The 576,716-nt window shown below is 28.7% G+C and overlaps 10 protein-coding genes across 20 annotated transcripts; 5 read left to right on the top strand and 5 right to left on the bottom strand.

Moving 5' to 3' along the window:
* Positions 1 to 663: 663 nt before the first annotated feature.
* Positions 664 to 8,873, bottom strand: LOC123297967 (RNA cytidine acetyltransferase). Of its 2 annotated transcripts, XM_044879810.1 has the most exons (9): positions 8,675 to 8,873; positions 5,892 to 7,157; positions 5,338 to 5,568; positions 4,621 to 4,914; positions 3,198 to 3,696; positions 2,682 to 2,854; positions 1,524 to 1,915; positions 876 to 928; positions 664 to 806 (listed from the first exon to the last, which is right to left on the bottom strand). In XM_044879810.1, exons 1-9 carry the CDS (start codon positions 8,780 to 8,782, stop codon positions 790 to 792), a joined length of 3,033 nt encoding a protein of 1,010 aa, XP_044735745.1. In that variant the 5' UTR covers positions 8,783 to 8,873; the 3' UTR covers positions 664 to 789. The 2 variants fall into 2 exon arrangements, with proteins under 2 accessions (XP_044735745.1, XP_044735744.1); XM_044879809.1 differs by lacking the exon at positions 876 to 928.
* A 252-nt stretch (positions 8,874 to 9,125) lies between these two features.
* LOC123297513 (E3 ubiquitin-protein ligase TRIM33) lies at positions 9,126 to 65,766 on the top strand. Of its 2 annotated transcripts, none has more exons than XM_044879205.1 (8): positions 9,126 to 10,206; positions 54,024 to 54,331; positions 56,678 to 57,718; positions 57,781 to 58,152; positions 58,999 to 59,239; positions 62,530 to 62,728; positions 62,791 to 62,943; positions 64,267 to 65,766. In XM_044879205.1, the coding sequence occupies exons 1-8, from the start codon at positions 9,269 to 9,271 to the stop codon at positions 64,426 to 64,428; spliced, it is 3,414 nt and encodes a 1,137-aa protein (XP_044735140.1). In that variant the 5' UTR covers positions 9,126 to 9,268; the 3' UTR covers positions 64,429 to 65,766. The 2 variants fall into 2 exon arrangements, with proteins under 2 accessions (XP_044735140.1, XP_044735141.1); XM_044879206.1 differs by having other exon boundaries at positions 62,545 to 62,728.
* A 10,195-nt stretch (positions 65,767 to 75,961) lies between these two features.
* LOC123298975 (zinc finger protein 330 homolog) lies at positions 75,962 to 78,643 on the bottom strand. Its single transcript, XM_044881078.1, has 5 exons — positions 78,406 to 78,643; positions 78,181 to 78,331; positions 76,823 to 77,054; positions 76,555 to 76,719; positions 75,962 to 76,327 (listed from the first exon to the last, which is right to left on the bottom strand). The coding sequence occupies exons 1-5, from the start codon at positions 78,543 to 78,545 to the stop codon at positions 76,089 to 76,091; spliced, it is 927 nt and encodes a 308-aa protein (XP_044737013.1). The 5' UTR covers positions 78,546 to 78,643; the 3' UTR covers positions 75,962 to 76,088.
* A 1,658-nt stretch (positions 78,644 to 80,301) lies between these two features.
* On the top strand, positions 80,302 to 308,284 carry LOC123297828 (rho GTPase-activating protein 26). Of its 6 annotated transcripts, none has more exons than XM_044879624.1 (16): positions 80,302 to 80,489; positions 175,765 to 175,922; positions 231,224 to 231,295; positions 231,796 to 231,897; positions 291,893 to 292,108; positions 297,411 to 297,561; positions 298,312 to 298,412; positions 298,937 to 299,119; positions 299,856 to 300,210; positions 300,297 to 300,402; positions 301,096 to 301,507; positions 303,537 to 303,915; positions 305,158 to 305,374; positions 306,732 to 306,794; positions 307,501 to 307,580; positions 308,129 to 308,284. In XM_044879624.1, the coding sequence occupies exons 1-16, from the start codon at positions 80,330 to 80,332 to the stop codon at positions 308,218 to 308,220; spliced, it is 2,847 nt and encodes a 948-aa protein (XP_044735559.1). In that variant the 5' UTR covers positions 80,302 to 80,329; the 3' UTR covers positions 308,221 to 308,284. The 6 variants fall into 6 exon arrangements, with proteins under 6 accessions (XP_044735559.1, XP_044735560.1, XP_044735561.1 ...); XM_044879625.1 differs by having other exon boundaries at positions 307,504 to 307,580; XM_044879626.1 differs by having other exon boundaries at positions 299,874 to 300,210.
* An 11,962-nt stretch (positions 308,285 to 320,246) lies between these two features.
* LOC123297600 (protein cramped-like) lies at positions 320,247 to 334,597 on the top strand. 2 transcript variants are annotated; one of them, XM_044879338.1, is made up of 10 exons: positions 320,247 to 320,307; positions 326,230 to 326,492; positions 326,920 to 327,189; positions 327,266 to 327,469; positions 327,848 to 328,038; positions 328,962 to 329,858; positions 330,306 to 330,464; positions 331,122 to 331,623; positions 333,726 to 333,919; positions 334,482 to 334,597. In XM_044879338.1, exons 2-10 carry the CDS (start codon positions 326,231 to 326,233, stop codon positions 334,584 to 334,586), a joined length of 2,784 nt encoding a protein of 927 aa, XP_044735273.1. In that variant the 5' UTR covers positions 320,247 to 320,307; position 326,230; the 3' UTR covers positions 334,587 to 334,597. The 2 variants fall into 2 exon arrangements, with proteins under 2 accessions (XP_044735273.1, XP_044735274.1); XM_044879339.1 differs by having other exon boundaries at positions 331,122 to 331,464.
* A 14,526-nt stretch (positions 334,598 to 349,123) lies between these two features.
* LOC123297334 (V-type proton ATPase subunit C) lies at positions 349,124 to 375,743 on the bottom strand. The gene is made up of 9 exons (XM_044878948.1): positions 375,615 to 375,743; positions 375,163 to 375,346; positions 372,138 to 372,291; positions 352,394 to 352,580; positions 351,225 to 351,323; positions 350,903 to 351,158; positions 350,266 to 350,363; positions 350,060 to 350,195; positions 349,124 to 349,474 (listed from the first exon to the last, which is right to left on the bottom strand). Exons 2-9 carry the CDS (start codon positions 375,292 to 375,294, stop codon positions 349,388 to 349,390), a joined length of 1,149 nt encoding a protein of 382 aa, XP_044734883.1. The 5' UTR covers positions 375,295 to 375,346; positions 375,615 to 375,743; the 3' UTR covers positions 349,124 to 349,387.
* A 1,203-nt stretch (positions 375,744 to 376,946) lies between these two features.
* On the top strand, positions 376,947 to 380,894 carry LOC123299116 (adenine phosphoribosyltransferase). Its single transcript, XM_044881356.1, has 3 exons — positions 376,947 to 377,195; positions 377,262 to 377,499; positions 379,073 to 380,894. The coding sequence occupies exons 1-3, from the start codon at positions 377,104 to 377,106 to the stop codon at positions 379,286 to 379,288; spliced, it is 546 nt and encodes a 181-aa protein (XP_044737291.1). The 5' UTR covers positions 376,947 to 377,103; the 3' UTR covers positions 379,289 to 380,894.
* Positions 380,895 to 381,092: 198 nt separating this feature from the next.
* Positions 381,093 to 385,960, bottom strand: LOC123299115 (S-methyl-5'-thioadenosine phosphorylase-like). 3 transcript variants are annotated; one of them, XM_044881352.1, is made up of 5 exons: positions 385,844 to 385,960; positions 384,232 to 384,545; positions 383,439 to 383,694; positions 382,165 to 382,374; positions 381,093 to 381,222 (listed from the first exon to the last, which is right to left on the bottom strand). In XM_044881352.1, the coding sequence occupies exons 1-5, from the start codon at positions 385,943 to 385,945 to the stop codon at positions 381,154 to 381,156; spliced, it is 951 nt and encodes a 316-aa protein (XP_044737287.1). In that variant the 5' UTR covers positions 385,946 to 385,960; the 3' UTR covers positions 381,093 to 381,153. The 3 variants fall into 3 exon arrangements, with proteins under 3 accessions (XP_044737287.1, XP_044737290.1, XP_044737288.1); XM_044881355.1 differs by lacking the exon at positions 385,844 to 385,960 and adding an exon at positions 385,673 to 385,821 and having other exon boundaries at positions 381,099 to 381,222; XM_044881353.1 differs by lacking the exon at positions 381,093 to 381,222 and adding an exon at positions 382,011 to 382,104.
* Positions 385,961 to 392,906: 6,946 nt separating this feature from the next.
* On the bottom strand, positions 392,907 to 394,594 carry LOC123299117 (40S ribosomal protein S24). The gene is made up of 3 exons (XM_044881357.1): positions 394,441 to 394,594; positions 393,930 to 394,076; positions 392,907 to 393,252 (listed from the first exon to the last, which is right to left on the bottom strand). The coding sequence occupies exons 1-3, from the start codon at positions 394,441 to 394,443 to the stop codon at positions 393,004 to 393,006; spliced, it is 399 nt and encodes a 132-aa protein (XP_044737292.1). The 5' UTR covers positions 394,444 to 394,594; the 3' UTR covers positions 392,907 to 393,003.
* A 9,992-nt stretch (positions 394,595 to 404,586) lies between these two features.
* Positions 404,587 to 427,470, top strand: LOC123298739 (anillin-like protein 1). Its single transcript, XM_044880833.1, has 7 exons — positions 404,587 to 404,664; positions 404,734 to 404,866; positions 406,016 to 406,959; positions 409,022 to 409,406; positions 411,004 to 411,374; positions 412,456 to 412,821; positions 427,192 to 427,470. Exons 1-7 carry the CDS (start codon positions 404,629 to 404,631, stop codon positions 427,468 to 427,470), a joined length of 2,514 nt encoding a protein of 837 aa, XP_044736768.1. The 5' UTR covers positions 404,587 to 404,628.
* Positions 427,471 to 576,716: the final 149,246 nt, after the last annotated feature.

A 576,716-nucleotide genomic window follows, 5' to 3' on the forward strand; every position in this document is an offset into this window, starting at 1 on the left:
ATTTTATTAGAACGGTTTTTAATAAACGTTAAAAAAGAGAAATAAGTGAATAAGGATGTCTTAAAATTGTTAGTAAAAGCAAGAACAGACCTAACATCTGTCATTAATATTTTATTATGTTTAATTTATGATAATAAAAAAATATTTAATTACGCACTAATATGCATGTAATTTTAATATTTCATTTATTTTAGATGCTTTCCCAATTTTTATTGTCGCCAATTTTCCTTTTTTCTTTACGTCAAAAGTAATAACAATTGCCACTCTTTTAATAAAGAAAAATAATTATTGGATTTCTCGAGGAAAGGCCCTCGAGAGCTAAAAACAATTGACAAAAAGTGGGAAATTTTTGCAGCCTTAAGACTTCGAATTGCTCAACTTAAATAGTATTGTTCATGTTGTTATTAAAAGATTGTAAATCCTAAGGTATTGAATTGGTCAAAAACCGTCAAACGGTTTTTCAATTTTATAGAAAGAAAAAAAACCAATGTAAAAACAGTTAAATGAGAAAGTTCTAGAGAATAAAAAAACTTATCGAACGAACCTTTTTTCGTTTTTGTTGTTAACGGGAAATTGAGTTATCGAACATTGATCCAAAAGTATTTTTGGCATTTTTAACAAATAAATTTTTCAATTCAATTACAACATATTCGATTTCGCTATGAAAGTTTATTATTTAAAAAATTATATACAAGGATTAATTATTTTTGAATTTCTTTTTTGATTTCATTTTTTTCTTCTTTTTTGGTGATTCTTCAAAATCAACATCATCACCATTGGCCGTTTCATTTAATCGTTTTTCTCCGCTACAAAAAAACAAACAAAAAATTAATAATATGATTTTTAATTCGTATAATAGTTCTTATTTCACTGACATTTTTCATCATGTATGTGAACAGTTGATAAGCCTTCAGTTAAATCTGTTTCACTAAAAATAATTTATACAAAATTTAACAAATTTGAAGAAAAATGCACATTTATACAATTAATTATGCAAGACAATCTAGAGTACGAGTTGGAAGTTCAAAGACTATTTTTAAGATAAAGTTACCTATACATTCAAAGATAAAGTTACATGCTATCTCCATCATCTATAAAAGGATGAGAATGTGAAGTCATTTAAAAATTCTGGAAATGTTAGGGAATTTTAAGTTCGTCTAGGGAAAGTGATTAAAATATTTTCAATCCGCGTGATTTAAATTTATACATTCAATATCAATTTTAACCATAAAATTATAATTTTCGGATATTAGTAATAAATGATTTTTTTTTAATATCTGGGACAAATGGGGCCTTTCAGTACTTTTCGCAAAATTATGAGAATTCAAAAATAGACAAAAGTCTACTATTGTAATTTTTTGTCTTGTCGATAAAAATTATTTTCTATGTAGTTTTTGTTTAACAACGAGTATGCGTGAAATCGTTTTTCCAGATTGGGTAAAGTTTTAAGTTTATTTTAAGTTATTTTAAATTACTGATAATACTTAAAATAATGAAAGTGCTGCATTATTTCAACAAAATACCTTTTAATAGATATAATTCCTTTTCCACCTTTTGTCAATACTTTGTTCCATTCATCTTCTGAACCTTTAATTTTGAATTGAGATAAATTTTCTTTTTTTAATTTATCTAATTGTTTTTTCTGTTTAATTTGTAATTCTTTAGCAGCTTCTTCTAATTCCTCTGCCATACTTTGTCGTACTGGCATCATTTTGTCTAAAGTTTCATCATGACGTGTATTATGTGGATTGATTAACGTTCGTTCGATTGTCTGTTCCATAATATTATTTAAAAATTGTACACATCTTCTAACTATTTTATTGAATGTGCCTAATAATTGTGTAGAAGGTATTCCTAATTCGGTTGATAAATCCTCTACTGTCTTATGTTGTAAACCTAATCCTAATAAAATTGCCTGAAAAATTATTTAATGATTAATAAAAGGTAAACAAACACATATTTAGTTCAGTTAATAAACGTTTAAAATTAAAATTATAAATGAACAAAAATTTGAATACAAATTTCTTTATTTCTAAAAATTTCAAGTGGTCGCAGAACAGAGAAACTTAATTGTACACAGGGTTTTCAAAAAAATCCAGAATGGATTCAAAACTTCATTATGAAAATCTTTTTTTTTTTAAATGATTAAAACAAAAGTATTAAGGTCTCAATAATCTAGCGAACATATTCGTAAATTGTGAAGTTGATTTTCACAAAAATTTAAGTCAAGGTGACACAATTATACCCATTAAAAAAAGGGTTTTTGAAAATTAGTTCTTTAAAGCTAAAATTACACTAAAAGAGACTAGTAGTGTGATTTAGTGAAAAACACATACCACCACGCCGTCGTCACCTACCAAACGAGGTCCTTTTCTTGATATCTAACTCGTTTTGATGTCAAGATATATGTTTCTATTTTGGTGATTAGTTTCAAAACCGTTAATATTATGTTAAAAGCATAATTTTTAGTCAATTTTTGTCGTTAAAAATATAGACTCGTAATAATAATAATACAAAAGAGTGGTATCGCAAATGGTACCGTAGCACGTAGACCAAGGAGTTCTCTGTCCCCTCTTTGAGATCATACGCAACGTAGGAAACCTTCAGGTCTTAGCATTAATATCCTATAATATACTCATTTAGTCTTTAGTTAATATTAAGAGAAATAATTATATTTTTACCGATTCTAATGCAGACATATGTACATCTCCCATTTGATTCAAATAATAAATGCGTCCTAAAGTTGGTAATAAATCCATAATTAAATGATAATCAACCAAATTTTTACTATACATTTCCAATCGTTTGATATCATATTTCGTCATATACACATCTAACTCTTGCTGGGTCATACCTAAAATTAACAAACATTTTAGTTTAAATAAAGCTAGAATGATTTCTTCATCTTTTGCGAAATTTGTTGCTAGCTAGCAAAAAGCGTAAAGGTAGCTTTTAGAATCATTGAAAACATTAAAAAAAAAGAAGAAAATTTACAACATTTCTAGAAAGGCTACAATTTTTAGAAATGTTTGGCATTTTTCTTATATTGTGGTTAGTAATAAGTGAAGAAAATGGTCGAAAGTCTACTCTTATTATAATATTAGCCCGACTCGTGAGGAATTCCGCAGTGCGGTACCCGTGGCTAAAAACAGGCCAGAGAAATGTACGTTGCAAAAGTAAATAGATAAATAACTTACTTGAATTTTCTAGAGTAAGAGATTTATTAACAAGAATACCCATGGCAAGACCAGGAGCAAATGTTCTAAATTGGTACGATAATAGAGATATAAATCGTCGTCGAAAATCTTTCCAAAATCCATTCAACCAAGATGTCTCCTTTGAATCTTCTTGATTAATAAGTCGTACCATAATACATGAATGTTCACCAGTTAAATCATTTGTTGTTTGCCGTAAGTAAATTGGAACAAAACCAACTTTCTTCCAAAATTTTAATAGTGGTTGTGTCAAACCAAACGATACACCGATATAATCTAATTTTTCTGGTGTCCTTTCACTTAACTTCAATAATAAAGGTGGTAACGCTTTACGTGGTTTAATTTCTTCTTCTAGTAAACCAACTTCAGAATCCGATACATTTTCTATTTCGTCTGGGACATTTAAGTCTTCATCAATATTTGGTATTTTATATTCAAAATATGCTTTCAAAAGTTCTATTGCACGATTACCGTAGCCCATCTAAATTTCAAAAAAATTACACACATTAATTAAATTGGAAGTGGAACAATATACGATTTAATGTCCGATTGAAGTTTTATTTTAAACAAAAGGTATATTAGAACTTCATTACCGTTTTATAAGATGTAAACGATTTGAAAAATTGCTTTTTTTTAAGAATTATATTGCAAAGCAAGAGAGAGGGGATCATCGCACTTTTTTAAGATAATTGAAGAGATTAGCTGAGGTGCACTTGAGAATTTGAAAGATTTTTTTTTATTAAACTTCATCGATCTAACAACCATCTGCACAATTTGTGAAACTTCTCCAACGACGTTATTTTTAAGACATGTATTTATTATTAAGGATTACAAAATTCGTGTCAATTGTAAAGAGTGCCAGATCAGAATTTCGTAATAGAAGAAATCAAGTTTTTGAGCATTCGCGACGTCACTGGCCTTTACTATCATATCTTCATCTGTGAAAGTAGAGAGCTTAAAATCGGAAGGTAAGCCTATAGAATTTTGTATATACAGACAATTGTTTACATCTAAATAGTTTTTAAATATAGGCAATTTTTTACACAAATAGTAGACAGAAAATATTAAGTTTCTAAAATTATCTTCTAATTTGAAACGCATATTTTAAATCAAGCGCTAATGTTCACCTTCTCTCCAATTCAGCTAATTTTTGTGGGCAATGAAAGAGCTCGTCCAGAACCGGAGATATATAAAAAGAAAGCTATGAAAACATAAAAAAATGTACAGAAGGAAATCGCGTTTGGGTATTACTTGAGAAGGGTGAAAATTAGGAGATTTCCAATGCTTGATGACGAATCTGTGCATCAATACCTTTAATTTTATTATTTTTATTGGATCAAAAGAGCAACCTCGTAATAGATTTCATTTTTTTTTTAATATATAGATTTTTAAAAACACGTCTTACACTTTGATAATCAGGATGAGTAGCTATTCGAACAATTCTAGCACCGGATAACATTGGAAAATCTGGATCTTGGTATTGTTGTGCAATTGTCCATGGTATTAAATCACCAGAAGGTCGTTTTCCACGTGCCATGCTATCATTTATTGATGATTTACTTATTTGTCCTTCAAGACATATTTGTATTACAACTAATACTTCTGGTAATGATTTACGATTTGGATCAACAGGTCCCAATAAACAAAATATATGATGGGCTGGAGCATCTGATAGCATTTGTAAATCATTTGGACTGTTCTAAAATAAGAAATTTAATTAGTTCAAACATTTATTCATATACTTTTTACATTTATTTGATACCAAACTCTATACATTTATCTTGAGTATCTTTTAATCAATAATTTTATAGTGTTACTTTACTTTAACATACGATACCTTCTATTGAAATCGGTTCAGTAAGTTTGAGGAAAATGTTAACAGGCATAATGACAAACAATTCTTAGCCAGAACATATATACCTTCTTGGTCCCGTAATTAAAAAAAAAATGTATATCGTGAATTTCAATGAATTTTTAATATACAAATAAATATTAAAAACAGTTAAAAATATTCATAACGTGCAATGTTATATTTAACGGTGGGATTTTAATGACATAAAGTATTCCAAAAGATGTAAAAAAAAAATTAAGATTACACTAAAAATATTGTGGGATATTTTACCTTATAATGGGATGCAACATAAAGTGAAACAATTCTTTGCAAAAATGCTTCGGAATGTTTATGATAACAGAAGAGTGTATCTCGATTGACGTAATATAAATCACAAGAATCGGGAGGAGGACATCCTGATAATATTGGTGATACAGTGTTAGCGTCTAAACACAATAATTGTGTTAACCATTTTTCGATATCATCTCCAGGTTTGTAACGAATTGATTCTTCCAAAGTAATCTGCAAACAAAAACTTATTAGCTTTTAAAATTGAAAATGAAAAGTTTTTAAATTCAATTTGTTTTTATTTCCGCTTCGAAGAGTTTAAATGCTTAGTTAGTTTTTGATAAATATTTCGGAAAATTTCAATGAAATTTATGAGTTTTGAGTAAAATCATCGCATCGGGAAACCGTCTGACTAATTCATGTACACATCAGGCGTAAAAAACAAAAATATTGTGTACAAAATATACTTCAATAAACAGAATATACAACCAAACACACTTTAATTTTAGTTGGCATTGTAGCACATGCCGGGTACAGCTAGTATTAAATAAACTTACTTCATGCAAAATTCTACCGGATGTTGCAGCCATTGATTTTTTCTGTGCAGATTCCATATTTGTAATACCCAACGGTGAAGTTTGAGTGCGAAGCTGCTGAAGAAGTTTCAAAGACAACGATCTACCGGTCCCTTCATAACCATTTATTGTAGATGCTAAAAACACCAAATACGGACCTAACATAGCTTTAACATATGGCAAAGGAATTGCTGCAGCTTCATCAATAACCAACAGTTCCGCTTGACTTAAGCGATGAGCATCTGTTGGATGAATATATTGAATAGTTTGTCGATGGTCATGGAATATATTCACACGTACAATTGCTTTATTGAATTCTGGATTTGTTGATTCCACCAAATCGTAATCTAAATGTTCTTGATAATTTAACGCATCGAATCCTTTGAACACAAATTCAAAAAATGTGTTTAAATTTTCTGGACTTGGACTTGTTACAAATATGTTACTATATCCACATCCGACAGCTGCTGCAATAGCTAAACCTAACGCCGCTGACTTTCCTCGTCCTCTCGACGCTGTTAACGATACAGTTGATCGCAAAGTTTTCTCTGAAATCGCTTCTATAAATTTTAACAAAGCTTTTGCTTGATCTAATGTTTTACAACATTCAACTAATGACCCGGCAGGTTGAGTATCTCGAAGGTTAATTTTTAAATCTTCTAGTTGTAAATCATTGTCGGATTGTTCGGTAGACTTCGAAACAGGTTCCACGGCTAAATTGTGAGATGATATTGGTAGAACATTTAACGAATCATCTACTACTAAACATCGTTTCGAAGATGTTAAAGATAAAAGAAAACGCTCGTTAAAACGGCAAACTACATCGCGATGTGCTTCTGTTCGAAATCGTTTATGAACATCCATGTTCATCGTGTATAGTTGTTTTAAAGATGACATTGTACGTAACAAAATTACTATTACACCACCGCCTTCAACGGTTTCAATTGTTCTTGCTAATAAATTTGGTGTTAATGCTTCGAAGTCTTGTAGAACACACATACCATAGGTTTTACCAAGGATTTTATGCGTTTCAGAATAATAACAGTATCGAATATTTGTTGAAGAGACGAATAATTCGAATGGATCATCTTCATTGACACTCAGTTTACCGGCTTGAAGCTTTTTTTGTATGTGTTTCATTCGTTTCTTACGATGGCTACTGAAACCTAATTCTTTGCTGTAACACCATAGAACTGAAGGGCGTGTTTTTACGGTTGATTTTGATAGCATGTGGTGTAAAATTACTACCTGTAATTACAAAATATGGTGGTTAAATCATTGCAAACGAAATAAAATTGTTTAATATTAAGGCTACTTATAAGTATGGGATACTTTGCCGCAGTTTCCAAAACATTTTTTTTCGATTATTCTGAATAGCAACTGAAAGAGATAACTGTCTGGAGTTTTCTGTTTTAAAACTTAGTTATCATAATCTTATCGAAATCTATTATATTACCAGTGAAAACTGTGCTTGAATGAGCATTCGATGTTCTCAAGCTTAAACTATTAAACTTTACCGATTAGACAGGTCTGCAAAAAAAAAATTTTTGTCAGCTGCATGAGATATTTTTACTAAATTATATGTTTTAGAATGCGCTGATTTCAGAAGTGATGGCCATTTTTTTCTATCACGTAAGGTTTTTTGCGAATTCAAAAACACAAAATATTGGTAAAAGCACTCGTTTATTAAAAATTATACATTAGCCTGCAAGCATAGTGACATCCCATCTTCCTTGGTACCGTCTCTCGATATCGCGGACATCCTGGTGAAACAGCTCCCCCTGTTTTTCACTGCAGGCTACCAGATTTTCAGGAAAAAAGTCTATGTAGGAGTGCAAAAAATGGACCTTCAGGCTTATCTTGCAGCCTTTAATTTCGTATGCTGCTAGTTGAACAATGGTTTTGTAGTCAGGATCCTTAGTATTTCCCAAAAACTTGCACACTACATCCTTGAACGATACACAAGCTAATTTTCCCTTCTCATTCATACTTTCCACAAAGAGGGTGCTGGTTAAAAGTCTTCTGATGTCGGGGCCAGTGAAAACTCCCTCCTTCAACTTTGTTTCTGACAGCTCCGGGAATGTAGTACATAGATATTTAAAATAGTCTCCAACCTCTTGCAGGGGTTTTACAAATTGTTTCATCAACCCTAAATTGATATGGAGAGGTGGTAACAAAACTTTTTCTGGTGGCACCAAAGTAGTATTGATAACATTTTTCTCTCCAGGTTTTAAAGTTTCGCGGGGTGGCCAATCACTTTTAGTCCAATGCTGTTCTCTGGCTCTACTATCCCATAAGCATAAGAAGCAAGGGTATTTAGTATAGCCTGCCTGCTGACCCAAAACTCCCCACAAACCATCCATTAATGGTCCTGATATTTGATTCTTTCCAGGATAATGGCAAAATATTACAATTAGTTTTCTTCCATATGCACAGAATATCCCATTGAAAGAGAAGTTAATTTATTTTCATTGTGCAATAATAATACTTTAAGACTAGTTTAATATAATATGACTATATAATATTACTTAAAGACTAGTTTATGTTGTTACTAATATTTATAAAAACCTATGTGATAGAATGTTTTGAATATTTTTCCTGTTTTTGGGAGGTCAAAATCTATAAAAAAATGTAAAAAAAATCCTATGCAGTTTTTTAGTCGCAGACCTGTGTTATTGATATATTGTGTTTTTAATCGTAAATCGGAACTTAACATTCATTTGACTAATGTTTAAATTTCATAATAATAAATAAATATTAATTACTTGATCTCGTCCTTTATCGCCAACAACAACAAACATAGTACGATGTCCCAAAGTAACACCATTTTCAATTAACACACGAATTCGATTATCAATTTTCTTTCGAACCATTTTTATTATTTATTTTAAAATTGATTTCAACAAAAACACACGTGAGTTATTACGTTTGACATAAACATAACCTAAGTAAAGTTGAGTGTAGGGAATTTGATCGAATTAATTTCCCTAAAAACAAGACCGCGAAAATATCAAAAAAATCCCCACTCCTTTTAACTTGTGGGAGTCCTTTAGTGTCCGCCATATTACTATTAAAAAAACAGAAGTGAAGTTTCTTAAGTACCAGAAATATATTTAGAAAAAATGTGCCTAAATAATAAAAAAATAATTAAGAGTTGATTAAAAAATAACTCAAAACGAGTTCCTAAACCATCAGTAATTTATTTATAAGATTTTATTGTAATTAAATGTCTTCAATCATTATTTTTATAATGTAAATAGCGAAAGGGACAGTAATTCAATCAACATTTTTAATCATGAAAGCCCTTTGTGTAATTTAAAAGAAACAAAAAGGTTATGTGTTAAAAAATATTTACAAAAATGGAAGGATTAGTAACACCTACATCCATTCTTGGAATGGATACCGATTTAGCATCGGTGATGGTTAAAGAAGAAATTGTTGATCCTTTAGAAATACTTCCAGATCCATTGGCTGTACCGAATAATCCAGAAGAAATTACAGCAAATGCATCATCTGAATCAGTTGTAGAAAGTCCAACAACCGGAGATTTTCTAAAAGTATGGAATTCAAAATGTGTATTTTGTGATCGTATACCACAAACTAGTGATGAACCAAAATTATTGGAGTGTTTACATTCGGCATGTACAGCGTGTATCAACAGCCAGTGTGAACAAACGAATGAAACAACAGAATCAAATGATTCGATGGTGGTTTTATGTAAATTGTGTGATATGCGAAGTACAATATCACAGATAATCGAAAATCAATTTTTACTTGAGTTAAACAGTGCTGAAGCGGAAACAACAGCTGAAAGTGAGAAAGTTGTTGCTGAAATAAAATGTAGTTCGTGTAGTGACGAAGCGATCGCCACTTCATGGTGTGTTAATTGTGAAGAATATATTTGTGACAATTGTGTACAAGCCCATCAAAGACTCAAGATCACCAAGGACCATACAATCAAACCGAAAGATGAAAGTTCGAATTCGAATAGTGGAACAAGTGTACCGAAATCAATGTTCTGCTCGTTACATTCACATGAACGTTTATCGTTGTTTTGTGTGTCTTGTGACAAGTTGACGTGCCGTGATTGTCAATTGACTGAGCACCGCGATCATAAGTACAAATTTATACATGAGATTGCTGAAGAAACTCGTGCTTCGATGGCGATATTATTGAAAGATGTGAGCTATAAACGAGTTTTGTTATCTAGTGCTATGAAAGTGATTGACGATCGACAAAAATTAATACAGGATAAGAAAAATTCACTGGTTAAAGAAATTACTCAAATGGTTGTTAGGTAAGTCATCAATTATTCAATGTGTTTATTTTATCAACTTTTTATGTTGAATAAATTAACGACACCCTTACAGGCCAATCAATCGTGTCGGGTTAACATGGCTTGTGTATCACGAAAACTACACTATCGCGGATTCTCGAAATGAGTCGTGAATTTTTGCACGACTCTTGTATTAACAATTCATTCAATCATGGAAGAATTAAACATATTTGTTACCCACGATTGTAACAAAAATGTTTAAATGTTTCTACGATTACAATTTCTTTTCCTATAAGGAAAGTGTGTTACAAAATTTACTTACAGAATGATCCAAATTTAACGCCATTCCTTAGTGACTTGACCTCAATATTAAAATGTGATTTACCGTTAGATAATTACAGGTCAAGGTGCCCTACTTTTTTTTGTTCCTTCTTGGGAGATTGACGTAGTTTTTTATAATATGTAATGATAATGATGAACATGAGTTGCTTCATGACCTTGGAAATCAAGGTTAAATTCAAGGGGTTTATGAAGCCTTCGCTCAAGTAATCCGTTTACTGAGGCATTTTTTTTTATTCCGGATTGTTTTTCATAATTCTTTCAAAGTATTAGCTTGAGTTTTAAATTTGGTAATTTTTTTAATTCATTCGAATTTTTTTCAATGAAATACAGCATTCAATTTAAATATCCATGGAAACATGCCAAATTTACAAAGATTCAACATTAATAATGTCAAATAATTTCAAATACAGACTTTATGAGTCGATTACTCGAAAACTAAACCGAAAATTGGTACTCCGTATGTTTAACAATATTCCGTAGTCAAATTGTGGTGCCACGAATATCGTAATCTCCCTGTGGCCTTGAATGACCTTTTCTTAAGCCTATCATGCTTGAAACTTTCTTCTTCAAAATATGTTGCGGTTATTTTAGAAGTTTGATATTTACTTAAGTTGTCTTAACCTGTAACGAAAATCTTGCGGGTAACTAAAATTTTCTAACAAAAATATTGGACTTAATGTGTAGTATTTAAAAGCTATTCTGAATTTGACCTTGAACTTCTGGGGTTATTTAAAAGACATCTAAGGCTAGTAAGAGATAAGAGATAAAAACTTACTAGCCTCAGTGTCTTCTCAGTTGTAGTAAAAATAACTACTTAGTGAATGAACTTAAATTAGAAAGTTTATTGGTATAAAAAAGCAAAAATTTTTAAGACTCAATCCCATAGTAACTACTATTAAAGTACCTGGACAACCCAGCATTGCACGTTATTTTTTTCTTTTTTGTAAATCGTGTTTTTTGCAAATTGTATCCGAGATAAAACGATGATTTCTAAAAATGAAACCTAGCTAGATCGATTTATCACCCCCAAAATCCATTGCATACTAAATTTTATGAAAATCGTTATCGTTGTAGCGGTTTCCGAGATAAAACGAAGTATTCTAAAAATCTAGGTTTCATTTTTAGAAAACATCGTTTTATCTCGGCGACTAAAAAACTCGGAAACGGCTTCAACGATTTTCATGAAATTTAGTATGTAAAGGTTTTCGGCGGGATAAATCGATCCAGCTAGGTTTCATTTTTAGAAAATGTCGTTTTCAAAAGTAGCCATCTTTAATAACTCTTGACCTGATTATTGTTTTGAATCAAAACACGTCGATTTAGATATCGACGGGAAAGTTCAAAAATGGTACCCAAAAAATTTTAAATTTTATTCCTTCACATCACCCACCTCAACTTTGAAATTTCAAATGATATTTCTTATTTTGTGATACTTCATTTGAAAGGTCATAAAATTATCTTTTTAATAACGTTAAAAAAATGAAATCGAACGATTGGTTCTTAGGATAGACTACACAGAAGATGGAGAGTATTAATTCATTCTTCTGTCTAGTCTATTTTAAGAATCAAAAAAATAATTGTATGCCGTTCCAAATGAGGTATCACAAAGTAGGAAATGAAATTATCACTCAAGAGATTGGAAATCATATGAAAAATGTGATTCTGGTCCGATCTACAACGCCAATGCCAATTTTTTTGGTAGATGACGGCATTTTCAGGTGTTACTAGCTCATGGGCTAAGAATGAATGAACCGTAACGGTTACACGTTAAAGGGAGCATCTTTAGGTACAATTGTTTAATGTGTGACCCATGGTACATTATGCTTCATGTACCATAGTCTACACGTTTTTGTCGACAGTTTAATATTTAAATTGTCGAAAAAATATATAGTATTATGATATAACAGTGTTATAAACAAATGCAATTTCCATTGTGATTTATAAAAAGGTTTTAAAAAATACATAAATGTAAATTTTGATTCCAGGTATTACACTTTTCTTTATACAGAATGGTCCAAGTTATAACGGCAGAACTTCATTTCAAATGATAGATAACGTAAAAATAATGACATTTTATCAATAATTTTTTTTATGGAGATTAATTACGACAACCAGCGGAAGAAATATGAGTGTGCTATCACCTCGCCACTGACATTGCAAATACAATGTGCTCCATGCTTTATCTACCATTTGATGAAGTCCTGCTATTAAAACTTGGACCACCCTGTATATAAAAAGAACTATAGTTAGATACGTGTTCTTTAGTTAGATACGTAGATCAATCACTATTAAATAGATATATAACTATTAAATAGATCATATAAATTTCTAAGTTTAAGCTAAAAAATATTTTAAACTTAGGTAGAATGTTGTTGAAATATTCTCTGAAACATTATTAGCCTTCAAGTTAAATTTGACTTGTTTAAATAACAGATGTATCGAATTACAAAAAACACTCTCATGTCAAGGTCTTCCCTAAACAAAAATCATAAATTTATTTTAGGTGGAGAAATGAATAAAAAATAAATAAACTGGTACAAGACTTTGCTTTTATATTTCAAACGTGAATCGTCTATTAAGAAATGTCTAGAAAGTTTCGAAAGCAAGCACATTTACTTACACAAATATTGCAAGTTAAATAAAAAGCTTGAAAACATGAAAAAAATACAAAAACTATTTTATTCGTTAGATTTTAGAACGAACTGTATACAGGGTAGATCATTTTAATCTATTATGGCTAATTCGCATCGTGCGTGAATTTTATTGAAGGCGTTTCCATGGTAACGATACAATACTTTAATTATAGAATTGTATGGATGCATATATGATTGTATGGGTTGCATTTATGACTTACATTGAAAATTTAATATTATTGTCTCACAAATTTAAATAAATAATTATGATAATTTACATTTGAAAAATAATATTTGTGCAGTTTGATTTCTTATTTTCACAATTTTTAATGCATTAAGTTTAATTAATTAGTGTTTTTCAATAATTTTAATTTGAAATTTTCTATAACATCGTCATAACAGCCTCCTTTATCGCCAAATTATTTCACTGGCAGCGCTGGCATCGTTTTTATTGTCCCTACCATGACTACGCACAGAACGAATAGCTTGAAGTTAATCAATCAAAAAATAAACTTAAACAAAAGTTACAGAGTTTGATGAGGGACATTATGTTCTGACATCAGATTGGACATAATTATCCGGGTTGAAAATACTCTTAAACTTTTTCGATAACTGTAGGTCAAAGTCATGGACACTAACGAATGCTCTCTATTGTCCTTGACAATTTTGGCTAAAGCATTTTTCCGTAGCTAGCGTGTTTTTTTCGATTAAATGCAATAATGACATATTTTTAATTGGTATTTCCCATGAAAGCTGAAGATTTTCGAAAAAATGGTTTAGGTGAAAAATGTTAGTTTTTGTGAAAATTGAGGATCCACTTTCTAATTTAAAGTGTTATTCTATCTCTTACCATTTGAGTATGTTGGAGCAACCGAGAGAACTAGGTCCAATCTGATGGCAGAACATGATGTATCCCATCAAATTCTGCAACTTCTGTTGTAAGTTATTTTTTGATTCGTTAACTACAAAACGATTATAATGGTCCACCCTGTATAATGCTAATAATCTTAAAAACACTAAAAGTGTTGTGTCTGGATAGTAATAGTCAGAAGCATTATGTGGAAGTTTCATTATCTGTTCAGCCGATAAAGCTTCAAACAAATTAAAAAACCTTTCCGCTTTATAATTTATTTGAAACTTAAATGTTAGGGTACTTTAAGCTAAAAATAGAAAAATACTAAATGAGTCGTTCATGTAAATTTAATTATAAGTAATGAAACAAATATGAATTACGACTTACTGTAGAGGGTGTTAGGAAAGTACCGGAATGGCAGATGAATTCTAAAAATAATGATTTAAAAAAAAAGCTGTAGAGTTAAAATATTTGTTAGATATAAGCTTTTATACCCTATATTTGAAACTAGCTGTTACCCGCCCGCTTTGCGTGGCGTAAAATATACCCGCTTTGCTGGGCAACATCCCCACTTGCACCCCTCCCTCCACATTTCCTTGCGTTGGATAACAGTTTTGTAATGTACACGTCATGCTCTTTTATTTGATACCCCACTTAGGTATATTTGTAAATATTCGATATTTCCTTCCCACTTTCTCGCTACAACTTTCTACCCACCGAAGGTAAAAAAAATTTCTAAATGTAATTTAAAACATTCTGACCAAGTTTTGAACTATTAAAAACCATAATTTAAAAATATGAATTTTTTAGTCATGAACACCCCCGCAACCCCCCTTGTGGGTAGAATTTCGTAAAATCCGTTCTTAGCTGACCTCTACTTGGCAAAAGGAATATTCCTGCCAAATTTCAAGTCTCTAGGTCTTATAGTTCCAGAGATATCGTGATGAGTGACTATCTATCTATATCTATAGAAAGTCTCCTATATATATAAGATATATCAGAGTATATTTAGTCCTAAGTTTGTAACACTTAGAAATATAGATGATAAGAAAAAAATTTTGGTATAGGTGTTCATCAGATCACCTAATTAATCCATTTTCGATTACCGTCTGTTCGCCTGCCCGCCCGTCATCACGATAAATCAAAAACAAAAAGAGATATCAAGCTAAAATTTTTTCTGGGTCTTGAGCGCTTAGTACCTACCCATCTTGTAAATCATAAGAGATAGAACAAAAACTTAAAAGTAGAAAATATCCCTGAGGGTCTAATTTAGAACAAAACTTGAAGGCAGCTTCAAATAATGACTTAATTGGTTTTATTTCATATTAAATCCACCCGATAATATTAAGGGAGTCAAAGGGACCTGTTTTCAGCAGAAATTTTATAAAAATAATACAAGGATTGTCTATATAGGGAATTAAACACTGTCTATATAGGGAATTTCAACAATTAACTCATACAATTGTTGTATGAGTTATATAATGATAATTGAAAGAGATAAAGTTTTTAAATTACAAGGTGGTTTGTTTAAAGAAAGCATCTATTTTTTGGATACATATTTTTTCGAAAACGAACTAGATTTTACAAACACAAGTATAAATAGAGTTCCGAATTCAATTTCTGCCAAACCTATTTATTTATAGAAAAGATATATACAACTATTTTAGCTTTAAGTAGGTAGGTAGTTTGAAGGATTGTTCAGCAGTGCGTGCAACACTAACTAGGAGGCCTGAGATTCATAGTTAATTACTGCTACAACTTTTGTATTAATTTTTTTTTTCAAATCGTTATTTTCGAGTTATTCTGCTGTTCTGATACTTTGGTTACACCCATAACATTAAAAACACACAAATTATTAGCTTACTAATAATCATTTTATGTAACTTCAAAATCAAATAAATACTGGTGAAATCGTAATAAAATTTTTATGTATACAGAGTGCTCGTAAGTACCGCACGATTTTGCTGCATCAGGTAAAAAATAAAATTCTAAGACAAAAAGTCCTCTTCCATTTTTTGATCCAATGCACGGATATTGAGAGCTTTTGGTCAGAACAATCCAAAGGACATTTTGGGGGCGGTTTAAAACAATTTCACAGGAAAACATTTTCCTACCTAATCGAGAGCGGGGTCCTTTCACAACTAATTTGATATGGGAGATAGATTAGGTACTTTAGTTTGGAATATTATGCATATAGAGATTATGTAGTCAGTATATTAAGAAATCTCTTTCAATGATTAATTTTCTTTGAAAAACTTAATTTCAATTATAATTGACAACAAAGTCAATTAGGTATGAAATACATTTTGATAAAATTTCTTTTACAATAAATTGTTATGTATTTTGTGAGCACTGTACTTTTAAGAGGATGTTCTATTGTTTCTAGTCTCTACTACCTACAATACAAGCATAATGAGATATAGAGACAAGCTGTGATATAAAAGATAAAACTTTGTTTTATAATCTTTTTTTATTTTATTTTACAATTTGGTCGTAAAAATATATAACATTGTATAAGTCATATCTTTTTTGAGAAAATTGATCAAGTTTATGGTGGTTTTATTTTATGAAATTTGAAAGCACATACACACACTAATTTTGTTATTTATAAGAACGGAGTCGAGGCAAAATGCTTATCGTTTATTTCTTTTGTAACAGTCGTTTTTGCCTATTTCCTTTTTTTACAAAACTAATCGCGTAAAAGTTCGGTATTAAGTTTTATACGGAAATATTCATTTTTAACATCCTTGAATATGGGTGAAATGTTATAGACTAAGACGGACATGCAAGTTTTACTATAAAACACGTAAGTGAGTTTTCTCTTGCGGAAAATAAAGATTTAAGGTTACTTAAGCTAAACATGTAAAAAAAATTTTTTTTTGCAACGAACTGGTACGTGGCTGATGTTTTATCAGAATGTTAGCAGTGATGTTAAAAACAGTTTGCCAAAACATCAGCCAGGTAGCTGGGAACCGTAAGCCTAGGTGGAGAGCCAAACATGCAGAAAAAATTTGTTTGCAACGAACATGTGCGTGCCTGATGTTTACTCAAAATATTAACAACAGTGACGTTAAAAACAGTTTGCCAAAACATCTGCCAAGTAGCCGTGGACCGTAATCCTGAGCGGAGAGCCAAACATTGAGAAAAATTTTTTTTGTAACGAACAGGCACGTGGCTGATGTTTTGTCAAAATGTTAACAGTGACGTTAAAAACAGTTTGCCTAAACATCAGTCAGGTAACCGAGGACCGTAAGTCTGAGTGGAAAGCCAAACATAATATCTATTTACCGTATAATTTAGGCTAGTGATAAATACAAAAATTTTTTACTAATAATAGAAAAAATTCAATAGTTAATCAATAAAGTTTATCAATTATAAAAGAGAAATCAGAAAAGAAAGAAACAAGTCAAGTAGTTATAGAGCCATTAACAGTCAGGGCTCATGAATATCTAGACCTGTTCAAATCTTCTCAATAATGGGCCTCGTTGTTAAAATCGCTTTGCAAACTTTTACGAGTTTCTTTCATTTTAGATTTTATTTAATGCAGTCGGGTTTGTGACTTTTTTAATTATTTTTTTTTTTATATAATTATTCAAAACAGTTTCCCTAATTAATATTTATCACGCATTAATTAATTTCACATGAAAAATAATGGAATACACGAATAACTTAGGCCAATTAGTCAAATTACATTGTTTAAGACACAGCAACACCCACTCCATTAATTTTTGGCTGGGTATACACGTTACGTAATACCGGAGAGAATTACCTGTACAGGTCACTTCTACGTGCTGTAGGTATATCGGTGCATGCAGGTGACCTACGCAGACGAATAGGCCTGACCGTGTATGTGAGTCCGTCCGACAAACCTGCACAGGTATAAGGATATTTGTGGATAATTACTTGAGCAGAAGCACTTGTATGCCCGTAACCGTAACGTGTATGCCCGGCCTTAAACAATTTAAAGTTCTATTCACAGTCTAAACGCCAAAAAACAAAATTATATTGTACGAGGGTAGGAACTGAATAAGGGTGATAATTTTAAAACATGAGCAAAATGACAATTGTTGTGCAATCATTTATGGGATATTTTTTTAATCCAATATGTTCCATGATAAGACTCGAATGAAAAGCTGTTATTACATATCATGAATGGATTTAAATCATGAAAAAGCTGTTAATAATAATAATAATAAACTAATGAAATGATAAGAAACTTTTTTAACGGTTTAATTAATAATTTCATAGAATAACCGTTATATTTTCAATTAAAATGAAAATATTTAACCAATTAAAATGCAACATTTTATCATATAAATATTTACTATTCTGATAAAAGATATGGTTATTTTCCAAGAAGTTCAATGATAAATGTTGATAAGCTTATATCACATAAATATGTTTAAAAAAGATAAAACTAAAATTAACTGATAACTTTACACTATAAAAAGAAATTAATGGTTTTTTGTCCAGAAACTGATAAAAAGGTCAAAACAATATTTCATTCATAAATGAAAACAGATAAAAAGTTATTGCTTCATTCTCTTAATATCATGAAAAAACATTTAACAAACGTCGAATTCTACTGAAATTTTAATAAAATAATGCTCTAGCAAATTAATAGAAAAGCGGTTGCTAAAATCTCGTACTTTTTGATGCGTTGGTAAGGTAGTTGTCTTGCTACAATATACTCTACTAAGTTTTTGATTATATGCACGATAAGAGTGGATGAGCTTGTAGTGAAATGTGGTATAATTTTTGTCTAATGGAGGCTACATACACACAATACTCTAAAATAGTTCGTTGTAGCCAAGTCAACAAGGATTAAACCTCATAATTATTTCCTGTAGCTCCTCCGATTGTTTTGAAAATATGACGGTAAGTGGATAAGACTCCAAGAAATAATGTTTATAATGGTGCCGAGTTATATTTAAAAAAAAATTTTTCTCACATTTCATATAAGAGTTTTGTTTTTATCTTTGATTTTCTTACTATTATTATCTCAAATTTTCTATACATACAATTTTTTTATAACAATTCTTCCATATTTCGACATTAGGGGGTGCAGGGGGGGTCAGACGTAATACTTTGAAAATATAATTATGTTTAGTATTATACTGCAAAAAGCCTACTAGTAGTAAACCTTCAATAAAACTATTTAAAGTGTTCGAAAATTGATTTTTATACCATGTATATATGACATATATCATAGTATATTAAGTTTAGTCCCAAGTTTGTAACGCTTAAAAATATTGATGTTACGAACAATATTTTGGTATAGGTGTTCATAGAATCACAAATCCATTTCCTGTTGTCTGTAATTAAGCGAAAAGAGATATCAAGCTGAAATTATAGCGTGTTTAGGGCATAAAAAGTGGGGTCGAGTTCGTAAATCAGCAACATAGGTCAATTCACTTTTTTTTTCTCCTCGTTGACTGGACTATTATTTCTGTTAAACTTGTCTAAATGTGTGATTATTTTTAATTTTTCATTGAAACTTAAACATTATAACTTATATTTTTTCCACGCTTCTCTCAAGCTTAATGTATTGCAATCGTGGAGCAACTACCTTCTTAATTAATACAAAAAAAGTAAAAAATAAGATAAGTAAATCAAATGCACAGATTTTTTAAAGTTGGGTTATCTTGATTCACCCGCTTACTTCCTCTAAAATCTAATAGGTGTCGTAGAATGTGAAACTTAAAATCTTTTACAAAGTTACAAGTAAACCGACGATGATGGATCGATTACGCCCTGAGGACGCTTTAAAAATTTCAGCTCGGTATCTCATTTTGTTTTTGAGATATCGTGTCGACAGACAGATGGATAGACAACCGGGAATGGACTAATTAGGTGATTTTATGAGCACCTATACCAAAATTTTGTTGGTAGCATTAAAATTTTTAAGCGTTACAAACTTGGGACTAAACTTAGTATGCCTTGATATATTATGACTTCCCATAAATATTTTCAATAAATGCCCGATTTACTTATCGTCTTGTAAAAATGCTTAAATACAAAGTATACGTACAAATTTCAACACTTTTATACATAAAAGAGTAAAATGAAAATAGAAGAACCCCAATGTTCAAATAATTAACCCATTCAAAGACCTCTTATGAAAACCTCTGCATAAAACTAATTCATTTATCATACAGTTGTCAAGGCAACACAAGAATAATCGATTAACGAATGCCTTTGTGTTTATGTGCTTTTATGTTCATTATCAGAATTCATCTGAAAGGTTTCATTTAACACACAAAAAAGTAATTAAATATGGTAAAACAGGTTAGATTTTCTTGTTTCACAATAATATTGACCGCCATATATACGTACTATAGGCAGTCTACCTCTACTATACCAATAAGAAAATACGTATTCGTACCATATCAGGTAGTGGTCGTCACACAATGCTGTTGACATGTTTACAACCTTGTTTAGAAGATTGAATTACATACAGATCGTTGCGCGTTTATTATACTTTTACGTAGGTATAAGAATTGGGAATATTGACGAATATTTGTAGTAGGAATAAAGTGAAGAGCTATTAACATCACATTAACCCTTCTGTTTTAATACCATGTATATATGTAATATACATGGTATACTAAGTTTAGTCCCAAGTTTGTAACGTTTAAAATAATGTTGCTACCAACAAAATTTTGGTATAGGTGTTCATAAAATCACTTAATTAGTCCATTTTCGCTTGTCCGTCCGTCCGTCTGTGAACACGATAACTTAAAAAAGAAATGAAGCTGAAATTTTTACAGCGTGCTCAGGACGTAAAAAATGAGGTCAAGTTATTAAATGAGCAACATAGGCCAATTAGGTTTAGGGTCCGTAGGACCCATTTTGTAAGCCTCTAGAGATACAACAAAAGTTTAAATATAAAAAATGTTCCTTATAAAAAAATAAACAACTTTTGTTTGAAACATTTTTTCGTAAACATCACTGTTTACCCGTGAGGGTGCAAATAAGGCGCAAATTGTGTAATATGTATTATATGGGAATATCAGTTATGTATGTGTGACATGAATGTATATGTAATGTGATAAGAGTCATCAACACTGTTCATACATGGTATTTCAACAATTAACTTAGTCAATTGTTTGTTTTCACTTGCTATACCTTGTATATATGAAATTTCTATCAAGGTACAGTAATTTAAGTCCCAAGTTTGTAACGCTTATAAATATTGATGATAGTGAACCAACCTTTCTCTTGAACCACTCAATCTATTAAAAAATCCATGGTTTAGTTTTAAAGATTTAAGCATACATAAGGACAGACAGCGAGAAGCGACTTTGTTTTATACTATGTAGTGATACGAACAAAATTTCGGTATTGGTATTCATAAAATCACCTAAATAGTGCATTTCCGATTGCCCGTCCATCTGCTAGTCCATAAACACGATAATTCGAAAACGAAAAGAGATATTTAGCTGAAATCTCGCGTGCTCAAGACGTAAAAAGTGAGGTTGATTTCTTAAATGAACAACATAGGTCACTTGGATCTTGGATTAAAAATGTTCCATATAGAAAAACTAGCTGAGAACTACCCGCTTTGCTGGGCAACATCCCCACTTGCACCCCTCCCTCCACATTTCCCTGCGTTGGATAACAGTTTTGTAATGTACACGTCATGCTCTTTTATTTGATACCCCACTTAGGTATATTTGTAAATATTCGATATTTCCTTCCCACTTTCTCGCTACACCTTTCTACCCTCCGAGGGCTAAAAAAATTTTTAAATGTAATTTTAAACATTCTGACCAAGTTTTGAACTATTAAAAGCCATAATTGAAAAATATGAATTTTTTATTCATGAACACCCCCGCAACCCCCCTTGTGGGTGGAATTTCGTAAAATCCGTTCTTAGCTGACCTCTACTTGGCAAAAGGAATATTCCTGCCAAATTTCAATTCTCTAGGTCTTATAGTTTCAGAGATATCGTGATGAGTGACTATCTATCTATATCTATAGAAAGTCTCCTATATATATAAGATAATTGAAAAATATGAATTTTTTATTCATGAACACCCCCGCAACCCCCCTTGTGGGTGGAATTTCGTAAAATCCGTTCTTAGCTGACCTCTACTTGGCAAAAGGAATATTCCTGCCAAATTTCAATTCTCTAGGTCTTATAGTTTCAGAGATATCGTGATGAGTGACTATCTATCTATATCTATAGAAAGTCTCCTATATATATAAGATAAACAGCTTTTGTTTGAAACATTTTTTCGTAAACATCACTGTTTCCCTGTGGGGGCGTAAATTAAGACAATTTCCATTTTCTCCAAAACTATAAAAGATAGGGAATTGAAACTTGTAGTAACATTTTCGAAAAACAAAAAATTTATAGAAAATACTTTCGAAAACCAAATAATTGTGGGCCTTTCCATCCCCATAATTGTGTTGGTTTTTTAAAGCTTTCTGTAAAGGGCATTTCCACAATTGATTAAGTCAATTGTTTGAAATAACATTAATATTTACAATGTTTAATTATAGGCTGCTTACATGCTGGTCATTAAATAATTAGACCGAGGAAATTCTTTATTTCGATTTCATGATGAAACTCAAAACTTAAAGAATATTAATAAGAGTTTTCCATATGGTAACGTTTTTGAATGCATTTGTTGACTTAAAATCAGCATTATAACCATTCGTCCATGTACTAGCATGTAAAAGGGCTGTTTTTAATGAATAGTTCAGAAATTTATTAATATGTGATCAATACGAAATATGTTATCACACTAAAATACCAAAAACCAAAATCTAATCTCTTATTCAAGATTTGACCTTGGTTTAGTCTCTTCAAGGTTATGCAGGTAAAACTACCCTACTACCCTACAACGGTGTACACCTGTTATGCTATCTTGAGAGTTTGTTGATGATCCATCATAGATTCCAGCTGTAAACGATCGCGATGTATAGTAAAAATAATAATAAAGTTTTCCCCAGCAACTGGTTTAACTCCTCACCCATGGTTTCCGAACATATTGGAACTGGTAAAGTTAATTATTTAATAAATAGTAATCTACGAATATTTGTTACGAATTATTAACTTTGCGAGCTAAAATTTCCCATTTACGTCGCTATTTTGAATCAAAATCATTTTATAAAATAAATACGAAAATGAAATTTTTTCACCCCCTTCTTTAAAGAAATAATTAAAGTGGCATATTTTGTTTTGCTACGTAAATATTATTTACCAGAATATAATTTCGAGTATACAACAACTCGATAATTTAAAAAGTTTTCAAATTATGAAGTTTTTCCACAATAGCTTGAGTATAAAATGAAAGTTTTCTTCTATATTTGTACCCATAAAAGTTGTGAAATGATTTTTAGTTAGAAATTTTTTTTAAAACCTTTTACATGGGATATTCTCTAAAGACAAGAGTTTATTAATAAATAGAATAAATTTGAATTTGTTTAAAACAACTATCTATGTTTTGTATCGTAAAGCACACTTTGTAAGATGTATTTTTAAAATTGATCCAAATTCTAAATTTTAAAGAAAAATCTAAATTTTTAATTGCTAACTCAGACTTTTAAACATCATGTATATATGTAATATATATCAAGGAATACTAAGTATAGTCCCAAGTTTGAAACGCTTAAAAATATTGATGCTACACAAACAAAATTTTGGTATAGGTGTTCATAAAATCACCTAATTAGTCCATTTCCGGTTGTCCGTCCGTCTGTGAACACGATAACTCAAAAACGGAAGATATCAATCTGAAATTTTTACAGCGTACTCAGGACGTAAAAGGTGAGGTCGAGTTCGTAAATGGACAGCATTGGGACTTGGGTCCGTAGGACCCATATTGTAAACCGTTACAGATAGAACAAAAGTTTAAATGTAAAAAATGTTTCTTATAAAAAAATAAACAACTTTTATTTGAAAATTTTTTTCGTAAACATCACTGTTTACCCGTGAGAGCACAAATTATGCGCTAATTGTATATTATGTATTATATGGGAATATCAGTTATATATGTGTGACATGTATGTATGTGTAATGTGATAGAGTAATCAACACTGTCTATACATGGTATTTCAACAATTAACTTAGTCAATTGTTTGTTTTCACTTGTTTTGAATAAAATTTCGTACATAAAATTAAAAAATAATATAGACGAGGAAATTTAACATCCAAACCGCGAAAATTTCCGAAGTAAGATGGATTGAAATGCGGTTTTTTTGCATTAGGTTCTAGAAGGTATTTATTAACTTTGTAAATATTGCAGATTATTGAGAGATAACTTCCCTAGTTTGTGCATTAAAAAATTCTTAAGTATAAGTTCCACTTTTAATAGAATGTATACTTGTGGACAAAAAAAATGTGACACTTTACTGTACATCATCCTCATTGGAAAGGTTTCTGATTTTAAGTAACATAAAAAATGTTACTGAGGACTATCGAGTAAAATCATTCATTGATGCAACTACCTACCGATTGTGTGAAAAAAAATTTTCTATTTTAATTATTATTAACTAGCTTGATAACCGCCCGCTTCACTGAGCTTAAAGTAACAACCACCGCTTTATAGCCTCCAGCTCTCTTGATCTCACTTATCCCCTTTCCATTACACTTGAAGAGATTGTTTTTACACAGCTAAAATATAAACACAAATTTTCAATTTTTTAATTGCAAAATAGTCATAATTCATTGAGTATATCAGAAAAGATAGCCATGAATTTATTTAAATTATTTTAAATTTTTACAGTAATCTTTAATTTATGGTACAAAATTATGATGGAGCAGTAACATGTCAGATGAAATTTAATTTTTTTAAATTAAAAAAAAATCTTTATAAATTATAGCTCATGTGTTATTCTGATATAAGAGCTATATTGTTCTACCGTTTCATTCAAATCTATTCGGTAGTTTTTGCGTGAAAGCGCAACAAACAAACATTTATAGGGAAATATGTAAAATATATAGGGATAGAAATTGGTTCGGATTGGTTAGGATGATTTAAACAACCCGTTAAATTATGTATAGAGGCAAGCATAGCCAGTATATTCTCGGGATTTTAAGAAAATAATTCAGAAAAAAACAAATGAAAACAAACAATTGACTGAGTTAATTGTTGAAATACCATGCATAGTCAGTGTTGATTTCTTTATCACATAACACATACAAACATGTGACACATACATAACTGATAATCAAGTATAGTACATATTATAAAATTTCCGCCTAATTGGCGCACGGGTTAACAGTGATGTTTACGAAAAAATGTTTCAAACAAAAGTTGTTTAATTTTTGATAAGAAATATTTTTTACATTTAAACTTTTGTTCTATCTCTAACGGTTTACAAGATGGGTTCTACGGACCCAAAACCCAATTGACCTATGATGCTAATTTACGAACTTGACCTCACTTTTTACGTCCTGAGTACGCTGTAAAAATTCGATATCTTTTTTCGTTTTTGAGTTATCGTGTCCACAGACGGACGGACAACCGGAAATGGACTAATTAGACGATTTTATGAACACCTATGACAAAATTTTTTCCCTAGCATCATTATTTTTAAGCTTTACAAACTTGGGACTAAACTTAATATACTATGTATATTTCATATATACATGGTATAAAAATAGAGGAATTATTCTAACTCTCAAATGTGACATGTCCTGTATGTTTAAAATATATACCTATGGGTTAGCAGTTATAATTAGTTTGATACATTCATTTTCATAAAATTTCACATTTATAATACATCAGGATTTTTGGCAAGATTGTTCTTTTCTCAAATAAAAATCGCTGCTCAAACAATAGACGTTGTGTTTATTGACTTGATGTACAAAATCGCTCAACTGTATATGCAAGTGTGTATAGAGTAACTTTAACTATAAATATGGTAGGTATTTGAATCAAATAGTACGGAACCAAATAATGGAAGAAAATCCAAATAGATTGAATAATGTAGAATATTAAAATCACCTGCTACTACACAAGCTGCTTTTTTAAGACTTCACATCACAAAAATAATAATCATTTCCTTTACCCGATATTGTGTAGGTTTTCAGAAACCTTTCAAGTATAAAATAATAAATTAAAGATCTAATTTCATGAAATATTATTTAGTTTTCACAAAATATATATTTTTATACCCTGTGTAGTTAAAAAAGCTATTAGTCCGTATTCATCGAGTATCTAGAAATTTCGATAATATATACAGGGTGTCCCAATAAAAATGTAAATATTAAAATAAAAGCTTTGTTTATTAAAAATTGGTGTATTTTAATGAAATTAGTACTACACAGCGGCATTTAATTTTGGAACAAATAGTCAAAGGAAAGATCAAATCTAAGTAACTGGCATTCAAAACAAAAACTAATTAAGTAAATCTGAGATACAAGATACGTTTTTTTTGCTTGATCGTAGAATCGATAATGTAAAAACCGGAAAACGATTAAAGCTTAAAGACATGTTATCCACTAAGTTTTTTTAATAGTTAATGTTAAAGTTGACTTACAAAATTAATAAATAGGCAATTTGAATTACGTATACATTATACATGTATAATAGTTTTCGATTATTTGATAAACACTTAACATTTACGTTTTTAGGTGAACTTTGACATTTATCGTTCCATTGAATTAACAATTTATTAACAAATAGAAACATTTGAGCAACTAACGCATGCGTTACTTATGATATTTGGCACCTAAAAAACACATTCCAAGAGGTTTTAGCAAAATGCAATCTATCCTGTATTAATAGAGGAAACATTTGATTTTTGTTTGTTTGTGATAGATAAACTTACAAACTACTGGACCGATTTTGTGAAAATAAAATAAAATTAGCATAAATAAAATTAATTATTATATGAACATGATTTTAATTATCGCATTATAAAATTATGTCATCAAATAGTAAAACGGCGTGCCAAAAGAATAATTAAGGGTTTGTATATCAAAATGCAGATCCCCAAATGCTAGTGAATGAGTTAGAAAAATATTGTTGAAACGTTTTTTGCTAACCCCTTCACGAGGTTTTCTTGGTCATTGATATATGTAGTAATGTCGTTTACGTGCCGCTTTCGAGCTTTTCTTTTAGTCCTTCGTATTTTCTTTTCAAAATTAAATATTAATATTATTATACTTTTTATAAATAAAATTTTCGAATTTTTTTAATTAAGTGCGAAGAAAATTACTTATTTTACGTGTATGCAATTTCAGAAATTTTGTTGATGACACGAAATAAAAGCGTTTATTTTTATCAGTATTTGTGTTAATTTTCAGCTGAATATAACATTTTCTTCGTATTAACAACACGCGACTTTTTTACACCTATTAAAAATTTTTTTTAACAAACACTTGCAAGTTATGAAATTGTTCTCATTTTATAATTTATAACTTCAAAATAAATAACAAACATTGCCCTTCTTTAAAATTGGGGTTATATGTTTTAGAATTGAAAATTTATTTATTGAACATACAATTTTGTTTACAACATTCAGCAAAATTTTAAATCAGGAAACCATAATTAAATCTTAAAAGAATATAGAAAAATGTACTCAATTAAATACTCAACTGGCTTCTGCATTTTTCTTCTATGACTAAAAATTATGTCTTTTTAATTACTGATTATTACGCTGTCAAACCGAGTTTAATTTTAGCTCGAAATTTCGATAGATAATATTGTTTAGTTTTTATAAACGAGACAACATTTGGTGGGACACACTTCTAAATTTTTAGGAAATTTCATACAGTATTTTATAGTTCCAAATTCTCAGTACAGAATTGAAAAATAATTTAGAAATAAGTGAAAATAACACATAATTGAGTTAATTATTGAAATACTCTGTATATACAGCCATAAGTACTCGCATTGATGATGAGAGCATCATGTCTGCTTTCCGCAGATGTTGATCAGCATGTCTCCCAATTTCTCTGTCTCTAGCCATACGCACTATTTCACTAGCGTTTATGTTTGTTTATTCTAAGCTGTCTAAATAACTTAGACGTTTCCTCCCCCTTCTCTTCTTTCCTTCAAACTTTCCCGTCAGATATATCATCTCGAATCACTAAATTAGATTCAATAGTCACTACTTGAAGCTACTTTTTTAGTTTTGGAGAAAATGGAAACTAAAGTTTAGCCCTGATTTGCATTTTTAGTAGAAAACAATGATGTTTAAAGATTGTTTCAAACAAAAGTTGTAAACTTTGTCATCAACATTTTTTGCATATATCTTATATCTTATGGTTTTTAGAATAGGTTCGTAGCACCCATGACTCAATTGATCTATATGTTGCTCGTTTATAAACTCTAAATAACTTTTACATCCTGAACACACTGTAGAGTTATCGTAGTGGTGGACAGACGGAAATGGCCTTGGTAGGAAATTATATAAACGGAAATGGCCTTGGTAGGAAAAATCTTTGTACTTCAATACAATACCAATTACGTAATGATCTTAAATTTAAAAAAGTTTTTATTTTGTTCTAGGTAAGTTCGATGAATATTTCTAGCTCAAATTGGTGAGTATGTGCCTATTTTTTAAAGTTGAAAATTTTTTAGTCGCGTTGATCGACTTTATAAATAAAATCATATTTATTTATATATTATTTAATAAAATAAAACCTTTTTAGTAGGAAGTAAAAATTTTATTTTGGTATCACCATGGATTAGATCGTCACCTCGGAAGCAACGACAATCAGTAGGTGGATTTAGGAAAAAATAGACCGAAAGAAAATCTAAAAACTTCAGAAACGATCCAACTCCTCATTACAACAATACTCGGGGTCTATTTTTTCGGGTCTATCTTTCCCGATTACGCCAGTAGGTAATTTAATGGTAGACCGCTTGTGAGAATATTGTATGTTGTTGCCTTTTTATTAGTTATGTATTTATGTAACTACCGTATGTTTTCGGCTTCTCAAAAAAATCGAAAAGAAGTAGTTGGATTGATTAGTTTATACTCAAGTGTGTTTATACATACTTTGCATCCCGAAGATCACGCAAGAACGGATATTTAAAAATAACTGGAAGTAGGGATGATAGTCATATAAATGTCATATGTGTCTCTAGATATAGTTTCATAGAGGAGCCCATTGCCTTAGATAAAGCAGAAAGTACACAAAAAATTTAAACGAATATTTATTATCGCATTCGATTATTTAATTTTAAAACTAAAATATTTACATTTCCTATAATTGTGAAGATGATATTTTAATAAGTGAAAGTTTCTTTTTTAAATATCGTATTTTTAAATTTCACATACCTCTTACAATACTTTCTTACGCATTGCCAGGTATAAGCAGATATTTTATAATTATAGAATATAGAGTAATCAATTCATATGATTACGAGAGTTCGAAATTTTGATCAAATTGGGAATTTCTTACATTAGTAAATAATTTATGGGTCATCCATAAATTACATCACACAAATTTAATGATATTTTGAGCACTTATCACCCACCCCGACCTCCGTGTTTGTCACAGGACAAAGTTACATTTGAAAAACTCCCTCCCACTTGACCTGACGTTACGCGATTTTCGTACTTTTTGGGTCAAATTTACCTTATATACTGAGTTTTATCGAAATTGGAGATACAAAAATTTCTCGATTTTTTTGAAATTTTAAGGGGTACGTACCCCTTTGAAAAAATCGAGAAAACTGCAAAAAAAAGTTTTTGTTTTGAAATTTGATGAAACTTAGTGGATGGGGTAATATTGATCCAAAAAGTATAAAAATCAAATTAATTTAATGATTGGAACTATAGAAAGTTACAATGTAAGCGAGTATCATGGGCAAAACTTCATTTTCAAGAAAGTTAGATCCATACAAAATTAAAATCCATAAAATTGTGAACAGAGAGGAGGATAAGTGAGGGCTATAATGTGATAGTCTTTGCTTTTAAAGAAGAAATTGCCCAGCAAAGCGGGCGGGTATCTGCTAGTATACATATAACATGCTTTCTCCTGAATGACTGATGGATCAACGCACAGCCTAAACCGCTGATCGATGAGACCTTAAACTTTGGGGGATGTGCTCTTTATATGGCGTAGGCATCCGGTAAGAATTCAAATCTACTTCAAATTTTGCATTAAAAGGGAAGTGAAGGACATAGCTCAGTGAAATTTGTTCATAAAATTTAAGTTTCCCAGCGGCGCTAGCGGATAACTGATAGTCTTTAATAAAATTAATATAAAGTCGTAACTAATTATAGTTCAAGATAAAGTTATTAAAGTAATAAAGATAAGATTGATTATCTTAGTGATCCTGAGTGCAAATTTTCTACAATTTGGGCAAAATTACGTTGAAAGATTTCGTTGCATACAGACATACAGATCATGCTAATATAAACTTATTAATAAGGTTAACCTGCATAAAAAATTAGATCGTTAAAATCATTAATATTCACTTAAATTATTTAAGCGAAATATATATTTTATACTAAAGTGTAAAACCCGCATTGAATAAAACAAAAAACTTGGCTGCGTGCCTGCTTAATACCAATAGCGAATGGCCTCAATCGTTACATTAGTTGTAATCCACTGGGATCTGGCATACGTTAAATAGTACAAAGTAATACGAACTCTTGCCAAATCTGAATTGACATAATACACACATTTGATTCGAATTTTACATCATGGTTGAATGAGTTTATAAAATTCCTAGATGGTGCCCGCAACTTCAATCACATAAATTTAAATGTCAAGCATTTAAATTTATTAACATTTTTTCAAAAAGAGTAACACACTTTAAAAAAAAGTTGTCATTCAAATATAAAGAACGTCTTTTTTAAGTTAATATGTACTTGAAACTCGTTAAATAAATTTAATCGAGAAAAATGCTTCAAACATGTTTGTTTCAAAGACACACATATTATACCCGTATCGAATTCGATCTAAGTTATCAGGTTCAATTAATACCCCACTCTGATTCATAACTGATAAACATTAGACCAACGCTTTAAATTTGAAAGTTGTTCTTTGTAAATACGCAAACATTTTTTCATTGAAACATCTTTTGTAAACCGAATAGTTGACACAGAAATTGATAACAAAAATCTAGCTTTTGTTCGATTTTATTAGTTTTTAAGATGGTATGAACTTTCCCCAGATTTAATTTTTACAAATGACTCGAAATATAGTGTCAGTGCCTTAAAGTCTATTTGGTTTGGAAGTCCGGATATGGTCTGGAAATTTGAATTAAAACAAGTATTAATTTCACTTTAAAATAAATTAATTAAATTTACTACGAGACATGAAAGCTTAAAAAGTTCCCTCAATAGAATTAGTTTATAAAGTAACATTGAAGGTTGAATTATTATTAAATTTTTAGAAGCGAAATATACTACTTTATGACACATTTTGAACGTGTAGTAATCGCATAATGGTTTTGTTCCCAAGAAAATGAGTGTATGAAAATATTTGAGAATTACGAATCAAATTTTGAGGGTGGATTCCGTTAGAACTTGAGAAAATTAGACGAAAATTAATAGAAAAATTTTTCCTTATATACCATAGTTTTTGAAATATTTATGCCTAAAGCTTTAGAGTAATTCATTTGTAGAAGAAATAACACACAAATGCCATTCATTTCATCACTTTAAATGTATTTTATGGAAAAACGAGTGTCGCTTGTTATAATTGTCTTTATAGGAAAATATTTGTCATGTATTACGGAAGTCTGAATGGCTCACAATCAATTTATGAGAAAATGGCGCTACACTAGCTTATTTTTTAAATGTGTACTACCCACAAGTATAAAACCAACTTTAAAAAGCCACTAGTTTACTTTCAACAAGTGCACTTGTGACTTATGGTATTATGGAAACGAACCCTTTTTGAAGATACGATACTTTCTCTTAAATTGATTGTGAGTCATTCAGGCTTCCGTAATGTATTTCACTAATGAATATTAGTTTTTCGAAAAATATAATTTTAAGAAATTTAGCCTTGTCACATAACAAAGCATACCTTTAAAAAGACTTCAATATAGGATTTATATGTTAAAAACACAAGCTTTAACAGTTCAAATTTATAAATTTAACAACGGGGTATGAACAAATTTACCTGCTTATAAAGAACATTAATGAGAATGCACGTACATGATTTAAAGATGATCCTAAGAAAACAAATTTTTTTCGGAACGCCCTTAAAAGGGTTTAAGTGGTAAGAATTATTTTTACAATATTTTTCTGTAAACTTTAATTTTACAAGATATTTTGTTAAACATATATTTAATTTAATTTTTGAACATTGATTACAAATATATTCAACACTTTTCAAACCAAATCCCTTAAAATTGTTTGGAGAACAAATAAATTATTCAATTTATGGATTGTGCAATACCTGGGAATTCACTTAGACAGAAGGCTAACTTGGCGCAAACACATCTGGTCCAAGAGAAAACAATTAAATTTAAAATTTTCGAAACTTTACTGGCTGTTAGGCCATAAATCTAAGTTATCATTAGACAATAAAGTGCTATTGTATAAAACAATTTTAAAACCTGTGTGGACTTAGGGGATTCAAGTATGGGGAACTACTAGCAACAGTAACATCGAAATTATTCAACGGTTTCAATCAAAAGTGTTACGAACAATTAGTGAATCTCCCTGGTACGTGCGTAATGACGACATTCACCGTAGTCTTGAAGTGCCCAGAGTGTGCGAAGAAATTACGCGGTTCAGTGAAAGTTACTTGACTCGCCTTGAAAGGCACGCAAATGTTGAAGTAATCAATCTCTTAGACAATAGTGAAAAAGTAAATAGACTAAATAGACAAAGCGTTCTAGATTTAAGATTTAGATTTACGTAAATAATTTTAATTATAGTTTACATACTGTAAATTCGATGAGGTGACTATCACTGGGTAGTTGCCGTTCATGTTATCTATTCATCAGACCTATTTATAGTTCCTTTAGGAACTGATAATAGAATATTAGGATACCAAAAAAAAAAATTTATGGATATCTTTTTTTGAAACAAATGTTCTCGAAAAAGAATACTTCGCTAATTTCTAAACCCTAATTTATATAAAAATACTATGCTATGCGCATAATGGAAATCGTCCAATGATATAAAGTTTTTTGTCATACTATATTATCCCATATAAACTCTAGATCTAGAGGATATGATAGCTATCGAAACAGGAACTTCATTTCCTTTAGCATAGTTATTTCCTTAAAGTAATCAGTGATCCACTATTTGTGAGATACTAGTTTGTTAATAACTTTTTTTTTTGTATCAAATTTTTGATAGTGTAGGCTTTAGCGAATGCATGTTCATATAAAAATTTAATCCGGCTACTGGTTAGTAAACCCGTAATGATGATAAAGTGGCTTTTATTTCCTCTATGCTCAGTTAATAGGGTTAGTAGACCACCCTGTATATTTGTTTGCCAGATACTGGACCTGCGCCTGTAGTAGGAAGGAAAAAAAAGGAAATTTTTGAAATCTTTGAATATTTAATGAATTTGTTATCATTATGATTAATAAAAACCTGAAGTGAACGTTTTGTTATAAAAATAATGACATTTTTTTACCCTGTATACATATAATATATATCAAGGTATATTAATTTTAGTCCCAAGTTTGGAACGTTTGAAAATATTGATGCTACTAACAAAATTTTAGTATAGGTGTTCATAAAATCATAATAAGCAACATAGGTCAGTTGAATCTGGGGCAGTAGAACCCATCTTGTAAACCGTTAGAGGTAGAACAAAAGTTTAAATGTTACTTATAAGAAAATAAACAACTTTTGTTTGAAACATTTTTTCGTAAACGTCACTGTTTACCCGTGAGGGCGAAAACTGGGACATAAATTTGGAACCCATTTTCTCCAAAACTATAAAAGATTTAGAGTTGAAACTGTGCAGGTAGTTTCAATTAGTGAAATTGTGAAACATTCTTGAAAAACGAAAAAAAATTATAGAAAATACTTTCGAAAATTTTCTAAATTATCAAAAACTAAATAAATGGTGCCATCCATAATTGTGTTGTTGTTTTAAACTCCTCTAATTTATAAAAAGAAAATGCAAACACTGATATTCAACACTTTATATACAGGGTATTTCAACAATTAATTCAGTCAATTGTTTGTTTTTTCTTGTTAAAAATAATTTCATGAGATAAACCCCAAAACTTCATCCACTGTTCGTAATTACCCGCTGTTTTTGTTTACCCCACTCTCCTTTACATAACATTCGCTAGTTTTTGTTTTGGTTTTTTTATATAATTTAGTATGATGGTAAATAAACAACTGTTTAAACAGACTTGTGAATATTCTAAAATCAATTATACTTGGTATAATAAATATATCCGCCTGGTTGCGGTTTTAAATTTCTCTACCATAAAATTAAACAGAAACCACGACTTCAATTATTATTGTAAAAAGAGGACATCGTATAACATTCTTTATCTTTCACAGATGCTTGAATTTCATTGTACTGATAACTATCAGTAGCCATTTTAGAAAATCTTTCTTACGTAAGGATATTCAAACATTTATGTTTCACATATCGAAATTTCATATTTTTACATAATTATTCTATTTTTTTCCTTCCTTTGTCCATTGGAGATGAACATTTTGCGTGCAAAATAGAGTATCCTACTATATTTGAATGTACTTCAAAATGTTGATTTTGCTAATAAAAAGCCACCAAAAATTTAATTCGGAAAATAACACACGCTTTCTTGCCAAAAACTTAAATTAAATTTTAAACCTGTTTTAAACTGTCAAATCGCGGGCATCCAATTTGGTGACGTAATATCGGTATCATTATACGAAATAACATAGATAAGTTTGACAGATATATTCATAGACAACTAATTATAATAAATATAAATATTTATTATTATGGATATATTATACCCAGATGTCTACACTGTACTAACTGATGGTCTATGGTTCATACCGATATGACATCACATCAGGGCTTCTCCACGTTTTAGGTTACGTGATATAAAAGTTAAAAATACGATTTTTAATTTGAATATTATAATAAAAAAATGTGATTTTATGACTCGAAATCAGAATATTTAAGTATATTTTTACATAAATTTTAACTTTTTTCAAATTTCATAATTTATTATTCACTACCGAAAGTATCCTATTGATTTGTTTAAAGAAGATGACAGTTTAGGGTGGTCCTTAACAGGTTCCAAATTGATAAAAAAAACTTGGAAATAACTAGTGTCCGACCGAAGGTCGATTTTTGGCCTAAGCTGAAGCCGATTAATCGGCTATCGCCACAACCTTCGGCCGAAGCCGAAGGTTTAAAAACATGATTTTAAAACTTTAATATTAAAGTTGATCTCTAGAAGTTGATTTAGAGGTTATGATCTTGAGAAGTTGATCTAGAAGTCAATCTAAAAGATTATTAAACAAATTACCTTGAAATTTATTTCAAAATAATAACATTTAGAACAATTCGTTCAATTCCGACGTTTGCTAAGAACCTTTGGCCAACGCTTGACGCTAACGGACCAACGAACGCGACGTTGGCCAACGAACGCGAATGTTTGACCGAAGGTGTTTTTTGTGGCCGAAGCCGAAGCTTCGGTCGGACACTAGAAATAACGTAACATAAGAAAAATTTTTTTTCGTTCCTTAGAATTTTATAATTCGAGGACAAATGGATCTACAATAATGAGTAATACATATTTTCATAGAGAATTTTACGCGACTTTAAGTTAACGGAAAAGTTTTAAGTTAACTGTCATTCAAGTGGATGGTAACAGTTTTCAACAATTTTGCAATAAACCGTTCAAGGTTATTCTACTAATCGGGAAGTTTCTACTAAATATATTTGATTTAAAATAATGAATGAACTAAATTTTATCAATCTAAGCTTTAACACAAATTTTAAATAAAGGGGTTTATTTATCAACCGGATATCCGATAACAATGCTTTGTTTATGTCTCATATAGGATTGATTACACGAGAAACATCTTATCAGTTATTCAAATTAAACTAACCATACGTTCTTTTATGATATGATTGATGCTGCATTTTAATAAACTGATACATGTGTTGTAATGTAGCCTTTTAGTTTACAATTATTATATTTAGAGTATAGGAAAAAACATTTTAATAAAAAATACCAAGCTTTTATTGTACTAAAAAATAGAAAATAATTTTATCTATGGGTTACTCATATCCGACTATTTGTAAAAGCTTGAGGCGCTCAATTTAAAATATTCAAAAATGAATCGGAACGCCTCATCTACTCCACATGCCTAATTATTTTTTGATTCATTCTTTATATTAAGGGCCTCAAGCTTTTACAAATAGTCGGGTATGAGTGACTCATAGATAAAATTATTTTGTATTTTTTATTACAATAAAAGTTTGTCCCTTAGTAAGTACTTTTTATTAAAATTTTTAATTAAAGACTAAAAAAAATGTATATATATATATATCAAGTATGGTGGAAGCGATGGGAACATCAGGATGCCACAACCTTACTATGCATTGTCATTCAAACTAAATTTGCATGCAAAATTCCAGCTCAATCGAGAAGTGGATCAAATTTGGCTTGCAAGATTTGATTACAGATAGACAACGGGACAGGTGAAACTTATAAAAGCTTGTCAAAATCATGATTTAATGACGATGAAAAGACTGTGAAAGAACTGTGTGCAGATTTTTACGAGAAGATTTAGGTCAATTTATCGTTCTTGGCCGTTCAGCCAAGAATACGTCATAGGATTTATTTTTGTGGGGTTTTCTTAAGAGTCGCGTCTATATACAAAAAAAACCAGTAACGTTGTAGCACCTAAAAGCTAACATCCTAAAGATATAATCGAAATATTACTTCGAAACTAGCAAAATGTCATAAAAAATTACATCGAACCGTATAAATTTCTGCAGAAGTAATGGTACAGGAGCTCGCAACGTCGACAAAACAAAAATTTTATCATTGCTGATTTTATGATATGTTGTTCTTCTTGCTCTCTCAGATGGAGTTTGGGCCATCTGTCTGGCGGTAGTGGTTGCGTTTGGTACTGCGCACCCTAAATTTACAGGTAATCATCCAAAAATGTACAGGTAATTGTCTGTAATTTTAATATTATGTTATTTAAATATACAAAAACATAAAATAAAAAAAATTCAATAGAATTACATAAGATAATTTAAAAAAAATGCTGACTGCTGCTGGATTTGAACTCGGAACTAGTATTCATTAAAATTGGATAAAAATATCGGCGCCTATACGACCGCCGCCATCTAACACTCTTGTAAAATAGCATAACATAAGGTATATATAATACTAATGTCATTAGCATTGAATTTTTTTCATAACTTTTTCGCTTTTATTCAAGGTTTAGCAACCGAATTAATGCCTGGCAAATTAACTTTAGTTTTTTGTACACTTAAATTACATCACATTAAGATTACAGACATAATAAAACACTTTTAAAAGGATTATTTTGATAATTATAAAATTTATCGAAAGAATAATGGCACTATCTGTTTTATTTATGCCTGATGCATGATTTAGTGCAATAATTATAATGAATTAAATTTTGAAAATTTACATCAAATTTTTTAATAGTTATAGAGTGAAATCATGCATATTTTAATAAATTCGTGCTTTGAAAGTTAAGTCTATTCATAAAATTAAAAGGTACAATTTTTATATAATGAAAATTATAGTTGATAAAATCAATCACGTTTCCAATTATAAAATAAATCTCATAATCACGCATTGTGTTAGCTTCGTAGATGGTCTGTTTACTACATCAAGAACCCTTGTTGTAAATCATTTTAGTTATTAAAAATAGGATCAGGAAAAGGATGAGTTACACGAAAACTCACAGTTTGAAATAAATTAAAGTTTTTATGCTTTAGTACAGAGACTATAGTTCGCGATGTACAAACATTATTTCTAATATTAAATTTCAAATCATAAAATCTTATGCAAGAATAGGTTTAAACACTCATCCTCCACCTCCCCCCATATAAGCACATGAATTGATTTTTACCCCCACAAAACCCGCACTCCCCCACCAAATGCTTACGTAATTAATAAATGGCCCCTAAAAAAGCTAATTTCTTAAAAATTGATTTGGAAAACTAATGTTCATTAGTTTAAATCATATTCAATCCATAAAATACATTTAAGGTAGTACTACCGGTAATAGACTTTGCATTCAGAATTTAATGAAACTTGGCATAGTTGTCCATTATTATATCATAATTAACCAGTTAAATTTTTAGGGGCCTTCAGAGAACTGAAAATCTGAACGTCCAGTTTTGTGAAATAAAATAAAATCTGTGATTTCCCATAAGGATCAATGTTAAAATATCTTTTTTTTTTCAGTTCTCTGAAGGCCCCTAAAATTTAACTGGTTAATTATGATATAATAATGGACAACTATGCCAAGTTTCATTAAATTATGAATGCAAAGTCTATTACCGATAGTACTACCTTAAAAGGATGAAATTAATGGCATTTGTGTTAATTTCTTCTATGGGTAATTTTCTCTAAATGTTTAGGCGTCAATATTTCAAAAACTATGGTTTATACCGAAAAAATTTTATTGGTAATTTTCGTCTAATTTACTTTTAAGTTCTAATAAAATCCACCCTCAATTTGAAACGTAAGTCTCAATTATTTTCATACATTGACTTTATTGGAAACGTCCTTAACTTCTAAAGCATAAATGTAAAAGTTTGTAGCTTTCACGGTATTCTACCAACTTTCATTTTCTATTCAACTTTCTAGCATCAAAATCAGATGAGAAATGTATTTTTTACTACAAGTACTTTTTAAAGGGCGAAATTCCAAGTTAAAAGTCCTTTGCAAATAACCCGTACATTCAAGAGTTCATCACAATATAACTTCTTATAAAATAGCAAAGAGATTGGATTGGTTTTCGTTCTTGTGAAAATTAAATGTATTATTTAGCTTTCTGCTGATATCACTTTTTCCAATTGAATGTACGGTTTTGGAACTATTCTCGAAAAACTAGTTAAATTTTGAGTTTCACTCACATCAACTTGTTTAAAAAACTGTTAACATTTGGGATTTCGCACATAAAAAAGTACTTATCATATAAAGTAGCATATTTCAGCCAATTTTGATTCTAGAAAGTGGAATAAGAAAAATTTCTAATAGCTATTTCCTGTTATATTGGATTATCCAAAGTTCACGAAACTGCTCATTAGCATCGAGGCATGTAATTTGTTTTTGTTCTGCTAATTTAAGACACGCGATATATCCATAAAGCATGTATTGTATAGATTTAAAAAATTACAAAATGATTCTGCAATCATTATTATTACAGTACAATTCAAATCATATTGTATGGCCAAATAATTCCTAAATAAATTGAAACTAATACGAGTTTGTAAGTGTGAGTTCAATTTACCAAACCATCGAATGTCAGTAGAAGAGTCAGGACGGTTTCAACGCAAGCATGTAAGTGTGGGAAAGGATAACAATTAATAAGTGGTGGTACTACTAGTGGGACCTCAAAGTGTTTGCCTGATACCTTTTTTTCCGGAGTGTGAATTATATAAAAGGTTATGAATTTTCAGGCAATTGCAATTTTATTCGTTTGCCATTCGACCAATTCTTCTCCCCTTCCCCACATTTTATTTGTCCAAATACCACGAACCAACCGATTTTCTGTACAAACGCCTAAATTAGCACTTGAAACATAGCTAAGAACACTCTCCATTAAACTACCTTTCAAACGAAACAAAAAAAAATCAAATTCGGTTCATCTGTTTAGGTGCTAAGATGCCACAGGTAGACAGGCACACACACATAGCGGACATACTTATAACACCCCTTTTTTTGGTTGGGGGGTTAAAGACGAAGAAGTTATAAGCATTCAAAGATTGTTGCCCGTCTCTTTCTTGCAAAACAGTTTTATATGTAATATTTATCAATACCATTTCATGACGTCACTATTATATATCTTCCTCTTTCTTTAATTACGAGTTTCATATTTTGCATATTTCAAAAGACAACTTCATTTTTCTGTCCGTGCAGTGATCTTCATCTGAAGTGATAAAATTTATTCTCCCCATTATTAACGTTTAAAATTCGATTTTAAATGAAAAACCCTTTCTTTGTAAAGAAAAAAACAGCGTAGCTTAAAATATTTAATTTTTATTTGCATTTTATTAATCGATTATCCTAAAATGTTTCTTCCGAAAAAAAAAACAAAATTTTTCAAATTAATTCTGGCTGTTTTATTTAAAACATTTTCAAATTTTATAATTGATGACCTCCGATGAACCTTTATTTCAATTGTTTGCTGATTTGCACATTTAACAATAAGCTCAATGAAAGTGCAAATTAAAACAATAGTCATTGTATATAATTATGTGGGAAGTCTTTGAGGGTAAGATCGAAACTGACGATAACAAGTCAGGATAGCATCAGATCAGGTGTAGTAACAATTATCATTCTACTTTGTATTTCAACATTTCGTATATATAATCTCATAGCTAAATAATAATCTGATAGGTAAATCAACGATTAACTGTCTACCAAGGCGTGTTTTCTTCATTTTCTTCTTAGAAGAGAAATTTTTAGCAGTATCTGGTTGGTCTGAAAATTTAGTATTAATTTAAGTAATTGAAAAAAAAATAGAGAGAACTTAGTGAAAGCCCAAGAATAGAAGTGGGGGTAGGGAAATTGTTGTTTTAAGGGATGAATAATTTTTAAGATTTTCGGCTAAACTACACTTTCTATCAGAATAAGTAAAATGTATTTTCTGCAACAAAAACGATCTCAATGAAAATCACTGAAAATAAAGATTTTTTTGAAGCAAAAAGTATTCATTTTTTCATTTTCTTAGAGTTACAATTGAAAAAAAGCCGAATATCCAAATAAAAATCCGTGTTGTTAGCTTGAAAGAAATAACTTTCTAATTTAAACTCTTCTCTAACCCGCATCTGTTACGAAAATAAATTGCTTTTTTTATAATCATGCGATGATAATCAAGGACGAAATTCATGACCTTTATAATAACAAAAATTAAATAAAGCAAGTAAAAACAACCAATTAGTTTGGTTAATTTGTAAGAAACCACTTAAACCACTAGTGGAAACTACTTGCAAATTTTCAACTCTCTATCTTTTATAGTTTTGGAGAAAATAGATACAAAGTTTTGATCTAATTTGGGCCGCCCTCACTGCTAAACAGTGACGTTTACAAAAAAAAAAATGTTTCAAACAAAAGTTGTTTATTTTTTTATAAGAGATATTTTATAAACTTTTGTTCTATATAAACTTTTTTTCTTATATATAAACTTTTGTTTCTATCCCTAACGATTTACAAGACCCAATTGACCTATGATTATCATTTACGAACACAATCTTACTTTTTTTGTCCTAAGAACGCTATAAAAATTTCAGCTTGATATCTCTTTTCGTTTTTGAGTTATCGTGTTGACAGCAGACGCACTTATTAAGTGATTTTAAGAACATCTATACTAAAAATTTGTTCATTGTATCAATATTTTTAAGCGTTACAAACTTGAATCTAAACTAAGTATACCTTGATATATACTTCATATATACAGGATATAAAATTAGACGTTTGTTTTTTCCTTCTTGTGAGTACATAATTTTCAAAACAAAATTCTAATAGCAAAAATCGTCTTTCCGTCTCTTAATTGAATAATATCCGCGAAAAGTGAGTGATATACAACAGGAATCTCACGATCCAACATCCTTTTATATAGAAACGGATATTAAAACAAAAATCTTATTTACCCATAGAATGTAGTAAATCCAATGTCAAACCAATACGGAAATGTATTTAATGACCAATAGGGGTTGGATAATGTTTAAGGTTTGGGTTTTTAGTTGATATACACATAAAATTGTGTATGGTACACCGAACAGTCATGTAAATGCGTGCCATACTACAAAGATAATTTCGATGTAATCTCGTGTATGTATATATATAGAAACGTGGTTTAAAGTATCGTGTTGAGTATTATAGTATTATAGTGGAGTAAGTCGAGTAATGAAAAATTTTAAATCCGTAAATAAAAACCCTGTAGATTAATTCGCTTGACACTTTTTGCATACCCGTAAGAGGCATGTCATTTAAAGAATAAATTTGTTCTCTGTTCAACCACTGAAGGTTATTTAAACAGTAAAAAAAATTATTCCATTAGTGAGAATAAAATTTTGGTATTTATTTACTTTTATAAGTGAAATTTCCAAAATTAAAAAAAACCCCCGACAAACGCGATTTATTCCTTGTAAACCGAGTTTTGGAAACTTAGCTATAAAATGTTCTCTATCAAGTCGGTTCGACCATTTAGAAGCTATGATGCCACTGAGAAACACAGACGCACAGATAAACACTTTAAACTTATAACACTCCTTCTTAAATCAATATCAAAGTGATGGTCAAGGAAATTTTTGAAATGAAAAAGATACTTAGATACTAAAGAAATGTTTTAATTGTAATTGAAATATTTGAGTTGACTTTGTTCTTTTGAATTACCTAATTATTTTATCATTTATTTTTCGAAATGAATTGAGCCAGGTTTATTTAACCATTCATTTCCATAATAATTATTTATATGGTAAAATTATATGTCATGTCTTTTCCAAACTGAATCGATTTGGAAGATCATCGCCAATTTTTAAGTTTTCAGGTACGGAACCCTAATCTCTCACTAGCTAAGGACACTCTCCGTTAAATTACCTTTCAAATGAGACTGAAAAAATTAAAATCGGTTCATCCGTTCAGGCGCTAAGATGTCACAGACAGACACACACACATAGCTGTCAAACTTATAACACCCCTTTTTTTAGTTTCGGGGTTAAAAATATGGTAAAAATTGAAAAACGAAGTCAAGATGAAACTTGAAAATGATCTAAAAAGCCTTTAAGCATATTAATAATTATATTAAAAACAAAATGTAAAAAATCATAATACCAGAAAAAAACTTATTTGTACATTTTCTATTTCAACCCTTCGTTTTTCTAACAGTTTTCGATAGAATTTCCCAAAAATTTGAAAATGATATTGTTGGATTCGCCTTTTAGAATAAAAAGTTGCCAAAAGTACGTTTATTGAGAATAAATGGGAACTTGACCAAAAATTTCGGAGACTTTGAAGCATCCTAACATAGTCCATTTTTCTAGCAGCGCAATTTTAAAATGGTAGAAGATAGCTAAATTTTAAGTATAATGCTATCCGATTTTACGTATTTTTCTTCTGAGGAATATTTGACTTTGTCAAAAATGTAAATATAAAGAGCGGGAATTATGAATTTTGAAATCAAATGCGCATTCTTTTGTGATAACTATCCGCAAAATAAGTCACCCAAAATTCTCTTGTGAACAAATCGCTTTTCTGTCGGCACACTGTGTCACATTTTCGGCAACTGCCCTACAAATATCAAATCACAATTTCTAGACCCAATTGCTTTGTATGATGAAGTGTGACAGTTGCCAATTGCATTTCAATTTTGATCTTAATTAGTTGCAAATGTTTGATTATCTACAAGGGAATAAATAATATTCCTACCCCCTTGTTTACGAGATAGAATTATGTATTTTATGAATATCCCCTTTCGATAAAATGGATAGAAGAATCCATGTATAGAATAGTAGTATTATCTGCGAATGTAATGCTTGTTCCGCCAACCGATATACGTTCGCTGGGTAAATTAGGTAGAGAGTTCGGCGTAGAATGCCCTGGAATATACCGGACTGAATAGATGATATTTTCAAAATTTAAAAACCCTCCTACAAATGCGGTTTTTTTCTTGTAGCTTCTCCCCAAACTGATCCAATTTTCTTCAAACATAGCTAAGAACACTCTTTATTAAATTACCTTTCCAAAAATTAAAATCGGTTTATACATTTAAGAGCTACGATGCCACAGACAGACAGACAGGCATACACATAGCGGTCAAACTTATAACACCACTATTTATGCACTATTTCTTTTCCTAAAAGCTTTTGATTATCTTGACGAAGTTCTATCAAGTATAAGAAATATTTTTGAATGGGTAGTTTTTACCCTCTTCATACATTTTTCATTTCCGTTGACAGAAGGTCGATATTTCACATGGCAAGCTTACAGTTACAAGAGACTGCACAAGTTGTTAAGTGAGTCGATTCATCTTGGTTTTTATTTTCGGATAATTTGCTTGATTTACCGGAGTAATATAGCAACTAGCAAGTACATAGTTAGCTTAGTTAGTTTAGCATAGCACACACAAATATATAACGAACGGAACGTGTGCATGTCATGCCAACCATGGTGGCTGGTATTTATACCTATAGAGTATAGCTACACAGTACGTATATACAGAGTGCCCGTAAATATCGCACGATTTTCTTGCATCAGGTAGAAAATACAATTCTAAGCCGAAAAGTCCTCTTCCATTTGTTGATCCGATGCACATACAGTTAGCTATTAAAAGTATTGAATAATTCATTTTGATAGCAATAAATTAAAAGCTCTCGACTCTGCTCAAACTGAATACTTAATAAATTTTTAATAATTTATTTATATTAATAATAATTATTTAATAGATAATTTATTTTTAATCTATCAAAAATCATTAATTAGTCTTAGTCAGAGTCTTGTGGTTATAATTTTTAGTTACAATGCTTCTGATTAGCTGTCTATTTTAATTAATAGCTAACTATCCGTGCATCGGATCAAAAAATCGAAGAGGACTTTTCGTCTTAGAATCTTATTTTCTACTTGATGAAACAAAATCGTGCAGTACTAACGGGACATCCTGTAGAATAGTATTAGTATGTAGTATTAGGTATAGCTGACGGCCACGGTGCACGGTGCGGCGGTAACAACGACGGTGGCATATTGGTGTCAATAACCTACCTTCTCATGCTTATGTAGTTTTTACTTACATCAAATAAGAACTTGGCATCATCAGCAAGCATAACGAGTGTTGGTTGAGTTTCTCTATTTTACTTTGCTTTGGCTGAAAAGGAAAATGTTAGATGACTGACAAACACAGATAGACTACAAGAAAGTGGAGACCGAATGTTTTTAATTACTTCACTATTCTAAAGATCATCAATTATTTAAATCAAAAGAAAACGTGCAAAATTGTATATTTTAATGGAAATTTTAAATAATCTATTCAAATATCTTTTGAAATAGCTTTCATTGCGTCTAAGAATTTGTATCTATGAATAATTTGCTTGATATTTTCAGCTAATGAGCTTAGCCTAGGTTTGATTATCTTAAAACCAATGCTTAAAGTGATTTTAACTGATTTGAAATTTGTATGGAGTTTTTTATAAAAACATTTTCGAAAAATACCCTCTTAAAAAACGCGACACTACGACACGAGTATGAAATGAATTTGATGTGCTACTCCAATGAAAAATTCAAAAACAAAGGATTCTATTAAAACATGGACTCTTAAATTAAAACATGGAGTGTCTCTGTTTTATAACGCCAGAAATTGATGGTTTGTGGAAAATTGGAACAGTATATCCCCAAAACAAAACAAAAAAAACTTTCCAATAGATAGAATGATGTTTTAAACGCATTTTGATAAAAGAGGTTATGTATAACATAGAGGCTTAAAAGCATAGGATACGCAATAAGTGAATTATTGACCGTTAAAAAAGAGACCGAAAAAAGGTTCGTCTTTCCTCTTTGTCTCGCAGCCTATCAAAGCGGTATATTAATATTTTGAATTATTGTATAATCACGTACATGCTGTGTATTTCATAGGCGTAATATAAAACAGACAAAGACAGCTATACGCATACTTTTTTTAGGTCTCTCTCTATAACGATCAATCGTTCGATGGCCACATTACGGTTCTATTTGGGTTCTATGTTATTATTTCTATGGTTTTGAGAGTATGTCCTTAGGGGCCATGCATTGATTATGTTAGCATTGGGGGGGGGGGTATTTTAAGAATCTATACATGCACTTATGGTGGGGCGGGAGCTCTTTACTCTTACCTACGTAAGATTTTTTATGAGTTGAAATTTAAAATTAGAAAAATTGTATGTGCATCACGAACTATAGTCTCTGTGTCACTATTTTGGAGTGCAACTGATCCTTTCCTAACAAGGTTTTATTATTCGGCAAAACGAGATTGAATCATACTTAAGAAGAGTGAGGGGGCGTCGATAAATCTTATGTATGGTTACGTGGAAGGAGGGATGGGCCAAAAATAGTCAAAATCATACTTATAAATGACCCTTTTCACCAATTTAAACTACAAACTTCACTTCCTCAAACCATTTATAGTAAGTAGTAACACGAAACACAGAAATTGACATTCATATTTTAGACAATTTATTTTTAACGCCAATTTTCTTCCAGAGTTTTTATTTACATTATGTTGAAAGTCAATTAGTACTTACTTATCAAAAACAGTTATCGGTTTCAAGTTATGGATATTGTCCAAAGGTACACAACTTACCCCTATGTCATCATACTTTCAAAAAATAAAATGTGTTACATATACAAATTGAAATTGGTAACAAGAGAAATTTTAGTTGAAATTTTAAAATAGAAATCCTTCTTGGTGAGTAAATGACCTCAATAGAACTATCAAGTAAAAGTAACTATACTCATACATAATATGTAACACATCTTTCCCTTCGTTATTCAAGTAGCCAAGTCAAAAGAGAATGAAATATATACTAAATAGTGTTTTAGAATGTTATTACACATTATATTTTGGCTTTCAATTCAACTCTATCAGCAACAAAGTAAGAAAAGGCAAATGTGGATTATTACATTGTATTATAATATATTGCAGTCTGAAGTCAGACAACAACAATCGTTTGAATAGTTGATACTTCTACAAAAATGTAAACAACATTGTTTTGAGTGCCCTTCACTTGGAGCCGAGCCGAACAAACATATACATTACATTTATATTATATTTGCATTAAAAAGTGTAGGTTTTATTTTAGAAGCAATCATTGGAAATATTTTATTGAATAAGATGTATTTCATATAATTCTTTCATCCCAAACATTTCAAATATAGTAATAAATAAAAACAATTAAAAAAATCAAAAAACTCAATTGCGTTAAATATAAACTATAAAGAAAAAAACAAGTTCAGCGGTTTATATAGCGATTTTAATAGCCGGGGCCCGTTATTGAGAACATTTGAGTCGGTTTAGATTTTAATGGGTTCCGGCTGTTAAAGTCGCTATGTAAACTGCTAGACTTGTTTTTTTCTTTTCAGTTTATATTTAACGCAGTCGGGCTTTGATTTTTTAAATTATTTTTTTATTTTACCCTTTTAAGTTAGGATTTTCAAATATCTATTAAACGATATCCCTCTTTCCATTGTTCGTCGACTTTCTTTTTCAACCTATGTATGTATGTTTAGTCCTTTGAGGCGCTCTAGAGACTAAACGTATGGTAATCGGTTTGTCTATTTAATAGGTATTTGATGATTCCCCACTTGGCATAGTTGTGGGGTGGATTCTGTTCGAATTTAGGAAAATTAAGAGAAAAATTTGTCGATATTGGGTTTATTACTAAGAAAAACTCTATTTAGCGATAAAAAAATGGAACTATAGTTTGAAAAACACATAGATACATTATATTTAACGAATGTTGAATTTTTGTACATTCTCGAATACGAATGTTATCTTTCAAATGAAGCGCTCTCAAATTCTAATGTACTAACCTAATTAATCCTTAAATATTATTTCTCCAGCATATTTTTTTCTGTTCATACCTTATCTTCTTATTCCTTTATCAAATCCTCTGATTCACCCCTCATTTTCAAGCTTATCATGTTAGCTTCTGACGAAAACAGACGTTCAGAAACACAAAACACCTAATTTTGAGGGGGATTGTTAAAATTTTCCCCAAAAAACACGTTATCAGAAAGTTAAATGATTTAAAAAGTAGTTAATAATAAATAGTTGGAAAATGGCTGCAGTTATTACTTGTATAAATTCATGGAAGTACGTTCAAGTACAGTCAGATCAAAGTCACATGAAATTCACATAAAACGAAAGAAAATTCACATGAAATCGATATTAGTGAGGTAAACATGAGTGATTACTAGCTTTAATCGAGCTATACTGCAGTAATTATAAAATAATTGATAGTACAATCAAGTACAAACGAATTAACAATAATTTGCACCAATAAATCATACATAATTAATGAGAAAGACTGAGTAAGGATTTTTCGAATCTCGATTTTTGTCACAAGATCAATTTGTGTACTAGATAAATACGTATTTCGACTACCATTTGGTCATCATCAGTATATCGCTAATTTAAAGACGGTTAAAGTTTTTTGTACCTCTTTGGCAAAAAAAACTTCTTCTTCCTCAACTGCATCAATGGAGACTTCATGAGTGGTATTGTCGTTAAAAGAGCCGCTATATAATCTCCTTGAATTAATATATACTTCAATCCTTTTTGTCTTGAATTGAAAGTAATTTGAATGTTGGCGGGCTTTTCCCGCCATTCTATAAATATTTTCTAAGAGTTACAAAATAAATGTCTAACAGAAAATTAAAACAAAAATATTTATTGTAAGTCGCATCATATCTTTGTTGCATTTAATGATTATTCTACAGTCAAACATATTTGATATTCGCACCGTGCGTGAGTTTTATTGGAGGCGTTTCCATGGTAACGATACACAACTTTAAATATAGAATTGTATGGATGCATATATAATTGTATGGATTGCATTTATGACTTACATTGAAAATGTAATATTATTGTCTCACAAATTTAAATTAATAATTATGATAATTTACATTTGTGCAATTTGATTTCTTATTTTCATAATTTTTAATGCATTAAGTGTGATTAATTAGTGTTTTTCAATAATTTTAATTTGATATTTTCTATAACTTTACCATGTAAAGAACTGCAAATTAGTCATAACAGCCTCCTTTATCGCCAAAATTTTTCACTGGAAGCGCTCTCATCGATTTTATTGTCCCTACCATGACTACGCACCAAAAGTAGAGCTAACTCAATTTATGTTTATGTAATTTTATTTATTCACTCTGTTTGTAAGATCCAACATAAATTGAGTCAGCTTTAGTTACTTAGTTGAATATAAATTGAGTACATTTGTACATACTGGCATGAGGACTGGTCTTAAATAGATTATAAGGTTCAAGGTTTATTAAAAAAATTTATTTATATGGCACGATGAAAAATAAAACGGTCTTATTACAAAAAGGGATTTATCTATAATAGGATTTAAATTTCAAAAATTATCTTTTGATATTATATTTTAAGCTGACGTGACAGTTCAAATTATTTCATAAGATATTACAGTATGTTGACAACAGTTTTAATGTATACAATGGGTCAGCGATTTTTGTTGTAATTAATTTACGAGAAAAAATTATGGATTATAAAATTCAATTAAATTCAACTGAGAGAGTACGGAAAAATTTTTTAAACAAGTGAAATTTTCAAAATTCGTATTTGAGACATATCTAAGAACACACTCCATTAAATTGCCTTTTTCCTTAAAACCTTTTCCAAACTGAGCGTATTTGGATGATCATCGCCAATTTTTAATTTTTTCAAGAACACTCTCCATTAAATTACCTTTCAAACAAAACCAAAAAAATTAAAATCGTTCACCCGTTTAGGCGCTATGATGCCACAGAGAGGCAGACAGCAACGAGAATAGAAATTAAAAGATATTTTTGTCTTGAAAGCTGCCATGAATAAATATTTCCTAAGGCTCCATGGAGTGACTGGTTTTATACCTACATATGATATTAGTAATCATGCCCATCGTAAGCGAACGAATGTAGCTGTTGTGGTAGTTGCCAAAAAATACAAGGAGTACAATAAACTAGTAACACATTATAAGAATTTGCACCCGACTGTGATTGTTCCCGTATGTTATTAATGTAAATAAACGGTAGGAGGTATATCAAATAACTAGTTGTGAGCTACCCGCTTCGCTTAAAGATTATTGTGTTACATATAACCTTCACTTCATATGCCGTCACTTATCCTACTTTTGTTCACAATATCGTCGATTTTATTATTTTGGTGTAGAACCCTAATTTTTTTGAAAACAGCCCATGTGACTCGATGATAATAAAGCTTTCTACACGTGAAATAATTTTTCAAATCGGACAGTACCTTGTCCTCTGTTGCTTTCACCTTTCTAAATTAACACCTATTTTACGTTATTGCTGTATTTCTTTGACCAATTGCTTTATTTTTTTGACCAATTTTTCTTCTATAAATCTAAAAGTTTTTTTAAATGTTAAATACAGAGAATGTGGTGTCCGAAAGTAGGGTATTACTGTCCAACTTTATGTCCCGTAAAAATGTACTGGCGTAGAGTCGATTCTTGGATCAAATGCCTTATTTCCTCGACTATGTTTTTTTTCTGTTTTGTTTTCAACAACTTTTACGTAAATTACCCACTTTTTAATTTTAGAGACATAAAAAACATTAGATTTTGGTGGTTAAATCCGTTCATGCAAGCATATCAAAAATTTTATCGACGTGGACGATGAATAAAGATTATGCAAAGGCAAGGTCATGAGCCTAATAAATAAAATACGTGTGTTTGTGTGTGTGTGTGTATGTGTATTGTTGACTTTGATAAACCCACGGGCCATAGTTAGTATTGTCATTTCCTAAAAGTTGAAGATAATGAAAAATGTTAATATTTGTGATATGAATAATTTTTTATTGTCTTTATCTGTTATCCGTTGAGATAACAACATGAACGTTGATAGGCAGGAAACGTAATTATAAGAAGATGAAAGGATATAAAACCAGCATAAGGATTAATACTTTTCTCTATCTCTATTTTACGTACCATGTTCATTATTGATTTTCATTTTGAAAGCTTAAACTTTTCAAACAATTTGTTGAATCAAATGTTGGAGGAAGGACTTCAACTTTACTTTAACAAACTGTACAGTGAACATTTTTTATAGTGACATCGGGTTCTACAGCGCATGTCTTTGAAGTCTCATGAGCCTCCGTTAATTTTTTTTATTGATTCAAAATAAAAGAAATAAATCCCTAATATTTAACCTTTTATGATTTGACGTGTAAAAAAATTAATTTCGATAATAAATAGCACCTTTCAATTTTAATCCTTGTAGGAAAATAATCCTTCGTATATAAAATATTTGTGGGCCACCCACACTTCAGGAATCCGTTACCATATAGCAGTAATAGAAGTTTAGAACAGAAGCATTATATATAGAAATTCTTAGAAATTAAAATTCTCTGATTCGTATTAGGATTCCCTTTTTACCATTTGGTAACGAACCATTTTTACAAGTAATTATAGAATGATTGTTAAAGCAACATTTTTAAATGAAATGAGAAGAAAGTGGAAACTTTTGGAAAGTATTGGCTTTTGTTGGATGCCAAACATTTATACAAAAAGAAGTTATCGTATTTTATTTAATTTCAAAAAGTATTTTGGGTGTTGAATTTGTTTATTTTAATAGAACGTTTTTCATCTTATTTTACTGAAAAAATTGATCTAAGAAAAAAAATTACTCTTATTTCAATTTTTACAATAACGACTATTACCATTTTTGGTCAAAAATACACAGTATATGATACTGAACCTATTTTAAGACAAATGAAAACAGTTAATTGACAGAGTTAATTATTGAAATACCATCTATAGACAATGTTGATTACGCATTCGTTTGTTTTTTACGCCATGTAAGTAAAGAAAGTTAAACAAACAAACACATACATAATATATGTAATGTTTAAATTTAATTTTAATTTAGGTACCTGTTTATTCATACTATATAATGTTTCTAAGCTAATTTGGTCCCTCACAAGTAAACAGTGATGTTTGCGAAAAAATGTTTCGAACAAAAGATGTTTATTTTTTTACATTTAAACTTTTGTTCTATCTATAACGGTTTACAAGATTGATCATACGGACCTAAAACCTTGGCCTATGTTTTTACGCCCTGAGCACGCTATAAAGCTTGATATCTCTTTTCGTTTCTGAGTTATCGTGACACACGCACGGACGGACAGACTACCGAAAATGGACTAATTAGGTGATTTCATGAACACCTATACCAAAATTTTGTTCGTAGCATCAATATTTTTAAGCGTTACAAACTTGAGATTAAACTTAGTATATATAGATATATTTCATATATACATGGTATACAAATAATAATAACTCTTGTAATTTTATGTAAGCACAAATTATCTATTATCTGTATTATAAATTGACTTCACTTCAACGAACAAATTGCGAGAAATCAATTTTTGTTAACTGAAATTTTTGAATTGGTCATCTTAATTTAGATGACAGTATATAGCAAAAAACATTTACGGTTCCTTGGAAGTCACTCACTATAAACGATTTACTCTGTATGTGCAATTCGTTATCCTTGTATGATGTGGTATGGTATGCAGGCGTTTTAGGTTTTACTACACTGAATATTTGTGTTATTTCCTTTATTACATTGAGTGAGTTAGGTTTGAAATTTTATACCTTCGGGAGTTTGTAGCTTTTGAGGCGTTTTTCATATACGAAAAGTTTGTATAAAACCATACACATTGATATCAAGTTTTAATAGAACACTGTAATGCTGTTACTATGCAAAAAGGATTGGCGATAAAAATTGTACATATATATAAATATATATATATATATATATATATATATCTTTTGGGAATATATTTATGCTTAAAGATGCATCTTCGATTATCTTACATACCTACGAAAAATATCTATTTTTATACCATGTATATATGAAATATATCAAGGTATACTAAGTTTAGTCCCAAGTTTGTAACGCTCAAAAATATTGATGTTACCAACAAAATTTTAGTCTAGGTGTTATAAAATCACCTAATTAGTCCATTTCCGATTTCTGTCTGTTTGTCTGTCTGTCTGTAAACACGATAACTAAAAAACGAAAACAAATAACCTGAAATTTTTATAGCGTGCTCAGGACGTAAAAAATGAGGTGATGTGATAGAGGAAAATTAAATTTGTTAGATTCTGATGACGTCATGAAGTTAATAAATCTTTTTTTTTTATAATACAAGCAAATTTGATTCAATCTTATTGGATTTTTTTTTGAAACCCACTAATTTTGGGTTATTCTTTTCAGCTGTGATGTCAATTTTTCGCTAGCTATCACTTATGTGCATAATTCCAGCACTCGGACTTCACATTCCTGAAACCTATAAGAACTTAGTTAATTTTGATCAAAAATTTGAAAAGTATGACCCAAATTTAGTAGGATTACATACTTGGTTTATCAAAATTGGATAAAATTTGGATGTGTTAGAGCAAAATTTAATTTTTTGGATTTTGATGACGTCATAAAGTTAAAAAATTCGATTTTTTTGGTAACACAGGCAAATTTGTTCCGATCTTATTGGAATTTTTTTTGAATCCCACTAATTTTGGGTCATTCTTTTCTGCTGCGATGTCAGTTTTTCGTTAGCTATCACTTATATGCTTAATTCCGGGACCAGGGCTCCAAATTCTTGAAACTTATTAGAGTTAGGTTAATTTTGATCACAAATTTGAAAAGTATGACCCAAATTTTATAGAATTACATACTTGGTTTATCAAAATTGTCAATACCTTTTAATGATCAGCGAATATATTAATAATAATTACAGACAGATACACATAACGGTCAAACTTATAACACCAAGAAGAAATCAAGAAGTAATTAAAACAGTTTTTTTTTTCAAATAATTCGCCACTGGTAGGGAACTTAAAAAAAATTAACAGAGCTGATTTTTGAAATCGTTTCTGAAGAAAATGAGCCTACTTCATGACAGTAAAACCAACAGTCATCCTCCAATGTAAAATTTGCATGTTCATCGTTTTACTTAAAATAAAGCTGCCAAAAATGAAATTTTGGTGTCTCACTTTTTCTGTAACTTTGTTTTTTTTTTGTATTATCACTATACTGAATCATTAAGGAACTCTATAAAATATATTTAATTAACAATTGCATTAATTAAAGATAAAATATAACCAGCTCTGATTAAAATGTTATAAATGTTTAAAAACTAATAATAAATTATTTTGATTTCAGATTAACGAACACAATAAATGTACGTGGAAAACAATTAGTAATGCGGCTAAATGAAGTATGTGACTCAAAGCAGAAAACATTAAATGAGAAACGTGAGGCATTAGATCAACTATCAATGTTAACAGATCATTGTGTGGGTTTTACTCAACATGCGTTAGATCGTGGTAGTGACATGGCCTTATTACATAGTAAAAGGCATGTATTAAGTCATTTGAACCGTATCAAAAGTCGACGGGCTGATATACCAAATCCAGAGATACCAGTTCGAATACATTTGGCATTAGATAAAGTGCCCGATTTAATAAAAGGTGCGTATATTTATTTATTTTATTAATCGTGTTTTTGGATAAACTAATTGAAAAATAACATATTTTGTGAATCATGCTTATTCAGGATTAACTAACGGTGAGAAATGATTATGCCATCAAATCAGTAGTTTTTTTAGTTATATTTCTATATTCTTTTAGACAAGAAGACAAAAATTTCTACTATTACTTTCACGACTCAGAGATATTTTTTAGTAAAAAAATAGACCTACTTAACACTCATACTTCATTGAACAATAAGTGCGGAAAATTGCCGATCGCCCACGAAAGCAGAATTAAACAAATTGCTAACTTAAATGGGTAATAGGCAATCCGCTCGAGCTCTTTATTTTTTTTACGATTGGAGGATTATTTTTCTTTTAATGCTCAATTTTTCGTGCAACGAAAAACTACTCTTCTATTGAATAAGTAATCAGCTATTTATCGCATTAAAAAATGTACAGAAATAATACACTCAAAACCAAAGATATCTCCATTTTAAAAAAAAATCAAATATTTGGAAAATTTCAAAAATGTGTCTAGAAAAATGGTCTAATCGGTAACATCTACAACTCATTCGAATGCTTGTAGTTTGAAGTTTTTGTTTTTTTGAATACGAAGGCGAAACTTTATCACCTTCCACCTCTTTGTGTCGAGGGTTGGAAAATTAAGAAATGCTATCTTGTAATTTTTTTGCTTTGACAGTGTGTAACTGCTGTATCTGAATTCTAAACCGTGTAAGCAGTGGGACGATAACTTTTCTCTTATAATTCTCGTCACTAAAAGATGGAACGCGTTAAAAAAAATTCGTATTCAAAAACTACAAACTAGATTCAGATGTTTGAAATTTCGTAAATATTTGAGTTTTCTTAAAAGGATCGATTTTTTTGATGCCGAGTGTAAATCATAATTATCCCAAATGAGAAAAAATGAAATATAGGGTATGCACTGCTCTATAAAAAAAATAGCGTACTTCAAACAGTTTTTTCCAAAATTTCAAAAAAAAATTCATTCGAAAGCATATACTCAAACATACAAAAATCAAAATTCGTTTAGAAACTCATCCGTTTAGAAACTACGATTCCACAAACACACGTTCAATAGTTTTTAAATCTAAAACACCCCTCTTATTGCGCCAGGGGTTAAAAAATGAACAAGCTTTAAAGTGATTGTATTAAATTTGTTATAAAAAATTAAGCAAAACAAAAATTTTGAAATTTCTGATTCGAAATCTAGAAACTAAAAACTTTAAAATAGTGATTAGGTAACTAATCATTTTTTTTGCGGGGCTGTTTGAAATTTTGGAAAAAATTAGAATTAGTAAGTCCGTTTATTGTTAATTTTGTTCAATTTTATTTAATTCTATTCGAAGTCATTATTTATGTGTCCATGCAAATTAATTTTTTCAAAGATGATAATTAATTCAGTTACCAGTAGCTTTGATTAAGATGAATGGTATATGTTAGTATTATAATAGATGTAAGCATGCAGAACAAAGGCTCCTCCACAAAGCAAGAAGAAACCGGGTTTCACTTTTAGTAGTCACTATGAACAACTATCTAAAAATTAATTTCAAAATTGATAGCCGTTTTGATTATTTTCATTTTAACAAATAGAAATGATCGTAGCGGAATACTATTTTCAAATACTGAAACGTATTCAATTTTCATGTTTTGTGGAGAATTTATGAAAATTTTATTGTATCCGATCAGTCAAGAGGCCAGGTAAAATTTCCGTCAGAAACAATCATTTTTTATTTAATCAGCTGGTAAAAAAATTAATAATTTTGTATCTCGATAATTTAATATCGATGTTTTTATATACTTAAATACACGCCTACGATACCATATATCTGGTGTAGAGACTCATTTTGCTTGCAAGGACGTTCCCGACTTGACTCCCGTGGCGACCTTCAAACTTGGCTCCGCGTTACACAAAATAACATTACATGAATTATAAGGAAACTTAAAAAAATACATACCAAACAGTAACAGAACTAAAAAACTTAATTTTGGAAGTTTTTCCGATTTCTGTTCCAAAAACCACAACATTCTATCATGTCTAGGAGGAGTCCCTTAGAACTTGTATATGTTAGTGACTCAGTCAATCAGTGAGTCTATAAAATTAATGAATAAAGACGAATATTACTCGAAATATAATGCTCCGTACGCGTGTATTATTGCCTATTTTACATCAGCATGTTAAGTAGGATCTTTATCGATTTCAGCAGTACATTTCAAATATCATCTAAAAATTCCGTCTGAATATTTTATCTAAGCTCATGATTGATCGATTTCAGTCTATTAGTGAAATATAAATTTGACTAACATAAAATAATTATCGTTTTAGTCGTATCATCAATTGGTGCCATTGTTGTGGATGGGAAAATTTATCCTTCCACAAATTCCGGAAATAATTCTGGTAGTGGACCACACCAATCACCATCACCTCAAGCATTACCTGCCGTAAGTCCGCAAGCTACAATTACACCAATAAATGGACCACAAACGGGACCACCAGGAACACCAATTGGGCAAGTACCTTTGCATCCTCTCACTCAAGTGTTTGGACAAAATCGGCCTGCTGGACAGCAAATGATGCAACAACGTCCACCCCAACATTCCATGCAAAATCAACAACGTACACCTCCTTCAATAGTTCCACGACTACCTTATCATCCAAATGTCCAGCAAGCGCCTGCAGGTCAACAACAACAGGTTGTAATACGTTTACCTGGCACAAATAACCAACAAGTGACTTCATCCACACATCCACAGGGTATAAATCAAGGTATGGCAGATGGATTGAATCAAAATCTACGTGGATTATTACAAACAGCACCCACAGCGTATGTGGCCAATAATCAAGCAACATTTACACCACAAAATCCACAAAATATATACCGTATCCAAACACAACAGACAATTCAACAAGGATATCGGCAACCACCACCTAGTTATACGAATTTTCAGCAACCAGGGATACCGCAACGGCCACAAATAAAATTCCAACAAAATCCCCAACAAGTTCAAAATTATTATCCACAACAAATGCATCAAGTGCAACAACATCCGCAAAATCAACAAGCTATGAACGCTGCAAATCAACAACAATTACATCGAATGATGACACCAAATCAACAACAGATCATGGTTGCTAATTCTATAGCTGCACGTCAGATGAGTCAACGGGGACCTAGCCCAATGATGAATCAAGTGGCAGCGGCAGCCTATCAACAGCAACAGCAAGGGGTAAATAATCAACAACAACAAAATCAAATGAATCAATATTTGCAACAAAGGCAAGGCCCCCAACAGCAACAACCGCACGTCCAGCAGCAACAGCCGCATATGCAACAGATGCAGCAAGTACAAGTACAACAAACGACAGGTAAATACAATAAAATTATTTTTTTAAAGGAATTTTATTTAAAGGAAGGATTACTTTTTTAGGTGGCGCCCAATGGCATATACCACAACAAGCAATGAATGGTCAAGCGATGAACAATCAACAATATAATAGCAATGATCAAAATTTTCAAAAGAATTCATTAAATAACAATGCAAAACCAGATGATTCATTTAAAATCACTTTAAAAAACTTGACACCGAGACCCTCACCAGATACAGCAGCTAAAACTGGTGCGGTGTCGTCGACAATTCCAAAAACACCAAGTCCAAATACCACTCATGGTGGTAAACATGATGATGCTGAACGTAAACTAGATAAATTCTGTCAAGATTCTGTTAATGATTTAATGGCAACCATTGCCAAATTGGACAGTAATGGTGTTCAAGTTTTAGCTGAAAATCGAACAAAAGGTGGTAAGTGTTATTAAATATTTTTTATTATTTTCTTTCAAGAGTTTTATAAATAATAAAGATATAACTAGCTCGATCCGTGGATAAAACAGGCTACAGAAATAATATATAAGATTAAATGAAAATTACTAGCTCGACCCGTGAGGAATTCCGCAGGTCGGTACCCGTGACTAAAAACAGTGCTAAAAATCAACAGTAACTAACTTAATTTTTACTTATAAGCAAATTTTTTACAGATATGATATACAAACTACATAATGAACAAAATTAAATGTTAATATTATTTCTCTAGCATGTTTTGCCTAAGCGGTACATTTTTAGCGCACCGTTAATCTATTTTATGTCAATAGCCAGTACGCTAAGTTTGAAAATGAGGGGTAAATCATGGAATTTGATAAAGAAGTAAGGAAGGCGTCACGTGGACAGGAAAAAACATGCTAGAGAAATAATATATAAAATACTCCACTGAGTTTGAAATAAATACAAGCCTTCCGCTATATTATAACAGTATTCGGGTTAAATAATAAGATTTTACCTCCGTTTTATCACAAAAGAGGCCAAATACATTTTTTTTATTGATAATGTATAATCTCATCCATAGTGTGATTGGAAATAGAATTTGGGAATTGGAAAAGCGACTTTTTGAAAGAAAATACAAATGTCTGGGGTTAGTGATAGGAAGCTGCAAATAATCTTAAGCATAGCCTGTTACTACGTACTTACCCGTACAATAACATATCAATTATCTGTCGCTGTCGAGATTTGAACCCAAAGTCTCCCAGTTTAAAGCAAGCAAATGCTAACGTGTAAAAAGTGTTTCAGTAACTAATATTGTATACTCCATTTCAGGATCACCACATGTAGATAGTTCAACAGACACACGTAATGGCAGTGCAACAAATGAAAGGCGTCCATCATTAAACAACAATGTTCAATCAACATTAATAAAGAATCCTATGGCCGAAGTAGAAAAAGACGATCCAAATGAGGATTGGTGTGCGGTCTGTATGGATGGCGGTGAACTCGTATGCTGCGATAAATGTCCAAAAGTATTTCATCAATATTGTCATATACCTAATTTAAGTGTAGAGTGAGTATTTTGTTCAAAAATATTCTTAAATCATTTGTGATGTGTACCACAATATGGAGGTGTACTCGTTCGTATTTCATTCAAAATCATTTCAATTATATCATTATTAACGGTGCTTTTTATGGCAAAACACACAATTTTTGCATTCATTGTATTATTTACATCTGTTCTATTTAACTATATTTGGGCAAGGCTATCACATTTGGGGAAACTACCATCAATTAACAAAACCCATTTATCATTTATTAATATGCTTGGAATTCAAAAATTGTAAGCTTTTGAAAAGGTGTGAGCTTATCAGCGGCAGAAATTTTTGGTATGTGTAAAATTTTTGTGTTGTAAATTCTATAACAGATAATTAAGTTACGCAAAGAATATATTGTGATTGCATATAAAAAATTTATATCAAGAAACATTGTGAAAATTTGTGTAACACTTCTATTGTAATATCTAAATTAAGAGTCGATAATCTATCAGTAAATCGAAGGATTTAATTAACTCTTCGCCTTTCGCGTGAAATTTCCGCACAGAGCTAGTATCGTCGCGGCGATATGCCGCAATATTGATATTTTTACAGCGTTGTCACATTATGACAGTTTATAATCGCACTGCTTTAAACGTGTACAATTACATCAGACAATTTTTTCATTGATTAAAATATAAGCAATTATTTTTACTTACTTGATATTTAATAAATTTTTCTTTATTTATTTTTATACCATGTATATATGAAGTATGTCAAGGTATACTAAGTTTAGTACCAAATTTGTAAGGCTTAAAAATATTGGTGCTACGAACAAAATTTTGGTATATGTTAGTCCATTTCTGTTTGTCTGTCTGGAAGTACGATAACTCAAAAACGAAAAGAGATATCAAACTCAAATTTTTATAACGTGCTCAGGACGTAACGTGCTTCTGACGTTCATAGTTATTTCATAATTTAAAAAAACAAACTATAATGTAGCGCCGTGCTTATCACAAAATGGGCGAAGAGTTAACAATAAAGTCAGCTATCTAATTTGAAATTTGGGCATTAAAAAAGGAGTATTCAAATTTTCAAGCATTAATAAATGCTTTACTGTTACATTCGGTGAACTCATGGTCTTAAAGTTAATTCTCTGGCATAAATTTTATGTAGATCAATACTGCAATCTCGAATATATATTGTACATAGTTTCTTCTCTATATTATTTCTAACGGAGAAAATTTACAAAAAGTCTACATTCCTTACAAAGATTATCACAACTTAGATCTTTAAAAAACTCTAGCATCGTTCAAGGCTTTTAGCAAAAAGTAACATCAAATCAACGAAATTTTTCGTCAAAATAGGAAATACAATAGAGTCTTACAATTACCCTAGTTTTTGTAAGAGCCTAGAAGATATATTTTTATATTTATCTTATCAATTCCTATTTTTGTAAATATATGTTTTTTTATATAAATTATAACGCGCTAGTACATTAACACCATTTTTTCTCCATAAATTTATAATAAATGATATTAAGGATGTTCCAGCATGGTATTTGCAGTTTCTATGTTAAAGCAATGGTACAATTTTTTTTTCGACAGAATTTAACGAAAAATTAAATTTAAGAATTTAATAATGCTTACTATTAATTCCCAAAGTTTCAGAAATTTTGACCGTTTAAAATGGGAAATAATTATGCCAACGTCCCAATTTCGATCAATTTACGTCAAAATTAATATCTCGAAAGTGAAAATTAATTTCTAAATTTTTTTCTTAGAATTGTATTGTATAAACATTTTTTTCTACTTTTTCTTCAAAATATAATAATATCATAAAAAATAGTTGGAGAGACCGGACATTTTACATGCTTTAAATGGGACATGACCCTCAAAATCGCGAACTTTGTCTTTAAATATCTCGCGATCTAAACGGTCAAAAATTATGAAATTTTAGGAATTCATAAATAAAGCTATTATAAACCCGAGAAAAAAAATTCGGCCAAATCTGTCGAAAAGTGATTTCATGCTGGTACTACCTTAATAAATCACTAAACTATTAAAAATCATATTGATTTTGTCTATAAAAAATAATATTTATTTAAAATTATGATTTAAATAGTTTGTTAACTATGTTGCAAATAAACTTAATTGCATTTCACAATTAAAAATTAATCGTAATTACTATTTCGATTTTTTAATAAGTAATAATTTGTTGTAGGTCCAATTTGTATAGGTGACTAAAAAAATTAACATACGTGATAATTTTTCTGTACTTTCAGCAAAATTTTTTAGGTGTGCTTTTATATTATACAATTAAATACATTTATTTGGTGTAATACAATATGCGTGAATCCCACACAATATTATATAGAAGGCAGTCCTCTATATTAACTACCACGCGAAAGATTGTAATGTTGAACGTGGGTCGTGTATTTAATTACAAAATAATATAAGAGAGAGACCTACAGTTAATTTTACTTCGATCAACTATGTAAATAAATAAATCATTTGGTCAAGTGCGAATTGGACTCGCACACGAAGCATTCCGTAAGATATAACACTATATAATTTTTATTCGATATTTGATTAAAAAAAATGAGCACGGAACCCTAAACTTGCACTTGACCGTTTTTATTTTATTGTTAGTTTATTTGCTGTTATAGCGACAATAGTAATACACACTATGTTAAACTTTCAACTATATTGCAATTGCCATTTATGAGATACGGAACCCAAAATATTATATAATATCTTTTACCCAAACTAAATAGATAATTTATTAAATAAACTATACCCTAAATATTGTATTGTTATAATCCAGACCTTTCCATTCTTTTTCAAACTTTTTAATTCTCCACAAGTATTTCATAATATTATTGAAGATTTTAGAATATTTTCTAACCTTCAGAAATTCGATGACATTTGGGAACGTTCTCAAACCTTTGGGATGACGTCAGAATTCGATTAATAGCTACTTTCTGACTTTCCATATGAAATCTTTGGGTTGATATTCTTTTAACTCCTATATCTTCTAGACTTACCATACCATCCATGTAAATCTCATGAGTTTCGATGTTCGGTTGTGGACAGCGGCACGTACTGACAAACCAAATTTATTTTATTTTTCTTTTGTATATTGATTTGTAAATAGAACAGGGTAATGGAAATTATTGACTTTAATAAAATTTATGCTTCTAAAACTGTAACTAATTGGCATGAACTCACAAAACAAAAAATAATCATAACAAAATAAGTCGTCACAAATGGTTTAAGACGCTTCATATTCTATGAAAAGAGCTACTTGAGTTTGCTGTTAATCATAGGCGTATGGGTTACAGGGAGAGTGACACATGGCAGTGTTTGCTGTGTATGAATTTTGCAGATGTACCAAATACCGCATTAGGTGAAAAACGTGAACCAGGTTTAAGTCCAAAAGAGAGGAAAATCGCTGAACGTATAGTCTTAGAATTGTATTGTCAATATGAACCAAGTTTACCTTTTAGAGAACTTGTTTCACCTGAGGTAAGTAATTTTCTTTTAGATTATTATATATTTAAAATTAATATTATTATTTTTAATTACAGAATACAGATTATCATACAAAAATTAAGAAACCAATGGCATTAGAAGTTATTCGACAAAAATTAGATTGGAATTCATCTGATCATTATACTGAGATCATACAACTCATCACTGATTTACGACTAATGTTCCGTAATGCATATAATTATAACGAGGTAAGATTTTATTCGTTAATTGTTAGCACTATAAATAAAGTAGGTATCGAAAATTCCATTGTTACTTTGCATCTATTATTTCACAGAGTTCTAAAATAAGTTATCAAAATTACCCCCGACGCAAAAAGAGAGGTGTTATAAGTTTGATCACTTAGTGTGTCTGTCTGTAGCTCTAACGTAGCTCTTTAACAGGTGCTTAGCTATATTTCAAGAAAATCTGATCGAGTTCGTAGTTTTTCATTTGTTACTGATAAGGTTACTACTTACTACGCTTGATAACCTTATAACATTACAAAAACGTCAAAAAGTATAAATACTACTTGGAGATTGAAACTTTCGAAATAATTCTAATTACTTTTTAACCTCCTAGTATAGGAAGTTATGGTAATGGATTCGATTTCGTGATAATTTCTTTCCTGATCGATATCGCGCGAACAATACATGATATCGACTTCGTTGAGAAAAGCAAAAGATATACAATACACAATCCTAGAGTAGCTATAAGAAGAAAATCTCTACTGTAGAATTTTATGCATACAAAGGAATCAGAAACCAGACTTTTTAAAATGATTCATTTCAAGAAAGGGAAAACTTATGCTTTCAGAATAGTTGTTTTCAGAACAGAAGATGCAATTGTTACGAAAAATTTTTTTATTACTATTTAGTCAAGTTACTGGGCTTATATCATAGTTAAGGGCTAAATTGTAACACCCATTTCAACCATCACAATTTAGTACGAAACCCGATTTTTTTTTAATTTGTGAAATAAATTTTTATTTCATTCCGATTTCATCAGTCGAAATTTTTATTTTTCCTCAAATTTAGAATGTTTTTTAAGAACACAAATGATTAAAGATTAAAAATAATAATGTGGGTGGTCTCTGTTATAGACGTGGTCTGAGAAACGAAGGTTAAACCTTATTATTAGTATTATAAGAAGAAGTCAATGAAAATATGCAAATATTAAATCTGAAATATCTAAAATAGTATCATTTTAAATTAAAATATAATTTCATGAAAATCTCCTGTAAGCTCAGGTTATGCTTTCTTCCAGATGCTGCTTTAGTAATTATATTTTTCAGTTAAAATAAACTCAATATGCATGCCCGGTACTTTCTTTATTCTCATGTTCAAACAGCTTATTCATCTTATTAATATCTGAATTTGTTTCTTTGATTTTTTGAAAACACAAGTTGAATTTTATTTTCGATTTCATCACCAAGTATTGCGAGGCAAAATAAAAATCAACGTTAAGTTTTTGCCCAAAATTAAAAAAAAAAAAATATTGCGAAATTATTAACATATTTTTAATTAAAATTTTAGCGTGGAACACAAGTATACAATGATGCACAAAGATTAGAAGAATTTTTAGATCAACAATTAGAAAAATGGTTGCCAGCTTATGCATATGAAGATCCTTTACGAGACGATGAAGATAAGTTATACCCACCATTGAAACGTTACAAGCGAATAGTGTCTGAATGACAAAAGGAGGATACTCCAACACCTCCACCACAGCCACCGCCTCCCCCACAAATTACACAACAACATCAGCAACAACAACAGCCACAAATACCACAAACAAAAACTGAAAATATCAATAATGGTAACAATCATCATGCTACAAATCATGAAGGGAGCGGTATTCATGAAGGAGCATAGTGGGACGCTAATTTAGACTCTTATGAAACATTTATTAATGTATTTCTTAAATGTTAGTCTCAACAAATTCTTATATCAAAAACAAATTGTATCATTAGACGTTTACTATTTAATTAAGCACCACGTCTAAAGCAAAATTCAGTAAGATATTAATACCATCTTTATGGACCTGGCCCGTCCCAACCGCGTATACCACAATCAATCGTGTTATTAAAAGATCAACATTTATAATCCTGGAATATTTCTGAATTGAATTTCTTCATGGTTTTTATCTACTCTCTGAAGAATATCCAAAGGGAATGCAAAAATAATAAAGCGACGACTGTAATGATTATCATTTCTTCCTAGTATTGTATTCTGGAGACTAAAATTTCAACAGATAGCAATTAAATATTCGATTGTGCCTACTACAATCTCTGTATTTTTAGGTAGAATTTTAGCTAAATGTCATAGTTATAGAAATAACGAAGCATACGACTAGAATGTATTTTCTAATTATGCAATTCATAATCATCTCGTAATTATCAAACATGCACTACTAAATCTTAATGAATTGATAATAATTGCTTTTTACAAAAACACTAATCCACTGCCGCGTATTACTAATCAACTTTTGTATACTAGGCTCCCAAATTTTTAAAAGTGTATTATACCTCAGCTAAAAGAAAAAAATTAATTATTTTTAGATTAGATTTATGTATTTGGGGGTTAGTATTTAACTTTAGCCGCTTGAAAGATCAAAATATTGATAGTTAAACATACCTATCTCTTTTCGAACAAAACTAGATTGTTGGAATTTTGAATTTTTTGACGTTTTAAAAAGAATCTTTTATTTTAGGTAGAATTTTAGCATATTACACATTATCTCAATATTTTGCCAGTGAGTATCCAACACGTCGCGCTTTTTCAAAGCGGGGATTTTATCTCATTAAAAATTTTTTTGATTTTAGCAGTCCATACATTGAAAACCAACCATATTTGTTGACCGATTTCACTTTTTGTCATTTCTTTTTCGGTATTTTCATATTTTGTTAAGAAATACGGATAAAAAACTGAAATCATATTCTCTATTTTGTACCTCATAAGTTTTTCTTAAAGAAAAAATACATGGATTCTAAATTTACAGAAATAGCTTAACTAAATAATCAGTTTAGCTATAAATCTATTAATAATAAATTAATATTCATTAGTTCATTAAGGCTTGGAAGTGTGTGATTTGGAATAAAATGTATTTTCACATAAATCATGTCTGATTTGTTAATATAAAAATCTTGATTATTACCCACATAGTTTTATAATTATGTGCTATTACCTGATTCGTAAGGCGTAAATATTTTATTTTTACTATACGCTAGATTTTAGAATAAAAAATATAAATAGATAGAAATGCATGATTTAATAAAAAATTTTAATTTCATTTATAGAACATTTATCGAAACATATTATTCATAGAAACTTTTTCGTACGTATAAAAAGGATATTATCATCCCTCGTAATAAACTTTAATTGTAAATATTTAAAAATCACTTATTTTACGTTATAATTATGTAAGTTTAGATAATTTTTTAATGTATTTTATATAAAATATCTTTTCGAATATCATCAAAATATTTAATTTGTTATTATTTTTTATTTATTATCATTATTTTTTATTTTAAGTGGCCTTTAAACGTACCTTCTAATTTGTTCAACTTGTTTATGCAAACACATTGATCATGCAAGTGTTTACATTTGGTTTTTAGATTAAATTTAGGTGTGTAGGGTTGTGATTTAAACATTTAAAAAAAAAATCATATTTATTTGAAATATATAATGAATATTTTATTTTACTCGTCGCAAAATATTTGTAAAGATACGATTGTGTGAAATGTTTGTTTATACAAGTATGCTGTTGTTTTGCAGCTACATATTACAATTCTTGACAGGGCCGGATACCGCCCCAAACGCGTTTAACTTTTAGATTTGCAAATTGGCCAATTAAGCGTTGAAGTACTTATGATTCCATGCATAGAATAGCTAATCTATTTAATCTATTCTCACTCATTGTAGAACGTAAGTAATTTTAAACTCTGTTCATACATGAAAACGTACGTTTTGCGTATGTGTTCTACAGTTTGTTACAGCTAATGTGATATGTTATTTCCACGTTCGGAAACTCCGTGTAAAGCTCATTCGTATACACAAGTTTCAATAGATCGGAAGATGAATTTCGTTCTATCATTTATTTTAGTGCAACACTCGTGAAAGTACACAAATTTGAAAATGTTTTCAAGACGATTACACTTTTCAAAGCATTTTCCGCCTCTATTAAATGTTTGCCGCCCTGGGTGCTAGCTCCACGTGCCCCTAGTATAAATCCAACACAGGTTCTTGATTTAAATAGAATATTATCAAATTCAAATTGGCTCCTTAGACGTGCGCATACACAATATTAATTACTTTAACGATATCAACAATTATTCACGAGGAAAACTTAACAAATTAAGTTTTATGGCAAAAGAGTGAATTGCTGGACAAAATAATGTTTGGACAATCAGACAAACTTATTTTATAAACAAATTTTTATTATTTCCAGTACCGTTTTTGACTTGCACAATTAAATTGAACAAGCTAATTGGTATGTTTAGAGGCCCCTTTACATTTAATTATACTTGAGTTCTTTTTGCCATAGAGGAGTGTAAGGTTCAGGGTATAAATGAGAGTAAAAGATACAATTATTTAAATTTTTATTATTTCAAGAAAGATAACATATTACCGCGGTAACAGCACGTTTAATAAATCATTTCGCATGCTACTGTGTATAAGAGAGATGATACTTTTATATGCATGCTTGAATGGGTGCATGCGAAATGATTTATCAAACGAATTGTATAGAAATTATTTATCTTTCTTATAAAAGTATACATTTCAATAATCGCTGCCTTTCACAGCATTTTACTCCGCACCTTACCTTCTACATTATGGCAAAAAGAACTTAATGTAACTTAAAAATCTGGTAGGAATTGTTTAATTGATCTTTGATTTTGGAAATGTTTTAGAAAACATAGCACATCTTCATTACACCCTACCTACATACAATGTATCATACAACAACACAAATTTTAACTTGTAAATCCTACTGTGTTTTGCTTTAGCCATTAATTACGCTTAGCAAAAAAAGCAATGCAATATCTCAAAAATGTTTTAAGAATCAAGAGAAAACAAATTTATAATAAATCTATTCTAAATACAGTAAATTTCATGAATAACTTTACATCATTGTTATATTCAAGCCAAATATTCCCTATACCGAGTCTTTTCAAAATAATGTCCTCATCTTACTGCTATGTTTTCATGGAACGAATTATCTCGAGATGAATTCTTTCGTCAAAATAATGGCATCTATATATTAAATGTGTATTTACAAGAATGTATTGTGTAATTTAGTTATAAAATACATAATACACACATTTTTATATCTCGGACTATTTGCTTTCATCAAAACACGGCGACTTTATCTTTTGATAATTAGTTTTAATAACTTTGATCGTTAAATGAAAGTAATTTTCGTTTATAATATAGGTCTCAATACTCTTAATTAATTTCTACAAATAATAAATGCAGGTAAGTTTAGATAAAAACATGTCCTGGACGTTTAACTTATTTTTCTAGTAGAATAAGACCAAAATAAATCAAATATGAAATTCCTTTAAAATCGCTTCTGAAGCTGATTTTTAAAACAAAGAATCTTTTTTACACCTTACATTGTTTTCATATTTATTGAAATGGATTCTAATGATAAAATGTTTTTGATTCCGAAAATTACGCTTAAAGTTAATCAAGCTATCCCATTTCTATTTTGTAATCGAAATATTCATTGTTGACGAATTCAACAAGAGATCGAGTTTGTAGAAAATAGCAAATACAATTTCTTGATGAGAAGTAAATTTAAAGCCGATATGATCTTACTGAACTACAGGTTGCAAAATTTTAGAAAAAGGTGAGACAACTTCAAAAGTAAGTTATTCTACAGGTTCTAATGGTAATCTGTACGAAAGTGTATCTAGTTTCATCAAAACAAAAATTAACGACTTGCTTGTGACACATGATAGAAAAGAAAAATTTAATATTTAACTGAGAAATTGAATACAGAAACATATTCGTTACTGTTTTTATAAAGAACTCCTAATAATACGTCAAAATTTTTGAAATTTTCTCCAAGATTAATCATTTTTCGCAGTGCTATGCTTACTTGCACAGATCAATAGAGTATTGAGGCCTAATTTAGTTACACTTAAAAAAGCTTAAAGAACAGTTTTAAGTTGGTAGTGAAATAAGGACATAGGTACAAATTTAAAAACTGAATATTGAATAGTATATTTGCATGTCTAAATATAATGCCTTTGCAATAAATAAAACTTACAAATAGCAATAAAATAGAAAATTCAATTAAATTATTAAATAAATAATGACATTCTAAATTTTAAGCTACATTGTTTTGCCTTCATTTTAAACTTAAACCTTTTTACATGACTCGAGTCTGTCTAACTAAAAAGGTATTAAAATAGAAAATAGATCTACAGTTCTAGTGAAAGTGCTGATCATGGCTCTAAATCACTTTCGACCTCTGATATGAAGGTGGAGAAAACACTGTATTATTAATTTCTCTTGTAACTGTTACAATATTTTCTTTTGCAAATATCCAATTAATAAATAGGTTTTGATGTCATAAAAATTGGAAGACTTTAATTTTTTTACGTTTCCAATTATTAATATTATTTAATTTGCTACTTAAAAACTTAGGGCTGCTAATCATATTTTTATTTCTAACAATAGATCGTAAGTCGTAATAGTTTTGGGTGGCCCATTTCTTCGCTCCTTCCTCTGATATACCTTTACGGTGGCTTAAATGAAAGAAGAGAAGAAATGAAGCACCTTGATCTGCTATCAACTTACAGTCTACAAAGTCATAAACGCAGTAAAGATTTGATCTCGATCACTAAGAGGTTTGAAGTTTCAGTGTATGTTAAATATTTTTGGTATTTAGTATATGCCTTCCACAACATATCCATGATTTTCATGGATTGTATCGATTCAAATATAAATATTTTTAAGGATACAAATTGTAAATATTAAAATAGGTAGAAATAAACAATCAGCTAAAATACACTCCGGTAGCCACCAAATTTAAGGCTTAATATAAATAATGTTTAGTTGACATTTCTAGAGCAGTATCGATAGGGGAAATATTTTTAGCAACGTATAAATCGTTGGAAGACATGATGAAAAACATGGAATATCAATTAAAAGTCAGGATCTTGCCTTGATGAAATGATGAATGTGGGAATTTAGATTATTTAAAATTGGACCTTCATACTAGAGAGATCTGCACTGCACTATAATAGGTATATACTTTAAAAATTCATAGCGTCAATCGCCGTCTAAAAATTGCAGTAATTTTCTATGAATATCTGATCACTATTAAAATAAGAAGTAGTTTGGTGTATTTATCGATAGATTGTATGCAATGTGAACATTAAGGGCTAACACAGACGGATGAAAGTGTTTTGAAATGAAGGTCGCAAACCAATTTTTATCTCCGATTTGTAATCAAAATGTGAAATTTCGAAACAAAAAATAATCTCGGAAACCGACTCAACGATTTGCGTTGGGTCTTAATTTCTTTCATAATCAAATTTGAAATAGAAGCTTTAGCTTCCCTTCAAATTATAAAATGCAACATTTCTCAGTTTCACTTTCCGTTTAAATTAGGTTAATTCCGTTATCAGAAACCATATTTCCAACTTACGTTATAAGTTTCTTTTAGATAACGGTGAATTTAGAAAAATACGTTCAATTTCAAATATTTGTTGCTTTATTATTGTCTTACAATTAATACTAGCAAAAAAAATGTTTATATTTAAAAGAACGTAAATAATGATTCTGTAAACCACACGCCAAAGCTTCTGACATAGTTTTTCTTAAATAAAAGACAGCGGCGAGTGTACTATATTACTATCTAATGATAAATTTTTAATAATAATTGTCCTGAAAAAACAAGGACTTGAAATATTTTTGAAAATCATTTTATAAATAATTAATAATTTACGTTCGATATTCTTTTAGATTAAGACTATATTGAATGTTTCTCAAAAGGCATCTTCGAATTGTATAAGTTAGCATATTCTAAAGATTTTTTGTCACTAAAATAATTTTTTATCATCATAAAAGGAAGTTGTGTATGAATTGTATTTACAAGAACTTTTTATCTTCAGTATCATTAAGGTCCTCGTATAAACTTTGAAAATATCTTTCAGAAAATCCTTAACTTCAAAAATGTTGATTTTCAAATACTAGTATTTGAGCAGGCTACTATTACAATGTGTACGTTTCAACCTCATTTTTTCAGGTAAGCGTTTCAAGTTTTATTTTTTTCAATTTTATTTTTATTATTATCTTTATAATATAGCATTTATAGAACCAATGAGAAACGGTCATATAACGTCCACGTGAAAAAATGTGGTTGTTATGTTACATGTATACCGAATTTCACTCCCATAAATTTCTCACCGCAGAAATACTTTTTGATTATACACTTAAAGGATCACAAGTTGGTACAGTTATTTTTCTTCATCAACTTATATCCTTTTAACATAAATATCTTTTGTGTCAACACTTTTTTTTATTAACATCTTATTTTATTCATTTTTGAGATGAGAAGTTTATGGTATGAAACACATTTTACATGAATTCACGATGTGCTGCAATTGCAATCTATGTTGAAATATAAATGTACATATTAAAATATATAAATAAAATTAAAAAATAGTTAAAATATATAAAAATATAAATTTTATATAAATAGTTGAATCGTATTTAATTTTTAACAGAAGTATCATAAAACAAATACCTTTTTTTTATGAAAATAGAATAATGTATTTCCTTTTTGCTTTTTATATTTTCATTGAAATATGATGTAAATAAATTTTACCATTTAATTTTTTTTTTAAATGCTGTGAAAACATAATTTTATATTTATTCGAATTTACAAATTGTATACGTCTTCTATGCTTGCATTCCTTTACTAATGCTATTATGCTGCCCAGTACGGTTTAAAATTGCATTACTATATATATTTATCATTAACAATGGTGACATCATCATACTGAGCAGCAAACTTGTATTACCTAGTAAAGTAATGCGAGCTTTGTAAAGAGGGTTTCAATAAGAATCGGATTCTTATCCGTTATTAGTCAACAGTATTTATAGATTGATTGAGACACAAACTACATCGTACACTCGTAAGTCAAAATAAACGCAAAAGTTGAACCATTCTAAGAGATATTACTATAACAGTACATGTAATTCACATATAATGTTATAGCGATATCGCTTAGAATGGTAAAACACGTATTTTTTTGTAACACAGAGTGTACGTAGATTAATATAGAACGATATATCAGCTTTATGTGATAAAGCGGCGAGTTTTTAAATAAAAATTTTAATTCATAATTTGTATCATATATCTGTAACTTTTGCCTATCGTAAACAGAGATGCGAATGTGTGTTATTAAAATCAAAAAGATATAGAGACCGAAACGAGATCTTAACTGCCATATGGCTACCCATAACCCATATTTAATTATTATTTTATATTATTTCGCATTGCAATGAAGATTGGAAATTAATATTGTTGACTAAATAAATCACTTTATAAATAAGGACAAACAAGAAATAAATTTAAAAGTAATTCAACTTGTATGCTCTTTATTAAAATTTGATTCTTATTGAAATAAGCTTTATAAAATTTTAAGTCTTCGTATTTTTAAAAACATATACGGTTTTGATATGTATTCGAAATGTAATGAAAATAAAGAAGAGTTATTGCGTTATAATACGAGAGAAATATAAAAGAAGGGCAAAGAATAAGCTCCAAATATCCAAACTGTATGTGGATTAGAAATTTTTCCATATGAAAGTTATTTGATTTACAAAAATAAAATTAATGAACCTCATTTACATTACAAATTATAGATAATTTAAACTGTGTATTATTAAGCCTATGAGTATGTTTTGGAGAATTAAATATGCTTAAAAGAAGATATCAAACTCCAAAATAGATCTGTTAAATTTTTTTTAAATTTAAGTGGAAACTTTTTAAATCTAAGCCCGGAGGAAATTTATTATCTCAAAAACAAAACAAGGGCGAAAATTTCGAAAAAATCTTTATTCATATCTGAAAAATTAAAATAAATTACTTTGAATTTGAATGAGAAATACTTATATTTGTTGGGCTAACGACGATGATCGAAGCTGCATCAAAACCAGTAAATTAAAATTTAGCAATTAATAAATGGTTTTCATGATCGTATATCAGCTAATTATTGTATATTAATTTTTACTTATATTAAATTTGTGAATAAAAACCAAAACAGATTTAGAAATCTATTGTTGTCCATTTTTTAAAAAATTTCATTCCAATAAAAAATAATGTACGTAGATTTTAATGTATGCAGCAGTAAATACTTATAACTTTATATTCTTATATCAAAAGAAAATTGCCAACAAAATATTAGATTTTAAAAAGAAAAAATAAAATACAAAAAAAAAAAAAAAAATTATAATTATATTATAAAAATAAATCGTAGGAGTCAGGCATAGTATTTGATAGTGATTTCAGAACCGCTAGAAATTCGAGCGGGTGTATTTTTATAGTAGATGACTTTTCTTTAAGGGGGTTTGGAAATTTTTTAACTACGCGTACAAGCATAAAATGCGCGATTTTTTTACAAACCCTTTTACGTCGAAAAGTTTTCGGTGAGTTTTCAATTCAAATTTTTGACTAGAATCACAAAATAATTTTAATTTTCGTCAATAACGAATTTTCGACAAAAACCCATATCGAAAATGGTGAAGTTTGGTAAAAATTGTCAAGAGTCAAAAATGTTTAGAATCGTCCAAAATACAATAGCTAATGGCTCTCAAATTAAATTTCTGATCGGTACCACAAAATATATAACTACATCATTATCTCCAACACCCAGCAAAACAGGATGTCCATTTTTTATGCAATTATCTTTAATCATCCTCAATGAATATTCATCAATTTTAAGCTGATGGAGAAGGCCCCCGGTTATAAAAATTTTAGTAGAGAAAAAGTTTTCAAACACAATCTTGCTAACAGCTTTCGAAATTTCCAGCCGTTCTGAAATAACGGTCAAATATTATACCTGGTCCTAGATCTAAAGAACTATATCGAACATATTCGCCAATTTTATAAATTGTGAATGAATATTATTATAAATAAAATTAAATATTAAAAATGACTATTTAATATTAAACAAAACAAAAAAAATACGTTAAACACCAATAATCTTTAAATAAATAAATAATATATTGAAAATTATTCCGTATATTTTCTGAAATTAGCTTAGAAATATTTGTATACATTTCTATGTTATAAACAGTGCGTTTCAATATTTGTTTTTAATGTTAACGAGTTTGCTAGTATTTTACACAGCTATTGAATCGTACTGAAAATTAAATTTTATCGATTATTTCGTTATGTACGATAGTTATATCTTTTAAGAAAATTAAATTTTATCGATTATTTCGTTATGTACGATAGTTATATCTTTTAAGAAAGATGTAATTACAACTTAAGTCATTTAAAAATCAAGGTCAAAGTAAGATTTCCTCCTTTAAGCTTTCGTCAACAACTACATCTAAACGTGAACGAAAGTCTGTCTCCATGGTCATAGTGTTTTAGCTCTGCCACAAATCCGTCACTTGAAAGAGGTGAGATAATAAAAAATTTCACCCTTTAAATCAATTTTTTAAAACGTGTATTTTTATGCTGACGCTTGATGCTGAGTTTGAGCGTCAAATTAGGCCACTTGGTCAGTTTAGGCCGTTCTGCCATCTGAAAAAAAACTTAGCAGCGTCACATTGTAAAATGCTAAATATATAGTTAAGCTTTTTATTCTCAGGATTGATTTTGACAGTACTGGTTAAATAAATTTATATACAACAACAAAAAAAGAAGATAGGTAATTACTACACTTTTGATGCTGACGCTGAACATAATTATATTTTTTCAGCTAGATGGAATCTTAATTTGACGCTCAAAGCCAGCGTCAAGCGTCATCATGAGATTATATCTTTAGTATTTTATTAATTGGACCAAATACAAATTGAGAGTTTGAAATATCTACTTACCTTAATCAAATAACGATTAATCGATGAAATTGATTTTTTTGATAGATAATTAGACTGATTTTATGTTTCTGTATATATTATTATTCATTTTTAAAGATTTCGAAAATGTACTATTTTATTTGACAAATATCTAAAAATTATGCGCCTATCTTTTTGCTTAATTATTGTTATTTTTTTATTTACCTCTCAAACAATAACAGTTTCCTCGGTATAACAGAAAAAATCTGATTTTGATTACAGCAAAATAAGGAGTTTGTTTGGACGCATAAATCTAAAGTAAATTTAGATCGCTAACTTACTTTTTGGGTGTATATTTGATTGTCATAGACAGAATATATTAGTTACCAAGGTAATTATCTTACAGCAGGAAAGAATTGTGAGGAATCAATGTAATTCTTCTCATAAATTTTAAATTGACAAAAAAACTATCTTCATGCTTGTCCATTGCACATAGAAGCAAAGTTAATAAGTGCGCTCATCAGTTTAAGACGAAAATACGTCAAGCATACGAATTGCTCATGAGTGTTGTTTATGAACACAGGATAAGTAAGTACTGGATAATTCGAAAGATAAGTAGCTGATTCTATTAGGTTACGTTATCATGCAACCATTAAGGGTATCAAACAGTTTATCTTATTGTTTAATAAAATGCAACAAAGAACTACAAGATTTATCTTTAGCCTGTCTAGTCAAAATTAAAAATCGATCAACAATATTTCCTTGACAAAGTATCCATACATAATTATTATTAATATTTGTTAGTAGAATAAAGATGGTAAATTCACCATCTTCATATATTTTTATGTAAACATAATTTTTAATTTTAGTAAATGTTTAAATTCGATATTTTATTCAAGTAAAAAAAATTTAGATTCTTGTTTACAATTTAAATATAATAATGAAATATTTATTTGAGTATTTTTTTTATATTCCTTTTAAATCCTTTTATTGTTATTTTCAATTATGGCATCAAAAAAAAGGGATCATAATTTTTTTCGGATTTTTTACCTTTGTAGGATCTAAATTGACTATTAAAGAATTCCGGAGAGCTAGATCCATTCTGATGTCAGAACATGATGTCCCCCATCAAACTAATTTTTGTTTTTTATTTCTTGATTTGAAGTTAATATTTCAAGAGACAATATGATTAAAACAACAGTTTTCCAAAATTTGATCAATTATATTTAGATATGCATGCCATAAAATTCGGTAACATCGATGGTATTCATTATTATAAAAAATCGATACAACAAATTGCGATGATAAAAAATGAATTAACAACAAGTTTATTTAGAATTTTTCTTTTCGGTTTCATCAGATTCCTCTGATTCACTCTCTTCCTCTTCATCATCTGTATCATCTTCATCATCATCATCATCTTCTTGATCTTCATAATAATTAGATCCACCATAATCACCTCCACTGGCGTCATCAGTTCCACCATAATATCCATACCCTCCAGAAGCTTCATCATCATCATCATCGAAATTGGCTTGTCCTTGACGTCCAAATTTATGGCTACGAGCTAAAAGTAATAGCAATGATAATTAACTTCAGAAGAGTTCAATAACATTTAATTTTTAAACACGGTAACTAGTTTAAAAAATTCTGATAATAGTAAACAAAAGTGATGCCTATTCTATTATCAGGAGAATAGGTGGTTTTCTGAATCAAATAATAAGTGTAAAGAAACTTATTATTTTCTTCAGATATCTAAATACCTGAAGAAGATATGTAAAATGATATACTTACTAGACATGCTCAAATCTTTCGTTTGAGATGTTTCATATCCACATTTTGGGCATGGAATTACTTTATTCTTCTCATACTTAAAACCTTTTCTGCGTACATGATCTTCACAGTAACAAGTTTTACAACGCAGACATGAGTATTGACCCAATTTATTACATGATTGACCTACAAAATAAGAATGAGTAAGAATTATAAATATTTAAGGAAATTCCTAACAAAGTAAATTTTGAATGGCTTTGGTTTTTATTTAATGAAAGATAAAAATTACATTTGAAATTTTCTGATTCTAAAACTTGGCACGACGCTTGATGTTCAAATTGATCATCTTCACATAAATGACTATCGCAAAATGAGCAACGGAAAATACGACCACCATGATCCCAGACACTTCGTTCGCATTCCGCACATACAGCATCTTGAAGTGGACAGGTGCATGCATGCGATTGTAAACATTTTCTACCATGGCAAACCCATGCTTCACAAAAATCACAAATTGCGCCCTGAAATCAAATTAAATTATTTTACAACATATATAAAAGCAGATAAGAACTACATTCGAAGTGGGTTTAGAAACTTTATTAATTTTTAAAATAGGAAATCGGGAACAAGCATACGATTTCAGGTGTTATACAGCACGATATTGTGTTGCAATTTTATTGGCCGCAAAAGACATTAAAAGTAAAAATAGAAGCGATTTCATGAATATGATTGACGTTCTTTTATAGTGGCACGCCGCTGCATCAAATAGCAGCGTCAAAAAAGTGTTATTTATCGACATGACAATATACAGGATTGTGTTTAAAGATATTGCCACGTAAATAGGAGAAATTTTGATGCAAAAATCCTAAAAGATGCTACCACTTAAATAAATAAAGCCGCGTATTTTAAGAACATAATATAAGAGTAATGTCTAAATATATAAGCGAAATACGAAATATAACTCACGGATTCATCATGAGATCTCCAAAACTATACACCCAATTGACTAGAAAATTAGTAGTTTCTCATTTCGCGATGTAGACGATCACTAAGAACGGATTTTTGGTAATTTAACTTCTAAGATGATAAAAAAGGGGATGCAAGTTTGTATGAAATCCGTCATTTTTGATTCCACTAGTTCGCTATTTAACCCATTTTTAAAATTATTTCATTTATAGAATGCTGCATTATTAGCAAATAACATGAGCTGTATTTTATTTTCAATATTTCATACAAACCGTTCCTAAACGTAGTGCTTTTAGTTTATTATTTAGGGTTCAAATAATTGCGAGTTTTTTAAATTGTTAAATCAAAGTCCGGAAACGGAAGTTGAGGTTCAGTTATTTAGAAATAGACCTTCAGAAATCAAAGAAAACTATAAAATCTATCAAATGTGTTAAAATGAAGATTATGTTCCACGTGGTTTGTAAAAAAAAAATTGTTTATAAAGTTAGGCCTAACTACCATAAGACACAATTTAAAGGAGTCTAGTCCCGAATTGTAGAGCTAAATAGGTGATATATATGTAGAGCACAATTGGAAAAGTTAACGTGTATCCACTGTCGTAATTCCCAAATCACATCTTTCTAAACGAGCAAGTCTTGTTAATAGTAACTTCTTTTGAGATTAAGTTAATTAAATACATACCACCATGTTCATCCCATGTGTGAAAACTCCAGGATGTCGAATAACACAATCTCCAGTTTTTAACATACATTTTATTTTACCACACTGAGCACATTGAGGAAGTCGTTGAATACTTTGACAAAAGTAACAGAAAGCTCGATTTTTTTGCTTCCTTAAAATAAAAAAAATAAAAAATTAAATTATTATTAAAATAATCTGTATTAAAAGTATTTAGATTATTTTTACCTGTGACATTTATCACATTCCATTGGGGCATTGCAAGGGTATTTAGCTAGTTCCACATTTTCTTTACCCTCTCTAATTTCTTTTTGACGTAATTTTTGTTTTTCAGCTTTTTTACGCTGACCTGTTTTCTTTTTCGGCATTTTCGATCATAATACCTTTTCACACATGTATAATTTGAATAAATTTCATTTTTGACACATCATGGGATACTAGTGATCTAGATAAATTAAATTTCCCTAACTAAATGTATATTGGTGGTTCCAATTTTATTATTAATAAGAAATAAATATATTCATTTACCTATAAAATGATATATCTTTTTCTTTTTATTATCATAACACAATTTTAACATATTATTTGGTTAATTCCTTGTCAAATTCATAGATGGATAAATATATAAATTTTTAAAGAAAATATCTACCTACACGCTAGCGGAAAATTAAAATCTCGGTACACAGACAAATATAACCTGTCCTAGGATCACGATAGCTGATAGACATTGGTATGCAGCTATAAGTTGTTGGTCTAGAGTGCCTAATTTCATACCAACCCTTTCTGATAATATTAAGAGGATGAAAGAGGGTTTTCTCAAGGTTAATTACTATAAATTTTTTACTAAACTATAAAAGATAGGTCGCAAATTTGTGAGGCGCTTCAAACAGCAGGTTTATTGATCCTATAATGCTAATATCACACAGCTTTCCTCATCTGATGGTTTTAACGAGCTCAAAAAAGTACAAAAAAGTAAATTTGTCGACGCATTTTTTGGATTGTGTGTACATGCTAAGAAATTGGAACCAAAAAACTCCTTCAATCCGTATAATCCGTCCTTAATTTTTAGTTTGTAAAAACGCAAAAAATAGATATGTTTTTAATTTTAGCGATAATTTGCTTTGGAATTGCCGTTTCTTGTTAATTTTAAGCAGTAAAACCTTAAAACTTTAAAATTAATAACAGTCTGGGCAGGGGCAACGCCTACCCAACAAAATAAAAAAATTCACTTAACTGTTTAAAAATTTTTGTTTTTGAGGTAATGAGGTAGGCCACTTTCTCAATAGATTGAAGGCTTCAATTTTTGCCAGCTCATGTAGTACGTCAGAGCTTATAGCTTTAAAATATTATTCTACTAATTCATCTCCAAATCATTTACAAGTTAACGTGTGAATAGACATTTCGTTTAACTTCTATAGTTCCTAGTTAATTTAATAGATGGACAAGTGCCTATTTTTAAAATTTATGGAAATTTAAATGCTTGGTAAAGGAAAAGCATCAGTCAGTAATTAAGTCAACAATAAATTTTGTTATTTTCTTTTTTGAAATTCAAGTCAACCTTAACTGTAAGAATATTGCCTGATAGAAGAGTTAAAATTCTTTCGGAAAAATTATCCCTTGTTCTTGAAAATACAATTATATGAAACATTTGTTCTTACTTAAATTTGCAATAATTAGCATGATTGTCGAAGGATTGAAAGTAAGCCACAGGAATCAACAGCATCTATTCATATTGAGTAATTAATTTGAAAGACAATGTAATAAGGTATATTTGCATGTCGGGTAATAGTAAAATGAATTAAAAATTATAATTATTATAGATAAATATTAAAAGAAAACCTTGAAAATAGTCAATAAGTATAAAATATGAATACAAAAATAAAAATAATAATTTGATTGAATAAAAATAAGCAAGAATTGAAAAAGACTACAAGAGGTCTCTCCAGTCGCACAAAAATAATTCCATGTATGTTTACAGTTTAGTTTGGAGTTGACACTTGTTATGTGAAGATGTGAGTGAGTTTAGTGAATATAAAATAATGTTTATTTGACGTGTTTTTTTAATTTATTGTGTGCTTCAATTTACATCAATTATAATAAATCATATTAATTATAACAATTTTAATAAATAGTTAATAATACTTTATAAAAAATGGGTGTTGAATTACCACCGCTTGAGTTTACGGATTGTTTAACAGATAGTCCACAATTTCGTGAAAATTTACATAAACATGAAAATGAGTTAAATAAAACGAGTCAACAAATCAAAAGACTCATTAAAGAAGTAAAATGTCTTTTAGATGCTGCAAGAAGTAAGTTTTTTTAAAATTTTTTAAATAATCTTATTTGAAGGTTTTGTTTTGTGTATGTGTGTAATTATTTTGTTATTGTGACAAGTGTTTTTATTTCTAATAACACCGTTATAAAGTTCTTCAGTATTTTTTTTTTGTTAAATGTGCTGTTTTACAGATAAATATATCAGGGACTTTATTTCGAGGTAGAAATATTGCATTTGTAATCAGAAATATTTCAAGGATTTATTTTTTTTATCAAATATGACCAATTTAAAAGTGAAATAAAAACGGTTTTATGTATTTTTATCAAAATTGAATAATTAAGTCAAGGTCTTCAAAAAATTTATTAAAAGGCATGCTATGGTGTTTAGGAAGCCTAAATGAATGAGTTGCCTTTGAGACTTTTGGGATTGTGGGATGTAATTTCGTTTTATTACTTTTCACTTGTCAAAAGACCCATAATTGTATGTGTTTTTAACAGTTAATTTGTTAAATAGTTTAGTACTGCCCTTAGAATTATTGTATAATATTCTATGGTACTGCTAGTAGGTGAAATAATAAATGTCCTTAATGTGATAAACGTGCATAACTGCATTTATGAAGGTTTAATTATGTCTATGACACTACCGAATGACTGCAAAACTTCTACTAGACTTCTATGCCTAAATTAAACAGTAAAGCTTATAAGTTTTTCTTTTAAGTGCATACTTTACTTTTTATTAAAATCAGGTATTTTGGAAAATCAATTTATTTGACACCGGCCGGTAAGAACGTTAAATAAATCACGTGTATAGATGTTCCCTTATCAATTTTCATACAGAACAAAACTTTAGTTTGCTTTTCTTATGTTTTAGTACCCAAAGAGTCTCAAACTAAAATTATTTGATGTCTTTAGTGAGAGCCCATTAGTGTTAAAGCCACAACTCTGAAATTACATTATATTTTTTTATAAAATTAGATGTATTTGAAACAGAAAATAATTTCGATGGTCCTCATTTTCGGGAAAATTTATTTAGGAGCCATTTATAATTAAATTATAGCTAAAATATAGTGAGTAAATTTTCAATTTGAAATGGATACATTGTAGACGCCGTGTATGTTCAGAATTAAAACATATTAAACAGAAATTACTTCTACTTCAGACAACAATACAGAATTTTTTTCTGCATTAAATCACAGGAGTTTTTTTTTTTTTAATTTAAATAGGTTCAGTATGGTAGTAAATTTTCACGTTTGAAAATGAAGCTAAATCAAAGGTCAAAGTTAAAATTAGAGAATTTATTGATGATTTAGTAAGTCAATTATATTTGTTTCCTATTTTTATTCTATACAATCAATGAAAATTTTACTGTTAAATAATTATCGAAATCGATCAAATTTTTGAGGTTACTTTTCACGAAAATGATGTTCAAAAGTTTCCTCGATACACTTGGTAACCGGAACGAACTGGCTGAACATCTCAACTCCTAGATTATCTCTAAGTTGTTATAAAATGCGACCAAAATAATTACTCGGTGATGTTCGAGGTTGCTAATCCCCTGATAACCTAGCCCCCAAGTACATCGAGGCGTAAGACATCGTGATAAGCAAACTAAAAAACCCACTAGTACCAATTTTGGATACATTTTTCATGACCAATTTTGTATAAAATTCCAAAGATGAACTCTGGTGGATTTTAGACACCATATTCGTGATCAGCGACCTTGAAAAAGTCCAAATAATCAGGATGCATTTTATAACAAGGTCACAAATTTCATGAAAGACTTGTTTCGTACAGACTGTTTATTCTTCCTTAATTAAATAAAATTTTTTAACTTCCCACTTGAGAAAGTTATTGTCTTGTGTCCGATTTGAGAAATCGAAATTTTCAACATTCTTTACTTTTCATGGTTAGGACAAGGTATTAACAGGAGGAATCTATCGCATATTATTGTCAAAATGATCCGAAAATAATTCGGTCGAGCTGTTTCAAGTCGGTGAGCTTTTTCTTAAATTTTATCCTGACTGATATCGCGCGAACAAAAAATGATATCGACTTCGTTGAAGTGCCGATCGAAGCGTATTAACGGCAATATGATCCGAAAAGAATTTCATAACATTCGATCGAGTCGGTCGAGTTTTTATTTTTGAAAAGTTTTATAACTTTTTATTATTCTGGGAAATTACTCGTGTGGACCTCAAGGGTCGAACCAGACTCTATCCACGGCTTGTTGGCAAATAAGATTGCATTATTGCAAATAACATAACGGTCGAAATACCTACATAGTGAGTGGTAAATAAAAATATGTATTTTTGTTATGTGATAAAATGCATAAGAATTGCTTCCTAGTCACTAAGTAAGAGCAAGCAGTGTTTATTTCAATAATATGTATATTATTTATTAATATGTAATGCACTCCCCGTGGGAATTACTTTTATTATAAAAACATGATCACATGCTTCATGTAATTTAACCCCTCACTATATACGCGTTCACTAACGCTATACCTATAACTTTGTTGTCCTAATTCACCCCAATCTTAATCACTGCTAGACTACTTATTATTATGATGAAGATATTTCGTGTGTACGTCTATACCTCTCTTATTTCTCATTAATTCTATATTTTGGGTCTATTAAGAATATTCTTTTAAAATTCGTTTTGATTTCTTATATACATTTCAAAAAGAAATTATTAACACTTCTTGATTCACCTTTGTTTAGTTTAGAAAAAATATAATCGTTTGTTCTTTGCTGTTCAAACTTTGATAAAGATATATTCTTTGAAATTTGTCTTCCTCTTTTTTTATTTAAGTGGTTACTATAGGGTGGTCTACTAAAAAATAATACTTAAAATAATTGCACATAGGTCAATACCGGACTGTGTCCTGTGTTTTTACTTAGGGCTGTTTGGGAGTTTTATCTCTATTCGCACCGTGTGTGAATTTTATTGGAGGCGTTTCCATGGTAACCACACACTACTTTAATTATAGAATTGTATGAATGCATATATAATTGTATGGATTTCATTTATAACTTACATTGAAAATTTAACATTATTGTCTCACAAATTTAAATAAATAATTACGATAATTTACATTTAAAAAATTATATTTGTGCAATTTGATTTCTTATTTTCACAATTTTTTATGCTTTAAGTTTAATTAATTAGTTTTATTCAATAATTTTAATTTGACATTCACAATAACATTAACATGTAAAGAATGTCAAATTAGTCATAACAGCCTCCTTTAACGCCAAAATTTTTTACTGGAAGCGCTGGCATCGATTTTATTGTCCCCACCATGACTACACACACAACGAATCAGTAAGCGTAGTTAGACAGACTTTGCTTATCCAACTTTTTAGTCTCTGTAAGTCACCGTAGCTTGAATTTGGCTCAAGACCGATACTTCTTAAACAATATCGATATTATCCTAATTCTAACTATTATAGTGAAACCTGGTTCAGTGAGACATTAAGGGACCTTCAAATTTTGTCTCACTTATAGAGATATTATACTTACCCAGTGTCTCAGATATCCAGGTATGAATAAATATCTGTTTCATTTACAGAGGGTTCCATTAATAGTGGTCAGAGGCTCGAATATTAAATAAAATATAACTTATTATCACTATAACTATAGCGTTTCTTTTTTTAAACACTTCCAACCAACCATTGCTGCTACAAAAGTTATGAATACTGATCCTTCGCACGAAGTGTGCCTTTTCTTTATTCATCGGTCCACTTACCGAAACGTTTTTGTTACGAAGTTGTTTGACCCATTGTTAGCAAACACTTTTTAAGTTCAGGACATTCTGATAAACGTTCACGTTTTAGTTTTTCTTGTCCTTCAGAACATTGTGATTGAATTGGACTTCATAGCGTGTCTTGCCTCATTCATAAATGAATATTAACTTTAATTTTTTCACGTACTGATAATGATTTGAGGCTTCGTTTCGGCATGTTTCAAATAAACATCTATATGATAGTAAAGCAAAACTAAAACTGAAGGTCATTGAGGCTCAAAATTATTTTAGTGCGGAATTTCCAGGTAGAATAAGAATAAGTAAGTAAACAAACAAAACGATGTTATCTCTGTTATCTCAGTTACAGATCGCCAATGATAGAAGTATAAAATTTCGAGCTATTAATTTTATACTGAAAGTGTCATTTAAGAAAGAATTTTTTCGATATTTATTCCTTAAAAGGGTGAAATAGGGTATGAAAGTTTTTATAAAAATTAAAAATATATACAAATTTTCATTTTTTAGCTATCCACTTTACCGTTTTAAAAAAGTTTGTCACCTATAGAATGCTACAATATTAGCAAGTAACATGGACTGTATTTTATTTTTAAAAAAGTTAATGTTCCTCACCAAAAGTAAAAAACAATTAAAAAGTGAAACCGTCATTTTTGAGTTCACTACTTAACCGATTTTAAAAATTATTTCAGCTATAGAATTCTACATTATCACAGATTTTTTCAAATTAGTTATAAAATTGTTATTCGATATCGACGTTTTGAGATCTATATTTTTTGAGAAATAAATCTAATTTTTTTTACTTGGTACTTTTTAAACAAGGTTTGACTGTAATTATTTTTGAAGTGATAAAAATAAAAACGTATATCAAAGTACAAATATTATTTTTAATGATAAAAGTCGATTATTATTATTGTTATTATTACAAATGACAATTTACAAAAAATTTTTAGATAATGATATCTAAATTTTAGTGGTTTGACTTCAGAAAAACTTACCTGAACCAACTCATATTGTATTTATAATCAACAACAGGGCGCCAGTACGCAATGTGTATGAGACCAACCGTAAAGCAATCGCAGAACCCATCAACGTATTTGTTATACCATGTATATATGAAGGTCGCCCGTCCGTCTATGAACACGATAACTCAAAAACGATAAAAGATGTCAAGCTGAAATTTTTACAGCGCAATCAGGTCGTAAAAAGTAAGGTCGATTTCGTAAATGAGCAACATAGGTCAATTGGATCCTACGGACTCACCTTGTAAGCCGTTAGAGATAGAATAAAAGTTTAAATGTAAAAAATGTTCCTTATCATAGTTTATTAAAAAATAAACAACTTTTGTTTGAAACATTTTTTTGTAAACATCACTGTTTACTCACGAGGGCACACATTAGATGCCAATTTTATAGTATGTATTATATGGGATTATTAGTTATATATGTGTGACATGTACGAATTTGTAATTTGATAGAGTAATCAACACTCTCTATACATGGTATTTCAACAATTAACTCAGTCAATTGTTGGTTTTCACTTGTTTATTTACAAAAATTAATGCTGAATTTGGCGATATAGATTTGAATTGAACTTTTTGGTTGTAGAATAATATATATGTTCATATAAAATAACGGTTCTCGAGTTGGTGTATTTTGGACATTTCTTTTGTAAAGCTAACAGTCAGCTAAATAAAAAAGATAATATATCTCCTATATTGTAACTAATAAAAGCATAGGAAAAATGGCTTATTTTATTACAAGCTTTTATTCAGTTTCACCTGTCCCGTTGTCTGTCTGTAATCAAAACTTGCAAGTCAAATTTGATCCACTTCCCGGTTTCCGATTGAGCTGAAATTTTGCATGCATATTAAGTTTGGATGACAATGCATGATAAGGTTGTGGCGTTCTGATTTTCCCATTGGTTCCACCATATTTGAGATATATATACTTTTTTTTAGTCTTAAATTAAAAATTTTAATAAATAAGCTTTTATTGTACTAAAAGTAGAAAATAATTTTATCGATGAGTCACTCATACCCGACTATTTGTTAAAGCTTGAGGCGCTTAATATCAAGAATGAATCGGAAAATAATTAGGTATGTGGAGTAGATGAGACGTTCCTTTTCATTTTTGATATTTTAAATTAAGCGCCTCAAGCTTTTACAAATAGTCGGGTATGAGTAACCCATAGATAAAATTATTTTCTACTTTTAAGTACAATAAAAGCTTGTCCCTTAAAAAGTATTTTTTATTAAAATTTTTTAAATGATAAAAATGTAGAATGAAATATCTACATCAAAAGTAAAAAGAGATGAAATGAACAACACTTTGTTCAGTATAATAATAAATAATATAATCCAATAAAAGGATTTAAACCAAAGTCGATAATATTAATTATTGGTTATTGTTATTGGTCAGTTTACGTAATAGAACACAAAATAAATACTCATATGTCTATTGCACAGAAAATTCTTTACCAGTAAATTACATATCTACTGACTATTTATTGTACACTTCAATTAAGAAAAAATGAACCAGTTTGAGTACGAATAAAGAAAAATTGCCACCAAAATTTTTTGTTGGTACTCAGTGGTGGATTTACACTAGGGGCAATCGGGGCTAGTGCCCAGGGCGGCAAATTTTCTAGGGCGGCAAAATTTGGAAAGTGAGAAAACATTTTCTATACAATATATAATTAACTAATTCTTTTAAATAAACATTTTATCTTTCAAGAAATATAATTTATGCATTATGTATCAAATTAAAATTTTGTATATTATAATATAGGAAATTTAAGTAAAAAATTTTAAAATAGTTTAATTAATTTATTTCCAATAAGATATCAAAACTATTAAAATAAAATTTCAGTCATAGGGCGGCATTTTCTTCAGTGCCCCAGGGCGGCAGAATTTTAAATCCGGCCCTGTTGGTACTTCTTTAGTCGTTATTCTATTATTTCTGTATTCAAAGATTGTAAACCCCTTAATAATCTAGCTATTTTTATCAAGAGGGTTGTTTTTTTTTTTAAGATAGTTAACAGAAACCTGAACCTTAAACTCAGTCTACTACAAATTCACAAATAGGGCAAATTCTTAAAATTTTGCCTAGCGCCAGTTGCTAGCGAAAGATGGTTAGAGATATCGAAAAAATTATTAGAAAAAGTTATTTAGAATATTTTTTTATGCCTATATACCGTTTTACATGATCTCTAACCATCTCTAGACAAAAAGCGCTAGACTTAATTTTAAGAATTTGCCCTATTTGTCAATTTGCAGGAGGCTGAGTTTAAGATTAAGGCTTCAGTTAAATGTGTGAGGGTGTCTTCATGTTAATGCGACTCACTGTATAAGTAATTATATATTTAGTATACAAATAAAACAAGATTGGTTCAATTTTTTAGTTTAAAAGAGTATCACATAATACCACAGCCTTAATAACAATGTGTCTACCTTTACTTACAAGACAAAGAAAAGTAACAAAAAAGGATATAAATAAATTATCCTGTTTTATGATCCAGAAATATAAAAGTTTGCTTGAATAGCGACAGAGTACTTATTGTATAAACTTCTTAAATAAATATGTCATATACGACCGACCAACGGTATGGCGGTCGTTTCACCTAATTCAAAAAAAGGAATAGATGTCTTAAAGGTTCTTTTCTTTTTATATTTACTTTTCTTTGTATGTAATTTATTATTGTGTACTAAAAAGTAACATTTTTTTTGACATATTATATAATAACGGTTATACAAGCTGTACTGTAAAATCGAAGAAAAAAATTCCATTGAATCTAATTTAACTTCAAACCGAGTTCGGTTTGAGGTTATTGAAATAAATACCGCAATATACGAAATAAAATGATAAGTTGAGTTTTTTTCAAAAAATACAATTCAAAACATACAACTTATCATCGTCGATATCTATAAATATCGACAATTTGGATTATAACGCAAATTTACTCAAATCCACAATAAGGGATAATCTTGATGTCGATTTGGGCATATTACCCATAAAAATGTAAAACAAGACTTGATACCATGGCAAAATTTTAAAGTGAAATTAAAATTAATTAAAAACGAAGAAGTTATAAGCAATCAAAGATTGCATTAAAGGTCTCCTTTAGCAAAACAAAATTTTATATGTAATCTGTATGGCGATACCCACGTATGACGTCATTAGTGGGTATCTTTTCTTTACTTAATTAGGAATTTTAAACGTTCATTTCTTGCATACTAGTAAAGATTTAGAAAGACTAACTTCACTTCGTAAAGGGATAGTTCTTCATCTAAAGTCATAAAATAAATTTAGTCCGATCCCCTATTTTTTAATCACTAAAATAAATTTTGAAGCCATAATATCAAGAAATTGGAGATAATATTGAACCATATCAGTCTTTTACTGAGATCTGAGACATTTTGCTCCCTATAGATATGTAATATACTATATTCACCGTTAAGTTTCTCTAAAATATATTAAATTAAATATTTTTAGAGTATTATTTTTAATGAGGGGTGTATGCGTGTGTTAATTTTAGTGTATTTGATTGTATTGTATTTTATTGTAGTAGTGTACACTACAGTAAGCAGTAAAATAAATTAGTTGTATGCAGTGTAGTTGTACAGCTATGTACATACGATATAGAATATAATACGTATAGAATGGGTAATAAAACAATAATTTTATACGGGATTGTAGGGAAAGAATTGACCTAAGTCATAATTTCTGTTAGTATTTGGTATAAATTATTGGCAAAAAATAGTAATTCGTTTCAAAAAAGATCCAATGTTACCCAGAATAACTGTATTGTTTTAGTTTTTATTTATTTTCCTTCGGTTTATGTTTCTAATTCCTTTATATGATTGAAGCGTATTCATTAAAATGACATAATCGCCTACTCCATCAGTTTCATAATTTAAATATTTTCATGAATGGTGGCATGGCGTGTGAAATAATAATTGATTTTAATAATAATTATGCATCAAATTTAATTATAAAATACAAAAATAAATAATTACTTTCAATTATATTATAAATAATAATTACAAGAAATTCAATTCATATGCATATATGCACATTAATTAATATTAGTAAATAATCACTATATACAAGGTGCGTCATTTTAATCGATTCATCAAAAATCTCTTAAAATAAATCAGTTAAGCATTGAATCCTGCATCAAATCAGACATTTTTGTTTTTTTTTGGTATGTTGTTTGTAATGTAAAAGCTATGTTAAATCCAAGTTTTTGACTTCGGTAAGCGACCAGATCATTCTCAACGACCTCACATTTTACGTCCTAAGCACGTTATAAAAATTTCATCTTGATATCTCTTTTCGTTTTTGAGTTAACGTGATGATAGACGGACAGACGACAGACAGGCAGACAAACGGGAATGGACTAATGAAGTGATTATATACAGGTATAGCAAAATTTTGTTAGTAGCATCCATAATTTTAAAGCGTTACAAACTTGGGACTAAACTTAGTATACCTTCATATATATTTCATATATACAGGGTATAATACGTTAAATTTACAACAATGTCAAAGATATAGCTTTTCAAAGTTTAGACGGAGATGAAGAATTGTGCAAATAAATATTTCTTTATTTAATATATTTTTAACAAAATTTTATAATTTCAAATTTCTGAAGAGCTATTATTTCCTTGGAAACCATCTCTTTTTCTCTCATTTGGCTCTTTCGGTTGAAGGGGCTCACTTCAGAGTCTCCTGAGATCCCAAGAGAACTAACTTAGTGTAAGAGAGAGGATAATCCAGGAAATACTAGGCCTTCAGGATCTTGAATGATACTGAGAATGTTGAAATTTTACTAAAGTTATATGTGCCCATCTCCGATCACCACTCCATGAACCAATTGGAGCTGTTTAAGTACAGCAGGAGTGTATCTTCCTGTCTAGCTATCTAAGATTGGACTTTTTTAAGATATCCTCTTTAAGAAACAGCTTTCAGTTCGCAAACGGTACTCCTGGATGTCTATTATTGATGCTTGTGTCCGGCAACATTATGCCATTTTTAGCAAACTCGCTGAATTCACAAATTCCTGGAATGCCCACGTGTTCCAGTATCCAAACCAGGTTTACATTTATTCATTTGCATCCGCCAGCTCATTTAAGGATATTAGGCAGTTTTGTGTCTTATAAAAAGTTCATAAAATTTTGAAACAAATGTACATTTGGTTTTATAATAAAAATATGAGTTTAAAAAAATATTTAGAAATATCGATTAGAATGGGCACCTTGTATAAAAATAGTAATAAATAATGACTTTATTTATTTATATCTTAATTAAAAATTTGTTAGATAATTGATATAACATCACTTGTTATTGACAGCCGCGCAGCTACAGGTACATTTATTTTTAAAAAAATAATTAAAACGCAGCAAATTCGAATTGATTATATTTTGCATTCTTTTCTATTGTGTTTACAATTATAAATATATTTTAATTACTGTATTTTCAAGATAGTAAAACATATGAGTAATTTTTTATTTATTATATTTATTAATTACTCAGCAATTTTAATTTTAAATATTTGTTTTGATTTTTTAAGTGTGTTAACTTTTGTATATATATCTACGGTTCAAGACAAGAATACGCGCTTTTTGTTGTTTGGATAGTTCTCTTAAGCTTTTGTTTCTTATAATAGTGATAATAAAAAATGATTTTTTTCTTTATTACTCTATTTTGGAACTATGTTCCTTTGGAAGGTAAAACCAAAAAAAGTGCAACAAAACAAAAACGACACTCGATTCGCCTTCGCTATGAATTTTGAGAAAATGCAAAAATATGTTTAAAATTTGTCAATTTGTTCTTTATGTCAAAATTTTATATTTTATCATTTAAAAAAATTGAGTTGTGAAAGTTATCAGAAGTTAAAGATAACAGAGATAATTTAAAGTAAGTACAAGGAAATTTTTATGTTATGTCATAATAAATATCCTGATCAAACCAAACGTAATGTAAGCAGTACGTATGTATTGAATTGACTGCAAATTAGAAGTATGCCATTTTTAAACTAATATTACAATAAATTCATACAGTAAAGACCAGAAGTAGGTATAAAATTAAAATTCTTTAAAGAATAAAATAAGAATTTGACTTCTAAAATTAATACCTTAAATTTTCAGAAAAATATCTTGTAAAAAAAAAAAGTAAGTGGTATATTTATAATATACCAACATACGAAAGGAATATAGTTCCAACCGGGTGTCACACAACATCTCTCGTTCTTTTTTCTTTTTGAATTTTTCAAATTTTTAGTTCATCTAGTTACCAAATCGTGTTTAACTTATTTTCTACTTTTTAAAGTAGCTAGCTACTTAGAATTAGTACGTGGCACTACCGGGTTTTCATGCTTGGAAAAAAATCGTTAATCCTGAAGATCCTGATCAGAATAAACGGACAAACTTGACTTATTGTATTGTCTTATTATTTGAAGTGAAAATCACGTTCAAAGATTCCGTTACATGGATACATGGATACATAGATCTATATTTATCTATACACACCAAGCTAATAAAAGCGTATTAAAAAGGGAGAAATTTTTCAACAAACCATTCATTTGTCTAAGTTTTTTGTCATTTTGTCTCGATTATATGTTTATAATTTATAGTGAAAGTAGGTACCTACATATATTTTATTCAAAAAAGTAGAAGTGAACTATACGAGTCACGATAAAAAGTAAATTTTTATTACGCTCATTAATAAATGGATTTTTTTTGGTATAATTTTAGCCAGATTTGTTATGCTGATGTGAATTTATTCAAAAAGAGAAAAAAGAATTAAGTTTTTTTTTTGTTTATAAAATAATTGTAATAAAATTACAATACAATGTATACATATGGTACATAATAAATGTTTAAACTTTTCATTGTCATCAAAAAATTTATTTATCAAAATTTTGTTGTTATTATTTGGACAAAACAATTATTTTTAATTGAATGTGTGTTTTCTCTTTTAATTTAAACGCGGTATACACAGGTATTGTTTTCTGAAATTTGTAAGTCATGGCTCATCGCTTATAGAATTTGTTTATAATTTATAGCTATTTTACAGGATTTATAACCACGATTTATAATTAAATAATTTAAGGATGTACGAGTACCAGGGCAAATTTGGATTAAAGGCTTATTTTTTTTTATATAAAGTTGAAATAAGTCTAAATCAATTCTGAATTAAATTATTTAAATAAATAAATGATTTTAAAAGTAGGTATATTTAAAATTGGTTTTATAGTAAAACGGTAGATGGATAGATAATATGTTTCCATAGATTTCTCCAAAACTAGTCTGTGGAAAATAAAAAAAACTATTTTAATTAAAATTAAAACCTTTATAAATTATTGAAAAAAAAAAAAAACCGTTTTGCCCGACTAATTAAGGATGTATGAGTAGGTAGTGGGGGCACAAATTAATAAAATTATATATTTTCAATTTTGATGATGAATTATGATTATAACTTGACAATATAAGACGAATAAGAATAAAATTTTTCGATATCTAGAGTATTTTTCAAATTATTCAAAATTGAAAATTTTGTTTAGTTATTTAGCTTTCGATCTATCGAAAACCAAGGCAAGTATCGAAAAATTGTATTCCTACTTTTCGTCTACATTCATGAAGTTATAACAAAATTCATCATCAAAGTTGGAAATAAGGTACAAATAATTTCAACCATAAGGCTTAACTTGCCTTGGCGATCGTACTACCTTAAGTTTTGTCTTGTACAAAACCAATTGGCTCCTGAAAATCCCTAAAATTTGAGAAATATTATTTTAATTATCGACCAATGGGAAATTAAAATCGATCATAAGTTCTTATAGCACCAATTCTAAAGAATATGATGTACGTTTTTGGTCGAATAATTAAGCTGGAAAGTGTGGAAAACTATATACATGGTATATATGTGCCGTATTCGCTCCGAGCGTGAATTTCGTTTCCATGACAACGATACACTACTTTAATTATAGAATTAATGGATGCATATATAATTGTGTGGATTGCATTGAAAACTTACATTTAAAATTTAATATTCTTGTTTCACAAATTTAAATAAATAATTACGATAATTAACATTTGAAAAATAATATTTGTACAATTTGATTTCTTATTTTCACAATTTTTAATGCATTAAGTTTAATTAATTAGTGTTTTTCAATCATTTTAATTTGACAGTTTCTATATCATTAACATGTAAATAATTGCAAATTAGTCATAACAGCCCACTTTATCTCCAAAATTTTTCACTTAAAGCGCTGGCATCGATTTTATTATCCCTACCATGACTACGCACACAACGAATATACCTCCGTATAACATCCATCTTAGAACTGACTGTAAGGAATTCTTCCCTACATCAAAAGACATTATTATTTTTGTCCGTTTAAACCAGTATATTTTGTATCATTTGAAAATAATAAACAGTTATTGGTAAAAATAAAAATGAATTTGGATAATTGATGATGAATCATAATCAATAATGATGTGTTCATCATTCATGTGTGTACTACCTATGTCATGTCATGGCGTATCATTTGAAGATGTTGTTACCTACTTTCATATAAAAGTAATATTTATTGCCTGCTGTAGCTATGTGACGATGAACCTGTACATACTCAAAACCGGAAATTTATATCATCACTACATTATAATCGAAAGTAAAAATTATTTTGGATTTTTTCAAATATATTTGAATTTTTTTAAAACTGTTAAATTGAGCTATTTTTATACCATGTATATATGAAATATATCAAGGTATACTAAGTTTGTAATGCTTAAAAATATCGAATATATTGATATTGGCGTTCATAGAATCATCTTAACCAGGTTTCACTCATCCAGGTTTGACTGTAAGTCAAACTACTACCTTTGATGTTTCCCCATGACTTTCTCTAAATTTTATTTTCGAATTTTCAAATTGATACGATAATAATTATAAAAAAGAAAAGATAGTCGTTACTGTTATAATATTTTGAGTGTATTAGCACGTAAATAGAAATATTATTTTGAATACATAAAAAATATGATTAGAATATGAGAGTTATGTGAGTACTTTGCACATAAAATTTTTATAGTTAATAAACAAAATTCTTAAAATATTCAATAATTATTCATAAATAATGAAATATTTTATCATGATTGTTAGCTATTATTATTAAAAATTAAAATAGATAATACAGTAGAACCCCGATTATCTAAAATCCTGATTATTATAATTTAGTATTCATCCCTATCCATATCCTTATCCCCATCCCTGTGCCTATTTATATTATAAAGGTGAAAGTAAGGATGTTTGTTCGTTTATTTGTGTGTTTGTTACACTTTCACGTAAAAGCTAAAGAATGGATTTGAGTGAAACTTAACAATAATATAGCTCATACATCAGAATCATACATGAGTTACTATTTATATAGATATATAAAAAAAAATTAAATTTAGTCTATTTCATTACGCCATCTATGAGCACCATTTCATTCGTACCGCCTAACATTGATTGTTAGGCGGTACGAAGTTCGCCGGGTCAGCTAGTTAAAAATAATAACAAAAAGTTGTAATAAAAATATAAATCTGATTAAAAAAAAATTATCACTTTTGTGTTTTCCGAAAATTTGAAAGGCGTTTTCTTCAACATATACAGTGTGGTGTTTAAAAAGTTTCCGGGTCTTCTTTTGGTCGAGGGAAATGAAAAAAATGTACCTGGTATTATTTTATAAGGCGTCTATTGGGTCAAACAATGGAACTTCGTTTTTTTTTTTCTCTTTTTTTCTTTTTATATAAATAGAACCACCTATTTTTGTAGCAGATTCTGATTCTTTACCTGAAAAAGAAATCATTTTAGTATAATTAAGAACATTGACTAAAGAGGAAATAAATTATAGGGTGGCCAATATTCTTGACAACTACTGGACTTTCTTGCCGAGGTGGATTAAATAAAAAACATTATATAATATTCATTTCGGTTTACATCGAATTATCGAGGTTTTACTATATATAAATGAAAAGAATCGATATGTTCAAATTTAAGATAATAAATTTAATAACTGAGTGTAGGGAAAGGTGTAATACCTTGAATCAAAGTCTACATACGTTTTTTTAAAACCATGCATTAAAATAATCCAATGAAAATTGCCTCTGCTTGTATAGTATTATTATTTCTCAATACTATGTAATTTTTTTGAAAATTTTATCTGAGCGATTGTACTTGAAGGCGTCCTTTTTAACATGCTATCGTTACAGTTCACTCGAAAGATTAGTGTACATTTTCCAATCAATGAGTGTTAGAGAGTACATAATTCATTAAGCAATGTGGATAAGAAAGATACTATTATATTTTGTTAAGTAAGTATGCAATATATATTTAAAAACTGCAGAATGTGACTTTGGACTCTTACTAGGTACTACATCTTACCATACCTACTGTAAACTGTGTATTGACTGACTGACTGCACATGCACATGATATGTAGAAGATATCTCACTCGTACTTTTAAATATGCCAAACGAATATCAATAGTAGTATTTGGCGTGATCTACTTGATTTAAATCGTAATAAATTTATAAATTTATGTTTGATTAGTATTCAGATCAATATCTTCATACTCTGTTGTTCAATATCATGCATGCTAATGTAAACAAACGGCCACTGACTGTTCGGCACTGTTATTTATATTTTGGTAATAAATTATTTATTATAAATAGCAATTTTAAGAGACGTTCATTAAAATTAGACGAAAAAGTTGTATACAAGGTGTTCTGTAACTGACTGCAGAACTATTAACTTCTGAAATAAGCTTATAAAGACGAAAGAAAAAGCTCTTGATCATATTTCGTTCTGAAGCCTAATTTCCGAGATAATTAACCAAATCAATTAATAAATTTATTCAATGACTAAAATGCATTTATGAAATAGGAGGCTGTCTTTATATTATTATTAAAAAAGTGAGATTAATAATTATATATTTAAATCCAATTATAAAAATAACAACAATAACACCAGCAATTGCTGTCTTTATCGTTGCATTTAATTATCAAATTATCTAACTTTTAAATTTTTATTAAACCTCACCCAGTAAATAGAAGCATTCAAAGATTGTTGCCCATATCCCTTTAGTAAATAAAGTTTTATATGTAGTCTCTATGGTGATATCGTGTAATGAAGTCACTAAACTATATCTACCTTTGTTTAATTAGGAACTTTAAACATTCGTATGTTTCATACTACTAAAGATTTTAAAAACCAACTTTACTTTTTTGCCCGTCCAGTGAGAGTTCTTCAACTGAAGTGATAAAAAAAAATTTAGTCTACACTCTACATCCCTATTATAAGAAACCCGAAATTTTAATAATTAGTACCTAAAGTTCATAAAATCATTTAAACAATAATTTATTCTCTGATTATTTTTTCTGTAAAATTGTTATTTACAGAAACATTTACGATAAATTATGAATTTGTAAAAAATTTTATGAGATGAACAAATTTTTTTTTTGTAGTTTCGGATAAGTGTATTTAAAGTTGTCTAGCGAAGGGGTTGGGGTCCATATGGGTTGGTAACGTCGAATTTAGTGCATGTTGATTAAGATTTAAATTAACGTTTGTTAGAATTTCTTAGTTTTACTTTCTGGAGTTTATGGAGAAAATGGAGCTTAACGTACGTTGAAATTGACGTCCGTGTGAACAAGTTTGTTTATTAACACAATGTATTGCTAAAACATAAATATTACAGTACATAATATTAAAACTTGTCTTACTGTTGTGTTTGAATATAGTAAGCAAGAAACGTAGCAAAAACAATAGTATTATGTAAATTACAATTTAATATTCACTTAGCATCATCATATTCATACTGTTAATAGGATTACTTACGTCGTTCATGTTAACGTTACATTTACATAATTATTATAAATATTGTAAATATAAATAAATGTTTTATTATTAAGGTAGTACGTGCGCCATAGTAATTTTAGATTTAAGGTTGAAATTATTTGTACCTTATTTTCAACTATGATGATGAATTTTATTATAACTTCATGAATGTAGTTTACTTCAGATATCGGAAAATTATATGCTTACTTTTCTTACTTTTTACCATCAAAATTAAAAAAAAAAATATATTTTTTAATTTGTGTCCCCACTACCGTGCTCATACATCCTTAATTAGTCGGCCACAATGTTTTTTTGTTTTTTTTTAATAATTTATTAAGTTTATAACTTTAAATAGTTTTTTTTTAATTTCCACCGGCTAGGTTTGGAGAAATCTATGAAAACATATCATCCATCTACGGTTTTGCCATAAGACCAATGTTAAATATGCCTACTTTTGAAGTCATTTATTTAAAAAATTGGCCAACCCCCCTAAAATTTTCAGAATTAATTTAGACTTAGCCCAACTTCATATAAAAAAAATCAAGCCTTTTATCTCGCCCTGGTGCTCGTACATTCTTAACCCCTCTAATATTTTTACTACTTAAAAAATATGTCATTATTGCATTTAAATGCATTTTCTTCTATTGCCCTTGACAACTTTTGGCTAAATCACTTTTACGGTAGTGAGCGTGTTTTCTTTCGATTCAACGCAATAATGATATATTTTTAACTCGTATTTCCTGCGAAAGCTAAAGTTTTCGAAATATTTTGTTAGATTTAAATAAATTGTTTGATTTTTTATGAGGATCAACTTTCTAATTCAAAATAATATTCTATCTCTTACCGTTTAGCATCTAAATTAGCAACTCGAAGATAATACTGATGTCAGAACATGATGTCTCCCATCAAGCTTTGCAACTTTTGTTTTGATTGGTTAACTACAAAACGAGATATTTAGGTGTAAAAAATAAAATGAAACCGATGATAATGATGAAAATAAAAGATCAAAGCTGAATACTTGTAGTATAATAGAAGCAGTAAGCTTTGTTTTCATATAGTTACCCGGGAGTAATCTTTGTTTTTATAGTTACATTTCAAAATCGCCTTATCGTAAGGCTTGTAAAACAAAAAGCATTTAAAATAGTGTAAAATTATATCATATGTAACTGTAAGATATAGAAATTATAATATCGATAAATCATTTCCGTTCGAATGTAATGAAAATTATTCAGATCAATTTCTATCGCAATGTGTTAATTTACATGCTAACGTGACATAACTGTACGAGAATGAAACGTCATGTCATTGGTTGTAATACTTGTAATAGATGAGTTCGAAGTCTGGCTTTGTAAATTTGTTAAAATTAATGAATTTTTTCTTTTTTCTATGTAAGTGCGATGAATACCTATTTCTAATGAATAATTTCGAATTCGTAAGTCCACCATTTAAATATTATATTAAAATTTTCTGTCGTAAATGAAATGTGAATGATCGTTGAAAAAATTGGAGTAAGCGGATGGACGATCAAATTTTGTGCATTACCTTAGGACACTTTCATAATTAATAGATTTGGAGACATGTGCATAAAATTCAAATCTCTTTGTTACAAATATGACGATCCATAACCGGATAAGTTACGTAATTGTTGATGGTTGCAGATCTGGTAAAATCAGTATCCAACTCTACCGAATTGGATGTCTTTCACATCTACATTCAAAAACTTTGCAATGAAACAAAGAACTTAGATAAAGGGCCTATTCCAAATTCGGATTTAATAAAAATTTCAAAGTTAAAATTGAATTTTTAGAATTAATAATGGACTTCGGAATTGAAAAATTATGTAGTTTCATAAACTAGAAGAATATTTTATTGTCGTTCCTGCAAAGGAAATATATAAAAGTGATAATTTTGACTTAATTTTTATAATTATTTTAACGCTAACGTGTAGATAAACACTTTCAACCTATTTATAGTGCAATATAATGTATAATATATATATAAAAAAACAATTGCAAAGAAACAAGAGGATATCCGTTAAATAATATTTATAAACTTTCGTGTAAAAATCAATCAATTTTATAACATTGAAAATCTATCACAATCGATTTTAATTCAATTTCAAATTAGTACAGTTTTTAAAATAAAAAGTTAAGGTAGTTGTTATGTAATTGTCTTACATATTATTTCCTTGTTCCGTTTTCCGGAGGAAATGTTAGGTTATGTTAACAAAAAAAAATTCATGATCTAGGTAAAAATTATCATCTTTGTTTGGTTGTTAAGTATTTGTTTCACAATTTATTAATTGAAAAATTATTACAGTTTGCATCTTAAATCTTCTTTGCCATTTTGCAAGTATTAAGCGAATATTCTGTTTAAAAGCTTATCCAATCCTTACTTGACCCTGGGCGTGCATAGACAATATTATTATTTTTTGCTAGCAATCCTGTTTAAATCGTATAGCATAGAGCGGCAAAAATAGTTCTTATTACACATAAAGACGTGGCCGAGTTATTTTTTTGTAAACTATAATTTTATTTTTCTACAATACACGTCCAGATATTTATACTTTGTTAACTTATTCATTAATTAGATATACAAAACTAGTTACAGTATTTAGATGTGCAAAATCTATTTTACAAGCTTTTATTTAGTTTTACCTGCCCCGTTGTCTGCCTGTAATCAAATCTTACAAGTCAAATTTGATCCACTTCCCGGTTTCCGCTTGAGCTGAAATTTTGCATGCACGCTTAGTTTGGATGATAACAGCGTCCTGATTTTGCTATCGCTTTCACCATATTTGATATATATAAGGATTTTAGGCTTAAATTAAAAATTTAAATAAAAAATACTTTTTAGAGCACAAGCTTTTACTTAACTAAAAAGTAGAAAAAAATTTTTTCTATTAGTCACTCATACATGACCATTCATAAAAGCTTGAGGCGCTCAATATAAATCTAAATTGCAAGATTCCACCCGAACAAACATAGTTACATACAATGATCATTACATACATACATTGAGATGTTCAGACTCATTGTTTTATTTTATATCGAGCATCTCAAGCTTTTACCAATAGTCATGTATGAGTGATTAAAAAAAAAAAAAAAAAATTAATTTTACTTTACAGTACAATAAAAGCGTGTGCTCTAAAAAGTATTTTTTATTTAAATTTTTTTTGGAATCAACTGTGTATCAAAAAATCTGTGACCAAAGATAATTTTTTAAAACAATATCCGGTTAATAAAAAATGGCACTTGGCACTTTTTGACAAAACAAAAAGCATTTGATACAACCGAATGACTTTTCTAAATTCGGAATTTCTATATTTTTGAAAAAAAACGAAGCGATACCGACTATTTTAGTCTACTAATTTTGCATCATGTTACATCATGATTTGCCGGCAGAAAATTTAAGTCAGTACATATCTTTGTCGTAAGGTGATGGATGGCTAAGAAGACTATAAAATAATTTTTTTTTGTCAAAAATAATTGATGTAGTATAAATATAAAGTAAACTGTATATAATTGTTAAAGATATAACGGAGTATATTTTGTATAAAAATTATTATTATTATTATTAACTTGTTCACTCTGCTCTGAAATCTGTACTAGTTTTTTATTAAATACAACAATTATTATTTTATCATAAATAAAAAAAGTTAATCAAGCATTTAGGTAATGTAATATTATTATTGTTTATTGTGCAAAATGCGTTGTATTGCGAGTTGCATTATGGGCGTTGTTGGAATGGAATTCTTGAGAGGATACGTGTTGGGCAAAATTTTTCACGACTTTCTCCAGTTTTACAAAAATATATAGGTTCTTGGATGGAGTCGTCGTGTTTCCGCTAGTCTCCCTTTGATGAAGCCTATCTCCCTGTGGTGACAGAGCGGCTTATTAAATAATAAAAATATATACAAATTTATTTTTATATTAAATATTGTTTGATATTAAAAATCGGGGCAATCGATTTTCTGGCAACATCTGAAATGTTAATTTATAAGATGTTTTGAACAAGAATCAAATGATAAAATTCGGTCCTCACATTTTTTAAACTCAAATATACCTTTACCTCTTGCTTTATTAGAGGATGTGCTATATTTATTGATAAATGTTAAGTAATCAGGTGGTATAAATTGTAACTATTGAATTCGGGTCTTCTTCTGATTTTAATTGGTACGAATTATTATCGCCAGTTGGCAAGTTGCAACTCCCAGTTATCAATAGCAAAAGACTCTCAGAATTATAAGAATTGTCATTAATAACCAAAGAAAGTGAGATAATTTGATAATGAAATGCGACGATAAAGACAACAATAACTGCTCAATTAAATTACAGTTTTATGATATTCATTTCTATATAAAAAAAAGTGCACGGCTAACGAGCCTACAATGACTTTCAGTGCTCTAAGAATGAATGGATTTTTTAATTTTTCCAATAATAGTATCTCAAAAATTAGGCTTCTGATCGAAATATGGCATAGAGTTTTTTCGTTTGTCTTCATAACCTTCTTCAAGAAGTTCCGAGTTCTATAATCAGTTTTAGAACACCTTGTATTATTTGTTCTAATATTCATTTTCAATAAATTATTCTTTAACGTATATTTTCTATACAAAATAGTTTCAATGTTTAACACCTACTAGGGATCCCGCGACGGCATTTAAAAAATTTTTGTTTTTCTTCAAAAATATTAATTTTTGTAGTTTGTGATTTTTACTATTAAAATCAAACTTGTATGGTTTCAATTTCGATGAACAAAAGTGTATTAGCATTATGATTTTTTAAAAGAATAAAATTATATTTTTACACAAGAGTTACGCGTTTAAAATGATATTTATGGACTTTGAACATTATAAAAATTGTTTAATTGCACCTTTTAGTCGGTTAATTTAATTATAAATTCACCACGAAATCATCATCGGACAGGTGTATGCAGTATAAGAAGCACTTTATATATCAAGACAACGCGGTTTACATTTATTAATTTAAAACTCTATCAAAATTGAGTTTTGCAAAGGAATTTCCAAATGCAAAAAGAAATCATACACTTCCCTTATCGATATTTGTCGCATAGAAATCAATAACATCGTTTTAGTTATTATTCATTTTAACTTTTCTAACAATCGTTTCTGAGAATATTCAGTTCAGAACATTAAAGCTATTTTATCTAAGCCGCATAGAAAATGATTACTTGATAACTTATGCACTCTTTAATAATATGTATTAAGAATTAATAATGATTAATATAAATTCAGTATTTCCCTTATACTCTAAGAGCCAGAATTGCCAAATTGTAATGGTGTGAGCTTCGGACTTCTTGCGGACTTCATCTTAAGATAAGGCCAACAGCTTTGTTCTAACTCTACAAGAAAGTATAGATACCAAAGGGGTGAGATTTCTTAAGAAATTCGATTAAGTTAAGAAATTGCATATCTATAAAATATGGTCGGTTACATTCTTCTTAACATTACCCAAATGAACTTGTTATACTATGTAGATATAAAATATATCAAGGTATACTAAGTTTAGTTCTAAGTTTGTAATGCTAATAAATATTGATGCTACGATATTCGTTTATTCGTTTTTTTTAATTATGTGTAATAACGAGAATTTGGTGTCCTGCAGAGGTAGGGTACTTCTGCCACACTTTATGGGTGTAAATCGAAAAAGCACCAGTTTACGTTAATATGATATTGTTGAGTACACTCAGATAAAGATCTTCCACTGGCTCTCATAACAATCTACTGACGCGGTTTTTTCTTCGATCATTCTGTTTTTTTCGGTTTTATTTCCTCGTTTAAATGTGATCAATAAATGATCTTTTGATGATTAATTCTTGAATCAATCGCTACTTCTTATGATATACCAAATGCTTAAACGATATATACTAATGCAAGTAGTCGAGAGCACGATTAAAATTTATCAGTTTCGACTGGCTCTATGTATATTATGTGTCAATATTGTAATTTAATGTAACACGAAATCTTATCAGCTTGAATTTTTATACACCTTAAAAGTTATTTATCAGACATAAAAATATTAATAATAAAAATATATTATAGCCAGTTAGCTAACTAGCTAGCAGTCAACGGTCGTTTACTGTCTTATCTAAATACCTTTTATCATTATCATTTCATATTTATAAAGTAAACAAATTGATTAAAAAAAATACGAACGTCATGTATTTATGTATTTATTCAACTGCATCATAAATGGTTCGATAAATTGATATTTTTATCCGAATAACAGTTGTTGCACTGTAGAATAAAAACCTAAAATGTAATTTTTAAAACTGTGGCATCGTCGGAATCATAGTGATAACCTGAGAGATTTCGGGTAATTCACCTTAAAAAAATTTCACTACGACGGTTGTCAATCCTAAAATTTCAAAGAAGATAAAAAATTTTCTTTCAAATATGTTAGTGGATTCCAATAAATGCGGTATCGCTAGAAACGTGGAGACAGTCCCGGTGACATACGATACAAATGTCGTTTATGAATTAATAGTATTAAGATACCGTTTCCGAGTCCTGGCAACAAATCAAATGACACAGGATGGGTAATTTAACAAAAAAGCCAATGTAGAGGCCAATGTAAATAACTCGTTTCAAAAATGTAAAATGTATAACTTGATAACAACTACACATCTATTTGTTCGAGGTTCGTATATGTTGTATAGTTTGCTGTACCCGCCAGGCTATTGTTATTTGAAACAATAGATGCTTTGCCGACAGAACAGAAGTATACAAGTTATACACACGCATTACTTAAAAGTGATAGGTATGCACGATAAGTTGCGCACAAAAAACGTAACGAGGTCATTCGATCACTAGAAAGCCGATTAGTAAGGACTAAACTCCAAGAATTAGTCTTAATGGATATGATTCCTGGAAACTTTATGTTTTAAAATAAAGTGGTAACGGTTTGAAGAAATGCATTAGATTATGGAAATGAATGATAGTCACAAATTAAATTGTAAAGTACCTGGATGATCGAGTTTTGCTCGTAATTTTCTTAGTTAAAAAGGTACAAATAGGTAATGTACATTATTTCGTTATCTACGATATAAAATCATTACAGCCTTTTCCATTGTTTGAATATATAAGATTATTGTAATTGAATACAGACCCATTTGTATAATCTAATAAGAACCATAATTATATGTATACTTTCTATACATAATAATCATATACTGTTCAATACCATTTGATTACAGGCGAATGTTCAACTAATCAAACGTTATCAATAAATACACTTATTATAGTTGGTTGTAGGCGTAAAAAATTAAGATAAAAATTCATTTGACTAAGTTAATTTTTGGTTATTTAATACAGGTTATATAGAAGCGAGTTACTCTTATCCATAAATAAAGGAGTTATTTTTTAAATTAAATAGGTTCAGTATCACGTACCGAATGTAAATGCACAAAATCCTTACAAAAATAGACAAAGGAAGTGCCTCCATTTAAAGGAAAACCTTTTTTGGCTATATCTCCATAACCATGCTATATTAGAGCCAAAATGGTAATAACCTTTATTGTAGATAATAGTGGTTATAGATACTTTAGGGCAATCAAAGCTGCGAATACGTTACAGTATTAATATATGACTAGGAGGCTTTCTGTGAAACTTTTATCTGAAATATTTTTTTATATCTGAAATAAGTTATTTACAGTATGCACCTTACATTCTAACCTATTCGCACCGTGTGTGAGTTTTATTGGAGGCGTTTCCATGGTAACGATACACTACTTTAATTATAGACTTGTATGGATGCATATGTAATTGTATGGATTGCATTTATGACTTACATTGAAAATTTAATATTATTGTCTCACAAATTTAAATAAATAATTATAATAACTTACATTTGAAAAATAATATTTGTGCAATTTGATTTCTTATTTTCACAATTTGTAATGCATTAAGTTTAATTAATTAGTGTTTTTCAATAATTTTAATTTGACATTTTCTATAACATTAACATGCAAAGAATTGCAAATTAGTCATAACAGCCTCCTTTATCGCCAAAATGACTACCATGACTACGCACACAACGAATAACAAAAAGAAGTGAGATTGTGTGAGAGGGCAGCAGACTGGTCAAATAAATATTAGCTAGAATTTTCGTATGCGGACTCTGCATTTTATGTTTTCATACTAAAAACCAAACCTATTTATTTGTTGTTAAGTGTGTAATCGATGTGAGTGCATTTAGATAGATATTATACAAAGAACAGGTGCCTCACCTTCCATGTAATATATTAATCATGCTAATCAGTTGATTTTACATTAAAATTGACAAAATCAATTCAACTTACAATTCTATAATATTTAAATAGTATTACTATTCTTGGATGTAGATCTAATATTACTTTTCGATTTAAATGAATAAAACCATGTAAATTGAATGATTAGTTGTTGTTTATATAATTCAAGTTACATCGATGCCTTTTTCTTTGTTGTTTCTTTGATATACCGATATTTTCAACAACAAATTTTCGCCACTTATTAAATAATACAATTTTAAAAGTCACTAAAACTTTATGGTTTTCTAGTTAATGCTTTACTCAATGTTAGTAGTTGAGGGAATGCTGAAGCCTGGCAAGTAAGCCTGTCTGGATTTTTTTTAACGTATATGCTCTGATTTTGATTCTATGAAAAGCAAACATTGATGACAGTTTATACTTTGGGAAAATTTGTTGTTGTCTCTGTTATAACAGATACACTTTCTGGCCAGTAGTTTCGGCTTGGGAATCTTGACAGAATACGGTCGATTGAACTATCACCTTTATAACATGGGGATGATTCCACTAGTAGAGCCTGTATGGAGGACAGCGAAACCTCCATACATGATATTTGCACCTGCAGGAATTTGCAGGGCGTCAGATTCAGAATGTTCGGGTACGAAATCTTGGATCCATCAATCCTGGGACAGAACCCGGCGGAGAAGATGTGGACTTTCTGCGTGGCATCTGACTTCGACAGAATCCTATAGTTTCATCTGATTTTAATAGCGCCTTTTACCCGAAGATGTCTCTTGACAGGTCATTCTCAAGGCGGGTTCAAAGGACCCTTGGTCTTGGTGCTAGAGATCCATTTGCACATCTTATGTTTTATTATTATTAAGTAGTTTGGAAAGATCAATCTTATATTTATTTCTCTATTATGTCTCGTCTTCGGGTGACAGGTCATTCTCAAGGCGGGTACAGAGGACCCTTAGCTTTGGTGCTAGAGACCCACATGCACATCTAGTATTTTATTATTATTAAGTAGTTTCGAAAGATCAATCTTATAAATTATTTCTCTAGCTATTTTTTGTGGGTATCCGAGATTTTTATACCTTTATCAAAATCTATTATATTCTCCTCTTTTTAAAGCTTTTCGCGCTGTCAAATGAAGAAAATTAGACCCATGGTCGAAAAATAAACCTCACCGATTAGGTTATTAAGACACAAATGTTCAGTATGTAATTTGTATATATCATATCTGCAATAAAATTGCCTATAGACACACAATAAAAAGAAAGTAAATGACCGTTGATATTTTGTATCACTTATATATTATTTATCTAGTTATATTTCTAAACATTGATTCATTAAATATGATTTGGAAAACCGGCAAGTACTAGAATACCAAGGCTGAATTCATCAATGCTGTATCAACTTCTACTCCATCTTACGTACCATTACAAATTAAACTTTCATTTGGATAATGAACAGGCAATACAGAATTTATTTACCTAAGCAACATCAGGTAAATTTGACGAAGTTGGATCAAAAAATTATTTAATTTCTGTGTCAACTTCTACTCCATCGTCAAGCTTGGAATTTCCTACTTATGGAACAGGGACACAGTGATATAAAATTATTACTCTCTGAATTGGATTAAGCTGTCAAAAAAACGCTATTTCAGGATTAACGTTAATCTTTTCCCATGTATAGACAGTCGCATGGATTTTAAACTATGTATTTCGCTTCTCTATCATTTATTATTTTATATTGAATGAGAACCTGTTAATAAAATAAAAATGTACATACACAGATTACAGCTTTATTATATTAGTTTAGATTTAAATATTTTTAATAATATTATTGTTATATGGTATTGCAGTGAGATAAATATATTAATAGATAACAATTGGTATTGCGCAAGTGCTCTTTAATACATATACGTAACATAACACGTATAATAAGTCGAAATATGTACTTACAAGTTAACGCATATATGATTATTTACATCGTATTTACACGGTTGGTCTGTAATTTTACTTGATCATCGACGACATAGTATAGGTTCAGGGCTCATCAATTGTAAAATTTGTTTAAGTGTGTGTTATTTCTTTATTGGAGTATGGAATATAGAGGGATGTATTCGCTCCGTGCGTGAGTTTCGTTTCCATGGTAACGATACACTTCTTTGATTATAGAATTGTATGGATGCATATATAATTGTATGGATTGCATTTTTAATATTACTGTCTCACAAATTTAAATAAATAATAATGATAATTTACATTTGAAAAATAATATTTGTTCAATTTGATTTCTTATTTTCACAATTTTTAATGCATTAAGTTTAATTAATTCGTGTTTTTCAATCATTTTAATTTGACATTTCTATAACATTAACATGTAAAGAATTGCAAATTAGTCATAACAGCCCCCTTTAACTCCAAAATTTTTCACTGGAAGCGCTGGCATCGATTTTATTGTCCCTACCATGAATACGCACACAACGAATAATAAGTCGAAATATGTACTTACAAGTTAACGCATATATGATTATTTACATCGTATTTACACGGTTGGTTTGTAATTTTACTTAATCATCGACGACATAGTATGGGGTTAGGGCTCATCAATTGTAAAATTTGTTTAAGTGTGTGTTATTTCTTTATTGGGGTATATAATATAGAAGGATGTATAGGATTAACAATTTTGGGAAATGGGATGGAAATTTGAATTAAAACAAGTATTAATTTTACTTTAAAATTTTAATTTCATTTTAACAAATAGAAAGACAGAAGCCGGAACTCGAACCCAGGTCCTCTAAATATCCGTTCTAAGACGTACTTAACTCATTCCTGTACTATAGAGCTTTTGATATCTAAACACATTATATCACTTAACATATGAGGGTGAGATTATGAACTTCAATGGATTAACGCATTACGTATTTTCATTTGAACAAATAGAAAGAAACGAAAAAATTATACAAGAAACTTGGAAGAAAGGTCTACGTGGCTACGAACTTCGGTTGCATATACTGTATAAATATTCCATAAATACAAGGAGAGCTCTGATGATTTTTGTATAAATAAATCACGAGAAGAGAAGGGTTGGCTGTTTTTAGGATAAATATGGCGGAAGGATAGCTCTATTATTTTCGAGTAAATAAATCATGTGCAGAGAAGGCCTGGCTGTTTGTAGGAGAAACATGCCTGAAAAACCAAACATGTTTATTACTTTGCTGCTTGTGTGCTGCTTGGATTTTATCATCATGGACAGTGAGTCCCTAAATACTTCGGTATCATATTATGCCGGTTTTCCACTAAACGGACAAAAAAAAAAAAAAAAAAACAAATGCTTGTGTTGAAAAAACAAAATAGCCTAACTTTGTTTTTGAACAAAAACTTAACAATAACTCCGTTTAGTGGAAAACCGGCATAATACAGCACTCAATATTAAAAGGTTTAAATTTAGCATACAGCTTCCATAACTGGGAAGTTTTTTTTTTCAAGGCTTATGAAAGTGATTAAAATAAATATCTACCGGCTTGTTGTTAACGTGTAAATAGCTTAATATCATAATAAATAGTAGCTTCATGGATCCCAATGATCATGATGTGTTAAGAGACTTAATTTATTATTTATTATTAATATGATCACATAATAATATTCAAATGGTGTCATATTGAGTTCTATTACAATACAAGAGTAAATTCATTTCAATAACACAGTTATGCACACACCAACTAATATACTAATTATTCTGTTTGTAAGTTAGGCGAGCGAGAATGCTCATTAAAATTTGCGAATGTTATAAAATCAGTAGACTTTTGTTTGAACTGATTATTGTGTATACGAGTTTGAGGTTTTTATAGGAAAGGGGCTGTATTTAAATTACATAACGCTTATTGAACAACTTTTGAACCCCTACACCCCCTAATATTGAACCCCATTCTCTCCCCCTGTTTTGTACGTAATTTTTTCTTCTTTGAATTTTAGAGTATTATGGCCAAAAATCTTTAACCATTCAACCAATTTGCGTGTGTTGAGTAATCTCTTAATACCAAAAACGGTCGCAACGCGCTACTTTCAAAATATTAAAAGTTTGCTACCTTCAGTCAAGTCAAGCGCGTGAAGCTTAATTAATTTTTTTTTTAAATCATCAACATTTTTTTAATTTATTTCGATAATTCCACTACCCCTGAATTTGTTACGTAATTTAAGTACAGCCCCAAAATTGAGATAATTATTTTGAGTTAAAATCGAGAACCAGATATGATTTCACTGAGAGTTTTTACGAAAAATTAGTGTTCCACACCAAAATAATAATATCGACGAAATTGTGAACAAAAGGAGGATAAGTGACGGCTATACACAAAGCTATAAAAGAAAAGTTAGAATTACCAAGAAAATACTTTGACTAAATATCATTAAACTTTATCTAAATACCGTGAACTTTTCTTTACGGTGAAAAATATGTTTTAATTGCAATATTTGGTAATTTTTTCAATAATTAAAATAAAGGGAAAAAAATAGATTTGTAAACAATTTTCTGATGAATTTCACTCGCCTATGATGACTTACGTACCATTACAAATTAAACTATAATCTGGATAATGAATAGGCAATACAGATGTTATTTACCTTGGCAACATGAGTTAATGACGGTAGATGTGATCAAAGAAATTTATTTAAATATTTGCTTGGAAAAATGCCTTTAAGGGTGGTAGTATCCAGGCAAAGTAGTATTCAGAGTATCAATTTATTCCGTTACTTCATGGCTAGAATTTTGGATTCGATTTAAATTGTAACTATTCTATTTACAAAAATCCATTTCGAATAATTTTATTTCTTTAATGTTTTTAAAAAAAAAAATTACATACAAAAATGGAGATTTCCACTTGAAATTTTGAAATTGATTTTCATAGGACCTGCCATATTTGCTTCAAGGTCACACCAATAAGCTCATTTTATTTTTTTGACTCTTGAAAATAAAATTCCGATATATAGACGATAATTATACCATGTATATGAAATATACATAGTATATTAAGTTTAGTCCCAAGTTTGTAACGCTTAAAAATATTGATGCTATGAACAAAATTCTGGTATAGATGTTCATAAAATCACCTAATTAGTCCATTTTCGGTTGTCTGTCTGTCGTCTATCTGTCTGTCTGTCATCACGATTACTCAAACACGAAAAGAGATATCAAGCTGTAATTTTTATAGCGTGCTTAGGACGTAAAAAGTGAAGTCAAGTTCGTAAATAAGCAACATACGTCAATTTTGTCTTGGGTCTGTAGGACCCATCTTGTAAACCGTTAAAGATAGAACAAAAGTTTAAATGTAAAAAATGTTCTTTATAAAAAAATAAACACTTTCGTTTGAAACATGTATAGCATGTATTATATGGGTATATCAGTTATATGTATGTGACATGTATGTGTATGTAATGTGATAGAGAATAATCAACACTATCTATACATGGTATTTCAACATTTAACTCAGTCAATTATTTGTTTTCACTTGTTTTATTGTAATTTTAGCCTCATCTTCATGAAAACACGCTAAGACTTATTATTGTGTTGCGATGAGCGAGTCCAAACTGCAGATAATTACAGTTAGTAAATACCTATAAAACATATTAAAATCTCAAAATAAGATCTATAAATATCTTGATTAGAAAATTCAGTAAAGTATTTTGTTTATTAACTTTGTTTTTATTAACAAATGGTATCAAGTCACGTTATACGTTATACGAATAAAGTTACGTACATATTATTGTGGACAAAAGTTATTATACTGTTCTTAATTATAGTTATCAATTTGTGTGTAGGGTTTTATTAGGGGAAGGTGTACTAGAATTAAAATTTACATTTTTGTGTTTTTTAAGCAATTAAAATAGCCCAGTGGCAACTGATTCTGTTTATAGCACTGTTATTCCACAATAATGTGTATATTTTTTAATAATTTAAAATTAAAGAACAGAGACCGTTTGATTCATGGTACAACATCTAATGCACTATAGTTCACACGTAAGTGTACCAAGAATCATCCCATTCGATTAAACCTGTAGATGCTCTCTTCAACATGTAATCACAGTATCATGGAATATATGTGATTGTACCATTGAATACAATAGACGTTTCTTTTACGGACTTCCGCTGAGTTTTACTACTGAACCCTTTGGGATATTAGGTAAAAATAGTAAAATTGGATTGGAGAATGGAGAGGGGACGATGAATACTCGAAAAGTAATTATTATTTCTTGATAACTAAACTTTATCTTTGTATTGTAAAAATTTTAAATTAATCAATCAATTTATTAAGTACTTATCAGCAATAATGAAACTTTAGATAAAATTTTTAATGGAACCGAGGATTTTCTTTTAAAATTTCGTGCTATTATTTATTTGGACGGTTATGGAATACCAGGTTTGATTCGTTATTCGGGTTTTTCATAGCATAATCAATTCAACCTTTTGGATAATAAAAATGCTGATAGAGGGTATTTGCGGTTTGATTCTAGAAAAAACTCTAGTAGTCTTAAAATCAATAAAGTTTAACTCTTCGGATATAGAATTGTTTTATTATAAATTCCTAAAAAAAATTTTTTTTTTTAAATCGGATTATTTTGTTTTGCATACACCTACAATATCTAACATTTTTTTAATATTTAATATAAAGGAAATATTCTCAGTAAGTAATAAATGATTGTTTGTTTTTTAGATTTTTTTATCATCCAACCTAATTACACACAGTTAGTCATTCGAAGATTAGTATCGGGTACATTAGCACAATTGTTGTTTGAAATAGAAATAAAAATAAAATTAAATTAAAATATAAATTCGACTCATGGTTTAAGAATCCATTGTATAAAATCATTTTCTAGCTAATTTTATCTTTTATTGTATACAGTCAAAACGAAAATAGTCGAAAACAATTTATCCAGCCATTAGCATGGATTGCCATACATCGACACAAGTGAAAATCGCGTTTTTGTCATTTAAACATATAGAAAAATATCGAAAAAGCGATTTTTGGACTTCAGGGCATGCTCAGCAGTCCACTTTTCTTCAAATGATTCCAAATTTGGCAGTTAAGGTTGGCTACTAGGCATATAGGTTTTATAAAATGAGGGGGTCATTTTATCAATTTGAGAGGAAAACCGCTTTTCTTTGACATTTTTATAATGATTAATAATATATTTAGAAATAATTCCACAACAACTCTTATCACTGCGCTATCATATCAACATCAATTATTCTTAGTGAACTCTCCATATCGACTAACTTTTTATTTCACAGCATCAATAACTACACTTTTTCATATGAGTCGTTACCATGGAAACTATGTACTATTTGTGTTATCCACAGCTACCTTAGATTTGGAAGAATTTATAACACAACCTCTCCCCTTCCCCTTGACTTTCGAGACAGTGCATAAGTCCGTGAAAATATGACTGAAAATGGAATACTTAGTATATATAAAAAGTAGTAACTATTTTATATATCAATTATAATGTATTAAAGTTTTGATACACCAATGTATCCTGTACTATTTAATCTAATTAATTAATTAAAAATGAATTATTTATTATACATTGTTATTTTAGGTAACTAATGATGATCTATCGTCATTGTTTATAATATAAACAATTATTATTATTTCAATATCATTTATTTATTTATTTATTATTATTAAAAGTTCTTTTGTTTTTATTATTCAAATATTTAACTACCAAGTGCTGACGAAACAAATAATAAAATATGAAATATGAATATTTGAAATAAAATAAAATATACAAATAAAATTATCGAAGTACCTACCTAAGTAAAATATACAGGGTGGTCCAAGTTATAATAACAGGTCGTCATAAAATGTTAGATAACGTTAAAATAGTGTCAATTTTTGAATATACTTGTAGATGGGAAAGCGTCTCTTTCTAAATACAAGGTATGCCTCAAAATTTGTTCAGGCGAAGTTCTTAGAAACTTGATAATATTTCCCGACTTTACTTATTTTCATAGAAAGGTAATCGAATCTCTGACCCTGTAGACTTTGGCTTAACACTCAATAAAGTTGGGCCTATCAATATCATTCTTGTTGAGTGTTGTCGGACTATCTATTAACTTCACTGAGAAAAAAAGGTATTTTCCCACATAGACGCTTACTAAATTCCGTGATGCAGTTTGCAGGTCAATATTGTGAATTACGTAAGGATTAATTTAGTTAGCCTATCCTCCCTTTTGTTCACAATTTTATGAATTATAATTTTTCGATGGGGCGATATTTTGCCCATGATACTCGCTGACATTGTAACTTTCTATAGGTTCACTCATTGAATTAACCTGATGTTTATACTTTTTGGGTCAAAATTATCAAATCCCCTGAGTTTCTTGAAATTCCAAAATAATATTTGTTTTCCCGATTTTCTCGGTTTTTTCAAAAAGGTACCCCTTAAGAAATTGCAAAAAATGGAAAAATTTTTTTAATCTCCAAATTCGATAAAACTCAGTATATAAGGTAATTTTGACCCAAAATTACAAAAAAGAGATGCATTTGTTGACTAGTCGAATAGTTTTTGAGAAACGATCTAAAATCCATCCAAATATTGCGGTATCTCAGAAACTGTGCATCCAATAATTAAATTAACCTGGATTTTTTTACCTTTTTTATACTCAGTGTACGTCTAGGCTAATTTTTAAACAATTTCAGAAAATGAAATGATTTGTCGCCCTTAGGACTATACCCTGTGTATAAACTTTGAGAATGAAAACTACACGCAAAAAACTTAAATAAACGATTTAATCATAATCAGGTAGAAGGGTTAATTAAACGTAGAAGGTAGAATGTTCCGTAGAAGGTAAACTTCGTTTACAAAATAAACAAGCTTTAATAAACGTTTGTGCGTGTGTGTCTTTGTACACTTGTCAAGTTATAATATTGCTTATAGCGATATTGTATTTATCATAATATACTAACAGAATTGTATTTGATCAAATATATGTCTTGTGTTTGCCTTATCTATCATAATATTCGTTTGAGTGTACCTATTTAGGGAGTAGAGCATATTAATATTCGGGTGTGAAACCTTCACATTACTTCTATGTGCATACAAGACTGGTCTTATACCAAGTTTCCGCTTTTGTCTTCGTTTGCCTTATCATTACAATTACAAAATTGTTTTATGCCTGCCTGTGAGTCTACTTTTGCGTGTAATCATCGATTATGATAATACTTAAAAACTTGCAAAATGTATAATTCAGTACGCAGCTAGTTTAACAGTAGACATTAACATATAGGTAACATAAAATAAGAAAAAGAAAGTCTAAAGGATCCTATTATTTCGAAAAGGTGGCGCATGTATGAACATAGCGTAAGGTATTTGTTTTTCGAATGGTAGGTGTCCTAAATCTCTCTTGAACTTTTTTTGGTGAATTAAAAAAAGTATTTATTACGATATTTATCGGCACACAATGCTATTAGACTAAGAGCTAGTGAACCCTCCGAGTAACGGTATGTCTGTAAGGTTATAAATTCTCATAGCGATGGGTCATAGCATGCTAAGTACGGTGACCATCGCCTGGCGCGCATCAGCCCTACACGTGATCAACCCCTATACTCTTGAAAATGTAAATTAAAAAAAAAAAAACTTGTAGCATGTAAGCTTGAAATTTTTACACGATTATGTTTATTTATTTAGACATTTAAAAACAATTGACAGGCGTTTTTAATGAGCACAAGTGCCTGACAGGTGAATCAAAAGGTATAAAATATTTGAATTGAAATAAACTTAACCCTGTAAAGTTGAAATTTATATATGTGTTAGTCCAAACGCTTTTAAGAAGGTAGGCATAATGACAGACGGTTCTGGCTATCATAAGTCCTTGACAGGCGCGGGGAAAGGTGCTATGGCAGCGCGAGTAAGGGGTATCGGGGAAAAGATTATTACCTCACTGATAAAAAAAACAATTCGAGATTGAAGTAAACCGGAAAAAAAGTGGATCCTAACCGGATAAACTCAAGTGAAATTTTCTTATTACAACATGTATTTTTATGGGAAAATAGTGACAGACACCGCAGACTGGCAGTATGACATTGTTTGTTGTTTTTAGCCACGGACACAAGAACGGGGAACGGGGTTCCTCACGGGTCGAGCTAGTTTAATATATTTTATAAATAGCACTCCCTAATTAATAAGATTGTTGAAATTTTTTTATCTAGAGGACGCCGAGCAGACGATATTCAAGATTATTATATAAATTTTATTGGATAGATAAACAAACAAAGTTTGTAAAGATACAGATTTTTACAATCAAACACAATAAATAACGTAGTATCAACTGAACTGTGAATTTCCTGTAAACAATCACATTACCTCCTATAATATTCTTCATTAACAGGAAGTATGTATATTCACCGCCTGCTGAACGGTGTATTATCTAAATTTGTAGTTTCATTGTCAAAAATAAATGAATTATACAAAGTTTTTTTAATCAACTATTGCAAATTGTGTGTCGGTGTGGTGTCAGAGAAAGAAATTCGTTCCATGTACTGCCATTATTGCAATTGTCTTGTTTACATGTTAAAAGAACTGACTATTCAATAACTTTCTTTAATTTCTTTATAATTTTATGTTCAGGGTTCCGTACCCGAAGGTAGCGTTGCCACTTTTGAAAATGTACAAAATCGGAGATTAGAAAAATCTATAGACTGTAAAATCTATAAATGTAACGAAAAACTAAAAATTATTATTTTTTTTTTTAATTTTAACAAAAACATGTTTGACCTAGACATTCTAAATGAGCAAATGTAAATCGGTTTTAAAATACCGAAAAAATTTAAAAAAAATATTTTTGAATTTTCATTTTCATCTGGAGATATTTATTAATCATCTGAAGAAAGGTGGAAAATTTTGATAAACGGAGTCTCCGGTCCAGAATCGAAGAAATGACAACCCTTATTCGGGCCCCTAAAGGTAACCAACGGAATCCTTTTACTAAGCCTCCACTTTCCTTCCGCCCGTTTATCAGCGTTTGCCTGTATCTCATAGACTGCAATAGTTAGACAGCTGAAATGTTCAAAAAGCCAGTACGATTCGGGCTCGCGTGCCGTACTTTTTTTTTTCTTTATATCTCTTACGATAGTACAGAATCGTTCATGTGCAAGTCCGAGTCGCTAGTTTTTTATCATAACTAAATGAATTATGTACATAATTTGATATTCTTAGTCTTAGTCATTTGGTTTTTGTTGGGCAACCCAGTGGGTCGTTTGTAGGCTTTGTGGCCATTTATCCAAAAATAATCCGATCGTTATGAGAAAAATACGATCATCAATAATACCAATGTTCCGAAGTATTATCCAGATTCGAGAAAATTCATCGGAAATGATTTTTTTTCGAAAAGTGATTCAATTTGTCTCAATTTTGTATCAGCCTTATTCGATAATATAAAATGGTCAAAGGTGCAACTTTTTGGCAAAAGTTGTAGTTTACGGTTTCTTCAAAAACATAAGTGATATAAAAAAAGATTTATTGATGCTAATTTCGTATCAACTGCATTCGGAAAAATTGAAAAATACGGATAAAAAATATTGTGAAACAGTTTCCTGAGCTTTATGTTGAATTATACTTCTTTTTTGTGAAAAAATTTTCATCGAACTACAATCATCATTCAAATAAATATTACATCATTAAAAAAAAAATATTTTCAACAAAGATAACAATAGTAATTCTTTAAGCAGATGTTTAACCAGATCATATGTGGGATTATTTGTGCTTGCAAAATGAACGTTTCATACTCAATTAACAGACAGTGCATTCAGGTGCAACTGTTTAAAAAAATTACGTTTATGCATCTTTAATAATTTTATATTATACAAATTATTTAAAAGAAATATATATTAATAATTACAAGTACTTCAAAGTGACGCATATTTTTGGAAATATTAGATACTGTTAGACCGGAAGATGATGACAGAAAACGTTCTCTTATTTTCTAGACTTAATAATTAACCCTAAAATATGAAAGATAGAGAAGTTTTTGGCAGCTGCACGCTCGCACGTCATGAGGGAAATTTTTTCTTCTTGTAAAGAAATTTAGTGGTTTTTCGTGATATTATATTGCCTTGCCTGCCTTTGTAATATAGTGCAAACAAAGTCTAGCTATAATAATTGATGGCATGCAATTCAGTTTTCAAAATGCATGCCGATGTAAAACATTAAAGTTTCCATCATAAAAACACTATGCGAAAATTGGCATGCACTCCTAGTATAACCAAGGATGGAAAATTTTGGGTAATTGTTCAATTATGACAAAATTTTCCCAAAATTTTCAAAAAAAAGACTTTTGGAGTCTTTGTTTACTCAGTTTACTACATTAACTTGGCTGATACACCGACTCCAAAAATAGCAATAATCATTAATCAAAAATACTAACAATAATTATAACTACATTATATTGTCGTTATTTTTTTACTTTTTATTGCATTTTATTTTTTTATTTGTTGAAGTCGGTTTTCTTTTTGTTAAAAGTTTTTTTTATTGAGTTAAAAATATTTTGGTGGAAACGTGAAACTTTAAACTGAAACAATTTTGTAACAAATTATATAAAGACACACACAAGCTCTTTGCGAAATTTGAAAATTAGGAATGGTAAAACGACACACGAAATATTTACCTTGATATTTGAATGCCCTACATTCGTTAACTACATAAGCGCGACCTACCCAAAATCGTACAAAAAACAGTAATTACTTGAAATTCTTTTTCATCATAGTATTTTTTTGTACTAATAAAAAATAATAATCATTTTAAGAATTTTCCACACTGTTGAGCACATACCGTAAATATTCTGTATCTATCCATACAGTGAATACTATACGAATATTCAGACATTATTACAATAAAATACAAAAAAAAGAAGTAACTTGCAAGAGATCTCATAACAAAAGGAAGCCATTTGTGTAAGACGCTTCGCTCCGTTATCATATTATCATCATCATCAACGTATTCCCCACTGTTATATAAGTTTGTTTATGCTGTGGTATGAATATTATAAAATTGTGATTATCTTATACAGTATTACCTAATGTATTCTGGGCATGTTTCACACTATATTGACTAAAATTAATGGGGCTCTGCCATTTTTTAGTGTGGTCGTGACACGAAGGAAGTTGGCAATTTTAATTTCAAAAAAAAAAACAAACTTTCAATAAAAATTGGATATGTACTAAAAAAAAGTTAAGTTACTCTTCAAACGGATTTAACTTAAAATCAATTTGACAGATTTCAATGATACTTTTTTAGAAAAAAGAAACAAGAATACTTTTTACACAACTGATCTATTTTCTTAAGCTGTGACTTAATGGGTGTATGATTATGAAAATTATTTAAACATGTCAAAACGACATAATTTTTAAATTTTTTAAAATGTACCTCGAATTTTCAGAACTTATGGTTCAGCCTTATAATGGAAATTTTAAAATATAAATGCACACAGAAAAAAATATTACGAAATTTTTGGAAATAAGAAAAAGCTAGCGTCGAGAAATTTTGTCTCGCTTCAAGATTTTTTTTCTATTAAATTCTTGATAAAAAAAATCATTTTGTTAAGAATTTTCGGCTTCATAACACTTTTCATCAAGTTTATATTTGTTCAGAGAAGTGGGATAACTGTTAAAACTTTCATCATTGTTGTGATTGGTACTGTGACGTCATTCCATTCATAAACTCAATAAAATTTTAACTGTATATTTTACTTTTTCAGACGCTAGCTTGAAAAAAAATAATTTCCGGCATATCGCAACAGTCATTGAAAGAACTTGGGTTTCAACTTCGTAATTTACCGATTTTGTCTGATTATTAGTATGTTAAATACTGTTACGGGAAAAAAATATTTTTGCACGCCGTTTTTACTTGTGTTAATTTCATATTTTGTAAGTGTTAGGAACCCGCTTAAAATATTAACCATTAAGCTCAATAATTCTGAATCCGATTGCATTGTTTTTTCAAATTTTAGTATAGTACTGAAACCATTTAAAACAAATATATATCGGGCGTTCAAACTATTCGTGTATACATCAATAAAAAACCAAAATATTTCGTGGAATGTAAATCGGCCATGTTGAATGAATTTACTGTCATAGATCATTTGTAATGGATTTCTGACAAATCTATAGGATTCTTGAATTAAAAAAAAATTTTCAATGAGTTTCATTTGTTTATGTATATGAAACTATATGAAACTACTAGTTTTGAATTCTAATTATGAAAATAAAATTTTTCAGTTATAACAATGAATCGGAATGAATATTGTAGTGTCTGTATCGATACTTTAACTTAGAAAAATGTAATTTGTGCTTTAGTTTGCAAACGGAATGGGTTACTTAAATAAATACAAATATAACAGTGATAAACAATACTGTAGATTTAGTATAAAAGTAATACTAAACAAATACACTAATAATATACAAATAAATATTTATGTCAACACAAATTTTTGTATTCTTTTTATTTTCTTTTGCACATATTTCTACCTCCATACAAAAACCATAGGTGAGAGTATAGTACCAGGGATCAAAAAGATAAAGATTGATAAAGATTGCTCCCGCTTATCCCTTTTCTATAACTCTCGAAATAATGGTGGGGATTGTTTTACATAGGTAAAATATATTATTTTTTTAAATGTATTATAGTAATTATTCATTGAGTATATCAGAGAAGATGGCCTTGAAATATTTTATATTGACTATTTTTACAGAAATCTGTAATTTATGGTAAATTCAAATGTCAAATTAAATTAATTTTTTTAATTTATTTTTAAATATATCTTTATAAATTATAGTTCATGTGTTATTCTGATATATCAGCAATATTGCTGTACAGTTTCATTAAAAACCATTCGCTAGTTTAAGCGTGAAAGCGTAACAAACAAATAAACAAACAAACATGCTTACTTTCGCATTTATAATATAAAGAGATGTATTATTAGATAAATAGATCTTAGATTCATAATATAAATTTAAAGTATAGAAATTATGAGTTTTATTAACAATTTTCCTTACTAGGCTCTTATTCTTCCACGTTCTTGTAAGTATCAAGAAAAAGATATTATGATTACATAATTGAGGGTAGAATACGTACTTTTCCTTTACTTAAAATAAACTTTATTCACTGTTTTTTCTTAAGGTTTTTTATTTTATTTTTCTAAATGTTTTTTTAATAAAATATTAATGATGTTTTTTCTTTTTTCTAGGTAAGTGCGATAAATGTTTCAGTTTGTTAACTCTAACTTCGTAAGTATTGTGATATATTAGTTAAAGGACCACAGCCCTTTAAGCCTGTATACAGAGGTTACGGGAGCCCATCCCAGTTTTTTATATTTCACAAATAAATAAATAAAATTTTAGTGAATATTTTTTTTACAGTTAGATTTGTATAAAAGTGCGAAATCCGTATATCAATGTATGGTTGTGTATAAAGGTTGTTTTACACTAAATTAAAACGTATGAATTATATTTTTTATTAGATTAAATTCTTTAAAATATACCAAAACAGAATTTAAAAAATTTTCTGCACTGATGGAAGAATAGAAAATTATATTTCATTGAATTTTTGCAAAAAAAATCCCACCTAGTTTGTATGGCGATAGTTTACTTTTGACAATGTACAAAGAATGTAATAATCATTGATATTACTAGAGACTTAAATGCTTGCATCTTCTAACCCCAAAATTAGCAAATTTGGATAGTCTTTGTTTTGGCCCTAATTTTAATTTTGAATGACCATATTCTTGAGTTAAAATATTATAGACTGTGGCGATTGAAACATTAAAATTACAATACTTAAAATAAAATTATCTTAGAGAGTGTTAAGAATAACAAATGTTAAAAAAGATCCTTTTCAAGACTAACAAATGTTAAAAATAATTATTTTCAAGACTAACAAATGCTAAGAATGAAAATTTCATCTTTTGATCGCAAATTTCATAATCGCTAGAGAGAGTACAGACAACTTAACATATTCGCTAATAATAAAATGTAAAATTTTTGTGTCAAAACAAAATTTACAGTACAGTTGTGGAAAAATTTAGTTTAACAGCTTAGATAATTGTTAAAACACCGCCGATTGTCAGAGATATAGTTAGGCTACTTTTTTATGTAATTGGTGTATGGTGCTTTAAAATTTTAAATTAAGTCGCGTCACTTTTATAATATGTTGGTGGCTTTAAGCATTTAATAATTATATCGTTGTATATACAATAAATATGCAAGTAATTTTGTCAAATTACAGACACAAAACCACATCAACATGTATAAAATAAATGTAAAAATGTAGTTTAATTCTTATTTTAAAGAAATAATACGGTTAGTTGCGTGCCTATTGCGTGAATGCATGTATATAAGTATTTTATGTGTATGTGCTATAAAAATATGAAATTACTTATGACTGTAATGGTATTCAATGTCATGTATGATGTCTGTGTTGTGTATTGAATTGAAGTAGGAAAATGTGAAAAAATTATATACATTATTATTATTATTTTGTAAACGCATTGTGCATAAATATTATTATCATGTGACGATTGTTATTTGTGTGTTATTTCATTTTTTTTAATACAAACATTTTGTTTTTGAATACCGTTACAGTTGTAATTTTATGTGTCCTAAAATACTGGTGTCACAAAACGAGTCGATAAAATTCTCGCCTCATCTTGAGAAACTCATTGCCGAGAAACATTAAATATTGAAAAAATAAAAATATTACTAACCGAAAGACACACACATATATATGAAGTTGTCGAAAAATTCTTTGTTAAACTTCTTTAAAAAATATCTTTCAAATTTCAAATCTTCAATCATTCAACTGTTTTTAGTTACAAAAATACAGTTTTTGCGTCAAGTTGGGAGAAATCCATAAATTTTATTTCTTCTAAAATGACCCAAAAAATTTGAAAAAGACAAATCACACCATTAAAAAGTTATTTTTGCTATTAAAAATAATTATTTCATTTTTTGGCTTTATTTTCAGTTTTGAAAATGCAATTTTTGTACTTATTCAAACATTTTTACTTACAAATTTTTGATCATTAATCTTATTAATCTAGCTTCCCTGTCTATGTAAATAATTCAAGGTTTGACTTAAAAAGTCATCTTGTGATTTTTGCGTCTAGTTGAAAATAATTCATAAATTTTTTTTAATAAAATGACCCAAAAATCCTGAAAAAGGCAATTTACACAACTAAAAAGTTAATTTTTGCAATTAAAATAATTATTTCATTTTTTGGCATTACTTTCACTTTTGAAAAGGCTTTTTATTTTGGTTTTTAATGTTTCACGAATTTGAACGACCAATTTTTGATCATTAATCTGGTTAATCTAGCTTCCCTCTCTATGTAAATAGTTAATTTTTGGAATTAAAAAAAATTATTTCATTTTTTAGCGAATATCCGAAAAGAAATTAAGTAAATTTTGAAAATTTTCAATATAAAAATTATTTTTCTTAATCAATTTTAATAAAAAAAAATGTTTTTTGAAAAATTAAAATTACAATATTCGATTTTAAGAAAAATGAGTTATTTTTTCAATCTCTGAGACAATTTTTTTAGCTAACGCAACTTATGCGCTACGAATTTTTGACATTATTTTCAATTTTGGAAAGGTTATTTTTGTGGTTGTTCAAACATTAATACCGACATTTTTATCTTTAATCTGGTTAATCTGACTTCCCTATCTATGTAAATGATCCCTGTCTATGTAAATCATTCTCTTATTCTTTATTCTTGAGACAAATATGGCCAATTAATAACTAGATCGCGATACTTGATTACTCTTGCATACATTCATAATACAAACTGAAAATTAATTAATATTGAATTGCCTAAATAGGTAATTAATGGTGGTGAATTGCCTAAATGTTACAGTATGTAATCATTTTATATTTGATTAAATAATGGATAATATAAAGAAAACTTGGTAAATACTTAAAATTTTTCTCTTAATTGAATTCTCCTAATTTTATGTCCGCGTAAAATGTGCGTCTATGAACATAACATTTTTTGTTTGAAAAATTTTTCAAAATTCAAGCATATGTCAAGTTAAAAAAACAGCCTGTGTATTCTTTTGATATTCGAATTCCTAAATTAAAACGTATTACCATTGCAATGATTGAAATCTGATTGAGACAAATTGTATATTTTAATTACAAGTATATGAAGTTTATTAATAATTCATGCAAAAATTTTTACAAAGGTAGGCTCTCGTATCAGAAACAAAGCATTTTACCACACTATAATTACTAATACTACATTTTTTGATCCTCGCTTTAATTTTTATGCATAAGATAAAAGCTTAAGGTAGCTGCTGTAGTACCTGTTAGTACTTCACAATAATACATATAACTGCATTTAGCTCCATCCATTTAAACAAATATTTTTACAATAATTGGCTTTATTATAAAACTACAAAACGTACTTGAGACTTCAAGTACTTATACAAATATAATCAGCAATTTACCTGCATTCGTTTTAAATCTTATTTAAAAAATGTGTACATTGTATGTTTCTTCCTTTACATAGGTGAACAAAAACTTATCAAGCTCTACTAAAACTTTGTGCAAGTGAAATTTACAAAAACCCTCGACAAATTTTTCGAATACGGAACCCTAAACTAATACTTCAAAACATATATAAGAACACTCTCCATTAAATTACCTTTTCCTTAAAGCATTTGGAAGATTGTTGCCAATTTTTAGTTTTTTTCGGGTACGGGCCCCTAACTCGCACTTGAAACATTGGTAAGAATACTTCCCGTTGAATTACCTTTCAAACGAAACCAAAAAAAATTAAAATCGGTTCATCCGTTTAGGCGCTACGATGCCACAGATAGACACACAGACATAGCGGTCAAACTTATAATACCCCTTTTTTTTAGTTCGGGGGTTAATTGATTAATAATAAAAAAACTCTTTCCTCTTCTGGGGAAATTTACGATTCATACGTTTTTTTAGCAGTACCTCTTTAGACTCAGTACGAATAATATCTATACAATTTCCTCGCTACTTTTGATTATTCCGCCATCTACAATGACCCCTTTTGTTAAAATGACCTGAAAATCGGTATGTAAAGCTGTTAGTACTAGACAGAACGGTATATTAAAAAAGGTTGTTTATTTCAGCAATTCGGAAAGGATATCCAGGAGATAAAACTGCTTATTTCGACGTTTTAATGGCTTTGCGCAATCAGTTGTGTGTGTGTGTGTGTGTGTGTGTGTGTGTGTGTGTGTGTGTGTGTGTGTGTGTGTGTGTGTGTGTGTGTGTGTGTGTGTGTCTGTGGTATCGTAGCTCTTAAACAAATGAATTGATTTTATCTTTTTCAAAGATAATCTCATGGGTAACTGTGTTTCAAAGAAACCGATTCAGTTTGGAGGGAATAAAAAAAAAACCGCATTTGTCGGGATTTTGTAAATTTCAGTAAAATGTTAAAGAAATAGATCAAATATATATATTTTTGATATATAAGCTATATTATTGTAAAGTTTCATTAAAATCCATCGAGTAGTTTTTTCGTGAAAGCATAACAAACAAACAAACACAAACAAAATCTCTTTCACATTTATTTTAATAATCTTAAAAAGATACAAAAAAATAAAATGTACAATATAAAACTTAAAAACTAGTACTAGCTTAATACCCACCCGCTTCACTGGGCTTAAAAGTAAACACCACCGCTTTATAGCCCCCACCTCTCTAAATCTCACTTATCTCCCTTCCACTACACTTGAAGGGATTGTTTTACGCAGCTAAAAGGTATGCACATTTTTCAATTTTTTAAACTGTAAAATAGTCATCATTCACTGAGAATATCAAAAAATATGACCATGAATTGTTTGACATTTATTATTTTAAATTTTTACAAAATTCTGTAAATTATGGTTCAAAATGATGACCATACATCTACTCCATCTATAATCATCATTTTGAATCATAAATTAAAGATTTCTGTAAAAATTTAAAATAGTAAATGTCAGATTAAATTTAATTTTTTTAAATACATCTTTATAAATTATAGCTCATGTGTTATTCTGATGTATTAGCTATATTACTGTACAGTTTCATTAAAAATCAATCGTTAGTTTTAGCGTGTAAGCGTAACCAACAAAGATTCTTTCTTTCACATTTATAATAAATGGTAAATAGGGATAAGGATATTTAATTACTTTTAATAAGTACTGTTTCTTATGCCACTGATTTTCATTGCAATGAATATAAAATCACTGTATATCATACACGCAAATCACATAATGCATTTAAGTATCTGGGTACTACCTTTTTATATTGACGCGTGCGTGAGTATAATTTTCATTGAATTTTCTATAAAATCTTTTCTTTTTTTTTAATAATACTTAATCTATTTGAACATAATGACATTTTTTTTGTTCGTTCGTTTCTTTGAATATTGTTACATAACATATAGTCCTATCGCGGGAAACCTTGTATGCATTTAACAAATTTCTCACAGTACTCTTTTTAAAAGTTATATGAAAATTCAAATCGAAATTTTCAGTATACCTTTACGTTTTATGTTCATGACAAAGTACTAAGTCAACTTTTATTGCTGTCTGTGTGTACCCAAGTGTGAATGTATGGGTTCGATTAAAAGCTTTGCTGAAATTTTGAACTTTGCGTGAAGCTCTGCACACGGACAGTCTTAAAATTTGGTTTAACCAATATGAACTTGCATACAATTGGCCTAGAAACTCGGGCATAATCTGTAAGATCGGCAAATAAAAAAGATAACTAAATTTTTAAATCGAGCTTTTGTTCTACTTATTTATTTCTGCCAGCACCTTAAACAATATGGTAATAAAATTTTTATGCGAAAACAAATTCGAATCACTTTTTGTAATTCTAAAAGAATATATTTTCTTCAGGGAAAAATTAAATATCGGTGCATACGCTTTCTCCCACTTCACTATTGAAAAAACTTTTTGAGTTTTATTTTGGCTTTGAACTTCGAGTACACACTGAAAAAGTCTTTAGCGTCAGAACTAATTCCTATTTGTCGTGTTTGTAAATGAATGAAAGATAAAAGGTTTAATTTAAAAGAATTAATGGTTGCCTATTCAATCTTAAATGGGTAATTTACTAAATTCTTTTTATTTTTTTATATATAAAGATAATATCTGAAGTTGATAAAAGAACTTAGAAGAATTTTGTTAATTTTTATAAATAAACTTATACACATTATATATGAAATAAAAATTTGGATTCGAACGGAATATTCCCGAAAACGCTTGACAGTGGCCAAATTTGAAAAGGCACTTAGTTGATGACATTTTTCGCTTTTTTCTTTATTTGAGTTGCGTCTTTCAAAGAAGTGAGAGTTAGTTCCATAATAAAGGGCAAGTCGAATTGGCCATACTAGAAAAAGCTAGTAGGGCTAAGGCTTGTGTATTTTCACTACTGAAAAGAATGCTTGGAAAGCTTCTCTGGACCACGTCTTCAACCATACACTGAAACTGAATCCCGCATTTTAAAGTAAGGAACAAGGATCTTAAATGATTTTTTGACAATTCCATTCATTTTATCAAGAATGAAAACTGTTTAAATCGAACTAAAACAAAAAATAAAAATTGTAGATTATGCAATTAAAACTGGGGAACTTCGCACTAATGGAGAAGACCGTTTTCGTCAAATTTAGTGAGATTTAACTGTCCAATCATGGCGTTTTAATTTCGCAGTGTTAAAAAATAATTAACGTATCATTCCCATGTACTACTCAACAGGTAATAGGTGCCGAAATAACGGCGTTCGGAGCTTCATTTTACATATATTGATATTGTTTTTAGCCAGATATATCGGTGGATTGATACGCCTTTAATTTTCTAATCTATTCTAATCTAATTTTCTATACATACTCAAATTTATCATTTTCCCCAACATAAGAGTTCCCCAGATGAAGCTGAAGTTGGCCGCTAAAAAATACCCGCTAAAAAAAATAGTCGAGAAAATAAAGGGTAAAAAAAAAAACATTAATTGTGACTTAGAATGGAATAATTTAGAACGCTATATTATAAGATCAACTCTCAGTATCATTAAGCTACCCATAAAAAGTGAAATTAATAAGAAAATCTTGGGAAAATCATCCTCTTTGTATTATTATGACCAAAAAATTTATTTTGCTTACGCTAGTTTTAAGCTACGTTTACATGTTGGTATTACTACTTTTGTGTGGGCAAGTTCTTTCTATTTGAATCGTTATGTCTCAAAAATGGTATGTCTTAGGAAAAAAAAGTTGAGACTTTTTTTTGTATTTAATTAATTGATCTTCAATTTTTGTCTGAAATAATTTTATGATAAAACTTACCGTTTTGCTGAAAATCGCGGAAAATCCCTTTTTATCCTTTGTCCCCGAGTAAATTTTTTTCCAGGTATCGAATCGATGAGGATTTTTTAGATTTCATTTATGATGGTGTTTTGAACAACCCTACTCATTTTGAGCTGGGTGCGAATGTTTTTACCTTTACTTCTATTTTTTTGTTTAATTTGAGCGGATAAAGTGCACGTATTTTGAGACAAAGGATAATAAGAGATCAAATGCATTGTGAATTTTTATTTCTGTTCAAATAAAATTTGACCAGAAAACAAAACCAAACCTATAAACAAAACCAAAATTAAATAATTAAAAATTTATTAAATAATTTTATATATTATATAAACAAATATAATAAAATAAAAAATTATTATATAATATAATCACAAAAATTCTTTATATTATACAAAAAATATAAATTAAATATTTCAATAAATAATATAAATAAAAAAATATTACAGATATTAAAAAAATATGGTTTTATTTATTATAAATAATTAGATTAATTTAACCTAAAAATTATGTATAATTATTTTTGTAAGTGGTATTTTTATTATTTAATTCTTATGTTTTTATAATAACTTGTATAATATGGAATTGAGAGACGTTTTATTTTTATTTTTAAATAATTCATTGAGCTAAAAATGTTTTAAAATTAAAAATTGTAGTTGTAGTTCAATATGTGAGCTGAGTTTTGATTAGGTTCAACCACGATAAGAAGAAGCATGTAAATGAATATATATATTTTTTTAAACATAAATTGTTACTTTGTTTTTAAATTCTCATATAATTATTATTCTTTTTATAATCGTACAAAAACGACTTACCTTTTACAATAGAGGATAATGTTGATATTGAATTGGCCATATTTCTCATAAATATTGCGAAACTAATCTTGATACCATGATAATATTTGAAAGCGAAATTAAAATTGATTAAAAAACTAGTAAAGTGAGAATTCTTCATCTGAAATGATAAAAAAAATTTAGTCCGATCCCCTATTTAGTAAAATCTTAAAGGGCAATTATTTTGCTTTTGATGTTGATTTGAAATAGTTAAAATCCCTAGAGAAGAAAATTACATTTTCTCTCTTTATTTATTTTATAAACATCAAATTTAACGATGTAACTTAATATTGGAACTGTCGAGTAAGTTTCTCAAAATTTCCATAACATTCTACAATATTCCGCTTTCTTCGTACCTTCTCAGTTTTCAGTGAATTTTTTTCTAAAAAATACAGAATATTCTGAAACATTTTCTTTATCCTCTATATACCTAGTGCACGATCTTTTCTTCTGAATATATATATATATATATATATATATATATATATATATATATATATATATATATATTCGATGGATATACTTGAAATTTTGGCAGATCTTTTACTTTGACTTTTTAATCAAGAGTGTTATTTGTATCCCAAAATTCCCACTGTAAAAGAGAGTCATTAAGAAAGAATTTTGTATCCGTTTCCACACTACCATTGAGGTAGGATACACCAGCGCGTTTTTTTTTACGTGGTATCCCCTATAGGCCTAATCCACGATCTTTTCCTTCTGTTTAAGTGCATCCGGATACATTTAAACAGAAGAAAAAGATAGATAATTATCCAATTTGTCATGACCGGAACATGACAAACTGGATAACATTCTCCGATTCCTAATAAAAAAAAAATCACAATCCCTAAATAGTATCAGCCTTAATTCGACATCACTTAATATAATTACAGGACAGGTATTCCTAAAATATAAGAAAGATATAAAAAAAAAAGCATAAACATCTCTGGAAAAAAGTTCAATTATTTCAAAAAGAAGAGGAATAAATAAAAATTGCTTAATTTACAATAATCTTTATGCATAAATATTTCTGAAGGTCCATTTGAATTAACCATATCAACCTAGTTATAAGTAGACTTACCCCAGAATGAAACTAATCCAAAATATCACAGGCTATAACACAGGCGAAAAATCCATGTAATCAAGATCATTTTTTCCGTACATTATCTGTCTAGATATACCTAACTCACTTTAAGTGATGACTGCGCTTTTTTGCATGTCCCGTCTCACCGTCATCATGAGTTGATACAATCCCCTATCGAGGCGTTTAGCTTGAAGACAGACATAACGAGAAAAAATTGATTTTTGACTACACAATTTGTCATAGTGTTATAACACATGCAACAAATCGAACGAGTTTTTCCTGAGAAACATCATACTAACCTTAGTTAGTCAACGTCGCTTCTCAGAATTTAGGGCAGACCGAATTTACAAATTTAAAATAATATATTTAAAAAAGAAAATAAAAAAAATTTAAAAAGAAAAATTAGGCAATTTTTCAACCCAGTTATAAGTAGACTTACCCCAGAATGAAACCAATCCAATATATCAAAGGCTATAACACAGGCGAAAAATCCATGTAATCAAGATCATTTTTTCCGTACATTATCTGTCTAGATATACCTAACTCACTTTAAGTGATGACTGCGCTTTTTTGCATGTCCCGTCTCACCGTCATCATGAGTTGATACAATCCCCTATCGAGGCGTTTAGCTTGAAGACAGACATAACGAGAAAAAATTGATTTTTGACTACACAATTTGTCATAGTGTTATAACACATGCAACAAATCGAACGAGTTTTTCCTGAGAAACATCATACTAACCTTAGTTAGTCAACGTCGCTTCTCAGGATATAGGGCAGACCGATTTTACAAATTTAAATTAATGAACTGATATTTAGAGTAAAATAAATTGAAAAAAACCAAAAATATCTCTGGGCAAAAAAAGTTAAAAATTGCTTAATTTGCAATAATATTTATGCATAAACAATTAAAGAAAGTTCTAGGATAGGATATGATAAAAAAAGATAATTCTAGGATAGGATATGAATTTTACAAAACACAAACACAGAATTATACAAATGACAATGTCGGAGATGAAAAAGCATAAATATCTCTGGAAAAAAATTCAATTATTTTAAAAAGAAAAGGAATAAATAAAAATTGCTTAATTTACAATAACCTTTATGCATAAATATTTCTGAAGGTTCATTTGAATTAACCATATCAACCTAGTTATAAGTAGACTTACCCCAGAATGAAACTAATCCAAAATATCACAGGCTATAACACAGGCGAAAAATCCATGTAATCAAGATCATTTTTTCCGTACATTATCTGTCTAGATATACCTAACTCACTTTAAGTGATGACTGCGCTTTTTTGCAGGTCCCGTCTCATCGTCATCATGAGTTGATACAATCCCCTATCGAGGCGTTTAGCTTGAAGACAGACATAACGAGAAAAAATTGATTTTTGACTACACAATTTGTCATAGTGTTATAACACATGCAACAAATCGAACGAGTTTTTCCTGAGAAACATCATACTAACCTTAGTTAGTCAACGTCGCTTCTCAGAATTTAGGGCAGACCGAATTTACAAATTTAAAATAATATATTTAAAAAAGAAAATAAAAAAAATTTAAAAAGAAAAATTAGGCAATTTTTCAACCCAGTTATAAGTAGACTTACCCCAGAATGAAACCAATCCAATATATCACAGGCTATAACACAGGCGAAAAATCCATGTAATCAAGATCATTTTTTCCGTACATTATCTGTCTAGATATACCTAACTCACTTTAAGTGATGACTGCGCTTTTTTGCAGGTCCCGTCTCACCGTCATCATGAGTTGATACAATCCCCTATCGAGGCGTTTAGCTTGAAGATAGACATAACGAGAAAAAATTGATTTTTGACTACACAATTTGTCATAGTGTTATAACACATGCAACAAATCGAACGAGTTTTTCCTGAGAAACATCATACTAACCTTAGTTAGTCAACGTCGCTTCTCAGGATATAGGGCAGACCGATTTTACAAATTTAAATTAATGAACTGATATTTAGAGTAAAATAAATTGAAAAAAACCAAAAATATCTCTGGGCAAAAAAAGTTAAAAATTGCTTAATTTGCAATAATATTTATGCATAAACAATTAAAGATGGCTCATTTAATCTTAATTTACCTTTATTAACATAAACTTACTTAGAAACAAATCCGAAAATGAAATTTAAGATTTGGAATTCAAATGAAGGGAATAGATAAATGTCAAATAAATAAGCTATTCATAGTGAATAGTAAAACACGCACTCAAATTAATTATATTACTAAGAATAAATTATCACATGAGATTTAGAAAATAAAAATTTTACTTACCTGGATTTTGAACTCCATACCTGTGTAAGAGGAGTAGGACTCGCTATACTCTCTGCCACACGACTTGATGCTTGTTACAATTTAAACGGCCATAATCGGTGGTAAAACTGGACCAACCTAATGAATAAATATATTTTAGTGATAAATAATTAAAAATAATTTTATTATTAGTGTATGTACAAATATCAGCCAATTGATTCTCTGTAGGTATATGTTCAATTTTTAAATTATCTTTTTTTAATTCTGATCGAATGAAATGGTATTTAATGCCACTATATTTACTTCTTTTACTTTCCCAATTCTTAACTTATTGAATACTTGATTGATTATCCTCAAAAATTACTGGTTTAACGATAATATTCAAACATTCATTTTACAAACCGCAGCTTTTACCAGGTAATAATTATTTAAACTTTTAATAGAATTTCAAAAAAATTTCTATTAATTTAAAATTCTTTAAAATTTACATACTGTTTCCCTATGAACGCACGTAGCAAAACAGGTTCACGCATGTACGTGAACTTAAATAACATTTCATTCGATCAGAATTTAAAAAAAATTGATTATATACCTACAAAAAATGAACTGACTGATATTTGTACCAAAGGTTTATCAAATCAAAAATTTCACAAATTTGCTAAGTCCATAGGAATCTGTTTTGTTTGAATTGAAGCGGAGTGTTGAAATCAATTGAATACAAATTTAGTTTTATTTATTATTTTGATAGAATTTTTTTCGATATTTAGTAACGGAGTTGTTGATTAAAACAATAATATTAAAACATTTCATTAATATTATGAATGTTCAAGTGATTGAAAAGTTATTTAGTTATTCATTTGAGGACGTACATTCATGAGACTTGTAAGTAGACAAATAAAAATAATTATGATGATAAAAAAGTTTAAATGATTTAAGAAAGAAAAAATATACAATTATATAAATTAATCGAAACGTAATTAATGTTAAATTTTAAATTCAAAAAGTGACAAAAATTAATCTTTAACATAGGTTTAAATGGAAAATATAAATCGATATTTCTCAAAAATTATATCGATAACTATACTTGAAACTTTTATCAGTTAGTAATTATTAAAAATTTTAATAAAATTTCAAAAAAAATTTCAAAATTATTTCAAATTTAAATACTGTTTCCATATAAACGCACATAGCAAAACAGGTTGATGAATGAACGTTCATAAATAAAAATTATAATTATTAATATTAAAACTGTGCTTCTTGAGAATAAACGCAGGTTCGAAAAATTTTGAAATCAAATAAAAAAAAAACTTGTAGTCATACACTAATTATAAAATAAATAATTCTAGAATATGATTTCAATTGGAAAAATAATTAACAAGTGATTCAAACATAATTTTTTTAATTAATATTAAAAGCTTTGTGTAAAAAAATATTTGGACAAAAAATAAAACAAATTATTATTTATAATATAGAATTTTACAAAATACAAAAAAAGAATTATACAAATTACAAAACAAATGTAAATTAAAACAAAAACTTACTCAGAAACAAATTCGAAAATGAAATTTGACGTTTGGAAGTCAAATGAAGGTGAAACACAAAGCACAAATGTAACCAACTGTCCACTATGAACGATGAAACACTACTGACCTAATGAATAAGTTTGATTGACCACACCCGCGGAAAAGCGCGGAAATTCAAATTAATGAAATTAATTTGAATAAATCTTAACATGAAGTGGAGAGAAAAAATTTAAAATTTTTATTAGTCCGAGCCTCGAACCATAGAGCTTCTATTTCGCAAATTGTAGTCGCACTCGCTTAACACCGAGCCATAACACATCTTATATGAAAATAAAATATCAACATACATTATCAGTGATAAACTGTACAAACCCAATGAAAAACTTTGAGTGTCTAACACCCGTAGGATTGTACCACAAAGTCAAAGTACGTAGGAAAAAAAAAATTGTTTTACTTGAGCAGGTTTCGAACCCACGAACTTTGTATTACAAGTCGAACTCGCTATACACTTTGCCACATGGACTGATATATATCCATACAATTTTAACAATGATTATCGGTGGTAAAATTAGATTAACCTAATGAATAAATAAATATAAGTTGTTTCAATAATAAATTCGTATTAATTAATTTAATTGATTTGCATAAATGATATTAATAAATTCATAGAAAAAAATTGAATTTTATACTCAACCGGGATTAGAGTGAGATTCCTTCCAAACCGATACACACTAAGTCATTCGGATACAGTGTAGTATTTACTATTCACAGATCCTATTTATTATGATCTTTTGGCTTCTCTTATAAAATGTTCTATTACAAATATCAGGGTTTTCCTCGGTTTTACTACATTCATGTTGTAGTTAATCTCTTATATGAAAAGTTTTCTTACAGATTTCACATGATTAATGTTTTTTTCCCACCGTAAATGATTATCATAACATGTGATGAGTGTTTATGTGACTTAGAATGTGTTAATTTTGGCGATTTTAACGAAATCGAGTATATATTAATAATATACATACATAAAAACTTTAAAACCTTTTCCTTGAAATGTGGTTTTGTTGAACAGTTCCTACGATTATAAAAAAACCATTTTTATTCAGTTGTTTTTCAAATTATAAATAGTAAAAGTTTATAAGTACAAAAATTTTTTGCGTGTTATTTAACGCGTGTAATAACAATAACTTCTAAATAGGCTTCAAAACAGTAACTTGTTTAATTAGAAATTATTTGCTTAATTAAATGGTTTAAGAATCGCTAACTAATGATTAATGAGTATAAGGTATACATTGATAATAAGTATACATTAAAACTTTAAGCGCGTTTTACTTGAACTGTGATTTTACAAAACGGTTCTCACAAAACTATTTGACTTTTCGACTTAAATCTTTCGACAACTTGTTGAAAATTACTAAAACGTACCCCAAGCGTTCAAAATCTGTCAAAAAAATTAGAGATTTAATTTTATTGCTATTTTTATTTTAATTTTTGGCCAAAAAAAAACACGTTTTCTATGTCTTTTACCCCAAAAATAACTGCATTTTTTTTTTTAAATTTATAACTTTTTTTGACATATTTATTTATTTAAATATTGTTGTATTTTTGTGTTTCTGATCACCAAAAGATTGGAAACCGATTTTGAGTGCTTTTATCGTCAACATGTTGTGTTCTAAACATGTGTTTTTAGTAGAAAAAGTTTATAAATTTTCTTATACTCTTTAATTCTTGATAAATTTTATATAATAATTTAAACTGCGACCATATATTTAATGAATTTTATATATCGATAAAATATTTTTATGAAAAATCGATGGAAAATTACAAATAGCTTCTATCTCGTAAATAATAGAATATCGATGGATTAACTTGAAATTTTGACAGATCGTTGCTTTTTTAGCTTAGAGTATTAATATAATTTGTATACCGAAGTTCTTACTACAACAGGAAATATTAAAATATAAGTGAAAAAAGCATTCTTTCTTATATTTTAACGAAATTATTTTATTATTAAAGAGTTTTGTACCCATTTCCACACTACCATTGTGTTACGAGATACATCAATGCGTTTTTTCACGTGGTATTTCTTTCTAGGCCTAGTCCACGATATTTTTCTTCTGAATCAATGCATCCGAATCCCTAAATAGTATCAGCCTTAGTTCGGCATCGTTACTTAATATACATACAGAACAAGTATTCGTAAATCTAAGTCAATAAAATTCGAATGGAATGAACTTTCATAACTAATTATTACTCCACAAACAAATCAGTCCACTTTTGCTCCAACATCTTGTATACAAAAAGCTCCTACATAAAAATTGTACATAACTAGTACATAGTCAAACATGGTACATATATATCGGAAAATATTTCCCAGGGGTCGATTACGATTGTATTCAATCCTGATACTAGCATATAGTTTCCCCAGGTATCATAATCCCACCTTAAAAAAGCCAGTATAATTATTCATTTTTATAGAAAACGATATGTTTTCCACTATTGGCCTGGAATACATTTCTACTAACCAATGGTTGCAATTTGTGTGCCCTTCGTGACAATTTAAGAACCAATATATTATTTATTTTATTATGATATACAATTCAAAAGGTCAAAATAATTTTCACATAAAGGTCAATTAAATCGCATAGCCTAACAATATGTATTAATATTTTTTATTAATACCTGTAAAAATGAATTGAAATGTAATATAAACTCTATTATAAGTATTTTTAGAATGAGATAAAAATAATCATTTTTTACCATATAAAGTTAAGAAATAAATTTATAAAAAAACAAGTGAAAACAAACAATTGACTGAGTTAATTGCTGAAATACCATGCATAAATAGTGTTGCTCATCTATCATATTGCACATACACATACAATTTATATAATACATACTATACAACTTACGCCTAATTTGCGTCCTCATGGGTAAACAGTGATGTTTACGAAAAAATGTTTCAAACAAAAGTTTATTTTTTTATAAGGAACATTTTTTACATTTAATTTTTTATTCTATCTCTAACGGTTTACAAGATGGGTTCTACGGACCTATTAGGTCAAGACCCAATCGACCTATGTTGCTCATTTACGAATTCGACCTCACTTTTTACGACCTGAGTACGCTGTCAAAATTTCAGTTTGATATCTTTTTCGTTTTTGAGTTATCGTGCCCACAGACGGACGGACGGACGGACAACCGGAAATGGACTAATTAGGTGATTTTATAAACACCTATACCAAAATTTTGTTCGTAGAATCAATATTTTTAAGCGTTACAAACTTGGGACTAAATTTAGTATACCTGGCAAATTACATGTATGCATGGTATAAAAAATTGACATTGTACTAAAAAAAGAAAACATAACCTTTCTTATTGATGTGTTTATTTTTATTTTTAATTAAAAAAATCGCACACAAAAATAATAGCTAAAATTATACTTGATACAATATGTATTACTTGGTAATTATGAATTGTAAGATGTAAATGTAGATGTATGTAGTAGCGACCTTCACTTATTCATTTTCACAAAAATACATTGTTTTTTTATTCACCATAATATATGTATGTATAATAAGTATGTAAAATTCACACGTATGTATATTTAATGTGTGCACTATAAATTTAATTGTGTATTGATGATATTACACACACCAGGCAAACGACATATTATTGAACAGATGCATATTACACATGCATTAAGTAATGCAGATGCAGGTATCCCTGTCATTTTTAGCCATATTTCCCCGGAAAATATAAACCTACGCACTGAATCCATATTGAACGAGAAAGGGCGAGGCTGTTAAGTCCGATGATTTGCCTGAACTGTATAGGGCTTTTGATTTTAAAATCACGACTCACATTTGTTTCGTACTAAATGATTTATAACCAATGTGATAAAATGCATAACAAATATCTTCTATCTTAGTCCTACTTATTTCTGTCAGTACGAAAAAATAAATTCTGCACTTGCGCATATGACATGATGAAAAGGTCTATTATCCACCCTTTTTTATGATCATAAGAAACATCTTATAAGGTAAGCTGGATGTAGAAATTCTTAACAAACTATTTTTTTTTTCGTCTCAATTCGATTAATATAAGCAGAGCTATTCAAGAAAACTCCACTAAAGAAAACAATATAGAGATATAAACCGCGTGCAGAAGGTCGCGCAGATTGTTCCGAAATCGGAAAACTTCTTTTCTGTATTTTTTACAACAAAAGAAATGTGTTTAAAAAAATAAGTTTGGAGAAGGATGTAAAGAAAATAGTAATTTAATGGCGTGTGTTCTTTGCTGTGTTTCAAATGCGAGTTTATGGTTCCGTACCCGACATTTGTCGGGGTCTCTTGTAAATTTGACTTGTTTATGATCAATATTTGTCGAAAATAAAGTTTGCTTTAATTTATAATCGATTACCTTATATGTTATTAATTTAAAAAGTCTTATAAATTTGAATATGATTTCAACTAAGAAAGTGTTAAAGATGACCCTTCATTATTGATATAAAAAAACAAGTTGAAAATTATAAAAATCTATGTAGTAAGAAACAACTTAATTAAATGCTTGTCATAAAATATATTGGTAGTAAAACTTTATAAAACTTTCACAACTGGATTTTAGAAAAAATTCGTTTTTTCTTTTTTAACTGACTTTGATTGTAAAAAGTATCTTTTAAGTTTTTATTTCATAATTGACAATTTGATAAATGATCTTTAAAGTTGCAATGCAATACCATCTTTGTGATTGATTAATTTACGCTCTCAGCGATGCAAAATATCTAATAAATGTACTCAAAATTTTATTAGTTTTAATATAAAAGCGTAGAGAAACTCGATAAACTTTAAATATTGAAAAATCAAAAATTATGAAAATAATTATGCTCATGAAAAATACTTTTTATTCAGAAGAATCAGAATATTCAGAAGAAAAGTAAGGTCCAAATGTGTACCAAATTTTGTTACGGTACCGTAAAAAGGCAAGATGAAGCTTATGTTTGCTACTGACTATTTTAACGCTTTCATCTGTCGAATAAGTACTCCAATTCTATGTTTTTTTATGCCAATACTTGTAGAAGAAAAAAACTTTTATTTTGAGTTTATTCGCCTCCCTGCATTTTTCATCAAGTACTTTATACTACAGGCACTACATCTTACCCTCTGTTTTACTAACAATAAGATCAATCAAGAAACGGAAATATCTGCGAACCACTGAATATGGATGGAGGATTTCTATAAAATGTCATCAAAATTTGGAAAAATATTTTTCTTATTCTGAACAGATGTCTCAATTGGCACCAATCTCGTCAACGTGCCATTTTCTATCTCGAAAATACGTTGACGAGATTTGTGCACATTGGGATATATGTTCAGAATGTCAAGAATAATATTTTTCCAAATTCTTGCAACATTTGACCGAAAGCTATTCGCTACATACATTGGTCCGGGGTCTACTTTTTCTCTCTTGAAAGATACACGAATGATGTGATTACATGAATACTTTCCTGATTTATTCCTAATTCGAATAAAATTTTAATTTTCTTTTCAGACAGATTTAGGCTGACCTGTTCACTCGAAATGAAACGAAGTACAAAATATGCAAATATTATATATACTGTTTTAATAAATATTAGTAGTTAGTTAGGGTGAGAATATAATTAAAACATCCGTTATAAAAAGTGAACATTCAACAAGAATACGTTGCGTATATTTTATTAAAAATAAAAAAATAATAACAATGCAGATTCTATACTCGACTACACGTAGTTATTATTATTTTAAATATCATACAATATCTACTTATGCGTTGTCTGAGCACTTATAGCGTACAAATTGTCTGGGGCATCGTATCGTATCGCATCGCATCGTTGTATTCAAACTTACTAAATCAGCAAAAAAATACAAAAAAAATATGGTTGGTATGTAAAATAAATTATGTAATAATGAAAGTGATATGAAAATATTTATAGACGAGATAAAAATCATTATTCATAGTGCATAAAGATCTCGAGTGTTTTGAATAAAATGAAACAATGGTTGTCGTTGGTCGAGAAGAATAATAGTTTATTGCAGAAGTTCTATATTTTTTTTTTACAAAAATGAATGAAAATGTGATTTTCGTGAAATTATCTAATTATTAGATATGTAGGGTATGCAAAGGGTAGCAGGTTCGATTCCCGCCTTCGCGGGAATAATTAATTTAATAAATAGTTGTGATGCATATGCATGAAGGAGGTGCACTCAGGCTCTGAAAATGAGTAGCTGATAAAAAAAATTATCAGCGGAAAGGTGGTAAAACATATATGGTTTCACAGTGGGCTCTATAGCTTAAGTGTGTTCTTCGTGGACAGCCAACATTACCTAACCTAACCTAGCTATGTAGACCGCTAAATCGAATAGTTTTTATTTTAGAATCTGAATTTTTATACGATGTATGTCATAAATTAATGTCTCAATAGGTTTTTTTTTTTGTTGAAATAAGTGGTTAAAACCACTTTCGAAATAAAGTATCTATTTTTGAAGTGAAAAATTCAAATGTCAGCAACATGCGACGAAGATATTACAAGAAATATAAAGAAACTAAGACTTTTTCAATCGAAAACACAACACTTAAGTCATAATAATTAAAGCTGTACAATTAACTATAAATACTATGTGATTCTGATCTTTGGTCACTGCTGATTACTGTTCATAGATGGCTTATGATATAAAATTTGAAAAACATGATTAATTTTATGATTTGTTTATATTTTTATAATAATAATTATTATAATAGTTAATTAGTTCATAGCAAATTAAGTTAATAGTTAATAAAGTAAAAAATTTAAAAAAAAAACACAGTTGCTCCAAATTTTTAGATTTTCACTTCCGTCGACAGTTCTCATGACTGATTATTTTTATACTCGGGATAATTCCAGCATGTATCACTTTTATTAATTTTATATTTCAATTTTATGTTTTTTCTAAGAAAAGCCATTTTACGAAATGGCTTAATGCTGATTAAGTCATTGTATTTATTTGATTGATTATTCTTTGATGCTATTTACATGAAATGATTTCAACCTTTTTTGTATAGAATTTTATCAGTTTAGAATAATTAAATTATTGTTATACCCTAAAATAGTAGTCACTATTTAAAAGTAATACAAAACTTATTAATTCGTGTCAATAATGAAGACATAATTCAAATGACAAATACCTTATTTACTTAATTTACTTGGTCAAAAGTAAATTATGCAGTTTTATTAGGTAATAGAGTATTAAAGAATTAATATAAATTATAAGACAAGCCAATTTAAAACAAGGGAACTATATGTGTAGAAAGTGGGATCAAAAAGCTGGAAAGTCCCTGTAAAGGTTATGTGGCTGCTCAAATATTTTTCTGACTTATCTTTCGAAATAACATTTATTCAAGTCAATTAAAGATAGTTTTTATTACGTTTTTAAAGGGCTTATCTTGTGTCAACTACATTTTAGCATTAAAACACGCTTTTAAAACTTTAACTAGCTTTTTTCTTTTTTGAATTTTCATCATGAGGGAGAGACTAACGAATTTTGGCAGTAGCATTATTATATTGTTATGAATACCTAAATTTTTAAATATCATCGATGGATCGGAGCGCCACAACTAACATTTTTTAAAAACATTTGTTCGAAAAACTTTGAAAGTTAAATAAAAGATTTTAATAATCATAACCAATCCTCAGAAAGTGCACAATTTACTTTCTATCATTTTGCTTATATGACGATGACACTTGGAAGTCATAATACAAAATTTATTATTAATGTATTATTTAATTTATTATTGTTATTGTATGTATAGTCTAGGTTAGTCTAGGTAGTAGCTACCGATTCGATGCGATGTAACATATTCTTTTTTAATAAATATTATGTTGAATGAATATTAATTTGATTCACGAAGTAAGTACCTACCCATATAAAGAACAATATAACTAACTTGACATAATTAACGCATTAATAAAAACATTTAATGATTAGAATTTTAAGTATGTAAAATATACTTAAATAATAGATAAAAAATTTTAATTTAATTATGTCATCTAAATATTTAGGCAAATCAATTTCTGTAATTATTTTATTTTTGGGCTAATGAATCCGTAACACAGGCGCATAAGAAATAAAGGCGCAAAACAAAACGTATGTTTTATACGTAAAATAAAAAGATAGTAAAGAATCATGAAAATGTGCTCATTAATTTACATTAAATCATGTAATGTGAAGTTTAAAAATTCGATTTTTTTAATATCACAGGACCGACATTCTTGAAACCTTAGAGCAAGGTTAATTTTCAAATTTGAAAAGTATAAATCACAAATTTGAAAAGTATGACCCTTTAGTAGGATTAGATACTTGGTTTATAAAAATTGGATAAAATTTGGGTGTGATGGATCAACATTTTTTTGGATTCTGCTGACGCCATAAAGTGAAAAAATTCGTTTTTTTTGATAATGCAAGCTAATTTGATCCGATATTATTGAAATATTATTTGAAACCTACTAGTTTCGGGTCATCCTTTTCAGCTGTGATGCAAATTTTAAGCTAGCTATCACTTAAGTGCTGAATTTCGGAATCAGGATTCCACATTCTGGAAACCTATTAGAGCTAGGTTAATTTTGATCACAAATTTGGAAAGTATAACCCCAATTTAGTAGGATTACATACTTGGTTTATCAAAATTGGATAAAATTTGGATGTGATAGAGCATAATTAAATTTTTGGGTTCTGATGACGTCATAAAGTTAAAAAATTCAATTTATTTGATAACAGAGGCAAATTTGATATGATCTTATTGGATTTTTTTTTTAAACCCTCTAATTTCGGGTCATTGTTTTCAGCTGCGATGCCAGTTTTTCGCTTGCTAATACACAGTCACATAATACACAAATCCTTTACTATATTTTACTAGCCATATTTAGTGTAATATGGTATCTTTTCTATCAAGATTTGCGGGTAAGATCAAATACATCGTCTTTGTTATAATTACAGAGATGAAATTTTACAATGAAATGATTAAGTGAACTTAGTGTGCGTAACTTTTATTAAAACTCATTAATTTTTATTAAAATGATCATTTACCATACTCAACATAGAATAATGATTTTATTTAATTAAAAATAATTTCAATTTTATTAACATTCCAATAATTTAACATTCCAATACTAACTGTATTTCGCATGCTTCTAGTTAGTGAAGAATCGTCTAGGTCAACCCGTTTTCCAGGCTGGTCTACCGCAATTTTTTTCGATCACTTATTAAAATTGCCGGATCTCTATAAAATTATTAGTTATTAAAATTATTCAAATCCTCCTTATTTCTACGCCCATGAAGGTAACAGGTTAAAAGTGCTAAATTTTAGATTCAGTAAATTGTGCACTATAAAAGGTAATCTTGATAAGAATTGTTTTTCCTAATGCGTTGTTAGTATATGCAAATTTAATCTTTCGAAGCAGTTTCAACAAAACAAGTGAAAACAAACAATTGACTGAGTTAATTGTTAAAATACCATGCACAGTCAGCGTTGATTTCTTTATCACATAACACATATACTCAATGTCACAAAAAATGCTCGTTTTAAAACATTCTAAGTGTTACTATTATAACATAACATATGATGCGTACGCTTAGAATGTTTTAACTGTGGCACTTTTTCTGACAGTGAGTGTACATACATGTGACACATACATAACTGATATTCAAGTGTATACTATAAAATTTCCGCGTAATTGGCCCCCTCACGGGTAAACAGAGACGTTTACGAAAAAATGTTTCAAACAAAAGTTGTTTATTTTTTTATTATTTTATTAAGGAACATTTTTTACACTTAGTTTTTGTTCTATCTCTAACGGTTTACAAGATGGGTCTTACGGACCCAAGACCCAATTGATCTATGATGCTCATTTACAAACTCGACCTCACTTTTTACGTCCTGAGAACGCTATAAAAATTTCAGCTCGATATCTTTTTTCGTTGAGTTGTCGTGTCCACAGACGGACGGAGGGACGGACAACCGGAAATAATTAGGTGATTCTATGAAAACCTATAGCAAAATTTTCTGGGTAGCATCAATATTTTTAAGCGTTACAAACTTGGGACTAAACTTAGTATACCTTGCATATTACATATATGCGTGGTATAAAAATATGAACTATGAAAAATTGCATTCTGTCGTTTCGGATGTTCTTTACGTTCGTCTAGGAATATCGTGAAAGGAAAAAAGACCCTCTTATCTAGACCTTTTCAGGAATGTGATTGGATTTATATTAAATGTATGGCTAACCTTTACAACCTTCCTATACCTTATAAAATAACAATTATACGATATTATTTTAGATAATGATAGGTTTGGTATAATGGTCTTAATATCTATTATACACTAAAAGATAAATGATCATTTGTGTATTGAAATAATGGCTATTAAACTGTGTACAATGACTGCCTCTAATTATCCGCAAATTTGTAATTTACAAAGCTGTTTTTTAGTAAAGGTAGATACAAAATGTAAAGCAGTATGTAGTACCTACGAAGGGTATCTTAATTAGATAGTAATCCCATGCAGGCAAACTAAAGTTGTTAAAGGCAAGAACAGGAATACAATATTTCAGTATTTATTAACTGATTTTGTTTTGTTATAATATTAATTCCTTAATCACCTATCTATGCACCTGTTCATTGTTTGAACTTTCCGTACAAAGTATGTATGAAAAATTAATAAACATAAATTAATTATCAAAAAAACATATTTCAATGACAAAGTACATTGTCCATCATCAGACTGACCATTTAAATATCAATTAAAATGAATATTTTAAACTAAAACGGATATATCCAAAACAAAAACATATTATTTCCGCCAATTTGTTCATTAATTACATAAATTTTGATTCATAATAAATAATTCAATGATTGTTTATTATTAATATTGACATTCAATTTCAAAACATGATTGGATCTCTATTTTTCATTAACAGGCATCTATATATTGTGATTTTTAATTTTTACCTCCGAATAAAATATAAAACACGCAGAAAGATTTTTTGTCTTAAAATAGTTTTGGTATTCATAATTATCAATTTGAGACGATAATAAATTATTTGCGCCAGTAAATTTCTATTCATCTTTAGTTAATATCTTTTTTTTTCTTTTTTGTGCAGTTGTTTTACTTCGGTTTTTAGTTTTTTGCAATCAGAGTCAAACCAAGCACTTCGTTGTTTTATGTGTATCTTTTGGGGGTTATGATTATAGGTAATTCTAAAGTACCAGCTGTGGATTTTACAACGTTTTCAAGCTCAATAAAATTTCTCATATTCATATTAAGTATTATCACAAATAAAAATTGGCATGAACTGTTCCTCTAATAATTTGTTGGCCAAGTTAAAATCGAAACATTTTTCAGCATCTTTCGATGCAGAAGCAAGAAAATGAAGCAGACAAATCTCTTGTTATTTTATAACCTACTTGTTCATATATTTGTATATTAAATTCAAATGACATAAATATTTCATTACAGTGCAGTGCAGTTCAACACCAATTAGACCTACCCAGATGATGAATACGATAAACTTAATTGTTTATTAGTATTGACTATTTCGACTGTAGTTACTGCATAGGTACTTGATAAACTCACAATAGAGAATGAAATGTCGTCCTTGGTAAATTATTTACTTGTTTGATTTATATCCGTCCGAGTTATATTATGTTAACAGTTATATCATTAGACTGTATGGTTTATTCATATCCATGTTAATTAATTAATTAAGTACCTATTAATTACAGATAAAAGTAATTTTATATCTACTTAAAAAGTTTATATGCACAAATAAGCGAATAGCGAATTAGCTTGGATCGTTTTAAACTTTTTATAGATGTATTTTATTTTTCTGAAATACGAGATAGAATCTTACGTAAGAAGTAGGGAGGGGGTTCAAGAAATGTTATTTACCCTCACACGGGGGTACAATAGTAAATGGCTTCAAAAATCCTTTATACAAAACTATTTTGGTTTTTAAATATTCCATACTATCGTTTTTTTTATGTGGTATAATGTGTGAAGATGGCAAAAGTTATTAAAAATGTCATATATGAGGGATTTTGATTTATATAAAGAAGACAAAAATTTAAGTTAAATGTAAAATTCGACGAATAATGACATTTTTTGTTTGTTTTTAATATTATCTTAAATCAGAAGCACAAATGACGCACAAAAGATTCTGATTCAGAAAAATTAAAGAATAAAAATTGAAAATATCAAATTATCTATACTATTCGGTCAGTGCCGAATGAACCCATGTCGGGGCACCTAGGTAATGCAATTCTTCGAGGCCTCTAAGAGGATGTGAAAATCAGACGCACGCATTCCGCAACCCGCATATTGGGTAATCTGCTCTTGATTCCGGCAACCATCAGCTTGATGTTGCCGATCTTGTAACCATATTTGAAATATTTGTGTACATTTACTTTTTCCGTTTCTGATTACAAAAGCAGCGTAAATTTGCTTAGCAATGCGAACGTAAAGATCATAAGCTCAAAAATTATCGATTAAAATTATCGATATTAGACTCTTATATTATAAATACACTTTCGACTTTAAAAATAATAAAGTATACTTTATAGACATATTGTAAAATTTCATGTTAAATAATTTTTTACAATTTTTCTATGCAAGTTTAATATCTAAGAATATAGTAGTAATCATACACTATTCATCAAAGTAATGGGAACTTTTTTTTTTTTTAAATGAAGGTGTTTTGCACTTAAATGACCACTACCCATTCACTTTTACTCAATTAGTTATTATTAGGTGACCTCCACTTCACCTATTCAAAAATAATCATTTTTATTTTTAAATGTTTAATTTATCCTTGATGTTTTTCAACTCAGATGACAACAAATAAAAAGACGATGCACAATTGTTTTTCGGCGAACTAAGCTACACAAATATTTTGAAGGTCACGAAGCTCTTAACTTTCAGTCTCAGTTTCAGTGTACGAAGTTGTGTTGTTCCCCATTTGTAAGGACATTTTATTTGATGGAATGTTTAACTGTGACACCCTATAACTTTATAGACGTAAAAATGTGCATGCATTCAAATTCAAAGGAGTTTCTTATTTCTTTGTGTGATGTTTTGTGGTGAATTTAATAATATTTATGAGTCATATTAAGTCAAATGAATCAAAACAATAGGATTGATGTTGAAGTAACCATACCATGTGAGTTTATAAACCACTAAAAAGATTGTTTTCCAACATCATCTGTTTGTGAATTGTGTAATCACAGAAATTGCTTCCGAGCCGTAATTCAAAATTATTATCATAATTATCCCTTTTTATACCATGTATATATAAAATATATCAAGGTATACCAAGTTTAGTCCCAAGTTTGTAACTTTTTTACAGGTGTTCATAAAATTCATTTCCGGTTGGACTTTCGTCTGTCCGCCCGTCTGCCTCTCTGTCAACAAAATAACTCAAAAACGCAAAAAGGTTTACTTTCCAACTATTAGACGATTTTACTTTGATAAAATCCTTCACCCAAGAGTGCAATGTAATTAAAACGCTACTGCAAAAAGACCTATTTTTCGTAGATGTGCGAAAGCTGCCGTGTGATCATAAACATGACACACAACTTGTAGGTATTAGTTATTGGAAAACACCTTAAATAAAAATCTAAAAAACAGAATTCAATTTTAGTGTTGTAAGTATTTATGTATAAAATTATAATGTTCGATTTCCTTATTTATTATTTATCGTTTTATAATACTTGTATATTATTTATTTATTTTATTGTTTATAAACATTTTTTAAATAGTTTTAATCATTATTTTCTTAATCATACTATTACGTAATATTTATTTTATAGGGAGTGAATAAATTACACGAATTTTATTTATTATAAATTTTTATTGTCCATATACATTCAGCAGTTATTGAATTTAGGAAAACCCATATTCTTCTTATCAGATTGATTTCACTCTGTTAAAACGCATTAACTCGCTGAGTGCAAAAGCAGCGCTGAGCGCTATAGTACGAACTTCGGAACGGAAAAAAAATCCATTTTATCACAAAAATATGCCAAATTTTTCAATAACTGATATACTTTTTGTGTTAAAAATTATCATAGAAGGTTTATTCTTAGGAATTTACCACCCTGTATCTTGGAAACTCTTTATATAAACAATGAAAAAAATTCTTTGAAATTTTAAACTTCCATAATAAGGTATTATTGATTTTATTCAATATTTATTTTCATGAAAGTAAAAATGTACGATAAATTTAAATGCGTAGCATATTATTGTATAAGTGATTAATAAAAATTTACTTATCAAATAACGCCAGCAATCACATATAACTGATTGTTTTGAATGTATCAAATTTATTATTTATCACATTTATGATATAATTGATTTTAAACGCCAGTGCTGCAGGCGTTTCACTAATATTTTTATATCAAAAAATATATATTATCTAACAGAGTTAGCTATTTAAATATACTGTACACATTCTTAGACGAAGAAACGAAGCGCAAAAAATGTATGCCAAAGCGGTTTTCGGCATTCGATTCGTTAGAGCGCCAAGAAATTTTGTGTCCCAGTTTGTTTTATAAGAAATTAAAAATATGCATTTTATAATTGCATTTTAAATTAGATTTTATGACAAATTTATCGAAAACTTCGGAAGGCGACTGGGATGCCGTTGCACCAGACATCTCTGAGATCAATTCTGTCACGACATTCATCTTCAGCAACCTCAAAAGCCCCCGATAAACGAGGGAAGGACTGATTATACGACAAAAACCAACCTGTAACGAGTTTGGACCGATGCACCCTGTACTTCTATATTGATTGTGGTTTAAAGGTACAAAATAGAACACAAGTTAAAAACATCGGATGCACTTTTTCATTTAGCATATGCCGATGAGTTATTAATTTGATAAAAATCAATTATTTTGCATCATTTATTAAATTTGATGATATTCACATATTTTGTACTCGGGCACCCACATTTGATATTAAATAAATATTTTCAATTTGGAAAACATTTTAATTGAAAATATTTTAAAATAATGCAATTATTATTTTCCAAAATTAAAATTTTTAGATATACTTTCTCATTTAGAAAAAAATTATATTTCCTTGTTTTTATTCAAAGTAAATGGATTCGAAATAAAATTTAGTTCAAGGGCAATTAATATACAGCGAATACTTATTGTTAAACATAAACAATCTGATTTATGTAGAGCAGGGTCTAGCCAGAACGGAGTATACTAAAAGTACCAAGCGAATATTTTGATTGGTATATTTATAATTTTTACCTCAAAGGATAAATTTTAGTTACTACTTAATTTTCCTTAATTCTTTTTTATTTAGTTTAAGGTAGTTGGAAATTATTCGGAAAAATTTCGATTTTTCGAATGGAATACTTACATTTTTTCATTGCTTCGACTTTAATCAATCGTTAAAAGTAGGTTTCGTCTTTGATCAAATTCTATATTGAAATTTTTTTGCGACGTTTCGAATCCTGAAACATATACGACTTGAATGAACAATACCCGACTCATGTATTGGGTCAGTATCATCGATAAAATGTGTTGTCAACTTTGGTCAAATTGTGCGAAAATTTGTGTAACTAGGTCCCCTATCACTATAATTTTACAAACCATACTAACATTGCTATCATAGCAAACGGGATATTTTGTTGTTGTTATAAAATAATTTAAATAGAGTTTACTATACAAACTTTAATCGTTATTTAAACGATTATTAGACCGTACTTTCGGCCAGAGAAGGATACAGAAAAATAGTATACAACCCACGGCCTAAATCTTGGATGCCCTGGCGAGTGCACTAAAATGCCCAAGGAAATCCAACTCTCTGGTCTAAGGTCGTAATATACTATTTAACATTTTCTGTTAATCTCTCATATGAGTTGTTGCGCTCAATAGATGGAACTGATACTTTAAATAGTGTATGTTCTCTAGGACACGTTTTGTGTTGTACTTACTAGACTAGCTTAACTCCGACTAGTACCTGTATATAAAATTATGTATTTGAATTAACAAAGAAATTACAAAAACAATTCATCATCACCTAGCACCTACCCAATAAAGTTTGTGCCATAGCCATTTTATTATTGTTTTGATTTATTTATTTATATTGCTTATAAATACATATTTTTATTGAATAATAATCATTGTTATTGGCTTTGTACAGGCAAACTGATCTAATTATTTGTCGGGTACTTATCGTACGTTAAACTAAACGCATGTGCAATATAAGCCATATTTCATATTGATGAGACATTTGTTGTAGAAAATGTTACACAAATGTCAAATATAGGTTATATTGCCCATGCGACCGACATTCGGCATTCCAACTTTAATTTTAGAATAGGCTTAAGAGCCATTTCAAAACGGTGATGGCGATAGCTATATTAAAGTCCTAAATTTGGGCCCCTAATAATTATTTCATACTCGAAATGTAATGGAATTTTTCTCTAACGGTGTACAAGATGGGCCCTACAAAACCAAGCCCTTTGTTGCTCATTTACGAACTCAAGCTCACTTACGTCCTGAGTACGCAATACAAATTTCAGCTTGATTTTTTTTTCGTTTTTGAGTTATCGTGTTGACAGACGGACAGACAAACGGAAATGAGCTAATTAAATGATTTTATGAAAACCTATGCCAAAATTTTGTTCGTATCATCAATATTTCTAAGTGTTACAAACTTTGGGCTAAAATTAGTATACCTTGATATACATTTCATATATACAAAGTATAAAAATACCCTATTGCAAAAATTGAACAGAGTTCCTACCAAGTGTCCCACGACACCTCTCGCTCTCTTTCTTGATATTGATATAAGCACGAAGACATTATTTGGTAGTATCAGAACATTTTTAATACTGTTTAAAAGTCTAAAGTATTAAATATCAAGAAAGATACTGGAGCCTGGAAAATTTTTCATAGTTAGCCCTCTTTAGCTTCCAAAATTTAGTAATCTAGTAATTTGATTGTTTCAGTTAATTTTAATGTAGTGGTAATTAAACATCTTGAATTCATAACAAATATAAATGAAATAAGTTTGTTTTGAAATGAGTTATAGACATTTAGAGGAGGTATGACTGTTGTTATGAATTATTATTATTAAATAATAAAATGATTGTAGGTGATGTGTTGATGTTGAATAAATAGAATGCCATAAACATCACTATCTGTATTAAATAATACATAACAAATAAAAGTTTTGTTTTGTAATAATAATTGAGACAAGTGTTGATTTCCCATCATCATCATGATAATGCACTCCACTTCACTCCATACTAAGTACTAACTAACTAAGGTACTTTGATATTTAAAAGAATTAACTTTTATAACTGTTTCTTCAAAATGTCAAATTGTTTGTGTGAAAGGAATCAATGTTTTATTTGTATTTAATTTATAGATTAAAAAATAATTTTATTTAACGTTATTATCGATACGTGTCTATTTTTAATCATTGTTTCATGGGATGGTCGATCTGATGTTCATTGTGTTTCCGTGTATTTAAAAAAATCCATTAACCTATCCTCAGCCATCCTTTTGAATTTGCAGCTTTTTGGAAAGTATCGTTATTTTATTTAAACCCATTACAGAATCTTCCAGACCATTTAGAAAACTCTAAAGATATAAGAATAAACTATTGTGAATTTAGAGTTGAGACATATAGTTATTGAAATAAATACGACGATACTCAAAATTAAAATGTAATATTAATAATATTTTTTTTTTAAACATACAACAGACCTATATCTCGCTAAATAGCGATATTTCGATTACAATCATCGTCAATAGCTTAATTTATTCGTAGTAATAACACATACTACTATTCGTAGTAATAACACATACTATAATAGTAACACATTACGAACATCCTTTTCAAAATGAGAAATACAAAAATTATCGTAATATTTCAGAAGATATTATTTAGTGGGTTTGAGAATGAAGAATCCTATGCAGACTTAAAACAATCTTTTTACTTTGACATTTAAATTAATTTTGATCCAGGATTAACATCTCAACCTTCTTAACATAATAAATCGGGTGCCATGAACTTCGCAATACTTCGCGCTTTCATAACGTAGTAAATCCAGCTTTATGTACTTTTCAGCTTGTTTTATTTTTAACAGTTTCAGGAGGAAGTTCTGAAAATATTTATAATGTCTTATTAATGAAAAAATAATGAAATATTACAAGTTAATTTTTTCTTTAATAAATCATGGTATCAAACAAATAAGTATTGTTTATGTACCGCTAAAGTTATTGGATATTCATGGATAAAATTTTTGTTTCACGGTACTCCAGGTCTATGGTTCAATGGTACAGGGATCGGTGCAAAATTTAACAAAGTAGACTCTGAATTATACTGGATAATTCGGGGGCTCTTTAGAAAAAACTATTAAATATAAAATTGAAAGGTTCTCATCAAAAATACGTAGATATTTTGATCAATTACCCAACCCAGTAAAAAAACTAAAACGAAAATACAAAATTTTTTAAAACATATTGACTCGTCTAGCCCAAGTAAGAATGAGAAATCTAGTGGTGATCAAGGTTTTTTTCTTTGGTATAATATTCATTTGAATTAGTTTTTTTATTGGTTAGTCTTGTTTTATTTTTATAAAAGATACATTCACTGCAATTATTATATTATAATAGTACATATTATAAGATCTGGTGAATCATCAGTACCAACTATACTGTATACTTTTGAACAAAGGTTAATTGAAATTATATTTAATTAGTTTTTTTATTTTAAGTTTAAATTTTAAATTCTAGCTGCATTTATTACCTCTATCTAAAGAGTATATTCGTTGTGTGCGTAGTCATGGTAGGGATAATAAAATCGATGCCAGCGCTTTAAGTGAAAAATTTTGGAGATAAAGTGGGCTGTTATGACTAATTTGCAATTATTTACATGTTAATGATATAGAAACTGTCAAATTAAAATGATTGAAAAACACTAATTAATTAAACTTAATGCATTAAAAATTGTGAAAATAAGAAATCAAATTGTACAAATATTATTTTTCAAATGTTAATTATCGTAATTATTTATTTAAATTTGTGAAACAAGAATATTAAATTTTAAATGTAAGTTTTCAATGCAATCCACACAATTATATATGCATCCATTAATTCTATAATTAAAGTAGTGTATCGTTGTCATGGAAACGAAATTCACGCTCGGAGCGAATACTACAGCGAGATTTGATCCAGCTAGAAGGAAAGTTGCCCTAGCTTGTGAAAGAGAGCCCTTTTATCGGTCTCTAAAGGCCTACGGTGTAGGGGGCGGTAAGACTAATATGTGTAGTGTAAATGTAATGGGATAAGATTGACATAACACGCTTCGCGAACGCTGAAAAATAATTGATTCTCGAAGTGGACCTTAGAAAAAATAAGTTTGAGAACCTCTGCTCTAAATAAACAAACGCTTGCACTAAACTTACATTTTACTCTATATTGCTTTACTAAGAAGAGTAGTGATCTGCCCTAAAATATCACCTAGAAAATTTATTCTTTGTTTTTCGACACATATTGATATTAGTTCAATATTTGTATTTAAATGTATTTTAGCAGAATGCAGGTAACCTGAAGACTAGCTGTCAATGTGATTTTGTTTTCGAATAAACTAATAACTTTGACGAATCAAGCCAAATATTTAATTCATGAAAACAAAACCAAAACAAAAAAAATATCTTTTTGTTGTACCCCACATTCAGATATGTCATTCGGTCGATTTAAACAGGCGTTAAGAGTTAAAAAAATTTGGAAATTATGAAACACATTTCTTTTATCCACACAGACCAATAAATCAGAGTGATTTTTGGGATGAGACCAAAAAATTTAATGTAATTTCCGTACGATAGTAATATATTAATTTTCAAGAACTTTGTATCTGAAAAATTCCCCAAAAGTAGTGTCCACTTCCATATGAAAGTTTCATTATTTCAACTTTCTATTTATTACGGAGGATAAATGAAATTATTTTGTATAATTAAATATTTATTAATAATATTTATTAATTTTAAAATTAATTTAGATAAAATGATTTCGTGATTTTTTTCCACTAAAAGCAAAAAAAAAAAAAAATTAAATAGTTTTATAGCATAATTAATGACTGTGGCTGATTCCTCTTCATACTATAAATACATGTACTATAATATCAATATCACAAATTTTTATACTAAATTTAGATTGCTAGTTCATTTAAAAAGTTTATAATAGGTTCCTTCAATTGGTTGGTAAATATACTCTAAACTTTTTCTAAAAACCATGAGTTTCATGCACGCAAGTGAACGAAATTGTCAAAATGTCAAAAAAAGTTTATTCATCCATTGCTTTTGTTAGTCAATGGGTTTTAACAAGGTTTTATCTTTACGAACGAAGGGTGCTAATGTTCACTTTAATTTGACATTTAAAAGGTTTTGTCTGAGCAGCTTTAACATTTTCGATATCAGTGTTAGAGGCTATGAATATTTCCCTCAAGCAAGGTTGAACCCACAAGCCCTACTTGTTGCCTCATGCTCTATCGAATCTCCGAAGTGTATCTTAAGTGGTATACATGGTTTTTATTTTGTTGTTGTTTATACATCCAATAGCGTAACCCATCGGCTTCTCGTGACCATCTCACTTATCCCCATTGTTATCACCCATGCATACATAGCTCTCGAAATATGATACTTTATAATATGAAACCAATTTGGTTTTTTCTATTAAAATCGAAATCGTCCAGCAAAGCGGGCGGGTAACTGATATATTTATAAATTACAGATTATGTGTTATTCTGATGTATAAGCTATATTCTTGTAAAGTTTCATTAAAATGCATTCTGTAGTTTTCAGTGAATCGGGCGGGTATTTGCTAGTATCTTTAAATTATATCCTGTGTATTATTCTGACGTATGAGCTACATTATTGTATAGTTTTATTAAAATCCATTCAGTAGTTTATGAAACCGTCCAGTGGAGCGTCCACACTAAAAGTGTTTTTCCGTTCGAACCAGTAGTTCGAATTCAACCAAACAAACAAAATCTTCAACTTTATACATATATTAAGTAAGGATAAGTATTGAAAAAGCTCCTACAAGGCTGCAACTTTACGAGATGCCTATCGTTTACTTTAGACGGTAGAAATGTTGGACTCTTTAGTTAGCTAGCAATCTAAGTTAAGCTAAGTACATCTATGTTAGATTCACACACGCTCATATATTTGACATGTGAGTACTTTTTATAATACATTCAGATAAGATTACAATAATGGAATACAATATGTGTTTCAGTATATAATTCTGATGTACGCCCCTTGGATCAAAACACATAAGACATTCTGTTTATGTTCAGTCACGTCCAAAGAATGTTGTGACGCTAACACACACTCCACTCAGTCCACTCGCTCTCAAACTCAAATGATAACGAGCTTCGTCTTTTATTATTTTTTTAAAATATTTATTATTATTATTTTGTGTTTTTATATGATATAAATTGAAGCACGTATTTGACTCTAAATTGTAATTGCATTTTTATTGCGATGTTTTTGGCTATTATGCTAGTAATTTAAAGAAAGCAGGAAATTATATTTGTACATTTATTTTAATAGAAATATATACCTCAAAAAAGTGAAAATATGCTAAGAAAGAGTCGTCCAGATAAGTACAGGCGGAATTCCTGCAATTCTGCATCGAATTAACATCAAAAAGTACCTTGGCATAGACACTTGCGGAATTTCGCTGCCATAGTTACCATAACCCGTGGCTATCCTGTACCCGTGGCTGTGTATTTGTTATTTCCACAGCACAGATAACTGCAATTATCATATGACTCGTTTCCATGGAAATCACGTTCTATTTTTGTTATATGCACAGCCAATTTAGATGACAGATTTTATTAAGTTCTTCTAGAAATAACCCTCACAGTTTTGATATGAGTAATCATATTTGTGCATGTCGCTGTAATAAATTGTGAGAATCACTTCAATTTTTCTTATTGGCTTATTTGTAAAAACTTGTTTATAATTTTCATTGCATACGTGTTCATTTTCATAAAATACAGACCTGTTTATAATGGTATAATTGATAATAGTTAATTTATGAATATATTTTGATGCTGCAATCAATAAAAGTGTGATAAATAATAAATTTTTTTATTTATTTAAATTGATTGATTTTATAATATTGGATGCATTAGTGTTCATATCTATCTGGTTCATGTATTAAAATTTAATTTGATCATTATTATGATGTTTAGTCATTTTAAATACATTTAGGTAGGTAGTATGTTGCAATTTATTTTAGCATTAAGTGGTTTGTAAAATTTATATAAAGCACGTGATTGGATATTCCATGTTTGAAAAAGTACTTCAAAATGTTGATTTTCCTAATAAAAAGCAAAAAAAAAAAAACATATTTCGGCAAAATAAACACGCTTTCCTGTCATAAAATTAAATGGAATTTTAAACCTTTTTTATATTCGCAAAAATGCTGTCAGCCATTTTGGTGACGTAATATTGGTAAAAACAACAGCCGTGCATGTAATTATTATATATAGTTGATAGTAACATAACGTACAATTACTACGACTCACATCATGGTGGCTCGTGCTTTAGGTCACGTGATATGCTGATTAAAAATTTTAATATAATAAAATAATAATGTGTTTTTATGACTCAAAATCAGAATATTTAAGTATGTTTCTACATAAAATTGAATTTTTATAAAATTTCATAATTTATTTAAAATTAAGAACACAAAATCAACCGAAAATAGGGAAAAAATTATTGTTAAATAGTTTCTAAAAATATTATAAATGCAAAAGTAACTAGCTATGCCTGTCTCTTTAACTTTCAACCGTTAAACAGTCAAAATTTATTGGAATTCGGAATGAGAGTACTTTGAACCCCGATGGCCATCAGCTACTGTGTTTTCTAAAAATCAACCTTTAAAGGAATGAAATGAGGTGAAAGATGTGAACCTTTCTTTGTACTAAAAAAACGTATTACTTATTTAATAACTTGATATTAGATATTGAAATTTGAAATTAATATAAAATTGAAAGGCCCCGCATGTACAAATTTTTATATTTTTAGAACGGAAGCGAGTAATACCATTTTTGAAGAAAGTTGGAATCGTTTGGTGAAGCAGCCGAGTAATTGCTAGTATTATTATTAACACTCCCCTTACCTCTTATTTATTTACAAATTTTCTATATAAAAATTCGTTTCAAAACAATTAGATTTTGAAAAAAAAATTTTATTATCTAATAACTTAATATTTTTATCCCTCATTTTTAATCATTTAAATTTCGGGAAAAAGAAAAAAATCTCCATTTTTGAAGAAGTATATGGTTATTCTTGTTTGCCTTTTTTTTAATTTCAAAAATGTGTAAAACTTATTAATAAATTTTGTGCCATCAGCTTATGCATACTGATTGTTCTGGGCCCAGCCTAGAAAATTTTACGTAACTTTGTGAAATGATTTCTATGAAATATTTAATTAGTGGTCCTAGCTGAACACTATTGGTATTTATTCAATCAAAATATTATTGAATTATTTTAGAAGTAGTACGTATATACTACACATCCGTCTCTGCTTCTAATCAAATTTATTTGTAAATAACAATAACATGGCTTTAGTTTGTCCTTTGATTGACACCAATCAAATTTTAGTTTATGTAAATAATTCTCAATTGTATTTGTTGTTGTTAACCATTTTATGATGATGAACTGTTAGATATGCACTATTTCAGGAAAAGTCTAGGGCTATACGTGGTATTTGACATTTGTTTCAAAATGGCTGGAAATATGAGAGGCTGTTGTCAAAGTTGTGCTATACAACTTTTCCTCTACAAAAATTGTCATACTCGAAAACTTATCTTGAAAGGGGCCTGGCATTGAATAAAAAATAGTTTTTGCATTTTTATGCAATTTATAATGTTTTTATTTCCTTTTATCCTTCCATCGGAAAACCTAGGTGAGAATTTTTAGTTTAAGGATTTCATGACATGAAACTAACTATAAAAATAAATTGAAACAAGAAAATTATAATATCCTAATCATAATGGTGATACAGAAGGTAGCAATATTCTGAGTTGATAAGTTTTGAAGATATTTTATTATATTTATCGATACGATTTTTTATTACGTTTTGAATCTATTTACGTTATTCATCGTTCATTTCCAGAATTAATTATTGCCATTTGAACGCTTTTGCCAGTGATGAAAAGATAATGTTTAAAAAACTTCATTAAAATAAATTATCATCGATGATATATTAACTGAATCTATACGGCCAAGTAATCGAAAAATTGTTTTTTCCAAAAAAAAGAAAAAACCCGCGTCCCAACATATCTGTGGGCTTTATAGTTGGTATCATATGTCACACCAATTTGCAAAAAAAAAAAAGTTCATAACAAAAATATTTTCATGATAATCTAACACAAAATCTGTTTAATTTAAGTGTAAATTTTAAATAGAAAACCATAGTTCATTAATATAAATATGTTTTAAAATAATTATTGATCTATGATATTTATTTGTGTATAATTTTAGAATTTAGATCTTTGTTTGATTGATTGATGATGATTGAATGTATATTTATTTTAACATGTTATTATTATTATTATTATATTAGTTTGTGTATGTAGTACATTCCATTATACAAGGTGTATCATATAGCACTGTGAATTTCTGGAGAATAAATTTGACAATTCAAAATAATTTGGAAATTCCTTAGAAATTTTTTGATTTGATACAAGATTTGGGATGGCTTTTCTAATTATAGTTATTAATTTCCAGATTTTCTCGAACAACTTTAAGAAAATTGAAATTTTTGTTAAGCAAAGTTATAAAAAAATTAATTTTATTAGATTTTATAACCGGAAATTTTTTCTTCTAGTTATTTAACTATTACAGAGATATTTGTACGTTCAAAATTTTACAATTCTCTGTAAATATTAGAATAGAAATATTTGGGAAAAATAATCAGGTTATATATTTTGAATTCCAACAATTTTATTCCTTACAAAAATTACGTTTTTCCTAATATTATATCAAGAAATACTCAAAATTATCAATTAACCAAGCCCTTCATAATCAAAAAATTTCGACTTATTTTGAAAACTTATTTTAATTTTTATTGACAAATTTAGTTTCATTTGTCGTAACTTATGGTACACTCTGTATGCAATATGGTAAATATATGTTGTTGGTTATTATAAATTCATATCTGTATGTACCTAATAACAAAATTTTTACTACAAAATAAATATCAAAAGAGGTAAATATTATTGTATAGAGTAAATTTTCATGAAAATGAACCTTCTCTCTTGCTTGAATTATTTTGTATAAGCATGTGGATAAATTTTTTAAGTCAGACCTGCACTTGATATTGTTATTCCAATTATCATTAACACAGACCAAAAAAGTTATCTGAGTTTACTAAAGCTGATCATTTGAGAATTGGTTATAGTAGTTGCGTACACACATACTGTGGTCAGTCAAGCGAACGGTAGAACAGGGGTCAGATATATGCTATCAAAATGGTTATGATAGCCGTGGTATAACAGGTATGACAGTCAGTCAGTTAAATGAGAGAACAGAGCTAGTCAGGCAGCTCTAATGTATGTACAATAAATTAATAAGATGCAATTCATTTTTTAAACTTGAAAATTTTTACAGGTAATTAATCATATTTAACCATAAATAAAAAATGGTCGGCCATTCATATTGTGAAACAATTTCCGCCAGTCGGTGAATACAAAAAATTTTTTATTCCAATTCTTCGTATTTTTTAAATATTTTTTGGCTGACTGATGGGAGTTGTTCCACAATATGATTGACTGACCAATAGTCAATTAATTGCAATTAAGTACCTCTAAAAAAAAAGTTTAAAAAATGAATTGCATCTTACTTATTTATTGTACGTATATACATTAGGGCTGACTGACCAGCTCTGTTCTAACATTTAACTGATTGTCATAACTGTTATTTACATGTCATATAAAAGCTGTATACAAATTTTCAGTTTTAGAAAATTCATTTCAATACCACGGCAATTATAACCGTTTTGACAGCATATATCTATTATAACCAATCCTCAAATGATCAGCTTTAGTAAATTTAGAGAATTTTTTTGACCTGACTCTTAATCCATTAGAGTCGTTTTTGGAAGGATGATCTCTACCTACCTTTTCCAATATGTCATAATGGTATTATAAATTACCTAATGTTTATTAGTTAATCATAAATTTTTTGTTCAACATTATATTTCCCGTGAACGATGATGATTCATCTCAATATGTTTTTATTCAAACTCAAGTTGTTTTAAAATTTTTTCCGATAAGGAAATTATATTTTGTTTTTGTAAATATTGAGTGAAGAAATTCAACGTTTAATCAAACTTTTAATAAATATTGAAAATTTGAAAAGCATTTTAGAAAGCGTTCGGAAATAAAACATAATACATTTTGTTTGTCTTTGATTTGGATAAAAATCATAATCTAGAGTATTTTTGACCAAACAAAAACAAAAATCGGGTCGCTTTGATGGTTGAGCGAGTATGTTTAAAGATGCCGGATAAAATTGTATCCGAGAGTAGATTTCCAGAAGCTGAAAATGAACTTCTGTTCTAGTCGCCAAGTGCACTATCTCACAAGTGGTTCGGAAAGGTGGGCATATTATGCAGAAAACGGCTTCTTGAACTTCTATAATCGCTTTATCTCAGAAATGGTATTATTAAAGAAAAAATTTTTAAGAACAATTTTTGTATATAATTGCATGATATACAAGCTTAATTTCTCTTTTCGTTTTTGAGTTATGATGTTATCACAAACAGAGACAGTCAGACAATTGGAAATGAAGGTGATTTTATGGACATCTATACTCAAATTTTGCTCGTAGCATCAATATTTTTAAGCGTTACAAACTTGAGACTAAACTTATTACACCTTGATATATATTACATATATACAGGGTATAAAAATCAAAAAGGAAAAATGAAATTAATCAAATTTATGGTTTAAGTTTAACCACAAATAATTAACAGTATCCTCCGAAATGTATGAGTATCAATTAAATAATCAAAACAAAAATTGTTGAGCCAATTGACAAATCTGCCGTAACACATTAATACCATTTTAGAGTAATTGATTTAGTACACATTGTAGTACACAGTGATTTAGTAATTGTTTAGTACTAAAGTTGATTACTTATGGTATTACAGAGTAATTTATGTGGTATAAATTAAAAATAATTTCAATAAAAAAACTAGACCCATCGATCATGTAAATAAATAAATTACAATTAAACAAAGATAAAAAGTATTTAAATAAAAAAATGGATATGGAGTTTGATTCTTGTGTCATGCATCGTATCAAATAATTGTTTCATAAAAATTTATTGTAGACTAGTATCTGTGTAAGACTTGTGACAGTATCGAATATTTCTAGGTACCATGAATTTTGATTATTTTAACGTTCTTGTATTTTGCAAAAATTATTAACCCTTCATCTTTCAATAGATTGGTACGGCGCCGTTAAAAACATCTATAAACGAACAAAATGTGTATACAGGGTGTTCTGTGGCTCAACGGTCATAGATTAAGAGTGTTTTCTCTGAACAATTTTAAGCCGAAAGTGTCTTTTGGACTTTTGTCTAAAACCCAATAGTTATGGAGTTATGGGCACTATTGAATTTGACCAATTAAGTATAGAGAAATCAATACTCTAAGCCAAAGAACCAAAGTTGAGTAAAGTATTTATTAATTAAAAATTTATACAAAAGATTTAATAAGTGATGTAATTCTGCAAATTTCCGTTTTTTATCCAACTTTCTAGCATCAAAATTGGCTGAGATATGCCATTTTTTACGATAAGTACTAGGCAATATTTACAATAATTAGCATTAAAAAAATACTTAATCGTAAAAATTGGCATTTCTCAGCCAATTTTGAAGCTAGAATGTTGAATAAAAAACAAAAATGTGCCGAATTATATTAGCTATTACTTTTGTATGAAAATGTTTAATTAATAAAACATTATTCTACTTTACTTACCAATCTTTATTGGTTAAATTCAATAGTGGTCATAACTCCTTAACTATTGGGTTTTGAACAAAAGTTCACAAGTCTTACACCCTGTATAACAGTCTTTTGAAAATTTAGTTATAAGTCGGTAACATTTTTGTTTCATTTTAATAATTTTCTATAAATATTTGCACTGTTAATTTATTCTAGACTGGACTGGACTGAATATTCCATGTTCTAATAATATAATTTGTAGTGTTTGTTGTAAATATTTCAATGTCACTTTATTAAAATCAAGGCCAACAGTAAATAATCAACACATCCACTCCACACTCATCATCATCAACTCTCATCTAATTTATGTAATTCATTTTGAATGATTTTATTTTTATTAAAATTTGGCTATTCTTGTTTTATAATTGGTATCATTAAATTTTATATTTAGTTTTGTAATAATTTTATTTTTATTTCTATTTACAAACCATAATGTAATTAATAATTACTGTCAGAGATTTAGTGGTTAATATCTTTGTTAAGTTTCTACCGAATTCATGTTATTAAGTTTGCTGCCCTAATACATTCGAAAACAGCGCTATTTGTATAAAATATAGGTGAACCTCATCCATCATTTAAAGAGTCACGGACCAAAAACTAAATCCATTTATGTCACTAACTGTTCTCCTATACAGAAAACATGTAAAGACTAAAGAAGATTAAAAAGTAAAAAATAAAATTTCTTGGAATCCAAGAATAATTTTTCTTGCTTTTCAAATTCTTGTATCAAGAAAATTTATTCTAGGATCAAAAATCCTTTTCTTTTTTTATGAATTCATACTTGGGTGAATGATAATTGTCATTATATTTCAAAAATAATAAGCCTCAATAAAATTCAATTTTTGTAATTCATATAAATAAAATAATCAGATACCCTCCGTTCGAATTTTTATTGCCATGGGAAAAAAGCTTTTTTTCTATTTTTATTCGTTATATTTATTAAATTTTTTCTAGCAAGGATTTACATACGAACGCAAGGAAATCACTGCATTGAACTACCATCCTTTTGCAACAGAATCCTAAGTTGAATATTTTGCTAGATGTAGGAGTAGCTAACGGCGTTAAACAATTCTTTTTATAGAATATGGAAAAATAATAGAATTTCATAATATTACCTTCTTTTATAAATTCAACTTATTATATAAATACGTATAATTTTATATTATATTCTTTACGTATTTACAGAGTGATGTATTAGCTCGATAACTAACTTCGAAGTTGATAGATATAGGTGATCTACTCTCAGGTGTTTCAAACTTTATAATTACAAAAATCGATTTCGCGTTATTGAAGCAAGTAAAATGTATGTTTTGTAAAAGTAATTTTTCGTTTTATACTTATAAAACAAAAAACTTATAAAAGTTTTTGAAGAACGAATATTTTGTGGCAGAATTTTTCCTGTAGGACTTATATTTAAAATATGTAAGATCTTTGACTATCATCAGAATCAGTACAAAAGTACAAATTTATTTTCATAATAAAAAATATGTTCTCTTATATTGTAAATTGTCGTTTAAGAATTTTCTTAAAATGGAATGAGTTAAAATTGAATCGTGCTCATAATAAATCATTCTGTAAATACAAATTCGAGTACTTTGACACGTTATTTATTTATAATAAACATTTGGATGCATATATTTTGCGTTTTAAATTTAGATCAAAAATGCATTTGGTTCCGTTTAGTTCATATGTGTGTTAAATGGCTTTATTTTAATATTATCATATTAATACCAAGCGAGACTACACATAGTACGGCGGCCAAGGCCGGTTCACTCCGGCCTTAAAATTTGAACAGAACATAGTGTAACTTATTAGAAATCCTGATAATTGAAAGGTCTCTTAGATCTTATAAACAATTTGAATTAGATAAATCGATATATTATTATTTTTCGATTAAAAGATGCTAAATAACGATATCACGTCATTTTTTAAGATTTCCTCGGTAAAACGAGTTATTATACACGGTTTTTTGTGTATAAAACTATGTCAGTAGCAATGTGAACGCCATACTGATTTGACCATTGACGGAAAAGTAACATTAGCAATGGTTATGGTGGACGAGCCAATTCATTATGGACGTCAGACCCATACTCATTGGCGATACCTACAATATTTCTGGTGGATATTTCTATCAGCCCTACCTATACTCCACCAACATTGTACGCCATACATTTCTTACCTTATAGAACCCGCTGGCACTATGAAAGTAGACGATATAAGCGAAAAAGTGGCCATAATAGATCTTTGTTTTGCAAAAACATTTGTTTTAATACTGATTTTTGTAAAGTTCGAAATGGAAGTTTCGTTCGTAATTTCAGTATCTATCAATATTTTAATCCAAAAGCTAAATCGAAAATATGAAAAAATTACATTTGTTTATAAAAATTTATTATAAATATTCGAAATCAGTACATCAAAATACGAAGTAAAAGCTTAGAAACGGTACACCAAATACGATGTGAATCGCTCTTGGTCGGCCACTGCACTAACTTTTCAGTACAATGGCATTCAATATTACATAGCACTATAGCAGGAAAGTTAGATGAATGAATTTCAATATATTAAAAAATAAATAAAATATAAATGTTGGTACATAACTTGGGTGGTATGCCCATTATTTATTAAATACTGGAACACATAACTTTTTGGAGAGAAACAAAAATGTTAATTCGTTTATATGTACAATGTGCATTACAGTCAAATATTATATAGTTAATTTTTTATATGTATAATATTCTATTCTGATGAATGTCACGATAACACGATTATAGGCAGGTGTATAGTATAAATATCGAGATAGAAATTTATCTTTAATACAAAGCGATGTGATAGGAAGTATAACTGAAGTTTAAGTCTAAGTTGAAGCTCTCATGGCAGTAACAAATATACATCCTAAAACCTCAAAAATAAGGTAAAAAAGTAGTGATATTATTCGCACTTTTCGCGATCGTTCGGAAAAGCCCATATTCTATATAAAGAAACTCGCAGGCCAAACTTGGGCAAAAGGTTTTTATTCGAACCGTTATGATTGAAATACAATGCTTTATTCTGTGTTATAACAACATTAAGTTTACGGATTTAAAAGCAACACTTTAGAATTGTGCAAGTTCTTTTTTTCGAAAAAGAGGTCTTTTTCTCACTCCTTTTTATTTTCCATTCCAAAGGTTATTTGTTCACCTCATTAAACGCCTGGCGTGGAAATTATATCTTTTGATTATATACAATTAATTATATATTGAATGGGCATAAATTATAAACATTTTCGCGATGGACACTAAATTGGATTCTACTCTCATAGACCGTGGGACAGAAAGGAAGGGTGCTTTGTAAAATGATTAATACATACCTGAAACTTTGTGAGTGGCTTTTTTTGGCGAGTCTACGAAATATCTCTCTACCATTTTTTTTCAAAAGAACTACGTTTTCAAATGAGCATGATGACGTCATATTTAAGCTATCAGTCTTCATAACATTAACAATTATTAAACAATAAAATATTTTGTCCGGCGAAAATATTGCACCAATGAGATTGTTCTACTTCGAACATGCCGTGCTTAAGTATTTTTGCCTTTCAATACATACATATGTTATTTTGCCTGAATTGTTTAATATTTACGCTGCGTTTATTAGACCGATAGCTTAAATATGACGTTGTTATGCTCATTTGAGAACGCAACCATTTCGAAAAGTCGTAGAGAAAGGCTTGGAAGACTCGCCAAAAGGAAGCTACTTAAGAAGTTTCAAGTATGTTTTAACCATTTTACAAAGTACCCTTCCTGCTCCATGGTACACGGTCTGTTAACAAATAACTTTCCATTTTATTTCAGGAGGGCCACTATGGAATATTTTAAATATAAAAATCAAACTATAGGTACGCTTTATTACTAAGTCAAAAAGAATTTTAACTTGATGTATAACACGACAGTTGTAAAAAAAGAATGTTTCTAATCTAAGAAAATTTTTATTTTATTTTGTGGATAAAATGCATTTTTAGATATGTTTTGAATTATTTTGGTCATTCTTTAAAAAAAAAAATTACAAAATAAATATAAAATTGACGCAGCTATGAATACTTATAATCAGAATTAGTAATCATAATTAATAATCTTTGGAAGAAGACTTCGCAAAGAGCTGTCAACACGGGATAGCGTTATGTTTCTGTGCGCTATCTATTTTAAGAATTTCTGTTGTTAATATATTGTTAATAATTCATGATCTATTTCAAAATTCCACCCGAACTTTAAAAAGTGTTTTCTTTATCTTTCTCTCGTTTTTCTACTTCTTTTTTCACATTTTCGTGCATTATTATCTTTTTCTGAGCTAGGATCCCAATTTCAAGTCTCTTGCTCATCGAAAAGTTAGTTTAAAATCAATAACAAAATTCCACCCAGTCATACAAAAAGCGAACAATTATAAAAACATGTTAATTGCTTCTATATGCGATTTTTTCTAAATCTTTAGACATCAATATTTCAAAAACTACAGTAGGTATATATCGAAAAATATTAATCATAATTTTCGTCTAATTTTTCCAAGTTCTAACAAAATCCACCCTCAAAATTTGAAACTTGAGTCAACAAATGTATTCCATCCAAATACAATCAATAATATTAAATTAAATAATCCCTTATATATTATAAATGTGAAAGTAAGGATGTTTGTTTGTTTGTTTGTTTGTTACGCTTTCACGTAAAAACTATGAATGAATTTTCATGACTGTAATAACTGTACAACAATATAACTCATACATCAGAATAACGCATGAACTATAATTCATAAAAATATGATCAAAAAAATATTTAAAAAATTAAATTCAGTCTGACATTTTACTGCTCCATCTATGATCATCATTTTGAACCATAAATTATATTTCCGTAAAAATTTAAAATAGTTAATGTCAAAAACACTTAAAAAAATTTAAAACTGTGCATATATTTTAACTGTATAAAACAATCCCTTCGAGTATTATGTAAGGGGGATAAGTGAGATCAAAAGAGGTGGAGGCTATATAGCAGTATTTTTTACTTTTAAACCCAGTGAAGCGGACGGGTATCAAGCTAGTTTTTTCATATTTCATCATAAAACACAAGAAAATCGTAATTTAAATTAGTATACTGATTTAAAATGAAAACATGAAAGTATTTTTCGAAAATCCAATTAATATAACGTTTATTTAAAAATTATTTTTTAAATTGTTGATTGCGTGACTCACGATGTAACAACATCCCAAAATGGGTAATGGTTGGGTGTTCAATGTTATATTTTTAAACTTAAAATAGCAATTTTTTTTGTTCCTATCAACAAAAAATAGTTCTTTAAAATTATTATAATTTTGGTCAATTTAAATAATTATCCGTAATCTAATTATTTATTAATTAACCTACAAAATCATTATTAGATATTGAATTGGTTAATAAAATTTTAACACATTTTTTTTGTGTCTGTGTGTATGTTTATGAAACAAACCACAATAGGTTTTGTTTTTTTATGTCGTAATGTGTTTTACAGATAATTTTTTACATGTTTAACATAATTTCATTAACCCACAAAAATTTAAAAACCATTTGTAATTAGTCATTTTGTTTATAAAAACATTCGTTTCTTATTATTATTTCGTCGAAATTATAAATATGTATTTCTGAATAATATCCTTAGAAAACTTCCCTGAGGTTTCCTGCTGGAAACAGACTGGCAGATGATGGCAGATGGTGTAATTGTAATGATGGACTGAAAAGTGCATCGTGTATGCATGAGAGAGATTTAAAAAAAGCAAGCAAAAGAGTTTTGTGCGCGTTCGCAAAAGTTGTCATTTTCACGTTATTTATACTTGACAAAAAATCAGTGCACTCGGCCTAAAAGCGGGTAACGGGAAAATTAACGACAGCTGTCTGCTGTTGAAATGCGGCTGAATCTTTTATTCCCCCATTCCTTGTTTTTGGATCGAATATTTGACAGATTGGATGGCGCTCCATTTGGCATCATAGCCACTTGCTCCGACAATGGCTGGATCACGACACCTCTATTTTAGAATGCCTTCGTCATGTCGTTGAAATTACTCGTTTCACTCGCCAGAGAAAAAAGTAATTTTGGTTATGGGCAACCACCTGTCTCACAAATATCTTGTGGAATTATAACATACCTCACAGAATAATGTAATTCTTTAATCGCTTCCTCCTCGCACAGCAAATCATATCCAGCGTCTGGGAATTACCAGTTTTAGGTTTACGTATAGAACAAAACTGATTTTTTGATCAAAGATATACAATGTGGTTAAATCGTGTTTTATTTCCTTCCAGCTTTTACCTTCGTGCTTAGCTTACCTATTTTGAGCTACCTTCCTTTACTCAGCCTCTCCGAATAATTGAGGTGCTGAAATTATCAGCGAAAAGGGCGATTATTAAGTATTTTCATTTTCGTATTGATGTAAATCAATTCAATTTTGTGTTCAACCAAAATTATCAGAGTAGCCTAAAATTATTGTTTGAAGGGGTTGCAGCAAGTAAAGCGAGTTGCATTTGAATCAAAACCCCAATACATTTTTCTGGTTAAACATCGGTCTAATTTATTTCTTGACTCTTTGTATCATGAATTTAATAATATTTTTGAGTTTCTTCGTGGATGTTGTTATATCAACAACTATGCACTAAAGCTTAGGTACTATTATGTTGGTTTTGCTATGTTAGATTTACATAAAACATTCATTCCATGTAAATATAATATTTATGTTTTGGTGTAATGTGTACTCATTTGTGTGGTTTTGTATGTAATTTCATTTACGTCATTCATTTAAATTATATATGTTTTTAGAATGTTGTACCAAAACGTGCTAACCGCATGTAGTTATCACGTTGTTTACTGCGTAAAATAATCATTTGCATGACGATGCGACGTTAATAATCTATCTGGTAATTAAGCTACGAGTTATACCTAATCCTAATATCGATGTTTATTTTCTCTTACAACCATCAAAATATTTTTAAAGCATTAATTACAAGAGGAAGTATTTATTTTGGCGCCCAACGTAAAGCTAATTTGGGACAGTAAATTAATTTTTAATTGTAATTATTTGTGAAGAGTAAATTCAATAGATTTTGAAACTAAATTTATCTATCTACTTCAGCAATTATTCATTTTATTCCAAGGCTACACCAGGAGCAATCCGACTCAAAATAATGCGAATAAATTGGTTTAGTTTGGGTGCTTGAATTTGAATTTTGTTTGTTTTAATTATAAAGAAAAACTATTATATTGACATTCTTTTCTACCTAAAAAATTTCAGGTACAAATAATATATTTTCAATTTTGATAGTGAATTATGTTATAACTTAAAAGTAATTAATTAGCTTTCGATATTTCTAAAACCATGGCATATATCGAAAAAATCTTATTATTATTTTTCGTCTACATTCATGAATAAAATTCATAATCAAAGTTGAAAATAAGATAAAAATATTTTCAACCCTAAGGCTACCCTGCTCGTACATTATGGAGATCTTATTTGATGGAGATACTTAGTTTTTCTATGTCATTGTTATTATGTTTAGGTACTTTCTATTAAAAAGTTTTTTTTAAATTGTTTTCATTTGTTCCAAGTGAAAATTATCAAAAACTATCGTTTTTTGAGATTTCTGCATAAGAGCAATGTCTTTTATATCGATTTTCAATATTTTTCTTAAAAATTTTTCATGAATGCCTAAGCTGAAATGCTAACCTCATATTCTTTGAGTAAAAGTTTACCTATGTTAAATATTGACCCTTAATATCATTCCATTGCCGAGGCAGTAAATGGTTTTTAGTATAAAATTTTAAATAAATCGTTTATTAAAAAACGTACTCTTAATATTGAATCATGGTTTAGTGTTAATTTGAGCAACACAAAATTAATTTTTGTAAATTTTCTTCTTTTGCGTCCAAATCCATTAATGCTGAATCTTGAAATAGTGATCGATTCTCCGCTTAGTATAATTTTTTTTTAAATTAACATAGAAACAAGAGAAAACCAAACATATGATTTAACTATCATTCAGACAGATTATCAGTCAACAAGCCATGCCATAAAAAGTAAAATTTATATTTTTTATACATTTTATTTGCATTTTTCCACATATAAATCATGTTTATCTAATTTTTTCAAGGTTAATCCAAAAAGTTGGTTGTTTTATTGAATAATCACAGCGTAGTTGAAATAATAGTAAACCCGAGCGGGAATTGAGACGCAACTTGGTTAGGTGGCGTGACGCAGTTTTATGTAGATGGAGATCAGCATGCTATGGAAGTTTTTGTAAAAATATACGTCACTAAGGCGCATCTTTCAAGCCTCTACAAAAAAAATTGTCTTAAATAGGAATTTTGTCTTCTCAACAATCAAAGGCATTAAAAGATTCCAAAACAAGATTTTGCTTTACGAATTTTAGATTGTTCTCAATTTTATAATAGTTTTTTTGATGAAATGTTAAGATCAAATGCGATCAAGTAGATATCTATTATTGGATTCAGGGAAGGATCTTATATACCTATGGAAATCCTGTGTCATAATCAACGGGATACGATTTTGATAGTATTTGGCTTTATTTGGAATCTCATTCATTGGGATGGATCTGTTTCATTGCATTATGCTCAATGAACACTAAACCCTAATACTAAAATTGGAGGTTTATTAAAATTAAAATTTTAAATATCCAATATCCGTTTAACATAATTAATTTACAATGACGATTATTTCAGGGGTTGTTTTGTGTGTAATAAACAGCTACCCCACCATCACCATCATTGTATTATATATGCTACTGTTAGAATACAAAAGTAAACTGAAGGAAGCTCATTTTATCCTTTATCGATGGACCAGTTTTGTAAATTTAATTTTACAATTAAAATTTTTGAAAATTTTCCTGAGATCCTGGAAAAATTATGGACTGGAACAAGTACAATCGACGATAAATTTTAGAGAATTTCTGACTATTATTTGGAAAATTTCACGGGGGCTTTTTAAATTTAAATTCTCAAACTCAGAAACAAAAGTTACATGAGGCAGCATAAATTTTCGACTCATTCTCAAATTTTCCGTTATTAGTTAAGGTTATTTTCATATATCTTTTAGTATTCTTCAAATTTATTATGACTAATCAAAAACCGATTTTAATTTATGTGAGAGCAATTTTATCTCTTATGTTGTAAATTAAACTCATTAAACTCATTCAACCAAGGTTTTTCCATTATAGCATGTATTACTCTTTGACGATCACATATAGATATTTCTACAAGGGTAGCAACAGTCGTTGATTTAATTAAATGGCTCATGTAAATGATATATTTCGTCACAGTACAATTACAGCCTTTGTCAATATTATTTGCATATTATTTATTATATAGTTGATAAACTTTTCATTTATTATTAATGATCAACAGTCAAATTTGCTTATTAAGTCTATTTTTAATATTTTAGTGCTTTTTTTATCTATCTATACTATAATATTATAAAGAGGAAAGATTTGATGTTTTGTTTGCCTGTAATAGATAAATTTAAAAACTACTGAATCGATTTAATAATGCACTAAATTACAGGAGTTCTTTTTTATTTAAATAGATTCAGTATCACGTACTGAATATAAATGCACAAAATCCTTACAAAAATAGGCGGGGGAAGATGCCTCCATTTTAAGGAAAACCGTTTTGGGCTATATCTCCATAAAAGTGAACTTTAAACCAAAAATGGTAATAACCTTTATTGTAGATAATTAAATTACCTATCTTTTTTTTAAAGAAATTTTTTTTTGTTATCACCTACCGTTTTTGACTTATACGACTATGAAGATTTAATTATTGACTATTTGACCGATCTAATATTTGTTTAAACAAGAAAATGATAATAACTTAACTTTTAAATCTACAAATTTCCTAAAACTTTTATATAAAACTTTTTTTTCTAAAATTGCAGAATATTCCTTTAAATTCAGAACTGGACATATGCAGTGCATCTGCTAGTAATTCCCAATAATGAAATAAAATATTATGTTAGAAAATTTTTTTCATTTTCTGTATTAGAATTCATATACCAGTCTAGGTTAGGTTACATTGACTGTCCACGAAGGACATACTTAGGCCATAGAGCTCATTGTGATACCATATATGTGTTTTACCACCTTTCCGCTGATAATTTCATTTATCAGCTCCTCAATTTCAGAGGCTGAGTGCACCTACTTCATGCACTTACCATGCACACCAGCCCATCACAACTAATAATTATATTAATTTTGTTGCGACGGCGGGAATCGAACCCGCTACCCTGAGCATACCTCGGACGGAATTGGTTACGCCTTAACCAAAAAATAGTTGTTATTGTTTCTTAAAAAAAGAGTAAAAAGTGATTGTTATTGTTTCTTTTGTCTGTTAAGTATTTTTATGAAGACGACAATTTCTTATGTTCAAAATACAATAGTACTAGCAATTCGTACAATAATATGACACTTATGTGTTTCATTTTTTATTATAAAAATGAATTTCTTGAACATTTGATGTTCATTGTCAGTTGTCACGTCGGGCTTTTTAAAAATATTTTTTTTAAGCAATTTATTCAGTTCATGTTTAAATTTTCATTTCTGGCCAAAAATTGTTTGACAATATCGTGCTGGCTACGAAAAATAGACTCACGGTTTATTGTTGTATAAGCGGTGAAAAGTATCGCTTAAAAAAACAGGCTAGGAAAATTATATTAAGATTTAATTTTGTCCAGTATATAATTTTTATATATCTGTAAGAAGAGAAAGAGAAAGTAAATTACTATTTATCTTTATCACGTATAGATGATTCCTCTAGCTTGCTTTTAGCCAAGGGTATCGATCGCTTTGCGGAATTTGCACGGGTTGTGCTAGTTTACTTAAAATAAATACAGTTATTTACTTCAATAGATAGTTAAGTTATGTTAGAGTGGCAGTCCTGGGGTGGGACACAGTTAGACCATAGGGTCCGTTGTGATACCGAAAAAGGGTTGGCCCATTCCCGGTCACTACTTCCTCCATGAACCATTTGGAGCTGCTTAAAACAGCAGGACAACTTTGACGTCGACGGACTTAAGGTTGGAAAGGTCGTCAAAGAGAGTCTGGCTCAAGTAAGTCCATCTCCTCACAACAAGAGCTGGGCAGTGACAAACAAGATGAGACATTGTCTCCTCCTCCTCACCACTGTGATAGCTCCTGCAGTAGTCGTGATACACTGCCAGGCCCAGGCGTTTAGCATGCCTGCCGCACAACCAGTGTCCTGTAATAGCCGTAACAACTTTGCGAACAGAGGCCCTTGGGAGTGATATAGGATCTTCAATAGATACAGAGGTATTAATCTGGATGCATAAAGAACTAACCTTTTGTGAAAATCTGCATTTTTTCTGTCCAAATTCGCAACTGAACTGATTACATTTTTTTTAAATTGCTGCAGATAAAGGACAAACAATAGTCTCTTCCATTCGGATTTTAAAAATTTGGTTTGGATAGCTCCACAAAAACTGTTATTGCATGTTGATTCTAAAATTATAGGTTATTTTCTGTTTTAATATTTTAATATTAATTTCAACGAGTTTCTTCCTTCCATTAAAAGCTAGTAATATTGTCACAGACATTTTTTGTTCAACTTCTTTTATGATTTTTTAATCTGAATCATTTTTATGTAAGCATTTCAAATAGTAGTTTTTACTTACAAAGGAAAAACTGTTTAAATATGAATGAATCACTTTTTCTTTTTATTAACAAGTTTCTCTTAAATTTTTTATTACTATTGTGGCCTGAATAAAATAGTCATCATTTCAATTGTACAATAACATGACTTATAATTCAAACTTTTGTATTCATAGCAATATTTCTAATAGTGCATTAAATCTAGAAAATCTCTCACTCTACTATTTAACCAAAAACTTGTTTCTTGTAATAAAACTTAGATTCAATAACTCATAAGTTAATGATAATTATCGAAAAATTTTTTTAGATCATTTATAAAAATTTTAATGAATTTGGGAAAATAAAATATTATTATTTCCTTACTCGGTTACTCGAACATAAAATTTGATATCCTTTCTAAATTCATATTATATTATAAGGCTGTGCCTCTATAATCTTTATCTTGCCATGAACAAACCCAATTTTTAGAATGTTTGTCATTAGAAATATCTTTGATAGAGTTTTAGAACAGTTTTTTACCTAATTAAATTAAATTTCTTGTTTTTATTGACTTTATGACCTAACATGTTGCGTAAAAATTTGAACCCCTCCCTTGGGAAATTCCTGCGTATGGGCCTGACTATAACCTATATTTCTAATTTTACTTAAATAGGTTTTTTTATTAAAAAAAAAACCAATATTTTAAATTGATATGGAATTATTTTATTGAAATCCTATTTATATTTTATAAGCCAATATTGATTAAATTCAATTTGGACAATTATTTCTTTCTCTATATATGAGATTGAACACACCAACTGAAAATGAATAATATAACAAAAATAATAAAAAATAGACAGACATCACTATATATTTTATTTATTAAAATGTTTTGTAAAAACTGATAAGAGCAGCTAGCAGCTGCCAATATAATAAAAATCAATCATATGAATAAATTAATAATTAACCTTGACTTCGATATTTTTTATGTTTTAAATAGAAATCAATTACTCTGTATTTGAAAACAATAAATAAAATACTTCAATAAATAGTATAGATTTTAATGACTTAACAGAGCGCACCAACCACGAACAAAACATACATTTCAAGTAACGTACTTTCCACCTAGTAATAATAAAATTAAAAATAACTAGAGTGTCATAGCCTTAAAGTTACACGCACTTGTTAGTTAAAAATTAAATTGAGACTTGGTAATCCAAAGGATAAAATTAACAAATTAAAAAATCACTGCAAATATAAATAAATCATATAACTTTCGCCTTGTTTCAAAAAATATATTGATCAAAATCACCGTCAAAGAGTCCCAGAGAATAATCATAAATTGGTCCAATCCAAATTTAAAACACCTACTACAAAATCTTTCCGAGAATAATTATGCCTATTAAAGCAATTTTTCAAGAGTTTTTATTTCGAAAACTAATCGACTAGAGAAAAAATCACAAAAGTATTTCAATCAAACTATTTTCTATTTATATTTTACTTGTTTTTTTAACACTATTGCCCTCTCTCTCCTTTTCCTCTTTTCTTTGCACTCATGCTCACATATTTAATAGAACATGGAAATTTGGGTTTCCTTGAATCTATCTTTGAACAAAGGGGTCAGATCAAAGTACATACGCACCAATTGCCATCAAGAAAAGGTCATTTATAAGGCCCAGATATGGCTTATTATGCCCATCACTCTTAAAATAATATGCATGTTGGCAAAGATAGTGGTTTCTTTGTTGTTTCACCACGATTTTGTAAATAGAAAACATTAAAAATTGATTGATTTAAGGTAGTATGAGCGCCAAGACAAGTTAAGACTTGTGATTGAAATTATTTGTACCTTATTTTCAACTTGGATGAAGAATTTTGTTATAACTTCATGAATGTAGGCGTAAAATAAGAAAAAAATTTTTCGATATCTGCCTAGGTTTTCGAAATATCGAAAGCTGACTAATTAAACAAATCTTTTAATTTTCGTCTTATATTGTGCAGTTATAACATAATTCATCATCAAAATTGAAAATACAATATATTTTTTTTAAATTTTTGCCTCCACTACCGTGCGCTCATAAATCCTGAATTAGTCGGTCACAACAATTTTTGTTTGTTTTAAATAATTTATTAAGGTTTTAACTTTTAGTTAAAAGTTTTTTTTTTATTTCCATCGAGAGAAAACATATCATCCATCTACCCTTTTCTCATAAGACCAATGTTTAATATGCAGACTTCATACCTTTATTTTTTTAATCGGGCAACCCCCCTAAAATTTTCGGAATTTATTAATACTTTAGTCAAACTTCATATAAAAAAAATCAAGCTTTTTATCCAAAATTGCCCTGGTGCTCGCTCTCACATCCTTAAAGTTGATTAGTAAAATAAAGAATCCTTTATTCAAGAATTTATCAAAGGATATGGAATACAAATAAATGTCTGAATGTCGTCTATCGAATATCGTATGTTTAATGTAAATGTTTATTTGTAGTTTGAATCTATTTTTTAAAGACAAATATTTATTTATTTATTTATTTATATTCATTTCCATTTTTGTTTACTTTTTTATAGCATTGTCACGAGCACAACGTTGTCTATCCGATAGTTTAATGCAGTTCAGTTTTGAATGTATTGGTGGTTCACAGACAGACGATGAATTGGTTATATCACAATCGTTAAAAGAGTTTGGTCGACTGATTTCAACCATTGAGGATGAACGAGATCGAATGGTATGTTGATTTTCTTTTTAATTTATTTAATCTAATTTTCCTTTAAGCTATAAACAAAACTTTATGAAGTAAAGTAGTAGAATGTCTTAAATTTTTATTTTACGACTAAATTCTCAATAAAACTCACTGTTGACGTCAATCAGTCAATATGGCATTCGAAAGCAGTGGTCTATTGAGTAACAGTTTGATCCATTTGTTGTAAATTACTATGGTTTCTTAATATCTATCTATTTTTAGATATCCATCTATTATATATTTATTCAACGCCTGCTGAAATTCAGCGTAGTTACCTGTCGCTTGAGAAAATAATTTTTCCAATATTAGTAAATTTGGTGTTGAAAACAGATGAGGCTTAAAACGTGATCTGAAGTTCGATTTTATGAAAATCGAGTGTTTTTCAATGATTTCCACTTTCATTTAGAAAATTGATCCTCATAAAAAAACTAACATTTTTATTTAGAAAATCTATCTTTAGCTTTCGGAGAAAATGCGGCTGAGAAATATTTCATTTACTCGAAAAAAACACTACAAAAATAATGTTAGCCAAAAGTTGTCAAGGGCAATCGAGGACTTTCGTCTGGGTCCATGACTTTGATCTACAATTATTGATAAACCTTTAGCGTATTTTCTTTCAATTAAATGCAATAATGAGACAATTTTATCATTTCTTCCGAAAGCTAACGATTTTCGAAAAAATGTTTTCACTAAAAAAATGTCTAAAAAGGATCTAAATTGACTATTAAAGTAACCCGGAGAACTAGGTCCAATCTGCCGTCAGAACATGATATCCCCCATCCAACTCTGCATATTTTGTTTTCTGTTATTTTCGATTCTTTAACTTTAAAACGAGCTATTAGCCATAATAGATAAAAATGATCTACCCTTTATAGCAGAAAAAAGCAATTTAAACTTATGATTTTCCATCAAAAAGGCAGGCAAAAGAAATCATAGAAGTTACACTTCATTATCCACTCCCGGTCTGAAACCTTGAAAACACAAAATTCAAATTTATGTCGAGTCGTCTGTCTTATGCACTATCGGCTTACATTTGGGAACCGTTTGCAATAAATTTCATAAAATCAATTCGTCAAATACATTTTTCTTTCGATATTATTTGCTTTTGTATCAAATGGTTTTATGAGAGTGTTTCCCATAATCCAGGTTTGTTTGTTTTTTACCTTTTTCGTACATTGAAGCAAACAACAGTTCAACATAACCGCAATTCAAACAAGCGCGAGCGTATAGAAATGTATATTTCTTTTAGTGAAATTGTTCACTTCATGAAATGGTTATCCAACTCTTTAAATGTACATCTATATAGTGTAATCTGTTCCAACAGTTGTTCATTCCTTACATGAATATATGAATAAATAATATCCTAAAATTTATGTACGTATGCCGACGTTAGCTTTCATTATTTAACAAATTATATACAAAGGGGAACATTTGAATACCAATAATTACAATAAACTTCCACTCCTGTTATCGTTAAATCCTCCAGCTATCGTTAAAATTTGTGTCCAAATAATTACAAAATATCAGCCTCAGTAGCCGAGCGAGTTAAGGCGTCTTTATATGGTTTGACAATAATTTATGGGGCGGTTAATTGATCACAATGTCGTCGCTTGTATATGACGGAAGTAACCGACCCCACTCACATCATAAAATTAATTGTATGTTCGGATTTAGTTTAACAAATAAAGATTAAAAATAATGATGTGGATGGCCTCTGTTATAAACGTGGTTTGAAGAACGGAGGTTAAATCCCATTATCATTATTATCATCAACAATTACAAAATAACGAATGACTTTATTTCACGGTTTCGTTATATTTCGAAGAGCAATAAGACTTTTGCAGATATTTCTGAAATTTTAGATAAATTGGATGTATGTAAGGAATTGGGTTTTTCAATACATTTGATAGCAAGCTGGCAAAATTTGATATCACTTGTTTTGGCATTTTATATTTATAACATCGAATTGAACTTAGTTGATTATATTTGTCGCGGCAGTATTGATAAAAAAATTAGGCTTTATTTAGAAATATACTATTAAGAAAATTTACAACAAATTCATATAGGTAGACTAAAATCCTTGGAAGCCTTGCGCCTGATTTTTCAAAATTGCATTGTTTCCGAGACTGTTTAAAACTGTTGAAAATAACTGCAATCGAAGAACAGAATACATGCTTTAAAGAACGTTTTTGTTTTCATGAAGTGTACAATTTCACAATTTCACTTTTAGAGCAAAATCATACGTATATAAATATATTTTTATGTACCTTATTCTTAATACAATATTTATCAGTTTGTATGATATATGTAAGCGATCCATTCTTATACATATACCGAATAAAAATCCCCTAAGGTTATTTTTCTTTATTTGTAGCTGTTGAATAAAATGTGGGATGTTTGGTTTGGTTTTTTGTTAGTAGAGGAATAAACGTCCGCCAGCAACCTCACACAAACATAAGCTTACATATACAATAATATTAAATTGTCTCTTGAAATCTTTGCCAGAGAAGTTTTATACAAAGTGAAATAAAAATAACGTTCACATGAAAATATATGTAGAATATGATACGTAGAGAACATCATGGCCCAAAATTTGCAATAAATGAATGAATGAGAGAGAAGACCGCCAGTTAGTTCCTATGTGTCATTCTCTAATCTATATGCCATTGACTAGATATTGTTTTCATTACACAAAGTCTCTATGCGTCATATGATTATTACATATGACTATGACAAGGACACATAGCAACTAACCATCAGTCTTCTCTCTCATTCATCATATCGTATCCACTTATCGCGAGTGTTAGTTGTCGGAGTAAGAGAGTAACAAACAACTTTTGTTATAGAAACATTTTTCCGTTAACTTTTTTTATGCATGTTGCCTTACCGAATACTTGAAATTGCCATAAATTCTAATAAACTTTATATGTAATATACAAAAATTGACAATAAATTATTTTTATCTTAAATAAATCTTTATGATAATTTTTAACCGACTTCAATCAAAAAGGAGGAAGTTATCAATTCGACTGTGTTTTTTTTTATTTATGTGTGTTACCTCAGAACTTTCGACTAGGTGAACCGATTTTGATGATTCTTTATCTATTTGAAAGCTGGTGCTTCCCATGTTGTCCCATTTTGGTCCAGTTCTGACAACGGCATCCATGAGAAAGCCATAAAAGTCTTAAATTTGCATTAAGTATGCACGAAAAGAGGACGAATATCACACCAACCGATTTCGATGATTCTTTTTTTAGTGACAAATTAGTTTTTAGTGTACTTCAGATTCACTAAAAATCGGGAAAAAAAAAACTTTTAACAATAAGAAAACCGAATACAAAAAAAAAATTTTTCCAAAATAAATTATTATGCACTAAAATGTAGATAAATTATTGTTATTTTGGAGTCGGTGTCAGTCAAGCTAATGTAGCAAACTGTTCTATCAGAGTTTCCTTGGCTGACACCGACTCCAAAAATAACAATAATTTTAACTACATTATATTATCCATATGTTTTTACTTTTTAGTGCATATTAATTCGTTTTGGAAAAGTTTTTCTTTTGAAATCGGTTTTCTTTTTCTTAAAAGTTTTTTTTTGTGTTTAACAATTTATCAAAAGTGCGATGTTTATGTTACACTTTAATACCATTTCTAGGCTAGTTCTGCAAAACAAAAATTTTAAATTTTAATAATGCCATTGAAAGAGCCAAAAATTGATAGCCAAGTATTGATAGCAGCGATTTATTTATTTTTGATTATAGAATATTACTTATTGGACAAAAATTGTTACAATGAGCCTTCAATTCCTAATCAAAACGAGGCAACTGTGATTTAAATTTTTGATTATACATTTTTTATTTTACCCTTCTGTGTCAATAGATAATGTGGATAAGGCTCTTTGATACATTCTGTCTGGATATTGAAATGCTATATTATGAGGTCGAACATATGAATGAGATATTATATAATAATAATACGATTTCCCATCTCGCCCAATCAACTAAGAAACTTTTTCTCTTTTCAAATAAATAAAAAACATAGATAGATCGTATAACCTGCTCGATGGTTCAACTACTTGTATTCCATCAAGATTTCCACTGGTTTTTTGTTGTTTTTTGTTCGAACAAAAAACAACTTGAATTATTTTCTTAGACGTTGTTCAAAATAAATTATCTTATATATCTTATAAAACTGCTTACTGGTGTTTCCACTACGTACATAAATTTTTTTAAGCTTTATTCTTCTTAGAGAAGAAAGTTTTAATTAAATTTAATCTTAATCCTAGGTCAAATATAAAATGTCCGTTACATCATTGTAATCAATAGGGAATTGAATTTTAATCTAAAAAGAAATCCAGGTTTTTTTCGTATTGGTGTTAGACTGTCATTTATCCAAACTTGGATACTGTCTGGAGAGTTGACATTTGGTATGGTTATAAAGTTTGATGGGTTCATTAATAGTATTTTGTTTTCACACGAAAGAAGGGCTAGAAGTACGCACCAAATGAGTGCTTTTATTTACCATTCGACTGAGTAATAAACCACCAGCACGAGTTAAACATGTTATATTTTAACGAACGCGGGATTAGTATGTTTCTTCGTATTCTTCAGCTCCGGTTACATTTAAGCAGGAAATCGTGCACAGTGGGAAATTTATCCTGTGTTTGTTAAAAAAGTGTTTTTCACTCGAACTGACTACTGAGAAATCTGAGGGTAACTACTGAGGGGACTACTAAGAGTAATGGGGGTAATCAAGGGGAGAGGATAGTACGGAGAAGCTGCTTCCTCCCCTGGATACACACTTACCATTAACTTTATTTTCTAAGTTTTTGTTTATACTTAAATACTATTGAGTTTATGAAATATTTCGATCAAAATGTCTGAGTTGCTCTCCACTAGGCCAGGCCAAACATTGTGGTTTTTCACCCCCCCCCCCCTTGGATCAAAAGGTCAATTAAACTAGCTTTTAAATAAATATCCAGCAAGTGGAAACAAACAATTGACTGAATTAAGTATTGAAATACATGATTGTTGATTACGCAATCGTTTGTTTTTTATGTCATATAAGTATAGATAATCATTTTTACACACAAAATAATAAAAGTATCTTTCTTCCTCAGTGCATATAGTATACTATATGCAATAAACAAACAAATACATGGTATTTGTAACGTATAAATTTAAAATATATACAATACCTGTATACATACTATATAATATTTCTAACTTAATTTGCTCCCTCACGGGTAAAGAGTGATGTTTACGAAAAAATGTTTCAAGTAAAAGTTGTTTATTTTTTTAAAAGGGGCATTTTTTACTTACCCAAGACCCAATTAACTTATGTTGCTCATTTACGAACTCGACCTCATTTTTTACGTGTTAAGCACATTATAAAAATTTCCGCTTGATGTCTTTTCGTTTTTGAGTTATCGTATCAACAGACAACCGGATATGGACTAATTAAATGATTTTATGAACACCTATACCAAAATTTTGTTCGTAGCATCAATATTTTTAATCGTTACAAACTTATGACAAAACTTAGTATACCTTGATATATTTCATATATACATGGTATAAAAGTAATACTTAAATAGAGAAGCGCTTTAATGTAACAGCATTCGTTTTTTTGGTCCCAGATTAAAAATATTGAAAATTTATTATGCTACATTATCTTAGCTTCGATCAAATTGAAAATGTGTGCATACGCACATGAATTGAACTTTTGTTAACAGGTAATAAGCCTATGAATTTATGACAAAAACGGAGAAAAAATCCTGTTAAAACACATAGACCGGAACATATTCCCATAACATATTGTCTTAACACTAAGCACAAGTGAGAGTCGATAAAAATTAATTGAATTGTGGTGTAATGGTTTGTTAATATTGGATAAACTATACATGTTATATTTAACATGTAGTAGTTAATTTATCGTGTTAGTACATTGTTAATCTAAACTGTTTTGTTAATTTAATACGTAGCAGTTAAGTACATAAGTTTTAGTGTACTATCGTTGCATTACAATAATATATAATACGAGAGTGTGTGTGTGTGTGTGTGTGTGTGTGTGTGTGTGTGTGTACGATGCACGTGGAGGTCAAAGCCTCAATCAATTTAAATGAATTGTTAATTCGTCATTCCTCATATAATCGTATGTGATTATATTTTTAAAGATCTTCTGTTCGATGTCACCTGGCTTCTGTTCGAGAATATTTTTTAAAAAAATATCATGTCTAGGAAGTTGATTTTTGTGCATTCATTTTCATTTCAAAGTGATGAAAAGGAAAATTTTTTAAGAAAACTTAAAACGGGTGGAATTCTAAAATATATTATTTTAAATTTAATATCGAAAGAATATTTTGAATAAAAATTGCTGTTTAAAATTTGAGACCGGAAAAAAAATTAATTAAGTAATTAACAAAAATTATTACAATATAATTTTTAGAATATGGAGATTTTAAAATCAAGTTTTTGTTTACAACCTGATTAAAAATATTCAAATCCCTTACAATATGACGTATGCGAAACTAAATCTGGCTGCTTGGCTTTGCCAGTCAAACGGCTGAATCGATTATGATGAAATTTGGTATAAACGTACGCTATCTTTCGTTTTCTGAAAAGCAACCCTTAAGTTAGTGAAAAGATGAGAGATTTGTATTGAAAAACTAACCGTATTACTTAATTTAAAAGCTTTATATTCGATTAAACTTGAAAGTAATGAAATTGAAGGGCTTACCCGTATAGTTTCACTTTCACTTTTTAACATACAAAGTGAGCTCTGAGACCTAGCTCGAAGGCTAGCTTAAGAATTAAAAGTGGGTAGTGAGTGTTGTCAAAGTGGTAGATTGGCGGATGCAAAAGGGTTAAGAATCTAATTTTCTGTGTGTTTCATATAGAACCAGGGGGTCGCAGGCAGAGAGCAAAATGTTTTCATTGTAAAGTTTATACAGATATATTCAATAATTCTCTACATTAATTTTGAAAGTTAAAATCGTTCATCAAAGCGAGTGTATAACGGTTAATTTATATTATATTTTAAGAGTGGTAACATCTTATTGAACACCTCTGCATAATACACTTTAGTAGAAAAAATGCTAATAAATAGTATGACGTGTTCGCTTATTGCAAAATATGAGGTTTCTTGTAACTTCACCGTGAGAACAAGCCATTTTCTAAAGACAGGAATGGTTTCTAGAAAATTCTGTCAGGAGTCGTTGAAGCCATAAGTTTTTATTGTGCTCAGGTTGGTTAGAGTTCAAGAGTAAAACATACTGTACTTGTCCTAGTATTCTTCTAACTTAAAATTACTTTTATTATTTAAAATAAATTCAAAAATAAAAATTTGTAGTTGTAGATTTTGGATTATTTTACGGGTTTTATCTGTACATATGTCTTTGAATTAATTAATTAGAATTCATTAAGCTACTAATCTTTTATTATAATTAATGTCTAAACGCCTCCACATAAAGAAATTATGTGTTCTTATTCAGGAGTTAAAAAGTTTCTTCTTTCTCAAAAAAATTGAAAACGTAAAAGAAAATCAAAAAATTTGAAAACCCGCACCGTTTCTGTTAATACTGTTTGACCATGAAGATATACTTTCCTTACAACAAGCTGAATTTTATTTTCGTTCCCTATAAGAATGATCCGATCAAAGTTTTCCCTCATTTTTCATTCCACCTTGAAATATAAGGGTGAAAACTTTTTAAAAGTCAACCTATATAAATACAAAACTTCCAAAGATGAAAATATATTTATAAGGTTTTGAATCTCATTTGGACAGAAATTTGATAAACATAAAATTACTCATAATGATTTATGTGATTTTTTACACTCTGTACAATATCCTGTTCAAAATAATAAAAATATAATAAAATATATTTCTAGTTGCAGTTAAAACATGAAGAAGCAGATAATTTAATTTAAAATTTGCTACTATTTCCTTTTCATAACTCACTTAACGTTTTTTATTTATTTTAAACATTTCAGTTTTGTGTAAACCTTCATGTAAAAATAATATTGTCTTGTTTGAAATCGTTTATCCGGAATAAATTTTAAAATTTGTTTCTTCCCTGATAGGCCAATTTTAATGTTTTATTGCAAGAGAAAACTCCGCATGTTTAAAGTAGAGAGATAATAACCAGATTCTAAATTGTATTAAAAATTATTTTCTACAATTATTCTCTTTTTGCTAGTTTTAACTATTTCTATTTTGTAATATTATTATTATTTGAAAAAAAGTTTATAAAAGCTAATAAAGGTTTATTGGCAATAAGGGTATATAACCCGACAATCATAGTCTCAAAATCCACGTGTCAGCCTTTTCGTTAGATTCCAAGTTGAAATCCTAAGAAATCGAATAAGAAAGACTTGTGGTTCTTAAAACTTATTGGTATCAAATCTTATTGATCGCTTTCTTCATTCGTATTTCGAACATAGACCCTTATAAAACGCTTAGAACAATCTTTGTCTTTCTGGCCAATTTGTTTAATTAAAACTGGCATATTTAAAATTGGCAAGCTCATGGTACTTTGTAGTTTAGGCAGCTATTTCAACTTTCAAATAATAATGCATACGCCGGTTATTTGAGGTTATACGCCATGTCTTGTTATATTGTGAATGAAGATTATAAATGAATAAATGTGTGAATATTGTCTGCTTCATTCGTTGCCTTTGGCATGGAAAATATAAATACAGGTTCCAGTGTTTATTTTTAAAAATGAAACTTGTTATACTGTAATTACAATTTTCTATTTTTTATTCGTTTTACTTTCATTTTTCTTTTTTCATATTGAGAAAATTCGCATGAAAACAATTTTTTATTTTACAAAGCTTTATTTACATTTTAATGCTACCTCCGTAGACTGCATAACCTGAGCATTGCATTTATTTTAATATCTAGTGTAATCAGTTGCCATCAGCTAGTGCTTGATAAGGTAAAATTTGAATGTCAGTAGGTATTTGCAAATCAAGTCACAAAAAATACTATATGTTGTATTAAAGAGTAGCTTCCTACAATGTCCAATTATTTTCCAAATGCTTTTTTGTCAGGTTTTTCAAATCTGTCTAAAAATATAAAAATGCCCTAAGTCCGATATATTCATGAGTTGAAATTCATATTGATCCTAACTCCAGTTTGAGATCCTCAATTCAATTTTTTCTAAAAAATTAAGTATATTAACATTAACAGAAAATTTTTGACATTAAAACAACTTTTGCAAGTCAAAAGCATTATTAGATCATAATTCGATGCATATCAAAGTTTGCTTATTTTATTTCCAATCAAAATTTTATCGATGGGATTTATATGCCTTAAGGGGGTATTAAGTTTCAGGCTTATTCGATATACTACAAACTCTTAAAACATTTTATACCTGAGATGGTACAAAAATGTTCAGTAGATTTTGATTTTATATGTAATAAAATTTGATAAAAAACTAGACAAAACAATTGACCTAATTCCATTTTATGTAATATTGAAAATACAACACTCTTAGGTAAGTAATAAATAATAACAATTGGTCTATTATACATTTCTGTCTGGAGGAAAACAAATGGTTCAATAACAGTAGTAGACATATCTTGACGACGCGACACTTGTACAACCAGAACCATTACAGCAATTTGTCCAGTATTACATTGAGTGGTCAATCGAAAATTTTACAAACAATATTTTTTTATTATTGTTTTCAAAATATTCTACGGATAGTAAAGGCAACGTTTTCTACCAGAACTTTTCCCTTGTTCCAAAAGTACCATTCTTAGTCGCGAATTGGTTTGTATGAGTATGCCAGATTCTTCATAAACAAAAAGTCCTAGATGTTAGTTTTTTAGAAGTTTTTGCGAACCACGCCTAAAAATTTTGTAAATGCCCCATTGAATGTAACTTCGATGTAGTTATTTTGATTTATGCTATACCTCCGAAAAATGTGTTGAAAATGTGAGATGTAAAATCGAGAAAAAATGAATTTAAATGGAATTTATTTTCATTTTTCTTAAATCAATTGAAGATCAGTGTTACATGTTTCATGCTCCTCGCTGACATGATAATAATATAAGTTTTGATCGAAAAACCTATAGGTATTATCTATGTTTTTTCAATTCGCCCACGCTAGTGTAATCTTTTTACGAAGCTAAACTGTAAATGCAATGATTATATAACTTATTTACAATATAATATACTGCTGAATTGACTACAAAATTACTGCAAGTAGTTGACATATCAGCTATGAACATGGCAAAGCTGATGAGGTCATTTTTTGTATTAGGTCTACTTCGAAATATATATTGTTACTCAGAACTAGGTCTACATCTGACAAACCTCAAATGTCCAGTTTTATGCATAATCAATTTGAATTGATTTCGATGTTTGGTTTGGGTATTTGTAAAGTATCTCGTTAGCCATTATAATATACTAGAGTGATATCCACCCGCTTCGCTTGATAAAGATTGATAAAGATTGCTCTCGCTTATCCCCTTTCTATAACATTCGAAATAATGGTAAGGAATGTTTTACACAGTTAAAATATATGTATGGTTTTCTATTTTTCTAAATGTATAATAGTAATTACTCATTGAGTATATCAGCGAAGATGGCCGTGAAATATTTTATATTGACTATTTTTACAGAAATCTGTAATTTATGGTAATGTCTAATTAAATTAAATTTATTTATTTATTTATTTATTTTTTTTTAATATATCTTTATAAATTATAGTTCATGTGTTACTCTGATATATCAGCTATATTGCTGTACAGTTTCATTAAAAACCATTCGCTAGTTTAAGCGTGAAAGCGTAACAAACAAACAAACAAACAAACATGCTTACTTTCGCATTTATAATATATAAAGATGAAGTAAGAAGATTTTTTTGTACAATTATGTATAAGACAAAGGAAGACTCTTCAGACAATTTATTGTATGGAAATGATTTGTAAACATTTTTGTAAATGCAGTCCTTAAGTAGTCCTCACAATACTGAGAAATAGCACAATTATTGATGTAATTAATAATTTATTTGGTCCCGGTATATGGCCATTCGTTAATTACTGAAGCATCATAATTTTGACGATTTTTGGCTACCCCTCTCCTCCCACGTAATCATACATAAGATTTCTCGAACCCCCTCTCCCTTCTTACGTAAGATTCAATTTCATTTTGTCGAATAATAAAACGTTGTTAGAAAAGGATCAGTTACACTAAAACTCACAATTTGACGTAAATTAAAGATTTATATTCTTTATCCCTGTCATTCAATTTTGTTTACTACGAAAACAGTTTGTCGCTTAGGAAATACTAATTTGTCTATGAGCCTAAATGGCCGAGTGGTCTAAATCGTTAGTCTTTGACCGTTTGACTATTTAGACTGAGGTTGCGGGCGCGAATCCAGGCAGCGGCAGTATGAACAATCATAATTAACGGGGGCGGTAGAATTGATCACATTGTCGTCGCTTGGATAAGAACGAAGTAACCGATTCCACCCGCATCATAAAATGTAATTCTAAAATATGGATGTAGTTAATAAATAAATATTAACAAATAATGACGTGGGTGTTCTCTGTTATAGGCGTATGTCAGAAAAACGAAGGTTAAACCCCATTATTATTATTTTACTAATTATTTTACTAAATTTTTTATGTACTCATAACCGACTATTTTCCATTCCGTCTAATGTACTTACAGTTACTGGTATTATTTATTGAATGCATTCTGAATGTTAAGAAAGTAATAACTGTATGCTATCCTTTTTTATTCGAACTCATTTTTTTTACAATGTCACTGCCATCGTAAAGAAATTGCACAGCGCGTCATTCAATGAATGCCATCTTTCATTTTTCATTCTTTTTTATTGTAACGTCGATATGCAGACTATTAGAAAATGAATTTTATTACAAAGTTATTTATCATCTAATCACTTTTCATATTTCTAGGCATAAGTAAACTCCCGCAAAATTTTAACCTTAAGATATGTCTTTGGATATTTGTATAATACTTTTATGATAACATCAAATTTATATGGATTAACTGCGTTGGAAACGGGATAAAATTTTTTGGTTTTATCAATTTTGGCTATGTATTTATACATTATATAAGTCTTCCTACTAGCAGCATACTTTGAAAAAATCGAGAAAAACGCAAAAAAAATTTTGTTTAAGGGGTGGTACCCCTTAGAAAAAATCGAGAAAATTGCAAAAAAAAAATTTTATTTTGGAATTTGATAAAACTCGGTGGGTGAGGTAATTTTATCAAAAAAGTATAAAAATCAGGTTAATTTAATGATTGGACCTATAGAAAGTTGCGAGTATAATGGACAAAACTTCATTTTCAAAAAAGTTAGAGTTCCCTATCAAAAAATAAAAATCCATAAAATTGTGAACAAAAGGGAGCATAAGTGAGGGATATAACGTGATAGTCTTTGTTTTTAAAGAAGAAATTTCCCAGCAAAGCGGACGGGTATCTGTTAGTAGCTAATAGAAACATTTTAAAACCCGTGCGAGGAGCGCGGGTTATTTTGTATTACAATAAAATTATTATAGATATTTTTATTGTGGACTAAAAAATGTCAACGCTTTGAGTTCTGTTATCTTTAAGAGACCTTCATGACAGTAATGAATTAAACTGATTGATATTAGTTTTTATTAATTCGTCAAATTTTTTAATTAAATTTATTCATGTCACAAAAGTTACTTCAATATATAATTATCTAAGCATAATTATAAAAGTTAAAATAAAAAATATTTTAATAATAAAATTTGATTCTGATATCATCACACTAAACTAATTAATTAATATTTCAAAATTTTATTATAATTGTATTATATTTTAAAGTAGGCACAAGCAATGTTTAAAATATTATTGTTATTATTTGCATGCGGAAGCTGTATAATTATTATTCACTTCAATGATTTTATACCGTATCAAATTCACATTCATTATAATTAATACAGAAATGAAACGGATTGTATTTTATAAAATAGAGTGATCAATTTACAGAAGGTCATAATAATAAAATCAGGAATATACTGAAGATCTCCAGATTTGAAAATTTATGAACAATGGTTAGATTATCGTAGACCTCTTGTTTGTTGGGTGCAAAACAGAGGTATGGTCTAAGATTCGGTATTCGAAAAACATTCCCTCGTCTGTTAATTGATAAATATTGCATTGAATAGGTTTATTAAATTAATTTATTATTAATTAATTTATTTATATAATTTTTATGTTAAAAAAATTTCATCGTAGTACCATACCATAAAGCCACCTGATTAGTCCATTTCCAATTGTTCGCCCGGCTGTCTGTCCGTCCGTCAACACAACAACTCAAAAACGAAAAGAGATGTTGATCTGTAATTTTTATAGAGTACTCAAGGAGTAAAAAGTGATTAAGTTCGCAAATGAGCAAATAGGACAATTGGGTCATGTATCCGTAAGACCCTTCATGTAAACCGTACGAATTAGAACAAAAGCTTAAACATAAAAGAAATTTCTTATAAAAAACTAAACAACTTTTGTTGGGAACCTTTTCCTGAAAAAATCACTGTTTTCCCGAGAGGGCGCAAATAACGGCAAAATTTTGGCGACCATTTTCTCCGAAACTATGTATAAAGATTGGAAATTGAAAATTTGTAGGAAGCTTCAACTACCGAGATTTAAACAAAAAAATAAAAATATTTTTAGCAAATACTTCGAAAAATTTTCCTAAACTAAGACAAATGGTTGCCAAAAGACCACTTTTCTAATTTATTAAAAATATTTCAAGCACTGATTTTCACACTGTCTATATAGTGTATTTCAACAATTGACTCAATCAATATTTATTTTCACTTGTTTTACAGAAATTTAATTTAGCGGTGTATATACATGCAACAAAGTACCTACAGTAGTACCTACAGGAAATTTGTGACACCAAAGAAAAAAAAAATCGGAAAAATTGGATTTTTTCTTACGCATTGTCTAATATGAAACTATGTTCTATTCTAACCGACCATTCATACCAATTTCACTTGCATGCATATGCTAGAATAATAGGGGCTCTTTTTTCGGTTTTCCCCCTATTTTTTCAATAATGTTGCTAAAACCTGAAACATTTGGATTGAACCATGTAGGGAAGTTTTTGATGTTTTATCCAACAAAAATTTAAGATATTTTTTACACTCGTCTATAAATGATAAGAACTTAAGTGCCAAATATGTGGAGCCAGTGTCGTAAAAGAAGCAAATAAAATTGGAATAATAAATGATAATAGATTTTTGTTAAAAAACAAGACTATATATTATTTTGTTTGTGTGTAATATTTTAAAAACAAAATTATTTTGACATGCAACTGACAAATTTAAAATAGATGTAGTTTACTTTACTGTTGTCATGATACTTTTATATTATTCATATAATAATTCTCGTTATGGTAATGTTTTTATGGAACGCTAACAGAATACATCAATTTCCATTCTAAATATTCATCCATTTCCATTCTAAATTCAAAAAGGCTGATAGATTTACCTTTTCAAATAGAATCAAATGGTGGTACATTGATTCAAATATATAGAGAATTCCATGATAACTTTTTGAAGTATTCTATCAGTTTTGCGTGTATAAGCAAAACTTGTTGTAAGCACTTACTTGTGTAGTAAGCACTTGACTGGAAATTAATTGAAAATTTTTTTCTGGTGGTAGTCATTAATTATACGTAAAATGCATGCCCATATATCTGCGGCTAAAAATTGTTTATAATCATAAACTGTACTTATATAATATTAGCACTAAAAAGGAAATTATATTAACAATCACCCTTGGTTAACATCTTACTTAGACTCGCAATTCGATGGTCTCCGTTACGTACCCCGAGACCATAGTCACAACGTCAAGATTAATTAAATAATTCGTACATCAAAGCGAATAACAATAGCAAACAAGCTAGAAAAGTGCATCGTAAGTGGAGGGGGGGGGGTATGAAGGCAAACAATATTTTTAAGGTACTGATTGGGATTGCTCAATCGGGAACTGATTGACATTGTCCAATCGGGAACTAATGGGGACCCACATGGGGACATGTACGTATATCTGCGTTACATGTCCATTTGGGAACCAATTGGGAGCAGACTAAATAATTTCTAGTCGGGATGCGACCATTCTATTGCACTATTTCATTGCATTTCACTACTTTCTATTTCATTGCATTTCACTAGGACGTAGTTAAAATCGTTAATTTCAAATTACCAAGAACAAGTGGAGCCATTTAGAAAATTTCTAATAAAAATATAAATACTATCTTTTAATTTTTTGAAAGTGAAACAAAAGCTTTTTATTGGACATGACTGTGCTATGTGCACAACAATTAATAAATAAGTGTTTGCTTTGAGTATACTCTTGCTCATAAAAAGTAGAACTACTCTGGCTATTTTATGTTTAAACCATTATGATAACTTTTCTCATAATTTTTAACTCCAAAGCGATGGGTAAATCAGTCAATAAAAATGAATTGGCGAACAAGATTAAACATAGTTACATGCATGGATATATTTCAAGCTGAATAGAAGCTTGTATAAAAGGGCTATTTTATTGTGGCTTGTAGTTAATACATTAGACGTCTTCAAAACCCTGTCATATTCACTTTTATTTCTAAGCGACCGTTTAAAAAAAAAGAAGAAAGTTGACTTTTGGACAGCTATAACTCTGAACATTAATCAGTGTGAAACATTAATGAATTTAACGATCACAGCTGTTCCCTTATACATTTTTCGTGCTCTGCAATTTCAATAATTTTAATCGTGGCTTTTGTTCAAAATAGCATATCACCATATCATGACTGAATTCAAATTGGTCATTTTGTCATGGTTGGTTGACTTTGAACAGGATTGTACCGCATATAAAGGAATCTGAACCCAACATAGACATCATTCATTTTTATACACAATATAAAGTAATTAGCAGAGTTATGCTAATTTTTTGTATGTGCTGACGTTATAAATAACACTTTTAAAAATAGCTATTTATTATACTAATGCATTTGAATTATGTTATAATTGTATAAATTTACATATTTTTAACTATTTTTTTAACCTATATCCTTCTTTGAAAACTTTGAAAACGGTTTGTTTTCATTTATTTTTCATTTTTCAAAAGGTTTATTTAACTTTTTTTCTTATTCAAAGCTTTAACAGTATATTCCCACAGCGAATTAAATAAAAGTTGTCTTGCTTACACATAATCTTTCATGGGAAAAGTACACAGCCACCTAGAAAATCGATTGTTTGCCAAGAAAATCAAAGCTTCATTTAAAAAAATATGCCCTTTTATTCATCTGCACATTTATTTGTAGCGTTATTTGTGATATCGCGATCATATGATAACAACCAACTTGACCTTTGACTTCCTGTCAATATATTCTTGTATACATAAAATATCTCGACCAAAAAGCCGCAAAAATATTCCTCCAAAATAACCCTCTACACAAAATTCCTCCGCTAAAGTTAACGTTCTTGCCTGGGAAATTAAATCAATAGATAAAATTCATTTGTTATGACAAGTTAGTATCCGAAATTGCATTTTTGCTGCGGGTTTTTTTTGGAAGGTTATGACATTATTGCGGGAATATTTTGAACAAATATATTTTTTACTTGGATTATTTTTATAGGGATAATATTGCGGGGTTATTTTTGTGGGGATATTTTTTACAGGGATATAAAGACACCAACCGCTTACCCAACAAAAATGTAAGGAAAGAATTTGTACAATAAATGGTAAAGTTAAAGATAAAAAATGTAATTATTTATTATTTATTTTATTTGAATGTGAAAGTGATTTTTGTTTCAAAACGGGAAACACCAGATTATTGAAGAATAAAAATAATAATTACGTGAACGGCATAAAAAAAAATCTTGTGGTTATTTTTATAAGTCAATACAATTTTTTTACTATTTAATGATAAAACAGCCAATATTCTTTCTCCACACACAATATTTTATACACAGAAACTTATATATTCAAGAAATTCAATTTTAATATTTTTGTACTTTTTATCTATACTTTATGCTTAATAATTTATGTTAGTGACTACTTATCCTATCATATACAGTATTTTCGTTTTCGAAAATTCGTAAATTTTTTCGTTTTTACACGATTTACACAAGTTTTCGATATTTTTAAATTTTTGATATCCTAGATGGAAAGATTTGATGCATTATTTACAATTTTTTTAATGTATTTTAACACCATTATCATCCCAAAAAAATCGGAATTGTCCGGTGAAAACCGAGTTTTTTTTGGTTTTTTAAGGTATAAATGGAGGTTTTCCGATTGTCTCAACCCTCAGAAGACGTCTTTTGTTAACCCCCGAACTAAAAAAAGGGATGATATAAGTTTGACCGCTATGTGTGTGTCTGTTTGTCTGTGGCATCGTAGCGCCTGAATGAATGAACCGATTTTAATTTTTTTTGGTTTCATTTGAAAGGTAATTTAATGGAGAGTGTTTTATAGCTAAAGTTTCCATGATCTTCAAAATCGATTTAGTTTGGAAAGGCATAACATATAATTATACCATGCATATATGAAATATACATAGTATATTAAGTTTAGTCCCAAGTTTGTAACGCTTAAAAATAATGATGCTAGGAAAAAAATTTTGTCATAGGTGTTCATAGAATCATCTAATAATTAGTCCATTTCCGGTTGTTCGTCCGTCCGTCTGTGGACACGATAACTCAAAAACGAAAAAAGATATCGAGCTGAAATTTTTACAGCGTACTCAGGACGTAAAAAGTGAGGTCAAGTTCGTAAATGAGCATCATAGGTCAATTGGGTCTTGGGTCCGTAGGACCCATCTTATAAACCGTTAGAGATAGAACAAAAGTTTAAATGTAAAAAATGTTCCTTATCAAAAATTAAACAACTTTTGTTTGAAACATTTTTTCGTAAACATCACTGTTTACCCGTGAGGGCGCCAATTAGGCTAAAATTTTATAATATGTGTACAAACTATACACTAAATGTCGGTCGGTAATGCAGAAACCTATAAAGTCATTTACATATCTACTATACTTTATTAGTTATGTATGTGTCACATGTTTGTATGTGTAATGTGATAAAGTAATCAACACTGACTATGCATGGTATTTCAACAATTAACTCAGTCAATTGTTTGTTTTCACTTGTTTTAATATATAATTAAATATTACGGAAATGTGTGATCAAATAAACTTGGCTCAATTCATTTCGAAAAGTGAAATAGTAAAATAATTAGGTAATTCAGAACAATAATTCAAAAGAACAAAGTCAACTCAAATATTTCAATTTCAATAAAATAATTCCAAAAATTTGTCTCAAAAAATGATAGCTCTCTAAGTATCCTTTTCATCTCATCGAATGTCCTTGACCATCACTTTGATATTGATTTAAGAAGGAGGGTTATATGTTTAAAGTGTTTATCTGTTCATCTGTGTGTTTCTCAGTGGCATCGTAGCACTTAAACGGTCGAACCGATTTGATTGAGTACATTTTATAACTAAGTTTCCAAAAATCGGTTTATAAGGAATAAATCGCTCTTGTCGGGGGTTAAAATTTTTTAAGTAAATTTCACAAAAAAACTGGGGGGGGGGGTTAAATTTTGTAAATTTCACTTGTATGATGAGTTTTTATAAAGTTAAAGAAGGTTTGCCAAGAGGGCGCTTATAGGTGCGAAAGTGAAGGTCAAAAATTCGTATTCACTAGATTATTTTAATAATTAATATGCAAAGTAATTAACATAACATGATAATTGACATTTATATACTTTATAATACCTTTGACTAACATAACAGCTAGCTATAATGAATCAACTTGTAATTATATGACATTATTAATTCAGTTTGTTATACAATTGATGAAATTCAAAGATCATTATTATTATACGATTCCAACCATATTGTAACAAAAACACATATTATATATTATATTATATTAGTATACATTTTAAACTATATTTAGTAAAATTAATGAACTATGAAGGACAAAATTTATTTACATTATTTAAATATATTATTTGCATTTCATTTCAGCGTTCAGACATTCATTTATTATTGCATACAAGCTTTTATCAAACCAACTTTAATTATATGTATTAAATTTATCGTTTATTGTAATGGGTTAACGAGGTAAAGTGGTGAGAGTGCAGATCATTTTATTTTAATTATTTTAATTGTTTGATATCATTCAGAAATACTAATATAGCTTGTAATCAAAATTCAAACAATAGGGTATTATCGTTAGTCAAAAATAAATCATGAAATTTGAAAAAAGTTAAAATTTATGTAAAAATATACTTAACGATGTTCCAGCATGGTATTTGCAGTTTCTATGTTAAAGCAATGGTACAATTTTTTTTTCGACAGAATTTAACGAAAAATTAAATTTAAGAATTTAATAATGCTTACTATTAATTCCCAAAGTTTCAGAAATTTTGACCGTTTAAAATGGGAAATAATTATGCCAACGTCCCAATTTCGATCAATTTACGTCAAAATTAATATCTCGAAAGTGAAAATTAATTTCTAAATTTTTTTTTTAGAATTGTATTGTATAAACATTTTTTTCTACTTTTTCTTCAATATATAATAATATCATAAAAAATAGTTGGAGAGACCGGACATTTTACATGCTTTAAATGGGACATGACCCTCAAAATCGCGAACTTTGTCTTTAAATATCTCGCGATCTAAACGGTCAAAAATTATGAAATTTTAGGAATTCATAAATAAAGCTATTATAAACCCGAGAAAAAAAATTCGGCCAAATCTGTCGAAAAGTGATTTCATGCTGGTACTACCTTAAATATTCTGATTTCGAGTCATAAAAGCACATTTTTCTTTTAAAATATTACAATTAAAAATCGTAATTTTTAAACTGTATATCACGTGACCTAAAACGTGGGTAAGCCCTGCTGTAATGTCATAGCGGTATGAGTCATAGACCATCAGTTAGTTCAGTGTAGACAGCTGGGTATAACATATACATAGATAATAAGTATTTATATTTATTATAATCAGATGTCTTTGAATATATATCTGTCAAAATTATTTGTGTTATTTCGTTTAGTGTTACCCGTATTACGTCATCAAATTTGATGCCCGCGCTTTTGGCTGTTTAAAAATGCTTTTAAATTTAATTTTAGTTTTTGGCAAGAAAGCGTGTGTATTTTTCCGAAATAAATTTTTGGTGGTTTATTTTTAGCTAAGTCAACATTTTACTTATTAATTTTGTTGCGACGGCGGGAATCGAACCCGATACCCTAATATCAACCGATACCCTAGTATCAAATAGTAAAGAAAAATTATTTTTCGAATAACTATAAAAACAACTAAGATAAAAGCCATAGTATAGTATGTCAAATACTATTGCCGATCTCTCTTTCTTATATCCACAACAAAATGTTTAGTATTTAGCATGTTAAGCTGTGCTGCGCCTTTTCTCTTGTATATGTCAAGAAACTGTTTTATGAATATATATTATGAATATAGTCGTAAGAGTTTAGACATACAAACTGTATGGTCAAATGCTTGAATTATTAAAAGCGTTATCTTTCCGTTAAATGCCTCAGATGATTTATACGATATGGTAAGATGTAGTACCTATAGTGCAATATACCTTATAATGTGTCGCCATCCAAGAGATATAGGGCTTATATCATTCTGTAATTAGTTTACAGATATTGATATTTACTGGGCAGCATTTATATTGAAATATGGAAATCTGGTTTTATCCGAATACAGGTTAGCTGAGGACTGATTGTCAATGTAGTTTGTTTTTGAATAAGCTAAAAAAATTTTTCGGAAATAATGACTGTCTATTAACAAGCTGACAATTGCATATTGTTTTATAAAACCATATTCAACATAAATTATGGAATATTGGTGATTAGGTTGTTATGCCACTTTCTGTTTTAAACATAACGTTATATTTTGAGATGGCAAATTTTCAAATACGCAAAGTGATGTACCTTTAATCTAAGAAAATAATGTACCATTGATATATCATGAGATTGATGTATACATGATATTTATGTACTAAATTTTGAAATTTGGAGATGTTTGCTGAATTCTTAGTAATGGCTATCTGTAAGTGAACTGTAACGATGACATATTGAGGAGAGCGTACATTAGGGTTTGAACCATATTATACGGATTGCGCCATGGTTCACATACCATTTACTATGGTTTTATCGATTATTCAATGTTTAAACTCTAAAAAATATAGTTTTAAAGAATAACAGTGCTGTAAATAGAGACAAGTTCCATTGTGATATTTAAATGAATCACTTTAAAAGCACCGATTCTAGGTAATACATTTTCCCATACACTTCTAGGTTTGAGAGATTTTCTATGAAAATAAAAAAAACAGACAACACAACACCTTGGACATAAATTATTCAGTAGTTAATTTCAAATGCATTATAAATAAAATATTTTGTATGTTATCACTTCGCATCATGTACTTTGTTATGAATAATTTTGTTTCGTCAACTTTAAAACAATAAATTATTAATAAAAACCCGTGTTTATTTATTTATTTTGCGCTAAATTACTTTTTTTTTATCAAAACAATATTTAAGGTTGTTGATAATTTTTTCTCTGATTTTTAAAATTGAATGGTTTCTGGAAAGATTATTAGATGGTATTCATAGAACCCATAAAAAAAAACTATTAACATAAAGAAAACCCACTTCAAAAGAAAAACTTAATTAAATAAAACCCAAAACAAATTAATATTCACTAAAAAGTAAAAAAAATAACGATAATATAATGTAGTTAAAATTATTGTTATTTTTGGAGTCGGTGTCAACCAAGGAAACAACTCTGACAAAACAGTTTGCTACATTAGCTTGGCTGACACCGACTCCAAAAATAATAATAATTTTAACTAAACTATATTATCGGTATTTTTTTACTTTTTAGTGCATATTAATTTGTTTTGGAAAAGTTTTTCTTTTGAAGTTGGTTTTCTTTTTGTTAAAAATTTTATTATTTTGTTATTTTTAGTGAATCTGAAATATACTAACTAATTTGTAAGTAAAAAAAGAATCATCAAAATCAGTTGGCGTGATATTGAGTTATTCGTCCTCTTGTCGTGCATACTTAATGCAAATTTAAGACTTTTCTCATGAATGCAGTTGTCAGAACTGGACCAAAATTAAATGGAGCCATACTGAAAGAACCTGCTTTCAAATAGTTCTGAAGTAACCCACATAAAAAAAAGACAGTCTAATCGATAACCTCCTCCTCTTTTGTATGAAGTCGGTTAAAAAGTGGTTTCTTTTATTTACTTTAGTTATTTTTCAAAAAAAGTATAAGTAATTATATTAAATTAAAAATTTAAAGAAACCCCCGACTGAAGCTTCTTTGAAAGGTTATTTGTTCTTAGCCATGTTTCAAGAAAATTATCTCAACCGTTAGATCATCACCCCTTTTCTAGTTGTTTCGAGTACGGAACCCTAAACTTGAAAAATCATTTGATTTTTATTTTAAGTATTTCCATATTTTATTATAATTTGATATATTTTTTAATTTTGAAATAACAGCAAAATTATTAAAATTTAATAAAAGCAGGAGACCACCCAAAGATTTATGTTGGTAGTCGATGCGGTATGTTTATTATTGAAATATTTTACAATTAAAATTATAAATTTGTTTAATTACTTTTTTAGTCACGCATAAATCTGATTAAAATATCAAAACAGAATCGTTTAAAGGTATCTATCTATACTTATTTTTTAAATAGAAAAATTTTTTTGGTTCCTTAAATAATAAAGAGTTTATATAAATATGTATCTGTAAGTTAACGATTTTAGTGTAATACAGATTTTCACTAAATTCAAACAAAAGTTTTTAGTGATTTGTATTTCGAAAATTTTTTCTAGTTTCGAATAATTTGAGAACACTTTATTGCAACTCTTAAAGAATAAATAATCTCTATCTCTATCTCTATCTCTTCTCTATTCTCTATATATTTTAAATGCAAAAATAAGTATGTTTGTTTGTTTGTTTGTTACGCTTTCACGCTAAAAATAGCGAATGGTTTTTTATGAAACTGTACAGCACTATAGCTCATACTTTAGAATAACACATGAGATATAATTTATAAAGATACCTTAATAAAAAAGAATTTAAAAATTTATTTAATTTGACATTAGCATAAATTACAGATTTCTGTAAAAATAGTCAATATAATATATTTCACGACCATATTTTCTGATATACTCAATCAATACTTACGACAATTATACATTTAAAAAAATAGAAAACCATACATATATTTTACCTGTGTAAAACAATCCTTACCATTATTTCGACTGTTATAGAAAAGGGATAAGCGAGAGCAATCTTTACTTTTAAACTCAGCGAAGCGGGCGGGTATCACTCTAGTATGAGATAATACAAACTGTTAAAACGTCAAAAAAGTCTTTTTGCAAAATGTTAATTTAACTCTTTTCGATTGGGAGAAATTTTATGACGTACACACATATACAGTTACCAATGGATAAAAATGTTGTTTTTTGACTCAAGGGAAATCGTATGCTAGCTTCTTTATACGAAAGTATAAAATCAATACGATATAATATTTGTGGAACTATAAAACTCATTTTTGTTTTTCTAAAAAATAAAAATAAAAAATTTATGGAAAAGTAATTGAGACACAAACAAAATTGATGGCAGGTAGATCTAGTGCATGCTTTATTATAACAAATAGAAAAGTATAAAGTTAGCAGAGCAAAGAATAAATATTTGTTATAAAAAAACGACATACTAAGATTCTTTTCACAGTATACGGTTTGGATCGCCCAGAAAAAAATCGAACGGTGGCATTTTTTTAGTGGAGTGAATAAGATTTCAAATTTGACATTATACAGTGATGGCAAGTGGCTACGTGGGGGTGTCCATAGCATCGTTTCTGGAAATTAAAATTTTCGTCTGTAAAAAATTCTTACTAAGCTGGCAAGCTGCAAAATGATTTAATCCAGAATTGGTTGATTTTTTTGGTACTTATGATCCGTACTGGATTGTGTTTGGTTATCAACACCACGATTGATTCCATGTTATCAACCAATACGATTAAAACGATCTTAAATAGGTTAACTTTGAGAAACCTCAACCATACCAAAATAGTTTACGTTATCTGTTAAGATATTCGTCCTTCAATTTTTGTGTGCTAGCTTTAGTAAGTCCGCGTAAATTATATTAGTAAAATATGTATGTAGATACGTTATGTAAATTACAAAAGTAAAATACGTTTTGCCGGATATTCATTTAAAGTATAGTTTCTAACAGGGTTAAACAAAATTGTGTTATTTAAAAAGTAACTGATGTTGGAAACTGACGCTGTAAAACCTTTCAAGTTTTCCAAATTATTTTTATCGTCTCTCAATGCTTATTAAAAAGCTTCTAAGATAATTACATAAATTGAATTTTTAAGTAAATTACTAGTTATAAATTATTCAGATCTAACAACTTGCTACTTTTTCTTGTGATTTTACCTGAAATGTATAGTATCGGCAGAAAAAGAAACTGTATCCACAAAAGTAGCCGACGACTAACAGTTAAAGCAATGAAGAAACGGAACTGATAATAGATTGTTTAGCTCCTGCGGAATATGACTGGAAGAATGTTTACAGTTATAACTGAACGTCATCGTTATTTATTGAACGACAGCTATTTTTTGAGCTCAGTTACATTTATAGTTAACTTTCCTAATTGCTTTTTCTGATAATTATTAAGTATCTAATATATAATAAGTTTTTTTAACACACTTTACATAAGGATATTTGAGCAGGATAGATTAAGTAATTAGATGAAAATTCTCAAAATATTTTGTCTATTAGCCACTTTGTAATAAAAGACCAATGTTAAATATATCTACTTATTAATAATTAATATATAACTCAATTTATTTATTTAAAAAATCGGTCAAAATCCCTCAAATTTTTTTTATACGCAGTTAAACTTCATATAAAAAAATCGTTTCAGCGTTTTCAAATTCGCACATTTCTCTACACATCCCCGTACATATAAAATTCAAATATATTAGTCAATTAATTCAATCTAAGTTTAATTTTTACTGATATTCTCAAGCCGCTAAATCGATACCATATTTTTGTATATTTGACTTTCTAATAATCAAACATATTTTAGAAGAAAATTTGATATTTAAGTACAATATAATTCTAATTCATTTGTTTTCTTTTTTCTAGGTAAGTCAAAGTCATATTCATGTTTAATCGATAATTTCAAATTCGTAAGTACCTTAGTTATTAATTGAATTGAATTACCAAATTTTGAACAACATATTTTTACCTTTCAATAAGTAAACCCTGCAGAATAATGTTATTTATTAAACGGCGATATATTTGATTCAGCTTTAAAATTTTTGTTTTAAATCTTTTTGAATCTGAATGTACACTCTGTCTAATAGAAAACGCACGGATTTACATACATCTCTATGTTTCATGTTTCATCTCTTATAAATCTATGTTTCATACATATATCTCTATCGTTTTTGGTCTTAAAATTATCGCATTAGAGATCCCCCACCAACATGGGGGAGTAAGTAAAATTGTAAGAATAATTGTGAAAGTTAATTCACAGGCTATGGACTCGATGTTGTATTAAAAAAATAGGGCTTCATTGCTTATTTGTAAATTTGAAAATAATCCAAAGAACCTCGTTAATGGTACATCGGATCTAAAAACTGCAAAGAACTTCTCTTCTTGGAATTTTATCTTCAATATAATTATACTCTTTTAATAAGATAGTTTTGGGCCACTTCATAAAAGTTATTATGCTTCAAAAACAGTTTTAAAAGTATAAGGATCCTTTGTATACAGTTTAAATAACAATATTTAAAATGACTATAAACGTTAATCAAGTATGACAATGCACGTTTTGGACACTATTGTTTCAGGTTAATGAAAATATAGTGATAAACAAAGAGAGTAAAAGTAATGGTGAAGTAGACAGTGTTGTTCAAAATCTGCTCTATAAGTAATTCATGTTCTTATAATTAATTGTAGAGAGCTTTACTTTGTGGAACTCCATAATTAGGATAAGAAATAAAATTTCCAATTTACTTTGCTTAGTCCACTTTTTTTTAAGCAAAGTAAATTGGAAATTTTATTTCTTATCCTAATGTTATTATCTTTACTTACTAGAAAAGTTTGAGAAGTGTTTCGGGAGGGATAAAAAATGAAAGTCGTTTCAAAATTACACATATCACAAAGATTACAACCCTTCTTAGCGATAACAATCCTTTTTATCGAACGTTAAAAATATTCTTTACTAGTTATTATTTGGTGTAAAATTACTTATACTTAACGGAACCAGCAGATATTGTACTGCTCGAAGCTTACCTGCTACGGAAACCTCCTGAACATCTAAGTAATTCAAGCTGTGGAGATTATTTTCGATTTGCACAAAACGCTTAACTAAAATTGGAAAAATGAATAGTTTTTACTCAGTTTGAAATTTTTGAGTTGGTTTGATAAAAAAAATCGATTTTCGGAAAAATATTGGTAGGTAGAACGGCTTATTATGAGACATTTTCTAGTATTTTTTTCCAAATGCCTGAAAATTTGAAATATTTATATTCGAAATTAATGCCGGCATCGTATCTCCATTATTAACTTACCAAAGTTCAAAATTATTTCTATTTATTTTCAAATTAATTTACAAGGAAAATGTACAGATTTTTGGAGTTCCCGATACTATGATTATACTCAGTGAAAATTGTAGTTATAATTTGTTGTTTGTATGTATCTGCAGACACAACAAGACACAAACAACGATAGCATTATCTGTCTCTCATTGAAATGATTAAAATACACCGACTACTTACTCACTCGTTATGCGATAGACAAAGCAGTGTAGCGTAGGTAAATGCTCATTCAACTCACTCTATTTTATTACTCAAACCATATTTTATCATAGGAAAAACTTTTTCATTCATGTTATAATTTTCATAACAATATTTTATGGTTATACATATTTGCTGACGGCAAAATTCGAAATCGTTAAATCTTTAAAAGAGATAGTTAAAATTATCGTTAAAGATATCAATGAAGTCATTGTATCAATTGTTCTGTTTCCAATTTGATAACGTGAATCAGTAACACTTGTAAAATTTGTTAAAAATTTTTAAAGGTGGCTATGCAAAGGGGATAAGAAGTAAATCTAATTTTTTTAGATGAATGGACAATAACAATCCAAATTCCAAGCAAATTTTAAAAACGACTAACGATACTGATAAAGAAAATATATCCGATGCTCTTGCAAAATATTTAAAAAAACAACTCGCCCTCATCAAAAATAAAATCAAAATAATCCTGATGAAATTCTATAAAATCGCTTTATAGGATTGTTTTTAACCCCCGAACCAAAACAGGGATGTTATAAGTTTGACCGCTGTGTGTGTGTGTGTCTGCCTGTCTTTTTGTGGCATCGTAGCGCCTAAACGAATAAAACGCTTTTAATTTTTTTTTAATCGTTTGAAAGGTAACTTAATGGAAAGCGTTTTAAGTGCGAAATTAGGGTTCTGTACTCGAAACAACTAAAATATAGACGATGATCGTCAAAATCGGTTCAGTTTGTAGACGGCTCTAATCAAAAGAGTAATTTAATGGAGAGTATACTTAGATTTGCTTGAAGTGCGACTTTAGGAAGCCGTACCCGAGAAATTTGTCGGGGTTTTTAAATTTTGTAAAATTCACAAATTATATATTTATCTGTTATACTGTAAAAAATGCAAAAATTTCGAACGATCAGCTAACGGTTAAAATATTGAATTACATGACAGTCAGCGACTAATTTCAAACTAGTAATTTTTTATCTCTATGAGTATTAGTCAGTTTCTCATGTATTGAAAGAGTTAACTTGTTTCTCTATTTTCATGCACACTTTCTTCGGCCATTGAGAGAATGTACGGATTTCACTACCACCGCCATAAATACTGCGGTGAGTAGAGAACCGATTATAATGCAGTATTTAAAAAAAATTGGATGAGTAGCACTGGCTATTTGAAAGATTCGACTAAATACACAACAGAAACAACTAGCTAAGTGACTAGTCGTTTTTACCCTTAATTAAAAATACGTGGATTGGCCCAAATGTTTGTATTTTTACTATTCAACAATATACAGCACGTTTGATAAATCATTTCGCATGCTACATCCATGAGTATACGAGATTGCGTATACATTAAACAATGTGTATAAGAAAGATTCTATTATTACACTTTACAGTGGCCTCCCATAAGAATACAAATCCGTTCGCAACCAAGAACATAAAAAATAAATTAATATTTTAGTTTGTCTCAAAGAGAAATGAAACTTACTGTTTATTGCAATATAAATAAATATGAAAAGTTTTTTGTATATGACAATAAATTTATGTTTAACACTTTATAATCTTTAGCCTTTAATTGTTTTTTAACATCTATAAAACATAAATAAAGTTTTATCACAATTTACATTTCGATTATTCGTAGCGCGGAATTATTTACAAGCTTTGTAACTTTGTATTATTATTTTTCACACAGTGATTTTATCATTTAAGTAATAATCATCAAAATTTTAACTTTAGAATTGCCTACTTGCTTTAAAACTTGCTTCGTTTGAATGCTTATCAACATTTCACAAAAAAAGTTTGAAGAACCCCCCAATGCCTTCGAAATCTGCATGCTTTGAAATGTATTTCGCCATACAAAATTTTGGCCTAAATGCTTCCGAGCGAAAAATGTTTCTAAATACTTAAAAAATTTTGCACTTTTAAGGAAAAAACTGCTATTATCGAATGAATAATTTGTTGCTGCTACTATGGGATGAAGGATTTGTAGCATATAATAATTAAAAAATAAGCCAAATTAAAATTGTATATACTTATTTGTCTGCGAAAAGTACCGTTCATCTTTAAGAAATCTCTGTAGGATAAAATTTTAACATAATTGAAATTATAATTATTAAGTAAACATCAGTAATATGTACATTTCATATTCGTAATACTTGAATTAAATAGAATATGGTCTGGTCGAATTAGATTTATTTGCAGACAATTCAATTATTATTCTATTCATCATAAAAGTATCTGGGTTGGTTAAGTGTACAACTAATCGAACGCAGTTGGGGCTCGTAGCAAATTAAAGAAAAATTGCGATTTTAAAGTTATTTTTAATGAAATTTAAACTATTAACAAATATCCCTGCAATGAAAATAAACTATCTATGAAAAAGAAGTTTTGTTAAATTTGAGAAAATCATCTATATAAATTTCGACCACGTGTTAAATATCTCTTCGAAGCTCTTTTAAATTTACAAATATATTCTAAGTTATGACATGCTAATAAAATAACAATCGTAGAAGTTAATAATTGTTATTACTTTATTCATCTAATGAAAATCAAGTTAGAATTCGTGACATGAAGAACAATATGGTATTAAATATTGTTATTGTAATACTAATTCACTAAGTAAGAAGGAAAATGCTGGTTTGCACTTTACACGTTAACTTTTTTTTCAATTTTTTTTTCAATAATTTTATGTGTATCATTTCGTCTCGTTGACTCTACCAATTGTAAAGTTTATGCCAATTTTTTTTTGTAGGCTCCATTTTCATGTTTTCTTAAAAAATCAGCTCCTTGGATCAACTCTTACGACTGACCAGTCCTGTTCTAACGTTCAACTAACTGTCATAACTGTTATCTATATTCAATATACAAGCTGTATAACAATTTTCAGCTTTAATAAATTCATATAAATATCACGGAAATCATAAATGAATCTGTTGTATTTATTGTTCATAAATAAGGGCTGACTGACCAGTCTTGTTCTAATACTTAACTGACTGACAATCATAACTGCTTTTTATATGCAATATACAATCTGTATAACAATTTTCAGCTTTAGCAGATTTATTTTAGTACCACGTAAAACTTAACGGTTTCGTTAGCATATATCTGACCGCAGTATGTGTGTGTACACAACTACTATAACCAAATCTCAAATGATCAGCTTTTGTAAATTCAACTCAATACCTAAAATTCAATACCTAAAATATGAAGTAATATAATTTTAATATGACGTAAGTAATTAGTAAAATAATTTTAGACGTTAGCATGTGAATGAATATTTCCAAGTAATTTACTTACATAGTATTTGTTACTTGAATATACCCAGTAAATTGATTTAGTCTAATAGATAGACTAAATTATATTTACGCAGTAATATGGTACAGGTACAATTTACAATATAAACAGTAACGTATCAGGTACAATATACATAGTAAAGTACAGATATTTATTTATTTGTGTACTTCAACTTAAATGAAATAAACTATTTAATATTTACCGTATACTGTATAGGGTAAGATGTTGTACCTACAGTCATATGTATATACCTTGGACTTTCTGTATAAAGGTATTATATTATTTCCTTTATCTTTATTCCGTTAGAAAAGAAGTACTATTCTCACTCAGTGGGAAAAATAGTTTATTATCGCCCTAATGTGGTAATGAATTCATTCCTTCACTAGGGTGATAACGAATTCAGTTACTATAGTAACTTTTTTAATTTTCTATTTTTCTCAATAAGCCATGGCAATTTTTAAACAATGATGACAAATATTTTAAACAATAATTATCGCTTATTTTCACATTTTAGAGGCGTAGATAAAGTTTTGTACGATATACATGCGATAACACATTATTAACATAATTCTGCGATTGTCCAACTTGTGCTACGCACTTGTTGTGAAATTTCACTGGCGTATGTTAATAATGTTGTTATCCCACTTGTATCGTAAATAACTATCAACCTATCGCATTAACTATATTGACGTGTTAGTTATTTTACCAAATTTCAGTTTTGAACATTTTATTGAATTTTGAAAAGCTAAAGATTTAAATACGCAAAGTGGTGTACCTTGAATCTAACAACATAATGTACCGTTGATACACGATAATATTTGTGAGTATAAAAAGCGAAGTATCAGTAGGAAAGAAGTTTGCGAGTATCACTGCGAGTCATCAAAAATACTAGTTGAAACTATTGCTGGACGCTCAGAATAGTGGATGCATATAAGAGAAACGAGCTGGGTTTTCAATTTTTCAATCACTTACATTTTATGCCGCTATTCCCAAGAATGAAATATAACGATCACATACTAAAGGCGCCTTCAGGTACAACCGGTAAAGGTGATTAAAATGGTTTCAAAAAACACATAAATGTAAAAAGTTCTAGGTATTACACCTTCCCCTACATAGTATACATACATAGTAAGCGTATAATTTAACTGCTATGAACGAACGTAACGTAACGTTGTGATGATATAGTGATAGTAATGGTGATGGTGTTATACTGATGAACAACAACTATATACCACTGATGTAGGTGGTAGCGGTTACTACAAAAGTGTGTATTGTATACAGGATGTCAAAATAATAGACTCAAATTTTCTGAAAGGCTACGACTTACGGAGTCTGTCCGCGCATTGAGGGATTCAGCGAAAGAAAATTTTTACGTCTTACTGAGGATTACGACTTAACAAGGTTCGAGATATAGAAATTTCAATGTATTAAAAAAAAAGTTTAAAAGTTTTTAACCGACTTCAAAAAAAAAGAGGAGGTTATCAATTCGATTGTATTTTTTATGTATGTTACCTCAGAACTTTCGACTGGGTGAACCGATTTTGATTATCTATTTGAAAGCTGGTGCTTCCCGTGTGGTCCCATTTTATTTTGGTTCAGTTCTGACAACGGCATCCATGAGAAAAACATAAAAGTCTTAAATTTACAAGTATGCACGACAAAAGGACGAATAACTCAATATCACGCCAACCGATTTCGATGATTATTCTTTTAGTGACAAATTAGTTAGTGTACTTCAGATTCTCGAAAAGTCAAAAAAAAAAAAAAAAAACTTTTAACAAAAAGAAAACCGACTTCAAAAGAAAAATTTTTCGTAGATTGTTAAAGAATTACGTTTTGTAATAACTAAAACTACTATTATATTTTACAGTTAAATTTCATAAAATTTTAGTCCACTCAATAATATAATATTTGCAAAATATATTTGCTTGTTCGTTTCGTGTATTATTATATTTTATATGCAACATGAACAACATGAAACAATGAATGTTAAACTCTCAATTGAGGTGTATAATTTGATCATATTCGCTTCATATGGTATTTTATTGCAAATATACTTCGAAAGAGGTAGCTGCCACACCATTGACTGACTATACACTATTACCTACTCCATCGATAATAATTAGTAATTTTCTGTGAAAATTATGTTACCAGACTATTATATCGAATTCATGAAATACGAATGTAATTTAAAAAATTTATATAGTAGGTATTATTAATTAACTCCTGGAAAATTCTCTAGTTGTTACTATTTTGAATTGCAATTATATATTATACTTGTTATACTAAAGCTCTTCATTTACTTAATATTTTCATAATATACAGTAGTCCTAGAAGTTTTTAGCAATCCTTTAAGGTCTTTCTTATAAAGTAAGTCAGATTCAGAAAAATGTTTCAAGCAAAAGTTGTTTACATCAAAAGTGGGCATCTTTGATTGGACTTTGACCTTGAAGGTTCAGTTAAGGGTATATTTTCGTTACAGATAAGAGATAGAAGAAAGTTGTTTTTTTATCAAAGTACGAGCATCTTAGTATGAATTGATTTCACAAAAATTGCATGAAAAATTTACTAAAATTGAATTTGGCTCCAATTTCCGATTTTGGGGAAGTTTTACAAAAAAAACTCTTCGGCATTCAAAAGAGTACATTAAAAAAACCAATATTATGATCAAACAGAGTATAAGTTTCTCAGAAATTTTCATGTATAGATAAATTTTTACATTAAATTTCTGCAAAAAAATTGTTTCAAACAAAAAAAGTTTACTTTTTTGTAATGAATTACTTCTTAAAGTTTTCTTGTATCTCTTACCCATAACGAAATCAAGTATATCTTTAACTGACCTTCAAGATCAAGATCGAAACAAAAATGCCTATAGAATGCCCTCTTTTGATATGAACAAATTTGGTTTGAAACATTTTCCTGTATCTTTATCTTACCTTAGAAGAAAGACCTGATTAAAGAGTGACCAGGCGCGGATCTAGGGGGGGGGGGGGTCACAAGTGTCATGACCCCCCCCCCAAACAGCCCGCATTTCAAAAAAAAGAGCTGAATCAATATTTTACAAACCGAAAAACAAAAAAAAATCTTTGTTTATTTGGTTTTTTTGTTATTTTATTGAAAAACAAAAATGACAAAAATCCTCCCCCCCCCCCCCCCCCCGAAAAAAATTTCTAGATCCGCGCCTGAGAGTGACTATAGAGTTTTAGGACAAACTGTATACTGTGACAACAGAATCTCCACATTTCACTTACGAGGTTAATTAACAATTGACTTAAGCATAGCTTTCGGCATACTGGATGACCTGGCAAACATTGTTACTGGTAGGACCTACTAAAACGTCCTATTTCTGTTCTTTCAATCAGACTGGAATTATTCAAGCTATTTCATTTTGAATTACAAACTACATTTGTTATGAGAAAATATTATTTCACTTTTCTATTGCGTTATTGAGTTTTTTAAAAGCCAATAAATGCCAAATCAATCTAGTTCAATCCATATTGAGTTAAGTTGAGCCAACATGAGTTGAGTAAACTCGAACTGGATTTTTGGTTGCTGGCATTAGATAAGTTATATACAGACCTTTTTAATTCAAAATATCATGTGCATGATGTCAAATTATTTACTTTTATTCAACTCAAGACATTAGGTTATAATCCCTACTAGAGAGTTTATTTTTTTCTTTAGGTCAAATGGTAAAGAATAGTAAGTGGAAACGGATTAACATCTCTTTTAGAGATTACAACCTAATCTCTTGAGTCATTATATGAATATTTTAATTTGGTTTACAAAAATTTTTGATTAACTGTTTTACGATAATTTGTAAAGGATTAATTGCTTCTAGCAGCTGTAGCCGATTTTAAATCTCTTGATGTCAAAATCTTTTTGCACTTCTGAATAGTTATGCCTAGAAAATGGAAGCCTCTTAGGGATCACAACTTAACTTTGTGCACCAAACATTCAAACAAACATAGTGGTAGTAACATTGTTAAAACATGTATCAAATTTAGAATTAAAAAAAAAAAAAACTGAAAAAAGAGAATGATTCAAATTGTCGCAATTCCAAAACCAAAATAATATTATTTTTTCTATAATTATTACCATTTCATTTTAGCTATGATCGCAACGACAAATGTTTTGAACTTTTTTAATGAAATATTTTTTTAAACTATAAATTCTAATTTGTGAGGTATACCTAATTCTAGAATATAATATAATTCATATAACCTGCAAGGACATAAATTATAACATTTCTACACTTTTCCACACCTACCTTTACATAACGTAGTAAGTTAGTAATATGAAGCTATAAATTTTCTATATAATATCAGCTTTTAATAAAAATATTATATAGGTATGTACATTTATATTACTAATACTAACTTTGAAATCCTTTTGAAACTATTCCATAACGACCAGAATGAATGAATGAGATTCTCACTTCGTGTAACAATGGCTTTTGTTTTAATTATTACATCAACTTTGTAAACAATAATAATATGTTTATTACAGTGTAAATTGATATAATTGATGGTAGTTTATTCAAATTACCTGTAACTGTTTGCTACCAGGCAGTACTTTTCAATTCTTATGGGATTAGGAGCAACATTTTCAAAAAATTGATTTTGCATTTTCTCAAAGTATAATGTCTTGAAAATATTCTTTGAAAATTTCAAGAGAACTCGACGAATACTTATTCGAGTTATTCAATAATGAACGGCGGATTCTTTGATGTTCGGGAGCGGGTAGCAAAAGCTTTAAATGCGTTGTGGTTACCAGTGTCATTACAAAACCACTCGGTGGATTTGAATGAAATTTATTCAAATTATTTTAAAACATATTAAACCTAATTCTTGATCAAAGGATTTTTGTTTGTTTGTTGTTTTTATTTTTTGCTGGAAATTCGAGAGTCAATTGTCTGAGGCCGTTATTTTGTTTAATTTAAAAAAAAACAAGCTTTGATCAGGCATTAGATTGATTATTAAAATACTAATTTTTTTTTTATTTGAATGATTTTGAGTGAACTGTTGAGAAGTTATGATGGTAATCGCGAAAGGATACTTGTGGAAGAGGGGCCGATAATATAGTCATAACTCTTTATGTAATTAATATTTCCTTTTCAAAGATGTACGTTTGGTTTCATAATAAAGTATGGTATTAATTGATAATGGAATAATACCCGAGATATATAACATTTTCTCGCAGTTGGAAGCGACACAATAATTTTGCCTATTTCTCTATCAGAGTAAGAAAAGTTTTTCATTCACAAGGGAACCGAAACGAGAACCATTTCACAAAATTTTGAATCGAGGCGTCAAATAGGATATTGTTTTCGTCTGGCATAATTTAACAAAGATTGGTTGACGAAGAACAAAAGGCAAAAGTTAAAAATATTCGAAAATGAAAAAAATAAGTATTTCAAACTTGTAACATAAAAATGTAATTCGATTATATTTGTGCACAAAGTATAATTTTCTCATCACAGTCATCTGTGTTATGTCCGGAGTAGTTTTTATTCTTAACACAATGTCTATCTGCCTTGTTTATATAGTCTGGGATGGACGGACAATAATAACAAATACGACCAAAGAGTAATAAGTACACAGTGACTCCGTCTCCGTCAACGTGCAACGGTTAGTTACTATTCGTAGCCATTCAGTAGAGAGTTATTTGTTGTCATTCCCCGATGTCGTGTCAGTCGTCCGTCGCCAGTGAACTTTTAGTGAATGAATGGGTTTTATAGTTTAATATATTGCTGATACTTGCGTTATACGTTGGTAGACGGCATGGCGTCCACGTTGTGTATTTTGCTACCATTACAAAAGTATAAAGAAAAAAAATTTATAAATGTATATATCTTTTAATTTGTAGAGAATGTCAGTGGCCTTTAAATACATTCTTTCAGTATTTTATGTGTATAATTTTTTGTTTTATCTCCAGTTCAAAGCGTCTGGAATTTATTTCAAAAACTTTTTTATTCTTTTTGTTTTTTTGTTTGTTACAAATACCATATAGCTATTGTATATCAAAGGAAATAACTCATAAACGCCATCTATATGTATTTTGGATAATCATTTTTGTACTCGAGTAAATTTAGCTCAAAAAAGTGAAATCAAAAACTTTTGAAATATTTTTTCTGAAATATACTATTCTTTTAAAAGCCTGTAATCTAATCTTTTATTTCTGTACGACATTTAACATCACTTCGAATTCCTATGCAGAGCTAGTATTCAGCAACGCCGTACACATTTTGTGGTGCAGAGGTGAGACATTCATATTCTCACCTGCACCGTGCAAAAATGACGCTATGGTGCTTAAACTTACGCTACATATAGGAACATCGTTTTCAACATGATTTATAGTGGGTCATTCCACCCGAAAAATTTCAGCATGGGCTTGTGGTCTATATTATAAAAGTTTTCTTTCTTAATTTTTTAGAACAACAAAAATAAAATCTGTTTGGTAAATTCGAATTCCATACCCTAAAAATAATCATAGAACTATAGAGAATTTTCGTTCACGAAATAAAGTTTAGGCTTTCTACAAAGATCAACATTTTCATCACAGTTAACCGAAGAAATTAGACCTTATAAGCTGAATTTACTCGACTATTATTTTAGTAGAATGTATGGTTTATATAAATAAAATGATTTATATAAATTCAGTTACACGTAATGTTTTAATATATTTAGAAAAATACAGCAACAGCAACAGATTTAAAATAAGTTGTTAGAAATTTTTTCGATTACAAAAACTTTTTTGCTTTAAAGAAAATATGTGTTGGATTTCAATTTTAAGGTCTTAAAAATTATATTTTCGCTTATTGCAATCAACCAAATGTGAAAAATAAGTTTTTAAATACTAAATTTGATTAGCAATGACGAATCTTTAACTGGACATGATTAATTCTAGGTTATGAGAACAAATGATCTATTTTCCGAAACTATGAAAGATTGAAGCTTGAAAAACGACTATGTAGCTTCAAGTTGTTGAAATTCTTATATCAAGCCAATACGATCCGATATTGTTTAGAGCCTGAAAAATGATTATCGAATTTTGCTTAAAATATAAAATATATTTTCCAAACAAAATTTTCTGGGAATTTTCTTTGTATTTTGCGGATGTAATTGGGAGTTATCTATTCTAATTTTTAAACAATTATTTATACTTTTTATTCGTCTCTTTTTTTGAAATTTCCAATAGATTGAAGCTAGACAGAAGCTAAATATCAGTATGTTTTTAATCTTAATTTCTTGACAAAAGACGGGGAAATTTTTGTAAACCCACAGTATTGTAAAAAAGTTTTAATTTATTGCACGGTACATACTTACAAACCAAATACACGTTTTTTAAACAAGTAATGAGTTATTTTTGGCTTTACAATATCACGCAACTACAAAAATATATAATATATGGTGTACAAGTGCTGATTATAAATTTGATAATATAGGTATCTCTTTTCAGTCATCAATACTCTTAACTATAGTCGTATCTGTTCATCAAATAATGGATCTTCGATGAACTCATAATTAAATTAAAATTTTGTTTTTATATCATCGACAACCTTATATTTTTATGGTATTATTATAAACTATAAGCTTGTCTAAATATTTTAGATAGTTTTTTTACCACACTCTCTAGATTTTTTTATATAGAAATATCCAATTGAAAAGGATAACCTATATGGTTCATATAATAATAGAAAACCCGGTAATCTAGGAATTTTTTGTGATTTTTGGATACTTTGTCAATCAAAAAATGTTTTGAAAAATTTTATTGAAATCCTTAGTTATTATCCAATACTTGCATATCTACTTAAAAACTTTATTTAATTATAATAATACTATTCACACCTTTTTTGTGTATCACATCCGTTTGTCAAAGAACTAATAATTAAAAATTAATATATTTATACATTTAAGCTAATATTCAACGTCTTTTTTAAGTTTAAATGAAGCTGTTGTGGATAAAATATTTTTATAAATATCTCTTTAGTTCAGTATGAAACGGCACTGGTGAATCAAAAATACATTTATCAAATTTAACATGTTCATGTTCTACAAACATTTCTATGGCATCCCGTTTGATATATTTGCTTTAAATAAAGCTATAAAATAATATTATTGCAAAATATTTTCCATATATGAAAAATGGTAATATAAATCAAATTAAGCAATAAGTTTCGAATGTTTATATTTATGCATTCGAATGGATTTGTGAGTTTTTTTTATTGATTTAATTACATCATCTTCACACTATCGCTGCTTAGTACGAAAAATTTCTGGCTACTACTACATCACTGATCAAAATCAGTAGCCGATATCTTATCATACCATATATATATTTAAACGAGCAATTATTGTATATCACTATTTCGATTGACATCTAGGCATATAAATATCACGAGTATGACAGAATACATGCGTTAAGGAATGCATCTAAGTGAGAGGTATTTATTATATACATGTGTTGTTGTTCAAGCATGTATTTTGTCTCATTCGTGATAGTTATATGCCTAGATGTAACTCGAACTAGTGGTATATATATGTTTATATATATATATATATATATAAACATATATATATATATATATATATATATATATATATATATATATGTTTATATATATATATATATATATATATATATATATATATAAACATATATATATATATAAACATATATATATATATCTATATATATATATATATCAGCAATCTCGGAAACGGCTCCAACGATTTCACTGTCCCTTTCAAAGGACACCCACTGCAATGTTTCTCGTTTCACTTTCAATTAATTCTCGATATTTGGATTTTTTGCTGCAACGTGCTATAATGCTCTAAAATCAAATTAATTGACAGTAATTTAGTTACGCCAGAGTCATCTGATGCTGCGCTATTTCACATACTTAAACACATAAAGATGTTAAAAAATATTAGTCATAATTTTATAACATTCATTATAATAATAATAATAATACTTAATAATAATATGAGTGAGAGAAAGTGAATTTTATTCATAACATTTTAACACATTCAGAAAAAAAATCATACCTACAAAAAATCATTAGTTACAAATTAAATTTACAAAAAAAAAAAGATATCTTAAATTTATTTTAATTTTTTGAATTCATTTATACTAAGTCCATTCATAACATCATTTGTAACTAATATTATTGACCTAGTACGTTTTATGTACAATGAAGTTTGTATGCTATGCCATAATAAATATCCTGATCAAACCAAACGTAATGTACCACATATTGGATTGACTAAGTCAGAAGTATGTCTTTTTTAAATTAATACTACAATTAATTCATACAGTACAAACTAACATTAGCTATAAAATGAAATTCTTTAAATAAAGAATTAAACAAGTAGTTAACTTCTAAAATTATTGCCTTAAATTTTCAGAAAAATATCTTGTAAATGAAATAAGTAAGCGCTACATTTATAATGTACCAAGGTACGAAAGGAATATAGTTCCTCCCGATTGTCCCACGACAACTCTCTTTTTTTTTTTAATTGAAAACTGTACTTATACTTTTACCTACGCAAAACGTTAATTTATAAACGCAACAAAACTATTTTTTGAGTTTTTCTTTCATGTGTCCTTTGAGATGAAGATTAAGTTGAATCTTCTGCAAGCACAATTAACAGCGGAAATTATGAGTAAATTATAACTGGCCAGATCTGATCTCATCTCAGACACTATGAAGAGCGATTTCTATTAAACCGGGCAATGTTAAATAACATATATTTTGGGAAGATAGTTTTATAACATATATCGATATAGAAATGAATTCTTAAAACTTTTGTCTAATATTCGTATCTCTTACAAGAACAGAGATTTTTGAAGCTGTAAAATAAATAGTTCTTACAGATGAAAAAGTAGTAACCAAATAAACAAACAAAAATTGAAAGTTGTATTTTAATACGTATGGATCTAATATTAATTGTCGTCTGGTGTGAATGATGCATTACCTCTATACATACCTACCTACAGACTAAAAGAAACCTTCCTTTACTTTTTTTTATGAAGAAAGAATGACTACAAATAACATTTTTTTTTAAATTGGTGTCAGCTGCATTTAGGTTGATTTATATGAAATTTTGGGAAAAAACGAATGAAATAATTTGCATTTAAAAAGTCATTCATGGTACGGTTTTCGAGAAAATCCGAAAAAAACAAAAAAATTTTCCTGCTCACCTACAAGCTCATATCATTATTTTTTCATACTTGTATTTTGCTTTACTTATATGTGAAATTTTAATGATCCAGATCTTTTTGTTTGAATCAAAGAAAAAAGAAATATGCGTTGAGAATTCATCATCAAAGTTTCGATTGAAAAATGTTACCTACTAAAGGTGATAATAAAACAATTATATTTAAATTTTTTTCCAGAATTTCATTGATTTTCGAGATATTGTTCTGGCTTTCTACTTTAGAAAATATTGTTCTTTCGATTTCGAAGTTTTCACAAAAATAATCGGAAAGTTTTACAATAATATTTTTGAAAAATTAAAATCATTTAAAATAGTTATTTTACATTATTTAGTATTTAAATTGAAGGAACCGTTTGCGAGAAAATTATAGTTAGTTATATCAAAAATTCAAATTAGACATTTAGTAAAACTCCATTCAATATTTGATGTTTGTAACAATCAACTTTATTAGATCTGTATATATAGAGGTAACAAAGAAAAAATTAAATAAAATTTAATCACTGAGAATTTATCGCAGAAATAGTTATAACACAGATTTTAATTGATAATTTTGAATATTCGTTTTCAATTATTATGATTATTAAAGTATGTTTGTAACTTTCCTTCAAGAATTAATTACAATTATACCTAATTATTATTACTTTTTGTTTTTGTTTACCATACGATATTTATTTACATCATGGTCTATTCGATTATATTTGATATTTTTAATATGATACATACAACGTAAACTACATATTGACAAATATCTTGTCTAGTAATCTTAATTAAAGAGAATTGAAAAAATACACTCGAACCCGGACTTCTTGGATTCATGTCAAGCGCCTTTTATGACATGAGTCCAAGAAGTCCGACACGATCAATCTTGACGGCAATTTGTGTGATTTATAATACCAGACAAATTTAACCTTTAAGAAATATGTAGTTCTATTTGAAAAAAAACAAAAAAACAAAAAAATTGACCATCACTGTTTGATCCGGAAGGTGCCCTCGGAAAATAAAACAAGACACACTTTTTTCATTACCCCCTGAAATCTACCGTTTGACCCATATTTAACCGTTTTCTTATATTCAAATCCGTTTTTTGGAAAAATTAGGTGGAACCTTTTTAAAAAATGAAACTGTACAAACAAGGTTTTGATACAAATACGTGTTCACACGTTAGCTGTAAAACCCCTCCACTCCAAATTGGCTCCATGTATGGATTGTATTACTTTGCCAACTTTTTAGTTTTGATCTGCATGTTATACAGAAATAATATAATCTCCAATAAAGAGTATTGTTTGCATAACAATTAGTGTTGATAACAAGGTGTGTTTTTTGCATACTGGTAGATCTCAGATGATTACATTTCAGTTGTAAACCTTGGACTCGATAAATCATTATGTTCAATAATTAAATTTGTATTTAATTGATACTTTTCAGTTTGATTTAAATATTGTTGTTGACAAAAGATAATTAATTCATTTTCAATTGTGATTTTAAAATACTGATGGTATAACAAAATTAATGCGTATAACATAATTTTATGCGTCCGTTAGTGAAAAAGAACGCAAGGAACTGAAAAATAGCTCACATTCGTAACTCAGCTACTACTGGTAAAAGGAGACAAAATATTAAAACGTTATTCTTTATAAAAGAACTAGCCTTGTTTGTTAGTTTATAATGAAATCTATTATATAAATCTTTCTCTTGCTAATTCAGGAGCATCTTTGCTTCGAAGAACTTCGAAAGCTTGCTAAATTTTTTGTTTTGCATCAATTTTAACAATCTTGTATGTAAATTTCTTGGCCGTTTGACATATTTAGCAATATCCGTCGATTCCATATAAAGAAATATAAGTTTTCATGCATTAAAAAGTACCCGATTATTAAAAATTATATCTTCCCATTTAATAGACATGGAGTAAAGAAACTTTATTAAAACAGTTCCCAAAACTGCAAACAGAACATTTGTTTTTTCACCAATTATAAAAAAATAAAATAATATAAAAACCGGATATAATTAAATTAAGTAGGTACGGTAGCAGATTAAATTGTAATTTGCGATAGAACAAAAGAGAAAATAGACATAATATTTAATATTATTTTTATAATTTTTCTTTATTTTCTAAAACTACACCACTTTTAAAATACGTCAATTGTAATGAGAAACTAACTGTAATCAATTTGTTTTTGTACTCGAATTATTCAGATATTTATTTATTCATTTACAGTTTTTGTATCATGTATCCCGCAGGGGATTAGATGTGGTCAAATCATGGTAAGATTGAAAATTTGATATCGAGTTATCTTCAAAATTTTCTGATTTGACTACTCAGAATTTTTTCTTACAAGAGCACTTAAATGTAAAATTTTAAATTAACATGTCTAGGTGTTAACATTTGAAAAAACAGTCAAAATAACATATTACCAGTCCAACAGTCAAAATAACAGTCAAAATAACATATTGGGAAAATTATTTTGTCATTCGATCACCTGTAGTTTAGAATAAAACTACGAAAGCAGGCTAAAAGGAATCATAGTAATTTGCAAAAAACTGTTCAAATGTGTGAACGAGCCGAGCTGTCTAATAAAAAATATCCCCTTTTATAATAGTCTAGTCATTGAAAAAACCCCTCTACTGCTGTTTTTAATGATTTAAACCAGCTTATGACTGTCATATTGACTGTTAAACGTCATCATTTTCCAAATTTTCCAATTAGTACAAGATCCGACCTACTCCTAAATATGAAAAATATGTTTAAGTCGACCCCCTAGAATCCATTCGCTGAGCCGGTTTTCGTGACCGATTTAGTCCCACGAAAACGACCTATGGTTTTCGGTGTATATTTGTCTATTGGATCGGAAAATCAAGATGGTTTTTTTCGAAATATGGTGTTATAACAATGTAAATTGCATATAGTACAGTCTGCTTTTTTCCCCACCGCTTTCATCATATTTGATTTTCAAACGTTTTTTAGTTTTAAATAAAAAGCTTAAATAAAAAATTATTTTTAAGTAACAAGCTTTTATTGTTTTAAAAATTAAAAAGTAATTTTTTTATGAATAACTTATACTAAACTATTTGTAAAAGCTGAAGGCATTAAAAGCTTGTTCCTTACTTAAAAGCTTGTTCCTTACTTAAAAGCTTGTTCCTTAAAAAGTAATTTTTAGACAAATTTTTTTTGAAAGTTGTAAAACATTGTCAGTAAAATTACAACGATGTGTGTGTTTATTTGTACAATAGTGTAAACACAATTTACAAAATTAAGTCTTAAGAAAAACGTATATAGCGCCATCCTTTTCTACTCACATTCAATATATTACACCGGGCCAAAAATTAAAACCGTACCTCGATGCAGAATATTGCATAATAATCCAGCTCCTTTATTTAATTTGAATGAGGTATAATACGATTAAAAGCGAACTAGACGGATGTAATTTTAGTCATAACTAATTATATTCGTGTAAGATGTTTATATAAGATAATATGACAGCAAAATTTCTTAATTACATCAAGAAATAAAATACTTACTCCAATGCATTTAGAAGTAATTTTGTTTTTCATTTATTCAGTTCTCTTGTGGTTTTAAACCATATTAGGAAGAAAGTTGTTAAAGAAAATGCAAGAAGGGAATATCTATCTTATTCTAACACACGGAGTGTACGGAAAAACAATGTAAATATATAATTAAGTTGTGACGTATAGAAAATAATAGCTGAATTGATTAAAGTATAGTATAAGGTCTTGGCCCAAGCTTGGATATTTTTTAATCCTCAAAATATATTAATTATTGCATGTTATGTGTATCTAATTGTTACAGTTTCCCCACATTTACTAGCTTCAAGTTACTTTTTAACAAGTGAAAACAAACAATTGAGTTAATTGTTGAAATACCATGTATAGACAGTTTTGATTACTCTGTCCCGTTACACATACATACATGTCACACATATATAACTAATATACCCATATAATATATACTATACAATTTGCGCTCTTACGGGTAAACAGTGATATTTACGAAAAAATGTTTCGAACAAAAGTTGTTTATTTTTTATAAGGAAGATATATTACATTTAAACTTTTCAATACTATCTCTAACGGTTTACAAAATGGGTCCTACGGACCCAAGACCCAATTGGCCTATGTTGCTCATTTACGAACTTGAACTCACTTTTTACGTCTTAAAAAAGTACGCTATAAAAATTTCAGCTTGATACCTCTTTTCGTTTTTGAATAATCGTGATGACAGCCGGACAGATAGACGACAGACAGACAGACAGACAACCCGAAATGGACATGGACTAATTAGGTGATTTTATGAACATCTATACCAAAATTTTGATCATAGTATCAATATTTTAAGCGTTAGGTACAAACTTGGGACTAAACTTCGCATACCTTGGTATATTTCATATACATGGTACAAAAATTTTCTTTTATACCATCTTTTATTAAAAACATTTTTCAGAAATAAATTTTTCTTTTCTATTTTCGCTGTTATAGAGTTTTCCAAAGTATTTTAAAAAAACTACAAAGGTAATAAATTCTTATTACTATTATTATTACTACTATTATGTTGCACATCATATTTATATCAGATACATTCTGTGTTATTTGTATAAAGATAGAAGCAAAAATTATAGTCTACAGATCCACGCCTAAAAAACTTAGTTATTACATGTATACTCGTTTTTTATGTTCTTGCAGCCAACGTCTTACCTAAAAAGTTCTGAGTAGCTTTTTTAGCTATTTTTCCGGGGCTTGGAAAGTTTGATTGCGCCTCCAAGCGGCAAATTGAATTTGTTTTTTGCTTTACCATATATAAGGTTTGTAGATTTAAAGACTTAAGGATGTATGAGCAGGGCAACAATGTTTGATTTAAAGGTTCAAAATTTTTTTATAGACAGACTTTTACTCAAAGAATATGTGATTAAAATTTCAGCATAGGTATCTATGAAAATTTAGAGAAGAAAAAAGTTATTGAAAATCGATGTAAAATACATTGGCTCTTAATGGAGGAATCTCAAAAAATAACAAGTTTTGAATTAAAAAAAAACTTTTTAATAGAAAGTGAACATATAAGTAACGACATAGAAATAAATAAAACCAAGTTTCTTCGTCCATATAATGGATGTAAGAGCAGGGTAGATTTAGGGTTGAAATTATTTTTATCTTATTTTCAACTTTGATGAAGAATTTTGTTATAACTTCATGAATGTAGACGAAAAGTAAGAATAAATTTTTCAGTATGTGCCTTGGCTCTCAAAATATCGAAAGCTGAATAATTAAACAAAATTTGCAATTTTCGATATTTTGAAAATTACGCCAGATATCGAAAAATTTTGTTACTTTTCACCTTATAATATAAGTTATAATATAATTGATCATCAAAATTAAAAATATATATTTTTTAAATGTGTGCGCACAATACCGTGCTCATACATCCTTAAGATAAAATTGTTCTGAAAAGGATAGATTTGGATTTTATGGAAAAACTGTATTTTTGTGGTCTTTTGAATCCATTTTTGCTCATTATTCATAATATGTGTACGTATATGAATGTGGTATTTTGTAAATTTACGAATGCGAATGTTTATTTTCAATATTTCCCAATGCGAATGTTAACAGGGATTTTCATTAACACACAAGGAGAAAATTGAAATTTTCAAAATATGAATCAACAAACCGATAATTTTTTTATGTAATATGGTGGCCTCAAGAATCTTAAGAACACATGTAAAAAGTCTCACGTTGATGTATTCGTTTATTTTTTTGGATGTGTGTCTGCGGACTATTAGTCTTGATATCATAAAATAAGATTAGAAATTAATAATAGCAATAATGACAGGAACTATAAACTAGAATTGGTATAACAATATATAAGAAGATATCGGAGTAGCTGCCTACAACAACATTACAAATGACTATGAGTATCTAGTAGTACTCACTTCTACTTACTACATGCATATTGCATACCCATTTCATTGGACATTATAATTAGTATCGCAGAATAATTTCTTTTACTGTTTGAATTTATTAGTATAAAATTTTATATGAAATAATCACTAGATGAAATATTTAATTGAACATTGTAACTTGAGTTCGAATACAAAAATATACAGGCTGTTCGGGAAAAAACAAGCTCAATAATAATTTGCTATTTTAATCATTGATCATTTTTGTACTATTTGGCATCACTTAACTTTCTGGTACATTTTTAACATTCACCTTGAAAATCGAAATAAAAAATCTTTATGAGATATCAACGATCCTTGACACTATTAAATTTTCCGCTTAATCGGCTCATAGAATAGGAAAGACGTTGTAGAAGATGAATAGGAGGCTCACGATGAATAGTAATATTTTAGCTTTAATTTTGCGATAGGACCGCCACAGTGGCAAAACTAGAATCCTTGGTTGTACTTGTTGAGTTCTTAGTGAGTTAAATGTTGAGGAAATCCAAACATGTAAAAATTAAATATCGGAGAAATCAAAAGACTTAAATTGAAATAAAAATAATTAATTACCGTATTATGTTTTTAATTACATAACACATCGATTTTTTGTTAACACTGGTAAATTTGATCCGATCTTATTGGAATTTTTTTTTGAAACCCACTAATTTTGGCTCATTCTTTTCAGTTGTGATGTGCAATTTTCGCTAGCTAGCACTTATGAGCTAAATTCCGGGACCATGCCTCCACATTATTGAAACCTATTAAAGCTAGTTTAATTTTGATCACAAATTTGAAAATTATGACCCAAATTTAATAGAATTACATACTTGGTTTATCAAAATTAGATAAAATTTTTATGTGATAGAGCAAAATACAATTTTTTTGGTTTCTAATGATGTCATAAAGTTACAAAATACGTGATTTTGATAACACAGGCAACTTTATTCCGATCATATTTGAATTTTTTTTGAAACTCACTAATTTTGGGTCATTCTTTTCAGCTATAGAATCGCCCTTTCATTGTGTATTAAAGCTAAGCAGCAGCACACTAGTTCCCTTTCAGCCGGTATAAATGCGCATGAAGTAAGTTGAGTAGTATTGGAGTACTCATAAACTGTGATTATTTTATTGATAATAATCCTCATTAATTTTGTTATACTTATTAAAATAGATAGATAGTCTATAATTGACTATATGTTATATGTTACCTATCGCTAGATAGATATATTATTATATTGTAGGTTTTGTATCTACTTCCTTAGTTATATGCGAAGTATTCAGCATGAATTGCATCATTAGTCAGAGAGTAAAGTTCGATGCTCGTTCGAAGTCTTATGAAAATAGTTTAAAGAACCTGAAATATCTCACAGTATATTCCCACAATACATCTCCAGATTGTGTTATGGTCTCCCAATATCTGTTAATTTTCTTTCATTAATTAATGAATTTTCCTTGATAACTCCCGTGAAATTTAATGTATTATATCAACGCAATCAAGATATCAAATGTCCATATTCTAATAATTTCCGATGTCGAAAGATTTATGAGAAACGTTATTTTCGGCTGATTATACGTTCCATTTTTCAAAATAATTGGCCTCTTAAATTCTATTCACATATTTTACAAAGAAGCCACAAAAACTAAATGAACAAAATTCTTAAATTTTCCATGTGATGTCAAATATTTTCCTGACCATGAAAAACTATAAAGATAGTTTTCCCCGTACATTTATACTTAAGTAGTGGAAGAAGATTTTTAGTGGTTTTCAGAATACGTTCGAACCGCGCCCCAAAACTTTTTGACAACCAATTGGACGAAAACGCTCGACACTTTTTGACAACCAATTGGACGAAAATTTTAGGTAGTACATTTCAATGACCAAATTTATTGTATAGGGCTAGTCATAAAGTTTTCAGAATATTAGAAGTACTTCAAGTAATTTTCTGGGACTTATATTGAGAGACGATGACCCAATCTAGACCTGAAACCTTCGCAAGGCTAGATATTTCAGGTCCCTTATAAAGCTTTCTTCATACTTGCGAAAATCGGGCTATTCTCTCTGACTACGTGTATCGACACAGTGTTATTATCAAAATATAAGCATGTATTGTAAATGCAATCCAGTCAAAGAATTAGTAACAAATAATAGTCGAATTTAATTAAATTTTTGGTTTCTAGTTTAGGTTAACCAAAGCTACAATATTCATACTAATGTACATTTAGTGAAAAGCATTAAATATAATGTACGAAAAGGTTAACCCGTTTAGGAGCCACGATGCCACAAACAAATCGATCAGACATGATTTTATATCGGAAGTTTCTTTAAATTTTCAAAATAATATTATTTACCTTTATCTATCACAATACTGCGTCCTTCATTCCAAATTAACTCAATATCTGGTTCTTGACTTTACATTCAAATTTTATTAAGTTTGAAAAACTTTTTTGCTTAAAATTTATTGTCTATTGGCAAACCAATTACGATTCCCTAACTTTTATTAAAATTTAACCTAATGAAATTATGTGAAAAAGATACTTTTAAACTTGCCAATATCAATTGAACAATTGGCATAGTAAAGGTGTTTTTATTCACTTGCAACCTACCTGTCTTGCATTTAATTCAAAAAAATATACTGAGAAGTAAAAAAATTGACTCAACATGGCTTATTGAACACCAGAGTTTTTTTTTTTTAAATTAATTAACTTCCGTTGGTTTTTTAACTTCCCAGTATAGGAAGTTATTGTAATAAGTCCGATTTTTAAAACGAAATTTTCAGCATATCTTCATGGTTATTCCGAGGCTTTAACACCAATTTTAAGAAGAATTATGTGTGTGTGTACGTTGATATCGCTCGAAGCAAATATGATATCGACCTCGGTAAGGTATCGAACGAAGCGTATTAGTGGCAATATGATCCGAAAAGAATTTCATAAAATTTAGTCAAGTAGTTTCGATTCGGTCGAGTTTTAATTTTTTTTTTAAACTATTTATCATGTTGGGCAGTTATTTGTGTAGACCTCAAGGGTAACACCAGGCCCTACCCACGGCTTGTTTAAAATTTAAAAAAAAAAACTGGAGATATATAGCTCAACACAAAATCAAGGGCTCGTTAATGCTCTCAAAAAGAGGCAAGCTCTCATCTCATTCAGTTTAAAGAAAAGATAAGCGGCATTCTTATGATTATAGAAATGAACGTAATATACCTAGTGTCGATTTTCTTGGTGGTGAATATATATCAAGTGTTTTTAGTGAGTGGCGAATGTTTTATTCGGTTTATTATAAACAAAACTACATAATATCATCATAAATAATGTAGTTTTTAATTAACAACATAGTATTTGCATAGTTTGCACAAATAACCTCTTAAACTTAATTCAACAACAAATAGATTTTTATCAGTTTCCATATATAATCAAATGAAATAAAAATTTTTTTTCTGAATAAACCCACATAATCTTTTGTTATATGGATTGCTCATATACTTTATATATGGGAGTTCACTTATACTGGGATATTACAATATTTATTTGAAATTTACATGCATAATACACAATTAATTCTACTACTAACAAAATTATTTTAAAATAACGATTTTATAAATATTGGTCACAGGAAAATTGCGCGAAAATTGTTTAATGGTATAAAAGCTAGCAACACTACGAAAAAGTTTATTTCAGGAAGGCTGGATTTACGATATTTCTTTTCTCTTCGAAATTAGGTAGCGATGATCTTGGAAATGTTTCGTTTACTGCATTTATAGCTGATTTTTAATCATTTTGAGATAATTTTTTGTAAAATCATTTTTCATATCCTTCTAGAAATGCAAATTATTAAAATAACCTGACAGTTTTGTCGTTTCAACACCACTTTAAAAAAAGGTTTAAAATCATTTAAGTGTGGCTGTAATTTCTGTATAATTTAGTTTTATAATTAATAATGTAGTTTTAATTTGTCACTCAAAAATTTGGTTGCTGTACCAGGATACATCTATCGTTTGTTTACGCAACAGCTACCAGATGCGGGAGGTACTTCATCTTTTCCTTAGCTCAATAAGAAAAGAAATATCCGAAATTCAACCGTCTTAAAATTAACTCTCATAAAATTTTGCCAAATCTTGTACCATAAATATTATTAAATGGGATAATATATAATTCAGAGCAATTACCCGATAGGATGGAGATCCATGGTTCGATTCCCGTCTTGATGTGTATTTTTCTCATACTCAGTATTTGTCTTTAGAGTGAACAATGAGCTTTTCGTAACTTGCAAGGGATAAAATACGTAGCTAAGGATCCGATTTCAGCAGAACTCTTATTTCCATAGGAATGTGTGGTGGTTTTTTGGACTTTAAAATGATTACTTTTATACATAATTTTTCGAAGAGTAACAGACAAATACATTTTAACAAACGTCTGAATCTATTTTGAAACACTTTATGGTTTTTTTAACTTGTGATTCCGACTCTTTTAGTATTCTCTTTGACACTGTAGTTTCTTGGTAATTCAAAATGAAAACATCGTGCCAAAGTCCTGGAATATAGCTATTTATGGAAATTTACTTAGAGACTTAAAAATTCTTTCTTATCACGGTATTTACAGATCAAACTTTAACCATCAAAGAATATTTTCGAAAACAAATAATGCTAATTCAATAAGAATTTCTTTCTTTTTTATTTGAATCAAACTAGAAAGTTTGCAAATCGCCCATAGTATTACCGTTACTAATTAATGATTTTATGCATCTCACACGAAATTTAAAAGCTGTAGGTGTTTTCAAAATCATATAGAGGTTACTTAGCAAAATATCTTTTATCTTATGTAAAACAAAACGTAGGCTCAAATTCACCAAATAATTAATTTTTTCTAGCTACACGATCTAAACAAAAAAATATTTACATATACATGAATCATTTAGATGTCCTATACAGTGTCATCCGAAACATTCAATTACATTTTCACTTGGATTCTTTCAAGTTTTCATTCATACAATTTCTTCAGTGACTCATTATTGAAAAAAATACTTTTGTGAATTTTTTTCCTCAAAAGAAGAGGAGATAGGACAGAGACAAAACTTTTTATTTGTGGATTAAAAAAAAGAAAATAATAAGGGTTCAGTACCGGATAAGCCACGTAGCAAGAGAGCTTTGCAAATTGCAAGTTTTGAGGAGAACCGTTCAAAGGGCTGACGATGGCTGAATGTAGACTAAAAATGGATAATTGGCATGAAAAACAGCTAAACGGCATGTGCAAGTTTCTGTTAAAGGTAGCTATAGTTGACAAAAAAGTAGGAGGTTGATTCAAGAAGATAAAAAAGGGACCTCTAGTTAGAATGTTCTGCGAGCAATTAATCCGGCACTGTTAGAGTTTACCAATCGCAAGGTCAAATAGTTAAGTGTACCTTATATTGTGGATTAAATTCTATTCACATTGTATACGGATCTTTAGCCAGCACAAATTTCACACACCATTTCTGATTTCTGCTGAATACCTTGGATTTTTGGTAAAAAGTATTTTAAGGATTTTTTTTTTTAAAATCTTACCTATAAAAATTTCTAAAATAATTTTACTTTTTGTCTCAAATTGTTAGAAAGTATGCAAATTAGTCGAAACCGTTGAAGAAGTGCAAAACATTTTTTGTAATAAAAAGACGAACAACTTTTGTCGTTAGTCGTTGTGATGGCTGAAGTTCCGAGAGGATTGTTTTCATATACCCATGTTCATATGAACTTTTTGTAATATTTTGATGATGTCAAGAATAGATTCCAAAAGCCACAAAAAGACACTTATTTGTATGCATCCTGTAAAAGAGTTTCAATTAAATTGGCTTGACAAAATAGTCTTGGACGTAGGTGGTTACAAAGTGAATAATATTTTTTTTAATAAATAAAATTATAATGATTAAAGAAAGTTATTAGTTATTAAAAAGAAAGGCCTTTACATATTAATAAATAATTACCTATATCGTTTTTACCATTTGTAGAAAAATCAACCATAACTTTACATTGTAATTAGTTTCTGTATTATAAATTTTCTTGTTGTTTAGTCAGGTAAATAAAATAAAAATTATTTTATTTAAGGTGTGGCAAAACTACAACACACAAAGCATGCAACATCAATAATTAATATATAAAATATTGTTGCAATTAATAATCATTTTGCAATTAATTACATTATTATACGTTATTATTTATTGACTTATATAGAAAATGTATTGCATGATGCAGAAATAGGGATATACTATTTTATAGGATTGACAACAATGTTTGATTTAAAGGCTCAAAATAAAGGCTTTTTTATAGGCAGACACTTTTACTCAAAGAATATGTGGTTAAAATTTTAGCATAGATATATCCATGCAAATTTTTAAGGAAATCGATATAAAATATTGGCTCTTATTGAGGAATCTCAAAAAAAGGAAATATTTTGAAAGTTTTTGATGATTTTCCCTTTGAATGAATGAAACAACTAAAAAAAAAAAAACTTTTTAATAGAAAGTAAACATAAGCCATGGCGTAGAAAAGAAACCAAGTGTCTCCGTCTATATAAGAGATGTTAGAGCTGGGTAGATTTAGAATTGAAATTATTGTTATCTTATTTTCAACTTTGATGATGAATTTTGTTATAACCTCATGAATGTAGTTGCAAAATAAGAATAAAATTTTTCGCTATGTGCCTTGGTTTTCAAAATTTTGAAAGCTGAATAATTAAACAAAAAATTCAATTTTCGGTATTTTGAAAATTACGCCTGATATTGAAAAATTGTATTCTTACTAATTCACTTCTTATATTATCAAGTTCTCATCATAAACGCATACGTTGTATTAAATGTTGTTTATGTTACATCCTGTACATGATAAAATTAATTGCTCATTTTTCTTTTAATTATTATTCGTTGTAATAAAAGTATTTAACGTCTATTATATTTGCGTGGTTTCTGAAAAAAATGCTACTAAAAACACAACGCGAGAAAAAATTGCTAATGGAATAATAATTAATTGGTTCTTAATTTGAAAACTTATTTTAAAATGGCGTATTTCCAATTTAAAACTTACAAATAGCATATTTACTATAAGTAATAATTTCAATAATTTAAATTTTTAATAAATGTCCTTTAAATAATCAATACATAGAGTATAAAACAAAGTCGCCCCTGCTGTCTGTACTTAACCTATGTATGCTTAGATCTTTAAAACTACGCAATGAATTTTGATACGGTTTTTTCTGATTCAAGAGAAAGGTTTTTATGTATAACTAGCAGATACATGTCCACTTTGCTGGGCAATTCTCCTTTTTAAAACAAGGACTATTACGTTATAGCTCTCAGTTATCCTCCCTTTTGTTTACAATTTTATGGATTTTAATTTTTCAGTGGGGAACTCTAACTTTTATGAAAATGAAGTTTTGCCCATGGTACACGCTGGACATTGTAACTTTCTATAGGTCCATTTCATTCATCAAATTCCAAAACAAAAAAATTGCAAAAGATCGAAAATTTTTTTTTGCTTCAATTTCGATAAAACTCAGTATATAAGGTAATTTTGACCCAAAAATTTTGTATAATTGGTATATTTGTTAATTGGTCGAATAGTTTTTGAGATACAGACTAATGTCCAACTTTCATTCATTACGGCGACAACACTATTTAAAAAAAATTTGAATGTGGATAAGAAATAATTCAAATAATTACTTTTATTCTAAATAAACTCATTAATTATGTGCAATTTTACTGATAAAAATAAATCAATTAAAATAAATAATAATAAATGTATATTTTTAAGTAAAGTAAATCATCATTTATTATCACACAAATGTAATAATATGCATATAAGATGTTTGGTATGTTTGGATGCGTGTGACATGCTTTCAATATAATTGGATGTGTGATTATGTGCTATCTAAATTATTGCTTTATTTATGAGCTTATTTTGATGGTGGCATGACGCCGTCTTGTATCCAATTTTATATATAATTCGTCCTTGGTATTTAAAAAAAAATTGTTTCTATATCGGAACATTTTCTATAGTATAAAGGCTAACACTATTTTTGTTAAATGATTAATACATACTTGAAACTCGCTGAATAACTTCCTTTTCGCAAGATTACCAAACTTTCTCTCGACGACTTTTTTCGAAAGTGCTGCGTTTGCATGATAACGTCATATTTAAGCTATCGCTCTGAAAAAATCATTGACATTATAGTACATAGACTGATTTCGCCTATCATTCCGTACATTAAGAGGTGTGCCAATATCTGAGATAATTGCTTGTGTTAGCTAGGAAAATAATATAGAGACATTTATCGAAAAAATATACATTGAATATTGGGAAATTTGTCAAAAAAACATACATTGAATGTCAAACTTTCATATCACAAAATGTTTTACATAAAACATAGTGATTTCACTGAACTTTTTCGCTTTTTGGCTTCAAAAAATACTAATCACGTATCACTTTACATTTTTTCTTACAAATCTACAATGATAAGTATGACAACAACACTTTGTTTTGACATTTCTACATACCCGCCATAATGAATTTGACCTAAGCAATTACCCCATATGTTGGGACGCTTAAATCGTTTGACGCTTAGTCTATGTAACTTAATGGTATAAGGAAAAACACAGCAGGGACTTTGTCGGGCACTATGTGGTATGGGATGAAATGATCAAATTTAAAATTTATAACATGGGCTTCAGTTTATCACCTCATTGACTCTTTCATTAAATCCAAACATTCTTTATATTATTTTCTGCCCTCGTGCGCTGCCCTGTTTAACACTATTTAGTTTAATAACAGTTTGTGAAACATTTTGAAAAACAAATATTTGAACTGAATATTTAGATTCAATAATGGATTAATAAAATTATTAAATTTTATTTACAAATTGATAACCTCATTTAATTTAAAATGTAATGATTTTCTTGTATTTGTCACATATTAATTTTGTCTTTTTTTATTTTTGCAGATGGAACGAGCATATGATCAAATTATATTACCATTAGAAAATTTTCGGAAAGAACATATCGGCGGAGTTAAGGTAAGCTTTCGATAAACATAATTAAGACCAATTCAATTCAAGCTGAGAAAATTGATAAATTAAAAAATAATTGAATATTCACGAAATTACCTACCCTAAGTTTTAGAATTGGGGACAAATTTTATAATTGTTTAAATTTGTTTATCAATCTTTTGCACATCGCTAGCACACAGTCATAGAAAACAAGATTTTCTCGACCTAAGTTTATAAAATTTAACTTTTTCTTCTATCAATCATTTGCGTAACATTACCATTTCTCATTGTCAAATTCGATTAATATTTCCAAAAGGCTAACCCCAGGGCTGGATTAAAAAAATTTTGCGCCTATAAGCATTTTAAAAAAAATCCTATTTTGAAACATATCGTCAACGGGTGTTTTTCTGTCGCTTAATTCAGGCCTAGTTAGCACATTTAGGGACATTTATCGAACTTCACTTAGTTTCTTAATTGAACTTTATATATAAAATATTAATGTTTCTTTGTTTTGTCTGCGCCTACAGGAAGAAAAGAAAAAATTCGATAAACAGACAACAAAATTTTGTCAAACACAAGAACGGTGCTTAAATATGTCAACGAAAAAACAAGATGCAGTTTTAATTGAGGTATGTAAAGAATATAATTTTATTATTACATTTGGCAGTCGGTAAATTACGCGAATTTTATCTATATTAAAATTTAAGTGCATATTTAACAATTTCAAGAATGAAAAGATGGCAAAACTAGCTACATTTTTGGTATCTATAAACTTTTTTCATTTTCATCAGTTTTCACACGTCTGTAGTTTAGATTAGGTTTTTATTTGCCTTGTTTTCACAAGCCCGCAGATCTGAATATCCTCTACCCTGTCCTGTCCATATTTTACTAATATAAATGATTTCGAGAAATGTTAATTTAAAAACTGGAAATGACGTCACTGTCCAGCATTGCCCATGTTTGCAAGAAGTGAGAGCAGCGTGAAGAAATGCTAGACGTTTATGGACTAATAGTCCAGGAGACTAAAGAGTTTTTTCGACATGATAATCATCAAGCTGATATTTCGTAAATGACTTCGTTTCGACGAGACGTCTAACTTTTTATTTAAGAAATTTTTTGTAAGTGGTATTGTTTTCTGTCCGTTTTTTGGATACTCCAGTAATCACTCCTTCAAAGAGGCTCGACCGATGTTTATGAAATTTTTTTTGTATATTTGAATTTTTGAAAATTTTAGCTGAAATGAGAATAGGTGTGTAGCCACAAATTTTTTGTTATGGTAGTGGTTTGCGCAATTTAAGGGTCTTTGAAATTGGCGCCATTTCACCACGGCTTATAATAAACAGAATAAAATATAATTGTAAGATAAACGTACATTTCATACAATTTAAAACAATCTAATTATATTAAATTAATTTATGTGTAGTTATTACAACTCCCACAATTTAAAATTTTATTTTTTATTTCTTCCTGGTTTTGTATTCAAATGCAGTGTACTTCATACATCTAAGTAAAACAAATTATAATCCATTCTTTTATTTAATCTAATTTTTTTTATTTACGCAGATAAATTATATGAAAATATTGGACAAGATTAGGTACAAATAAATTAATGTTGTGATTCTTCTAAAATTTATGTGTGAATTATTACTATTTTTGTACCTCTATGTATATACATTCCTCTTTATTTTATTTAGTAATTTTTTTGGCATAGGTGTTCATAAAATCACCTAGTTAGTCCACTTTCGGTTGCCTCTCTATCTGTCTGTCTATTTGTCAACACGGTAACTCAAGAACGCAAAAAGATATTAAACTGAAATTTTGTATAGCGCGTTCAGATCGTAAAATCAATCGGATCCATTTTGTAAACCGTTAGACAAAGAAAAAAAAATTTAAGGTAAAAATGTTCCTTATACAAAAATAAACAACTTTTGTTTCAAACACTTTTTCATAAACATCATTGTTTAACCCGTGAGGGAGGAAGTTAAGTTAAGAGGCATTATATAGTATTTACAATACCTATTTACTGGGGAGAGTGTGAAGTGAGAGGAAAAATACCCTAATAACTTTGTATGTAAGAGTGGCTATCTTTCTTTACTTACATGACATAAAAAACAAACCATTGCGTAATTATCACTGTCTATACATGGTATTTCAACAATTAAATCAGTCAATTGTTTGTTTTCACTTGTTTTTTTCTCGCTTTTTAATAAAACTTTTGAGTTCAAGTGAATCCTTATTCATTTCATGGTCTACATTCAGTATTTGTTTCTTTGAAATGTATCTGTTTTGCTTTGTCTACTCATAAATTTGTTCCTGGATTCTTGAGAATATTTTGGAAAAGGTATGACATTATTTCAAGAGCTAATTAAATTTAACACTTTTAAAACTGAAATTTTCTTTAAAATAAGTAGATATTAAAAATTTTGCTCTGTAATACTAGTCTGCAATTCACCCCTTTCGACTTAAATTAAAAAATATTATAAAGTATAATGCTTAATTATTAAAATGGCTTAAAAAATCTTAATGATCCGTGGTTTGCTTTAATCGATCTAAAGTACCATCCCTAAAGAAGTAATCATGAGTAAAACTATATTCCAGAACTCGCATTTTAAAGAGAACGAGTCTTAATTGACATTTGGAATTTTATTGGTTCTATTTGTGTTGTTAAAGTTTTTAAAAATACCCCAATAACATGTTTACATACAGAAGTCATTTTTAATGGTCTCCACTTGATTTGTATTTTACTAATTTTACAAACTTATTATACTCCTATTTGAACTATTTTTAAATCAAAATTGTTTTTATAAAAATACAAACTTTCTCTTGACATTTAATTGTTTTGACATTTGAATTAGTATGCCCTTGATTTTATAAAGTATGAAGATAATTTCGATTATTTCTCTAAACTATATATTTGTACATTCTTTCTTCTTGAAAGTTTTCGTTACATTAACAGCAGGTTGTTTCAATTTTCACAGAGACCTAAAAACGCCTTTTGATAATTGGTTTTAATCCCTGGGCCCTGAAGGAAAAGGAGAGGTGTACTTTGTTTCATCGCCATGTATGTGTGTGTCTGTCTGATTATCAGTTTGTAACGCCATGAACGGATGAACCGATTTTTTTTTTTTTTTTTGAAAATAATTTAATGGAAAGTGTTTATAGCTTTGTTTCATGAAAATCGATTCAGTTTGGGGAGAGCTACAAGGAAAAAATTGCATTTTTCTGGGATTTTTATAATTTTGTAAATTTTACTCGTTCATATTAAAATCAAATAAGCTTATTTTTAATCCCCCGTAAAAGAGGGGCCTAAAATAAAAGGGTTTAAAAATAAAATTTAAGTTTGACCGTTTTGAGTGTCTGTCTGTGGCATTGTAGCTCTTAAACCAGTGAACTAATTTGAATGCGGTTTTATTTGTTTGGATGGTAATTTGATAGAGATTGTTCTTTGTTTTGTTTTAAGAAAATCTGAGAGGGTTGGATCGGTGGAACAGCGAAGGTCAATTTGCGATTTAAAATAAAAATTTATTAAAAATAAATTACATTTTAAAATAATTAATAGTAAAAAAGTGTAAGCTACATGGCCAATGCTTGATTTACATCTTCAATTACAATCGTAAAAAATTAATAAAATAATAATAGCCCTACAACCCCATTGGACAAGGCGTCCTTCAAAAACTCCCACTTCTTTCTTTCTTAAGCCTTTCGCAACCATGGACCACCAACATATCTCACCAGTTCATCCTTCCACCTGGTACGAGGACCTTAATCTTAATCTCTTATGATTATAAGTACGTATTATTTACTATACAGCCTCTAAGAATAAAATTGAGACTAATAAAAATTTTCCAGATATTAGATCAGACCTTTATTTCACTTTCAAAATCCTGAAGGATGATTTTTAATTCATTAAGGACGTAGAAAAATTTTATGTTTCTTCTAAAAAGATGATAATAATTTACTATCTTTCTTGTTTAAGAAAAAACTAACGTTACAAAAATAATTATGCACCAAAAATATAAATGGGTTTAGAGAGAGGAAACGTAGATAAAGTTAATTGAATCATTAATTGTTAAGATATGCAGCTTGTTTTATTTTTGTAGAATAAAAATAAAAACGTTAAAAGTGGTGTGTTTTGTGAGAAAGAAACGTTTAAGTAAATTGATGGTCCTTAACCAAAAATCAAGAACAACAATAACTACTATAACCTCCTCATTTGCCACCTTTAGCTTCACTACCATGGCCGCTGTTTGTTGTCAATATTCGAACTTTCTTATTGGAAAACTTAAATTGGATTGATTTCCCTGTTTGTTTCTGAGTTAGGTAATTGGAGGGGCAAAAAAACACTCTTTAAGAGAAACTATCAAGTAAGTCTTACCACATTTATCTCTAAAAAGTAATATCTTTCCAGTGTCAACCACACTCCTTTTTTATGTTGTTACACCAGTTCTATGCCATGATTTTCGCGTTAAATGTTGATTGGTCTGAATTTTTTGTCGAATATTTACATCGCATTTACTTTCCATAACAACTAAAGAAAATAATCCAATGGTGTTATTAAAGAACACAGATATTAAATTCATCCAATTTTTCGATAACAAATTAAAAATACTTTCGGATGGAAACCTTTAACATCTAAATTATTCTATTTTTGATGAAAAAAAGAAGAACCATTTAATTTCTACTAATTTTTATTTTTTCTAGTAAAAAGAACGTTTAATTTCGAATTTATAAACTCAAAAACCAATAGTCTATCTTATATAATAAAGAATAGCATAAATATCAAAAAATCATTTATCGATTTAAAATTTTCTTTGTATCAAGTATTTGAAGGATTATTTATTAATACATTTCAATTTATTATCAAAAAACGAAATTAAAAAAAGGAAAATATAGTCATTAGTTATCGAAAAATGGCTATTGAATTAATAGCTATCAAAAACTATTGTTGAACGAAGTAGTAATATCAAATAATAGAATGTCTTCCTTTTGTTCTCAACAAAAGTTTTAATCGATTCGAACGATATAAGTACTCAAAACTTGATACACACTTAATCGGTTTTCATGTATTTTTTTTATTTTAAATTAGTTCATGTTATGTAACATACAAAGTCTACGTTATCTAACATAGTAGAAGCTGCAGTTAGCTTTTTATATTAAAAAAACTTCTTTCTAGGATCTCTAATTTTTTTTTCTTCCCTTTGTAAACATTTAATTAAAATAAATCATGACTGTACATAATTAACTAGTGAGCCCTTTATTCAGTAAAATAAAAATTTACTGTTTTTCAGATGACATCTACATCTAACACGCGTTTACAATATGTAATTACAACGTGTAAAATGGCTTAAACTACTTAAAACATTAATCAAAATTGCAGTGGTCTATGGAATGCCTAGATTATTAAAAAGTAGGCTATTTTTAGACATTTTCATACATTTGAACAGTATTGATGTAAATTACTATGATTTTTTAATATCCCTCTATTCATTTAACCACCGCTAAAAACCAGTTTAATTTAAACCGGTTATGATAGTTCGATTGTAAGACAAAAGTTGTCGCATGGCAAAATGATTTTCCCAATAGTTTTGGAAATTTCCGTTGAAAAGTCTTAGAATAACCGGTAGTTAATTATATCTTTAAGAGTTTGGTGTTTACCAAAAGTACATAGTGTAAGCTACCCACGAACATATATTAATGGCTGATCGAAGGTAAAAAAACTTTTTCAAAAACTTCGAAAACTGTGGAATTCATTCAAACATTGTGGTTAGCAAAATTAAAGCGAATTTAGGATAAAAAGTAAAGTCAAATTATTATATTAATTTCAGAATATATGTTTCGTTTCATATTTTCGAATCTCGTTTAGCATCCGTTACGTTTTGCCGTTTTTCTGTATTATCAATAAATAATTTTAATGTAAAATTTCAGGCCACTCAGACATACGTTACATGAATTGAAAAACTCTCATTTAATTCATACATAAAAACTAATAAAAGTGTGTTTAAAATAAAAACAGAATAGGCAGACAACTTGAATACTGCAAAAAATTAATGATTTTTATTCATCTCTTGAGATGCATAAGTTGTTTAATTGTGTATGTAAACAAGTCCGTGGTTTTAATGATTTTCAGTTGGTATGCAATTAAATGTACATAAAATTAACAAACGTTTGTCAGCAGCCACAATAATTGTTTTAATTACTTGTTAATGTCAAAATTTACCATATGTCTAAATGTAACTGACTCTTCCCGTACATTCGCCACGTTGTTTACATAAGCTTTTTCGACCTTTGTTCACTTTAAAATTGGATGATAACGGATCTTTTCTTTTTAAAATACCCTAATTTCATTTATTGTGTATGGATGGATGGATGTGTATTGCTATAACGAGTTAATGCTGATCGGGCAGGACTCCGCAAGTTAAAATAAAATGCTTACTTTTTTAAAAAGAAATTAATTAAATTGGTTTGCGTAATATCGAAAGCTAAATAATTAAACAAAATTTTCAATTTTACATATTTTGAAAATTACCTGAGATATCGAAAAATTTTATCCTTACTTTTCGTCTTATATTGTCAAATTTATTAAGGTTTTAACTTTGAATTAAATAGTTTTTTTTTTATTTCCACCGACTAGTTTTCATCATCCATCTACCGTTTTACCATAAAACCAATATTAAATATGCCTACTTTTGATGTCATTTATGTATTTAAATAATCTGGCAACGCCCCTAAAATTTGCAAAATTAATTTTAACTTCCAACTTCATATAAAAAAAATCAAGCCTTCTATCCAAAATTACACTGGCGCTCGTACATCGAGTTGTAATTCGGAAAGTGGGAAACCGGTATACCAAATTCTGAAAACTGCTTATGCAACCTTATGGGAATGGCAATCAAATATACGAATTTTCACCAAGTAAGATTTAGTACAATTACATTGGAACTCTATGAATATAAGTAATAAACTCTGACTATCATAAACTTTTATTTACAGCATAAACTGTTAAAGTTTTGATAACAGGCATATGAACACACCACACACAATATAGAGTGAAAAAGCTTTCTAGAAGAATACTAGTAGCACACATATTTAATAAAAGGGGAGAATCAACAACGAAAAATGGCTGTGATGAATGAAGAATAGTGAAATAGTAAGCACATACCATCATACAATGAAACCGAGAAAGACGACGAGCTTTAATAATATCTTATGAAAACACTGTGTGTATGAGATCTGTTTCACTATACGTTGAGTATGTGGTTTGTTTTTGCTATTAGTATCATTTATGGGTTGATCTATCCTGATAGCAAATTTCCTTAAAAATGAAAATTAATAATTGCAAATTAAATGCAAATCCCTAGAAGATCGTTGTGTTGAAATTATAATACCAATCGTAGGTCGGCGCAATATTTACTGTTTTTCCCCAAAACTTGATAATATAAGGCCCTAAAATTAAAATAAATAGAGACAACCGTTGAATAATGTCTGCCTACCTTATTAGGCTTAGGGAATCTGATTTGGTTCATGGTGGCGAATAGATACTTCGTTACCTTGAATAGGTAGGTTTCGCAATACAGTACAATTTTTGGAGGTGTGTATTATCGCTATTTTTTCATTGGTATAAGACGTAGGGAATCGAGTAGTGACACAAATCAATAAATTCCAACGATGTATACGATTTATTATCATGACTCGGATATCTATGATCATTCCTGTACACCTATCGTATAACTTGAAAAAAGAGACAAATTTTGCAAAGCTGTATGTCCGAAACTATCGGTCCCATAAAAACCGCCTTGGTCTCAAATTGTTACGAATTTAACCTTCTTTAAAAATAAATACTACAGTTTTTGATGAAAAACCAGTCCTTTCAGGTCAAAATCGGCATAACTGAAATAAGGTCAACATTTTCGAGGTTTTGCTTATTTTTCGATATGATCTCGGTCGGTTGGAAACAATATATCAAAAAAACAAAAAACCTGATTTGATGCTTCAATGTTTTCTTTGGGTGGCCTAGATGCCTAACAAAATCATGTGTTAGACAGCTTGAAAGCTCTAAACTACTAATGATCTTCGCAAAACTGATCTAACATAACGCATGATATCCGTTTCCAGGTACCTGGAATGAAACCGAGTAAAATTTTTTAAAAAATATTCTAGAAGCGACCGTTTATAATTTCGGTACCTTAAGTATAAAATTATGTGGGGTATATTAAAAGCTGTCAGAAACACGAAAGTTTACAGTTAGACGGACTCATCGGACGAACTAGTTTTAGAATAGTTTAGCTCCGCTCAATATCGTATTAGTCTTTTTAAGAATTTTATCATATAGACGTAGCGATATCTTCTAATAAATTGACTCATGAATTTCTAGATAGTTTCTTTTACAAAACATATAGATCAACCTATACTGTGAAAAACACAAAAAAGAACAACAAGAGAAGAGAACAGCAGAACGAACAAACGGGTCGATAGTTCCATTCTAGTAGAATCTTTTTTCTAACTTTTATTCTGGTTATAAGTTAGTACAATGACACGTGTATACACGTGACTACAATCTATTTACTCTGTTACATTCGCATTTGAATGTAAAATTTATCCATCTATCCATCTATATATGTAGCTTTTTCGTCAATAATATTTTTATGGTTTTATTTCTTTTGGATGGCTATAAAGCTATCTAAAGCTTTATGGTAAATAACAACATGAAGAAAGAATTTACATTTCGTTTTCATTTAATGTTTAATCAATTTTTTATTATTAGAAAATTTCACTATCAATAAACATTTGTTATTTATGTTGCGTGATTTCTAAACAGGCTGTCGAATTACTGGTAAAATTTGACTGATTAAACAGATAAATAAATAAAATTGTCATTGCAATCCGGCTTTAATTTTTTATAAATATTTTGTACTTTGCTTGATTATGGTAGCAATTTGCGCCGGAACATTGAATGCGTTGATTTACTAGACCATGGCAAATAATTATCCTGAATCAGGGAAGTCTTTAATTATTGAATCAATCATTTTAGAGGTAACCTGTAATTGTTAGACAATGAGACTTACCTTTAGCTTTTTGACGCCAGACAACCTGTTATTCTGAAAAATTCAGTAGGGAAAATTTACTTTCCCGTACTGTTATTTATTTATTGCCGGTAACCATATATCAGACAGATTTTCTGGCGTCAAAACGCTACTTAAAAGGTGCCTTTTTTTATCAATTTCAGAAAAAAAGCGTGTGGATTTTGTAGGAGTATTATATTCCATTCCCGGTATCATTCCCGGGCTCCTATAATTCCTACTAAATACATAAACTAAAACTACTATTTTGACTAAACTAAATTAAAAAGAAAAGAATTAATTTTTGTTACTGCTTAACCGAATTTTAAAAAAATATTGAATCTATTCTGTACAAAATTAGTTTATCAGAGAGTAACATAAACTGAATTTATTTTTAAATTAGACTTCCGCACCTAAAAATTAAAACCTGTTAATTTGTGAACAAAATAACGGATAAACTCCAAATATTCCTAACCGATTTTAAATCATTTCACCTACAAAGAGCTACATTATCAGCGAGTAACATGGACTGTATTTTATTTCAAACAAGTAGGATTCCGAATCAAAAAATGAAATTGAATGCTATAATGCGATAACCTTTGTGTTTAAAGTTGAAATTTCCCAGTGAAGAGGATGGGTGACCGTCAGTAATGTATATCACAGTAAATTTATGGTGTACAATAACTTATAATAATAATGTATTGCATTTTTGACAAATTTTGTCAAAATTGAAACAAATGATTACTGATAAATATTGCCTTGCATTTCAGTATAGTGTTTTTTATACCTCATAAAATAATTTTGAATAATTGTATTTTATTAAAATAAATGTTGTACATTATGATGTGGTAATAGTATAGCTTGGCTTATATAAATGTGGATTCATAAATTTTCTATCTCTCTAATATGATTGTAATATGAGAATGGCATAACCATATAAATTTATCCAGGTTATATTTAACTAGCTTATTTATAATCTGTCCTATTGTAAACTAAATTTTAGATTTATACTAAGATCATCCAAATTTTAATTTGCAATGTGAATTACAATGTTTAGAAATTTTTAAGTAAATTATAACTTGTATTTTTAACTGAATAAAGTTATTTAAGTAAGTTATGAATTACTAGAATCTAACATTATTTGTTTGACTTTTATTGTGTGTTAAAGGAGTAAAATTTGGAGTATAAAGAGATAGAGAAACTGTAACAATGTAGCCTATATCACTAACAGTTGAAGAACTGATAGAATGGTAACCTAATTGGAGTTTTTTTTTTTTGAACTGTGTCATTTTTGATAACTGTTTTTTTTTTTTTATATGTAATTTAATAATAACATGTAATACAGTTTACTTAATTTAGTTCAAAATACAAAAATTAATCGGTTATTGTTTCACAGTGGTTTAAAATTCGCTTCTAAATTATGTTAATTATACTGCCAGATCGATGGATGCGTTGGATAAATTACGTTGTGTGATAAATATTATTTTATAATGTAATGATCTGCACTTTTACTTATTACTTACTTATAATTATTTGCCGAAAGATATGTTTCTCTTTCTTTGGCGTAGATTTCACATTTCTTAACCAAAGAGCAACAACAAACGATAATAATATTAGCAAGATTTTCATATTAAGATTTTCACATTACTACTTCATTTATTTAGCTACTACATATAAATCAATGTAGAAATCCCTTGTGTGTTTAATCCGTAGTACACTTGAATCTTATTATTACTTTACTAAAGTATTAGTATTAGTATGGGAAGGTGTAGTATCTTGAATCAAATATACATTAATTTGTTTTTTTTAAGCCATTTAAAAAAAAAATATCTTAATAGAAATGAACTGGCTCTGTTAAACAACTATCGATAAAAACATGTGCTCCATGGTACATATGTCTGAACCATGGTACAACTTCATAATTTACCACAGTTAACACAATTTACTTGGAATCATTTCCACAGATTCTTAATTGATTGCACCTGCTCTGTTGCTCTCTTCAACTTGTAAGCGTTACAGTTCACACTGAGCAACAACATCATATAATGAATATGATTTAAAACATTAAAAGCCCTAATTTATAGGCATCCACAATTCTGAGCGACCAGCAATATCTTCAAACGGTATTGTAAAAGGTCGGATTAGCATTAGACAACTGCATCGGAGCTCAGCGAAAAGGTCACAGGAAAAAAAGACAAAGTTGTACGAGAAGGGAACCAAGTTGATTTACGAAGTTACGAAGAGAGTTTTCCCCCTACTAAAAAACATAGGGGGAAAAGACAAATTTGTACGAGAAGGACCCGAGACTCCATCTTATAATGCGCTTACCTATACTTGAAAACCCATAAACCACAAAAATAGAATTTTAAAATTTAATGCATACATACTACCATGTATAAATTGTTAGATTCAAGGTACATGTTGTTCGATTCGAAGTTCATACATCAATTCGTGTTTTTGAAACTTTATCTCCTCAAAATGTAATGTTATATTTAAAAGTGAGCTACTTTGAGTATGATTTATAAAACAATATGCAGTTGACATTTTATGAATAGTCAAAACTATCATAAGAATCAAAATTGTTTGTTGTTTCGCAAAAAAGTTGTATTTTAGTTTATTCGAAAAGAAACCCACATTTACAATCAGTCTTCATTTTACCTACCTTCTAATAAAATATCTTTATTTCAAGGCAAATGCTATTCAGTAAATATCAATTCGGAAAAACTGCGAATAATTCGAGGTACTAAAACTTACCCTGTTATATTAGGTATTAAGTATTTTCGGTTACAAAAATGTCATTTCATATAAAACATAAGGGTGGTTATTGTATTGTATTTATATTGGAATAATAGCACGTAATTGTTATCAAGAGAACACTTTTTTATATTAATGTAACTGAAGCTACAACTCACTTCGAAAAAATTTACACTAATTTGTCAATTATAGTAGTAGAAAAATATATTTGATAGTGAATTTTTTTTTAATGTTTGTTGCTTTGCAATGTGTTTTCAATTTTGAAATTTGAAGTAAATACTAAAGATTTACAGGTCTCTTATAGGTATTGACGACATGCTATTGAAAGTCGTATAGCTTTCAAACATAAGCCTTACTAAGAGATATTACAATTTTTGATAAATAGATAAAAAAACGTCACATTCAATTCCATAAATCAACTTGACACGAGAATAATTGAAGAATTCATCAGGCACCATAAGCTTATAGTTAATATTGCAGAAAGTTATTAACAATGAAGAGGGTCATTTTAACATGTAGGTAATGTGATGAATTCCTGTGGTCACGCTACCTACAAACAACTGACCAATGGTGGAAAAGGGTAGTTATAATCTTGATTCTAATAATAATCTTACAAATATAACACATATACATGACTGCGGTAATTGCTATAAGGAATTTTCGTTTTGCTTTTAAGGACCATTAGGTGTCCATTAATTAAGTCACATGTTAAGGGGGAGAGGGGACCAATTAACAGTGACTTTGTGTGACATGGGGTAGGAGGGGTTTGTCAAAAGCCTTTTAACATCACTTGTTAAAATTTAAAAAATTAAAACGCGTATTCTATGAACAAAACACAACATTTCGACTTCGACAGTTCACATTTTAATTTTTATCAAAACATGTAAAAAATCAATATATATCGAAAAAAATTTTGAATTCTTTCTAATAATTTTTACTTGCAAAGATACTGATAATCCGTTTCTTTGATTAATGAAAGTCTAGTAAGCATACAAAATTGAATGTTTCATTGAAAGGGCCTCTTGAAATTTAATGATTTGGTCGTCATTTTAAACTTTATTGATTTGAATCAGATATAGATATGCATTATGCATATAAATTCCTAAAGATAATTTAAAAATTTATGGGGGATGTGTTAATATTTTAAGCTATTAGATTAAAAATATTTTGACAATTTAAATAAATTGCAGAATTATTACATGAACACAAGTGGAATGATACAAACTGATAAATGTTGAAAAACGAAGGGGAAAATAACAAGATTTACTGTTAACTATTTTTTTAAATTATATCATGACAACGCAAACACAATTCTTGTGTTTGAAGATATTTTCGTATTATTATATTTAATTTATTCTATAGCCAATATAAAATTTATCATATTAACAAGAATTTTTATAGATAATAAAAAATTGGGAACTAGGCATGGGGATCGACATAAATGAAATTTTTTTTACACCAAAATATTTTACTTATAATTATCCTACTTAAATCATACCTACTTTAAGATATTTCTATTTTTAACCGACTTCAAACAAAAAAGAAAGAGGTTTTCAATTCGACTGTATTTTTATTTTTTTTTATGTTTGTTACCTCAGAACTTTTGACCCTATTTTGATGATTCATTTTTTAGTGACAAATTAGTGTACTTCAGATTCACTAAAAATTATAAAACAAAACGAATACCGACAAAAAAAAAAAACACAATTCAAAAACAAATTAATATGCACTAAAAAGTAAAAAATAACGAAAATATAATGTAGTTACAATTATTGTTATTTTTGGAGTCGGTTTCACCCAAGGAAACAACTGTAACAGAACAGTTTGCTACATTAACTTGGCTGACACCGACTACGAATAATTGTAAATAGTTAATAACAATAATAGTTATTTTTTACTTTTTAGTGCATATTAATTTGTTTTTGAATTGGGTTTTTTGAAGTCGTTTTTTTTTTATTAAAAGTTCTTTTATTTAGGATTATACTTTACTTAAAAGATACTTGTAAATAATACTACTGAACAAAAAACATACTTTAATATTTTTCTACTCCAAACATTTGCATATTTAAATATTTCTGCTTTTATACGATCTATAAATAAGAAAGCTCCTATCAATTTCAATTCCACAATGTACACAAAAAAACTGAAGGTGTTCTCAAATATTTTTTGCCAAGAACGGATATTAATCTCTCTTCATTTTAGATGACTCCTGGTTAAGTTCAAGTTCAAAACCTTTTGGGTTGAAATTTTAACGAAATATATTAAATAATAGATGTCAAAGTTCCTGGGCAGAACTTAGCTTAGGACTTCGTGACCCTATGACATATATTCATGGAAACAAACGATAAATAATTGAAAATTACGGGATTATATAACGATTTTGGATTAAAAAATTATCAAAATATGTTATTTTGTTAAGTAAAATTATTGACGAGTAAATTAAACTATAATTCTTAAAAAGAAGAAATGTATTGGAATAAATATATTTTATATTTTTTAAGTAGAAAAATTGTAAAGCAGAAAAATTTTCAAAAAACAATCTTTAATTATGGGTTTTAATGGCAATTTTTTATTTTTTTATACTTTATATGCAACTCTAAATGATGTTTAATTTTTCAAGATACGACTCGATTGCTTTTCCGAAATGTTTTATTTTTAAAACAAATTGAAAAATAAAAAGTAATGTCCTGTTTGTGTGTTTATTTTTTTCCTGTGTAAGACATTTTAAAATAAAAAAATAATTGACTTCACCGTGTAATAAAGTAAGACAACATGAATAATAGTACGAATGTATTATTTTATATTATGTAAACCTTCCTCCTTCATCCTCCTACAGGATAAACTAACGATAGGTTAAAGAAGCTTTTCTGTACAATTTCTAAAGCAGAACTGTTTGATATTCTAAACATATATTCTGTTTGATGCTAGTAGCATATATACCATAAAATGTATCCAAAAGTCAAGTCAGCTTGTTTTATATAAATGAGATTTTTTTACCAAACGTCACTCGATTTTACTTAATATTTACAGTTGTACACCCATGGTTTTTCTTAATACGTATGTCAATGGTTCAGTATCTAAAATATATTAAATTATTAAACTCGTTAATTAGACATTTGATTCTATCACAAACTAAGATCAATGTCCAATTTTAATGTTTCAAAAAAATGTCCTTATAATAGAGGAACCCAAAAGGAGATTTGTGTAGTAAATCTAGCGCACCAGATTAACATATGGGGGGAGGGGTTCCTTGGACTTTCCTTAGTACCTCAACTAAATATTAGAAATGTACATTTTTTAGCATGTAATTAACTCATCATATCTTAATCTGTTGCGCTCGAGTTAATTCATCTATCGCAATTTCTTGTTTACTAATCTGATCGACTGCCCTACGAGTGTCCCTCCACATTTAGAGGAGGTCCTAAGGAAGGTCCAAGAAACCCATCATATGTGAATCTGACGCGCTCGAAATACTACACATATTCCCTCTTGGGCTCCCCTATTATTATGTGTTGACAACTAATCTTAACATATTTAACAGCAATATTAGATATGAAAAACAATACCCATCTGAACGAAGGCTGTATTCCTGACGTTTTTGCGCTCCAGCGGCCTTACCGATAATTAAGCTGTTGATTGTAATCTGTGTACATTTATTTCATAATATACTAACTTGCATTTTACTTTGATTTCATTTCAACTGTGCTACTAATTTTTTTTGTAGACGTTTATCCGTCCATTATTGGTAAAATTTACAAAGTTCTAAAGTAGGTGACTACCGTTTTGCTTTCTTTGTCCTTCCGGAACGTTCCGGAAGGTATATTTACCCCACTAATTTAGACATATTGTGCTTTGTTCCTGACGTAGAAATGTTAAAATACAAAAGCCTATGCATAAATATATACATACTATATTAAAATTATGACGTCACACGATGTTTTGCGAAATTTTTTTGAGCGGGATTAAGTCAACGGCCTCGATATTCTGCACCAGCGTTCTAATAATCATTTGTACCATATTTTGGAATCGTCGTTCCCCCAAAACATTATTCGGGCAAATTGCTCCACTAAGTATGCCTAGATTCTTCCCTGAAATATATCGTCCTTATCTCACACGAATTAATAACTATAAATCATTTATTTGAAAAGGACAAAGACAAACATACATGAGCCGTGATACTATTTTAGTCTACTGTCGTCAGTTTTCTATTTTCTATGACATTACTTGATTATAATAATTTAATACTGAGCATAATGATGTTCAAATAAATTGGTTATCGATTTATGAAAAATTACTTTCAAAGTTGAAGCTACGTATATACTTTTTTTAATTTTTTCTTTTTAACGAAGTTGCAACAAAACAAGAGCAGATTCCTTCTGAAACTACAATATCAATGCTAAGGAGAAAGTAAGTAAATTATTTTTAATTCATTCCCCCAGCAGTACAACTCTTTGAAACCTCCAATTTTTGTATTTAACTTTTTTTTCAAATCGTTATTTTTCGAGTAATTTTGGGGTACCTGTATTCTTTTTATACCTGACATAATTTCCCGGTTGTTTTGTGCAATATGATTGTGATTTTCCTCTCTTACATTACGTAATTATCAGAAAATTAAAATAAAGCATAACTAATAAAATCTCGATAGAAAACAAATTATAAATAAAGTAATATTTTGAAATATATCGTAATTGGTAAATTGAGGGTGAAATTATAAATGAAATTCAATATAACCAATTTTATTTATTTTTTATAAGTCATTAAATAAAATATATTGAATAATCCTTATAGATTATACAGAACATGAGTATTCGTTTTTTACAAGGAATCGGACACTAACGCACCCTCGTTATGTAAGCTTGGCTTGCAATTGATCGTTATTTTTTTTACTATATCATACTAAAACAGTTATTTGAGCCATTTAAAGTAAATTTATAAACTAGAGACCAAATTAAATCATATGTTTATGGCTTTAATAGCTAGTGCATGGCTGGTAACATGTGTAACAATTTTATTTCATTGTTTATTGCAATTTTTTAATAGCAATTATAAATCGTTTAAACTAACACCAACAGTGTTTGTTTGACGTTATAAAAAGTAATATTTATTTTATCATGTGACACACTAATTTAAAAGTTAAGGTTTTTCGATCATAAATACAATCTGTCGACATAAATCTATAAATATTTTTTGTAGCTAACATTTTATGTAAAAAACAAGACCGCTTGCGGGTTTGTAAGATGGTATTTGAAGGTAAGACAATCCTTTGCATTTGACTAGCAAAGTGTTACCTTTACTAAGAGTTATTGAATACTCAATGAACCTGTTGCGAAGTCAGTAGAAAACAAGTGAAAACAAACAATTGACTTAGTTAATTGTTGAAAACAAACAATTTATTGAGTAAATTGTTGAAATACCATGTATAGAAAGTGCTGATTACGCAATCGTTTGTTTTTTTTTTACGTCATGTAAGTAAAAAAGATTTAAGCCACTCTTAAAGAGCCACCCACATATATCTAATTTGCGCTCTCACGGGTAAACAATGATGTTTACGAAAAACTGTTTCAAACAAAACTTGTTTATTTTTTAATAAGAAACAATTTTTACACTTAAAATTTTGTTCTATCTCTGACGATTTACTAAATGAATCCTACGGACCCAAGACCCAATTGACCTATGTTGCTCATTTACGAACTTGACTTCACTTTTTTTGGCCTGAGCACGCTATAAAAATTTCAGTTTAGTATCTTTTTTCTTTTTTGAGTTATCGTGTTGTCAGACAGATAGACAGACGAAAGGAAAATCGGAAATGGATTTTATGAACACATGCCACGAACATAAATTTTGTTCGTGGCATCAATATTCTTAAGCGTTACAAACTTGGGACTAAACTTAGTATACCTTGATATTTTCTACAAATAATTGAAATAATGTATGTCCATAAAAATTTATGTGTTTTTAATATTTTAGTCGGTATCGAAATACTTTTAAGCCACCTTCAAGTTGAAAACGATAAAATGAGATGCGTTTATAAAAGAGGCAAATTACCTTAGAAATGGGTTATCATGTCTTATGATTTTCCAAAAATAATTCGACATATTTCGAAAAACGATTTGCGAAATATTTAGAAAGGTCGAAAATCGAGATGCATCAAACTCTAGTTTAAATATGTTGAGAAAATATTTCAAATAAATGTAGTTTTTATAAATAAAGTAATTTCTAAACATAATGCATTTGAGTTGATGGCGTTTTATCAACATCATACTAAACCTACTATGCGGAAAATATGACAAGCAGTTTTTTATATTTATAAATGTACAAGACATTATGAAAATATTATAATATTTTCAGAATAATATGTTTTCTTTTATTTTTATAGACAATAATATTATTAAATTTAATGATTTCTCTGCATTAACGTTTTTATACGTCTTATAAATGTTTATATTTCAAACTACTTATGTAAAATATTTTATTTATCAGGAAATGTCAACAAAAATAAGACTTAAATTCAGTAAAATTACAGGATAAACGTAGGATTTACGAAAGTCGTTTACATATCATGTCAGTGTTTATAGATTTTTTCCAGGTATTTTCTTTATAGAAAAATGGGTCGGAATTCGCATCCGGACACTAATTACATTAATAAAATGACTGTCAAGATCAGACATCTGACCTATTTTTAGGACTAAATACCGGTCTATAAGGATATCAATATACTAGTTTACAAAATAAAAAGTCATGTGTTTCTAGTGAATTTCACAAATCGTTTTTTTAGTGGCATTAACTAAATTCAAACGCATTTATGGACAAAGATTGGACCTATTTCTCCGGCTTACTTTATTAGTTAATCGAGATCCTAAAAGGTAAGGGATAGAATAACACTTTAAATTAAAAAGATGATTCTCATTGAAAAAAATATATCAAAGATTTTTTAGAATATCATTGACTTTCGAAGGAAATAAAACACGCTAGATACAAAAAAAAAATCTTTAACCAAAAAACAAGGGCAATAGATGACATTCGCCTGTGTCCATGGCTTTGACCTGGCATAGGCGAATGACCTTAATTGTGCTTGATGATTTTTTGTTAAAGCATTTTTCTAAAGCTAGTGTATTTTCGATTAAATGCAATAATAAGATATTTTAAAGTTGCATTTCCTCCAAAAGCTAACAATTATCGAAAAAATGTTTTAAATAAAATAAGTGTTATCCTATCTCTTATCATTTAAAATCTAAATTGACTATTAAAGCAACCCGGAGACAAGGTCCAATCTGATATGGGAACATGATACCTCCTACCAAACTCCGAAACTTTTGCTTAAGTTATTTTTTGATTGGTTAACTGCAAAACGAACTATTAGCCATAATAGATTAAAATGATGCACCCTGTACAGAATGTGTGCCGTACACACTATATTTTCAACACACCCCCTCATTCTTGAATAAATATGGTATTATACAGTCACAGGTGAACTAATTTTTTTAATATAATAAATGTCAAGGATTTTCCGTAAATCAAATATATAAAAAAACATAACGGATCAACTCTTTCAAGTGAAAATGTTTGAATGTTTGTGTCAAATAATATTACTGAGGACTGACCACTGCGGACTAATAAAATATATGTATCATATAAAGAACATGAATTCGCACTTAAAATATTATTTCTATACAGTAAAAACTTTGACAACTTGAATAAAATTTAGCTATACTAAATTAGATCAAGCTTTATTCCTTTTGTTGTTGGTTTAGGGCTAAACACAACATAAAATTTGAGCAAACCATATTTTTTTGCTAGGGTGTTCTAAGAGCGTTTGTCTTATACTATTTGTAAACCATATGTTTAGCCATTTATATTATGTGAAGTAGGACATTTTTATGTATAAAACAAACCGGGATTATTTATGTGTATACATGAACCCAGCCGATCAAACTCATCATTTTAAGTTGTACACTTACAATATCAATCACACGCAGTAACACATACCCATAACACATCATAACACACAATACACATTCCCTCTTTGTTTTTTACATAAGAACGTCCATAAAAACTATTCTTACTTCATTTATGGCTAACGAGTAGCCGTAATGAGATAACGAGAAATATAAATGTCATAGAGTTTGTAGGGGAGAGTAGTTATAATATGACCCTTTAAGTACGTACGATCATAAGATTTGTTAATAGAGATAATATAAAAATTTAAATTATTTTGAATGATTTTTAAATAAAATATACTGTTATATAATAATTTCGTTGAATTTTAAATTTGAAAAGTGACAAAAAGTAAGCTTAAGGACTAAATGAAAAATATAAATCCATTAGATCCAAAATTATTACTCAGAAATATTAATCGATTACTATACTTGAAACTTTTACCAGTTAATAAATTTCCATTCACTTAAGATTATTTAATATTTACATACTATTTCCCTATGAATGCGCATAGCAAAAAAGGTTAATAAACGTACGTCCTTAACTTAAATATTATCTATTTACGGAGTCAGTGCATCAATCTGATTTACTTTGTTTTAAAATTGATTTGTCTCTTGACGTTTCAGAACAAATTAATTAAAATCAATTAGTTTATCAATATTTTTCTATTTATTCAGATACCCCAGAAAGTACCATTTTGGCAACCTCCTTAGTCTCCAAAGAACATAAACATACATTCCATCCATAATAACTCCAAACTCACGGTAAAATTTCGAAATTTGAGTTTTCGATGTCTAAAATAAAAACTTTATAAAAAAAGTCATTAACATTTTGTTAAATTTCACGTATTTATACGTAGCGTTATAAATATTCTTATAAGCTTATTGCTTGCCGTAATAACCTAAATATCTTCGTACTTCGAAAAAAGGCAAAACACCATAGGGAAAATCCAACCCTTCGCTTCATCTTGTGTTAATAATATATTTTTTTTTGCCGACTAATATAAGTTTTAAATTTGATTTTTTTTATAATTTCTCTCTTGGTGAAAAAAAATAGAAAATATAAAAATGAAATATTAATATCATAATTTCAAATTTGATATTTTTTTTCGCAATACTGTTTCTCTATGAAAAATTCATTTTTTTCTTTATCATTCTTCTTCATTCGAATGCAACGTTATATCTTATTTACAGAATTAGTTGTATAATTTAGCATTGTCAGTATTAAAGTTTTTTCCCACATATACTACATTTGCGCGCTATCCCAATGTTGCTTCACATCAACACCACATGGCGTGTGTTATCGCCCAAAGATTTATGTACGCTTGTATAACATTTTGCATTGAAGGATGGGGAAAGGAGGTGAATATCATATTCCTACCAAAATGTAGGAATTGCTTTATGGAGATCATCTTATTATATAAATGTATATTTCCTGTTGTATTCTCTTCATGTTTTTATCCACAGTGTAAAATTTTATTTCTGTAGGCAACTACGACTAATACTGAGAAATTCGACGTAAGACTCTTTCAAAGTGAAAATTAACATATAAAATACAACATAAGAATACATTCCAAGTTTCGGGATCAGTTTAAATTTGCATTATTTATGCACTTTCTGCATTTTTGTTTTTGTATGATTATCATTACTTTTTTTCCAATTTTCCTGCATTTCTGTGAAAATAGTTAAAGTTTCAGTTTGAAATGATTCTCCTTTCATTTGAAATGAAAAGTTATGTAGTAAAGTTCGAACCTTAAAAATACATTCATACCTCACAAAAACGGAAAACACTGTATAAAATTTGCCTTAGCATAAAGTATAAAGTAATAGTGCTTTAACGAATTTTCAGTTAAAGCTCCTATTCTCCTAATGTATTTTGGGATTCCTATGTGCTTTTAAGGATTGGCGTGGAAGTACATTTGTGGCTCCATTCCACAAATGTACTTCTACTTCTCCAATTCTTAAGGGCACATAGGAGTCTCAAAATACATTAGGAGAGTGGAAGCTTTAACTGAAAATTCGTAAAAGTATTACTACTTTGAGAGTAGTAGTGAGACAACTCTAGATCATTTTCATTTTTTCGACATCGAACTACCTTAAAAGTTATCACACTATTTTTTCTATTATTTGAATTTTCTAATTTTTTTCATCCCCAAAAGTATTTATACCAGCTCAAATCAATGACGTATTTGACCGGTTTTTTTTTTATAAAGAAGTGATTTTAATATAAATTATTGACGATAGTAAATAATTTACTTAAAAGAATTTGTCATTGACTAAATTCCTTTCAAGGGTAAAAAGAATTAAAGAATAAATAATGTTTTTTGAAATAGCACCAAAATTTACTGTCTTTTGAAATAAATCTGTTCTAAAACATCCTACGCATTCATTATATAACAAGCATTATAACTATTCATACTCCAATATAATTGTGAATGAAAATTATTTTCAAAGAAAAAAAAACATAAATCTTTGTGTAAAAGATTGTTACAATTACTAAACCGTGTGCTTTGAGTACACCTACCTATCTATGAAAAAAAAGTATTTGTTATATAATGCACACGTAGGCTGTAGGTAAGATAAAAAACAGTAGCTACAAAGACTTACAAATTTTTGAAGGGGGTATTTTTTTGGATATTTTTAATTTCAATCGATAATAAGAATTACAAAGTATTTTACCTTATATAAATCGGTGTTCGAAGCTATTCTTTAATTGGCTCTTTATATTTTTGGAGTGTTGAATCCAAATACCAAGTGAGTGTTGAACCCGAGGAAGCGATAATCTACAGATAAAAATGTAAAAGGTGACTTAATATCATAACATAATTTGAAAGTTAAATTAAAATTGATAAAATAGAAGAAGTTATAAGCATTCAAAGATTTTCCCCGTCCTTTTTTTGCAAAACAGAATTTATATGTAATCTCTATGGCGATACTCAACAATTACGTCACTTTTTAAGTATCTTCTTGTTTGTTTAAAAGAAGTTTTAAACGTGCACATTTTGCGTACTTTTTCACTTTTCTGTCTGTGATCATACAAATACATATAAGAACAATTTCTAACCTTTCAAAAATATGAATATTGAATTAAGAAAATATTTTGTTGCCAAGTATCCATATAATCAATATAAAATCATTTTTCAAGATTTATTAATAATAATTTATTTTTGACGATTACTATCTATGTATTTCTTATATCTTGGGAATAAAAATATAATTACTATTATCAGTGACGTAACTACTGTCGATTTAGATGTGTTCCACCGAGAAAAATGGACCTTTCTTCTCTATTGGGCAAGGAAAAAAAACTAATATTATTTTGCGCTGAAAACTTATTTATTCTTATAAAGCATATTTTTCCGATTTTTGTACATCAGAAAGGTGCTATAGATTAGTTATTACTAATATCCTATTTGCGAACTTTGATATTCGCAGAACCGTTAATACCAACAAAAACTCCAAAATGCTTCTCAAAAGTGAAATAACTGAAAAATTCACAATAACTTCTTAACCTTTTTTATTGAGGCTATCATATTTGCTGTAAGACAAGCTGTAACTGTACACCCACAGATAATGAATGATACCTTCATAATTTTTTGAATTCTCTATATGATATAGGTAACCGTAGACTATAGGTTGTAGGAGGTATATTTGATTCAATTATAGTAAATATGTTTTGTAAGCATTTTATTATGAATGAAGCTTTGTTTTTAATATTAAATTAGATAACGAAAAGCTTGCTAACACAACAGAGATATGAAACATATACAGTAGGGTAAGATGCAGTACCTAGAGGAAAACGTAGCTTAAATCATCCTGTCGCTTTTAGATGTTGATATTTACTGAACAGAATTTACATTTAAATGAGGGTATATTTTCAGAATGTGAGTAGACTGAAGACTGATTGTCTATATGGTTATGTTTTCGAATAAACTAAAAGTTGTTATATTAAACTAAAAGGCAGTGAGAACCTAACCAGCGACAACCTAAAATACAAGTAAGACAGAGAGACAACATTTTTTTTCTACCTATCTCTTTACTATTAGAGAAACTGAGATAGGTAGAAGATTCGTATACCCGTCTCTCTTCCTCCTGTATGAGCAATGCGTACTTGGATAAAGAGACACACAATAAAGTTTATGACACACAATAAAGCTATAACAATGGTGACTTCGACTTGAAATAACTCGCCCATGCCTGTTCTAGAAACTACATCTTCCCCTATACAACAGTATACAGTATACAGTGTATACACAATACACTTAGGTACTCTATTATTTACTATGCAAGTTAGTAGTCAATGCTAGACGTAGTACTGTAGTGCTGGTGATTGTTGTACCTACATTCAATAAACTTATCTTTACTACGAATATTCATTCAAAACCATATTAACAATAGACTTGCTTACTTGTTTGTGTACTGTAACTGTTACGTTTGTTTGATGTTTAGTAGTATCGTTTAGTTTGACGGTATAGCCAGGTATTCTTATTTATTGCTGACATATGTCACATATGTTTATTAGCCAGTGTTTAATCAATCATGAATCAGTTCGTGCCAAATATTAATATTTAAAAAAAAGTATATATCAAAAAATTGCTCTCTCAGAATATAAAATTGCTCCACTTAAATAATGAACAATTAATTAGTTAGACATAATTAAAAACTTTTAATTATGTCTAACATTAACATTTACATATTTTAATCATTAGCATTTAAAAAAAATTGAAGGATTGAAGGCGTTAGTAAGTTATGCGATGGTTGTATAATACAAACATAGATAGCATGCTTTTTATTAAAATAAATAGCAGTACCTGAATGACCGAGCTTTGCTCGATATTTTTTGAGTTAAAAAGACGTAAATTTTATCACTAATATAAGAACCGTTTAAAATGTCTCCATGCAAATATCAATTTGAATGTACCGGTAATGTACTTCATTTCGTTAACTCCGATATACACAAATAGATGTCAGGAAGAGTATATTCTGCAGTGTTTGTTTCAGTTTTTCCTGAAAAACACGGTTAAAACGACATTTTTTTAAAATGAAACCTAGCTAGATCGACTTTTCGCCCCAAATAACTCCTTTAGTATAGCAAAAGTCAATCGATCAATATTAAATATTAAACTGGGGGTTTATCTTTATATCGTTAACTTACGTCTTCGTTATGATTTCGTTGAAAAAATATATAGTTTGTTTTTAATATTTTAATTATTTGGATTGTTAAATAAACTATAAACTATAGATAAACTATACTATATTTACTGAAATTTAATCAAATTCTTTTTCTTTTTTCTAGGTAAGTTCGAAGAATATCTCCAATCGTTAATTTCATGTCAGTAAGTTACGATTTAAAATTTATTCGCTATTTCAAAGTTCAAATTCGAGAATATAAAGTTTTTACCATATATTGTAAATTTGGAATTGGTTCCAGTTTTGTTCACGCACCACTTTCTGTAGGGTTCTATTTTAAATAATCCCGAATAAAAACAATTCGATTAATGTAGTGATATTTTGTCTGGCAGTGTAGTAGACATCAAAGTTTATTAAAACTTTCAATTTGAAAACGAATAGAAAGTTTGAAAACTAGTATCCTGATCTAATAAAAACAAAAAACTTTTTATGAAACTTGAATGTGTAATGAAAAACATTAATCTATGTGACACCTGAAAAATTACTTGAAAGTTAGTAAATTATGTAAATCTATTGAAACTTTTTAAATAAATACAAACATTTTGCAGATATTATTAAATAGCAGGTACTATCAAAATTAAACAAAAACGAAATTTTTTATGTCTATATACAGAAAGTAGCAAAGTAGTTGCTATTTTTTTACAATTTTCATTCGATGTCTATGCCATATACCCCGGGGAGCTACTCAAAAGTCTAGAATAGCCTTCTCTCCGATTTTAGGCCGGAGTTTCTGCTTTTCGAAATCTGTCTACGGACAAATATATAAATTGCCCGGATCTAAGCAAAAATCATAAATGTTTGAAATTTAATTAAAGCAAATTAGAGAGATTAGACTTTAAACACAATTTAACTAATTTGTTTTAAAGGGATTTGCTAAGATGATACGGCAAATGAAAGATGAATAAATAAGAGTTGGAAATGGTCGACTACTTTGCGCCAGGCATCGCGTTATTTAATTAATTGTTAAAAAAATTTGCATTAACATAATGTTAATATATGAATTTAACTTGTTATACAAAAATAGTTTTTCATAGTGTTTTCTCTTTTGTAACATAACTAATGAACGTGGTTAAAGTTTTTTTATGCCGTAGCGTATGTTTGAATTATCAATACTCTCTATATTGTAAACACCGCATACTCACATTAAGATAAATAAAAGCTTATAATGAAAAATTAAAAAATTCGCATTTCCCATGAATATTTTAAACGTCAGAGTATTTTAAAATGTCACTTGAATTCTTAATTTAGATCAGATTTGTGCTTTGTTGAGTCACGGATTATTTCGTCCTCAATAATTATTAATCAACTTTAAACTCGCGACACAATTAAAAACTTAACATTCCCCCAGCTATGCAGATTTTCGGAGACCTATTTGTATATACAGGTTGAGGTATTTTCACACTAGATTATTATTTAATCTTGGAGCAGTAACGACACCTTTGAATGACAGTATGTAACATATAATAGTGATAAAAACCACAGAGCTTTTCATATAAAAAAAAGAAAGTTTTCACTATTTAGTAGTAAAAACTTGATGTTATATAGTGCTGCAATCTAACGTAATATTTATATGTATGATTTATTTCGTTCAACTGTTGACTGACAGCACACGCTAGTAAAGTACCTTACTGTTAAATGTAGAGCAAATTCCTGACCATTGTGGTTCTATAATATCATTTAGGAAAAGTGCATTGGACAATATCGGCCTCGCTTTCGAAATTGTAGCAGACAGGAATTAGATGTATATCAAATTGTTGAATAAAACAAGTGAAATTTACAAAATTTAAAAAACCGATGCGATTTATTCTTTGTAAACCGATTTTTGGAAACTTACCTTCCCTTTGGAAAATTTTCTCAATCAAGTCGGCTCGACCGTTTAGGGGCTACGATGCCACTGAGAAACACACAGGCGCACAGATAAACACTAAAATTATAACACTCCTTCTGAAATCATGTGATGGTCAAAGACATTAGATGAGATGAAAATGATACTTAGAGAGCCATCATTTTTTAAAGCAAAATTTTAAGGGACAAATTTTTGAACATATTTTAATTGAAATTGAAATATTTGAGTTGACTTTGTTCTTTTGAATTATTGTTTTGAATTACCTAATTATTTTACCATTTCACTTTTCGAAATGAATTGAGCCAGGTTTATATGACCATTCATTTCCATAGTAATCTATATATATAAAAAGAGAGTGTTTGTTTGTATGTCCCCGATTTTCCCTAAAACTAACCATTGACCTTCGGTAGGGGATTATGTCATTGGGTAGCCCTTAGGCTCCCATTGTGAATAAGGGAGTTTGGTGGGGGTGGAATTAAAAATGATCTAGGAATTCATAGAAAATAGATTAAAAAAATAGTTCTAATAGTACAATAGGCCACACTGTCAATAGTACAATTTTCACTAGATGGCGCTACTGGCGCAAATGTCTTTCGATTTTTCTCGAAAATTCTGGAATGTTCCATGGATTTCTATCGAATTTTCTAGAATTTTCTCGAACATTCTGGAATGTTCTATGGATTTCTATCGAATTTTCTAGAACTTTCTCGAATATTCTCGAATGTTGTATGGATTTTTATTGAATTTTATCAAACTTTCTCGAACAATCTGGAATGTTCCATGGGTTTCTGTCGAATTTTCTAGAATTTTCTCGAACATTCTGGAATGTTCTATGGATTTCTATCGAATTTTCTAGAATTTTCTCGAACATTCTGGAATGTTCTATGGATTTCTATCGAATTTTCTAGAACTTTCTCGAATATTCTGGAATGTTCCATGGGTTTCTATCGATCTTTCCCCTACTTTTCCGTACACACAGAGAGTGTAGACATAATATTGGGATCGGCCAAAAAAATCTTACTGTTCCGTTCACACAGAGAGAATTAAAAAAAAAGTCTTTCATTTAACAATTTTGATATTTAAATGTGCAAAAACAACCCAGCGAAGCGGGTTTAACAGCTAGTTATTTATATGTTAAAATTATGTCATGCCTTTTCCAAACTGAATCGATTTTGAAAATCATCGCCAATTTTATAGTTTTTCGCATACGGAAACATAAGCTCGCACTTGAAACAAGGCTAAGGCTCTAACACTCTTCGTTAAATTACCTTTCAAATGAAACCAAAAAAATTAAAATCGGTTCATCCGTTCAGGCGCTACGATACCACAGACAAACACACACACATGGCCAATTGTTGGCTCTGTTGTGAGATCTGGCAGAACTTATATGGGTAGCGGTCAAAATTTATAAAACCCTTTTTTTCATCCGTAAATGATAAAGAAAGACAAATCGTAGGCATTAAATAGTTATTTAACCAGCATTTTAGTCATGTTATAAAGTGTTTCTTGACAAAAAAGACCTAAGAATATCAAGCGATTTAATACTTAAATACTATTGGGAGTCATAGACACTGACAAGGGATGACACAAAAAGAAGCATGCCCCTCCAGAACCTTCAAAAATGACGGTTTATATTTATTTTCATACAAATTTTCATCCCTTATTTCACCCTTTTAGGGGATGAATTTCGAAAAATCCTTTTTTTAGTGTACCTACATTATAAAATCAATATCTTCTCCAAATTCCAAACTTCTATCATTAGCGATTCAGGCTGGGCGTTGATATATCAGTCGCGACTCGCAATATTATCTATTCTCCCTCCAGATTATTTCCCCCATCTGAAATGTCTCTGATTTTAAATAATATACAAAAAGAATCATTTTGAAAAAAAAATCATCAAAATCGGAGCTGTCATTGAGGACTCCCGACTAAAAACATTCATTGATGCGACTATAATTGATTACAGATCATTTTGTTACATAATGCTACGAAATGCATCCACAAAACATTTATAATTAAAATTGAATTGAACGTGCTTTTTTTGTAACATGAATAAATTTTATCACCCCTATCGAATATGATAAATTTTTGATATCCCCACCATAAAGAGTTACCATGTTGAGAGCTATATGTACTGGATATAAAACACATTTATTTTATAACTGTCTGTCTCACTTACTATTTACCTATACGTAGCATTTCCTTTATATAAACCATATTAAACCTTTCCCTCTCTAAATATGAGACAAATTGTAAAGGTTATATCACAATTTTTCTATTAAAATCTTTTTAGCCATAATCTGGAAGGGGCACTTGCCCTGAAAATTATAATAGAATGTGTTTGAAAAAAAAATTTTAAAAAGCCTGATTATTGAACACTTTCTAAGTTGGTTTATAAACTTTATCCCAGTTTGGATCCAACAGCAGCAGATAAATGAAACCGATACGAAAAAATTCAAGATATTTGAATGTAGTTAATTTTTGCCAAGAACTTGCCGTATTTGAAGAGCTAGTAACCGAAATTAATGATAAGTCAAGTGCATTCGACCTGTGACAACGTCTGTGCAATCAATCATGACTTACAAGAACTTTAAGGTCTAACTTTAAGAATATACTGTGCATATTATATCAAAAGTATTTGCAAGCTATAAGCGAAGCTTCAGCAAACTGAAAATAATTAAAACCTTTTTGCGTGCAACAATGAATCAAGAACGTTTATCTGGCCTAACGATCCTAGCCGTTGAATATAAAACTACCTTTGCGGCGGACTAAATGATATATTTGATTCTTTCGCTGAGACAGAAGCACGTTGTGTAAAGCTATAGCAAGATTAGAGAGGAAAAAATGCCGGGCCTTAAAAATTAAGGAAATGTCTTGATTGCCAGTTGTCTTTCCTAGTTATATGTTTCGTAAAATTATTACCTAATAGATAATAAAGAGTGTTAATTATTTATTAAAGTTAAAGTTTTCATTTTCTTAGAGTTTTGTTTAAACAGTTTGCCTGATACGCTGGAGAAAAGGAGTGCCTTTATATATCTTGCGAATAAATGGGTTTTGCGAATAAATGGGTTTTGATTTCGATTTAACAATTTTTTACATAAAATATGCTTTATTCAAATGAAAGTAAATACTTTATCGATAACAAATTAAAATTTTATCTAATCTTTTGTTTCAAACGAATTTTTAACCCCTGAACCAAAAAAGGGGTGTTATAAGTTTGCTCGCTTTGTGTATCAGTCTTTCTCTGTGTCTGTCTGTGGCATCGTAGTGCCTAAACGGATGAACTGCATTGGATTTTTTTTGTTTCGATTATGGAGAATGTTCTTAGATAAGTTTCAAGTGCGAATTATGGGTTCCGTTAAGGGTTCAATATCCTGACGCTGAGTTTATTTCACCGAATAATTATCATATGAATTTCCAACCTACGAAAGGTTTACGCACTACAGCGGTGAATAAAATACTGAAGTTAAATACAAAATATTTTACCAGATTACTTTTTTAAACAATTTTCACGAATTTCTTTTCTTGGATGTTTTTTCCAGCAATCTATTTTTCCGCTTTAGCTAACAAAGTGAGTAATCACCCTTATAGAAACAAAATCGAATCAAATGTATACTGCTAGTTGCTACTGCGATTCTAGTAATAATCTTACATCCTTATCCTACTAATCGGTAATATTATAATCTATCTCTGTTTATAAAACGACATAAAACAAAGATAAGTGTACCATTGAAAAGGATAATATTATTGATCTTGAAATAAGTGGATAAAGGATATAATGTATGAATTGTACTATTATTAAAATCATATTCAGGGTTAAACAATTTTATTTAATGAACCAATACGATCTTAATTCTAAATGATTCTATAGGTATTCGGTATGAAATTTCTTAATTGGCATAATCAATGATGTACATTATACAGATTGAGACATAATAGCCAAGGGTTTTTTTAACGGAAAGTATTCAGCCATCAGAAGAGGAAAGAGTACGAGAACTACTGCAATGCATTCTTTAAGTCAAAGTTTTCTTTTTAGCTCCCGAACCAAAAAAAAGGGTGTTATAAGTTTGACCACTATGTGTGTGTCCCTGTCTGTCTGTCTGTGGCATCGTAGCGTATAAACGGAGAAACCGATTTTTTTGGTTTTGTTTGAAAGGTAATTCAATGGACAGCGTTCTTAGCGATGATTTTCAAAATCGGTTCAGTTTGGAAAAGGCTTTACGGAAAAAGGAAATTTAATAGAGACCAGGAGAGTCATGACTTTTGCAAATGTAAACTATAACCTATGGACTTGAGAATCGTCAAATTTGATTTTCAGTTTGTGCCTTGGTCAAATTTGTATAGCCGAAATCATATTTATTCGCTTGGTGAGTTTCGCTAACTCAAAGGTTTTGAAATATGATCAGCTCTTAAATTAGCTTTTTTTTATTAGGTATAAGCATTTTTTCAGGTTTTGTTGTGTAAATTGAAAGCGATAAATACGTTTTTATAAACAAATGAGTGTAATTATAAAACTTCGTATTTACAACATTTTTTATTATTTCTAATTAAATATTCACTTGTCATCAAGCACCCTGGCAAATTCCTAATAACTTAGTAAATAATAACTATAAAACTTTCGAGAAAACATTTTGATAGCGTACGAATTTTTTCAGTACATAACAGAAAATAATTTAGTTATCCCTGGTGAATACAAACTTTTCACTTGTTCAGTTACAAATGTAGGAAAATGTACTCACACAAACACACATAGATGCAATAATACAACAATTCATATATAATAATAGACCAGAAGCTCACCATGCCAAAAAAGTAAACAGATTAAAAGAACAATAATTAAATTAATAAATTAAATCATGATTTTTGGTGTGAATTTATTAATTAATGAAAAACACAATACAAACATAGGTAAATTCATTAATATATTTTTTGAGTACTTATATTTCTTTTGAGTTTTTCAAATACGCACATATTCTGTAAAAGCATTCATTATGATGTGTATTACCAAAGAATGTAGAGATGCACAACCTGTATTCTTTGATATCACCATAGAATATTATACATAGATAACGCGAGGGATATGGCTAGCCTGTAAGGTGATGCGATGTGATGAAAGAGAGATCCTGTGTCCTTGTGTGGATTCCTGTGTCCTTGTAATAGACATATGTCATAATCATATGATGCATAGAGATTTTGTGTCTGCTACTATTATTTTTGTTTTGTACAAAGATGGTATATACAGTTTTGTATTTTTTTCTGAAAAATGAAAAAGTGTTTTAATATGCAGATTTGAATATCCTCCAATATGTGGCCGCAGTTTTCACAAGTAAAAAATTACAATAATACCTGACGACTCATTTCACAATTTTTTTATAAACAATATCTCACAAACTTCGTGTAATAAGCCCACAGTCAATCACAAAAAAATTTTAAAGTTTAAAGTTTCTTTTGTCGTTTCGAAATTTTGAATAACTTTTAATGTATTAAATAATATTCCGTAAATCGTTTTTGAACAACCTGTTTATTTAATAGCAATAATGTAAACAATATCTAGCCAATGACATATAGATTAGACAAGAACACATAGGAACTAACTGGCAGCCTTCTCTCTCATTGATCATATCGCAAATTTTGGGACATGGCGTTCTCTATGTATAATATTGTATGGATATAGTATGGATATCACAGACTCAAACCAATTTTTATGTTGACATTTAAAACTCATATATAAAAATAGCAAATATCGATAGTAAATTCGGAATTTTTTTAGTATATTGAACTCCAGGTCTATAATGTTTATGTGAATATTACTGCTACACTTCTTGTAGCATGTTTTTGTTTGAGGATATCATCCAAACGCGTGGTAAAATGACAACACTGCGCTTGTGTTTTCATCATAAATTACAAGACGCATGCGTGTTATATTCAAATTTATTACATGAAGTAAAAAAGGAAAAAAAAACCATGTAGGTATATTTTATTATTGTTTTCACTATGTCGAACTTTCAATATTATTAAATGTCGTATATGAATGTATATCACATATACACACATGAACGAGCTTTGTTATGAGCTTATTCTGTTAGTGTATAGTTTAAAGGCGCATAAAATACGTAAAAATATTTTGCTCTATTTTGAAAAGTTTCTTTATACGACATACAAGGTGTTCTGTTATTGATAGCAGAAAATTATAACAGTAAATTAAGCTTATCAAGATAAATGGAAAAGCTCTTTACCAAATTTTGATCTGAGGTCTGATTCGAGAGATGTGGCTATGCAAAAAATAGAAAGATTTATAATTCACAGACCTATCAAATTCATTAAATTAGTAGGTGTCACTTTATAATATAGAGGGGACTATCATAAAACAATAATTTATTGTAAATTGATTATTTACAAATTATTTATAAAGAAAACAAAAATAATACATATTTCTCAAATTATTTCACCAATTATGAGACTAAGAGACACTTAGATGTGGGAGGTATCCAATTATGCATTAATATAGATACGGAGGGGATTAAATTGGGTAATAATAACATATACTGTCTTAAGAAAACACAATCAAGGCTGTTCTATCAAAGTTGTTGTGTTTTGCTATGACGAAGTATGAAAAATTGAACCAAATTGAAAGTTTTACATCATTTGAATAGCTTTAATATCATTAGAAATTTTTATGGTTCTAGTAATAAAATAAAACCGGCTGATTACGGGTTGTATAAATAAATAAACGGCTTGTACAATTATAAACCGCTTGTATGATTTATTACCATTTTATTAGCATAATTAATTTTATTATTTATTAATAACAAGTTGGTACAGCTCTGTACCAAAAGCATTCTTAAGATCGATTTATATACTTCAGTGAGCGGACTGAAACTTCACACTTTAGTTCTATGAAAACAAAATCGGATCTAATGTTTTGTTATGTAAACAAACTTATGAACAACTAACAAGTGAAAACAAACAATTGACTGAGAAATTAATTTAGATTTTTGGCACTTTAATCTCGTCGTTGGCTACGAAGTCTTGAATTAACTATTCAAAACTGTGACATCTAGTTCATTTGCTAATTTCATCAACCTTGCAAATATCGTTAATTATCCTTTTTAACTTTTACATTTCATCGAAATAAATATTTGGATTTTTTCAAAGAGGAGATTTTTTGATGGCAAGTGTATCTATATATTAATTTTGGTTTATATATCCATTATATTTATTCGAATCGGTTTCTCAGTTCTATTTACAAATATTTATCCCAAAAATCGGTATTTAATATCTATAACCCACAATAAGGTGTTACCTGACCGAACCGAAAAAGACACTTTAAATAACGCCAGTGACTGATGGTGACGCTTTGACTAGCATATGCCTGGAAAGAAAAATCAAAAGCAATTCATCAAAATGTCAATTAATGTCATAATTGATATTTATCCTCTGGTAAATAAATTTTTACTAAATAAAAGACGTTTGCCTACATTTATGTATAATAAGGTTTTCAAGAATTTATTATTTAAAAATGTTTCTCATATGACATGGAATGAACCTGTTAAATTACGACGTCTGTGGTAAGCTTTAATATTGGGTTTATCGTAAATAAAATAATTTTTCGATACCATTGTAATAAAGATTGTACATTTTTGTATATTATAAAAAAGACCATGAAATTATCTACGTTTTACCGTTACGCCTAGTTATTTTTTTTACTTTTATTAGATTTTTATTGAATACGCGGTCAATTAATTTTTTGATATTCAAATTTTTATTTTATTTGGCCTATATATTTTTTTATTGGACAAACATTTTTGATTAAATTTTAAATGCACTACATATGTTATAAAATAAAAGGTAACATCTTTTTTTTATTTTGCTTTAAAATCTCCTATGGTCACCACACAACCTCTGTGTGTGGGTTCTAGAAATTAAGAAAATGAATATGAATTCAGTTCGACGTTTTTTGTACATTGTAGTTGTGAAATTCAATTTATTATCAAAATACAACGTACTTTAGCCTATGTTAAGTGGAACAGTCAAAATTTTTCAAAATTTTAGATTTCTGACCATTTAAAAGACCTGCGTGACAAATTTCACAAGCTTCAAGAGTTATATCCCAATATCAGTGTATCCCAACAAGAGATATATCCCAACATGTATCAATACGCATACTGTTAACAGTACCAGTGACTGTTGCAAGTGGCGATCGCAGTTTTTCTAAACTTAAATTGATAAAAACGTATACTTGCGGTCTATAATGACTCAAACAAGATTAACTAGTTTGGCCACGCTGTACATTGAAAATCAAGGTGCATTCATAACATTGTACCTATTGTCTCTTCCGATTTACAAATATACTGAGATTTTAAGCTCTTCAACTTATCGGGAATTGCATTAATTCCCGATAAATTTAAAACATATACCGATCAAGCAGATTCACAAATAGGCCACCAAAAAAGAAAGCGAACTAATAAAAAAAAAATGTATACCACTTCTTAAAAGTAAATTAAAAAATTTGTCTTAAATTTGAAAAAAAATTAATTATGTTGTAAAACTCTTCTTGAATATTAATTATTCGATAAATTAGATTCATTTGACTATAAGTTTAATCTTTCTTAGATGAAATTGCAAAAAACTTATTATTATTTCCTTAAAAATTTGTATACTCTGCTTACTTTAATTTAAACCATGACAAAAATTGTAAGCGTAACAACAGACGTCCATCATGCATAACAATAATTTTTTTTTCATAAACGCATAATTTAAAAAATCATATTTAAAAATATAACTTTCAATCAAAAGAAAAAATAACCAAACTCAAAAAATGCCATCAAATCCAATATATTTACTATATGTTAATCTCTTTAATAATACAAGCCATCTATGATAATAGAAAAATAACTCTCATTGTAACTTTAATAATACTAAAACTATTATCGTCCTCTATAATTATAGACAAATACTATTTTTGTAATGCCATCTATTATTTATAAATAGGAAATATTCAAGTATTTATTTATTACGGAATCCTAAAAAAGAGTATTTTTCCAATCTTACCAGGAATTTCCAATTTCAAACATGCTAAAGTTTACTGCGCCAACATAGAATTTCCATTGTAACACAGAAAATATTTTAGTTTTAAACAAGATATATACTTATCTCTATTATATTACCTATCTCTATTATATTATAAATGTTTGTTTGTTACGCTTTCAAGCTAAAACTATCGAATGGTTTTTAATGAAACTGTACAGCAATATAGCTCATACTTTAGAATAACACATGAGATATAATTTATAAAGATATATTAATAAAAAATTTAAAAAAAAAAATTTAATTTGACTTACGTTACCATTATTTTGAGTGTTATAGAAAGGGGGTAAGCGAGAGCAATCTTTATCAATCTTTACTTTTATACCCAGCGAAGCGGGTAGGTATCACTCCAGTCCATCTATAAATATGTAACGAAAATTAGTTTTTTCTTGATCACTTTTAAACTTAGACCGTTGACTTTCTTTATCTCTTAAGAGGCTTTCAGCTTTCGGTCTCAGCTAAGTAACGTTTTGTCTGAGAAAATATGTACCCACTTTACTTTTTTTTGTTTTCTCTTTAACAGTAATGCATACTTTTTTTGATGTTCCGCACATCTATGGAAGAGTAAGAATACCTTTCGAATTATATCACTTTCAATTTTCATCAATTATAAGCAAAAGGTTTCGTCTATAACAACTAAATGAAATTCGAACAAACTAACGGGAAAATTGGAAATTATACGGAAAAAACAATAAATAATAGCCATTCCAATATTTACAATTGAATTAAATACCATTTGTCACAGTTTAATTCCACCAATTTCTTTTTAAAACATTCAAATATAGGAATAATATACGCAAGGAATTATGAAGACTATAAAGACACTTATGTTCTTAGATGACATGAAGGCTGGCAAATCATAGAAATTATGGTGAATTATCTCGAAAAATTATCAAGATTGTTAAAGGTGAAGAGACTAATTTTAAAGCCATCACTTTGAGAGTTTTCCCATCATTAAATGATGTTCGTTAAATGAGTGGGCGTATTTCGAATCATTATCATTATTTTGGCAAAATAACTGTACGTACTATGTCCGAATTCGGAACCCTTTTCTTTTTTTTAAGTCAGTTAAAAATATATTGAAAACACTCATTAACAAAACTTACAAATTACACTTTTTTCTCTTTATTTTCATATCTAACTGTATAAATCGCAAAAAACAACTTGTTACGTAAAAAAACTCACTCATGTAAACAAAGTATAACACACCATTTATACACAAAGTAAAATATGTAATATCGTTGTCTTTCTTTAATACAATGTAACAAAGTAAGATAGTAGGTTACTAGTGTGTTGTATATATGAATGGTTCTTAGTTATAGAACATGGTATGATATATTCAGTTCTTATGAGAATGGCTGTTTATTTAGTAGAGAGTTTTTGTGTGTAGGTTTTCATTAAAAATTCGCGCGCGCTTCGTCTTCTTCTTCTCCTAATTCAACATCATCATTATTATCGCTTTATTATTTCATTTAAAAAATAAATTATTATCAATCATCATATTAAAGTAATGTGTCGTCACATACATGACACAGGTTCACAGGTTATTATTTAACTAAATCAACAATTTAATTGAACAGAAAAAAATACATTTGTGACATATTTTCAAATTTTTCCTTTAAAATAGTGGAAAAACTCTATTTTTAATAATAAAATTATTATGTGAAATTATTAAGTAATCAGTGGTTTCATTTAAAATTATTTTTATTCAGTTTAAATTCATGTGTTTTTTGTGAAAATTGTTGGAAAATATAATGCTTCTAAGGTAAAATTAATTTAAAAAAAAAAATTTTTTATTTATGTATTTAATTAGGACAATTTTTTAAAATATCTTTGTTTGTTTTGTTAATTAAAAATAATAAATCAATATTTTCTATTTTTATTGTCGTAGGGTAAAAATGTATACAGAATGTTCGGGAAAAGTGGTGTATTAATTTTTACTCGGACTTTAAGTACATACAGGTACTAGGATTTGAAGAGGCTTGTTTAATATATTAGACCGTAAGCCCATGATAAAGAGAAATTTAATTATTTTTGTCTGCGTTTTGGAGATTGATAAAAGAAAATAGTGATTTTAATCGAATTAATTCAAATTTTTGTTTGACATATATATATATTAGAAGAAAGTTATTGGCAACACAATACGTGATAAGTTTTGCAGAATAAAAAACCGCCACTTTTCAACCCTTTCGGAAGTTTTAAAGCCATTTGTATACACATAATGGTTATCTTTTAACGTATACGAGGTGCAAAAAAAAACTTTGAAAAACATGAAAATTGGAAAAAATTGATTTCCATAAATTAGACACTCGAGTTACGATGCAATCTTCATTTGTCTATTAACAAACTTACCTATTTCAACCCTCCAAATGACAGACAAAAAAAACACACAAATTTCGATCCATTATGTGCTCATGGCCAATATGCAGTCCTAAAACATATGAGACTAGTACCAACAATAATTTATATCAATTAAGGTTACTTAGGCAACGTGACGTAGTAATTACTTAAGTTTTTTATTCTTTTAGTCTTCGAAATTTCGAAAATTAATTAGTAAAACTAACTTGTTTCGAGTTCTTTAATAATTTATCTTATCTGCAGAAATCGTAATCGATATGATTACCTCGAAATCTTAAACGCGAAATAATAATACTTTATCAGAGAGATATTGGATACAGAGAACCCAATTATCTTAAAAATATTTCTCGAATTTTAGTTTGAACTTATGACATAAATATCTTCCTATAAAAATTTTTTTCCTAGCTATTTTTTGGACAATATGGATTTTTTCCAAAATTATAATTATTTTTACCGATCATCCTGTATATGATAATTTACATAATGCGTTGATTTTTTTGTTTTTTATATTTATTATAATAATATAAAAATTATAGACGAAAATATTCAGTCAAAATTAGTACGATTTTTGGTATTTTGATTTAAAACTAAAATGAAGGTTCGATACTAAAAATTGGATGATTAAATGTAAACATAAATTATCGATAAAGTGGAAAAATAAAAAAAATACACGTGCGTGGGAGTTTGTAAATGGGTCTTCTATGATTCTTCGTATTTCACTTAAAATTGCATATCCAGGGTTTTCTAGGAATTCTTTTTTACTTATATAACTTTCCTTCTTGGGTTGTTTTCGTTATATAGGTATTCACACATGTTCCTGATTTAGGAACAATGGTCTCAACAAATGTTCCACGTTATCTCAAATTATTATGATAATTGCACTATTTTTTAATAAATTAGAAAACTTTAAAAAACAAACCCATTTATGGTAGCGTTCCACCCTCCATTTGTTCAAGTATTGAAAATTTCGAATATTAAAGAAGTATTTTCTAGAAACTTTCTTTTTTGTTTTTTCAAAAATCACAAGACTCAAGAAACTACCTACAAATTTTCAACTCTCTATCTTTTATAGTTTCGGAAAATATGGACACCAAAATTTTCCGTAATTTACTTCCTCACGGAAAAATAATGATATTTACGAAGAAGACAAGATGGGCGCTATAGACTCCAGATCCAATGGACCTATGTTGCTCATTTTCAAACTCAAACTGACTTTTTACGTCTTGAATACGTTATAAAAATTTCAGTACGATATCTCTTTTCGTTTTTGAATTATCGTGTGCACGGACGGACAGATGAGTAAACGGAAATGGACTAATTACATAATTTTATGAACATCTATACCAAAATTTTGTTTGTATCATCAATATTTCTAAGCCTTACCAACTTGGGGCTAACCTTAATATATTTGATATATGGCATATATAGAGTATAAAAATACCAGGGTTCGAGGATATATATCATGATATATATCCGATATATATCACGTGAATTTTTATGATATATATCAATACAAAAATGATTTTAAAAAATTTAATATTATTTAGTAATTTTTGGCGTTTGTTACCGTATTTCTACTTCCCAAATTTTGATGGCATTGGAGAGGAGTTAAAACCTACTAATACTAAGCTCAAATCGTGGCCTGATCTAGAAGAATATTTTATGTTTTGGTTTCATTTGTCTGATTTGAAGCGCCTAAGTAAATAAAACCTTTAAAACATTTTAGTTTTTTTTAAATATCAAAATTTTGATATATATCGGATATATATCAAAAATATCCGATGTTTAGATATTTATAATAAATATCGGATATTTTCATCGGATAATTTTAAAATCAATGACGGTAGGTATTATTTATTTGATAGGATCTTTTACACATTTTTATTGGTTTATTGTTGAATTCGGATGAAAATTTTTAAAGATTTTTATTAAAAAAATATTGTCTGAAAACATATTGGTAAAATTTTGCATTCTATTTCTGACTAAATTATGTGGTTATCGAAAAAATGTTACCTTTTCAATTTAATGTTCGTGCGAGATGTGCGTCTTTGAACTGACAATTTTATACCATGTATATGAAATATATTAAGGTATACTAAGTTTAGTCCCAAATATTTAACGTTTAAAATTATTAATGCTATGAAAAAAATTTTGGTATAGGTATTTATAAAATCTAATTAGACATCTAATTATACAATTTCCAGTTGTGCGTCTGTCTGTCGCTCTGTCCATTTGTCATCACGATAACTCAAAAACGAAAATATTTTTACAGCTTGCTCAGTTCGTAAAAAGTGAGGTCGAGTTCGTAATCGAGCAACATATAGTCTAGGAGCCAGGTACAATTTTGGTCAATTATTTCTTCTCGAGTGAAACTTAGTAAAATGCATTAGGCACTTATACTACGAATACTCGCGACCGTCAGCTGCGACTCCGTGGGTGGGGCGGGCAGTGGCAGCCTCCCACGCATGGAGGAAAAAAAAATCTTTTCAGTCATTTCCTCCCATTTGAAAATTTGTCAGATTATAGTTTACCTAGTATTTTAAAGAAAAAACAAAGTCAGCTGACCATAACATGGTGGATTATATATCAGCTGGCTGCTTGAACATGAAAAAAAAAATTTATATTTTCAATGATTTCCTCTCAACTAAAAATTTACCTGGTGGTCGTTTATATGCTACTATGAATGAAAATTAATGTCAGCTTGCTATATCTAAGTGGAAAGTTTGTCAGCTGGTACCTTCAAAGGTGTAACGCAGCAACATCGATCACCTACTGTATCTTATCAGCTGACGACTTTTCCCTTGACTTACAGCTAGCTGATTTTTTTCATTATTTACTAGAGCATATTAACAATCATCCTATAAATTTTCGTTCGGGAGAAAATAACGTATCTTAAGTTATTCTTTCTTTCTATATCGCAGCCATGACTGCGCACAAAGGCCCTTTGTTGTGTATAGCGCATGTAGAAGATTTTCGGTAGAAAAAAAATAGGTGGGGAATATAATGCGACTCGAGGAGAAAGTGAAACGTGTTTAGTCGACAAGAGTGTTAGTATAGTCACAGCTCGGTAAAAAAATAAACATGTCTAATGTCTAACTTGCCAAATCGATTTTAGTGCTAACTTAACGATTCGTTGTTCTGACACTGATGTTTTAGTCATAATGTTAGCTAATATGGTTCATGTTTCACAACATGTTAACGTTTTTATGGAAGTCGGTGTTGGAAAACATATGAGGTTCATCAATGTCACTCAACTGTATGAAACTTTGGGATCGAATTTGAGTGCAGCACTTCCAGCATTCCATGCATTTACAGGATGCGACTACAACCCAGCATTTTTTAGAAAAGGCAAGAAGCGTCCATTTTCAATTATGTCCAAATCTGAAGCTTTTACGGAGTGTTTTGTACAAATGTCAGATCCATCGATGAACAGGGAAGATATGTTCCGAAAAATTCAGGAGTTTGCTTGTCAGATGTATGGCCTTAATCGGTTAAAAAAAATTAACGACGCTAGGGTTGCACTGTTCCAAAAAACTTACAAATTTTTGGACAGTAACGATGAATTCAAGTTGCCTAAAAAAGGTATTGACGGTTCTTCTCTACCACCATGCAAATCAGAACTGCACAAGCAATATTTGAGGGCGTGTTACATTGCACAAATTTGGTCTCACGCTAACCTTAAAGTTCCAACAACTGAAGAACCTACAGACTATGGTTGGGAAGAAGTAGACAACCGATTCGAACTGGATTGGTTTTCTGGGACTCAGTTACCAACGTCAATTGAAGAGATAACCATTCAGCCTGAAAAAGGTTTTTATATTTTTATTTTTTTATATGATCATGTTTTACTATACACACGGATTAATAATTTTTTTTTTCATCTTTTTACAGATGATGATGATGAAGATATGATCGCATCTAACTCTGATAGCGACTCTGACAGTGAATCAGAGAGAGATGAAAGCGACTCAAGCCAAAGCCGAGAATGAAAGTGATTAATTTTGATTGTTATTTTTCATGAATTCGTTGAAATGAAAGTTAATAAATTAAAAAAATATTTAACTACAATAAATTATTCATTAATTAATTCACTCATACCAACATTTTCTCCATTATTTAACTTTAAATTTGTTATCAAAACACTCAAATCAAGCATACTGCCGAATAACTTAAGATACGTTATTTTCTCCCGGACGAAAATTTATAGGATGATTGTTAATATGCTCTAGTAAATAATGAAAAAAATCAGCTAGCTGTAAGTCAAGGGAAAAGTCGTCAGCTGATAAGATACAGTAGGTGATCGATGTTGCTGCGTTACACCTTTGAAGGTACCAGCTGACAAACTTTCCACTTAGATATAGCAAGCTGACATTAATTTTCATTCATAGTAGCATATAAACGACCACCAGGTAAATTTTTAGTTGAGAGGAAATCATTGAAAATATAAATTTTTTTTTTCATGTTCAAGCAGCCAGCTGATATATAATCCACCATGTTATGGTCAGCTGACTTTGTTTTTTCTTTAAAATACTAGGTAAACTATAATCTGACAAATTTTCAAATGGGAGGAAATGACTGAAAAGATTTTTTTTTCCTCCATGCGTGGGAGGCTGCCACTGCCCGCCCCACCCACGGAGTCGCAGCTGACGGTCGCGAGTATTCGTAGTATAAATCCCTAATGCATTTCACAAATTTTTGATTGGGAGGGACTTGGTCGTGAAAATCTGTCACTGGCTCCTAGACTAATAGGTCAATTTGATCTTGGGTCCGTAGGACCAATTTTGTAAACCGTTAGAGATAGAACAAAAGTTTAAATGTAAGAAATGTTCCTAATAAAAAAATAAACAACTTTTGCTTGAAACATTTTTTCGAAAACATCACTGTGTACCCGTAAGATTGCAAAATAGGTTCGATTATTGTATAGTATATGTTATATGGGAATATCAGTCATGTGTGATATGTATGTATGACTGGCTATCTCTCTTTGTTTACGTGACGTGATAAAACAAACGATTCCGTAATCAACACGGTCTATACATGGTATTTCAACAATTAACTCAATCAATGGTTTATTTTTACTTGTTTTTGAAAAATTTTCTCAATAAAACTTGAGTTATTTGCATAAAAAACTTAAGTTCAAATAAATAATAGTAAAAACTAAAAAACACGTTTTTATATACAGCTGAACTAAAAAGTACAAAATAATATCTATTATTTCAAACAAAATAGAATGATTAAGAAAAAAATCATTTTATCATAGCGTTGGGTGCTGGATTTCAATTATTGTAAATATTTGATTAACAGATATTAGTAAAAGTACAGTCATTATAAAATATCTTAAAAAGCACTCACGGCTTTTTTACACGATAATCGGAGAAACTTATTTCATTATTGTATTGTCATCGGTTCTTGATAAGTGTGCGAAATTTCAATTTTCAATCGGACTTTTTGAAGTTCTATTACATAGATACCTAGATACATATCAAGCTAAATAAAAAAACCCCTTGTAAATAATTATTATTAACAATTCAATCAATCAGAGTGTAAATTAGATTCCAAGCTCGAAATTCATCACCTATAATTGGTGATTGGATCTGATCTACAAGAATCACACTCACTACTGCTTGTTTACCGAGATATATTTTCACTTCCGACATCGATCATTGGACTCTCAATAAAATTATACGTATATTAGATATTTATTTTTATAAAAATCTTATAATTTTATTGCAAAATCAGCTTAAAAACATGCACTTTATTTTAAAATATCCTTTTAAATTTTTAACGAAAATATAGATAGAAATATAAATATTGATTTATGTACAAAATAAAATTTTATGAACTTCACTTTTCGCTCATATATTTGACTTTCCTCATTTGCACTGATGAGTGTTTTGTCAAGATTAGAAAGAAAAAGCTTTAAATTATTCCACAAGAGCTTTCATGCCCACTTTAATAATAATTATACCATGTATATATGAAATATATCAAGTTATACTAAGTTCAGTCCCAAGTTTGTGACGCTTAAAAATATTGATGATACGAACAAATTTTTGGTATAGGTGTTCATAAAATCACCCAAAGTTTTCATTTCCGGCTGTTCATATGTCTGCCTGTCTGTCATCACGATAACTCAAAAGCGAAAAGAGATATCAAGCTGAAATTAAATTTTTTTTAACCTCCGAACTAATTAACCCCCGAACTAAAAAAGGGGGTGTTATATATTAAGTTTGACCGCTATGTGTGTGTGTCTGTCTGTCTGTGGTATCGTAGCGCCTTAACGGATGAACCGAATTTAATTTTTTTGGTTTTATTTGAAAAGTAATTTAATGGAGAGTGTTCTTAACTATGTTTCAAAATTAGGGTACCGCACCCGAAAAAACTAAAAACTGACGATGATCTTACAAATCGATTCAGTTTGCAAAAGGCTTTAAGGAAAAAAGCAATTTAATTTAGAGTGTTCTTAGATATGTTTCAAATTCGAGTTTAGGGTTTCGTAGCCGAAATATTTGTCGGGGGTTTTTTAAATTTTGTAAATTTCACGTATATTATTATAAAATTTGTTTCACATGTAGATTTCAGAAAATTTATCAAAAATTATTTTATCAAAATTATTTTACACATTACGACGTCTATGGTCTCATTCAACATTTTCTTCAGAAAAAATGGAACGCTAATTCGTAAATCGTCTCCACCCCTGGTCTAGGTCTATATGAATATCTGTATGTTACTTTGAGATGATAGCGACATGATAATGTGATCGTGAGTGTTTGCACTAACGCGAAATTATTGCAAATAATATTTTTTAATAGAAAATGGAATAGCTAGATAAACAGACATATATGATGAATTAATCAATAAATTTATTGATTTTTTGTGTGTGTAAATAATTAAAATATACATTTGAAAAACAAATACACATAGAGGTTAGGTTAGCATGTTGTTTTCCCTCCTTCTGCAATATCGAATTGAGTTTTCCATTCAATTAACAATATGTAGAATGTAGAGATAGGTTGTACTCAATTGTTTTGTGGTTTTGTAAATTATGATGATGCATCATAATATTTGTTAAGGTTCAACTATATTGAGTATATTACGTCTATGTTTGGTCTGTGTTTATTCAATTATCATGTTAGTTATTTGGATGTTTTAACAGCCCAAGGCATTATATAGTTTCTAATTAAAAATTACTGTTGGAATGAACATTTCGATTCTGAAATTTTCGATTTTTTATTTCTGAATTGATAAGGCATAGAGGAAAATTTTAAAGTAGAAAGTTTTTTCTTGTTTAGTACAATGAAACTAAATATATAAAAAGATAAAAAAAACTTTTAACAAAAAGAAAACTGACTTCAAAAGAAAAACTTTTCTAAAACAAATTAATATGCACTAAAAAGTAAAAAAATAACGATAATATAAAGAAGTTAAAATTATATTATCGTTGTTTTTTTACTTTTTAGTGCATATTAATTTGTTTTGAAAAAGTTTTTCTCTTGATGTGGGTTTTCTTTTTGTTAAAAGTTTTTATTTTTTTTTATTTTGTGATTTTTAGTGAATCTAAAGTACACTAACTAATTTGTCACTAAAAAAAGAATAATCGAAATCGGTTGGCGTGATATTGAGTTATTCGTCCTCTGGCCGTGCATTTTTAATGCAAATGGTTTTCTAATGGATGTCGTTATCAGAACTGGACCAAAATGAAATGGGACCACACGGGGACCGCCAGCTTTCAAATACATAAAGAATCATCAAAATCAGTTCACCCAGCCGAAAGTTCTGAGGTAACACACATAGAAAAAATACAGTCGAATTGATAACTTCCTCCTTTTTTGTTTGAAGTCGGTTAAAAAAGTGTTGCATCTTTCAAATTTGCCACATTTGTTTATTGGGTTGCAAAAACTTTGTACCAAAAAAACGAGCCTTCTTCTTTTGTAAACCATTTTATTGTTGAATAGAAAGAACTATAGTTACAATTTTGTGGTTGTAAGAGAAACAAATGCTTATTTTGGATTTTTTAAATGCTTATTTTGGCTTAAAATGGTCATCTAGTACTAGATATTTTTCGTCGCTGAATCCGAATCAGATTACATAGATGCGGCCTCATACTCCCAAAGTCTTTTTGTCACTATTCCGAACATTTTTGACCGGAAATTCCATTTTTTGGTAAATAAACGGCAAACTAAGTATTTCATGTGCCCCCTATGAATTGCTTAAGTGGGCTGATGGTTCCTAGGAGTCCTATAAACATGTTACAAAAAGTTTCATTAAAATTGGTGCTGTTTCCCAACTTTTCCACCATCGACATTTTTTTCCAGCTTATTCAATGTATTAGCAAGGTATCTAAATAGTATAATAAGAAAAAGAGAACACATACGTCAGAGGAAATCTACTGGTTGTGATAGAAATGTGAAGACATTAAAGCCGTTAACATACAAACCAAATATCCGTGAAATATTCTTCCGATAAAAAAGGAATTTAATAATTTTGTTAGAGAATCCCCCATTATCATCGAAAACATGACTGCGGTGCGGTGCGTGTTCCTTCAATAAGCATAATAACACATAACAATGTAACTAAAACCGTATGATCGTTTAGAAATTATAGACAAGTGCACTTTGACTATACTACAGACTAGGCATATCTACAATAGAAGTACCTATTTCTCATACAAATAATTATTGTTGTAACCCTTTTTATATAACTGCAGACATAAGTACCATACCTTTATTGACTATTTAAATATTGTAAAAAATGTCTAGGCAATTTTATTATAATATGTGGTGTATGTACACTCACTGTCAGAAAAAGTGCCACAGTTAAAACCATTCTAAGCTTACGCATCATATGTTATGTTATAATAGTAACACTTAGAATGTTTTAAAACGAGCATTTTTTGTGACATTGAGTATACAAACCTACAAACTACAATGTACGAGGAACTGTAATATAGACGACTAACTTTTAATTGTTTTGCGCAAACGTTCTGAATACATGTAGAAAAAAATTTATTCCTTTGAACCTTTGAAGTAATACACAAAACAAAAACATTGATATTCAATGTAACAAGTGAAATTTACAAAATTTAAAAAATCCCCGACAAATACGATTTATTCCTTGTAAAACGATTTTTGGAAACGACCGTTTAGGGGCTACCATGCCACTAAGAAACACACAGACGAACAGATAAACAAATTTTTGGAAATATTTTAATTGAAATTGAAATATTTGAGTTGACTTTGTTCTTTTGAATTATTGTTTTGAATTACCTAATTATTTTACCATTTCACTTTTTGAAATGATGTGAGCCAGGTTTATTTGACCAATTATGTCCGTAGTAATTAATCATATGTCATGCCTTTTCGAAACTGAATCGACTTTGAAAGCCAATTTTTTAGTTTTTTCGGGTGCGGAAACCTAAACTCGCACATACCTAAGAACACTCGTCGTTAAATTTCCTTTATATGAAACCAAAAAAATTAACACATACACAGACATACACACATAGCGGTCAAACTTAGAACACCCCTTTTTTTAGTCCGGGGGTAAAATAATCTAGGTCTTATTTTTCAAATATTGCAACGTTTCGTTGGCCTTTATTACTTCGTCAAGCAAGAAGCTACAGTAAGTGAAGAACAGAACTCGTTACATTTATTTCAAATTTAAGAAAAGAAAAGAAAAAATATATTTACTCTTAAAGATATAGTTAAATTTAATGAGTTCTGTTTTTCAATTACTGTAGGTGTGGCTTGCTTGAAGAAGTTGGAAATAAACGCCAATGAAACGTTGCAATATTTGAGACATAACACCTAGATTATTTTAATTGTCCAAGTAACCAAGAAAAATTATAATATTTATTGTTCATAACATGGATAAGACTCAAAATATAGCCTGTATTATACTTGCTAGAAAAATCGTCAATTGATAAAATATAGTCACAATTTCTGTTCTTCGCCCTAACCTTTTTTTGTCAAATACCAGAAAAATATTAGATTTTAGTTCTGATGAGTCCCAATAATTGAATTTTTAGAAAATTCAAAAACAGTTAAATAATTAAAGGAAAGTGAGTAAAAAGAAAGAAAATAAATTTCCTTTAAAGAATGTGGAATATTTTTACAGATAACATAAATGTACATGTGTAATTGTAATAATATAAATGAATGATTACTATGTAATAGAATCATATTACCTAAATTACATTATATTAAATGATTACAGTATGTAATGAAAGTGAAATAAATAATAAACAATTTAAATATATTTAAATTTATTAGATATTTTATTATTTATTAAATTTACTAACGCAACCAATGTTATTTACATGCACACGTATTAGCGATACTTTTCAAGTCACAAATACCAAAAACTTTTATACATTGAGTATTTGAAACGTAATCGCAGAATACAGTCGCTATTTTTGAATACTTAAAATATAGATGGTTCTTAGTGCGATATTTTAAGTGGTTGTAGGTGTTACAAAAATTAGGTTAAACAAGTGAAAACAAACAATTGACTGAGTTAATTGTTAAAATACCATGTATAGACACTGTTGCTTACGCAATCATTTGTTTTTTTACCTCATGTAAGTAAAGAAAGATAGTCACTCTTATATAGCCAAACATACATAACTGATATTAACATATAATACATACTATATAATTTGCGTCTAATGTGCCCTCGCGGTACAATGATGTTTACGAAAAAATGTTTCAAACAAAAGTTGTTAATTTGTTTATAAGAAATATTTTGTAAAACGTTTGTTCTAGCACTAACGGTTTACCAGATGAGTCTTGCGGATCCAAAACCCAATTGGCCTATGTTGCTCATTTACGAACTCGACCTCATTTTTACGTCCTAAGCACCTTTTAAAAATTTCAGCTTGATATCTCTTTGTTTTTGAATTATCGTGTTGACAGACAGACAGACGAGCAGACAACCGGACTAATTAGGTGATTTTTTGAACATCTGTACCAAAATTTTGTTGGTTACATCAATATTTTCAAGCGTTCAAACTTGGAACTAAACTGTATATACCTTGATATATTTCTTCATATACATGGTATAAAAATAGCTCATGTTGCTCAGTATTTATATTGCACCATTTTGCTTTTTAAAGTAACAAACAACTTTTGTTCAAAACATTTTTCTGTTAAGTTCATAAAATTGGTAGTTATTTTTTAAAAAGAGAAATATTCTAATAGAAGGACATCAACTGGTCTGCCAAAAAAACGAACTAAAAAGTAAAACAAAAGTTTTATTACTTAATCTGCATGTACAAAGCGAAAGGTCACTCATTTACTCACTAACTGAACAAGTAAATAAAATTGTCATTGCAGTCGGGGAATCTCTTAGATTGAAATGTGTTACACAGAACGGTCCCCACCGCAGTGATACTTTTATTTACCTGTTCAGTTAGCGAATAAATGAGTTATATTTCGCTTTGTAAATACAGATTAACTAATAAAAGTTATTTTTTACTTTTTAGTTCGTTTTTGGCAAGGCAGTCGTGTTTTTTAATTGCCATAGCGATTTGTATTTGGGAACGTTCGCTATATCAAACTAGGCAGAAATACTAGGCGGAAGAAATTAGTTACAGTGACGTTAGCAAAATATTACCTTAATATTTTTAGAAGAAATTCTCATTTAATTTACCCCTATTTTAGTTAGATGCTCTCGAGAAGTATAAAGCTATTTGAATCCGAGATAAGATTTTATCTAAAGGTATTTACTTAATTTTATTAAAATCCTCCTGTGATAGAATCAGCTATGTAAATTTATAATACATATTTACATAATATTTGAATAGGATTGTGATGATACAATAAAGGTACAACTTTGAAAATGAAAACTTCTTAATACTTACATTATACAAAATAAATTTCAGTTAGTATTCAAAAACGCTGAACATAAAAAATAACTATTTTATTTATACAAATTTTGCCCCTTCTCGTTTTAAATTTTCCCTATAATTATATTTCGTTTGGTCAAGCACAGGCTGATGGATTATTGGAAATGGATAGATAATACTTTTTACAAAAATGTTGTTTTTACGACCCATAATTTTAATTTTTTTAAACTTTTGAGAGCTTTTACTCGATTTGCTTGCAAGAGAGCTCCTCGGCCCCCGTCGTGGCCTTCAGCCATGGCTCGTGTCACAGAAAATAACACTCTATGAATTCTTATATCAGCATAATAAATTATTCCCTTCTTTAGGGGAATGGGTGAAAAAATTAAAGTTTGTCGAATACCTTCATTAGTTTAAAGAAATTTTATAAGAAAGTTACCACCAAATGCAAAAAACCGCATCTCTCCCCCGTGTGTTTCGAAAGGGTTTTTCCAATTTTCGGGGGGGTTGCGATGTAGGTTATGAAAGTTTTCGAATTATTATGTTAATTTGACTTTATTTCGGGTTGATTATTGAAAATCTCTTCGTTCTAGCATATATAGAACATTTTCCGTCGGGTTGCAATGAAATAGTTGAAGTTTTCCAAAATTTTTTCTGTAGGTTCCAAGCAATTCCGCATCGAATGCAAAATCTCCCTTAGAATTTGTATACATTAGTCAGTAAGTCAGTGAGTCAGCTTCCTTTGGGGTTATTTATTAAAACTAGCATGGCACCTGCCAGCTTCACTGGGCTTAAAAGTAAAAACCACCGCTTAATAGCCTCCACCTCTCTTGTTCTCATTCCTTCCATAACACTCGCAGGGATTGTTTTACACACTTAAAATATATGCACAGTATATAAGAAAAAATGGCAATGAATTGTTTGACATTTACTATTTTAAATTTTTACACAAATAATGTGTAATTAATTTATTTTTTGTAAATTTTTTTTTTATAAATTATAGCTCATGTGTTATTCTGATCTTTTGGCGTTAAAGCGTAACAAACAAACAAACTTACTTTCGTATTTATAATATATATTGATAGATACATTATCTTCAACGGAGTCTCCTTCTAAAAATTTTCTAAGTTCTATCTTCAAAGTTCTGAAATTTGTATATTCAGTATTACTTTATACGGTCTGTTATTACATGCTCTGAATATTTAATAAATAAGTTTATGTATGTGTATATCGTTTAACATATGTAATATTATTCAAAACAACACCATATTAATGCCATATTTGTTTCAATCAAGAACATCATTAATTCATAACTACACACAAACCTATTTCTTAGTATATCCAGTGAATATAAGGGGATAGTTGGCTAACAAAGTACTTTTCGAACAAAAGTCGCTTATACGTAAATGGAGTCTTTAACTAAGACGCTTATAGTACGAAAACTTTGGAATTATCTAACATGATACAAAATTAGAATTTGTTTAGCATCGATAGAAAAATAATTTTATACACGATGTTCGATTTACATCTAGGCATATAACTATCACAAGTATGACAGAGTTCATGCGTTAAGCAATGCATCTAAGTAAGAGGTATTAGAGGTGTTATGGGAAATTGCAAAAGTTACTTGGGTCGTGGCTTCGATGTCCTTTAAGCGATGCGATAGTTCTTCTGTTGTGTGCCTGCAGAGAGTGGGGATCAACACATGTATATAATACCTCTCACTTAGATGCATTGTTTAACGCATGTATTCTGTCATACTCGTGATAATTATATGCCTTGATGTAAATCGAACTTCGTTTATAGTTCGAGAGAGGAAGGCTAGTGATAATCGGGAGATCTGAATAGCAGATGAAAGAAAAATCATTTTGTTCGACATTCAATAAAACGGGAGTCTGTTGACCAACATGTTGACATTGTGAGCTTGTGATCTATCAGTTTTCCCTCAAAATCTTTGTTAGCCATAACAATTTTCTCAAATCCAATACTGAAAATTTTATACTGTCTAGTGTCTATTATAATCTTGAATGAATTTGTTCCATATTAAATATACAACATTCTTATAAAATTTGTCATCGTTCATTCATTTTGATAGCTATACAATACGAAAAAGGTATTTGCAAGGTAACTCAAGTAGCTAAATTATTTACAAGATAATAGATTTTATTATCTTAGCCAATTAAATGTCGAATTAGCATTAGGTTCAAAATCCAAATCTGCTTAGAACAAATTTATTTTTAAAAAATATATTCGCAGATTTTTACTGATTTTAATCAAAAACAACTTTATAATAATTTAATTTATGGCAAAGTTTTTAATACCAAGAAAACAGTTCTCGCTTGCTTTTTATGATTGTAACGGGCTTTCTATCTTAAAACACTGTAATTGTGTACAAAGCTGGTTATTAATCTCAGTTTAAGTAATAGGCATGGTTTAAATATTGTAAAACATAGCCTTATAACAATGTAACAGGACAATTTTCACAACCTCACTTTTAAATTTTTCTGTTTTATTAATTATAATTTAATCGTACTTTTGAAAATTTTCGTGTTGAACTCTCTCTCGTGTTGAAAGTTGTTTTATGCAGCTATTAGCCATTTCAATAGTTGAATTTCAATAAATCTTCATGACAAAATCTGCAGCACTTCCCTACCAACGAAGTTTTTTATACAAAATGATTCTCCAAAGTCTAATAAATTAGCTGAAACTTTGACAAGTTGTATTATCCTGGTAAATTATAAGATGGTGACAAATTTGGGTGCCTTATTTTCTCGATTCATTTTCGAATAAAGAAATAAAAAGTATTTCTGTGTTTAAAACGGTTAAAACTAAAATGCATAATAATTTACGAATTAACCGCGTAGATATCAAATTGGAAGATTTGATTTTCTTTTTTCGACCTGTAAGTACTTATTCAAGTAGTTTTTGATAGATTTTTGATAGATAGGGGGTAAAAAGCTAAGAATTATTTCATATTTTAACGTGAAGTTTTTTTTGTTTTAGCATGTTAGCGTGTAAGCTTAATCAAAAGAAAAATTATAAATAGTACTTGCATTATTCATAAACAACATCAAATTGATTAGTAAGTGTCAGACACAATAGGAAAATATGATGTTGTTATGCATTTTAAATAGTGTTGATGTCAAAAACAAGGTTCAATCTTGATTCAATCAAGCATCAAGAATGCACTTATACTTCATAATCTAAGTATGGGAAATGTGATTTAATTATGATAATTCAATAATAAAATGTTAAGAATTTTAATTTATTATGTCAACTTTTTAAGGTTATGTAAATTGCGACTCATTTTTTTATTTAAAGATAATTTCTTAAATAATAATTACAAATATACCAAGAGCCAACTCTACAAGTTTTCATCATTCACTGGGGCTTTTTAAAAGTTTTATGAGAATCACCGCGTTCTAGCCCTCCCCTCCCTTGCTCTCACTTATCCCCCTTCCATAATACTCGCAATAGGGATAGAGATTGTTCTACACAGATAAAAGTATATGTACAGTTTTCAATTTTTTTTAAACGTAAAATAGTCATAATGCATTGAGTATATCAGAAAACCCTGATCATAAAACAACAGATGGTCATAAATTGTATCTCATTCCCCCTTTTTACAGAAATCTTTAATTTATGCTTTACAATCGTGTTCACCTTAGAATGGCAAAAAAAAAAATTTTTTTAATAATATATAGAAAAGGTAAAGTTTCATTAAAATCTAATGAGTAGTTTTTGCGTGGAAGCGTAATAAACAAACAAACTCACTTTCACATTTAGAAACTTAAAGTTTAAAATAACTAGTTTATTAAAGATATAGTTTATTAGAATAGGTTTGTTTTCATAAAATTTTTAACAACTTTCGGGTGGAATGTTTTTCTAAAATTGGAATTCAACATCAAAATGTGTTTAAATAATCAAAGTTAGGTGATGATAACATCAAATCCGATACAAAAACAGATAAGCAAACTGCAAAATTATTACAGCACCCTAGATAAATGAAAACATAGGGCACATGAGAACTTTATACATTTACATTTGTATACATATTGCATGTTGTATATTCATTCGTAAATATGTCAACCTAATTCTTCCACACTGTTTAATCTTTAAAACTTAAATAAACTAGTGGATACAATGCTCGATTTATCAATAATAAAGCTTTCAATAATGCACGGACTTATCCATATATAACAAATACAGTGCATGGTAAATTTCTATCGAATTGAACAAATTTTTATAAACTTCCTGCCAGTCGACTTAACTATATGAATGTTATGTTAAAGTGCATTATTATGTAAAGCAGGCAGGGCCGGATTAAACATTTGAGGGGTCGTGGGTTGGAAATCATAGGAAGTATTTTTTAGTAAAATTTTATATAAGTACTTTTTTACAGTAAATTTTACTTTGTATTTATTATAAGCATCTTGAGCTACATAGTTTTGGAGATCAACGATTGAAGATCGCATGCTCGCTTATTCCATCAACCATTTGCTGGTTTGTTTATTTGTTTTTCATTTGATTGTTGGGGACACCCAGGGCACTCGGAGGTCTTGGGCCTGATCCCAATTGGACCCATGCATTAATCCAGCCCTGGAAACAGGTCTATCTGAACTGCCGCTCATATTGACTATGAATGCCCGCATAGCTGCTTTTGAATTTATGGAATTTAGTTAGACCTTCGGCAGTTATAGCAGATATTATGAAATAAAAACTTTGGACTATAATTATAAAATTAAAGGAGTAAAAATTATGGATTAAAGAAACTGACAAAGTCCAAAATCTCAAAGTTCATCTTAACGTGGTCCCTAAAGTGGTAATTAAGCCAAAAAGCTGGACATCCTTGATGTAAAGGATTCTATTGAAATAAAAAAATTAAAAAAAAAAAATAAAATTAAAAAACCACAGACCTTCAGCTATCCGCAGTCAGACTATTCCTAAGTTTGAGAATTTAATAAACGAAAGCCTAGCGAAACTGGAAGGACCAAGATTTGGATTGAAAGATAAATACAACATAATACTCCTAATTAAATATGACCTTATCATGCTCAATTTTGAAAAACACAGCAATTTCAAAAAAAAAGTTGTAGATAAAAAGTTTAATAGACTCGCTAAAAGTAAGCAGCTCGCAAAGTTTCAAGTATGTATTGACAAAAAGGGTTCTCTTCCGCGAGCTAGCGACCCGTGCATAAGTAAAAAAAATTGGCTCGCAAGACTAACCTGAAGCTTTTACGTGTATGAAAAGCAATACACATTGGACTTTCTTTTCGTTAAGGGCCGTTCATAAAATACGTTCGCACTCAAGGGAGGGGGGATTCTGCTGAGTGTGACAAGGAGGGACAGGGAGTCTAAGACAATGTGACGTTCGCAGCTTTATCAAAAAATTTTATTGGAGAATTTCTCACAGCTTTTACAGAATCCTTGGACTTCTGATAAATAGAAAACACTATTATTATAAAAAGTTTTGTTTATTTATTTAAATTTTATTGGAAAAAAAAATTTAATATTTTTTAATATAAAAATTTGCGTACTATTAATCAAAATTTGCTATTTTTAGGGGGTGGGGGGCTTAGTTTTTGTGACGTAATATTTATAGGGGGTCACAGGAAGTGTGACAACCGGGGTGAGGGGGTTTCAAAATCCAAATTTTACCGTGACGTATTTTATGAACGGTCCCTTATTCATCGATACACATGATAAAACTGTTAGGATAAAGTATGTTACTCTCCAAAATAAATTCATCCAGGAAGAATTAGTTCATCATATATACGATTGGCTGTTCACAGTTCACTCTATTTTAAATACTCCTTTACTTGTTTGTAAGTATTAAGATGTTCTCAATACAATTTCATATACATTTATTTCAATTGGACGAACACAAGTCCAAAACAAAGATAAGATATTTGTATAGTAGTCACCAGACTTGGACATCATCTGCAAATAACATGAACGAGATATGTTTGTATATTCAATGCTTACTGGTAGACAACTAAAGCTACGGATATTCAATATATTCGATATATTCTTCAAATTATTTCTATATAAATAGACAAACTTGTCGAATAAACTGATAGTAAAACTAGTATTTGATGTTTATGCAGTAAAATTTTCTTCTTTTTCGACCTTCCGAGTGTGTATTTCTGTATTAACACTTTCAAAACATCCTAATTGTATTCAACGTAGTTGTTCTTAGAAGACTAGTAAAACGTTAGGCCTTTGAAAATATCCTGAAATTTCCAACCAATTTTTTTTTAAATACACAGACTGAAGGATTTAGCTAGGCGTTTTTTATTATTAAAAGATTCTATGGCAAAAACCAAGTAAAATAACTAAAATTGAATGCCGAAAATGAAGTAAATTGTTTTGGTATGGCATATAACGGGCAGTGCAACTGCTTTTTCGGAAATGAGAAACATGAATTTTCAAATTTAAATACAAATATCTTTTTTGACCATTCCTGAATTCATTTTGGCTAATTTACAACCTCAAAAGAGGTCTAGATTTCATTTTCTAGCCCTATTGGAACTTTTTGTGAGATCGGAGACAAATCCTTCTATGAAATACGAACATGAAAGATGTAACAATAGGACTGTTGTAACATACACGTCCTTGTACATAATGATATCGAAAATTTTCGATAAATCGCATCAGATACAAACCATTAATCAAAGAATGTTGAAATTTTGTATTTAGTATTGTTGTAACATCCGATTGTGCATTATCTTTTTAAAACTTTCTAGTACCCTAGCGCCTTCGAAAATTTTCAGATTTAAATATACATATCCTTTTTCACTATTCCTGAAGAATTCATTTTGACTAATTCGTAACAGCAAAAGAACGGCCGTGCTTCCACAAAATTGTTTATTCAAAAATTTAAATATAAAATTCTAGAAAATAGTTTATGAGAATTCATCGTAGTAGATATGCAAATATATAATTCAAAAATCAATCTAATCATTGGAACGAATCCGAAATTTCTAATCCTAAAATTTTGTTTCCCAGAAAATCGTACATCCATCCTCTCCTAGGGGAGCCTATTCTATGGACACATCCAATTAAATAAAACGAACAGGAAATTATTGATAAACAGAATTTAAAAGTAAACGCTTGTTCAATTGCATATAGAAATATTAGAACATATGTTTATTTAGAACAGGTTGTAATGTTATTAACCGTAATGACAAGACTCCTGACTCCATGGTATACAAATCTTTATTTAAGGTAGTATAGCATTGTCAAAGTGGTAAATAGTTTAGTAAAATCAGCGATCATTTTTGTTTCTTACAACTTACGGTACAAACATTTGTTTATAATAAATTAAGATATCAATGTAAGTAATATTTTATTAACAAATTTAAAATAAACAAGTCATTAAAAAAATGTATAAAAACTGAGTTGACTAAAATTTAAATATCGAATTCATTTATCATCTTTTGTTTAAATAATTAAATGTAACCTAAAAATTATTAATTGTTTACAACATTTAACGTAATTTTAATTTATATATTATTTTGATTATGAACAAAATAAATTCATATCATATATTATTAATATTTGATGGGATTTAATTATTATACCATTCATAAATTTGTTATATATAATCTAAGGAATTTTTTACAATTCAAATTTGCTCGCATAACGCTTCTTAATATTTCCGATTAACAAGAAAACCATCAATTTAACTATAATCCTTTGAATAATTGTTTTTTAAATTGTAGTTACCTATGAATCTCGTCAATGCTTTACTACCTTAAACGAAACTACATTACGGATATTACGTAAACATCATTTTATAGGTAATACAAAATAATAGGTTAACATTTATAAAACTATATATAAAATTGTAGGTAATATAGCTATCTCTCTCTTACCAATAACTGCAAGCTAACTATAGAATAAAATTATATTATTATCAGGCTTGTTTCCAGTTCACTGAAAAATAGGTTAGTGTTAGCGTAGGCGACCGCCATATTTTTCATTCATTATTATTTTCCTACGTTCATTTATGTACTTGTTTAAATGGAACATTAATACTTCTTTGTAGAATCACTAGTATATGTCAAAAATTACCACACAAATAAAAAAATGCGACACTTACCTCATGAAAAAATGCACAATATCCGTAAGCATATAAATTTGTTATCCTTCGTCCTTTTGAGCTCTACCAGAGCTTATTTTAAGGGTTAAGATGTGAGCTTGAAAATGCCCTACTCCAATATACTCACTTGAAGTGTTGCCACGGCAATTAGAAATTAAACGTTATTGGTTAAAAGGAAAAACTTCAATGTTTTTCCTCATGTCATTTTTATGAATTATGTTATATTCATTTTTTTTTAAATCGTAGCCCTGGAGCTGCTTTTCCCAAGCGATAGGACCTCCTTAACAATTTTTTTTAAGAACATGTAAAGCTTTCATATAAAAGACACATGTGGTGCATGAATTCAAACATTTAAATTTTGTCTTTTACAAATAGTCTTGAAATAGTAGCGCATCTTCAATTGTTATCCTCTACAATAGTTAAATGTATGTTATTGTTATAACGAATATAAAAAACAACTTCTAAATCTAGGCTATAAGCTCTTCATTGTGAACTATATTTTATTATACTAGTGTATACCTGTATTTGCTACTAAAAAAACTTCTAGTGGTATCCACCCACGTCGTTTTTTATTTTCATGAATGAAAGCTTTGTTTTTTTTTTATCTAGTTTACAATAAAAAGTTTGAATCAAATTTTTTAATGGATTTTTTAAATTTATTTATTTGTTTGTTTTAAGCTATTAAATAACTTACTTTTTAATGATAATGGAACTTTTAATTACAGTTTTTTAAATATATATGTACAAAAAAGCTCTATATTTATACTGAAAGCTGGGCGTATATCCAAGGTGTTTAGTTTTATTGAGTCTATCTATCATTTAATCGTTGCGATATAGTTTAGTCTGCTGCAATAGACCGACTTCTCTGTAATGATTAAATATAACGAAATACAGAGAAATCGTTTCAATTGTTCAGATATTTGAACGATTATCACCTACTAATAAAATAACGAACAACTTTTGTTGGAACTTTTTTTCGTAAAACTGATTAAGTGAAAATCGAATGCAAAAATCTATCTGAATTTGTTTCTGCATTCTACGAAATCAAGTCAACCATCGAGAAAATGTTTCGCAAAAAAGGATGTTAGTTTTTTATGAAGAGACATGTTTTCTTATAACTACAGCCTAATTTAGTAGGTTAGCATAAAAGTATCTCCAAAAAGAGTTATTGTTATTTCATAAAGACTAACTTTCTTATTTAAAATTTTGATCTACCCTTTACAATTTAAATCGCATTTCGGATATCGAATTCAGGCTCAATATAAGCCGTTGAGAAAACATGATGCTCGAGGGAATGTATTTCTTAAGAATGCAAATGAATTATATATATGTCAGATATCGTATATTTTTTGTTGAAAATTTGTAATCAATGTCCAAAATAAATTTCGATTTTTGCCCCAATTTCCTAGATGCCAAATATAGCCAACCTAAATTATTTAATCGTAGATAATATTCACTATAAATAGCAGATAATTAACAATCATAATTATGGCGAAGCCGTACATCTGTATGTCTATAAAATGACCTATAAAAAGGTTTCAATTAAAATCGATAGTTAGAGTCTTCCTTAGTAGAATTGTCGAATATACTCTCCATCGGCACTTATCTTATAAGGATTAAAAAAAAATATCGTTTTTACTTTTCTGAAAATTTTTTCGAATACTGAAAAGAGAAACCCTCTCTCTACCTTCGAGAATTTTCGTAAAGGAAAAAGTAGTCAGACTAAGCATTATTTAAGCTACGAAAAAATTTCTATATGTGTATTTATAAATGACAATACATGGACATATAATCTTCTAATTATTTCTCTGGTGTATTTTTCTCTCACATCGCGAAATCTTCCTTATTCCTTTATCAATTTCGATGATTTATCCCTCATTTTAAAGCTTATCGTGCTGACTAGTGGCGAAAAATAGACTCACGGTCTAAAAATGTACCGCTTAGGAAAAAAACATACAACAGAAATTATATTAAGATTCAGTTTTGTTCAGTTTGTAATTTGTTTATCATATCTGTAATAAAATTGCCTATATTATTTCTTTAGCTTGCTTTTAGCCACGGGTACCGCACGGATCGAGCTAGTGTATATAATTTATCAATGAATAGAATAATAGACTTAATCACGACATTATTGGTCTGACTTCTAAGGGTCATAAAGTTTACTTGAGTACTATCTTTACATTTGGAAGTTGAATGAATACTATTGAATTGTTAAATATTTCATTTATTTATGAATATAAACCAATCAAACCGCTCAAATTACATGCAAAGATATGCATTAATTGAATGCGTAATTAGTCAATTCAAATGAATATGATTAATGAATTTTGTTACGTTTTGACTTTGACTCATAAACTTGTTATTTTGCTTAGTGTCACATATTTTGTATTCATATTATATACAATATAGAACAACAACTTTATTATAATATATTTGTTTGTCTTCTGTTTTAGGCTGACGTACAATTGGACATGGCCGAACGTTATTTCTGTCAGGCCAGTTTGGATTATGTATTCCGTTTACAAGAAGTACAAGAACGTAAAAAATTTGAATTTGTTGAAACATTATTGGGTTTTATGTTCGGTTGGCTTACATTCTATCATCAAGGTCATGAAGTTGCCAAGGATTTTCGTCCGTTTATGAGTGATTTACAATTACGAATACAAAAAGTAAGTGTTTCATATTATTACTTTATTTTGAGTGAATTTAGTTATAAAGTTCTTTTTATTATTAATACCCAAATAAAAGAAAATAGAATATTTGATTGGTTTCTGGAAACCATCTCAGATTATTAAAAGGTATTTATAGATCCCATAAAAAGTTACTTTTAAGTATTTTATGTATTTGAATTTTATTTATTTCAAAATTGAATTGTTTGGTTTAACGCTCCTTTGATCAACTCTAATATTACTAAGATGTACTAAGTTTAGTTCCAAGTTTGTAACCCTTAAAAATATTGATGCTACAAACAAAATTTTGTTGTAGGTGTTCCTAAAATCACCTAAAGAGTTTATTTCCGGTTGTATGTGAAATTTGTATAGTGTGTTCAGGACGTAAAAAGTGATATCGAGTTCGTAAATGACCAACTTGTTAACCGTTAGAGATAGAACAGAAGATTAAATAAAAAAAAATGTTCCTTATAAAAAAATAAACAACTTTTGTTTGAAAAGTTTTTACGTAAACATCATTGTTTACCCGTGAGGTCGCAAATTAATGTATGTGTTTGTTTATTATGACGTACACTGAGGAAGTGAAAAGAAAGATACTCTTATTACTTTGTATCAAGAGTGACTATCTTTCTTTACTTAGATGACGTAAAAAAAACAAACGATTACGTAATCAACACTGTCTTTACATGGTATTTAAACAATTAACTCGGTCAATTGTTTGTTTTCACTTGTTTTTTACTTTATATCTGTTTGATCAATTGCAAATCAAAGGTCTGTATCTGTGTCCGCGGATCTTGGCTCTAATTATCCGTATCCGTAAATCTACATTTTTGCCGATCCGGCAGATTAATAATTCACATACATCCGACGAAGTGATGATCAGACATCACAACTTATCCCTGCTCAGGCATTTCTATACCTAATAGATATTTTTGCGCCACTATGAAATTTGACATATTTCCTACAAGAATAGGTGTAGGAAGATCGAGAACCTTAAAAAGAAATTCCGTATTTCTAGTCATATTTTTATCTCGAAAAATAGAAATCACAAAAGTTAATACAAAAAAAGAAAAGTTATAATTAGGCAAAAAAATTTTGCGTTTATGTTCTGGATACATAAATTTATACAAAGACCTTCTTTACCTATAAACATAAATACCTTTCCACACTAATTTAAATCATAAAATAAAATTTATGGGGGCGCACTAGGTGAATTTACAATTGAGGATAGTTTTAACTTTTTAAATATTTACCGCAGAAAATAATAATAAATTAAAAATTTTTTATTGTAAAGTTTCAAAAATTAATTTTTACTTGTAATTTTTTATAATTTAGAAACAAATTTTGGGATAATCATAAAAATAAGGGTAATCATAATTATTAGACGAATGAGAACTTTAAATGAAACTTCTCCTTTGGAAAAAAAATCTTTACTAGTTTGCTGAAAATTACCACACAAAATATTCGTAGTTACTTTTCGAATCTTTTTTTCAATCATAATTTTTATGTATAATTATTAAATGCTAAAAATGTATGAAAATTTTAAAACTCAAAGTTTGTGGGAAAAAAAACAGACCTTTTTATTAAAATAATATCTAGATATATTTGAAAAAACCATTTTGTGGAGGTGTTACATATATTGATGTTATTATTTAAACAAACCTTATAAAGAACAAACAATTATGTCATCCCGTTATTCCATTCCTCCGTTTTGATTTTGTCCTACGCAATTATCAATTAGTGTATCTGCTAAAATCATCTCTATACTCTCAATATTGTTATAGGTTCACTCATTTTGTCTATACCTACCAATACACTGTGTCCAATTTTAACATATTTAAAAAAAAAATTTGTAATCTTTATAGGAATTATTAAAAACAAAAATACCCACAAAAAAAAATTTGATAGGTCTGAGGTTAGTGTGTATATTGACCACTCATTGCATTATGGATACAATTTTAAGTGATTGTTGTCAAGATGAAGCCCTTAACCGTAAAGTTGACGTTATTTGGTACTTTAGAGAAAAACTATCGAGAAACTGGAGTGCTTAAAACACACAACAGGTTCTAGGCATGCGATTATTATTCTATTAAGAATCAGAAAAAATTAGAAATTTCAATTTCCAACCCCCCCCCCCTCTTCCAAACTCACTTGTTTTTGTTTTTAAGGATGTTGTCTCCGTACAATATTGTAAAAATGTTGTGTACTATATGAACAGCAATAGTGCACATGCTTAGTATATATACGTAGTCAAATAAAGTGTTGTTTTTAACTCTAATGTACAAACGCGAGGTATTCTCGTAGTCAATCTTCTGTATTCTCTTATTAAAGTCTATAAAAGATATCTCTCTTCTACTTCATATACTCTAATTAATATAGTTGTGTCTGTTCAACAATAAAATTGAATAACTTTGAGTAATTATATCTCAAGAATGAAATGATCAATAATTTTGGTTTTTTTAAAACTCAAAACAAGTACATGAATGTTACGTTAGTTTTTTGAAAATATCTTAAATCTGGTTTTTTGTCTAGATTCTAGAATTAAAAAACTGTTAAAAACCCAACCCCTCATATTTTATCCGAATTTTATTTAAACTAATTAAATTTATCTCAAATTAGAGACAAACAAATTTAGAGTTTTCTGATATTGTGCCTATAGCGAGACAACAGCCTTAATCTGGGAATTGGTCTTGACAATAACCACTCAAATTTCTACCTTTACGCCAAAATGTACGCTAACACCAAGTCTAATAGTTGTTGAAGACACAGTTTTCATTAATTTTAGTTATTACTATAACATAACCTGTGATGATTATACAGTAGAATTACTTAAAATACAAAGCCTTTATAACTTAAACGAATAATTCGAATAATTTGGACGGGCATTGGATCTCAATAACTTTTTAATAAGATATTTTTTAACGCCCTCAATAAACAAAAAACATAAATAAACACCACTAAGTAAATAAACGAACCGTTAAAAATTCCTTAACTTTATCTTTTAGTTAGTTAAAAACTTGATAACTCAAATTATTTAAAACTTTATTTGGTTTTTAACTTATCAAGATTTTATTGTTCTTAGAAGGTTTTAATGGCATACAGAGATCTGAAAGTTAAATTTTAACATTGTGTACAAGATATTATTCCAATAAATCATGTTTAAAAAATATGCTTCAATATAGAATTGATTCGATGACAAATTAATTCTACCTTTATAGTCAGAAATAATAATATTGTTCATTTGAATCAAATATTGATGTATGTTGAAGAGAACGAATCCTTTCTAAATATTTGATTATTTTTAACGAATTTGAAAAGTAACTATGTACTATAATATATAAGCTACTATACTAATTTAAAGAGAATTCTGGGGATGAGGTGTAAAACCAGCTCGTCCTAGTCACCAGGTTCATTTAGGAAACTTTTCAACATCATGTAGGTGATCAACTACCCCAAAAAACCCCGAGTAACAAAATTTGGCCGATATCGTTAAATATTATTGATCGTTTCACTGTTGAGATATAATAACGTAAAGTTAATCAATTTTGCAGTTGAATAGAAATGACAATAGTTAGAGTATTGGTGATTGAAGAGAGATATCTATATTAGCAAAATTATTAACAATACTTTGTACACAATGTATTGTATGAGAAATAGTTGCGTGGTATTGTAAAGCTAAAAATAACTCATTATTTGACGACAATCATGTTATACTCTTCTCTTATTGCGCATATAAACCAAAACTTTTTACAATACTGTAGGGAGACAACAGCCTTAGCTTGTTCATAAATCTCTATTAATTAAGCATGCGATTTTAACAAAACAAACCCAAGACCCAATGAAAAATTATACACATACAAACTATATTAGTCTTGTTATATGTAACTAATTAGTAACCTGACGTTGCAAACACATTTGGATTATCCACGTTATCCATTATCTTTTGAAACATTTCTCTTGTTATGTTCATAAACAAAAACATGAATATGTAATTTGCATTCACAGATGTTTATATCGAATTAAGATTGCTAGTTTAGTTTTACGTAGAATGCTAAATACTATTAAATAAAGTTCCATCTTCCAATACGCCAGTTAAATCTTACAAAAAAAAAATCGAAAAACGCTATGTAAAGCTGCTTTTTTGGTATGTTATTTGAAATACCTTAGAGGAGTGTGAAACTTTTAGCAAAAAAAAAGTGCTACCTGCGAAATGCTTGAAAAACTGTAAAATTCAATGTGTAAAAAATGTTCCTTGTAAAAAAATAAACAACTTTTCTTTGAAAATATTTTTCGTAAACATCATGTGATGTTTTCTCGTGAAGGGGACAAATAACAGCAAAATTGGGTGTCCATTTTCTCCAGAAATATAAAAGATAGAGAGGCGAAAATTTGTAGGTAGCTACAACTAGTGAACTTTATGAAAATTAAAAAAAAAAAAAAAAAAAAAAAAAAAAAAACCCTAAAAAAGTTTTCTAGAAAATACTTTCAAAATTTTCGAAAACTACTATAAATGGCGGTTGGAAAGTGATGTAAAGCTACTTTTTGGTAAAACTACGTTTTAAAATTTGCTGCCTGCCTAATCGCATCTAAAAAGGGCTGTATAATTTTGAAACATCCTGTATCTATATTATAAAATTTTAATAAGTTTAATAAAAAAATTGCAATCCTTCTTTGCTTAAATTTGTAAATTTGACTTCAGAAGATAGTTTCATTCAAATAGCTATGTGCGTGTGTGACTTTAAATGTATCAAAGCTTAGTAAAGATATCGGTGATTTAATAGTAGAACTGTTTTGGCACTCTCATAATAATAAAGTTGTAAACAAAATAACCTTTATTTTATGTGTATGTATAGTGTGTACAGGATGATCCACGTTAAATATATTTCCAAATAAAATTAAAATATTTTAATCTATATAATTAAGAAATCAACAAAGCATTTTTGATTGGAATTCATTGATCTAGCAATGTTTTTATGTAAACATCAGGTTTCTATTTAAAAACAAAATTTTGATTTTATATCAGGAAACGAAAATCGAATTAGAATTTTAATAGAACGGTTTCAGAGACCATATACGAGCTCATTTATATTAACTCATACATCATCCTGTATACATAGGGGATTATTACAAATACCGAATGGGGTTATTGGGGAAATGCCAAACTAACTGCGAGCAAGAATAATTATAAAAACAAATAATCTACGTTCATGAAAATTTTAGTAGCCTAATATTTGATTATAATGTTGTAAAAAATATAAAAATTGCAATTTTCTTTACGAAAATTTTCTTCTTTATTTTACAGACACGTGAAAATTTTATAGAAACACGAAATAAAACAGAATCATTAAAGATAAAAATGTTGGAAATGCGACAGCAGAAGGTGGAAGAGCAACCTGGTAAAGTAGCAACAAAAAGTTATAGTAAAGAAGGTTATTTATTTTTAATGGAAAAGAGTAAGTACTTTTATATTTATGGCAAAGTGAGGCACAGCAAAATACGGAGTACATTGAAACAACCGCAATACTTGCATCTTATTAATCATCATAACGAAACTGATTGCGTTACATTTTAGTTGAAGAAGTCAATCCTTTTAAGCAGTGGTGGATTAGCCACGTAGCAAGAGTAGCAAATGCTACACGCCCCGCGCATTTGAGGGCCCCGCACGTGCTAGATTAATCCGACACGGCTTTTAAGTAATACAGCTAATTTTAATTCCAGTTTATTACATAAAAACCGTCAACAAAGAATACTTTTAGAGTATTCTTAGAGTAGAGAGAGAAAAAGAACATTTTTTTAAAACTAATATCGTGCGGTATTATTTAGTTTTGAATTATTTTTGCCTTAGATAATACATTTTATATTAATTTTTTCTATCGTTATTTTGTATTCAAAATATTGCTTCTTCTTTTAGTCTAACCTCCCCTCCTTCTGCTTTATTGGACTGCAGAACTGAGGCTCGGACCACCGTGATACAAAAATTTCATCTCGAGGCTTTAGAAACTTAAACTTTAATTTATTAATGTGATTTATTAAAGGGAAAAATTATTTTGAATATTGTGCGTGCTATGAATTTTTAAATTTAATAAATTTGTTGTTTCTTAAAACTCATTTTTGTATATACTGTGTCTCACAACCACACATTATTTTCTTTTTTAATGAAACACTCAATATTGAATATTGATTCAATAAATTTTATCTTTCAGAGACTTTTGGTACAACCACATGGACAAAACAATATTGTACATATCAAAAAAGTACAAAGGAATTCACAATGACTCCATATAATCAATTAAATCCAAAAGCTGTAAGTCATCAATATTATAAAGCAAGTATTTGTAAGAAATTTCAAAGAAGAGATAAAACACACTTTTTAGTCAACAGTATTTAATATTTTTATCCTATTATAAAATACTAAGAAGGTTTTTGTCTTAAGAATGGAAACGACCAAATACCGCGATATTATTACTCCTGTGGAAAATTATCTTTCCGCTTACCTTTCTGTGTCCGTTGCTTGTATCAAATTTACTAACAATAAGTAATAATAAGTAATCAATTATAATATCGAAATAGCATTTTTTATTTAATTTCGAAAACAGTTTTTTTTTTCTAAAATTCAATTTTTATCTAACATTAATTGTCTAAAGAATTTGCAGCTTCAGTAAGCAACTAGCATATTGACTGAAAAGCCCATATATTGTACGTCAAGAAGCAAAAAAGATTTCAAATAGCCAAACTTCAACTGCGTTTACCTCAAACCTACATTTTACTTAATTTCTTTAAACAAAAATTTCTTAAATTTTTTGATTTCTTTAATTTTATTTCTTTTAGGGTGTTCCGCCACCAATTACTATGGTGCTAGCATCATGTACACGCCGTATGTCTGACACAATTGAGAAACGTTTTTGTTTCGATTTAAGTTGTGAACGTCGACCTGGTATTATATACACACTACAAGCGTTATCTGAAAATGATCGGAAGGCTTGGATGGATGTTATGGATGGTAAAGAACCGGTAAATATCATAATAATATTTTAAACTCATAATATGATATAACTTTTGCGGCTATTGATATTCAGATCTCAAATTTGAAACCAAGAATATAACATTTATTCATAAAAAATGTTAAAAAATTATTTAAATAGCACCACATTTTGCTGAAATTTCAAAATTCGTCATATTTTCGAAATATGAACGTGCTTGGATCCCTCACAGCTCATGTGACACCTCGTGTTTTGTTTACGAATCAGAATATGTCTCATCTTCGAAGAAACGATGTCTCATGTTCTGTGTCAGTGTCCAGCTCTTGCCATGGGGAGGTGAACTCACTTAAGTCAGTCTTTCTTTGACGATCTCTCCGACCTGAAGTCCATTAACGTCAAAAACAACTCTAAATGGTTCATGAAGTAGTGACCGAAGATGTGGCAAGCCTTTTTCGATATCACAACAGACCCTATAGTCTAAGTATGTCTCAAGCCAGGACAGTCACTCTAATCTATCCTAACCTAGGAAGTTTTGTTGAGATTTGATCTTAAGTTTATTCAATATCTCCGATATTTGAATATGAATAACCGCAAAGATGAATGTATCGAGCACACTAACCACAAATATGTAAAAAATTTGTACAAAGGATAAAAATTAGGTACATCACTTACAAACGGAGATGGTACATTAAATCGGTTATTGGAATGGGTTACAAATTTTAGAAACGAACAAAATTAATAACCCTGAAATAATTTCTTTATTTCAGTATATAAACTTTTTTCAGACATATGCAAATTCAGCGACACAAAGTAAAGTAATAAAACCAGAAGAACGAGCATTAGACGAAGTTGGTTTTCAATTTGTTAATCGTTGTATAGAGGTGCTTGAAAGTCGAGGTCTAGAAGAGCAAGGTTTATATCGTGTCGTGGGTGTTACATCTAAAGTTAATAAATTATTATCAATGGGTTTGGATCGAAGGAAAATTGATAAATTAACAAATTTAGATGATCGTCTTGAATGGGAAAGTAAAACAATTACCAGTGCTTTAAAAACGTATTTAAGAAATCTTCCAGAACCTATCATGACGTTTAGGTATCATAATGGATTTATTGCTGCTGCAAGTGAGTTTTCTTTAGTTTTATTTCTTTATAAAAAGTACACTAATGAATCATTTTCGAATCTAACAATTTTCTGTTTTATTTTCTAGAACAAGAAACCAGACAATTACGTTTAAATGATGTTCATACTTTAATTCATAGACTGCCAAAACAAAATATAGAAATGTTAGACATATTAATAAAACATTTAAAAAAGTAAGTACAAATTGTAAATGGTACAGTTCCTCCTATTCCATTAGAGAGAAAGCAGAGACACTTACACAAATTCAATTTCACCCAAATTTTCATTTGTTTTACAACATAACGGCGGAAAAGGATTTACCTGGGAAGGAGGAGTCTTTTTAGTGAATCGAGCCCCATCGAGCTAGGATTGGATAGATATATAATTTCAGTTAGAAATAGAGACATATAACTCCACAAAGTTGAACAAATTTTGTCACTCTCTCTACTTCTAACCCATGTGATTTAAAGATTCCTGTGAGCAGCTAGCAAGTCTCTACGATTTTCTTACTTACTTGGACATTAATGCGTTTGTTCTGAGTTAAAAAAAGAAAAACCAAAATTATTGTTGAGATAATAATAACGGAAAGTTAATCAATTTTATTGTTGAACATAAACGACTATACTTATAGTATTGGTCGTTGAAGAGAGATATCTATATTAACAGAATTTATCAAAACTTCCTACACTATATATTATGAGAAACATTCTAGTGGTACATTAGAGTTAAAAATTACATATTATTTTACAACAAGCTTGTATTCTCTTACAGTTGCATATAGCCAAAAACACTTTTACAATATTGTAGCAAAACAAACACGTTAACAGAGAACAACTCTTTTAATATAGACCATGTATAATAATTTTTCTTTTTTTTAAATGTTTTAGTGTTGCAGCAAAAAGTGATAAAAATTTAATGCCTGTAAGTAATTTAGCTGTATGTTTTGGACCAACATTGTTACGACCAGAAGAAGAAACAGTCGCGTCAATAATGGATATAAAATTTTATAATGTTGTTGTGGAAATTTTAATTGAAAATTATGAGAAAATATTTAAAAGTCCACCAGATCCTCCTGAATTACAATCAACAACAAATCAAACAACAAATGACTTAATACGTGGTTCATCGCCGTCAACGCACCATCACCAACAGCAATTGAATACAAATAATTATATTGTAAATAATTCACATCCACATCGTAATAATAGTACTTCTAACATCATATCCAATCAACAACAACAAATTCAAACGCACAATCAAAGATATAATCATTCACATACATCGCCACCTGTTACCCATGTATGTACTGTACGCAAAAACAATTGCACAACCTATTCTTGTTTTTCCTATTTATTTTACTTTAGTTTAAAATGGTATTCTAGTGTGACGCTCCGAAAATACACATTTAATTTATTAACTTTTCTGTCAAATAAGTACCGAAAATTATTAGATAAAACTCGCCGTTACAATTTACAATAAAACAATTGTCCTTAAACCATTAATAGTTATTTTGCTATCTTCAAAGCCCCTATTGAAGCAACATACTTATGTCAGCTTTTTTTTAATTTAAAAACATTTTAGCTCCTTCAACAATTTTAAAAATTAAATTTGATAAAGGGTATCAAAAATAGTGATAATTTTAATTCAGGAGCTAATCAAAAACAGATGGGACTAAATAAGGGAATGGCGTGCAGAATCTACAATCTTTTATGTAAACGTGTCAATATCTCCAAACAGTATTCTTTTTTGACTTTATGTTCTTTCAGAACTAATTCATAATGAACTGAATCACGAATATCGGAGAAAACCACTTTTGGCTTGATTACTGTTGATTTGTTTGAAATTGATGGACGCTGCTTTATTTTCGTTTATAACGATTTGAATGATGCGGTGGAGTATCTTTTAACGATACCTAGCTCTAAAAAATGTAGCTCTATTGCTATAACAAAATACATACTGGATTACGTTCATTTTAGGCAAAATATAAAAGGATATATAAAAATTTTCAACTTTTTAGACAGAATATTATTTACATATCTCGGTTACGAGCGGTAACTATTCGATTGGTTAGGTTTTCTAAAGCACCGAAGCCTAGTTAAGAAAGTTAAAAAATCTCGAAACTTCTTTGAACTATTAACTGAAATTCCGACAATTTATTTTTAAAACTACTAAATTCACACTAGAATAGCGTCTTAAGTTTTAAAGAACCCTTCCCCAAATTGAATTGATTCTTTCAATTTTGCTTAACAACTTATTCCTTAAAATATCCCATATACAACTTGATATTTGGCACGCTTCAAATTTTGTATGCCACAGAATATTATCTTTATACCTTAATTATTTACTAAATGTTTTCGATTCACGAAAACAATCCTTACATTTTTAATGGCTTATATTTTTACTGTTTTCTGATAGTCCTATAAACGTATAATTACTGGACTGTGCGATTAAATGCTATAATACAAACTCTGTATTAGAGACGTATGAAATTAATATTCAACAAAAGTGAGAAAGCGAAATGCAAACTCAGTTCATCATTTTCGGTGAAATGAGCATATTTTTTACTCCAGACGCATAATGCAGTAATAATACGTTAATTCTCTAGTTTAAAATATTAAATACGCAATTACTAGATTATTAATTTAAAGCTATTGGAACTCTTTGAGCTAATTTTACATAATATGAATTAAAAACTAACAACCATTTCTTGAGGATTTTTTCATTACAAATAATTAAAAGAATGCAATGCGTTCTTTCGCTTCCTGAAAGCGAATTAATGGTTGAGCGCCCATACCTTGTATCATATGAGGGTTTCGGACGGTCATACTTTTAATTCGCTTTCTAAAAAAGACATTGGGTACGCACACAGCGATTTGCTTGAAAAAACGGGTAATCTAAAAATCACCTATCACTCAATTCAACATTTTAAGAAGAATTTTAGCGATAAAGCTAATAGTTTTCGAGACAATTTGAAAAAACAACGATATATATTTTTTCATCTTAAAATCCTTTGCATTTTAAGACTGGGAATCTGAAAATTAGACTAAACTACTAAAGTTTTTTAAACTTAGGGCTATTTTTCCCAAGCATAATCAATAAGCCGTAATCTAGTGGTTGTAATACAAGTTGTATGTGTTATTCGCTCTGCGTGTAGTCGTATAGTCTAGCAACACAAAGAAAAAATTATGCCTAAATTTCAATTTATTGTGCAAAGTAATAATAAAAACCTGCCCTTATTAGTGCTAATTTTTAGCGTATTATCGTTTAACGTTGGCTGCAAGTATGCACGGAACAAATAATATTAAGTATTGAAAATAATATTTTACAGGCTGTGATAAAAACATACTATGATGGACCAATACCATTAAATAATATGTCGTCAAGTTTACATAATGTGACAAGTACTAGTGGTGGCATGGGTGATGGCACCCAATTAATTGGTGGTGAACGTGAAATGAATGGTGGCATATCATCGTCATATGTAGGCAGTAGCAGTAGTGGTGGTCTTATGTCACATAGTGAACATTTAACTTCTGGCAGTAATAATCATCAATCTGCTGGTGGCGTAAATCGGGGAAATATTATGCACCAGCGTATTAACACCAACAACACAATGTCTGCATATTCGGAAAGTAATCTGCACAATATGCACGGTTACAGTCCTGCACATAATAAATATAGACCACCTCCATTTCATAATAGTGGATGTGAGTAGTGAAATATTAATTATTAACAATTTTTTAATATTAAAAGCTTTAATTATTAATCAACTAAAAAAATTTTTATAAATCAAATTAATTGATTAATTGACACACTATTTTTAGTTTTATATGAAATAAGGGTGGTATTAAGAGCCGTATTTACATAGAAACTACTATAGATGTCTTATTAAAATAAACTGACAATGTTGTTATAAGAAATTGAAATTACCATTGCTAAGGCTAATAACTAGTAATTCAGTAACACGATGCGATGTAGTATAGTTAATATTGTTATACTTTTTGCTTAGAAAAAAAAAAAAAGTTCGAATAACGATACTCATTGATGGCGAATTGTTTTTAATTTATAATATCGAGACAATCACATTTTATTTCCTGGCAAGAATGTCAGAAATCTGAAAGCATGCTACGAATTCCAAAATACGCTTTTTTATGGAATTCGCAAGGATTTTAATTTTTAAGTCATTTTATACAATAAAACTGTTGACAAAATATAAAAAAATAACTTAAGCCTTAACATGGGCTTTTGGCCCATGTTAAGGCTTAAAAAAAGTAACATAAATCCAACAATATGTTACTTAAAAAGTAACATAAATCCAAAAGATGTAGAGAGGAAGGAGCCTATAGCCTTCCTCAATAAATGGGCTATTCAACACTAAAAGAAGTTTTTAATTCGAACCAGTAGTTCCTGAGATTAGCGCGTTCAACCAAATAAACAAACTCTTCAGATTTATAATATTCTTAAGATAACAGATGTAATCTAATCAAATTAACGTCGATGGATGAATTTCTTTTATGAAAATTTACGACGATGGCCGAGGCGGATAAAAAGTCAATAGCGCAATAGGCAAACATATCATCGATACCCCTCCAGTGGCCATATATTATAAATTTTAACTAATGCTTATATAATAACTCTTTGCTCTTTGTTTAAAAACTTCAACACGCGCATCCCTCGTGTAACCTTTTCATATAATTAAATATATATAAAATAAATAAGAACTCATAATACCACTTTTACTCTATACTCAAAAAATTGGTTTATTTTCATCACAAAAACTGGCTATCTTCGTCTTTCGCAAACTATTTATCTATTTCCATAGATAGCTTATTTCGGGTTTACCACATTACACTCATTTTCAACAATTACAAGACCATATAAAGCAAACTGATGTATTAATTTAATCGTTATACCAATATTGATAAAATTATTCTTTTTTTAAATTCCAGTGAACGATATACGAAATGAAACTTTAAACAGTACTAGTAGCTCTAATGAATCAGTATCATCAATGTCACCGCGTGAACGTGATGGTATTAGCAACAGTAATCATAGTCATAGTGGATCTATAGGAATAGGATTATATAGTTCACCGCAAAAAACGAAACGTGGTAACAATACAATGGGTACACATTATGCCAAAAGTTATCGACCACATGGATCAGTGTGAGTAAACACATTTCATTAATTTTATTTTTAAATTATCTTTAATTATAATCAAACGAGTGCGCATGTTCGTTTTAATTTTTATTAATATACTCAATAATAATAATTCAATATTTTATTCAGTCAAAATATAGTCCAGGAACTCACTGTTTTAATAAATTACACAATTTTTTATCACTACTGATATTGAAAATCTCTGGAAGATCGGATGCAAATAATTGCCTATTCAAATGAAAGACCAGCTTTGGTCTAATAGTGATTCAGAAAAAAGCAAAATTAATTATTTCCAAAAGTTAGGAATATGAAATCCTTGTATGAATATGAAATAATAATGGCTAACAATATTATAGTGGTAACAGATTAAAATTTTTGAAACAGTGAGCGCTTAGTCAAGTAGATACCGTCGTAAAATAATTCCAATAGAGCACCATTTTGTGTGTGTTTTTCACCAAAATCAATCAATTTAAAATTATTCTGAGGTTGACTTTTTTTTATTGAATTAACATTTGCATGAAATAAAAAGTTGCTTTAACAATTGCAAACATTAAATTTCATTTGATGTTAGTGGCCTGGATATTATTCATTACAAAAAGGTTTTGGGTTAAATGTTAACATTATTTTTATTATTTGATTCAGAAATCAATATTTTTAAAATTATATCGAAATCTTAATGGATGGTTATTCAATACTTGCTGTTCCGAAAATATTGTTTTCTGAACTTATTAGAAACTTTTCATCAGAAAAGCAAAGAGAATTAATTATGAAAAAGAAAATTTAATGGAGGGAATGTGCAGAGTTTTGTAATATCTTTCGACTTAAATAAAAACTATTAAAATAGCAAATTATTTTTACAACCGTGGAAATAATAAAGAAACCTGTAAGTTTTACGAATAGATGAATAGAAGAAATAGAATGGATAAATAGAAGAAAAGTAGACAAAACTTTAAGCAAAGGCCTCCCCGTTGGGGCGTCCTAAACAGATCTACAAAGATTAAAAAATAAGAATTGCTACAGGGTTGGCTTAATAACGCTATAAAATTAATAATTTACTTTAATTTTAAATTTAATACTTTTAATAATATTAGGGCAAAATATTAAACTATGCTAATTCAGTTTATATTAAAATTATATCTATTATAGATCATTCAGAAAAGTTTGTCCCAATAATTTATAGAACTAATTTCCAAATAAAGCCTGTCGGGTAAGATTATATTTCAAATAAAGTATAACTTTTGTACTCGAATTCCCCCATTTAAATTTGCCTATTTTTATAATTTAATTTTGTGGTATGTGTTTTTGTTGTGTGGTGTGCGGTGATGGGTTTTTTTTTGCTGATTGAAAATACTAACTTTTATAGGAGTATTCATTCATCATCACCATCTGCTAGCGGCAGATCTAGTCCAGCTAATTTTAGTGTAAGGTGAGCTGCTAAATATCTCTAATCATTTTGTGCATGCTTTTTTCTAAACACGTTTTGATTTTATCAAAATTGAAATGTATTTCAATAAATAGAACAGATAATTGTCAGCGTGTTTAAAAACTTCATGTATTTTGGACATTGGTTTTTTACGACTAATTATTGTGTGAAAATAATAGCATTTATAACAAAACTAAATTTCAAATAAAAAGCTTATTTTTAATATTAAAATATATTAGTTAAATGGTTTCAATATTTATACAGGATGAATTGAAAGGATCATTGGAAGTTCTACACAAAAATTGAGCATAACTACTGTGACATCGAAATTGCTTAAGAAATATCGATTTTAAGTAATGCTAATAAAATAATAAAATAATGGCAAACAAGCATCGGTATCGAATATCTAGCCACTGTGTAAGCCTACGGCTAATCGCGTATTTGTGGCACGTGGTTATCCAAAGATTCGTTCGCTGAATTCTATGAAATTATGATTTGATTGAACCATAGATTTTCAATTAGTTAATCAATTTTAATTCAGGTCAGTTGCTAATCTCGTATTGCTTGTCGGCAATGATCCGCGGTTTGTGAGTGAATTCATCATACTTAGTCGTAGTTATATTTGTGTTTAGAATACATTAAAATTTGATCCTGCCAGTTCATCTTATATTTATTCAGAACAACTTTGTTTTAATCGAATTTTTTTCAGAAGGGTGCGCACGTTATACGCGTGTTTAGGCGAAAATGATGGAGAATTATCATTTGAGCCAAATCAAATTATTACAAATGGTAAGTTATTTTTAATTTATAAAATGTATTTATAGTACAGGCAAATAGAGTTTTTAAATCTAATTTTTTTGAGAACAGTCTGATTAAGATGTAACACGGCTCATTTTGTTCGTAATTTAATTTAGAAAAAGTCATACTTTTAGAATTTGTCTCACGACCCCCCCTTTCATTGTAAATCCCAAAAAAGGTTAACCTATTGTAAAACATAAAAAATAGAAAATAAACTTATGTAGGGGGTTTTCAGAATCGCTGAATCCAAATATAAGCTCAAAATAATTCCGTTTTTAAACACTTTCTTTAAATTACCTTTGAAACGAAACAAAAATTTCCTTTTAATTTTTTTATTTAATTGTGCTACATTTTGGCGGTAAAAATGACTATTTTCAGCTAAAAACGGTATTTTCCAATCGCCATACAACAATTGATAATTATTTTTTATTCAACAACCCAATTCAAAAAATTCGATAGTTAAAATTTTTTATATTTACTCGTAATATTTTAGTTTACTGTATTTGATTATATAGTCTTTTTGTTTCTTATTTTTGTAGTAAAAAGTTCACTGGAACCAGGATGGTTGGAAGGCACATTAAATGGTAAAACTGGTTTAGTTCCCGAAAATTACGTGGAAATGTTACCTTGATTTAAGCTTAAACAATTCTATAATACGTAACAAAATTAATATATAAAAAACATTATAAGCAATAGAAAATGTGAAAAATTGTTATATACAAGTAAAATATTGTTAGTGATAGAAAAACAAAAGAAAATTAAACAAATTGTTACCAAAATAAATCAAAGATTTAAAACAAACAAACAAAAAACAGAATCGGTGATAAAATTTTATTTTTCGTTGTTAATAAAATTAGTTAAAATTTATGTTAAAATGTAAAATCATCATACCAGTGTGTATATTAAATATTAAAAAATTGTGTAAAAAAATAATTCAAAAACAAACGCATATTATTTGTGATAATATTAATAATTAATTAAATTAATTGTATAGTGTAATTATTTTTATTATATAGGGATAATTAATTATATCAAGTTTTTAGTTATTCTGTTTTATTTTAAAAAAAAATGTTGCAAATTTATATTCATTATAAATATAAATAATATATTTCTTTATTTATTTGTAAAAATATTTTATAATATAATTATTATATATTTCATTCATTCTTATTTGTTGTATGTATCTGTTGTTTAATAAAAATCATGGGGTCGTAGCTAGGGTATCACCCAATGGGTTAAGTTAAGAACAGAAAATGGAAATGTTTTTAATTTAAAATTAGAAATGAAATTAAAATTTAATCTAAGGTCATCAAAGATGATAAACGTGGTAAACGATTACATTTTTTGTGACCGTTTTACAATTCTGCCTTTTAGAAGATTGATAAATATAAGTTAGGTAAAAAAATTAATAGATACTTAAATTTAGGCTCTTAATCGTGGTCGGATTTTCATGCCAGGGAATTTGCAAGTGTTGCAAGAGAGAGAATAGGGTTTAATTTTAGAGCCTAAATTTTCTTAATTATGAAACTTTTGTTTATACATCCTCAAAAAGTAGCTAAAAATTGTTAGTAATAGCACAAATTACCATTAAATATAAACTTTATTTCACAGCCATTTGAAATTTTTAAAATTATTTTGTTAATAGGGTCTCTATATGATGAGAAAAAATCTAAAAATATATTATTGAGATAGCCTAGGCCAAAAGCAGTCGAAAAATGTTATTAGTTTTAGTTTGAAAAATAACAAGATAAATTTTAAAATTCAAATCAAAGTTTCCAGTCTTTTTTAATCTGTTGTGTAAATCTGTACGGCTGTGTAAACTACAAAGTTTAAATTATAATTTACAGTATCTGTGCATTTGCTCACACAATTAACTGACATCATGACCACAGAGCAATATGGTGTCCACTGCGTTCAGCGTTTTCGTCAAATTTGAAAAAGTATAATTTAAATGCATTATTATGGCACTTATCGGTTAAATAAAATTTTGCGTTTTTTTAGTGGTTTATTAACACAGTAGAATCTAATTAAGATAGTTTATATCTGAAATTATCAAAAAACTGTATAAAATTCCAAATACCTCCAAAAATAAAATTTTGTAGATAATTCATCATATTCATTTTGGACTCGTGGTATATTATTTTCACGCGTTAAAAATTAATTTTTTCTTTTATAAATTTTAACTTCATAGATACCTACTTGAATATTTGTTCTTCAAAAAGAACTGATGATTTCTCAACACGTTAAAATCTGGGAAATTAGAAATTATATACATGGACAAAAACATAGGCGGAAAAGAACGATATTTTATGAACCGAAAATAGCAATTCATTTGTAACTGATAAAATTTCTTTATTGTATCGTTTCATTCAGTTCTTCATATTTATAATTTTTTTTTTAATACACTTGTTCAAGAAAAACTAGGGATGTAAATAAAAAACTTATCTTTGAGCATCAAAGGCCCTTGCTACGACTTCAATGAACTTAGTGTACGTAAATTCTCAAAAAGCAATATGGAACTATATGTCCCGTATTGATTTTAGAGAATCTTTACCACGTCATATTGATAGCAATTATTCTTTTACCAGTCTGGTAATTGCGTTGTTGTTTTAAGATATTACAAAATTTTTATTTACAGGACGTTTCATTTGGTTTTTTTAAAGCTCGCTATGAAAATTTTCATTAGAATTTCTTAAAATATATTGCATATTAATAAATTCGCAGTCATAGTCCACACAAAAATTTCAAAGTCTAGACGGTGCTAATGGTATTTTATTATTTAAGTAAAATGGATTGTCTATATAATTATTTTTTTATCATGGTATTTCAATCTGAAATTAAGTAACAAATTTAAAAAAATCTAGCGAAGAAGAAAAATTTTTCCGTTAGATGTTACTTAATATTAGTCATTATTGCCGGAACCGAACGCTATGAATATAAAAAATAAATTAGAAACGCAAAATCAATTGTAAATTGGGGATACTCAAAATTATTTTAATTTAAAATTGATTACCTTGTATTTTGAATGGTATAAATTGAAATTTTTTCTGAAAATAAATTTTTATGCCATATCTTACAATACTTGTTAATTGCCAGACCCGAGGAGACAAGCTAATTATGAGTCAATTGATAATTTATCCATGAAAACAAATTCACGTGCATGTTTAAGAGCGGTCACATCGATTGCTTGTTACATAGTGAGTATCCAAGTTTGGACATACGAAATGAACCGGTCTTTCGTTTTGTGCGAAAGCGATAATTATATATTGTACAATTGTGTGTATGCCTAAAAACTAAACTCTCTAATGTTAAGGCACTTATAATATCTTCCGGTATCCAGTTTGTTTCACATTGTAACAAAGTTTTGTATTCACAAATGCGTATTTTCAAGTATTGTCTCCTTTTTTATGTGAAATTTTAGAGCTGGTTTTGCTCTTTTTGTGGATACGATCTAGAGCATCAAAAAACTAAAATATAGCTACAAGCGTTGCAAAAAATATGCATTCTGGAATAGCTAGCGTATATTACGTTTCTGTGATAATGTTTCAAACATACATTCATGAATACATTTGACTTATTATAATTGCAATCAATATTCCATGTTTTCAGTGTCAATTATTATGAATATTTAAATGTAAAAAAATATTTGTTTGCAGCGTAATATTAAGAGGCTGTGTATGCGTGTAAATCTTTTAGTACGATGTTGGTAAAAAAATTTTTTAATTCATTTTTGTTATGTTTAAACTTTACAAAATCCGAAAAAATATTCAATATTCAATATAAGAACAATTCATATAAGAACATATCTGTAAAATTATTCTTGTTACTATTAAAAAAAAATTTTTTAATAAGTCCTATATAGATAAATGTTTCGTCGCACCTTTATTACAACCAAAAATTTTTATAGATAAATTTTGTAAATATGTACAACTAATGACTGTTTAATAAATTACGAGAATCATTGATTAGAGTTAGATTTACATAATCAATATAAAGGCTAGTTTTAAAAAGAAAAAGCACTCTCTTATACTGAAGTGAATCTTTTAGGAGAGAATTTTAATGGAACATATAAATGGAATCCATTCCGTTTTAAATATAAACTTTTTAATCGTATTTCGTTTCTCTCCATAAAAGTATACAAGGTTGATGAGAATAAACAAATAGGTGGAATATAAGATTGATTGTTTTCATAATTAATTGACTTTTGAAATCAATAACAACAAAAAATCGTTTTAGCCTCCACCTTTTTTTGCTATAAATTTCTATCAACATATAACGTTCTTATAGTTCACACTCTTCAGAACTCGATTTCATTGATTGGAAATGAAAAAATTTTTTAATACATTCTTTTAATGTTGGTAAATAAATATTAACGTTGATAAGTGAGGCTTTAATTAAGAATTCGAGAATCGACAAAAAACAAATAAGTTATAGGTTTTCTGGTGCATTTTTTTGATTATCTCTTAGGTTTTCTTTCCTGAATTAATTTTTTAATAAATGAAATCAGACCGATTTCTTTAATATATATTACATGAATATGAGAGAGTACATTAAGCAATGTATATAAGAAAAATACTATTATACGTTTGCTTGTATGCAAATATAAAAAATACTATTATATTTTTGTAGCTTTGTTCAGCAGTTGTTGATTAATGTATGTGGTCTCTGAGCAATAGTTCAGTATGCTTTTACATGCATACAAGGAAGCATACAACCAAACATATAATTGTATCTTTCTTATACACATTGCTTAATATATATATATATATATATATATATATATATATATATATATATATATATATATATATATATATATATATATACACTCCCATACTCAAGGATACCCAAATTACAAATTTACAATTTTACATACCCAAATTACAAATTGCGTTGCGATAAGTAAATCTCGCATTCAATGAGAAATTAGCTATTTATCATTGAAGCGAAAATCTTACTGAAAGAGAGAACTAATTCCGCATTTGTAAAAATCTTGTTAATACTCGTACGAATGGTCTCTTACTCGCTATAACGATAAGAACAATAATTTCTTTTGCGTTTCGCTTTCGTTATTCAATTATTTTAATAACTTATCAACATTAAAATTTTTGATTAAAGGGTTTTTTTGGTTATTCATTACACAGAGTGGACTATAAACCAGGTATAAACAAAACCTTGTGTATTTCAGTGCCTATTATATGAATGGCTAGCCAGCACATTAATCTGACCCTGATCATTTATATAAAATTCATATCACAAATTATAGAAGCATTTTTTTTTTAGATAAAATCACAGTATAAATATTTAAATTACCGGAATGCGGTTCAACATGAGGCCTTAGAATGACTTTTATACTATATGGAAAAGTGAAGCAACATTTTGTTTTTTATTTTTCATTGTCGTTTTACATGAAACCATTCTTTAAAATTAGTATTTAACCAAAATACTATGTGTATCACGGAATTAATATGTGTACCAAGTCTGATTTCTGGTTACTAATTCACGTGAAATTAAAAAATCAATATCCTTTTCAACTGCCATGATTTGAATATAAAAAAAATATTTTTCAATTATAAAACATATAAATTTAAACACAGTTTTTGTACCCTTGCTCTAAAAAGTTACGAAACCCTTATTAGATTTACAATTCATTTAATTTTTTAAGAATATGTGCTAAAACTCTTCTTGAACTATCTACATCAATGAAAATGTTCTCTGGTTCATGCCATTTATTTGGATAAAATCTAGCAATTATGAAAAAAGCACTTTCATTTACTTCTATAATTTATTAAATTTGTTCAGTGCTACTGAAAATGTGGTTCATGTCATTTATTTGGATAAAATGTAACAATTTTGAATAAAGCCAGTTTATTTTCTTCTTTAATTCCTTAAACCAAAACGGTAAATGCAAACTAGTTTCAACAATTTAAAATTATTGGTTTTCTAATGTAAAACGACTTTATTCATACGTCCATAGACATAGAATGAGGACATTTATATTTGCAAAAATGCCGCTAATCGAGTTATACGATTATATCTTATTATTCAAATACCAAGCGAAACTGACCAACTAATATAATATGTTCCAGAAGTCCTTGGCTACTCTTTAATTAGAAATATATTGTAGGTTAAATCAAGAAAACGAAAAAATGTTTACAAAAAGTTGTTGAACTCGAGAAAGATATATTAAAAAGACCTTGAATTTGAGTTTTATTTAAACATCATTTCAATATTAAGTCGAGTTTGTAACTAATAAGAGATAACTTAACTGATAAGAGATAGAAATATAATACCATTTCAAATTAGAAAGTTGTTCGGTATATAAAATCTAACAATTAGTGTTTAAAACTATTTTCACAAATCAAATAGAAGTGATCCTTCATCCCTGATAAGTTACGAAGTCGAGTTGGCTTATGAAACCCTGAAGATTAAATTAAAGATTGGGACGGTGTATTAATTAATTTAAATTACAGCGATGTGTTCTTTGTAAAGTCTGGTTTCCGACTCTCATTTGATCGTCTTATTTTGTTAAATCAACCAAATAACAGTCGGTGTTAGGCTTCTTTTCCTATGCTCTTATGAAGGAGGATACTCTACAATATATTTTAATAAAGAGGGGCGAAAGACTTATGGAAAAATCATTAATTTGGTATACGTTGTGTCCATTTTCTATGCCTGTGGTTAATATCATCAATTAGCTTAAGAATTAAATTGAAATCAATTAAAAATATATTTATCAGCCATATCAATGATAATTAATATTTTTGCATATTTTATAAAATTAAATCCACCTTGAATAAATAAAATAGACATAGATTTAGACAATTGATATCAATTTTTAGTAATAGAAATATAACAGTTATATCAAGACAGACAAAAATAGAAGTAAATTATAATAAGAATGCACACATCAATTTTATATGTAATCAAAAACAAATATTGAACGGATGAAAATGTACCATTTTGATTATTGATAATTAATATTTATTTATGAATAAAATTTCATATTATTTCATAGAAATTTCATAGCCATGTATGGGCTATGGGTATAATAGTCGGTAACAGAATTTTTATAATGGAACAGAATATTTATTTATGTATCTTTTTCCTTTTAATGTATGCAGTACTTAGACTCTCTTAGAAGCTCTGTTATAAAAAATCGGTTCTTTTCTTAGTCTTGACAGACTATCCACTTTCATTTTTCTTTCCAATCCACTAATGCTTTATTTTAAAATATCAAAATTCCATCTCCAAAAATACGATATGGAGATACAAAGATTGTCGTCTTAGACGCGTTTGAATGCTATACAGATTAATTATACATTTGTGTAACTTTCTCTATCCTATTGCGCAGATTGCCGTTTGTAGGATATTACCCTCGTTCGTCATCAGTCCATTCGAAGTTTGAAGGGAAGACTTTATGGTTTTAACGTTTGATATAATTTGGTTATAATCAGAATAATTAAATGCCTACATGTATTAGTATTTTGATCCAATTATTTAAAAAAAAGAAATTTCTACCAGACTCTCCCCCTTCCCCCTTACATTTCCGTGGCTAAAAATATAACGCAGACCCATCTTTAATTTTTCGTGTCGCTCAACCGATTAATTATACATTTATGTGATTTTCTCCTAAAGCGCAAATTCCATCTATTATTGTGATGTGCCTCCCGTTGACTACTTGACAGAAGTACAATTGCTTATTTTTATAATCACAAGGCGGGAAACATGTAAATGAACATCGCCTTTTCAGGCTCCAGTCTGTTCCGCAGAAGTTCATACATTAAACCCACGTTACTGAACGACTATTCACTGGGAACACTGGTTGAAATTATGCCTATCTGCATCCGCATCAACATCATCTTTGTCAAGTTGAATATATTTTATTTGATTTGCCTTCCTTCATTATATGTTTTGTGTTTTGTGATGTTCGTCTTATATCTGACAGCATCAAAATATTACGGTATTTGTACGATTTTTTAAAAGTATTACGATCGAAAATAGAGTTCAGTTATTATATTCATCATCCGAAAAATACTGTTTGAAGAAACCTGGGGAGAAAGATTACATTGCTTACCATTTTTTTTTTTAATGTATTTGAATTTAGTACAACTTTGGTTTCTCGAAACGTATAAGCACAAAATGTCAAAAGGGATTGATTAAGCTAATAGTATACTCATAATATAAATAATTATTATAATCAAAATGGGAAATTTATCTCTTTTTCAGACCTGTATAATCTATAAATACATACGTCAACGGCTTAGCAGTTGACATATGAATAAACGTATAGAAAAAGAATATAGCATCATAGTTAAAATTTATGTATAATTGTAAAAAAAAAGAAGCAAAACAAAGAATAAGCACAGCCTTAATGGTTTTCCATAATTTTTTTCTGATGTGGACCATTAATTAATAAATAAACACCAATATTATATCCCTTAAAATATTTCCAACAATAAATATGTAATAAAAATGCCAATAATGCCTGTAATAATTCAATATTTTCTTTTTGGCAGGAGAAACAACATTTTTTTATATGTTAAAAAAAATTTAATAGAACTCCGCAAATTTTCAAAATAATGCTGGCTTATATCATTTGATTATGCATTTACTATCCTAGACACGGTATTTCTAATCGTAAGACTGGACTAATAATAAATTTTCCCGAATTAAAATTTGTACAAAAAAACCATATTTTCCCTAAATTTTATTTCTGCTCTTTGATACAAAAATATGTATTTTACCCTCCATTGTACGAGCTTAAATTTATGAAATATAGCTCCTGCCCAAAAATCAAATAATGCTCAAAAATAAAACATTATAATATTTCAGTAAGAAAAACTAATCCCATTTCTATTAATTCTAATCTGAAGCGTTCAAAATTATTTAAAAAAGGTTTCTCATTTTTTGATAATTTAAAAATTAAAAACACTACTTTATTAAGTTATAACTTAAAATGGTCCATTTTTTTACAAAAACGACGTTATTTCAGTCAAGAAATTAATTTGAAAACATTTAAAACTCCAAAGATTGTTTTACTTAAATCACTTTGACAAATATTTTGGTCGATGATCTGAACCTCGGTAAACTATTCCTTCAAACAACAATTCTAGCTTACTGCGCTATTTATACCAACACTAAAAGTGGCTGATAAACAGCGTAGAAGTAGCCACTCTGCCTCTCTCTCCCAAAAATATGTACACATTTGTACGCAATTTATCAATTTTGAATTAGTTTTTCAAATTTCCGAATAAAAAAATGAAAGTAGACGTAAAAAAATATAGGCTGGAATTGTTGTTTGAGGGAATCCCAAAGATTGATATGCGTCCAGATATTAGTGATTATATGGGTATCGGTCTATCATTTGATCTGTTATTTTTTTCCGAAAATTATCAATAAAAAGTGAAGGATCTTATTTTTAAATGATAAAACCACTTGTAAATAATTATTTGAATTTTTGGAACGTAGTTCCCTATCGCATATATTGTGGGTGGCGAGAGCTAGGCCGAAAAATTAATAATACGAATCATTCATTTAATATTTCGTATTTTTTTTTCATTTAATTAATCTCATTGTGCCTGTTATTTAATACATAATTACAGCGAAAGGAACTTCGTTCTAACCGGGTGTCCCAACACCCTATGTATTTTTCTTAACAAAGTTTCTTAACATTGATAATTCTTTTTTTTTTAATATATTCCGTTTTCTTTTAATTTTTAATCATTCATTTTTAGTACCTGATTTCAATTTTGATAAAATTGTAACCATTTTGTAATATGTAAAAATTATCCACAATATATATGTTTGTAAAAAAAAATTAAGAAAACCATTTATCTTTTAATATTATTACAATATTCTGTTGAATCGTTTTTTTGTAAATTTTTATGTTATTAATTGTATTATTTTGATAATAATTGATTTAAAAGCATTTTATTGAAATTAAGAATTTAAATTGCTATAAAGAAACGCAACCCTCCTATTCTTCTTATATTACATTTAAAATATCAAATTTGGTTTAATGTGTATTAATGCAATTAATGCCATTCAATTATTTTTTAAATTATTTTAAAAAAATTTACATAATAAAGAATTCGATTAAATATGCTTGTTTTATTTATTTTGCTTTTTAACATTTCCAATTTTCCAACATATTTATTTAAATTTTATTCATAGGAAATAAGTAAAAATTCATCAAGAATAAATACGGTAAGAAATAAGTAATTTTTAAAATACCGCTCTCTTCTGAATGCAAAAGCTAATATCTAACGATAGGATAAAACTGTAAAATTATGATCGAGATTTAAGTGTTGATGTCTGCTGCCTACGCACTTTCCGGAATTTATTTTGTATAAATCGAACAATCGGAAGTGTAAAAGGCAAAGGCTAAATAGAGGAGATTGGCGCACGGCAAAACTTATCATGAGTATTGCGAACTAATCAGGCCGCGACATGAGGCAGGATTCAAACTTTAACCTGATTCCTTACAAATTTGCTGGTAATGAGACTCTTGGAATGTATCTTTACACGAATGAATAAAGAGCCAGAGATCTGTCAGGAGTCTGCAAGAGATTATTTTATTTATCCATTTGTCAGTACGTATATGTACTGATTTTTGGACCTTTGTACTGATTTACTGATTTTTCATAAAATGTACTGATTTTCATCAGAAACGCCGGTTTTTTTTTTTTTAATTTTTTGGACACAGGCGAATGTCCTCTATTGCTCTTGACAAATTTTGGCTAAAGCATTTTCCCGTTTCGTATGTTTTCTTTCGATTAAAAGCAATAATGACATATTTTTAAGTTGCATTTCTTCCGAACGCTGACGATTTTCGAAAAAATGGTTTGCATGAAAAATGTTACTTTTATGATTATCAACTTTCTAGATTAAAGTGTTATTCTATCTCTTACCGTTTAGGATCTAAATTGGCTATTAAAAAAGTCGAAGAACTAGGTCAAATTTAATATCAGAACATGAGAAATATTTCTGGTGAGATATTTAGATGCAGTTTAAAATTGCACACCCTGTGTATTATAAAATCATTCTCAATTACAGGAAATTTAAATTTAATTTTTTAATAAAGGAGTTTAAATACAGAGTGTTAATATAAATGCCAAAATGAATTATTAATAAATAGCGAAAACTTTTAACATAGAATTTAATATTCCAAAGTCAGTAAATTAGAGTAACTGCACACAAACCACTATTAATAGTAAAATGTTATTGGCCTATTTATTTTTCTAATTTTAACGCTACCAAACTCGTCTTTCTTAATTTTGAAACTACATGTCTGAATATTTAAGTATATATAGGCATACCTGGGTATACCTATACTACACTTTAAAATTGTACGTGGCAATTTTTTATTCAAATATGCTATGCTATTCTCTTCATTAATTTATGAAATAAAATATGAGATCATTTCCAAAATGTGAGACATATCATAACTGGAATAGACGAAGCCTTTGTTAAATAAATACGAGGCAAATGATGAGAATCCAGCATAAATTAAAGATTTATTTACATATAGTAGGTAAAATCTGGGACGAATGATTGGTTAGCTTATGTTTTGTTAAGTACCAAATTTCCAATGCGAATTTGAATAAAAACAATAACAATACGCTCCTGCGCATCTAGATGAAGTGTAAGGTTGTCGACCGAATACAGAACATAAGAATTTGTCTATATGGCATAAGTGCATAAAATGTAAAATTTCCACCATTTATCGAAAATTCTAGATAATTGTTACATTTGTATAAAAATTAAATTATATGTTGATATGATTTACAGGAATAAAAATGTATAGATATTTTTGATTATTCATTAAATGCAAAATTTGATCATCTATATTAATTTTGCATAGATATTAGATATACAAAAGTGAATGGTCGTCAACTTAAGTTGACACGTTTGCAATAAATAGTTACAATTTCTACGATCTTTAACAGTTGACATTTTATGCAAAAACTTTTATATTTTGTAAAAGTAAATCAAAATTTTATCAAAATGAATTATAACGAAAGCTGTGGATTTTCTGAGTTAAATAAAAATCCATAAATCGCGGTAATTTATTATAGTAATATTTTGAGAAAATCAAATGTTACTAAAACAAATCTTGTATGTATGTGTCTGTCACTGTCAAATTCAAACTCAACTGATAATACATAACAGATAACATGTTTAGAACTTGTGTAAAATGTATTATAGACTGCCGTCGGACACAAGAAATTTATTATTTAAAAATGAATACTCATATTAAAATACAAATAACAAAAATTATAATTAATCCTACAAAAAATATGCTAAAATAATGTGTGTAAATAATAATTACATTAAATATTAAAAAATAAACAAAATATCCAAGAAATAAAAAAATGTGTTACGATGGCCATTACTACTATCAAGTTTTTAACAAATTTTAAAGATGATTTTTTATAATTATATGAACATAAGAAATATAATATTAATGAAATTATTTATTTATAATGTTTAATAAATAGGTTTAAGTGATTTTAATTCAAATTAAAATAATTAAATGTTAAAGACGCTAAAATTCTAGTGCCTCAATTTACACTGAGGTTGGTAAATACAGTTTTTTGTGAATCGAAAAATGTAACATTTTAATAAGCGAACTAATTAATAATAATAAATCAAAATTGTGTTTTGTTATTATTTTTAATGTGATATTCATTTGTTTTTCTTAACAAATTATTAGGTAACGTATAATATTTATTTGTTTATAAACAAATTAAAATTAGAGAAATGTTTTATAGTAAAGCTTTCTTATGTCATTCATTTCTTTCGCCTATTGATCCAAAGTTTTCTACTTATTTTTGGGGATATATTTTGAAAATTCTTATTTAAATGAAATATATCTTAATTTTAAAATATGTTCTTAATAATTTTAATTTGAATTTGTCGAAATAAAGCAAATTATTTTTTTGAGTTCAATTCAAAATGGTTCGTCAAATTATTCCGATGAATTATTCATAATAAATTTATTTTTGATATTGTAAATTTTATTTTTGGTCTCTGCAAATTCATTAATGTATGTAAATTAGGATTTTAAAGGAAATTTTCTCTGAGAAAATCAACTTATTCTTGATTGTCTTCAAAATTTGAACAATATCATAATATTTCAGCTACATAAAACTGTACATTCAATATTTTTATTAAAAAATTATTTTCAAATGTTTTTGTAATAATTGGAATATTAGATCATTTGAGTTTTCCCATGTAAATAATACGTTATTCTGGAGTTGTTACAGGTTGCTAATAAATTTTTTGCAAGTGCTTTATTATGAAATGTAGATATTGTAACATTGATTTAAACATTAAAATTTTTAATTGAATTTTTATATATGAAATTGGTTCAAAATAAGTATTATTGTATTTTCCGAATTTCAAAGTGATCGATTTATTTAATAATCAATGTTGGAATAGATTTTAAAAATTGTCAGTATTTTATCGGATCACACATTACTTCTAATTAAGAAATCCGATTCATTTTAAGAAGACCGAACCAGAAATTTCGGATCTTGTTGAAATGAAATTTTTTATTGAAACTCCTTTTATTCCAAATGGAAGTTTTTGATCGGTTTCAATGATAATAAATTTCAATTTTATTTTAATTTTGGCACTATTCTCTGATTGGGAAAAAGGAAATTTTATTCTCGTATTATTTTGTGTATGAATATTCTTATTCATTCCGCTTGAAGTTCTTAATACTATTTTGGTAGGAAAATTTTATTATTTAATTCTAAGTATATTGAAACTCTTCCGTATTGAAAGTTTAATGGACTTTAGGAAAAAATAAAGGTATATTTTTCGTATTATTTAACCGATTGAAAGGAAAAATTTTTTTAAATTTTCAAATTCATTTTTTTAAATATATCCCTTGAGAACTTATTTATTGTGAAACACTAACTATGAGGTTATGCCATCGAGCCATTGTTCCATAATTATTCTGAGTAAATGCAGGATTAAATGGCACTATTTCCTTGAAATATTGAAATAAAATTTTTTTTTTGTTATTTCGAATGAATTTAATGAAGTTCAAAAATTTAAACGATCTTATATATACAACAAGCTTATACAAGCTTGTTCACGCTATACGACACGGAAAATTATGGCTACAAGACTTGATTTTACGAAATTTTCGTTCATGAATATGGAGTGTTATTGGCTGCTATTTTTAAATTATTTTCGTAATATACAGAGTGCCGGAAACGCGGAATGTATCGAAATTGTATTTTGTTAAATGGAACACCCTATTTATTTCATTTTCAGGCTTTAGGATCAAAATAAAGGTGTTTTTTTTTAAGGTTTGTTTGCCTCAATTTATCTTCACTGTTTTCGAAATATTCGAAATAAAGCTTATATCAGTTGTTCAAACCAAATTAAACTCGGAGCCTACTAATCGATTGAGCTTCTTCCCGGAACTGTGAATAATTTAATTAAGTATACAGGTTGTTCCAAAATTATGACTAAAGAATTACAAGTTTTAAACGATAATAACTTGTTTAACTTAAATTCAACACAGGGTTTCTGTCAAAACCAAATGTAAATTGCAATTGTTAACTATCAATTATTACCATAAACTTTCCTATAGCTAACTGAACGTTTTCATGAAAAGCGCACATTTTCAAAATCGAATTGATTTTAAGAGATTTAATATCAGAAAATACCGAATATTTCGAAAACAGTGAAGTTAAAAATGTACAACCAATAATCCTCCATCTATTCATGAAAGAAAATTTTGTTAAAATCAAGCTGTTTAGCCACAGTCTTCCCTGCCGTATAGCGTGAACAACCCTGTATTTATGTATATAAATGTTAATTAAGTTGGTTTGTGTACATTTCAAAAACTCAAATTTTGATACAATATACAACCCAAAGAATAGTTTTATTTTTAACCACCGGCGCAAGGAGATATGAGGAGTGTTGTAAGTGGGGATGAACAATCGAATATTTTCAAATATACCCTTGTGGGATATCAAATAAAAGGGCATGACTTATACATAACAAAAATGTAACATGCATGAAAATTAGTTAATTCGTTTAAAAATTGTGCACTCTTGTATCGGAGATTTGTTTAATTTATATGTGTTATGTTTATTCGCACCAGTTACATACTTGAGACTGCTTTTTTAACGTTCAACTGTATACCACTGCGAAGTGTAGCAGAGTACAGCTTATTTAAGAATTCGAATTTTGATATTATAGATATATAAGTAATCTATATTTCAAAAAGCATTCTATTCAATAATTTTGAGCTATTTTCGAGTCGTACAATTGTACTTTACAATATTTTCTACGAACAGCTATTTCTCAGAAAATTAAGAAAATTTATTGCTCGTGCCAAGATTATACTCGACTCTTCAAAATTCTTCAATTTCGATATTTTAAATTAGCTCATCTCTGGTTTGTGGTTTATTTGAATACACTAGACTTTTCATATGATTTGCCCAATGATAATAGTTTATTAAGAGAAGTTAGGTCTGATGTCCTCGGAGGCCAGCGGTTGAATTTTTATACCATGTATATATGAAATATGTCATGTTATATTAAGTTTAGTCCCAAATTTGTAACGCTTAAAAATATTGATGCTACGAAAAAAATTTTGGTATAGGTGTTCATAAAATGACCTAATTAGTCCATTTTCGGTTGCCTGTCCGTCTTTCTGTCCGCCCGCCTGTCTGTCTGTCAACACGATAACTGAAAAACGAAAAATGATATATCAATCTGACATTTTTTCAGCGTGCTTATGACATAAAAAGTGAGGTCGAGTTCGTAAATGAGCAACATAGGTCAAATGGGTCTAGGGTCCGTTGGACCCATTTTGTAAACTGTTAGAGATAAAACAAAAGTTTAAATGTAAAAAATGTTCCTTATAAAATAACAAACAACTTTTGTTTGAAACATTTTTTCGTAAACATCAGTGTTTACCCGTGAGAGCGCCAATTAGGCGCAACTTATATAGTATGTATTATATGGGAATATCAGTTATGTATGTGTGACATGTATGCATGTGTAATGTGACAGTGTAATCAACACAGTCTTTACATGGTATTTTAACAATTAACTGTTTCAATTGCTTGTTTTCACTTGTTTAAACAAAATTTTAATTACATTTGTGTTAGCAATAATAAGGATCTACGAATATCAAGGCAATTTTAAATAAAAAGCTTGTTTTTTTTTTATATGAAGTTGGACTAAGTCTGAATCAATTATGAAAACTTTAGCGGGGGTTGCCCGATTATTTAAATAACTAAATGATTTCAAAAGTAGGCATATTTATGGTAAAACGGTAGATGGATGATATGTTTTCATAGATTTCTCCAAAACTCGGTGGAAATTTAAAAATTAATAAATTATTATTAAAGTATAATTAAAGTTAAAACTTTAATATATTATTGAAAACAAACAAAACCCGTAGTGCCCGATTAATTAAGGATGTACGGTAGTGGGATCACAAATTTTAAAATTATGTATATTTTCAGTTTTGATGATGAATTTTATAATAACTTGACAATACGTAAGACAAAGAGTAAGAATAAAATTTTTCGATATGGGAATGGTTTTCTCGGGAATGAAGGACACAAATAAGTGTATTTTACTTTAAATTTTTTATTTGCCGACGTTTCGACTTTTCAAGGACAGAGATTACGTTGTTCATTTTTCGATATTTGGAGTAATTTTCAAAATATCGAAAATTGATAATTTTGTTTAATTATCTAGCTTTCAATATTTATAATTACAATTGTATTCTTATTTTTCGTCTATATTCATGAAGTTATAACAAAATTCATCATCAAAGTTGAAAATAAGGTACATATAATATCAACTCTAAATCTAAAATTGTCTTGGTGCTCGTATTACCTTAACTATTGGGCTATGAACAAAAGTATATAAAGCACTTTGGAGCTAAAATTGTCAAAAGAAAACGTTCTTACTCTGTATAACTAGTTGCAAAATGAACGTGTTTTTTGTACTAGTTTTGCATCGTGTTTGTATACAAGATTTTTTGTAATTCAGTTGACGAAATGTCATAATTAAATTACAAAAAGTATATTTTGGCTCAGTATTTGTTTATCATTATTAATCGATTTTGACACCTCGATCGTCCAAAGGAACGACAAAATGCGAGAGATTTTTGCTCCTTAAATTACCCGATTTAATCAATTGAGATACAACTTTCATCAAAACAATTTTTATTTTAATTAAAAGCTAGTAAAGATATTTCAGCTCGATATTCATATCCGAATTATTTTTAATTAATTGAGACTTTTTTTTTTTGACAGCAATAATTTTTTCAAAGATTGATTGTTGTATATGAAATATATCAGAGTATATTAAGTTTAGTCCTAAGTTTGTAACGCTTAGAAATATTGATGCTACAAACCAAATTTTTGGTATAGGTGTCCATAAAATCACCTAAATAGTCCGTATAACGATAACTCTAAAACGAAAAGAGATTTCGAGATGAAATTTTTATACCGTGCTCAGGAAGTGTGAAGTAAATTTAAATTCGTAAATTAGCAACATAGGTCTCTTGTATAAGTTTGAAAAGTTTTTACGTTTTTGCATTGCAATTGAGTGCCAAAATGTTTTATTTTTTCGAAAAAATTTTTTCTGTATGTGAAATTATCAAAGTATATTTTATTGTATATTTTATGAAAGGCTGTTAGTTGAAGTTTATGCCTAAAAACTTTCACAACCTTTAGGATATGCCTTAAAACTTTCACAACCTTGTATAATTTGACTGAGAAAAATGAATTTAAAGTGGAACTCTGTCAAAAACTTCTTAAACTTACCCTTTTTCACCCTACTTAGAAAGTGCGATTTTCAAAATTCACAGTGGAAAATTTAATATGACAGGCTATTAAAAGAAAACAACGAAAATAAACTAAAATTTCTTCACATTCGCTAATTATTCCCCTTAAAAATATCAATTCTCCTCATTATCTAATGATAGCGATGAGATATTAGTCCATTTTAGTTACTTATTTTCATTGGCAAAAGATATTAGCCCATTTTAGTTGCTTATTTTCAAAATAGCAAATGTTACTTATTTTCGTTCAATATAAAAAATGTTACTTTCGTTTAAATAACAAATTTCCTTCAACAGTTTTCCATACTGTATGCGCGATTTTGAATTTTTAGAATGAGACTTTCTAAAGATGTAAAATTTTCAATGAAACATACATACATGTTATTTACACCTGCAGAAACCTGCACAGTGTTAGGTTCGGAATGTTTGAGTCTGAAACCTTGGATCCATCAATCCTGGGAGAAATTCCAGCGGAGAATAGGTGGGATTTTCTGGCCTCGGCCGAATTCTATAGCTTCATCTGCTTAAAATAGTATCTCTTATCCAGAGACCTTCGGGTAAAAGGTTGTTTTCAAGGAGGGCACAGAAGACCCATTTGCGGTACCCGTTATATGTTTTATTATTATAAGGATGTAGAATTTGATCTACACATATTCATAAGTATTTTACTAAAAAATTAATTCGATTTGTCACAAAATCGCCATATTTGAATTATTTCCATTCATTTTGATACGACTAGTAATTTTAGTTTTTACAATCGCCGATATGACGGAAAATAAAAGTTAATTTGGATTTTTTGTATAGAATGGAAACGTCTAATACAGCAGTAACAAATGAAATTACGAAAGAGCAAAGTCTACGAGCTTTAGCATTATCTTTACCCATTGAAGAAATGTTAGGGTCTGTAACAACGTACAATATCGATGGGTATGATCAATCGTCAGGAAAAGGACATCAACAATTAAGAACAAGTGCTCGTGTTATCAAAAAGTTAAAATTGGATTCAACGCCAACTAGTGAGAAAGATAAAAAATTCAAATTGGATTCAGGATATTCTTGTGATAAAGGTAATGGTTTTTTTTAATATTTACCACCACCATTGCTTGCCGATTCTGGAAATAAACAAAAAGGGTTGTTTAAATTTACGTATCGCATTAGATTATACAAACTCAGGGACTCAAAATATGTTACAGTGTGATACGAAGTGAAAATTCTCTAAACTTAAATCCTTTACCCTCTTTGTTAACATTAAAAGATAAATATATTTAAATAAAAACCTGTAGCCAATGCTACGTCCTAATCTTACGAACTCCTCCCTTCTCTCGCTCTTTCTTCAAAGCACAAAGCGCTCCTTCATCCTACTTTAGGCCTCTTAAAATTCGAAGTTAGTTAATTATTTTAGACCTGGTAATTTGAATTTTTGTATTTTCATTTATTGATTAGATTCAAACTATTGAGAAAAGCCTCTGACAATAAAATTTGATATTATTTCAGATGGACACTCAAGCAAAGAAGACGATAGAACATCAGAAGTGAAACAAAAAATAATTCGACCGAAAGTTGTTTGGTCACCGGAGGATAAATCACATTTTTTTGAAGCAATTAAAGAATATGGAAAAGATTTTGCGGGTATCCATGATTATATTCTTGCCAAATACAAGAAATTGGGTGTAGGTGAAAGTCAAATAAAAACTAAGGATCAAATTCGTCATTTTTATTATCGTACCTGGCACAAAATTTCAAAATACTTAAAATTTTCAGATGGTTAGCATTGACTCACTTTCTTTAGAAAGTTCCTTTTTGTTTTTTTCTTTTTTAATTAGAAAAATATATATTTCAGAGGTGAAAAAGGTCGTACAAGAATATTATGCATTGATAAATTACGGAGAATTAAGGCGAAAAATCGGGATATCCAGTGAGAAGACATGTGTGAAATTAAATGAGTTGATTTACAGAGGGTCCACGCAAATACGCATCAAGGGCAAAACTATTCGAATTAAAACACCCATGTGTCGAGCATTACGAAGGATCAACCAAATTGATGGTATTTATTTTATTTTTTGAGCAAAATTATGATTTTTGGAGCGAAAAATATAAGATTAGAATGTTATTTCAACTTTAATCTTTTAAACACAAATGAAAGAGTATAATTGATCATTCTAGTACTGTTTTTTTATTATCAAAATTGGATATTATAGGCACTAGCGTGAAAAATTCCGGAAACAGTCAGTAATAGCTCTTCTTTTTGTGGCTTGAGTACAAACGAGCGATTTCAAATACTAAAAAATCTTTTTTAAACTAGGATATAGAAATTTCCAATGATCTGTATGAAATTTTATCGCTTTGGAAATCGAAAGACCCCATTTAACTTTATGCTTATTTTGAAAACATTTAGAGGGTTTAATTTTTGCTTCATTTGCAGATGGAGCTGGAGAATTTAAATTGCCAGCACAAGTGGTTGTCGAATTAAAGCCACGTGATATGGAATCATGGATGTATGTACAATCAATGAGTCAAAATCCACGGGTTCATTGTACAATTCCGTTACAAAAACGTTTAAATGCTTTATTGTCATGTTTAGATTCAAGATGGCGGACGCATGAACAAATTAATGTATCCTTTGTTATTTTCAACTTATGTACTTGACCTGATAAGCTTAAAACGAATTTTATGATAAGTCTGGGAACAAAATCTTCATTGAAATTTATTTATCTGATAAATTTAATATAAAACGAATTGTGTTTCGATTAAGGGATTAGAATTTTTAATCTACCCCCCCCCCCCCCCCCAAGTTAAGGATATATTAAGCATTTAACTTAAAAAAACCTATAGCTTCTTTTTTAACAGTTTAATTTGTAGTATTTTCGGTTTCAAATACAGCGCTTCCGGTTTCTATTTTTTTGTGCAACCCTTACCGATTCATTTAACTTGTTAGAAATCTGTTATCTTTATTTTTATTTCCCAATGTTGCGCTTGTTTATAGTTTTTTATTTCTAGAGGTTCACTCCTACACAATTTCCTGATATTATTTTGGTATTATGCATAAGGGATCTTTCTTCATGTTTTACAGTTCCTTTATGTTGGGTCAGTGCTCAGAGTAAGCGACATCGTAATTATTTCATCTTTAATTTCGGTCCTTGCCCACTAGTATCTTTGCCAGTCCCTTAACCTTAATGCTCTCATTAGCGATGTTGCGTTTAGGCATCCAAAAGGTATAGGCGCCTTATCAACTTATCACTTATTATGACTTTAAGAATTATCTGCTATTTGGTTGTCAACATTTCGGACTATGGGGCTTTGCAATCTATCTTAAATAGATCTTTTGCCGTAATGTTACCCTAGCTAAGATATAGTCGTTTTCGATATTATGGCCTTGAGTTTTGCCTTATCATTCATGTATACTTTCTTTTTTATTGTCAAGATTTAACCCGAAAGGAAAAACCTTTTTCTAATATTATAGATAAATAAGTATTCACTTTTTTTTCTTTTTAAAATTAAAATTTATTTTAATTTGTACCTTAACTGAAAATATTTAGTTGGAGAAAACTATAAATGGACAACAAACAACGAGCCCAGATGGCGTAGCAACAAATGGAGATGATAAAAAATTTTTATTGGATCCAATATTAAGAGTAGCTCCAAAACTAGGTGCATCTATACAAATCCCCACTGTAAATTATTCCGAACTAATAAATACTCATCAAGTGTCGTTAAATGCATACGAGGAACGTATGGGTATAAAAAATCGTGGTGAACCAATTTGGCTCGCGTCTATAAACAGTTTAAAAGCAATGGAAAGATCATTACCACTAAAAAAAGGTACAAAACGTGCGCGAAACGATAGTGTTGGTGATAAAACGACAGAAAAACCACCGATAAAAAAAGAAAATATTGAAGAACTTAGTGGTAAAACTAAAATTGTTGATTCCGATGTAAATACGATATTAGCTTTAAGTCATGGTAACGTTGATGAGAAAAAAGAAGTGGAAACAGCAACAACATGTTCAAATGAGAATCAGAAACAACAAGTTCCAAATAATGTGAAAATTGAAGTGGAAGAATCTGTGACGAAAATTGAACATTTAAAAACAATTGAAAATGTACGGAATGGTTGGACAGTTAACGATACAGATTCAATTACAATTGGAGAATTGTATTTAATGATGGGGAACAATTCGAAAATTGAATTAGAATATTGGTGGGAAATACCACAAATTAAACAAGAAAATGGAGAAGTTGTTGATACAAAGTGTACGCAACTGACAACTGCGTTACAAAAATTATTATCGTTAGCTAAATTATATTATCGTAAGGAAAAAATTGAGTGTCCGTGTGGCCATGTATGCGGTGCAACGAATAATAATCGATCGATGAATGTATCTAGAAATAAAACTGTACCTGCTTATAATAAAAATATGCATAAAATTGAAACGGTTTGTAATTATATTTTATCATTAATTATTCTTGTCTCATGCACCCAGAATTATTTTTTAGTCAGCTCGCTAGTGGAGAATTCGAAAACTTCCCAAATAATTCCGTGTGCATGAAGGGTTTACTAAAATACGTACATTCGTTTTTGAGCCTAATACAAAGTTTCCAAAATAAAACTCATAATTTATATTTACACACCCGTTTATGAAAGATTGGCATCGCGTCTTGGAGTTTTTTTTTCTGATAGAAATTGCGGTCTCTGTCTGCTCTGTACTAGGTGCATTTATTTTTTAGTATAAGCTCACAATAGCGTAGATTCACTAGTTTACATGGCATTTGCCCTTTAAATGAAAAGTGTTTTCTCTTAACAATTGCATTTCCGTTTCCCGATCGTCTGTCTTAGAGAAATTTTAACTGTCCAATTCAATTTTGTTTGTATTTTTCAACAGAGACCAAATTTACCGGAAACAACGACTATGGAAGAAATTTCACTCACAAGTAAAAATACAGTCAGTCAAGGAGAAGATGGCATATTTAGATTACCTGTACCATTTAATGCAGCAGCTCGTCAAAATAGTGCCTTAGAAGCATTCAAAGCGAAATTAGATGTAAGTTCTATTTTATTTATATAAACAAGTTATATATTTATCTGCCAGGACTATTGTCTGATCATTTTATTATTTTTCGATTGTTTTAAGGTATTTTAGGTAGGTACTCTATTAACGTTATTTTTAGATGTAATGAACAACTAAAACAATTGAACGTAATTTTTCATAATTCAATTTTCTTGTTGAAACTGATTCCAATTATTAAAATTTCTAATTTCAAGAAAACATAATAAGGACAAACGATTCTTACTAAGAAGACTTCTTTTTGTAGTACACAATTCCCTGAATCTAATTCCATCACTTAGGTTAGGTTAGAGTGAATGTCCTGATGTGGTGTGACACATTTAGACCTTAGTGTCTAAGTCAAGGATCCAACACTTACAATCCTTTACCTCCATGAACGTTGAAATACGGAGGTTTAAACTCTAAAAACACTACAATTTATGCCAATAGATTGATGATAAACTTAATTTTGATCTAGACTTTTTTGTTCTATAAAACAAAATCAATTTACCCAAAAATCATTTCGTGTTTGGGGCAAATTTAGCTAAATTAATTTATTTTAAGCTGTTTAATATCTAATAGTGCGTTGAACAGACTTAAGGACACCTTGTATAATATATAATCAAATTCAACATCATTTTTTTTATTTTTCAGTCGTTGAAACCAAAGTTTTGCTATAGGCGAGGTCGTACATTTCGTAATAAACAAGTGGTCGTTCAGCGTACACTTCCATTACTACCAAAATCCGGTGCAAACGATACATCAATTTTACAAATGAAAGTTATACCAAAATTCCAATCGATGCATCAAAAAATTGAACCGACATATGTTCAATCAAAACCAACACAACATTCAATTGCATTGAGTCCCATACGAATTGAATCTGTTGATGATGGATCTATACCAGATGAAGGATGCAGTTCAACGGAGTCAACTGATGATAATGTTAAGGATGGAATGGTCTCAGATAATAATTCATCACAAAATATTACAGATGGTAGTACTGTTGAATTATCAATGCCTCCACCTTCACCAACGCCCTCAACAATAAGCACTTTGTTAGATTTAGCAATCTCAGACTCAGATAAATCTGAGGAACCTTGCTCAATTAGTAATAATGTATTATTAGAGAATCCAAATTCTTCCAATTTTAGTGGTAAGTAATGAGTGTTTTTTGTAAGTTATAATTTTTAAAATCGAATTAAACACTTAAAAATGTTAAAATAATATTAACCGCCATGATATTGGCTTTATTGAAAAGCTAATTTTATACCATTTGAATTTAATTGTAATTTTGGGTCTAAAGACACTGTGGTTGGTTCGAACGAAGCGTCATTTAGAAGTTGAATTTTAAACCTTTTATCAACCATCTAGGATCGTTTACCGACAATATCTTGGCAAATGTTGGAATCTGTTATGCCTGTGGCTTATTGGCGTAATATAGCGACTTCACATATCCAAATCTCCCCACAGAAAATAATTTATTGATGTGAGATCACACAAATGGTGCAAATTTGTACATTTCGAAAGCGTTATTATGACGTAGGTATTATTTACAGTAAAATAGCAAAAAATACTTAGCATAAATAATTTGTAAGCTTTCAAATTGACTCCCACTAGAAACAGTGTATTGTTTTCGCTTTACGCTTTAATCGAGTCAGCTATAGTTGCTTGAGGTCCAAAATCATACTTAAACAAACGATATAAAATTAGCTTTCCAATAAAGCTGATATCATAGCGATTAATATTATTTTTGTATGTTTAATTTCGTTTTAAAAATTAAAAATTTAAAAAAGCACCCTTTATTTGTTTTTAATTCATTGAAATAAGATGAAAAAGGTTTTTAGATCAAACTTATATGAGATATATAGCCTAATTAATACGCTGGAAATGATTTTAATTCTTTCATTTGCATGTAAGAAGAATTTACTAAAGTTGGCACCTATTTTGTGTTTGTGTTTATGAAATATGGTGGGTGTCCTAAAAAATCAGTTGATAGTAAGTTTAAAATAAGGTTACAATATCTTTTTAATTGACCCCTTAAGGATGTACGAACACCAAGGCAATTTTAAATAAAAATCTTTTTTTTTTATATGAAGTTGGACTAAGTCTAAATCAATGCTGAAATTTTAGGGGGGTTGCCCGATTATTTAAATAAATAAATACTTCTAAAGTAGGCATATTTAATATTGGTTTTATGGTAAAACGGTAGATGAATGATATGTTTTCATAGATTTTTCCAAAACTAATCTGTGTAAATTAAAAAAAAAAAAAAAAACTATTTAAATTAATGTTGAAACCTTTAAATTATTGAAAACAAAAAAACCCGTTGTTTCCGATTAATTAAGGATGTATGAGCGCGGTAGTGAGGACACAAATTTCAAAGAATATATATTTTCAATTTTGGCGGTGAATTATCTTATAACTTGACAATCGAAAAATTTAAAAAAATTACAAATAATTTCAACCCTAAATCTAAAATTAAGAAAATAAAGTTGTTTTTTTCGAAAAAGGGGAAAATTGATTGTTTTTAAACTCACTTGTCTTCTTAAATACTTCAATAATTCAAATGTATGGTGTCAACTGTTTTTATATACAAAAGTAAAGATTTAAATCGTTTCCATATTTCCGAAAATTAATAAGGCTTCAGCCCTCTTATTGATATTTACTGTTTTATTTGAAAAAGTAACAAAATTTTTTAAAATGGCAATTCGACATAGGAAAGCCATGGACTTCAATATTACAACCCACTCTCCTAGTTTAAGATTTATACTTCTGACAGCTACAAACCAAACGTCTTCATCTACGTATATTTCATTAATCATTTCATAGTAAAACGGTTAAGATTTCGCAACTTCTAGCTCATAAACAGAAATAATCCTAATAAAATTATGTACATAAAATATGTGTACCACTTTTTTCATGTCCGTTTGGTCGATTTTGATGAAAACGATATCATAGGACTGGTTTTTAGAAATAAAATAAAAGCTGTCAAGCAACTCTTCAGGCAGATATTACAAGAAATTTAAGCCTTCAAACTGTGAAATTATATGTCTCTTTTGCAGAGTTTTATGAGGATTATTTTTATGCAAGCTTAAGTTGTGAAATCTTGACTAAGGATATCTCGTTAAGAGTGTCTAAGCGTATAATATGTGTCTCATTTTAAATCATCTAGTTGAATATTTTCTTCAATGAAGTGCTTTTGGAAATTTTACTTCTTCTTCAGCGTCATACATAATGATTGAATTTTTTTCGTAGGTTTTTTATCGGAAAATGTTAGAGGTATAGAGACACCACTATCTGCAAGTCCGTCACGATTACTTAAAGAAGATGATGCCCATTGGTTAAATTCAGAAGTTGCTGATTTTTCCTTATCTAGTTTTTTGGGTCATTTAGAATCTCCTATTAAAACCACAGTCCCAAACAATGATGATAGTCGAATGTCTCAGGATGTAAGTACATTTTTGTTTATTAATATTTTTTTAAATAATTTAAGTAGTAATCTAAGACCTCTGGCTAAAAGGTTGCAAAATTTGTCCAACCCACAAATTTCCTAAAATAATAATTTTTTTTTTTTTTTTAAAAGAAAGTTTTTTGAAGCGTTTTGAATTTTCATATCCTTAGATTTAATATTTGAGAAGTTGAAAAGTCAAAAAGCCAGATTATTTTATGGGTTTTAAAACCCAGCCGGGTAAAAATTCAAAAAATATATTTGAGGCATTTTGAAATTTTAACACAGCAATTTTTGTCAAAAATATTAATATTTTCAAAAATCCAGATCATTTTGGTGGAATTTTCTACCTGCCAGGTGATCGAGAATGTATTCATGAGTACGAGTGAACAGCACTATATAGAAAGAAGAAGTGCGAGAGACAACAAACAAAGTTTTGTGCTAGAAAATATGTATATAAAATAGTGCCATTCAATTCTGACATATCCATAACTTTCTCATCAAAGATAAATTGCTGCCAGTTAATTCTTTGAAAATTGATAAAATAATTTTATTGCTTACAGATGGAAGTACAATTACAATCATTAATGAATGAAAACAGTATTGATTATATGGCAAAATTTGCGGATCTTGCTGCTCAAATGGCATCAGATAATCAAAAAAAGTAATAATTAGCGCTAAGTACAATAAATAATAAATTATTAAATGTGTATAAAGTTCGTTTTTATATAGATATTTTATCTACCAAACATCGAACATTATGTTGTTCAATTATATTTGTTTGTACAATCTAAATTAATAATTTTAAAGAGAAATTGAACAAGAAAATTATTATTCTGTGATAAAATGGTTAAACTGAGAATCTTACTTGCTATTATACTGTGATCTATATAATGCAAATGCTTGCGTTGTACATCTCTACAAAATGAAAAATCAAACTGAGAGTAGAGTAAATTCATCTATTTTTTCCATTCAATTGCTCTTTAAATTATCCAATTAGATTGTTTAAAAAAATTGAATAATATTCTGTTCAATTAGTGTACATTATCAGAGTTTTTAAGGGGTCTCTTTCCAATTGAGTTTGAGTTTTGTATATAAAATCTTCTTTTTTGTCTTTGACCTGAAACAATTTTTGATACAATTTCTACGGTTTTTGAGATATTTTATTTTAAATTTATATAGCAATTTAATCCCCCAATACCCACTCAAGAACTACATATCCGTTTTTAACTATAAGTTTTTTATAAATGAATTCTCTGGCGAAGTTTTCTTATGCAATTCATTTGATAAATCATTTCGCATGCTACATTCATGAGTATGAGACACTACATATACATTAAGCAATGTGTATAAGGGGGATACTATTATATGTTTGCTTTTATGTGAACTTATATGTATGTAAAAGCATACTGAATTACTGTTCAGAGACCACATGCATTGGTTAGTCATACAAGTGCCACTGAGCAAAGCTACAACACATACAAGCAAACATATAATAAGTATCTTTCTTATAAACATTGCTTAATGTACGTACACTCTCTCATGTTTATGAATATAGCATGCGAAATGATTAATCAAACGTATAGGATGTCCCTGAATAGTGTGGACACGTCCTATCAATCACGTGTAGTACACTTCAAAATAAGTCAATTTAGCTAAACTTACTTTACAAAGTTGTCTTGTTTGGGAGCAAGGCGGTTGTAAATTAAAATTTTTGCTAAAGTTTGACATGGAGGTAATGTTTTACCAGAAACACAAAACCCATATAACAATCAACCTTAATATCAATTCATTGGCGTAGAATGTGAGGGATTTTCAATCATTTTTGAGGTTATATACTTATCTAATGAACTTCGTATTATTTACTTAACATAAAGGCATACCATACACGATTAGTGGTGAACGTACGAGTAGTACGATACTGATTCAATTAGTTTACAATCAGTTTGAAATCGCCTGCAAGCGATTCTCGGTTATAATTATATCTGTTATTCTGGTTGCAATCTGGTTCATAAACTTAATCCTAAATAGTCCTAAAATTTGTGCGCTTGGGCTTACTCCCTAAAATTCAATAAACTACGATAAAAATTACACTTTGACCTTTCATATAACATGTTTTGAAGTTGTATTGAATTTTTTTGTAAACTTATTATTGTCAATTTACGCTGTTTTTTCCAAATTTTTTTGAATAAAAATAATTGAGACATGGATGTCTTAACTCTAAATATAGTAAAATTTTGGGGTTTATCTAAATAGTAATAATATAATAAGTTAACAAAAAGTAAATACAGCTAGTATTATTATAGGTATCGCAATAACATCTAGATTATAATAATTCAAAATTCCAAGTCTTCCAAATCTATGAAAATCATAACTATTTTACTGATAAAAATGGAGTGTTCTCGAAACAACTTCATTTCGAATGATTTCTAAATTGAAAATGCGTATTAAACATAAAAATCATGTTTGTGTGCTCGGCGTTAAAAATTGTACAATTTGGGATCTTATCGTAAAGATAATTAACTGCCGTATTCATTTTTATTACAATCGGAGTCTATAAAAGACGGCATAGAATTATGATGAAAAATTTTTTAAAATAAATTTCAAAGTAAATATCTCCAAAACTGCTCAAATATGACAAAAATTGCTTTAATCCAATATCAAATGTATACTTTTGCAAAAATTGAATCAGATCGAATAGAAGAAGGGGGGGGGGGAGTGTATTTATTTTTAGAATTATAGCTCACCTGTTATTTAAATATGATGGCATTTTGTTTTTGTATATAATGTAAATATTTCATTAATTATTTTATTGTCAACATATTATAAAACTTATATAAATTGGTGATCATTGTAAATCACTTTTCTGAAGGGCAATGTTTTGTAATTTTTAAACAATAAAAATTACTACGATCAAAATTTTTTAATATTTCAATTTAATATTTATAAATTGATTGCATAATTGAATTAATTAATGTTAAAAGCGAATATGTATTTATGGAGTTTATTTTTTTGCGATCTGACTTTAAAATTTAATAATTGATCAAGTAAACTGTTGAAGTGTCCCAATTTAAAATCGAAATTTAAAAAAACGGATAATTTTTAGTAAAGATTATTTAATATTTTAATAAACAGTGTTGAAGTGAATAATATACGAAACCGTTTGGAGCACTGCAAATCATAAAGAATAGAGTGCGTTTGATTTCAGTATTCAAGAGTTAATAACTATATCATGTTTAAAAAAAATGAAACTAGTTCAAATGATTTTATTTTTAATAAAAACGATCACAACGGACTATTTAAATGTTAAGAAAACAAGTGCAATTTACATAATTTAAAAAAAAACCCGACAAATGCGGTTTTTTTCTTGTAGCTTTCTCCAAACTGAACCTATTTTCTTGAAACGTAGCTAAGAACATTCTTCATTAAATTACCTTTAAAAAAAATAAAATATAATCGATCCTTCTGTTTAGGAGCTACTTTGCCATGGACCAGTGGTAAATTTTATAAAATTTCTCTTTTTGGATGAGGGGTTAAAAAGAAAGAAGTTTTGTTTTATTTAAATAACCTATCGTAGTCTTTTTTTTGTTGAAAATGAAATCATTTGACACAGATTCTTTCATATTGTTTAAAATAATATGGAAGTGAATACGGGTGTTTTAAAAAAAATGACAAATCACTCAATCCTGTGGTCTCCAAAATAGGAGACAGACACCAGAAGTTTGATTACCTACATACCGCAATTAAAATATTAAATATGTTTAAATAAAAACTACAGTTCTTTTCTTTATTAAAATATTAGTTCTTATTAAGACACATATAAAAAGGAAAATTTTGTAGAAAAATTCATAAATACTGTAATTACATCACTCAGAAATACTCATTATGTTTTCAATTGAAGTGCTAGAAGAATTTCTAGTTTATCACCATTAACAAATCGCATTTTTATAAATAAAGTAAGATGTCTATACGATCGTAGAAATATACAGGATCGTCCAATTCATTCTGAAAGTTTATAGAAACTGTCAAATTTACTTTTCACTATAGGACATTTAAAATGCACAATTTTTTTGAAAAGACAATTTTAGCTACAGAGACTGTTTATCTGTATGTTCAATAAAATTAATTGTTGTATTAAGATTTCTTATAAGACAGAAATATAAGCGCAAATCTCAGAAATAATTTGTTTCCAACTACGTTGGCGATTAAAAAATATGTGTCAATCTATAGATAACAATCGAAGGAATTAAAAATGAAAATAGTTTACGCACCACTGATGCTAGAGCTATTGATGCTATTAGCAAGCATTGTAATTTTTTGTGCCGCTGTTTGTTGTATGTAGTTCTATGTATGTACACATATACATGAGATTTTCATTTCACTGTGAGATTAAAATCGCATTGGTTAAAACATTCTAAGTGTACTCATCACATGTAATGAATTAAAGTGTACACTCAAGCCCTCACTCATATAAAATACACAAAAATTTGGAACAAATGTAAAAATTTAGTTTAATAATAAAAATATGTATTTTGTATCACTTTTATCACTTATATAGCAGTGTTAAGCGTTTGTGAAGTCTGTATACACAATTAAGTAAATAGAATAAAGACACGAAAAGGCTACATATAATTTGAGGTACTCACGTAGAACAGGAGTGATAGAGTTGGTTACCTCCTAGATTTAATATCTAGAGGATCCGGATTGAAGTCCCGGCTTCTGTGTAATTTTTTGGTTTCTTTCTATTTGCTCAAATGAAAATACGTAATATGCGCTAATCCATTGAAGTATACAGTCTCACTCTCATTTATTAGGTGGTATAATGTGTTCATATAGAAAAAGCTATTCCAAGTATCGTGTATGAGAGATTTTAACTTATATAAAGTACACGAAAATAAATGTAAAAATTTAGTTTCATAATGAAAATATGTTTTAGTAATAAGTAATAACACTTAGAATGTTTTAACTGGTTATTGCAATTTTAATGGCATAGAGATACCTTGTACTGCTTATGTTGACTAATCGGCTACTAAGTGATATCGTATATGAAGAGTCCAGGGTAAAAACCACAGTGGTCAAATTAGTTTCATTTGAGAATAATGACTTTTAAAATTATATTACCGTGGAGTATTTCCGGTACATATTTTTATATTTGGATATAAAACTTCAATCCTTATCTAAAAGAATGGTGGCACTAGTTTAAAATCGAATAAATTGACTTTCGTGGTTTATCATCTGGTCACTTCATATTATTCTTAATTACCAAATATTTAGCCTTATAACACTATTGTGGAGAAACGATCCTACATAAATATAGGATCAGATTTGTTTCTTCAAGATAAACTTCTAAAAAAATTTAGTATTCTAAAAATTTGCAACTCTACTGCAATGGATTTTGTTGATCAAAAATGTTTTCTTTTTTTTTTAATTACCGAGCTCAAGAAACTTAATATGTTTATTTGCTACCCCATACTATTCAAACATTTAAAGTTATTATTGATTGATTTTGTTTTAGTAGATAATCCTGTATATTTATACACTCAACAGCAAAATTAATCGCCAATCTATTAATATTACTTAGGGAAATCATTATTAAAAAAAAAAAATGTCACTTAGCCTCCAAAGATTACACTTGAGAGCCGAGAATACAAGTTGCAATTTAATTGACGTGGTGTTAGCTCTCTGACTTCTTTGACTTCCTTATCGCCCAAATTATTGTCAAGGAGGTTTCAAAGCTCACATTGTACTATAAATAATCAATCGATATTTTCGTAAAAGCAATAGTAGTATCTACAGGCCCTTGCACAAGAATCATCGAAGGGTTGTGGGGGTAAGTATCGTATCGATACCAAATTTATATAAGAGATTAAACCGATAGATGTTGGCTTTTATACTAAGTAAGGATGACATCTCTGGTCTTCCGGTATTATGCCCATAAAGTGTCAAATTTTCTTTTATTATTACGATATTTGACATTACTGAATCGATATTAACTTGTATTCAGTCTTAAACGATTGGGTAATTTTTAAAGGTTTATTGGGCTGTTAATTTTGCCACTATGCATATATTCGATTGGGTTATAGTATACAGGTGTTTCTAAATCATCGTACAAAACAAAAACGATCAATTGCTTATGAAACTCGAAGAAGAAAAGCATCGTTTTAATAATTTTAAGAATTTCTCAACTAATATTAGGAAAACTTGAATTTATATAATAAGAAAATTGTAGGAAATAAAGTTTACCATTAATCATCGGAACATTTTATCGCTAAGTTTAATATTTACAGAGATATTAACGTTCAGAGTTCTAGATAAAAATTTAAAACTTTAAATTCCAGAATGGTGTTATGCTGTGACTTAGAGCGTAAATTTCTCTATAAATATTAAACTGAAAAAATGGCCTGATAGTAATTTGTAGTAAATTTTTTTCCTACAACTTATTATAAAAATTTAAATTTTCCTAATATTAGTAAAAAAATTATTAAAATTAAAAACGATAATTAAGGCAGCTTTAATCGTTAATGGTGCGTCATCGTAAAACATTAAAAGACTTTTCGCCTTAGAATTAGGAAAGAAGTACATAGTTTCGGTGATTTTTGAACATCCTGAACAATGTTGATATCCAGGCACTATCTAGGTTATTACAAAAATTCCAAACCAGATTACTTTGTGGTTAAAATTTCATTCACAAACATTTGCTATCCGTATAAATAAAGAATTTGAATTGTCTTAATCAGTTAGCCCTCCCGATTGATACTCCCAGCGCGTCACAATAGTCATTTGTGACTATTAACATTGAATGCCGATTTATCATCGATGTGTCCCAGAAGCATTTTTAGACAAACATTAATTTTTCAATCATATTACAAATCAAATATTTATTATTTATTTTTTTAATTAAGAAGTGAATAATTCTAAAGATACAGTTTAGTTAGGTATATTTTTTGCCAGAATTATGACCGATTTGTTTAAAGTGATATATTTCTTGATGTTTTTATATATTCCAAGAATTCGAATATAAAAATGGAATATATCTTGAAACATCAGACGTGATCTTTTTTCCAAAGGTCTAAATCGACGTTTATCCCAAATGTTAATAAAATCAATGAATTATTTGAGGAAGAAAGAAATGGTTGTTAAAATTTGATCCCTATATAAACCTTGATTTTATAACAAGGTTTATTTAATTTTATGTAATGCCAAATATGCCTCTTTAAACTACGGTACAATCTATTTGGTAAGTGACCTAACTAACCTTAATATAAATTATTAGCAATACATTCAATACTGACTACGTAACGTATTTAGAATATTAAAAATACGCACATTACAGTCGACATTGTAATATAGATTAGAGTAAGTTTTATGTAAATCATTGTCGATAAGATTCAAGTATTAAAATGAATTGATCATATTTCTATAATGGAAATGAATATATATTATATTCTTATAGAATGATTCAATTTGCCAAAGGCCCCACACAAGTATGTGGATGACGTTTTTATAATATTATTATAATGCTAAATAGGTCAGTAAAATTAAAAAATTTTCAGAGCTCAATTCGGGTAAAAGTTAGGAATTTTGTCATTTTAGTTTTTAAAGATTCCAATATGGTTATTTTTGTAAGATAGGATTATATAACTAGAAACATTACCAGAATGATTGAATGGATGAGTTGAAAAAGGTACATATTCCAAATAAGTTGAGACTAAACTGATAATAAATAGTCTTTTTATTTCTTGGAAGGTTTCTACACCGTTAGAAAAGAAAAAGGAACATTTTTATTACACCACCCTACTACCATTTGGACGATTTAAATTTTAAACGCAATGTATCAGTTTAGTCTCTATTTATTTTGGAATATATAGTACCATTTTCAACTCACCCATTCAACTGATTGTAATAACAAATTTTAAAAAATGACTCAGTTACGAATGCACAATGTTGCCCGCGTGAGAAAAAGAAAAATGGCGTTAAATATCTTATACACATGATCATTTCCTGATCACGTATCGAAAGGTACGGTGGCGTTCCTAATCTTGCTCGTTTACCTGATATGTGTTCGGTAACTGGTTGTGAGGAAAGTACATACATATCCGTATGTGCCAAAAAAGTAAAGTATTTATTTACATTCCCGTCAATATTCAAGAGAAAAAACTGCAGAAAACAAAATATGGAACCCTCAACCATGAATGATGTTTTATTCAAAATCTCTATATTTTTGTTCAATACACTCCGGTCAAACGTATTGGAATAGAATTAGAAACTTTTCTAGATGAGGGAGACAGGGCCGCATCAACGCTAAATATGTTTGCTATTTTAGATGTGCTACTTACAGGCCCTTGCCAAAACTCACTTCCTCTTACCGATTAAACTCAGATAATTACGTATTTTTGACTCAAATGATGGTAGAAGAACGATTTTCAATTGCTCCCGTATTTGAGTTCTAAAAATTATCTTATTTGATTTTATTGGCGTAAAATTGTTTTTTATTTTTATCTTCTTTTTTTTTTTTTGTAAATGAATATGGCTGTTAATTTTGTTTTATTTCTAAAATTATTTATTCGTAATTATAAAAGAGAGAAGAGAATTGAATTTTCATTTGTATATGAAGTATTTGTCGTTATCGAAATATACAATAAATTTTTATTTATATCAATTAATATTATATATATTGTAATTATCATATTATTAATAATCAATATTTATATAATCATTTTTAATTGTTTTATTCAATCTAATAAATCGGAATGTGTTGATATCATTGGTATTTAGTTTTTATTGATTAAACTCTCCTTTCCCAATCCATGTAGTTCCTTATCGTCAGTACTGTAAGGGAGGGTATACGACGGTATACCCACAGATTATAGTTTATTACATAAAAAATTATAATCTGCGTGTTTATTGAAATTGATATTAGCCTGCTTCAATAACAGAGTTTATCTTAAAATAACAGGCTAGGAAGCTTTGAAAGGGTAAGTATATGAACGTAAGTAAGGTAAGTTATTCAAAATTAGTAAAATTAGAAATTATTATTAAATTAATGATGATTGTAATATGAACCGAGTAGCTCTGTGGATAGAGTGTCTGACTTCAGAACTCAAATGACTCGCATGGTTCGCATCCAACTGGAGTCACAAATAAATTTACAGTTTCGTAAGATAGGTATTTAAAATTTTTATGTTTAAGTATTCTTCATTCTAATATTTTAAAAATTTGTTTATTTATCATGTTCTCCTAATAAAAATTTTCAAAATTGAGTTTATTTTAAGTTTTTTTTTTTTTTTTTAATTTAAATTTTTGCACAATTTTTGTTTATTTTTAATAGGAGAATATGATTTTTAAGAAATTGTGTAAAAATCATGTTCTTCTAGTAAAAATACACAAAATCTGTTGTCAAATACAAAAATTTTTCATAAAAAAATCTTCAATTTTTATATATTTGTACTAGGAGAACATGATAATAAAAGAAAATTGTTAAATTATTATCAATTTAAAAATTTAACTTATATATATTGTAATTATCATATTATTAATAATCAATATTTATATAACCATTTTTAATTGTTTTATTCAATCTAATAAATCGGAATGTGTTGATATCATTTTCATTTAGTTTTTATTGATTAAACTTTCCTTTCCCAATCCATGTAGTTCCTTATCGTCCGTACTTTTATGAACGTAAATAAGGTAGGTAATTTATTCAAAATTAGTAAAATTAGAAATTATTATTAAATTAATCATAATTGGAATATGAACCAAGTGGCTCTGTGGATAGAGTGTCTGACTTCAGAACTCAAATGAGTACCACGGTTCGCATCCAGTTGGAGTTAAAAATAAATTTACAGGTATGGTAAATAAGTATTTTAAATTTTATGTTTAATTTTATTCTTCATTTTAATAATTTAAAAAATTTGTTTGTTTATCATGTTCTCCTAATAAAAATATTCAAAATTAAGTCCATTTTATGAATTCTTTTTTTTTTAAATTACTTTTTTGCACAATTTTTGTGTATTTTTAATAGGAGAATATGATTTTTAAGAAACAATGTAAAAATCATGTTCTTCTAGTAAAAATACATAAAATTTGTTGTCAAATTAAAAAGCTCCGCGATCTTAGCACCTCATGTGCGGAATTTCGATTGACCAATTATACCATCTGAAAGGTCAGAAATTGGTCATAAAAGGTCAGTTGGTCTCATTAATTGGTCAGCATCAGAAAATTTTTTATTAAAGATTGAAAAAACTCCACCTATGCGCGATCGGGAAGCATTCGCTGATAATTGGTCAGCTAATATAAATAATTGGTCAGTTTAATTTTATATTCAAAAAATAATATAATTTCGAAAAAATTTTCAATTTTTTCAACATTTGTACTAGGAGAACATAAGTGGGAATTAGTAGTTCCTGATAAGGAGAAAGGTGAGTAAGTGCTTTCACCCCGAAAGTCTAAAATTTTATTTTGGCAGAAAGTTATTGGTCTGTCCACTAGAGGTCACACTCACCAAACACGGGTGTGCAGACCACTAACTTTCTGACTTACGAGGTGACAACAATTACCTTGCTATCAGGTACTACTTATTCCGTCCGTCCTTGATGTTCTCCTAGTAGAAATGTGAAAAAAATTGAAGTTTTTGAACGAAAAAAAACTAATTTTTTCATCATTTACTAGGCAAACATGTTGTGGTGGAAATTTGAAAAAAAATGAAAATAAAAATCATATTTTGCTTAAAAGATTTAATGAACTTTTTTTTAATATATGTCCTCACCTAGTTTCGAACCAAGGGACTATTTATTCGAAGTCAGATACGCTAACCATTATACCATTAGGGCTCTGTTATTCGTATTAATAAATAAATAATAAATTATTTATTTATTATTTATTTATTAGTATTAATAAATTATATTCATATTTTCGACTTTCTTAAATTATAACAAAAAGTAAAACTCATTTTCGGAAAATTTTGAGTAGTATTATTACAAAAAAAAATGGCAAACGAAGTTTGAAATACTTACCTTTCGTGAAGTTCGAAATACTCACCTATTTTTAACTGAAATAATATTGTATAGCTACAGAGAGATGGGGAAAAATAAAATAAAAACAGGGTTTGAGTTTACAACTTTATTTAAATGAAATCAAAATACATAAAAATTATTTACGAATTACTTGCACATAATTCCATATAATTAATTTCATCTTAAAAAAATTTTTTTGCATCAACTTTTTTTTTACAAACCAAATACCACACAAAAATAAAATGAAAATCCAAAAAGAATATTACGTATTTACAATCCAACTTCTTTATCTCACCTATATTTTATAAGAATTTGTTTGTACCTTTACTAAAAAAAAATTAATTAGTTAATTAATAATTTTGTTCTGAAAGGAAAAATGGGATAGAATAAAATAAAACAAAATTTAAAATATATAACGATATTTATTTATTTATATTAATTTGAAAACGTTATCCCGAAAATTGATTTTTTACTATATAAAATAACCATTATTATTATTCATTCAAATTTTTTATAGGTGACATATGTATAAATATATATAATACAAGTGAAAACAAACAATTGACTGAGTTAATTGTTGAAATACCATGCATAGTCATCATTATGTATGTGTATGTGACACATACATAACTGATAATCAAGTATGGTTAGTACCTATTATAAAATTGTAATGTAATTGAACACAAATTTTGTGTATTTTTACTAGGAGAACATGATAAACAAACAAATTTTTAAAATTATTAGAATATGAAGGAAGAATGGGTATTACTAAAAAATTAAACATAAATTTAAAATAATTATTTCCGCGAAACTTAAAATTTATTTTTGACTCCACCTGGATGCGAACCGTAGGACATAAGTGCGAAGTCAGACACTCTAACCACAAAGCTGCCCTATTCTTATTAACACTATCATTAATTTAATATTAATATCTAATTTGACTAAAAAGAAACAAACAATTTTGAATAACTTACTTACGTTCATATACTTACCAATCAAAGCTTCGTAATTTGTTATTTTAAAATACTCAACTGCTTACATACTTATACTTAACTTTTAAAGTTAGCTATAAACAATTTCCGTATGAGTTTTTTGGATAAAAATATTTGCTTCCCAAACAAAATTGGCACTTCTGAATTTAAAATCCCGTACCTTCTGCAATAATCATCGAACTGAAATTTTTCTTAAATAATTCGAAAACTTAAATTGTCTTCTTTTAAGCCCTAGCACACTGTTTGATAAAAAAATTTTGCCATTCTCTCACTTTTCGTTTTTCACATTTCAAAAAAACATAATTTTTCCATATTTTAGGCCATTTTTCATCTGTCCGTTATTTAATAAAAAAGGCGCTACTTAAAATCTCATCATTTGTACTCTATTACTTTATTTAATATCACCCCTTCCCGCCTTGTACTGAAGGCTGAAAGAGTGAGAAATGTAAAAGCGTACAAAAATTTTAAATATTATTTTACAACAAATCTGTTAAGACCACTCGAAAGTTTATTGTTCTTGCAAAAATTTAATATTTTTTGTCCAAAAGTAGAAGAGAAACCAATAAGCTTGTTTTCCTTTACTAATACCAGTATAATGGCCGCCATAGTTGATTATGTAAAATGCAGTGTTGAAAGCTCAAACCGTACTGAGCCGCATAATGGTATTAATATAAGAACCCAATTTCAGTAAAAACAACATAATTGAATATGGAGTTAGCTACTTTATTCACAAAATTTATCTACATGATGTTTCATGGAATGTTATATACACATTTCAAATAAAATCTCAATAATACTTACTAATAAATAATTATTTTTATACAATAAAATTTATTTATTTTCACCTCTTATAGCATTTAATAACAATTTTTTAACTAATTTATTTGTTTTTTTCTTTTTTTAAATTACATCACTTATTGTCTAGTATAATTGTTGCTCAAAATAATATTTTGAAAGAAAAATAGTAATAATACTCCTCTTTAATTGTATATATGTGCTTACATTTAAGTGTCACGAGGTGAGTACGGACATTTTGGGCAAAGCATCACGTTAAATTTTATTTATAAGTATAAACTAAAGATAACATTCCGCTCTGCATCACCCCCCACGACAACATATATGCGAACCCACATTCTAGTACGGATCTAATAAATTATCTTTGTAAATAAAATTCAATTTAAAATTAGAAACCAAACTATTAAGACAACCTTAAAATAAAAAGTGCTAAAATTATATAAACAAAGGAAAAAATATAAATGTTAACATAATTCCAAAGACTAAATTGTATAAAATAACATCCGCATATAAAAACAGAGATATTACCTTTAACCCGTCGTCATTGTTGCTAGGAATCCCGACCCGAATACCCGACAGTTTTATAACTCTAATAACTATTTAAAAAAATACACGCGTTATTTCTGCTCACAGTAGTTACGGTCGTTGACCTCATTGAAAGTATTAGGTGTTATTTGCAGGTTTCATGTTATTGCACGCCAACGTACTGTGTACTAATTTGTTGATAATTTCTCGAAGTTACGACAAAGCTCTCAAAAAAATGGAATCCGAAAATCTTTACTAGGCAGAAAGTCTCATTAAACACAGTTTAATGTGATTTATGAACTCTTAATTTTCAACCATAAAGAAATAATATAATTATACTTCTCGATATTTTCAGTTGTTTATGCAAGATATATATAGTCTGTGATATTTAATAATATCACCGAAGTGTGTTGTAGTTGATTTCAAAATTTGAAATGATTTCTACGGTAATTGTTTGGTAGTATATGCGGACGACACAGAATATCTATACCTAATTATTTCATAAATATAATTGAAATAAAACAATCCAAAAATTTATATAACCAAAAGTATTTCGTTTTTTAATTTTTTTTTTTATTTAAAAGTTTTCCAATATTATTAATTCGAAGACGCCAGTAGACATTTTTACAGAGGACAAGTGGGGTATAAATTACATAGACTTTCAAAAATTTAACAAACTGTGACACAACTTTTAGCAGCTTTTTAAAACGAAAAACCTTATTTATCATTTCTAGTCTAAACAGGAGTACTAGATCCTATATTAAAAAATTTTTTATAGAGTGTAATCACACAAGATTTTGGCAGGGATATCAAAGAAGAAGGCGGGGATCAAATAGCCAATCGATTATATAATTTGTTAAATTTTCCCTTACCAACTTTTCATACACTTTGTAATATTTCTAAACTTCCAACGCTCAATTTTCAGTAAATATAATTACTGTTATTATTAATATTACAATATTTTGTTTCGTTATAAAGAATGGTTCCAAATATTTGTAAAAAAATTTCCAAAAATAATATTCGTAAGATATACTCCTACAATTGCAGGGTTTTCTCCAAATATTTGTTTTAATTTTTAAATGCCCTCAATTTCATTGTATAAAGTTCGGGCAATCTTTTTATTTGGCAGAAAATATAACATTTATATATGAATGCTTGTTTTTTCTCTCTTAATGTTTGGGAAGTGTTCCAATTGATTGAAGCTAAACATTGTATTGCTCTAATATAAAATGAAACAAAATCTCTCAATAAATTATTCGTTGAAGTTATTATCGTGTATTTAGAAATATCTCTTTATAACACACAATTTCAAATATAAGGATTTAAATTAAAGCAACATTCAGATTCGTAAATATGATGTTAAAATGATTACGATGGAAGCTTGTGAAATGAATTTAAAATTGTGTAATAAATATTACAATTGAGTATTTTTTAATTTGTTAAATAATTATTCATGCGGTAATAATTATTCAGACAAGATGACTTCAATTAAATTGATTATGGCAGAAATTATTCATTTTTGGTGACCAAAAAATACGGAACGAGTGTCTAATCGTGGCTTGGAAAGTTACAATATCCAAGGTTCATAAATCGGAAATAAAGGGTAACACGCGGGCAAAAATGTTACAATTGTGTGATCTTAATAAGATAAATACCAAGGGTTGTTTATGTAATAGATAAAATTCAAAGTAGAAGAATATTCTGAATCAGAATATATGAAGCCATCTTGACAATTAAAAAAAAAAAATTGAATGCAACAACTCAACAATTATAATTTTTTTTAAATAAAATTTTAAAATGTATATTTAAAATTTTTAATAATAAAATATATTTTAATTTACAATATTTATTTACTTTTAAAAGCAATATTTTGCACCATCTTTATTATTGATTACAAAGTAATAAGAGGTGATTTGACTTTTTTTTTATAACGAAATAAAACCCTACAGCCAGCCCTGGTTTATCTACTTTAAATTGAAGAATGCTTAAAATTTATACATGTTGAGGGAATTCAATTTTATACATTAATTAATTAATAATAATAATACTCTAAAAATTAACCCTCGTTTTATCTGGTAACAGTATGAAGTATGTTGTTTTTTTGTTTGTGCATTGTACAAATTACATAACAAATTAATGTATTTAATCAACCATATCTATATTCAACTTGTAGTAAACGTACGGATAATACTCTGCTTGGCCAAAACCTAAGCCGGGAATATCAACACTCTGAAACATCAAATATAATTACATTAGTTAATAATAATAATACATAAGAGGAATACCGCAAATCGGTCCCTAGCACCTATATCAAGGGATTCTTTGTGCCCTCCTAACGAATAACTTATCACCCGAAAGCGGGACGTCTCTTAGCGAGATGCTATTCTAAGCAGATTAAGCTATAAAGCTATAAAGCAGATTAAGCTATAGGATTCTTAGTTAATAACAATAAGCTATAGGTTACATTAGTTAATAATAATAAAATATGATTACTAATTAATCAAAGAGGAAGGTACTTAAAATTGGCGTCATTGTTGAGTATCGCAATAGAAATTACATAGAAAACTCTTGTTTTGCAAGAAAGAGACGGGTAACAATCTTTGAATGCTTATAGCTTCTTCGTTTTTAATAAATTTTAATTTAACTTTTAAATTTTGTTATGGTATCAGGTCTATTGTTATATTTTTATTGGTAATGTGATAAGTTCGATATCAGTTATCTATCAAATTCGTTCGGAAAATATTAATAAAGAATGCTATTTGGTCATATTGATGCGTTTACTGGTAAAAAATAAGTTACATTTTGAATACTTACATCGTGATGACCGGAACCTTGAAGAGCGCTGCTATCTAAATGTCCATACAATTGGCTTAAAACATCTCGTAATTTCTTTTGACTTTTTTTATTAGGATGAATAAGAATTGCTTGGAAATTTACGGGTAAACCATAACTAAAAATTATAATAAGTATTTAAAAATAATTTTAAATAATCAAATCAATATTAGTTAATTAACACTAACCGAAGTACTGATTCTACAAAGACACGTAAAGCTTTTACATGGACCCAAGCACAAAAGCATTCACTAAAGTTCACTTTTAACCATCTAACTAATGGACCCTAAAAATAAAATAAAAATTATTTGGTTATTGGAAAAAAAAATTTTTTTTAAATGTAGTTATTTTTCATATTCATAGCTGGAGTTTTTCGGCCAATATCGTATCGTATCGGATATCGTACTGAAATACCTTTCATATACATGATCAAAATATTTCAGTTAGTAAGTCTAGCTAAAAGTTTGTTAACAATCACAAAGTGATTCCAAGGTCGAAGTCTTGGAGTATGATAATAGTGGGAGTTAATTTGTTCTGATCAGTTAAGAGGATATCTAGATATTCTTGACAATTAGTATCTAGTATTTAGATATTTTGAATAGAAAGTTTGGAAATATTACAAACTATATGGGTTCGTATACTAAAGCTTTTAATACAAAGCTGTAACGATGGATTTATTCTTACTTTGAATTTTTTTAATAGAAGAGGTAAAATAAAAGACATAGTTTATGCTTTTGTTTCAACTCTTACAAAAATATCGATATAAAAGTAGATTGCAATGCTATGAAAATAAAAAATAAAATTTCAATCAAATAAATTTCTTACAAATTGCTTTTTTTTGTCCGTGACAAGTTTTGTAATTTCGTTTTTACCAGCTGCCAACTCTTCTTCATTATAAGTAAAATCTCGTACAATAAATTTCTTTTCTCTAGCATGTTGTTTAAATTCATCAACAACTTTTTTAAATAAGGATACTGTAAATAATCCATAATCATGATCTTGAGATATGAGTGTAGATGATCTAGGCACAATCATATCAGTTATCTTTTCGTATGTTGCTTCCCAATCATGGAATAATTGTCTACAAAAATTTATCATTTTATTAAAACATTTAAAAATATTGTTAAAGAATTTTATTTAATCTTACTTGGGAACTATAACTAAGAGGGTGGTTAAATATTCTGAATCTAGAATAAAATACTCTTTTTTTACCAAATCAGCCAAATTTCTTGTTAACAAACTTCCTCTGGAACAGGAAAAAATACATACATTAAAACTAAGCACTAAATATTAATATTATTAATGAATTTTTAATTGTAGCTGGCTGGCATAAGTCATAATAGCATTATCAATAAAGCTTATCTTACGGTTTCCTTATCGCGCAGGAAAAGGAAAAAATACCGTTTTCGAAATTTTATGGACAATTATTGGGTCAAACCTGGCGGAAATTAATTTTGGTGCATATATTTAGAAAGTCTTTTCTCTTTGCAAAATAAAAATGTTCTTTGTGAATCTTTAACAGCAGGACTATGTTAGAAATAAGTCATAAGATTTTTTTCGTGCTTTTTTTGCTCTTCGTGCTTTTTGTATTTGAAAATTTAGATACTGCAACTCGTACTAGAATTCAAAGAAAATTAAAGCTATTTTTTAATTTGATTTCTCTGCCCAATATTTTGTAACCAGTTGTTGTTGCTGATTGGGGAGTTAAAATAAATGGCCTAAAATGAGTAAATCGGAATTTTTCTTACATGATAGATAGTGCAGGGTATATGCACATGCAATATTCTATCAACCAGGACTAGTAGGTATAGACACTCTGAACTGCAGTAGTACACTTTATAGAATATGGGAATGAAAAATTCCAAAGAGAACTAACGAGAAATAAAAAAGGGTTTTCTGAGGGAGCATGCCTTAAAGATATCGATGGCTATTAGCAAAAGATGAAGGAGGGAAAGGTTACACAAAATAAAATCTTAAAAGTAATCAATCCAAAAGTAAGTGGATCTATCGGATGATAGAACAAGGAATGGTTAGTCGTCAGACGTAGAAGAAAATTTAGTAATGACTATTGAGGGTGTGAGGATAAACGCAAAAAATTAGGGAAAATTGAACGGAATTTTCAAGGAAAATCAGTGCTCATCTAGACCCTGACGTCACAGGGATTGAATTGTATATTTACTTAATTATGAATTGCGACACTATTTGCTAATAATTTTGAGATTTCTAAAATGAGTTTCATCTTTGTGTAGATATTTGACTTGGATTTAAATGAAGTAATCTGAATGAATAAATTGAATGTGTTGTCTTGATACATACGTTTGTTTCTTTTCTAAACTTTGTAAATTTCCTTTCAAATTATTATATGCCGTTGATTTTGTTTTTAAATCAGCATCAATTTGTCCAACTTGTTTACTTATAATATCAGCAATATTTCTTAATGATTGTTTTATTGGATATTTGGCCATATCCCATTGGAATCGTGTTATATATGTGGGTAAATCACCTGTTCCACAACAGATAAATAATTATCATTGAATGTTATACATTATTATTATTAATTTATTACATTTTAATTATAAATTTATCAATTAGCAAGCATATTTATATTACGTGGATAAAAAAAACACCTAAAGCAAATTAATGATTCTTTTTTTTTTTGAATGTACACATAATTTATTAAACGACTTCATTTATCGAGTATCTATTTTATATATTACAAATATGTATTAATAATGAAGCTGAAGTAAGACCAGATCTTGGTGGAGTGTGTTGTTTGAACTGTTTATAAAAATGTCCAACGACAACGGAGATATGTTCTTCCTCCGAGAGTGTTTAAACGGTGTATTTTTAAACAAAGCCGCTTCAAGTTAAAAAATATGCGATAAAAAATAAAAAATCTCAAACAAAAATTGTTGTTAACGACTTCCATTTTATTACAATGATACATACAAATGTGTCTCTGTAACTTTAGTAACATTTTTGACATTAAAACATTGTAGAAGAGAGTAAGCCTGCGTTGTCATTAGGCGTTTTTATAAAGAGCCCAAATAACACATTCCACCATTTTTCATTAAAACTTCGACGTTTAATAAAAAATTCTAGGGGGTTTTGTTTAGTTAGCTAGACTATATAATTTATAAGACCCCTCGACTTATTAAATTATTTTTTATAGAATATTTAAAAGAATATCTAAGACAAATAAACAAGAAGCGTTTGACCGACTCTAAAAGCCAATGCCGTCAGGGACCCATTTTAAAATTAATTTTCTACAATGTATTAATTTTAATATTTTGACTTCAGATTCTTAAGGTGTAAACCACGCCAATTCGTTGCTAAAGGATTCCACATAAAATACGAGAAATTTTATCTGTTGTTATTTTTGGTTTGGAAAAAATATAAAAAGTAAGAAATTAACAATATATTCTATAATAAATTGTTAATTTATTATTATCGATAATATATTGTGTTTAAAGTCGATAGATATTTAGCCCTAAACCTTAAAGTAAGTTACCCTCACTACCAAAAAAATGAAAGCGTAGGAGAGCTAATTAATCTTATATCTTTTGTTTTAGACTTTGGAATCTGTTTTATTGTTTTTTTATATACTCTTTTTTCTGTGATTTCTTTCTGTTAAGTAGAACGATAATTTTAATTGACTCTGGGGTTTATATATTTCGTAAAATCCTGACTTATCTATAATGCATTGAAAATAAACATAAGTAAAATAGTTAAGTAATCATTAAGTCATATCCCGTGTATTAGTTATAATATAACATTTAAAACCCTAAAAAATACATACAGACAACTTAAAATCATTCTCTTCTTGAATTAGATTCGAGATAACTGTGTTATTTCAATCGTTATAATACACTGTTGAACATATTTAAAGAAAAACTTAAAAAACAACATTTTTCTCTGTATCAGAAAGTCTGCCTGGGAAAGAAGGCTCGAATAAAGGATTCTGCAATGTAAGCTAATTAGAAAACTTAAAAATTTTCATTTTTTATAACGTAAAAACAAAAATAAAATTGCTTACAAAAAAGTATAACGAATAAAAATTTTAACAACTTTGGGCGTAATAATTTTTTAGGTAGAAAAATTTTTTAAATTGCGTATTCTCCCCTCTTGTTTAATGACGCATTCTTGGCATGGTTCTAACTAAATTGTCAATGACTTTATGAGGCATCTTATCCCATTCTTCCAATAACGCAATTTTTAACCTTATTTTTTAGTCGGTATTAATTCGGGACGTAAATGTTAGTTCAAAAACAATAAAACGAAGCTCACACAGCTGCAAAAGGTCCAATCAAGCACCACGACCCAAAGTCATCGTGGTGCTCGAACTATATTTGCCCCGCAATCATCGCGAAAACCGTCCCGACAGACAACGATTAATTTCCACAGACGAATCAAGATTTTGCCTCGTGTACTTTTCACAGATTAGTCAAGATTTGGGTTATGCCCAGATGATGCACGAGTGAAGGTATGGAAAAGACTCGATGAAAAATATTCACAGTGCTACATCATCGGTGTTTGTATATAATGTAAGTCGAGCAACTCGTTGACTTCTAGAATGTATTATAGATGCAAGAGGGGAGGATACTGGTAAATCAATTATGGTATGGGCCGATATTTGTAAATAATATAAGTCGAGCAACTCGATGACTTTTAGAATGCATCATAAATGCAAGATACGCTTTATTTTTATTTGTTTTTCCGTAATAAAAAATGAAAATTTTGAAGTGATCTAATTATCAATCATTGCAGAATCCTTTATTCGAGAGTACAGTAATTTCTTTCAGGTTTTTTCCAAGTAGACTTTCTGAAACAGAGAAAAATATCGTTTTTAAATATGTTCAGCAGTGCAGTTAATCAATGAATAACGATCCAATCTATACAGTATTAGAATAATATGCATTTTAAATGACAGAAATACGGATCATGTAAAAATTAATGTCATAATTATATAAATACATACTCGATATACATACAATTACAAAATTATTATATAATCGAAATAATGATTCTATAAATTAATAATAATATTGAATTAAGAATTGTAATAAACAAATACAAATATACGAAGAAAATGAATACAATTAGGTATAAATTAATGTATTTTAAACATTGAATACAAATCATAATAAAAATTCACATTGAATAATCATCAAAAAAAACAACATTTTGTGGTTACAATAATTACATTTGGAGTATATAGATTTGGAATTAAATAAAAAAAAAAGTAAATGTTGATCAAAATTCAATTAAAGGGTTTTTTTTTTCAATAAAGTACACAATTAATAATTAAATATTTTAAATATTACGTTATAATGGTATGTATTGTACGTTGTTGTGCTTGTGTGTAAGTTTTTAATTTATTAAAACATATCAAATCAAATAAATATGTGTTTACAGATTGATTCAAAATGTAGCGGTTGCTGCTTACTAAACATAAATTAAAATTATTATTAAATAGCCAATAAATTAATATACTGCATATAATCATATGATATTTCCAGTCATGTGATTAGTGTGGCGTCAAATTTAAAAAATCGCCAATTTGTAGCCAAGGTTTGCGCAATGGGAATTTTTAAATACATATATATAAAATGTATTGAAAAATGACGTTTGCACAACCTTTGGTGACAAGTTGACTATTTTGTCAGTTTGACGCCATACAAAAAGCATGAAAAGTAGATATAAACAAGAAAAAGGAAGCGATCATTTTATTATCGCCTACTTTTGTATTTATACTCATCAACATCATATGTCCTTAAACTCAGTATATATTTGTAAATGAAAAAAATTAATAATTTATCACTGGAAATTATAAAAACTAATATAAAAATAGTTGTAGACTTTAATTGATACACTTGAATTTAATTAAAATATAATTGGATATTTAACTAATAAATTGTTTATTAGTGTGGTTCAACAAAGCTATTTAATGAACAGAAAATTAATTGAAGCAACATTGTTTTTTATCGCTGTACCTAATTCATGAGTTGTATTCTTAGTAGACAAGAATACGCTTTACCCGTAGTATAAATGTTAAAAAATTCGTGAGTAACAGACCTCCGTCGCTAAAGTCATATTTCCCTTCAACATTTAATGTTTCTTACTATTAAATTGGTTTTTATTGAAATGGGATTATTTAATTTATCAAAAACATGAAATGTCTTCAAACTAAACTTCTTTAAAAATAGAATTTTGTGGTATGAAAAGAGGGGTTGAGAGACTGAGAAGTGTCTACCCCTTAAATGTACACCCTTCGCACCAATACAACTTACATACTAATTTTGAATCATCTAGCTTAGATCGGAAAGTCTGTGGGGAGTCTAAAGCCTTAAAAACATAAAAACCACGACTAAATCCTTGATTTTGTGTTATAAAAAAGGGGAGAATGGAATGGGAAGTTGGTACCAACAAAAGCACCATTAACTGCATCTTTAACATTAACTGAACCTACATACTGACTTTTAACTCTTAAGCACAATATAGAGAGGTTGTACAGCATGGCCATAAAAATCTCTAAACAGTTGGTTTTCCCTCTGAAAATACCTTCCCCCCCTCAATTGAGGAAATTTATCACCGTTTTAATAATATCAATCCGTCTTATATACAAGACTACATGCGCAATTTAAGATCATTTGAAATAAACAGAAACAAATCCTCAAAACCTCATAAATCGTGTTTTAAGGATCATAAAACGAAACAGTGCTATATTTTCGAGGAAAATATGACTAAATCATTGTTAAATGAGATGAAATTCGATGTGCAGTGTTTTATTCAAGACGAATTGATTTTATATCCGTATTAGTATATGAATCCGAAATTTTATGCGGTTACTTTAATTAAAAATGATGTTCTATATAATAGGAGAAAACGTCATTAAAAAAATGTTTTCTTTAGATATGACGTGGTAAAAGGAAAGTGGAAAAAAACATTAATCATACAAATTTACTATTTGCAAAAATTAGAAACTGCTAACAAACAAAAAAAACTTGTAGTGGGAAATATCAATGTAGTTTAGTTTTGGTACAAGTTTGTTCGAACAGTTAAAGAAAATTAAGCAAAATATTAAAAAATATTTTAAAAAATAGATAAGTATCAGTTTTGAAAATTTTTCGTGAATATTCCTCACAATTAATTGTATGGAGACCAAATGCAATGAAATATAGGTTATAAATATCACATGAACCTCACTTTGTGAGGTAAAGCGCTCTAAAGATCCGCGGGGGTTCAAATTCAAATAATAATTGCCTTGAATAGCTACTTAATTGTCGCCATATGTAAAGCGATAAGTTTTACAATTTTTTTAGTGTAGGTCATCAGTACGTTGCTTAGTATACCCCAGGCTGGACGGCAATAATAATGACAGAAATCGTATTATACAGTAATAACATTTAATCGTATTAACATTTAGCCTTTTTGCATGCACTCAGCCGTTACTTAGAATAAAAGTATATAAAAAAATCTTGCACTGATCGATTAGCTAGATTGAAAAATTTACAATGTTAGTACACACTTACATGAATATATTTAATTCATAATCAATCTTGCATCGAAATCGATCAGCAATTTTAATATGATTATAAACAAATATAATAATATAGATATCGTTCGATGTGAGAACCAGAAAGATTACGTTCAACCAATTCGCCTGCTAAGATTCGTTTTTTTCTTCAAAAAACCAATCTTTACATCAGCTTTTTCAATATTTAAATAGCTTTAACAATATTCTTATTTATATAAGAACAGGAAATATTTATATTTGGTTTAATTTTCGTCGACAATTCAGATATACCTGCATTGCTACCGAGAAGAAAATAATTAATTCATTTCTCTTCGGCAGATTTGTGTTACTATAGAGAGCTTTATCTCACAAATGGGAACAGTGACGAGAAATGCCTCCGCACTCATACAGCTTTATTCAGCATATGTAATGCGATAATTATTGTATTCCGCTGATGGCTCAAATCCAGTTAAATACCCAATTAAAATTGATTTGTTCATAAAATAAATCTACAAGTATTTGGTGTGTTCGTGATCAAGTATTAAAAATGTAAGTTCCAGTAATAAATTTCATCTAAGATCTTTCAAAATTTATAACCAAAAATGAACATTTAAAATACTCAATCTACAGTGTCATCGTTTGCTACAAAAAATATAACAACTAAATGTATGTAAAATAAAAATATAATAGTTTGCAACTAAACAGACGAATAAAGAAATTTGCATAAGGGTAAATAACAACTGAAAGCAATGGCCGTCGGCACATCAATTATCTATTTTGCTTGTGACAAAAGCTAGCTCTGGCTAAAAAGTGCAAACATCACTTAAAATCAAAAATGTACGGTTTATTTAGAAAAATAAAAATAGAAAAAGCCAACACAGGCGTGTGTGCCATGACAGAGCAGACAGCAGCACACTGACCTGGGGCCATAATTGGACAGTAATTTTCAGAAGTGGGTAACATTTCATTAGATTCAATATCATCAGAATCACCACCACTGGTGTGTGGCTCATGTGATGAACGAGAGCGCGATTTATGAGTAGCATGTTCAGAGGGCGACTCATGTCCCCCACTGCAACAGCTAATTGGTGATGAGGCAACCGACGCCGCACTACACTCCGAATGGCTGTTGTACTGTGAATGTGAATGTGATCGTAATGGACATGGCGCTTCGTCAGTTGAACAACTGCAGCGTCGGATTGTTGTCGTTACATTTAAATCTTCAACGCCCTCGTCTGACTCATCTACTGAGCAATCTGGTGAACACCACTTTTTTTATTCTTACTATACTTTTATATAAAATTATAATTTTAATAATAAATATATTTCTACTTCTTTTTATTTAATTGAATGTACAACTTAAAAGTAAAAGCTTTAGTTTTCTAGGAGCTGAGCTAATTCTCCAATCAAATTTAAATTATAATTTTATTAAAAAAGCTACTGAAATAAAATAAATAAATAAATAGCGTTTGTGTTATGGTAACTCACTTTTGTTCTTTTTTTCTATTTCAATTCAATTTATTTTTACAATATACTTTAGGCTTTTTATTAGGCGCATGCATTCTTACTTAATACAAGGTTCAATATCAATCATTGATATCAATATTTGGAACACTCACTTAGTTAGAATGAAAAGAAAATAACAAAGTCAAAGAAAATCAAAATACACCCACATATCAAAAATTGGTTCATTAAATTTTTTGGATATTTATGGAGGTTAGTAAAATTTGATTGGTTCTTCGACCATCAAGTTTATTAAAAAGTTAAAATAATGAATTTCGGATAACTTTGTTTGCTGTTGATGAAATTTACAAACTGTTCCTGCTTAAATATTAGACTGTAAATACTGTTAAAAGGCTTATCCCTGCCTGTGTTAGAATTGCAACATTTTATTATTACTTTAAATAATAAGTTAGTAGAAAAATATATAAATTCAAGTGTTTTGTAAATCATTTCTAATGCAGCATCAATGAGTGTGGGAGAGTAAATATACATTGAGCAATGTGTATAAGACACTATCAGATGTCTGCTTGCACGCTTGGAAATAATAGCAGCACAATTATAAAAACACAAGCATGCGAGGAGAGATCTAACAATATCTTTCTTATACACATTGCTTAATATATATGTACTCTATCACACTCATTGATGTTGTATTTTAAATTATTTACAAAACATTTTGTATACTTCTCTATTCAACGAAAAATTAAAATATTTAAATTGCAACAACTCTATAGCTAACGTTAATAGTAAATCTGTAATCCTTGAAACGGTTTATTCATTTTTCAATAATGCTCGGAAATGTATTATCCAAATTGTTCTTCTTTTTTTACAATTAATTCAAATTTTTATTTAATTAAATTATTTTCCGTAAGTATCGAATAATTTTAGAAATCAAATTTCTTGCTTTCCGAGTGTATAAATAGTGAGACAGTTATTAAGATTACTAATAAGTTTCTAGTACCAGCATTAAATCTCGCACTTTTCAAATTTTAATAAAGCTTTATGGTTTAAAAATGGTTGCATATGAAAAAACCATGAAAATCACGACTAATACTGGCATATGGATAGTAAAGTTGTAGCAATTAGCTAACTTTTGCATAAAACTCCTTTTATAAAATGATATTTCAAATCCTTTTTTAAGCATATGACACATGCTTGCTAAGTAAAAGGTACTGCATCATTCATCGGAAGTTGTTATAACTGAGCATAGTTTGAATGTCATTTTAAAGTTATTTTAAGTCTACAAAAAGTAACAAATTTTTATAAAATACATTAAGGTATATTTTTTAGGAAATGTTATCAATATTTATTCGTGTAGAACTCGAATATCAGCTGATACTTTTATCAGTATGGTTAACATATGCAATAGATTAAGGAAATTAAAATAAACTGCTCACTTTTTGCTAAAACCTGGTAGAATGTGTTTCTTAGGTGTCAAATATATTTCGTAAACCATGAGTTAGTTCCGAAAAGGTTTCTATTTGTACAATAAATTTTTAACTAAATGAAGTGGCCCATGTAAAAGTTAAAAAATTAATAAATAGGCAACTTGTATTACGTAAATGTAAAAGTGTTTGTCAAATAATATAAAAACTATTATACATGTATAACATATACGTATAACAACTTGTCTATTTATTAATTTTTTAAGTCAACTTTTACATGGAACGTTTCATTTAATTAACAATTTATTGATTATTAACAATTAGAAACATTTTCGCAATTAACTCATAGTTAACGAATTATATTTGACCCCTAAAAATCCAACAGATTTTAACAAAAAGTGATCGTATTTTTTCATTTTCCTTAATTAACCGATTTTTTTAACATCTTTACTGTACTAATAGCTAATTTATTGAAAACAGCATAGTACACAATTAATTAAACAGGTATATTTGAATAAATTTAAAAAAAAGTAGGAATATGAAAAATACACACAAATTATTTGAATCGCCTGGTTACGAGAAGTTCAATGTTCGAACTCAAAACAGTTGTTTGTATTTTTTCATATATCTATTATCTGTTCCATTACGTAATCTCTTACTTTTAAAATTCAAACAAACAAAGGCACAAATTCCATGCTGGTAAGAAGAAACTTTATACTAATCTATCAACCTGTTAATTTTTTTTCTACATAAAACCTGGAATTTTTTTTTTAATAATACCATAATTCAGAAATGGGAATTTTTTTTACTTGGGTCTGTAAATTACATTTTTGGATAAAGATTTAATATGCATCTAGTCTCCGTTTCAAATATTTATTAACAAGTAATACTTTTTTGAAAATTAAGTATTAATTACTATTTTAAACCATCTTCTTAAATCTGCCATTCGAATAATCTTCGGGACTATTTGTGAATTGAATTTCGAAGATTAGTTTCGGAATTTTGGTCTAAAGCAAAGATAATTAAACATTTAATGACAACGTTTTTAATTATGATATCTAAATCTATTGTGTTTCGTTTTCAAATATTATAGCGATATTAGTTATAACCATTACGAAATTATTTATTATCGAGCAATGTGAATAGAAGAATGCCATTGGGTACGTTTACTCGATAAAAGCACTTAGATCAAAAATTCGATCGCTCAATATGCTGACAAATTACAGATCATAAATCTATGTAGGTATAATTTAAATTTTCTATTGTCCTTATAATTTTAATGTCTAGTTATAAATTTTAACTTTAAAAACACAGGGACTATATATACAAGCTGCATTTCGATATCCTCGTTCATTTTATTTAAATACGCTGAAATGGATTTAATTTCGAAATTCTGGATGGCTTAGTAAGTCATAGTACTGCACATTAAGCATCAAGCAGTTTTTTCCGTGAGGGTGATCATTTGACTCTCAGCCCGAAGTAAGTAAATAGCTTATGTCCACATAATCCTTTTTTTGTCATATCTTGGCTCATTATACATAGTATCTTGTTATGGCTACCTATATTCCTACGTCAGATATATAACATTCATAATGACCGTACTTTCTAACTTGATCAGTAGAGCGGAATGTTGATTTTGCAAAAATTTGAAAGCTAAATTTTCGATTTCTAAATATGTCAATTATTATAATACAAACAATACATTTTTGTAACTTTAAATCAAGCATAATGAAATATATATAGTTTGCTTCCTAAGAACGATAATCGTATCTTGGCCGATAATTTCTCATCAATATTCAGTGGTCGGGTTTTGCTTCAAATTACTTTCATCGGTTCACATAGTTCAATAATAAATAATTTGTTTTTGATTATTATATTAATAAACAATCAAATATTTCCTGTTAATAAAAATTTGAAACTTGTAGCTTTTCAGTAAAAGAAAGTATAATTATCAATTTTTAAATTACAATGAACAGATTTTAAACATAAAAGTTTGAAAAATAAAATATTCACAAACAACTATGAATGTCATGTGAAATCATAAAAGATATTATGATATGAAACAAAGTGAAACGGAGAACATACAATTACAATCCAAAATGGATGGAATGACTAACTTAATTAACGATTTTATTTTTAGGATCTTTTGATTTTTTGAACTATTGAGAATTTTACACGCCAAATAAATTATTTCAAAAATTATTTTCACGTTAATTTTTATTTTTATTTTTGACAAATTAGCAATATTCTAAAAATTGTTTTCTTCTTAAGTGTAGTCTTTTTTACAAGGAACATTTGTTACGTTTAAACTTTTGTTGTATCTCGAACGGTTTACAAGATAGGTCCTACTCCTAATTTTTATTTTTAACTTTTTTAAGTAAGCTTTAAACAAGGTAGTCGAACAGTTTTTATGATTCATAGATTGACCCTGGATTCTGAGGTATAAATCTTACGGCCCCTCTTATGTAAGTAGTTTGATCATTAGGCTAAATATTTGTAAGAGATTAGAGATGAAAGCCGACGTGTAACTAAAGTTACTAGATTCTTAAACCACCGTATTCGTATAAAAGTTATTGAATTATTTCCTAACTTTCAAAAAATTTTTCTTAATACACACTATTTTGAATTTTCAAGGGTGAAGAAAAAATTATTTCGAAACCTTTTCCGCTATTTAGTTGTGGCTAGTTCAGGACGAAAATTTGGCAGTTTTTGATATACACGATTTTCGTGTCTCTAGTGTTTTAGAGCTGAAAGTAACATTAACCTGTTTGGCAAAATCTTTAAACCGTAAGCTAGTTCAAGAAAAAAAAAATATAGCCTAAAAATATTAACGTGTAAATAATTATTGAAATTTCTTGCTCATGTTAGTGTGTAAATAGACACTCTTTAAGTTTTAACTACATTTGTTAAACGTGCAAATATTAATTCGTAATATAAATAATAGTAGGTTTTAACTTCTTCCTAAAACAATATATTGTCTTAAACGTTTAATAGTAAGTACCATAATACACCAACAAATTTTAGAGAATTAACTAAAAATAATATTCTAAAAAAGTTTAAATGGAGATAAACTACAAAATAATACTGATTCAATGGAAGATATTTCTAATTTAGTATTACCCCAGAACAAAAATAATCTATCAAACCATTAAAGCATGCATTACCTATTTATTATTACTAATAAGGAAATTACTTGGGTATTTATTTTGAAAACATCTTTTATTACTAATGCATTCAATGTTCCCAGTCTCAATAGACACCATAGTAATTTATTTTCGAAATAAATATGGCATCAATTGGGTGTCAAATAGTATCAATCCAAATAACCCAATTATTTCGCAGGTTATTTAGCTTGCAACAGGTTTGGGAAAGTTTATTTCTGACAGAATTATCTCTCAACTAGGAATATTATTAAAATTTCTAAGCACAAAACCGTTAAAGTATTACAATTTTAAAAAATAAGGGAGAAAAAATGAGCAATTACAAGCTAATCGTATCTTTAGAGTTTAGAAATTGGGATTTAATAGTGAACAGATTTCTGCTAGGAAAACGACCAACTAAAATCGCTTCCTTTATTCTAAAACCATGAGCACCTGCTTTAAATGAATCTTCAGCCCTTGACCCATACATAAATAGATGAGGTTGGAGAAGGTGAGGAAAATTGGCTAGTATCTGGATTCCAGTCCTCACGAGACGATAATACAAGACCATGATTTTGAAGGCAAAATAATAAACCGGAGTAGGAGAATGCATTGGCAAAAATAGTCACGAAAAAGTAATTGCTCACAATAATTATTCTTCAACAGGGAAAGACCCGTAGTAAACTTGAATAATACACCTAATTCAAGAATTCTGTCAACAATTTCTTACTGAGAACAGTTCATACATCTTAAATATTTGTTTTTCAAAGTCGTCACAGAAGAAAGCCTTCTATTTTTGGGAAACAGTTGTCGTTATAATCAAATTTAGGTCCAAGTACCCTGATCACTGCTTATTTTTATTAATCACTCGATAGCTATAATAAAAGATTTTAACTCAAAATTTTGTTTTATTTAATACAAACTTTTCCGTAAATTGGTTGCAGTTTTTCAGTGACATTTGTCAATGTCGATTTAGAAAATCGCTATACCGCAAGATTTTTTCATTGATGATTCCATTCAAACGTTTTTTGTGTGTGTGCTAAAATAGACAATTGATTTCGTTTCTTAATCAAATATAATCAATAATGTGAACTATAGGAGTGATCAGAGCACGCAAGTACATCCCATGTTTAAACTCCACTCAAAAGAATATTTTAAACCGTTGTATATTTATTTATCATCAATTATTCAAGATCGAACATAATTTTTTATATTCAACAAATAAACTTTTGAACACCCAAAAACATCCCCCATATATAGGGTGTACAGAAAAAATAGTGAAAAAATAAAAGTGTTATATAGTCAACAAAATAAGAGAAAGAACGTCCTCCAGAATGCTTTGTTATTGAGATAAGATTCTAGAAATAATGAAAAAATTATTTATTAATCAAATTCGGATCAACCATATCAAAATATAAAGAAAAGTTAAAATGAACCAAGATACGACACGGCTTTATTCGCTTATCACCCGATTTATGTAACATTAGAATCAATTATATTAGAATTTTCTCTAAAAACAATTTATCCTTTTCCGTCAAATTTCATTTCCTTTTGCTTTCAGATATGACAATAAAAATTTGAACGATCGAATATTGTAGTTTGTAGTGACAATAATGCGAACTTTACCAAACTAAATACTGTTCGATCCTGGTTCATACTATCTTTTTATATTTTGGTTTAATATTGGCTGCGTTTCAGGGATACAAACGTAAATTATAAGCTAGGTCATGTTCAGTTTATTAGCTTTGACAGTTACTTAAATGTGTCTATTCTTTCAAACATTAACTTTCTTTTTCTTATTCTGTTTTATCACCTGCTAATTTTTTTCTATTTTTCCTCAAGTCCCATATTTTTTGCTAGAAATATTAAGTGCAAAATAATTTTTTTTAATTAAAAAAGCGCTTAATTTAAATTTTCAGTTAGCCAATCCTTTTTTGAGTAATAATTACACAATGAAAAAAATTAAGATAAAAGAGAAACAAAATAGTGAGTGAGTTTTCCACAACGGACGAATAATTTAGCGTGCACAACAGCCAGCTAGCGTACGATGGGTGCCAACAGCCAAATTTAGACGAAGACTTAGAAGAAATAGGAATTGTAACAATACAAGTGGAAATTGTTAGATCGCTTATATTATTTGGCAAAATCGTAATGTGTTGGATTAAAACTAGAGCCACACGACCATCGAATTAAACATGCATTGTTTACAACGATAACACGCTTTTTCTTAAATAAAAAGTATAATCTGGAAAAATCGCTGCATGTATTCCTTAAAAAAATTTATATCCTTTTTAGAAATCACCGTGGGTTGAAGTTCGCGTAGCCTTTTTCGGGACTATTATTTAAAATATAACATTCCCTGTACCTGTGTCTGCATATTATATCAATTATAAAAATATAGCTCTAAAATATTGTGTCGCTTAAACACTTATGTAATAGGCCTTTGTTCTAAAATTTTTTTATCAAAAACAATTTTTGGATAACATCAAAAACTACGAAAATATGAAGGATTTAAATGTAAAAATAGCTTGCGTCTGCAATGGAAACTACATATCAAAAGTCGTTTTGCAAGAAAAAGATAGAAAAAAATTATTTAATTTCTTATATCTTTCATGTTTATCAATCAATTTAATTTTTATTTCAGATCCTGTAATCTATTCTCGCACATTTTCAAATTTTAACGAAAGATATATAGAAATTGACATCAGAGAAAAAAAGACCTATTTTTGAGCCGGACAATGAACACCACGTTCTTCCAATGCCTATTATTTCTGGACCAAATGATTTTTGGATAAATTTTAAACATGCACACGAAATTAAAAATTGTTTGTGTCCCGTGAAAGATAACGCCCCATTAACGAAAATTTTCGCCGAGGAAACGTTGTTAAGCTAAGCATACTAATAAATTATAAATTAAATCACATATTTATCTAAAAAATTCAAAGGCAAAATGCTTGAAAATTTGGTACCCCTTTCAAAATAATTGTTATTAGACTTTCATATATGAATCTTTGGGTAACTTTAATCCAAACAGCGACGATTTTTATTGTAAGCGATCTAAGCAAAAATAAAGAACACAACATTCAATTGATACAAAGAACAAGATGGATGCAAAAATATCATTAAAGTTGAATGTCGAATAAACAGTCTACAACAAATGTTATTATCAACGTTCTACGATTCATCTACGATCTACAAGAAAAATTTAAACTCAATTGATTTTTATATATCATTCATTAATCAAACTATATCAATTATTCAGCTAGCTCTAGCATAAGTGAATGTGTAATTTGTTAATTTGTTGTTTTAATTTGTGTTTTGTTTTTTTAATTTTTTTTAAATGGTGCTTTTGTTTTTTTGTTTTTTTTTAATATAAATAAATTGAAAATATAGTCCAATCTGTGGAATATAAATATAAATAAAAGGTCATTAATTCAAACCTTAAATGTCGATAAATTATCTTTTTGCAGAAAAAATAGCATCTTTTTAGGGAATGGCTATTGTTGAAGAAACATGACATCGTTTAAAACTTTGCCTTATATTTCCGTTCTTTTAATTTTAATTTTTTTTTTTGCTATAAAGAAGGTTGTTTGTCGCTGAATGTATTCTCATAAATAAGACCATAATGAATTCGCTAAATGGTTCTGTTTATTTGCAACCGATGTTTAAAATTCAAAAATAACTTTATTGCCATACTATTAAATAAACAACTGATACCTAGATTTTTAAAATTTTGACAAGTAAGGGCTAAGAGAAACGCAAGGACATCCTGATAATGTTAGCAAGATCGGTTTGCTAAAAGATATCCGTATAATCTTAACAAGATCGGTTTGTAACTTTTCGAGTTATTAACGATCTACTAATATTCGTTGAAGCTAATATTTCCAGAATAAATTTCACAGAATTTCAAAATCTTAGCTATTATTTCTTATTATATTTGTGCGGTACAGATGAGTACAGGTGAGAATATGAATATCACAATCATTGGTGTCCCCCTGCACCAGCAAATATGAACGGCGTTGGTGATTACTAACCATGTTTCCTGGTGAGTCATTTCACCCGAAAAATTTCAGCAGGCTTGTGGTCTATAGCTGCAAGTAAACAGAAGCATTTAGCGACTTCGGTCTATAAAGGACTGAATAACAAAAACTATACCAGAACAGCAGATATAAGACGAAATGTTAGAAGTCTATACTTCTTCTTCTTAGAAAAAGACGCCTCATTTTTCGCCTGCAAGTACCTTAATTTTCTACCAGAATTTTACTTAGATAATTTACCAACATTCAAAATATGAAACGATCTTTTAATTTTAATCAATTTTAAGTTCTACAGACTAAACTAATACGTCATGCTCTCATAATCGAATTGTTTATTTCTTAAAAAATGTATCCTCTTTCTGGGTTCACATTCGCTTCAGAGTAAGTGGTATAAAATTCTTAATGATATTTTCTTAAACTTAATATTCTTAGACTCAGTTAGTCACTTATTGGAAGATTTGAAAAGTTAATGAATATTTCAACCCGATCAATTTTGTTAGAACAATCCTTAGAGTAAATTTTTATTTCAAACAACTTTAGGTAGTTTTTAGCGATATGAATGGATTCAAAGCTGAAGCCTCAAGAAAAGTTCAAAGGAATATCATTTTTCTGGTACTATATTTCTGAGTGAATGCATAATTATTCTGTACGACTAAGAATATCTTAAACGTTAATATATTTCACAAACTAACAATTTTTTTAGAATGTTCGAATTTATGGATGACATTTACATCAAGTTGATGGACACGTTCTATCTAAATATTTACATCAATCGATGGTTTAATCATATTAGTTAATGTCGGGTATCAATGGGGGACTTAGACGCTTTCTCAACTTAATTTTAACATCATTTAAACAGAATTCATAAAAATATTGGATTTTTTATTACGTTATTTGATCTTATATTACACAACGCGTATAGCAAAGAATGTAGTATTATAAAAATGAATGTCTTAAAACTTAGCCCTTCTTAGCGAACATAAATCATTAAAGGAATATCACTTGAAATCAGCTTTCTAGAAAGGCTTCAGTTCAGTTAGATTTATTATTTTATACAAATAAGACTATTTTAAGCGAATGTATTTCAATAAAAGAATATCTTTTTGACAGAAAGAACAATTTTACTAAAAGAGCATGACAAACATCTTACATAATTCGAGAAAATAATATCACTGTCAGTTTATAATATAAATAATAGAAACAAAAATTGTAAACTTAAGGAAGAATTTAAATAATGATTAGCAGAAAAGTAGTTAATTTAATAGCTAATCAAATTGCAGGAAAGGTAACACATTAAAATTCTTGAAATCCGATTGGTTATAAAATTTACTGCTTTTCTATAATCATCATGTTAATTCACCCTAAAATATTGAGTTCTGAGAACTGTGGAAACTAAACTTTTTCCCGTTGTCATTAATCAGTAGATAGAAAAGTCAAAGATTGTTATTTACATAGGAGTCATAAATTACCTTTACATTTATTCAAAACCAAGGAATACAAAGTAGGATCTGCCGAAACGGATATTATTTAACGAAGCTGCGAAGAATGCTATATTTTTGTACAGCATAGCATTTGCTCCATTACAATTTATAAATGATACTGCATGTAAAGCACACACTATCAGCATCGTTTTTTTGAAAGCTGATAGTTACAATCCCGAGCTACAATCTTTAAAACAATTAATTGATCAAATAGTCATTATCCATTGCGACAGATCTTTGTCTGTGTTCCTTGAAGGTATTTCTAAACTCAGAACTCAATTTTTTTGAATTTATACATTTTTAAATAAGATTGATATTTCAATAAGCATATTTATTACAGCTGAAATTTTTTTGATATCTTTTTTTGCTTTTTCTAAACCCCATATATTTAAAAACATTAATATTACTTCTTGAATGTAACCTAACTATTTCAAGAATTATTTTGTCTGAAGTAATTTTAGAAATAAAAATGTTAAATGAAAATTTAACATTTGAATTTAATATTTAAATTGTTATTAATATTTGAGAGTGCATTTACATTTTCAAGGTCGATTTTTAATTTTATCTTATCACATCTTCATGACGAATTGTGAAAATTTATTTATTTTTGTTACATGAAATTTTGTACTTAGCCATTTTCATAGAAAATTGACATTAAGGTAGTTCGACCGTTATAGTTAAGTCCATAAAAACATTTTTTTATATTTTTAATTCATAGTTTACACCGTTATAACAGAGTAAAAAATATAAATATTGTTTAAAAATGCTGTATATAAGTGTAAAAAAAATATTTAAAATACAGTATAATATTTGAGCTATTTAACGCAGTTTTTTGGCGCTCTCTGTTGATGACGTAAAAGTACGTGAACTGTCAAATCTTGACAGTTCAATGTATAATTTACACTTTAAAAAAATGAATTTGCAACATAGAATTTACACACATTATTATTAAGTTTTCTAATAAAAAGACGTAGAATAGTATAATTTAATTGAAATACCATATAAAACGTAAGTAATTAATATCATACAGTATGTCAACAAATTTGACAAGCCCGTACTTTGATGTTACGTTCGTATAAAAATTTGAATATCCGTTTTAGAAATTTTTAAATGCCCTCACTGAATTTGTACTTTTATTAATTATTTTTAAGTAATTAAACAGATATTAATTACTAAAATAATGGTTTAGTTGAAATGTGAAAAGTCATTAAAGTTACGGAAGAAAAATATTTTAACCAAATTTAAATTTCATGAATATTCCCTATTACTAAAGATATTTATTTCGTAAAAACAATATTTTCAGATCAAACTAGTGCGAACTCCATAATCCTAGTTTCAAAACTATCAAAATACTCATGTTTGGTTTATTTCAAATTCTCCAGAATTTTCCATTAAAAAAATTCAAAAGTCAAACTTAGTTTATGTGGAATTTCTATTAATCTGTATTGATTTTACAGCGTATCAAATGTTAATTAATAGGCTTTTGAGATATTAGCCCAAATTTTTATCAAATTAAATTGATCAATTTTAAATTTTTTAGTCATAAAAAGATTTTTTAGTTATAAAATGTAAATACACTCTTTTTAATAATTGAATAAAAAACATCAAACAATTACTTCAAACATAAAAGCAACATCGGATTGAGATTTTAAATGAACATAAAGCTATAAAAATTAAAAAAATAAAAAGCTTAGCGGGTAGTAATTTAATTTTTTTATAATTTAAATTATAACCACAGAACTATATTTAAAAAAAAATTATCTAAATAAAAATTTAGTCTACAATATCTTCTATGATATTGTTAGTATTTGTCAAATCAATGATTTTACTTCTTCACCTTCACTTAGAAAACCTACACCTTTAAAAAGAAAATCGAGTTTGATAGTATTTCAGAATAAAAATTTCTCTACAATATAATATTATAAATCAAAAATATTTTAAAATTTGAATTTTTTGGGTATGTAGCAATAATAGTAGGACTTAAAATAATTAATGTAAAATGCAAATAAATTTTTAGTCTAAAGTTCTAGCTTAATCTATCAATTTTAATTCATATTCTTCGTACAATTTCACCACCCACCGGTATATTTCGTATCTATGAATCTATTCTAAAATATTCTGAAACATTTCGAGGCTTCTCGCAAGAAATCAATGTATTAAGAAGAAATTTTTCACCACACGCTTTATTCTAAAATATTCTGAAACATTTCGAGACTTCAAAAAAGAAACCACGTGTTAAGAAGAAATTGTACACCGCCTGCTGTCACCTATTTTAAGCAAAAATATTATATTCTTCCTTCACTTCAGATCGCTTCCACGATTTTATTTAAAAAAAAAGGAAAATTTTCATTTACTTCGCACAGATACTGTTATAAAACTTTCTTATTATCAGTCAGAATGCCAAGATCTTAAGTTTTATGTAAATTTGATTCTAAAACGGAGGCGATGACTTTTTGTGAAATTAAAGTAACTTATCTGTAGACCTTTTATCAACATAGTTTTTGATCTCTAATAATATATTGTAAAGAATATTATCAAATCCGGTTCAATTCTTAAGAACTAACCAAATTTTAACAGCTTGAATTCATCATTGATTCGACTTTTAAATATCAATATTCAAATATTGAAAAGCTAAACATAATAAAATAATGAGAATTACTAAAAATTTCATAAACAATTAAATAATATCAATATTTTCTGTGTCAAGGCTAAAACACAATAAAATTATTAATTTATAAAACATCTAAATGAAAATATAATTTTATTTTGATGGGGTGTGGAAAAATTTATTTACACAATTATTTATAGCGTGTAGCACTCAATTATTTACGAGTTCAATAATTCGATACACGAATTACTATATTTCAGCGCTTGTATTTTTAAAACTTAATTATATAAATTTCATTTCCATTAAACATAAAAATTTTATTCAATTATATTCATTTTTTTTAAATTTAATAAAATTATATTAAAAAAATAAATTTTTATTAACACTTACTATTATTAGCCATGAGATTTTCATGTAATTTATCACGTTGATCTTCCAAAACTTCACCCAGATACGTAGCAACTTTACGAGTTACCTGATCAACGAATGTGTCGAGTTTGCCTAAATCATCAGACAATCCTACTAACTGATCCAAAGTTCCGACCTAAATTTATAAAATTATAATTAATAAATCGATATAGTTAAAATATAAATATCAATTCTGCTTGAAAGTTTTATAATTTCGGAAACTATTAATGCCGATTGATAACAATCTTTTAATCAATGTGTATACTCGATTTCAAAACAAACACCAATCTACAAAAAATGCATATAATAAAAAAATTTAGGTATTTGTAAATTCATGCTTTTGTTTTGATACAGATTACGACTTTACAAAAGGAAAGTCGTTCGCATAGTGAAAGTTTTCTTAATAGATAGCGCTCTATTCACAGATGCATATCATCAACATATACATTTCAGCTCGATGAAACTATTTAGCGGTCTATACACTTTCAGTTTAACTGCCCAGATAACTGACCCAAAACAGAACGATAAACTGAACTGATAGCGTAGTCACACTCAAGTTTATATACCAGGTTAATAAGTCACAACAAATTATCCAAAATTTTTAAGAATGTGATTTTCTTTATTAAGTCATTCACAAAAATTAACAAGTTTTTATTTGAATAAATATTAAATTGTTATAAATAAAAACTTCTATGATCGCGCTATTGAACAAAATTTTGGAGAGCGTTTTCGAACAATTTTTATTATTAATATATTTTGCAAACATTTTTGAAGATTACAGTTAAAAATATTGGATCGTGTTATACAAAAAAAAAAAAGGCAGCCCATACATACAGTAAATTAATGGGTGATGGTAAAATGTCTTTTACTTAGTAATAAATGGAAGATTCAAAGATATGGCTTTAATCAATGGCATGCGACACAATATTTTGAGCACGCCACCGATCATAAAGTTTACTATGAAGTATTATATTACGATCGAACGCGAGTGGCTGTTTCCACCCTTGTTGAAACAGAAAGATTGACAAGCAATATAAGTAAAAATGCCAATAGCAAAAGTTTGTTAACATGGAATTCGTTATCAAACACATTTAACTGTTTAAAAAGCTAGCTCGTGCTATTTTACCCATATCCCCATCAACCTATGCCTGCGAGTCATTCTTTTCAGAGATGAATAACATTAAAGACTCGTTTAGAAACCGTTTGACAGATGACTCTAGTTCAGCAAGCATTCTGCTAAAAGTAACATCTTACAACCCTAATATAAGTTATTTGTCATCTAATCTTTCTAACTACAGAAGTCACAATAATGTTATTTTAAATTATGCGTATGACTGAGACATTGCTGTTTTTTTTAGGAGTTTTGAATTGATAATATGTATTACTATTATTTTCTCAATAACCACTCGTTAAACATTTCGTTAGAAAAAATGGCACGTTGATACATAAAGGTTCGCCAGGGATGAGGCAATAACATTTTCTATCCCGTGGATGAAAAAAATCATATTTATGTTTTGTAAGTTTGCTCTTTTTGGCATAACACCACACAATTAGACAAAAAATCGATCCAAGTCAAAAGAAAACAAAATAAGATTATGTTGATTTTTTATACCATAATAAAAGTTGTTTCCGATAATTAAAAGGGGGCACTGTAAAACGGTGAAAATCTTCAGTTGACTGCACAATAAAAAGTCAAAAATTTTGAGACAAATCAACTAATGAGTGTTTTCCAGTGGACTTTAGATCTATATTTAAATATGACTGCCTACAACTCATTCCACCGACTTTTGTTCAAAAGGCAAAACACCCTATGGAGAGTGAAAAAAATTTATTTGTTCTCTCCGCGGACGATTGGCAGATCTAAGTGAATCATGGTTAGTATGAATGATTTCAATTTCGACAAAAGTTTTTGTCAAAAAGTGTTTCTTATTTAAAACCGAAGAAAATGGAGTCATTGCAATATACCGAATATGAAATATACGTATAGTCCCCCGATACCGATGCGTCTAAAAAAATATATGGAATATTTGCCATTAAAGTGACGAAAAATATACTGTATCTTTTTTAAGCGCCCCGGTATCGACGGAGTGTATATATTTTAGATTCGCGGGCTGGTATCGGCGAATTGAAATCATTCTTTTACTATCCTGAGATTCCTTAAGACCACTGGACTGTTATATATTCGAGTTAGTTGATAATTATTAACATTTATCCACCAATGTCTGCATGAAAACAAATTACCTAATTTTTACCTTTCGTGGGATGTCCTGCTTTTCGTTAAAAAGTCGTTTAGATGACGCATATTTTAAATTATACTTGCAGTTCGTTGTGAAAAACACATGAACTTCTTTCCTGACACAGTTCCGGAACTGTATTTACCAAATTAAACTTGCATATATTTATATGTCTAATTGTATATCCTGTATTAAACATTATTACATCCTGTGTTAAACCACTGTTATTTAAGAAATTAGATTTAAAATAATTTTTAAAATTGTTTTCAACTCAAAATTAACTATATTAAATCTTTAAATGTAGGTAATTATTCCTGAAACATCTGATGTATTATACAAATAAGAGAAGCTGAATAAGTATCCATATTTCATAGCATTGAAACTATTCATCGTAATATCAAACTTTACGAATATTGACTATTAGTTCAAAAGCTACAATATAACTTAAATTTAGAGAATCCGACGAGAAAAACAATTAGTTAGTATAACTATAAAGTTTTACAATTAATCTAAAAATAGGCTTAATTGAGCTTTGTACTATAAAATAACTATATGTATTCTAAAAATTATAAATGTGATATTTAGAATTGAAAAACGGATACAATTTTTAAAAAGATTAAAATCAGTTTCAGCTTCTTTTAAATTTCAGTTGAGCAGATTATCTTAAACCCAATGAGTACTATGTTGCATTAAAAAAATGCTTGGAAGCCTTGAAATGCAAGGTTGTCAACAAATTTTCATACTGATTTATTATAAGAAAAATTGTGAAGTACCTTTAAATCAGGAATTGCGAATTTATAATTAACAGACAAATTATTTTGTTTGTTGGTAATATTGTTCATTGTTTCCCATGTTTGTTGACATGTTTTATCGCCTGGAGCTGAAATAAGCCAATATTCTGACATTGCGATACGTTCTTGAGGTGACGAAATGTATGTTTTTACTGCAAGAGGACGCCTACAAATTAAATTACCCATGAGAATATAATGAATATAGAATTTTCTTTTAAAAAACATTATTTTTTTGACACATTTTTTCATATTAATCATTAATAAGACAAAAGAAGTATTATTTTTATAATTTTGAATTCAGTCAGCTGTAATATAAGGTTTTTGTTTTTTACATTTTTGAATATGGGTTATTCGAATTATTCTAGATTTTGAGCTGATTTATATTTTAAAATAAGAAATTAATATTTGTGATTGTTTTAATGTTAAGATTTTACCTTATAAGTTTAGTTTTATTAGCTGTTCATCAAATTAATTATAATTAAAAGTTAAAACACTTAACACCACCCAAATTCACCATACCTTCTCACGTGATGACAGAATGCGCTCTATCATCAGTTTTGAGAACTTCACACGTGATTTATCGATCCATTTTTCAGTTCAATTAATATTGGGTAGATAGAGCTAAAAACAGTATTAAGGGTAATATACCGGGCTGTTTAAATTTTGACATTTTTATTTTGAATTTACTATTAATCTTTTCTTTAGAAATAATATACTTATGGAACCATTAACTCATAGCAACATGTACTTACTTTTTTTAAGTTATTTTTTATTTAAACATTGTTAATAAATATTTTATAAACATAAATTAATGACATATTTTATAGAGCAGGAGATGATCTTACAAAATATATCATCATAGACAAGTTGGAAATTAAAGTATATACTATTACAATTACTATAAGTATATATAGTATACTTAGTAAGAGTAGAAAAAGCTTCGGGCCTTGCCCATTCACGTCTACCAGAGTGTAAGCATTTGTTCTAAGTTTTTGATCAGGGTGTCTATACCCGAAAAAAGGTCTCACAATTATGATAATTATTATTATTACAATTTGAGGATTATTAGTATCTTCGTGATTGATTGTGCAAAATTTACTTGGCGCGCTTGATTTATCAATTAGTTGTTTAGCATGTGGTGAGGAACAATCATGTACAAAGAAAGGGGTAATCCCAAAATGGTAAAAAATATTTTGTGTGCAACTCGAGCGAATTGTCTATTACTCACTCAAGCATTAAAAACACTCATTTCGTTCGTGCTTTAAACTCTGAAATTGTCCTGCAATGGCCTGTGCAATTGACAATTAACACACAAACCATGATGCACATTATACTAAAACTTGTCAGCTTATGTTAATATAGAAACTAACCTCATTTCCGCATGGAAATTAGTGCGTGAAAAGACTACATAGGTATCTTAGATGAAGAATGAGCGAATGAGTAAAAAAAATGAATCACAGAGTGATAGTGAATCGAATAATACTTAATACATAAATTTAGTACTGTGATATCCTGCTCTGTTTAAGAGAATTGTCACAGTTGCGTTGTTTTTTTTTTTAAATAAAAAGACCTTGAGATTTATATTAATAAATTAGGTATTCATAATTATTTCATTACATTTCATGATATATAAATAGGTACTAGTAATTCAATAATGTTTAATTAGCATTATTAAGGTACTAAAAAAAAATACAAATGAAAACTCTCCTTACTAGATCGAGAGTTGCATAAACTAAGCAATAAAGCAATTGATACTTTGAATTTGATAGTAATCACATGCAATCATAATTCATAAGAAAAACGAGATAATACTCTCTTTTAGATAAGAATATTTGATAAAATTGAATTTAGATCAATAAAAATACGAAATAAATGAATAGCTAAACTGTTTTGAATATAGTTGAACATACCAACTCCTTAAAAATGGCTGAGTGTAGTAAAAAAGAAAAAATTGAATATTTAAAAGGGAATATTACCAGTTATCCAAATTTTCCTAAGCCTGGAATTTTATTTCGGTACGTGTATACAAAATTTATAACTATTACCAAAAAAATTTAATTTAAAATTTATAAAAATTTTAGAGATATATTTGCCCTATTAAAAAATCCAACTGCTTTCCGAATTTTAAAAGAATTGGTTGTGGAATATGCAAAATCTATTTCACCAAAAATTGAAATTGTTGTTGGTTTAGAATCTCGAGGATTTTTATTTGGACCATTGATTGCGTTAGATTTAGAGATTCCATTTGTACCAATTCGGAAAAAAGGAAAATTACCTGGAAAACTCGAGTCGATTGAATACACATTGGAATATGGTAAAGTAAGTATGAGTGAATGAATGTCTAATAAATCTTTGTAAGATATATTTTTTAAATGAAATAATTTTAAAAATATGTAATAATTTTTGGATCGCAACAAAGAACGCGTTAAAATATGGTAGTGTGATCGAATTAATTTTTTGAATTTTTTAATTCTGAGTTCGAATTATGATACAAATTGAAGAAACTAAAATCGAACATTTTTTGATGGTCGGAAAGGGTCCAAAAAAAATGGTAAAGTGGCCTAATCCGGTCTTTCGCCGTCAGACCGGGTCAGACACCGTCGGATTGAGTTAAAAATAAAAGAGCTTTTAATAAGTTTAGGCGCCATAAAAAGACAAAAAAATGATCTGCGAATGAACCCGATTGGTCCATCAATGTTCCGACAAATTGCAAAAAACTATCGATTTTGTTCGAAATTTCAAAAATTCATAACTCTTGTTGTTTTAAAGATTAAAAGCTGAGATTTAAATATATTGTAGCTTTTGTGCCCATGAAGTATCACACACAGAAGTTTCAGCAAGATCGAATGTATACTTTTTGCAAACCGCAGCTGATTGCAAAAAAAAAAGGACTTTTGTAAAATAGCCCTAAAAAAGTTGTGGTGGGGTAACGCGCTATTTTTTTTACGTGATCATATGCTTCAATAGTTAAAGAAATAACTCAATCCGACGGTGTCTGACGCGAAAGACTGGATTAGGCCATTCTACCATTTTTTTTGGACCCTTTACGACCATCAAAAAATGTTCGATATTAGTTTCTTCAATTTGTATCATAATTATCTACTTAATTCAATTTTTTTCTCCGTACTCAGAATTATCTAAAAAATGACGCCATTTTTTTTTATTTGATCACACTATGGGAGTCTAGAGATTCACTCACTGATCTCCGAAGTGGCCCGAATATATTTGGAGATATTTATTCAAATATGTAAATACTAAAGTAGAAAGTTCATTTCCAGTGGATATATTTACAAAAATTAAACAAAATAGATAAATAACCGATTAATTTATCCATTTAATAGTTAATAATTGTTGTTCGTGCTTAAATATAAAATCAAAGAGTCAGTAAGTGCATTATAAGTAAATATAATTTTCTCGCAATAACAAGTAACCTAGCCATTTAAAATATTATACGAAAGAGAACATTTTTTATTTTTTTACGAATCGAAAAATCTAAAGATTGTTTTCAATGCTGGGCGTGTGTAAAACTTAATTTGTCTGAAGTTTCAAAACTACAATTAAAAAAAAAAACTTCCCACAAATGCAGTTTTTTCCTTGTAGCCCTTTCCAAACTGAATTTATTTTCTTGAAACATAGCTAAGAACACTCTCGATCCATCGAACAAAAACAAAAATCGATTCATCCGTTTGGGAGCTACGTTGCCACAGACAGACAGATCGATACACATAGCGGATAAATTTGTAACACCCCTCTTTTTGCGTCGGAAGTTAAAAACTCGAGGTTTAGTAACCCTATTTTGTGATAAGTAATCCTTTTATTTGGTAATGGGGTTATTACATCTATATTTTATCCGGACCTAATAACAGATATTATTTGTATTTATTAATTTTAGGAGATATTTGAAATTCAAGCAGACCAAATAACGACTGATCAACGAGTATTAATTGTGGATGATTTGTTAGCAACTGGAGGATCTTTAGCAGCAGCTTGTCAATTAATTGAAAAATCGGGTGCCAAGGTATCATGCTGTTTAGCAATTATGGAATTGGTGGATTTAAAAGGTCGTGACAAAATTAATGCACCAATACATACTTTAGTTAAGTATTGAAAGTAATAATATGATATACGTACGCTCAATCCAAATTTTTTAATTAAGATATATCATAAAGCTTTTTGATGTTTTTTAATAAATCCGAATGACTTCAGAATTTTTTTAAATAAATTGCTTCAAAAATGAATATTGCTTTAAATAGCTAGTAAAACATTCCAATATGACATTCCCTTTGCCATTTTAAAAGTTTTAAGCTATTTTTAAAGCGTAAACAGACCAGTCATTATGAATTATTGCATCACATGAGTTTATATTAAGATTATTTCCAGGAAACGTAGTAATGATTCAAAGTAAGATTTCAATCGTAGAGAAATTTAGCTAATCAATTTTTGTGAAAACATCTAAGTTTAGGTATTTTAATAAACGTTTACAAGATTTAAACGATTAGAGGTCACAAAACTTTTTTGTCAGACGTTGTTCCTGCCAGATCAGTAGTTTTTTTAATTACAGTGGGTAGAAATTATTTTACCATACTAAGTAAGAATTGTGATATTAAATAGTATAACAAAATAAGGACGTTGTAGGTTATGCAAGATCAATGAGATCCGTGGTTACCATCCCGCATATTTTACTTAAAGTTTACGATAATAACCAATTACCCTCAGAGAGTGAACTTCAAACTTCAATCAAGTTATTTTCATTGCTGTCTATCTTCATCATCATCTTATATAGGAAAAAGAGCCTACATTTTTTATGCATAGTCCGGGAAACGAATCTGGAGCAGCCCGCGGGGCAGGCGAGCATTCTACCACTGAACCAACCATGTACCAAAAAAGTAGTATCTTGTTCCTACTTAAGATGATGATGAAGATGGACCGCAATAAAAACATTTTGATTAAAGTTTGCTCTTTGAGGGTAATTGGTTATTAGCGTAACCAAAGTAATATAAGCGGGATGGCAACCATGGATGTAATTGATCTTGCATAAAATCAAAGAGAAATTGGAATTCTACACTTAAAACAAAGAACAACTATTAATTGAAAAATTACAAATTTCCTTCCATTAAGTGTCAGTATGCCCGTCTTTCAGAAAATTTAACAGAGTCGCTATTTTGACCATTTTAGACTCAGTGCTTTTAAGCTGAGAATAAACGAAAATACGTTATTAAAACTTCCTCCTTGTGTAAAGGACATATTTTCAAATTTTTAAGAGAATGGTAAAACATGTATATTCTTAGGAATTATCTTAATATAAAATTGAGTGTTTTAATATTACAGAACAAAATTTTCAGATGAAATACGACAACAGAATTTAAGCCTTTGTGCATTTTCGTTGTACGAGGCGCTTAGTCTTTTTTTTGTGGTTTACAATAAGGTGTAATTAAAATACACCATGCGCAATATGGCTTCAAAATGCAATCAATTCATAAAAATAATCGTTTTGATCTAATGACTGTTTTAAACTATAGCGTATTCGGTTTTTGTCCGATGCTTGATATTTCGAACGAATTATTCTTTTAAAATTTTGGCAACTCTGGTCATTGTCACGATACTTTCGGAATGATATCTTGAGTACTTGGGTACGTTCAATATTACCACCGACAAGCAACGACGGAAACCGAATTCGCTAATTAAAAAAATTATCAAAAATGTACAAAGAAATTTTGTGCCTTAAATTTTTAATAATATTGTAAATAAAAATTTTGTTAAATATATTGTTATTTTGTATAAATATTTTGTTTTTATTAACTTTAAGTATCCATTATGAATGGACTAACCCAGATAGCAGCAGCTAGGTGTATTTTTGATCACCGAATTGTCTCAATACTCAATAGGTCTGATAGTTAACGGGTTAAGTCCTGGCGCTATATGTTTTGGTATATCAATTAAAAACTAAACAATTAAAGGAAATGAGGTGCTCTTCTATCCAAACTTATTCGAACAAAAGCAATACCTCTTCAATCTGATACTGCAGCATGGTAACAGTGGATCCTGAAAAATAAGAACAGTAGGAAAGTTAAGGAAAGGAAATATGTCGATTTATCATGCATTAATTTTCGTTATTGGTACCTTTTTTACGGTCATTTTTGAAAATTGTTAGAAATTTTGAAATGTAAATCCTTAATAGATAGGAGTTCTTCTTGAATGCTTTTGAATTTGTAGTCTCAGAGATCTGAATTTAGTAATTCAGTAAGGTTCAGTAATCCGATATCCCCCCTCCGCCTTTTCCACATCGCTCCATACTCTTATGATAGTACAATCACTTAAAAATGGTATATTTACATACATACATGAATTTTTTTAATACAATTCCAGTAATCCGACTCTGACAAAAAATTCTGAATGTATTCAAAATAACCAAACTTACAACATCCTCCAAACAAACATTTTTATTTACTTTATCAAAGAACAGAGAGGAGTTTAAGAAAAGTACACTATCAATCATAGGCACATTCTTTATTATTCTCAAATTTTGTACAGGACATACCTGAACAAATGCTCAATAATCAAGGGGTCAGACCTACAGACGTCAAAAACATTGCACACCGTAAATAATTTCTGTCGAATCCGTTGAGTTATCCACAACATTTTTTCGAAAACGGACGGTGGAAGTTCCGAATTTTTGTGGAAGTTCAATTTTCCGAATAAATCAATTTTTTTTAGAAAGGACTGCCAAATTCATATTAAATTTACAAATAAATTTAAGGTTACTAAAATTAAACAAAATTAAAAATTTCGAAAAATCTTTTATTGAGAGAAATTAATTTTATTATGTAAATAATTACAAGGTCGTTATTATAAAAAAAGTATTCGAATTTTCTGAGTGATAGAGTTTTCTTAATGAGGTAGCATAACACTCAAACTAACAGTTTTCTGTAAATAAAAATATAATATTTTATATGAAATAAAATTAACTGTTTGCTATTATTTTACCTGTAAATCAACAATAGTGTCTGTCCAATCTAATTCAGCAATTTTTGGAATGCTTTGAATTATTACATCACATACTTTTTGAATATTTTTTTTGAACATTATCAATACGTTTTCCACACTCACTTTTTCACCAGTTGATCGCCAACAATCATAATCAGTAGCTAAAGCAACAGCCGCATAACAAAGACCTGCCTCTTTAGCTAAAACAACCTGCAATAAATATTAATTCAAGAAATTTAGTCATAAATATCACCAAATCTTGAAAATAAATTATTTTAGGCTGAACATTTTGATATGGCGCTTGGTGATATACCGTGCGATTGCGTTCATTCACTCACCCACGGGTTGACCATACATTTAATGAGATAGAGTTAGTGCGGATCTTCGGGTTTTTTGGCTTTTTGGTTAGCCCTGTGATTGCGTTTTTGTAATGAGTTTTGTTTTTGTACCGAGTTGTTTTGATATGTAACCTCGCTAGAGAGTCAGTCAATTTTACTTTTAATTGTTTGGAATGCAAATAAAATTTTTTATTTATTTAATTTTGCGAAATAGTTTATATTACAAAGGTTTAGTACAACGAAAAAGTAACAAGCACCTACTTAAAAAATTGACAATAAAATGACGAAAAAAGACAATTACGTTATAGTTTTGTTAATGATTATTAACTTTAATTGAAGTTAAAATAATGGAAGTAAAGATCACTTAATCAAAACCACTTTTGACCAGATTCATTGGACCTACTTTTGACTGACATAACAGTCAAAAGTCAAAAACAGTCAAAAGCCTGCGATTAAAAGTGCTTTTGACTGATTTTGCCAGTTAAAAGTAGTTTTGACCGGTTAAGAGTTTTGACTGCAACATATACATTAACTGCAATCCACAGATTTCTGATATTGGCGAAAAATTGTTAAGAAGGAGTTTGTAACCTTTCGGCAAACAACAGAATTAATCGCGTGCGACTCGGATCGATGGGTAATTTTTCCAACCACTGTACCTAAATTTTCAGCTTATAGATTACGTTAACATTTTTTAAAAGCAATGTTAGATATGGTGGGAATTAAACCCATAACCACTGGCATACTGAGCTAGCGACCTACTAACTAAGGGTACAGCTTCTATAATGTTATACCTTTACAAACGAAGATAACTAGCCTTTACTTTGGACATTTACGAATATATTTTAAAAATTTTAACATTTTTTAACATCAATGTTAAATATGATGAAAAAAAAGTACACTCAAGTATTTCTTATTTAAACTTATCCTACAACCTACCTCAGGAACTGTAGTCATATTAACGATTTCACCACCCCATTGTTGGAACATAAGGCTTTCTGCTTTGCTAGAAAATCGAGGTCCTTCAATTGTTACACACGTGCCAGTAGGATGAAATGGCATATTCAATTCTTTAGCTGTTTCAATTAAAACATCTCTAGTTTTAGGACAAAATGCAGGCTCCATTGGAATGTGGCATAAACCATTCGGTGAAGTTTCTGCTCCATCATACAATGTTTGTGCTCTTCCTTGAGTTCTAAATGAGTTTTAATAAAATTAATGCTCTTCAAAAATTCTGTATCAAGAATCATCATTAAATATAGTAGCAAGCAGAGGAATTGCTTCGTCGAAATATTTTTGTTAGCATTTCGTTTTGTTTAGCACTGTTTTGTACAGTTATCTAATTACAAAGCTACAATACATTTCCATTAGTCTAATTTGATATAATTGTCAGAATTTTTAAGTAAGTTACAAAAATCAGCTGAAGAAGTTGTAAAATAAAATGCCAAGGAAACATTGATTAATTTTGAAAATCTAACATGTTCTGATTATACCGTCCAAGTTCCCAAGAATTAGTATCATTGATTTGTTATCTTAGATAAGAGCAACCAGAATTTTACAAAATTAAAACACGATTTAATAGCCACTACGTGTAAGAGATAATCATATTACTAAACTTTTCATGTAAAAACAAATCTCAATCCAATTTTAGTGTAAGATGCTAAAACAAATTGTAAATTATATATTTCAATTCCTCTCCTTTCTTCTATATTCGACAGCGATGTTTAACTACCTATCAATAAAATTATCTAGAATGACGATATCACCAGGTTTAATTTCTTCTCGCAACGAACCAGACGCAGTAGAAACTAATACATGTGTACAACCAACTTGCTTTAATGCTGATATATTAGCTCTATAATTAATTTTTCCTGGCATTATAGTATGTCCTCGGCCATGGCGTGGTAAGAGTACACAATCGACACCTTTAATTTTACCTTGGATTAAAGGAGCCGAAGGTTCTCCGTATGGTGTTTTAACTTGTATTTCTTCGCATGTTTCAAAAATATCAGGATTATTTAGTCCAGTACCACCAATTATTCCTATCTAAATAAATAACACAAAAATTAGCTTAGATAACAACCTAATTATATTATTGTCAAACTAAAGAAACTGGCTGAATTTGCAGAAAAAAAAGCTCACACCACAGCGTCGCAAGTGGTGAATCAACATTAAAGCGATAAGTGACAAAACTGCTTAATGAATTTAATGAAATCGTGATTGGCCTTTGTTAGAAAATACTTCAGTCATACTACGAGTTTTTTAAAGCGAACCTCCAAAAAGCTGCTCCTCGTAAAGAACCGTAAAAGTTTAGTCAAATGTCAGTTATTTATTTCCCGATTTATAATTCCCGTATAAAATATCGAACTACATCAGCCCGCGGGGTTCACATTATTTTTCGCCTTCGCAAATTTGATTTTTTTTTACATTTTATAACTCTAACTTATTGCCCTCTCTTCTGGTCCATTGACTATCCACGTTTTTGAATGTCCGAGAATATTCGGATAAGTAGCACACTTATCAACTTTTATTTTATTTTTAAAGATCTGTCCAACGATCGGTTCAAAAAATTTCTGTTCAAAGCGTTCAGCAGGTACTATACTAACTTGATTTCTTTCAGATTTTTGAATCGATTAACTGAATAATCAATTAAATAATAATAAATCAACGGATGCTCAAAATTTTAATAAATTTGTAAAATGACTCGCATTACTCACTTAAGTAGAAAACTCTGAAGTTTTTATTTCATTTGGACCCGATTGACCTATGATGCTCATTTACGAACTTGACCTCACTTTTTACGTCCTGAGTACGCTGTAAAAATTTCAGCTCGATATCTTTTTTCGTTTTTGAGTTATCGTGTCCACAGACGGACGGTCGGACGGAGGGACAGCCGGAAATGGATTAATTAGGTGATTCTATGAACACCTATACCAAAAATTTTTTCGTAGCATCAATATTTTTAAGCGTTACAAACTTGGGACGAAATTTAATATACTATGTATATTTCATATATACATGGTATAAAAACTATAATCTGTGATGACGATAATCAATCTTCTACCGCTTAGGCTTAGGATATGAAAAAATAAGCAATTTTTTGATACTATCACATATTTTATTAGGGAGTATTTCACAAACAACATGCTTATAAACAATATATATAGTCATACCTTTACAACAGTCATTTTAATTATTGTCAACACGTTAAATAATAACAATTCAGTTAAAAATATTACAATTAAAAAGAGTTTGTTAAATTGAGAAAAGGATATCTACAACGAAATGGAAGATATAATCAGTTAGACCTTCATATTATCTTATCTTATAACCTAACTTTTAAACTTTGATATCAGCAACAATAAATTATAATCTGCGTTCAGGAATAAGTTGTTGACATTCAGGGAACAGGATATCGTTCTATGTCTATAATAAGTACTTTTCATAGGATGTTCTTTTTTGATTTTGTTTACACATTTTACACTCGGTAAAAATAGAAAAGGATATTGCTATCTACTATATTATAAGACTATCTTTTACTACTTATATCGAGTGTAAAAAGTGTAAGCAAAAAGAACATACTTAATTGGGGAAAGGGGCTATGTTCAAATCTGTGCGACTGTGACCACTGTATACACTGGGTGTCCCAGAGTAATGCAGTATGCACGCTTTTGTTGCATCAGGTAGAAAATAAAATTCTAAGATGAAAAGCCTCTTCCATTTTTTGATCAGATACAAGGATAGTTAGTTATTAATTAAAATAGGCTGCAGCCAATCAAAAGCGCGATTAGCGACTTATTTGTCATGGCTTTTCGAGAAAAATAGAAAATTAAAAAAGTTATTATAGTAACTTGTTATTAGTTTACATTTTGGCAGCAATTTGGAGTGTTGCAATGAATTCATTAGGGTAAAAGTGCTACGGTAAAAATGAACAACTTTTTTCCACGCATTACAACACTCCAAATTACTGTCAAAATGTAAACTAATAACAAGTTGCTATAGTAAATTTTCTATTTTTCTCAATAAGCCATGACAAATAAGCCGCTATAGCGCGCTTATGGCTGTCTATTTTAATTAATAGCTAACTATCCGTGCATCGGATCAAAAAATGGAAGAGGACTTTTCGTCTTAGAATTTTAATTTCTACCTGATTAACAAAAAGTTACTTCTGGTACATTCTGTATACACAGTCATATGATTTTACCGATTTTAACGCTTAGATGTCAGCGCTACGAGTACAAAAAATGTAAACGATACTCTGTAATATATAAAAATCAGTTGATTTTTTTTATAGAATAAAAATATTAAAGATGCCTACTTATTATACATCTTAATGTGCTGTTCCATATTTGCCCCCCGAGTCTTTTATAATTGCGATAGTTTTCCTACTTTTTTATATAAACTTTGTAGTTTGTTTTGTTGTATAATTAAGGATAAGCGTGAAACGATTGCTTTCTGGAATCATTGTCACAGTATTTACAGTAATATCGGAACATATTCACTGCACAGAAAAATCTGTGATACTTTAAAAAATATCCTAGAGAATACATTAAATTATAAGTATGAAACTAGAAATTTTAAAAATTACAATTTATTTGCAGATCTGTTTTTTTTTTAATTCAATTTTCGTGTTTTGCAAAATTTTGTTCAGTAAAGTATATTCTATTTCTTTATTATTCATATGTAATATGTACATATTACAAGTGAAAACAAACAACTGACTGAGTTAATTGTTGAAATACCATGTATAGACAGTGTTGATGACGCAGTCATTTGTTTTTTGACTTCACGTGAGTAAAAAGAAAATAAATTTAAAAATGTCCATTTTTAAATAGCCACACACACATAACTGATATTCCCATGTATACTATAAAATTTGCACCTATTTAGTTTATATGGAACACTTTTTACATTTAAACTTTTGTTCTATCTCTAACGGTTTACAAGATGGGTCCTACGGACCCAAGACCCAGTTGACCTTTATTGCTCATTTACGAACTCGACCTCACTTTTTACGTCCTGAGTACGCTATAAAAATTGCAGCTTGATATTTCTTTTTGTTTTTGAGTTATCGTGTTGACAGACAGACGGACAGGTGGACAGACAACCGGAAATGGACTAATTAGATGATTCTATGAACACCTATACCAAAATTTTGTTCGTAGCATCAATATTTTTAAGCGTTACAAACTTGGGACTAAATTTAATATACTATGTATATTTCATATATACATGGTATAAAAATCTATGTAGATACTTTGGTTATTAGTAATATTCGACAACGATAATTATACAATGATGATGTTCCAATTATGATAATAATTGGATACCACGAACAGAACCGGAATTCAAGAATCATAGCTGGATATTAATTTCTATAATAATAATGGTAATATTGACATATTGTTATGTTATGATGATTCTAATAACATATTAATGCATATTATAATACCATATCATTTTAAATAAACGTAATTTGCAATGTCACTATAATATTTTGTCAAGGTCAAGCAAAAAGTAAATATAGTTTTATTAAAAAATTCACGAGGAACTCATAAATCTTTTTATCAACTGAATTATAGCTAAACACTGAGATCGAATATTGTAAAACATTATTTTTTGACTGTAATAAAATTAAGATAACACATTTTATAAAAATGCGGACTGAAAAGTTAATTTACAATTGCCCCGAATGACATTTTTCAATGCTTGCCTATATCAGTTTGTTTTCCTCCTGCAATTTCTGACATCAATCTTTTTAGATCTTCATCCATGCCATTTATTCATCCCTTCCAAGGTATATAGATTCATGTGGACCAGAAGTTCAAGAAATTTTAGTTGCAATGTAAAATTTAATTTAAAAAGCGGGGAATTCTCGAAATCTTTTAGAGGAATTATGAAAATGTATGTTGAGAGCTCACCTACACGCTCTCGATTGAATTAAATTATTACATTAAATTTTATATTGCATTTAAAGATTATTTTGTACTTTTTGACTCATCTTTACTCAAGTCAAAGCTTAATTTAGTTTTTAAAAAAATTCAATTGAAGATTACATACCTAAGTGAAAATAATAACTAACCGAGTTAATTGTTTAAATATCCTGCATATACTTGGATGACAATTTTTGAATTGTATATAATTTTTACAACTGTTCAATTAAAGATATTTTTATGTATGTATTATTTGATACATAATATGTATTAACGTTTTTTAGTCTACTAGCTGCCCGACTTTCATACAAAATGTAACCCCCTGAAAATTCGCCTTAGTCGGGGAAAATTGTAGAGAGTTACGAAATTTGATCAGATTTGGTTCAGTAGTTTGGGAGTTTATCCCAAACATACATCGTGACACGATATTTTTATAAATATTATATTAGCTGCATTTACCTGAACTGATTGCTCAGTATAGCTCGTTGTGTCTAGATTTTTAAGGGTATCATTGAGTCATGATCGATTTTTCTCATTTACCAATTCAAAATCACTTTTTAATAATAGAACACGCTGTTTAAAATTTACTTTTCTTTCTCTTTTGTTCGAAATGAACTAATTTTATCAATACTTCTTAGCGTTAAAAACTTTAGACTAAACTGAATACATTCTCATGTAAATATTGAATATAAGTATAAAAATTAACATAATTATTTACCGGCGCTCTCATTTATCCAATATGTTATCTCCTCCAACCGAAGTACATATAAGCCCGACTCAAATTCACGAGGATATATGAGGTGTTCCAAAGCTGCCGCATTGGAGTAGCAGAATGATATAGAGGATGAAATTCTTAGAAGAAAGCTCCTTTACAATCTTTGGATGTAATATTGACCAAATGGGGCTTCGTTAATTATCGTTTTTAATTTTACATTTCTTGATTAATATTACTCAAATTGAAATTTTTGAAAACAACCGTGAAAGTTGTAAAAGAATATAAAATGGTTTGCAATTGTCTGTATTTGTTTGCAAATACAAAGTTTGAAGTTATTCGATAAAAACAAAAAAAAAACTGTTTTTTAAAATTTAAAACGTAAATATATTTTTAAATATTAAACAAATACCGAGATGATATATTGTAGTTTTATTTTCTAATTTGGTTATAATACAAATTTCAATTCGACTAATATGAATCTTGTAAATAGAATATTGGATTCAAAAACTGCCAAGGAACATTTTTCTTAGATTTTCGTCTATATCGATCGCCTTTCTAATGCGATAATTTTAGACCACCTGCCTGTATGTGAAACTTTTTACTAAAAGATTATGCCTTAGTAATTTTTTTTATTCCGCACATTTCAACAATTTATTTCCAAGTTTCTTACCAAAATTCCTGAAATGTTATGGCTTCCCAGTATATGGACATCCTAACATGTCGTCTCTTGGGCTATACAAACTATAATTAATAAAAGAACGTAGCTGTTATAAAAAAAACCAAGTAGATGATTGACTTCCGGTAAGTATAAATACAGGTATTCTTGTCGCTGTATCAGCTATTTTTTATAATAAGTGAACATATAACATAACAATGACAGTAAAACAAACATTAATATTTTTGTTGATTGTAGTAATTCTACAATTACTGTATTGTCAACTAAATGCAGTAAGTTTTTAAACATTCAAATCCAATATGAGTTATTTGTTAGTTTGTAATCAATCGCTATTGCTTTTTCAGTCACCTTTAACAGACAATAACAATGAAAATTTGGAAAATCAGCATATTACAAGGTAAGTTTATTATGTAAACATAAAAAAATTTTTTTAAAAAAGTCTCATATTTCATTTAAACTTTCTATCCATAAAACAAAAGCATACATAATTTTATTTTCGAGCGTCTCATCGTTTGGTCTATCGTTAAATAGATTTTTAAACATTTTCAAAATTAAAAATCTTTAATGAAACTCCCTTCCATTCTCAACAAATGTTCGAAATTATTTTTCGTTGCAAGTATTGATGGAGACCCACTAAGTTGGTTTTTATATTGCTTGATTTTAAAGTGAGAGGGGGGAGGGATTCCAATTTTAAAGGAATAAAAGTTACATCACATATTTTATTATATTTTATCCTATAATATTCCACTGTAAATTTTTCATTAAAAAATATTGAAGAAATAGTTTCAATATTCTTGACAACTGAGTCCTAAAAATTAGTTTCAAATTTTTGAAAAATTGCTCGATTTGGCATTGTTTGAAAATCTATAATCGATCTAATTTTTGTAGTAGCAAAATTTGATTCATGGCAATGTTGTAGCAAAGTTGCAATTATAATTAATTTTTTTTACAATTATGTTTTCCTTAAACATTCCAATTATCTACATTTTTTAAAACATATGTAAAGGTAGTTTAGCATTGACGAGAGATCACCTGACACATTTTGAACCTTTTCCGAAGCAGCTGAAGTTTTCTATTAAACGTCTATTATTTGAAAGGAAAGAGTATTGTTGAAGCATTTTCGCCCACCCTAATCCGAGTTGGTGAAGTTTTTTATTGATTCTTAAAATTTACTGTTTACATTGTACCAATCTCTTAGAATGGCTAAGCTGAAGTTAACTGCATTCTTTTAAATGGCGAATACTAACGTTATCAATTATTTTCGATAAGTAGGAAACGACTTTTTAATTAAAGTTCATATTTTATGAGATATCAAGAAAGGTCTTCGTGTGACTTAATTTAACCAAATGAAACATTTGTATCACAAATTTTACAAGTCATGATAAACAATGCCCAGTTTACTGAGCACAAATATTTTTCGCATTTGGCTTTTACTACTGTATTTACTAACAAATCGGAAGGAGTAAAAAGTTTTTGTTCAGCATTCTGTACACCAGGAGTCAAGAGGTTAAAATTAAAAGCACTATTTCTGTTACTCTGTGATTTTAGTTTTTATTAATAGATTTTTTGTTTCTTAGATTTAAGAGACAAGATATTGCTTTCAATGGGGAAGGTGAAGATACAGAATACAGTACAGGCGTTTCAACCGACGAGGAACCTGGTATTCTTGAAAAATTAGCAAATTATGCAATGCAATTATTGAAAAAATTCGTACAGTGGATGAATACTGAAAACTAAACAGCTTGGCGATTCGTAATCTGCTGTTCAAGATCATTAAAAACCAGTATCTTGTAATGGCAATCTTATGTGGAAATTTTGATCATGATCCGTACATTTTTAATTTTAATATTTTGTATAGTCTAGATTTAAGTATTTGGTTTTGTATGAAGTATTATTATATATAATTTATTTTATTTTAATATCACGAGTTAAACCTATTTACCAAAAATATATAAATAAACACCTTTTACCTTAACTTTATCCCATATTTTTTAAAGCCTAAAACATTACAAAAATGTTTAAGTTGATTTAGCTTGGATATGTTATAATACACTGACGTTAAATTTATGTATTCATCAAAGGTAATGTTGACTTCTTCGTTTCAAAATAAACTTGATCAATGTACAAAACACTCAAATAAAAAAACAAACTCGATTTCGATAGCGTGTGTAGGATTTTGAATATAGTCTGTTAGCCATAACTAACCATCGAACTATGTTCAAACCTCAACATTAAACGACATATCAGATAATACAAAATAAAATTAAAATTTTTGATTTGATTATAAATGGAAAAACATTTTATTCAACGGTGACACAGTGATCACACTATCATGTTCAATCTTGATTCATTTGATTATGAACTGCTGGAGTGAAATGATGACACTTATTTTTACTTTTCACTTCAATCATTTTTATTATCCCTTAATTTCTTGACTTTCTGCTTAAGTCGCTGATAGTTAACATAAAACCGTGAAGCTAACTTTTAGAACCATAGAAAATTTAAAACATTCCTTCAATCGCAACCATTTCCTACCCTTTTTTAATATTTTTCGTAATTAAAATAAACTGAATCGACATTTAGATTGGGATCGAATCAATTCTCGGCTAGCATAGTATAAAACGGCTGCCTAGGTTGCCAAGATAATGTTTACACCCTAACTCCTGAGTTCATAATTTAAACAATCCCTGGCTCTTTGGAGCCACGAATAATGTTGTCAATGATTTAATTTAGGCAAGGCTCTTCTGATCGAGATTAAAGCTTCAATTTTTTATTACCAATCTGACAACAATCCTCTAAAAGGCAGATTAAAAAAAAATCATAAAATTCCCAATGGAGGAGCGCGAGTATTAACCCCTAAGGTTAAGGTATAGTAAAAATATCTAATTTAAATTCTTCCTAGTGTACACTTGCCTGTACATTTTGATTAAACAAAAAGTTTCATCAAATTTAACAATTTTTATAAAAATTCACATAATCACCTTTCCAAATTTCTCAGTTTGCTTTTCTGAAAAAGTTATGCCTATTCATTGAAATAAAACACACACGCTTTGTACTTTATAAACATATTTTTATTCAATTACAAATTTTTTGTATACAAAATCATAATTTAATACGAGAAAAGGTTTGCGATTAATAATACAAAAAATGTATAATTGAAATGACATTAGAAAATACAATCTACTTTTTGGTTGCTGCACCAACTTTACTCTTTTTGGTACCGCGTACTTTCTTCATTCTGTTCTTTCTTTCTTTACGTTGTTTACGTGTCTGTTGTTTCTTTTCATATAATCCATGTCGTTGTAACCTGTGTTTTGGTTCAAATTTCTTTGCCCAATCTAAGGTATCATAAATTAAAGCGAAACCTGTTGATTTACCACCACCGAAGTTTGTACGGAAACCAAATACAAATACAACATCAGGTGTTACCTAAATATAAAAAGTTTGAATTGAAAATCGATTTACAGTAAAGTTCCTTATTTCTATCGAAAAGTAATTAAACCAATACTAGGATTTACTTAAATGGTAAGACGAAAAAAATAGAAAATCAAACAACAGCCGAAATTTAGCTCCTTCAAATCTATTTACACTGCTTCCGCAGATTTAGACGAAAATCAATTTGATTTGAAAAACCGTGTCTTTTGAATGTTTGCAAAATTATTGCTGTTTTGTCAGCACTTTCGAAAGCAAAAATAATTTTATCTAAACGATTAAAAAGAGATCTACAAAAATTAAATGTGTATTCAAATCGAGGCATTAAACCATATAATACCGAGTTTTAGAAAATTTCTTGCCTTTTCAGAAACTCTGAAAGTAGTATTTGAATAAATAGGATTTGTTTCGAAAACAAAGAATTGGGTGAATAATTCAAAAGATTATCGGATTAATTATTGAGTAATTTCAAAATAAACTCGTTATTAAATTCGGGGCGCAGGTTTAGCCTTTAGCGTAGATATTTACAAAGCTGTTTAGATGTTTTTGTCGAACTTAGCGAATTCGTCGGAAGGCTCTGACTTTTGAAATTTTAAAAACACGATTACAAGAATTGGTCTATTAATTGATTATTTATTAGGAAAAAAGTTGAGATACAAATTCCAGATACTTACTTTGTACATTTTAGCTAATTTTTCTCTAATGTCTGATTTTCTGACTGATGGTTGACCAGGATGGAGTACATCACATACCATTTGTTTTCGACATAAAAGTCGGTTGGTCATGAATTTTCGCGTACGAATTGTGGCTGTACCTTCAGTCTAAAAAAAGAAAACATTCATTATTAAAAACTCAAGCATTATGTGATAACCTTTAATTTATTTACATGCATCTCAAGCTTTTCATAAACCGAATTAACCTCAAAATGGCCTGGCTTGAGTAAACTAGATTCTAATGAAATATTTACATAAAGTGCAAAATCATAAGCCACTGAGTTACACGAACTTAAAATTTTATACAAACACAAATTTAACACATTTTAATTTTTTTTTGATTTTCATAGGTTACATTATTAAAGAAATAGCCACATGAGAACATTTTAATGAAAATAAGAAATCATATTTTCATATTGAATTAATAAATAGATTAAAGATTGAAAAGATACAATTCGATAAAATTACGTACCATTTTGGATGTTCAACACTTTAATTATTTTATATTAAACAGAATATCTAAAATTCGCCAATCGGCTCCGTGTAAAACACGACTAAAAAAGAATATTATCTATGGTGCGGTATACTCTCTACACATTCGGTGTGTATGTATAGTTCATAGAGAACATTTATGTTTTGAAATGTTTAAAAATTATAAAATACAAAAATAATATTTAAAATATTTGAATTGTATACATAAAACTGCAAAAATTGATCTTCCATAAGATTTGAAGAAATTTTCTTGAAGTATTAATTTATAAATTTAATAATTAGTTTTGAATATATCAGTGATTAGAAGTCTATGATCCATCAATACTAATAGTATAATTTCCTACAATACAAATAAAAGCGGGAATAGCTATAACAATAAATAACATAACAATAAATTCATAAAATATAATTTTTAAATATTAAATTATAAGATGTTTAGAATAGTTTTTATTCATCATTCAAATGTTTTATTCAAAGTGTAATCAACACTGTCTATTCATGGTATTTCAACAATTAACTCATTCAATTGTTTGTTTTCACTGGTCATTATACTTATAAATTTAAAAAGTATAACGTAAGAATAACATAAAAATCTTAATTTAGATTTTCGGGGTGGAAACAAGAATTAATTTATCTATGACAAAGTTAAAAATATTTTATTGTTGCTAATAAGCGTTAATTACCTAATGCTTACTTTTGTAATATAGTCCTTAACAATTTCATAGCAACTTTAATTTTTAGTAAACGGTCATCAACTTTGAATTGAATATTTTTTACGTTAAGTTACTTTTCGTAGTCGATGGAGGTCAAAGGTCGCATCAAAGTTTTTCAACTACGAATTTGTATGTGCTGAAGTCAATTTACATAGTGAAAAAGAGTTGACCCATCCCTAGCCACCACTCCATGAACCATTTGGTTTAACCCATGAACCATTTGGTTTAACCCATGAACCAACTGTTTAAGAACAGCAGAAGAGCTTTGACGCCGACGGACTTTAGGTTGGAGAGGTCGTCAAAGAGAAGCTGGTTCAAGTAAGTCCATCTCCTCATGACAAGAGCTGGGCAGTGACAGAGAAGATGAGACATTGTCTCCTCCTCCTCGTGTAAATAGGTCATTTTTTGGTAAGCCGCATGACCGTTTTCGAGTTAGCAATTGGACTGTTTGGAAAAATGCACAAATGGATGTTTTTAAGGCTGAAAAACAATGTTAACGCGTTTATTGCCGGTCGCACGATATTATAATATATCGCGTGGTTGTTTATAATAAATTATACTGGCGGTAGAATAGCGGTCGCTGCCCTAAGATTATGGTTTTATTTTGACTAATTAACGTGTTACAATTGATTTTAATAAAAGTTCTTAAATAAAATCTTTAAACATCGTTTGCTTAGGATAATTTTTGGGATTCTCTGATAACTCCATCACATAAAAATATGTGAGTAAAACTTCGGCTTATGATAAGCCCCTTGTCTGATTCTGCTATAGATTTGAGACACCATATTCATACTGGACGAATAAAAATATTTATGAGAAGGTGTATAACTTAAGAAATATTTTAAATACAAAATAAATATTAGATTTTGTTTACAAATGTCTGTTGCATTCCTATAATTTAGTCGATTGACAAATAAATATAATTTTGTTATATTTGCAGATAATAATAAAAATGGGGTTAAAAGGGTTAATATAACATTTACACATTTTTGTATTTTTAAATTAAATCAGATTTATGTATCGTTTAATTATAGAAATTTGTCTATGCTATTTTCTACTTTTTAAAATTAATATGTGGATTTCATGTATTTTAATGGGTTTATAATGGCGAAAACGTGTTTAAAGGTGATAAACACACACACAATCATAAAAAAAAGTAATTTCTACATTCTCGATAAAAATCATACACCAGTCATTTACCAGATATTTTTAATAAAAAATTCAATAAAAAATTTCTTGGTGTTTGTCCAAAAGGTATAAAGTTGATTATGAAAAATATGAGGAACAGTGGACTGATTCGTTAATTCGTAAGACCTTCAAGCAACCAAAAACCCCAAACAGCAACATGTTGTTTGCGGCAACATGTTGACAGACATAACTTGCATTAGGCAATCATTGAAGTAGAGCAGTGTTTTTTCCCAAATTGAGCCGTTTTCGAGAAATCTTACTCGAATGTTTTACTTGTTATTTCTAATCTAGCTAAACTTTCGAGATGAAACTGCTTATTTAGAGAACATTTCTAATTGTACATAATAATCCCACTTACCCTCTTAATATTTGTTTCTCTGCATTTTCTGGCAAAAAAACAAATTATATTAAAAAGTGGTTAAAGAAATTTGCACAGTTTTTCCGAAATTGATGAAAAACCGTAATCACTATATTAATGCAGTAACAACTATAATATTCAGTAACTCTTATTTCCCAGGATTCCGAAGCCGAAATGTGGTCGAGAAAAATGCGAAAAAAACACACAAACAGAACACAGATCATTAATATCTTCATAGGTAACACCAAACTGACTTTCTATGAAAAAATTCTTGATATTTCTTCGTAAAATTCAATTACTTTTGGATTGCGACAAATTCTATTAGATACATCTAACTGCAACATATACGATCTAGTCGGCAGTGTACTCGCCCCTGTTGTAGACCTTTGGGAAAACTATTCCTGACTCTGTTAATTGAATCTTAAGAGACTGGTTTTTTATTCTTATTCATTATTATGCTTCTTTCATATTATTTTGTAAATCTCCTTACAAATTGCAAATCCGAATCGACTTTTTCTCCCGTGTCTAAAGGGATTAAGTTTCGTTTCGAAAATTCATTTATATTTTTATTACGTTTTATTTCTACTATTTTTTAAAAAATAAATTACCTAACTTTGCGTCTAATTTGTAAAACAAAAAAAGAAATAACATCCACCAAATTAATTGATGTAGGTACGTTGAATATGCTCGTGCTCATTGTAAAAAAAAAAGCGGATAAAGAATCCCTTTGAGAATATTTTTTAATTATTATAGGTAGGTTTTGAATTATAAAACTACAATTCTTCTATGAAATTGTATAATTGTTGTTTGTATAACATAACATTTTAGGAATGAATCTAAGCGGAGAAGGGTATACCACAAACACTGAACTTTTTGGTAAGTACTTTACACCTACTCTCTGCTAAGAATATAATTAAAACTAGCTCGACCCGTGAAGAATTCCGCTCACGTAGTTATCGTAACCTGAGGCTTCTGTGAATCTGTGGCCAAAACAACAAACAACAAATTTCGTAGAAAAGTGGTGAAAAAAGTAAAAAGTGCTTAAATTAATGTTAGGAGAACATTATATATTAAAAATAGTAATTATATGTCTAGAGTATTATTAGAGCGTCTGTAAAAACTACCATGTTTGCCTAATAATGTCTTGAGTTTTATGTGTCTAGAGAGTATATTAAAATGTATTTTTTTTCTAATTTACGTGAATTTTCGTTGGACTTTGTATCCGTGCAACCAAGAATTGGTCGAAAAAACATTTTAAGCCTCTAAAATCTTTGAAAGAGTAAGCGCTCCTAAATAAAAATTTCGTTTCTCGTATTTAGCATACTCAACTCAGATTAGTCCAAACACCACTATATAATGTAATAATGAATTCGAATCAAAGTGAGAGGTTTCCAAACAAAATATTTTCTAATAAAACAAATATTTGGATAGTTCATACAAAAACATTGCTGGTTGCATATAAATACAAAATAATATGTTATGATCTGGAATTGAATACAAAGGCATTCACGTAGGTACCTACTACGTATATTTATCGTAAAATATAAACGCTACATACATCTATATCGTATAAAATATTAAATCTGAATTGCCGTGAGCAACAAATTATTGTTTATTATACGCAGGTAGGTGTATGGTATTAAAATGGAATTCCAATTTAAAAAAACAATTTTATTGTTTGATTATTATTTTTGAATATTGTTTGAGATTTTAATTTTTAATTTTGTTATTTGATAATAGATATGTCAAGTTGTTAAGCACCTAATATAATAAATATATGTTTAGTTGCTTATAGTATATAAAGGAAAAAGTAGGCCATTATTAGGATATCCGATGAACCAAGGTAGGTTTTGACCAAGAACATTCCAAAAATTTTTAAAAAGGTAAAAGTCACAAGATTGTGCTTCATTCAGGGTGTGAGATTTCCACCCGTTTCGTATGCTAAATATTTGCGTTTTTTAACACTGAAATCGATCACTCATTTTTAGCAAAACATGCACAGTGAAGTTTTTTTCTTATGAATCGATTAATTTCGGAGGTATTGGCATTTGCAGTTAAAGTCTAAGCTAAAACTATCAGAAGGGTTTTCCTTAACATTTCTGGACAAAAGTGTCATAAGCCATTTGAAAGAATATTTTGAGGCAAACAATCTGATTGTTAAGTTTTGCTTGCAGCAGTGATATTACATAAATATCATCAAAAAATGAGAACTCTAAGATATTTCAAATTTTTTCACTTAATTTTCGTATAAATACGTATTTCAACTACATTTTAGCTCAATTTGAAGAGCGTGTAGAAATGCGCAAGGCTTTAAAAAGAAATGCGCAAAGCTTTAAGAATTTAAACGAAAAGCGAAAAATCACTCACGACACCACTAAAAATCTCATCAAACATAGTCCAAATCTTATGAATCATGCTCTATCAGAAGGGCTTTCCTTAAAATTTCTCGAAAAAAGTGTCGTCTTTGAGGCAAACAATCTGATTTTTAAGTTTCGCTTGTAGCAGTAATATTACATAAACATTATCAAAAAATGAAAACTCTAAGATATTTCGTATTTTTTCCTTAATTTTCGTATAAATACGTATTTCAATTACATTTTAGCTCAATTTAAAGAGCGTGTAGAAATGCGCAAAACTTTAAGAATTTAAACGAAAAGCGGAAAAGGAATCACGACACCAATAAAAACCTCATCAAACGTCCAAATCTTATAAATCATGCTCATGTACCCTCACCCTTCCATGTTTTCCTTCGATTCAGTGCATTAGTCCATATTTTTGGCGAAGATATGGATAAAAACAAATGCAATCAAATGAAACGTATTTGATGACTTTTGACAGCTTTGAAAAATTCAATTAGTGTAGGCATAGGTAGGAATTCTATGATGTTTTAACAACTTTTTAACAGCTTTTACTCGAGATTAAGATCGTTTCCTAGGTTTTTTTTAGCTAGAAAATATGTACGTAAATTGATTGCCCCCCGTACGTAAATTATGGTACGAATTTTTGAAAATTTCTTATCCCACAGTTTATCCCACATTTACTTCCCTTTTCAAAGTAGGTATTCTTTGATGTGTATAGGTATTCTATATGGTAGGTAGGTATTATTGTGAATGTGTTAACACATATCACTGAATTCATTACATACTATTTATGTTTCGAGTATTTAAGCAGATATAATATTAATATCTGCATTGTTGTGGACTATAATAATTCAAGTAAAATATTAAATTAAAAGTACTTAAAATAAAAATAATATGATTCGAATTAGTTTTAATTTTTAATATAAATATTGGAGGCTATTATATTATTTATATAATGTTTTTAAATATCCCAAGTTATCTGTCTGATGTCTCATGAAGAATATCTTATAAACCATAACTAACTAGTCAAAAAATAGTTTGTAGACGGCAGGACAGCTAGACTTTAGGATCCTTTTTTTATTATGGTAAAGTCATATGTCTACCTCACATAAAAAAACGTAAGACGTAAGCGTGAGCGTTAAGCAAATTGAACCAATCATATGTCTTTTGTCTTACGTTTTATCAGTTGGGAAAATGAAATGCGTGACTAAAATTCAATGGCTAATTTGCTTACCTCTTACGTTTTGTTATGTGTCATGGCCAATATTCATTTTCCACAATGAAGTGTAAAAATATATAAGAAATATATAGAATCGGTTAAACCACATGCTCTTATTTATCAAAAACTGTAAAATTCCATAGGAATGACTCGATTCAAGCCAGGTATATCTGCCTGTCAAGATTTTTTGAATTTTGATTGCATAAGAAAAAGACTGCATAAAATACTGAAGGCTTAGAAAACTATATTATTTATTAGTTATTATGAAGTGTTGGCAGTTTTTGAGAAAATTTAGAAAGCCCTACTTTTTTTTTACCTGACTCCCTAACAGATATTTAAAAATAAGTATATGGGGATACACAGGGCAGAAGATAGGTATCCCTTGATTCAGATAATATCACATAAGGTTCCTTGAAAACTCATTAGATACTCTTATATTACCAAGTAAGATTATTATAGATAAAAGGGTACCGCTTTTTCAGTTTTCGATGGGTTTTCTGTATAGTATTTATAAAATTAACGTTAATTTAAAAATTATGTTTTTAAATTTAACTCACAACTTTTAGATATGAATTATTTAAAATTTTAATTAATACTTTTTATATTATAATGTACCGGGCAGATCTATTGAAAACCATTTGCACAAAGAATTCCGATTCAAAATGATATCTGTGTATTTTCGATCCCGACAGGAAGGTGTAAGTGCACCCCCTTAATATCTCCAAATCTGAAAATACATGAAATTTATTTCAATTTCACTAAAATTAATATTATCCTTGAATATAAGGAAGCTATCTGGGGTATTGGCATTGTATCACTCTCCCCTAAGATAATGCGTGAGAATATCAACTACATACGATAGAAGAAAATCTTTCAAGTGTAAGAAATTAACACGAACAATTTTAAACTTTTAAAAAAATTTCCGGGACCAGGACTTCACATTTTTGAAACCTATAAGGGTTCGGTTAATTTTGATCACAAATTTGAAAGTATGGTCCAAATTTAGTAGAATTACATACTTGGTTTATCAAAATTGGATAAAATTTGGATTTGATAGAGCAAAATTAAATTTTTTGGATTCTGATGACGTCATAAAGTTAAAAAATTTGACTTTTTTGATAACTCAACCAAATTTGATTTGATCTTATTGGAATTTTTTTTTGAAATCCACTATTTATGGGTCATGCTTTTCAGTTGTGAAGTCAGTTTTTCGCTAGCTATCATTTTTGTGCTTCATTCGAGAATCAGGACTCCACATTTTTGAAATCTATTAGAGCTATATTAATTTTGATCACAAATTTGAAAAGTATGACCCAAATTTAGTACAACTACATACTTTACTTTAATTTGATCATCTTCAAATGATAGATGATCAGATTATACTTTAATTTGATCATCTATCATTTTTCAATAAATTTAAAAAGTTTATCAATTAAATGTATAGACTCTTTAAGGTAAAATGACACGAATATGGCGACTCTTCCCAATTTTGCCTTTACTCTTATGTTAAATACTATCAGTATACGAATTTTCATCAAAATCGTTACAGCCCATCCCGATATATATAAGGCGCAACCTAAATCCTTGCCATCAGCGCTATATGTACCCTCGTTACGGCCTTGATGCTCATACATCCTTAATTATATCTTTGTGAATTTTTATAGAATTTTTCAACAATATTAATCAATTTATGCAAATTATTCATGCGTTTATAAACTAAGGTAAGAATATTTATTTTACTGTACAGCTGGACATAAAAAAAGTTAAATTACAAAAAACAAAATAAACCAAGGATAAAAGAATTCTACGCTTGATGGATTCAAGCTTTTCTTTTTATTAAAGAAAACCACACGCATAATAAAGTCTACCAGAGTATAGAGTTATATAATTTTACTTTAATATAATGTATATTATAGTCAAATAAATAATTCAAATCATTTGAAATAAAGAACTACTATACATATTTGTATAATTTTGTTCAATAAAAATGAATCTAATAGGATTAGAAAAAAATTTGATGCAATAAATCGAATGGGATCATCACTCTTTGCTCAGTATTTCAATGTTCACCTGGTTGCGCCTTATATATCGGGATCGGCTCTAACGATTTTGATTTAGCATTCTATAGGTGAAAGTATTATTAAAATCGGTTAAGTAGTGAACTCAAAAATGACGGTTTCAATTTTTAATGGATTTTTACTTTTGGTGCGGAACCTTAATTTTTTTGAAATTAAAATATAGCCCATTTTATTTACTGATAATGTAGCATTCTATAGGTGAAATAACTTTTAAAATCGGTTAAGTAGTGACCGCAAAAAGGACGGTTTATCTATATTTTCATACAAACTTTCATCCCCTTTCATCCCCAAACTTTACTCTTTTAAGGGATGAGTTCCGAAAATTCCTTACTTATGAGACACCTGCAGTACAAAATCAATATCTTCTCGAAATTCCAAACTTCTATCATTAGCGATTCAGGCTGGGCGTCGATATATCAGTCGCGACATTGCCTATTCCCCCTCTAGATTATTTCCCCCGTCTGAAATGTTTCTGATTTTAAATAATATACAAAAAGAATCATTTTGAAAAAAAAAATCATCAAAATCGGAGCTGTCTTTAGTAGGAGACTCCTTAAGAATGGCTATTCCTTTATCCGACTACTATAAAGTATTTTGGAATTTTTAGTCAATTATGACATTGATCATTTTAAAAGAATTGTAATGTATGTGGATAGGTATACCTATAGTACAATTTTATTTACTTTTATATTGCGGTTGTTAAATTTAAATGCACAAGTTGAGTAGTATTTGAAATGGCCTACATTATATTGAAGTTTTCTACATACATCCGAGTATCATTTATTTCTACAATAAAATCAAATTGATTCTAAAATAGTATTTTGGTCAATATAATATAAAAAATAAAAAAAGTGTATTTCCAAATTACGTAAGAAACTTATGGATTTATGTTACACCCTCCTACGAAGTGTAAATTCAGGCAAAATTAGAACTTTGTTAATTTTGAGTGATCAGAGCTGTATTCTTTTGCATTGTCAATTCAACAATTTATATAAATTTACAATATTATAAATATCATTATTTGGTGATAGAGCAAAATTAAATTTTTTGGATCCTGTTGACATCATACAGTTATTGGAATTTTTTTTGAAATCCACTAATTTTGGATCATTCTTTTCGGCAGCGATGTAATTTTTTTGCTAGTACCTAATTCTTGGATCAGAACTCCAAATTCTTGTAACTTATTAGAGCTAGGTTAAATTTGATCACAAATTTGAAAAGTATGACCCTAATTTAGTAGGATTACATACTTGTTTTAAAAAAATTTTCAAAATGGTACTTTTTGATACATTTTAATGGTAGTGAATATATTAATAATAACTACAATTTTCATACAATTTTGCTTGCATTACTCTGTATTACTTTATTTATTATTTATTAATACCCCAGTATCATTTAGGAGAGTAATGAGTTCCTTAAAAATATTTCTTGCTCGGAAACTTTGAGAGAAATCAATACTTTAATTTGATACTCTATCATTTGAATAAATTTAAAAAGTTTATCAAGTAAATGTGCAGACTCTACACGATAATGGCGACATCTCCCCATTTTGCCTTTACTCTTATGTTAAATACTATCAGTATACGAATTTTCATCAAAGTCGTTAGAGCCGATCCCGATATACATAAGGCACAACCTAAATACTTACCACCGGCGTTTTGTATCCTCGTTACGGCCCCGTACTATCCAGTAAATTGCAATTCGATCGGAACTATTTCACTAGAAATATTCAAAATGTTTGTAGCGTTTTTAAAAGAACAGTAACATAACAATATTGAATTTATCGAAAATTCAAAGAAAATAAAAAGTATATCTTGTATTTCATATTCATATTTTGATAAAACCATTCGACATAAAATCCATAGGATACCATAAAATATTCATAACAATATCGTACTTATATAATAATACCCCGCATTCAGGTAACATTATTGAATATAGGGGTCAATTAATCCGCACCAATTTTGCAAAAATTCCTTTTTATATTTAAATTTTATGGCACCTTACAGATTATATAAATAATTTTGACCAATCAAATAAAAATGTACGAATATTCGTACAGGTAAAGTAAAAGATATTTCTTTACAACAAATGATATTAAAATTTATTCCTTTCAAAATAATTTTGATATTTGTTCGAACAAGTTGAGGAATGATTCATATATTATTTGTACGTTTCACTTGTTTACGCTTATTTTTATGTTCATAAGAGTTTAACGAGTTTGATTTGTGTAAATAAATAAAATTTTTAGTATGGATGTTTATCATAAACCAGAAATATTTGTAAGGGTATGTGATTTTTGATAACATTATTATCCTTTGATATTTCATATTGATAAGTAATTAATCAAATTACAGAGAATGCTATATAAACCAAATTGGTGGAAGGATTATTTTAATCCAGAACAAGTTCATTTGCAATCATCAATATTACCAGTGAGAGATTCAACAATATTTTGGGATATTCCTGCATCAAATCAAATTGACGAAGGTATGTGTGAAGTATTTTTTTTTTTAAATTTAAATAAATAGAATATATTTTTAATTAATTAAATTATTTTAAACATAAAACCAAAATTCTATATAAATAATAATATTGTGAAGAGTAATCGAATTTATTTATGGTTTTAAAAAATGTAGGATAAAAAAATATAAATAACAGCCATTTTAGTTAAATTAATTGAACAGTATAAATTTCAATTTAATTAACTGCGTAGTAAAACTGATTGTGTGTAGATTATTTTAAACAAAATTAAAATAAATATTAATTTTATACGAGTATTTATTTAATAAAAAATGGGTTATTTAAATTAGTAAATATAGTTAAAGGGTGGAATTTTTTTCTATAGGTAAAAAATAGCCGAACAATTAGCTTGATTTGATTTTTTTTGAATAGTCACTCATATTAAACTCATAAGTTTTTAAGTGTGGCTTAAAAATAACAAACAAAAAAATTTTGGACTTGCAAATTATTTACATGTATCCTACCTATCAATATTTGGTCAAAATAGGAATAGACTTTCTCAGTTACTTTTTATAGAAAATCTTAAGGTCTAAGATAAAAACAATGAAATCATCTCATTAATAGAATGAAATTGCTTGATAATTTTTCTTTCTTAAATAAAAATAATTAAAAATTTCGGAAAGTAAATTGCTGTCCATTGCAATTTTACGACTTAACAGTGTTAATGATTAGTAATTGTATTTTATGATAAACTAATTGTTAACAGTAGTTTGTAAAAATAAATATGGTTCACAGTCTATCGACTTTTTTAGCTTTGTTGCCAGATAGTGAAATTAAAATTCTGATAGTTTGGTAATAGATGCTCGTCGAATCATTCGAGACTGACGAAATTGATACCACTTTAAACTTTTAAAAATGAAATAAAAAATTACAATTATCTGAAAAAATTTGCAATGTTTTTCTTCTTACATAAATATTGAGCAAGATATACGTCTCGTCCCCAAAGTTGAAAAATTATTGTCTCTCGTAGAATTTTCTAAAGGTTGTTTCAATTTCAACAATTAACTCATTTAATTGTTTTTTTTTTTTACTTGTTAAGGATTTATTTGCATTTTTACCAAAATTAAATTAAAGTTATTCGAATTATTTAAATTAAATTTCTGTTTATATTTATAGATGTTGAAAATAATAACATGAAAAGTATTCAACAAAAGAAAAACATTATTGAAATAGAAAATAATTTAAAAAATATAAAATTAAAAGAAAATACACCGCCAAAACAATTGATCAAAGTTAAAATGTTTGATATGGCAGCGAAAGAAAAGACAGAAATTATTAATATACCAAAGAAAAATGAAAATAATAATTCAGAATGTATATTTCAAGAAAACAAATCAAAACCATTAAGTCCAATATATTCTGCAACAGATAATCGATTAAGACATAGAAATAGTCTTAAAAAAGAAAAGTCTCCACCACCACAACCACTTGAACGAAATTCAACATGGCAAAGAATTTTAGGATTAGAAAATGTTCCATTCACTTCTGCTGAAGGGAAAATAATCAAAGATCTAGTTTTGGAAAGATTTGAAGCTAATAAATTAAATAAAGAAAATGAAGCATCCTCGAAGAATTTACAAGAAATCATTAACAGATTTAATAACAACAATAATTCAATAACCAGACGTTCATTAAATCCACCAAAAGAATTTCAAAAAGAATCTTTACAACGAAATATAACTTCATCAGACGAAGAAAATTATAGTCCCTCGAAACTATCATGTAAAATTCAAAAAATGACAAAAGATATCAATGCAAATTTTGATCCAATATCTTTTAAAAAAATGGAAGATATAAATTTACAAACGACTCCGTTATTATATCCAAAATTATCACCTGCAAAGTCATTCTATCATGGTTCTGATTCTGAAAAAAATCTATCAAGTTTAGATTCAAATTTATCATCGTCAGAACCGTCAGTGGAAACTGATTTTAGCGGAGGCAGTTCTTTTCGAAATGATCCAAGTTTTGATGCAGATAAATTTTTAGGAGATGCATTAGGCGATGAGTTCTATTCCAGTGTTAGCACAACAGGAAATGGTGTTCAAAAACAGATTCCGGTAAGTTTTTCTTCCTTACATACAAAATGTCTACGAAAATAGACATTTTGATTATTTAATCCGAAGAACAGAAATGCTTCTGAGAAGTAAATTCTTAAAAAATGGATTTATTATGTATCTTCTACATTATTTTATATCATTTTATTTAGAAAAATAAATATAATGGTGGAAGTTACGTTATATACATACTGCATTAAATATTCTGCTACACGAAGAATTTTCATTAAATGACTAATGAAAAACTACAAAATTATTATTACACAAATCGTGTTTAAATTCACATAGCGTTAAATTTATAACGTGTGCATATAAAATGAGTAGCAGCTTTTATCTAGGTCATAAATATTGAACTGAAAACTACGGGAAATTTGAATTTGGATTTGCATTTGTACTTTAAGAGCCTAAGGCCGAGCGGTCTAAGATGTTTGTCTTCGACTGTTCGTCTATTTAGACTTAGGTTGCGGGTTCGAATCCAGGCAGCGGCAGTGTGAACAATTATGATTAATGAGGGCGGCAGAATTGATCACATTGTCGTCGCTTGGATAAGAAAGAAGAAACCGACTCCACCCACATCAAAATGTAATTGTAAATATGTTTGTAATTAAATAAATAAAGATTGACAAATAATGATGTGGGTGGCCTCTCTTATAGGCGTATATGTCAGAGAAACGAACGTTAAACCCCATTATTATTATTATTATTATTTGTACTTTACCATTTTGTACCATAGGAAATTTTCTATAAAAAGCGGTCTTATTTTTTTTAAGGCTTCAATTATGTATTGGATTTTACATTTTAATGTGTTGTAAATATTTGTTCCCCTAGTTTTTTTTTTTATAATTTCGTTAGTTTTCCTAATGTTTTATATGAACTTTGTAATTCATATAAAATGTAGTTAATTAATATTCGTGTTCTTATATAAACTACTTATGTACTTATAATTCATAGTTTTTCATACAAACTTTGGAAAAACAAATATTTGCCGTTAAAAATTATTTCATCATCAAATTACAATACATTTTACAAAATATCTTAAATTTATAATTCCTAGCCTAAACTTTACCTCTTACACAAAACATTGTAAACAACATTTTCGTTAAATGTTATATATCTATGCGGACTAACATATATTGTAATTTTTTCTATCGCTAGATAGAGCCTTCTTTAGCATTGAAGTCCCATAGCGAATATTATACCTTTCCACACAGCCTTCTTAATAGAGTAGAAGCTGCTGTTTTTTGCGAGGTATAATTCAGTAGGTTTAGTCGAAAATTTTTGTTTACTAATTCTTACATTCCGGTCTCTCTTTGTTTTTCTTTTCTATCGATTGGAGATGTTTGAACAATTCTATTGTGAATAAGAAAAAATAAACATGATCTTCCAGTCCAATATTCCAGTTATACTGATAGAAGTAGTTACAGAAGTAAAAATCACCGGTATCTATTCGTTGTGTGCGTAGCCATGGAAGGGACAATAAAATCGATACCAGTAATAAATTATCATAATTATTTATTTAAATTTGTGAGACAATAATATTAAATTTCCAATGTAGGTCTCTAATGCAATCCATGCAATTATATATGCATCCATACAATTCTATAATTAAAGTAGTGTATCGTTACAATGGAAACGCCTCCAAAAAAACCCACGCACGGTGCGAATATTGTAATTATAATAAACAATGGTTCAGTCTATATCCTTTAATCACTGTTAGCAAAATTACATTAAATATTTGTAAAAACAATTTATAAAAATATTTACTTTACACATTATGTTTTCAATTAAATAAATGTAATAATACATTTTAATTTGTTAGTAAATACGTAAGTGTTAAATTTTCAATATAATTATGTATAATACAAGAGGCAACTAGGTTTCATCTAAATTTGTATTATACCCAAGGAAAAATCCAAAATGGGCTTAAAAATTTTTTTTTGCTTTTATGATCATTTATATGCCAATTTATAACTTTTTATAATAATAATAGAAAATAATGTCTTGTTTGCTGAATAAACATTCAAGAAGACAAAATATAGAATTGAAAAATCATTTTATTTTGCAGCTACTTTCGTCAAACAATCAAAATAATGGTGGTGTGGAATGTGCATCGTTATCATACAATGAAATCCAGAGTGTTTGTACAGCTGAAGCATCAGATTTGTTATCACATCGTGATATTCCATCAACAATAAATATGAAGTATTCAATAAAAACGAATACATCGTTAGAAAGCTCACATGACGGTAGTAATGGCAGTAACGGTAGTAACAACAGTAGTAACAGATTGAATAGCAATGATAAGAAAATCATGTATTTAATGCAACAAGCTGCTGAACAACATTACCATATGCAACAAGCATCAAAAGCATTATCAATTTGTCGTATTACTAAAGAATTTACATTTAGTGAAGAACGTTTAGAAGCTGAACGTTTATTACTTTTAGCAGGTAAATTCATTATTTAGTTTAATATAATATATTTAATATTTTATGAAATATCTTAAATTTTCATAACCGTCTTATGATTTATTACATTATGATATACGATACAACAAAATGCTACTGCCACTGGTGATAAATAGTTAAACTAAAAGTTTACTTAGTTGTTCTTTGACATGACAACCAGTGGCGGATTCAGAGTTGGAGTTTGGTGGGTTAATTTTATGTTCATTCTCTATCACCGTTACTGTCTTGGAATTATTTCAATTCGCTCCGAGCGTGAATTTCGTTTCCATGACAACGATACACTACTTTAATTATAGAATTAATGGATGCATATATAATTGTGTGGATTGCATTGAAAACTTACATTTAAAATTTAATATTCTTGTTTCACAAATTTAAATAAATAATTACGATAATTAACATTTGAAAAATAATATTTGTACAATTTGATTTCTTATTTTCACAATTTTTAATGCATTTAGTTTAATTAATTAGTGTTTTTCAATCATTTTAATTTGACAGTTTCTATATCATTAACATGTAAAGAATTGCAAATTAGTCATAACAGCCCACTTTATCTCCAAAATTTTTCACTTAAAGCGCTGGCATCGATTTTATTATCCCTACCATGACTACGCACACAACGAATAGATAATTCTCTATTACTAATAAAACTACCTCTCTTCGCGTGGGATTTGTAATGAATTTTCAGAAGCCATTCGCCTTTCGCTCGAATTCTGACTGAATTTTTGCATTATTTGGATTTAAATTTCCTTAAATATGAATCTTTCTTTGATATTTCTTCCTAAATGAATAGCAATACCTAAAAGCGAACTCACAATGAGTAGGAAAATACTCTTGATTTCAAAAGGAGTCCGAATTTTGTATTTTTGGATAAAATTTGCCATAAAAATTTAACAATAAAATATTTTTAACTCAGTATACAAGATAATTTTGCACCTACTGGAACTCCTCTTCTGTGACCACTAATGAAAGCATTTAATACAAACGTTAAACAGCAGTGGTGTGACCCCCTTTCATAGAAAAAATTTAAATATTTTAAGCGTTGGAAAAAATTGTCGAGTAGATTGCAAAAAAAATATAACTTATTAAAAAATTATTTTCGCAATCTCTATTTTTATCCTTCTTATTGATTACTTTACTAAAATTTAATCCAGACTCGGCTAAATGTATGTTGTGAGCATATCCCATAAGATGTTTTTCTGTGAAATCCTGTAATATGCTGTATTCATAGACATAAATATTCTTCAACTCCCTTCATTGCACATATGGAAAATTTGAAACTATTTTGCTTGCCCGAATTATCATTTTTCTAAAGACTAAAATCTTTCAGATTGAGACATAAATTCTGGTTCCGATCAAACCAATACTTTACTTGCTTTTATTGAGCGCACCCAGATTTGATCTACGAGGGGGGAGGGAAGCAAAAAGGGAATTTTTGCTCTAAAAATTTCATAAATTAAATAGTTTTCTGTCAACTAAGGACAGAGGAGGTAGCTGCTCTGACCTACCATCCTCTCAGTACGCTTATGTTTATGTTTTATTAAATGTTGCAATGAATCTTTTGTTTTATTTCCAGTGTTAAAAAATCGTGCAATTTTAGAAGAAATTAATCGTATGGATCATGAAGGTACATACAATGAAAATTATCAACAAGGAAATCTAACTATATCAAATATACGAGTACCAATAACAAGATCAAACAGTGATTCAATACATAAAAAATTTTGTAATTTTTCACAATGGTATTTATGCATTGGAATTTATGGATCACAATTACATTGTTCCAAAATTAAAACATCTAATGCTGAAAATGAGTTACACTTTGACGAACCTATGTCATTTGTTAATTTACCACCGGATTTTGTTCTGGATTTATATATTTATTATTTGGAACAACCCAAGAATATACGAAATTTTAGTCATACATCTAAATATCATTTGGACACGGTAAGATTTTAATTATTATGTTTCAAACAATGATGATTATGAAAAAATGTTTCAAACAAAAGTTGTTAATTTTTTTAAAAGGAACATTTTTTACATTTAAACTTTTGCTCTATCTCTAGCAGTTTACAAGATATGTTTTACGGACCCAAGACTCAATTAAGATATGTTGCTTATTTAAGAATTCGACATCAAATTTTTAAATTCTGAACACGCTATATCAGCTTGATATCTCGTTTTTGAGTTATCGTGTCGACAGACAGACAGGCAAAAATAGACTAAGAAAGAGAACCGAAAATGGATTAATAGGGTATTCCACTATTTTTGAAAAAGTACTTCAAAATGTTGATTTTGCTAATAAAAAGCCACCAAAAATTTATTTCGGAAAAATACACACGCTTTCTTGCCAAAAACTTAAATTAAATTTTAAATCTTTTTTAAACTGTAAAAACGCGGGCATACAATTTGATGACGTAATATGGGTATCACTATACGAAATAACACAAATAAGTTTGACAGATATATTCATAGACATCTGATTATAATAAATATAAAAACTTATTATCTATGTATATAATATATACCCAGCTGTCTACACTGAACTAACTGATGGTCTATGACTCATACCACTATGACATCACAGCAGGGCTTACTGGCGTTTAGGTCACGTGATATACAGTTTAAAATTACGATTTTTAATTTTAATATTTTAAAAGAAAAAGGTGCTTTTATGACTCGAAATCAGAATATTTAAGTATATATAACGATAATACCCTATTAAATGATTTTATGAATACCTATATCAAAAATTTATTCGTAACATCAATATTTTTATGCGCTTCAAACTTGGGACTTAGTATACCTTGATATATTTCATATATATACACGGTTAAAAACGATTGCTGAATATTTCGCGAGTTATCCGTTCATGAAAAGCGAAACAAAATTCCTCTTCCACCCAAAAAAGTGCTCAGTAGATCAAAATACGATTAAAATTACGAAGATTTCCTTCAAAATTTTTTTGATTGCAAGTAATTATTATTAATTTTTTACTATTTAATGAAATTTTTGTAATTCCTTACAGGCTTACAAATGTCCAACACCCAGAAAATTATTTAAAAAACATGTTTATAATAAAAACTCAACAGTTAGTCGTACTTCATTGAATGATTACATACGAACTCCCTCATTTAAGTTGGCTGGTCATATTAAACTTGATATGAATAATTTGAATAGTAATTGTCATCGGGATTTAAAGTCAGTACATCGTTATTTGCATGGAACAATTTATATGGAGATTGCAACAAATCTACAAATATTTGTCAAATGTTCTGGATTTTTAACATTTGGCTCAGAGGCAGGTGGTTATCCTAGTTGGAATCGACATTGGTGTTCATTGGATGGTCATTACTTAAAGTTTTGGAATTATCCATCGGATGCAGACGTTAAGGTATTTATTCCTATTTATTTTATATTAAACAAGTAATTATCCACCCGCTTCGCTGGGCAATTTACCAACACTTCCCTTTCCCTCACTTACCCCTTCTTTTGTTCAAAATTTCATGGGTTATAATTTTTCCGAAAAAATTCGGAAACGGAATCCTTTTTTATTTTTATTAAATTAAGGGCATGGTTATGCTTGTCATTTAAGTGCATCCATTCGGCTATTCCTATCTAGATCATAGTCTTATAATGGTTGTGATCTCTATACGTTACGATACGAATAAATGGTGAATGAGGTGATTGTGTAAAACAGGCATTGTTTTAAATGACAGCTATTATAACATCTGATAAATAAAATGATTAAAAATAAATGTAAGACATTATATTTTAATTATTTATATTCAAATTTCATATTTTCGTTTGTTATATACAATATATCGGTTGGCACAACTAAAACTAACAGAGAGATTTAATGTACTCCCAATCACAACTGCACAGTGGATTTCAATAACAAATTTGTGGAAAAAATATAATGAAGGAATTATTATGCTCATAATTGATTAAAAAGACAATTTATATGCTAAAGTATCTTTTATTTGGCAATAATTAAGAAAAAAATTTTAGTCATATTCGTCTACAAACCCAATTAATTCATATTCTTTTTAAATTTCTTCTACTTCTGAGCCACTTTTTATCTTATTTATGCTTGCTTTTGAGTCCGCGTATCGTGATTCTAGAATTAGAAGTTGCAAGTTTCAGTTCCCAGTTTCACTGGGAAAATCTTTTTTTGAATTTTTGCCTTTAGGTAAAAGAGTGAGGTACAAGTGGACTGTTTGTGATGGAGTGGTTATCTAGCTAGCTACTCCAAAAAACAATTTTCAATACAAAGCAAAAGAATTTTCTGACTTTTGACCAGAAATTTGATATAAATACTCCACTGTGAAACGTAGCTACTGTTATCACAAGGGAAGATGTCCGGAAAACAACAAAAAGGACATTTTTCTGATAATCTACTACCCGTGGATTTAATTATGAAATTTAATTATGGAATCACACTTGTGAATCCCCATTTACTTGCCATGAGCCTAGTATTTTTGTTCCCACTGTCGCAACCCCCTTTAAACGAATGACTGATATATGACATATGACTGATATATGCACTTTGCACTTCTGTTTTTCATCATGATCTTGTGCGTATGACTTTGGGTGTTACACTCTGTATTAAGTAGTTAGTAATGATTGTGGATAATAAAGTATACAAGGTAATATAATTTGATATGAATGAAAATAATGAAAAAGAAAAACAATTAATTTGCATAGACGTGACATTTTCATAAAATATGAATTATTTAAAATAAGTATTTTCATTCACGTCAAGGTGAAAGCATAATGAATTTGGTTTATTTCTACTATAACATATTAGTACAGTCAAAGATGTAACATATTAAGGAAAATGAAATTAACCGCTCACAGATGGAATGTGTTTCTTAGATCTTAAATATAATTCGTAAACTATGAGTTAGTTGCGCAAATGTTTTTATTTGTTAATAAACAATAAATTGTTAATTAAACAAAACGATTCATGTTAAAGCTGTCAAAAAAATTAATTAATAGTCAAATTGTATTACGTATATGTTAAACATGAGTAATAGACAAAATTCGATTATTTGACAAACATTTACACATACGTAACACAAGTTGCCTATTTAATAATTTTTTAAGTCATCTTTTACGTAGATCGTTTCATTTAATTAACAATTAATTGTATATTAACAAATAGAAATATTTGCGCAACTAACTCATAGTTTTCGAATGGTATTTGACACATAACAAGTACATTTTACCAGGTTTTAGTAAAAAGTGAACGTCTTATTTCATTTTCCTTTATTACTGTACCATATCACATCATATTGAGTGTTCGTTCTTATACGTGTTACTACTGTTCTTATACGTATACTATGTAGATTGTCTTAGCAATTTGACACTTGAATCATATTTTATATAATAATTTCGTCAGCTAGTTATGCTCGAATTTTCTTCTAGTGTGATATCTACCTAGAATTAAAAAATTAAAATAATAATAGAGTTCAAGATTACCTCTTTTAAATAAAAACTTCACTAATGCTTTTCCTGTGGTTAACTAAATTCTCTAGAAAGTCTGAAGATCTCTTACTGGAGTCTTTTAAATGTTCCCGAAGACCTATTTAAATTAGAGGTTAAAAAATAAGGAACAATATGCCTCTATTCTATACTCTTGTATAATAATTAAATGGAAACGGGCGTGCAAATATGACTTGGTTTGTCTTGTATGTACGTTGGGTCGTTCTATCAAAAAGTAAAACTGTAAAATTAATAAGAGCAAAATATAAATAGCAAAAATTAATAATTTGCATAAAACATTTCTTGGGTAATGACTACTGACTTGCAAATATAAAAGAAATTGTTGAAATTTATTTGAATTATTTTATTCACGTTTACGTTTTTGATATCATAATAACTACTAGCAATTGAGTGTTAGAAATTGTTCAATTATTTGTACGCTAACGTACAAATATATAATTCGGAAGCCCTCATGCCTAGTTTTTAATTCCTTGTACTATAAGTAAAAGGCAGTGTAACCAGAGTAGGGTCAGAAAAAATCAGGATAGGCTGTATCTAGTATATATAAAAATACATACATTCCTAATGGTGTTGGTAAGTTACATAAAAATGAAAAATCGTTGATAACATAATTTTTAATTTAATGATTGTTGTAAAAAGATAATTAGAAAAGCTGTAGTTGGTTCTTCTGCTGATTAAATTTTCTCAGTGGTAGGTCAAAGCTTAAAGCTTTTATTCGATTTTTTTACGTGTGCTAGGAGGATCAAATTGGCCATTCGTTGGCGGAATTTAGAGAATCACTGTGGGCGGTTAATCCTCGTCAAATACTCTGGCTGTCGATAGTAAATAATACGTTTCGGCGAATGTAGCTCGATGTTTAAAAATTATATCGAAGACAGATGAATCAGGGCTCTCAATCTTCTGTTTTTTTTTTTCATAAAACAAAACAATTATAACGTGTAAATAGTTTTGAAACTATTTGCACGGTAGCATGTAAATAGATACTTCGTATATTATCCGTCTTATGTAGAGTTAGACCACAAAATAAATTAGATATATATTTCCATACATTGGGTTGAATGAATACGTATTTACATTATACATATACATATAACAGTGTGTTCACAAATAAAGTTGACAAGGACAACTTTGCTATTAAATTTATTACTTATATCCTTTCTAAAAAGAGAAGAATTATATTCGTCTTGAAAGTAAAATATATATCGCAGCTAACCCAGAGAAATGATGAAAACAGCCGCTCTACTTAAAAAATCCAAGTAAAGATTTTTCACCAGATTATCTTTATTTCGATGAAAGAAATGACCTATAAAAAGTTCATTGCGAAATCATGTGCGCAAAAAAAAAATTATTCAAGGTCGCGAAAATAAGTTTTTTTTTCCAATATCTCGTAAACTAATAAGTTTATGGAAGTTTTGGCAATAATAAAACTTGTTCGTCAGTTAATTTATACATAAAACAGTTACCTACCATCAATATTTATAATTTTAATTTAGAGGTAATCATAATTTCCTGGAACTAGATCAGATTTGTCCCAAATTGGTGTTGTTGACTAGACTTTAAAACTAAATTGCCAATTTAGCTCATTTACAAAAAATGAGCCTTTCTTTGCAACACTAATATGCTTTTGAATTTAACGAAATTGAGGATCTTAATAAAATCATATTTTTAAGTTAAAATAATAGTCACTTTGTGAATCATAAAAATCGTTCTCTTGTCAAAGTTATCTTAAGACATACTGTACATAAACTTTAAGTTGTTTGAGATGAAAGTGAATGTTATTTTATAATATATTCACGACGTTTCTATTTTGTTCGAAATACTTGTTACATATGTATTATGTACACAAAAATGTGCGTGTTTAAGTTTATGTCACGTACACGTGGGTCGTCATCCTTCATTTCTACACTTGTATATTGGAGTAGTGTATACGTCTGTGGTTTTTTTCAAACACTTGTCAGCAATTTTATATGAATACCTATTAATAAACGAGACGAAAAACTAGTTGAAAAATCAACGATGTCGTTATTTTAACGATCACGTTATAATTTTTGAATTCAAAGCTTCTATATGCGCGTTATGTATAATATATGTATAATAAATAATATTTGGTTGGGTAAAAGCTTATGGTTTCGCGCAACATGCTATGAATATAGCTACAGATATATCTTCTGATTACTGTTCATAGATGGATGGCACTTGATATAAAATTTGAAAAACATGATTAATTTTATGATTTGTTTATAAAATTATAAAACAATAATTATAATACTTTTTTATACACACGTTAATAATTTCAATTTAAAAATTATGAAATTTTAATTATTCATACAGTTAAGGATGTACGAGCGCCAGGGCAAATTTGAATAGTTGGACTAATTTGTAATCCCTCTTTTAATTTCCTTTATTTTGATACCCTACTCGATAGGCTTGGGTTAAACTACAGATTCTCCTCTACAGTTTAAACCATATATTTTATACTCCTATTCGGCCAAAATATTACACTCTCTATCCTCCTCGAGACTTTAACCACAATGCGCATGCTTTCCAACTTGAAACTTCTCTAAAATAACCTAAAATAACATTAGCAGATGCGTACAACAAGTTAGTCACTTGCAGGATAGAGTGCAATGGAACTATCGGTCTCACTTTGCCGGGACATCTTCCGCTTGAACTAATCATAAAGGAGTATTACATATATGTGTGTTATCAGGCATGGGCGAGTTATTTTAAGTCAAAGCCACCATTGTTATAACTTTATTGGATGCCGTAAACTTTATGGTATGTCCCTTTATCCAAGACAGCATTGTTCATAGAGGAGGAAACGAGACGAGTATACGACTCGTATACCTATCTCAGTTTCTCTTATAGTAATGAGATAGGTAGACAAAAAATGTTGTTTCTCTGTCTTACTCGTATTTTAGATATAGAAGTATGAGTGTCTTTTCTAAGCCACGTTTGCTCATGCACGTGTTATATACACCTAGATGAAAAAAAAATTACCACAAATAAATTAACTTCTCTGCTATGCATGTAGTTTGAAAAGATGTTGCTCGAGTGTTCACAATCAATATGAGACGGCTTTCAATATTTATTACATGTTTTTTATTATTTGCAAATAAATGATTAATTGATTTTTTCGCACATGTTTTAGAAAAGACATTAAATATACACAATTAAGTAATTATGTGCATGAACACACATTGAAATTGTCAATTACATAGAAAGTTCCTACATTTCATTATGCTTACATTTCACGGAAAGAAAATGCCGTAAATGTAACCTTTAGAGTCTATACCAATCACGAATGTCTTTTTTAACAATTGAATTCATATACTCTTACTTCAGACGTTGTCTATATAATCCATATGCAAGTCATACTTACTTGACTCGGAGATATTTTTATGTATTTTGAGGTGTAGATAAGTCTCCTTGCTTGGCCATTTTTATACCATGTATATGAAATATACAAGGTATACTAAGTTTAGTCCCAAGTTTGTAACGCTTGAAAATATTGACGCAACGAAAAAAATTTTGGTATAGGTGTTCATAAAATCACCTAATTAGTTCATTTTCGGTTGTCTGTCCGTCCACCTGTCTGTCAACACGAAAGCTCAAAAACGAAAAAAGATATCAAGCTGCAATTTTTATAGTATACTCATGACATAAAAAGTGAGGTCGTGTTCGTAATTGAGCAACATAAGTCAATTGGGCCGTGGGACCCATTTTGTAAAACGTAAGAGATAGTACAAAAGTTTAAATGTAAAAAATGTTTCTTATAAAAAATAAACAACTTTTGCTTGAAACATTTTTTTGTAAACATCATTCTTTACCTTTGAGACTGTCTTTACATGGTATTTCAACAATTAACTCAGTCACTTGTTTGTTTTCACTTGTTTGTTATATTTTAAGTCGTAATTCAAAGCAGTTATATTGAACTTGTGGATTAATGCGCAAGTTTTTTTTGTTTATAATGATATAACATTCATAAAAGCTTTATTTATTTTTATATGAAATTGGACTAAGTCTAAATCAATTCTGAATATTTTAAGGGGAGGGGTGCCCGATTATTTAAATAAAATTTTTTTTTAAAAAGTAGGCATATTTAACATAGTAAAACGGTAGATGGATGATATGTTTACATAGCCTTTCTCCAAAACTAGCCGGTGGAAATTAAAAAAAGTTAAAACCTTAATAGCATTTATTACATTTATTGTGAGCTTCTAACTATCATAGTTATTTAATAATTAAAAAAAAAAAAAAGTTTTAAATTCGGCGCTTATCAAGCTATGATGAAGGGCTAAAAAGATTTTTAAAAGATTTTATGAGATTGTATGCATCTTAAAATGTTAAGTCATCGTAAAATTTTTGATTACGATTTGCCATTTGCGGGTAGATAACAATTATTTTCGACCGAGAAAGATAATAATTATTTTTTATTATGACAATTAAGAAGGATCGTATTAAAAAAAAAAGTAATAAAAAGAGCTTCCTTGATGATAGATTGTAAGGAATTTTAAGTGGTCTCTTAAGAAAAAAAGCATCTGTTTTTCTACCTCCCTAAAACACTTAAATCAAACCAATTTGTTGTGAATGGTTGTTATTTATATGCATATTTTAAAGAAAATAATAAATTTATTATAAAATCGAAATGACTTGGGGTGGAAAAAATGTACCGTAACCTCAGAGTAACTCGAAATAATGATTTTTATAAAAAAATTGTTGTATTAAAAAAAAAAAAAAAAAAAACAGATGTCAAACCGAACGTATTTATAGATATTTATGTATTTATGAATTATTTTCGTTTCTTTCTATTTGCTCATATAAAAATACATAATGTGCGTTTTCCATTGAAGTGTACAGTCTCACCCTCATATATAAAGTGGTATAATGTGTTGAGATAACAAAAGCTATTAATTGTATCACTTGTTACGCCCTAGACAAGACATCTAGAGGACTAAGTTTTGAGCCCGGGCTTCTGCGTAATTTTTCGTTTCTTTGAATTTGACTGAAATACAAAAAAAGGGACGTAAAAACATGGGATTTGGAGTGATTTTACGTCATAACTAACCCTCAGAGGCCAAGAGAACCTACGATGTAAATAATTATCTGAACGTAAAATTTTATTCTTTTTAAGAATCAGGGGTCACAAATATAGGCTTTCTTTTGAAAATTTCAAGTTAAATATGAATTTTCTATGGCATGTTCAAAGTGAATAAAAAGGTTAGCATTTTTTGATTATTGTTCTCTGTAATGAGAAATTCGACCGGTTCGATACTTATTGGTCGCCCTGTATACTATATATATTGAAAGGTTATAAAACTTAATACTTATATTTTGAAATTCTTTTATTGGAAATAATATTCGATGACATTTCTTCTGGATCAATATTGTTTATAATACCTACCTATTTCAGGTATATTACCTAAAATAATACCCTTTCGATAACTCTTCACATTTTTACCCCATAACCGTTCGTTTTTATCCTAATAAATTTGATAAGTAAAAAGACTATATTTTTCAAATGAAAATTATCATATAAATATTTTTTGAATGAATTCAAATTTTATTTTTTATATTAGGTAATTTATTATTTGATGAAAAATATGATATAAGTAAATTATGATTAAATATGCTTGACAGGTTTTATAAATTGATCGAATTGATTTTTTTTCTATTGGTTACATAGGCGTAGTTAAGGTGACAAAAAAGTTTTTTTTTACGCTCACTTTTGACATATTTGTGATAAGGTGGGATTTTAAAAGAACGAAGAAAATTTAAGTAAAAAATGACTGTTTAAATCAAGCCTTTATTGAAAAATGAAAAACGATTTTTTTTAGCCAAATGTAAAAGCTAACTCATGGATTACATTCAATTTATTGAACCTTTTAAATTGAGAGCTTCAAGCTTTTGTAAATTAAGGAGCGAATTTAGCGAAAAGAAACAATTTTCTAATTTTGTAGTCCAATAAAAGCTTATACTTCCAAAATTATTTTTTTGTTAATTTTTCGATATTTTAAGACTAAAAAAATCAATTTGGTATTTTACCACTTATACCATGTTTTTTCTGTCTTTCTGTCTTAATATTGTAATGTCATCAAAACGCGTATCTTATGATAGTTTATTTTTTATCTCAGCGGGATAAACAATTCACTTTTTCGTCGTTTTTTTCCTTTAACTCTGTCAGAATAGCTTTTACAGCCATAACTCGGTTAGTATTTTTTTTACAGAAACGAAAGACAAATCAAAATTTGCGCGCCCTTATAAAGCTCGCCCAGGTTTGGTGAATTTTGATCCTATAATCAAAGTAAGCACTAATTTTTGTACTATTGACCCTCATGTAAATAATTTTTTGGGAACAAAGAGTGCTGTTAAGGAACAAAGAATGGAAGAAAATGTATATTATATATATCATTCAGTAAGATGTTGCCTTATAAATTGGTTAGATTTTATAAAAAATATATAATGTACCGGTAATTTAGAAGTTATTATACAGGGTATTTTTGAAAAAATACCGGTCTTCTTATTTAAGTTTGGGTATTTTTCCAAGTGTGCCTTCGCTATCAACAACGTATCTTTTCTTTTTGGACAAAATCTCTTCCATTTCTACGGTAACACCTTATTGAACAAAGTGTTAAAATATTCAACATTGAAATGAAATTGTTTGTGTTAAGATGCTAAACACTCACGTTATGTCAATTTAATAAATATGGTGGGAGCGCAAATAAATACTTAGTACATAGTAAAAATGTATATATTGCATTAATAAATTGCGTTTCCACCATTTATTTATTACACTATATTTTTATTTTTGGATATAATTTAAATCGCTGTGTTTACATTTTAACCTTTTTTAGTTTATAAAAAATAAGTCTCTTGATATTCAACATAAAAAGATATGTAGCACTATCATAGGTTTCTTTAGAAACAATTACAAAACAGAATCCTTAGTTTCACAATTTTCATAACTTTAAAGGTACGTTAAAATAAAAATTTTTTATTTTTGCTTGTAATATATGTTTCTTCCGCTGCAATTAATGTATCATTTTCGGAATAATGTTCGTAAATAAGTTCGTATTCGAACTAACTTTCGAAAGTATTTATGTATTTTGTCCGACTTTTAAATCGCCTGGATGAAAAGTTTGAGGGAAGGTTAAATTTTAAAACTTTGGGAGCGCATATCTCATAATATTTATTTAAAGAGAAAAGTTAATTTTAAAATTTTTCATCAATTTCAACAGAGTGGTATGAATGGACAATTGGACATGATAAAATTCTGATAGTGCTTTTTTTTGTATTATTCAACAAAGGATTACTTAAAAGAAATATACATCTATTTTGTGAATAATTTTATGAGAATTAAAATTGCGCAATTTTTCGTCTTCGTGGCGGGATTATGACAGTCTGCGAACATAAACGTTTGAGAAAATGGCAACATATTATTGAAATCAAATTAAAGGTTGCAATATTTTATAATATTGAATGATACCTATTTGTCTATCAAATTTCAAAACCGCAAATTCTATTAAAGTTATTACTTTTATATAGAACGTTTTTTATCCAATATAAATATATGAATGCAATGATTATTATTTACTCAATTAAAATTTAATATTTCGTTCGATTAGTTTGGTTGTGAAATTTTATGAAATTGCGAAACAAAATTTTAAAATGTCAATGCGATGATGATCTATTGTTAAAATTGATCACGGAAATAATATATGAATACTTTTGGATATTTTTAATATAGATTTGGAGACACTGACACAAAATTTCTAGTTATTTGTTACAGTACGGCGAACTTTAATAGATCAAATTGCGTAACTATTGAAAGAAAAATGATGCGTTTTTTTTTTTTTTATTAGGCTCGATAATTCTCTACCAGAATTCCTCGAGTATCTCGAGAAATTTTTTATTTTAATTGTTAGATAAGATAGATTAATCAAATGGTAAATTTTTAGTTACCATAAATTGCCCTTATTAACAGTCATTACTTTGTACATTTTTTCAAGTAGACTAAAATAACTGAGTTTATTTTTTTATCAATCTAGATATGTGAGTGTGGCTGGTTTTGTCTTTAGTTTCTGCTGCCTGAATAGTCTTTTTTAAAGATGAAATTCAAATAATTCATTTTCGAGTTGGACCTCTCCTCCTTCATCTTTGTTTGCGGAAACCTTGACGGAAACTTAGAATTTAAGTTTGAATATAATTAAACTAGAATTTGAGTTTGGATATAATCTATTATCTACGTGTAATATACGTGTTTTTTTTGTTATTTAGTGCACGAAATTCATTTCTCGAGCTCTCGAGGTATTGAGATTTTTTTTCCCGTCTCAACTAAAGACAAATTTCTCGAGAGTCATTAACGGATATTTGTCGTTGAAAAAGTATAGCAAGGTGATTTTCGTGAATGAGTGTTCGAGAGTGATTGATTAAAAATTAGCTTGTAATAAATATGATTGATCGTCCGACGATTAAACCGCAACGACAAACGCTATAATCATCATTTTTTTTCCATAGTAACGTTATTCGACCTATTAAAAAGTTGCCATAATTGTAAAGAATTTGAAATTTTGAAACTTGAAATTTTGTGTGCCCTTGTCTCCAGTTCTAATATAATTAAAGTAAAAAGTCTGAAAATGACATGACATGCATGTGATATAACTGGTAATTCGATATAACCTCATTGAAATGGTAATAATTAGTTTTAAGCGTGAAACCACTTGTCTATAACAGAAACCAACAGGATCGTGTAACATTATTGAGTTTAATAATTGTTATTTATTTAAATAATCCGATCAATATATTATATGTATAATAATTATTTATTCATTTAATTTATTGTTCAACAGTAGATGTAGTGCCATAATAATAAATACCACAATCATTCTGGCTTTTCACCTTTCAAAAAATAAAAACAAACGTGATAGTCGTAAATATAGAAAATAAAGGTAGTGTTTATTATAAGTAGAATGTAATTGGCATGTGTGAATTGGCCAAAGTGTGAAAATTTCGCCCAGAAAAACTAATATAACTGTCTCCGATCTTGTATTTTTCAAAGGAATTAAGTAAAACGCGATGCAAGACTAGTACACCAGAATTTTACGGGAATAAAACAAAAGCTTTACAAAGTGGTTGAAACATAAAAAATTTATGGATTTTCTATCGAGAAAAACTTTGATTATAAATAAACCTGTTTGTTCCCAAAACATTCAGTTTGCTTGTATTTTATTATTACAATCTTTTATTTAACTTGTAATGTAAGTATGTTTGTTCGGGTGGAATCTTGCAACTCAATTTTGAAACAACTATCCTCAACCGATTGAGCTGAAATTTTGTATACACGTTTAGTTTGGATAATAATGTATAGTAAGATAAGTTCCGCCCAGATTTTTCCACCGTTTTCACCATATTTTATATACATGCTTTTTTAAAATAAATTTAAATAAAAAAAACTTTTTAAGAACAAGCTTTTATTGTACTTAGAAAATAATTTTATTGTTGTAGAAAATAATTTATTTTAAGACTCACTCATACAAGACTATATGTAAAAGCTTGAGACGGTCAATATAAAATATCAACAATGATTCACAGCACCTCCATGCATGTATGAAACTATGTTTGTTCGGGATCTAGCTTTTACCAATAGTCATATGAGTGACTCCTAAAAAAATTATTTTCTACTTTTTAGTACAATAAAGTTTGTTCTTAAAAAGTATTTTCTGTAAATTTTTATTTTAAGAAGTTTATTAATAAACTGTTTTAAATGACTGTAACAGTTGTGCATCACATCTACATTCATTAACGAATCCAAATAGTAATTTTCACTAAACTTTCAACAATTGTAATCCTTTAATGAAGTGTACTAGTGTTTGTAATATGTTGTTTAGATTATAATTTAACCTATAATCAGTAAATAAAATGTATTTACTTATTTATGTGGTAGTTACACAATTTTATCGCAAATAGAATATTATAGTTTATTCAATCAAACACATTTAAAACACTATGCGAACACAAAAACACTAAAAAAATCTACTAGTTATTCGTTATAACAATTGAAACATACAAAATTTAAAAACCCCTCCATAAATGTCTCGGCTACGGAACCCTAACGCACACTTAAAAAATAGTCTGAGAACGCTATCCATTAAATTACCTATTTCCTTATAGCCTTCTCCAAACTGAATCGATTTTGAAGATCACCGCCCCTTTTTTAGTTGTTCTGGTACAGAATCTTAAAATCGCATCTGAAACATAGCTAAGAACACTCTCCATTAAATTAATCCTCAAACAAAACAAATCAAAATTGGTTCATCTGTTAAGGAGCTGCTACGATGCCGCAGGCACATATAGAAATCAATTTTATAACACTACACTTTTTGGGTCGGAGATTAAAACAAGTGAAATTAACAAAATTTTTAAAAAACCCCGGCTAATATTTCAGGTACGGAACCCTAAACTTGCACTTGAAACATATCTAAAAACACCCTCCATTAAATTACCTTTTTCCTTAAAGCGTTCTCAAAATATCGAAAATTAAGCTTTCGATATTTCGAAAACCAAGGCAGATATCGGAATTTTTTTTTTAATTTTTAGCTTTCGATATTTCGAAAACCAAGGCAGATATCGAAATTTTTTTTTTCGCCTTCATTCACAAAGCTATAACAAAATTAATCATCAAAGTTGAAAATAAGGTACAAATAATTTCAACCCAAACTCTAAAATTGCCTTGGGCTCGTACTATACCTTAATGAGTAAGAAGAATACTTTTTTTTGCATTCGACGCGGAATTGTTTAAAGCTTATGGAAAATGTCAAAAAACTTTAAACACAATACATTTCCAAAAATAAATTAATTACTTCCATAAAAAAATAAAATTTACTAAACTTCTATTCTGATTTAAATACAATTTACAATATTAGGCTGCTGAATGTAGTAGAAAAGCTTGAAGTCGAATATTTTATTGCACCATCTCAAAAAGCTTTTAAGTTCACAAGAATTTATGAACAGAAGAGTGTATTTTCTTTACAGCTAATTTGATTGTTTAATGCAAATCATGCTTATCACATTAATTTGCAAAGACAAACAGTAAGTTCAGAATAAAAGTTGAATATAGACATTTATAGGGTTTTTAAAAACTGTACAAAGTATCTATTAAAAAGTGATAAAATAATTTAAATGTTCTTTGGTTTATTATACGCCAGGGCCATTCATAATAGTGTAGTAGATTTAAAAGAGAATAAAACTAAAAATGGAACACACAAAATAATTATGTCGTTTATCGAAATATCACCATCAAGTCCTCTCTCTAATGGGTACTTTGTGTGATAATGGAATCAAAAAGTGTGTGGTGTTTGTATAGCTATCATTTGTTCTCTACTTGGTTCACTGATTGTGTGAGAAGAGTTAAAAACATTTTACCCGCCACTGAATACGTAACATAATCCATTAATGTGTTATTAAAATACTTTAGGGGTCGTTATCTAAATTTTTTTTATTTTTCAAATATGGTTTTTATTGTTAAATTAAACTTTTAAGAGAAAAATATACTATTTTAATGCCATTAAATTAATCGAACTGAAAACTTGCAAGCCGAGAACAAATATGTAAAATAGCAAAGTATTATACCAAATTTTTACTTATATTTTTTAATAACACTTCCTGTTGTAATGTCTGAATATAAAATTTATCACATGGGTGAAGGGCTGTGGGTCCTGGCTAATTAACACTGACAAATAAAAATATGATCGTCATGGAAAAGAAAGTCACGTTCGAGAGTGTTTTTAAACTTCGAATGTCTTCCTCAATGCAATATTTATGATTTTTCAAGAACCTTAATATTTTAGAATTAAAATATTAAATTTATTTGAATAATAAATCGTGAATGACACTACTGAACAAAACGTGACTGACACTACCGCCACGTTGGATTGCAAAATAGTTTTATTTTGAGTTGTATTTTAAAAGAAATCTTAGAAATTAATATTACAGGACACAAGATAAGAACTTCAAAACCATTTTAAAGATATAAAAATGTACTAAAATGAAGTACTTAAAAAAGTACTTAAGATATTGAAAGCTCAAGGTACTAAAGTGTTGGCAATATACAAAAGTATTTTTACCATAAAATACAGTAATATTTTTTTCCATTCATTTTACACTTTTTCGTGGAATCGCCCATATAACATTAATTTTTAAGTCTTGTTTTCATCATCTATTTTGAAATTTAATATAATAATAAATTTTTCTTTTCTAGGATCCGATTGGAGTTATTGATCTGAAAAAATGTATAACACCATGGATTGAAATTGCAAGTGAACAAATTTGTTCAAAACCACGAACACTATTAATTGAAACTGCACGGCCAAAGGGACCCGAAGATAAAAACTCATTAATTATGGAATGTATTGACAATCAAACTATTATACGATATTTGTTATCATGTGATACAGACAGTGATCTTAAAAAATGGTCAAAACAATTAAATTTGGTTGTGACATTTTTAAAAATTTGGAATTTATTAGATCACAGTTAGAGAATATAAAGGAATATATTCATTATTTTTAATTATTTTAGAATATTAATTAACTATTAATCATTATTTATATTTTAATTTATTTGTTTATGATTTCGATTAGTGTGCAATAGAGAATTTTGATATGTAATTTTTAATTAATAAACTTTTGACGCTTGTGAATAGAAATTTTGTTTATTTTTTTTGTTATATCAAATTATATCCTGGAGCATTCATTGGAAAATAGAAATTTTGTGGATTATTGAATTTGAGTGTACTTAAGGGTGATGAAGCAAAATAGTAAATGTAACGTGATTCGAAAAATATTGTTTCCCAAGAACACAGTGATTCCATGCAGACGTTTTATTTAGCAACATTTTGTTTAAACCAGAAGAATGTACAAGCAATAGAGAATATGAAAATCCTTTTACCAAAAACACAATATCATATAATACAAAAATCTTAAAATCGTTAAGCAATTCTCCCAACTGACCAACGTTGTGCTCAGTTAGTAGCTAATATTAGTTGGCTATTTTTACTGATCTTTTTTCACTGGGTATTGGTTTATTAGGTTATATGTTTGCACAAGTTAAACTACCGCGAACGGAATTGGTTACGCATCCAGGAGGTAAGAGAGCAGAGCAAAATAATGTCCTTTATATTTACAACAACTGTTTTAATTTGCTGAGTAAAGCGCAAGTTAACGTACTCTTAACGTACTCTTAAGTCGAGCTTTATTTATTTATATTATTTAGGAGGAACTATAACTACAATAAGTTTTATCATATTACATATTTACTATATTCGTACTTGCTGATACTTGTTATTGCTGCGTACCTCTATAAGAGAGAAACGCTACCCATGTACTTGCATTAGCGAGAAACTCAGGTTAGTGAAAACTTCTATAAGCGAGAATGACATTGTGCTCCTTTGAACTCTCGCTTATTCAGGTTTGACTGTAATGAGTTTTATGACCTAAATTCTAACCAGATTGAAACCTAGAACGAATGTCACTAGAACGACAAAAAATATCATATAACATTGCACAAGTAGCAAAATTTGAAAGAACGTTTCACAAATTTTCATTAATGGAATATATAAAACTCTTACGTGAAGTTTTCTTAATTAGCCTAGGTTCATTTTTATTGGAATTGTTTGTACACCCAATATTATATTATATTGACAGAAAATCATTTCTAGAATTTATGGACTTTACCTTAGAAACTTTTTTCATTCTTTTAATTCACATTACTTATACCCGCATAGTTGGTGCAGATTTATGTGAAGGGTTTCCACCAGCTTTTGATGCCTTTTTTTGTTTTTAAAGAAACGGTATAGCAAAAGTTATAAAATAAATTGATCGACTTGAAAACTGACAAACTTGTTTCAGAATATAAATACAGTGAAAATTGTTTATTGTGATATCGTTGTGTATTACATAATATAAAACTTCGCAAAAAACATTATACGAGGAAGATACTTTTGGTTGCCAGAACTAAGTGATAAAAGTATATTATAAATTATTCTGAGGGAGTGCGGGTCATTTTGGTGATAAAGGATTACAAGACTAAGAACATGCATTTAAATGCCGGAAAACAATAAAATTATAATAAATGATAGATCAGAACTTGAAGGGTTTGCTATTTAAAAAAACAAGTGAAACAAATGAAATAACAAATGTAAAACTCTCCTGATCTTTGATTTTATCACGTAAAACAATAGTAAATTTACATTAAACTGAAATAAGACCAATGTCGATTTGTAACTATCATGGGCACCGAGAGGAGAATGCAATGGACTACGCTTAAAACCCCACTGCCGGGAAAGAAAATACACAGAAAAATATTAAGAACTTCTCTTTATTAAGTCACCGTTTGAATAAAAACTTAAAGCGTTTAGACTGCTGTACAAAGCTTATCACCTTATCGATTTCACCATTATAAATTCATTGCTTCCCCTACTCTTTTCTTGTGAACAATGAGCATGCACTGGCTACTTAGACTTGCGTCTTGGCTTGCTAAAAGTACGTTCAATACGCTGCTTATTGTTGCTAGAATAGTTAAATCAACTGTGATTGCCTCACATATCACTTAAAAACTCGAATTTGTAGAATTATTTTCAAAAAGAAGTAGATTAGTTAATTTTCTAAAAAATATTTGAGTATTGGTCATTTTATGCGTTTTATCAATTAGCGAGGTTATAAAATTTCGAAGAAAAGACATATTTTCCCCAGTTCTGTCCAATAACTTTGACCCTCAATATCCCTCAATATTATCGCTATGCAAGTACTTGACGGAAAAGTCAATCATGAAAATTCCTTGTGATTCAAACTAGCCTGAATCGACTAACAGTGATAAATAATAGGAAACTTAGGGCCAGTCAATAGTATCCCAGTACTGTATAGTTAGTTAAACCACTAGGACTTAGTATTCCTGATTCCTCGGTAGATTTTTACTGTATATTTTTATATGTATAATAAATCTTGTATGTTTTGTAAGTTTATCATTTCAGTCAGTTAAGAGTTCTCGAACGACGTTCTCTAGTGTATAAAGAAAAAAATATACATTTTCTATAAAATTGTCAACTACCTGTCGCATAGCACGACGATAGAGGTTGGTCTCTGAGTGTGGTTATATCAAACAAATGGTATCTATCTATACTACAAATAAGTGGTATGTATGCTGGGCTGGTGTGACGGTGTAATGTTATGAAGCTGATACAGAATATGAAACCAATATATAACGATAGTTAGTAATCGATACAATAATAACACGCTATCCTTATTTCATTCGGGATAATTGAATATAGAAGGTCTAATAGTCAGGCAAGCCGTATCGTGTCGTCTTGTTATATTCCCTTGGTTGTAGTATCATTCAGATTTATTTCACATTAATTAATTATGCTGATTAATATGAATATATTTTTTATCTAAGCCCGTAAGAACTATTTATCCCACTCATTTTGCGTGGGTTAAATAGTTTATTACTGCACGCATTTTCATTAACACACTCATTTTCAACGAATCAAATTAGCTTAAACAAGGACTTAAATCATTTTCAACCAGTCAAATTACCCAAATTACTGTCAAAATCTAAACTGATAAGAAGTTACCATAGTAACTTACTTCTTCAATTTTATAGTTTTCTCAATACCTTTTTCAATGATTTATAATTACCGTCCATTTTCACATTTTATAGGCGTAGATAAAGCTTTGTTCGATGTTCATGTGATAACGTGTTAATAACGTACTTCTGCGATTTCACAACATGTGCTACGCACACGTTTCACTACATGTGCTACGCACAGAACTAAACATTTTTTGTAGCAGGTTCTTATTCTCTGTCACAAAAAGCAACGTCTGTTTGAAAAATTTTTTTCTAGACTTTTATATTTTGGCACTTGATTTCAGTTGTTTCAGGTTAAAATGTTTCCATCAGAAAAATCCAAGAAATTTCAATCAGTAAGTTCTCAAATTGATAATTTTTGTACTGATTCTTCTTTTTTTTTCTTTTTTTTTTTTTAAATTGAAAAAGAAATTTTTGGTCCACAAAATTTGTTTTCCATACTTTTTACACAATTTTTAGCTTTAAAAAGTCGTTTAATCCAGTACCGGAAATTCAGGCCCAATAAAAAAATTTTACAAGCAAAAGTTGCTTTTTGCGACTAAGAACATGACTTACAAAAAATATGTTGATCCATTTGAAAAGATTCAACTAATATCAGCCAGTATTTTTGCATTTTATAGTTTCCTATTCCGCTGCCAAAAATCACTCAGTCTGTTGTAATTCAATGTTTCAACGGCAAATTTTAAATTTAATATTCTTGTTGGAGATTTTGTTCCATGAGAGATCTAAGTAATCATTTTTATTTCCTTGATAGCTACTTGCATTTGTATGATTATGTGTTGTGCGCCTTTATTGAATATTATAGGTATAAAGCTATCGTACGTTTTTTAGACTTATTTGAAACAAGTCAAAAATTTCTCTAAATATACTCCTTAAATTGAATATCGAACAAAAAGCGACCGTATAGAACATTCGATTAAATTATTATTAGATATATACATCAATTTTAAGCTGATGGCGGGGCAATTAAAAATTTGGTGCGTTCAGAACTGTTAAAATGTCTGCTCTGTCAATGAATGCTCGTTTTCAGTGATGTTATACTGCCTAAGGACTACTTTTTGATTTGCAAAATAACTCCAAAACATGTACGGTACTTTTATACCTATTATTATTATGTATGAATCAGTAAAATGTTACCACAATGCACATAAATGTTATACAATTTTTTTACATTATTATGTAATATAAAAAAAATATAGATTATGTAAAAGAGATGGGAGGGGATAGAATGTCAGAACAAAAATCCAACATGTGCGTAAAATATAATTTTATTACAAAACCAACTGTTGCCCTACTCCTTTTTTTTATTTTTATAGACGTATTTGAGAAATAATGTAAATTTTCCTTACCACTTTCATAGCATATATAGTTGATACATAAATTATCATACAAACAAGTCAATACGCTTAAAAATATTTCCAATTTTAAATTTAATGCAGTTATTTTCATAATAGTTACATATAAAAACCTCAAGAAAGAAAGTCGAGATTACACTCTATTACCCATGCTTATGTTCGATTGTTCAGCGGAACAATGAAGCCTATTCGATTTATTTTGTATCCGATTGATTCTTTCAAAATAAAATTTTTCTATATCCCAGAAATTCCATATAAGTAGTCGATAAAGTTATTTTTTTGAAAGGTTAAAGGTTTTATTGCGACAAAACGATGCCGAAACAAAACACATAAACGTTAATGAAGCGAAATTTGTATGAACTTCTCTTGTCTGCTATTTGGATATATGATAAAGTAAATTTATTAGGGGAAGGTGTCCTATAGTGATCCTCTTAAGAAAAAAATATAATTTATAGCCAAACTATTCGAGATATGTATGTTTCAAAAGTGATCGTTTTACTGACCTTGTAAGATTATGTGGGTAAAATGATCCCATTGCATTTTTTACGAAACAGTTCACATAAAAGATTAATTGTTCTATTGCATTGCATCAACGATTGGTATGAAAACAACAATCACTGATAAAATCATCTAAATCTACATATTCAAGACCCACCACATGATGGGGGATCATTTTTACTATTATAATTTTATACATAAAATAGAGATCATTTTAACGTATATAAAGGGGATCATTTTACCCTAAACGGCATATTTAAATATGGTCATAAAAACTGATCCTAATATTTATTATAAACCTATCAAAATATGATTATTCAAAGTAAACAGAAACTTTCATTTTCATTTTCAATGACTTTCATTTATTAAAAACGTAATCATTGTTGGCAAATTGGCAAAAAATGGATCGATTTTAGGAGATAGCGTATTTTGATCACTAATTTAAGCATTCTTTAAATTTTAACTATGTTTAAGGCTTCAATACTTTTCTCGTAAATTGTCTAACAATGTGTCTAATAAAGTAAAACTAGTTATATCCTTTTCGTAACTTTCACAAAATTAACGCCAATGCTCAAATAAACTAACGCCTAGTTCTGGGATTGGTTTCACCAAGAAATAATTTTCTTTATATAATGCAAATATTTTCAGGTTTTTAAACATCTTTGTGTATCGTTTTAACCTTTAATGAAATGATAATGAGACATTATTCTCATTAGCCTTTTGTAATTAAATCTGAATTTCGGTTATATTTTATTTAACATTTATTGTTGTGTAATTATAATTAAGTTAATGTTGTGGTCATTGTAATCAGGAAAGGGTTGGTATATACTTTGTTCTAGTATATAGGTTGGAAATATATTTTCTTGTTGGCTGTACATGCAAGAAGAAAACGGTAAATTTTAAAAGTGATGTAATTGTAAATTTGTTTTATTACTTTTGGTATTTATTATAGTAATATTTACATATCGTAAAAAATTCTTGTTAATGAAAGTAGTAAAAAGGAAATAGAAAGCTGCTACATTAGCAAATGAATACATAGTTTGCTAGTAGTTTTTTTTCTTTGAAATCTAAACTCAATCGAAAAATACAAGATGATTTGTTAGCTGACAGACCCCTATAGGATCTGCTAAGCCTGACGATGGAATCAAGGGTGGTTCAGCATTGATTTATCGAGTCTCGGTTTACCCACGCCTTAGAAAAGGTCAATGAATGAAGTCTTGCTTTACCAGTTTTGACTCCAGCCTTAGCGGAGGTTAAATAATTGTGCCTTGGTTTGTCAACCTTTGCCTATTCTTTAGACAAGGCAAATAAATCAAAACATGGTTTGCTATTCCTTGGATAAAATTTGTACAGCATTAGTTTCCCAAGCCTTGATATACCTTTCTTCGCCCATGTCTTAGTCAATGATTCCTGCAGTAATGAAAGTAGAGACAATAGTGTGTGACAAATAACACCTGACTTACAGCAAGCACATGCATCGGCTCCAACCCCAGAGGTAGTATTACATACCCAGGTAAGATATCTTACATCTAACGTTGAAACGATGTTATTGGTTGCTTATGTATATAGTCTAGCTGTACCCAGCCACACTTCGCTGTGATGGGGTGCAGCTAGTCTAAATTATGGTTGCATGGAAATATATGAGAAGTATCTAGTAAATTCTATGAAATTTGATAAACCCCCGATAAAAGAGTACACATAATGTGTGTGGAGTCGGTTACTTCGTTCTTATCCAAACGACGACAGTGTGATCAATTTGACACTGAGCTGGTTTCGAGATTATACGTACCTTTGAGAGTTATTCCGAGAAAAATACATTTATCAAGTTTATATTCAAATAATTCGTATTGTTATAAAACTTTTTTCCATAAAATTAAAAATGCATTTAAAATATAAATCATTGATAATAAAAAAAAATTATTGAATGATGATTATTAAAAATACATGATGGCATGGCATATGAATTATATTGTTCGGTACAGATAGAGTACATTATTAGACCACATGTAGTGTGTGGTATTGCGGGATAGTGACCAATATAATATACAATAGGATTCATAGGATACCTGCTATACAAATATCGACTATATGAACAATAGGCTTTGATGGCTGTCTCTAATCTATTTTGCTCTGATCTGATCATAATCAAATAAAAAATGTATGATTATTAAATAGTCATTTCAAAATTTTTAATGGTTTGGAAGAGAATTATCTATGTATTGTGTTTATATGCTTCGGTATACTAGAATAGCATTCAATAACCTAAAATGGATATCTTTCTAGGAGAGGACCAAAGTGGTTTCGTTCGAGGGATAGGCAAACGAGATTCATTGTTCCAATTCCGAGTGTTATGCGAAAGATCATTAGAGTTGAATAAATCACTATATATCTGTTTCCTGGATTTCAGTAAAGCATTTGATAGTGTTCCACATGATATGCTTTTTTCCCTTCTTGAAAAAATGCACATCGACCAAAAAGACTTGAGAATTATAAAATCTTTATATTGGAATCAAATGGCAGCAATAAAGTTTAATGGTGGTGTATCCGAATACGTAACAGGGATGTATTCTTTCACCTGAATTATTTAACTTATACGCAGAACTGGTTTTTGAACTGTGTTGATAAGTGACAGTGAAAACAGTTTGCAAGCTTTAATAATCAACGTTATCAAAGAATGTAAAACAAACGGCTTAACAATTAACTGGGCAAAGTTGGAACAAGTTAGTCAATAAATATATCTTGGCGCCTACAAGACATGTATCTTGGCCATTACATCAGACCCAGTCAGCTCCCAGCAGATATCATGGACCCAACGAATAACAAATGAGCTTGTTCTACGAAAAGTGGGTATAGCTCGTGAATTAATAAAAACTTTAAGATTTCGTCAGCTCAGTTTCTTGGATCATATTATTAGGAAAAAGTGCCTAGAACATGATACCCTTACAGGAAAAAATTGTGGATCTTTGGCGAGAGAAATAAAACGTCATAGTTATCTTAAAAGCTTAAAATTAAACATGTCAAATATTGACATTCTTCATCTCGCCAACAACAGGGACGGATGGAATGCCATGATCACTAACGTTTGTTAATCAAACATGGTACTTCATTGATTGATTGATACTAGAATAGCATTAAATAACCTAAAATAGATATCTTTCTAAAGCGGCACGTCAACTCTGATTGGACCTTAGAATCCTATCCTTTGGTTAAGAACACCTCTGAATTGAATAGAAATTTTATCAAAATTTGAGATTAATCGATCCAAAACTTTTTAAGTTTTTTGAAGCACATCCTTTTCAATTACTATTGCAATCGCTTTACTATCTTAGACTATCAGAAGTTAGAGAGACAGGCAGAATTATTTTTGGATTTATCATATAATTAAGAATAATTGGAATTTATTCCATTGAAATAGCTTATTAATAAGAAAGAAATGGAAATAGTTTGTCCACATAAACACAACGTTATTAAAACTTTGAAACAGAATCATAAGGGCACAAGATTGATACGCATTTGATTGATTTTGTCGTTGTATTAATCATAAATTTTATTCGGTTTAAAAAATCTAATAATTTTGTGTAAATAATAAATATGATTTCAATGAACTTTAATTGTAATGAAATTTGAAAAAAAATTATGAAAAATTTAAATACATCATCCGTTATTGATTTTCAGATTAACCTTTCAGGTTGAATTTGTACACCGGAACAAACAGACAGAAAAAAATTAATTTATTTCCACTTTTGCCTTCGAAGCTGGTATTTGGCAAAATGCTTGTTAAGGCATATAAACATTTATCCAGAGTGCGGAGTTTTGGGAATTCGAAATTCGGTTAAATTTTGACCAAGTTTTTAGTTTCAGATTTACATAAAAATTTTTTTTTTCTTTTTCATTATTTTTTGACCGAAATTGAATATTCGTTTAACCAAACCGTTTCATATTTAGTTTTTTAAGCAATAATCCCACTCCTTACAACCATCCTCAAAAAATTGAAATTCCAAGTTTCTTGTAAAAAAACAGTTTAAGTATTTTTTTAGCGGTATTATCGACCTAGATAACATTTCTGAAAAAGCAATACATGTCAACAGAAATTAGTAATTATTAGTTTAAATAATATTTATAATTATTTTCACGTTAGCAGATTGTTTTGAATCAAAGGATTGTATAAATACAAACACTCGTCACGATGTGAAAATCATTTTTAGTCCATGGCAACATCTGATGTATTTCAAATTATAGTACCTTTTTGTGAAAATTCCTTTTGTCGTTTTTATCAAAGCAATATTTTATCACATTGGATGAAATTCTTTAACATAATTGAATAAATTATAGCTAAATTACTATGCTTTACACAAAAATTACCATAAATGTAGGAGTTTCGGGCGTATAATAATTTAAGCTAATAGGTATTTGAATATAATTTTATATCATCGTATCATGAATTTGTTTTGTCACAGAATTTTGCTATTTCTATTATACTTTGGGCTTGCCATTTCCGGTGGTCTATTCGCCTGTCTGTCCGTCCGTAAACATGATAGCTCGAAAACGAAAAGAGATATCAAGTTGAAATTTTTATAGCGTACTTAGGATGTAAAAAGTGAGGTTGAATTCGTAAATGTGTAAATTGTAAACCGTTAGAGAAAGAACAAAAGTTTAAAGAAAAAAATGTGCCTTATAAATAAATAAACAACTTTTGTTTGAAAAACTTTTTCGTAAACAGCACTGTTTGCCCGTGAGGGCGCAAAATAGGATAAACGTTATATAGCATGCATTTAAATTGCAATATTTAAAAAATAAATATCCGAATCTGCTAGAACTTTATGAGCATGTTGACAGTACCTAAATAAAGTAAATTGAAAAGCGGTAAGCATTAATTTTAGCTCTCTTGGTAAATTCATCAGTTTTTGTGCTGAATATAACATAAAAAGAAAGGTATGAAAAATTTTGTAACTCCGACAATTTTCATGCAAATGAATTGATACTTTTTCCATTTTCATGGTTTTTTATAGTAATTTAAAAAGTCTATGATATACTTTTTTCAAAAAACTTCATAATTTTCAGTTATTTGACGTTAAATACACCGAATTTCAATCGCTAATAACTCGGATTTATATCGATTTTCCTTGTCATTTTCAACATACATTTTTCCACTCTCGAGAAGGGTTGGCTTCCATCCCTTGGGTAAGATCGCACAAAATTTTGTTTTTAACTTCTTTAAGTAAGCTTTAAACAATGTAGTCGAAATTTTTTTTATAAAGATTCATTGACTATCCCTGGATTCCGAAATTATAACATATTTATACCTTACGGCTTTCTGTTACTAGTAAAGTGACAATTTTGCTAAATTGTATTATGCTTACATAACATATATACATACATATTATTATATAATAAATACTTAATTGTCTTTTCGAATAAAATGATTATTTACAAGTTTATGATAACATTGTATACAATAATAATTATTAAATAATATATTATATTCAAGAATATTTAAAATTAAATATAAAGTTCATATAATTTAGTTATTTATATTAAATATTTACGTTTAATTAACAACACATTAATTAAATCATTAATTACATTATGAAATTGGTTTGTTAATTAATGAGTATTGTAGGTATATTGTGTATGTGTAAACAAGATCTACATAATTATGTATGAACGAACATACATAATAATCATAAGGTTGTTCAGTGTTCAAGTAAGCAAGTGGTTGAATACTTTCATAGTAATTGGATCGTTTTTGATTGTAAACAATTGTTTCAAGAACTAGTTTTAGTAAAATCCCCCTGAAGTTTATTCCCTCCCTCTGAATATTTTGCCTTTTGAAAAATTAAACTTTAGAGTAAAAGTTTAGTTTATAAAAAAATTTTAACAAAAAGAAAACCGACTTCAAAAGAAAAATTTTTCCAAAACAAATTAATATGCACTAAAAAGTAAAACAATATCGATAATATAATGTACTAAAAATTATTGTTATTTTTGTAGGCAATGTCAGCCAACGAAATAACTCTGACAGAACAGTTTGCTAGATTAGCTTGGCTAACAACGACTCCAAAAATAACAATAATTTTAACTACATTATATTATCGTTATTTTTTTTACTATTTAGTGCATATTAATTTGTTTTGGAAAAGTTTTTCTTTTGAAGTCAGTTTTCTTTTTGTCAGTTTTCACTAACTAATTTGCCACTAAAAAAAGAATAATCGAATTCGGTTAGCGTGGTATTGAGTTATTTGTCCTCTAGTCGTGCATACTTAATGCAAGTTTAAGACTGTTTTGGTTTTCTCATGGAATTCGTTGTCAGAACTGGACCAAAATGAAATGGGACAACTAGGGAAGCACCAGTTTTCAAGAATAGATAAAGAATCATCAAAATCGGTTCATCCAGTCGAAAGTTCTGAGGTAACACACATAAAATAAAGTCGAATTGATAACCTCCTCCTCTTTGAAATTGGTTAAAAAAAGCAAAATATCTTAAGTTCTGAAAGTGAACCAAAGTTTTGGAAAATGTATTAATGACCCTCCCTGTAATATCCTAAAATTTACTTAAAAATACCAAAGTACTTATAAATACTACCAACGGTATATTCCGTTATTTCAAAGTGGATAGGAAACATTTGTGTCACTGATGTCATAAAATATCGAAGATGGTAAAAATTGGTGGAAAGTTTTTATAAAAGTTATCTTGAAAATTGAGATTTAGGAGAATATTTTCATAAACGAAATTAAAGAAGCAAAGTGCTGCTGTTATGGTTCCATATCGCTTATCCGGTGGTGTAAGGCAAGGGCGCCTAACTTATATCAACTTTTAAATTTTATGTTTTTCGCGCGTATCTTGTATGTATGTATTTCAACATTTAAGCATTATATTTGGCTCAAAAACCCAAGTGTTTTTACATGTTTGAAAAAACAAAACAAAATGGCGGATTTTTGGAATAAAATAGTCATATGTTAATAAAAAAATAAAAACCCGACTGAGTAAAATAAAATCCGAAAAGGAAGAGACAAGTCCACTAGCATACATCAGCGACTTTAACAGGTGGGGCCCTTTTAATAATGGGGCTCGACCTTTAAAAACGCTACACAAACTACTGAACTTATTTTTTGCTTTTCAGATTTTATTTAACGCAGTCGGGTTTTTTATTTTTTCAATTATTTTTTTATTTATCAAGGAATGACGGATACAAGATTTTAGACTTATATTTTATCTATAAATTGTTCGCAAAATTTAAAAATTTTGAAATTAGCAACGTTTATGACATACATAGGCTTTAAGTGACATAAAAAAATACCAGTACATCAAATGTAGCGAATTTTTCTTTCGAATTTGTATAACTTATCATTCGAACTTCACCAAGTTAACGAATGCTGTATGTTTATTTCTGATTCCTTTACTTTTATTGGTCTATCTTTGGTTGATTTTATATTCGCTCTGTATACGCTAATAAGCATTCGATGTAGGTAAACAAAAAATTTCATGGCATGATAATTAAAATATATTTTCTAGATAAACATCGATACACATATTTTTCTATATAACAGAATTTTTTTGTTTACATAGCAATAGCTAGAATGTTCGATCGTCATAATTTGATAATGTTGCTACAATCTATATACAGTATATAATCAATGTGCGATATACTTAGCAAATATTTACTGATAATAAGTATATATATATATATATATACCATGTGTGTTTCTACCATCTAGGCATATACATATCTGTAGTATGAAAGAATACATCCGTTTAGTAATGCATCTAAGCGAGAGGTATTATATACATGTATTGTAAGACTACAGATACGATACGACCGATTTTCTGTTGTATGCATGCAGAGAGTGGGAGTTTTGTTGCATACTTGCTAGTTATCTGTAACTAAAAAACTCATGTAACTAATGTTCAATACATGTATATAATACCTCTCGCTTAGATGCATTACTAAACGGATGTATTCTGTCATACTACAGATATGTATATGCCTAGATGGTAGAAACACACATGGTATATAATGAATTACGAAAAGGACGAATGTTATGTTACTAACCCAAAATAATTATCGTTTCATTTTTTAATTCAGTATTATATCAGTAAAGGAACCCGAAATAAGCTTTCAGACACTGTTTTACTAGTAAACATAATTATTAATTTATTTGATTAAATAAGATACATCTTATATATTTAAACGAGCAATTCTTGTATATATATATATATATCAACGATCTTGGAAATGGCTCCAACGATTTTCATGAAAATGAGTATGTAGGGATTTTTTGGGGCGATAAGTCGATCTAACAAGGTTTCATTTAAAAAAAAAGTCGTTTTATTCGTTTTTTCATGAAAAACTGAAACCGGCAATGCAAATTATAACTCTTCCTGACATCTATTGGTGTATATCGTAGTTAATGAAATACAATGCAAATTATAACTCTTCCCGACATCTATTGGTGTATATCGTTGTTAATGATATAAATTGGTATTTGTGTGGAGACATTTAAAACGGTCTTCTATTAGTGATAAAATTTGTGTCTTTTTAAGAATACCGAGCAAAGCTCGGTCATCCAGATATTTAATAATTATGTAAGATAAAACTATGTCACCTGGAAGTAATTTCATAATTCATGGCCTGAATAAACGTAGGGGAAATTGAAGTCAAAAGCTAAACAAAAATTCAATAAACAAAGTTGTTGAGAGCATATTTTACGTGCAAAGAGTGTAGCCTTATACAAGATACATAAGCTCATAAAAGACAGTTATACCTTGTATCCGCCTTTTTCTCGGGCAATAGGAATATTCAGCATGTTCGTTTTTCCGTCTTCAGATATGTTCTTCTTGTTTTGATAATGAGTACAGTGATCCATTTTGCTTGGTATATTTGGCCTTTCGGGGGGTAAAGAAGACGAATTGGAAATTTGGCACTTCCCACAACTATTTTTAATCTATAGAGGTTGGTAATGAAGACGATAATATTTTGTTATTTATAAATCACTTGTAGGAATTTTATCAAATATAAAATTGATTATCAGAAACAAAATAATAATAATAATTAGTCTTAACATCCTTTTTTACATCGAAACACTAAAACAAAACATTTATTTTAGAAATCAAAACAACTTTGAGTGACTAAACTTAGAGGTTTTCGTTTAGCTGCAGACACCGTTATGCTTTCGGTTTGCATGCTTATTATGTATGACAACTCCAAAATTATTCAAAGGCGGAGTCTCAGGTTCACAAATTTTTATCCTGGGAAATTTTTATTTATGATTTAATATTATAAAATTTTCACTCCTACCGTTTTTCATTATTCTGTACACTTACGAGTTATGTATTTTAAAATTGCAAAAAATCGAGAAATTTTATTTTATCTCCAATTTCGATAAAACTCAGTATATAAGGTAATTTTGACCCAAAAAGTACAAAAATCGGGTGCATTTGATGACTGGTCGAATAATTTTTGAGATACGGACTAAAATCGATCCAAATATTGCGATATCTTAGAAACTCTGCATTCAATCATTAAATTAACCTGATTTTTATACTTTTTGGATCAAAATAACCCCATCCACTGAGTTTCGGTAAGATTTTAGGTAATAGATGATATCGAGGACCTTATGCCAGAAGGGCAATTTGAAAATTGTTCGCAGAAGCATTTTATTTGTTAAGGATTAACTTAAGTGAAATTTTTACCTAGAACTTAATCTTGGGGCGTACGACTGTAATGAAATAATTTTGTCGCGCGAAAAGAGCTCTCTTAAGTAGAAAACTAATGGTATTGTAACGTTATTCCCCGTAGGTTCGATACAATTAAAACACAATTAGTAGAATTCTTTGAAAAATTTTATATATTAATGTTTATTACGAAGGTACAATTATTCCATACAAAATCAATTTAAAATCTTGATTTTCCAAATCTATTCGTAACTAATAAATTTAACAATAATTCAACAACTATGGTTCACAGCACCAATAATTAAAATTTCATATTTATCATTTTCATGGAAACCACATTCTATTTTTGTTATTAGCAGAACTTAGATGACAAAGAAAAGTAAATTCTTTCTTAAAACAACCTTCACAGCAATCTCCGTTAGCCTTTCTTAATCTATGATATACTGGCTTAAATTAACAGAGGGTCACGCGAGGGTAAACGAAACCCTCTTTCCTAACCGTCTTGGTGTATAAATAAGTCACCGCTTTAATTGTTTTGCGTCAGGTTTACAGCGTCTTTTTATGACAGCACTTTGTCCGAGAGTACCACTCAATCTATAATAAGACACGCGCTAACCCTGAAAAGGTTTTAACTACGCATGTTCTTGGAATAATAACAATCAAACGCATGTGGGGAAGTTATTCACAAATTAATTAAGCAATTAAAAATAAATAATGTTGTAAACCGATTTTCGGAAGAGAAAATATGAAAACTTAATATTTAATATTTTTTATTAGTTCTTTTGAACTACCCGATATTGCTTATGTATATAAGCATAAAAATTAGACAGAAAGAAAATGAAATCTTAAATCTTTAGAATATGGTAATATTTCTAAAACAATTTAAAAAACATTATTAAATATACGGGTGTTTAAACAAGCACATTTTAAAAACTGGAAAAACTTCTATCCATTCCAAAAAGTTTGTGTTTTTGCAAATACATCCTTCTGGCCGATTTTAACATCGAGTATGTTAGTCGACAAGCATTTAATGTAGGTAATAAGTTATACGATTAAATTATGAGGTAATGTATACAATGTTATTCAGTATACAGCTTGACGATTGCAAAAAATATATTTTTGTAATTGTGAAAAGAAATAAAAATAATAAAGTTCGAATACAATATCGAAATCGATGACAATCTCACCTGTATTAGGAGGGGAGTGGACGCAGCTTTTGCAAACCTTCATTCCTTCCCTCATTTTTTTTTTGAATACTATTAATTTAATTAAATTAAATTATGAATATTATTACCTGAAGGTTTTTGAATAAAATTATTGAATACAATTTTTTGCGAATAAGAAATAAGGATTCCAAAAGCTGCATTTACTTCCCTCCTGATGGAGGCGAGACTGTCTAGCACCATTGAATGATTTTATTAAGCAACTGAAATCCTTTTAACTGAACTGATACCTTTTTCAATTTGCATTCCTGGGATGGGATGAAAATACTACGAAAAAAGTTTTTATATAAGAACGTTATCTGAAGGAAAATAAATTCTTCGAATAAAAGTATGCACTATTTGTTTAATTTTTATTTATTTAAACTGTTTTTATATACAGTAAGGAGAATACGAAGGCCATTACGTCTAAGCCACCACTTCCTGACATTTAATTATTTTTACATCTCTGTGGAATTTCTGCAAAAAAAAAAAAAAAAAAAATTTGCGACTTTTACGATGACTAATTGCCTTTTTTTAATATTATGTAGAACCTAAATCTGTGAAATTGGGGTTTTCATTCAAGATTTCAAAGTTGACCTCAACCCTGGCTCAGGGGTTGAAGACTGACATTCGATTTTTAGTACATGGCTTTGTAAAAAACATTAATCTACAATAATCAATATATCAAAATGATTTATTTGCACAGAAAGACGAAATTAAGGTTATTTTAGGGGCCATTTTAAGTGCGATTCCGAAAGGAATGGTTTTACAGGGCTCTCTCTTCGCTTGGTCTTTTGATCAGGATGACACTATCAAACTGCATGATGACAATATCCAATAACCAGTAGGTAATTGGCCTAGGTCTCTTTAATGTAAAGATCATTTCTATCTTGGTTTGTTTTCTTTTTTTGCTGCACAATTAATAAAGGAAGGTCATTTCGGTAATAAGTGGCACCCGGTAGCAACCATAATTTCATAACACTATGGGTATTTGAAGCTCATTTGTTTTATATTGATTAAAATATTCAAGCAATAACTCTATGTATTAAATGTATACAAGTAACTATTTATGTAATAACTAATTCAATTCCCAGAATGAATTTTAAAGCTATGAAATGAATTCTAATTAATAGTAGGAATTTATCAAACATTTACCATAACTTTGGCTATAATTTGCAGTACTTTTATTGGTTTAATAAATTTCCACTAAACAGTTTCGAAAATAATTTGGGAAAAGCGATAGCGTATCGGTGTTTAATCGTACCTCTTCCCAGATTTGCATCCAAATAATCCATTTTTCTTCACTCAAAATACTTCAAAATAATGTAAAACCATCTTCACTGCCTACAGCATCTGTTACTAATTACCAATGTTGTGAAGCAATAGCTTCTTTTGTAAACAATATAAAGTCCCACGGTTTAAATGACGATGCGAACGATATAACTAACACTTTGCCTTATGCTGGACACTGAATTATTATTATGATACATTAAATTGTGATTTCAGCTAGCAAAAAAATTTGCATTTAGACAATTTTTGTCCCACGGTTTAAATGACGATGCGAACGATATAACTAACACTTTGCCTTATGCTGGACACTGAATTATTATTATGATACATTAAATTGTGATTTCAGCTAGCAAAAAAATTTGCATTTAGACAATTTTTGTCCCACGATTTGTCCCACGGTTTAAATGACGATGCGAACGATATAACTAACACTTTGCCTTATGCTGGACACTGAATTATTATTATGATACATTAAATTGTGATTTCAGCTAGCAAAAAAATTTGCATTTAGACAATTTTTGTGATCACTGCTTGCGTTGCGTATTGATGTGTTGTATTTGTAGCTGTGTACATGTTCTGTTGTATATATAGCATTTTGATATACATTTTTTTCTAAGCCCTCGAGTTTTCGATTAAAAATTCGTAAAATATGGAAAAACGCAAAAACGCGATTTTACCATTTTCACCCCTCAAAAAGTGTATGAAAAACTCAGATTTTTAATATGTAAAAAATTTTTATTTGTAGTGTAAAGTTTACTCTAAACATTCCACAAAAGTTTTAGGATTTTTGGCCTATTTGCATTAACAAAAATTGTTAAGAGAGCGCAAAAAAAACCACCCAACGGTTTTCTATTCTATACATGCTAAAAAGATTTGCTAAAGAGAATTTCTACCAATCGGCTCGAAATAAAGTCAAATTAACAGAAAACTTCGAAAAATTTCATTTTCTATAACAAATCCTCTCCTCCTTTACCCCGGAAAATCAGAAGTAACGAAGGGTAAGCTATGAATTTTTCTGCTAATTTAATTTTATTTCGAGCCACTTTGTAAAATAATCCATACGATACAATAATTATAACAATCCTTTACATTTCAATATAAGACTAGATACCTACATGTTGAAGTGATCTCGTTGATAATGGCGAGTATATATTTAGCCAGAAACACCTATAACATACTTTGAGTGTAATTATTACGAGATTCTGCGTAGGTACACTTAAATAACAATAAAATCTGTATGTTAAGTACATTATCTGCATGCTACTTATCGTGAGATATATTTATGAGATACCATAAATTACTTATGTGCGACAAAAAGTTGAGTAACTTTAGGTGGTGAAATAATTACGTCCAATGTGGGAGTGTAGTGTACTGCTATAAAAAGTTGAAGGTGAATGCTATATTTTCCTAATTTGTTTGAAATCAAAAAGAGATGACTAATATAAACAAGAATAAAAAATATTTATTTTTACTTTTTAGTAAATCCAGTTCTAATGCATGTTGAAAATTTCAAGTCTCTAGTTCATCGGGAAGTTTAATTACAAAATTCGACCCAAACAGGCATACACGAAAGCGAGTTAATAAAAACGTGATTATAAAGTAAAAGACAATTGGTTTTTATTGGTATTGAGTAACAAACGCTATTTATAGCTAATTCATACTGATGAGTACTTGGTAGTAGAAATACGTTTTTATATAACACAAAAATTGATCTAGGAAATTGGAGCAAAAATCGAGGGGACATTCCAGCATTGGCCTACAGTTATTTATGAATAGGAAATGTTAAGATTTGCATATATTATGCTGATAAATACTCATTTTTAACAAAATTATTTCCATTTATGTGAAAATAAGTAAAACTTAATTTTGATCTTTTTAAGGATAATTATTAAATTATATATTATATTAAGGATAATTATATAATTATTTAAACATTATTATTAAAAACTAAACGTCTGAAGTTGTATATACTCAGCTACAATAATATATTCATATAAAAATACGAAACTTTATTTTTATCTATTTTAAGAACTGTAATTTCGAAACGAATGGGGTTTATAGGGTTTCGTCTATTTGGACTTTTGATAAGTATGACAATATAGTATATCTAGAGTTTCAAAAAAGTTTAATAATTAATCACTTTGGTTTTTCTTAAATAATAAATTATAAAGTCGATTCTTATAAAATTTTTTTTAATTCCGCCTTACAATACCTTGCAGGTCCGTAACTTGGGTGTGGCAAAGGAGGCACCCGCTACCGACGTATAAGAAGTAGAAGCGTAAAACAAAACGTATTTTTTATACGTAAAACAAAGAGTTAGTAAAGAATCATGTAAAAGGCGCTCATTAATTTAAATAAGGTCATAAAGTTAAAAAATTCGATTTTCTTGATTACACAGGCAAATTTGAACCGATTTTATTCCAATTTTTTTCAAACCTACTAATTTTGGGCGATTATTTTCAGCTGCGATGCCTGTTTTTTGCTAGTTATCATTTATATACTTAATTCCTCGACCAGGACTCCACATTCTTGAAACTTATTAGAACTAGGTTAATTATGATCACAAATTTGAAAAGTGTTTGGAAAATTTGGATATGATAGTGCAAAATTAAATTTTTTGGTTTCTGATGACGCCATAAAAGTTAAAAAATTAGATTTTTTTGATAACTCAGGCAAATTTGATCCGATCTTATTGAAATTTTTTTTGATACCCACTAATTTTGAGCCATTCTTTTTAGCTGTGATGTTAATTTTGCTTAATTCCGAGACCAGGACTCCAAATTCTTGAAACCTATTAGAGTTTCATATCTTTTATTTAACAGCGAATATATTAATATTATTTACAATTTTAATCCAATTTTGTTTGAATTACTCTGTATTATTTATATTATTATCAACAAAATTTCAATTTTGGTGGTAAATCATTTCCTTATGCAAAATACCCCAGTATCATTTAGCGGATTAATAAGGTCCTTGTTTTGCACGGAAACGTAGCGAGAAATCAATACTTTTATTTTATACTACTTAATTGTACACCTGACTCTTTAAGGTAAAATGACACGATTATAGCGACTAACCCTCATATCCTATCAGTATACGAATTTTCATCAAAATCGTTAGACCCGATCCCGATATATACAAGGCGCAACCTAAATACTTGCCACCGGGCACTATGTACCATCGTTACGGCCCTGATACCTAGTTCGTTATAACAAATGAAAACATATGTTTTTTTTCAGTACTTAAAGGGTATCTATAATATGTTTATAAAAACATAATTGTTTATTTTCCGATATCAAATAACCATAAAATAATGTTGTTTTCAAAGTCGTTATAACTGATTTTATGATATTTAATTTTTGAACTGAAATAACATACATTTTGACCATCATTATACTATCAAATATTAATAACATTGGTATTAATATTATTATTACTTTGTGTTTCCAACAATATATGTATACATACATTCTTAATAAAATATCAATTTATTTTTTATGGTTTTGTAATAAATAAAATATTATTAATAATAATAATAATACCTACCTATACGTACTTACTGTATACTACAAGTAGTTTATTAAAAATGGATGTAATAAAAAAAAAAGTATTCAAATCAAAAAACCCGACTAAGTTAAACATAAATTGAAAAGAAAAAAACAAGTCCAGCAGTTTACATAGCGATTTTAAAAGTCGGGACCCATTATTGGGATCATTCGAGCCGGCGTAAATTTAATGGATCCCGTATGGTTAAAGTCGCTAGGTAAACTGCTGGTTCAGTTTATATTTAAGTCAGTCAGGTTTTTTGATTTTTTAAATACTTTTTATTTTTATTTTACCCTTTTTAGTTTGGATTTTCAAATACCTATTCAATGATATTCCACATACCATAGTTTGTCGACTCTCATTTTTTTGCTTTTTCAATAAAATAAATATGGTGGCCGCCATATTGAATTTTCATTATTGTCATATCCTTAGTAGCACTTGCTATGCTAAGACAAATCGATTGACGTAAGAATCGTCAAAATCGACCGACTCGTTTGATCTCTAGTATAGTATGCCACATAGAAACACACATATAATATTTTCACAATATGGAGTCTGATGGTCGCCATATGGAATTTTCATTATTGCCATATCTTCAGTAGTACTCGCAAGGTTGAGACAAATTGATTGACGTCTGAATCTTCAAAATCGGCAGACGCTTTTGGTCTCTAGTGTGCCATATAGGAACACAGAGATATAGACTGATAAACACATTACCACTCCTTTGCGTTGCTCAGTCGGGTAAAAATTACTTCCATTTGTTGGTAATATTTAATCAATCGTAATTTATAAGATTAATTTTGGCTGTATCTGTACCTCGAGGAACAAATTTATGGATTTCGAGTTTTTCGTGTGTTGAAAACGGTAAGGTTTGGTGAAAATTTTCAAGAGTCAAAAAACGGTAAAATTATTCCAGAATATAATATATAATGGCTTTCTAATTAATTTTTTGACTATAACCTCAAAACACTCTTTATGTTCGTTAATAACGAGCTTTCGTAACTGTTGTGGCTCGTAGGCCGAGTTTTGGTGCCCTTACTCCACGGTTAAGAATGCTGTAAAAGTTTATTATAAATATTACATTGCAAACTATGGGCCAGATGCTCATATATTATTTCGATGGTTTTGTTAGCCAATAATAACTCCCAGCTCCTGAAGAAACCGAGCAAATCGTGAAAGACTAATTTTTGTACCTTAAATAAGTAACGGCGCAGACACACACATTTAGGAGACTTATGAGACTACTTTTAGAACACCAAAATGTGTATATGAGTTTACAAATTATTTTCTCACATTCCGATGTAAAACCCTAATATGACTGCACTAAATCTAGATGAATTTAATTTTTAGTCATTAATTATATAGTATAGGTAAAGTTTGGACTTGAAACTATAAATTTAAGATATTTTGTAATTTGATAATGAAATATACTAATTATGAACTTGAACGATGATCATCTTGAATTGATTGTTTACAAATCGATAGATCGAAGATGTGTTACAAATTAACGACTAATAATTAAAGATATATACTATTAATTATAACTTAAAAAAAAGGTAAATGATAAATTTTGAAGAATAAACATAATTTTAAAAGCCTTAAAGATCAATTACGGTTGATCTATGAGGAAAACTTTCCTCTAAATGTGATTTTGTTCTTATAAACGCATTTCTTTGATTGATTAATCACTTTATTATTGTTGATAATTACATCGTCATTATTTTACAAACCCACTTTATGAACATATATTTGTTAGGTTATGCTGCGTTACCACTATTATATGAAATAAATAAATCACCTGAAATTACCAGAAAAATATTATATTTATGATAATTTTTACATTATATATATAATAACTATACTATATATATTTATATAACAATATGTTTTGTATAAGCGTATATACCTATATAATATATAAAGGCACATGCGCGACACCGGATTTTTACCCGGACAATCCTGGAGTAGTAGCGCGTTACCCGTATATACTTGTCAACAGTATTTGTTGAGAGTCGATTATGACTAGATGTGGTGTATATTTTCGTCATAAAACGGTTTAACATTTATTTATATATCTATATATATATATATACATACTCTACATATTATATAACCTATATACCTATATATTATTCCAATCTATATACAATTTTTATTTGACTGTTACATAATAATGAAGTTTGTTTAGTTTATACATTACGAGAATTGGAACAAAAAATGTGTGTTTAAGTTTTGAAACAGTTTTGTGTTTTAATATTTCGGAAAAAAATAGTGTTTTGGTGTGAAAATTTAGAAAAATTTTTTTGTTTCGAAAAGTTTTGATAGTGATTTGTGAAGGATAAGAAAAGTGATTTAGCTGGAAAGTGCTCATATCAACATATTTTTTTTGGGTAATTTAATCATTTCCATTCTTAAATTTAATACCCTTGAATCAACAGGAATTGAATCGAAGTGGTTTTTATCACGATAAAAATTATTTATCACATGTGTGTGATATATATGATGAGGGTTTAAAGATATGGGTATAATGGGTAGTTTTTTCTCCCAATATAAAGTTATATAATTATATTGGTATTGCTTAACTGAATCATGATTTATTTTTCACCTAACGGGCAATATTTATAGAATCAACGATGGAAGGTATTTAAAGAAGTAGCGATATTTACATTAATAATAAAGCAATTTACACTAAGTGGATGATATTGACATTCACTTTTAAAGAAACGTGTTATCAGTATGTGATCATGTACACTATCTTGACAGAACATTCGCATAAAGAAATCATGTTCTGAAAATAAGAAACTGGGAAATTAAGTCACTTATTTATAGCGAGATTTTTTACTTATTTTTATTTTTTTTTAAACAAACAAGGAATCTAAGAAAATGATAAATAAAAAAAGGAAATAGAAAAAGAGAATTATTTACAATTTGTTGGATTTCAAAGTTTTCGAATTCGTATTATTATTATTTAAATGATATTTGCTGACAGGATTCAGGTTTTGTATTAATATATACATAAACCAAGAAATTGCAATTTCGGTCAAAGACAATCAGTTTTACGAGTCATTTACGTTATTTAGTAAAAAAAAGGGATAAAACAAGTGAAAACAAATAATTGACTGAGTTAATTATTAAAAAACCATGAATTGACAGTGTTGATTACTATGTCACATTACACATACATAAATGTCACACACATATAACTGATATACCCATATAATACATTCTATACAATTCGCGCATAATTTGCGCTTTCACGGGTAAACACTAAACAGTGATGTTTACGAAAAAATGTTTCAAATAAAAGTGGTATTTTAAAAAAAAAAAATATATTTTTTACATTTAAACTTTTGTTCTATCTCAAACGGTTTACAGGGCCCAAGACCCAATTGTCCTATTTTCCTCGTTTACGAACTTGATCTCACTTTTTACGTCATCAGCACACTATAACAATTTCAGCTTGATATCTTTTTTTCGTTTTTGAGTAATTGTGATGACAGACGGACAGACAGAGGACAGACGACAGACAGACAGACAACCGGAAATGGACTAATTAGGTGATATTATGAACACCTATACCAAAATTTTGTTCATAGCATCAATATTTTTAAGCGTTACAAACTTAGGACCAAACTTTGTATACCTTGGTATATTTCCTATACATGGTATAATTTGGAAAGAAGAACTATGACAAATATAAAACTTTCTTGAATACAGAATCAGGTCGGCAGGTCGAATAATAATAACTTGTAAATTTGTAAAACTAATTGAAATGAGTCTACAGTGCCGAAAAATAATTATAGGAGGTAGTGAAAAAAACTGATATTCTTCATGTAAGAATGGATGCTTTTTGATTTCGTGCCGAGATTTTTAGTTTTTGAAGTAAAACCACGATTCTCGGGAAAAAAATTTGAAAATAACGTTTTTGGCTCTGGAGCTAATTCGTATAAGAATGAATTTTTGAGACTTCGAGTTGAGACATAGTTATCAAAATCAATTCCACGATACATTTGATTAAAAATTCGCAATAATAAAATTTTATGTACGCAACGTTTTTATTTCGAGTATCGTGATATTTATTTCAATAACTACGATATTCTTCAATTATTTTTTGTACAAATTCATTTTTTGTACAATGTCGTGGGAAATAAATTCGAGTAAAGTAAAAATAAAAGTTAAACCATTTTTATTGTCTAAAGCGATTATTGTAAACTAGGGAGATATTGCCAGTAAAACTAAAATCTGGCTACATGAAATGAATTTAAAAATAAAAGAAGATTATTAGGTATGTAAAATTTTTTTTGACAAAAAAAAATTTAATATTAAACAAATGAAAAGAAACAATTGACTGAGTTAATTGTTGAAATACCATGTATAGACAGTGTTGATTACTCTATCACATTACATATACATACATGTCACACATACATAATTGATATTCCTATATCATGCATACTATACAATTTACGCCTAATTTGCGTAAACAGTGATGTTTACGAAAAAATGTTTCAAACAAAATTTGGTTATTTTTTTATAAGGAATATTTTTTACGTTTAAACTTTTATTCTATCTCTAACGGTTTACAAGATGTGTCCTACGGACCCAAGACCTAATTGACCTCACTTTTTACGTCCAGAGTACGCTGTAAAAAATTCAGCTTGATGTCTTTTTTCGTTTTTGAGTTATCGTGTTGGCAGACAGACGGACAGACAACCGAAAATGGACTAATTAGGTGATTTTATAAACACCTATACCAAAATTTTGTTCATAGCATCAATATTTTAAAGCGTTACAAACTTGGGACTAAACTTAGTATACCTTGCATATTACATATATGCATGGTATAAAAATAGAAATATAATATAAAAAATTAGAGATTTTTTAAAATATAATATAAAAAAAATTCCATGAAATTGGATTTATTTGCGTTGGTAGTGATGAAAATGATTTTATGTTATTTTATATGAAAATATAATGGATTTTTTTGTTTAATTTTCTTCGAATCTATTTGGTGTTATTTAAAAAAAATAATAATGTATATATGAACCATATTTAATTATTATATTGTTTTGATAATGTAAACTGCAAAAATGAAACAAGAAAAAAAAATTCAAGTTGATAACATTTGCTTTGATCGTTTTTGGTAGAAGTCAATCTGTCAAAAAAATGGAACAAAAAAACCCTCGTGATGAAAGTTGATGAGTCGTTAGAAAATGATGTAAGAAAGCTTACTTGGGCATGGTCACCTGCTACCTGTGTGGGCTTTTGAAAAAACTCAAAAAAATTTTGAAACGCATTTTTCTCGAAAACTATGTATTCTACAATAAATTTTTTCCATTTAGATCATAGCTGAAAAATGTAAATTTAAGGGCGATAAAGTTGTAAAACACTTTTTTGACACTTTAGCGCCACCTACCGTGCACATTTTTTGTTTGACAACATTGCACCAATGACATTAATTGTAGATAACAATGTCTTCTACATTTTTTTTAGAATAAATTTTTCTGTAGAATGCATAGTTTTCGAGAAAAATGCGTTTCAAAATTTTTTTGAGTTTTTTCAAAAACCCACACAGGTAGTAGTTGGCCAAGCCCAAGTAAGCTATTTTACATCATTTTCTAACGACTCACCAACTTTCATCACGAGGGTTTTTTTTGTTCCATTTTCATTTATTTTTCGACAGATTGTCTGTACTAATTCCGCAATTGGACTGAAAATGTTTAATAAATAGACAATGGCTAATATGGTAAACACGAATGTTCAATAATTAAAAATAACACTTTTTTTATTTTAATTAAACCATAATTTCAATTTTTAATAACGCTATCCACAAAAATTTATTTTTAAATATATTAATGCCTATTAATAATAAATGTAATAAAAGCATTAAAAAAAAAACCTTTTGAATAAAATAAATACCAGTTGGTATTCTGATTCCGAAATATTAATGATTATTATAATTTAAAACATAAACACCTGTTAGCATAAACCATGGTTTTTCTTAAGAATAATTTTAGAAAATAAAAATGAATTTTAAGAAGTCACTTATTTGGAAAAGTTGTAGACAACAAAAATAATTCTAAACTAGTTTTTAATATCGACTCCAATCGCTCATAAGCACTTTAAACCATATTTACCTTGATGCTAATAGAAAGCTTTATGCATAATTAAACAAGTATTATTTAAATATAAGGATTCAGAGTCCAATTTATATATAATTCTAAAGAATATTTTAATAAAGACTAGAGTTTAATGAATTCTATACCAGGATACTGTACCTTGAATTCTTGGTATACATCGCTTTTTAGATAGTGAACTATTGTGAAAGTTTTTTGGGGTTTTTCACTAGAAACCAATATGAATTGAGAGGTTTCAGACGCCCTTTCCCTCACATAGAATTTGCTGCACATATGCTTGAGTTATTTTACCGAGGCCAACATTGTTAACAAAATATAAATCGAATCGATTAAATTGTACTATTAGGCTCGAAAACACACTACCAAGTTTAAAAAGTTGGCCTCGATAAAATAATTCAAGTATACTTCTATTCAAAATACAGTAAAGTTAGCACATACGTACAAGCATTAATATTTACAAGTGAAAACAAACAATTGACAGAGTTAATTGTTGAAATACCATATATAGACTGTGTTGATTACTCTATCACATTACATATATACATACCTATATATGTCACACATACATAACTGATAATCCCATATTAATACATACTATAAAATTTACATCTAATGTGTGACCTCGTGAGTAAACAGTGATTTTTTATATTTAAACTTTTGTTCTATCTCTAACGGTTTACAAGATGGATCCTATGTACCCAAGACCCAATTGATCTATATTGCTCATTTACGAACTCGAACTCACTTTTTACGTCCTGAGTGCGCTGTAAAAATTTCAGCTTGGTATCTTTCTTCGTTTTTGAGTTTGTGTTATCGTGTATCGGACAGCCCGGCCAACCAAAAATGGACTAATTAGATGATTCTTTGAACACCAATACCAAAATTTTGAATATTAGATAACAAGGAAGGTTGGAAGGTACAAGCCTTTACCATAAGTACACTTAAATCTTATTCTCTCAATTTCTCTCTATATCAGCAGCAGTTACAATCAAAATAAAATTATTGTTGAATGTATTTTTTATATATGAAATTTTTTTTTCTGTGAAGAATGAATCTCAACAGGGTGGTCTAAAATTGAATGGCATTATTTTAGGTACGTATATTTAAGGTACCAAATAAGTAAATAACTTCATACAAACATATGTCCGAAAGTAATTTGTAGCAAAAAGAGATTTATCATTTAATAATATAATATTGTAAGTAACTGTTTAGAGTAGCTGTCTTTTTGTGGAATGAATCATTTGCCACAGCGAATTCATGTTTCTTTAGAAACTATAGTTTCGGTGTCCATAACCGAATTTTTAAAATTTTTTACGGTATCGTCGAAGAGACGCAACGTACCTTAGGTTAAAAATATGTCTGCTTGTTCTGTAAAAGGGGAAAAATTTATTACCTACCTTATGATTTTAGCATGTAACAACATTCAATTTGTTTTTAAATGAAAATTACGTTTGTTTGATTTCGCACTTGATTAACACCTGACTTTAGAAAAATAAATCTTTAACTTTCTGTATTTCCCGAATAAATTATTTGTGTATCCTAAGTGTGTATGCATTTTTTTCTTATTTGAGCTATAGAACACTTCAAAAAAATAGTGCCGTTCAATTTTGAAACACTCTATACAAATTTATGTGTCTGTATAAGTGCGTTGGTTGTGATGTCTTCAGAAGATATGGTTCATTTATTTTTATCTATTTTTTGCTATCCCGCTTCTTTTTTTACTCGAATTCAATTTAATATGTATAGACCTCTAACATGACATAAATGTTGACGATATAAATTTGGGATTAATTTTTTCATGTATACGTTTTTTTTCGAGTAAAAATCTTAAAATTTTTTTATATCTTTACTGTTGTAATTGGATTATTGTGTGTAAAAATCTTTTTTTTTTCAATATGATATTTTGATGATGTCATGATCTTTTTTACTCCTTTATTTTATACGATCGTTATCGTGTTCGTCATCAAATGAATAAATCTGTGAAAGTTTTTGTCATTTATGTGTTGTATTTGAAAGAGAAGTTTATATTATAATGCTAAGCTTATTTTAAGGGTTGTTTTCACACTGATTATGTTGCTTGTATACACTGAAAACTATATCCAATCAAAACAAAGATAAATATTTTAAATTGCCAGAAAAAGAGTTTAATTTTTTATTTATCTATGTCAAAATAAGTTTAAAAAACATATTTTAATTAATCATTTGTATACTCCAAAATAATTATTTACACTATTGTCAAATTAAATTCTGCAATACGTCACAAAAACCGAAGTTGCTCAAATAGTTTGGGATGAATAGATTTTAACATGTTAGTTTTGATTTTTTGTGACATTCGAACATCTATAGACAAAAATGATTGAAATTGGCAGGAGTAGTGAAAATATAATTATTTAAAAGCAGAACTATTTAAAAATAATAGGTTTTTAAGTACAGCAATATTTAACCGTATAAATCTTTGAGAGTATAAAAGGGCTTTGCACACTAAGATTAATAGTAGTAAATAAAGCACTGACCTTCTTCTTCAATATCCAATATAAATCTTTACTTAATTGCACTAACATGCAATTGTATGCAATAATAACATGCATCCGTAAGAGCAGGTAGATTGTGACTTACAAAACAGGTGGGGGCGAGGTTGTGGTAACTTAAGTGGCCTGTTTTTGATGGAGTGGTTATCTTACTACATCAAAAAACAATTTGCAATACAAAAGAGTTGAGTTTTTTGACCTTTGACCAGAAAGATATAAAAACTCCACTATGCGTCTCCTAAGTTGTTATCTTCTCCGATATTTTTCGTAAGAAACACATTGATCTTTAAAATCAAAATTGGTTCGTTAATAATAAAATAAAGTTAGTGATACACATGATGTCATAAATTAAATTGTTTATTTGAGAATAACTGAACAAAAAATAAACACTTAAAATATGAATAAATACACGGTACGATTTAAGTATTGATACGCAATAAAATAAAAGTATGGCAGAACTGTAAATTTTCTACATTCCTAACATTGATGTAAAAATGTTAAAATAAAATATCATTAGAGATAATATATGTTATCCAATGTTGTGTGCCTTTTAGTGTAGAAATAGGTAGCACATATAAATATACTAATTCTATAATAGAAGTTTACTAAGCTTAAACTTAAGGTTTAGTTGAATATTATTATTATTATTTAAATTGTAGTAATAAGTATTTAAATTTTGTAAATTATTTACTTATGCATGCAAACATAGACTGTTTTGTTGTTGAAAGTTTTATTGAAACAAAAAATCCACTTATAAGCCTATTTGATACCCCTAAAATAATAAGTGAATATGCTTTATCATAATCATTGTTTGATATTTGTTGTTGTTATTTTTTAAGGATTAGGAACGTAGGAACTTTACAAAACAAGCATAATCACGAAAAGCTTGTTGAAAAATTACATGATGCAGTAACCATTGAAAAAAATTTGTTTTAACGAGTCATGGTTAAAAAATACATTTGAACGAGGCAGAGTATTGATTTGCCTGTACATTTTCGAGCAAAAATTTATATATTATACTTCAAAACGAGGATTAAACCTCTAAATTCTTGCCTATAGCTCCGATTGACCTAAAAATTTGACGATAAGAAGATAAGACTCTATAAGAACCAAAAATTACTACTGTGCTGAGTGGCGCATTTGACCAGGGATTGATTACCACTCCGTCTAGGGGGTGAAAAAATATATGTCGAAAATGACAGGAATCGATAGAGTAATGAACTCGAATCAAAAAGTGTTATTACTTAAGTATATTTTGAAAAGTTAACCCTTTCCGAGCTATTGGCGATCGGAAAATCGGATTAGTTGTGAAATTTGGTATTTTTAGAAAAATGGATATTATAAACTTTTTAAAGTACTCTTAAAAACCTTAGAAATCATTTGCAAGAAAATGAGCGGAGTTATAATGAAAAGAAAGTTTTTCGTACCTTTTTTTATGTTTTATTCAGCACAAAAATTGATGAATTTACCACAAGAAGTAAAATTTCTGTCTGCTGCCTTCCAATTTACTTTATTTAAGTACAGACAACATTTTCAAAGGTTTTAGCAGTATTGGATATATTGTTTTTGAAACATTGCAATTTAAATTTGAAAAAATCACGAAAATTATTTTTATCGTTAAATAAATCGCAAAATAATAAAGTTATAAAAAAAATTTAAAGGGAAATTTTGTATAAAGCTATTATTTAAATAAATGTTTGCAAAATAAATAAGCAAAATGGCGGATTGTGTCAGCGCAACTGAAGTTAGCAAACATGTCCTGGCCGAAAACTGTACAGTTTATTTTTCAGCGCTAGTAAGCGCTCTCAAACGCTTTTTTCTGCCAAACGCAGCCATTAATTTTAGTTCCTGTGGTAAAGTCATCAGCTTTTTTTATTGAATAAAACATTAACAAAAGATACGAGAAACTTTCTTTTTCATTATAACTCCGTTAATTTTCGTGCAAAACGACTAGAAACTTTCTTTCATTTTCGATGTTCTTGACAGTCTTTAAAAAAAATATAATATTTAAAAAAAAAAAAACGTAACATTTTTCTGTTATTTGATTTTAAATACGCCGAATTTCAAACGCACATAAATCGGTAAGTATTGACTTTTCGGAATATGCTTAAATAACACTTTTTGCTTAAAATTTCATCACTTTACCGATTCCTGTTGCGATTTTTAACATATATTTACCCACTCCCTATATGGGGTTGTTATTAACTCCTGGACACTCCATGACCACCACGACTCGGCACCATCTGATTTTTGATTTATTGGGTGAACAAAGCTTAACCCCAAATTTTCATCGAAATCAGTGTTAAGTCAAAATTTTGAGATTTCGTCTTTTCTCTCCTCGTTTATTTGAGTATTAGTATTAATATTATTACTCTTTATTAAAAGTACTATTTTGTCTCCTAAACGGTGTTTCACGATTATACATCAAAGTAACACCTAGACATTTAAATTTATTTTTTAAGTTCAAGCTCAGGTTTTCGCCCGTTATGTATACAAATAAACTTAACTATCTTAACTAATCTGAGAAATGATCAAAATAACTCAAAACATAAAGATCAATTGAAAACTTATGGATGCATTTTCGGGTTGAAAGCATTATCCTCAAATTATACTACGTAGATAAATATAAAAACATCATAGAATACCACCCGTGGTGATAAAATAAACGTGAACAAAGATGTTTAGTCAAAAACAAGTGATTGCATCTGTAATTATTCAAAGGATTCAATTAATTTATGAATAATAAATGTGAATACACCAAAATTACTGTATTTAGAACCGCTAGAAATAAAATAGACTAGAACATAAACAGTGAATATAAAAGGTATACATTATACAACAACCTGTGCTGTGAATCAATTCAATATACTACACAACAGACAACGAACAACTCACCATCCTTTCAAATGACATTTCCCAGTATCCCCAATCCCCAAACAAGTTGTGACTAGTTGTAAACATAAATACCCACATAATATATATAACCGCAATAAATAATACCTAGAATTTAAGATTTATATTTAGTTTAAATATTATCTAAATTGAAAATTTTTTAAAAAAATTATCTTTCTATCATATTTATTTATATTCGAGTTCAAGAAGATTGTATTTAAATCTTCCTGTTTGACAATATTGTCCTTTATCTACTGAAAGATATTCTACATTTATCAAAGAAAAATATGAAAAAAAACAAGTGAAAACAAACAATTGATTGAGTTAATTGTTGAAATACCATGTAGAGACAGTGTTGATTTAGGAATCATTTGTTTTTTCACATGTAAGTAAAGCTAGGTAATCACCATTAGATAACCAGACACACATTCATGTCACACATAAATGGCTGATATGCCCATATAATACATAGTATATTATTTTCGCCTAATTTGCGCCCTCGCGGGTAAACAGTGATGTCTACGAAAAAATGTTTGAAACAAAAGTTGTTTATTTTTTTACAATTATATTTTTGTTCTATCTCTAATGGTTTACAGACCGTAGCACTCGGACCGTAGCCCTGAGCACGATGTGAAAATTCCAGCTTGATATATTTTTCTATTTGTGAGTTATTGTTATGTCAGGCAGAAGGGCAGACAACTGACTTTATACCTATATTATCTATACCAAAGTTTTGTTCGTAGCATTAATAGTTTTAAGCGTTATAAACTTGGAACTAAATTTAATATACCTTGACATATTTCATATATACGTGGTATAAAAACTTGTGAGCAGCAAACAAACTAAGGTCTTACAACTTTCTCCCTCACTAGATATTTTTTTTTTATTGAAATTATTCACACAAAAGAGCTGAAACAAAAGGTATTTAATTAACGATAACTCAATTTCAAACAATTTCAATGTGCCTAAAGAACACAGATTATTAGTTTACAGATGAGGGGCTGTACTTCAATTAAGTAACGCATTTAGAAGGAATTTTCAACCCCTAAGAAGGAGTACATAAAAATTGCATAATTTACAATAATCTTTATGCATAAATATTTACCGAAGGTCCATTTGAACTTATACGCATAGACGTATCTCACAAATACAGTGCTTGGACGGAATATACTCTGAAAAGCATCAGATTAACTTGAAATTTTGGCAGATCGTTGCATTTTTAGCCAAAAATGTGTATGTCATTTGTATCCCATAATTCCCACTGTAAAAAAAAACTATTTCATTATTAAGGAGTTTTGTATCCGTTTCCACACTACCATTGAGGTAGGATACATCAGCGCGTTTTTTTTTACGTGGTATCCCCTATAGGCCTAATCCACGATCTTTTCCTTCTATTTAAGTGCATCCGGTTACATTTAAACAGAAGAAAAAGATAAATAATCATCCAATTTGTCGTGACCGGAACATGACAAATTGGATAACATTATCGCAATTCCTAAAAAAAAAAATTCACAATCCCCAAATACTATCAGCCTAAATTTGACATCACTTAATATAATTACAGGACAGGTATTCCTAAAATATAAGAAAGAGATAAAAAAAAAACATAAATATCCCTGGAAAAAAATTCAATTATTTCAAAAAGAAAAGGAATAAATAAAAATTGCTTAATTTACAATAACCTTTATGCATAAATATTTCTGAAGGTCCATTTGAATTAACCATATCAACCTAGTTATAAGTAGACTTACCCCAGAATGAAACCAATCCAAAATATCACAGGCTATAACACAGGCGAAAAATCCATGTAATCAAGATAATTTTTTCCGTACATTATCTGTCTAGATATACCTAACTCATTTTAAGTGATGACTGCTCACGTTGCAGATGAGTCTGAACGACATCATGAGTTGATACAGTCCCCTATCGAGGCGCTTAGCTTCAAGACAGACATAACGAAAAAAAATTGATTTTTGACTACACAATTTGTCATAGGTTATAACACAAGCGACAAATCGAACGAGTCTTTCCTGAGAAACATCATACTAACCTTAGTTAGTCAACGTCGCTTCTCAGTATGTAGGGCAGACCGATTTTACAAATTAAAATTAATATATTTAAAAAAGAAAATAAAAAAAATTTAAAAAGAAAAATTAGGCAATTTGTCAACCCAGTTATAAGTAGACTTACCCCAGAATGAAACCAATCCAATATGTCATAGGCTATAACACAGGCGAAAAATCCATGTAATCAAGATAATTTTTTCCGTACATTATCTGTCTAGATATACCTAACTCATTTTAAGTGATGACTGCTCACGTTGCAGATGAGTCTGAACGACATCATGAGTTGATACAGTCCCCTATCGAGGCGCTTAGCTTCAAGACAGACATAACGAAAAAAAATTGATTTTTGACTACACAATTTGGCATAGGTTATAACACAAGCGACAAATCGAACGAGTCTTTCCTGAGAAACATCATACTAACCTTAGTTAGTCAACGTCGCTTCTCAGTATGTAGGGCAGACCGATTTTACAAATTTAAATTAATGAACTGATATTTAGAGTAAAATAAAGTGAAAAAAACCAAAAATATCTCTGGGCAAAAAAAGTTAAAAATTGCTTAATTTTCAATAATATTTATACATAAACAATTAAAGAAAGTTCTAGGATAGGATATGATAAAAAAAAGATAATTCTAGGATAGGATATGAATTTTACAAAACACAAACACAGAATTATACAAATGACAATGTCGGAGATGAAAAAGCATAAATATCTCTGGAAAAAAATTCAATTATTTCAAAAAGAAAAGGAATAAATAAAAATTGCTTAATTTACAATAATCTTTATGCATAAATATTTCTGAAGGTCCATCTGAATTAACCATATCAACCTAGTTATAAGTAGACTTACCCCAGAATGAAACCAATTCAATTTGTCATAGGCTATAACACAGGCGAAAAATCCATGTAATCAAGATAATTTTTTCCGTACATTATCTGTCTAGATATACCTAACTCATTTTAAGTGATGACTGCTCACGTTGCAGATGAGTCTGAACGACATCATGAGTTGATACAGTCCCCTATCGAGGCGCTTAGCTTCAAGACAGACATAACGAAAAAAAATTGATTTTTGACTACACAATTTGTCATAGGTTATAACACAAGCGACAAATCGAACGAGTCTTTCCTGAGAAACATCATACTAACCTTAGTTAGTCAACGTCGCTTCTCAGTATGTAGGGCAGACCGATTTTACAAATTAAAATTAATATATTTAAAAAAGAAAATAAAAAAATTTAAAAAGAAAAATTAGGCAATTTGTCAACCCAGTTATAAGTAGACTTACCCCAGAATGAAACCAATCCAATATGTCATAGGCTATAACACAGGCGAAAAATCCATGTAATCAAGATAATTTTTTCCGTACATTATCTGTCTAGATATACCTAACTCATTTTAAGTGATGACTGCTCACGTTGCAGATGAGTCTGAACGACATCATGAGTTGATACAGTCCCCTATCGAGGCGCTTAGCTTCAAGACAGACATAACGAAAAAAAATTGATTTTTGACTACACAATTTGTCATAGGTTATAACACAAGCGACAAATCGAACGAGTCTTTCCTGAGAAACATCATACTAACCTTAGTTAGTCAACGTCGCTTCTCAGTATGTAGGGCAGACCGATTTTACAAATTTAAATTAATGAACTGATATTTAGAGTAAAATAAAGTGAAAAAAACCAAAAATATCTCTGGGCAAAAAAAGTTAAAAATTGCTTAATTTTCAATAATATTTATGCATAAACAATTAAAGAAAGTTCTAGGATAGGATATGATAAAAAAAGATAATTCTAGAATAGAATATGATAAAAAAAATAAAAATAAAAAAAAAACAAGCGACTAGTCAAATAATTTTTTTTGTTTAAATATTGAAACTTTTGCGTAAAAAAAAATATCTGAAAAAAATATATAACAAATTACACAAAATACAAAACAGAAAATAAATTGAATAAAAACTCAGAAACAAATCCGAAAACGAAATTTAAGATTTGGAATTCAAATGAAGGGAGAAGATAAATGTCAAATAAATAAGCTATTCATAGTGAATGGTAAAGCACACACTCAAGTTAATTATATTAGTAAGAATAAATTATCACATGATATGTAGAGAAAAAATAACTTACCTGGATTTTGAACTCCATACCTGTGTAATACGAGTAGAACTCGCTATACTCTCTGCCACACGACTTGATGCTCAACTTTACAATTTATACGGCCATAATCGGTGGTAAAACTGGACTAACCTAATGAATAAATAAATTTTAGTGGTCCCAATAATAAATGCGTATTCAAATTATAGACCATATTTTTTATTCTTTATTTTATTTTTTGGATTTTCAAATAAAAAATTATATAAATTTAATCATTTAATAATTCAAAACAAACAAATAATTAATTGAATTTGTATTAGGTTTTTGGTATAACATTCTATATTGTAATAAATAATTAAAATAATAAAAAATAATTTTATTATTAGTGTAAGACTACAAGTTTTTTTATTTGATCTCAAAATTTTTCGAACCTGCGTTTATTCTCAAGAGATTCAATCTTATTTATACAATTTTAATAGAAATGCAAAAAAATTTTCAAAATTCTACTAATTTAAAATTATTTAAAATTTAAATACTGTTTCCATATAAACGCACATAGCAAAACAGGTTGATGAATGAACGTCTTTAAATAAAAATTATAATTATTAATATTAAAACTGTGTGTTTATTAGTAAACTGTACATCTAAAATAACACTAACGTCAAAAAATTTTATCGAACCATAGTACATATTCATTTTGTTATATTTATTATAAATAAATTTTGTATAAATGAGATTGAATCTCTTGGGAATAAACGCAAGCTCGAAAAATTTTGAAATCAAATAAAAATACTTGTAGTCAATCACTAATAATAAAACAACTAATTCTAGAATGTGATTTCAATTGGAAAAAATAAACAAATGATTCAAACATACTTTTTTTTAATTAATATAAAAAGTTTTGTGTAAAAAAGTATTTGGACAAAATGTGAAACAAATTAAATATAATATAGAATTTTACAATGTACAAAAAAAGAATTAGAAAAATGTAAATTAAAACAAAAACTTACTCAGAAACAAATTCGAAAATGAAATTTGACGTTTGGAAGTCAAATGAAGGTGAAACACAAAGCACAAATGTAACCAACTGTCCACTATGAACGATGAAACACTACTGACCTAATGAATAATTTTGATTGACCACACCCGAAAAAAGCGCGGAAATTTAACACGCATTTAAATTAATTAAATTAATTTGAATAAATCAGAACATGAAATGTAGAGAAAAAATTTAAAATTTTTATTTGGCCTAGCTTTGAACCATAGACCTTCGATCTACGAGTCGCACCCGCTTACCACCGAGCTGCGACACCTCTTATATGATGAAACAATATCAAGAGACATTATGGGTGATAAAGTTGTACAAACCTAATGAAAAACTTTGAGTGACTAAAACACCTGTGAGATTGTTACACCTTAGTGGGTTTCGAACCCACGATCTTAGTACTAACAGTCGGACTCGCTCACCACATCGCCATATGACCCGACATATATACATACAATTTAAACAGCCAATATCAGTGAGTTATCTTAATGAATAAATAAATGTAAGTTGTCCCAATAATAAATGCGTATTCAAATTAATTTAATTGATTTGCATAAATCATATTAATAAGTTCATAGAAAAAATTAAAATTTTTACTTGACAGGGATTTTAGTGGGATTCCTTCCAACTACTAGTCGAAATCGATACACACTAAGCCATTTGGATACAGTCTACTGTTAACTATTTATTATGAGTTTTTTTGCTTCTATTATAAAATGTTCTATTACAAATATCAGGTTTTTCCTCGATTTTATTACATTTATGTTGTAGTTAATCTCTTATGTGAAAAGTTTTCTTACAGATTTCACATGATTAATGTGTTTTTCCACTGAAAATGATTAATAAAATGATTAAAATTGTGATGAGTGTTAATGTGACTTAGAATGAAATCGAGTATATATTAATAATATACACACAAGAAATTTTTAAGCGTTTACCTTGAAATATTTTTTTACAGAACAGTTCCCACGATTTTGACCAAAAACCATTTCTATTCAAAGTATTGTTTTTGAAATTATAAGCAGTACAAGTTTATAAGTACAATAACTTTTTGCATGTTATTTAACGCGCGTAATAACATTAACTTCTAAATAGACTTCAAAACAGTAACTTGTGGAATATAGATTAGCCTGATTATATAGTTCAAGAATCGCAAACTTATGATTGATGAGTATAATCAGAAATGCTCATCTTGATTTGAATTATAAATTGATAATAAGTATGCATTAAAAAAAACTTTAAGAGCGTTTTACTCGAACTGTGATTTTACAAAACGGTTCTTACAAAACTATTAGACCTTTCGACTTAAATCTTTGTGCAAGTTGTTGAAAATTACTAAAACGTACCCCGAACGTTCAAAATCTGTCAAAAATTTGTGTTCTTTTGCTATTTTTATTTTAATTTTTGGCCTAAACATGTGTTTTTAGTAGAAAAAGTAAATAAATTTTCTAATACTCTTTTATTCTTGCTAAATCACTACATGTTATAAAACAAAGTCGCTTTTTCTGTCCCTATGTCCCTATGTACGCTGAAACTACGCAACGGATTTTGATGCAGTTTTTTTAATAGATAGAGTGATTCAAGAGGAAGGTTTTTATGTATAATACATCCATATTATAGTAGAGTAAAGGGTTGAAATAGGGGTTGAAAGGATATGCTTCAAAAACTAAAAAAGTTGTGCATCGATTAAGCTCAAATATTGACACGATATACAACCAGCTTCAAAGATCTATTGTTTTTATCTACTTTTAACCTTCGGAGGGTAGAAAGGTGTAGCGAGAAAGTGGGAAGGAATTATCGAATATTTACAAATATACCTAAGTGGGGTATCAAATACAGAAGCATGACGTGTACATTACAAAACTGTTATCCAACGAAAGGAAATGTGGAGGGAGGGGTGCCCAGCAAAGCGGGTAGTTCACAGCTAGTTTTATATAATAACTTAAATTGCCACCCAGATATTTAATGAATTTTATATATCGATAAAAGACGACTCTCCGAGAAAAGCTTAAAAGAAAATATTGATTGTAATGTTTATGCATCGTTAGCTACTAGACTATATAATTAAGTGCCAAATTTTTAAACACATTATAATGAAAAATGAATGTTTTCGTGAATAGCATCCAACATTCGAAATCGATAATATTCATCAAAAGAGCAATCTGGTTTCAAAAACTGCATACTAATAGGAAAGTGATCATAGGTCGATCTATAATCTGTACTGGATGTATGTTGGTACCAATATGATAGAATATAGATAATGCTATCTATCTATGTTCATTAGGTTCGAATGAAATTCGACTGTTATCATTGTTATCATAGTAACATGCATATCATAGTACCTACAATCTACATAGTATTGGATTATTATGGTTGATAATAATTGGAATAGTAGTTTGTTGCAGGTATATATAATTCAGACTACAGAGAATTTTTTTCTGCATTAAATTACATGAGTTATTTTTTTTTATTTAAGGTAGTTCCTCCGCGACCGTCCAGTCAAAAAGTTTTGGACTAATACTATCATTCAGTGCATTAACTGTGCTATGACTATTATACATATACCATATATTATTTTCAAAAGACTGTAGTTCCTCACTACTGATTCTAGTATACATATAAACACACACACTATGACATATGCCTTTAACATTAGTCTTCATATCTTTTCCACAAAAATCATCGCTAAAACGAGTTATTTATTTAAGTTTTTTATCGAAACTATATGGTAAATAATTTTTATTTTTATTTATATATTTTCTAAATATAGTATTCTACATTATATTAGTTTTTCATAGAGATGGTGGACGTCATTCATTGGTAAATAAATATAATATTTGTAAATTTGTGTATTTTTATACACTTCTCCCATGTACACGTACAAATTGCGTCACTTTTAATTGCTAATATCTCATGTATGGCATGGTAAATCATCTTCTAATTTTAACAGCAAGTGTATTATGAATTAAATATTTTATATTCTGAGTTTTGAGAAATTCTTGGAATATCACTTTCGTGTAGGTACTACCTCACAAATTCCTTACTAAAATAGGTGGAGGAAGTGCCACCATTTTAAAGAAAATCGTCTTAGGATATATATCCATAACCGTGCACTTTAGACCAAAAATGGTAATAACTTTTATTGTAGAAAATTAAATCACCTGCCTTTTTTGTAAACTATTTTTTTTTTGTATCACTAACTGTTTATGACGTATATGACTATGGCGATTTACTTATTGACTATTTGACCGATATGTGTTCTAATATTTGTTAAAACCAGAAAGTGATAATAACTTAAATTTTGAATCTACAAATTTCCTAAAACATTTAACTTTTTTTTTCTAAAATTAATATTTATGGCGTTATAACGCGTTTAATGTTGCATTACAGCTACAAATAATTGAGAACTTTTTCTTGGACAAATTTACAGGAGCTATTTGTTTTTAAAAATAGGCTTATTATACTAGGCGTACTAAATGTAAATACACAAAATCCTTACAAATTTGTATCCCCTTTTTGTAAATAATTAAATTTCCTACAATTTTAGTAAAAAAAAAATCAAGGAGTAGTCACTGCTTTTTGCAGGCAAGAAGGGTAAACTATTTATTTCTAATTATGTCACTAACGTTAACATTTTTCATATTTTTATTGAATTTTTATCATTACGCTATGTATACTTTTTTTTTATTAATCTTGCACCTGGTGGTTGCAACACATTATAACTTCATAAATATTTATTTTAGAAAAAAATGTTTAAAGTGAATTCCTTAGGAAATTTGTAGATTTAAAAGATAAGTTATTATCATTTTCTTGTTTAAACAAATATTAGAAGACATATCGGTCAAATAGTCAATAAGTAAATCGTCATAGTCGTATAAGTCATAAACGGCTAGTGATACAAAAAAAAATTAGTTTACAAATAGGTAGGTAATTTAATTTAAAAAAAGTTATTACCATTTTTGGTCTCAAGTTTATGGAAAATATAGCCTTAAACGGTTTTCCTTAAAATGGGGGCACTTACTCTGCCTATTTAAACTGAACCTATTTAAATAATAAAATAACTCCTGTAATTTAGTTTATTATGGACAAGAGTAACTAGCTCCTATATAACCTGTATTAATATACTAACAGTTCGAAAATCATTTGTACAATTAATTATGTCTTTTTTTAACTGCATATTCTTTGAATTCAGTTCAATAAATAAACAAAGAAAATGACTGTTTACCTGGATTCCTCTACCTACCAAAATTTTTGTATTTTTTGCAGAGATAGAATTTAAATGAATTTGAAGAAATGTACGTGCTTAAGAAATCCACGTGAAAGGATTTCTTTTATAATTTTGTTTTTATCTAATCGTATTTTAGTTTTTTCATTTTCAAAGACATGAATTTCGATGTGAATAATAACTATTAAGATCTAAATGGAGTTATTTTAATTGAGATATTATATTTTCATTGTATGTACAAAAAAAAAAAAAACCATTTTTATGGATAAGGAAAAAAATAAGCGGCATTTTAAAATTGATTTGAAACTTTTCCAAATATTCGAATTGTATATATAACTAGTAAAATTTTAGGATATTTATTTATTGTTTTTAGTCCTTATTACATGATTCCCTATTTACATGATATATTATTATACATACATCAAAATGTATAAATTTTATAATTCAAATCAAATCTTTTTCGAAACCTAAAAACTAAATATTTCATTTTGAAATTTATATAAATATCACTTATTATAAACCAGAAGAAATCGAACACAAAAAGGTCAGATCACTTTTTTTCCAAATCAATTTGCCTTTAAATTTGTACGAAAAAATATTACTTGTTAATTGATATTTTTTATATTTTGAGAGTTGAACAAGATAACATCTCTCTTTCAAGATATCCAATTTTTTTACTGAGATCATTTTAACAGTTCTTATAATTTAAATTCCATACAGTTTACGATAAAAATAATAAATATAAACATAAAAATAATAAAAACAATAACTTTATAAAATAAATTTAATTTTTGTCCATGTCTATTGCATAGGATATGATGTTGTATCGTGGGATAGAGGACCAGGATGAAAAATGAAACATAAGATATGTTTTGATAATTTGTTTGTTGATGAATAACTTTTCGTTATTTGTTGATATTGAATCATTTCTTGAAGTTGTAATGTTATTGTGACTTTATACGAAACATTGTTCGTAAACATATACAGGGTGTACCATTTCATTATGGTTATGGCTCGTTTGTAGTTAAACACTCAAAAAATAACTGGACCTAGTTATTCCTGTTATCAGTCAATTCAGATCCTAAAAGGTAGAAGATAGAATGCCATTTTAAATTAGAAAGTTGTGCCTCATAAAAAAAACTTACGAATGTTGATACTGATAAAATGTTTTTTATTTATAACTTTATTCGAAAATCGTTAATTTTCGAAAGAAATACGACTAAAAGTATGTTGTTATTGCACTTAAATGAAAATACTAGCTCTAAAAAATTTTTTAGACAAAAATTATCAAGGAGAATTTAGGTCATTCGTCCGTGTTACTCCAAAGCCCAGGTAACTTTTCAAGATCATTTGAAAATCAAAGTCAAATGACCTTGAATACCTTGACTTGAATTTCCGTTCAATCTCATAGACACAAGAAAATGTCCTCTATTGCTTTTGACAACTTGTGGATAAAGCATTTATATGTTCAAATTATATGTCATGCCTTTTCCAAACTGAATCGATTTTGATTTTGCATCGCCAATTTTTAGTTTTTTCGGGTACGGATAATCAAACTCACACTTAGAACATTCTTCGTTAAATTACCTTTCAAATGAAACCAAAAAAATGAAAATCGGTTCATCGGTTCAGGCGCTACGATGCCACGTACAGACAATCACACAGACACACAAACATAGCGGTTACACACCCCTTGCTTTGTTTGGGGGTTAAAAATATAATTTTAGTAAATTGTTAGTAATTGTAATATTCTAAATAAACCATATTGTATTATATAAATATTTGATTTGGCTTGCACAAACAATTTATATATATTTTTTTTAATTGCAATACTTAATTCAAAAATAAATTACAAATTAACACCATTCTGTAATACATATAACATAGATATAGAATACGGGTATAAAAACAAATTTTTAATTAATTTTCTATAAACAATTTTGTAAATTAAAATTTTGCATATTTAAAAATAATTTTTCTGTACAAATAAATTGTATTATTTATATAAATTAAATATGATTTCCATCCATGGTATATATTGTGTCGTTATATCTGATAAATTTTAAATTACTATTCTACAGAGTAATTATTTGGTTTGTTTTACTATTACTGTAGTGCCTATGCAAAATATAATTATTATTTGATAGGACTGTTTAGCCAAAGCAAAGGAGGTCATTGAAACTGTATTCGAATGCACGTTTTAGTTAATGATATTTCAAATTTTTATATTATTTATGTATTATTGAAAGTTTTACTTCAAGCTTCTACAGCAAAGTCCCCAAGCGTCACCTTATTGTATGAAACCAAACTTTTTTAGTGTTATATATTTGAATACTATTCTGGAAACCTTCCGCCTTTGGAATTATCCATTCTAAAAATTTACCATGCATCTTGAATCTTTTTTACAGCTACGTAGGTTATCTGCTAAAGCAACCAAACGGAAAACAATATATTCAATATATTGTTGTGAAAACAATTAAGATTAATAATTCCCTTTCAGTTAGTTTTCATTCCGAATCGATTTCAATAATCAAATTTCTGTCTCTTTATTATAATCAACATGAGAAAAATATAAACATATATACTGTAGAAAATGAAGGATTTGACCCAGAAATCGACTCCTCATCAGCAGATGTTAATGGGAAGTGGTGAAAAAAGTTTGCTTGAGTGTATTCAACAAAGTCATATTCATGCGTAGCTGTAGGTACTTGTGCTTACGCCCATACGGTGAGAGAGAAGCACTCTACTTCCGGACACCACATTCTCTTTATTTAACATTTAAAGAAAAAATTTTAATTTGGGCGATTCCCAGCATTATTTGATTCATTCATCAACTTTTGACTCATGACACTTTTTACCTAAGCTCACAATGTTACATACAAAAGCTTTTTTTTTAAGCCGGTTTTGCCGAAAATTTGTTACTATCGTAAAATAAAGATTATTTTGTGGTTCTGATCACAGATTTCATTTAAAAATAATATGGCTTTATATTTTGGACAATTCTAACATCTGACAGTTTTTACTATTCATCATCGTTTTCGATATATAAGCGTAATTGCTATTAGCGTAGGTAAGCAAATTAAAATTTTGTTTTCTTAATAAATCAAAAAAGTTTATGTTAGACCAAAAAAATTGGCTTGGTGATTAATTTCGGTTTTTAAGTTACCGTCTTCATGAATGATTAGAAATAGAAAAATAAGATGATTTGATGAGCTCCTGTGCCAAAAATTTGTTTATACTATAAATATTTCTAAGCATTTATAAACAGCTTGTAAATTTTATAAAATTTACAAGCTGTTAAACTTCTCACCAATTTTCATGCAATCATATTGTGCCACAGCGAAGCGTGAAAGGGTACTGCTAGTAATCTATAAATATGAAAATAATAAAGTTTAAGCCTGTTTTTCTGAATGTAATGATATTTTTGTTGTTAATTGTTTCCAATTTTTACCAAATTTCTCTGTATAGAATGTTTTCTGTCTGAACTCGTGTTAAAAAACTATATTCATGAATTACATATTTATAAAAACAGTAATGTTTAAATGTTAATGGTGCACATTATTCGTTGTTTTTGATACCCAGTGAGACAACACTGAGAAATAGAAAGGTATGGTACATTATCTGAGGTCTAGACTACTTAAAAGTCAATTAAATTAGTACGAGAATATAATGTAGCTGCAACAATAAGGTATTGTTGAGTCGGTTTGAGTCAAGTTAATGTGGCAAATTGTTCTGCCACAGTTGTTTCCTTGGCTGACACCAACTTCAAAATAGCAATAATTGTAAATACATTATATTATCGTTCACTAAAGTGATACCCACCCGCTTCGCTGGGTTTAATAGTAAAGATTGATAAAGATTGCTCTCGCTTATCCCCTTTCTATAAACTCGAAATAATGGTAGGATTGTTTTACACAGGTAAAATATATGTATGGTTTTCTGTTTTTTTAAATGTATAATAGTCGTAATTATTAACTGAGTATATCAGAAAAGATGGAGGTAAAATATTTTATATTGACTATTTTTACAGAAATCTGTAATTTATGGTAATGTCAAATGACTACTTTTACAGAAATCTGTAATTTATGGTTATGTCAAAATTAAATTAATTAAAATTTTTTTTTAAAATTAATATATCTTAAATTAATAAATTATATCTCATATGTTATTCTGAAGTATGAGCTATATTTCTGTACAGTTTCATTAAAAATCATTCGCTAGTTTTAGCGTAAAAGCGTAACAAACAAACAAACAAACATGCTTACTTTCGCATTTATAATATATAGAGAGTTGTTATTCATTACATTAGTATATTGGGCTTATCGCGTACACAAAAGTCTTCTGAGAGTACAATTGTATAATTTTCATAATAAAATGCGGATAAAGAAATAAACGTGGGATTGTTTTTTATTGTTATTTTTCTTTTTGTTATTTATATTTACATTGTTCAAAAACAAATACTAAAATTTCAACTTGTTGTTGGTATATTTGAATATTGATTATTAAATATAATATCAACTTTTCTACGTACTAAAATTATTCTGCTTTTTTTTCCGAAAAAACTCATTTACCCCCAAAAAAAACTTTTTTACAATCAATAATACAAACTTGAAACACCCTCGAGAGTAAACAATATTTCAATCACTCAATCGAATGTGTGACCCAAGTCTCCATATATTTTTTTTCTGTAGTGAATTGCCGAAGGAAGGAAGCTATTGCTTTTGAAGCCACTGATGGTGGAATTTTGGGAAAATTTCTCAAATATTAATCGATCCTACTTACCAAATGTAAAAAATGACTATCGTTAAAATTTATATATATTAAAATAATTTAAACATATTTATGTGTCTGTAAACTCTCTAGCGGTCGCAATTCAAGTTCGTTAATGAGAAAAATCAATCGATAAACAAGGTGTGGGAGGATGCAAAAAATACAAAATTTTTGAATTTTTTCAAAATAACAAACATTATTGTACTTTTTAATCAGTTTTAAGCAAAAAAGTACTCTTGTTATTTTTTCTCTAGACATTTAGTTTTCAAAATTAAAAATGCAATATTTTATTTTAAGAAAAATGTGTTATTTTTTCTATCTCTGAGGGAATTCGCTTAGCTAACGCGACCCATACGCTACGAATTTTTATACCATGTATTTGTACATTTTTTAACTATCGACTGAGAAACAGGTGTATTTGTATCATATGAAAGTAAACAGGTAAATATTTTCAATTTTTTTAGAGGTTAACTAAATAATGGCGTCTTGTAATTAACTTTTTTAGTAAATGCTACTTGCTAACCTCCCTTATTTTCAGAGTTATACTTAGCCACAACCTTTATATTCCTTTTTTTATCTTGTGGTTTGTGATAAATTTATGACGTTTGCGAACTACAACTCGTTAGTTATTTAATTAAATTGTTTAGATTTAATTTTGATTAATTTACAGAGTTATTATAAGGATATTTTAGTGTCAGACGCAGCGGGTTAAAACATAATTAAATAAACCTAATAAGTGAACAGTAATTATTGAATCGATCATCAAAAAACCTTCGCAGAATGATAAATTCATGCTTTAATAACTTGGGTTTATGTAGAAAGGCAAAATAAATTATATCAAAAACAATTAATTGTAGAGAGGTTTACTTTGTGGCAACTCCATAATTAGGATTGAAGAAATAAAATTTCCATATTACTTTGCTTAGTCCACTTTTATTTACTTAATATTTTAATAATTTGAAATATTTAAACTTTATTTCTTCAATCCTATATCAAAAACGTTCGAATTTTCGAAATTATATTGCTTTTAATCTTGAATTGTGATTTATTAACTCACAAGAGTAAATAATATATTTTGAGAAATTGTTTCATTAAGAAAAAATCTGCTCCATAAGCTATGGGGTACCAAGGAACCTCACTGTAGCAATGGGTAGGCTAGACATTCACGTGTTAATTTTGTAATTACTATAAATTTATAATTTTGGAAACTAATAATGTATCATCGCATACATCAACATTACTCTAATAATAGTCTATTTTGTACATTCGAATTCGTTAGTTCATAGTTGGAATCATTCGTGTATCTAGATATAGACACCCATAGATACATATATGTATGTATCTATATGTAACAAATATGAAACAAAATGTAATAATATCTAGTGATTGTATTAATGATGATAATTATTGTAAACTGAAAGTTTTTACTTGAAGCGCAAGCTAATGAAGCACCAGTTGTTCAAATTGAGGTTAGTAGGGTGTTGGCTAATAGCCAAAGATTACTGTATTTTAAGTTTTGGCTTGTTATATTTATATATGTATATATACTAAATATATAAGTAATCAATTTTCTGCTTGTATATTGGTGCCTCTCTATATTTCCAATTTTGCTAGTATATGCCAAAATACAGAGAGTTTATCAAATAGTAAAGAAGAAATTGTTAGAATAACACATGAGTTTTACTGCTCCATTTATGGTCAACATTTTGAAACAAAAATTAAAGACTTTTATAAAAATGTAAAATAGTAAATGTAAAACAATTCATGGCCATCTTTTCTGATCCAATTCAATGAATTATCGCTATTTTACACTTAAAATTGAAAACTGTGCATATTGTTTATATGTGTAAAACAATTCATTTGTTATGGAAGGAGGTGATCAAGAAAGGTGGACCCTATAAAGTGGCGGTTTGTACTTTTAAGGCCAGTACTGTTCCCTATAAAGCAAAATAGGTTGGTGAATGAACGTCCTTAAGCTATAACTTAGTAAATAAATATATTCATGTTTTTATATTCAGTGTATAAATGGTGGGAACGCAGTTAAAATATTCAATATATGAATATTTTTAATAGTTACTGTGTGTTATGTATTTATTTGCGCTTCTATCATTTTATTAAACTTGTTTGAGAGAACAAAAATTAAATGTGAAATTTATTTAGCCTGTTTTTTAATCATTTATCAAGATATGATTTTTAATTACTGTAAAGAAAATGGCAATAAATTTTCACAGTGTTTCAGAACAATTTTCTATGGATATTTGAGAAATATATCAAAAAATTCATTAATCGTCTAAGATACTGAGCTAGGTTGATCTACCTCGGTCAGGTTTCCTAATGAAATAAACATGCTAGAGTAGTATAAATATTATCGAAGATAATAAATGAGAACTCTAGGATATTTCGAAATAAATTTCGATTTTTGCCCCAATTTCCTAGATCAGTCTTTTGTATTTTATAAATACGTATTTCGACTACCAAGTAGTCATCATCAGTAAGAATTAGCTAGTCGTGATTACTCTTATTATCAATGTTATTCTTTGCTAATTTGGTGGCAGACTGCACCAAATTAGCAAAGAGTAACATTCAGTCCGCCACCAAATTAGCAAAGAGTAATATTCATAATAAGAGTAATCACGACTAGCTAATTCTTACTGATGATGACTACTTGGTAGTCGAAATACGTATTTATAAAATACAAAAAACTGATCTAAGAAATTGGGGCAAAAATCGAAATTTATGCTAGAGTAGGTAATGTATAATTAATCAAAATGTACTATGGTTGTAGCATCACATCTATGCAAGGCTATGGGTAAATTATAGTTATATTAAGAGCCATTTTCCGCCCATCACATACTCGAAAAAAAACTTTTGATTTTCAATTATTATTGAATGCATTTGTATTCTTATAGATGTGTATTTTCTATCATATGAGATTTATCCCCTAAATAATATAGTAAGTTTTAGAAATTATTGCCAAGAAAGAGAGTATTTTGTCCTTTTTTTTGTACATTTTTGTTGTTTTTTGGTTTTTGAATTATTTTTTTTACGAAGCCATTCATAAATCATCTTAACTTTAAATCTCAGTGATACTACTCATTAAAAGATTTATATGAGTATTTTTTATTTTTCAGTGCACGCTTCGTAAAAAAAATAATTAAAAGATAAATAAAATCTACAAAAAAGGCGTTAATACTCTTTTTCTTGGCAATAATTTCTAAAACTTACTATATTATTTAAAACTTACTTTTTTTTTTCGAGTGTGTGATGGGCGGAAAATGGCTCTTATCAACCCACCTTCTTTAATAGTTTCTTTATATCTTGTTTACTGTTATAAAACTTTTGTCTGCTTATCTGTGTTTCAACATCGAGCATCACACAAAAAACTACTGTTCTGATTTTGATGAAAAAAAAAATTAATTTTGTTGGTAAATTGAATTTGGGTAAAAGTTGAAAGAGTGGCTCTAAAACCTTTTTAAAAAATAATTAAAAAAACTATAATTTCTAGCGATTCATACTAATCCTAAGCTGCACAATCAATACTTTTATACCATGTATATGAAATATACCAAAGAATACTAAGTTTAGTCCCAAGTACAAACGCTTAAAAATATTGATCTTAGGAACAATATTTTGATATAGGTGTTCATAAAATGAAATAATTAGTCCATTTCCGGTTGTCTGTCTGTCGTCTGTCGTCTGTCCGTCTGCCAACACGATTACTCAAAAACGAAAAGAGATATCAAGCTGAAGTTCGTAAATGAACAACATAGGTCAAGAGTTAGACATAGAACAAAAGTTTTAATGTAAAAAATGTTCCTTATAAAAAATTAAACAACTTTTGTTTGAAAATTTTTTTCGTAAACATGACTGTTTACCCGTGAGATCGCAAATTATGCGCAAATTGTATAGCATGTATTATATGGGAATATCAGTTATATATGTGTGACAAGTATGTATGTGTAATGTGATATAGTAATCAAAACTGTCTATACATGGTATTTCAACAATTAACTCAGTCAATTGCTTGGTTTCACTTGTTTAAATTAAATATATTGATTCCATAATAAATATTTACAATATACACTTGCACTAACATTTATTTAGGAACTGCTTTTTTTTTACTGTATTCCATTTTCTGTTATTCTTCGATATTCGACAAATTCACATTCCTTAGTTTTGTAATTATACGTGCCACAACTATTATGAATTTATTTAATTTTTATTTTACACAATATTATTGTTTGGTAAACTGTATTATTATTCTAATATTAAGAAAGTAAATATTCTACAATTTTAATATTAATTAAAATAGAAAAAAAAAGTTATGTTGAAAATTATTAAAACTTTTTTATTTTCTATACAATATCGTGTTTATTAGTTTTAGTAAATTGTTAACACTGTTAAATAAATTGCATAAACTATTTGAAAAACAAAGTATACCAATATTACAAAAAAAAAAGTATCGAATTTCAGCTAACTTTTTTTAATTTGAGTAATATTATAAAAATTGTTACAGTTTTGTATGAATAAGAAAAGTACGGGAAGATTTAGTTACTACAATAAAAATTTACATATCATAGGCGAAATTTTGGACTTTCATTATTGTTCTTTTATAATGCTTCTGTGAAGAGAAAATGACATAAACCGAAATTCTTACTGGTCTCTCGAATACTAAAGTTTTTTTGTTTTAAGAAACTTTAGCTTCAGCTGGCTAATATACCTCTTGGCTTTGTGTTGCCCGCTCTGACCTTCTTTTATACAATCGCATTCTAAATAATAACAGTATATCAATATGGGGTGAAGTTGTTACATGTTACAACAAACCTCAAGCTTTTTTTTACAACTAACCTCAAGTTATTAATATTAATATCACGATAACTATTTAATTGACTTAACAATCTCGAAAACGGCTTAAACATAACATCATAAATAAACAAATTTAAACAGCAAATAAAATATAGCAATATTCAATTAGTACAGTCAATCAAAAGTCAATCTTACGAAAGTTAAATTATACGTTACCTGACAAAAACGAAGTGCTAGTACATGTCGACTCACTGAGCTGCCTGCCGGGATACAGGCTGTAATGACGTAATGCGGCGCAGTATATCGGTAAGTTGACAAAGAAATACGTTAATATTGTTTAATTTTACGTAAATAAAGTAAACTTCATTTTTACGTAAATAAAGTAAACTTCATTTTTATGTAAATAAAGTTTAAATTCCTTGTGAACAAGCGCTATTGCAACAAGCGCCTTGCTCCCCTACCTGAACACACTCTTCAACATGTTGGTAGTTGCTATAGTTCACAAAAGGGAACAGAATCATAAAATGTTTGATTGAGACATTTTTTTGCACCTGATTTAAGATTTTTTTAAGGGTAAAAACTGTAGGAATAGTATTAAGAAAAAAAGTGGACAAAACTCACGTGTTTTTCGATAAAAAAAATAAGAATCTATACAAAATTGTTTTGAGAATTGGTTGGTTGCAAATTTTCTCGGTGAAAATTTTTATGCCTGAAAATAGCTGAAATCATGTCCCAACAATTTATCAGGAGTTTAAGAATATTTATAGGCAAGAAATCAGAATTTGAATCCATGATGCTCGCTAACATTGTAACTTTATATACATTTAACTTTGTATACATTTTGGATCAAACCTAATACCCCATACACCAAATTTCATCAAATTCCAATACAAAATTTTTTTTTTCGTTTTTCTCGATTTTTTTAAAGGGGTACCCCTTAAAAAAATTGCAAAAAAACGAGAAATTTTGTTTATTTCCAATTACGATAAAACTCAGTATATAAGATAATTTTGACCCAAAAAGTACAAAAATCGGGTGCATTTGATGACTGGTCGAATAGCTTTTAAGATACGGACTAAAATCGATCCAAATATTGCGATTAAGTATATAGCTTCAAAACCATTGCTTCAAATATTTCGTACAACGATTAAATATAGTTTTAGATTTTTGATTATAAAGAAGCATTCTTATCACACCGCTTGGGAGAAAAATGATTATTTTTTGAATATTGCAAATATTGTTTATTAAAAAATCCTTGGTAACATGATAACATTACGTTGATCTATATTTGTCTATAAAAATATTAACATGCGGTTCCCATATTCAAAATTCACATATCATTTTGAGCCCCTAAGGGAATAAATTTTCAAAAATCCCTTCCAAGTGTTCTCTTACGTTACTTAAGAAACATGTGTACAATATTTTTCAGGCTTCTATACCTAGCGGTTTCAGCTGTGTGTTGATTGATCAGTCAGATTCGTTTCTTATATCTATAGATAAAAATTGTACAAAATTATAGTACAACGAACTGAAATTAGTTCCTCAAAAGCTCCTTAAAAGTTTTACAAAATGTATACGTTTTAACGACTGTTTCTTTGATATTTTTCCAATATTAAAATGCATGCTTGTCTGATTTTTATTTCATTTTGACTTGATTGTATTAAGATAAGAAATTTCACGCATGATCAAATTTTATTTTAAATCAAAATGAATCAGAATTTGTGCAGATGTGAATAACAAAAATGTAATAAAATAACTATCGTATAACATAATTATGGTTATCAAATACAAATCATCTGAGAGTTTTATATGTTTATTCAATTATTTATTAATATTTCATTTTCAATATTTATCAATGGTTACAGGAAAAAAACTATAATTAAATGTGTCAATAAAGGATAACAAATTAAGATAAAGTGATCACATTTCCTATCTGTTTTTAACTCTACACCATAATGATTTTATATATACAGCATATTCTTTCTGTTTATAAAAAAGTTTGCTTCACATACAGGCTGTACTTTGAGTGCGAAATTTTTTTTAGGATGCAAACCTGCAAAGTAATTACAAGTGAAATATACAAAATTGAAAAAAAACCCCGACAATTGCTATTTAATTCTTGTAAACTGATTTTTGGAAACTTTGCTATAAAATGTTCTCAATTAAGTCGGTTCGACCGTTTAGGGGCTACGTTGCCACTGAGAAACAAACAGATGCACAGATAAGCATTTTAAACTTATAACACTCCTTCTTAAATCAATATTAAAGGACATCAGATGAGATGAATATGATACTTAGAGAGCTATAATTTTTTGGTACCAATTTTTGGAAATATTTTAATACAAATTGAAATATTTGAGTTGACTTTGTTCTTTTGAATTATTGTTGTGAATTACACAATTTCACAATTTGATTAATTTAGTTTTCAAATTTCGATTTAAAATGGAAAACTAATTAAAATACCTAATTGGTTGGTATCGTACCATGTCTACTTTCAGGACAAGTTTGGCTATTTTATTTGTTGGCTATTTCAGGCTAGAATATTTCCATATTGAGATTTGTATGTTCAACAATTAAATAGATAATTAAAACTGCTTAATTTTTTCATTTCATTATACGACAAAAAGTTGGTGAAAATTTTGATTTAATTTACAATTATAATAATAATAATAAAGCCCTGCGGCACTCTTTTTAGAGCAGGAACCGCCATCTGTGAAGAGGGGTATAGGTTTCATTCCTCTTATTTTGATCCCGATTTCTTTTGGCTTGTTTCCCCATATTATCATGAGATGTTTCATCCCTAGATTTTTCAACCATTTCTTTCTCTTTGGCTTTGTTTTTCGCATTTCTCATCTAACACTATCGCATAACATTATGAAAATAAAAATACTTAGTAAATAATTATTATTATTAAATAATTAATATTATTAACCATAAGTTATTCAACATTAACTATAACGGTATTTTTGCACCACTCTGTATTTATGTAGCTCTAGATTTTCTTCTTTCCAAAGTAGAGGTAGTTCATTCAACTTATCAAGTAGTATTTTCTTATAGTTTCAGTTAGGTCTGCATCACACATTTGATCACGATAATACAAACTACTCCATATCAAAACTATTTGACCCAGAACTTATTTCTGTGCATGGTCGTTTCATGCATAAGTGGCTTCTGATCATGAAACGCATAACTTTGCAAAATGGAGACGTGTATGCCAAACATTTGTGTGATTATTTTTAAAGCATATAGTACGAGTGAATGGAATGTTTGTAGGGGAAGGTAGCTAAAAAAGGGTTATCTAAGCGCAAAAGTAAAAAAAGACTGTAAAATTTGTATTATATGGTAGATTGATTTACTTCGTAACATAGTAAATCAATTAAACTTTGAAATTAAACACGATTAAATTTCATTATGACAAGTATTAATTTATTTAAAAAAAAAAAGTATAACTGTAATTTTTAGTATAACTGAAAATAAATTTTTATTTTAAACGTCTATGTTTGTAAACAACTTCGGTTTAACTCAGCTGATTAAAATTTGACAAACTAACTTACAACTGCTTACTCATTTTGGGCGGAGTACCAGTTTTGAGCTACCTTCCTCTATGTGTGTGTATTATATTTATTCATTTTCTTTTATTGCCCTTTACTTTATTTACTTTCCTTCTATATTATTTATTTATCACAGGCAGTACATTCTCTGGTTTGTGTTGTGTATATATATTTATCTATAATATATTTTATCTATCAAGGATAACGAAATTATTGTCTATCAATGTGTAACGTTCAAACAAAATTATCTTACCGTATGTGTGTGTGTAGGTTGTATACTCGATTATCTTCAAACGTAGACTTCAAATACACATTTTCTTTAAGTATTCTTCTGAGAAAATAGTCTTATAAAAAGTTCTACAGTGTATATCAAAACTATTGTTTAGGTTTACAGACTTAAATACCTTGTATTTCATATGAGTCTCAGTGGTATCGGATCTTAAATCGTACCGAACATCGGCCATGAAATAATATGAGGGTATATACGAAAGAAATTCGGAGGAAAACAAACTGTGGTAAAATAAAATCCGGGGAAAAAGTCCTCTTAGGAAAATAATAGCGGTCGGTTAAATTATCACGGGGTATCCTTTTAACAGCCCGCATTAGAAGATTGATATTATTAAGAATCTTATTAGAGACGTCGTAGGTTATTTTTTAGGAATGTCTTTTTAAATGAGACGCAACCGTATCAAAAGAATTTCCCCCGACCGAAAAGGTTTCACTTTACAAAACTAATAAAGTTATTATAATAAAAAAACAAAATTTTTTTCATTTTGTTTTTATATATCATATACTGCAAAATAGATTTGATACGACCGAAAGGGAATATTCTATAGTGGTCAATGGATCTTACTTAAGTAGTCCGCCTAATGAAATTTACCTACACCGCTTTGTTAGAGTTTGACAGGTTCCGATTAATCGACCTAAAAATTCGAATATATAATTTTCGTAGATCCTTAACGAAACAAAGTTCTTAGTCCTTCTTTTTAAATATTTCAGATATTAGGAAAATCTAATTCATATCTTAGGAAAAAGTTATTTTCTCAATGTCCAGATCATTTAAAAAATAGAGTATCGATATTCGGCCTAATTTCATTCCACAAGTTTGGAATCGAATGAAATAACCATTAATTAATTTTAATGAAACACAAAATGATGACACTTTAACTAATTTAAGCAAGTTTCATTTTTAAAAGTGGGACTTTTTCAACTTGAATAAAAACTTGAGGTTCTTAACAACTTTAAACCTTTTGTACATTCCGTAAATTCATATGATTTTTCGTGTCAAACTTAAAAAAGAAACAAGTGAAAAAAAAACAATTGAATGAGTTAATTGTTGAAATACCATGTATAGACAGTGTTGATGACGCAATCGGTTGTTTTTTGACGTCAATTAAATAAAAAAGGTATCCATTTATAAATAGCCACACATATAACTGATATTCCCATTTTAACACATACTATATAATTTGCGAATTAGCGCCCTCGTGGGTAAACAGTGATGTTTACAAAAAAATGTTTCAAACAAAAGTTGTTTATTTTGTAATAAGGAACATTTTTTACTTTTAAACTTTTGTTCTATCTCTAACGGTTTACAATATGGGTCCTACGGATCCAGGACAAAATTGACCTATGTTTCTAATTTACGAACTCGACCCCACTTTTTACGTCCTGAGTACGCTATAAAAATTTCATCTTGATATCTCTTTTGTTTTTGAGTTTTCGTGTTGACAGGCAGACGGGCAGACAACCGGAAATGGACTAATTAGGTTATTCTATGAACACCTATACCAAATTTTTTTCCTAGCATCAATATTTTTAAGCGTTACAAACTTGGGACTAAACTTAATATACTATGTATATTTCATTTATACATGGTATAAAATTACTTTTTCCTATTAGGTTATTTTCGTTTTCCAATCCAGTTATTTTTATAATAGTTAATTTTAGAAATTATTTTTCTAAAATTTCAACATACCTACTTTGTAACACTGTGTAAATCTTAAGTACATATATAAAAAAAAATACTTTTTTTCATTACATTTCGATATAGTAACTGTGAAGGATTTTTGAAAAGGATCATCGTGTTGATCCTGCAGTAGTCTAAAAGTATTTATTTTGTTTGTTTGTGAATGATATGTATAAATATATATTATTTGTCCCTGAATATATAAGACAACTTGATTTTTTTTATATTATTTTCGAAGATCCCTTTTATAAATATCTGATGAGTATGATGTTTAGTTCCTTTGAATAAAAAAACATTGACCTCGTTACATAATATTTTTTGTTGTTGATGAAGACAAACCTTTTTATTTGTAGAAATTGATTTGAAATTCGTTAAATTAAGAAATGGCTAGTTACTCAAACAGGAACTGTCGATTAACATGGTAGCGGATTAGCGTGTTATTGGTAATTATATATTTTTACCTCAAAAAAGCGAAATTTCCCATTAAATAATGAGTGGTTATATAGATTGAAATAGATAGGGGTGAAAACATAACGGTATAAGATATCAATATGTTTTTGTCCATTCCCAGATATTGAATAACGGCATTTTCAACCCTAGAATAAAAAAGGGAGTGTTATAAGTTTGACCGCTATGTGTCTGTGTGTCTTTTTGGTTTCATTTCAAAGGTAATTTAACGGAGAGTGTTTTTAGCTATGTTTTAAGTGAGAGCTAAGGTTTCCGAACCCGAAAAAACTAAAAAATTGGCGATGATCTTCAAAATCGATTCAGTTTGGAAAAGGCATGACATATAATTTTAACATATAAATAATTACTATGGATGAATGGTCAAATAAACCTGGTTCTATTCATTTCGAAAAGTGAAATGGTAAATTAATTAAGTAATTCAAAAGAACAAAGTCAAATCAAATATTTCAATTTCAATTAAAGTATTTCCAATAATTTGTCCCAAAAAATGATAGCTGTCTAAGTATCTTTTACATCTCATCTGATGTCACTTTGATATTGATTTAAGAAGGAGTATTATAAGCTTAAAGTGTTTATCTGTGCGTCTGTGTATTTCTCAGTGGCATCGTAGCCCCTAAACGGTCGAACCGACTTGATAGAGAAAATTTTATAGCTTAGTTTCCAAAAATTTGTTTACAAGGAATAAATCAATAATTTTTTTCAATGAAAGCTTTCCTGGGGAGACATTACGGTGGATAGACTAAAATGGCCCACCATTTATATATACGCTGTGAAATATGCTAGAGAAAGCAATTGATTCCTTTTACCTTAATCGTCAAATTAAATTGAAATAAATTCTCTGTACTTGTAAGTAAACTATCTGAATACGAACGAATATTTAATCAACAGGTTTAGGATAAATTAAATAGAGCTGTGCTCAGTTCCCCTACGTACTTAAGCAAATTTATCTATAAAATCGACGTTTCTAGTAAAATATTAGTGAAAAAATTAATAAATTCAAGAACGATTGACTATAACAATGCTTATTTCTGAATAAAAAAAATAATACTACAAATTTTCGTTAGAACGAGCAAAGAATATATGAGTAAAAGAAAATGTATTAACTAGATTTTATAGAAAACATTGTTTACCAGAAAAGCTTTTCAACATTTTAATTCTACAATAAAATATTACAAAACGAATATTTAAAAACGATTAAATATACGATAAGAAAATCTAGAATAATTGACTTAAATAAATTTGTAAGATTTGTTACTCTAAAATTATGTGAATTTGATTTAAAATCTCATTCTTTTACTTTAAGGCAAACATAAATATGTCTGAATTTAAATGATATCTTTCTTAAATGATTATTTTCATGCTAAAATGGAAATAATAATTTTAAACCAGTCAAATTTGAAAATTACCAGAAAAATGGTTAAAGGATCCCGCAATATTAGATAGAAACTCTCTTTCTAACTCGCCCTAAAATGTTCTTTGGATCACTCTGATCAAAAGCTCTCATGGCCACAAAAATTTTTAACGGGTAGCTTTCGAGATACAGACGATCAAAGCTGCGGATATAATATAGTTTTAGTATATGATTAAGAAAATGGCTTTCGGTGAAACTTTTCAAAAATCGCCCCCAAAATGTTGTTCAGATTGTTCTGTTCAAAAACTCTCGTGGCCACAAAACTTTTTTACTTTTTAGTTTTCGAGCGATCAAAGGTACACATATATTATATTTATAGTATCTATATGACTAGGAAAATTCCTATCTATGAAACTGTTTCAAACCGCCCCAGAATGTTCTTGGGATCGTTCTAATCAAAGCTCTAACGTCCACAAAATTTTAAACGGGTAATTTTCGAGCTCGAGTTATAATTTTAATTTCATTATTTAGAATTTGAAACACTTAAATTTTCATAATTATATGATATTAACCATTAAAGTGACAGAATAGCTAAAAAGGCCGAAAATAAAATTTTCTGGTCTTTGGATATGTTGTAGATTGTGAAATTTCACGTCAAATTCAACCATAAAAGTTCATGAATTAATTTTTAGTAGGTTTTGGCAATATTTTAATATAACTGTGTATCCAATATGGTTTCAAAAATTTATAATATCCATTACGTTTCTAAGTTACTAAGAATGTAGTTCTTAGTAACTTGTAACTTCTGTTCTTCTTATTAACTTCTGTTAAAATTAATTAAATATCACTCAGTTTTCTATTATGTTCTTTTCGAAAAAAAATTTTTTGGGAATAACATTGATTCTGTAACAATGGTTGATGAGGCTGTCAAAATTAAATTTTCTAAGGTTAACTTTCTTTTCTACCTTCCCAGCCTCGTTTCACCGTAAAATTTTGCCAAGAAATCAATGAAAAATTAATTCTAAATTTTGTTGGCATAAACTTAATGGATAGATATAGGACAATAAACATTTCGAAAACACTTAGCAAACAGATAATATATCATTTTTTCAAAAAAAATTTAATATAACACATTTTTCATGCTACATCTAAAATTTCGAAATAAATTTTTTTATAAATAAATTCATCTAAGTACTACAGAAAGAGGTGAAAAATTAATAAACCTACTGAACTTGCGAAAGAAGGGATGAAAACTATCTAATTTTCTATTTATTTTGGTAAGTATTTATCGAGCAGGGATGTTTTTGCAAATTTGATAATTTTGCGAAGTGGTTTTTGTGGAATAAACGGCGTTGTTTGCAGTAATTTATTTTTCTGTTTCACTTATGATGCTTTCCTGAAAATCACCGATCTTATCTTCGTTCACCATTGTGTTTCCAATTCAAGATTGTGGATTCCATACAAATACTAACTCAAGATGGTTAAAATAGCTGTTAACGATATTACAGAAAAGCAAGTACTCATCTTAAAAAATGATAATAACTTATTTAAGGAATTGAAAATCAAATCGTTATAATACTGGTTTAAAGAGTATATACATCTGCACAAAAAAGTTTAAGAACCTCAAATGAGATACGCTTATTTATAAGTATTTAAGCATCTGAATCTGAACGTTCGATACTTTTGGCTAAACTCATCTTGATCTTGGTAAAATTTCAGTAAAAAATTGGCAGTTCTTTAATCCATTAAAATTTAAGAATGTTCTATCTTCTCTTGTGTTTCTTGCAGAACTGTTTTTATATATGCTACAAATAACATATTTCTATTATCTAACACATCATTTTTTCACTCATCTGCAGTGCTAAATATGTGGTAGTCGTTAAAGGTTACACACCTATTTACGAAACTATTATCGATAAGTGAATGTGTAAATACAAAAAAGTACCAGGCAAATGGATTGTTATTATTTTTTTGTCTGTCTCTCATAAACTCCTCCATGGTGAATTAAATAAATGAATAGGGCGTTTTAGTAGTATCAACATCATCAACAACATAGCCATTATATTTACCACCGATAACATAGAAAAAATTATTCTTAAAACATTTTTATGAAAAAGGGAAATACAAAAAAATATTTATTAATACTTCAATGCTTTTATTCTAACACTACATTATAACTTGCTTGCTTGTTGTACTACTGTACTACCTACCTCTATACTCTTTAACAAACAACATCGAAAATAGAAGAAAAGTATGTTTTAAGGAAAATGTGAAAACTTACCCATTTACTTTTTTTTTTTTGAAAAGCTTCCATCACGCATATAAAACATTTCCGCATAGTAGTATATATGTTTGTGGCATTATGGAATAAATGTAGTTTCGCCATTCTGGTTATGTCTAAATATTATGTATATCATGATGGCGGGAACATAACAGACAGATGAATTGGGTGTCCAGCAGTTTATGGATAAATAAAACTTCTGGAAAATCTTGTACAATTGGCTGAGATACGTTAAAGCTTCTGTCAGGCGAATTGAATGCGCGCAGTGAACCTGTCGAAACTAGACAACTGAAGTAACGATTTCACATTATCACCTATCTGATAGGACCTTTGACCTAAAAAACTTTTCCTCTACGAAAAAGCGTGTTCCTTACAGCGTGCGTGTTCCAAGATTGTTTCTATTTGTATGGCAAGTTGAAAGAAATGAATATATTTTTGTTGCATATTCTTATTCTCTTGTTTTAAGCCCATTAAAACATTGTGTTTTGTGTTCGTCAGTTGGGAAATTATAAATTTTAAAGTGACGGATGAGTCACTCAATTAAACATTTTTGATGGACAAAACGATTTTCTCTGTTTTTTAGAATATTCGTACAGGAGAAACTTAAAAGGCTAAGCGTTAGTCTCACAAGAATTTCTAGTTGGTGTGTTTAATTTTATTGATTGCTTATTCGGCCAGGCACTCAAACTAAAACGTATCTAATAATACTTTAACTTGTAAGTTATTGTGACCCATTCATTATTGTTGCTTACAATATTTCACAGACAAATAATATAAGCTGTGTAGATTGTTTTTGGCTGTATATCTTGAAGGGAATTTCTGGCTTGAAATGTATATATTGAAGTGAATATCTATCTGACTGATGTTTCTGTTCTCTATTATTGTTTCACGAGGTACAAGACGAGGCGAGGATTTGGTATCACCTCATCTAGCCTCGCTTTTTTTACAAAGACCTTCGCCTCGCCTCGGCCGAGCTAGAATGCTCTATCAATAAATTGTTTCTTGCAAAGCGTTGTATCTCAAATATTTGTGTTATGTCTATTAATTTTCGATTGATCATGTAATTGCTTTTGGTCATTAGAAATAATGACAGATTTCTTAAATGTTTGCCACTAACATGTGTAGGTAAGTATTTCCACTTGTAGATGCACAGCAATGTATAGTCAGTTTCTTGTATACGCCGCATTTATTCTTCTTAGAAGGGAGGAAACAAACGAACGGTAGTGACTCTTCAATATAAGTCAATGAGAACGAACTAAAGACATATAAAAACAGTAAAATATATGTACGACCATTAAATAAGATTTTAACATTCAATTTTCTGACTGAGTTTGTGTTGTGGTTTAACAACATCAGATAGTTATATTCTTCAGTTTATCACATAAGTGTTTTTCTTTTATATTTTGAAATTTTATTTGAAAATACATTTTCCCATATTTTTATTTGTATTTTGATTTCTTACATTTTTATGATTTAAGGGATTGAGAAGGATTAAATTGTTCAATGGTTTGAGCATAATAATTGTAAAAATACCAATTGTATATATACAGGCTTTTTAACTTATCACTTTCAAAAAATGTAAGAAAAAAATTTGAAAGAATTCTTCTTAATCGTGTTTAAATAAAAATTAAAAATTATGAATAAACTACAAAAAATATAGTGTTTCATATAAAGAAATGAAGTTTGCCACCATTTAATCTTAAACATATCCATCTAAAAATAAACATTCATTTGGAATTGATTAAGGCCTTCAAATGATCAAACTTTTGATTGAAACAATTTTTTGTATCTGATTTAATTTTTATTTATTTTTTGCTAATGTCAAGTTAGAAAAAGTCAACCTGTACATGCTCTTTATCCTTTGCAGAATGTTGGACATCTAACTTATCTTTATCCATGACTGTCCCTTTTAATTCATAATTGGTTGGTTGAAATTTGTGAATGTCTTGAGCCATTTTGTGCCTTGAAATTCAGTTTTCCATTTTTCAAAATAAATATCAGTTTTTCTTGTTTTTCTTGGTTTTTTTGAATTTCCAACGCTAAACACCTTTTGTAATTTTCACGGGAAGAAATTTCTGTATTTGTTAACATTTTTGTCCAATTAACATTCGTCTAATGCACCTTGCCTTTCTTTATTGACACATTTAAGTATTATTGTTTCATACGTTACTACTGACTGCCAAATTTATTGTATGGAGGTTTTACCTTATCTAGTTTTTATCCCTGGTTAAACATAGTTCATTACAATAACTTCTCAAACTCTGCTATAGTATAATAGCGTAAATTTAATATAAGGGCTTGTTAAAATATCGTTTTTCGGGTAGTTATTGGTTCTTAGAACTTACGTTTATAATATTGTAAACTGGGAATTATTAATGTATAACAAATTATTATAAAAAAATAAACTTTGACTAATTATAGTACGATAATACTGTGGTTTCAATTTTCTTTAAATGCAAAGGAGCTGGAAGTTGTGCAAGCTTTTAGTGTTTGATGAGTAGACTCAAATTAAACAGATGACATCTGCAAGGGAACATCCAAATGTAAACATCACATATCATCTGGCCAGAAATACTTCTCAAAGCCACAAAACTATTAAAAATACTAATAATATTTATCAGTATTCTTGTAAAAAAGGACCAGTTTTTGTTGATTATATATATATTTTCGGAATTATTTCCAATTCATTAAAGGGGTAGATTTTTTTTTGATTCACAAATACTGTGCGACTACAACTTTCACTTCTTCTGTACTTTTTGAAAGCTTTGGAAAATAAACTGTTTTAAATGACTGTATTATTAGCAGTTCAGTATTATTTCCAAGAATTAATAATAACTACACTATACCTCGACAAAATATCTTTGATCGTTAGTAAATTATTAGGCTTGAGGCTAAATCTAAAATAATAATTTAGATACTTAAGGTACATTTGTATAGGCAAATATTAATATATCTTCTCATATCGTAGATCCAATAAAACTTTTACTTGGAGAGAAAAGTTATTATTTTCCACTACAGCGTATAGAAGAAAAAAAACAAACATCTGCAAAATGGTAGGTTTGTGATTATTATTTTTACAAGAAATATTACTTCAGATAAATAACATTATAGACTTGTATGGTATAACTAGAAAACATAAAATTGCTATAAACAAAAATTACATTATACTGTATTTAAATGCAGTCGCCAAGGACGTGGGTTATCGTTATCAGAGCAACTTTAAATAAACACAATAAAATTACAAAAATAAAAATAATTGCATTGAATAGTAATAATTAAATATCCTTAAAAATAGTCGATTTATAGTGCCTTATAATTCGAGTTGGATATTTTCCTGGGTTAAATATTAGTTTCCATATTGACTACACATATTCTTTAAATAGGTACTGGTGTGTATGTTGAGATGCAATTACTGGCCTGACTTTGGAATTTGGGTTTCAGCGATGTAACTTGGTAGATGTGTTCACATGTGAGACCATGTTTTTCGATTTACGAAATGTTGCCACGGTGATGGCCATGAAGCGTTCGTTTTCAGGGGCTGCCTACCTTTAGGAGCGTTTAACTAACAAATTGTCATTTAAAGCATTATTATTTAAAACATTTTTTCGAAAATCGTTAGCTGCCAGAGGAAATCCGACTTCTGTAGCTAGCTTTTTTTCTTTCGATTAAATGTAATAATGACATATTTTTAAGTCTCATTTACTCCAAAAACTAACGATCTTCGAAAAAAATGGTTGAAATGAAAAATGTTAGTTTTTTTTATAAGTATCAATTTTCTAGTTTAAAGTGTCATTCTGCATCTTAACTTTTAGGATATAAGTTGACTATTAATACAACCCTGAGAACTAGGTCAATTTGATGTCAGAACAAGATGTCCCCCAACAAACTCTATAACTTTTGTTTAAGTTATTTTTATTAGTTATCTACAAAACAAGCCATTAGCCGTAATATATTAAAATGATCCACCCTGTATACATTAAACTATATGCACTTTTAAATATTCGACTTAGATAATATATAATAATGAATTACGTCAAAAAAATTTTACTACAAGTTTACTACTTTAAAAAAAATTTCATTTCTAAAGTTTGTGTTTTGATCATCCTATATAAATCTCTGCTAATGGTTTTTGAATTATGCTAAATCCCTACTGTATGCACTTATACCGAAAGCAGTTAAAATGGATTCAAAGACACTAAAAATGGATCTTTCCGTTGAATTCTCTAATTTCTCTTCAATTTTTTCACGAATACAATTCGCTTTTTGCATTTTAACGAAAGTTAAAATTGAAATACGTATAATTTTAATTTTGTTTGTTGACCATTTTTAGCACTTAATAATTTCGACACGTGAATTTGTGCAAATCTGAGCTCAGAAACAGTTTATAACAAAAGATTTATCGATCAAATGCGATAATCACTGATATAATATAAGGACTAAAAGTCATGTTTATAGTTGGAAGAAGTTTCAAGATAATATTCGACATTAATATCCCAATAAATTGTATAAAATCTTGTACATATTTTTTATAAGTTAATATATTTTCTTACACGTAAAAAAATAGAAAAGAAGCAAAAGCAAGATGAAAAGTATTTTTATGTAATATATAAATAAAAATATTCATGTTAACGCCATCCGACATCTATATACAATGTTACATTTATAACATATACCTACATAAAAAATTTAAAAAAACTCCACGACACAAAGTCCTTAAATGGAAGAACCGATTTTGATCTCTGTTTGTTTGAAATGAAATTTGATCGGGAGTGTTCTTAGCGATGTTTTAAAAAACTTGCCCAACCGTTTGAAGATCCACCCCCTAGTTTTTATCAGGTACAGAACCCTAAACTCGAACTTGAAATGTAGCTAAGAATAATCTCGATCACATTGCTTTTCAAAAAAAATCCAATTCAGGTATTTCCACCAGATTTGGCCTATTTTTTACACAGACTCAAAATAATGTTAGCTGTTAGATCCCGAAGTTGCAAAATTTTTGATAGTTTAGATCGCGAGGTAATCAGCTTCCAAGCTCGAGATTTTTCCATTCAAAGCATGTAAAACTCACTGTCTTTCATGCTTTTGTTACTATATTAAAAAAAATTTCTTGATAGAATTGAAAAAAAGCAAGAGAGTTGAAAGAAATGTTTTCAGAAACGAAAATAAATTTTGGTTATTAATTTTTTCGAAATATTAATTTTGACGTAAATTGGTAAAAATTGCTAATGCAGCACTATTATATCGTGTTTTAAGCGGACAAAATTTCTGAAACTTTGAGAATGAATAGTAAACCCGATAGCCGAATAAAATAAACTCTTAAACTACCATTAAAATTGGAAGCCTGCATTTCTGACTATAAGTTCGTTTTGACATAAATTTGATGTATACATAGTTAAAAAGTGTTGAATTCTATTAAGGGGGTAGAAAAAAGTTAAAAACTACCCCAAAAATTATTTTTTTTGATAATATGGAAAAAAGTTTTAAATAAAAAAAGTAGATATGAAAATTTTCTATAAAATCAATTCTGATCACTTTTGACGTATTTGCAATAGGAACGGATATATTTGCAAGACCCAATTGACCTATGTTGCTTATTTACGAACTTAGCTTCACCTTTTACGTCCAGGGCACACTATAAATATTTCAGCTTGATATCTCTTTTTGGTTTAGAGTTATAATGTCTACAGATAGAGGGACAGACGGAAATGGACTAATTAGGTGATTTTATTAACACCTATATGAGTAACAAATTTAGAACTAGACTTAGTCTACCGGTTATAAATTTCCTAACAAATTTCCCTACCATTTTCATCCATTTATTTTATGTATAGAGGTACAAAATATTTCCATACATTTATGTGGCAAAATATCAAAAATATTTCTAAATAGAATATGTCACTGACTGACTGACATTGTTTGTGGTTAGAAAATGGTGAATGGGTACGTCATGTATATAAGACAAAGTTTTTATAAAAACTTTTTACGAATTAAAGAAAAAAAAGAATTGTTTTACATATTAAAGTAGAAATAGTAACGTAGCAGTATTATAGTGAGTGAAGTCAGTTGCTTTTACGGACATTCTTATATACATATATACAAAACAATAATATTAAATAAAAAGAAAGTAAGACAAGCTACCCTCAAGTAGCAAAAAAATACAGAAAGTTTGTGATGGTTAAATTGAAAAAACAATTATTAGTCGCATCAATGAATGTTTTTAGTCGAGAGTCCTCAATAACAGCTCCGATCTTGATGATTTTTTTTCAAAATGATTCGTTTTGTATATTATTTAAAATTTCAGATGGGGAAAATAATCTGGAGGGGGAAGAGTCAATGTCGCTACTGATATATCGCCGCTCAGCCTGAACCGCTAATGATAGAAGTTGGGAATTTCGAGACGATATTGATTTTGTACTGTAGGTGTCACATAAGAAAGGATTTTTCGTCATCCCCTAAAAGGGTGAAATAAGGGATGAAAGTTTGTATCAAAATATATATAAACCGACATTTTCTAGTTCAATATTTAACCAATTTTAAAAGTTCTTTCACCTATAGAATGCTACATTCAAAATCGGTTAAGTAGTGAACTCAAAAATGATGGTTTATACATATTATCATACAAACTTTCGTCCCCTATTTCACCCTTTTAGGGGACCCCTCCAGATTATTTCCCTCATCTGAAATGTTTCTGATTTTAAATAATATACAAAAATAATCATTATGAAAAAAAAAACTATCAAAATCGGAGCTGCCAATGAGGACTCCCGACTAAAAACATTCATTGATGCTACTAAATTATGTAGAAAGATTTGAAAGGTGTTTTTAAGACACAACATTGTAGTAATTTTTTTTTTTTTTAGTACTTTGGCTTTAATAACAAACTTTAAATGCATATTTTTTGGCTTCAGGAAAAATATAATTGAAAGTGTATATTCTCTGTTAATAATATCACTTGTAAAAGTTAGAGTTATGCACGATATTGAAAATGTTCGTTCAATGTTAGAAAATCAATTCTGTTTGGTTTTACCACAAATCTAAAAAAGTAGGTCAAGTGTTCGTGTATTGGTTTTAGGTATTTACGTGCTATGGATATAGTCTTAAATATATTTATTTTAATAAACTGTTTATATTTATGTAATTGAAATATAATAAAAATATTAATGAAATAGAAATCGATATGTTGAATGTTTTAGGAATGTCATACCCCTTGAAATCTCACCCCTGCACCACCAAATATGTACGGCATTGGTGAATACTAATCTGCATAGGTATTCGAAGCGAAGTACATAAATGCCGTGAAGAAATAAATTCGGTACGGGTAAAAAAAACACAGTTAATATTCACCAACGCTGTACATATTTGCTAGTGCGGGAGTGAGATACAAAGGGGAGTGATATCCATATACTCACCCGTACCCACCTGTACCGCGAAAAAACGGACGGCATAGTGCTTAAACTTGCTTTCACAAATAGGAGCATCTTCTCAACATGTTTCCTTGTAAGTCATTTTACCCTAAAAATTTCAGCATGGGCTTGTGGTCTATTTGTACAGAAGTGTGGGAATAGATGTGTGCGATTTTGAAAAACAACATCGATCAATATTTCCAAATTATTATTTATTATTATCACAAAATGCATAAAAAGCCGGGATAATTAAACAATATTCATCATACAAACGTTTTTATTCATGAGAAAATCAACTAAAGTAACATTCAATGAAAAAAGCTTTTATCTAGAAAGTAAATCTGTTACACCGTCTCCTATCTCAAAAGTCTCAAAAAAGCACAAAATTACAACACTTTTATAAATTTTTATAAAAGTCACTCCACCTTAAAATTTTTTAGAAGAAATTCTATACACAAATTAAAAATAATAATGAAGGTACCAGGCTATTTTCTTGAAAAGAGCATTTAAGACAACCACACAAAAGGAGGAAGGAGGTGAAGAAAACTTAAAAGTTTAAATGGAACTTCTTATTAAAAAGTTTAGCCGTTCCCAATGATTAAACGTAATGTTTATTGTTTTAAAATAGTTCAAAAGGATAGTTTTATTGGAATACTAAGAGGCCAAAGATATGCAAAAGATATAGAGTAATCCTTGCTCTATAAAAACACTATATGTCTTCATTTATTTTAAGTCTGTTCTTTGCAAGAATTTTTGAAAATTTGACTAAATTACTGGAATGCGTGTGTAAATTACCAAGTTCATCGGACAATAAGAAGTTAGTTAATGTGGACTTCTAAGATTTTATTACCTGCTGACAAGTGCAGTTAATTTAATCGTGTTAATATTTTTTTACAGGTGAAAAAAAATTTTTATTTCCCAATTTAAATTAAGAAATTTTATCGGACTGGACTTCGGAAATCGGAAATCATTGCTGCCAATTGAATAAAAATTGGCAAAGAAAGTAGTAGCTTACATGAAATAATTTATTATTGTTTTAAGACTCGATCAAGTTTCGAATACAGATATCAAAGGTATTTTTTTAATCTGTTTATTTGTTGTGTCTATGGTACATAGTTTGTACAGCACATAGACTTTCTATATCTCCCTATAAAGTTATTACTATTTTACAGAATAAAAATTCAAGACATATTGTCGTCATCCTGCAGAGAGAGAATCATGGAAAGGAATAAATAGTAGAGAAGCAAAAAAAAAAAAAAAAAACTAAACCAGAAGTATACACAGTCAGTTAGTTGTTAGTGGTTGTAGCAGTTAGTTGAATAAAAGTAAAGAGCTCTGAACTGCAAATCGAAGAAAATAGGGTCACACACACATATACATAAACTTACATTGCGATATGTAACTTTGTATACAACAATGATATATGTACTGTAAAATTATATTTTTTGTACAAGATGTAATAAGCGAAACCAGTAAGTAAGCAAATTCGCGAATACTCATATAAATCGTTGAAGTACTCCCTGTATTGCTGGTAGATTTAATGGCATTCAAGCTTGTTAATCATTTATTTAAAACCAGTATTACATGCAGTTACATTCACTGCACTTGCATCCTATGCAGCAGAGATTCTCAAACTTATTTCGTCTACCGACTACTTCAAGAATTAATTAGTTTGCAGCGCCCCCAAAATAGGTAGGTTTCAATTACAGATTACATTTTTTAATATTAAAAGCAAATCTATATATATAAGAATGAAAGCTGACTGATCGATCAACGCACAACGAAATTGCTGGGCTTAGAAGCCTGAAATATTTACACACGTACAAAACGTAAGTGAGCACTAAGAAGGGATTTTTGGAAATTCAACCTTAAGGGGCTCAAAAGGGAATGTGAATTTTTTATACGGGAACTGAATGTTTAATAATTTTTTAGACAAATACAGATCAACGTATGCTATAATGTTACCAAGGTTTTTAATTAACGTATGTTATATTGATTGTTACCTAGGCAAAGAAATTTTTGTTTTGGAATTTGATGAAACTCGGTGAATGGGGTAATTTTGCTCCAAAAAGTATAAAAATCAGGTTAATTCATTGATTGGATGCAGAGTTTTTGAGATAATCGCAATATTTGGATCGATTTTAGCCCGTATCTCAAAAACTATTCGACCAGTCATCAAATGCACCCGATTTTTGTACTTTTTGGGTCAAAATTACCTTATACACTGAGTTTTATCGAAATTGAAGATTAAAAAATTGTCTCGAGTTTTGGCAATTTTTTTAAGGGTACCCCTTTGAAAAAATCGAGAAAAACACAAAAAAAAGTTTTGTTTTGGAATTTGATGAAACTCGGTGGATGGGGTAATTTTGATCACAAATAGTATAAAAATCTGGTTTATTTGATGATTGGACCCATGGAAAGTTACAATGTCAGCGAGTATCATCAGCAAAACTTCCTTTTCAAAAAAGTTTGAAAAAATTAAAATCCATAAAATTGTGAACAAAAGGGAGGATAAGTGAGGGCTATAACGTGATAGTTTTTGTTTTTAAAGGAGAAATTTCCCAGCAAAGCGGGCGAGTATCTGCTAGTTACAAATAAGTTTTATCATACGAATGCCATCCGATTCGATTCGTTTTGAAACGAATTTTTAGAAAATTTTTGATACAAATTGGGCCAAAACTTTCATGGGTCTCCAAAATTCTGAAAATTGCCACTAGAAACGTTTTGAAACGAATTAATTAAATAATTTAAGTTTTCCAAGCTAATCTAAAGAGAGATATTGAATGATACCTAAAACTTTTCTTCAACTAATTTCAGTGAAGGCACCTTCAAATGTCGTACCACAGCGGGAATGTATAGTTTTCTTGTGATAACAATAATATACGTACAGTTGTATATTCAAATCTAGAAAATACTAGGAAAAATAGACAATTCTTGTTTTCTCAGGAACTACGATATAGAAAATATCTTGATAATGCAAAAATATGTCTTATATTATAACTGTTTACTATCAATCAAATAATATATTATATATTTTTGTATTATTGATATGAATATAAAATATGTGAATTTATATGGCTTTTATTTATAATGTATTTTTATATTGAATAAATATTTTATCGAATCAAATGTTGGTATTTTCGTGTAAGTGCAAAATATTATCCAATAAAAAATTAACAATAAACAAAAAAAGACAAAAGGAATACACAAATTTAATGTAAAAAAATTGAATTGTTTCACAAGCAAATTAGTTTTTTCTTTGTGACGAAATTAAGCCGACGATTCTTGACGAATTTGACTAGAGCTCTGTCTAGTCCTATAACAGACTAGAAATACCGTGATAAAGGAACATAGTTCCAATATGCACAAATTCAACTTAACACAAACTACTTATTATTAAATGTTATTATAATTCACAATTGAATCACTAGCTATTTACTTTTACACTTAATTATTTCTTTACTGAAACTCAGAAAGCTTCAGTTTAACATACTGTAAATTAAGTACTGACTCTCTGACATTCTGAAATATCTAGAATGTATCTTTATTTACAAATTTGTTTATTATTTTGTCAAGGCGAACTCTCTAGATTTCAATATTTTCAACAATTGAGGTACATAATAATCAATAATAAAAATATTGATCTATATATACAAAAATGAATCTCTATTTTCCTTGGTCATCGCCATGTTCCATGCGGAGCGGATGAAACAATTGAAATAAAAATTTAAGAATGTTAAGCGGAGCTTTAGAAAAAATTTAAGAAAAAATATTAAATGCAATAAATGGTGGAAACGCTTATAAATAATGCATTATATCATCTTACTCTGTACTTATGTATTTATTTGCGCTCCCACCATATTTATCTAAAGTTGTGAATAGGTTTTGAATAGTTTTGAAGTACTATCTATTATTATTCAGGAATTGTGAATAAATATGTATTGTGAATAGGCCGAAGGTCTGTCCAAGAGATAGTAGTAAAATTTATGTTAAGCTGCTTGCGGTTAGGCTTAACGGACTTAGCTAGGTTAATCATAGTATAGCTATTAATGAATTGGAGCTGCAGGTTAATTAAGATTTATAATCGCTGATCAATAGTTACAATTATAAAAATTGTAGGTGAAAAAAAAGCTCAGCAGGTCATCTAATTTGATTATATTTAAAAAAATTTTTATCTGATATAATATATATAAAAGGTATAAAATCATTTAATTATTATAATTGTGTAAGCCTAGCTATAAACAGACACTTTTCAATTTTTCTGACGAAAAAAAGTGATAAAAGAAGTTTCGATTGGATCATCATACAAAAAGAGATGAGTTGTGTAACTAATATACCTTATAGTTAGTTATATAAGCTCTTATGGAAGAGCTTTAATTCCCTGATTTATCAAAATGTTTTATTTTGATGTGACTGATGACATACAATATATAAATAATAAATAAAAAAGAACAATATTTATAACAAGTTTCAGTTGATTGATGATGTTGAAAAATATTCACTGATTTTGATAGTGTTGTTGTTGTATAAACAATACAGAGATTTATTGATAAATCAAATAAAAAAAATGACTTTTTAAAATCTGATTATGAAATAAAACTGCAATTTATTGTTTTGTCTGTAAAAAACTACTGGATCACCAGAGGTCGGACTATGTTTAATAAATATACAAGCGGAATTCCGCAATGCGGTACCTGTGGCTAAAAAGGAGGCTAAAGAAATAATATATAAGTGAATATTTATTTTTTATTTATAGACAATTTACTCACAGATATGATATACAAATTACATAATGAACAAAATTAATACTATTTTTTCCTAAGCGTTACATTTTTAGATCGTGAGTTCATTTACCGTCATTTTCCAGAACGATAAGTTTTAAAATAAGGGTAAATCATGAAGTTTAATAAACGAATAAGGAAAATATCAAGAAAAAGGAACAGGCTAGGCAAAAGAAATCACGAGAGTAATAACAAACAGGGCAGGAAATACTTTTGTCTTGCATCAATATTAGTGTAGTTGTTCAATGAAGTGTGCGAATAACATCATTCTGCTGTGGCTGGATTGGATAAGCATAATCGCCAATGTTTTTAAAATTTTCCATAAATTTTAAAATTAATGTTCTAGGTAATAGCAGATTATGAGAATACTAACATGTAACCTATATAAAGCCATTATAAATATTATTATCATATTAATTACGATCTTTTTGCTTTATCTCAAACAAAATACCAATTCAAATAAAACTTTTAAATATATAATTTTTTTTATTCAAAAGGAATTTTTTATTAATATACCTTTCTAGTAAACTTTTTAATATACATTAGTGGCTTATATATATACGTTATATATTGGATCAAAGTCCGAAAACGCACGCTCTTAGTTTTTTCAAAACATTCAAATCGAGAAATTCGTATTATGCGACTTTCATAATATTGGACTACAATGCGTAGCGATAAGCTGTCCTTGAAAAGTCCTTGTGTAGCTGTCCTTGAAATCAAGAAAAGATTCGTTTATTCATTCTGGATTATCATTTTTTTTTCAAAAGAACGTCTGTCGGTTAATAATCATGGCCATAACAGGAATATTTTTATGATTAATTAAATGAAAAACCAACAAGGCAGTAGTCAAACAATCACATGGCAGCGTAATCAGTGCTCAGAAATAAGAAACGTTACTTTAAACCAAATGGCTTGATACATTTGACCTTGGCTACTTATAATAAATGAAGATTTGTTTGAACCAGTCCTTGTCCAAAGTATTATATTGCCAGTCTTGGTATGTCAGCCCTTGGCTAAGCCGTGGCCAAAAGGCTGTGTCAGTGGCACATGCATTGGTTCAATACCCCGTCTATGGCAAACCCGTATTAAATTTACATACCTAATAAGAATAAATCTTATAATTTTTGAGCTCACGTAAAATCCAGATAAAAAGCAAAATTGACCCTCAAAACCGCGATAGTTAAAATTTTTTTTTATTGGCACTTAGGTATGGGAAAAGACCGAAAATCAGGTTAGGGTATACATATAATATCTGACATCCAACGATGAAAAAAAGTTCTAATTCGATGCAATTACGAGCCTTCGTTTCGTAGCTTGATCCAATGTTTAACAAGCCAGGCTGAAACCAATTGTGGCATGCCTGTGACATTCTATATGAATTGTAAATCCAAATTACCAACCATTGTATGCATATTTTCCGTAATGGTTCTCGCGCAGAAAAGACATAATACAACATTCACGATTTCATGATGGTGAGCTATTTTGTCTCTTTCTGATCGTTTTCGGCCTTTAATCATAAAATATCTATAATATAGAAACATAATGGGAAAGTCTTGTTAAAGAAACTGTTTTTAATATTATATTCATACAAAATAAATAAAAAATCAACTAAATTTTATACAGTTCATAATAATAATAATAATAATTTTAGGATTATAATTATGTCGTTGAAAATAAGAAGGGAGTAAATAATGCCTTTTATTTTGTAAAGACTAATAAAAGTTTAATTATCACATCTGGTAATCTTTTATTGTTCTCGAGATAATTAATTGAAATAATGAAGTATTAATCTTATTTTTAAGATAATATATTATCATTTAATTATACTGGGTGGTCCAAAAGGTGCCTAGCCCCCCTTGCGAAATAATTTGGGATGACAAAACAAGAAAAAAAATATTTCTTTCAACATTGATACTGAAATAAGTCGTTTTCGAGTTACCAGATATACAAATATTTTTGGATGAAGTTGGTATGAAAGTAAGCAGAACAAAGCAAAAACTTTAAGTCCCTTAATACCCGTTTACAACTACCTACCTAATTTTTTAAGTTTTGAAGAAAAGCTCTGGAAATCTTCTTGAAACTATAATTCCCAAAAAATTATCTCCCAATCTATAGGAGACAGAAGGATGTTAATTTGGGTAAAGTTCAGTAGTTTACATAGCGACTTTAACAGTCGAGCCCCATTAAAATTTAGACGGGCTCAAATATTCGCAATAATGGGCTGCGACTGTTAAAGTCACTATGTAAATTACTGGATTTGTTTCTTTCTTTTCAGATCTCATATAACGCAGTCGGGTTTTTATTTTTTTAAATTATTTATTTTATTTAAAACTTTTTAGTGTCCCAGCATCAAAAGAACCCTCTTATTATACTAAATTAATATTTTAAAAACAATTTATTAAATTAAAACATATACATACATATATACCTTTGTAATTCTCTTTTTATTTCCTTTAATTTGATTTCCTACTCGGTAGGTTTTGTCAATTTTTTTTAACTATCGTATTACTATTTTGCTTCACTAAAACACTTGGGTTTTTGAGGCAAATATAACGATATCTTAAATGTTGAAATCCATTGAGCCGTTTCGAAGATACGAGTTAATAAACAAATTTACTAACAAATATACATATATAACCACTCCTTGACAGTCGGGTAAAAACGTTACCTAAAAATTACAATAATATATTATTTAGACATGGTCAAAGGCTTTTTATTTTTGAGACATGAGATCATAGAATTTTCAGATATTTTTTCCAAAACTTTATGATCGTATAATGATTAATGTCTCTAAAATGAAAAGTTTTTGACTGCAAGTTTCAGTGAATTAATTTTATGTTTATGTCAGTCATTTAAAAAAAATCATTTACTTACGGTTATGATATTTTAATTGTGAATCTATGTCATTCCTCATCTTTCGAAAATGAAGTCTTGGAATATATGTTCATTTGAAGATTATATTGGACTATTACATGAAAATCGATTTTTAAATATCCTTGATTCACGACTTTGGGTGTGTTTTTACATTATTTAGTTATCTTGTATCATAAGTATAACATTTTGAGTATCATAATTCATAAATTTTTGAGTACAAAATGTATATAAACAATAACATTATATATTTTTATTATAAATTTTATTACCTGTTTAAAATTTATGACAATTGCACTTTTATATACGAAAAATTGTAAATTATAGAAGTATAGATATACTAGGTATACACAGGGGTGAACAATAATGCGAATGAATGTATTATCATTAAACTAGGTAAGTATTAAAACAAGACCATAAAATTGTATTTAAAATGAAAAACACCCAAATGAAGAACTAAAAACAACACATCCGTTATATTATTATAATATAATGCTTAGAACATAAGAACAACCGTTGTTTAACAATATTTTTGTGTTCATAAAACATTTATATATTATTTTATGTCTAATATACAAGGAGTTTTACCGATATTATAGGTAGAAACAATTATAACAAGTGAAATTAACAAAACCAAAAAAAAATTGCTCTTGAAACGTATCTAAGAATACTCTCCATTAAATTACCCTTTTTCCTTAAAGCCTTCTTCAAACTTAGCCGATTTTGAGGATCATCGCCTTTTTTAGTTGTTACGGGTACGGAACCCTAAAATCACACTTGAAACATACCTAAGAACTCTCTCCATTAAATAACCTTTCAAATGAAACAAAAAAATTCAAACCCGTTCATCCGCTTAGGCACTACGATGTCACAGACAGATATATACATTATAACACCCGGTCACACTTATTAACTTAGCAGCCCTTTTTTTGGTTCATACACTCTCTCTTAAATCTAAATTATGCCTTTAAATTTGAAAACTTTTTTTGTAAATTGGCCTTGTCAGCTTGATTGAACATATTTTCTACTTTTGGCTAAATCCACAAATGATTTATTGAGATTCGTTATTCTTACTGGTCAGAAATAGAGAGGCACTAATTTAAATTATTAAGTTTTTCCTTATAACACAATTAAAAATTTATGTTTAAATAATTTTTCTCAAAAAATTTGGGGCCATAAAATCAATTTCTTTATTAAAAAAAAAAACCTTTACAAGGAGGCGTTCATAACCAATTTTGCGTACTTTAAGTTCTCATAATGAACTAAAAATTGTGTGTCTTTTTTAAACCCAACAAAAATTGTTTTTATGATGGAATTATCTTTAATTGCGGAACATGGAATCATTTAAAAATTATTAACATTAAAATTTATATATTTTACATTTCATAGCACTTTCATTACCTACAAATAAGTCATCGTAAAAATTTGTAAAATTATGAATTCATACTCCTAAATTAATAGAAGGAGCAATTCGAAAGAATTTTCCCAATATCAGTTTTATTGTTCTACTCATTAGACTATATCGAATACTAAATTATCCAATTTATTTTTAAAGTTCTGGGAATATAGTATAATATTGTGCTTTGAACATCGAGCATGCATCTAGAATATGCATGTGCAATGGGTATATGATGGCTCTTTGATCCCGATTATACATCCTTAAAAGATCCGATGATATCGATTTATCTGTTTAGCAGCCATGGTGTCATAAATAAACAAACTGACAGACAAGCCAACTTACAGAATTATTATTTTTTCGTTGATATAAAAGGAGCACTAATATTTTCTGAATTATCTTTACCCGCATGAAGTCTGTTCCACTGTTATGCCTGGCGTTCTCTTTGCTATTTTATAATATAGAACCACATCTCGTAAAATGTGTGAAAATTAATGTAAGTAGTAGCAGTAGAAGATACTTAAATTTTAGTAGTAGTACACACAAAAAAATTGAAGTGAAACCATTCACATTATTCGAACTGTGCCATAAATGTCATTAGAAATTTATTTGGAAGTATATATATCCTACTTATAAAACATTACCCACCAAAATTGTTTAGTTTAGAGCTACAGTATAACATCGTTAAGGGTAGCATTTAACATACGTTTAGTTTTGTGGTGAAGAAAAAGTGAAAACTAGAAACAAAGTAAAAATAAAATATACCAACTTTAAAATATGTCAAAAATGTAAATTTTTCACAATTTTTTTAATTTAACACAATCATACATTATTTCGTTTCCATCTAACTCATATTTCCCAGTTTTTTCTTCAGTATTATAAAATATTACTTAATTTGAAATATTATTCCTTTATAATTACTTTCATTTCTTTCTTCAGAAACTTCAAACATGTAATTAGTATCAAATTAAAGTATCCTTCTAAAAGAAAAAAAATAAGATGCCGTATCCTGTTTTTCACAACGAACTGATTGCAGTGAGTAACCTATTCATATTATTATGGTAAAAAAGATGGCTCTCTTAATTTGAGACTAAGCTGTAGCTCGAAAAAAAAAACATATTTTACAATAAAAAATGAATCCTATGAGATTGTGCTGGACTAACAAGCCTCAAAAAATTCAACCATTGCTCATTTTTGGTAAAAGATTGAGACATAGTACCTACATTAGAAAGTTGATTGTTTTAAATACTGCAATTTTTGTTTGAAACATTTTTTTGAAAAACAGATACATTCGGCAGAAATATGATTCAAAATTCTGTATATTCTTATTAGAAAAGTAATTTTTTTTTTTGAATTAATTTCAAAATTCCTTTTAAGATAAAGTTTTTTGTGTTCGTAGTTATTTAAGAGTCATTTAATGGGGTTTACTTTCTTGAGTAAGATTTTTTGTATTCAAATATTTGAGATCAATAAAAAATAAAATTTTGTGCTTAAAAAGTACTTATTAAGACGAGGAACATTCCAGTTTTAACTATGCCTCTACTTCTCCCCAGTAATGAACTTGATTCAAGAGTCAGTCGTCTTTTATATGACCCTGCTAGTATTTCCTGTAAACCTCAGGGTGTTGACTCGGAATAGCTTTTTCTACTTTACAATTTTGGTAAAAATGTTTTTTTAAACCCTTTTTTCGAGTTACAGCTCAGTCTCAAGCAAGATAGGAAACCCTATTTAAGATTTACGTGTAGAGTTCAGACGCCGGCATCTTTAACCAAAAAGGGGGGGAGTGGTTTGTTGGATAATCTGACAAATCACATTATTTTTTATATTATAAATAGGTTTCTCTGTATTATAAAATATTATTATGTTATTTAGTAGATTGTTTGTATAACAAGGAAAAAGTAACGTATTTTTGTTATATGAGTTCGTATTAATAATTAATTTTTATTACTTTATCGTCTATATAGAAAAAGGTACCTAATATTTATAACAAGTTTCACATGAAAAATGTAACCACTATGAAATTTTATCATTTGTTAGTAGATACACTGTTTTAAATCGTGATTTTCTTTTTTTTTTATAAAACGCTCACCCGGAGATGAACATGGTCGGATATGTAATTTATCTAATTTTCGTTATTTTTAACGTTATTTATGGTAGCAACATTGATTAAAGCTGAAGAAAGAATTTCCACTAATGATAAAAATGCGATAGCTTTAAATTTTATTCTTTACTGTGCTCAGCGAAATATAAAAATAATGTAACTATAAAAATTATACAATTTCCATTATTTAAATGGAAACATTATAATTTATAACTGATGAAACGAATTGGTAGAGTATAGTACAATCAAATTATTAATAGGAAGTAACTAATTCAACGTAGTTCGCTATGAAAAACTATAGGAAGTTTTTTTTCAAATATCTTCAACGTCTACTCCCTACACGGTTCTGATAACATAAGTTCAAGTTTTTAATCTTTAGCTTTAGCTTTCTTCCTGTTAAGTTCTTTTTAAAGTAAGATGTCTTGACTTTGTCTGATCCATTTCTCCATGTTTTTATTCGATTCTAAAACATCGATTACTTTACTTTATTACATACACAATGACACAATTGACTTAAATTCAGTTCGCTTACACAATCGGGGTAATAATATTTGCCTGAGAATTTTTCCAACGAAAAGTTTCGAAAAAAAAGTGACCAAACTAAAAGTTTTTCTACTCGAAGGTGGACGTTGTTTGCATTGGACCTTGATTTTTGAAAACTCAACTCTACATATTCGTAAATAATAATAGATAGAAGCAATGCTTAAATTAGAAAGTTATTCTTTATAAAATAAAAACAAATTTCGTTGGAAATATGTTTTCGTAAACTTAATAAATACGCTGGTATAGAAACAAAAAATCTTCTTTACTCATATGAAAGTGTGTGTATCAGATGCATTCAATTTCTGGTAATTTTAAGGGATAGAGAAAAATTAAAGATAACAAAGTTGATCTCTATAGATCATATCTAAGAAACAGCAACTTCATTAGAAATTTTTTTAAAGTTGATTAGGTTCCGTAGAAAGCGAATGGAAAAACAAGTGCCCAAATATATTTGCAATCAATTTCCACTGAAATTTAATTTTTCAATCAAAATTTGTTTATTATTATATAAAGAATAACATTATAATTTAAACATCGACTCTATTTCTTGTCATTTTTGAAATGAGCTGAGTTTTCAAAGATTCTGAAAGCCAAGGTCAAAATTAAAAACTGAGATGTTACCCTTGGAATAGATGAAATTCAATAAATATATTATTTCAATAATACTTGAAATATCCTGCTTAAGACCTTGCATAGAGAACAACTTTTACTTGAATACTTTTTTCAAAAAATCCTTCATTGATGAAAATTTCAGGTGGGTTGTTTAAAATGGGACGATCGCTATACGCCATAGTGTTGTTAATTTACTAGACAAAATGTGTAGGATTTTTCCATTTTAAGTTATGGTTGCAGACTAAATGTATAAATAACTTTCTCTAAAACAACAATATTTCTTATACAACTTTTACAAATATTCGTTTAGAACTATAGCACTGACCCTGAATGCCATACGTCAGAAATATTTGTAATCGTCCTGTACTTGAAATTGAAATTGGTGTATAATGATATACAAATTTCTTGTAAATTATTTTGTTTTTTTTTTTTTTGTTATTATAATACTGTGTGTAATTGTTTCCACAATAAAAGCCATGTAAATAGGTCTAAGATTGTGCTATAAAAAATAATAAGAACATATGTTGAAACGATGAATTTTCATTAATGAATAAGTTTGAATTTTATCAAAAAAACATATAATTTCATACATATGCCCTGTTTTAATTAAAGAAAGTTGTTATATTTTCTACTATAATAAGGACCAAGGAGAGATATGATTTTACCTACTAAATATTATTTTATATATTTTCCCTTATCACCATCTGTGCAGGAAGGTTAACTAAAATACAATTTTCTTCAAAGTATAGTTTCTTTAATACACACAATTTTGTTCCATCGAGTATTACCTTAATAACATGGTATTTTTTTCCTTCCAGGGGTTCATTTGTCTCAAAAATACTGAACATTATTACTATAGTAATCCTGTTTACCTGTAATTCATTTTCCTGTATCTAAATATCCTTCCTCTTATCTCTTTTTTAACCGCCTTCAAACAAAAAAGGAGGTTTTCAATTCGACTGTATTTTTTTTTTTATGTTTGTTACCTCAGAACTTTCGACTGGGTAAACCGATTTTGATTATTCTTTATCTATTTGAAAGCTGATGCTGCCTGTGTGGTCCAATTTCACTTTGGCCCAGTTCTGACAATGACATCCATGAGAAAACCATAAAAGTCTTAAATTTGCATTAAGTATGCGCGACAAGAGGACGAATTACTCAATATCACGCCAACCGATTTCGATGATTCTTTTTTTAAGTGACAAATTAGTTATTGTACTTCAGATTCACTAAAAATCATAAAATAAAAAAAATAATAAAAAGACTCCAAAAGAAAAACTTTTCCAAAACAAATTAATATGCACTAAAAAGTAAAAAAATAACCATAATTTAATGTCGTTGAAATTATTGCTATTTTTGGAGTCGGTGTCAGCCAACCTAATGTAGCAAATTGTTCTGTCAGAGTTGTTTTCTTGGCTGACACTGCCTTCAAAAATAACAATAATTCTAACTACATTATATTATCGTTATTTTTTACTTTTTAGTGCATATTAATTTGTTTTTGAAAAGTTTTTCTTTTTAAGTCGGTTTTCTTTTTTGGTTAAGACAATTTGCATTTTCTTAACCAAAATACTAACAACAGCGATGCCAAATGCCATACGATACAGGATCTACAGAATGCACATTCTGATCCTAAATTCTTAAATCAAATGCATTTTAATAGGAATGTTATAATCTGAGCTATTAATTCTATGCCTGTGTTTTATATACATTCTGTATATATTACAATTTTTGATTAAAAAGAGTACTTACTTTATCTGGTTGATGTAATTACTAGACTAGAAAATGTAGCTCGTTGACTTGGATACGAAGTACCACATCACTAATTGAAGTTTATCCACCTTGGATGGTGACATTTAGTTCTGTTGATACAAGATTTAAAAACTTTAAACAAAAATCAGTGTTTTATAATAATAAGAGTAAAAGAGAAAATTTAAATTACGACAATTTTTTGATAACGTCATAGTCATTCTTTTTGATATTGTTTCATTGAATTGCTTATTGGACATTCAATATGCTGCCATGTCACGTTATATTAATTATTTATTTGCATTCTTAAAACTTTTTCAATCAAAAAGATTTTTTATTAGAAAACATATACCTTTTTTATATACACTCAAAAAGCTCAACTTTTTTCCAAAACTTGATTATTTAAAAAAAAAAAGTACATGGTGGCTACAGAGCATTGAAAAAATGAGAGATGGAAGGCTTGATTCTGCTCATTTATAGCTGTGATTCAAGAATGGAGATCAGTCATCATTTTTTTATTATTGTAACAAAAAAAAGCTCTTCATATTCTTCTGAGATAAGACAAGCTAAAACTCAACTTACTATATTTTACAATTTTTTGAGAACATCATAGCATGTTTAGTATCTAGTTTAGAATAGTTCGAATTCACCTCTTAATGTCAGAACATTATATTAAAACTGAACACATACATAATAGCAATACTGACAATTCAATTATAAGAACGTTATATATAACAATGATATAAATAAACATTTCTTGGGTTTTGAATTGAGAAAATATGTTTCAGTTTTGAAACCAATTTATTATTTTTCCACCATCTTGAAAACTTAAGTATATTCTTTCACTATTACATATTTTTTAAAGCAGGAATCCGATGAATTTGTAAAACTAAAGTTCATTTAAAACATATCGTTGAATTTAACAAGGCATTAATTACGATTTCATATGGATACAAATATTCTAGGTCAGTCTTTTGAAATAATTTGTTTCCAAGGTTGTATCTGTAGAGGTTAGCAACTTAAAATTAAAATAACACATAGAAAAATAATTTTAATGCCAATGAAACTGTTATTACTGTTTGATTAATGTTATTACTGTTGCATTACTGTTTGAAATTGTTATGACCTAGGTGGCCAAATAAAACCATTATTTTGAGTAAAGCAAATGAAAGATGTGAACCTCTAAAAGAACATTCTATGAATATGGCATAGTTTAAGTTGTTCAGTTAGAAGTTAGAGGTTTCATAAAAGCTAAATCGGTGGAAAAGTGAATCCTAACCTTGTTGAGGCAACAAAGTTATGAACATGTATTTGCACATGTACCTTTTCATTTGGAAAACCCCATTAACAGATAAAGTTCAATGACGTTTGTTTAGAGATGGAAGTTAAGACTACACGCTGGCCATTATGACGTATTCCACACCATAGTTTCGAAATGTTTAAAAAATGGCTACCTGCCACTCTTTAACTTCAAATCTCCCACTCGGTTGTGTAACGGATTGAAAAATGCATCAAATCAAGTAAAAAGTTTACAAAACGAGAGGCTGTAAAGATTCATACATCGAATGCCGCGATATTTCATAGAATAAAACTTTGATTTACACCTTAAAAAATAACAAGTTGAAATGTTGAAACTATTAATAGAATGTGTTTAATTAATTATATTTTCCATTGATAACTTTTTTACGGTAAGTACGGTTATAAAATTGAAACTACGTTTGGATTTCACGTTACTACGTTTCCTCATTAAATCACTCCATATATTCTTATTAGATCCAAATGGTGGTATTTTATAATATCGAAATTGAATAATGCTTTTTTATAAATTAGTATACTAAGTTATGTTTGGATGTTGTAAATAAATATATTATCTTAAATTAATGGAGATAGGGATACAAAACATCCCAGTTTATGAACTATCCATATAATAATGATAAGTACTAGTGATATTATTCGTTATATACAGTTATCTGTTTTTACATAGTGTCACTGTTTAATCCCCGCCTTTATATAGTTCTAAAAATAATTTTTACAACCTTGAATAGACAGATCGAAGGTGAACTTCTATGACCAAAGAAACTGTCTCAAAATCTTAATTATCTTGCCGATTTTCCGTAGTGTAATAATGCTTATGCTCATTAGTATGAGGTATGTAGTGTACTAAAAACAAATTATTTTATCTTCACCTAAATTTTTTTAATAAACAAAACCTTAATATTATATACAAATTGTACACATTTTTCTCGGAAAATACTCCCCTCTAATTGAAAATATAATTTTTTTTTGTAGAAAGCAGTTATATAGATACAAAAGCTGAAGATTAAAGTAAAGATGAAACTAACATTATAAAAATATAACTAATATATTATTCTATCATAAATTCAATTTGGATTAATGTTCTGTTGAAATATTCAAATTTAACTTTGTTTAACTTAACGTGGAACTTAACGTACGTAATTCAAATGTAATCTTGTTTGACTTTTATATATTAAAAGAATAAAAAAACATGGTAAATGACTTACACAAGAGTTTATTATTGTACCTATTCATAATAACTGCAGCCAATGTTACCAATATAGTTATTTATTTGGTTAAATCAACTCCTCACTTTATGCCTTGGAACATTGAAGAGTAATGCCAAGAGTGATTGGAAATTTGGGGAGTGGACCATTCGGTTTGGACTTCGGAGTATCAAATTTTATAGAATTAGCAGAATTACAATAATATAGCCTCTCATTAACTTTTCTCCTATGACCTATGACTAGAGCTTCTCAATGTATTTGGAGAAGTTTAATATAGGGTTAATATAGGAAGAAATCCGAGACTTCGATTACTCTTTGAACAGGAGTAAGAAGAAAATAAATATTAACAACTAAATAGCAATGCTTTTCTACAGATTAAATGAGTGGTTTAATCCATGTACCCTGCTGTGTATGTTATATGAAAACATGTTGTGTATGTTATATGAAAACGACTGTACTTAAATATAAATGAATTGAAATAACGTGCGCCTGTATGGCTTACACATTTCTGTCACTTTTACACATTTTCGCTACATTTGTAGAATCACTACCGCAAAAATATACAACATAAAATTTTCAGTAAATAAAAATTCAACACTAAGGCAACCAAGGATTCATGCGTGTACACAATGTGAACAATTGATATGAGCTATACAAATTTATCCTGAATGGTAAACTATTGGCGCTAAATTTGCCCTACTCATTAAGGACTATCAGAAAACTATTTCCCATAATGAAAGAATCTTTCCAACTTAGGGATTAAGTCGATGTCAACACCAAAAAAACACGATTTAAAAATTTGTAGAAAAAAATCACGTAAAATTTTATAACTTTTATAATAAGCAGTGGTTCATAATTTATAAGCTTTGAAACGTGCTTTTTTGCGTATTTTTTTTTTAAACGTGTTCATTTTTAACAAATTATTGAAACGTGTTACTTTTTTGCTACTTCTATCGAAATGTATTATCTGCTTTTAATACAAAAGTTTATTATCGAATAAAAAACATTTTATGTTATTAAAATAATATAGGATAAACCTAAATGTATATATCTAGAATCATATCACACTTCCATGTATACAAATCTATGCCAAATAGACTACTGTATATGAAAGATAAAGAAATATTACCTTCTATTGTGTTCTTGCTATAACTTCTATATCTACGCTATTGGTAAAAATATTATGTTTATATTATTGATCAAAATTTTATGGAGGCTGTCTGATTTACTAAACTACAGTGATTTTGCATGAAAATATTATTATACCATGTATATAAGAAATATATCAAAGTATACTAAGTTTAGTCCCAAGTTTAAAACGCTTATTAAGTATTGATGCTATCAACAAAATTTTGGTACAGGTGTTCATAAAATCATTTATTTAGTCTATTTCCAGTTGAAAATGAAAGGGAAAAATAAGGTTAAAGAAATTACCTCCTTTGCTTCTCTGATGCTTCTAGTCAGTTCAGCCGAAGTAATGTAAACGTTCGAAAGAAAGGATTTACACAGAATTTGTATTTCGATTATCTGCTCGTCAGGGGTTGAAAATAAAGTAAAATACGAACGCTAAAATTGAAAATCTAGTTTTTCATAAAATCGATAATCGTGTCGCAGTTAAAACAATTTTTTTAAATATCTATCTATATGAATTTTAGTTTCATTATGTGCTCAAAGAAGAAATGTCAAAACGTATATAGGTATAAAATGATACTTAAAGACGTACCTTCTTTAATACCTCAATTCGATTGGACGTCTAATAAGTGCGAAATCTCACTAAAATTAACCATTTTCCTCGATTGCAAAAACGTTTATTAAGGATATTGTTCATTGTATGACCCGAAATTACCACAAAATCTTGTGTCCATATTTCTCAGGACTTAAGAAATATCAACAAATTGCCTATCGAAATTGTGAAACAGTACTTTGCTTGAGCTAAAAAGGACCCCACAATATTAGATAGGAAAATTGTTTTCTGTGAAACTTCTTCTAACCGATCCTTAAATGTTCTTTGGATAATTCTGATCAAAATCTCTCACGGCCTCAAAAGTTTTTGACGAGTAGTTTATTTCAAGCTATTTGCGGTCAAATTACGAATATAATATAATTTTAGTGTATGACTTGGAAAATGGCTTTCTGTGAAACTTTTTCAAAGCACCCCAAAAAGTTCTTCAGATCGTTCTGATCATAAGGTCTCACAACCACAAAATTTTTTAACGGGTGGTTTTCAAGCTGTAGGGATCAATACTACACATACATTATAGTTATTTTTGTTCAGAACGATCTGAAGAACATTTTAAGGCGGTTCGAAAAAGTTTAACAGAAAGCCTAGTCATATAGGTACTATAAATATAATATATGTGTAGCTTTCATCGCCCGTAGCTCGAAAACTATTCTTTAAAAAGCTTTGTTTTCATTTGTACAACATTTCGGGGGCGCTATGAAAAAGTTGCATAGAAAAACATTTTTCTAGTCACTAAAACTATATTATATTCGTAGCTTTAACCGCCGTGAGAGTTTTTGATCGGAGTGATCCAAAGAACAATTTAGGTTGGGTCAGAAAAATCTTCACAGAAAGTCATTTTCTTATCTGATATTGTTCGCAGGGAACAGATATTCCCTTCCCAGTAAACATACAGATTAAATATCGTGAATACATACCAAGGAGGGTTTGTTATTGATTAACGTAAATCGTATTTTTATTAAACTTTCTAACATGAGAGACGTAAAATGCCTCACGAAAATACATAAGCATAGAGTAGGCAAGACATGATATACGTTATGTACATGAAAATAAATATGTAATTGAAAAAAATAGAAGCTTACATTTTATACACAAACAGATAAACACACATCCTACTCAGTAACTAGCGTGTATTTTGTAATACCAACACAAAAACAAAATCCTTATAAACATATCTAATTTTTTTTTATTTAACGTAAGTTTACGAGCATGCTTTTTTTTTCTACGAACGTTAGTATGTATCTCTATACGTATAAAAGTTGAGTGGAGCAGATATATGACTAGTATTATAAAGAGATAGATACTGCTGACTTTATTAGTAAGTGTAAACTTGATGAAAAGCGACGTTGTTATATTCTACCATTATTTTCTATAGGATGTTGCAGGTTTTTTTAATTTATTCAGAAATATTTTCTTTACACGTACAAGCAAAGACAAGTTTAGACGATTTTAGAGGATTCTTTTGTGCATAGTCAGGTATGAAGTGGTGCTGGAAAATTTTGAATTTATCCAAACCTGCACTCAATCGTTGTCCCTTTTCGTTCAAAGATCCATAATCAGAGTTAACAATCTAAAAGTTTTGTTAACTAAGTTCTAGTAGGTATTGAAACAAAAAAGTATCTATGTTGAAAGTTTTTATGTGGATGTTTGGGATCATTATAACCCATTTAAAAATCGCGAAATCCTGAAAAAATACCGAAAAATGCAGTAAGCGGGAAAAAATTAAGTGAATATTCAAGTCGTTGATTTGCCATAAAGTTTTCTTTTTCTTTTTGTCAGTACTGTCTGATTTATGGACATTTTTTTGTTTATACGTGTTTATAAAATCACCTAAAGAGTACATTTCCGATTGTCTATCTGTCTGTCTGTGACACGATAACTCAAAAATGAAAAAAGATATCAAGCAGAAATTTTTATAGCGTTTTAATGTAAAAAATGTAAGGGCAAAAATTATGACAAATAATTTTGGTTTCCATTTGATTTTCCATCCAGAACTATAAAAGATAGGGAGTTGAAAATTTGAAGGTAGCTTCAACTAGTGGTTTTGGAAAAAAAGTATCGAAAAACGAAAAAAATTTTTAGAAAATACTTTCGAAAATTTTCGGAAACAAATACATGGCGACCGAAAGTTTTGCTTTATTAAACTCTTCTATAATTTACAAAAAAATAATGCAAGCACTGATATTCAACACTTTGTATACAGGTTATTTCTTCAATTAACTCAGTCAATTGTTTGTTTTCACTTATTTTAAATAATAAGAGCCTAAGTGGTCGAGCTGTCTACTTAGACTTAGTTTGCGGTTTCGAATCCAGGCAGCGGCAGTTTGAGCAATTATAATTAATGAGGCGGTAGAATTGACCACATTGTCGTCGCTTGGATAAGAATTGTATATTTATGAATGTAGTTTAATAAATAAATATTAACAAATCATGATGTGGGTGGCCTCTGTTATAGGCGTATATGTCAGAGAAACGGAAGTTAAACCCCATTATTATTATTATATTAAATAATATTTAATGTATAGAAATGTAGATATTTAAAAATATTGATTCTGAATCATCGTGTATAGAAAGGAATAGAAGTTGGATAAATTCTAGTATGAGCTACACACATATATATGTATAATACATTATTCGTTTGTTTTATTTATACCGAATGTCTGCAGTTTATTACGTCATCTTGTAATGTTTTTTCATTTGAATATATGGAAATTAAAACTATTGCTTTCACAATTAAAACTTGATTATGTAAATCTAGTACTTTCTATTAACTGAAATTAGTGAAATATTAATGATTTTGTCTTTCTCCACTTGATTTGTATCTTTTATTTAATACACCCCTGCAAAGAATTATTGTAACATAAATGATAAAAACTGTAATATTTTCGAATGGATTTATGACATATCTGTGTTTCTTGCACCGATGTTTGGAAATTGGACTCCATTGAAATAATTATCTTAAAATGTATACATGGAGAGAATTTTATGATAAATACTAACTATCCAAGTATTGTAAAAACAGGCTAACTGATATCGATAATTGCAAAAACTATTATAATTGTTCGCTGTACCATACAGATAGTAAAATTTACCATCTGTATTATAATTATTATCATCTTGTTGGTAACTTCGTAAATTTTATCATAATTTATAATAACCGCTAAAATCTAACGGTATTTCGAAACATAATCTCAAAGCTGAATATTTCTTTTATTTACATCGACTTAAGTATAAATTTTAATTAATTAATTTTTACACCAGTGGAGGAGCTTTCTCTATTCGTTGTGTGCGTAGTCATGGCAGGGACAAGTCTTTACATGTAAATGTCATAGTGAATGTCAAATTAAAATTATTGAAAAACACTAATTAATTCAACTTAATAAATAAAAACTTGTGAAAGTAAGAAATCAAATTGCATAAATATTATTTTTTTTTAAATAAATTATCATAATTATTTATTTAAATTTGTGAGACAATAATATTAAATTTTCAATGTAAACGCCTTCAATAAAACTCACACACGGTGCGAATATCGGCCTTACTCAGTGCTGTAAGAGGACGAACATATTTTTTACTTCAATTTGCAAATAGTTAGATAAATTGCGGACATTTTTTGCAAATAATTATTAAATATGTAATATAACGTTATATCTATGAGTTCTGTATATTCCAGAAATATCTCTTTTAACCCAAAGGTAATAAAAATATTTTTTGCAAATTTTAAAACAAAGGAAAAATAAAATGAAAATCAATTATTCAATATTGTTTTTTTTAATATATGCCAATAACAGAAGGTCAAAAAATAAAATTATCATTAAAAATATTGTCAAAATGTATAATAGGAAAATCTGTATTTGAATTTATTTTTAATTTGAAAAATTAATGATTTGTAAACAAAAATTGATTACAATTAGGTAACCATTAAATACATGTTGAAATAAAATTGTTATCATGTATTTTTATTTATTAATTGTTATTTAATTTATTATTATATTTTTAATTATTATTCGTTGGCATTGTAAAATAACTGCTACATTTGCATACTATATGGATATTGAGTTTGAAATATTCGAAATCCGTTCTATCACCAAGACCCTAGTCATTTTTATTATTTACAATAAATAATTAAAATAATAAGAAATAATTTTATTATTAGTGTATGACTACAAGTTTTTTATTTTATCTCAAAATTTATTTTTTTCGTTCATTTTCAAGAGATTAAATTAATTTATACAAAATTTGTTTATAATAAATATAACAAAAACAAAGTAAATACCACGGTTTTATAAAATGTTTTGACGTAAGTATGCTTACCTTGGAAAATGAAAATTTAAAGAAAATTATTTGATAGACTCAAAATAAGAGTTCGTAACACATTCTTTTTATCGTTACACGTTGTTTTATTATTAAGTTTCTCTTTTTTAATAATACTTGAATAATATTTTGATCCCAAAAATCATTATCGCTAATGCGCGTGGTAATTTTATAATATCCTGTTCATTATTGTTAACCTGGTTAAAATAATTGAAACAATGGTAAGTTTAGGTTTCACTTTCTGCTTCTTGTTCTTACTATCGCCTTCTCATTAATAAAAGCATAAAAATCTTCAAGTTGAGGCAATATTGGTGCAAGACTGACCTTAGAAATTAGTACATACAAAAATAGATCAGATAAATGATTCTTAGAAGAAAAAATATAAGGAAAATTTTTGTAGATAATTTCACGATCAACAACTTTTACCTGATCTATTTTTATGATAATCCTTTTTTACCTTTGACTTGAATAATTTATTTTTTTTGAGATGTGAGATCGGTGGGAACTTTTAGTATTTTATTTTTAACAATGTCCCCAAGACGTGTACTAATTTTCAGCTCTATGCTAATTATTGTAAATTAATATGTTTATTTTGTCTGTGTAATATGCCTTTATTTTCAAATATTCATTTATATTGAACTATTTATTGTAAATTTTTCAAATTTTAAATAGGAAAATATAATGTCAGTCAGTGAATAGACAGATTTCCACATCACCCATGAGGTACTCTGTATATGGATGCGTTCCCATTATTTATTGTGGCGGGATCCCCAGTAAGCCTACACTACGAAAAAATTACCATCTTAAAACTAAGGAAAAATATTGGAATTTTTTTTTTATTAAAAATATCCGTTGGTATTTGAATTCCGTAAAATCCGTTCTTAGTGGACGTCTATGTCACGAAAGAGGTAAGTATGCGAAATTTGAAGTTAATCGGACCGATAGTTTCGGAGATTTCGTAATGAGTCAGTCGGTAAATCGCTTATATAGATAGCAGAAAGAAAATATTCATGAGATAAAGATGAACAATTTAGTAGGTAAGAATGACTTAAATGAGCATTGCCGGATATTAAGACTGTCTATACAAACTGGCAGTAGTTTTAAATCTTCGACTTGAACTTTGATACGTGCTATATTATGTCTAAAATTTTCGTAAACTTTTCGAATTTCATAATGAGAATATAAATTCCCGAACAAAAATGTAAATTAATTATTTGGTTATTTTGTAATAATTATATTAATTGATTTTATGAAAACATTATTTTGAAAAATACATCTCATTTATTATTGTTTGTTTGTTGTAAGTCATATTCAGTTCAAATACATTCATTATAACGTGTCGCCAGTAAAAAAATGCTAATTATCATGTTATGAACGATATTGATTATCATAAATCATGTTATTTATTTGAACGATTATTTGAACTTTATATACGGTTACAAAATACATTCACTTTACTGAAGACGTAGGAAAATGTGGCACATTTGATAATTTTTTATACCATGTATATGAAACATACCAAGGTATACTAAGTTTAGTGCCAAGTTTGTAACGCTTAAAAATATTGATTCCATGAACAAAATTTTGGTATAGATGTTCATAAAATCACCTAATTAGTCCATTTCCGGTTATCTGTCTGTCCGTCTGTGATCACGATTACTCAAAAACGAAAACAGATATCAAGCTGCAATTTTAAATAGCGTATTTAGGACGTAAAAAGTGAAGTCGAGTTCGTAAATGAACAACATTGGTCAATTGGGTCTTGGGTCCGTAGGACTCATCTTATAAACCGTTAGAGATAGATTTTCTAAATTTAAATATAAAAAATGTTCCTTCTAAACAAATAAACAACTTTTGTTTGAAACAATTTTTCGTGAACACCATTGTTTACCCGTGAGAGCGCAAATTGTATAGTATGTATTATATGGGAATATCAGTTATATATTATGTGTTACATGTATGTATGGGTAATGTGACAGAGTAATGAACACTGTCTATACATGGTATTTCAACAATTAACTCAGTCAATTGTATATTTTCACTTGTTATTACTCATATTTTCTTTTAATATAGCGAAATATTATATTCTTTTAATATCAAAGGGGTTTAAGAAATATTTTTATCCTAGTTTATGCCTGGGAAAAATGTATTTTCCCGTAAAAGATCAGATTAAGCTATAAACTTTTGTATGAAAATATTAAAATTCTATGAATACTTTTATAGAAGTCGTTCGGTAAAAAAAACATGCATTCATTTTTTAATACGTAAATATTTCTTGAGGCAAGGATTTCAATACTTAATTCAAGAAAATAAGTATTTGACTGTCTAAAGATTAAACTATAGCAAGTAAATATGTTCTTGAATCAAGAAAATATTTACTTCTTATCATGTTAAGGACATATTTTCTTGCATTTGATTCTTTTTTTCAGTGTAGTTTAAAAATTATACATTTTTGTAAAATAATTTTATTTAAGTGGAAAATGCCGCACCACTAATGGCAATGTTTTTTTTTTTTACAGGTAAGGTCCATTCGTTGGAATTTAAATTAATAAAAAATGGTTAAGATACGCTAAGAATATTCATAAAAAACTTGGCGCACCATCACACTTCTCTTTGGGAAAAGCTCTCAAATGTACTTCGAGTACAAGTAAGTATACTAAATGTATTTAAATTTTTTTAAATAAAAATATACTCCATAATTCTGTAGCAAATTCCTTTGGTACGAGAATCATTTCAAATTCCTTCTTATGTTCTTAAATATTGTATATGAGTCTGATTAGTAATTATTGTGCGTAATTTTGAAATTTGATGTCTAAAAATAAACGATTTTGTTCAAAAAATGTATCTTGATTCTGAATTTACTAGTTTACATTGGGACTAATAGTGGAAAATATAATCATTCGAAAAAGTGAATTCGATTTACCTACAAAAAGAATGTATTTAATTTGTATATCTTGTATGTATGAAATATATATCAAGGTATGCTAGTTTTAGTCCCAAGTTTGTAACGCTAAAAATATTGATTATACTAACAAAATTTTGGTATAGGTGTTCATCAATTCTGTACGTTCATCCGTCATCACGATAACTCAAAAACGAAAAGAGATATCAAGCTAAAATTTTTATAGGATGCCCAAGGCATAAAAAGAGAGTTCGTAAATGGGTAACATAACAAGTCAATTTTTCTTATTAAATTTAAACAACTTTTGTTTGAATAATTGTTTTCTAAAAATCACTATTTACCCGTGAGAGCACAAACTAGGACAAAATCTTGGTGTCAATTATCTCCAAAAGTGTGAGAGATAGGGAGCTGAGAATTTGCAGGTAGCTTCACTTAGTGATCTTGTGGAACATTTTAAAAATGCGAAAAAAAAATTCCAGAAATAATACATGAAAAAATAAATGGCATAGGCATACTTCGTACTGTTTTCACTTTAACCAACTATGCCTTAAGGTTGGAAAACATATAAAAAACCAATAAAACACATTTTACAATTATTTCATTCCCAAAGTATAATGCAAAGAAAGTATATTTAAAAATGTCGGAGATTCTCCGTACTTGAAATCGGTTAAAAATCAATTTATTCGAAAGTAAAATTAAATTTTCATATTCTTATATAAAAGTTGTTGAGTCTCAATACACTGTGCACTTATTCTGCGAGTATTCTTCTACACGCATTAAAGTTTATTGAATAATACTCATCGCTAAACAGAATAAAAAAACACATTCAATTCCCAAATGTATCACGCATTTATGTTCTTGAGTAGGGGAAAGTGTAGTACCTATCAACTTAAATTTATGTGCCTCAAAACTATGTATTTTTTTCGAGAATTTCAATATTAAACAGTCCATAAAAATGATTAATTCACGGTACATGTAATGTACCCTATAAGTGTGTTCCTAATTTATTGATATTCACTCACCCAACCCCCATTGTACCTGAAGGTGCACTGTCTCACAGACTTCTTACAGTGTTTCTCTTATCGGAGCTTCTGGTAATAGCTTTAACTAGTATTTTTATTGATCTGGGATGAATGTAACCTATAAAAAAAGATAAAAGAAATTTTAATATGAAGCGGATATCTCTTATAAGGTAACATGGTGCGTTGTCCAAATTTGACCTGGTGAACATTTTACGTCTACTTTAAAACTGAATTATGAAATTATAGTTGATTTGTGAAGTGAATTTGTAAATATAAGTGAATAGAATAAACAAAATTTTGTACTTTTAAAAACAAACAAATGATTTTCTTATTTTACTTTGCCATCATATAATGGCTTATAGAGAGCAATATCTGTCGAGAAATCAGAAAATGATCCAAGGTGCATTACATTTTTGGTACGTCATCTTACCCTACATGTGAGTAGACACCAGTGAGTAAATAAATAAAATTAAAAAAAAATTTTTGTTTCACCTACATATTTTTAAAAGTTTTTTTTTTTTTTTTTAATGTTTAGTTTTTTAAAGTTTTATATAAAAAAAAAATTTGGAAAGAATAACACTGTAAAAAAAATTTAAGTAATTCAATAAAACTTTATCATGTAATTTTTTATGTAAATTTCTTGTTCAGTTCATTTTTTATATTGTAAAATTACAATTTCATTATGTTTATGGGATCAGAAGTTGTCTAACTAGATGTGTTGAAATTATCACAAGCTTAAACGTATGAATTATTTTTCTCTCGTAAGAAATATTAATGATTAATTTAATGTAATAGTCTCACTGCTCGTTCAGCGGAACTGATAAAAAAAATTTTGTTAACAAGCCTAGTCATTAAAAGTTTATTTTCCAAATAAATGAAAAGTGGTGTTTTCTCAGATTTTTCAAATAAAAATCATTGATTATTAGAAAACAAAAAAATTTTTCAGTAGTTTTGTGTATTAAAGTTTCTCATTTTCTCTACATGAAATAAGTGTAAAATTCTCTCCTTATGTTCGGTAAACAAACAGATAAACCAAACCAAAATTATATATATATATATATAATGTAGTGTAAATTGGACTATCATGCTTAAACCACACTTAGAATTTAGGACGAGTATATTTGTGGTTTTAAACTTAAACCTAACACAATTTGATTTTATACCACTAAAGTGAGTGTTGGTTGACGTTTACAAGAAATGGCATGAATCCGATGAAAATTATTTATGGAATCGAGGCAGAATAATACCAGGCAATCTAAAAGTCACCGATCTTTTACAAGTTTAGACAAATTTCTGCAGCTTATAAGTGATTTATTAATTACTTTAGTTCATAAAATCACCATTTTTTAGATAATCATTTAATCGTTTAGGATGAGAATATTTCTTGAACACGATGACGTCATATTTATTCTTTCGGTCTGAAAAAACGCAGCATGTGTCTTGTCGGACACAATGACCACTTGATAACAATAATAACTATTATACAAATAAATATTTTGTCTGACAAAAATACTGCACCGATGAGCTTGCCTGCGACTTCGAAAATGCCGTACTTGCCTTACAATACATACGTAGTTCATTTTTACTGAATCGATAATTAATTACTAATTTTATCAAGTGGTCAAAGTGTCTGACAAATTCTCCGCTGCGTTTTTTCAGACCAATACCTTAAATATGACTACATCGTGCTCATTTGAGAATGCAGCTTTTTCGAAAAAAGTCGTAGAGAGAAGTTTGGTATATTCGCCAAAAGGAAGTTACCCACGAAATTTAAATTTGTATTAATTATGTTACATAGCACCTTAACTAAAATACATATATTTTAAGCTTTTTGGCGGTTATAATTTTGTAATTAAGTATAACAATATATATATTTTTGCAAAGTGCTAATTACGCCGCCTCATTTGATATCAAACACGCTATCAATAAATCGAAATTAATGTGACGTTACATAGCCTATGGCCACCAGTCGATCAAAATGCTTTTAACGATATCTTAATTGTCAAATTATGATAAGTAGTTTAGAAGCAACGTGGGGAGAGATGAGCATACATACACACCGGTCAAACACATAACCTTCGTCATAGTACAGTTCGGGTAAAAATTGGTCCAGTATCGCCTGAGACTACCTGGTTAATAGACACTTCATCGATCAAAATCGGAAAAGTATTTCCAAAAATGATTACCCCTGCATACAAACAAGAAGACAAACATAAAAAACAACAAATTTATCTCTTTATAATATTAGTGTAGATAAATAGATTATTAATTTTTGTTTTTTGTTTCCATGGGACGATTAACATAATCATCACGTGACAAAAGAGTTGAGCATATTAGATAGTCATTAAACTTACTGAAATGAAATAACGAAGGTTAAAAGATCCCCTAATCATCATCAGCAATTGAAAGAGTCAACAAGTGCTTGACATAATTTAAATTTTTAATTTATCAGAGTTTATCGGATATAAGAATATACTTTTCAAATAACAATTACCACATGTCATATGCGTGTCTCTCTCTATGTCCATATTTATATAAAATATTTAGATATCTCATATAGACCGAACTAATGCTTTGGAATCTTGAAATCCTTTGAGGATAGCACACACAAAGATAGCGTGCTTGAATGTCTAGACAATAAATATTACTAAATAGAGTTATCTCATGCCACATGAAATTATTTACGATGTTATAATATCCATTCCACCACATGAGAGGACACTACAGTCCTCCACTTACATATCACCTTTTTTAACGTACAAAAAACCTATTTTCATGAGTGTGGATTAGATTTATTAATGAACGAATAATACCCCTTAATGTTACTAAAATAATATCATACATTTGGTGTCGAAAAATCTTAATTTGGGCATTACCTACAATGCCAGAATGTTTTTACTGACCGAGTAATAAATTATTGAAATTCAAACAAGGTAATAGCACTTGTAATAGCTTGACTATCACTTTGATATTGATTAAAGAAGGAGTGTTATAAGCTTAAGTGTTTGACATCGTAGCCTTTAAACGGTCGAACCGACTTGATTGAGAAGATTTTATAGCTAAGTTTCTCAAAATCACTCTGAAAATTTCACTTGTTAACACGATAAAAACAAAATGCCATTTTTAACGATTCAAAATCTCATTTTTTTAATTTTTGGCAATTTTTTTAAGTACCCTTAAAAAAGATTCTCCCTCTTAAAAAAGAGCTCTCATTGGAAAACCATATAAAATTGCATGAGGGCATCCTCGGCCGATTTACAAAGCTACGCGATAAACCATTTATTTTTAACGTTTGAATACGTTTTGCGTATAAAATTTTGGCACAAGCATTCAAAATTAAGGTTCGAAATTCTATTTTACATTCTAAATCTTCTATTGTTACAAAAAAAACGCATACTTTTTTTTGTTACATTCAAAATGGGATTGGATATATTGAATATTGTTAAGGCCATATAAAATAAAATGTTACTTTCAAAGAGCCCGGTTTATTTTATATTTTTAGTAAAATAATCACATTTCCGTTTGAGTGCGTCATTTTTCTTACTGTCCGGGCATTACTAATAATGCTCTTTTAAAATTTGGTGATAAAATATGCACATATGTCTCTTTTATTAAAATAGATGGTAGGGTTTTACTCATAACCAACCAAAACTTTAATATTGTTTTAGTAAGGTTTAGAGTTTTGTGTTGGGATTTTAATTGTGTATAATTATAAATAATTATTATTTTTACTTTCATGAAGTTGTAAATAGAGGATGAGGCTTTTCATTATTTTTAACAACTAACAAGTGATATTATACTTTTTATTGTATTAACCGTTGTTTTGTTACGCACGCTTGTGCAGTGACCTATTTATCTACCATTTGTTATCTAAGATCATATTCTAGGTAAATTGAATAAAATGAATTTTCACAGGCGTATGCTTTATTTAATATTTCTTCATTAAATAATTTTTCCTTTTTAACTTCTGTTCCAATTTTTACAAAAAGTGTAGTAGTAGAAGAAACGAAATTTTTTAAACAAATTTTATACTACCAAAATGCGTAATGCTTATTACGAAAATGAAGCTACTAACCTTTGGCTCGAATGAAAACTGTTAACTTTTTGCCACTTCTTTTTGAATATTTTTATTTCCTTAAATATGTATTTGCTTTCGTATTTTGAAGGGATTTGGCACCTCCAATTATTATATTAGTGGTGATTAAAATACGAAAAAAAGACTTAGATTGCCCAAAAAACAAAATAAATTTTTTTTTTGTAATCCAAATCAAAACTTTCATCGGCTTGTATTTAGTAAAATAGTATTTCTAAGCAAATATTTGAATAGCCGTTTTTGTAATGATTGGAAACAAATATTTTTTACTTATTTTTAGCTGATTTCAATAAATTCTGATATTATTTCGAAAAATTCCAAATTATAAAATTTTTTGTTTCAGTGATAATCTTCAAGGGATACTTAGTTTTTAAATAGTTTATTACTATTTTTAATTATTTACGAATATTTGTTTTCGATGATGATTCGGTATATATTTTATAACTTTACGATTTTTTTGTCGAAGTAAGAAGGAGTTTTAAAAGCGGTGTTTTTGTAAGAACAATTTAAGCAAAAACTTTAAAATGAGAGTCAAATTCTGGTAGCCAGAGTTTGTTAATTATAATAACCGGGAGGATTATTGGGATGTAACTGATTAAATTGTCGTTTCATAGTATATTAAAATTATTGTCGTGAGATTTTGCAGTTTTCTTTTGTTCACTCACATTATTAATGGTTCTAATTGTAATAAATAAATGATATAATAGTTATTTCACAACGAGTTCGTAGTACGATTTGGGCAATCGCAGAAGGACGTTAATAATGCATTATCACACGTATATAGTACAAATTTTTATCTTTCCCTCTTAAATCATAAAATGTGAAAATAAATAATAATTTAAAATTTGTCAAGACTCATTCGCGACCTCAAGGTGCCATAGATACCACTGTAAAAGAAGGTGTAAACATTATCTCAGAATATATAATTAAATGCTACTAAAAAAGGGGTTTTCTTCTAAGAAGAGTTGTTAAAGATATAAAATAGATAATATGTTCTATGATTTTTGTGAACTATTTTTCCTACCCATGCTGAGTGAGAAAAGTAGTTTTTACATCACGGGGGTAGATAAAAATAATGTGATTAGCCATGAGGATAAACTTCTAATTATTTTTATTAGTTATTCAACCGATGAAAGTCACACGAAGATAATCTGTTTCTCATATATACTTGTGAGTTGAACAACATAATTATAATGTGGATATTAAAAGAACGTAGGCGACGGGTATTTAATTTAACAAGCAAATAAAATCAGTGTTTTAAACAGAGACTAATCAGTTTTTTGTTTTTTTTTTACTCATCAATTGTTCTTTTTTTTTATTACCAAGTCCATATAAAGTTTAATTTAAAAAATCTATGGGGGTTTTATATTATGGAAACATAAATGTAATATACGATTAATTTTATTCGATTTTTGTCTGAAATAAGTTTTTTTTCCATCCTTTGATAGAATACGTAGAATTTTATTAATTACGATGAAGATAAAATTTTAAATTAATAAGTGGCCCACATTATGTTTGAACAAAAAGTGGGTAGTTTAAAAATAAATTATATGCTTAATATAAATAATAAAAAACGCTCCTTATTATTACTTATTAAATTAAGTTTTTACTAAACTTGGTTTTTTTTGTTTTTATACAATGTGTTTTAGAAGTACTTAGCCTCTCTTTAAAAAGAACCATCTTGCTGAGGAAGTGTAAAACTAAAAAATGTTGTCATAAAAAGTAGTTTATGACGTTCCCAGAAAATCACGTTTTGTTAGAAAAATCTTTCACTCTTGTATAATATGCATTCTTATTTATGTTCTCTATAAGCCGCTAAATTTTTTAAGCTTTTAAAATCTGCATGTTTAACATACTAATCCTATAACGGAGTGTTTTTAAGGGAATGCTGTAAAAAGGGCTACTTTTTTAAGATTAATGGGGAAAACTAATACTATTTCGTTAAAAACATGGCAAGTATTTTTTCTATAAAGAAAATTAAAACAATTGGAACTCGTTTTTCTATAAAATGAATTTAAAGTGATGAAATGAATGGCATTTGTGACAAGAAAACAAGCCGTGGATAGAGCATGACTCGAAACGACTCGACAGAATGTTATGAAATTCTTTTCGAATCGTATTGCCTTGAATACGCATCGATCGACATATCAACGAAACCGACTAATTTTCCCAAGTTCTAACAGAATCCATCTTGAAAATTTGAAACGAAAGTCTAAAAAATTTTGATATGTTATTTTGTGAGAATATGGGTAATGTGTTCGTAAAGTGAATGGATAAGCTAAAATTTGGACATACAAGTGTTTGTAAAAATCATAACTTGTAAATTTGTTAGGCTTGGTGTTCAGTTTGGAATTTTTGGATAAATATTTTAATAAACCTATTAAAATAATTTCGGAGGCAGAAGGTCCATTTTTTCATTTTATCTCTTTAAAGCTATGGATAAAATCTTATTTATATTCCAAATTTAATATTTTTATATTAATTTCGACTGCTATCACAATAATGTGTCTACTATTGCAAACATTGTTCAAACACTTTAGCCTTATATTATATACCGAATTAACCAAATTACGTATGACGTACGTTTATACATTTATATTTGTAACTTTAGTTTAAAGTTGCAACTATCAAGTGTATAAGAAAGTTTTAATGAATTTTGTTATTTATTTATATTTGAAATGAATGTAGTTGTGAATATTTTTATGTAAATATTTAATATAGAAATTAAAATCAACAAAAATAAAATATGACGTGAAAAGAAAGTGTATATTATACAAAATTTCACACCTATCGTACCACTGAGAAAATAATAAAATAAGAAAGAAAACTTACCACGTAGCTATTTCTAACAAAAATAACAAATTTAAGAAATTGAAAAGTTCATTAAGTATGAACTGAAAAATTAAAAAGATTACTTTTGAACTTGGGATAGTTATTCTTAAATGAAATGTTTAATAAAAACAAACAGTGGTAGGCTATCAATTCTAACTGCCTTTTGACTGTATGTTGTCTTTCCAAGATTGATTATTCGAGATAGAGGAGAATGGTGTCGAAAGTAACAGGTGTTAAATATTATAATGAGCATATTTACTCCAAAAATCGTTATTTTTAGAAGTACCTTGTGTTATTTGTGGAGCAAATAGAAAAATCTTCTTATAATCATTCTCTTTGGATAAAAAAGGGAAATGATGTTCACGCAGATGTGTAAAAATCAGAATATAATGTAATTTCAAATAGATATCGAGATTCTGTCGAATATTATATATCTAACCGAATATTAGCTTACGAAAAACAGTATCGTAAGAGCATAGAAAATAGGTTTCCATATTTTAGTTGTAAATTCGGAGCACACGCAGGGATGTTTAGTTTTTAGAAGCCTGCAGAGTGTTCAAGAAATTAGTTCTAAAATTCATGAATGATTCTTGGATTTTGTATTAGATGGATAGATAATAATCAATCTCTGAGTAAAGTAAGAATATCTATTTTTGATATAATTTTAGGATGCTACAAAAGGCATTAAAAACTTTACAATCGACACCATTGATTTTCAAAAACTCAAATTAGTGAGGATATAGATGCAGTAAATGTGAGCAGAAAATAGTCTATGTAGATATTTATAATAATGACATGTTTTTCCTGGTGCCGGATAGTCTAATACTGTTTAATTAAATAGCAGTTTTTCGGACCAATTTTCAACCTACCTATTTTTACCCTGCTTTCCCATAGAATATCATTCGAGTCTACTAATAACTGATACAATAATATTCTGACACTAATACAATAACTTCTGACTACGTAATTCAATTTCAGATTCCGATTCTACCCGTAAAAAATATATAAATGTTATTCTATATTCTATACAGACCAAGTTTTAAAGGAATAAAGTGAAAACAAACAATTGGCCGAGTTAATTGTTGAAATATCATGTATAGACTGTGTTGATTACACTCTCACATTACACATACATAGATGTCTCACCTACATAACTGATATTCCCATATAATTAATATTCTATATAGTATGTATATTCCCATAAACATACTATATAATTTGCGCCTTAATATATATGCATCCTCACGAGTGGACAGTGATGTTTAGCAAAAAATGTTTCAAACAAAAGTTGTTTATTTTTTTGCAAGCAACGTTTTTTACATTTAAACTTTTGTTCTAGCGGTTTAACGGTTTACAAGATGGGTCCTACGGATCCAAGGCTCAATTGACCTATTTTGCTCATTTACGAACGTTACGTCACTTTTTATGTCCTGAGCACGCTGTAAAAATTTCAGCTTGATGTCATTTTTCGTTTTTGAGTTATCGTGTTGACAGACAGACGGACAGACAACCGAAAATGGACTAATTAGGTGATTTTATAAACACCTATACCAAAATTGTTCGTAGCATCAAAACTTTTAAGCGTTACAAACTTGGGACTGAACTTAGTATATCTTGTATATTACATATATACATGGTATAAAAATGTACTAATAACTTACTAAGAAGATGGAGGAATTAAAACCTATAAAAGCTGATTTATAAATAATTGAGTAGAATCAATGTTAACTTATTTATTGCCTGTTTTGTTTTATAGATGGTATAGATTTAACTTCAATCACTTGTTGAAGTAAATTTTGAATAAATTACATAATATTAAATTACTAAATAGAATTGATATTTTTTTATCACAAACACACAAAAAAAAACATTTCGAAATAGCTGCAGTATTAATACACTTTATGTAAGTAAATATATAGCAGAGCAAGTTCAAAACATCAATTTTTATGGTCCATTACCTTTTGGCATATTATATAAATATCCGTTTGTTAAAGATCATCATCGTTCCATTTAAGGGAAATAATTTGAATTCATTCTATCATTGTGTGAATGGGAACCTTTTTTAACCGGTTAACAAAACAAAAAGAGGTGTAGGAATAACTCATTTCTTAACTACTCGGTAATCCAATATAATTAAAATTGTTGACCTCCATTTTCACGTCCACTGCTAATTTCTTTTCAAAAAGCTCCTTATGTACATAAAATCTTAACATCATCTCAGCGTCTTATTTTGGGTTAAGGCACTCGAGAAAATCACGCCCTTCGGGAATAAAATAAGATTGCCAGTAGTAGTTAAAATAATATAATTTTCGGTCCTAATATGACAACGTTACTAGTACATTTCATGAAAATGAAAAGAAAGCATGCTAAATATTACTCTTACGACTAAATTTAATCAATAATCGAGCGCAATATGAGAGTTTAAAAGTTATGACAAAATCCTGGTTTTCGTTTTTTCGTGATTCTGGTTTTTTCAAGGTCTATTATAGACCAATTAATCAAGAAATAAAAATTGAAGACACATATTAATAAAGGAAACTTTTTGTAATGGACTACAATCTAAATGAAGATCGTTAGATCGTTACCGTCTGATCGAGTAAACTCGGCTATAGTCGACCGTACATGGTTCTTATATGTCTGTAAAGCTTGGTGTCAAAAGCAGCTTTGGCCGGAAAAGTGGCTATGTTTACTTTTTTTCATTGAATCGTTGGTGACGAGTTAAGTGTAAAAGACAGGCAATATATATGTTTTGTCGAGACAGCGGTTCTTATCTGCACTTACCGCCTCTTCTTATCCAGTGGTGCAATCTTTTTGACCAAGCAAGCTCAGAACTTACAGTCAAAGCCACATCTTAGACCAAAGCCGGGTCGAAGGCCAAGGATAGTATTTAGACTTTATGATTTAATTCTCCTCGAGAGGTGAGATCGAATAAAAAAATCTGTTTATTAATATTTGGATATAAAGTTGGAGTTGTTCAGCAAGCCAGACGGATAATGGCTATTAGGTAAGTATATATATATAAAAAGATGATATTTTGTTACGAGTATTAGAGACTGATCTGGACGCAGCTTCCATCAATTGAACTTTTAAAATACATTTCTAACCTACTCGGCTTATTCTCATTCATGATAACTTCGAAATATGAGTTGTTTTCTTGGATTCGTAAATTGAGTACGATCATGGGTCGTTTATACTAACAATAAAGAATACAAAATTTATAAATATCATATCAATATTTATATATTTTAGGACTTAAAGGCTATTAAAGAAAAGTTTTTGTAGATAAACATTCCGATTCCATGTGAAACGTTTCTTCAGTCTTTTTATTGTTAAAAAGTAGTTTGTGTTATATAATAATAATACTATATAAATAAACTGTGCTTGCATCTTATAGTTGTATACGTCGACACATATCAGAAAAAAACGCCCCTAATAATAGTAATAATAACAATAATCATATAAATGACATAAAAGTTATACAATTATATGCCTTATGCATTTATAAGGCCTAGTTTTATATAAGACACACAAATAAACCATATATAAATATATACCTACCCACGCAATTTATGCGAGAGCATTATGACGTTTATGTAATAATATGAATTACGTAAACGAATACAGGATGGACTTTATGTCTAGAAAACTCTGCGCTAAATAAAATCCGAAAAGAAAGAAACAAGTTCTGTAGTTTAGAAAGCGACTTTATCAGTCGAGACCCTTTATTGGGAAGATTTGAACCGGTCTAGATTTTAATGAGCCCCGCTTGATAAAGTCGCTTTGTAAACTACTGGACGTCTGCCTTTCTTTTCAGAGTTTATTTAGCACAGTCGGGCTTCTTTTTTTAATTTTTATTTTGTTTTAGACTTTTAGTGTCCCAGCACCAAACCCCCATGAAAACTTTAAGCCATTTCATTATTCCTAATTATATATAAACAAACTTATATATATTTTTGTAAAGCCCTATTAATTTTCTTTATTTTGATATCCAACTCGGTAGGTTTTTCTAACTTTTGAAAATCCCCAATTTTCTTATTGTTTTTTCACACATCTCTCTAAGAGCACTTCGGTTTTTGAAGCAAATATAATGATACCTTAAATGTTGAAATGCATTGAACCGTTTGTACGATACGACGTAATAAAGAAATTTACAAACATGCATACATATATGCAAGATACGCGCGAAAAACATTTCGTTCCTGTATGAATTTTGGGATGCAAAGCATGTATAGACACTTTTAGGTATAAATGCAACGACTTGTCCAAATTTAAGTTAATCTACCTTCTTTTTGAGTTTTGCGGCCATAAACATACGAAATCTTTTATGTTTAACATTTTATATATAAAAGAAATAAAATGGGTATAGAAAACTATTATAAATAATAGAAAGGTAACAACACACAATGTTCTTGAGCACTGCATTGCGTCATCTTACACGACAGCTCCATTTTATGTAACAACATCTGTTGCTGCCGTCTTGTGGTAAGAAGCACAATTATGTTCCTCTTCAATACAATCTTGATAAATATTCAAACGTAAACAATTTTCACTTTTTATGAAATATATTACACTTTCAAGTTGTAATACTTTAGAAATGACAAAAATAAATAACAAATTGCAGATAAAACTTCGGACTAACCTAACTTCTCCGTTCTATTGCACTTTCGATTTTTTTTTTCGTGATGCTCTTCTATACTGTTAGCTTAGAAAACTGAAGTAAGAAGCTTTAAGAAGCAAACTGTTGGGTCACTAGCTTCATTGCGCATTCTTATCGTCTAAGTACCCTCAAAATATTTTTCCTTACATTGTGAAACATTTTATTATCTATTACATTGTATTTTATATGGGGTAATAAACATTTTTTAAGTACTAACATCAATGTAAATGAAGCCACTTTTAATGTACGTAACTAACCTTATTTTTGATGGGCCATGAAACTTGAATGAATGTGAAACAAAAACATTTTTAATATTCGTCAAGTAGGAACTGCGTTGATTAAACGAATATTCATTCATTGTAGAGAGCTTTACTTTGTGGAACTCCATAATTAGGATTTTGAAGAAATAAAACTTCTAATTTTCAAAAAATACAGTGCACTAAGCAAAGAAAATTAGAGTTTTATATCTTCAAAATCCTGAATATTTACAAGAGTGCTCTATCACTAAATTTATCCCAAATTTACTGTTACCTTTTGCAAAATCCTTTTTAATAAAATGAAAAGTTGATATAACCAAAAGGTGCATCCTTCCTTAACATAAACCCAACGACAGAAACGCGGTTTTTTTCCTATATTGAAAAGTAATACAATGGAGTTTTGAGGCGTGTATACAATAGGGTTTCAGAGAGGGGTATAAACATAACTTTTTGAATTTTTCGGCTAATATTAGTTTAAAAAAATTCACAAACTATAACGTTTTAAATTTTCATTTTCCCTAAAATGCGATGCAGTTTTTGGTCAGGTTAGAGCATAACTGCATGCGAGTCAACTACTAATTTTGTTAATTATAATTAGCTTATCTGGAATACATTAAATTCAATTTACGTGTTCTGGATATTTTTTTTAAAATATCTAATTTTCTTCACGTTTTACATGGCTGGAGTTACTCGACTTTAACAATGATTATTTATTTTATTATATCTATGTAATAGGTGTATTTGCTTATGTATTTCTTAAGTTACACTCTGTAAATATGGGGAAAAAATTCAAGCTTTTAAAAATAATGAAAATACAAATTTAGTTATTATGTTTTGAGATATTTTTCATTTTATTGTTATGCGTATGGGTAGATTGGTTGCGTTGTGCCTTTGTGCCCACTTAAATATTATAAATATTATAATCCATTATATACGATAATTTTATAAATCTGGACCTTATTCTTTTTTACTAGAAAATAGGATTTTATTTGAACTTTGTTAACCATATCCGTAGCCAAAAATCGATTCATTGTAGATGACTTCCAAGTGTAATTTCTCAGAAAGAAATTAAAGATTGTAGTCGATAATAAATAAATTATTTTTACATGTTACAAGCTTATATTATATATATATATATATATAAAATAAAAAGTAGAAAATAATTTTTTCTATGAGTAACTCATACATGACTATTCGTAGTATTCGTAAAAGCTTGAGGTGCTCAATATAAATCTAAGTTGCAAGATTCCATCAGAACAAACAAGTTACATACATACCTTGAGGTGCTTCGAATAATGTTGCTATTTTATATTTATCGTCTCAACCTTTAACGAATAGTCATGTATGCGTGACTCATAAAAAAATTATTTTCTACTTTTCACTACAATAAAAGCTTATGCTCTAAAAACTATTTTTTATTTAAATTTTTTACTTTTTCGTGGCTGTTTTTTTTGCAAAATAGTTTTATGTTATACATTTAAGTTAGTTAAGGCATATTTTCGTGCGTTATAAACAAAGTCAGCTATACGTATTAGTCCATATCTTACTTCCTATTCAAACCACTGACCACGATTTTCATAAACACCTTGAGAGACAATTATGAGGCCCCGAAGAGTATTCCAAACAAGCAAAAAGTTTCAAAATCGGTCTACAAAACAGGAATTACAGTCATATAGCCACCCGTTGTGACATAAAATTTTTTGTTAATTTCATTCAAACTAATTTGTTTAAGACCACTTTAAAAATATAAAGTAGCTTATTATAGTAAAAACAAATTTGCTTATTGGAAACATTTTTTCGCAAACCAAAATCAAAGTGATCTATATTGATAAACATTTATTCTCATTAAGGACGAACTTTTTATACAAAGCGGGTACATCTTATATATTTATAAAAATGTAATACTATTTGTAAGGAAATATATTATATAGTCTTCATATTTATCGTAGGTTAACTAAAAATGATTTGAAAGAGAAAAATATTTTGTATTTTTAATAAAAATTATTTCCTATTAAATTTGAAACCGCAGCTTATTTATATAAGTTTATTACCGTAGATAGATCTTCGAAGAAATTTTTATATAATAAATAACATAATATGCTATATTCTATTTTCCAGAACTGCTTTTCTATGCCTTTATACATAGATAAAAAGAGTTTATTATGTACTAGAGTGATATCCACCCGCTTTGCTGGGTTTAAAAGTAAAGATTGATAAAGATTGCTCTCGCTTATAACCTTTTTATAACACTCGAAATAATGGTAAGGATTGTTTTACACAGGTAAAATATATGTATGGTTTTCTATTTTTTTTAAATGTAAAGTAGTCCTAATTACTCATTGAGTATATCAGAAAAGATAGGCCGTGAAATATTTTATATTGAATATTTTTACAGAAATCTGTAATTTATGGTAATGTCAAATGACTACCTACTTTTACAAAAATCTATAATTTGTAGCAATGTCAAATTATATTTTTAAATTTTTATTTATTTATTAATATATCTTTATAAATTATATCTCATGTGTTATTCTGAAGTATGAGCTATATTGCTGTACAGTTTCCTTAAAAACCATTCGTTATATTTAGCGTGAAAGTGTAACAAACCAACAAACAAACAAACATGCTTACTTTCGCATTTATAATATATAGAGATATGGAATTCATTATATACAGGTGGCTAATTTTATTCGAAAATGTGAAAAATTCGATAGAGTAACTAAAATACAAAAGAAATTTTCAACATAAAATACTCAGTATTTTCAATATTTTTATCGTATGAGTTGCGTAGACTTAGCGAATATTAAAAAAAAAACACAACAAAATTAGTTTAGATTTATTATATCCCTGTTAAGTACGTGTGTATGCCAATAGTGTTAAATTTATTCTGGTAAGTTAATGAAACTTTGTTTGCCATATACGCGATTTATATCAACACGACTCCCTTATACCACCTTATCAAGCCTAAAGATTAGTAAAAAAAGAAACAAAATTTTGTCTTTGTTGTGATCTCACAATAAATACTGTTTATAAAGTAAGCATTCCATAATAATCTATTTTAAACAGACAAAACCGATGAACCGAAATAACCGATTTTAAATAGATACAACAAAATCACATTATATGATAAAAAAGATAGTCAGTCATGAGGGCTGTCTACGGAACATTTAAAACTTTGGAATAACTGTCCTTCGGATATTGAGCTCACTCACTTTGAATAGTAAGATGTAATGTATTGTATTATGGATATGCGGTTCCACCATTTATTTCATGAGTGATATTTTTTGGTGCAGAACACTCAAAAACATTTTGTAGTGGATCGAATTGCAAATCTAAACCATCTTCGAATCTGCTTGAGTACACACACAAAATTTCATCAATATCGGTCCATCCGTTCAGTAGTTCAATTAAAAATTCCGGGGACGTGAATTCCATAATTTTTGTTCAACCAAAAAGTGCTCAACGTACCAGAAGAAGTTTTCACTTCAAAAATTAATAATAATTTATACTCCGTGTCACTGCATTGTCCAAATACGATCATTAATTCATAATGTTACACTTTAAAGCTCTATATAGAGGACGTGGAGTGCTTACCACAAACTTTTGCATACCAATTTTAAATTAATTATAAACGTTTCTTTTCTCAATTTTTTAGTGTGTCGTTTATAAATTAACGTCTGACATAAAAAAATGTTGTGTGTTTGACGTCTGTTTGTTTGAGCAAGTTTTTAGGCTTGTAAAAAAAAAGTATAGAAAAAAAGAGAAATATTCGTTTTTATCGTTTGGAAGAATATATTATATTCCTCTTTCAAAAGGTGTGTAAGTAGATAATAGGCTTGTGTTGTCAAGTCCCATTTTTCCTGTTTTTTTTTAATTTAATTTTCATTTAAATTGTAAAATTTCATAAAACGCCTTAAGCATGGATTTAAAAAAAAAATATTATTGAAATATTAACTTTATAAATAATTCAGTTATTATTCTTCGTCAAGGTGTCTTTTAAACTTGACATATGTAAAGAACTCGAAAAAAAGGTCTAGAACATATATTTTTGAGTTCAGAGGTACATATCCTACGAGGACGTTATATTCGAAGGAAGACTATCTTTCAGTTGGTTACACTTGGTATTATGACAAATAGATGTATAAATTATCTGGGCTCCCACTTAAAGACGATTACCAACAGAGACAATAACACAAACTAGTCTATTCGATAAGTTCAAATTGGTGAAATATAGAAATACCGGTCGTAATAATCCGTGTGAAACTCGTTGGATTCGGAACGATGTCTTGAAAAAAGACAATAAAATAGACTCGATAAACAGAATCTGAAAAGTGGATGAAACTCATCATTTATCTATGGAGAGAAAAACATGATCTATAATGTTACCAAGACCTGTTTTTTAAGTAATTGGCATTTTTTCCCCCTCTGGGAAGTTAGTCGTGTGGACTACAGAGGTCGCACTCACACGACTACCACACCGACCATGTTCTGCCAATTTTTTTATTTATAATTTTAATTTAACGCTGAAAATAAGTCTTTTTGCGTCGTTTTTAAATTTTTGTAATAGTGTCAAAAACGAGTATCTCACACAAAATAATTTTTTTAAGGTATTAATTATTAATTCAAAAACTTTAAAAAAATTATGGTGTATTCGAAATTTAATGGTGTATTCGACTCTTAAAGTTAATTTTTCAACAAGTAAGACAATTGTTTAACTCTTAAAGTTAATTTTTCAACAAGTAAGACAAAATTTTCATTTTCATTGTAAACTCAAAAAAATATTTAAGCAATTGGCTTAACATTTTTGGCTTTGTACAGTCCTCTGATATGAATGTTAACTACGATAAACTATGCTAAACATAATATTCATTTTTATTGTTTTAAAGTGTCTTAAATTGAGGCAAAACTTAAGTCACAATAGATTTTTATAAAAAAGGAAGCTATTATTATAGTTGAGTACTGAAAATAAGATAAAAATCTATAAATATAATACGTGTGCATTTCAAGTGTTTATATGATATTCTCTAAACGATTGATTTTCATCAATGATGACTAGGAAAAGTATTATTCGATATGGGCTACAACGCCATGGGCAGATACATAAACAACGGCTAGAGCAAAAGGATTTTGAAAGTAAACTATTTAAAATGTTGCAGCATTTAAAAATATTTTTTCAAATTGTGGCTATGAATTAATATGTTAGGTTCTAATTAACAGTTTCAAAAGTTTAAAGATTCTACGCTCTAGAATTTAAACCAAAAATTTTATATCACAAAAACTTTTTACCTATTTTTAAAAATTGTTACGATGTGGATAATCGATTTAGTGTATTTTTAAGATAAATTAGCTTGAACAATGTTTTCAGAATATTAATACAGCAGTATTTGTGGTATATTATATAACAATTCTATCGATTAAAAAAAAAGCATAACAGATATGCGATCTCAAAAGCTAGCACAACCAAATAAATGTAATTGTTTGTTGATTGTCTGTTAGATAGTTTTTAATTTGTACTCATTTGTATTTATCTGTATTTTAAGGACCGAAGCATCTTGTGGGCATAAAAATTTGACACTTTGCTGTCATGAGATATATTTGGTGAGATTAAGATATATATTTAACAGAGAGCCATAAGGTATAAATAAAAAATTTTTGCGATCTTGCCCAGGGAGTGGGAGCCACTCCTTCTCGGGGGCGGAGGAATGTATGCTCAAAATGACAACAGAAATCGATAGAGGAATAAATTGTAATTGAAATAAAGTGTCATTGAAACATATTTCAAAAGTTAATATTTTCCGAGTTATTTGAGAAATTCGGAGTATTATAACTTCAAATAATAGAAAAATTTGACGTTTTTTGAAAAAAAAAATATCGTACACTTTTTAAAGTAATCTAATAAAAACCTGGAAAATAAAAAAGTTTCAATTCATTTGTATAAAAGTTGACGTAGTTATGATGAAAACTAAGTTTATCGGATTTTTCTTTTTATTCAGTAAAAAAACTGATGAATTTACCACGGGAAGTCGCCCTATTGTTGGTTAAGGCGTAACCAATTCCGTCTGTGGCATGCTTAGGGTCGCGTGTTCGATTCCTGCCGTTGGAACATAATTAATTTAATTTTAATTAATAGTTGTGATGGGCTGGTGTAGTGCATGGTATATGCATGAAGGAGATTCACTCAGCCTCTGAAATTGAGGAGCTGATAAATGAAATTATCAGAGGAAAGGTGATAAAACACACAATGGGCTCTATAGCCTAAGTGTATCCTTCGTGGACAGCCAATATAACCTAACCTAACCTGCCACGGGAACTAAAATTAATGCTTGCCGCTTTCCACTTGCCGCTTAACTTTATTTAGGTACTGGTAACATGCTCAAAAAGTTCTAGCAGTTTTGGATAAATATTTTTTGAAATATTGCAACTGATATGCAAAAAAAAATTTCGAAAATACAAAAAAATGTGTTTATCGTTAAATAACTCGAAAAATAATAAAGTTACAGAAAGAAATATACTTTTTCTAGTTTTAAATTAAAAATTTAAAAAAAATATATAGTCGGGGTAAAAATACTTTTTAAAGGGCAAGCTTGTATTGTACTAAAAAGTAGAAAACAATTATTTCTATAAATCACATGTCTATTTGTAAGAGCTTAAGGTGTTTCGAATCATTATTTATATTTTAAATTGAGCGCCTCCAACTTTTACAAATAATAATATGATCGAGTGAGTTATTTTTTTTTATGGAGTAAAAGCGTATTTTCACAACTAATTCTATTCTTCTGTATGTTTCTGCTAGCTTATGTGAGCAATAGCAACAAAATGAATGTTTTTAATTTCCAATAATTGCTGTTGGTAAAATACGTTTACTCTCGTATTTCATAGTCCCTATTGTTGTTAAGTTAAAATATGTTGTAGTATTGAAAATACAAAGTGTACCAACTAACTTCTTGCCATAGAAAGTAAATGCGAGAAACGATACTAAGAATCGATACTTCATTATGACTATGTAAGAAACTTTTACAAGAAGTTTCAAAGTAATCCAGGTTTGTCCTCCTAATTCGTTAGAGATTTATACTTTTTAGTCTTTAATGATAGGAAATTGTCTTTTAAATAGAAGGTTTATGTCTTTATGGTTTTTTCCTAATAACCAGATTGACCTTACAGCGTTGTATTCAGCTCTTCTTTGCTTAGTTTGTCAGCAGCCAGCTGTATATTTACATTTCTTGTCCAATGAATATCACCAAATCGATAAGGTAAAAGTCGTTTGACCTATATACAGGCTGGTAGTTTTTAATCTATACTTCTGAATATCTCGTTATGTAGCTTTTCAATTAAAAAAATGACTGTAACAAAAGTTACATATTTTGATTGGGAAAATCATGTTCTGACATTAAATAAGACCCAGTTCTTTGGGTGTCTTAAATAGCCAATTTAATTCCTAAACGATAACAGATAGAATAATGTCTATGTTAGACGAAACTAGTCAAAAATATTTTAAATTATTAAAATATTAAAAAAATAAAAGTGGACTAAGCAAAGTAAATTGGAAATTTTATTTCTTATCCTAAAGATAGAATAATGTTGATCTTCATAAAAAAGTTAACAAGTTTTGTTTTTGTAACATTTTTTTGATTTTTTGAAAAACGTTAGCTTTCGAAGAAAATGCGACTTAAAAATATGCCATTTTTGAATTTAATCGAAAGAAAGTACGCTTAAAGTTTATCGTTAGTTGTAGGTCAAAGTCATGGACACAGGCGAATGCCCTTTATTGCCCTTGACAACTTTTGACCAAATCATTTTTCCGTAGTTAGCTAGTTTTCTTTCAATTAAATGAAATAATGACATATTTTTCAATTACATTACATCCAAAAGTTAACGTTCTAACGATTTTCGAAAAAATGCTTAGTTATTTTATAAGGATCAACTTCTAATTTAAAGTATTATTCTATCTGTTACGGTTTAGAATATAAACTGGCTATTAAAGAAAGATGTCCAACCTGATGCCAGAACATGATTCCCTCATTAAACTCTCCTACTTTCGTTTAAGTTATTTTTTGATTTAGTAGCTGCAAAGCGAGATATTCAGGTATATATATCAAAATGATCCACCCTGTATATATAAGTAAGATATTCTATCACACTACGCTAGAATACATGCAGGATGCAAGTCGCGCGTGGTTTGCGATAAAATTGTGCTCCTTTTGGAAAATTCAAAATTAATTCAATAACAGGTATATTCAGATCCTTTATTCACCATAGTGATATTTGACTCACTTTATCAGTTCTAGTGAATGGTTGAATTTCGTAGAAAATTTAATTTTAAACACGTTTTGTTCATTGAAAATATCTAAAACAAGTGAAAACAAACAATTGACTGAGCTAATTATTGAAATACCATGCATAGACAGTGTTGATGATTCTATCACATTACACATACATACATTTCACACATAACTGATATTTCCATAAACTTACACTTTATACAATTTATGCCTAATTTGTACGGATAAACAGTGATATTTACGAAAAAATGTTTCAAACAAAAATTGTATTTTTTTATAAGTAACATTTTTTACATTTAAACTTTTGTTCTATCTCTAACGGTTTACAAGATGTAACCTACGGACCCAAGACCCAATGACCCATGTTGCTCATTTACGAAATTGACCTCACTTTTTACGTCCTTAGCACGTTTTTAAAATTTCAGCTTGATATCTCTTTTCGTTTTTGAGTAATCGTGATGACAGACGGACAGGCAGACGACAGACGACAGCCAGACAAACAACCGGAAATGGACTAATTAGGTGATTTTATGTTACAAACTTGGGACTAAACTTAATATACCTTACATATTACATATATGCATGGTATAAAAATATATATTTGCATAAAATTCATAGTTTTTCTGAGAACTTAAATGAAATAGTAGTTTAGTACAATGTAAACAAAATCCAATGGATAAAGTGGAAAACCTTCAAGTTTTCAATCCACTCTATATATTTATTATAAATTGGTAAATGTTGTATAACCTATTCACGTTTACCTTTTTTTTTTGCTTATAAAAACCTTTATCATTCAGTTTTCTGTTTTTTTTTTTTTGTTGCTCAGCATTTTATAACAATTTTTATTCATTTTTTGCAATTTTTAAAAACCTACATAAAAATGCGGAACTGAAATATTTTTTAATATTTAGTTAAGGCGCTGACATCCACTTTGTATTAAATTCTGATCGTCTAAGGATAAATAAGTTGATGGTTGGTAATACGTATATAATTTTTTTTAAATTTAGTTGTGAAATCCAGCTAGGCGTAAATGAGTACCAAAGCTATATGACCACGTTGTCAGACAAAAATTTTAATTTTGAATCATTGCAGCATTCCTATTGTCAACAATTGATTTTTTACCCATGATCTCCTCCAAAATAGTGATTAAAATTATAATTTTTGTTTAATTACGTGGTTAAAGGTTTCTTTGATAATCCGGTTAAAATTTTTAATTTAAACTAGATTGTTATATCTAAAAAAATTATTATTAAAAATAAACAACATTATCTTTTCTCTTTTCTTTTGTTCAAATAGATCTTATTTGTGAGAACGAATTTCTGCATTCGCAATCCAAAAGAAGTTGATTTGACATGAGGTTTCAGTTTCCTAAAATTTAAGTCATTGTAAATGTTTTGAGGTATAGTTACACAGTATGTTGCAGTTCAGGTACAGTTATACAGGGTGACAGTCATATTTGTTAGGATACTTAACCGAAATCAAATCTCTAAACTCAACCTACTACAAATTCACAAATATAGGACCGATTCTTTATTTTTGCCCAGTGCCAGAGATGATTAGATATACCAAAAAATAAATAAATAAAATAATTGGTCTTAACTAAAAATTTTTAGAAGTTTCAAAATTATTAGAAATTATTAATTTGTCCAGTTTTTACATTCCACAGCAGACTAGTTACAAAAGATTATTTTTAATTTGAAAACTAGGTTGCTATATTTCAATAAACTTTTAATAATTATGAGTGTGTCGTTATCTTAAATGCGACACAAAGTATATAAAATACTTAACCTGGTCCTAAGTCCAACTACAGTAGGTCAATCATATCAGCTCCTTGAATAATATGAAAATTTTTTGATTATTCATTTTAGACAGTTGAAGTGGAGATTGGTCAAATAATTTTTTTCTTATATATTAATAAAAGTCAAATTTTCAAATTCGAATATAAAAAAAGACGAGCTTAGTATATTTCTAATTGTATGTACTTGTAAACACTAACACATAATCAATCATTTTTAAGCTTTTGCATGGATAGTTTTTTCGTATAGTTTTTTTTGGATTAAGTCATCATGACGTTTGCATTTTCTATGTACTTCCATTCATCTATTTATGATAAAGGTGTTGATGTATAAAATATTAAAGCAAGAGCCCCAGGAATAAGTGCCCGAAAAAAATTAAACACTTTCTTGTGTGTGTTAAAATCCTGCAAATGATTTCACAATTTGTGTTCCTATTTTACATACTATTTCCTTAGAAAATTATTTTGATTCTAGCTATAAATCTTGAGGCTAGTTTTTAACTTCTAAATAATCCTGATATTTAGAACTGTTCCACATCGAATGCAAACAATTCGATCTTTCGGAAATGAATAGAACTGAAAAAGACAGGTTTAGAGTCAATTTTCCCATTTACGGAATTCTGCTACATAGGTAACATAATTATACGAAGTATTCTGTTAATTTGAATTTAATACGAGTACATTAGTGAAATTCCTTCCTTTAAGCATGTATATAACTGAAAATCGCAATTGTGTTTTTACAATTTATGTAAGCAATTCTGCGTCGATTGCTATAAACTGCATCATTCCACCATTTCAATAATTGTCTTAGACTTTGTATAGTTGAGTGTGTCAACTTCACATATGTCCACAAGTTATGCAATCGTCCAATAGCTAACTTGTGGGAGAGAGGAACGTCACTTTTTCATAAGTTATCGGCAAACCAACCAGGCTTTCGCAAATAATAGTATTAGCAACATAACTTTAATTTATAAGTTTTAATAGAAAAATAACATTAATAACGTAAATATTTATGAAACTCTTAAAGGTACCAGAAAAGCTATCGAAAACTCAAACATAGTACTTTTATCGAAATAGATTAAGTCTTTATAATTGAATTTTCATTTTTATACCATGTATTACATATATACTAAGTTTAGTCACAAGTTTGTAACGATTAAATATATTAACATAATGTTATCAACAAAATTTTGGTATAGGTTCATAAAACCACCTAAAGAGTCCATTGCTGGTTGCCTGTCTGTCTGTCTGTCTGTCCGTCTGACAACACGATAACTCAAAAACAAAAAGAGATATCAAGTTAAAATTTTTACAGCGGGCTCAGGACGTAAAAAGTGTAAAGTTCGTAAATCAGCAACATATAGGTCATGGTCTTGAGTCTGTAGGATCCATCATCGGAACCGTTTACGATACAGAACAAAAGTTTAACTATAAAAAAAGTTCCTTATAGAAAAATAGACAAGTTTTGTTTGAAACCTTTTTTCGTAAACATCACTGTTTACCGGCGAGGGCGAAAATTGTATAGTATATATTATAGCGGAATATCAGTTCTGTATGTGTGACATGTATGTATGAGTAATGTGACAGTGTAATCAACTCTGTCTTTATTTGGTATTTCAACAGTTAACTCAGTCAATTGTTTGCTTTTATTTGTCATTAGAGTAATTAATCATTACTTTTATTATTCTCAACGAAACTTTTCGTTCAAAATTTCGAAATTTGTCAAACACTTTAATAGAATTATATTTTTACATTAGACATATTCTCCATTGGATATATTCAGTTCACCAAAACATTGAGATGTTTGTACATATTCTCACCAAAACATTTAAAAGTTTGTATTAATTCATTCATATTATTGTTTATCAATTTGATAACTTTTTCATTAAAGTAAATTACTTGCTTATCAGATAATGTAAACATCAAAATTAAAAACTTTATATATTGAAATGAATAGTTAGTAGTGGAGTACATACAGGTACGAAGGACGAGCAAAGTTTTCTGTTTCAATTTTTTACATATCCACACTCGTTGATGTGACTTTTAATACGAGTCAAAAATTTGTAGGAAAAAATATATGCTATTCTCATTTAAAACAAGGGAAATTAACAAAATTTAAAAAACCCCCGACAAATGCGTTTGATTCCTTGTAAACCGATTTTCGAAAACTTAGCTATAAATTAATGTTCTCAATCAAGGCGGTTCCACAGTTTAGGCTCTACGATGCCATTGAGAAACACACAGACGCATAGATAAACACTTTAAACTAATAACACTCCTTCTTAAATCATTACTAAAATGATGGCCAAGGACATCAGATGAGATTAAAAGGATACTTAGAGAGGGATCATTTATGGGACAAATTTTTGAAAAATATTTTAATTGAAATGGAAATATTTGAGCTGACTTTGTTCTTATGAATTATTGTTTTGAATTACCTAACTATTTTACCATTTCACTTTTCGAAATGAATTGAGCCAGATTTATTTGACCATTCATTTCACATTGTAATTCATATGTTAAAATTATATGGCATGCCTTTTCCAAACTGAATTGTTTTTGAAGATCATTCCATTTTCGCATGCAAAACTCTTTATCTTTATCAAGGGTCGCAATTTAAACGTAAATATACAAAAAAAATCGAGTTTGCAATTTTTTCTAGGCTTTTGCATGTTTATAAGCTTTTTTATAAGGATGCATCAACATATATAGTTATGGTACTTTTAATTAATTGAAGTTTACTTATTCTACTTGTTTTAGATTTTTTATTTACATATTTTGCAAGAGGTATGCTGTGAATATTTCCTGTGGAAAATAAAATTAATTGCTTTTATTTTTACTTCCGTAATTCTTCGATTAAATCACTGTGAAATATGGTGATATTTCTTACGTTTTACGCCAGTGGATTGATGATAAACTTTAATCTAGCAAAACAGCATTTCGTGATTGGAATAAAGTTACAAAAAAGCATTTAAAAATCTACTGCTTTAGGATCACCAAGCTATCAAACGATGTAACTTGGTACTGAGGCAAGTTAAGCAAAGACGAATTTTGAGCTCTACTAGATTTTGAGCAATATAAAAACAGCGGCGATGAATAATATATACTTTCTTTTAAATGTACTTTAAACAAGTAATTGAATTAATTTATTAACAAACGGTTGGGCTCAGCTATAAAGTTTCTTCAGAAAACACTGCAATGTCACATTTATTTCCCACTGTCACAGCGAATAAACAAACTACTATTATTAATACAAATTATAGATTCTAATGAAAGAAGAGATCACTTGTACTTTGTCTCTAACCACCATATTAATGATCCAATTTAGTCCAGTTAAAATGGCTATTTAAGTCCTTATTACATATGTCCAATCGTAGTTTACAATCATCCAACCTTCTCTAATGGAAGTTACCAGAGAAAACAAATTCAAACCTTACCTAATGTAAATACATTTACTTTGAAAAAATTCAATTAAAAATTTTATTTTTTTTATACACGTATCAGTATTTTATAAATAATTTTATATCGGGCTAGATGTAGTACCCATAGTCATATGTAGTACCTTGGATTTTCTATAGTTTTTCGATATATATTACCATTTGATGGTCAGGATTTGTATTGAAATGAGGAATATCTATAAAAAAAAACAGGTAGGCTGAAGATTGCTTGTGAATTTGGTTTTGCCTTCGAATTAACTAAAAATAAATTTTTTGCGATAAAAGTAAAAGATTTTTTTGATTGTCTATTTCCAAGCTGACCATTGAATATTGTTTCATAAATAATCCTCAACTTAAATCAATGACTTTTGGTGAAAAACACATACCTAAATGTAAATTTTGATTATAGGTACTTATTACACCTTCCCCAACACGCCTAACATATGGCGCAGAACCTAATTTACACACGAATCGTAAATTTTGTTCATTACGTGTTGAATATACAGATATTTGTTTCTGTATGTTGAATATATTTCAGAGGCTTTTGGAAGCTGTATATCAAGCATTAACCAGATTACCATTATACCTCAAAATAGTTACTAAAACAAATTTATTTTGGAAGTAATGTCATAGTTTCTCGTAGCCATTGGTAAAGATGAGTTATACTAAAAGTATTTCTAACCGAAAGTAGTTATTTAAAGTAGCACCCAAATACACCGATCAAATACAATTACGCGTAGACTGTAAAATTCTATCTTCGAAGCTTCTACAAAACTTTCTTGCTTTTTAAACTTTCCTTTTTAATTTGCAAAATTCATTTTGCCAACTATAATTATTAGTTTCGTACATTTTTCCACTATGATCCGAATTTGCAAATGTATTAAATAAAACTAGCTGGTATGATTTACCTGTTTGTGGGTTTTCAAAAACCACTTATATATAATTGAAATAATACTAACGTATAAACATTAATGTATTGTGAAATTGGTTCAAGGTTGGTAAAATGATGAGGGTATAAACGCACAAATCTCTACCAATATTTTAAAAATAGTGAGTATGAAACCAATATTATTTTGATGAAAAAAGTGTATTTGATTATTTTGTATTGGTACGAAATGTAAATACAAATTTTATTGAAATAATTTTTATCCATATATCTAGTATAGAAAATAAAGCATCTTACCTTGGAATTTTTGTCTTCCAGTGCTGATTTATAAGAGTTTCGTCGTAAAATATCCACCCAAGTTTTTTGATTCACCGTAGTGGTCGAAAATTTCAATCTCATTGCCCGGAAATTGCAACCGGGCAAACATCGGTTCAAGTCTGGCGGGAGATTCTGAAGCATCTGGCAGATTGTGAAGTTTGGAAACACGACTTGAATAATGTCGTATCAGCATTGTTTCAAAGTTGGGTGTCAAAAAATGGCCCCGGAGTTGGAAAAATATATTTTTTTCGCGTTTGTTATGGTATCATGGATTGATTTTTTTCCTGAATTTTCTAAACTGAATCGATTTTGAAGATCATGGCCAATTTTTTAGTTTTTTCGGGTACGGAAACCTAAGCTCGAACTTGAAAGTTAAAATCGGTTTATCCGTTCGGGGCACTACGATGCCACAGACAAACAAACACACAGACACACACACACACACACACACACATAGCTGTCAAACTTATAACAACCCCGCTTTAGTTCGGGGGTTAAAAATAGGTCCTTTTTACTAACGTTTTTCCCTTCTTCGTTTACTGGCTACATTTTGAATATATACCTATAGTTTATACTCTATGGAAATACAAATTCTATTTGAATATATTTCCTATTTCGATTATATTTTGAAGCAAACAAAATATGTATGTATGATTAGTTTTATGATTTGTATGTTTGAACAATAGTAATGGCGCTTGGTAAAACACAATATATCCAACAGTCTATTGACCATAGAAATAAGAGATGGTTTGAATATAAAATTCACATCACAAAAAACATGCACTTCACATAAAGAAATTTTAAAAAAAGATATGCTTGTTTTATCTTTTTTAAGATTTTCTTCTATACTAGGAGATAATCCTGATGTCAAATTACCAAGCGTATTTAAACATTTCTTAAGATTTTTAAGATTTAAAAGATGGATCCTATGGGGTCCATGACTAAATTGACCTATATTGCTCGTTTACAAATTCAAAGGCATTTTTACTTCCTCAATACGCTACAAAAATTTCAACCCGATTTTCAACTTTTTAAAGTTATCCTGGCGACGAGTAGACGGGAAAACGTAATTGGATTAAACTTAATATACTAATATGTGTCATATATACAGGCTAATATGTAATGATTAACTACTATTATTCTCATAAAATTAGACTGGAAAAAGAAAGTAATAGATTATTATAATATCAGGAGATCTTATTCTAATTTCAAATGACATAAATATTTCTTAGTATTTATACAACGTAAATCCATCCTCTTTGCCAAAAAAGTTTTTCAAGAAAGTACCGGTAGGTAATCTCACTTAAGAAAAATGTAATTTATTTTTAAAATAACTTTTTTTTGAATTATATTAAAATTAAATGTTAGTTATTTTATATAGGAAAACTCGGAAAAAACGCAACAAACTCCGAAATGGTAGTCTACAAACAACTCATAAAATATTTTTTATTTAAACGTATGAAAAAAGTCAATTCAGGAAATTAAATTTTCTTTGATTTGAAATTTTCATTTGGTTAAATGGTAATAAACGAATTTTTATTAAACGCGTGTAACACAAAAATGATGAAAATGTTTAACGTTGGAAGAAAATATTATTTTGTTGTGAATGATTTTTATTACAATAAAAAAGGAATTAATAATTAATATTATAATATTTAAAGATATTAATTTCACAATATAACATTGAAAATAAATGTTGCTACAGCTTTTATGATCCGATTTCTAAGCTCTTTTGTATGCCAAAAGGCGTAGAATAACTCTCAGATATTGAAAAAGAATACATTTTTATACCATGTATATATGTAATATATATCAAGGCACCCATCTCCTCCACGTTAATGTAATATATATCAAGGTATACTAAGTTAAGTCCCAAGTTTGAAACGCTTAAAAATATTGATATTATGAACAAAATAGGTTGTCGTCTGTCGTCTGTCATCACGATTACTCAAAAACGAAAAGAGATATTAAGCTGAAATTTTTAAAGCTTGCTAAGGACGTAAAAAGTGAGGTCAAGTTCCTAAATGAGCAACATAGGTCAATTGGGTCTTGGGTCCGTAGTCCACTTATTGTAAACCGTTAGAGATAGAACAAAAGTTTAAATGTAAAAAATGTTTCTTATAAAATAAACAACTTTTTTTTGAAGCATTTTTTCGTAAACATCACTGTTTACCCGTGAGAGCGCAAATTGTGTATGACATGTATGTATGTGTAATGTGACAGAGTAATCAACACTGTCTATACATGGTATTTCAACAACTAACTCAGTCAATTGTTTGTTTTCGCTTGTTTTTTCTTAAAATCGAATATTGAATTTTTAGTTTTCCAAGAATTTTTATTACGAAAACTAAGCGTCTAAAGCAAAAATCACAAGAGTGCTTTTTTGTTTAAAACTGATCAAAAAATACAAAAATATTCTTATTTTGAAAAAGTTCAAAATTTTATAGTTTGCGCTGTCTTCGGAAATTCGGTAAAAACGTATGATGTAAGATATATTATTGATTCAATTTGCTTACGTTATTTTACGAACAATTTGACAAATTTGAAGATCGTGCTGTTCATTGGCCAGGTCCATAGACCAAAAAAATACATACTTACAACAGAGCAATTTACAGTGAAACTCCCCGTACAATCATTTAAAAAATCGAAATTTGAAACTTTGGCCTTATATTCAGTACGTACAGGTAAAAAGAATAAACGATGATTTATTTTCACTTATTATACATTTAATAAATTCATTCTCATTTTTAGATTGATCCGTTTTTTCCGTTTCACTTCGTATTTTAAATTTTGTAATAAAAAATAAAATGAAATGTTTAAAATTAAGATTGAATAAAAAAGACATATTTTATAAACAGTAATCCGGCGTTTTTTTTTCTCAAAAGAAAGTAAATTTTTCAAATAAATATTACTTATAAGAAAGGTACTTAATATATAATACCATATTTATTTTTTCTTTATTTGTGATTAACTACGCTATTCTTAACGCATTTTATATACGAAGGTAAAAGAAATTAATACACGCTAAAAGTTCTATATATATAAAGCATGTTTTCACATTCGTAAAACTACCTCTGCTAAGTATTTAATTATTCACTTTTTATTTGACTTCGTAAAATGTTTATTAATTATTTAGTTCTCTTTGCTATAGAACTCTAAAAATAATTGTTAACTTATTTAATTTATTCTTTTTGTAAACTAAAAGCTTTTCAAGTTGAACTAATAATTTGCGTTTGTAATAATAATATTGTATCTTCTGATTTCAATTACTCTACGATATTTTGTATTCTATTTTATCGGGAAGTTTCTTAGTTTTCGATTATAGAGATATTTTGACTGAAAAACTGGTAAATTCTGCAATATAAATACAAAATCTTCCTAAAAAACATATCATTTTAATAGCAAGAAAATTTTGTAAATCTAGAATTTTATATCTACGTGTCGCATTTAAGGTCAAGACACCCTCATACTTTTGTTATTTATAAAAATATCGGCGTAATTTTTCAATGCCATACAGGGTGATGGGTCACATGTTACTTAATCGAAATCAGAATTAGAAACTCAGCCTACTACAAAATGACAATAAGGCCGATAAACGATTCTTAGAAACAGTACCTTTTCGTAATCCATAATTTACTGAAGCTATATTCAACTTTTACAAATCTTTACTTCCATGTCCGCACAAAAACAAAGGGCTTGCATTTAAAAAATCCCGCCTAGCTCCCAAATTGAGTAACTTTGTACTTTGTAGTTAAATCAATTTATTTTGAGCTGTACTATATCCGGTGGATCCTTTTAAAGATTTTGAAAGCCACCTTGTAAAGATAAAAGTGCCTGTATTTTGAGTAAAGTCGCTTAAGGTATCATAATAAAATCTGTCATCTCTTTTTACGACAATAAATATCTCTTGCATATGGAAATAACGAATATAAGTTCCACGTTTGAGAAGCCGCGGGTACAACTTGATTCTTCATAAAAAATAAAAAAATTCTACGATGTACTTATATCTTCTGCGTCATGAACTATAAAGATCACCTGTGCTCACGGAATTTTATTTCATTAACTGAATATTTATCAAGTAAATATCGATCGGTGGACATATAAGAGGCAGGCTCGGTGTACACAGTTGTAAGTAGTACGTATGTGTCAGAAGACGCACTATTGAATTATTTATATTGCATAAAATTTACATCCATTATTGAATTATTATCCTAAACCCTTATATGAACTGAACTCAACCATTTATATAGTTAGTCATACATCTACGACAGTGCCTAAAATAAATTAAAGGTACAATAAAACTACATGCTTAATTGTGTATGCTATAATAAATACTTCGAAATGTATCGATACTACCCATAAAGCAAACCAATTTATTATAAATCTACAACTGTCAAACGGAAAACAATTATTTACTAAAATTAGGTACTGCTGTGAATATGTATTTGACTGGTTAAGTTTCGTTGCATAAATAATAGAGGAATAGGAAATGTATAATTAGGGGAAAAATTAAAAAAACAAGTATTTGACTGGTTAAGTTTCGTTGCATAAATAAAAGAGGACTAGGAAATCTATAATTAGGAGAGTAATTAAAAAGAATTAGTTGGCATATATTTAATTTATTGGTTTGACGTCGCATTTTATGTCTAGACTAGGTTAAAGTTTAAGAATTGATCCACTGAATGTTCTCTTCAAGTCCGTAACTATGGCGTGGCAAAGGAGGAATCCGCCACCGGCCAATTAGTAATAGAGGCGTAAAACAAAAGTTAGTAAAAAATCATGTAAAAGGCGCTCATTAATTTACATAATTACAAAAGTTACAAAGTTAAAAAATTCGATTTTTTGATAACACAGGCAAATTTGATAAGATTATATTGGAATTTTTTTTGAAACCCATTAATTTTGGGTCATCTTTTCAGCGTTGTCTCTTTTTCGCTAGCTATCATTTATGTTCTTAATTCCGGGATCAGGACTCCACATTCTTGAAACCTATAAGATTAAGGTAAATTTTGATCACAAATTTGAAAAGTATGGCCCAGATTTAGTAGGATTACATACAAAATTGAATAAAATTTGGACATGATAGAGTGAAATTAAATTTTTTGGATTCCGGTGACGTCGTGAAGTTAATAAGTTCGATTTTTTTGATAATACAGGCAAATTTGATCCGATCTTATTGGATCTTTTTTTGAAACCCACTAATTTAGGGTCATTATTTTCAGCTGTGATGCCAGTTTTTCGCTAGTAATCACTGATGTGCTTAATTTCGGGAACAGGACTCCACATTCTGGATATCTATTAGAGCTAGGTTAATTTGGATTACAAATTTGAAATTATGACTCAAGTTTAGTAGGATTACATACTTTGTTTATCAAAATTTGATAAAATTTGGATGTGATAGAGCAAAATTTAATTTTTTGAATTTTGATGACGTCATAAAGTATAAAAACGAAAATTTCCTTTTGTTGGATTTTTTGAGTGAGAGGAGGCAACTTTTTCCTATTGAATTTGGCATTTTCTCTGGAAAATCAAAATTAGAATAGGAAAAGCATACAAGCATAATAATATCTTTATTCGTAAAGCTTTTTATTGACAAACAACAACAAAAAAGATATGGTTTTAAATTTTTGGCCAATGAGACAGAATTCCATAATTACTAAAATCAATTCTATTTTCATACTTTGAAAAAAAAAAACTTAATGTATATGACAAGGAAAGAATTTCTTTTATCATGTATATAGCAAGGAATAATTCATCACACGAAAAACCAAACCCAAAAATCCAAAGAATCGATTTCAATAATTTGACATTCGAGCTACAGTTGAGGAGTAATTTTTCCTGTTTAACCAATTTTACCCTTTATCAATTTTCCAATAGGCAAAAAAAAAATATTGCTTCAAATGCAAGAATATGAATATAATAAAAATGAACGATTGTCAAGAAGATTCAGAAAATGAAGTAACGTGATGTTTGTTTTTAAGCAATTATATTTTTTTTCAAAGACTACGAAGTGTTATGCAGGTATCCTTTTAAAAATGTACACACATTCCGAAATGTAAAAATTTTATGATGTTTTAAAAGTAATGAATAATGCGTAGAATTTATAAGATTTTTTTTTCCATTTCCCTTTTCATTCAGATAATAAAAAGAATGCCTTTCTTGTCAACATGAATGTAAACTATGAACAAAAAGTTTCTTTTATGATACTTATGTCGAATACTCGTTAAATTCGTCATACAAAATCAAAGGGATTGTTTGCAAATACATAAGATCGCATTCCTGGGTATTATATATACACTAGCTTGATACCCGCCCGCTTCACTGGGCCTAGAAGAAAAACTAGCCCCTTTATCCACCTCTCTTGATCTCACTTATCCACGTTTCATAACACTTGAAGGGATGGTTTTACGCAGCTAAAACATATGCACAGTTTTCAATTTTTTTAATTTTAAAGTAGTCATAATTCATTGAGTATATCAGAAAAGGTAGCCATGAATTGTGACATTTACTATTTTAAATTTTTCAGAAAACTTAAAGATTTCTGTAAATATTTAAAATACTGATTAACAGATTAAATTTATTTAAAAAAAAATTTTATTTTAGTATCTGTATCTTTTTAATTTATAGCATATTCTGATGTATGAGCTATATTGCTGTACAGTTTCATTAAAAAACATTCGCTAGTTTTTGCGTGAAAGCGTAACAAACATACAAACAAACAAATAAATATCCTAACTTTCACATTTATAATATATAGGGATGTAAAAATTACTGTATTACCTTCGAGTTCTTATATTTTTAAGTTGGTGTTTATTTTCTTTCATTTAAACTTCAAAACCTTTCTTCATTCAAGTGTTGATTTTGATCATCAATTTTAACTTATAAATAAACGTAATTGTTTTTCTTTTTTGTAATTTATTTGTATTGTACCTACTACGATGTACATACGAAAGTCGGGAAAAATATAAGAAAAAAACAACGATTTATGTTATAAATATTTTTATTGTTGAACTAAGCAGAATTGGTCGTATACTGAAGCCGAAAATTTATGTCCACAGGTTTATTATAATTAATACACCATTGGTTTTTGAGTTATGCATGATCTTTCAGTACATACGTGAATAAACCCGTCATGTTGTACCAGAACAAGTCAAAATGAAAGCAAGAGTTCTCAAAGAAGCAATAAAATAATTTGCTTCTTGCATCCATTTGAAACAACCATTAGGGATAATTTATATATATTAAAATAAATAAACAAAACGTCTTTAAAATTTTGCAAATGTCATTAAAATTCGTTAACTTTTTATGTGTATTATCAATTGATGGCGTTTATTAACTTTTTTGGGCCATTTGTGTGGTGACTTTATTTAAGGTTTGTAGGTGGTTTTCATTGTGTTCATTCACTATTTAGTGTAATTTAGTTTAGGTCGTTATGGTGTGTTTATAAATATATTTTCTGATTTTTTAATGGTATTTACTGAATTTATTTTAGTGTTTAGGTCTTGTAAATCGCGTTTATTACTTTAAGGTAGTGTTAATTTGTGATTATTATTGACTATTAACGAACTTAAATGGTAAGACATTGTAGTTATTTTGTTTCAAATATTGCAATAAATTATTACTTTATTTAATTTTACTTATTATTTTATTTAAAAAACCTCACTTTATTTTATTAGAAGACAAATAAGTTTAAAAAAATTATTAGCTGAATAGAAATAATTATAGTAATAACTATCTAATTCCCGCTATTTCAAAAAAAAAAAAAAAAAAAAAAAAAAAAAAAACAGTTCACTTTAAGTACCTTGCTCCAGGGGGCTTTTTGAACAAAATTTCATGTTAAGTAGAGTTTCCTATCCATGTAATAAGCTAGAATCTGTGTTCTGGAGTCAAATGCGACCAGCTAGTTATTACTTTCCGCAGGGGATACAAAAAGATTATTTTTATAAGACCTTAAGCGTGTCGTGTCATTCTAGTCACTTTAGTGTTAGCTAGAAATTGTTATATTTTTGAAAACTCTTCAACTAAATTTGTGAAACATTGAAAAGCGCTTTGAAATTCATATAAGAGCTCTGACTACAAAACCATAGAATTATAGCTGTCACCTGTTTTGAGTTATACTATAGAATAAGATAGAATATATTACGGAAATGTCCATATATTTAGAATGATATGCAATACACGTACTTTTATGTTCAAACATAACGTTCTACTTTAGTATATTCAAGTACCGATGCTTTCTCCATTACATTGTACTTGTATCAAATGACCCATATACACCGATTCTTCAAATTACCTGATAGTAAGAAAAAAATATATACCAGGTGTCTTATTTTAAATAACCATCTTTAATATTACTGAAAAAAATAAAAAAACCGACTGCATTTAATAAAATCTGAGAAGAAAAAAATTGTGGTTGCAAATCATTTGTTAATATCGTCAGTTTACAATGTTGAATTATAATACGTCCTAGAATCTATAGTTCCTAGCCTAAGCTTTACCTATAATAAATTATCTTATTAATTAAATACATCGAAATATTTAAAAATTTTGCACAGTTTCTTAAATGGAAAAATCTTATATAAAAAACTATTGATATCCAAAATAAACCTACGTTGGACGGATAAGCCGTCCTTAAAACTAGGTTTTAAAGAATTATACAATTTAGTTAACACCGAATCAGTTCTAATCGAAATCTGTGGCATGCGATATCGTTTCATGAAAAGCAATATACGCGAGTCAAATTGGCCTTGTTCCTTGATTTCGAGGAAAGTTTTTTTGCGAGAAGATTGGAAATAAGATTTTGAAATGGTTTGAATGACAGTTTTGATTGTGGGGTGCCAAGTTTCTATGTATAGCTTCAGCCAGATATCGTAGGTGGACTTTCGAAATCGTCTGAAGACAACGATTTTGAAATGTTTGCATTTTCGCAAGCTGCGAAGGTGCAACGTTCGACCAGATTGGATGCGTTTCCAAGGGCAAGAGAAAAGAAAGAATCAAGTCCAGTAGTTTACATAGCGACGGTAACAATCGGCAAGATTTAAGTTAGTCTATATTTTCATGTGCCCCGACTGTCTTTTAAACTACTGGACTTGAATTAATCTTTTTTTTTTATAAGAATGACTTGTAAAATTTAAAATTTTCTTCTAATTTTTAATCAATTATGGATACGATTTGATTTTTAAAAGTACACACGGTATAAAATAAAAACTATAAAGAAACTGATATGTCCACATAAAATAATATTGTTAATGTTTATCTAGCTAATGGGACATCTATTCTATTTATGAACAGCAAAATTGCGTACAGAATTTCCAGTCAATGAACGTTGAAAAGGACTAAAATCACGTAAATATACATTTCACCGTTAGACTTTTTTGTAAATCGTTAGTTTCAGGTTGTTATAAAAGATTTGAAAATGGAATGTACTGTGAAAAAAAATTTTTTTGTAACTATCGACAATTGTTATAGGCTTGTTATTTTTTCGTTTGATTCAAAACTAATTTTGATTGGTTGAAATTTTATTCAGCTCTTTTGTTTTAGGAAATTTCCTCTGAAGGAAATGGAACTAGTTTTTTTGTAGTGATGATGGAATTTTGAAATAAATTCTTGTAATGTTGATCAATCCTACCTAATAAATGTCAAAAATGACCATATATATATATATATATATATATATATATATATATATATATATATATATATATATATATATATATTTAATCCGATTTGAAAAGAGGGTTTTGAGATTAAGAGTGAATTCGCTTAGCTAACGCAGCTCTTGTTACGAATTTTTTGGATAAATTTAAGGAATAATGCGTGAACAAACTCACACTTTTCGCAATTTAAATAAGTTTGTATTAATTTAACTGTGAAATCAATTTGTCCATCAGGCTATTCCTGATGGAAGAATAGCTAAAATTAAGAGCTGTAGAAACAATTTAGAATCATCGGGGATTAAGTTAAGTTAGAGAAAATAAATTTTACTATCATTTTTCTATATATTTTAACACTCATGTTTGGTTGCATTAATTTTATCTATCTTAGACAATAATTTGTTAGAGCTTAGAAATTCTGTACGAATTTAAATACTTTTCTTGACAACCAATTATTTTTTACTTTCATTTTAAAATCTATGAAAACTTCTCGGAATAATTAAAGAAAAACATTATTAAATATATTTAAATAAGATAAATGTAAAAATAACATTTTTCCCGTTGATGATGTAATAACACAATTATCTCCATCAATATACATAATATATACAAACTTTATTTAATTTTCAACGAAGCTCTAGGATAATAAGTGTTTAACATTGTGGATATATTGAGGACAATACATGTGCTTGCTGTAGTATAATATGACTGACGTCTAGTAATGTTAATGTATTACGATAACGTATGTGACTACAGTGGCGCAATATCAAATGTATGCTACTAAATAGTGAACTTCCAAAGTTAACTTAAAATTTCACAGTTCAGAATTCATTTTTATCACGTCCAAAATGAAAAGAATAAAATAAAATGAATCACCAGGAAGTTGGACTAGGGTTATTAAATCAAAACATAGTTCATCCACTTATACGTTTCGTCTCTTTATTGAGACTTCTTCAGCAATCACAAATTATAATAAACAAATTTACAATAAAAAAATTACAGTAAAAATTCAGGACTTTTACCTTGATCTTATAGGTTCAGTTTTATGTGTTTGACGAAAAATTCAATAAAATAAAGTTCGAAAACTAAAACCCGACAATTAAAGTATGAAGGCAAGAAAATGTTTTTAACTGAAACTGTTATGATAACTAAAATTGCATAACAGTCGGGGGATCTCCTTTGGGTTCTGTGGAAAACGTTTAATCTTAGAGGTCCCCTGACTGTAATGACGATTTTACTTATCATAACAATTTCAGATGAAAATATTTTCTTGTTTTTATACTTTTAAGAGCGCGATTTTGTAATTGTCGGGATTTTAGTTTTCGAAATTTATTTTATTTAAACCATTTTGGGGTTATAATTTCGTGAGAAAGTATAACAACATTTAAATATTTGGAAAGTGCTATCATAGCTTACCTGATGTCCTCTACAGGGCACCGTATTCAATTTAATTTGACGGTATATATAGCCCATAACCAGCGTACGACCAAGACGCATTTAACGATACCTGATTTGTCAAATTATGATACGTAGTTTAGAAGCTCGAAGGGAACAGACGAAAATACATACATTTTAAACTATTATGCGGTTATAATTTCGTGATTAAGTATAACAATATATATATTTTTGAAAAGTGCTATACGAACACAAACACGCTATATTTAAATCGAAATTTGTTTTTCGATTATTACTTTATATTCAATACGGGGGGGGGGGTCTTATTCAATTTATTGCGACGCCACATTGCCTGTAGCCAGCGGGTGATCAAGACGCTTCTAAATATACCTCATTTGTAAAATTATGATTAGTAGTTTATAAGCTGGGTCCGAACAGATGAACATAATATACAGTCGGGGTTAAAAGTATTTTAAATTTGATATTTATAATGGATTTTTTTCAAGTATCAACCCAAACGATACAAAACTCTTTTATGTTCTATCCCATTTTCGAAAAAATTTATAGCATGTTTTTAGAAATTGGACAAATATCACCCGATTTAAATACCATCCAGCATACTCAAAGTTCGCCACTGATATAAGTAATGTTAGAACTACAAGTGTAGAGGTAACACTAGATTATGCTTGAAAATAGTTTATTTTATTTTATAGAAAAGTTTTTAACAATAACTTGTAGATATAAATGTAATGGTGTTTGCTAATATATCTATTACAGTTAACAGACACACATTTTTAATATTTATTTTACATCAGTGACACTTTTAAATCAGTTGGTAGTCACTATAAAAAAGATCGTGAGCCCATAGTGAAACGGATTTGTATTATTCATATTGTGTGCCATCGAACCCACTACCCTAATCGCCCTAATAGGGTGACATAGGGGGGAAAAATGGTTTTAATTTTCATAATTCAATTCAATAATTTATATATATATATATATATATATATATATATATATATATATATATATATATATATATATATATATATATATGGATAATTTTTAACTTCCTTGTGCACCAAAGAAAATGAAAATTATTGTTCATGCTTTTTAAAAAAAAAACAAAAATTCTGCACATAAAAAGTGTTTAAACGACAGATTGTTAAGAATGTTTTTATTAATCCAAGATACCATGTTCTTTAAAAAATAGATCACATGTCCCTATCACAGTTTAAAATACGTAAAAACAGGTTAAAAGTTGTTTTTACAAAGAAGAAAATCTTTTTTTCGAATGATGATACATTTTGAATGTTTTACAAGTTTTTTTATGGCTACTAAATAAAGTTTCTCTATTGGGAAAGAAAATGTTATTGTTAACAAGGCATCATAGAAACAGAGGGTTTCAAATAAATTTTAGTATCTAGAAGGTCTTATTGTCAATATATTTCTTACTACATACATTACCATCAACCAGAAAAGAAGAAAATAATTTATGAGCAGCAGAGTTGCGTCACTAAGGTCTTATTTCTCTCTCATTATGTTATCTGACGTTTACTGTTGAAATAAAATGATTATCTTTCGATATTTCTGTGCACTGCCATAATGAACTTTTAAGCCTCTTATCAATTTGTAGAAACTTTGAAAGTGCGCAAAGTCTTAAAAACCGCGAAAAAGCATTCTTTTTCTACTAATCTAATTAACCAACGGAGGCACTGTGTTACATTTAACAAAATTGCTATCATAAAACAAAAAATTAGTTGCTATAGAAGAAAACAACCGAAGAAACATAGCGTTTGTTTACGGTTAATCAATGGCAAAGTTAACCGTAAAAATTCGCAAAAGTAAAACAAACGGTTTGTTTGCGACAATATAACTCTTTTTTCTGACATTTGTTATTTGTTGAAATATTGCATTTTTTCGAAACAAAAAAAATACTTTTCGTGAAAACTTTTCTCATGGTCAATGGATTGTGGTAGGGTAGTTACTCGGGGCTTAATCTCTTTGCCTATACTTTTTTGGTCTGGACATTTCAGCAGCAAGTGTTACTTTTTTAAAGTTTTTACGAATGGTGTTTTTTTAACTAGAGGGAGCAGCTGAAGGTACCCAACATTAGCGAAAAAAGAAATAATGATGTATTATATCTTCAATTCGGTGCATAGGTGTTACTTTTTTGTGAAAAATATTCCTAAAGTCGTATTATTATTTTGTGCAAGATTTTAAACCAGTTTAGTTGTACATATAAAGAATTTCTGTAACATTTGTTCGGATAGTAAAATAACCTACATGAACAGCATGCGATTAGAATGTCTATAGCAAAATGAAAAATAAGAGGATTTTCTGGACTTTAGCAATATTTTAAATCTTTTTATTTCATATTTTTTGACATCTTTTTTATTTTAAATGTTTCAAAAATTTTCAAAATAATATGTTGATACTAAGCTGATATAAAATCTGACAATAAAAGGAAAGATTTTTCTTCCCGGAAATTCTATCGAGTGTACTTTGAATAAACACAAATTATGCCATTGATAATGTCGATGATAAATTGCATTTTTTGGATGTTAAGGATGTGCTAGTGCCAGGGTAATTTTTAATAAAAGGCTTTATTTTTGTTATATGAAATTGAACTAAGTCCAATTCAATTCTGAAAGCAGGGGGGGGGTTGCTTGATTAGTTAAATAAATAAATGACTTCAAAAGTAGGAGGCATATTTAACATTGGTCGTAAGAAAAACGGTAGATGGATGATATGTTTTCATAGATTTCTCCAAAATTAATCGGTGGAAATCGGTGAAAGTTGAAATCTAAATAAATTATTGAAAACAAAAGAAAACCTGTTTTGCCTGACTATTTAAGGATGTATGATCAAGTTATTGGGGACACAAAATTAAAAAAAAATTAAAATTTTTTTTTTCAATTTTGATGGTGAATTATGTTGTAATTTGACAATATTAGACGAAAAGTAAAGTAAGTCTAAACTTGCCTTGGCGCTCGTACTACTTTAATCGGCCAATTAACTGCTTTTTTAATCATAAAATAAAATGTGCATGATATACGATACACAAGTTCTTTAGTTTAAGTTTAATGTTATATATCATTTTATATGACACACACTCTAGAAAATTGCAAAAGTAATTATAGTGTAGGTATACTGAATCTTTTGCATTTGTGGACAGTTTCCAGGCAGTTACAATGTGCTAGTAGTGCAATGTATAGAATTTTGGCCCTATTTTCGAGCATACACATTTACATTAACAATTATTTGTGATACAAATTTGCAAAACGATCTAAATTTTAGAGTACTGATACTATCACAACTTTTTGAAACACTTGGTATTCCAACAAAGATGTGTATATAATATTGCGTATATTTGTAATTTAAAGCACCATATAAAATTTAATTTTGCCACATTGACACATTGTCAGTTAATATAAGAGAAATAATTCACAACCCTCATCAACATGAAATACTTAACACAAATGATAAGAAGTTTATAAATTATAACTTAAAAGAAGATGTTGGCTGTTAACAGACCATTAAATTTAACGATTTGTTTACAATATTTTCACTGATCATTATTGTATTAAATATAAATGAATTGAATACATATCATTAACAACATTATAATATTATAATACATGTTTATATATATCAAAGTCTTTTGGATTAAGAGCCAGGCCAAAAAAAATTCGTTGAATGTAATAAAGCTGATAATTTGAGGATTGGTTATAGTAGTTGTGTACACACACATACTGCGGTCAGTCAAGTGAACGATAGAACAGGGGTCAGATATATGCTATCGAAACGGTTTTAAAGTGAATTTACTAAAGCTGAAAATTATTATGCAGATTGTAAATTGTTTATACATAACAGATATGATTATCAGTCAGTTAGGTGTTAAAACATGGCTGGTCAGTCAGCCCTTATTTATGAACAATAAATACATCATATTCATTTCTGATTGTATATTGCTGTATAACAATTTTCTGCAATTCCATTGTTTTTATTTATTTATTTATTTATCTATCTAAACGGATTTGGCAGTAAAATTACAGTTTTAACGTATAACTGACTGATTGTCATAACTGTTATCTATATGCAAATATACAAGCTGTATAACAATTTTCAGCTTTAGTAAATTCATTTTAGTACCACGTTTAACTTAACGGTTTTGATAGCATATACCTGGCCCATGTTCAATCTTTCTTTTGACTGACCGCAGTATGTGTGTGTACACAGCTACTATAACCAAACCTCAAATGATCAGTTTTAGTAAATTCAACGAATTTTTTTTGGTCTGGCTCTTCCATTATTTGTTAGCCTTGGAAAGAAGTTTCATAAATTAAAACTTTGCTAAACCTTTTCCAAGCTTTGACCAAGGCAAATAAATTAAAATTTGGTTTGCTAGCCCCTGCCCGAGATTGTGCCAAATGAGATACACCACACCTTTTAAATAGGTGTTAACCTATTACATAAAATTAGTTCTTTCACGATAATATGCCAGATTAAACAATCAGCCTTAAATTTAGACACAAAATGGCAGATCATATTTTACAGAAAATTTAACAAAATAAATAACATTGAAATAATAATAATAATACACCTATAAAGCGGCAAACAACAAAATCCGGAGATTATTTTTAATAATATAATATCCACACAAAAATAGGAAGCAATATACAATATATATATATAACTTGACATATATGAAACATTCACATATATGGAACCAACTAACATAACCCGAAATAACCTTCTTAATGTGAAAATATACATAATATTTTTGTACACATCGAAAAAAAACGCGTTTCTAAAACATATACACAGACATAAAAACGTGAAACTCGTCCTTTATAATAAAGGTAAAGTACATTCGAATTTGAAAAAAGTCGAATTAATCCAAAACGATTTGTTAGAAAGGAAACAATTTTTTGTTAAATATAAATGTAAGTAACGTAAAAAAATAAATACAAAAAATATTTCTATAAAAATTTCCGCAGTTTATCTATTAAAAAAAATATCTGCAAAGGCTTGAGGTGTTAAGCTAGTAAGGACTGCTCAAATATAACACTTCAAGCTTTTGTTTTTATAGATTACCCAGAAAAATATCATTTTTTTTACCTTTTAGTATAATGAATACAGTATTTTGGAAAATTGAAAGTTAAAATACAAAAAAAAATCAGCCCTTCTTTGTAGATCAACAAAAATTCAAGGGGATTAAAATAGATTTCAAGATGGAAAAGAGATTAATGGGGTAAAATATATCAATGAAATTGTATTAAATATAAAAGAATAAACCAAGCAAAGGGCAAACTTAACTAGTTTAATGTATAGCTTTGTATATCATTTAATAAATTCTTTCCATTTTATCCTGGAAAATAAAATAAAAAAGGCAATGTTTAGCAAAATGAGCTAATGTTAGTTAGAAGTGCGTGAGAGAATGATAGTTATGGTTAATATTTTTTTATGTTGAATGCCTGTCATTAATGTTAAGAAACCATTCTTTTGATTTGTTCTTCCCTACTGTTTTCTTTAAGGCGTTCACGAATTTCAGTATTAGAAAGAAAATTCTAAAGATTTGAATTAAAATCAAGTTGAATTACGTTAGTTTAAAGACACAATTGGTGGAAAGGCAACCATTGACCAGTTGTATGGTAACGAGACGTTTTTTCATTCGCATTACAAAAGAAAAAAAAAATTGGCAGTCATAGGGACTGCCGATAGAAGTGAAAACTAGTTAGTATAAAAATTTGAAATTTCATAATATTTGAATTAAAATTATCAACATTAATCTGGTTTTCACATCTATTGACACTCGAAGCAACAATTATATGCATGTTTATATGGTTTTTTATTATTTAAATATATTACGGGCTGTACAAGATTATGACAAAATATAAATCCAATTCAATTGAAATAACAATTAATATACACAATCATATGATTTGTGGATAGTATTTGTATTTACATAAATTTCAATGTATTTGTTATATACGCATAACTTATGTTACACAATACATCAGCTGTATAGCTACAGATGTACTGCTATTAGCATGTCGGTGATGCGAAGCCATAACATTTACCCCTACCAAAAAGTGCCCAACGTTGCTAAAGAAGTTTTCACTTCAAAAAAACTTAAAACATAGTATTATTTGTGCGGCTCAAAGCTCTCTGGAAGTGTAGTGTTCTCTAGAAGGTGTGAACGTTCAAATTTTTTGAACGCAATTATACATTTTAACCTACTTATACCAACGTACACTTAACAAACAAATATTGTTGTATTCGGTAGCCCAATAATAAAAAAAAAATATTCTGATACCTAAATAAATATTTTATATAATTCTTTGAAATGTTATTTTTATGAAATATTTTTCTGTATTATACTTTATCTCCCTAATTTTCGAGAAAAAAATTAATTAACAAATTCTCTCATATTAGTAGCAAATGTACAAAATATTAAAAAAATATTATATAAAAAAAAAAAAAAAAAATTACATTTACATAATTAAAAAACATTGAAAACATGTTCAAATAAAAATATTTAATACTGCGATTACTATTTAAAAGTATACTTTTATACGTAGCTTTAAACAACGATTAAAAATAATTGTGAAAAACAAATTAGAAAAAAAAAACGATATAAAAGCCGAGTGTGGCTTTAGAAAATTTTGTATACATATAAATTTTATTTTCGATTAACGAACAAGCATATAAAGTACACATCCGATTTTATAAGCCCGTGAGATTTTCTAACAACTACAAATTCTTGAAATTTGGACTCGCCTGACGATCTTGTTTTAAGTCCAAAACTATGAGAAAGAAAGTTGTGGATTCATAAAGCTACAGACGAAGAGATACGTATAAAGGTACACCTAGACCTGAACTAGTTTAAAAGTTGTACAACATACAATTTTTTTACAGAAAATAGAACCGATTCCAAAAAAAAAAAAAAAAAAAATTGCACTAAAAAGTAAAAAATTAAGTATTACTGATTTAAGTACTGACTTAAATCAATAATTTCTTTGTGAGCAATAACGCTTTGATGTAGACGCTAGCCACATCCTTAGATAAAAAGCGATTAATTTAAATCAATTCTTGCTGTTTAATTAAATCAATTTGAGTTTTATTTGTTTTTCCTAGTGGTACTTAACTCTTTTTGTGCAATATCTAACTAAGAAAATTTAACATGCTATCGTTTGACACGTAACGGGCTGCTGAGTCACGACAACGTTTTTGGGATGATGTTTGGATAAAGATTGTGTCCAAATATTAGAAAAATGAACAGCAAACTATTCTCTCGAATTGTGCTTATTATAAGGAAAATTATGTCTTTTTATTTAATTCAATTCATTTTCAGTATCATTATCGAATTACTTTTCGCAGGTTTTTTATATCCAAAAAACCAGGGAAAATGTATAAATTTATACCATGTATAAATGAAATATATCAATAAGTTTGTAACGCTTAAAAATATTGATGCTACGAACAAAATTTTGGTATAGGTGTTCATTGAATCACCTAATTAGTCCATTTCCGGTTGTCTATCCGTCTGCCTGTCCGCAAGCACGGCAACTCAAAAACGAAAAGAGATATATATCTAAAATTTTCATAGCGTGCTTAGGACGTAAAAAGTGAGGTCGAGTTCGCAAAGGTCAATTGGGTCTTGGGTGCTTAGAAACCATCTATAAAAAAATCATTTATAAAAAAATAAACAACTTTTCTTTGAAACAATTTCCCTTAAACGTCAGTGTTTACCCGTGACAGCGCAAATTATATAGTATGTATTATATGGGAGTATCAGTTATGTACTATTATGTGTGACATGTATGTATGTGTAATATGACAGAGTAATCAACACTGTCTATACATGGGACTTCAATAATTAACTCAGTCAATTGTTTGTTTTCATTTGTTTAGAAGACTATATCATTTTTGTTTACATCCAAAAACATGCTTAGTTTTATCTCACTTAGTTTTATCTTAACCGAAAACTGAAGTAAAAAGTTTGACTGACCTTGACGACCTCCCATATCTCTTCTTAACTAGAAGTGACAATTTACGTTATGAAACTTTTACCTATATTAAACAATAGTTGATATTCACATTATTATTACTACATAGTACACCTAATGATAGATGATACATGGTTAACTATGCCAATATTTCATATATCTTAGATAAACACATACAGATTTGCTGACCTCAAGTAAAACAATTTGTTTGTATTGATCCATCTCAAACTTAGTCGGTATACACAAGTCTGTATGATTATTACACTTAACGTGCCAATACCCTAATCAAAATATTTGTTGGGACATTATTTAGTATAAAGATACGTTTAGGAAATATAGACAAGATATCTACTTCTTGGTGGTAGTTTATTTTAATTCAAAATCTGAAAAAGGCGAGAGAATTGAAGAGAAAAATTTAAACTTCAGCCAGTCTTAAAAACTTTTCATTTGAACAATCATTCTTTAACAATTTTTTGTAAAATATTAAATAATCGTACTGATCTCTTGAATAACTATCGTTTTTTATTGATTTCTTTACACTTTGTATAACCTGAACATCCTGGACTATTTTCATGTTAATGTGCATCTCCAAAGACAACGACAAGTAGATTATTGCTCAAAACCGTACGAAAACAAAATACTTATAACATCTTAGCTTTTGTCCCAGGGCTTCGCTCGTGATAATGATTCATTTCCATAGATTCCATACATGATTCATTTGGGAAATCATTGATCTTTAATTCATTTAGAGAACCCACCTTTACCTCACTTATTCCCTCTATGTACTACTACTCGCAATAGAGACAATGCCAACATTGAAGACACATCTGATATCATCCTTCAACTCGCTTTAAGCAAAGTTTCATATAAACTAAATAAAAGCTAGTATTCGCAACTTTAACGCAAGCTTAAAGTAAAACTTTGTTTTGAATTAAGAAAAAATATAGTTTAAAATCGGCTGGAATATTATAAAATCTGCTTGGGCACCAGCCCTTTCTTACGTCTTACTACGTAACGATATCTAATACTTTCGATTATACAAAATTCAATATACTCATTTTGACGATCCTTTATAATCCATACCGAATAGTTTATAGGCGTACAACATGTGATTTCCACATCAAATTCTTTTGTTTTCGATCATTAAAGCACTATTATATTAATTAATAATTAGTTGATGAAATTATATAGTTTAACGATCAAACACATTTATTCATTAACTAATTCATTTACTCATCGATTATCCAATTTTAAAAATATTGGTTACTCTTTTGAAATCAGTATAAATTAACAATCACGTATATCATGCACTTTCACATTTGTGGTACAAAGTTTTAATTAAATTGGTAAAAATTTATGTGCCGCGCCGATTAGAAAAAAATAAGGATTTTACAAATCACTAATTATTGAAACCTGAAGATTGTAAGTGCATATAGATGGGTAACAATCTTTGATTGCTTTTAACTTCTTCGTGTTTAATCAATTTTAATTTCACTTTCAAAATTTCTCATGGAAAATGGTAAATTCAACATCAGATAACAACTGTATTCATTAATTGATCATTTAAAAAAAATCTTAAAGAGATCTTTGTTCTATTTATTTTCTAAATTTGACAATGGTTTACATTATGCTTATTTTATGCGTTCGTTTTTGCATCCATTTTATTATGAAAGTATCTTTGTTCCACAGTTTATGCATCAAAGAAAATGGACAGTGAGAAAAATATTGTTATAGTTATTGATATCTGCAAAGATAATGAGTTTTAAGCCCTTTTAGCCTTCTATAGACAAAAAATAATGAATTATTTGTTTTAAAAAATAATTTAGTTCTAGTAAATAAATTTTCTTTATGCCATCACGAATTTTAGTGCATAACTATACTTCAAATACCGATTTGACGAGTTTTTTGAGTAATTTGTTTTAATATATTATTCCTTGAAATAAATAAATAAAATAATTCAAAGAATACTCTTTATGGGGTCTATAAATATACCATTTAATAATCTGCACTGGTTTCCATAAATAACTATAATCAGAAAAAAATTTTTTAATAAAATAAAAAATTTATTAATAAATCGCAAATATCAAACATAATTTAATTATTCTTTGTGCTGTGTATTGAATAATAATTTTTGTGAATTCATTTTTAATTATATTATTTTATTAATTAGATTAGTTTAGTTTACCTGTTTTTAATAAAAACTATAGTATAGTACATATTTTAGGAGCGTGTTTCGATATGTTTCGCACCCAAAAAAGCAAATCAAAATTGAAGTGATAAATAATGTTAGAATTTTTCAGAAGACCTTCGAAAAAATTTTGATATTATCAGTAATCAAATATAGAACAAATTTTGCAAAATCTGTTCGATTGAAACGTATAACTAAGACCGGAAAAACGAGAAATTATCTGATAATTTTTAAGTCTTAAATGATCTTTGATATTTTTATATTCTAAATCTGGCAATGATTTGCAATATGTCTGTCGTTGTATCCCTTTTATTCAAAAAGTATCTTTGTTTAACAACTTATGCGTCAAAGAACATTTGATGGCATCCAAAATCATTGAAAATTGTCTGTTTTACCGTGTGAAAAATATTGTTGTAGTTAGTTTGGCGTAAAGAAAAAACTTAAAGGTTTGGACAGGTGCTCATTGCATCTTCTTGTCCATCTAGTTTTGAATTGAAATGAATCTGAAGGTCGAAGATAAATTCATTAGATGACCTCATTTGCACACAATAACTTAAGTGTTTTCCCTCAAAAATTATAAATGAAAAATATTGTTAAAGACTTATAGAACATGCCGTATATGTCGAAATTGAATAGAACCTATACAGAAGTCCTTTAAGGGAGTCTGCAAACCATTACTAAAATGATGAACACAAAGTTGGACGGTACTATAATATCGTATTTTGTTTGTTTAAATAAAGTATTTTGTCGAATTTAATTATTTTAATAACAATTATTTTAAAATTCTTTGAAGTAGAAGAATCTTTATAGTTTCTTCTGTAACAATAGTTGTCTAGACATTACATTGAGTAACTGTGTACTCTCTGATAAACATGTCATTCACAGGTATGACAAAAAATCTTTTAATCTCTTAATATTTGTAATTTAATGTTATATATCTAATTGTTATTTAATTTTGTCAAGTTTTCAAGGGTTTTGTTGAGTTGCAATTGTAATAATGAGTGAATACTAGGCAATGTCTTATAAACGATTTTTTTGGCTTAAACAAAAATTTAAATTGGTTCATCCGTTTAGGCGCTACCATGCCACAGACAGACACACACACAGACACACAAACAGACACACGGAAGGACAGACAGACATAACACCCTTTTTTTTGGTTCGGGGGCTAAAAAGAAAGAATAGCAGTATAATAGGAATCCTGCAACTATTCATCAATTAGAAAAATTGTATGTACTGTATTCTCTATTGACATTACCTAAATATAGACTTTTCATGAGAGTTGAATTAATTTGAGTGAATTAATTGCTTTGGCGAGTAAGTAATAATAAATTAGGTTAGAACAAGTTTATGATGAGTTAAAGAAGAAGAATATTTCGGGAATAACTCTACTGTTTGATTTTTTGTATATACTCTCCAATGTTACTTTTTTGTTAAAATATTTTGATGCCAAATTTTAGTCCAGGTACCTCTTAATTATTCCATTTCTACTTGCCCACCCATATACCCGTAAACACGATAATTCTAAGACAAAAATGATATCGAGCTGAAACTGAGTTTGAGTTCGTAATTGAGTAAGATAACTCAGTTGGGTCCGCTCAACACGGTTTGTACAGGATATTTCAATAATTTACGTCACTTGTTAGTTTTACTTATTTTTAATTACTTTTGATTGATTTTGGTTAATTATTTTAATTACTAATTAATAATATTGAAATTATGAACAAAATGTAGATCATATTCAAATTGTATGTGCAAAAATCAGGTAGATGCTCAGGATTTATATATTATCGGTATTATGTATAGTATAAAATCGGTATACCTACTAAAAGTTTGTTGATTAAATTTGTACAAATCTCTTATAAATTTTTATTGAACTCATATAACGTCGATTGAGCACATCTAGTATACATATAGTATATATATACATATATGTTGAATGAGCATATTAAATACCTATAAAAGAGTGCTTCAATAATATATTATCACCTGTACAGATAAGGGAAAGTGTGAAAAAAATGGTATGAATAAAAAAGAATATCGGTAAATCATATCAGTCATAATTATCAAGTTCCATGTATAAATTTTATATATTATAAGCTGTAACCAAGTTAAGAAATCTTCTAAAGTCATTCAAAGTACAGCTACATCATTTTAGGTTTATGAATATTAAACCGGAAAATATGAAATTATTCTTTTTTTTTTTCATTTATTTTATAATCCCACAAGGATAAAGTCTGTTTTAGGCTTCAGCCACACGACCCTTGATTTAAACGCACATTTAACACGACCTGAAATAGAGATCGTTATACAAAATAATCACAAATGTGAAATTTTGAGAGGATGTGTGGATGTATCAAACCAATTATGACTGCATACTCATTGGTATATATTTAAAACATATAAGAACATGTCACATTTCAGAGTTACAATAATGGAGTTATTTTTTTCTTGAAATTCTCATTGTATACTAGCCATGTTTGCCGTTATACATAATTAAACGTGTTGTTTAAATCATTCTAAACAATCATAACCAATTCCTATCCTTATATATTTGTGTCCCTATATATGTTTGTTTGTTACGCTTTCACGCACAAACCACTGAATCATTTTGTATGAAACCTTACAATAATATAGCTCATACATCAGAATAACACATGAGCTATAATTTATAAAGATATACATTTAAAAAAAAATAAAAAAATTAAAGTAGTTATTCTGACATTTCACTTCACCGTCAATAAGCATCATTTTGAATCATAAATTAAATATTTTTGTAAAAATGGTAAAGAAGATACAATTCACGGTCATTCATGGAAAGCTGTAACAGGTTGGCTGATAAGTCCCCGGTCTGACACATAAATGGCGTCGCTAGTATTAAATGCATATTATTTTTATATAGTACCAACCTTCAAATGATTCGTGTCAAAATTTGACGTCTGTAAGTCAATTAGTTTGTGAGATAGAGCGTCTTTTGTGAAGCAACTTTTGTTATTGTGAAAAAAATGGAAAAAATGGAATTTCGTGTTTTGATAAAATACTGTTTTCTGAAGGGAAAAAATACAGAGTCCGGAAACTCATTATCAAGCCAAGTTTTTGCTTCCACTGTATTTTTTCCCTTCAGAAAACAGTATTTTATCAAAACACGAAATTCCTTTTTTTCCATTTTTTTCACAATAACAAAAGTTGCTTCACAAAAGACAGGTGAAGGTTGACAAAACTCTATGATGGTACAATCAAGTGACCGATTTAACCTAGTTCTTGGAAGGTCCTGTCTATTCATAACCTTTTCTTAGGCATGTGCCTCAAAAGAAATTAAATTGTTGGAATAACTTGTATAAAATATTAAATATTTAGAGTAAGATAAGTTTTACGGAACCACAAAGCGATAGTTCCCCTCTAAATTTTGATATTATATTATAAAATGTGTAACAAAAACTCTCGTTTTTAATTGGCTTAACCCCACATTCTGAGTGCGGTTTTTTTTTCTGATTTAAAATAGAAGTGATAATAGTTCGTCTTAGACTAGAGTTCAAGTTCTCCCTGGTAAAAATATCTCCATTCTCCTCTACATAGTATATTTTAGATACACAAATTGCCAAAAGTTTGAGGCATTGTTTTATGTAAAAAATACAAAGCCATATATATTTATCCAGGAGGGCATAAAAGGAATTTTGATATTTAAAATCTAAGCTTTTGATATCTAAAAAATAAAAGCATCTTTGTTAATATGTACTAGACTTATTATAAAAAACATTGCTACTTATTTCACAAAACAAAACAAAAATTCATTTCTTTAGTATATTAAGAAGTAGAAGGTAATCGAGTTAAATTTGCGGAGAGGTTTAACAATACTCACTTCTCCGTTGGCTTTATTTTCACGGTGTCCAGCTAATGATTCATAGAAATAATATTTAATAAAATATTTTACCTCGATGCGCCTTCAAGCTTTGAGACTCTTAGTTCAATTAGTAAGATTCAAAAGAAGGGAAAGTGTCCTCCTCCCGCAATATTGTTTATAAAAATAATTACCGCCAACCATTTTCTACAAAATTTTGACTAATTAAAGGAGTTTTCTCCTATGTCAATAATTTTTATATCATTCGATCCAAATAGGTGTGCTTTTTTAAGTGGAAATTTCCCTTGTTTTCATTAAATAATTATATTTAACAAGTGGTCTAGAATTTTAACCGTTAGTGTAAGTACATAAAATAGTATCATAATAATATTTTATCTACCTACAAGGATTTTAATGGGATACTTTTTTCAACACAAGTAATACAAGGAAATTTTATTATAATTATATGAGTATATGAATGAAATATATTTACTATGCATGTAAAAGTATACAACATCGCATCGTGGATTTAATGGGTGTTTCTAATAGCATTTACAATATGATAGTAGGGTATCGTGTAGAGCCCTGTCTACAATGTACTTTTCTCTAGTTTCTCGACAAAAATTGCTATCTATGAAATAAAAACTACATGAAATCAAAATTTAGTTGCTAGAAAGGTACATAGAGAATAATTGTCAATGTGTATTTATATTCTCGTAAAATAACTAATAACTAGTTTCAATGTAAACATTTTTTACTTTTACTATTCATTTAAAATAATAAGAGGCTCGCATTCAATTTTAAAATTATTTCTACAGGTCTTTGGTCTTTGCCACAGATGTTTTTTTTACTTGTAGTTTTTCAATGTTTTATAATCACGTAAATTATATATAATACTCTTCTATGAGTTGTTAATATTACACCTTGAAGAGAGTGAAATTGGCTTGGGTGATTTAAGGTACATTATGATATTTTACCATGGGTTACAAGTCTTCTACTATGAATTAGCAATTTTTATCGATAGCTTTTTAGTATTTAAACTCTCAAAAATATCGTTTTTAGGAATAGTATGGACATATTTTGAAATAAGTTTTAAAAAATGGTACTACACTCTCATGTACTATTAAAGCAAGGACGGTCGTTTATTATTAGGGTATCGTATGCTTTATATGTTCACCCACAATTTTTACAGATTTTAAGTCTTTAATTGTTAAAAAGCCAATTGAAATCAATTCAAAAAATTATGGTAGAATGAAGTCTATTCTGATTAGATGTTGACATAAAAGTATGAAGCCTGTAATCTCAAGAGTAACGTAGACAAAATGACTATGTCTTCGAAATGAAAGGCTCTTAAGAGATTAAAATGGTATACATTTTCCCTGTTGGGATAACGCACAAGAAGTTTGCCTATCAGTATTATATAGCGTTTCGCAATTTCATTAGATCCTGAAATTCCCAAAACCAATGTGCACAATCGCGGTTCTATGATATTATCGAAATATGTAGTCAAGATGGGATTGTTAAGCAACGATTGAAAGGGAAGTAGCTATCCGACTGACAAACTCTATTTTGTTATTTTGTCACTTTCTTGCAATTGAAATATTGATAGGAAAAATTACGTTAGAAAGTAAACAAATCCAGTAGTTTTATCAATCGAGGCACGTTATTAGGAAGATTTGATCCGACCTAAATTTTAATGGGCCCCGGCTGTTAAAGTCGCTATATAACCTACTGGACTTGTTTCTTTTTTTCAGATTTTATTTAACACAGTCAGGTTTTTGATTTTTTCAATTATTTATTTTATTTTACTTTTTTTTTTTTTTTACTTTAATATGTACAACTAGGTAATTTCATGCGATATTATTGGGATAAAGTTTGGCTGTGATTATTGCAATTTCCTTGAGCTACAGGCATTTATTTCGCATATTAAGTAATATAGTCTCGAACAAACATGTTAAAATTAAAGAAAATAATATTTTAAGGATTTTAATAATTATTTTAATCAATTTTTAGGTACTGTTTGCATTTCTTAAATTGTTATTAAAAATAGAAAATTTAAAAAAATGCTTGTTAAAATTCCTTATTTCGATTTTTTAATGGTAAGTTCACGTTGATATAATGCACTTACAGAGACGAATAGATTAAATATGTAATCAATGACATTATATACTACAAGAATGAAAATTTTACCGTTTGGTAAAACTTAAGGACTTTTCAGTTTGATGTACGAATATTTTCGCGCTAGATCAACTTTGAGTAAAAACATATGAAACCCTCAAATTTGTGTAGTGTTTCCCACTGATCAGAGCATTTTTATATACACAATTTTTATTTGAAAGTCTTGACTGAATTTTAAATTCTGCAATGTTCGTTTTGTTTATAGAGTTGGTCTTGATACCTTCTACCATATTTGTTGTAAATATAAAACTCTCTAAACTCAAATGTTGTGTGAATGTAATGAGCCAAATATAAATATATATGTATATACTTAATTTGTTTTTATTTTAAATGATTTACGATGTTGTAAAACTTTTATTGTAGTTTTTTACTTACATTATCTTCATCTTTCTAATGTTTAATCTATGTTTGAGGAGGTATTTCGAATAAACATGTTCTTTCTATTACTCCTTCATCTTCTTGCAGTGTTCATAAACTTTATAGACGATTTTTTTGTTTTTCTCAAAAAATGTTTTTTTAATTTTATTTATAGTTTTATTTGTTGGAAAGTATTTACTTCTATAAAGATACAACCAAAATATACAGCCTAACCAATGATGGAAATTTTAACCCCA

Source organism: Chrysoperla carnea, chromosome 4 (assembly GCF_905475395.1).
Source record: "Chrysoperla carnea chromosome 4, inChrCarn1.1, whole genome shotgun sequence".
NCBI lineage: Eukaryota > Metazoa > Arthropoda > Insecta > Neuroptera > Chrysopidae > Chrysoperla > Chrysoperla carnea.

What these genes read in the sequence shown, in the direction of transcription:
- LOC123297334 (XM_044878948.1), bottom strand. Translation starts at nt 375,294, where the DNA reads ATGTCAGAATATTGGCTTATTTCAGCTCCAGGCGATAAAACATGTCAA. An exon ending in CTCTTAGTTATAGTTCCCAA is followed by an intron (nt 351,159 to 351,224) that starts GTAAGATTAAAT and finishes AAATTTTTGTAG; the next exon opens with ACAATTATTCCATGATTGGG. An exon ending in TTTGTAGAATCAGTACTTCG is followed by an intron (nt 350,196 to 350,265) that starts GTTAGTGTTAAT and finishes TATAATTTTTAG; the next exon opens with TTATGGTTTACCCGTAAATT.
- LOC123298739 (XM_044880833.1), top strand. Translation starts at nt 404,629, where the DNA reads ATGGATGTTTATCATAAACCAGAAATATTTGTAAGG. An exon ending in ATCAAATCAAATTGACGAAG is followed by an intron (nt 404,867 to 406,015) that starts GTATGTGTGAAG and finishes TTATATTTATAG; the next exon opens with ATGTTGAAAATAATAACATG. An exon ending in ACGTTTATTACTTTTAGCAG is followed by an intron (nt 409,407 to 411,003) that starts GTAAATTCATTA and finishes TTTTATTTCCAG; the next exon opens with TGTTAAAAAATCGTGCAATT.
- LOC123297513 (XM_044879205.1), top strand. Translation starts at nt 9,269, where the DNA reads ATGGAAGGATTAGTAACACCTACATCCATTCTTGGAATGGATACCGAT. An exon ending in ATTACTCAAATGGTTGTTAG is followed by an intron (nt 10,207 to 54,023) that starts GTAAGTCATCAA and finishes TTTTGATTTCAG; the next exon opens with ATTAACGAACACAATAAATG. An exon ending in GAGAACTTGTTTCACCTGAG is followed by an intron (nt 62,729 to 62,790) that starts GTAAGTAATTTT and finishes TTTTAATTACAG; the next exon opens with AATACAGATTATCATACAAA.
- LOC123297600 (XM_044879338.1), top strand. Translation starts at nt 326,231, where the DNA reads ATGGAAACGTCTAATACAGCAGTAACAAATGAAATTACGAAAGAGCAA. An exon ending in ATACTTAAAATTTTCAGATG is followed by an intron (nt 327,190 to 327,265) that starts GTTAGCATTGAC and finishes TATATATTTCAG; the next exon opens with AGGTGAAAAAGGTCGTACAA. An exon ending in AAGGATCAACCAAATTGATG is followed by an intron (nt 327,470 to 327,847) that starts GTATTTATTTTA and finishes CTTCATTTGCAG; the next exon opens with ATGGAGCTGGAGAATTTAAA.
- LOC123297828 (XM_044879624.1), top strand. Translation starts at nt 80,330, where the DNA reads ATGGGTGTTGAATTACCACCGCTTGAGTTTACGGATTGTTTAACAGAT. An exon ending in TCTTTTAGATGCTGCAAGAA is followed by an intron (nt 80,490 to 175,764) that starts GTAAGTTTTTTT and finishes ACTTTTTTATAG; the next exon opens with CATTGTCACGAGCACAACGT. An exon ending in TACAATTACGAATACAAAAA is followed by an intron (nt 292,109 to 297,410) that starts GTAAGTGTTTCA and finishes TTTATTTTACAG; the next exon opens with ACACGTGAAAATTTTATAGA.
- LOC123299116 (XM_044881356.1), top strand. Translation starts at nt 377,104, where the DNA reads ATGGCTGAGTGTAGTAAAAAAGAAAAAATTGAATATTTAAAAGGGAAT. An exon ending in AAGCCTGGAATTTTATTTCG is followed by an intron (nt 377,196 to 377,261) that starts GTACGTGTATAC and finishes TAAAAATTTTAG; the next exon opens with AGATATATTTGCCCTATTAA. An exon ending in ACACATTGGAATATGGTAAA is followed by an intron (nt 377,500 to 379,072) that starts GTAAGTATGAGT and finishes TATTAATTTTAG; the next exon opens with GAGATATTTGAAATTCAAGC.
- LOC123299117 (XM_044881357.1), bottom strand. An exon ending in AATTAGCTAAAATGTACAAA is followed by an intron (nt 393,253 to 393,929) that starts GTAAGTATCTGG and finishes TTTTATATTTAG; the next exon opens with GTAACACCTGATGTTGTATT.
- LOC123297967 (XM_044879809.1), bottom strand. Translation starts at nt 8,782, where the DNA reads ATGGTTCGAAAGAAAATTGATAATCGAATTCGTGTGTTAATTGAAAAT. An exon ending in CTCATCCTGATTATCAAAGT is followed by an intron (nt 3,697 to 4,620) that starts GTAAGACGTGTT and finishes TTTGAAATTTAG; the next exon opens with ATGGGCTACGGTAATCGTGC. An exon ending in GGAATTATATCTATTAAAAG is followed by an intron (nt 807 to 1,523) that starts GTATTTTGTTGA and finishes GTTTTTTTGTAG; the next exon opens with CGGAGAAAAACGATTAAATG.
- LOC123298975 (XM_044881078.1), bottom strand. Translation starts at nt 78,545, where the DNA reads ATGCCGAAAAAGAAAACAGGTCAGCGTAAAAAAGCTGAAAAACAAAAA. An exon ending in GAATGTGATAAATGTCACAG is followed by an intron (nt 78,332 to 78,405) that starts GTAAAAATAATC and finishes TTTTATTTTAAG; the next exon opens with GAAGCAAAAAAATCGAGCTT. An exon ending in GAAAGATTTGAGCATGTCTA is followed by an intron (nt 76,328 to 76,554) that starts GTAAGTATATCA and finishes TATTACTTTTAG; the next exon opens with CTCGTAGCCATAAATTTGGA.
- LOC123299115 (XM_044881352.1), bottom strand. Translation starts at nt 385,945, where the DNA reads ATGAAAAGTACTTATTATAGACATAGAACGATATCCTGTTCCCTGAAT. An exon ending in CTAGATAATTTTATTGATAG is followed by an intron (nt 383,695 to 384,231) that starts GTAGTTAAACAT and finishes AAACTCATTTAG; the next exon opens with AACTCAAGGAAGAGCACAAA. An exon ending in ATATGACTACAGTTCCTGAG is followed by an intron (nt 382,375 to 383,438) that starts GTAGGTTGTAGG and finishes TATTTATTGCAG; the next exon opens with GTTGTTTTAGCTAAAGAGGC.